General features: G+C 48.6%; 30 protein-coding genes and 5 long non-coding RNA genes across 79 annotated transcripts; 15 read left to right on the top strand and 20 right to left on the bottom strand.

Annotated features, from left to right (window-relative positions):
* Positions 1-53,484: 53,484 nt before the first annotated feature.
* On the bottom strand, positions 53,485-67,508 carry LOC106045631 (kelch-like protein 24). Its single transcript, XM_066983963.1, has 3 exons — positions 64,880-67,508; positions 63,727-64,138; positions 53,485-59,880 (listed from the first exon to the last, which is right to left on the bottom strand). Exons 1-3 carry the CDS (start codon positions 65,856-65,858, stop codon positions 59,568-59,570), a joined length of 1,704 nt encoding a protein of 567 aa, XP_066840064.1. The 5' UTR covers positions 65,859-67,508; the 3' UTR covers positions 53,485-59,567.
* A 132-nt stretch (positions 67,509-67,640) lies between these two features.
* On the bottom strand, positions 67,641-71,797 carry LSM7 (LSM7 homolog, U6 small nuclear RNA and mRNA degradation associated). Its single transcript, XM_048077652.2, has 4 exons — positions 71,652-71,797; positions 71,328-71,418; positions 69,812-69,883; positions 67,641-68,684 (listed from the first exon to the last, which is right to left on the bottom strand). The coding sequence occupies exons 1-4, from the start codon at positions 71,709-71,711 to the stop codon at positions 68,542-68,544; spliced, it is 366 nt and encodes a 121-aa protein (XP_047933609.1). The 5' UTR covers positions 71,712-71,797; the 3' UTR covers positions 67,641-68,541.
* Positions 71,798-71,805: 8 nt separating this feature from the next.
* On the top strand, positions 71,806-103,504 carry SPPL2B (signal peptide peptidase like 2B). 4 transcript variants are annotated; one of them, XR_007168584.2, is made up of 16 exons: positions 71,808-71,936; positions 78,326-78,445; positions 79,531-79,713; positions 80,986-81,075; positions 81,783-81,922; positions 82,693-82,835; positions 83,644-83,740; positions 83,895-84,011; positions 87,187-87,268; positions 88,086-88,160; positions 88,279-88,341; positions 89,547-89,646; positions 91,371-91,448; positions 93,262-93,422; positions 94,989-95,427; positions 95,887-103,504. XR_007168584.2 is itself a non-coding variant. In XM_048077646.2 (15 exons), exons 1-14 carry the CDS (start codon positions 71,880-71,882, stop codon positions 93,441-93,443), a joined length of 1,527 nt encoding a protein of 508 aa, XP_047933603.1. In that variant the 5' UTR covers positions 71,806-71,879; the 3' UTR covers positions 93,444-93,490; positions 94,989-95,128. The 4 variants fall into 4 exon arrangements, 2 of the variants coding, with proteins under 2 accessions (XP_047933603.1, XP_047933602.1); XR_010826740.1 differs by having other exon boundaries at positions 98,084-103,504; XM_048077646.2 differs by lacking the exon at positions 95,887-103,504 and having other exon boundaries at positions 71,806-71,936; positions 93,262-93,490; positions 94,989-95,128.
* A 2,674-nt stretch (positions 103,505-106,178) lies between these two features.
* Positions 106,179-121,608, bottom strand: LOC125184495 (uncharacterized). 2 transcript variants are annotated; one of them, XR_007168595.2, is made up of 5 exons: positions 120,781-121,608; positions 114,406-114,501; positions 114,226-114,325; positions 113,684-113,858; positions 106,179-113,275 (listed from the first exon to the last, which is right to left on the bottom strand). It is a non-coding gene; the product is annotated as an uncharacterized lncRNA (long non-coding RNA). The 2 variants fall into 2 exon arrangements; XR_007168594.2 differs by having other exon boundaries at positions 106,179-113,600.
* On the top strand, positions 106,723-131,162 carry TMPRSS9 (transmembrane serine protease 9). Of its 6 annotated transcripts, none has more exons than XM_048077691.2 (20): positions 106,723-106,820; positions 116,287-116,419; positions 117,309-117,436; positions 117,922-117,989; positions 118,404-118,582; positions 119,687-119,728; positions 120,090-120,203; positions 121,178-121,349; positions 121,589-121,863; positions 122,040-122,176; positions 122,642-122,957; positions 123,762-123,933; positions 125,451-125,722; positions 126,294-126,430; positions 126,854-127,214; positions 127,314-127,430; positions 128,037-128,208; positions 128,528-128,793; positions 129,333-129,469; positions 129,945-131,161. In XM_048077691.2, exons 2-20 carry the CDS (start codon positions 116,302-116,304, stop codon positions 130,104-130,106), a joined length of 3,345 nt encoding a protein of 1,114 aa, XP_047933648.2. In that variant the 5' UTR covers positions 106,723-106,820; positions 116,287-116,301; the 3' UTR covers positions 130,107-131,161. The 6 variants fall into 6 exon arrangements, with proteins under 6 accessions (XP_047933648.2, XP_047933649.2, XP_047933651.2 ...); XM_048077692.2 differs by having other exon boundaries at positions 118,407-118,582; XM_048077694.2 differs by lacking the exon at positions 127,314-127,430 and having other exon boundaries at positions 129,945-131,162.
* A 1,346-nt stretch (positions 131,163-132,508) lies between these two features.
* On the bottom strand, positions 132,509-133,244 carry TIMM13 (translocase of inner mitochondrial membrane 13). Its single transcript, XM_048077696.2, has 3 exons — positions 133,031-133,244; positions 132,825-132,893; positions 132,509-132,733 (listed from the first exon to the last, which is right to left on the bottom strand). The coding sequence occupies exons 1-3, from the start codon at positions 133,166-133,168 to the stop codon at positions 132,635-132,637; spliced, it is 306 nt and encodes a 101-aa protein (XP_047933653.1). The 5' UTR covers positions 133,169-133,244; the 3' UTR covers positions 132,509-132,634.
* A 1,683-nt stretch (positions 133,245-134,927) lies between these two features.
* On the bottom strand, positions 134,928-163,310 carry LMNB2 (lamin B2). Its single transcript, XM_048077695.2, has 12 exons — positions 163,005-163,310; positions 154,026-154,162; positions 148,570-148,726; positions 147,845-147,970; positions 146,366-146,536; positions 145,172-145,297; positions 144,759-144,979; positions 143,844-144,135; positions 143,250-143,357; positions 142,268-142,387; positions 140,755-140,856; positions 134,928-140,217 (listed from the first exon to the last, which is right to left on the bottom strand). Exons 1-12 carry the CDS (start codon positions 163,203-163,205, stop codon positions 140,176-140,178), a joined length of 1,803 nt encoding a protein of 600 aa, XP_047933652.1. The 5' UTR covers positions 163,206-163,310; the 3' UTR covers positions 134,928-140,175.
* Positions 163,311-163,315: 5 nt separating this feature from the next.
* Positions 163,316-174,716, top strand: LOC125184493 (uncharacterized). Its single transcript, XR_007168591.2, has 3 exons — positions 163,316-166,071; positions 171,735-171,864; positions 172,493-174,716. It is a non-coding gene; the product is annotated as an uncharacterized lncRNA (long non-coding RNA).
* A 3,361-nt stretch (positions 174,717-178,077) lies between these two features.
* RPL36 (ribosomal protein L36) lies at positions 178,078-180,585 on the top strand. Of its 2 annotated transcripts, XM_048077677.2 has the most exons (4): positions 178,078-178,230; positions 178,314-178,408; positions 179,821-179,955; positions 180,455-180,585. In XM_048077677.2, exons 2-4 carry the CDS (start codon positions 178,316-178,318, stop codon positions 180,542-180,544), a joined length of 318 nt encoding a protein of 105 aa, XP_047933634.1. In that variant the 5' UTR covers positions 178,078-178,230; positions 178,314-178,315; the 3' UTR covers positions 180,545-180,585. The 2 variants fall into 2 exon arrangements, with proteins under 2 accessions (XP_047933634.1, XP_047933633.1); XM_048077676.2 differs by having other exon boundaries at positions 178,173-178,408.
* Positions 180,586-183,010: 2,425 nt separating this feature from the next.
* On the bottom strand, positions 183,011-202,263 carry LONP1 (lon peptidase 1, mitochondrial). The gene is made up of 18 exons (XM_048077674.2): positions 201,861-202,263; positions 200,162-200,250; positions 199,636-199,755; positions 197,957-198,185; positions 197,365-197,426; positions 196,634-196,763; positions 196,149-196,232; positions 194,743-194,963; positions 192,921-193,059; positions 191,206-191,384; positions 189,976-190,063; positions 188,375-188,497; positions 187,558-187,674; positions 187,122-187,262; positions 186,871-187,036; positions 185,510-185,718; positions 184,063-184,227; positions 183,011-183,392 (listed from the first exon to the last, which is right to left on the bottom strand). Exons 1-18 carry the CDS (start codon positions 202,242-202,244, stop codon positions 183,228-183,230), a joined length of 2,811 nt encoding a protein of 936 aa, XP_047933631.2. The 5' UTR covers positions 202,245-202,263; the 3' UTR covers positions 183,011-183,227.
* A 1,330-nt stretch (positions 202,264-203,593) lies between these two features.
* On the bottom strand, positions 203,594-243,921 carry LOC106045680 (excitatory amino acid transporter 1-like). 11 transcript variants are annotated; one of them, XR_010826739.1, is made up of 13 exons: positions 243,675-243,921; positions 221,509-221,761; positions 220,440-220,577; positions 219,536-219,740; positions 217,863-217,905; positions 216,002-216,342; positions 213,126-213,359; positions 211,883-212,077; positions 211,300-211,434; positions 209,680-209,783; positions 208,164-209,169; positions 206,027-206,063; positions 203,594-205,356 (listed from the first exon to the last, which is right to left on the bottom strand). XR_010826739.1 is itself a non-coding variant. In XM_013196295.3 (12 exons), the coding sequence occupies exons 1-11, from the start codon at positions 243,780-243,782 to the stop codon at positions 206,059-206,061; spliced, it is 1,761 nt and encodes a 586-aa protein (XP_013051749.2). In that variant the 5' UTR covers positions 243,783-243,920; the 3' UTR covers positions 203,594-205,356; positions 206,027-206,058. The 11 variants fall into 11 exon arrangements, 9 of the variants coding, with proteins under 9 accessions (XP_013051749.2, XP_013051748.2, XP_013051752.2 ...); XR_001212904.3 differs by lacking the exon at positions 206,027-206,063 and having other exon boundaries at positions 209,045-209,169; XM_013196295.3 differs by lacking the exon at positions 208,164-209,169 and having other exon boundaries at positions 243,675-243,920.
* An 11,521-nt stretch (positions 243,922-255,442) lies between these two features.
* Positions 255,443-301,101, top strand: RANBP3 (RAN binding protein 3). Its single transcript, XM_048077668.2, has 17 exons — positions 255,443-255,585; positions 267,267-267,322; positions 279,344-279,380; positions 279,468-279,554; positions 283,511-283,582; positions 284,815-284,880; positions 286,280-286,372; positions 287,523-287,626; positions 289,659-289,778; positions 290,837-290,940; positions 292,192-292,270; positions 293,181-293,283; positions 294,203-294,327; positions 295,626-295,746; positions 296,428-296,570; positions 298,509-298,689; positions 299,697-301,101. Exons 1-17 carry the CDS (start codon positions 255,564-255,566, stop codon positions 299,738-299,740), a joined length of 1,557 nt encoding a protein of 518 aa, XP_047933625.1. The 5' UTR covers positions 255,443-255,563; the 3' UTR covers positions 299,741-301,101.
* On the bottom strand, positions 298,488-308,107 carry LOC125184492 (uncharacterized). Its single transcript, XR_007168590.2, has 2 exons — positions 307,975-308,107; positions 298,488-298,793 (listed from the first exon to the last, which is right to left on the bottom strand). It is a non-coding gene; the product is annotated as an uncharacterized lncRNA (long non-coding RNA).
* Positions 307,617-311,726, top strand: NDUFA11 (NADH:ubiquinone oxidoreductase subunit A11). Its single transcript, XM_048077673.2, has 4 exons — positions 307,617-307,776; positions 308,043-308,135; positions 310,527-310,649; positions 311,533-311,726. The coding sequence occupies exons 1-4, from the start codon at positions 307,695-307,697 to the stop codon at positions 311,643-311,645; spliced, it is 411 nt and encodes a 136-aa protein (XP_047933630.1). The 5' UTR covers positions 307,617-307,694; the 3' UTR covers positions 311,646-311,726.
* Positions 311,727-313,002: 1,276 nt separating this feature from the next.
* KLHL33 (kelch like family member 33) lies at positions 313,003-317,843 on the top strand. Of its 2 annotated transcripts, none has more exons than XM_066983665.1 (5): positions 313,003-313,591; positions 314,150-314,677; positions 315,295-315,931; positions 316,314-316,484; positions 317,029-317,843. In XM_066983665.1, the coding sequence occupies exons 1-5, from the start codon at positions 313,558-313,560 to the stop codon at positions 317,603-317,605; spliced, it is 1,947 nt and encodes a 648-aa protein (XP_066839766.1). In that variant the 5' UTR covers positions 313,003-313,557; the 3' UTR covers positions 317,606-317,843. The 2 variants fall into 2 exon arrangements, with proteins under 2 accessions (XP_066839766.1, XP_066839765.1); XM_066983664.1 differs by having other exon boundaries at positions 313,005-313,591; positions 314,998-315,931.
* Positions 317,844-323,059: 5,216 nt separating this feature from the next.
* Positions 323,060-329,643, bottom strand: GP1BA (glycoprotein Ib platelet subunit alpha). Of its 2 annotated transcripts, none has more exons than XM_013196264.3 (2): positions 327,654-329,643; positions 323,060-325,620 (listed from the first exon to the last, which is right to left on the bottom strand). In XM_013196264.3, the coding sequence occupies exons 1-2, from the start codon at positions 327,705-327,707 to the stop codon at positions 323,473-323,475; spliced, it is 2,202 nt and encodes a 733-aa protein (XP_013051718.3). In that variant the 5' UTR covers positions 327,708-329,643; the 3' UTR covers positions 323,060-323,472. The 2 variants fall into 2 exon arrangements, with proteins under 2 accessions (XP_013051718.3, XP_066840156.1); XM_066984055.1 differs by lacking the exon at positions 327,654-329,643 and adding an exon at positions 326,097-326,425.
* A 141-nt stretch (positions 329,644-329,784) lies between these two features.
* LOC106045668 (butyrophilin subfamily 2 member A2-like) lies at positions 329,785-338,660 on the bottom strand. 3 transcript variants are annotated; one of them, XM_013196267.3, is made up of 12 exons: positions 338,525-338,660; positions 337,106-337,245; positions 336,420-336,524; positions 335,353-335,700; positions 334,462-334,743; positions 333,820-333,924; positions 333,441-333,461; positions 332,779-332,799; positions 332,137-332,157; positions 331,672-331,692; positions 331,153-331,185; positions 329,785-330,701 (listed from the first exon to the last, which is right to left on the bottom strand). In XM_013196267.3, exons 3-12 carry the CDS (start codon positions 336,502-336,504, stop codon positions 330,184-330,186), a joined length of 1,455 nt encoding a protein of 484 aa, XP_013051721.2. In that variant the 5' UTR covers positions 336,505-336,524; positions 337,106-337,245; positions 338,525-338,660; the 3' UTR covers positions 329,785-330,183. The 3 variants fall into 3 exon arrangements, with proteins under 3 accessions (XP_013051721.2, XP_066840157.1, XP_013051722.2); XM_066984056.1 differs by lacking the exon at positions 338,525-338,660 and adding an exon at positions 338,033-338,050; XM_013196268.3 differs by lacking the exon at positions 331,153-331,185 and having other exon boundaries at positions 338,525-338,659.
* Positions 337,252-340,665, top strand: LOC106045669 (E3 ubiquitin-protein ligase TRIM7-like). Its single transcript, XM_048077672.2, has 4 exons — positions 337,252-337,405; positions 338,246-338,534; positions 338,667-338,741; positions 339,400-340,665. The coding sequence occupies exons 3-4, from the start codon at positions 338,669-338,671 to the stop codon at positions 339,918-339,920; spliced, it is 594 nt and encodes a 197-aa protein (XP_047933629.2). The 5' UTR covers positions 337,252-337,405; positions 338,246-338,534; positions 338,667-338,668; the 3' UTR covers positions 339,921-340,665.
* Positions 340,666-343,128: 2,463 nt separating this feature from the next.
* Positions 343,129-349,511, bottom strand: LOC125184491 (zinc finger protein RFP-like). Its single transcript, XM_048077671.2, has 7 exons — positions 349,191-349,511; positions 347,047-347,142; positions 346,605-346,832; positions 346,414-346,436; positions 345,738-345,853; positions 344,717-344,776; positions 343,129-344,475 (listed from the first exon to the last, which is right to left on the bottom strand). Exons 1-7 carry the CDS (start codon positions 349,458-349,460, stop codon positions 343,964-343,966), a joined length of 1,305 nt encoding a protein of 434 aa, XP_047933628.2. The 5' UTR covers positions 349,461-349,511; the 3' UTR covers positions 343,129-343,963.
* Positions 347,118-356,608, top strand: LOC106045670 (butyrophilin subfamily 1 member A1-like). Of its 5 annotated transcripts, none has more exons than XM_013196271.3 (8): positions 347,118-348,722; positions 349,990-350,052; positions 350,147-350,236; positions 351,077-351,424; positions 351,632-351,910; positions 352,339-352,437; positions 353,488-353,520; positions 354,860-356,608. In XM_013196271.3, the coding sequence occupies exons 3-8, from the start codon at positions 350,164-350,166 to the stop codon at positions 355,378-355,380; spliced, it is 1,353 nt and encodes a 450-aa protein (XP_013051725.3). In that variant the 5' UTR covers positions 347,118-348,722; positions 349,990-350,052; positions 350,147-350,163; the 3' UTR covers positions 355,381-356,608. The 5 variants fall into 5 exon arrangements, with proteins under 5 accessions (XP_013051725.3, XP_047933627.2, XP_047933626.2 ...); XM_048077670.2 differs by lacking the exon at positions 347,118-348,722 and adding an exon at positions 354,247-354,304 and having other exon boundaries at positions 349,724-350,052; positions 354,860-355,130; XM_048077669.2 differs by lacking the exon at positions 347,118-348,722 and having other exon boundaries at positions 349,724-350,052.
* Positions 356,609-357,782: 1,174 nt separating this feature from the next.
* Positions 357,783-394,653, bottom strand: MARCHF2 (membrane associated ring-CH-type finger 2). 11 transcript variants are annotated; one of them, XM_066984060.1, is made up of 7 exons: positions 394,545-394,626; positions 393,511-393,609; positions 393,262-393,338; positions 391,689-392,724; positions 382,110-382,315; positions 363,640-363,849; positions 357,783-360,971 (listed from the first exon to the last, which is right to left on the bottom strand). In XM_066984060.1, exons 4-7 carry the CDS (start codon positions 392,008-392,010, stop codon positions 360,813-360,815), a joined length of 897 nt encoding a protein of 298 aa, XP_066840161.1. In that variant the 5' UTR covers positions 392,011-392,724; positions 393,262-393,338; positions 393,511-393,609; positions 394,545-394,626; the 3' UTR covers positions 357,783-360,812. The 11 variants fall into 11 exon arrangements, with proteins under 11 accessions (XP_066840161.1, XP_066840159.1, XP_066840162.1 ...); XM_066984058.1 differs by having other exon boundaries at positions 392,798-393,338; XM_066984061.1 differs by having other exon boundaries at positions 393,507-393,609.
* Positions 394,654-396,756: 2,103 nt separating this feature from the next.
* On the bottom strand, positions 396,757-413,172 carry RAB11B (RAB11B, member RAS oncogene family). The gene is made up of 5 exons (XM_066983784.1): positions 413,015-413,172; positions 406,613-406,808; positions 404,541-404,734; positions 402,953-403,033; positions 396,757-398,576 (listed from the first exon to the last, which is right to left on the bottom strand). The coding sequence occupies exons 1-5, from the start codon at positions 413,052-413,054 to the stop codon at positions 398,431-398,433; spliced, it is 657 nt and encodes a 218-aa protein (XP_066839885.1). The 5' UTR covers positions 413,055-413,172; the 3' UTR covers positions 396,757-398,430.
* A 4,578-nt stretch (positions 413,173-417,750) lies between these two features.
* ANGPTL4 (angiopoietin like 4) lies at positions 417,751-426,622 on the bottom strand. The gene is made up of 7 exons (XM_048077583.2): positions 426,062-426,622; positions 425,384-425,494; positions 424,729-424,861; positions 420,337-420,450; positions 420,149-420,244; positions 419,581-419,856; positions 417,751-419,046 (listed from the first exon to the last, which is right to left on the bottom strand). Exons 1-7 carry the CDS (start codon positions 426,605-426,607, stop codon positions 418,865-418,867), a joined length of 1,458 nt encoding a protein of 485 aa, XP_047933540.2. The 5' UTR covers positions 426,608-426,622; the 3' UTR covers positions 417,751-418,864.
* Positions 426,623-437,881: 11,259 nt separating this feature from the next.
* LOC125184512 (uncharacterized) lies at positions 437,882-442,079 on the bottom strand. Its single transcript, XR_007168635.2, has 3 exons — positions 441,979-442,079; positions 441,483-441,752; positions 437,882-441,031 (listed from the first exon to the last, which is right to left on the bottom strand). It is a non-coding gene; the product is annotated as an uncharacterized lncRNA (long non-coding RNA).
* An 18,406-nt stretch (positions 442,080-460,485) lies between these two features.
* KANK3 (KN motif and ankyrin repeat domains 3) lies at positions 460,486-472,581 on the top strand. 5 transcript variants are annotated; one of them, XM_048077792.2, is made up of 11 exons: positions 460,486-460,608; positions 466,149-466,223; positions 466,543-468,348; positions 468,434-468,533; positions 468,664-468,879; positions 469,378-469,465; positions 469,674-469,893; positions 470,019-470,161; positions 470,426-470,626; positions 470,705-470,803; positions 471,089-472,581. In XM_048077792.2, the coding sequence occupies exons 2-11, from the start codon at positions 466,187-466,189 to the stop codon at positions 471,143-471,145; spliced, it is 2,967 nt and encodes a 988-aa protein (XP_047933749.2). In that variant the 5' UTR covers positions 460,486-460,608; positions 466,149-466,186; the 3' UTR covers positions 471,146-472,581. The 5 variants fall into 5 exon arrangements, with proteins under 5 accessions (XP_047933749.2, XP_066839755.1, XP_066839757.1 ...); XM_066983654.1 differs by lacking the exon at positions 460,486-460,608 and adding an exon at positions 461,272-461,415; XM_066983656.1 differs by lacking the exon at positions 460,486-460,608 and adding an exon at positions 461,272-461,415 and having other exon boundaries at positions 471,092-472,581.
* A 1,762-nt stretch (positions 472,582-474,343) lies between these two features.
* On the bottom strand, positions 474,344-475,023 carry RPS28 (ribosomal protein S28). The gene is made up of 4 exons (XM_048077795.2): positions 474,907-475,023; positions 474,779-474,826; positions 474,572-474,698; positions 474,344-474,468 (listed from the first exon to the last, which is right to left on the bottom strand). The coding sequence occupies exons 1-3, from the start codon at positions 474,943-474,945 to the stop codon at positions 474,576-474,578; spliced, it is 210 nt and encodes a 69-aa protein (XP_047933752.1). The 5' UTR covers positions 474,946-475,023; the 3' UTR covers positions 474,344-474,468; positions 474,572-474,575.
* Positions 475,004-476,324, top strand: NDUFA7 (NADH:ubiquinone oxidoreductase subunit A7). Its single transcript, XM_048077794.2, has 4 exons — positions 475,004-475,145; positions 475,247-475,296; positions 475,646-475,795; positions 476,078-476,324. The coding sequence occupies exons 1-4, from the start codon at positions 475,095-475,097 to the stop codon at positions 476,172-476,174; spliced, it is 348 nt and encodes a 115-aa protein (XP_047933751.2). The 5' UTR covers positions 475,004-475,094; the 3' UTR covers positions 476,175-476,324.
* A 2,142-nt stretch (positions 476,325-478,466) lies between these two features.
* CD320 (CD320 molecule) lies at positions 478,467-482,376 on the top strand. 2 transcript variants are annotated; one of them, XM_066983660.1, is made up of 4 exons: positions 478,511-479,033; positions 480,102-480,179; positions 480,532-480,683; positions 481,095-482,376. In XM_066983660.1, exons 1-3 carry the CDS (start codon positions 478,589-478,591, stop codon positions 480,678-480,680), a joined length of 672 nt encoding a protein of 223 aa, XP_066839761.1. In that variant the 5' UTR covers positions 478,511-478,588; the 3' UTR covers positions 480,681-480,683; positions 481,095-482,376. The 2 variants fall into 2 exon arrangements, with proteins under 2 accessions (XP_066839762.1, XP_066839761.1); XM_066983661.1 differs by lacking the exon at positions 480,532-480,683 and having other exon boundaries at positions 478,467-479,033.
* A 1,210-nt stretch (positions 482,377-483,586) lies between these two features.
* On the top strand, positions 483,587-490,145 carry LOC106045707 (potassium voltage-gated channel subfamily V member 2-like). The gene is made up of 2 exons (XM_013196344.3): positions 483,587-486,719; positions 488,771-490,145. The coding sequence occupies exons 1-2, from the start codon at positions 485,469-485,471 to the stop codon at positions 489,041-489,043; spliced, it is 1,524 nt and encodes a 507-aa protein (XP_013051798.2). The 5' UTR covers positions 483,587-485,468; the 3' UTR covers positions 489,044-490,145.
* An 8-nt stretch (positions 490,146-490,153) lies between these two features.
* On the bottom strand, positions 490,154-493,111 carry LOC106045698 (bone morphogenetic protein 2-like). The gene is made up of 5 exons (XM_013196325.3): positions 492,398-493,111; positions 492,149-492,285; positions 491,852-491,974; positions 491,241-491,439; positions 490,154-490,956 (listed from the first exon to the last, which is right to left on the bottom strand). Exons 1-5 carry the CDS (start codon positions 492,711-492,713, stop codon positions 490,550-490,552), a joined length of 1,182 nt encoding a protein of 393 aa, XP_013051779.3. The 5' UTR covers positions 492,714-493,111; the 3' UTR covers positions 490,154-490,549.
* Positions 493,112-493,377: 266 nt separating this feature from the next.
* On the bottom strand, positions 493,378-503,821 carry LOC106045700 (uncharacterized). The gene is made up of 8 exons (XM_013196329.3): positions 503,680-503,821; positions 503,015-503,271; positions 501,481-501,576; positions 500,557-500,696; positions 499,246-499,504; positions 495,951-496,132; positions 495,339-495,397; positions 493,378-494,611 (listed from the first exon to the last, which is right to left on the bottom strand). Exons 2-8 carry the CDS (start codon positions 503,130-503,132, stop codon positions 494,461-494,463), a joined length of 1,005 nt encoding a protein of 334 aa, XP_013051783.3. The 5' UTR covers positions 503,133-503,271; positions 503,680-503,821; the 3' UTR covers positions 493,378-494,460.
* Positions 503,409-505,760, bottom strand: POLE4 (DNA polymerase epsilon 4, accessory subunit). Its single transcript, XM_066983662.1, has 4 exons — positions 505,353-505,760; positions 504,528-504,612; positions 504,192-504,233; positions 503,409-503,839 (listed from the first exon to the last, which is right to left on the bottom strand). The coding sequence occupies exons 1-4, from the start codon at positions 505,569-505,571 to the stop codon at positions 503,826-503,828; spliced, it is 360 nt and encodes a 119-aa protein (XP_066839763.1). The 5' UTR covers positions 505,572-505,760; the 3' UTR covers positions 503,409-503,825.
* Positions 505,761-506,796: 1,036 nt separating this feature from the next.
* On the top strand, positions 506,797-515,841 carry PRAM1 (PML-RARA regulated adaptor molecule 1). Of its 2 annotated transcripts, XM_066983658.1 has the most exons (10): positions 506,797-507,307; positions 509,113-509,800; positions 512,013-512,085; positions 512,313-512,425; positions 512,895-512,949; positions 513,254-513,347; positions 513,609-513,771; positions 514,355-514,388; positions 514,977-515,011; positions 515,534-515,841. In XM_066983658.1, the coding sequence occupies exons 1-10, from the start codon at positions 507,305-507,307 to the stop codon at positions 515,536-515,538; spliced, it is 1,263 nt and encodes a 420-aa protein (XP_066839759.1). In that variant the 5' UTR covers positions 506,797-507,304; the 3' UTR covers positions 515,539-515,841. The 2 variants fall into 2 exon arrangements, with proteins under 2 accessions (XP_066839759.1, XP_013051781.2); XM_013196327.3 differs by lacking the exon at positions 509,113-509,800 and having other exon boundaries at positions 506,802-507,307.
* A 619-nt stretch (positions 515,842-516,460) lies between these two features.
* Positions 516,461-532,869, top strand: LOC106045713 (excitatory amino acid transporter 5-like). Its single transcript, XM_066983864.1, has 11 exons — positions 516,461-516,854; positions 518,747-518,826; positions 521,614-521,826; positions 522,429-522,471; positions 523,271-523,493; positions 526,457-526,556; positions 526,769-527,002; positions 528,704-528,898; positions 529,801-529,935; positions 532,031-532,130; positions 532,245-532,869. Exons 1-11 carry the CDS (start codon positions 516,678-516,680, stop codon positions 532,380-532,382), a joined length of 1,638 nt encoding a protein of 545 aa, XP_066839965.1. The 5' UTR covers positions 516,461-516,677; the 3' UTR covers positions 532,383-532,869.
* Positions 529,616-532,251, bottom strand: LOC136787013 (uncharacterized). Its single transcript, XR_010826720.1, has 2 exons — positions 530,818-532,251; positions 529,616-530,647 (listed from the first exon to the last, which is right to left on the bottom strand). It is a non-coding gene; the product is annotated as an uncharacterized lncRNA (long non-coding RNA).
* Positions 532,870-554,624: the final 21,755 nt, after the last annotated feature.

A 554,624-nucleotide genomic window follows, 5' to 3' on the forward strand; every position in this document is an offset into this window, starting at 1 on the left:
ACACTTTTCTACTAGTCTAAATGGAAGCTTTCCATAGGGATGTATTAATGTTGTTGAGGTTTCATTTTTAAAATCTGAAAATCAATGTTACAATGCTAACATATTAATGGGATATTTTAAGGGTTTTCTCTGTTTTGGATGACTATTCACTTTGTAATACATTGTATCTGACGTCATGTTCAGAATTTACAGTGTAACATTGGATTTAAAGTTTATGTAGAAATGAATTATTACACCTAAACAAGCCCATTTTACCTTGATTTTGCATGATGCAGATTTTTTTTATCATCATTTTTTGGAATATCAGTAATATCAGCTCTTGTGTCAATCAGCAGATCTTTGAAACCTGCTGGAGATCTGATATCACTGATAATTCAAAGGCTCAAAAACTACAGAGGGCCAATAAATCATCATATACATTTGTCTACAAACAATATATAGAAACCTACAAATGCTGTCTTTAAAGCCGTTTTCTACACAGGCTTTGAATATGCTTCCAAGGGGTCTGATATGTTTTGCGCAAACATTAAGAAAAATTAAACAATTTTAGAGAACTGCAAAGAGGTGGGGAATGAAGGATGGTGTCCCTAGAACACTTTATCGTTAAGAACCATGGCCCACCTCCCAGATCTGACCCATCAAAGAAAAATATAAATAACTCAGGAAAGATGTGTGAGAGAAAGGCAGAAGGAACTGAAGCCAACATGCCCCTGTCCTGCTGTTTCCTACAGCAGTCCTAAATCCTTAGTCCTGCCCATCAAACCCTCTTCTTCATAAGCAATCCTTAATTAAGGGTATATGCAGGTCATGCTCCTTGCACGCTCCTTTCGGTGCTTTAGGATAGAGATGGTGCTTTTATTTTTGGTCTGTAGAGCAAAACGGAATAAGGAGGCTGAAGCAGGACTTTAAGTGCCCCAGTTAGCCAGTGGCCAACCTCCCGTGGTGTTCTCTATGCTGGACTAAAGGTAATTTTCACCATACTAACATAACTTGGGAAGCTTATTTCAGGCTAAAACGACACTGATACCTGATAAGGCTTGACTTCAGCAATGTTGTTTTTCTTTTAAATCCGTCCTGCAGCAGTAAGAGCCCATACAGTCTGCTGAAGATTCCCTTGACACACGTTTATTACTTTACTCTTACAGGTGATTTTTTTTTTCGTTGGTTGGTTGTTTTTTTTGTATCTGATGTTTTTTTTGTATCTGATGTTGTAACATCAACACTGAGGCATTTGTGTACTCTTAGCAACACTGACCACTATTTCCAGTAACGACCTGCAAACCACATGTAGTTGCAAAGGTTTCGCTGGCTTTTGCTTCAAGATATTTGCCAAGTAGAAACCAGAAAAGCTAGGAATTAAACAGATCTATTTTTAAAATTTTAAAAATTTCACAAATCAAATTTGATACAGTGCAGTTCCCATCATCTGTAAAGCACGTGACTTTTCCTTTATGATTATGTTGGATCTGGTATCACTCATGCCCATGTATCAAACCTTCGCACAGAGACACAGCCACGAATAGGAAGGGGGCAAGGCAGTTTGTTCTCTATGACCTGGCACATATCAACATAGGGATCAAAGAGGACTACAATGGGGAGGGCACTGTTCCCCTTTCTCTGTCCAAGGAGATAAATTTGTCCATTAACAGTGCTGCATCCCATGAAGAACTTCTTGGTCAAGCATTCCTCATCCACATGAGTCCATTCATCTGTTTCCACATCAAATCGAAAAGCTCCCCCTCCTATGGTGTATAGAGCACCATTCAGTGATGTGATGCAGAGGTCATACCTGAGAGGGAATCACAGAAAAATTAAAGTTGGAAAAGACCTCCAAGACAATCTGGTCAAAACATCCCCCTACCACCAATGTCACCCACTAAACCATGTCCCTACGCACCATGTCCAACCTTTCCTTGAACACCCCCAGGGACGGTGACTTGACCACTTCCCTGGGCAACCCGTTCCAATGCCTGACCACTCTTTCTGAGAAGAAATGTCTCCTAATTGTTTAAGTTGTTGAAGAGTAGCACTCTTTGTTCAATTCTTTGTTTTAATTGTTGAAGAGTAGGGACATGACGTTTCCATTTTTCCACTCACCAGGGACATTGCCCGAATACCAGGACTTTTCAACTCAGATGGAGAGAGGCTTGGCGACTCCATCAGCCAGTTCCCTCAGGACCCTGAGATTCATGTCATCAGGTCCCATAGACTTGCACCTGTTTAGATTCATCAGGTGGTGTTGAACCTGCTATTCACTTACAGTGGGTGGGACTTTGATCCCCCAGCCTCCATCTATGGGTTCAGGGAAATGAAAGACTTGGGAAGCCCATCTACCAGTGCAGATGGAGGCAAAGAAGTTGAGTACCTCAGCCTTCTCCACGTCGGTCATTACCAATTACTCAGATACAGAAACTCACTCCTAATATAAGAAATTAGCCACCTATAATCGCTCACACACTACTATTTTCACCCCTCAGTCTATTTTCACAAATGTTAAAGGTGCATGGTGGCCCTCGGGGACTCCTCCTGTCACCCCGGAGCAGCAGCCCAAAGGAAGCTGGGTCCTCTTGTGCTCTTCTTCAAGGCTCTGCGCAGAAGGGATGCCACCTCTCGCACAAGGGCTGGGGGATGGGAAAGAAGCACTCACACAACCCCTGAGAATTGGCAAGAGTTGTTTATTGCCAGGACATCTTGCAGGTAAGCCTGCGGGATGTCTGCAGTATTTGGTGGCTCCAAGCTAATGCTTGGGACGGAGCCTGAGCAACGAGTAGGGAGCAGGGCGGGCACTCCTGCGCCGCTGTTAGTGCTCTCGGATGGAAGAGAGCAACAACATGCTGCGGTAGTCCCACGTCTGTTCTGGTGGAGGTGGATCCACTTCCATTTGTTCTTCCACATCTTCTGGTGGATTCGTCTCCATGGGCTCCACAGTGCTTGGCAGAAGGATGAGCCAGTCGTTGCCTGGGACTGCCCAGATGGGATGCCTTCCATTGGGAATGTTTTCCGGCCAGGGTGCTGAACCACGAGGTCGTCCAGTTCCGCCCCCAGGACCCATGCTACTGTTGGTTTGATTTTCACGCATGGGTTTGAGGCTGCCGTCTGTTTTATTGCCATGCCTGGGTCCCACGCTCCGTTCTGTACCATGGGCATGCCTCTGCCTCCCACGGCTCTCTGTCTGATGTTCCTGACTTTGCCCCATGCCACCGTTACGCCTATGGGAAGGCCCAGGCCCCCTGTTGCTGGGTGTTTGAGGGGGTGGCCTGTTCCCCGCGTCACTGCGGTACCTGTGGTACCGCTTATGTGTGCCTGAGGGCTGGGCACCAGAGGTCTCTTGAGCACTGATGTCTCTTGTGCTGCTGGCGCCATCCCTGAACCCACGACACATCTTGTGAGCTGCATTCCTTCTTGGTGCTTCTTTGGATGGCATCGCTATCCTTGCACACCAAGGAGGGCCGCTTCTCGCCTTTCTGCTTCTAGTCGTCTTCCTGCCGCTTACACTGGCTGCCAGAAGAGCTAGTCGCTGAGCGAGTGGTGGGCCAGCTGCAGGGGGGCTGTTTTATAGGGCCCGCAGCAAAGGTGGGGCAGCGGTGGCCACTGTGACCTCAGCAAGCCTCTGTGATGGAGTGGCCCATACGTGCCCAAAGGCGGCTGTGTTGGGAGCAGCCCGGGAGATGCCCTCACATGAAAGAAGGAGGAGGGTTGGGAGGGCTGAGGGCCCCTTTTCTGGGGCTGGCTCCCTTGGGCCACAAGGGCTGCCCTCCACCTCCCATCCTGTGCCCTGGGTTTATTTTTAACAATGGTTTTTATGTAATTTCTTCCTATTCTTTATGGAAAAGAACAGAAGCAAGGTGTATCTTCAGCCCTAACACCCATGTGCGCTTTGTGCTCTGAGTGAAGGATTTCTTCCTCACATCACATCTAGCCTAAATCTCCTCTCCATCTGTTCAAAGCCATTACTCCTTGTCCTATTGCTATGCTCCCTGCTAGAGCCCAGCTCCAGCTTTCTTTCTTCTGAACTTGGGGTTGCTCAGAGGCTCGAGAGGTCTAGGGACTCGAGACCTCTTCCCAAACAATCAGTATCCACAGTACACAGCATTAGCCTTAGCTATCCCCTGCCCCAGTCTCCCCATCTCCAGTGACAGCAGGAACGCTACCTGCTTGTGTTCACTCAGGTTGCAAAGATGTGAAGTGCTCCTACTCCTGCTCAAAAGCACAGCCGCTGTCCTACGACTACGAAGCATCATTACCACAATTACCAGCAAGCAAGAAATAAACATTTTATACTAAGCCTCATGTCAGCGAACAGCATTATTGGGGAAGCTTGCACAATTAAACCATAATTCAGTGGATGGATGTTAACTACTTTACAGATGAGCAAATTAAGAAAGCATTAGCCACAGGATTCGATGAAGAGGTGACAAGAGTGCCAGCTAGTGACCAGTGAAGTCCTGTGTGTGCTCCCACTGCTCAGGAGGGTCCCAGGCAGCCACCAGGCAGCTGCAGAGGAGCCAGGAGCCACCTCCTCCCCTGGATAATTCTCAAGATGTGGAGGAGGAAGTAGAGACTAAGAGGGGGAGACTTTAAGTCAGAGGCGCTGCAGATAATGCAGGATTATGTTTGCTGGAAAGTGTCTTTATTCCTGCTCCAGCATGCAAAATGTTTGCAGTGCTGGGTCTGGACAAAATAACCAGAGCAGCACCAGCTACAGATGGGTCCCACAGGGCCAGAAAAGCACCCCAGGCTACCAAGAGATGCCAGCTACGTACCCACTTAGACCTAACTGAGAAAAAAAACACTCCTGATTGCTTTGCTGCAAGCTGCTAGGACAGAAATAGCTCCGTATCTTGCCAATAAATCCCCACCACCAGACTGATGGACAGTGGACAACTCCAGTAGTCTTCCATTGAAATGGAATTACTTGCGGACATGAAAAAAGACTGGAAATGGGTGTTGTGGGAACATCCATCTCCTGTCTCATGTGCTGACACAGGCGAAGGAGGGAGGACGGGGACAGTTTGCTTACTTGGGATGTAACGGAGAGCTCGGCTCTTACACACTTGTGGCTGCATCAGCCCTTTTCCATGGATCCCCCAGAGCTCAGGGATGGGAACCGGTCATCTCCTGGCAGCCAAAGCAGCGAAGGATGCCACTGGCTTCAGGAAGCTCTGGCTCAAGCTTTATATATTTCAGATATGGGTGGCTTTAAGCTGTTTTCCACAGTCTGTGGATTGTTTCTCTTGCTCAAATAATTTAGCTTTAACCTGAGGCTGTGGGCTCAATCCTTGCTGTCAAAACCCAGTGTGTAGCTTTGCATGCAGCTCCTGCGGGTATGGGGGAATACAGCATGAATCTCTCTGACTCCTTCAACGTCTAGCAGAGCTGCTTTATGTTTGTAGAAATTGACATAAATAAAAATAAATCTGACAGGCTTTAGTCTACATTTCTCCAGTATATCCTCCTCTGCGCTGGATTTACCACCTTATAACCCTCCACTGACTCCTTTCCAGGTTCTTTGCATCTCTCTTGTACTGGAATCCCAAAACTAGCCGCTGTTCCAGGTGGTCTCATTGGTGCAGAGGGGAACAATAATGCCCTTCTCTCTCGAGCATCTCTCCTCATCAGGTCCCAGATTTCTTACCTTGGAAGTGGGGAAAATGAGATGACATCCCAGCTGTCCGTCTCTGTGTTCAGCCTTTGCACTCCACCATAGACATGTCCATTTTCATCCAGGCCACAGACCACATAGATCCTGGTCCCCACACTGACTGCATCTCCTCTCTCCACAGGCTGAACCATAGGACTCATGCTTTCCCACTGTGGGTCCACCAAAGCCATGCGCTCCACTGTTGCGATTATCCCTTCATCTGTGCTCCCTCCAAGTACATACAGATGGTCTTCGGTGTCATCCTCCATGGTGCGGTATGAAAAATCTTTTTCTCCTCTGTGCCACCATTACTCATGAGCAACCCTGAGATCCAGAGTGACTCCTGCATGCCTGCAGGGAAGGGGTGGGAGAAATGGGACTACCCAAAAAAACAGCCCAAGAGCTTCTGCAGGCACATGCTGAGAGTTGTACAGATACCTTTGTTTATGGGATGTCATTAAAATTCAGTTTTCAGTGCACAAGAAGTAGCCATGACTATCTCCTTCCCAAATAACCAACTGACCTCACCACAGGGCAGCAGTAGACTGAACAAATATATATTGACTTTCAGAGCTTCCACGATAAAAAATAGACAGGCTTATATGCAGAATAACTATATGTAGAATAAACACTAAGTTTTTTTCAGAAGGTCACATTACAAGAATATTATAAGGATCACCAAAAAAAAAAAAAAAAAAAACCATATTCAAAAGTCAGGAAAACACATAACCAACTCCAGGTAGTTTAAGTCGATCTCCCAAATTCAGGGACAATTACCACACTGGTTTCAAGGATATGATCTCAGCTATTGTTTTTATTTTGCCTCTCAGGTTAACATACCAGTGCTCTGAATGAAAGCAAGACCAGTCCCCTTTAATGTAGCAAGACATAGGTTTTGCAGCCTGTTTAAATCATCTTTCTCTCCTTAAACCATAATTCAGTGGATGGATGTTAACTACTTTACAGATGAGCAAATTAAGAAAGCATTAGCCACAGGATTCGATGAAGAGGTGACAAGAGTGCCAGCTAGTGACCAGTGAAGTCCTGTGTGTGCTCCCACTGCTCAGGAGGGTCCCAGGCAGCCACCAGGCAGCTGCAGAGGAGCCAGGAGCCACCTCCTCCCCTGGATAATTCTCAAGATGTGGAGGAGGAAGTAGAGACTAAGAGGGGGAGACTTTAAGTCAGAGGCGCTGCAGATAATGCAGTTTTATGTTTGCTGGAAAGTGTCTTTATTCCTGCTCCAGCATGCAAAATGTTTGCAGTGCTGGGTCTGGACAAAATAACCAGAGCAGCACCAGCTACAGATGGGTCCCACAGGGCCAGAAAAGCACCCCAGGCTACCAAGAGATGCCAGCTACGTACCCACTTAGACCTAACTGAGAAAAAAAACACTCCTGATTGCTTTGCTGCAAGCTGCTAGGACAGAAATAGCTCCGTATCTTGCCAATAAATCCCCACCACCAGACTGATGGACAGTGGACAACTCCAGCAGTCTTCCATTGAAATGGAATTACTTGCGGACATGAAAAAAGACTGGAAATGGGTGTTGTGGGAACATCCATCTCCTGTCTCATGTGCTGACACAGGCGAAGGAGGGAGGACGGGGACAGTTTGCTTACTTGGGATGTAACGGAGAGCTCGGCTCTTACACACTTGTGGCTGCATCAGCCCTTTTCCATGGATCCCCCAGAGCTCAGGGATGGGAACCGGTCATCTCCTGGCAGCCAAAGCAGCGAAGGATGCCACTGGCTTCAGGAAGCTCTGGCTCAAGCTTTATATATTTCAGATATGGGTGGCTTTAAGCTGTTTTCCACAGTCTGTGGATTGTTTCTCTTGCTCAAATAATTTAGCTTTAACCTGAGGCTGTGGGCTCAATCCTTGCTGTCAAAACCCAGTGTGTAGCTTTGCATGCAGCTCCTGCGGGTATGGGGGAATACAGCATGAATCTCTCTGACTCCTTCAACGTCTAGCAGAGCTGCTTTATGTTTGTAGAAATTGACATAAATAAAAATAAATCTGACAGGCTTTAGTCTACATTTCTCCAGTATATCCTCCTCTGCGCTGGATTTACCACCTTATAACCCTCCACTGACTCCTTTCCAGGTTCTTTGCATCTCTCTTGTACTGGAATCCCAAAACTAGCCGCTGTTCCAGGTGGTCTCATTGGTGCAGAGGGGAACAATAATGCCCTTCTCTCTCGAGCATCTCTCCTCATCAGGTCCCAGATTTCTTACCTTGGAAGTGGGGAAAATGAGATGACATCCCAGCTGTCCGTCTCTGTGTTCAGCCTTTGCACTCCACCATAGACATGTCCATTTTCATCCAGGCCACAGACCACATAGATCCTGGTCCCCACACTGACTGCATCTCCTCTCTCCACAGGCTGAACCATAGGACTCATGCTTTCCCACTGTGGGTCCACCAAAGCCATGCGCTCCACTGTTGCGATTATCCCTTCATCTGTGCTCCCTCCAAGTACATACAGATGGTCTTCGGTGTCATCCTCCATGGTGCGGTATGAAAAATCTTTTTCTCCTCTGTGCCACCATTACTCATGAGCAACCCTGAGATCCAGAGTGACTCCTGCATGCCTGCAGGGAAGGGGTGGGAGAAATGGGACTACCCAAAAAAACAGCCCAAGAGCTTCTGCAGGCACATGCTGAGAGTTGTACAGATACCTTTGTTTATGGGATGTCATTAAAATTCAGTTTTCAGTGCACAAGAAGTAGCCATGACTATCTCCTTCCCAAATAACCAACTGACCTCACCACAGGGCAGCAGTAGACTGAACAAATATATATTGACTTTCAGAGCTTCCACGATAAAAAATAGACAGGCTTATATGCAGAATAACTATATGTAGAATAAACACTAAGTTTTTTTCAGAAGGTCACATTACAAGAATATTATAAGGATCACCAAAAAAAAAAAAAAAAAAAAACCATATTCAAAAGTCAGGAAAACACATAACCAACTCCAGGTAGTTTAAGTCGATCTCCCAAATTCAGGGACAATTACCACACTGGTTTCAAGGATATGATCTCAGCTATTGTTTTTATTTTGCCTCTCAGGTTAACATACCAGTGCTCTGAATGAAAGCAAGACCAGTCCCCTTTAATGTAGCAAGACATAGGTTTTGCAGCCTGTTTAAATCATCTTTCTCTCCTACAGAAAAGAAAAGATGCAAGAAGTGACACTGAGGAAAGCGACAAGAGTGAAGCAGAAGATCTGGCAAAGAGCAAAGAGTAACGTGGGTCTCGTTGCAAAATGCCAAGAGCCAGACAGACTCCTAAAAGCAGGAAGGCTGAACAGGACCACAAGGGAGAGGCCAGACAGGCTCACAGAACCCTTTGCAGCATTATAGCTGAGGCATCATCCAACATCTAGACAAAAGAAAATTTCATCATAGAGTTTCCAGGCAACAAATAACTTTAGGAGATGTTTTCTTCACCTCTCTTGTTGGGAACATCATTTTACTACTACTCTATCCAGAAAAAAATGGTCAATCAGCCACAGTCTCACTAAAAACAGGCTAAGAGGGGTTAAACAATCTGCTGAAGTTATAACACTTAGCTGTGGTTATCTCAAAACTTTCCAAAAGGTTCGTAAAGTAATAAATTACAACTGCTGAACATTTATCTGAACCACAATTTCAGAATATACTGGCAGTCAGTGCTAGCCACCTTATGAAAAAAGTTGCATGTAAGAAACACTTGCTTCAGCTGCCAAATAAGCTTCCAGTTGTATAGGCTAAAATTGTCAGGTTTTGGGGCAAGGATAGACCGTTTCCACATATAAAGCCTGGCCAAGTGAGACAAGCTGTGTTTGCTGTATGAATTATACAAAATAGCTCATGCATCTAAAAGGTTTTGCTAACTGAATGTGTACTTAGAGAAAATGGTCCTAAAATTGAAAGCAACTGAAATTCTTCTGAAGGCACACTTTTCTACTAGTCTAAATGGAAGCTTTCCATAGGGATGTATTAATGTTGTTGAGGTTTCATTTTTAAAATCTGAAAATCAATGTTACAATGCTAACATATTAATGGGATATTTTAAGGGTTTTCTCTGTTTTGGATGACTATTCACTTTGTAATACATTGTATCTGACGTCATGTTCAGAATTTACAGTGTAACATTGGATTTAAAGTTTATGTAGAAATGAATTATTACACCTAAACAAGCCCATTTTACCTTGATTTTGCATGATGCAGATTTTTTTTATCATCATTTTTTGGAATATCAGTAATATCAGCTCTTGTGTCAATCAGCAGATCTTTGAAACCTGCTGGAGATCTGATATCACTGATAATTCAAAGGCTCAAAAACTACAGAGGGCCAATAAATCATCATATACATTTGTCTACAAACAATATATAGAAACCTACAAATGCTGTCTTTAAAGCCGTTTTCTACACAGGCTTTGAATATGCTTCCAAGGGGTCTGATATGTTTTGCGCAAACATTAAGAAAAATTAAACAATTTTAGAGAACTGCAAAGAGGTGGGGAATGAAGGATGGTGTCCCTAGAACACTTTATCGTTAAGAACCATGGCCCACCTCCCAGATCTGACCCATCAAAGAAAAATATAAATAACTCAGGAAAGATGTGTGAGAGAAAGGCAGAAGGAACTGAAGCCAACATGCCCCTGTCCTGCTGTTTCCTACAGCAGTCCTAAATCCTTAGTCCTGCCCATCAAACCCTCTTCTTCATAAGCAATCCTTAATTAAGGGTATATGCAGGTCATGCTCCTTGCACGCTCCTTTCGGTGCTTTAGGATAGAGATGGTGCTTTTATTTTTGGTCTGTAGAGCAAAACGGAATAAGGAGGCTGAAGCAGGACTTTAAGTGCCCCAGTTAGCCAGTGGCCAACCTCCCGTGGTGTTCTCTATGCTGGACTAAAGGTAATTTTCACCATACTAACATAACTTGGGAAGCTTATTTCAGGCTAAAACGACACTGATACCTGATAAGGCTTGACTTCAGCAATGTTGTTTTTCTTTTAAATCCGTCCTGCAGCAGTAAGAGCCCATACAGTCTGCTGAAGATTCCCTTGACACACGTTTATTACTTTACTCTTACAGGTGATTTTTTTTTTCGTTGGTTGGTTGTTTTTTTTGTATCTGATGTTTTTTTTGTATCTGATGTTGTAACATCAACACTGAGGCATTTGTGTACTCTTAGCAACACTGACCACTATTTCCAGTAACGACCTGCAAACCACATGTAGTTGCAAAGGTTTCGCTGGCTTTTGCTTCAAGATATTTGCCAAGTAGAAACCAGAAAAGCTAGGAATTAAACAGATCTATTTTTAAAATTTTAAAAATTTCACAAATCAAATTTGATACAGTGCAGTTCCCATCATCTGTAAAGCACGTGACTTTTCCTTTATGATTATGTTGGATCTGGTATCACTCATGCCCATGTATCAAACCTTCGCACAGAGACACAGCCACGAATAGGAAGGGGGCAAGGCAGTTTGTTCTCTATGACCTGGCACATATCAACATAGGGATCAAAGAGGACTACAATGGGGAGGGCACTGTTCCCCTTTCTCTGTCCAAGGAGATAAATTTGTCCATTAACAGTGCTGCATCCCATGAAGAACTTCTTGGTCAAGCATTCCTCATCCACATGAGTCCATTCATCTGTTTCCACATCAAATCGAAAAGCTCCCCCTCCTATGGTGTATAGAGCACCATTCAGTGATGTGATGCAGAGGTCATACCTGAGAGGGAATCACAGAAAAATTAAAGTTGGAAAAGACCTCCAAGACAATCTGGTCAAAACATCCCCCTACCACCAATGTCACCCACTAAACCATGTCCCTACGCACCATGTCCAACCTTTCCTTGAACACCCCCAGGGACGGTGACTTGACCACTTCCCTGGGCAACCCGTTCCAATGCCTGACCACTCTTTCTGAGAAGAAATGTCTCCTAATTGTTTAAGTTGTTGAAGAGTAGCACTCTTTGTTCAATTCTTTGTTTTAATTGTTGAAGAGTAGGGACATGACGTTTCCATTTTTCCACTCACCAGGGACATTGCCCGAATACCAGGACTTTTCAACTCAGATGGAGAGAGGCTTGGCGACTCCATCAGCCAGTTCCCTCAGGACCCTGAGATTCATGTCATCAGGTCCCATAGACTTGCACCTGTTTAGATTCATCAGGTGGTGTTGAACCTGCTATTCACTTACAGTGGGTGGGACTTTGATCCCCCAGCCTCCATCTATGGGTTCAGGGAAATGAAAGACTTGGGAAGCCCATCTACCAGTGCAGATGGAGGCAAAGAAGTTGAGTACCTCAGCCTTCTCCACGTCGGTCATTACCAATTACTCAGATACAGAAACTCACTCCTAATATAAGAAATTAGCCACCTATAATCGCTCACACACTACTATTTTCACCCCTCAGTCTATTTTCACAAATGTTAAAGGTGCATGGTGGCCCTCGGGGACTCCTCCTGTCACCCCGGAGCAGCAGCCCAAAGGAAGCTGGGTCCTCTTGTGCTCTTCTTCAAGGCTCTGCGCAGAAGGGATGCCACCTCTCGCACAAGGGCTGGGGGATGGGAAAGAAGCACTCACACAACCCCTGAGAATTGGCAAGAGTTGTTTATTGCCAGGACATCTTGCAGGTAAGCCTGCGGGATGTCTGCAGTATTTGGTGGCTCCAAGCTAATGCTTGGGACGGAGCCTGAGCAACGAGTAGGGAGCAGGGCGGGCACTCCTGCGCCGCTGTTAGTGCTCTCGGATGGAAGAGAGCAACAACATGCTGCGGTAGTCCCACGTCTGTTCTGGTGGAGGTGGATCCACTTCCATTTGTTCTTCCACATCTTCTGGTGGATTCGTCTCCATGGGCTCCACAGTGCTTGGCAGAAGGATGAGCCAGTCGTTGCCTGGGACTGCCCAGATGGGATGCCTTCCATTGGGAATGTTTTCCGGCCAGGGTGCTGAACCACGAGGTCGTCCAGTTCCGCCCCCAGGACCCATGCTACTGTTGGTTTGATTTTCACGCATGGGTTTGAGGCTGCCGTCTGTTTTATTGCCATGCCTGGGTCCCACGCTCCGTTCTGTACCATGGGCATGCCTCTGCCTCCCACGGCTCTCTGTCTGATGTTCCTGACTTTGCCCCATGCCACCGTTACGCCGATGGGAAGGCCCAGGCCCCCTGTTGCTGGGTGTTTGAGGGGGTGGCCTGTTCCCCGCGTCACTGCGGTACCTGTGGTACCGCTTATGTGTGCCTGAGGGCTGGGCACCAGAGGTCTCTTGAGCACTGATGTCTCTTGTGCTGCTGGCGCCATCCCTGAACCCACGACACATCTTGTGAGCTGCATTCCTTCTTGGTGCTTCTTTGGATGGCATCGCTATCCTTGCACACCAAGGAGGGCCGCTTCTCGCCTTTCTGCTTCTAGTCGTCTTCCTGCCGCTTACACTGGCTGCCAGAAGAGCTAGTCGCTGAGCGAGTGGTGGGCCAGCTGCAGGGGGGCTGTTTTATAGGGCCCGCAGCAAAGGTGGGGCAGCGGTGGCCACTGTGACCTCAGCAAGCCTCTGTGATGGAGTGGCCCATACGTGCCCAAAGGCGGCTGTGTTGGGAGCAGCCCGGGAGATGCCCTCACATGAAAGAAGGAGGAGGGTTGGGAGGGCTGAGGGCCCCTTTTCTGGGGCTGGCTCCCTTGGGCCACAAGGGCTGCCCTCCACCTCCCATCCTGTGCCCTGGGTTTATTTTTAACAATGGTTTTTATGTAATTTCTTCCTATTCTTTATGGAAAAGAACAGAAGCAAGGTGTATCTTCAGCCCTAACACCCATGTGCGCTTTGTGCTCTGAGTGAAGGATTTCTTCCTCACATCACATCTAGCCTAAATCTCCTCTCCATCTGTTCAAAGCCATTACTCCTTGTCCTATTGCTACGCTCCCTGCTAGAGCCCAGCTCCAGCTTTCTTTCTTCTGAACTTGGGGTTGCTCAGAGGCTCGAGAGGTCTAGGGACTCGAGACCTCTTCCCAAACAATCAGTATCCACAGTACACAGCATTAGCCTTAGCTATCCCCTGCCCCAGTCTCCCCATCTCCAGTGACAGCAGGAACGCTACCTGCTTGTGTTCACTCAGGTTGCAAAGATGTGAAGTGCTCCTACTCCTGCTCAAAAGCACAGCCGCTGTCCTACGACTATGAAGCATCATTACCACAATTACCAGCAAGCAAGAAATAAACATTTTATACTAAGCCTCATGTCAGCGAACAGCATTATTGGGGAAGCTTGCACAATTAAACCATAATTCAGTGGATGGATGTTAACTACTTTACAGATGAGCAAATTAAGAAAGCATTAGCCACAGGATTCGATGAAGAGGTGACAAGAGTGCCAGCTAGTGACCAGTGAAGTCCTGTGTGTGCTCCCACTGCTCAGGAGGGTCCCAGGCAGCCACCAGGCAGCTGCAGAGGAGCCAGGAGCCACCTCCTCCCCTGGATAATTCTCAAGATGTGGAGGAGGAAGTAGAGACTAAGAGGGGGAGACTTTAAGTCAGAGGCGCTGCAGATAATGCAGGATTATGTTTGCTGGAAAGTGTCTTTATTCCTGCTCCAGCATGCAAAATGTTTGCAGTGCTGGGTCTGGACAAAATAACCAGAGCAGCACCAGCTACAGATGGGTCCCACAGGGCCAGAAAAGCACCCCAGGCTACCAAGAGATGCCAGCTACGTACCCACTTAGACCTAACTGAGAAAAAAAACACTCCTGATTGCTTTGCTGCAAGCTGCTAGGACAGAAATAGCTCCGTATCTTGCCAATAAATCCCCACCACCAGACTGATGGACAGTGGACAACTCCAGCAGTCTTCCATTGAAATGGAATTACTTGCGGACATGAAAAAAGACTGGAAATGGGTGTTGTGGGAACATCCATCTCCTGTCTCATGTGCTGACACAGGCGAAGGAGGGAGGACGGGGACAGTTTGCTTACTTGGGATGTAACGGAGAGCTCGGCTCTTACACACTTGTGGCTGCATCAGCCCTTTTCCATGGATCCCCCAGAGCTCAGGGATGGGAACCGGTCATCTCCTGGCAGCCAAAGCAGCGAAGGATGCCACTGGCTTCAGGAAGCTCTGGCTCAAGCTTTATATATTTCAGATATGGGTGGCTTTAAGCTGTTTTCCACAGTCTGTGGATTGTTTCTCTTGCTCAAATAATTTAGCTTTAACCTGAGGCTGTGGGCTCAATCCTTGCTGTCAAAACCCAGTGTGTAGCTTTGCATGCAGCTCCTGCGGGTATGGGGGAATACAGCATGAATCTCTCTGACTCCTTCAACGTCTAGCAGAGCTGCTTTATGTTTGTAGAAATTGACATAAATAAAAATAAATCTGACAGGCTTTAGTCTACATTTCTCCAGTATATCCTCCTCTGCGCTGGATTTACCACCTTATAACCCTCCACTGACTCCTTTCCAGGTTCTTTGCATCTCTCTTGTACTGGAATCCCAAAACTAGCCGCTGTTCCAGGTGGTCTCATTGGTGCAGAGGGGAACAATAATGCCCTTCTCTCTCGAGCATCTCTCCTCATCAGGTCCCAGATTTCTTACCTTGGAAGTGGGGAAAATGAGATGACATCCCAGCTGTCCGTCTCTGTGTTCAGCCTTTGCACTCCACCATAGACATGTCCATTTTCATCCAGGCCACAGACCACATAGATCCTGGTCCCCACACTGACTGCATCTCCTCTCTCCACAGGCTGAACCATAGGACTCATGCTTTCCCACTGTGGGTCCACCAAAGCCATGCGCTCCACTGTTGCGATTATCCCTTCATCTGTGCTCCCTCCAAGTACATACAGATGGTCTTCGGTGTCATCCTCCATGGTGCGGTATGAAAAATCTTTTTCTCCTCTGTGCCACCATTACTCATGAGCAACCCTGAGATCCAGAGTGACTCCTGCATGCCTGCAGGGAAGGGGTGGGAGAAATGGGACTACCCAAAAAAACAGCCCAAGAGCTTCTGCAGGCACATGCTGAGAGTTGTACAGATACCTTTGTTTATGGGATGTCATTAAAATTCAGTTTTCAGTGCACAAGAAGTAGCCATGACTATCTCCTTCCCAAATAACCAACTGACCTCACCACAGGGCAGCAGTAGACTGAACAAATATATATTGACTTTCAGAGCTTCCACGATAAAAAATAGACAGGCTTATATGCAGAATAACTATATGTAGAATAAACACTAAGTTTTTTTCAGAAGGTCACATTACAAGAATATTATAAGGATCACCAAAAAAAAAAAAAAAAAAAACCATATTCAAAAGTCAGGAAAACACATAACCAACTCCAGGTAGTTTAAGTCGATCTCCCAAATTCAGGGACAATTACCACACTGGTTTCAAGGATATGATCTCAGCTATTGTTTTTATTTTGCCTCTCAGGTTAACATACCAGTGCTCTGAATGAAAGCAAGACCAGTCCCCTTTAATGTAGCAAGACATAGGTTTTGCAGCCTGTTTAAATCATCTTTCTCTCCTACAGAAAAGAAAAGATGCAAGAAGTGACACTGAGGAAAGCGACAAGAGTGAAGCAGAAGATCTGGCAAAGAGCAAAGAGTAACGTGGGTCTCGTTGCAAAATGCCAAGAGCCAGACAGACTCCTAAAAGCAGGAAGGCTGAACAGGACCACAAGGGAGAGGCCAGACAGGCTCACAGAACCCTTTGCAGCATTATAGCTGAGGCATCATCCAACATCTAGACAAAAGAAAATTTCATCATAGAGTTTCCAGGCAACAAATAACTTTAGGAGATGTTTTCTTCACCTCTCTTGTTGGGAACATCATTTTACTACTACTCTATCCAGAAAAAAATGGTCAATCAGCCACAGTCTCACTAAAAACAGGCTAAGAGGGGTTAAACAATCTGCTGAAGTTATAACACTTAGCTGTGGTTATCTCAAAACTTTCCAAAAGGTTCGTAAAGTAATAAATTACAACTGCTGAACATTTATCTGAACCACAATTTCAGAATATACTGGCAGTCAGTGCTAGCCACCTTATGAAAAAAGTTGCATGTAAGAAACACTTGCTTCAGCTGCCAAATAAGCTTCCAGTTGTATAGGCTAAAATTGTCAGGTTTTGGGGCAAGGATAGACCGTTTCCACATATAAAGCCTGGCCAAGTGAGACAAGCTGTGTTTGCTGTATGAATTATACAAAATAGCTCATGCATCTAAAAGGTTTTGCTAACTGAATGTGTACTTAGAGAAAATGGTCCTAAAATTGAAAGCAACTGAAATTCTTCTGAAGGCACACTTTTCTACTAGTCTAAATGGAAGCTTTCCATAGGGATGTATTAATGTTGTTGAGGTTTCATTTTTAAAATCTGAAAATCAATGTTACAATGCTAACATATTAATGGGATATTTTAAGGGTTTTCTCTGTTTTGGATGACTATTCACTTTGTAATACATTGTATCTGACGTCATGTTCAGAATTTACAGTGTAACATTGGATTTAAAGTTTATGTAGAAATGAATTATTACACCTAAACAAGCCCATTTTACCTTGATTTTGCATGATGCAGATTTTTTTTATCATCATTTTTTGGAATATCAGTAATATCAGCTCTTGTGTCAATCAGCAGATCTTTGAAACCTGCTGGAGATCTGATATCACTGATAATTCAAAGGCTCAAAAACTACAGAGGGCCAATAAATCATCATATACATTTGTCTACAAACAATATATAGAAACCTACAAATGCTGTCTTTAAAGCCGTTTTCTACACAGGCTTTGAATATGCTTCCAAGGGGTCTGATATGTTTTGCGCAAACATTAAGAAAAATTAAACAATTTTAGAGAACTGCAAAGAGGTGGGGAATGAAGGATGGTGTCCCTAGAACACTTTATCGTTAAGAACCATGGCCCACCTCCCAGATCTGACCCATCAAAGAAAAATATAAATAACTCAGGAAAGATGTGTGAGAGAAAGGCAGAAGGAACTGAAGCCAACATGCCCCTGTCCTGCTGTTTCCTACAGCAGTCCTAAATCCTTAGTCCTGCCCATCAAACCCTCTTCTTCATAAGCAATCCTTAATTAAGGGTATATGCAGGTCATGCTCCTTGCACGCTCCTTTCGGTGCTTTAGGATAGAGATGGTGCTTTTATTTTTGGTCTGTAGAGCAAAACGGAATAAGGAGGCTGAAGCAGGACTTTAAGTGCCCCAGTTAGCCAGTGGCCAACCTCCCGTGGTGTTCTCTATGCTGGACTAAAGGTAATTTTCACCATACTAACATAACTTGGGAAGCTTATTTCAGGCTAAAACGACACTGATACCTGATAAGGCTTGACTTCAGCAATGTTGTTTTTCTTTTAAATCCGTCCTGCAGCAGTAAGAGCCCATACAGTCTGCTGAAGATTCCCTTGACACACGTTTATTACTTTACTCTTACAGGTGATTTTTTTTTTCGTTGGTTGGTTGTTTTTTTTGTATCTGATGTTTTTTTTGTATCTGATGTTGTAACATCAACACTGAGGCATTTGTGTACTCTTAGCAACACTGACCACTATTTCCAGTAACGACCTGCAAACCACATGTAGTTGCAAAGGTTTCGCTGGCTTTTGCTTCAAGATATTTGCCAAGTAGAAACCAGAAAAGCTAGGAATTAAACAGATCTATTTTTAAAATTTTAAAAATTTCACAAATCAAATTTGATACAGTGCAGTTCCCATCATCTGTAAAGCACGTGACTTTTCCTTTATGATTATGTTGGATCTGGTATCACTCATGCCCATGTATCAAACCTTCGCACAGAGACACAGCCACGAATAGGAAGGGGGCAAGGCAGTTTGTTCTCTATGACCTGGCACATATCAACATAGGGATCAAAGAGGACTACAATGGGGAGGGCACTGTTCCCCTTTCTCTGTCCAAGGAGATAAATTTGTCCATTAACAGTGCTGCATCCCATGAAGAACTTCTTGGTCAAGCATTCCTCATCCACATGAGTCCATTCATCTGTTTCCACATCAAATCGAAAAGCTCCCCCTCCTATGGTGTATAGAGCACCATTCAGTGATGTGATGCAGAGGTCATACCTGAGAGGGAATCACAGAAAAATTAAAGTTGGAAAAGACCTCCAAGACAATCTGGTCAAAACATCCCCCTACCACCAATGTCACCCACTAAACCATGTCCCTACGCACCATGTCCAACCTTTCCTTGAACACCCCCAGGGACGGTGACTTGACCACTTCCCTGGGCAACCCGTTCCAATGCCTGACCACTCTTTCTGAGAAGAAATGTCTCCTAATTGTTTAAGTTGTTGAAGAGTAGCACTCTTTGTTCAATTCTTTGTTTTAATTGTTGAAGAGTAGGGACATGACGTTTCCATTTTTCCACTCACCAGGGACATTGCCCGAATACCAGGACTTTTCAACTCAGATGGAGAGAGGCTTGGCGACTCCATCAGCCAGTTCCCTCAGGACCCTGAGATTCATGTCATCAGGTCCCATAGACTTGCACCTGTTTAGATTCATCAGGTGGTGTTGAACCTGCTATTCACTTACAGTGGGTGGGACTTTGATCCCCCAGCCTCCATCTATGGGTTCAGGGAAATGAAAGACTTGGGAAGCCCATCTACCAGTGCAGATGGAGGCAAAGAAGTTGAGTACCTCAGCCTTCTCCACGTCGGTCATTACCAATTACTCAGATACAGAAACTCACTCCTAATATAAGAAATTAGCCACCTATAATCGCTCACACACTACTATTTTCACCCCTCAGTCTATTTTCACAAATGTTAAAGGTGCATGGTGGCCCTCGGGGACTCCTCCTGTCACCCCGGAGCAGCAGCCCAAAGGAAGCTGGGTCCTCTTGTGCTCTTCTTCAAGGCTCTGCGCAGAAGGGATGCCACCTCTCGCACAAGGGCTGGGGGATGGGAAAGAAGCACTCACACAACCCCTGAGAATTGGCAAGAGTTGTTTATTGCCAGGACATCTTGCAGGTAAGCCTGCGGGATGTCTGCAGTATTTGGTGGCTCCAAGCTAATGCTTGGGACGGAGCCTGAGCAACGAGTAGGGAGCAGGGCGGGCACTCCTGCGCCGCTGTTAGTGCTCTCGGATGGAAGAGAGCAACAACATGCTGCGGTAGTCCCACGTCTGTTCTGGTGGAGGTGGATCCACTTCCATTTGTTCTTCCACATCTTCTGGTGGATTCGTCTCCATGGGCTCCACAGTGCTTGGCAGAAGGATGAGCCAGTCGTTGCCTGGGACTGCCCAGATGGGATGCCTTCCATTGGGAATGTTTTCCGGCCAGGGTGCTGAACCACGAGGTCGTCCAGTTCCGCCCCCAGGACCCATGCTACTGTTGGTTTGATTTTCACGCATGGGTTTGAGGCTGCCGTCTGTTTTATTGCCATGCCTGGGTCCCACGCTCCGTTCTGTACCATGGGCATGCCTCTGCCTCCCACGGCTCTCTGTCTGATGTTCCTGACTTTGCCCCATGCCACCGTTACGCCGATGGGAAGGCCCAGGCCCCCTGTTGCTGGGTGTTTGAGGGGGTGGCCTGTTCCCCGCGTCACTGCGGTACCTGTGGTACCGCTTATGTGTGCCTGAGGGCTGGGCACCAGAGGTCTCTTGAGCACTGATGTCTCTTGTGCTGCTGGCGCCATCCCTGAACCCACGACACATCTTGTGAGCTGCATTCCTTCTTGGTGCTTCTTTGGATGGCATCGCTATCCTTGCACACCAAGGAGGGCCGCTTCTCGCCTTTCTGCTTCTAGTCGTCTTCCTGCCGCTTACACTGGCTGCCAGAAGAGCTAGTCGCTGAGCGAGTGGTGGGCCAGCTGCAGGGGGGCTGTTTTATAGGGCCCGCAGCAAAGGTGGGGCAGCGGTGGCCACTGTGACCTCAGCAAGCCTCTGTGATGGAGTGGCCCATACGTGCCCAAAGGCGGCTGTGTTGGGAGCAGCCCGGGAGATGCCCTCACATGAAAGAAGGAGGAGGGTTGGGAGGGCTGAGGGCCCCTTTTCTGGGGCTGGCTCCCTTGGGCCACAAGGGCTGCCCTCCACCTCCCATCCTGTGCCCTGGGTTTATTTTTAACAATGGTTTTTATGTAATTTCTTCCTATTCTTTATGGAAAAGAACAGAAGCAAGATGTATCTTCAGCCCTAACACCCATGTGCGCTTTGTGCTCTGAGTGAAGGATTTCTTCCTCACATCACATCTAGCCTAAATCTCCTCTCCATCTGTTCAAAGCCATTACTCCTTGTCCTATTGCTACGCTCCCTGCTAGAGCCCTGCTCCAGCTTTCTTTCTTCTGAACTTGGGGTTGCTCAGAGGCTCGAGAGGTCTAGGGACTCGAGACCTCTTCCCAAACAATCAGTATCCACAGTACACAGCATTAGCCTTAGCTATCCCCTGCCCCAGTCTCCCCATCTCCAGTGACAGCAGGAACGCTACCTGCTTGTGTTCACTCAGGTTGCAAAGATGTGAAGTGCTCCTACTCCTGCTCAAAAGCACAGCCGCTGTCCTACGACTACGAAGCATCATTACCACAATTACCAGCAAGCAAGAAATCAACATTTTATACTAAGCCTCATGTCAGCGAACAGCATTATTGGGGAAGCTTGCACAATTAAACCATAATTCAGTGGATGGATGTTAACTACTTTACAGATGAGCAAATTAAGAAAGCATTAGCCACAGGATTCGATGAAGAGGTGACAAGAGTGCCAGCTAGTGACCAGTGAAGTCCTGTGTGTGCTCCCACTGCTCAGGAGGGTCCCAGGCAGCCACCAGGCAGCTGCAGAGGAGCCAGGAGCCACCTCCTCCCCTGGATAATTCTCAAGATGTGGAGGAGGAAGTAGAGACTAAGAGGGGGAGACTTTAAGTCAGAGGCGCTGCAGATAATGCAGGATTATGTTTGCTGGAAAGTGTCTTTATTCCTGCTCCAGCATGCAAAATGTTTGCAGTGCTGGGTCTGGACAAAATAACCAGAGCAGCACCAGCTACAGATGGGTCCCACAGGGCCAGAAAAGCACCCCAGGCTACCAAGAGATGCCAGCTACGTACCCACTTAGACCTAACTGAGAAAAAAAACACTCCTGATTGCTTTGCTGCAAGCTGCTAGGACAGAAATAGCTCCGTATCTTGCCAATAAATCCCCACCACCAGACTGATGGACAGTGGACAACTCCAGCAGTCTTCCATTGAAATGGAATTACTTGCGGACATGAAAAAAGACTGGAAATGGGTGTTGTGGGAACATCCATCTCCTGTCTCATGTGCTGACACAGGCGAAGGAGGGAGGACGGGGACAGTTTGCTTACTTGGGATGTAACGGAGAGCTCGGCTCTTACACACTTGTGGCTGCATCAGCCCTTTTCCATGGATCCCCCAGAGCTCAGGGATGGGAACCGGTCATCTCCTGGCAGCCAAAGCAGCGAAGGATGCCACTGGCTTCAGGAAGCTCTGGCTCAAGCTTTATATATTTCAGATATGGGTGGCTTTAAGCTGTTTTCCACAGTCTGTGGATTGTTTCTCTTGCTCAAATAATTTAGCTTTAACCTGAGGCTGTGGGCTCAATCCTTGCTGTCAAAACCCAGTGTGTAGCTTTGCATGCAGCTCCTGCGGGTATGGGGGAATACAGCATGAATCTCTCTGACTCCTTCAACGTCTAGCAGAGCTGCTTTATGTTTGTAGAAATTGACATAAATAAAAATAAATCTGACAGGCTTTAGTCTACATTTCTCCAGTATATCCTCCTCTGCGCTGGATTTACCACCTTATAACCCTCCACTGACTCCTTTCCAGGTTCTTTGCATCTCTCTTGTACTGGAATCCCAAAACTAGCCGCTGTTCCAGGTGGTCTCATTGGTGCAGAGGGGAACAATAATGCCCTTCTCTCTCGAGCATCTCTCCTCATCAGGTCCCAGATTTCTTACCTTGGAAGTGGGGAAAATGAGATGACATCCCAGCTGTCCGTCTCTGTGTTCAGCCTTTGCACTCCACCATAGACATGTCCATTTTCATCCAGGCCACAGACCACATAGATCCTGGTCCCCACACTGACTGCATCTCCTCTCTCCACAGGCTGAACCATAGGACTCATGCTTTCCCACTGTGGGTCCACCAAAGCCATGCGCTCCACTGTTGCGATTATCCCTTCATCTGTGCTCCCTCCAAGTACATACAGATGGTCTTCGGTGTCATCCTCCATGGTGCGGTATGAAAAATCTTTTTCTCCTCTGTGCCACCATTACTCATGAGCAACCCTGAGATCCAGAGTGACTCCTGCATGCCTGCAGGGAAGGGGTGGGAGAAATGGGACTACCCAAAAAAACAGCCCAAGAGCTTCTGCAGGCACATGCTGAGAGTTGTACAGATACCTTTGTTTATGGGATGTCATTAAAATTCAGTTTTCAGTGCACAAGAAGTAGCCATGACTATCTCCTTCCCAAATAACCAACTGACCTCACCACAGGGCAGCAGTAGACTGAACAAATATATATTGACTTTCAGAGCTTCCACGATAAAAAATAGACAGGCTTATATGCAGAATAACTATATGTAGAATAAACACTAAGTTTTTTTCAGAAGGTCACATTACAAGAATATTATAAGGATCACCAAAAAAAAAAAAAAAAAAAACCATATTCAAAAGTCAGGAAAACACATAACCAACTCCAGGTAGTTTAAGTTGATCTCCCAAATTCAGGGACAATTACCACACTGGTTTCAAGGATATGATCTCAGCTATTGTTTTTATTTTGCCTCTCAGGTTAACATACCAGTGCTCTGAATGAAAGCAAGACCAGTCCCCTTTAATGTAGCAAGACATAGGTTTTGCAGCCTGTTTAAATCATCTTTCTCTCCTACAGAAAAGAAAAGATGCAAGAAGTGACACTGAGGAAAGCGACAAGAGTGAAGCAGAAGATCTGGCAAAGAGCAAAGAGTAACGTGGGTCTCGTTGCACAATGCCAAGAGCCAGACAGACTCCTAAAAGCAGGAAGGCTGAACAGGACCACAAGGGAGAGGCCAGACAGGCTCACAGAACCCTTTGCAGCATTATAGCTGAGGCATCATCCAACATCTAGACAAAAGAAAATTTCATCATAGAGTTTCCAGGCAACAAATAACTTTAGGAGATGTTTTCTTCACCTCTCTTGTTGGGAACATCATTTTACTACTACTCTATCCAGAAAAAAATGGTCAATCAGCCACAGTCTCACTAAAAACAGGCTAAGAGGGGTTAAACAATCTGCTGAAGTTATAACACTTAGCTGTGGTTATCTCAAAACTTTCCAAAAGGTTCGTAAAGTAATAAATTACAACTGCTGAACATTTATCTGAACCACAATTTCAGAATATACTGGCAGTCAGTGCTAGCCACCTTATGAAAAAAGTTGCATGTAAGAAACACTTGCTTCAGCTGCCAAATAAGCTTCCAGTTGTATAGGCTAAAATTGTCAGGTTTTGGGGCAAGGATAGACCGTTTCCACATATAAAGCCTGGCCAAGTGAGACAAGCTGTGTTTGCTGTATGAATTATACAAAATAGCTCATGCATCTAAAAGGTTTTGCTAACTGAATGTGTACTTAGAGAAAATGGTCCTAAAATTGAAAGCAACTGAAATTCTTCTGAAGGCACACTTTTCTACTAGTCTAAATGGAAGCTTTCCATAGGGATGTATTAATGTTGTTGAGGTTTCATTTTTAAAATCTGAAAATCAATGTTACAATGCTAACATATTAATGGGATATTTTAAGGGTTTTCTCTGTTTTGGATGACTATTCACTTTGTAATACATTGTATCTGACGTCATGTTCAGAATTTACAGTGTAACATTGGATTTAAAGTTTATGTAGAAATGAATTATTACACCTAAACAAGCCCATTTTACCTTGATTTTGCATGATGCAGATTTTTTTTATCATCATTTTTTGGAATATCAGTAATATCAGCTCTTGTGTCAATCAGCAGATCTTTGAAACCTGCTGGAGATCTGATATCACTGATAATTCAAAGGCTCAAAAACTACAGAGGGCCAATAAATCATCATATACATTTGTCTACAAACAATATATAGAAACCTACAAATGCTGTCTTTAAAGCCGTTTTCTACACAGGCTTTGAATATGCTTCCAAGGGGTCTGATATGTTTTGCGCAAACATTAAGAAAAATTAAACAATTTTAGAGAACTGCAAAGAGGTGGGGAATGAAGGATGGTGTCCCTAGAACACTTTATCGTTAAGAACCATGGCCCACCTCCCAGATCTGACCCATCAAAGAAAAATATAAATAACTCAGGAAAGATGTGTGAGAGAAAGGCAGAAGGAACTGAAGCCAACATGCCCCTGTCCTGCTGTTTCCTACAGCAGTCCTAAATCCTTAGTCCTGCCCATCAAACCCTCTTCTTCATAAGCAATCCTTAATTAAGGGTATATGCAGGTCATGCTCCTTGCACGCTCCTTTCGGTGCTTTAGGATAGAGATGGTGCTTTTATTTTTGGTCTGTAGAGCAAAACGGAATAAGGAGGCTGAAGCAGGACTTTAAGTGCCCCAGTTAGCCAGTGGCCAACCTCCCGTGGTGTTCTCTATGCTGGACTAAAGGTAATTTTCACCATACTAACATAACTTGGGAAGCTTATTTCAGGCTAAAACGACACTGATACCTGATAAGGCTTGACTTCAGCAATGTTGTTTTTCTTTTAAATCCGTCCTGCAGCAGTAAGAGCCCATACAGTCTGCTGAAGATTCCCTTGACACACGTTTATTACTTTACTCTTACAGGTGATTTTTTTTTTCGTTGGTTGGTTGTTTTTTTTGTATCTGATGTTTTTTTTGTATCTGATGTTGTAACATCAACACTGAGGCATTTGTGTACTCTTAGCAACACTGACCACTATTTCCAGTAACGACCTGCAAACCACATGTAGTTGCAAAGGTTTCGCTGGCTTTTGCTTCAAGATATTTGCCAAGTAGAAACCAGAAAAGCTAGGAATTAAACAGATCTATTTTTAAAATTTTAAAAATTTCACAAATCAAATTTGATACAGTGCAGTTCCCATCATCTGTAAAGCATGTGACTTTTCCTTTATGATTATGTTGGATCTGGTATCACTCATGCCCATGTATCAAACCTTCGCACAGAGACACAGCCACGAATAGGAAGGGGGCAAGGCAGTTTGTTCTCTATGACCTGGCACATATCAACATAGGGATCAAAGAGGACTACAATGGGGAGGGCACTGTTCCCCTTTCTCTGTCCAAGGAGATAAATTTGTCCATTAACAGTGCTGCATCCCATGAAGAACTTCTTGGTCAAGCATTCCTCATCCACATGAGTCCATTCATCTGTTTCCACATCAAATCGAAAAGCTCCCCCTCCTATGGTGTATAGAGCACCATTCAGTGATGTGATGCAGAGGTCATACCTGAGAGGGAATCACAGAAAAATTAAAGTTGGAAAAGACCTCCAAGACAATCTGGTCAAAACATCCCCCTACCACCAATGTCACCCACTAAACCATGTCCCTACGCACCATGTCCAACCTTTCCTTGAACACCCCCAGGGACGGTGACTTGACCACTTCCCTGGGCAACCCGTTCCAATGCCTGACCACTCTTTCTGAGAAGAAATGTCTCCTAATTGTTTAAGTTGTTGAAGAGTAGCACTCTTTGTTCAATTCTTTGTTTTAATTGTTGAAGAGTAGGGACATGACGTTTCCATTTTTCCACTCACCAGGGACATTGCCCGAATACCAGGACTTTTCAACTCAGATGGAGAGAGGCTTGGCGACTCCATCAGCCAGTTCCCTCAGGACCCTGAGATTCATGTCATCAGGTCCCATAGACTTGCACCTGTTTAGATTCATCAGGTGGTGTTGAACCTGCTATTCACTTACAGTGGGTGGGACTTTGATCCCCCAGCCTCCATCTATGGGTTCAGGGAAATGAAAGACTTGGGAAGCCCATCTACCAGTGCAGATGGAGGCAAAGAAGTTGAGTACCTCAGCCTTCTCCACGTCGGTCATTACCAATTACTCAGATACAGAAACTCACTCCTAATATAAGAAATTAGCCACCTATAATCGCTCACACACTACTATTTTCACCCCTCAGTCTATTTTCACAAATGTTAAAGGTGCATGGTGGCCCTCGGGGACTCCTCCTGTCACCCCGGAGCAGCAGCCCAAAGGAAGCTGGGTCCTCTTGTGCTCTTCTTCAAGGCTCTGCGCAGAAGGGATGCCACCTCTCGCACAAGGGCTGGGGGATGGGAAAGAAGCACTCACACAACCCCTGAGAATTGGCAAGAGTTGTTTATTGCCAGGACATCTTGCAGGTAAGCCTGCGGGATGTCTGCAGTATTTGGTGGCTCCAAGCTAATGCTTGGGACGGAGCCTGAGCAACGAGTAGGGAGCAGGGCGGGCACTCCTGCGCCGCTGTTAGTGCTCTCGGATGGAAGAGAGCAACAACATGCTGCGGTAGTCCCACGTCTGTTCTGGTGGAGGTGGATCCACTTCCATTTGTTCTTCCACATCTTCTGGTGGATTCGTCTCCATGGGCTCCACAGTGCTTGGCAGAAGGATGAGCCAGTCGTTGCCTGGGACTGCCCAGATGGGATGCCTTCCATTGGGAATGTTTTCCGGCCAGGGTGCTGAACCACGAGGTCGTCCAGTTCCGCCCCCAGGACCCATGCTACTGTTGGTTTGATTTTCACGCATGGGTTTGAGGCTGCCGTCTGTTTTATTGCCATGCCTGGGTCCCACGCTCCGTTCTGTACCATGGGCATGCCTCTGCCTCCCACGGCTCTCTGTCTGATGTTCCTGACTTTGCCCCATGCCACCGTTACGCCTATGGGAAGGCCCAGGCCCCCTGTTGCTGGGTGTTTGAGGGGGTGGCCTGTTCCCCGCGTCACTGCGGTACCTGTGGTACCGCTTATGTGTGCCTGAGGGCTGGGCACCAGAGGTCTCTTGAGCACTGATGTCTCTTGTGCTGCTGGCGCCATCCCTGAACCCACGACACATCTTGTGAGCTGCATTCCTTCTTGGTGCTTCTTTGGATGGCATCGCTATCCTTGCACACCAAGGAGGGCCGCTTCTCGCCTTTCTGCTTCTAGTCGTCTTCCTGCCGCTTACACTGGCTGCCAGAAGAGCTAGTCGCTGAGCGAGTGGTGGGCCAGCTGCAGGGGGGCTGTTTTATAGGGCCCGCAGCAAAGGTGGGGCAGCGGTGGCCACTGTGACCTCAGCAAGCCTCTGTGATGGAGTGGCCCATACGTGCCCAAAGGCGGCTGTGTTGGGAGCAGCCCGGGAGATGCCCTCACATGAAAGAAGGAGGAGGGTTGGGAGGGCTGAGGGCCCCTTTTCTGGGGCTGGCTCCCTTGGGCCACAAGGGCTGCCCTCCACCTCCCATCCTGTGCCCTGGGTTTATTTTTAACAATGGTTTTTATGTAATTTCTTCCTATTCTTTATGGAAAAGAACAGAAGCAAGGTGTATCTTCAGCCCTAACACCCATGTGCGCTTTGTGCTCTGAGTGAAGGATTTCTTCCTCACATCACATCTAGCCTAAATCTCCTCTCCATCTGTTCAAAGCCATTACTCCTTGTCCTATTGCTACGCTCCCTGCTAGAGCCCTGCTCCAGCTTTCTTTCTTCTGAACTTGGGGTTGCTCAGAGGCTCGAGAGGTCTAGGGACTCGAGACCTCTTCCCAAACAATCAGTATCCACAGTACACAGCATTAGCCTTAGCTATCCCCTGCCCCAGTCTCCCCATCTCCAGTGACAGCAGGAACGCTACCTGCTTGTGTTCACTCAGGTTGCAAAGATGTGAAGTGCTCCTACTCCTGCTCAAAAGCACAGCCGCTGTCCTACGACTACGAAGCATCATTACCACAATTACCAGCAAGCAAGAAATAAACATTTTATACTAAGCCTCATGTCAGCGAACAGCATTATTGGGGAAGCTTGCACAATTAAACCATAATTCAGTGGATGGATGTTAACTACTTTACAGATGAGCAAATTAAGAAAGCATTAGCCACAGGATTCGATGAAGAGGTGACAAGAGTGCCAGCTAGTGACCAGTGAAGTCCTGTGTGTGCTCCCACTGCTCAGGAGGGTCCCAGGCAGCCACCAGGCAGCTGCAGAGGAGCCAGGAGCCACCTCCTCCCCTGGATAATTCTCAAGATGTGGAGGAGGAAGTAGAGACTAAGAGGCGGAGACTTTAAGTCAGAGGCGCTGCAGATAATGCAGGATTATGTTTGCTGGAAAGTGTCTTTATTCCTGCTCCAGCATGCAAAATGTTTGCAGTGCTGGGTCTGGACAAAATAACCAGAGCAGCACCAGCTACAGATGGGTCCCACAGGGCCAGAAAAGCACCCCAGGCTACCAAGAGATGCCAGCTACGTACCCACTTAGACCTAACTGAGAAAAAAAACACTCCTGATTGCTTTGCTGCAAGCTGCTAGGACAGAAATAGCTCCGTATCTTGCCAATAAATCCCCACCACCAGACTGATGGACAGTGGACAACTCCAGCAGTCTTCCATTGAAATGGAATTACTTGCGGACATGAAAAAAGACTGGAAATGGGTGTTGTGGGAACATCCATCTCCTGTCCCATGTGCTGACACAGGCGAAGGAGGGAGGACGGGGACAGTTTGCTTACTTGGGATGTAACGGAGAGCTCGGCTCTTACACACTTGTGGCTGCATCAGCCCTTTTCCATGGATCCCCCAGAGCTCAGGGATGGGAACCGGTCATCTCCTGGCAGCCAAAGCAGCGAAGGATGCCACTGGCTTCAGGAAGCTCTGGCTCAAGCTTTATATATTTCAGATATGGGTGGCTTTAAGCTGTTTTCCACAGTCTGTGGATTGTTTCTCTTGCTCAAATAATTTAGCTTTAACCTGAGGCTGTGGGCTCAATCCTTGCTGTCAAAACCCAGTGTGTAGCTTTGCATGCAGCTCCTGCGGGTATGGGGGAATACAGCATGAATCTCTCTGACTCCTTCAACGTCTAGCAGAGCTGCTTTATGTTTGTAGAAATTGACATAAATAAAAATAAATCTGACAGGCTTTAGTCTACATTTCTCCAGTATATCCTCCTCTGCGCTGGATTTACCACCTTATAACCCTCCACTGACTCCTTTCCAGGTTCTTTGCATCTCTCTTGTACTGGAATCCCAAAACTAGCCGCTGTTCCAGGTGGTCTCATTGGTGCAGAGGGGAACAATAATGCCCTTCTCTCTCGAGCATCTCTCCTCATCAGGTCCCAGATTTCTTACCTTGGAAGTGGGGAAAATGAGATGACATCCCAGCTGTCCGTCTCTGTGTTCAGCCTTTGCACTCCACCATAGACATGTCCATTTTCATCCAGGCCACAGACCACATAGATCCTGGTCCCCACACTGACTGCATCTCCTCTCTCCACAGGCTGAACCATAGGACTCATGCTTTCCCACTGTGGGTCCACCAAAGCCATGCGCTCCACTGTTGCGATTATCCCTTCATCTGTGCTCCCTCCAAGTACATACAGATGGTCTTCGGTGTCATCCTCCATGGTGCGGTATGAAAAATCTTTTTCTCCTCTGTGCCACCATTACTCATGAGCAACCCTGAGATCCAGAGTGACTCCTGCATGCCTGCAGGGAAGGGGTGGGAGAAATGGGACTACCCAAAAAAACAGCCCAAGAGCTTCTGCAGGCACATGCTGAGAGTTGTACAGATACCTTTGTTTATGGGATGTCATTAAAATTCAGTTTTCAGTGCACAAGAAGTAGCCATGACTATCTCCTTCCCAAATAACCAACTGACCTCACCACAGGGCAGCAGTAGACTGAACAAATATATATTGACTTTCAGAGCTTCCACGATAAAAAATAGACAGGCTTATATGCAGAATAACTATATGTAGAATAAACACTAAGTTTTTTTCAGAAGGTCACATTACAAGAATATTATAAGGATCACCAAAAAAAAAAAAAAAAAAAAACCATATTCAAAAGTCAGGAAAACACATAACCAACTCCAGGTAGTTTAAGTCGATCTCCCAAATTCAGGGACAATTACCACACTGGTTTCAAGGATATGATCTCAGCTATTGTTTTTATTTTGCCTCTCAGGTTAACATACCAGTGCTCTGAATGAAAGCAAGACCAGTCCCCTTTAATGTAGCAAGACATAGGTTTTGCAGCCTGTTTAAATCATCTTTCTCTCCTACAGAAAAGAAAAGATGCAAGAAGTGACACTGAGGAAAGCGACAAGAGTGAAGCAGAAGATCTGGCAAAGAGCAAAGAGTAACGTGGGTCTCGTTGCAAAATGCCAAGAGCCAGACAGACTCCTAAAAGCAGGAAGGCTGAACAGGACCACAAGGGAGAGGCCAGACAGGCTCACAGAACCCTTTGCAGCATTATAGCTGAGGCATCATCCAACATCTAGACAAAAGAAAATTTCATCATAGAGTTTCCAGGCAACAAATAACTTTAGGAGATGTTTTCTTCACCTCTCTTGTTGGGAACATCATTTTACTACTACTCTATCCAGAAAAAAATGGTCAATCAGCCACAGTCTCACTAAAAACAGGCTAAGAGGGGTTAAACAATCTGCTGAAGTTATAACACTTAGCTGTGGTTATCTCAAAACTTTCCAAAAGGTTCGTAAAGTAATAAATTACAACTGCTGAACATTTATCTGAACCACAATTTCAGAATATACTGGCAGTCAGTGCTAGCCACCTTATGAAAAAAGTTGCATGTAAGAAACACTTGCTTCAGCTGCCAAATAAGCTTCCAGTTGTATAGGCTAAAATTGTCAGGTTTTGGGGCAAGGATAGACCGTTTCCACATATAAAGCCTGGCCAAGTGAGACAAGCTGTGTTTGCTGTATGAATTATACAAAATAGCTCATGCATCTAAAAGGTTTTGCTAACTGAATGTGTACTTAGAGAAAATGGTCCTAAAATTGAAAGCAACTGAAATTCTTCTGAAGGCACACTTTTCTACTAGTCTAAATGGAAGCTTTCCATAGGGATGTATTAATGTTGTTGAGGTTTCATTTTTAAAATCTGAAAATCAATGTTACAATGCTAACATATTAATGGGATATTTTAAGGGTTTTCTCTGTTTTGGATGACTATTCACTTTGTAATACATTGTATCTGACGTCATGTTCAGAATTTACAGTGTAACATTGGATTTAAAGTTTATGTAGAAATGAATTATTACACCTAAACAAGCCCATTTTACCTTGATTTTGCATGATGCAGATTTTTTTTATCATCATTTTTTGGAATATCAGTAATATCAGCTCTTGTGTCAATCAGCAGATCTTTGAAACCTGCTGGAGATCTGATATCACTGATAATTCAAAGGCTCAAAAACTACAGAGGGCCAATAAATCATCATATACATTTGTCTACAAACAATATATAGAAACCTACAAATGCTGTCTTTAAAGCCGTTTTCTACACAGGCTTTGAATATGCTTCCAAGGGGTCTGATATGTTTTGCGCAAACATTAAGAAAAATTAAACAATTTTAGAGAACTGCAAAGAGGTGGGGAATGAAGGATGGTGTCCCTAGAACACTTTATCGTTAAGAACCATGGCCCACCTCCCAGATCTGACCCATCAAAGAAAAATATAAATAACTCAGGAAAGATGTGTGAGAGAAAGGCAGAAGGAACTGAAGCCAACATGCCCCTGTCCTGCTGTTTCCTACAGCAGTCCTAAATCCTTAGTCCTGCCCATCAAACCCTCTTCTTCATAAGCAATCCTTAATTAAGGGTATATGCAGGTCATGCTCCTTGCACGCTCCTTTCGGTGCTTTAGGATAGAGATGGTGCTTTTATTTTTGGTCTGTAGAGCAAAACGGAATAAGGAGGCTGAAGCAGGACTTTAAGTGCCCCAGTTAGCCAGTGGCCAACCTCCCGTGGTGTTCTCTATGCTGGACTAAAGGTAATTTTCACCATACTAACATAACTTGGGAAGCTTATTTCAGGCTAAAACGACACTGATACCTGATAAGGCTTGACTTCAGCAATGTTGTTTTTCTTTTAAATCCGTCCTGCAGCAGTAAGAGCCCATACAGTCTGCTGAAGATTCCCTTGACACACGTTTATTACTTTACTCTTACAGGTGATTTTTTTTTTCGTTGGTTGGTTGTTTTTTTTGTATCTGATGTTTTTTTTGTATCTGATGTTGTAACATCAACACTGAGGCATTTGTGTACTCTTAGCAACACTGACCACTATTTCCAGTAACGACCTGCAAACCACATGTAGTTGCAAAGGTTTCGCTGGCTTTTGCTTCAAGATATTTGCCAAGTAGAAACCAGAAAAGCTAGGAATTAAACAGATCTATTTTTAAAATTTTAAAAATTTCACAAATCAAATTTGATACAGTGCAGTTCCCATCATCTGTAAAGCACGTGACTTTTCCTTTATGATTATGTTGGATCTGGTATCACTCATGCCCATGTATCAAACCTTCGCACAGAGACACAGCCACGAATAGGAAGGGGGCAAGGCAGTTTGTTCTCTATGACCTGGCACATATCAACATAGGGATCAAAGAGGACTACAATGGGGAGGGCACTGTTCCCCTTTCTCTGTCCAAGGAGATAAATTTGTCCATTAACAGTGCTGCATCCCATGAAGAACTTCTTGGTCAAGCATTCCTCATCCACATGAGTCCATTCATCTGTTTCCACATCAAATCGAAAAGCTCCCCCTCCTATGGTGTATAGAGCACCATTCAGTGATGTGATGCAGAGGTCATACCTGAGAGGGAATCACAGAAAAATTAAAGTTGGAAAAGACCTCCAAGACAATCTGGTCAAAACATCCCCCTACCACCAATGTCACCCACTAAACCATGTCCCTACGCACCATGTCCAACCTTTCCTTGAACACCCCCAGGGACGGTGACTTGACCACTTCCCTGGGCAACCCGTTCCAATGCCTGACCACTCTTTCTGAGAAGAAATGTCTCCTAATTGTTTAAGTTGTTGAAGAGTAGCACTCTTTGTTCAATTCTTTGTTTTAATTGTTGAAGAGTAGGGACATGACGTTTCCATTTTTCCACTCACCAGGGACATTGCCCGAATACCAGGACTTTTCAACTCAGATGGAGAGAGGCTTGGCGACTCCATCAGCCAGTTCCCTCAGGACCCTGAGATTCATGTCATCAGGTCCCATAGACTTGCACCTGTTTAGATTCATCAGGTGGTGTTGAACCTGCTATTCACTTACAGTGGGTGGGACTTTGATCCCCCAGCCTCCATCTATGGGTTCAGGGAAATGAAAGACTTGGGAAGCCCATCTACCAGTGCAGATGGAGGCAAAGAAGTTGAGTACCTCAGCCTTCTCCACGTCGGTCATTACCAATTACTCAGATACAGAAACTCACTCCTAATATAAGAAATTAGCCACCTATAATCGCTCACACACTACTATTTTCACCCCTCAGTCTATTTTCACAAATGTTAAAGGTGCATGGTGGCCCTCGGGGACTCCTCCTGTCACCCCGGAGCAGCAGCCCAAAGGAAGCTGGGTCCTCTTGTGCTCTTCTTCAAGGCTCTGCGCAGAAGGGATGCCACCTCTCGCACAAGGGCTGGGGGATGGGAAAGAAGCACTCACACAACCCCTGAGAATTGGCAAGAGTTGTTTATTGCCAGGACATCTTGCAGGTAAGCCTGCGGGATGTCTGCAGTATTTGGTGGCTCCAAGCTAATGCTTGGGACGGAGCCTGAGCAACGAGTAGGGAGCAGGGCGGGCACTCCTGCGCCGCTGTTAGTGCTCTCGGATGGAAGAGAGCAACAACATGCTGCGGTAGTCCCACGTCTGTTCTGGTGGAGGTGGATCCACTTCCATTTGTTCTTCCACATCTTCTGGTGGATTCGTCTCCATGGGCTCCACAGTGCTTGGCAGAAGGATGAGCCAGTCGTTGCCTGGGACTGCCCAGATGGGATGCCTTCCATTGGGAATGTTTTCCGGCCAGGGTGCTGAACCACGAGGTCGTCCAGTTCCGCCCCCAGGACCCATGCTACTGTTGGTTTGATTTTCACGCATGGGTTTGAGGCTGCCGTCTGTTTTATTGCCATGCCTGGGTCCCACGCTCCGTTCTGTACCATGGGCATGCCTCTGCCTCCCACGGCTCTCTGTCTGATGTTCCTGACTTTGCCCCATGCCACCGTTACGCCTATGGGAAGGCCCAGGCCCCCTGTTGCTGGGTGTTTGAGGGGGTGGCCTGTTCCCCGCGTCACTGCGGTACCTGTGGTACCGCTTATGTGTGCCTGAGGGCTGGGCACCAGAGGTCTCTTGAGCACTGATGTCTCTTGTGCTGCTGGCGCCATCCCTGAACCCACGACACATCTTGTGAGCTGCATTCCTTCTTGGTGCTTCTTTGGATGGCATCGCTATCCTTGCACACCAAGGAGGGCCGCTTCTCGCCTTTCTGCTTCTAGTCGTCTTCCTGCCGCTTACACTGGCTGCCAGAAGAGCTAGTCGCTGAGCGAGTGGTGGGCCAGCTGCAGGGGGGCTGTTTTATAGGGCCCGCAGCAAAGGTGGGGCAGCGGTGGCCACTGTGACCTCAGCAAGCCTCTGTGATGGAGTGGCCCATACGTGCCCAAAGGCGGCTGTGTTGGGAGCAGCCCGGGAGATGCCCTCACATGAAAGAAGGAGGAGGGTTGGGAGGGCTGAGGGCCCCTTTTCTGGGGCTGGCTCCCTTGGGCCACAAGGGCTGCCCTCCACCTCCCATCCTGTGCCCTGGGTTTATTTTTAACAATGGTTTTTATGTAATTTCTTCCTATTCTTTATGGAAAAGAACAGAAGCAAGGTGTATCTTCAGCCCTAACACCCATGTGCGCTTTGTGCTCTGAGTGAAGGATTTCTTCCTCACATCACATCTAGCCTAAATCTCCTCTCCATCTGTTCAAAGCCATTACTCCTTGTCCTATTGCTATGCTCCCTGCTAGAGCCCAGCTCCAGCTTTCTTTCTTCTGAACTTGGGGTTGCTCAGAGGCTCGAGAGGTCTAGGGACTCGAGACCTCTTCCCAAACAATCAGTATCCACAGTACACAGCATTAGCCTTAGCTATCCCCTGCCCCAGTCTCCCCATCTCCAGTGACAGCAGGAACGCTACCTGCTTGTGTTCACTCAGGTTGCAAAGATGTGAAGTGCTCCTACTCCTGCTCAAAAGCACAGCCGCTGTCCTACGACTACGAAGCATCATTACCACAATTACCAGCAAGCAAGAAATAAACATTTTATACTAAGCCTCATGTCAGCGAACAGCATTATTGGGGAAGCTTGCACAATTAAACCATAATTCAGTGGATGGATGTTAACTACTTTACAGATGAGCAAATTAAGAAAGCATTAGCCACAGGATTCGATGAAGAGGTGACAAGAGTGCCAGCTAGTGACCAGTGAAGTCCTGTGTGTGCTCCCACTGCTCAGGAGGGTCCCAGGCAGCCACCAGGCAGCTGCAGAGGAGCCAGGAGCCACCTCCTCCCCTGGATAATTCTCAAGATGTGGAGGAGGAAGTAGAGACTAAGAGGGGGAGACTTTAAGTCAGAGGCGCTGCAGATAATGCAGGATTATGTTTGCTGGAAAGTGTCTTTATTCCTGCTCCAGCATGCAAAATGTTTGCAGTGCTGGGTCTGGACAAAATAACCAGAGCAGCACCAGCTACAGATGGGTCCCACAGGGCCAGAAAAGCACCCCAGGCTACCAAGAGATGCCAGCTACGTACCCACTTAGACCTAACTGAGAAAAAAAACACTCCTGATTGCTTTGCTGCAAGCTGCTAGGACAGAAATAGCTCCGTATCTTGCCAATAAATCCCCACCACCAGACTGATGGACAGTGGACAACTCCAGCAGTCTTCCATTGAAATGGAATTACTTGCGGACATGAAAAAAGACTGGAAATGGGTGTTGTGGGAACATCCATCTCCTGTCTCATGTGCTGACACAGGCGAAGGAGGGAGGACGGGGACAGTTTGCTTACTTGGGATGTAACGGAGAGCTCGGCTCTTACACACTTGTGGCTGCATCAGCCCTTTTCCATGGATCCCCCAGAGCTCAGGGATGGGAACCGGTCATCTCCTGGCAGCCAAAGCAGCGAAGGATGCCACTGGCTTCAGGAAGCTCTGGCTCAAGCTTTATATATTTCAGATATGGGTGGCTTTAAGCTGTTTTCCACAGTCTGTGGATTGTTTCTCTTGCTCAAATAATTTAGCTTTAACCTGAGGCTGTGGGCTCAATCCTTGCTGTCAAAACCCAGTGTGTAGCTTTGCATGCAGCTCCTGCGGGTATGGGGGAATACAGCATGAATCTCTCTGACTCCTTCAACGTCTAGCAGAGCTGCTTTATGTTTGTAGAAATTGACATAAATAAAAATAAATCTGACAGGCTTTAGTCTACATTTCTCCAGTATATCCTCCTCTGCGCTGGATTTACCACCTTATAACCCTCCACTGACTCCTTTCCAGGTTCTTTGCATCTCTCTTGTACTGGAATCCCAAAACTAGCCGCTGTTCCAGGTGGTCTCATTGGTGCAGAGGGGAACAATAATGCCCTTCTCTCTCGAGCATCTCTCCTCATCAGGTCCCAGATTTCTTACCTTGGAAGTGGGGAAAATGAGATGACATCCCAGCTGTCCGTCTCTGTGTTCAGCCTTTGCACTCCACCATAGACATGTCCATTTTCATCCAGGCCACAGACCACATAGATCCTGGTCCCCACACTGACTGCATCTCCTCTCTCCACAGGCTGAACCATAGGACTCATGCTTTCCCACTGTGGGTCCACCAAAGCCATGCGCTCCACTGTTGCGATTATCCCTTCATCTGTGCTCCCTCCAAGTACATACAGATGGTCTTCGGTGTCATCCTCCATGGTGCGGTATGAAAAATCTTTTTCTCCTCTGTGCCACCATTACTCATGAGCAACCCTGAGATCCAGAGTGACTCCTGCATGCCTGCAGGGAAGGGGTGGGAGAAATGGGACTACCCAAAAAAACAGCCCAAGAGCTTCTGCAGGCACATGCTGAGAGTTGTACAGATACCTTTGTTTATGGGATGTCATTAAAATTCAGTTTTCAGTGCACAAGAAGTAGCCATGACTATCTCCTTCCCAAATAACCAACTGACCTCACCACAGGGCAGCAGTAGACTGAACAAATATATATTGACTTTCAGAGCTTCCACGATAAAAAATAGACAGGCTTATATGCAGAATAACTATATGTAGAATAAACACTAAGTTTTTTTCAGAAGGTCACATTACAAGAATATTATAAGGATCACCAAAAAAAAAAAAAAAAAAAAAACCATATTCAAAAGTCAGGAAAACACATAACCAACTCCAGGTAGTTTAAGTCGATCTCCCAAATTCAGGGACAATTACCACACTGGTTTCAAGGATATGATCTCAGCTATTGTTTTTATTTTGCCTCTCAGGTTAACATACCAGTGCTCTGAATGAAAGCAAGACCAGTCCCCTTTAATGTAGCAAGACATAGGTTTTGCAGCCTGTTTAAATCATCTTTCTCTCCTACAGAAAAGAAAAGATGCAAGAAGTGACACTGAGGAAAGCGACAAGAGTGAAGCAGAAGATCTGGCAAAGAGCAAAGAGTAACGTGGGTCTCGTTGCAAAATGCCAAGAGCCAGACAGACTCCTAAAAGCAGGAAGGCTGAACAGGACCACAAGGGAGAGGCCAGACAGGCTCACAGAACCCTTTGCAGCATTATAGCTGAGGCATCATCCAACATCTAGACAAAAGAAAATTTCATCATAGAGTTTCCAGGCAACAAATAACTTTAGGAGATGTTTTCTTCACCTCTCTTGTTGGGAACATCATTTTACTACTACTCTATCCAGAAAAAAATGGTCAATCAGCCACAGTCTCACTAAAAACAGGCTAAGAGGGGTTAAACAATCTGCTGAAGTTATAACACTTAGCTGTGGTTATCTCAAAACTTTCCAAAAGGTTCGTAAAGTAATAAATTACAACTGCTGAACATTTATCTGAACCACAATTTCAGAATATACTGGCAGTCAGTGCTAGCCACCTTATGAAAAAAGTTGCATGTAAGAAACACTTGCTTCAGCTGCCAAATAAGCTTCCAGTTGTATAGGCTAAAATTGTCAGGTTTTGGGGCAAGGATAGACCGTTTCCACATATAAAGCCTGGCCAAGTGAGACAAGCTGTGTTTGCTGTATGAATTATACAAAATAGCTCATGCATCTAAAAGGTTTTGCTAACTGAATGTGTACTTAGAGAAAATGGTCCTAAAATTGAAAGCAACTGAAATTCTTCTGAAGGCACACTTTTCTACTAGTCTAAATGGAAGCTTTCCATAGGGATGTATTAATGTTGTTGAGGTTTCATTTTTAAAATCTGAAAATCAATGTTACAATGCTAACATATGAATGGGATATTTTAAGGGTTTTCTCTGTTTTGGATGACTATTCACTTTGTAATACATTGTATCTGACGTCATGTTCAGAATTTACAGTATAACATTGGATTTAAAGTTTATGTAGAAATGAATTATTACACCTAAACAAGCCCATTTTACCTTGATTTTGCATGATGCAGATTTTTTTTATCATCATTTTTTGGAATATCAGTAATATCAGCTCTTGTGTCAATCAGCAGATCTTTGAAACCTGCTGGAGATCTGATATCACTGATAATTCAAAGGCTCAAAAACTACAGAGGGCCAATAAATCATCATATACATTTGTCTACAAACAATATATAGAAACCTACAAATGCTGTCTTTAAAGCCGTTTTCTACACAGGCTTTGAATATGCTTCCAAGGGGTCTGATATGTTTTGCGCAAACATTAAGAAAAATTAAACAATTTTAGAGAACTGCAAAGAGGTGGGGAATGAAGGATGGTGTCCCTAGAACACTTTATCGTTAAGAACCATGGCCCACCTCCCAGATCTGACCCATCAAAGAAAAATATAAATAACTCAGGAAAGATGTGTGAGAGAAAGGCAGAAGGAACTGAAGCCAACATGCCCCTGTCCTGCTGTTTCCTACAGCAGTCCTAAATCCTTAGTCCTGCCCATCAAACCCTCTTCTTCATAAGCAATCCTTAATTAAGGGTATATGCAGGTCATGCTCCTTGCACGCTCCTTTCGGTGCTTTAGGATAGAGATGGTGCTTTTATTTTTGGTCTGTAGAGCAAAACGGAATAAGGAGGCTGAAGCAGGACTTTAAGTGCCCCAGTTAGCCAGTGGCCAACCTCCCGTGGTGTTCTCTATGCTGGACTAAAGGTAATTTTCACCATACTAACATAACTTGGGAAGCTTATTTCAGGCTAAAACGACACTGATACCTGATAAGGCTTGACTTCAGCAATGTTGTTTTTCTTTTAAATCCGTCCTGCAGCAGTAAGAGCCCATACAGTCTGCTGAAGATTCCCTTGACACACGTTTATTACTTTACTCTTACAGGTGATTTTTTTTTTCGTTGGTTGGTTGTTTTTTTTGTATCTGATGTTTTTTTTGTATCTGATGTTGTAACATCAACACTGAGGCATTTGTGTACTCTTAGCAACACTGACCACTATTTCCAGTAACGACCTGCAAACCACATGTAGTTGCAAAGGTTTCGCTGGCTTTTGCTTCAAGATATTTGCCAAGTAGAAACCAGAAAAGCTAGGAATTAAACAGATCTATTTTTAAAATTTTAAAAATTTCACAAATCAAATTTGATACAGTGCAGTTCCCATCATCTGTAAAGCACGTGACTTTTCCTTTATGATTATGTTGGATCTGGTATCACTCATGCCCATGTATCAAACCTTCGCACAGAGACACAGCCACGAATAGGAAGGGGGCAAGGCAGTTTGTTCTCTATGACCTGGCACATATCAACATAGGGATCAAAGAGGACTACAATGGGGAGGGCACTGTTCCCCTTTCTCTGTCCAAGGAGATAAATTTGTCCATTAACAGTGCTGCATCCCATGAAGAACTTCTTGGTCAAGCATTCCTCATCCACATGAGTCCATTCATCTGTTTCCACATCAAATCGAAAAGCTCCCCCTCCTATGGTGTATAGAGCACCATTCAGTGATGTGATGCAGAGGTCATACCTGAGAGGGAATCACAGAAAAATTAAAGTTGGAAAAGACCTCCAAGACAATCTGGTCAAAACATCCCCCTACCACCAATGTCACCCACTAAACCATGTCCCTACGCACCATGTCCAACCTTTCCTTGAACACCCCCAGGGACGGTGACTTGACCACTTCCCTGGGCAACCCGTTCCAATGCCTGACCACTCTTTCTGAGAAGAAATGTCTCCTAATTGTTTAAGTTGTTGAAGAGTAGCACTCTTTGTTCAATTCTTTGTTTTAATTGTTGAAGAGTAGGGACATGACGTTTCCATTTTTCCACTCACCAGGGACATTGCCCGAATACCAGGACTTTTCAACTCAGATGGAGAGAGGCTTGGCGACTCCATCAGCCAGTTCCCTCAGGACCCTGAGATTCATGTCATCAGGTCCCATAGACTTGCACCTGTTTAGATTCATCAGGTGGTGTTGAACCTGCTATTCACTTACAGTGGGTGGGACTTTGATCCCCCAGCCTCCATCTATGGGTTCAGGGAAATGAAAGACTTGGGAAGCCCATCTACCAGTGCAGATGGAGGCAAAGAAGTTGAGTACCTCAGCCTTCTCCACGTCGGTCATTACCAATTACTCAGATACAGAAACTCACTCCTAATATAAGAAATTAGCCACCTATAATCGCTCACACACTACTATTTTCACCCCTCAGTCTATTTTCACAAATGTTAAAGGTGCATGGTGGCCCTCGGGGACTCCTCCTGTCACCCCGGAGCAGCAGCCCAAAGGAAGCTGGGTCCTCTTGTGCTCTTCTTCAAGGCTCTGCGCAGAAGGGATGCCACCTCTCGCACAAGGGCTGGGGGATGGGAAAGAAGCACTCACACAACCCCTGAGAATTGGCAAGAGTTGTTTATTGCCAGGACATCTTGCAGGTAAGCCTGCGGGATGTCTGCAGTATTTGGTGGCTCCAAGCTAATGCTTGGGACGGAGCCTGAGCAACGAGTAGGGAGCAGGGCGGGCACTCCTGCGCCGCTGTTAGTGCTCTCGGATGGAAGAGAGCAACAACATGCTGCGGTAGTCCCACGTCTGTTCTGGTGGAGGTGGATCCACTTCCATTTGTTCTTCCACATCTTCTGGTGGATTCGTCTCCATGGGCTCCACAGTGCTTGGCAGAAGGATGAGCCAGTCGTTGCCTGGGACTGCCCAGATGGGATGCCTTCCATTGGGAATGTTTTCCGGCCAGGGTGCTGAACCACGAGGTCGTCCAGTTCCGCCCCCAGGACCCATGCTACTGTTGGTTTGATTTTCACGCATGGGTTTGAGGCTGCCGTCTGTTTTATTGCCATGCCTGGGTCCCACGCTCCGTTCTGTACCATGGGCATGCCTCTGCCTCCCACGGCTCTCTGTCTGATGTTCCTGACTTTGCCCCATGCCACCGTTACGCCTATGGGAAGGCCCAGGCCCCCTGTTGCTGGGTGTTTGAGGGGGTGGCCTGTTCCCCGCGTCACTGCGGTACCTGTGGTACCGCTTATGTGTGCCTGAGGGCTGGGCACCAGAGGTCTCTTGAGCACTGATGTCTCTTGTGCTGCTGGCGCCATCCCTGAACCCACGACACATCTTGTGAGCTGCATTCCTTCTTGGTGCTTCTTTGGATGGCATCGCTATCCTTGCACACCAAGGAGGGCCGCTTCTCGCCTTTCTGCTTCTAGTCGTCTTCCTGCCGCTTACACTGGCTGCCAGAAGAGCTAGTCGCTGAGCGAGTGGTGGGCCAGCTGCAGGGGGGCTGTTTTATAGGGCCCGCAGCAAAGGTGGGGCAGCGGTGGCCACTGTGACCTCAGCAAGCCTCTGTGATGGAGTGGCCCATACGTGCCCAAAGGCGGCTGTGTTGGGAGCAGCCCGGGAGATGCCCTCACATGAAAGAAGGAGGAGGGTTGGGAGGGCTGAGGGCCCCTTTTCTGGGGCTGGCTCCCTTGGGCCACAAGGGCTGCCCTCCACCTCCCATCCTGTGCCCTGGGTTTATTTTTAACAATGGTTTTTATGTAATTTCTTCCTATTCTTTATGGAAAAGAACAGAAGCAAGGTGTATCTTCAGCCCTAACACCCATGTGCGCTTTGTGCTCTGAGTGAAGGATTTCTTCCTCACATCACATCTAGCCTAAATCTCCTCTCCATCTGTTCAAAGCCATTACTCCTTGTCCTATTGCTATGCTCCCTGCTAGAGCCCAGCTCCAGCTTTCTTTCTTCTGAACTTGGGGTTGCTCAGAGGCTCGAGAGGTCTAGGGACTCGAGACCTCTTCCCAAACAATCAGTATCCACAGTACACAGCATTAGCCTTAGCTATCCCCTGCCCCAGTCTCCCCATCTCCAGTGACAGCAGGAACGCTACCTGCTTGTGTTCACTCAGGTTGCAAAGATGTGAAGTGCTCCTACTCCTGCTCAAAAGCACAGCCGCTGTCCTACGACTACGAAGCATCATTACCACAATTACCAGCAAGCAAGAAATAAACATTTTATACTAAGCCTCATGTCAGCGAACAGCATTATTGGGGAAGCTTGCACAATTAAACCATAATTCAGTGGATGGATGTTAACTACTTTACAGATGAGCAAATTAAGAAAGCATTAGCCACAGGATTCGATGAAGAGGTGACAAGAGTGCCAGCTAGTGACCAGTGAAGTCCTGTGTGTGCTCCCACTGCTCAGGAGGGTCCCAGGCAGCCACCAGGCAGCTGCAGAGGAGCCAGGAGCCACCTCCTCCCCTGGATAATTCTCAAGATGTGGAGGAGGAAGTAGAGACTAAGAGGGGGAGACTTTAAGTCAGAGGCGCTGCAGATAATGCAGGATTATGTTTGCTGGAAAGTGTCTTTATTCCTGCTCCAGCATGCAAAATGTTTGCAGTGCTGGGTCTGGACAAAATAACCAGAGCAGCACCAGCTACAGATGGGTCCCACAGGGCCAGAAAAGCACCCCAGGCTACCAAGAGATGCCAGCTACGTACCCACTTAGACCTAACTGAGAAAAAAAACACTCCTGATTGCTTTGCTGCAAGCTGCTAGGACAGAAATAGCTCCGTATCTTGCCAATAAATCCCCACCACCAGACTGATGGACAGTGGACAACTCCAGTAGTCTTCCATTGAAATGGAATTACTTGCGGACATGAAAAAAGACTGGAAATGGGTGTTGTGGGAACATCCATCTCCTGTCTCATGTGCTGACACAGGCGAAGGAGGGAGGACGGGGACAGTTTGCTTACTTGGGATGTAACGGAGAGCTCGGCTCTTACACACTTGTGGCTGCATCAGCCCTTTTCCATGGATCCCCCAGAGCTCAGGGATGGGAACCGGTCATCTCCTGGCAGCCAAAGCAGCGAAGGATGCCACTGGCTTCAGGAAGCTCTGGCTCAAGCTTTATATATTTCAGATATGGGTGGCTTTAAGCTGTTTTCCACAGTCTGTGGATTGTTTCTCTTGCTCAAATAATTTAGCTTTAACCTGAGGCTGTGGGCTCAATCCTTGCTGTCAAAACCCAGTGTGTAGCTTTGCATGCAGCTCCTGCGGGTATGGGGGAATACAGCATGAATCTCTCTGACTCCTTCAACGTCTAGCAGAGCTGCTTTATGTTTGTAGAAATTGACATAAATAAAAATAAATCTGACAGGCTTTAGTCTACATTTCTCCAGTATATCCTCCTCTGCGCTGGATTTACCACCTTATAACCCTCCACTGACTCCTTTCCAGGTTCTTTGCATCTCTCTTGTACTGGAATCCCAAAACTAGCCGCTGTTCCAGGTGGTCTCATTGGTGCAGAGGGGAACAATAATGCCCTTCTCTCTCGAGCATCTCTCCTCATCAGGTCCCAGATTTCTTACCTTGGAAGTGGGGAAAATGAGATGACATCCCAGCTGTCCGTCTCTGTGTTCAGCCTTTGCACTCCACCATAGACATGTCCATTTTCATCCAGGCCACAGACCACATAGATCCTGGTCCCCACACTGACTGCATCTCCTCTCTCCACAGGCTGAACCATAGGACTCATGCTTTCCCACTGTGGGTCCACCAAAGCCATGCGCTCCACTGTTGCGATTATCCCTTCATCTGTGCTCCCTCCAAGTACATACAGATGGTCTTCGGTGTCATCCTCCATGGTGCGGTATGAAAAATCTTTTTCTCCTCTGTGCCACCATTACTCATGAGCAACCCTGAGATCCAGAGTGACTCCTGCATGCCTGCAGGGAAGGGGTGGGAGAAATGGGACTACCCAAAAAAACAGCCCAAGAGCTTCTGCAGGCACATGCTGAGAGTTGTACAGATACCTTTGTTTATGGGATGTCATTAAAATTCAGTTTTCAGTGCACAAGAAGTAGCCATGACTATCTCCTTCCCAAATAACCAACTGACCTCACCACAGGGCAGCAGTAGACTGAACAAATATATATTGACTTTCAGAGCTTCCACGATAAAAAATAGACAGGCTTATATGCAGAATAACTATATGTAGAATAAACACTAAGTTTTTTTCAGAAGGTCACATTACAAGAATATTATAAGGATCACCAAAAAAAAAAAAAAAAAAAACCATATTCAAAAGTCAGGAAAACACATAACCAACTCCAGGTAGTTTAAGTCGATCTCCCAAATTCAGGGACAATTACCACACTGGTTTCAAGGATATGATCTCAGCTATTGTTTTTATTTTGCCTCTCAGGTTAACATACCAGTGCTCTGAATGAAAGCAAGACCAGTCCCCTTTAATGTAGCAAGACATAGGTTTTGCAGCCTGTTTAAATCATCTTTCTCTCCTTAAACCATAATTCAGTGGATGGATGTTAACTACTTTACAGATGAGCAAATTAAGAAAGCATTAGCCACAGGATTCGATGAAGAGGTGACAAGAGTGCCAGCTAGTGACCAGTGAAGTCCTGTGTGTGCTCCCACTGCTCAGGAGGGTCCCAGGCAGCCACCAGGCAGCTGCAGAGGAGCCAGGAGCCACCTCCTCCCCTGGATAATTCTCAAGATGTGGAGGAGGAAGTAGAGACTAAGAGGGGGAGACTTTAAGTCAGAGGCGCTGCAGATAATGCAGTTTTATGTTTGCTGGAAAGTGTCTTTATTCCTGCTCCAGCATGCAAAATGTTTGCAGTGCTGGGTCTGGACAAAATAACCAGAGCAGCACCAGCTACAGATGGGTCCCACAGGGCCAGAAAAGCACCCCAGGCTACCAAGAGATGCCAGCTACGTACCCACTTAGACCTAACTGAGAAAAAAAACACTCCTGATTGCTTTGCTGCAAGCTGCTAGGACAGAAATAGCTCCGTATCTTGCCAATAAATCCCCACCACCAGACTGATGGACAGTGGACAACTCCAGTAGTCTTCCATTGAAATGGAATTACTTGCGGACATGAAAAAAGACTGGAAATGGGTGTTGTGGGAACATCCATCTCCTGTCTCATGTGCTGACACAGGCGAAGGAGGGAGGACGGGGACAGTTTGCTTACTTGGGATGTAACGGAGAGCTCGGCTCTTACACACTTGTGGCTGCATCAGCCCTTTTCCATGGATCCCCCAGAGCTCAGGGATGGGAACCGGTCATCTCCTGGCAGCCAAAGCAGCGAAGGATGCCACTGGCTTCAGGAAGCTCTGGCTCAAGCTTTATATATTTCAGATATGGGTGGCTTTAAGCTGTTTTCCACAGTCTGTGGATTGTTTCTCTTGCTCAAATAATTTAGCTTTAACCTGAGGCTGTGGGCTCAATCCTTGCTGTCAAAACCCAGTGTGTAGCTTTGCATGCAGCTCCTGCGGGTATGGGGGAATACAGCATGAATCTCTCTGACTCCTTCAACGTCTAGCAGAGCTGCTTTATGTTTGTAGAAATTGACATAAATAAAAATAAATCTGACAGGCTTTAGTCTACATTTCTCCAGTATATCCTCCTCTGCGCTGGATTTACCACCTTATAACCCTCCACTGACTCCTTTCCAGGTTCTTTGCATCTCTCTTGTACTGGAATCCCAAAACTAGCCGCTGTTCCAGGTGGTCTCATTGGTGCAGAGGGGAACAATAATGCCCTTCTCTCTCGAGCATCTCTCCTCATCAGGTCCCAGATTTCTTACCTTGGAAGTGGGGAAAATGAGATGACATCCCAGCTGTCCGTCTCTGTGTTCAGCCTTTGCACTCCACCATAGACATGTCCATTTTCATCCAGGCCACAGACCACATAGATCCTGGTCCCCACACTGACTGCATCTCCTCTCTCCACAGGCTGAACCATAGGACTCATGCTTTCCCACTGTGGGTCCACCAAAGCCATGCGCTCCACTGTTGCGATTATCCCTTCATCTGTGCTCCCTCCAAGTACATACAGATGGTCTTCGGTGTCATCCTCCATGGTGCGGTATGAAAAATCTTTTTCTCCTCTGTGCCACCATTACTCATGAGCAACCCTGAGATCCAGAGTGACTCCTGCATGCCTGCAGGGAAGGGGTGGGAGAAATGGGACTACCCAAAAAAACAGCCCAAGAGCTTCTGCAGGCACATGCTGAGAGTTGTACAGATACCTTTGTTTATGGGATGTCATTAAAATTCAGTTTTCAGTGCACAAGAAGTAGCCATGACTATCTCCTTCCCAAATAACCAACTGACCTCACCACAGGGCAGCAGTAGACTGAACAAATATATATTGACTTTCAGAGCTTCCACGATAAAAAATAGACAGGCTTATATGCAGAATAACTATATGTAGAATAAACACTAAGTTTTTTTCAGAAGGTCACATTACAAGAATATTATAAGGATCACCAAAAAAAAAAAAAAAAAAAACCATATTCAAAAGTCAGGAAAACACATAACCAACTCCAGGTAGTTTAAGTCGATCTCCCAAATTCAGGGACAATTACCACACTGGTTTCAAGGATATGATCTCAGCTATTGTTTTTATTTTGCCTCTCAGGTTAACATACCAGTGCTCTGAATGAAAGCAAGACCAGTCCCCTTTAATGTAGCAAGACATAGGTTTTGCAGCCTGTTTAAATCATCTTTCTCTCCTTAAACCATAATTCAGTGGATGGATGTTAACTACTTTACAGATGAGCAAATTAAGAAAGCATTAGCCACAGGATTCGATGAAGAGGTGACAAGAGTGCCAGCTAGTGACCAGTGAAGTCCTGTGTGTGCTCCCACTGCTCAGGAGGGTCCCAGGCAGCCACCAGGCAGCTGCAGAGGAGCCAGGAGCCACCTCCTCCCCTGGATAATTCTCAAGATGTGGAGGAGGAAGTAGAGACTAAGAGGGGGAGACTTTAAGTCAGAGGCGCTGCAGATAATGCAGGATTATGTTTGCTGGAAAGTGTCTTTATTCCTGCTCCAGCATGCAAAATGTTTGCAGTGCTGGGTCTGGACAAAATAACCAGAGCAGCACCAGCTACAGATGGGTCCCACAGGGCCAGAAAAGCACCCCAGGCTACCAAGAGATGCCAGCTACGTACCCACTTAGACCTAACTGAGAAAAAAAACACTCCTGATTGCTTTGCTGCAAGCTGCTAGGACAGAAATAGCTCCGTATCTTGCCAATAAATCCCCACCACCAGACTGATGGACAGTGGACAACTCCAGCAGTCTTCCATTGAAATGGAATTACTTGCGGACATGAAAAAAGACTGGAAATGGGTGTTGTGGGAACATCCATCTCCTGTCTCATGTGCTGACACAGGCGAAGGAGGGAGGACGGGGACAGTTTGCTTACTTGGGATGTAACGGAGAGCTCGGCTCTTACACACTTGTGGCTGCATCAGCCCTTTTCCATGGATCCCCCAGAGCTCAGGGATGGGAACCGGTCATCTCCTGGCAGCCAAAGCAGCGAAGGATGCCACTGGCTTCAGGAAGCTCTGGCTCAAGCTTTATATATTTCAGATATGGGTGGCTTTAAGCTGTTTTCCACAGTCTGTGGATTGTTTCTCTTGCTCAAATAATTTAGCTTTAACCTGAGGCTGTGGGCTCAATCCTTGCTGTCAAAACCCAGTGTGTAGCTTTGCATGCAGCTCCTGCGGGTATGGGGGAATACAGCATGAATCTCTCTGACTCCTTCAACGTCTAGCAGAGCTGCTTTATGTTTGTAGAAATTGACATAAATAAAAATAAATCTGACAGGCTTTAGTCTACATTTCTCCAGTATATCCTCCTCTGCGCTGGATTTACCACCTTATAACCCTCCACTGACTCCTTTCCAGGTTCTTTGCATCTCTCTTGTACTGGAATCCCAAAACTAGCCGCTGTTCCAGGTGGTCTCATTGGTGCAGAGGGGAACAATAATGCCCTTCTCTCTCGAGCATCTCTCCTCATCAGGTCCCAGATTTCTTACCTTGGAAGTGGGGAAAATGAGATGACATCCCAGCTGTCCGTCTCTGTGTTCAGCCTTTGCACTCCACCATAGACATGTCCATTTTCATCCAGGCCACAGACCACATAGATCCTGGTCCCCACACTGACTGCATCTCCTCTCTCCACAGGCTGAACCATAGGACTCATGCTTTCCCACTGTGGGTCCACCAAAGCCATGCGCTCCACTGTTGCGATTATCCCTTCATCTGTGCTCCCTCCAAGTACATACAGATGGTCTTCGGTGTCATCCTCCATGGTGCGGTATGAAAAATCTTTTTCTCCTCTGTGCCACCATTACTCATGAGCAACCCTGAGATCCAGAGTGACTCCTGCATGCCTGCAGGGAAGGGGTGGGAGAAATGGGACTACCCAAAAAAACAGCCCAAGAGCTTCTGCAGGCACATGCTGAGAGTTGTACAGATACCTTTGTTTATGGGATGTCATTAAAATTCAGTTTTCAGTGCACAAGAAGTAGCCATGACTATCTCCTTCCCAAATAACCAACTGACCTCACCACAGGGCAGCAGTAGACTGAACAAATATATATTGACTTTCAGAGCTTCCACGATAAAAAATAGACAGGCTTATATGCAGAATAACTATATGTAGAATAAACACTAAGTTTTTTTCAGAAGGTCACATTACAAGAATATTATAAGGATCACCAAAAAAAAAAAAAAAAAAAACCATATTCAAAAGTCAGGAAAACACATAACCAACTCCAGGTAGTTTAAGTCGATCTCCCAAATTCAGGGACAATTACCACACTGGTTTCAAGGATATGATCTCAGCTATTGTTTTTATTTTGCCTCTCAGGTTAACATACCAGTGCTCTGAATGAAAGCAAGACCAGTCCCCTTTAATGTAGCAAGACATAGGTTTTGCAGCCTGTTTAAATCATCTTTCTCTCCTACAGAAAAGAAAAGATGCAAGAAGTGACACTGAGGAAAGCGACAAGAGTGAAGCAGAAGATCTGGCAAAGAGCAAAGAGTAACGTGGGTCTCGTTGCAAAATGCCAAGAGCCAGACAGACTCCTAAAAGCAGGAAGGCTGAACAGGACCACAAGGGAGAGGCCAGACAGGCTCACAGAACCCTTTGCAGCATTATAGCTGAGGCATCATCCAACATCTAGACAAAAGAAAATTTCATCATAGAGTTTCCAGGCAACAAATAACTTTAGGAGATGTTTTCTTCACCTCTCTTGTTGGGAACATCATTTTACTACTACTCTATCCAGAAAAAAATGGTCAATCAGCCACAGTCTCACTAAAAACAGGCTAAGAGGGGTTAAACAATCTGCTGAAGTTATAACACTTAGCTGTGGTTATCTCAAAACTTTCCAAAAGGTTCGTAAAGTAATAAATTACAACTGCTGAACATTTATCTGAACCACAATTTCAGAATATACTGGCAGTCAGTGCTAGCCACCTTATGAAAAAAGTTGCATGTAAGAAACACTTGCTTCAGCTGCCAAATAAGCTTCCAGTTGTATAGGCTAAAATTGTCAGGTTTTGGGGCAAGGATAGACCGTTTCCACATATAAAGCCTGGCCAAGTGAGACAAGCTGTGTTTGCTGTATGAATTATACAAAATAGCTCATGCATCTAAAAGGTTTTGCTAACTGAATGTGTACTTAGAGAAAATGGTCCTAAAATTGAAAGCAACTGAAATTCTTCTGAAGGCACACTTTTCTACTAGTCTAAATGGAAGCTTTCCATAGGGATGTATTAATGTTGTTGAGGTTTCATTTTTAAAATCTGAAAATCAATGTTACAATGCTAACACATGAATGGGATATTTTAAGGGTTTTCTCTGTTTTGGATGACTATTCACTTTGTAATACATTGTATCTGACGTCATGTTCAGAATTTACAGTATAACATTGGATTTAAAGTTTATGTAGAAATGAATTATTACACCTAAACAAGCCCATTTTACCTTGATTTTGCATGATGCAGATTTTTTTTATCATCATTTTTTGGAATATCAGTAATATCAGCTCTTGTGTCAATCAGCAGATCTTTGAAACCTGCTGGAGATCTGATATCACTGATAATTCAAAGGCTCAAAAACTACAGAGGGCCAATAAATCATCATATACATTTGTCTACAAACAATATATAGAAACCTACAAATGCTGTCTTTAAAGCCGTTTTCTACACAGGCTTTGAATATGCTTCCAAGGGGTCTGATATGTTTTGCGCAAACATTAAGAAAAATTAAACAATTTTAGAGAACTGCAAAGAGGTGGGGAATGAAGGATGGTGTCCCTAGAACACTTTATCGTTAAGAACCATGGCCCACCTCCCAGATCTGACCCATCAAAGAAAAATATAAATAACTCAGGAAAGATGTGTGAGAGAAAGGCAGAAGGAACTGAAGCCAACATGCCCCTGTCCTGCTGTTTCCTACAGCAGTCCTAAATCCTTAGTCCTGCCCATCAAACCCTCTTCTTCATAAGCAATCCTTAATTAAGGGTATATGCAGGTCATGCTCCTTGCACGCTCCTTTCGGTGCTTTAGGATAGAGATGGTGCTTTTATTTTTGGTCTGTAGAGCAAAACGGAATAAGGAGGCTGAAGCAGGACTTTAAGTGCCCCAGTTAGCCAGTGGCCAACCTCCCGTGGTGTTCTCTATGCTGGACTAAAGGTAATTTTCACCATACTAACATAACTTGGGAAGCTTATTTCAGGCTAAAACGACACTGATACCTGATAAGGCTTGACTTCAGCAATGTTGTTTTTCTTTTAAATCCGTCCTGCAGCAGTAAGAGCCCATACAGTCTGCTGAAGATTCCCTTGACACACGTTTATTACTTTACTCTTACAGGTGATTTTTTTTTTCGTTGGTTGGTTGTTTTTTTTGTATCTGATGTTTTTTTTGTATCTGATGTTGTAACATCAACACTGAGGCATTTGTGTACTCTTAGCAACACTGACCACTATTTCCAGTAACGACCTGCAAACCACATGTAGTTGCAAAGGTTTCGCTGGCTTTTGCTTCAAGATATTTGCCAAGTAGAAACCAGAAAAGCTAGGAATTAAACAGATCTATTTTTAAAATTTTAAAAATTTCACAAATCAAATTTGATACAGTGCAGTTCCCATCATCTGTAAAGCACGTGACTTTTCCTTTATGATTATGTTGGATCTGGTATCACTCATGCCCATGTATCAAACCTTCGCACAGAGACACAGCCACGAATAGGAAGGGGGCAAGGCAGTTTGTTCTCTATGACCTGGCACATATCAACATAGGGATCAAAGAGGACTACAATGGGGAGGGCACTGTTCCCCTTTCTCTGTCCAAGGAGATAAATTTGTCCATTAACAGTGCTGCATCCCATGAAGAACTTCTTGGTCAAGCATTCCTCATCCACATGAGTCCATTCATCTGTTTCCACATCAAATCGAAAAGCTCCCCCTCCTATGGTGTATAGAGCACCATTCAGTGATGTGATGCAGAGGTCATACCTGAGAGGGAATCACAGAAAAATTAAAGTTGGAAAAGACCTCCAAGACAATCTGGTCAAAACATCCCCCTACCACCAATGTCACCCACTAAACCATGTCCCTACGCACCATGTCCAACCTTTCCTTGAACACCCCCAGGGACGGTGACTTGACCACTTCCCTGGGCAACCCGTTCCAATGCCTGACCACTCTTTCTGAGAAGAAATGTCTCCTAATTGTTTAAGTTGTTGAAGAGTAGCACTCTTTGTTCAATTCTTTGTTTTAATTGTTGAAGAGTAGGGACATGACGTTTCCATTTTTCCACTCACCAGGGACATTGCCCGAATACCAGGACTTTTCAACTCAGATGGAGAGAGGCTTGGCGACTCCATCAGCCAGTTCCCTCAGGACCCTGAGATTCATGTCATCAGGTCCCATAGACTTGCACCTGTTTAGATTCATCAGGTGGTGTTGAACCTGCTATTCACTTACAGTGGGTGGGACTTTGATCCCCCAGCCTCCATCTATGGGTTCAGGGAAATGAAAGACTTGGGAAGCCCATCTACCAGTGCAGATGGAGGCAAAGAAGTTGAGTACCTCAGCCTTCTCCACGTCGGTCATTACCAATTACTCAGATACAGAAACTCACTCCTAATATAAGAAATTAGCCACCTATAATCGCTCACACACTACTATTTTCACCCCTCAGTCTATTTTCACAAATGTTAAAGGTGCATGGTGGCCCTCGGGGACTCCTCCTGTCACCCCGGAGCAGCAGCCCAAAGGAAGCTGGGTCCTCTTGTGCTCTTCTTCAAGGCTCTGCGCAGAAGGGATGCCACCTCTCGCACAAGGGCTGGGGGATGGGAAAGAAGCACTCACACAACCCCTGAGAATTGGCAAGAGTTGTTTATTGCCAGGACATCTTGCAGGTAAGCCTGCGGGATGTCTGCAGTATTTGGTGGCTCCAAGCTAATGCTTGGGACGGAGCCTGAGCAACGAGTAGGGAGCAGGGCGGGCACTCCTGCGCCGCTGTTAGTGCTCTCGGATGGAAGAGAGCAACAACATGCTGCGGTAGTCCCACGTCTGTTCTGGTGGAGGTGGATCCACTTCCATTTGTTCTTCCACATCTTCTGGTGGATTCGTCTCCATGGGCTCCACAGTGCTTGGCAGAAGGATGAGCCAGTCGTTGCCTGGGACTGCCCAGATGGGATGCCTTCCATTGGGAATGTTTTCCGGCCAGGGTGCTGAACCACGAGGTCGTCCAGTTCCGCCCCCAGGACCCATGCTACTGTTGGTTTGATTTTCACGCATGGGTTTGAGGCTGCCGTCTGTTTTATTGCCATGCCTGGGTCCCACGCTCCGTTCTGTACCATGGGCATGCCTCTGCCTCCCACGGCTCTCTGTCTGATGTTCCTGACTTTGCCCCATGCCACCGTTACGCCTATGGGAAGGCCCAGGCCCCCTGTTGCTGGGTGTTTGAGGGGGTGGCCTGTTCCCCGCGTCACTGCGGTACCTGTGGTACCGCTTATGTGTGCCTGAGGGCTGGGCACCAGAGGTCTCTTGAGCACTGATGTCTCTTGTGCTGCTGGCGCCATCCCTGAACCCACGACACATCTTGTGAGCTGCATTCCTTCTTGGTGCTTCTTTGGATGGCATCGCTATCCTTGCACACCAAGGAGGGCCGCTTCTCGCCTTTCTGCTTCTAGTCGTCTTCCTGCCGCTTACACTGGCTGCCAGAAGAGCTAGTCGCTGAGCGAGTGGTGGGCCAGCTGCAGGGGGGCTGTTTTATAGGGCCCGCAGCAAAGGTGGGGCAGCGGTGGCCACTGTGACCTCAGCAAGCCTCTGTGATGGAGTGGCCCATACGTGCCCAAAGGCGGCTGTGTTGGGAGCAGCCCGGGAGATGCCCTCACATGAAAGAAGGAGGAGGGTTGGGAGGGCTGAGGGCCCCTTTTCTGGGGCTGGCTCCCTTGGGCCACAAGGGCTGCCCTCCACCTCCCATCCTGTGCCCTGGGTTTATTTTTAACAATGGTTTTTATGTAATTTCTTCCTATTCTTTATGGAAAAGAACAGAAGCAAGGTGTATCTTCAGCCCTAACACCCATGTGCGCTTTGTGCTCTGAGTGAAGGATTTCTTCCTCACATCACATCTAGCCTAAATCTCCTCTCCATCTGTTCAAAGCCATTACTCCTTGTCCTATTGCTATGCTCCCTGCTAGAGCCCAGCTCCAGCTTTCTTTCTTCTGAACTTGGGGTTGCTCAGAGGCTCGAGAGGTCTAGGGACTCGAGACCTCTTCCCAAACAATCAGTATCCACAGTACACAGCATTAGCCTTAGCTATCCCCTGCCCCAGTCTCCCCATCTCCAGTGACAGCAGGAACGCTACCTGCTTGTGTTCACTCAGGTTGCAAAGATGTGAAGTGCTCCTACTCCTGCTCAAAAGCACAGCCGCTGTCCTACGACTACGAAGCATCATTACCACAATTACCAGCAAGCAAGAAATAAACATTTTATACTAAGCCTCATGTCAGCGAACAGCATTATTGGGGAAGCTTGCACAATTAAACCATAATTCAGTGGATGGATGTTAACTACTTTACAGATGAGCAAATTAAGAAAGCATTAGCCACAGGATTCGATGAAGAGGTGACAAGAGTGCCAGCTAGTGACCAGTGAAGTCCTGTGTGTGCTCCCACTGCTCAGGAGGGTCCCAGGCAGCCACCAGGCAGCTGCAGAGGAGCCAGGAGCCACCTCCTCCCCTGGATAATTCTCAAGATGTGGAGGAGGAAGTAGAGACTAAGAGGGGGAGACTTTAAGTCAGAGGCGCTGCAGATAATGCAGGATTATGTTTGCTGGAAAGTGTCTTTATTCCTGCTCCAGCATGCAAAATGTTTGCAGTGCTGGGTCTGGACAAAATAACCAGAGCAGCACCAGCTACAGATGGGTCCCACAGGGCCAGAAAAGCACCCCAGGCTACCAAGAGATGCCAGCTACGTACCCACTTAGACCTAACTGAGAAAAAAAACACTCCTGATTGCTTTGCTGCAAGCTGCTAGGACAGAAATAGCTCCGTATCTTGCCAATAAATCCCCACCACCAGACTGATGGACAGTGGACAACTCCAGCAGTCTTCCATTGAAATGGAATTACTTGCGGACATGAAAAAAGACTGGAAATGGGTGTTGTGGGAACATCCATCTCCTGTCTCATGTGCTGACACAGGCGAAGGAGGGAGGACGGGGACAGTTTGCTTACTTGGGATGTAACGGAGAGCTCGGCTCTTACACACTTGTGGCTGCATCAGCCCTTTTCCATGGATCCCCCAGAGCTCAGGGATGGGAACCGGTCATCTCCTGGCAGCCAAAGCAGCGAAGGATGCCACTGGCTTCAGGAAGCTCTGGCTCAAGCTTTATATATTTCAGATATGGGTGGCTTTAAGCTGTTTTCCACAGTCTGTGGATTGTTTCTCTTGCTCAAATAATTTAGCTTTAACCTGAGGCTGTGGGCTCAATCCTTGCTGTCAAAACCCAGTGTGTAGCTTTGCATGCAGCTCCTGCGGGTATGGGGGAATACAGCATGAATCTCTCTGACTCCTTCAACGTCTAGCAGAGCTGCTTTATGTTTGTAGAAATTGACATAAATAAAAATAAATCTGACAGGCTTTAGTCTACATTTCTCCAGTATATCCTCCTCTGCGCTGGATTTACCACCTTATAACCCTCCACTGACTCCTTTCCAGGTTCTTTGCATCTCTCTTGTACTGGAATCCCAAAACTAGCCGCTGTTCCAGGTGGTCTCATTGGTGCAGAGGGGAACAATAATGCCCTTCTCTCTCGAGCATCTCTCCTCATCAGGTCCCAGATTTCTTACCTTGGAAGTGGGGAAAATGAGATGACATCCCAGCTGTCCGTCTCTGTGTTCAGCCTTTGCACTCCACCATAGACATGTCCATTTTCATCCAGGCCACAGACCACATAGATCCTGGTCCCCACACTGACTGCATCTCCTCTCTCCACAGGCTGAACCATAGGACTCATGCTTTCCCACTGTGGGTCCACCAAAGCCATGCGCTCCACTGTTGCGATTATCCCTTCATCTGTGCTCCCTCCAAGTACATACAGATGGTCTTCGGTGTCATCCTCCATGGTGCGGTATGAAAAATCTTTTTCTCCTCTGTGCCACCATTACTCATGAGCAACCCTGAGATCCAGAGTGACTCCTGCATGCCTGCAGGGAAGGGGTGGGAGAAATGGGACTACCCAAAAAAACAGCCCAAGAGCTTCTGCAGGCACATGCTGAGAGTTGTACAGATACCTTTGTTTATGGGATGTCATTAAAATTCAGTTTTCAGTGCACAAGAAGTAGCCATGACTATCTCCTTCCCAAATAACCAACTGACCTCACCACAGGGCAGCAGTAGACTGAACAAATATATATTGACTTTCAGAGCTTCCACGATAAAAAATAGACAGGCTTATATGCAGAATAACTATATGTAGAATAAACACTAAGTTTTTTTCAGAAGGTCACATTACAAGAATATTATAAGGATCACCAAAAAAAAAAAAAAAAAAAAACCATATTCAAAAGTCAGGAAAACACATAACCAACTCCAGGTAGTTTAAGTCGATCTCCCAAATTCAGGGACAATTACCACACTGGTTTCAAGGATATGATCTCAGCTATTGTTTTTATTTTGCCTCTCAGGTTAACATACCAGTGCTCTGAATGAAAGCAAGACCAGTCCCCTTTAATGTAGCAAGACATAGGTTTTGCAGCCTGTTTAAATCATCTTTCTCTCCTACAGAAAAGAAAAGATGCAAGAAGTGACACTGAGGAAAGCGACAAGAGTGAAGCAGAAGATCTGGCAAAGAGCAAAGAGTAACGTGGGTCTCGTTGCAAAATGCCAAGAGCCAGACAGACTCCTAAAAGCAGGAAGGCTGAACAGGACCACAAGGGAGAGGCCAGACAGGCTCACAGAACCCTTTGCAGCATTATAGCTGAGGCATCATCCAACATCTAGACAAAAGAAAATTTCATCATAGAGTTTCCAGGCAACAAATAACTTTAGGAGATGTTTTCTTCACCTCTCTTGTTGGGAACATCATTTTACTACTACTCTATCCAGAAAAAAATGGTCAATCAGCCACAGTCTCACTAAAAACAGGCTAAGAGGGGTTAAACAATCTGCTGAAGTTATAACACTTAGCTGTGGTTATCTCAAAACTTTCCAAAAGGTTCGTAAAGTAATAAATTACAACTGCTGAACATTTATCTGAACCACAATTTCAGAATATACTGGCAGTCAGTGCTAGCCACCTTATGAAAAAAGTTGCATGTAAGAAACACTTGCTTCAGCTGCCAAATAAGCTTCCAGTTGTATAGGCTAAAATTGTCAGGTTTTGGGGCAAGGATAGACCGTTTCCACATATAAAGCCTGGCCAAGTGAGACAAGCTGTGTTTGCTGTATGAATTATACAAAATAGCTCATGCATCTAAAAGGTTTTGCTAACTGAATGTGTACTTAGAGAAAATGGTCCTAAAATTGAAAGCAACTGAAATTCTTCTGAAGGCACACTTTTCTACTAGTCTAAATGGAAGCTTTCCATAGGGATGTATTAATGTTGTTGAGGTTTCATTTTTAAAATCTGAAAATCAATGTTACAATGCTAACATATGAATGGGATATTTTAAGGGTTTTCTCTGTTTTGGATGACTATTCACTTTGTAATACATTGTATCTGACGTCATGTTCAGAATTTACAGTATAACATTGGATTTAAAGTTTATGTAGAAATGAATTATTACACCTAAACAAGCCCATTTTACCTTGATTTTGCATGATGCAGATTTTTTTTATCATCATTTTTTGGAATATCAGTAATATCAGCTCTTGTGTCAATCAGCAGATCTTTGAAACCTGCTGGAGATCTGATATCACTGATAATTCAAAGGCTCAAAAACTACAGAGGGCCAATAAATCATCATATACATTTGTCTACAAACAATATATAGAAACCTACAAATGCTGTCTTTAAAGCCGTTTTCTACACAGGCTTTGAATATGCTTCCAAGGGGTCTGATATGTTTTGCGCAAACATTAAGAAAAATTAAACAATTTTAGAGAACTGCAAAGAGGTGGGGAATGAAGGATGGTGTCCCTAGAACACTTTATCGTTAAGAACCATGGCCCACCTCCCAGATCTGACCCATCAAAGAAAAATATAAATAACTCAGGAAAGATGTGTGAGAGAAAGGCAGAAGGAACTGAAGCCAACATGCCCCTGTCCTGCTGTTTCCTACAGCAGTCCTAAATCCTTAGTCCTGCCCATCAAACCCTCTTCTTCATAAGCAATCCTTAATTAAGGGTATATGCAGGTCATGCTCCTTGCACGCTCCTTTCGGTGCTTTAGGATAGAGATGGTGCTTTTATTTTTGGTCTGTAGAGCAAAACGGAATAAGGAGGCTGAAGCAGGACTTTAAGTGCCCCAGTTAGCCAGTGGCCAACCTCCCGTGGTGTTCTCTATGCTGGACTAAAGGTAATTTTCACCATACTAACATAACTTGGGAAGCTTATTTCAGGCTAAAACGACACTGATACCTGATAAGGCTTGACTTCAGCAATGTTGTTTTTCTTTTAAATCCGTCCTGCAGCAGTAAGAGCCCATACAGTCTGCTGAAGATTCCCTTGACACACGTTTATTACTTTACTCTTACAGGTGATTTTTTTTTTCGTTGGTTGGTTGTTTTTTTTGTATCTGATGTTTTTTTTGTATCTGATGTTGTAACATCAACACTGAGGCATTTGTGTACTCTTAGCAACACTGACCACTATTTCCAGTAACGACCTGCAAACCACATGTAGTTGCAAAGGTTTCGCTGGCTTTTGCTTCAAGATATTTGCCAAGTAGAAACCAGAAAAGCTAGGAATTAAACAGATCTATTTTTAAAATTTTAAAAATTTCACAAATCAAATTTGATACAGTGCAGTTCCCATCATCTGTAAAGCACGTGACTTTTCCTTTATGATTATGTTGGATCTGGTATCACTCATGCCCATGTATCAAACCTTCGCACAGAGACACAGCCACGAATAGGAAGGGGGCAAGGCAGTTTGTTCTCTATGACCTGGCACATATCAACATAGGGATCAAAGAGGACTACAATGGGGAGGGCACTGTTCCCCTTTCTCTGTCCAAGGAGATAAATTTGTCCATTAACAGTGCTGCATCCCATGAAGAACTTCTTGGTCAAGCATTCCTCATCCACATGAGTCCATTCATCTGTTTCCACATCAAATCGAAAAGCTCCCCCTCCTATGGTGTATAGAGCACCATTCAGTGATGTGATGCAGAGGTCATACCTGAGAGGGAATCACAGAAAAATTAAAGTTGGAAAAGACCTCCAAGACAATCTGGTCAAAACATCCCCCTACCACCAATGTCACCCACTAAACCATGTCCCTACGCACCATGTCCAACCTTTCCTTGAACACCCCCAGGGACGGTGACTTGACCACTTCCCTGGGCAACCCGTTCCAATGCCTGACCACTCTTTCTGAGAAGAAATGTCTCCTAATTGTTTAAGTTGTTGAAGAGTAGCACTCTTTGTTCAATTCTTTGTTTTAATTGTTGAAGAGTAGGGACATGACGTTTCCATTTTTCCACTCACCAGGGACATTGCCCGAATACCAGGACTTTTCAACTCAGATGGAGAGAGGCTTGGCGACTCCATCAGCCAGTTCCCTCAGGACCCTGAGATTCATGTCATCAGGTCCCATAGACTTGCACCTGTTTAGATTCATCAGGTGGTGTTGAACCTGCTATTCACTTACAGTGGGTGGGACTTTGATCCCCCAGCCTCCATCTATGGGTTCAGGGAAATGAAAGACTTGGGAAGCCCATCTACCAGTGCAGATGGAGGCAAAGAAGTTGAGTACCTCAGCCTTCTCCACGTCGGTCATTACCAATTACTCAGATACAGAAACTCACTCCTAATATAAGAAATTAGCCACCTATAATCGCTCACACACTACTATTTTCACCCCTCAGTCTATTTTCACAAATGTTAAAGGTGCATGGTGGCCCTCGGGGACTCCTCCTGTCACCCCGGAGCAGCAGCCCAAAGGAAGCTGGGTCCTCTTGTGCTCTTCTTCAAGGCTCTGCGCAGAAGGGATGCCACCTCTCGCACAAGGGCTGGGGGATGGGAAAGAAGCACTCACACAACCCCTGAGAATTGGCAAGAGTTGTTTATTGCCAGGACATCTTGCAGGTAAGCCTGCGGGATGTCTGCAGTATTTGGTGGCTCCAAGCTAATGCTTGGGACGGAGCCTGAGCAACGAGTAGGGAGCAGGGCGGGCACTCCTGCGCCGCTGTTAGTGCTCTCGGATGGAAGAGAGCAACAACATGCTGCGGTAGTCCCACGTCTGTTCTGGTGGAGGTGGATCCACTTCCATTTGTTCTTCCACATCTTCTGGTGGATTCGTCTCCATGGGCTCCACAGTGCTTGGCAGAAGGATGAGCCAGTCGTTGCCTGGGACTGCCCAGATGGGATGCCTTCCATTGGGAATGTTTTCCGGCCAGGGTGCTGAACCACGAGGTCGTCCAGTTCCGCCCCCAGGACCCATGCTACTGTTGGTTTGATTTTCACGCATGGGTTTGAGGCTGCCGTCTGTTTTATTGCCATGCCTGGGTCCCACGCTCCGTTCTGTACCATGGGCATGCCTCTGCCTCCCACGGCTCTCTGTCTGATGTTCCTGACTTTGCCCCATGCCACCGTTACGCCTATGGGAAGGCCCAGGCCCCCTGTTGCTGGGTGTTTGAGGGGGTGGCCTGTTCCCCGCGTCACTGCGGTACCTGTGGTACCGCTTATGTGTGCCTGAGGGCTGGGCACCAGAGGTCTCTTGAGCACTGATGTCTCTTGTGCTGCTGGCGCCATCCCTGAACCCACGACACATCTTGTGAGCTGCATTCCTTCTTGGTGCTTCTTTGGATGGCATCGCTATCCTTGCACACCAAGGAGGGCCGCTTCTCGCCTTTCTGCTTCTAGTCGTCTTCCTGCCGCTTACACTGGCTGCCAGAAGAGCTAGTCGCTGAGCGAGTGGTGGGCCAGCTGCAGGGGGGCTGTTTTATAGGGCCCGCAGCAAAGGTGGGGCAGCGGTGGCCACTGTGACCTCAGCAAGCCTCTGTGATGGAGTGGCCCATACGTGCCCAAAGGCGGCTGTGTTGGGAGCAGCCCGGGAGATGCCCTCACATGAAAGAAGGAGGAGGGTTGGGAGGGCTGAGGGCCCCTTTTCTGGGGCTGGCTCCCTTGGGCCACAAGGGCTGCCCTCCACCTCCCATCCTGTGCCCTGGGTTTATTTTTAACAATGGTTTTTATGTAATTTCTTCCTATTCTTTATGGAAAAGAACAGAAGCAAGGTGTATCTTCAGCCCTAACACCCATGTGCGCTTTGTGCTCTGAGTGAAGGATTTCTTCCTCACATCACATCTAGCCTAAATCTCCTCTCCATCTGTTCAAAGCCATTACTCCTTGTCCTATTGCTACGCTCCCTGCTAGAGCCCTGCTCCAGCTTTCTTTCTTCTGAACTTGGGGTTGCTCAGAGGCTCGAGAGGTCTAGGGACTCGAGACCTCTTCCCAAACAATCAGTATCCACAGTACACAGCATTAGCCTTAGCTATCCCCTGCCCCAGTCTCCCCATCTCCAGTGACAGCAGGAACGCTACCTGCTTGTGTTCACTCAGGTTGCAAAGATGTGAAGTGCTCCTACTCCTGCTCAAAAGCACAGCCGCTGTCCTACGACTACGAAGCATCATTACCACAATTACCAGCAAGCAAGAAATCAACATTTTATACTAAGCCTCATGTCAGCGAACAGCATTATTGGGGAAGCTTGCACAATTAAACCATAATTCAGTGGATGGATGTTAACTACTTTACAGATGAGCAAATTAAGAAAGCATTAGCCACAGGATTCGATGAAGAGGTGACAAGAGTGCCAGCTAGTGACCAGTGAAGTCCTGTGTGTGCTCCCACTGCTCAGGAGGGTCCCAGGCAGCCACCAGGCAGCTGCAGAGGAGCCAGGAGCCACCTCCTCCCCTGGATAATTCTCAAGATGTGGAGGAGGAAGTAGAGACTAAGAGGGGGAGACTTTAAGTCAGAGGCGCTGCAGATAATGCAGGATTATGTTTGCTGGAAAGTGTCTTTATTCCTGCTCCAGCATGCAAAATGTTTGCAGTGCTGGGTCTGGACAAAATAACCAGAGCAGCACCAGCTACAGATGGGTCCCACAGGGCCAGAAAAGCACCCCAGGCTACCAAGAGATGCCAGCTACGTACCCACTTAGACCTAACTGAGAAAAAAAACACTCCTGATTGCTTTGCTGCAAGCTGCTAGGACAGAAATAGCTCCGTATCTTGCCAATAAATCCCCACCACCAGACTGATGGACAGTGGACAACTCCAGCAGTCTTCCATTGAAATGGAATTACTTGCGGACATGAAAAAAGACTGGAAATGGGTGTTGTGGGAACATCCATCTCCTGTCTCATGTGCTGACACAGGCGAAGGAGGGAGGACGGGGACAGTTTGCTTACTTGGGATGTAACGGAGAGCTCGGCTCTTACACACTTGTGGCTGCATCAGCCCTTTTCCATGGATCCCCCAGAGCTCAGGGATGGGAACCGGTCATCTCCTGGCAGCCAAAGCAGCGAAGGATGCCACTGGCTTCAGGAAGCTCTGGCTCAAGCTTTATATATTTCAGATATGGGTGGCTTTAAGCTGTTTTCCACAGTCTGTGGATTGTTTCTCTTGCTCAAATAATTTAGCTTTAACCTGAGGCTGTGGGCTCAATCCTTGCTGTCAAAACCCAGTGTGTAGCTTTGCATGCAGCTCCTGCGGGTATGGGGGAATACAGCATGAATCTCTCTGACTCCTTCAACGTCTAGCAGAGCTGCTTTATGTTTGTAGAAATTGACATAAATAAAAATAAATCTGACAGGCTTTAGTCTACATTTCTCCAGTATATCCTCCTCTGCGCTGGATTTACCACCTTATAACCCTCCACTGACTCCTTTCCAGGTTCTTTGCATCTCTCTTGTACTGGAATCCCAAAACTAGCCGCTGTTCCAGGTGGTCTCATTGGTGCAGAGGGGAACAATAATGCCCTTCTCTCTCGAGCATCTCTCCTCATCAGGTCCCAGATTTCTTACCTTGGAAGTGGGGAAAATGAGATGACATCCCAGCTGTCCGTCTCTGTGTTCAGCCTTTGCACTCCACCATAGACATGTCCATTTTCATCCAGGCCACAGACCACATAGATCCTGGTCCCCACACTGACTGCATCTCCTCTCTCCACAGGCTGAACCATAGGACTCATGCTTTCCCACTGTGGGTCCACCAAAGCCATGCGCTCCACTGTTGCGATTATCCCTTCATCTGTGCTCCCTCCAAGTACATACAGGTAGAGCCCTGCTCCTACCGCACAATGGCTATTGCGAGACTTCTTCATGGCAGGCCCTTCCAGCCAGCTGTTACTCAAACAATTGTAGATCAGCACCCAATCCACACTATACCACACAAACTCATCCCGGAAATATCCTCCTGTCACAAAAAGGAAGTTCCCTGGAAAGACAGCAGAGAAAAGGATCAGTTACACAAAGGCTGAAAATGGGTCCTGAGGGCTTTCTTTTTCTTTTTTTTTTTCCTCTGAGCTGTACCAGTAGGCTGCAGGATGAGCAAAGAAAATGACTGCTCTTTGTATTAATTGGCGATATTTGATTCCTCATCTGCCCAGATATGCTGGGCCTACAGGATGAAGCAACTCTTTCCAAGTTGGCTCCCACTCTTGAAGAGAACCATGAAAGCACTGGCAGAAAAGAACCTCTGGGGATCTCACATCCAGCCTTCCACTTGAAACAGGACTATCGCCAACACTGAGTAAGGGAAGTCATGGTTTTTGAGCTGTCTTGAAAGTCTCCATGGATGAAGACATCACAACGTTCACAGATAAATTTATCTTAAAGGCAACTATAAATCAGCAGTCACCACCTATCAAAACCAAGGCCAAAAAAAATGCTTAAAGTGATTAGACTCACTCCAGATAAAGCTAATGTGAGGAGTCCAATACCTTTATTGGTCCTGCTATAAGAAAAAAGAATTTAGCCTTGCCTAACATTCTTCCAGGGCTATGGAAAGCAAGGCCATTCTCTGAACACAAGTGAGTTTTTTAGCAATGCTATATTTTACAGGAAAAGCAGCTGAATTTGCTGCATTTGAGTCTCTGAACCTCAGCTTCTCTTTGCATTTGCTCAGTCCCACTTGTTGGCACTTGAGTCCCAGTTGAGATACAGGTCTGCAAGTTACCTACTGCTGCCACTGCATATTGCGTGAGGTTTCTGCGCTGCAGTGGAGAACAAGCCTGCCAGGTCCCTGTTTTAGGTTGAAACAGAAATAATTCTTGCTGTTCGTTGTCATGCTTTCCTCCCAGGACATATAAGGTGTCGTAGCTCCGACCAGCATTAGGACACAGCTTCATATTTTGCCAGCTGGGTGGAGGACAGCTGTCTAACTTCCTTATTAGTCTGGAGAAGGTATCTGTCTGTCCATGGCGCTTGCTGCGTTTCACCAAGACATCGAGGAAGGACAAACTCAGAAAAGTGACCCTGACTTGGCCCACCAAATCCAAAAAGTCTTCCTCCCTCGTTGCTGGGTCCTCCATTATCCACCTCATAATACTGTCAAAAACCACATCTTCTCGAGGAACAAACAGCTCATCACTTTTTAGGAAGTGCATCAACATTTCTTTGGGTAGAGCCTTAAATTCTTCCTGACACATCACATCCCCCCAGTGGGTGAGAGCCACATTCATAGCAGATGCATGCAGCTCTACAAAGGCAAATTGCTGTGAGTAGGTCATCAGGCCCAGGCAGTTGGAAACATGCAGCTCCCTCTCCAGAAATTTCTCACACAACAGTTTCACCCTGTCAAACTGAAAAAAATCAGCTGTTTCCAGTAAGCTGATCACATTTTCTTGACCTATAAGCACTTGCGCTGTGCGAGTAAACTCAAGAAGTGCCTGAAAAGGCGCTGCATCGATCCCTCTGATCACTATATGTTGTTCAGCGCTCTCTCTTGCACCCCCAAAAAACATTGCTTCAAAGTAACGGCTGTGTAGTGAAAGTGCCCTTCGGCTGACCTGAAAGAGTCTCTCTCCGACCTCAAGAACTGTGTCTGCAACCATTTCTGCCTGAGGTCCCAGTTCTTCCGCTTCTTGTGCGGACTCCATGTCTGTTGACTGCTGACCAGTTAAAATTAACTCCGTCCTTACGCAGTCTTTACTCATGTGAGGTCTCTGGAAACATTATCCACCCAGCTCTAGGATAAATACAAGATAAGCCAGCCTTGGCCTAAAAATAGAATCTGCTTTCCATCCTCCTGCTTTGCTCTTCAGCCTTTCCCGCTGCTTTCAGAGCAGCGATAGCAGGAAAGCTGTTTAACTACAATGTTGTAGATTTAATTGCCACCCACCTTAGCTAGGCAACACCAAAGTCAACTGGGGGAGCTGTTCTCCAAGCAAAAAGCCTAGACTAGGAGGAGGATGGAGGTAAAACAACCAAAACCTTCCTAAGCACTGACTACACCTAAGGAAGTTATAGATTAACATTGAACCTGCTGGGAAAAAAAAAAGTACATATATATACTTTATATATATATAAAATACTTTTTTTTTTCCTGAAAAATGAAAACTTAAAAAAGCTTAAGACTTTCCAAGAAAAACAACTTTCCCCAAGGCTAGATCCTTCACCAATTTAACTTTGATATCAAATTCCAAATTGCTTGCAGTATTTGTTAAATATTTAGCTTTAAGCTTTAATAAGACATGGGGGGAAGGAATGAGCCCCCACGCAAATACCAAAGGCGGCCACATACCTAGCCAGCCTCATACTCAATGCACTAAATCAATAGTCAGCAAGAGCAACACATCACTCACTGATTTCACACTGTGGATTTCCCAAAGCATTTAGACCAAGCTGTTAAGTGGAGGGATTTGCACAGTGACTTTGAACTAGGGCTACTTACGCTAGTGGTTTTCAACAAACAGAAGAGTGTTCCATGGATCCAGTACACTTATTTCTCTCTGCAGGTAAGCAGAGGGAAGTGCCGACCTCTCCTCCCTGGTAACCAGTGATAGAACATGGGAATGGCACAAAGCTGCACCAAGCTGCACCAGGGGAGGCTCAGACTGGATATAAGAAAAAAATTCTTTACTGTGAGGGCGGTCGAACACCAAAATAGGCTTCCTTAGAGAAGCTGGTGGTGGCCCATGCCTGTCAGCTTTCAAGAGGCACTTGGACAATGCCCTCAATATGCTTTAACTTTTGGTTAGCCCTGAAGAAGTCAGACAGTTGGACTAGATGATCTTTGAACATCCTTTCCAACTGAACTATTCTAAGTTTTGCAGCATTACAAAAATAAGTTGGAAGGAGCATGACTCTATTGACAGCTATGGAAAACACTCAAAGAATTGACCCCTAGGAGCTGAAAAATCCAGAAAATCCACTCATTTACACAGGGTCGTATGTCACACAAGACAAATGGTCCCTACTGTCATAGCTCCCTGGACAAGTCTGATATACTGAACTTGAATTGACCTACTTCAAATTCCCAGTCATTTTAGAGTTGACCCAGGAAAAGCTATGAACAGGTTGCTGTTGCCAAAATGAACAGCCAATACAGCCTGTCCTTGCCATGCTTTCTCAAAGATGTCCAGGAACAAGACTCCTGCTGCCACCAAAACCCTTCACTCAGCTACAACCTCCTTGTAAAGGGTCCTCAAGAAGCAGAGGGTAGGAGAAGCAGGTTGCCTACAGGCTACATGCAGGCATCTTCTACAGGAGAGTCTAAAATGCCTAACAAATGCAGAAGTATTCAGATAAAGGACCTGAAAATATTAGTCATTCTTCATTGCTTTCCTGCCTTATAATTGAGCATTGTTTCTGGTCTGGTCACTACATTTTTTGCTGTGTTCACCCACTCCCTGAACAAATGTCTTGTAGGTTTACAGGTGTGGAAGAGTTGCAATGGCAGATGTAGACCATTTTTTTCAAACAAACAGACATTTAGAAACAAGTTAATTTGTATTTATTCACTCACAACTCCTCAAATCTCGCTATTTGAAGTATAAAAGAAATGTTTACTTACAAATCAAATTATTACAGCCATCCCCTCGTAGTTCTGCTTGTTATATAAAAATCAGCAGTATTTCCAGACACTGCCTACAACTGAACATTCTTCCTCTAAAATTTCAGCTATCAAACAGACACTTCCATAAGGTTCATATCAATCAGCTGAGACACGATAATCATGTGACAGGTTAGTCCAGTCTTCCTGTAAAAGTGTGGGAGCCTTCCAATTACACAGATCACAGCCCAAAAGATCTGCAACAAGTGCTAGAAAATTTCTTAGCTACGTAGCTTGTAGAGGTGTAAAGGTAGCATATGATGAAAGTACTTCTCCTGCATGCACTGGAACAAGCAGGAAAGAGACCAAACTCTAATGCAAAATGCTTCCCAGCTGAGTCCTGAAAACTAAGAGGAAGAAAAACATGTTCTAATCTATTCAGGTTCATTTAGTTTAAAAACAATTGTAATATATTTAAAAATGCACAACATATAAACAATATTTGGGGCATTCTTTACTAATTTTAATGTGGTTGTTTCAAAATTCACAATATCAAGAGGATTTCTGACAATTCCTAGATAGCATATTCTCTCCTGTCAGCTCTACACAATGTAGAGCTTCAGATTTATTTGAAAAAAATAAAAATAAAAAAAAATCAGAACTTACTTCTCGCACACCGCACCCTATCCTGCACTTCTTATGGAAAACCACAAAAATAAAAGCTGACTGTTTTTCACATTAACAAACACATGTTCAAACTCTTTCCCCAAATCAGGGAGCTTCACACACACTGAGTTTCCTCCAATTTTTGTACCCCTGAAGTCTTCAGAGATAGCACAAAGCCATTAGCCATCTTGCTGCTGAATGAAAGGGTTTGGAATTGCTTCCATGCCATCCTGTGGACAAATAAGAACCACAGAAGTCCCTCTGCAGACCACAAGTCCCAGCTGACGCGTGTCTTCTGTTAATTTGTATTGATCATCTGGGTCTGAAAAAGAGATCCACAGTTACAATGGCAACATAAGGAAGATAAACCAAATTCCATCAACTTCAAAAAGCACAGACATGCTATTTTTCCGGATTTCCCAGCATTTTTATTTTTTTTAAATCGAGCACACAAGACTACAGAAATGATGCAGCAATGTCTGACATTTTCAGCACATTGTTTTACTAGTTTTCAAAGCAGCAAATTTATCTTCTAACAAATTCAAAGGCCCTTTAATTCACCTAACCAAAAGCATAGATACAAACAATAAAAAAAAAGGAAGAAAAAAAAAAGATCCTGATTTCATTTCAAATGACTTTATAGACAAACACTTTGAGTAGACTGAGGGGAGACCTCATGGTGGCCTACAGCTTCCTCATGATGGGGACTGGAGGGGTGACAGGACCTGAGGAACAGCATAAAGCTGCTTCAGGGACAGGGGTCAAGTTGGGTATTAGGAAAAGGTTCTTCACTGAGAGGTTGGTCAGGCACTAGGACAGGATTCCTGGAGAAGTGATCACAGCATCAAGCCTGCTGGAGTTCAAGAAGGTTTGGACAATGCTCCTGGGTACATGGTTTGATTTTTAGGCTGTCCTGTGTAGAGCCAGGAGTTGGATTTGGTGAACCTTGCGGGTCCCTTCCAACTCAGAATATTCTATAACTCTATGAAAAAAAGCACAGCTCTATTAGCTCTAAGAAGCTATAGAAGGCTTTAGTTCCATGGGAATACAGAGAGTGCATTTACAATACAGTTTATAAGATTGTAAAATACTAATTATTGCTGGAAAAAAAAAAAAATACTTTTCATGCTTTGAGCAAGACCGGCAACCCTCCAGGTCAAAGGCAACTACCTATCTGAAGAGGAACACTTCTTCATTCCAGCTTTAGAGGACAGGAGTACCAAATGAGTTATACAGGAGCTCAAGCAAAGACTAACAAGAATGCTCTACAACAGAAAGCATGCTTAACCTGTGTTATTTCATCCATTCATGCTTCATTCCTGTCAACAGGTCTCTGATAGGTGATGTCAACCTGCAATTTTTGGTTATTCACCCACAGAGCTGTAAGTTTTCTGTTAAGCAAATCATTGTGGGGGGGGAGATGCTTTACAGAGGTAGCGTATTACTTACCTCTCATATATTCAATGGTACCATCAAGCACAAGGTTCAGTAGAGGGTCAAATCCTTTCAAGACGCCACTTGCTATTAAAAACCACACACAAAAGAATGATTAGAGACCAAAAGCAGGAATACAGAAACACAGGAGGTTGAGAACATGCTCAGTTCTCCAGATACCTTCCCTCCCTCAAGGGACGCAATCAAGAGAGTGACAGATATTAAACAGCACACTTTATCAAAATGCAGAACTGTGAGAACCCAGCCTGTGTTGTATTCCATTTTTTACAACTAATTACAAAAGCGTTAATGCCTTAAAGAATATTTTGAGTTTTCAGCCAATTTCATGAGCATTTTAAGAATATCTCAGCGTAACAAATTAATACAAAGTCACAACATAAAATAAGTAAATAAATAACAGAGATCCCTTGCAGAAGATCATCAGAAATGAGGCAAAGCTTTAATATTTTTCCTCAGACAATCCATTTTCTAGGTGTCCTTCTGGAATGTAATCTTTTCAGCATAAGCACTAGCATTATAGGAATGCACTGCAGACAGTCAATGGCTCTATTCTAAAACAGAACATGGACCTTCAGAACTTGTCACTAAATAAATTGCAGGACTACACAGACAGATCTCTCGTGTTGAAAAATAATTGATTATCAGCATTACTATCATTGCTACCAGCCCAAACCCAGGAACAGAATCCTGTATCTGAGATGTTATACGAAGATTATAAAGGTAATAGCGTGATTTTTCTGAGGAAAAAAATCTAAACCAAGATTCAACAGGATTATAAATTGCTCAAAAACTACCAAAAAAGTCACCCCCCATTTAACAGTACAGTACAAATAACTTCCAAAATTCTGTAAGCATCAGGGCCCACTAGACTTTTAAAATAGATTTTTTAAAACTGAGCTTGCTTTGCAAAGGTTATGCCCAGCACCTCCCACGCAGCATTTTGTTAGCTTTCAGACAAACAGGCGCCCTGCAGGTGGCACTATCAGCTGCTCAAGGATGGATAGCTGTAAACACGACAGGAGCAAATAAGGAAGGAAACATAACTGCTTTAGAAGTGATGGAGAAACATAGAAATATATTGAAACAATTTAAGAACTCCAGGAACTTTTAGCAAGTTAAGAGATGAGAGGGAAGACAGCCGTGTGAATCATAACACCTAAGAACGTTTCTTTGCTGCTTTAAGAGCACCCTTGAAACGTGAAGGATCAGGAAAAAGAAACAAGACAACTAACAGAAGGTGAAAAAAAGTGCCCAGATGAAATACAGAGATAGAATCGCAGCCAGGGGATTAACAGAAAGATTAACAGAGACAAGCTTCGCACCAATAAATAGCAAACTATAACGAATGAAAGCAACCGTTATTCATCGCCTTTCCTTGAAAATAAGCGGCAAAGAAGAAGAAAACCCCAGAAGACAGAGAAGCAAATCACGACGTGAGGAGATGGCAGGGTGCACGGAGGACCTCACGCTGGGGGCACCCGTGTCCGGACCCAGCCCGGCGCCGCCTCACCTTCTCTCCCACCTTGAAACTTCACCCGGATCGTTTTGTCGATGTACTTGGAGAGGTCCAAGATGCTCTCCTTCTTCTTCTTCTCCTTATCCTAAGGGAAAGGAGCGAAGGCGAGCTGGATTAAAGAGGAGCCCCCCCGCAGCCCGCCCTCCCTCCCGGTTCCTTATACGCTTTTTACGCGACCCTCTTCGCAACGCCGCTACGGAAATCACCCCGAGGCAGCTACGGACGAACGCGGAGCGAGGGGAACGCCTGCCCAGCGCGGCCGCGGCGCCCTCCGCCAGGAGCGCGGCGCCCCCCGGGGTGGCGAAGCCCCCTCCTCACCGCCATCTTGCCCGCGCCGCCGCCACCACCGCCGCCGCCACCCCCGCCGACGTTCGCCATTTCATTTGCCGCCGCCAGAAGTGACGCCGCCGCCCGGGTAAACGCCCATTGGCTTGCCAGGGAGCGCGGGGCGGGACTTCCGGTCCGGGTTGCTAGGTAACCGGTGCGGAAGGGGCCCGGCCTGGCCCGGGCGGAAACAAAAGCGGGCGGCGGCGCGGCGGGGCCGGGATGGCGGCGCGGCGGGCCCGGCTCCAGGCCCGGCTCCTCCTCCTCTTTCTGCCTCAGGTGAGCGATCGGTGCCGGCCTCTGAGAGCTCCCTGGGCTTTCTCTGGTGCTGGGGGTGCCCTGTCGGGATAGGGGCAGCCGCTGGATAACGGGAAGGGGCCGCGGCCGCAGCCCCCCCCCCAGTCTGTGGGGTGTGCTCTCCGTGATCCATCAGTGTTTGTGTGTTACTGCTTTGTTCTGCGGTTGTCAGCGTGTTCCTTATCGCTCTTAAAGCGTGGTGGATTTGCTCAGCCAGAGCCTCCTCCAGGCAGCCCCTTGGGGACTGCATGCAGGGAGGCAGATAGGTTTGGGGCTGGGGTCTCCACAGCAGGGGGGGCTTTTGGCTTTGGGGTCAACCCAACCAGTGAGTCTCTGAGAAACCAGTCGGTGTAAAACAAAGGGGGCTTCTGCTGAACCCATAGGTTGCTTTGATTCCTGTGTTCTTCTGTACTAATACATTTTGTGGGGCAAACTTTCCCAGGTCTTACAAACACGTGTGACAAATCGTGCAAGTAATCCTGATGCAGGAGAGAATGGATTTTTAGCTATTGTGTTGTGGCATGGTACAGAGTTTGTGTATTTTAAGCTCAGGTGTTCTGTGTTCTGAAAGTGTCACTAAGATACCTTAACTGCTTACTAGGTACTCCGTAGAGCAGCGTTTCTTCTTGGGTCTTATTAGTGCAATATCTTAATATGGTGGTCTAATTTTTCCCTCTTACCTGTCTCTTCAGTGTTTCCTTTCAAGCGATCTTCAGTTACAGAATGAGCCGATTACCAGTTAACATACTTTTTTTTCTTATATCTGCATAATACCTTCTCCTCCTTATTTTTCACCTGCCTTGTGTGTTTTGCAGTTCCTAATAATGCTTCAAATGCCCTGGTAGTGCCAACACGAGATCCACAAATAATAAGGTATAAGAAGGGGTTGAGGTCTGGCATGGAGTTCATCATCAGCTTTGAAAAAGTGACCACCGTCACTTACCTACTGTAAGCTACTAATGTTTCAGGTATCCAAGCTGGCCTCTTCAAAAACTATTCGAAGAGCTCTGATTTTGCAGTGCTTTACATCTCTTGTACTTGCCTGTAGGAGTTTTAACTAGTATTTCATCCTCAGCTTGAGGCAGAGAAGAGTGCTGTGATGCACTTGTACTAAAGTGAGTACAAGTGACTGATGGATGGGATTATTCCAGGGGGACAAAGCTGACAGCTCCTACAATGAGTTGTGTGTATTTACTGTCTGCTAGTTCTACTCATCATATGTTTATACAAACCAAGATATAACCATATATTTATACAGACCAAGGTACTGCCTGTGATGTAACCCAATGAACCAGTGTCCCTAAGGCAAGGACAAAGTAATAACTTGCTGTACCTGTACCATGGTATGCCTCATTCTTTTCTGCTAGCATTACTAGATTATGCTAGAAACTGTATTGTTGGAGTGGCAAATTTAATCCTTAAGTTTTGTTTTTCTTAGTTTTGATTATTTCAGTGACCTGACTCAAGCCTAGCTCCCCAGCCTGTTAAACTGCTGGAACTGCGAAGGCTGTGAAATCAGAGGGGGGTCATGAATAAGTCACATCTCCTCTAGATACTGCCATACAAATTTATAGCCCTGTCTTGTAAAACAACCTCTCTATGTACATCCAGACTCGTGTGACCTCCTTACAGTATAAACTGCCCCTTTCAATGCTGTCTTAAGCTTTCAGCATGTAATGTACTCCCTTAAAGTTATACAGACTGTATTGTCCAGCTGTGACTCTTCCTTCTGTGGAAAACCAAAGGTTTAGATAGTTAAAGGTGTGTGGGGTGCCCAGGTGAGTTTGGAGGCATGGCAGAGACGAGCAAACAGTAAGAATGAGCTGCCAGGTTGGCTCAGTTGCTCACGTTGCAGTTTCTTGAGAAACTTGGTGAGTTGAGTTCCTCTTCTCCACCTTCTTCCGTCATTTAACTTAAAGGCCCTGGTGCTCGTCTGCAAGCTGCGTTAGTTCACCAACATGGCAGAAAGGAACCCGTCAAAATCTGGGGGGTGGTCTGCTCTTTTAATGCATGAAATAGACCACGTAAGGGTCTGAGATTCAGAGCAAACAAGTGTGCCCTTGTAGTGCCACAAACTAATAGATAGGCTCAACTGCCTCTTAAGTTGTGCCCTCAGACTTGATGCTTCTGATGTGTGAGAACCTTCACCTCGTTTTGTAGCTTTGTATTGTAAACTGTGTTGATTGTAGGACAGGCTTCAGAAAGCCACGATTCTAGCAGGTTGCCAACTTTGCAGAAATCTTGCTTGTGTGGATATCTGGATATGGATGTCTGATTGTAAATGTTCTGTTACCATACAAATATTCTTTATCCGTATACGGAAAATGGATAATTCCCTACTTAGCTGGAAGAAATCACTTCTGCTATTTGAGTCCAAGAAGCCTGTTCAGTTTTAAGCTTGTCATAGTCTTCTAAATCATATGTACTGTATGAAGCAAGAACCATAAAAACAGTTTATCATACCAGCTGTTATTTTTTTTCCTGCAGATTTTGAAAGAGGCTGGGCTTGAGATCCAAACTCTTGGAAAAGTGCTTTTTGGGGTTGTGGGAAGGTTGTACAGGATCTGCACAGGAGATTGTTTTCTCATAGGTTAATCCAGGATATGGAGTGATCTCTAGGAACTGTGAACAATAACAAAGGTTGCCGCTGTCCCAGTGCATCAACCTCACTGCTTTGAACTTACTCTGGCAATGCGATGCCTAGTGATATAAACAAAAACAAAACTGGAAGCATCAAAGCCCTGCAGTGCTGAAAAAAAGAAACTCTAATGCCCTTGGCTCTCCTTAGGTGGGAGAGAATGAGAACAGGATCGAAGTGGTTGTTAACAGACTCCAGAACTATGCTTTGATGCTAAGTGATAATTGCGTTGTAAAAATGTTTGTTAATCCCCGTTCATTTCTGTCCTCCGTGGACAATCTGTAACTCCTTACACCTTCTTCTGCATTTAGCCCTGATCGTATTCCATTTAATTCCCATCATCCATGATTTTTACTTGTTTGTTGGCACACAAGTGCACAGCTTTCTAAAGTGTTTTGAGTGCTTCACAATAGGAACCTTTTACTCCCCTAGTATTTCTTTTAAGAACCATTGAGTTGCTCAGAAAGCCTAATTGCATATTGCTGTCTTCAGTGTGCCACTTGGGGATTCTCACTGAGTTCCAGTAATGGCCATATAAATGGAAATGGAGCAACACACCCTATACCTATTCTCTCCTCTTAAAGATGTGTAGTTTCTGTTATAAATGTCAGATCTTTAACTGTACAAGCGGATGGTTTTTCAAATGCATAAAGCCGTCCTCCTGCAGGTAGCTAGCACCTGCAAAACTGCCTGAAGCATTTGGAGGCAGCTGTGCGTGTGATACTCAAAACCGAGCTGTCCAGGTTTTGGATGTGATAGTGTAAGCATTGCTCAGCAATAACTAAAACACTGGTGTGTTATCAGAGTTATTCTCATCCTAAATCCAAAGCAAAGCACCATATCAGTCGCTAGGAAGAAAGTTAACGAAGTCAAGGACTTTCCAGCTTCTAATGCTGTCCTGGCAGCGAGAGGCCTGGAGGTGCGCAAGGAGCTGGAAGGAGACACAACCAGGACAGCTGACCCAGCCTGGCCAAAGGGTTATCCCATGCCACGCGTTGTCATGCTCAGCGATAAACCTGGGGAGACTGACCAGAGAGGGGGCCCTGGGGCTCGGGGACTGGCTGGGCATTGGCGAGCAATCGTGTTGTGCACCACTTGTTCTTATATTCTGTTATTCTTCTTATTACTTATTATTTTGCCTTCCTTTTCTGTCCTATTAAACTGTCTTTGTCTCAACCCATGAGTTTTACCTTTTTCTGATTTTTCCCATCCCGCTGGGGTTGGGGGGGGGACAAATGCCTGCGTGATGCTGAGCTGCCTGCTGGGTTAAACCACAGCAGTCCTTTTTAAACCCAGACAGCTTCTGTAACAATAAGCAGGAAACACTCTCGTTCTGGTTGTTGCTATATCTATACTAGGGTCTCTGTGGCATGTTACTCTTGCGAGACAAGTTCAAGATACTAATGACTGTGAACTATTATTTAGCGATGCTTCCTTTTGTTGAAATGAAAGTGGTTTAGGTGCTGTGGTTAGATAGCTCAGATATGAGCTAAAGAAGCGCGCTGTGACAAATAGGTGTTTATTTTTCTTGTTGCTTTTGCTAAATACGTTTTTTTCCACCACTATTCTGCATGGTGGTATCTCCCTTCCCAGTGTAGCCGTATCTTGAAACTTGCACTTTTGTCAAGGAGCCTTTAATCAGCTCTGAAATAAGCAGTGTAGCCCGCTATGCCCAGCACACTTCAGGACAAATCTGGTAGATTTTAGAGAACCAAATGAACACTAACACTGAAGAATAAAGTTGCTGCATCAGTTATCCAAAGTTAATTATACACAAAAGAGCTAAAGATCAAATATTTCTACATCCCGCATACTTTGGGTTGATTTTTTTTACCGCTTTGCTGATATTTTGCAGTGAAATGGTATCATTTATTCTCCAGGCAATTTGGAGTTCATTTACGATTAAAGACAATTCTTCAAAGTGTTCCAGAAAGCATGCTGACTGCGAGTGTTTCCAGGGGTGCAGCGTAGCATCCATATAGTAGGTTTGAAATAAATGGGGAGAAATGTCTGAGGGATTCTTTCCATGAATTTTAGTACAAGCACATTAAGATTCAGCGTTGCTTCCAGGTGTCTGTCATCGTGTTTCTCAGCAGCTACCTGGAGAAACAAATGTGTAAGATGTATTTGTAAAAGTGTATCATTATCAAACCATTAATCTGTTTAACGTACGAATGTTAGAACGAGATGTGACAGGCTCATCTGTGAACACCTTTCTATCTAAAATTGTTAGACTCCAAGCCAGTACAGCAGTGCGGTTAGGGATAGTATATATTTTTTTCTCTAGTAATCTTGAAATCTTTCGATTCACCCAGGTTTAATAGAGAAGGAGTCTTCCAAATGACTCTTGTGCTTCAGATGGCGAGGCAGGTTTTAGGGTATCTACATAGGAGAGGGATCCTGTAAATATACAGGCTGCTGGAAAAGCTCTGCTCGAGGAGCGCTGGACAGCAAAAATAGCCAAGGAAGAATGGGAGCAGAGGAGCTGGGCCTTTGGGTAGGGGATAGTAGGACATGAAGGCAGTTGGTAGAAAGATGAAATGAGTTGGCTTGGAGGAGTTCAGCACAGGGGTATAAAAGACTTTGGTCTGCTGGTAGTAAGTGGCTGCTTTTGCATCACTTGTCTTTGCTGTTGTTGGTTTTGGTTGTGGTTTTTTTCCCCACTTTATCCTCTGCTTATTAAACTGTATTTATCTGGACCTGCCACTTTTTTCCTCACTTCCGCCCTTCTCGTTCTCTCCCCAATGCTGGAGGGGGAAAGTGAATGATCAATTGGACTTGGCTGCCAGCTGAGGTCAGCCCACCACAGCCATGTGATGGGAAATCAAAAGCATGCTTTTGCCCTCTCTTCAGGAAACTTATGAGTTCATCCAAGCAGTGCAGTGTCAATGTACATAATCTTTTTATAGTCTATTACCAGGCAGCAGTGCTTCACTGTCCTCTTGCAGAGAAACTTAAGTGCTTGAAGGCCTGAAGCAGTAGTTAAAGATCAAGGCTTTCTGTCTTCAAAGAGGCATTGATCTGGACTAGTGCATTTGAATTTTAAAAAAAGAAAAACTCAAAAGTGAATTGTTCAGAAAGCAGGACAAGAAGTCTTTTGAATGTGAACTAAGCATTTAAAGCTTTCTACAGGGACTGCAATGGTCAGATCTTGGCTAGTCCCTAAGCACCATGTCCAGCCTTTCCTTAAGCACCCCCAGGGATGGTGACTCCACCACCTCCCTGGGCAACCCGTTCCAATGCCTGACTGCTCTTTCTAAGAAGAAATGTCTCCTAACTTCTAACCTAAACCTCCCCTGGTGCAACTTGAGGCCATTTCCTCTAGTCCTGTCGCTAGTTATGTGCAAGAAGAGGCAGACCCCCAGCTCCCCACAGCTTCCTTTCACTGAAGGTCAGTGTGACATAAAGTGGCACAGAGGGAAGAGGGAGGGAGCAGAATCTCCTGGTGGTGGGACTGTTGTTCTTATAACCATATTCAGGGAGGCTTCATTTGATTCTTTGACCAGTTCCTTTGTAGGAGCGAATCTGCCTTACGTATCTGAATTCTTTGTTTGAAATATGATGGAAGTGATAACGAATCCCACTGTATTCCCTGCACAGACCCTGAAACTTTGTAGAATTGTCTGTTTTTATTTTAATTAAAAAGCAGACTACTTGACAGCAAGTTACACCCATTACTTCTGCTGTTTCATGTGACCCAAACTTCTTGTATTGAATTTTGTTATATTTTCAGGTGTACTGCGAGTATGGAATGGTACATGTCCTTTCAGAGAAGGGGAGCAGCAAAGGAAAAGACTACTGTATCCTCTTCAACTCGCAGTGGGCCCATTTGCCACATGATCTGGGTAAAGCTGTAAGTACCTAGCTAAGTAATAACAAAAGAATATATTCAAATATGCCTTTGTTATAGGGGAAATTTCTAATTCCTATTTTGGATTTAGTAGAATATGAAACACCTAATTTGCTTGCTGTGCTTTGAAAAATATTTTCAATCTGTTAAGATCTCCCTAGACAGTGCTGTGATGGTGGTATTCCTTTCCAAGCAGCATGTAGAGAGTAACAACTATTTCAGGTTCAAGACGAAAATCTTTCTTTTGCACATCATGATCAATTAAATGAGAATAGAACTTACCTGTGGTTGGAAAGAAGCTTTTGTGTTAGTGTGATACAAAAAAGATACCACATGACCTTCCTGATATCCTGAAAGATGGCTTTTAGTGCTTCCTCGGTAAGTTCATAGTTCTGTTAAGTTTAGGAATAAATAATTACAAACTGTCACGTGTGTTCTGTGTTATCCGGAGCTGTGTAAGCTGATGACTTTTTTCCCCACTCGTTGGTGATAGGTGCCCACTTAACATGACTTCGCTCATGAGACCCGCTCTGTTTACAAGCAACAAATCTGGGAGGACACCGTTCCTAGTCAGCTCCTTTAGTACCTGTACCAAGAAGTTACCATCAACAGGCTTTCCAAATTTCCTGGAACCGTTGTATCACCTGTGTGGTGTTCACACTTAACATCTGGCAAGTTGAAGTCAGCCTTAAGGACAAAAGCAGTTAGAGAACTTAGTCAACCTTAAGGACAAAGGCCTTTAGTTCCTTATAGAATCATCAGTGTCATCATCCTGGCAGGGTGGTCTCTAGTAGACTCCCACAATGACATCTGCTTTGTTTGCTTTTCCCTTAATCCTTACTAAGAGGCCCTCAGCTGTGTTGCCATCAGTTTACAAGCTCTGTACAATCCTGCCCTTCTGTTACAGAGCCACCCCCCCACCTCGCCTGCTCTGCCTACAGAGAGAACAACACTGTTGCTTCTCTGAGAATACTCTCACTTCGTTACTTGTAAATTCTAAATTGTGTTTTAGAAACCCTGTGCTTTCTTGCTCTTGATTTTATTTTTATATATATATATATAAAATTAAAAATATTTTTTCTTTTCAGTCACTCTTGCAGCTGCAGGATCAGACAGCATCTGTTTTGTGTTCTCCTTCTGATGTACCTGATGGGGGATTTAATAATCAAATCCCCATGGTGATGCGAGGGAATTGCACCTTCTATGAGAAAGTGAGGCTTGCTCAGATAAATGGAGCTCGTGGGCTGCTGATTGTTAGCAGAGAGAGGCTGGTAAGTCTATTTCTGTCTTTCTAGATTACTGATGCTCCTCTAGTGTTAGGTACTGTCTTATTTTCAGTGCTTATTGCTGGTATTTGATGCTCCTCTTTAAATACACACACGTATATTGTTTATTTTTATGTATCTTCCTGCCTTGCCTAGCTATGTGTGGAAATAATACAGATGAAGAAAATATTAATGAAACAAGAGGATGTACTAATTTAAGTAGGCAGAGTGCTGCATGGAGCCCCTGTAACATTGAGTCTGGGGCTTAGAATTTTCCTCATGTCATATGAAATACTGGAATCAAAAAGATTCCAAGCCAAACCATTCTATGGTTCTTGACCTCTCTGGGTGTCTTTACATATTGAGCCACTAACTTCAGAGAACTGTTAATGATTTCAGGATCTCTTTCTGAGTGGTAACCACCAATTCAGAGTTTAGGAACATACCAGCATAGTTTATTACTTTTTCCAAGTTTAACACAAATATAAAGTAATGCAAGTGAATTGGCCATCTTTTTCCACTCATTTGGTTTGGTGAGGTCTTCAGGATTGGTATATTTGACTGCCTGGATTCATATCATCTGCAGAATTGGAGATTTTACTCCACCTTACTTTTTCACCCTAACAATGAAAATGTTGAATAAAAGCAGTCCAAGCACCAATCGAGCATGGACCCTACTGCAGTCTCTTCTCCTCCCTGAGATGAGAGGATTAAGTCCTAATCTTTTGCTTCCTGTTCTTTAAATAAATAATTTTTAGTCTGTGGAATGACCTTTCCAACCCAAGGAGTTTTTTAGTAACTTTTTTAGTCTTCGGTGTATGCAGGGCTGTTTCTCACTCCTCTCTCTCCCAGCTGCTATTGCACAGCAGTATTTTCACGTTCTGCAATGTGCTCTCCCAGAGGCAAAACCAGCATCACTCATGGCTCAGCTCTGGCCAGCAGTGGGTCCCTTTTGGAGCTGGCTGGAACTGGGTCTGATCTGACCTGGGGCAGCTGCTGGGCTCTCAACAAAGCCCTTGACACGTGGACTCAATACAGCATCTTTATAATTGGTTTAAGATTTTTGATAATGTATTAGCAGTATTTTTTTCTGTTTTGTATTGTGTTTTGGGTTATTTCTTCTGTGGATTGCCTGTGTGAAGATAATTTTAGATTATAATGATTTTTTTGTCCCTTTTTAGAATATTTTACAAATTAAAAGGAAACAAAACTTTAACCCTTTTGATGTAGTCTTTGCAGAAATTAATATATTTTTGCCTGATCTGAACTGTCTTTCAGGTTCCTCCTGGGGGTAACAGGAGTCAGTATGAAGAGATTGATATTCCTGTTGCTCTGCTGAGCTATTCTGATATGTTAGATATTGGCAAGGTAAGCTCAATACTAAATACTCTATTTCATACCATCTGAAATGAGTCATTGATCAACAGTATGTGAAGCTCATCTTAGGAGCTTTGGCTCTGTAGAGAGTTATATTCAGAAAGAGTTATGTTTTATCCAGTTATGTTATATTATGTTTTATGAAGTGTCTATCCTATACTTATTTTGGGGAGCCTTGCTTTGGAATATTCCTAGTCTGACAGTGTACTTTGAATACCTGTTGGCAGCGGGAATGCGTCTTCTTGGTTCACTTTACCAGGAAGAAACTCAGCCATGTGTGATCAGGAAGCTAACTTCACAAGTATGTTACTGGCATAAAAGAAAACTGGCATGTGGACTCTTTCATATGCTACAAGCTCTTTCATTGTCGCAGTATCATTATATCTGGATCTTCTCTTGAACTGAGGCAGCAGAGGAAGACCTGGTTGTGCCAAGACGGTTTCTGCAGAAGCAGAACTGCAAATGTCTGTAGCACTTCTAGATCACAGAGAAAGATGTCTCATTAAATTGTGTGTATATTTGGAATATCTGAAGGTGTTCTTTGCATTCCCTTGACATATAGCCTGCATTTTTTTTTTTAAATACCTTTCCTGGGAAAAAGTAATATCAAAAACAAATTTGGGAGACTTAAAGAACAGGGTGGTTCTAACTGAAGACTGATCACCAAGTTCCTTAGAGTTCTGTGCTTGCCTCTGCAGAGTTTCGGCAGGTCAGTGAAAGGGGCGATGTATGCACCAAATGAGCCTGTGCTGGACTATAACATGGTGATTATATTTGTCATGGCCGTGGGGACTGTTGCAATTGGAGGCTACTGGGCAGGAAGCAGAGATGTGAAAAAGTGAGTATGAGGGATGTAATGTGCCAGATTTTTTCTTGTACTTTTGTTGGGGGCAGGAGGGAACCATGGTGGTGTTGTCCTCTAAAGACAACCTGGTAGCAGTGCAGCTGAGGATTGGAGACTATAACTGGAGTGGGAAGATGCTAGTGTGATATCTGAGAGCCCTTGAGTCTGGTGTATAATTTTCATGTACGGTATTTTAGTGTTTTGCCTTTTTTCAAAAAGCCAAGCATTTGAAAAACTTGAAAGGGAAATTGGATTGGAATAGGCTGTTTGGGCTTTTGCAAAGAGTCATCTTTACAAGTCTTTTATGAATATTATAGCAATTGATTTCACTAGTATAGTGTAAAACTGATTAGATGGTTAACATATGATGTTTATTATGAACGTTTTACTGAAATTGTGATTACTTTTTGCAAGTAGGTGGGGAGGAGGTCTATTCTACACATTTCCAACATTTACTTTACAAATCTGATATCAGGATTTCTTCTGAAGACAGCAATGTATTCTGTGGGAACTTTCAGGATTCAGAGTTTTAAGTGAATGAAAAATAATACTCTTGATATAATAACTTAGTGATTACTATTACACCAGATTATTCTGGTGTTCATACATCCATGTAAAATGTTGAATTCCACTGACTTGACTGGAAATCCATGCAGGTATTGGTGTAGTGTCATCTTTTCCAAGCCCATGTAATTCTTCCTGAAGTTTCAGTGACATTTTCTTGCAGAAGTAATGGTCTGATTATAGCCATGTTACTCTTTCAGGCGATACATGAAGCACAAACGTGATGATGGGGCAGAGAAACATGATGATGAAACGGTTGATGTGACTCCAATAATGATCTGTGTGTTTGTAGTAATGTGCTGCTCAATGCTGGTCCTCCTTTATTTCTTCTATGACCACTTAGGTACTCTTCAGTTGTATTTCTATTAATATATCTTCAATACTACTAGGCTGCCATTGCTTCAAGAACAATTTTACTGTAGAAGTGATTATGAAACAGCTGTCTTCTGCCATTTTTTCTCATCGCTATATGATTTAAACCCTTTAAGAAAATCCTCGGGGTAGACCTCTGTACCTACTTTAGTAAGGTTGGATTTGGTATTCATAGCACTTCTTTCAAATATTAAAATCTATTAAGTAGATAAAAAGGTGTAAGATACTAAGTCTTTATTTTTACCAAAGGATTTCTCAAACATATACTCTTTCTATTATTACTCAAGTTGATTTTTTAGCTTTATAGGTAAGGTAAGCTTCTATTGATTACTTTTTTATCAAATTAAAGAAATAACGTGCAACCTTAACACCCTGAAACTTCCATCCTCATATTTCTGAGGAAGCTGTGAAAGATGCATACCATCTGTGTTAATTCATTTTGTTACTGAGTGATTTTAAGTGTTCCCTTACAGCGTTCACACGTACCAATAGTGAGAAGATGAACACTTCACTGTAAATTGTCTCTTTGGCTTCTGATTTAAAGCTTACTTTAAAAATATTAGCCAGGAGCTTTTGATTTGTTGAAGTAGCTGTTGTATAAAGTACCTGAGTAAAATGACCTGGAATTAGATATTTAAAGAGCATAAATCTAATCAACAACTATTTGAAGTCTGTGTTTAATTTTCACTGATGAAATTTAAGCCTTATTCAGGCTTTTTCTTTGAAAGAAAGCATCTCTTACCTTATCCTTCATGGACTTACTACTTTTTATTTGTCAGTCTATGTTATCATAGGAATATTCTGCCTGGCTGCCTCAATTGGACTTTACAGTTGCCTGTCTCCTTTTGTAAGAAGATTTCCCTTGGGGAAGTGTAGGTATGTGACAACTTGTAAGTTTTTTAATGGGAAAAAATAAATTTATAGTATAGGATAACTAAGAGATTTACAAGGTGATTTCATATTTCAAAATGTTTATAAAGGAGGAGGGCAACTATATATACAACTGTACCTATTTGTGTTTCACTTTCAGAATCCCAGACAACAACTTGCCTTATTTTCACAAGCGTCCACAGGTCCGGATGTTGCTGTTGGCGGTATTTTGTATCTCTGTCAGCGTAGTCTGGGGAATCTTCAGAAATGAAGATCAGTAAGTGTATATTTTAGTTTCTGTGCAAGAAGACTGTAATATATGTTATACTATGTTATTGACATCTGTAGAAGCTTAAACCTATCCAGAATCTAGGAGTTAGAGGAAAGAAATTAGGAACTTAGGCATAAAATTCATAGTTGCTCTTGATGTACTTCATCTTTGATTGGTCTAAGTTACAGGAAGAGAGAGAAGTTACAGGAGAGTTACTTACTCTTGCTAAGTCTGATTTTTTTTCCAGAAAATTCAGGCTTCACTGTGTCTGGAGTCCCAGCCAATATTCTGATCTCACTGGTTTCACACAGCTTTTCAGAAGTGGTATAGAAGTGTGGATGCAAGTTGTCTAATTTATTTCTTTAGGTGATGGTCCACATGTGAACTTGTTCTGACAGAACAAGATCTATGACAATAGTCGGATCTTTAGAAAATGATTTACTCATACTCAGACAGTTGAGGGGAGCTATGTCCAGTGTTGCTATGGTACCTAATTATAGCGTGTTCGTTCTTCTTACCACTTCAGTTAAAAGGTTTCTATCGCAGATTCCATGTTAGAACTGAAGTGCTGGCTTTAGTTTCTGCTGGTAGTATTGAAGGTGTCTTTCTTGTCTTGAACGCCTTTTATTGCCTTTGTGGGATCTGTTTTCTGTGTTAAGGCTTTAGATCATTCACTGACAAAATTCAGAAATCCAGAAAGCATCAACTCTGGAACTTCTTTTAGAGCAATAAGGAATCAGTGTCGGACTGAGAAGTACATAAATACTATAGTGCCATTCCAACCTGTGATAATTTGGACTGGAAAACCCATAATCTTCTGCCTCAAAGCTGGAGCGGACTTGAGTGTCCTGCACAAAGCTTCATCAGCAGGTACTCAGGTATTGATCAGAGGATCACAGAAGCATAATGCCTCATCTGCATCTAGTCTCTAGCAGTTGTAGGGAAACACTAGTGTTCTATATCTCAAATCCTACTTCTGTTTCATCCTAGCTATCAATAATAAAACAAAGAGCTTTAATTCTTCTAGACTTAACTTGCAAAAACTTGCCCGGGAAAAATTCTTCCCTTCACTGAGATTCCTAGACAGGAGGCTTTCAGCAGTGTTTTATCCAAGGAAAAGACCACTAGCAGCCTCTGAAAGGATTTGCACATCTCTCTTTCTGCGGATGATTCAGTCTGTGTGTGTTTCCTTTGGAGAGTGTTTCAACTTGAACCAGTTTCTTTTAAGACTGGCATATGAAGAAGTATTCCATCAGGAAGTATGATAATAAGGTGATTCTTAATTACCAGTATTAACCAAGAATTAATCTGTTTTTCCATCCTGATCTTAGTTGGTGACTGTACCACCAGCAACCATAGCTGCATTTTTATGGTTGCTGAAATGAAAGAGCAGTGTGTATTGTAAATGTGAGACAAGGTATGTAGGGAGAGATAAAAATGTTCTGATAGACCTGCCACAGGTTTTAGCATAGCTAGTTTTATTCTCTATTCACTTATTTCTTTAAACAGCCAAGACCACAACATGCTACTAGTTTATAATAAATGGGTATAAACTCCAGTATTTTTTTCAGCAGCATTATAAATCTAATCATTCATGGAAAAAAAATCCAGATATTGAAAAGGATTACAGACATGGAAGAAATAGAATTTGAAGAGCAGCTACTGGCCGCAAATATGCATGAAAACTTGGTGTGTGGGGTTAATTGCACTCTGAGGTAGTTATGTGTTCAAAGACCCTTTGATTGCTCTGAAGAAATTGAAACAAAGAGGATAAAGGCAATTAGCTTGTTCTAAACTATGTCATGTCTAGGTGCTAGATGATAGACTAAAACATGGATAGTTTGGACCAAAAAAGAAAATTGCAGAATTACGGAATGTTTGAGGTTGGAGGTCCTGTCATCCAGCCATCCTGCTCAGGCAAGTCAGCCTAGAGCCAGTTGTCCAGGACCGTGTCCAAATGACTTTTTAGTATCTCCGAGGAAGACTCCACAGCTGCTCTGGGCAACCTGTGCCAGTGTTCATTCACCTGCATAGTGGAAAGCAGGAATATTCTTTGTTTCAGTTTTTGCTTGTCACTTCTCATCCTGTCACTTGGCACCAATGAAAAGAGTACAGCACCTTTGCACCCTCCCTTCAGATATTCATGTACATTGATAAGATCCTCCCAAGCCTTTTTTTTTCTCTAGGCTGAATAGTACTGTCTCTCTCTGCCTTTCCTCATACGAGAGATGCTTCAGTCCCTCCACTGTCTGTGACCCTTTATTGGACTCTCTCTAGTAGCTCCATTTCTCTTGTACTGAGGAGCCCAGAACTGGACACCATACTTAAGGTGGACCTAAAGCTGAGTTAGAGGGAAAGGATCACCTCCCTCAGCCTGCTGGTAACACCCCTCCTAACGCATCATTCACCTTTCTTGTAAGGTCATATTTCTGATTCATATTCAACTTGGGTTCCTCCAGCACCCTAGCCTCTTCTCTGCAAAGCTGCTTTCCAGCAGGTCAGCCCCCAGCATGTACTGGTGCATGGGGTTCTTCCACAGCTGGAGGATTTTGCACTTTCTTCAGTTTCTTTTCAGCCTGTCTCTCCAGCCTGTTGAGGTTCTTTTGGATGACAGTACAACCTTCTGGTATGTCAGCCACTCCTCCCAGCTTTATGTCATCTGCAGACTTGCTGAGAGTACACTCTGCCCCATCATCCAGATCATTAATGAAGAAGTTCAACAGGATTGGACCCCATGTGGACCACTGGGGTACACTGCTGGTTACTGGCCTCCAAGTAGACTTTGAGCCACTAATCAACACCCTCTGGGCCTGGTCTTTCAGCTGGCCTGTACCTCACTGTCCGCTCATCCAGCCTGTGTATCAACATCTTTCTCTGGGGATATTGGGGAAGACACTGTATAGAAAGCCTTCCTGAAGTCCAGATAAACAGTATCTGCTGCTCATATAACAAAACAGTCATTTACTTATAGAAGGTTATCAGGTTGGTCAAGTACAACTTCATATTTGTGAATCCATGACTACAATGTTGATTTCAAACAAGGGCTTTTAATAAAGTTTTTATTTTGGTTTAGTTTGGGTGTTGGTTTTTTTTTTCCCCCAAGCATGTCCTTAGTGAAAACAGAGCTTGATCTGACTGTCCTACTGCTTCCTGTAAAAATGTAAATTTTCTCTTCCTTTAGGTGGGCCTGGGTTCTGCAAGATGCTTTAGGAATTGCTTTCTGTCTTTACATGTTGAAAACAATTCGCCTGCCTACATTTAAGGTATGGATGTTAAAAGATAATACATTTTGAATTACTTTAAAATGGTTTACTTTATCTACTACAGCACTGTGTACCAGTGAACTTCTCTTCCATGTGGTGATGATTTCATGTTTTAGATCTTTGATTTAAAAACAAAAAATGCTGAAGAACCGTATGATTCAGATTTTGCTAAATGTGATTACTTCATAAAGATCTGTTGTTTGTTTGTGGAGATCTGTCAGCTGTGATTTTTCAGTCCTTCTCAATGTCATTTTGCTGGAAATCAAATATGAGTAGCTTCTACCACACTGTTTTTTGTTTTTCCCTAAATTTGACATATGATGGATGCAATGTTCTAATTTTCAAATCTTCCAGAACTTAATCAGTATTCTAAAATAAAAATTAGTGTTAGTTATTTAGTTGCTTCTTAGGCAGCTCTTCAAACTCTTTTCCAAGTTATCTTCACCTATAAATTTGTTCCCCTGTACAAATTGGCTGAGATAGTGTAGATACTGTTTCAAACTATGCCTAGCATTGTTCAGAGAAAATGCAGAAGTTTTTAGTATCTCCTAACAAATAGAAACATCATTTTCAGATTTTACAGAATAAAGAATTTGAGGGACTAACATGTAACTTTGTATCTGAGAATTATATTCTTGCTGCATGCAAAATGAGATTCTTCTCTTTAAAATATTTAGAAATTGAGGAAAAATTAGGGTGACTTGTTTAGTCCTTGTTAATTTTTTGTTCTGAATACTCTTAAGTTGCTGATTATATGCTGCTGCTAACTAATGCATAGTATATAAATACACACCAGGTATCTTGTCTCTTCTTCCAGGGTTGTACCTTGCTCCTCCTGGTTCTTTTTGTCTATGATGTATTCTTTGTATTTATCACACCTTTTCTAACAAAGGTAAGTAAAGTATTTCTCTGCCTGCTGCTGACAGAGCAAAATGTAATGACGTATTTTGCTGTGTATTCTGAAATAATCCCTGGCCTGTTGATTTACAAATTTGCCATTTTTTCTTTAGACTGGGGAGAGTATAATGGTGGAGGTCGCTGCTGGCCCATCTGATTCTGCCACTCATGAAAAGGTATTATACATAGTCTGAAAGTATGGCATTAACTTCCAGCTATTAAGCTTTCAACTTCTGTAAAACTCAAAGACCATGGGTCTGAAATGGATATGCCACTCGAAAAAGAATTTTACGTGGAAATAAGCACTCCTAAGCTCTCTGGAAATCTACAACAAAAACAAGACCAAGCAGACTTTTAGTGACTCTTCATGATAGCTTTGGTCTTCCTTTATATTGCTCTTAAAGAGTTTCAGTAAAAGGAAGCTGGTTAGCTCAGTTTCATGAAAGTATGTGAGCATATTTGTAAATATAACTAATTTCTAATGAAGCATATCTATTTTAACCTGAAGAGATTAAATGTATATGATGTCTGTCTCTTTCCTACCCTCCAGCCCCCCCAGTTTTGGTAGTTGCTTTATGAAAAGCTGAGGCTAGGCAAAGGAGAGAAACACAAACTGGAGATAGAAAACAGAAGTCAGAATTCAACAGTTCTATACCCTTTGACTACAGCCAGCTGTGTGCACAGAGCTGTACAACATGGTGTGGCTGAGTTGGGGAGGAAAGTAGGTGAGATATAGAAAAAGATGAGTTACAGTGTAGAAAATAATTATGAAGTGAGTCTGTAGGAAAACTGTTTTTGTTAAATTACTCTTGTCTTTTGCTCCCCTTTTAGTTCAAGTTTTACGCACAATTAACTGTACAGAAAACTAATTATACTATAAGTAGATACAATGATTTTAACACTAACATAAGCAAAATAAATTTTCTTTAATTTGTGTGTTTGCACCGAACCTTGTCATACTGTGCCTCAACACTGCAAGTTACATAATAAACAGAAATGTTAGAATACGTACAGCAAAAAACAAGTCTCAAAGTGATTGGAAAAATTACTATTTAGAGGATAGAGTATTTTGAGATGTGCATCATAGTAAAAGTTGTCTTGGCCATTTGTTTTTAAAAGTATTTCTTCATTCCCATCTCAAGTGTATTTTTTGTTGTCAGTAATGTTAGTAAAAGATATTTAATAAAAATATGTATAATGTAAAAAATAAAAAATAAAAATGTGTATGTGTATGTATGTATATATATATGTATGTGTATATATATATATATATGTGTTTGCTCTATCTGTAGCCTTCAGTTCCAGTATACAGGAACAAGTTCTGCTGTAAGTATATAGAGAAGAAAGTTTTTCATAAGGCTTATGTGTCTTTCTTTCTAAGCTCCCAATGGTACTGAAGGTTCCACGACTGAACTCCTCACCACTGGCTCTGTGTGACAGGCCTTTTTCTCTCCTAGGATTTGGAGACATTTTAGTTCCAGGTATTTCTTGTTTAGTGTGTTAAGAATTGTACTTGCTGCACTGTCATATTAGTTTATTCTTCTTCTGCTTCCACTTCAAGTGGAAAATTTGATTTGACGTATAAACGTGATACATTTGTAAGTATACCTTTTCTGTTTTTTCTGCACTATTTACTCTTTCAATAAGAAATTAAATGCCTACTAATTTTATGGTTGAGTTTCATATGCAGTCAAGCCAAGAAATGTAGAGAAAACTGGAGAGTTAATTCAGCAACTAATACTACAATATAAACATTTTTAATAGTGTGATCATAGAGGAAATGGCTTGCTCATTTGCCCATGATTTGAGTGCGCATATACCTCACCACTCAAAACTTTTTGTTATTCACACAATGAATGTCCATTGTTACTACCTCACTTTTCTCTACTTACCTGTATCTCCAGCATCAAATTTACCTGTTTGAAGACAGCTTTAATTCTTATGGGTTGTATTCTTAAAATGAAGCTTCCAGTTTGTCAGGTTGTTGATCTAGTAAGCCACTTGCAGCCATCCCATTCATAGGTTGCCAAAATGCAAAACAGGCTGTGATGAGAGCAATTAGTAGAACATTGGGTTGGAGCCATCTCTTGTCATGTGGTCAGTCATCAGAGAGCTGTCTCCACCTTTAGTGTGCGTTGGCTGCCACTGAGTGCTCTGTCCACGTTTCTTCCAGTATTATGCCAATACAGGAGCATCTGAATATGCTACAGCACTTGGCAGAGTAGATTTGCAGTTGCTATTGGTTTGAAAAGGTCCAGAACTCATCCCTAGGTACATGTAGATGTTGTTATAGACAATTCACCTGAAAATAAAAAGAAATTCACCAGTCATTGGAGTTCAGGATGTGCTTCCCATTTGCACTGTGACCTCCCTTCTGCCTGTTTTCTAATTCTGTCTCTCTGGGATCACTTATTTCCAAGCTTCAAAGTTAGGAGTGAACTAAATCTTACACAAGGATGGCTGGAGCATTAAGGAACTTGGATAATCTGAGATTAAGAGAATTATCCACATTCTAGTGACAAAACATACACAGTGTGGACAATTCATCTAGCAGCATTCTCTTACTGTGAATAACTTATTTTTTACTAGCTGCATGATCTTCTGTGGTACAATTGTTAACTTGTGCTGCATTTGGTTTGCCAGAGCAATTACTTCTTTTCTCTCTTGTTTTGTTGTTTGTTTGTTTTTTGTTTTCTTTAAAATACATGAACAAACAGGTTAATGTGCATTGCTTTGAAACTTACTTTCTTTGATCTTAGTCCAGAACTCTTTTATTTAAAAAAAAAAAAAAAAAAAGTACTGTGCGCTTAGCCTTGATTTCTACAGAACCAAAGCTTCTGCAATCCCTGGTTTCAACAAAATTCAGTAGCAAAACCTTAGACAACTATATTCCTACAAGTTTCATGGGAAAAAAAAAACTATTTAAATGGGGCAGGGTGGAGAAGGATCCTTCCCACAGGAGGGAAAGGCAGAAGCATATTGACAAAAAGAGAATTAAGTTAAGGGTAACTTTATTAACCATTTATATAACTATTCTGTAAGCTGTGCGGCTTATTGAATGATGCTGTTATAGTTCTTAAACAGTGGAGTACCAAAGTAAGTATTGAAAAAATCTTAAAAGCTCGTAGATAATTAGATACAGGTTTTCATTTATCTCAATGCATAAATGGGTTGAAAATGTTGTAATTGTTCTTTCCTTTCCTAGGTTTACTGGTAGCCTACTGTCATAGATTTGATATTCAGGTCCAGTCATCCAGAGTCTATTTTGTAGCCTGCACAATAGGTATGTTTGACATTTAAACACGATATCTAGAGGAGTCACTTCAAAAGCCTACTATTGATCTCATGCTATGTTGTTTTTTTGATTATTCTGCTTCATTCATTATTACACAGAAATAATGAAGCAAATAAAACTGTTGTACTTTAAAGGGTAGACCTTCTATCACTGAGTTACCTGACGTCATTTTCTTGAGCTGCCTTGTCTGACATAAATAAAGGGAACTACTTCTGACCATGATTTGTCTTACTGTAACCCCTACATGTATTCTTATATGTGCTTAGCTACTCATTCTGGCTTCTTGATTAATGATTTTTTGAGTTTGTTGCATATGAAAATTCAGGTTCAAGGATATTGACTTTGTTCTTTTTTGTGTGTTCTAAAAATCTGTGACTTACGATGTAATGAATTACTTCGTAATGGATGTAATACCTCCAAATTGGTTTCAAACTTTAGTTTCTAGAATCCAGAGTTGCACACCATGGACTTCAAGGTGACTGACAAATGCTATCTTAACTTTTAACACAGCAAACAGAAACCTGTATTTATGCTAGCAAAATCTTAGAATATTTGCAGTTAATGTCATAAACTTAGATGAAAGTGCTTAAGAAATTCTTGCAAAAATAGCTACATTCTTAGAGGCTTAAAGCAGGATTAGAGTAGCAAATTTTAGACAATTTCCTCTCATAGGTTCTTAAAGTAAACCATTGTCTTGCGTGGTACTTTCAAAACATCTTGACAACATTTTTCTCTCAATTTCTGTATCTGTGAAGAGTCAGCAGTGTTATTGCAGCAATGAAAACTAACCACATGCTGCAGTGTATTAGCAAAATTAGAGTCAGCAGGATGAGAAGTGATTATTGCCTCAGTTTGGCACTTAAGACTGAGTCTGGAATACTATATCTAGAAGGACTCGCGATACTCAGTGCAAAAGAGACACTGACATGCTGGAGTAAATCCAGTGCAGGCCATCAAGATAGTTGGGTGCTGAAGCACATGATGCTCAAAGAAGAGAATGCAAAGGGAAAATTCTTTTGCTGTCTGCAGCTACCTAATGTGAGGATGCAGAGAAGACGTAGCCAGACTTCTCTTGCAAGTGTGCAGGGCTAAGGTGTGAGACAATGGACTTAGGTCACAAAAATAAATATTTCCATTAAATATAAAGAACTGTCACTAATTAAAAAATAAACAAAAACCTGAAGAACTGGATAAAACTATTGAGTATTCCAATCATCTGACTTCTGAACAGAAATCAGGTAGTTTTAGCTTCCTTCTTCTGAAAATGTAATTGAAAATAATTACAATATAAAATCCTAAATGCTTCTATTCTGCTTTTCTGCAGAATAATAGCAGAAATTAGAGACAAAATAATAAATTATACAGCTGTTTTTTCAGTTATGTTGCCATGTAGTAAGAAGCAGTCAAAGCGAAACCAAACAAGAAGTATGTAATAAAATGGTCAAAATGATTGTCTGTACCTGAATTCATAAATATAACAGGAGAGAGAAAATATTTTGCTTCTCTAAAACTGTTTAAGATATTGATTTAATTGCACAGCATGGAGTAGGTCAATCACACTACTTTCATAACATCATACTATCAATAGAAAGACCACAGTATCTCAAAGTAGCAGTCCAAGTTTATAGTGTATGTATAATGCTTATGTTTAGAAGCCAGAAAAGGTTTTGGAGAAGTTGCTTTATGTACTTCTTGGAAAATAAAAAGTTCCTGTTAGAATGCTTATTTAGCTAATTATTTGGTTGTTCTTAAGCAGAGCTATATCTGAATAATTTTTCTTGCTGGTTTTGTTTCCTTCCAGCCTATGGCATAGGCCTTCTTGTGACCTTTGTCGCCTTGGCATTGATGCAGATGGGCCAGCCAGCTCTCCTCTACTTGGTGCCCTGCACTCTAATCACGAGCTTTGCTGTGGCTCTTTGGAGAAAGGAGCTTGCAATGTTCTGGACGGGCAGCGGCTTTGCGGTGAATACCAGTTTGATATGAGTGTCTTCAAGAAATACTATTATTATAAAAACCTAACTAGAATTAAAGTTGAGTAAAATATTGTAGTATTATCCACCAAAACCAAAGATTTTTGTTTTGCTTGGTTGTTTCTTTTTTTACACCCTTTTTTTACCTCAGTAATGTTTTCATTTTCTTTCTTTAATATTAATGGCCATGTAAACTAGCTAGTGAAAAGTAAAGTAGACTGTCTATTCTTCTTCATTCTGATGCAATTTTTACTGGTTTGATCTTTGTTAAAAGTATTATTACTGTTGTGGTAAGTAACTCCTTAAAAATATTTATCTTCATACCTTTTCGTAGCCTACAGCTTATGAAGATAGATCTAGATCAGTTCATTATAGATTGCTTATAGTCCCTTAAGTTTTACAGAAGGTAGTGCTTCTCTTTTCATGGTTCTTCAGTAAGAACATAGACTTTGATGGGACTGGTTGAGTTGGCAAATACTGTTTCTTATTATTACAGGAAGCCAAGTAGCATGTAATTAGCTGAGTCGAGATTGCAGTCCTTTGTGTGCCTCACATAGGTCATGTTTCTGGAAGACTATCTCAGTTGATAAATCAAGAAATAGGGACTAAAACCACTACTAATATGTCACAGAAAGGTTGCAGTCAAAGAAATCAAAGTCATTGTCAGTCTCTTATAGACATGTGATAGCAAGAGACCCAGGAGGATCTTAGCAAATTAAAGTTCTTCCACAAGTTCTTCCTCTACAGAGAAACACTTATAAATAACAATTCAGAAATTCCTGCAACTCTGATTTAGAGAAACAGTATTTCCTGGTTACAAATCCTTTAGTCATGTCACTACTGTTCTGTGTTAGGAACCTAGCACAAAGACACTTTAATAATATGAAGGGTGCCAATACATTGTAGTCACGTATCTGAATCTGGAGCTTATGAAAAGGGGGTGGGAAAAAAAACATTGCAGGTGACTAGCTAGAGCTTTAACATACAATGTTACCATAAGAACAGTGCAGATGTATAGCATAGCAAGCATTCAATGAAATATCAGGGAAAAAAAAGTGAAACATTCTTCTGGAAGTTGTTGTTTATTTCCTTAGGACCATCTTATCTAATAATACCTTCCCTTCCTTAGCCTTAACAAAATCCTATCATAAAAGTTTGGACTAGAAATCATGAATTCAAACAGTTTAAAACAAAACCTTTTTTTTAGAAGATTAGTATTTTTTTCTGTGCAGACATGAAACTCCGCCAAAATTGTTGTGAACAAGAAAAGCTTACAGGGTTTTTTAAAATTGTTAGACAAGTTCCTGGAAGAAAAAACTCTTATGCGCCTTAAAATGCAAAAATAGGATAACATTATGCGTGTGTCCAGTGCTGCAGAATAGTAAGAGCCTTTTATCTTCACCTTGTGTGACCATTTGATCTGACCATTTCACTTGATAACTGGATGCAGCTGAATACATTTTTTGTAAATTCTAGTGTATCTCTATATACAGTTAATACCTCTCTTGACAACAGTAACAATTCCTGATTTTCTTTATTCTGTGATCTTCATTTGCAGAAAGACCTACCTCAGCCTCCCTTGGTGATAGCTCCTGTCAACTGCCCTGAGCTTCCCAAAGACAGCAATGTACCAGCCTCTCAAGAAGAGACCGAGCAAATGACCAATCCCACCCTCCATGTGAAGGAGCTGCATGGCCCCACCTTGACTGCAGAGGAGCTGGCTGATAATGACACAAAGACGGAACAGTCAGAAATTTCTATCACACAGAGTGAGGAACCAGCTGGGCATAACAAGGACGACCTTGAAAGCAAATGCCTAAACCTAGAGCAAAAACAGCTGGAATAAACAATGTGATAGGAACTCCGTATTTTCCGTCATAAGCATCCATGTAAAGCCAGTATGTATTTAGACTGGTTCGGTAGTATTCATGTTCATTGAGGAACCTCACAGGGAGTCTGATCATCAAACAACACAGAATGTTCTGCCTCCAGCTTCGGTACAGCTATACACTTCAAATATATTTCTGAAATATGGTGCTCTACGAGGGTTCTGATGTATGGATTTCAGTGATCATTTTATTAGTGAATGCCTTTGACTGATGCATTTTCATTATACCGGGGTAGTATTAAGAGTCTTTATTTACACAGTACTCTGTGCTTGTGTGGCTATTTTTGCTGCTTTAGCATAGTGTAGGTTAACGTGGAGGAAAAGCATTGAACAAGTCTGCTACAATGCTTAGTTGAGAGAAACATGATAGGTTTTTAGCACTTTCCCTACTGTTACCTTTTACTTTTCCTACTTGTCAAAGCCATTGATGCAAGGGAATGCTTTAGTATAAGCTGACATTCAGGCAACGCAGAGAATGGTTAAATTACCAGCCTCTGAAAGGATTTATACTACCGTGGTGCATTAAATGCATCTCTTAAACTTTTTTTGTCTTTGTTTTTACTTGCAGGTACCTGTGTTGGCTACTAGTCTAGTTTAAAAGGCAGGATGAATGGAGCTACAGGAAGCTCTCTAAGCACTCCTATGAACTCCAGGGGCTGTTTCTGAAAATAAATTGTTTGTCACAGAATGAGTGTATTAAGAATGTTTGCTTTAGAAATAAAATACAAGCCAGATAAATAAAAAAAATAGGTAATAGCATTACACTAAGCTTAATAGGCAGTACTTTCATTGGGAAAAACGTTAAAGTAAAACAGCAAAAAGAATCAGTAAAAGCTCAAAAATCCAAACTGCTGAACTTTAAGGAATATGGTTGTGATTATTAATTCTGAAGAAAATGGTGTTTTCATTCCCAAGGGAACACTTGGTGCTATAGTCACTTCTGATTTAGAGCTACTTGCTGCTCAGTAACTAATCAGCTGCTTCAAATAATGTTTTGTTTTGTTCAGAGAGAAGCTAAGTGTGGTCTGTCAGGTTCTGGAATGAGGCTGTCATCTAGCCTATTATTTTGCCCCTCTTGCTAAAAGACATTGTGAAAGACTAAATTGATGAATTTAAAGCTATTTGAGGTGCAGCTGGTCTTAATTTATATTCCTGAAATTGTGCATTTTCTTATGTAACATGGTTGAACCTTTTATGCATCAGCTTTGATACACGCAGAGAGATGATGAGATTTGCATATCATTTCTTCAATTTAAGAACACTTGGCTTCATCGAAGGTGTCTGTGTTCTACACTTAAATTGCAATTCCCAATTCCCTAAAATTTCAAACTTCAAATACTTTGTTAAAGCTGAGAAAGGAAATACGATTCAAGTATCATATCAAGAATATGATTCCAAATTGCATGGAAGAAATGCTTTTTCAGAGTATTTTGAGAGCCTAAAATGTCATTTACAAAAGCATCATTATTGTGTCATGATCTGAGGCAATGCTTTTAAATTAAGAGTCTCCAGCTGGCATGTTGAGTTGAATGCTGAAAGGCTCTCCTCTTAATGTCTGTCGGTTAAACTTCAGCCATTATCTCTTTGGCTAGGTCTTCCAAAAGTTTGCCCTGTGTTTTTTGGATGTTAACCTCTTTTAATCCGTTTTGCATTGGGTGGACAATATTCTTTCTCTAGAATGTGAAAGGCTTTCTGTAAAACCACACCATGGGTTCGGGATTTTACCAGCTTCTGCTTAAAACTTCAAGCCCTGTCTGATAGACTGATGTAGTGGTGAGTTTCTTGGAAGGCTTACTGAGTCCTAAGGCCTGCACCACATTCATTTATGAATGACCCAAATGGATTAGATAGTAGGATTAGAGAGATCTGGGTTTTGTTCTTTTGTTTTGTTTTTTAATTTCTTCTTTAATGGACTATGTTACTTTTGCCAGGGGTAATCTGAACCAATTATTACTGATAAAAAGCAACAGAGACATTTTATTGAAAATATCAGCCAGCTGGATTATGCCTTAATTTAAACCATTGTGTAAGTATGTATATTTAAAAAAAAAAAAAATCCTGTGTTTAAATAATGAACTTGACAAATAGCGATAAAACAAATTTGGAGACTGACTCAAACTTCTATGTTTTTTTGCCTTGATTGTCTTTCAGTCATAATATTTTTGGGAGTCGTTTTTATACGCTTAAGTCAGTAGTTTTTTGATGATGAAGCATTAAGGTTTATCACCTTCTTAAAAATGTATTTTAACATTTGTTCTCATGCAGTGTGGGTTAGGTAAGAGTTTATTTCTCAAGTTGTTTATAACTCAATTAAAATGGAATAATTTATAACACTGATTAACTTATAGACCTTTAATAGTTGCTTTGTTCATATTTCATTCTAGATGGGTCTGCTTGGAGCACATGCTTCACCTTTTTGTTTTTGCTGGTTTTCCATCCAAGTGTAACTTTTTTTTTTTCAAACTACAGAGATCAGTGTGGAAAAAAATAGTGCAATAATTCCAGTTAAAGTATGTAAATAATGAGTTATATACTTTGACTATTCTAGTACTGTACAAATCAGGTGACCCTGGTATACCAGTCTGGCTGCGACTGTTTAGACCCTGATCCTACATAGTTCAATCACTTCCATCAAAAACCAAGGCTCTGCTTTTCTGTCTTTCAAAAAACTTCCCACAGCAGCTTAATGTAAAATATAATGTTTTATAGAAAAATGTCAAGATATATTCAATGTAGTTAATTCTGATTTTTTTTTATGATTGCAGATGTACATTCTCCACCAACTTGAGTTAAAAGGCTGCTTTTTAAGTAATGTCGAAGTGCTTCTTGTTTAACACAAAAACAACCAAAAATCTATCTTTGGATGACCACAGTAGTGAGTGTCATTTTCTTTTCTGGGTCTGAAATTACTAAATATGAGAGTGCGTTGGACCAAGTGTTTGGGTTTGATTTGTGTCCTCCTGAAGGGTTGCACAAATGCAGCTGAAGGTAGAATGCAACCTGAAAGACCTTAGTGAGAGTGACAAATAAGGGAGAAGTACCTCAAATGCTCTGTTAATTTGTGTGAATTTTCTTTTTCACTTGTCACAAATTAAGAGCATTTAAAATGAAATAGAAAAATATCTGTTTTTAACAGTAGCAGATTAAAAAAAAAAGGCAAAAAAAAGTCCACATATGGAAGAGCTGTACTTGTTTATGTTTAATGATTTAATGTTATCTCTAAACTTGGACAAACGTCAAAAAAAAATATCACTATCAATAGCACAGCATTTTTCCTAACAGATCTATTAACATGTTTATTAACATGGCATTTAGAAAACATGTCATTTAGAAAATTCCTCTTTTCATTTTGTTTCCTTTTGTATTAACCATATCAGATTTCTTGATTTGTTTCTTTACCTGATATCTTGATCTCAGTCAAGCCTTTCCTGCAGAAGCTGCTCCTTTTTGCTTACAGTAGCCATCAGTCTGTATCTTCTTAAGAATGCCTTGCAAGTCCTAATAGTGTTTTTTCAGATATGTCCATTTCCACATTTCAGATTTGGTTTTTGCATCTGTGATGTGTTGCTCACTGAGAACATATGACCATAATGATAGTGCCTGTAGACTTCTAAGTATGCTGGAAAAATAGCACTGACGCTGGAGCCACAAAAAAAAAAAAATGAAAAAGAAAAAAAATTAATAATAAACAGAACTGAAATAATACAATTTTAAGCTTTGCTGAAGGTGACTGCATTCATCAGTCAATTAGTATGACCGGGGGAGATATGTATTTACTTGCAGATCTTATTTTTTTCTGGGGTGTCTGATGGACAACAGAATGCTTAGAGTTAGTTTCTTTTTTTGGAGGAAAAAGAAAGTTTTGTTCCAGAACAAAATCCTTGGGACACTATGTAAGTTCAATGCCTCTGGATATATCACACTCCAGTTTGTAGAACCTTTTCTAACGTAGGAAGTTCCTCAGTTGCCTGCTTAACTACTCTGCTTCCTATTAGATGCCTTTGGCCTTGAGGGGTTCCTTTGTTTCATTCAACTGTTTTTATACCTTCCCAGGCTAGCCAAATATAAATAAAATAAAAACAAAGAATGAAATCACCCCTATACTGGGTGTTGGTTAAAAAAAAAAAAAAAGTGTTGCCTTGAAGTAAATTCTTACATACAGGTCTTTTATTGTAAGATACTGCAGTTTTCGCCTGTGGTTTTGTTCCTTTCTCCCTTTTCTTTAACCCCATGGTTGTATAGTGCATGTATTTCTGATTTCTTGCACTATACTGGATGTTTAGGATGTAAAGCCCAGTAATATTACTTAGTGGCAGCTTCATTGATAATCAGTTAACAAAATTGATTTTTTTATATATATGCTTTCATCATTTGCCACATTATTTGTAGCATATTCCTATGTGTAAATAACCTAGCTAAGCCATAATGCACAACAAGTGTATAGCAATACATGGCACACATTACTTTGGCACAAGCCAAAGTAATGTGTGCCAGATGTGCTGGCAGATCCAAACATTTGTCCATAGCCTGTGGGGGTGGTGCCTTTTTTTTTTTTGACATATGGTCTGTGATGTTTTAAAATAAAATCTGTAAGGGCTGCACATTGAGGAAAAACTAGGACATTTAGGAAAGCATTGTGAGTGGCAATTCAGAATATGGAATCATAGAATAGGATGGAATTGGATTGAATCATAGAATCCAGAATCCTAGAATAGGATGGGATTGGATGGGCCCCTTGGATTGGAAGGGGCCTTAGGGACCACATAGTTTCAACCCCCTGCCATGGGCAGGAATGCCACCCTCTAGATCAGGTTGCCCAGGCCTGCATCCAGTCTGGCCTTGAACACCTCCAGGGCTGGGGCACCTACAGCCTCTCTGGGCAGCCTGTTCCAGTGCCTCACCACCCTCTGTGGGATGAATTTCCTCCAGCCATCTAATCTAAATCTACCAGTTTAAAACTATTCCCCCTTGTCCTATTAATGTCTGCCCTAGCAAAAAGCTGTTCTCCATCTTTTAAAAAGCACCATTTATATACTGAAAGGCTGCAATGAGGTCACCCTGGAGCTTTCTCTTCTCCTGATGGAACATCCCCAGCTCTCTCAGCCTTCCTTCACAGGAGAGGTGCTCCAGCCCGTTGATCATCTTCATGGCCCTCCTCTGGACCCACTCTAACAGCTCCACATCCTTCTTGTGCTGGGGGCCCCAGACCTGGATGCAGCACTCCAGGTGGGGCCTCACAAGGGCAGAGCAGAGGGGCACAATCACCTCCCTCCACCTGCTGGTCCTGTGTTGATGCAGCCCAGGATGCAGTTGGCCTTCTGGGCTGCAAGCACCCACTGCTGGCTCACGTTGAGCTTTTCGTCCACCAGAACCCCCAAGTCCTTCTCTGTAGGGCTGCTCTCAATGAGTTTTTCACCCACTCTGTACTCATGTGTGGAATTGCCGCAGCCCAGGTGCAGCACCTTGGACTTGTTGAGCCTCATTAGGTTCACATGAGCCCTCTTTTCTGTCTTGTCCAGGTCCCTTTGGATGGCATCTCTTCCTTCTGTTGTATTGACTGACCATACTACTCAGCTTGGTGTCATTTGCAAACCTGCTGAGGGTGCACTTGATCCCATTGTCTATGTCATTGTTAAAGATACTAAACAGCACTGGTCCCAAGACACATCTTCTCTTACAAAGAATGTTTTGGTTGTGTTTTACTAATTTAAAAATCATGAGTTCTATAGGCAGAAACTACGTCAAAGCACTTGTTAAATAGATGCAGTGCTCCTTCTACTAAGATAAGAAGTCTTATCTTTTGATTTTGTACATTTAAGTAATAAGCATGAGACCAAGTCTATGGGGGGGAGGTAACCGTATTTCTCTCTAACTGGTAGTTAATGACAGTGGTATGCATGTGCTAGCACAAATAGCTATTGCCTGTTTGTCTTCAACTCGTGCTTTGTCACTCACCTCTCAAGATTGGAATAGAATAGTTCAGTTGGAAGGGACCTTCAGAGAACATCTAGTCCACCTGCCTGACCTCTTCGGGGCTAACAAAAAGCTAAAGCATGTTGAAGGCATTGTCCAAACGCCTCCTGAACGCTGGCAGGCATGGGGCATCAACCGCCTCACGGGGAAGTCCCTGTTTCATAGTGCACTCGTAGCACTCTCTGCAGTAGTCCATTAACATTATCTGACTCCATATCTTAACCATCAGATACCATCGCCCACCCTGACTCCTGGATTACATGCTGCATTTGTTGTGTGGGACCGTCTCATTCTAACATTTTCAATGAATCTTTTCAATCCTAGAAGTCACTGACAGTGCATGCAAGCTCCAATATATTCGGTTTGGCAACATATGAAAGCAAAACCACTTTTCTTAAAGAAAGATGCAGATTTGCAACCCTGACTATGGATGATCTACTTACTGTTTTTATCACTTTATTTCACTTTTTCATATTGTGCAGTGCTGGAGGAACTGAGGATCTATTAACGTGCTAGCAGTGTTTGAACAACATTAGCATTACTTTATTAAAAGTGAATTACCGGTGCTTTGTATGTGGATCAGATGGGAGACTGCAGGCAAAAAGAGCAGTATAAAGAGAATTTGAGATAAGACTAGAGAGGAAAATACACGTTTGTTTAATGCTAGTTTATTGGGTGCTTGTTAGTAGCTTCTTTTAGGGAGCAGGAGGTAATATAGTAGAATAGTTTAAAAAGTCCAATGTCTTTGTGGAAGGTCTTTGTAATAATGTTCAATTAATTGTGTATAGGCTAGTGTTATGAAGACTGCAAACTTAAGTGGTTATTAATTTTAGTGCTTGCAAATGCATACCTTTATAATCATGAGAGCTAAACTTTTACACTCTTGTTTCATGAGGTGCTGAAGGAAGCTTTTGTGTTTCAAAAGCTGATACATTTTGGTTACTTTAAAATCTTCTTTGCTATTGGCCCCTTAAAAAATAAAAATAAAAGCATAAAAAATAAAATTCCAGCTAAGAAAGTTTGCCAGGGTACCAAGATTGTGGCATAAAAGCTCCATTCAAATGTTTTTCCTGCACGGTGGCTAGGAATGCCGCATGCACTGAAGCTGTCAAAATGAAACGCAGATGGGACCCAAAGAACAAGGAGTTTAGTTCCCTATAAAGATGTAGTCAGTCCTTAATCGTTGCATCAGGTATGGTGATAAAATGAATATCCTTCCCTGATTTTATCTTGCCTCTTATTTATCTTGTCAGATAGGCAGTCACATACAGTATGCATGTTAATTCCATGGTTTTAATTCACTGGATTACTGAATTGCAGACTGCCTGGTGTGAATTGTAATTCTCTCCCTTCAAGCGAACTGTAGCAGGCGTGGTATCTGCTAGATGATGGTTTGCAACACCAGTGCATGGTATCTACAAGGATAGATAAATCAGTAATTTTGTGACTTGTATCTATGATACAAGTATCTTGTATCTATGGTACAAGTAAGATTTTAGTAGTTGTTATTGTTTGCAAACAATAATAAAGAACTGAACATATGTCATGTTACTACTGTCTTCCTCTGCTGACAGTAGAATAGAGCCATTGCAAAGCCCAGGAGGAAAAAGGAGTGTCCGAGTAGTCAAAGACACTTTTGGTGAACGTTTCTGGTTTTGACATTGTAGGTCTTACTGTAACACTTGCATCAGATCTTCCATTCGGTCTGCGTGGGTTCTTTCCCATATAACTATAGAGCTCATGATGGTTTTGATCTCATCCCCTCCGTCTGAATGATTTAGTCATGTAGCCAATTGCACAGCATATCATAATATATAATTTTATATGTGTAAATACGTTGTAAGACATAGCATCTCCAGTGATCAATGTAGATTTGTTTCTTCCCTCTGTGATGTATCATGGCGAAAACCCTATTTCATAATTAACAGTGGGAGGAACAGAATCTGATGACGAGAGATCAGAAATATCCCAAGGGTTTCTGCAGAGTGATTTTTGTTTTGTTTTCCATGGAGTAATTTAGCCTATTTCAGGCATACATGTATATGGTAAAAGAAAACAATTCTTAAAAAAAAAAAAATCAACTGAAATTGCAGTGTTTTTTTTCTTCTGTTTTGCTTTTTAAAAACATTGGAATTTACCTTAGCCTGTTTTAGTTTAAAAATGTACAGATTTTCTAAAACTGTAAAATAAAGTTACTTAACTTTTGAACTGAATTTTGCTATTTTTTATCGTTACATTTGAAATCCAGTTCACTTTTTATTCTTTGCATTAAAATGTGATAAACTGTCTTTTGTAATTTAAAAGATCTCAAAAGCTGCTCCTAGCTTCAGTCTTGAGATGGGTTCCATGCAAAATTCTTGTCCATTGACTTTCAAGTCTTGCCCATTGCATTTCAAGTCTGTCTAAACGAGTAATCAAACTTCCTTTCTGCCTCTGCTTCTACCCTTGATGGGATTATTGTACAGATACAACCAATGAGTTGCATGTTGTGTTATTGCTTGGAAAGGAAGGTGGGTACTTACAGGCCCTGTGAAAAAATACTAAGTTTCTAATGAATTAAATTGCAAGTCATAGAGCCATCTGAATGGTGCAAGTTGAAAACAGGTGCATTTCAACTCTGGTGTTCAGTATGTCCTGCATTTTCCTTTTACATGTGCAATATAGCTGAAAAGACAAAAATTAAGAAATTTCTTGTGTCACCTACCTTGGAAGAAGGAAGACAAGGAAGGATGGAAGCATTGCAGCTAAACAGCCTTTCTCTCTGGACTGTTGCTGCGGAATGACAGAACAGCTACTTCTGTTCAGACAAAGAGGGCTCAAAACCAGAAAGACTGGTTTTGTGTTAAATAAAGGATAATAAATATTAAGATTCAGTCTGGCTACAAAATTCATCCTAAAATGCTGACAGGCAGTATTTTCTGGGAACAAAACATAGTTATCACGTCAATACCAACAAACAAATGTACCGCATAAACTTCTGCAAATACTAAACTAGTAGCGCCATCACTATTTTTTGTTGTTGCTATTAAGCAAAGAAAAAGTCACATTTATTTTGTAGTAGCACATCCTGTATTAGTTGAAATTGTAATTTGGATTTAGATATACATCTACATATTAGAACAGAAATAGAATAAGGAAAAAAATTTGTGCCTTTTTTACTCCTGTATCTGTTGCATAAATGTGGACAGAGCATTTGTTTAAAAAATAAATTATTGGTATTTTGGCACAGGGTAATGTTCTCATGGGGAGTCAAATCACTCAAACAGAAGGATGTCTCAGGATGAGACCCTGAGCTGCTGTTCTGCTGAGTTCCTACAGTACAGCCGGTCTGTGGCTCTATGACCAGTCCTGCACATGCATGTTCTGTCACTTTTGATTATCTTAATTACATTTAAAACATTTCCAAAATATGCACTGCATAGTTTCTGCATCCACAGGCACAGTTTCTGTTGACTATTTAGAAGCATCTTATCTACTTACCTCTTGCTTGGTTTTACAGCAAGAACCACCTAAGGGGATCTCTGTAAGGAAAGGCTTTATTTTCCACCCAGAGTGATAGCTCCTTTGAGCACAGGAGCCGGTCTATGCACAGATGCTGCCTGAAGGTTGACCTCAGGGCAGTGTGAGATTCCTTCCCAGAGAGCTCCTGCACTAATTGCTCAAATACTTTTTAGTGAGGCTCTTCTTGATTGCCCAGTTTCAGGTCAGTTCATTGACCGAAACCAGTCCATTATCTCGCCTGTGCATGTGACTAGGTGGGGAGTTTCGGGACCACCAAGGGCCTCGATGACTTAATGGCACTGGATGTACAGGCAGGGACAGCCTTGATCATCAGCTATGCCACAGCTAGAACTAAAAGGCAAACCTGAGTTTCATATTTATAGCTCATTGTAGCCTAAATTCTGTAGATCTCGCTACATGTCCAAAATTAGATGACCTGTTGGGGTTTTTTTTGTTTGTTTTGTTTTGGTGGTGGTGTGGTTTGTTTGTTTGTTTGTTTTTGTGTGTGTATGTTTTCCTGAAGGGAATATAGATTGCATATCACACATAAATAAGAGAGCTTTTTGCTCACCATGATGAACTGCAGAGGTCCAGTCTTCACAAGCCCAATGCTGTTGTTTAGTACAGGTTGGAAGAAAGTTACTTGAACAGAAAAATAGTGATGATGAACTAAAATCTAAAGCTCTGAAATTCTTTAGCCTTGAAGCATAACATAAGGTTATGGTGTATTTATATGTGGTGTATTATGATGTATAAAACATAAGGCTCTAGGGTATTTTTCTTTTTGTGAGAACTGTATTCATGTAAATGAGGTATTTTGAAGTTTAGTCTCAAGTTTTTCTGTTTAAATACAACTCTTGGCTGGTGGATAGGGAAAGGCTGTTGATGTAGCCTGCCTAGACTTCAGCAGGCCTTTGACATGGTCTCCCACAGTATTCTCCTGGAGAAACGGGCAGCCCCTGGCTTGGACAGGTACACTTGGTACACTAAAAACTGTCTGGGTGGCCAGGCCCAGAGAGAGGTCGTGAGCAGAGTGAAATCCAGCTGGCAACCGGTCACCAGTGGCGTTCTCCGGTGTTGGGGCCCATCCTCTTTAATATCTTTATGGATGACTTGGATGAGGGAATTGAGTGCACCCTCAGTGAATTTGCAGATGACACCAAGCTGGGGGAAATGTTGATCTACCGGAGGGTAGGAAGGCCCTGCAGAGTTCTGCTTGGTTTGGAGATCTCCTATTAGACAGGAATATGTTAGGAACAAAAGAATATGCTCTTCTCAAAACTAACTTCAGGGAAGCCTCTACAGTTATTTTATAAGTGGGGAAAAATAATAATAATAATAATAAAAACATTTTATATTCCTGCCGTGCTTTGCTTAGGAGCCTATGGGATGAGAAATGGCAAGCAGGTGAATGCTGACTGTGCCTAAAAGCAGGCAAAAAGTCAGGTTGAAACACAACCAATTCTCAGTTTTTGATGTGATTTTCATCTTTCAAGACGTCTTGGCAAAAGGCTCAAATGTTAGCTTCCACACAAGGAAATCCCTGCCCGGTTTTGGCCCCTGCTGCAAGTATGTGTGATGCTGGGTAAGCCCTGCCTGTCCCTGTGCAGCAGGTACGGCATTTTCCTCACACAGAGATTGTTACGGTGATAAATAAAGTGTGTACAGTAAGCAGTATGGATGTCTGGCCAAGGGGCTGAGGGACTTTTGTACAAGTGCTCCCCTTCAGCGATTTCCACCTGCACGGACCGTGCTTGTTAATCCATCACCCCACGGTTTCACTGTGTGGGGCTGACAGCTTCTGGCGACTGGGGCAAATTCAGCGCTGCCAGCGCGAATCCCCATCGCTTCAGGAGCCAGCTCCTGAGGGGGAGGCCCCGGCTCCTCCCTGCGCCTTTAACGGCCCGGCCCGGCCCGGCCCGGCCCGGCCGCCCCCCGCCTCTCGCCCCTCCCGGCGGGGCGGCTGCGCCGGGCGGGAGGCGAGGCCCGGGGCCGGACGGCGCCGCGACAGGAGGCGAAGCGGAGCAGGTGAGTTACCGCTCGGGAGGCTTCGCCTTGCCGGTTTCGGTGCTTTTTGACGCTAAAATGACGGCGCTGAGGTTGGGGGCGCTTCGCACAAGTGACACAGGGATGCTGGAGGGGACCCGGTCCGCCCGTCAGTGCGAAGGAGCCAAAGCTCTCCACAGGAATGTGCTCACCGTTGAATCTCCACAAGTTTGGCGCGTTTCTGCCGGGTTTCCCCGGGATAATTTATTTCTGTAGGGTGTTTCATCGTGTGGCTATTGACCGGTGTGTGTCCACCGACACCAAACGTGTGGCCTGATGGGTGAGCTGTGGTTTCACAGGAGAATGGTCTCTGGAACCTCCTCTCCGAAAGTACTGGGTGAGGAGAAATGCCTAATTTCATTAGTACCCTGGAAAACAAATGCAGAGCGTGATTTACGGTATTTAAAAGCTATAAGGAATTACGGTCCAGAAAGTTCAGGTTACTTCACGGGAAATAAAAAGTGCAGGTTTAGCAATGATGCAGACGTAAGCGCTGAAATAGGCACCGTTGTCACTATATGAAGCGCGTTGGTGGGACAGCCACGGGTGTGTACGGTTTTGACCTTGGCACGGGACAAATCCTGTAGCAACGTCCGCGGGCTCCAGGGGTGGGACAGCACTACTGTTTGAGCTAAAGGAAATGTACCTGCAGCGTTTCTGGGTGGTGCTCAGTCCCCACAGATGGAGGAAAGGGCCTGGCAGTGCTGTCGTGCTGCTTTGCACCCAACCTGTCTTCCAGCCACGAGGCTGCCCTGCAGGCAGCTCAGAGCAGCCCATGTGTGCCAGTGTCCCGCAGCCTGTGCTCGGGGACGGTCCCCTCAGGCAGGAGGGCTGACCCTGGCTGGTCACACACCCTCAGCGCCTGAGTTTAGTAGATGGCACTGTCCCGCACCACGAAGTCTGGAGTCTCGTTCTGCAGCCTCCCAAGTCAGTGGCAAAAATCCCATCACCTCAGGCACTGCAAGTTTCCAGCCTGAATGCTCCTCAGTCATCACTAGCTGGGTTCTCTGTGTGCATTCTGTCTTTGAGGGAACCATGCACTACAGATGACGGGTTTCAGGGTAGCACAAGGGTTTTATGCACATGAATATCGATGCCTATCTGTCAAGCTGTAACAAGGGCTGAAGCTAGGTAGCAAAAAACGTGATTTACACCTTGCTTCAAATCTGTGCAAGGTGGTAAGAAAGAACAAAATGTGGTTACGTGCAAAATGAAAGCATCTAGTTTAGCACCCTGCTGCTCCTCCAGGATGCTCTGGTCCCAATATCTACACCAGTATTTTCACCAGGTGCGGCTGATAACCTCCCTTCACTTGCTGCAGCCTCTGAAGCCAACGTAGGGCAGCACATTTAGGGGGGTTGTGACCAAATGAAATGCCATGAGTTAAGCATGTGAGCTTTCCTTGGCCATTCATGAGCTGAAAAGTATCAAGTTATATTGTTCTCCTATTGTGAAAAGTAATTGGACAAAAATGGCACTTCTTGCTTACTGGATACTCCCTGTGTGTATTCAGTATTTACTATTTGTAACATGGTCAAGGCAGCACAGTCAAGAGGGAGGAAGGCAGCCTTTATTTTGCTCTCTAACACATAGCTGAAGTTCAAAACCCAACTGCAGCTACAGATCTGCCCGGCACTCTCTCAGCAAGGGGAGAGCTCAGGGGCTGAGTGTCTCCACAGTGGAAATGATGTTAGAGCCTTTGTTACTGTGATAATACGAGCACTGGGCAGCTCAGCCTGTCATGTCGCAGCTGAGACTGCAGAGCTGGCAGGCAGGAAAAGGATCTTCTTACCTGTAAATTGAGAGACATTTGAAGTCCAAAACAGACAATAAACAAGGCCTGCACAGTGTCACTAGGCTTGCTGAGTGCAGGACGACAGCTGAACCAGATGCACCTCCAAAAAGGATGCTGCAAGTGAGCAGGTATTCAGGATCATCTCTAAACCTGCATCATTTGAGTCAGAATCACTGGAGCTGGTAACGCCCAGAGCAGGCTTGTTCACTTGCAAGACGCTCGCAGTCCGCAGGCAGACAGCGCTGGCGGCGTTTTCCTAACTTAACATGAATAGAAAAAGGTGTCCTCAACCAGGGCTTACAGCCTCTTGGGTGGTAGCGTTTCGTTCTGTGTGGCAGTAGGGTGTAGACTTTTGGATGCAGCACAACCCTACTAAAGGTTAACCCACAGAGAAGTGGGGGATGGGTCTACATGTGCCGGCTACAGAGGTTGGAGATGCATTAAAGCAAAAGGATTCAACATGGTGTTAGGTGGTTCAAGGAACCACTTTGGTGGCAGGAGATGCTCATGCCACGTGAAACAGAAAGGCCAGGTTGGCCAAACCTGGCTTGCCTGTCCGTCTGCTACGCATGGACACTTTGTCTTTGCTCATGAAGGTACTGTTCACTCCAGCTGGGGTGACACCAAGGCGCTCTGTCATTTCTTTGTGTTCTACCAGCTGGCTGCTGTTTCTTCATGTACGGTTTTCACGGCATATCATCATCTAATGAGGAGAATTAAGACATTGTGCTCATCACAATGCAAAGGTTTTATTCCAACACTCCCTCCCCTCTCTGGAGCCCCACTTTGGTGCAACCTTGGGGTGCCCTTGAGCCATAAAGGGGGCTGATGGCAACTGGCACGTGGTTGTTGACCTCTCCAGACTGACATGTCATTGTACCACCATCCAGCCTCTGGCTACTGCTGGGGAAATATTCTACCTTCTGTCAGTAACTGCTGCTACAAAGCTCTATTTACATACAATTAAATTACCAGCTACAAGGAGAAAAATCACAGTGCTTAACCCTGTTTTCTTGCAGTTGGATTAGATGATCTTTGAAGGTCCCTTCCAAGTGAACTGTTCCATTCCATTCCATTCCATGTTCACTGAGACATTTGGGTTTCCTTGTTCTCACCACTGGGCTGTGCTAGCAGGCTTGTTTGCTAACCAACATCTTTATCTCTTCTGGTCGTGTTTCTGTTTTCACTTACCACAAGTGACTCTCTCCTCTCTTCTGCTCAAGCTCATGGTTTGCTGGCCCAGATGTGATTTGTTATTCTGACATGTGTGATCTTGAATGATGATGAGCGAGGCACATTGGAGTTTAATTTTTCGTTTTGTGCTTTTTTTCTTTGGAGAAAGATGGTTCTGCTTCTGCTATATTCCTCCTCTGAAGCACCACAAGTCTTACGGTGGTGATAAACTCACTAGTCCTTCCCTCACCCTTGACCAAGTGCTCATTACTTCCTGACACTGCAGGTAGATTTGCTGCTGATCTTGTCGTCTGCCTCAAGCAAGTCACATAGTTCTCATACCGACACCATCATTTCACAAAAGCCCTGTTTGGGGGAGGCATGACCTTAGACCATGAGACAGTTTTACAGCCTTGATGTCTGAAGACTTGTCAATCTGCAGTACTCAGCATTGCTCTGCTGAGAGCCAGACTACCCTGTAATAGTACCAAGCTAATGCAGAATAAAGGCAACAATTTTTTTTTTAACACTTGGTTCTTCAAATGGCTGCAGTAAATTGGCTTTTTATAATTGTAGTGTTAGAATAAAGCATCCAAACACAGCGGAATATAGAAAGGCAACACAAAGACTCAAAAGCAGTCTGAAAGCTGCCCTCAGGGGGTCATTAGGGTTTTCTAGCATTCGTTATCTGTTGCAGAGTAAATTAAATTCACTTTTGAAGACATATTTACCACTGTTTCTCTTCTGTGCTTCTTTCCTTGTTTTTCTTCCTCTGGTCAAGAGACCGGAGGAGAATCATAGAAGGTTATAGATAGGTTGACTTGGATTGGAAGGGACCTTATCATCTAATTCCACACCCTCCCCCGCCATGGGTAGGGACACCTCCCACCAGATCAGATTGCCCAAAGCCCCATCCAGCCTGGCCTTAAACACATCCAGGGATGGGGCAGCCACATCTGGGCAACCTGTTCCAGTGCCTCACCACCCCCTGAGTAAGGAATTTCATTCTTATATCTGATCTAAATCTGCTCTATTTTAGTTTAATCCATTACTCCTTGTCCTGACAGAGTCCCTCTCCTGCTTTTGTGAGGCTTGATTCATGTCCTCATGGTGGAGGGCTGCTGCTGAGGGTAGAAAGGGAACAGAAAAAGCTGAAGAAAAGCAGGAGGGAGCCTGGGGCAAAGCATTGTGAGTTATGGGAGTGGGCATTCCTGTTCTAAAGGGGAGAGTAAGGGTGCAGAGCTGGAGAGGGCAGGGAGGGCTGGGGGAAAGACCTTAGGTGGCGAACGACACAGCAGAGACAAAGAAAGAGAAATACTGAGTGGAGAAAGACAAGAAGCAGGGAAATGGGGAGGTAAAGGAAGAAAAAGCAAGGCCCGTCGGTGGTTAGTTAGCCTTCAGCACCCTGCTGGAAGGTCACCATCGTATTTCCACCTCAGGTGCCGTCCCATGCTGCAAGAAGCCAGTTTCTACCTAAAAACGGGCACTGCCACAATCTGTGCTGAGCCGTTGTGTGTTCTGGGCCAGTCTTACAGCTCCGTGTGCACTGAAACAGAGACGTGTCGCGGGGCGTCTGTCACCTGTGCCCAAGGCATTCAGAGACATCCAGGAGGGTCCTTCCTTGCTCCTGTCCTTCCTCTTGTATATAATGTGCCCCTGACCCTCTGCACAAGCGTACACCCATGCTTGCACACAGCATTGCTCCTGTCTTCTCCTTGATGAAAAGAACTGGTGTTAGTGCCAGTTTGGCTAATTAGAAGAAATATCAGGGACGAATGAATATTTACACCATTCCACTTCATATCTTAAATTTTCCCTGTCTCAATCAGTTAAGGAAAAAATTTCATGGAGGTCCTATGAAATGACTCAAGCTGCCCTAGAGCAAAATCCAGACCGAGGAAGAAACAAAGCCAGAGCTGCAAGAGCTGCTTTGCAGATCTTTAGGGACAGACAGAGATTATTTTCACTGGGCAGTTCTTGTTGGCTTTCTCTGTAGCACATCTTACACTCATTCTCTGCTAAACTGGAGCAGTGAGAAGAAAGCCCAGTAATACTGGACTGGAAGGACTCAGATCACTTAGTTTTCCCCCCGCTCTCAGGGGCTTTATATTTTATAACCACTCACAATTTTTACTCCGAGAAAAATCCATAAATGTGTTTTTTCTTCTTAACATTCTTACCGGAAACTCATGTTTCTCTGACAGTTGGCACTCTCCTGATTTCTGCCCACACCAAAAAAAATCACTTTTTGCTCATCTGTTTTTAATGGAAAGATGTTTTCAACATATATAGCTCCTTGCTACTCATCTCCTTTATGTTGGTCTGTATATGCTGGCACCAAAAAAAAAAACTCCACCCTCTACTGTGCTCTTGCAAGATGGACTTCTGGTTTACATGTCATCAAAATCATCTTTTTATTTCTTCTGGCTTAAATTGTTGACATGGAATGTAGATGACTAGAACTGAATATAGTACAAGAGCCCACCTCACCTTTGTTCATTAGTGCTTTTCTGTTTGGGGGGGGGGGGGGGGGGGGGGAGCAGAAATTAAAAGTTGAAAAAATATGATAATTAAAAACAATAATAAATTCAGATGTCAGAAAAAGTAATATGCAACTTTTTCTTCTCTTTGTCCATTTTGGGATATGAGAAAGCATGACTTCATTCCTTTTATCCTTGCACATTCCTGTTTCTCGGTGAATGAGTCTCTTAGCAGACTTTGCTGTTCCGATGACTTTGTCCTCTAGGAAATGGTCCCGAAGGAGAGGAGGTACTTCTTGCACCTCAGTGGATGAAGCAACTGGAGTTCCCAGGGAATAACTGTGGTGTGTGAATTGATCTGCTCTTCAGTTCAGCCAGTAATGTCTTCCCTCATGTGCTGTGCCAGCCCCACTTTCAGATATGGTTATTACCTACTGCAGTACCACAGGCTACATTGCTGCTCTCCCCATAAACCTTCCGAAGTATCAACAATGAGCGGCTAAATCATGCAAAGATTGGGGACAGAGATATTGAATGACTACTACAAAATCAGACAAACATGGAATCAGCTGGGGCTCCTAACAAAAGATAAGCATTGGCTTTTTACAGTATTTTTTTTTTTAAACCAAGGGGGTTTGAAAGCCCCATGAGATGTACCATGAGAACTGTTGATGCTGATTCCTGCTGTCGTCTCCTTCCTGACCCAGCAGCAGCTTCTGAAAATTCTCAAGAACTTTCATTTCACCCAAAGGAAAAACGGACAAGTTGAACTTTCCGCTGAACATCTACCACAAGCCCTCTTGCTGGCCAGAGGGGTTTTATCTTTATCCTAGAAAATTATGTAAGGGCAAGGGCACAGCGGTGCTATAGTCCAGCACATCATCTTCAAATACGCCACCTCAGTCTCTTCCCCATCATCAGGGGTGATGGAGATGCATCGGGTTCTTGGCACGGGTCTCTGTGTCCACTGATTTCTTGAGGCAGCCCAACTAAAAAGGATACAAGACAAGACAACTTCTTCATGGAGAGGATGGTCAAGCACTGGAATGGGCTGCCCAGGGAAGTGGTGGATCCCCATCCCTGGAGGCGTGGACATGGCACTAAGCGATGTGATATAGTGATAGGACTTGTTAGGTCAGGTTGATGGCTGTACTTAATGATCCTGAAGGTCTTTTCCAACCTGGCTGATTCTATGATTCTAAGGCAGAGGGCCAAAGCAGACATTTGGTCTCATTGACTGCACCCAAATTCCGTTTAGGGGATCTCTGCCAGACACCAAGGGAGCAGAGTATGGCCAGCATAGCTGTTGGCACCCTAGAGTGAAATGAGGTGGGTCATTCACCCAAATGAACGTGAAATGAGGTGGAAATTCATTGTTGCTGAGTTAGTTAACTCACCTGAAATACCAGCCGAGAGGGTACGGTCGGAAAAAAGCTACAGCCAGGTGGGTGTGCTCTCCTCCGTCATCTGCCCCTGCTCCCTCACCTCTGTTGGACGTTATTTGATTTCTTTGATTTGCAGCACAGCCTTGGGCTTCCTGGTAATTCACAGCCCCCATGATAGAGTCTGAGACTGCAGGTAGGAACGAAGGGTGTACGTTTCTTTGCATTTTCATTTCACATGTAATTCTCTTTTAACTCACACCACTTGCTCAAAAGAAATTAAGTTTTCCTTATGCTAAAAGGAGAGCAAAGAAGATGAATTTTGATTGCTTTGCTAAGTAGGCTTCTGCCTCTAAATACTTCCTTTTCCAGTTAAAATGCCAGTGCAATCAGTAATATGAACTTCTTGCTAGGGTTCTAAGAATCTTTTATCATAGTGTAACATTTTATTTGCTGCCAAAATTAGATCAACCTAAACTGTACTGTCCAATTAAAAAACAGCAATAGACAATTTTGCCTGTGATGTTATTTTTTTTCTTCCCATGCCATTGTCCTACCTTTAAAGTCCACTGGTAGTAAGACCACTCTTGCACTGATCAGCATGTCTGGATTAGATTTTTGAGCTCCCAGATGCGAGACAGCCGGTGACCCCAAAACCTATTAAAAGAGTGGAGAAGGGATTGTTCATCTGTATGCATTTAGGTCACAGGGACCACTGGAAAAAAAATGTTTCTTACCTGTCTTCTCTTAGCAAGAGCTGAATTGTCAAATGGAGATATTGTTAACCAAACACAGGGGCCCAAAGTGCCTATCTCTGCCAGGCTCAGTTACAACTGAAAAAGAAGATATGGAGGTTTGTTAGAAAAAAAAAAAAAAAGGCATCCTGGATGGACTCCCTTCCTCTCCCCCTTCTCCGTTTCTTGCCTCACAAAGAAGTGACCTTTTAAAATCTCTTATCTAGAAGCTTCAGTTTAAAGAGCCGCTGATGCCTCTTGGAAATCATTGAAAAGCTCTTCAGAAGCAGTTCTGCTGCTCCCTGTGTCCTGAGTGCCTTTCTTCTCTCTTTTTCTTTCATTGCTAGGTAGATTTGCATTAGAAAAGGCTGTTCCTTTGCAGCTTCCCTGTTTACTGAAGTCTCAGACTGATTTATAGCATCAGTAAGCGGTGTTTGGGCCCAACCACGCACTGCATCTTCTGAATCAGGAGGAAATGGCTGATGCAGAAGAGACTGGATGAGATTTCCCTTGGCACACCCAGTCAGCACAGGTTCGTGAAAAGCAAGTCCTGCCTGACCAACCTCATCTCTTCTTTGGGCATGCTTCAGCACCTCGATGTCCTTCTTGTAGTGAGGGGCCCCAAACTGAACACAGTATTTGATGTGTGGCCTCACCAAAACCAAGTACAGGGGGACGATCACCTGCCTGGTCCTGCTGGCCACACTCTTCCTGATACAAGCCAGGATACTATTGGCCTTCTGAGCCACCTGAGCACACTGCTGGCTCACATTCAGCCGACGATCGACCAATACCTCCAGGTCCCTTTCCTCCAAGCAGCTTTCCAGCCACTCCTCCCCCAGCCTGCAGCACCGCACGTGGTTGTTGTACCCCAGGTGCAGGACCCAGCACTTGGCCTTGTTGAATTTCATACAGTTGGCCTCGGCCCATCGGTCCAGGCTATCCAGATCTCTCTGCAGAGCCCTCCTACCCTTGAGCCGATCAACACTTGTGCCTAACTTGGTCTTGTCTGCAAACTCACTGAGGATGCACTCGATCCCCTTGTCCAGATCATTGATAAAGATATTGAAGAGAACTGGCCCCATGTTGTGTTGAGCCAGCTGGGGATGACCATTTGTGTGCAGGTTAGGGATGGGAGAAAAGAGGAATATTGTCCATTAGTAGTGAGGTCATGATGGTTGATAACATACTGGATGTGATGATCAGTTACTGGCAGGGATCAGTACTAACCAGGGATCTTACTAACCAAGAATAGGTCTCTCCCCATAGCTCTCTATTCAGCCTGCAGTTTCATATTTAAGTACGTGACTACAGTCTAGTCCTGTTACTCGCAAGCCTTCAGGATTACTCTGAGACAAATGTTGGATTTCCAACTTAACTATTCTACCTACTGCTGCAAATTCCTGATTCCTGAGTAGCACCAAAGGATATTAGTGACACTAGTTGGTTTTAGGATCTTTGTTAGGGGTGATGTCTTGAGCAGAAAGACCAAGCCAAGATCCTAAGCCCAGTCCATGGTAGTGCCATCCTTGCTGAACCCCAAGCAGGACCTCGTGCTGCCATGACACCAGTTCTGCTCTTACCCAGGGCTTGTGTCACCAAAAGCTCTGTGCACAGCACGGAGATGGAGGCATCAGGCTGGCTCATGATCACACCACCTGGCAGGGACAGGCCGCTGCGGTTGATGTGTTCAGGTCCTACAAACTGGATGTATCAGAAAAATTTCCTGACTGCAGCCTAAGGCATGGCCAGGGGACACAGTGCGTTTCCAGTCCTTTTACTTCCTCTGATAATGTCCTGGTTGGAGCTCCTGAGGTAACCTTGGCTGGTATCTCTCATTTCATCCCAGACACGTCCTTTTCCTCCTCCTCTTTTTACTCACAGAGCTGCTCAGAAGGCATGGACCAAGTAAAGCCAGTCCCAGGCAGAAAGGGGAGGAAGGCCAGCTGCTGGAAGTTAACCGTCGTGGCTGCCGTAGTGGGCAGCGTGATGGCCCTCTACCTGGGGATCCTGCTGGGTGAGTGCACAGCCGGGGGCGTTCTTTCAGTTTATCATCTGCTCCAAAAGAGTAATGGTCTGCACAGCTTAAAGCAATAGTTATCATACCAAAAATTCTCAAAAGCCTTTTTCTGAGGACAAGACACCGTCAGCTCTCCCCCCGTACACAGCCAAAATGCAGAGGCTGTAGTCGCCTCATATTTTGAATGCCATCTGACTAAAGCACTTCATCCTTAGTGCTGCATGTGATTTATTCCTCTCTAAACTCTCCCAGTGACTCCTAAATCTCTTGTCACTTCCTCAGCCATCTCCTACCTCATCTCCTTGCATCCACTGACCATTGCTTGTCCTACTGTCCCTCTCCAGAGTGTGACCACCATCTCCTTGTCTCTCGCACATCCTTCCTGCTGCCTCTGGTGCCCTATGGCCACATGTCACCTCAGGCCGGGATGCTGGTGTGGAGCCCAGCCTGACATGACCGGCAGACCCCACCAGCACATCTCGGCTGTGCAGTATCACTTTCTAAGCTAGCTTTGGTAACCAGGACACATTTCCTCAGCCTGTTCCTGCAAGGACAGGGCCAGTCTGATTGCCCTATCAAGCTGTACCCATATGATTCTGATCTGTTTCCTCAGGCTTGATAAAAATCTGCAGTGTTAATATTCAAATTAGCTGCAAGTTCAAAATTCTCCTCCTGCATGTGGGGGGGGTAGCCCAGCACAGCCATGTGGCACCCACAAAGCACCTCAGAGATGGTCAGGGACAGTCAGGCTGCTGAAACTTGGGGGTCTTAAGGACATGGAGAGACCCATGCTCCAAAGCAGACAGCAAGGAAAGCTGGGTCCAGCCATGGCCCTAGACCTCCGTGTGCCCTCTGTGCCTCCGACAGACACTTTCCTCTCTGGCAGCCTGTCATCCCGTGGGAGAGACCAGCTTTGAGCACACAGTGGAGCTGCAAGGAATCATGTTCAACAGCAGCTTGCAGAGGGAGAACTCAGACTATTACAGGGTGCTGACACCCGCCCTCGAGAGGCTGGTAAGTTGAGCTGGGCTCGCCGTGCACACTGCAGCTCTGCACCCCTCGCTTGGCCCAGGGCAGAGCCAGGAGGCTGCTGGGTGGCCTGGGCCCCATCCTGCTGAGGTCCCTGCCTGTGCGGTTCCCCAGGGCCCAGCTTGGCTGTCCTCATTCAGGGGCTTCTTAAACATCAGCAAGGAACACTGCAGGGCTGAGTCGCACTTCGACAGGCCCCATCAGGGCCCTGAGAGAGACTTGTGGAGTGGGAAATGTGTGCTCAGGTCTGCTCCTTGCAAAAAAGAGGTGGTGGGAAGATGTTATCTTCACGCCCCGAACCAGGGTGAGAACAGGGTTACATGTGCTCTGACGAGCTGGACTCAGGTGCTCCTGCCACCTGTGGAGACGAGAAGATCCTCCAGTTAGCTCCAGCTCCCTGAAAAATACCAGGCACCAACTAGACCCATGTCATAGGGGTTTTCTGCCCAGTGTGTGTTTTTGCCTTGCAGTTTCTGTCCAGTTTCCAGGACTCCCAGCTGGACTGGAGCTGCACTGGTTGCACCATCCTGGGCTACAGGTGAGTGTAGGCAGCTTTCTCTGCAGGTTGTGCAGCTCATGTTTTCAGGACATTTTGACAAGCTCCACCAAAAAGGTGAGCTCACACCTGTGTTCTTGTTCAAAACTAGCAAAAAGAGAAACTGATTTTAAGTTGAGGCCGGATTCTTTTATGGGATTGCACCAGTGTTCTGGTTTCTTTAAATTGGAAATGTAGTCAGAAAGGCGGAGGAAAATGGCCTTGTTCAACCAAAGGAGAACTTCAGGCCAACAGAACGCCAATGACTGTTTCATCCCAGACCACACCTCCAGAGACACTTGAGCTTTAAATTATTACAAATTAGTTTTGTTTCCCTCAAGTTCCCTGTAGGCAGTTAGCACAAGAAACTGTTCCTTCTAGTGGAGCCAAAGTGCTCAGTAATTCTCTGTCTTCCAGCAGGAATGGGAACTCGAGCGTACTTGTCCGTTTCCGCCTCCGCTTCAGCCCCCAGGATTCCCATCCCCTGAGCTCTGCCACGGAGGAGGAAGCTCTCAGACATGGCCTGGCAGCTGCCCTGCACGAGCAGGGTCTCTCCCTGGCTGCCTATGGGACAATATCCTCAGCTTCTCTTACAGGTGTGCTCCTCCCATAACTGCTGGGCAACCAGAGCAAGGCAGCCTGCGCTGCTGCTGCTAGCAACACGGGTCATACCAGCAAAACTGTGTCTCGAGTAGCCATAGTGCCTTGGGGCTTTAGCTTTGGATGTCCAGTCAAGGCTTCATGCCCAGCAGCAATGTTAGAATGGAGCTGCTGCCAGGCACCCAGGCAAACCTGCAAAAGATGCTCTGGTGCTTCACAAGACAGCAGCAGAAACATGCTTAGCTCCTGGCAGTTGCAGAACAGCTGGAAGCTTCATGGGAAGCCCCCAGATCCCCCCCCAGTGCTAACGTTGTCCTGCTGCTCTCTGCGCTGCAAGAGTTGTTTTGGCAGTCTGGGGCAACAGCAGAGCCTAAAGCACAAATTGCAGCCTGAGGAACCGAACCTCAGCAGGTTAATTGCTGGGCTGTCCGTACTAACAACTGTGAGCAGTCCTTAAGCAATCCTCAGAGCTGCAGAAATAATTCCTGCTAGGGTAGATAGTTCTCATAGGTAAATTCTTCTCTGAAACCACCTGAAATTCTCTTTTCCCTCAATAACTGTGCAGTTGCACATGATCGTAGGCCTTTCAAAAGAAATATGGCCAGAAAACATGAAGCTGTGGGCTCTGCTGCAGCCCCCTCTGCACTCCTGCAAGGATGGGCAGAGTCCCGGGCCTTTGAGAGCCTTGTGCAGCCCAACCGGAGGGTGCACCTTGGCTTTGGGCAACAACCCCGTGTCACTTCCACCTTGGAGCCTGCTCCTGGGATGCCGATCACTGCCACAGCTCTTGAGAACTGGTCCCTGCATCTGGGATCACCCCAAAAGCCTGCAGGGCTATAGACAGCTGCTCACCCGCTGCACCCTGTGCCTACGGTGGAGCAAAGTGGAGAAGGGCTCCAGGAAGTGAACTGTGCCAGGAGCTCACCGCAGGGACTCCCACTGGCCATGGGACAGGGAAAATTGCCAGGCAGGCAGGAAAAGGTGAACCAAAGACTCTGCCAGTCCTGGCTGGGAGCGGCAGTCATGAGAGCACACAGCTCCTGTGTACCCCAACTGGGATGCCCTCGCTGATCCCCATTTCTTCCATTACTTTGTTACAGGTCCCAGTGAGGTTTCTCCATACAGACCAGGACTGAAATCAGGTAAGAGCCAGGCAGCAGGAAGAGCTCTGTGCCTTTCTAAGCATTGCCAGGGCAAAGATCGGCCCCAGTTCCCCAGGTTGCATGCTGCAGCCTGACCTCTAGCCTCCTCCTCACCAGATACAAAAGGTGTTTGCATCCCATCTTGTTCATAACCTGGTGAACCAGTGCTCTGCTCCCCTGTTCCCCCTGGAAGCTCAACAAGAGCTGCAGCTCAGCTGCCGGCTGCATCCCATGGGGACACTGGCACTGCCGGGAAGCAGGGTGAGCACGGACACAGTGGTGGTTGCCCCTGGGGGAGCCAGGGGGCAGCTGCTGGGAGGTCTGCAGAAGACACAAGTGACTGAAGCCTTGCTGTCCCCAGGGAGCTGCCCTGGAGACTTGTTCACTTGCCGCAACAAGCAGTGCGTGTCGAAAGAAAACCCAGAATGTGATGGCCAAAAGGACTGCCCTGATGCCTCTGATGAAAAGGGCTGCGGTGAGTCCCTTGCAGCAGGTCTCCTGGGCTCTGGGGACAGGCCCCAAGTCACCCCTTGCAGCTCTAACAGTGGTAGTCTTCTGGGCACTGGGCTGCAAGGACAGCTTAACTTCTTAGGCCAATAGTAGATGCCGACATCAGGACAAGGGGAATTGTACCTGAGAAACATGCTGGTCCCATTGCCAACAGCAAAGGAGTAACATGATGTTGGGCTAGAGCAGCACATTCCCATAAGCCAGTGACTCCCACGTGCCCAAGCTGCAGACATTCAGTGGGTGCAGGCAAGCACCCACTGGCATTGCCCCAGAAGCCTGGCCACGAGGGCGTGCCCAGCCCCGTATCAACACCCCCGGCAGTGTGGAGCTTGAGCTGTCTTTGGGCCTTGATGAGCATACTTGAGATGCGGTTTGGTCGCAGACTTGGTTGCTCAGAAGGACAAGGGTAGAGGCAGAGTACAAGGAGACCCAGGCACCCTGCAGGCATCTCCCACGATCACTGCTGAAGATATGGAGCCTCTCACATTCCCCTTGTAATGCTACCACTCCCCTGCGCATACCCAGTCTGACCCTGTACATACCCAGTCTGACCCTGTACAGGTGGTGTAGGTCCAGGGACCAGCCCATCCCCTCCTGCTGTGCTGGAGGCAATCTCTGCGTGCCCATGGGCTGCTGGAAGCAGCTCAGCAGTGGCTGAGCTGGTGAAACTAGCAGAGCTATTTCTGTCCAGACTTTCTTGCCTTAAGGAGTTTCAGAGAGGACCCTGTCATGGGTCAGTGCTTTGCAGTGCCTTTTTTCCAGAATTGCAGGTTAAAGTCTGGTCCCTTGTGACAGCCCTAGCAGTGTACTGGTACTTGAGCACATGCTGGGAGCATGCACAAAGCTGAGGCAGATTTTTTTTCCCACCTGCCCCAGAAAGCACATTGCCAAGGCACAGGTGGCAGGATCCCGATTCCCTGGCTCTCTCCTCCCTTTCAGACTGCGGGAGCCGCCCTGCCATGCAGACTGCCACCAGGATAGTCGGAGGCTCAGAGGCATCCAGAGGGGAGTTCCCATGGCAAGTCAGCCTGCGAGAGAACAACGAACATTTCTGTGGTGCTGCAATCCTCACGGAGAAGTGGCTGGTGTCTGCCGCTCACTGCTTTACTGAGTAAGCCCTAGCCACGCTATCTTGCACCATTTCCAAAAGCTGCTGTATCTTCTGGCCCAAGTCCTCAAAGTACCACACTGCCTTGCCGAGCCTGGTTTCCTTTCCCTGCCAGATTAAGACACGGGGAGCTGATGTCCCAGAGCTGATAGCAGGATGGACGAGAGGTGGCACCACTTGCACGGCTCTGGTTTGCAGGGTGACACTGCAGGTCTGCAAAGCCCCAGCTGTTTCTCTTCCAGGTTTCAGGACCCAGCCATGTGGGCAGCTTACACGGGGACCACCTCCATTAGCGGTATGGACAAAGGCACAGTAAAAATGGGCATCACACGGATCATCCCGCATCCCTCCTACAACACAGACACAGCTGACTACGATGTGGCTGTGCTGGAGCTGAAGAGACCTGTGACCTTTACTAAGTACATCCAGCCTGTGTGCCTGCCAGATGCTGGGCATCACTTCCCCACCAGCAAGAAGTGCCTTATCTCTGGCTGGGGCTACCTCAAGGAGGATTTCTGTAAGCAAAGTGTGGCAGGCGGCAGAGGAGGCATGGTGGGGTGTGAGCGGTGCAGGAATGCACCAGGGAAGGGCACTCAAGCCATGCTCTGGCCAGCCAGGAGGGCTGGAACACAAGGAGCTGGTCCCACGTGAGGCTTCCTGCGGGGAGCTAACGGTTGTATCTCTCCCATTTAGTGGTGAAACCCGAGTTCCTGCAGAAAGCAACAGTGGAGCTGCTGGACCAGACGCTGTGCTCCAGCCTCTACAGCCATGCCCTCACAGACAGGATGTTGTGTGCTGGCTACCTGGAGGGGAAAATAGATTCCTGCCAGGTAAGCATTGTCCAGGGAAGCTGGCACACCTCCCAGCATGAGTCTTTTCCTTCCCTGTATGCACCAAGTAGTACTTCAAGAAGCAGGATCTGACACCATGGGTGCAGCATCCCACCAAGGTTTGGGGCCAGGCCTTGGATCCAAGCATGGATCAGGGACTGCAAAAGAGAAAAATGAAGATAAATTCTGTAGTGCTTAGAGCAGGGCACTGCTGTTCAAGGAGCTTTTTTTGGCTATACAACTACTTTTCTCTATTTGCTGACCTGTAATCAGGTCTGGTGTTACCGACCTACCTGGCAGCTCTTCAGATCAAAATCCCACTGGCAAAGGGCAGCAGTGGAAAACTAAAATATATACAAGAGATCTTGGTGAACGACTTGATGGTTTTCCTGGTGGTGCTCAAGGTGGCTGTGGCAAGCTTGGAGCATCCCCAGGAATAGTTCACCATCTGGGCTTCCTTTGCAGGGTGACTCTGGTGGGCCCCTGGTTTGTGAAGAACCATCTGGCAAGTTCTTCCTGGCAGGAATCGTGAGCTGGGGAATTGGATGTGCTGAAGCCAGACGGCCTGGGGTTTACACACGTGTTACCAAACTGAGAGACTGGATCTTGGATGCTATTTCTCCCTTTCCCAACTCCATAGCGCGTACTGTCCCCCTAATACACTCCAGTACTAACAGTAACGTGGTCACCACTGAAGAGCTCAACACCACCACCAGAGCAATCCCCACCACCTCACCAGCCCCAGCTGCCAGCGAGCCAGCACCTGCATCCAGACCGCAAGGTAAGAGACCGCAGGGTGGCTACAGCCTTTGCAAGAAGAGAAGCTGGTACAGGTCCAATTGCAAGATTTGTTGTTCCACTGAGCTGAAATTACCTTCGGTAGGGTGACCCACACAACTGTTGCTTAAGTGCCAAGGGCACAAGTGACACTATCTGGTTGCCCTGGCTTAGCCCAGAGCAGCCTGGCAAAGTCACTCAGTACCAGCACAGATGAGTGTCATGGACTCAGGCCCAGAACAGGGCCTAAGGGACCAGGGACTAAGACATAGGAGTGTCACACTGCTTAACTTGTTGATCACTTGCTTTTGTTTGCCAGCCACGTACTTCCCAGAAGTTCAAAGCTGATAGCTGTAACCTAAGAGCAGCCATGCACCCTCTCACTGAAGTTCCTTTCAGGAAGGTTGGTGTCTACAAAATGATTTGTTAGATCCAAGGAGTTCTCCCAGCAACTCTGCAAGGAGACCCAGATGTTCGGTATTCTTCTAAATTTAGGATTAACTTTCTATCTGGAACAGCAGGGCTAAGAGGCACAAACCTGCTGGTTACTCTGTCTTCAAGAAAGGCATAGCCCTAAGGACTTGCTAAGAGCAAGCTGCAGAACAGCAGTTAGGATGAAGGGCCATGTATGGCTGTGCACAAACACCGTCAGGGAACCCCATGATACGCAGGCAGGGCTCGGGCAGATATCTCAGACTTCAGCCCTGACTTGGCCCTGCTCAGACTTACCGGTTAGAGAGAGCAGAAGCCTCTTCTCACTTGTCTTCTGCTCACAGTACTCACAAATCATGCTTTGGCTTCTGTTCAGAGTGCGGAGGAAGACCTGGGCTCTCTAAACCCAGCAAGATCGTGGGAGGAACAGATGCTTCCAGAGGAGAGATCCCCTGGCAAGTCAGCCTGAGAGAAGACTCGATGCATTTCTGTGGAGCCACCATAATTGGGGACCGCTGGCTGCTGTCAGCAGCTCACTGCTTCAATGAGTAAGAGTCCATCCCTGCTGGCACTGCTCTTCCAGCTTGCCTGCCCACTAGTACAGAGCTGCACAGCTCTACACGGCCATGCAGCCAAATCCACAGCTATGGCACTGGAGTTGCTGGTGAAAAGCAAGGACATGCACTGAACGTTCATTTTTGTTATAGCTAGAGGTTAATAGCAAAAGCAGTTTTGTGGGGACACTGGGATGAGGCAGGGAAACATTAAAAAGGCCCAGACATGGAGTGAGGACAACAAATTTGACAGGGGTGGAAAAGGGCAAATGCCATAAGACTGTTTCTTCGAGAAATTTAACTTCACGAGGAAAGGCCTGTTATACAGATAGAAAAAAAAAAAAAAAGCTTTAATACAGGAAATAAACACATAATCAGTTGTTATGGGGAAGAGGGTCAGTTCAGGTCTGCATGGTTCTGTTAAACAGCAAGAGCCCAAACGGATTTATAAATGACCTAGAACAGGAAATGAGTAGCAAGAGGATAATGTTTGCCAAGAATAAAAATTCCTGAAAGCAGAAGCAGATGGGGGATCAACGATGACGAGTTTCAAGATGGTCTTAAATAGCTGGGCAATAAAGCAGCAAGTGAAACCCAAGGTAGGCAAGTGTGAAGTGAGGCAAAGAGCAACAAACCAGTGTTATCTATCCACAGATGATAATGGGTTTCCATCAGATTCTACCATTTAGAAAAGGAGGTCAGAAATAAGTGCCATGGAACAGCAGCTCTCTGGGCAGTGGCAATCAAAGAGCAAATGAGTGCTAGTAATTATTAGAAAAACAACTGAGATTGCCAGTTTGTTGGTACTTAGATCCACAGCAACTCACTTCTCACATACTGCACGCAGTGCTGGAGTAATATACAGTAAAGAATAACACAATACACAATGTGGACCAGCATCCAAAACAAGCATGACATACACCAGAATAGACATGGGGAAAGAGAACTGGGTGGGAAGGGCGTGTGCCATGGGATCTATGCAATTATGAAAGGTACAAAGTGTTCAGGGAATGCCTTTTTACTGTTTCTACATGATATTACATTAAACCATCGAGAGCAGATGGAAAACAAGAAAAAGGAAGCAGTTCTTCATAAACGACATTAAACTGTGAAGTTTTTCACCATGAGAAGTGAGGAATGTTTAAAGTCTACATGGGGTTAAAAGATTAAAAAACAACTCTAGAAAAATTCTAATAAAAAACATCTGTTAAGATATTCTGAATATAGAGGCATCATTTGTATGCCAGAACACTCCTGAAATCACAAGTTTTTGGAGGCAAGGAGAGTATTATGACATGTTTACCTGCTCTTGACATCCAACACTGACGCTGCTGGAAACAGAGGTCTTGGGGCAGGACTCAGTCCTTGCATATGCTGGGCTCTGCTTTGGTGAAGTAAGGTTTCAAACACTAATCATTTAAAGTTGTCTGCAGCTTAAATAGTCTACCAGGTCAGCATTTAAACTAGGTATATGTATGTGTGCATACATATTTAGGATTATGTATTTACAGGACAGATCCAGAAGAGATTGAAGCCTACATGGGAACGACATCACTAAATGGAACAGACAGGAACACGGTGAAAGTCAACATAACGAGAGTCATCCAGCATCCTCTCTTCAACCCTATCCTTCTGGACTTCGATGTGGCTGTACTTGAGCTGGCAGAACCCCTTGTCTTCAGCAAATACATCCAGCCTATCTGCCTCCCGCTTACGGTGCAGAAGTTTCCTGTTGGCAAGAAATGCATCATTTCTGGGTGGGGAAACCTCCAAGAGGGGAACTGTAAGTAGTGGTGCCTTATCAGATGATTTGCTCTGGAACAGTGACAGATTCAGCAGCAAAGCCTGTACCACTGTGACCCAGATAGTCCTGGGTGCATACCGGACAGGGGGCAGTCAGGAACTGACAAAAACACAAGAGTAAGCAAGTGGGGTATGCCTTGGCAGCCTGCTGTAGCTCAGACAAGATAGCATTCAGTGACCAGGGTCAGTCACAAAGATGTTCCGAGCTGTTAGAAAGAGCAAGGCTCCCAGTGTAGGGAGAAGGCCTGAGGGTGGCATGTGTGCTACCAAAGAAGCTCCACTGTCCTTCTAACCGATGGCAAGGAGCCCACAAACTGTGACAACAACAGAAACTTGCTGCCTGTGCCCCATAGCCTGTAGACAGGCATAAAACTGCATCCTGACGTGAACCAGGAGCTGCGGGGGCTTCCTAGATGAGAGTAGCTCATACAGGATTCAGCTCTCATCTGGGATTAGAGCCTGGTTTTCTGAAGCATGTGTTGGATCACCCTAAAAGCCATTAGCTCTCACTTCTGTCTGCTGCACTCACTAATCCTACGGTTTTCATGCAGTCACCAAGCCTGAGAGCCTGCAGAAAGCTTCTGTGGGCATCATAGACCAGAAGACTTGCAACTTCCTCTACAACTTCTCCCTCACTGACCGAATGATCTGTGCTGGCTTCCTGGAAGGGAAGATAGACTCGTGCCAGGTAAGGGTCTAGGATTTCTCCACTCCTCTGCAGCTTGCTCCAGAAAACCGGGCTAACTCACAAGTTATGGCTTTGAGAAATATTTACCGAGTTTCTGCGGCTAGGCTGAAACCCACATGTACCTTAGCTCAAAAGAAGAGCTCACAGCCCCAGGGCTTTAAAAAAAGTGAACAAAGGTCCATCGAATTAAGCATTCAGATACTAACTTTCATAACAAATGCCAGAGTAACTGCAGCCAGGCTGTGCCATTGGCCCTAGTTTCAGCCTCTGCGTACTCATGTTTTGCACGCACTGCATGGGAGCAGAGTCCCTCAGAAAAATCTGAGGTTAGCTAACTCCTCCTAGTGTGGCTGAGGAGCAACTCCATGCAGCCGTGTCCTGGGGAGAATGGGCTGAGCAGCCATTGCCTTGCTTCTTCTTCAGGGAGATTCAGGTGGGCCCTTGGCCTGTGAGGTCACCCCAGGCGTGTTTTATCTGGCTGGCATCGTGAGCTGGGGAATTGGCTGTGCCCAGGCTAAGAAACCTGGCGTGTACTCCAGAATTACCAAATTCTACGACTGGATCCTGGACACCATCTCACAGTATGCCAGTCCTGGCACAAGCACTCCTTCCAGTTCAGCCATCACCAGCACTTCTACTGCAGCCATCCTCACACGTCGCGCCAGTACAACAGCTACAATAGCTGTCAACAGAACCACCCTGAGCACGAAGACCACCACACCCACGAAAGAAACCTCCACAGCTCTGGGAACCACTGAGCCTGCCAAGCCCACCCAAACCCCAGGTAAAAGTCCATCGGTAGCAAAGTTACTGACATGCTGCTAGAAGACGTCCAGCCCCAGCACGGCGGGTACTAAGCAGGCCGTGGGTTATTGCCTTCCAGTGGTGCCTTGTACCAGCTTCACCTTCAGGTGTTCCAGCAATGTCTGTATAGGAAAAGAAAATCCTGAATGTGATGGAGTTGTTGACTGCAGCAATGGCTTTGATGAAAGCAATTGCGGTGAGTAGCGTTTTGCAGCCTGCGACTGCTACCCAGACCTGTTCTACAATATTCAGTCTCCCCAGTGCAACCCACTAACTTCACATGGGCCGTCTGGGGCCAGCTCCTTGTGGTCCTGGTCTTACATGATGTTTGTGAGACTACAAGATAAACCCGGATGAGCAGTGTCCAAATTTTCTACCAGGGAACATGGCCTATTCTACACTATAAACATTGGACACATTTCCCAGCACGCAGGCCTTCTGCCAGTGTGCTAGAACAAGCTGGCACGACAACTCTGCACAGCGTTGCAGCCCAGATCTCTTGCTATCTTGGGACTGTTCCTAGGACTGCACATCCCTTGCTGTGTGACAGCTCGGCCGGTGCATCCAAATTTGCCATCCTCACGTAGCACATCCCAGGAAGGTGTGGCGTGTGATAACAAGGAAGTGTTTCCAACCTGTATCACGTCTGCCAAGCCTTGCCTCAGATGCATGAATGAAATTCATCGCATCCTACTGCCTTGTGCGTGTCTCCCCAGAACGCTGTCCCCTGGTGGGGGCTGCGGAAGGACAGATGACCCTTTCCCTTAGTTACTTCAAACCATGGTGCCTTTTTCTGTTCCAGACTGCGGCTTAACTACTGCTCTGGCCTTCAGCAAGATCGTGGGTGGGAGCACTGCAGCTCGAGGAGAATGGCCCTGGCAAGTCAGCCTCTGGCTTCGGCGGAAGGAGCACAAGTGCGGGGCTGTCCTCATCGCTGACAGGTGGCTGCTCTCTGCAGCTCACTGCTTTGATATGTAAGTACGGGCGGGTGAAGCCGGCCAGGCCCTGGCCACACTGCCATCGGCCCACCTTCCCCTTCCTCACGGTCCAACGCCACGGCTGGGATGCTGTGCCCCACTGGAAGCACACGCTGCCTGCTACAGGTGTGCCCCTACAGGTAAGCAGGAAGAGGACTGAAAGGAGCAAAGCCCCAGCATATCTGCGCCCCAGTGTGATGGAGACGGGGGCCCTGGCCTCACGTGTGGCCACAGTGCATCCCAGCCACACAAGCGGAGGAACGGCACTCCTTGCTAAGCCATGCTCCTAACGGCCAGGTTTGCTGTCTTTCTGCAGTTACAGTGACCCCAAAATGTGGGTGGCCTTTCTAGGAACACCCTTCCTGAGTGGCATCGATGGCAAAATGGAGAAAATATTCCGTATCTACAAGCACCCTTTTTACAACGTCTACAGCCTGGACTACGATGTGGCGCTGCTAGAGCTGAACACGCCCGTCAAGTTCAGCAGCACCATCAAACCTATATGTCTCCCAGACAGTTCACACATCTTCCACGAAGGAGCCAGATGCTTCATCACAGGCTGGGGTTCCACGAAGGAAGGAGGTACTGGCTGAGAGGGCTCCCTCCCATCCGTGATGGCCACGTTAAGTGCCAGCTACCCTGCAAGTCCAAACATCTCCATCCCCGCTCCACTGCCCCACACACTGCCCCTGACAGACCATACCCTGCAGGGGATACCAGCCTGAGCAAAGCCTTGTGCCACCACAATTTCCTCTCCAGCAACCACGCACTGTACCCATCCCTTTGGTTACACCTCTGCCCTCCCGCAGCCTTTCCGAGCTTTCTACGTGACAGCCATCACGCTCCCCATCCCTCTAACAGCTGCTTCAGCTGTGCTCCTGCAGTACGAGGACCACCCTGATACCATTCCTGTCTGCTCAGCTGCACTGCCTGACAAACTGTACACAAAAGGGACCTTCCTGGGCTTGCTCTGCTGGGGAAGAACCAGGCCTGGTACACTTGGGAAAGTGCAGGTCTCTCCCTTTGGCACACAAGCAAGGCTGCAGAATCCCCACTCTTAACACATGCTGCTGTTACTTACGTGCCCTGCACCAAGTTAACAGAGATACTTGCCTCCTCAGGTCTCATGTCAAAGCATCTGCAAAAAGCAGCTGTGAACGTGATTGGAGACCAGGCCTGCAAAAAGTTCTACCCTGTCCAGATCAGCAGCAGGATGGTGTGTGCCGGTTTCCCACACGGTACCGTCGACAGTTGTTCAGTGAGTGTGAGAGTAGCAAATGCTGCTGCAGGGACAGCAAACTCAGAGTCCCTGGACAGCCTTGCCCTGCCTCCCCAGCTTAGATGTCTGTCCACCCATCCCCACTGCCTGTTGCCACCCTTGGAATCCACCCTGCACGCACCTCGTTCTGCTTGTCCCACCAACCCGTGACAGGTCAGGGAAACATGCAGAGAGGTAACGCCAAGCAAGATACCACAGGGATACCACGAAGCCCATTTCACATCCCTGCTGCATCTCTGGAAATGCTCTTCCTTGTCCCAAAGTCCCAATCTCTGTGCATGCAAGTACGTCAGCGAGCAGCCCTCCAGCTTGGAAACGGGCTCGCGGGGAGGTGGGCAGCAGGACAGCAAACGCTCCATGTCCCAGAGAGCAACATCTCACAGCTGGGGGGCTGGGCTGGGCTGGCTTGACCATCTTTTTGCCTCGATACAGGACCCTTTTCCTCTCTCTGCAGGGTGATGCTGGTGGTCCTCTGGCATGTCAAGAACCCTCAGGAAGGTGGTTCCTAGCAGGAATCACAAGCTGGGGCTACGGCTGTGCCAGGCCGTACTTTCCTGGTGTCTACACTAAAGTCACAGCTGTCCAAGGCTGGATTGCGCAGAACCTCAAGCTCTGAAGCTGCATTTTACTACTCAGGGAAGGCAACGAATGAGAGGAGTAATTGGCAGGGGATGCACCAACCCCGCATCTACTGTACGTTTTTTGACACTGCGAAGGGGTAACGATGACCTGCAGGTACTAAGCAAATGAGTCTGTCATGAACCACTGCAGTCATGGCACCAGGGTATTTGATAACTGCTTTGCATAGAGAGGTACAGTTCTAGACGTTTTTTCTATAAATAAATGAGGCCTGTCCCATCTTCAGACCTGGCCAAACATCCTACGCATCAAAACCCGGCCTTTCAAGTTGGAGCGGTGCCAGAAACATCTGCCAGAGATTTCACATAGCGTGGTTTAGCTCTATGCTAATCTACTGGCCTCCCAAGGTCAATCCAAGAGATGAGAGGACCTTGTCCCAGCCCTGAGCTATGCCCTTGCGGAAGCCTCAAGACCTCACAGCCTGGATGGAGCTGTTATAATGTGCAATGGCTTTTGGAAAGGGTATGCTACCACTTCAAAGCAGAATCAATGCTTGGTACTAGTACCTGTAAGCTCCATGGCTTACCATTTGACTGCAAGAGAAGGTTAGGACTAAGACACTTGGACTTCAGACTGCCCAGGCCCCCATCCATATTAAAGAACCAGTACAGGCTTCTCACCCCTGCCACAGCTCCCTTTGTGTAAGGGAACAGTTGATTCAGTTGTCGAGGACCAAGGCATAGCAGTCGCACAGAGCACTGTTCTGGTTAAGCCTGGTGGGAAGAATTCAGCCTGCTGAGAGGGGCCCAAGCATCCGATTCATCCAGTGGGAAGCCCAGTCCCACCAGCTAGCTAAAGCACACAATTGCATTTCTTCTGAAGAAAAAAATGCTGCAAAGCTCGTGTGTAAAGCCTTAGACAGACCTGGACATCTCTTTATAAGCTTGACCACCAAAATAGAGCAGCGGTTAAGTTCTGTTAGCTCCCCAACCTCATTCCTAGGCTTTTGCAGGTAAGCTGGGCATCTGGGTACAGCAGTAGGTTTCTTCCTTCCCAACCCATAGAATCATAGAATGATCTAGGTTGGAAAAGACCTTCAAGATCAAGTCTAGCTATCAATTGACCCACCGAGTCCCATCTCTAAGTCACATCCCTTAGTGCCACATTCACCTGGCAGTGAGACCCACAGCTTTCCCAGCTAGAGCACTAGCAAGGTGGGAGACCTGGCTTCCAGGCTCAGCTGACAGTGGGTTCAGTTCCAGAGCTGGAACACCTGTGGGATGTTCCCTCTGCTGAAACAGGACTGCCGTACAGCCAGGACCACAACATTCAAACAGCCAGAAAGAAAAGTAAAAAGACCCCTATGAGAACGTGGCTGGAAGGCACTTGTATTTTCAAGTACTCTTTCTGCCTGATTTGGGTTAGTTTCAATTATTCCAAACATCCAGATATCTCTTAATATATTATCTTGCGAGAGCACTTTATTCCCTGTATTGAAGCCACCACACTGGAAGCTGAAATGAAATCCAATTCCCCCTTATTCCCTTGATCATCCTAGCAGGTTAAGGAGAAGTCAGTCTCTCCCAGTCTGTCCCTCTGCCCCAGCCAATATTGAAATATTTTATAAAATATGGAAGTGCTTCAACAGAAAGAATTCCAAAAACATCATTACAGGGGTACAGGCATTTTTAATATCCAACACACTACTCTTCCAGCCGCTGGGCATACTGCAGACCACACAACACATATCGACCATTCCAGGAGTGGTGTGCAAGCTAAACACAATACTGTGTACCTGCAAAGGAGACCCAAGTACCCTGTTACAGAACTGCTCCTTCCCAAAGAAACAAAACCTGAAAGGTAGGCTCCAAGACGGAATGCTTGTGTCAGCGCCAAACCAGAAGTTACAGAAAATCACAGCCACACGTTTATTTTTTTCCTTTGAAGAAATCAACCTATGTAGTTCCTAACCCATTTCATACATGGTCTATCACTCCGAAGGTGTGCTCGTACAACTATTTGCAAGGCTGTGCTGCCAGCTCAGTAAGTACGCCCTTGGCTCCCAGTGCACTGCTTGAGCTAAATCTTCATTTCAGCCCCACAAACAGCTATAGAAACACAAGGGAGGAAAGGGCCAACTGCGGCACGGAGAGCATCTCATTGCAGTTTTTCTACTGATGAAAAGGGACTAGGTAACTACCTGATGGCTGGGTCCAGGCTTGCTTCCTGGGCAAGGGGACTCTGTTGGTGGCTTGGCCCCCCCTTTTCCACAGAAGGCTCCTTGCCTCGCACAGCCGGGATTTATCAGCCGCTATATGCCTTGGCCAGTCGGGACCGTTGGGAAAGGCACGAGGCAAAACGAGCAGCTCACGGTGGCTCTCGAGGCTGGAAAATTCACTCGCTCCTGGGTTTTGGTGCTAATAAAAGCCAAAGGATGCAAACGGTTCAGCGAGGGTTTATTGCTCTGCCACGGCAGGGGCTGGGGAGGCTGCGGGATCTTGCCCCCAACCACCTGGACTGGCCGCTTGTCCCTTCCCCGCATGGTCCCTCCCTCGTCCAGGAGCTTCACATGTTGGCTCTCTCCCGCTGCAGCCGCGAGTTGTAGGCTCGGGAAACCGTGTTCCAGGCGTCCATGTAGCGGTCCATACACATGGCGATGCACTTCTGCGGCAAAAAGAAAAAAAAAAAAAAGGCCCTGAGCAGGGGAGCGCAGCGGGTCGGCCCCTGCTCCTCGCCTTGCCCCGACCGCGCTCACCTGCTCCGAGTTGTCCAGCGAGCCGCCCGGCTTCCCGATGCACTTCCGAAAGCATTTGTCCGTCATGCGCTGCGGAGAGAGGCCGTGAGGGGCGGCCGCGGACCCCGGGCCGGAGGCACCGGGCCGGGCTGGGGGCACGGGGCCGGGCCCGCCGCTGCCCCCCGCCGCTGAGGCGCGGCTCAGGCCCCGCCGCCCGCCCCCCTCACCTGTAAGAGCTCCTGCGCGTTGGCCACGGCGATCTGCACCTTCACCTGCTCCATGATGAGCCCCGGGTCCAGCTTCCCTCCCCCGCCGCCCCCGGAGCCGAAGTCGGAGCCGAAGTCGGAGCCGAAGCCGCTCTCCATGCCGCAAAGTCACCGCGGGCAGCGGCCCGCACGCTGCCGCCGAAATGGCCGCCGGCCGGAACTACAGCTCCCAGCGTGCACCGCGAGAGGCCCCCGGCTGGAACTACAACTCCCGGCCCGCCCCGCGCCGCGCTCCCTCGGCGGCGGGGCTCAGCCCGCTCCCCGCCCCCCGCCCGAGGCGCCCCCCGCCAGGCGCGGGGCCGAAGCCGGGAGCCCTCGGCCCGGGGCAGGGCGGGCTCCGGTGTCACCACCGGCTGAGGCGGAGATGGCCGCGGGGAGGGCCTCGAGGCTGGGCTGGGAACGCGCTGGCAGCCTCCTCCCGCGGCAGGACCGGCTGTTGGGGGGTCTTCGCTGTGGTGGCGGCTGCGGCTGCCGTGGTCCTCTCACGGAGAGCCCTCGGTGCTGGAAGACAAAGCGCAGCCGGAGACACCGGGAGCCTCGGGCTGCGGCTTTGCTCCCCCGGGACCGCTGCCACCGGAGTGCTCGCACCGTGGGATCCGTTCCCAGGCTGCCAAATAACTCGCCCGTTTCGTGCGCCTTTGCGGCTGGCTGGGCCGTAAGCGCCAGGCCAGTGACATTTTGCAAGTTAAATACGGCACAGCGCTTGAGGATCAGGTTTAAACCAGAGCCTCACACGCTGTGGCAGCGGGAAGGGACGTAAGCCAGCTTTACCACAGAGAAAAGCGCTAAAAACCATCCTCAAGTGCCACTTCCCAACATTACGGTAAGCATTATGATTTGGGCACCCTCCAGAGAGCAGCTCCCCCGTGAACCTTCTCGTTACAGGATTGAGCCACGTTCCCTCTAGCTTAGATACCTGGCTGAGCAAAGAGGCTCATACCCCGACCACCTGCACAATGGCACATCCTCCAGAACGCTGTGGGAGTTAGCAGAATCAAATGGGGGATGACAACACATTAGGTAGCTTCTTTTCAGGTAGTACATGTGACACACAAAGGAGGTTGCTGCTGCCCTCCGAGCATTACAGCAGAGCTAAAGCCAAAACTGGGCTCATCTCCCGTAGCCAGACACCACTCAGAAGACAGAGTTTTGCAAAACCCCTTTGTGGATCCATCTACTTAAAGATACAATACAGTTCCTGCACCTCACAGAATTCTAAGCAGCTAATGCTGAAGGTAGGGTAGTAGAAGTTTATGAGTACAGACACGTGAAAAGAAATGGACTGTGAACCCAGAAGGCTGTGTTGCTGTTTATCCAGAATCCAGGTAGTGCTTTTTCAACTGTGAGAAAAGGGGATTGTTTGGGCATAGTCAGAAAGGCAAAATAGTTAATTGGAAGTTGAGGTAGGTTGATGATGAGCACAGGTAATCACAGCAATAGTTCAGCCCATTTCTCAGTTCCTAAGAATAAGTCTCTTAGAATCTGCTTTTACTCTCGAGTCAGGATCAAGTTTGCTAAATGGAAACAACCCCTGCAGTGGAAGGGCTACGGAGGGACGGTGGGATGATAAGAGAGGAAGTGGAAGTTGATTTGCTCCTGATACTCAAGTTCTTCCTGCTGCTTTAGTTGGAAGCAGTACCACTGATCAGTAAGGACAGCAGTTTCCCAATAGCACTGCCTGCATAAAATTTAAAGGAAAGGATTTGTTTCTGGACACACCACTTGATTCAACTGATCTCTTTTAGGAGCGTGGACAATTTGCTGTCCCATCTCGCTACACACAGGAAGGTTTCATGGGATAAAGCATCTCAAGCAGCCCAGGTTACCCCTGCATTGGTTTAAATGAAAGACAAACAAATAAAATGCAAAACATTTATTCGAGTGTGTTGTACAAAAAGTTTCCAGTCATAAAATGTATATTACAAATCATTGAAAAAGACAAGACATTTGGCATGCATATTCTAAAAAGAAACAAAAAAACACTTTGAAATGGTAAAGTCTAGATCATTATGTAGTTTTCATGAGCTCCACGTAACATTTTCATCCTTTTGCTCGTATTTCAATTTGCAACCTTTCTCACAATTCGTGATTTTAAAAACCTGAACCTTCCAAAAACTAATTTTCAGCAGCTGACTGAAGATGGTCAGTTAAACTGGCCAGTGACCAGAGCTATCTAAATAAAGTCTGTGCTAAAAAAAAAAAAAATTAAATTAAATCACAATTCAAGTCACAAGGCATCACTGTTATGAAAATAGAGTTCAACCCAGAAGGTAATATTGTGCCCAAATGTAAAGCATTTTTGCTTAACCTTGTTTAAAACAGCTTATTGCTTGTACTTTTAGTGTAATGATGATCTGGGTAGCTGGAATAGAGTAACATCCACCTTATGGACAGAATTGTCACTTCATTAAAAGCTAACAAGACAATTTAGAAGTTCAATAAGACACTTTTTTTCCTGAACTCTAAGTCAATTCACTGCTAGTGCTATTTTAAACAGTCTTTCAACATTAAGCAACCTTTTCACACTCTAGACCTTAGCATTTCAAGAAAGGCATTATGCTTACAAATAATAATTGTATGTAAATATGGTCTTGTATAAAAACAAAAACAACACTTAAATTATTTTAAAGTGGTTTAAAGCTAAGCACATTGAAGGGCAAATAAAAATTCTGTTTCCCAGGCCATTTTAAATGTTTAACAAATGAAAATTTCTAATTTGTCTTGACATTCAGCTAAAACAATGCTTTCAAAAATGCAATCACTATCTCACCTTCCACTCACTGGTTTACAACAAGGCTTTGTCTCCTGGTTATGTAGGATGTGGGGTTTGGACCCAACAGTGGCAATAAAATCCAGTATCAAATATGGATATGCCTTTGTTTAGCGATAAGACTTTCAAAACAAGATACAGAAAGAAGAGACTGAATAGCTTAACAGTGAGGAAATGAGAGAAGTGGCTACAAGACATAGAAAACATAGATCACGGATGTTTGCATACAGCGTCAAAATCTTCTTGGTACACACGAAAGAAAAATATTCTCAGATGTTCTGGTGTGTAGAGAGGATTTCTATGAGCCTCTTCGAACCAACCCCTGTTCAGGTTGCAGTTAAAAGGCTGCCCTACAGGATGAGCATAAACAAGAAGGAAAAAGGTGTATAAAAAAATAGTAAGATCCCTGAACTGAACCTGAGGTGTCCTGTTGCTCAAGGATAAACACACACACAAAAGTGAATCTCCTTTCACAGTAAGGTCTGCTTCGCACTGCGATATGATTTTTGTGACTAATACAAGCTGCAGACAAACTCGTCTGACTTTTACATTACAGTCCATGGGAAGCAGATGTTTATTTTCTTCCTGAGACTTTTGGCTCCTGCTACAAACACAAACTATGCCAGCTAACTCCCGTCTAATGGCAAAACAGTGCTGAAGACAAGTGATCAATGCATCAGTGTAAACTACTGTTTTTGTCAGGGCAAATCCAGAGACCTAAACTAGCCTAAGAACACAGACTGTGAAATAAAGGTGTGCAGCAACAAAGCAATCATAGCCACTCTATTACTTTCAATAAGTCATTGCAATACAACAGCTTAAGTAACAAATATAGAAGTGTGGTGAAAGAAGTGTCATGAAACATCAGAGGCTCTGTGTAATTGTATCTCACTCCGCAGGACTCCACATTCATGTTACCCATGGTTCTGCAGATGGTTGTGTTCATACAAATCCAGCCATTTTCACATAGTACAAACTTAGGAGTAGGTATACATTTACCAGTATTTTGTGTGATTCTCTGTGATCTACGCAATGAAAAGATCAGCTTAACTATTTTTCTGTAGTTATGCTGTTCTTATTCCTTCCCCCTCACCCCGGTGCAAATTATTCAGGAATAATCTTTATTATTTCATCCAGAATAAAATTGTTTTTCTGGAATAAGAACATCCATAGGGGCAGTTACACTCAAATACCTATTCTGCCATAAGCTATACTGGTTAATTTCTCTAATCAGAAAAGCCTTAACATCATTTTTCCTGATAAGTCAAATATGTTCCTCCTTCAAAGCTCTACACTTCGTATCAGACAATGGAGTAGAAGCATGGACTATCATCTAAATTCCTCAAGAGCGGTGAGTGGTACACCTATAGGATCAAATAGGAAAGGGGACACTGCTTTTTATTTGAAAAAAAAAGCTTCAATTATCCTGAAAATTAAAAAAAATCCTTTAAAGAGAAACTAAAGAATCGATGCTTTTTGCTTTGATAAAGCCAAAAAAAATAATCTCCCAGTATGGAGCACCAACTTTAGACTGATAGTACAGAAAGTAAAAGCAGTTATACTGAAGCTCAGTATCGAAAGCAAGAAGAAAAGATAGTGTCTAAAGAAAACAGACAAAAAGAAAACAAGAAGTGGAATACAGTAGTTTTTCTGTGTCTTTTAGTTTACAGCTTGGAATTATTTCTTGAATTTTAAGTAGCCATTTAGAAAGCACTGTGGTGATAAGAGTCACACACTTAGACTGCTGTATTAAGCCTCTCCCACAGTATCAATCAGTGTTTTCTATGAACACCTATATATGCCTAAACATGGTATTTAAGAAAAAAAGTTTCCAAAGTTACAAGAACAGCTTCAAATCTAAGGACAAACTCTGCAGACTGTTACTGAAGGGCACAGTGCTCACCACAAAACACCTGCAAGCACCGATCCTTAAGGCTACAAGACGACACATTTCCCATACAGTAGCTGTTAAAAAAAATGGCTCAGGTAGCAAGAGGTTTTTCCTCATTCAAGCTGCCTTTCTAGCCCATTCTTTACAGAAAAAAAATCACAGCAAAAAGGCAAATGAACTGCACATTCATTGCTTAGTATTTAAGATCACAGAACAACCTTATATTTACAGGACAATCTTAAAGGAGAATAAGAAATCTGAAAACTGGCCAATGTAAAAAAATAAATATAGATCTTAAGAAAAAATGCAAAAAACCCTCAAACACTATGTAAGGATATTATAGAAGCTGTGGGTCAGAAAGGGAAATAACGTCCAGTGGTTGGAAGGTGCATTGCAAAAATATTTTTACACTGATTGCATTCATTTGTGTAACAGCAATTTAGAGAAGGTAATTGGTAACAGTATGTCTGAGAAACATAATTTCATTAGATACATTTTACAGAGAGAAAGAAAGACATGACCTACTACGTATTTAACCCTCTACTCAAGCAGAGTGGGAAAATTACATTAGAAAAATGGCCAACAATGTGAATAAATTGATCCCATTAGCCCAAACAGCCAAATCTTCCTACTTTTTTGTAATGTATCTTCTGATAACAAGCATAATTTTAATTTTGCATTAGTTTAACTTCAGTAATTCAATTATCCCACCCAATGAGGAAAAAAGTAGTATCTTGAATTTATTTTTAGATGGCAAAATACATCCATAAAAGTCACTTCTGTTCCCACCCTGCTTGCATTGCAAAGCCTTCAGTCAGAGCCACTAAACTGACTTTCTAGGTTATATCTGTCAGTCATAATATTGTTCAGAGAACATACATCCAAAAGCCACCGAAAACATCCAAACCTTGTAGCTTGTTTGATGAGTCTAAACTATTTGAATGACAAGATCAGAGTTCAAGAGTGCGGGTAAAAACAGGATTCTATGCTGGCATCAAATGGTATCCAAACTACTAACTATTGGAAAAAAATATTTGCTTGTACAGTAGCCAATACATTCTTTGGAACAGTCAATTATTTTTTCCTAGTGCTTAAAGATGCACTGCTATCTGAATACTAACCTTACGGGAGTCAGTTACCTCCACAGAAATGCAGCATAGGAAACCTGAAGCTAAAGGGACACTGTCAGAGACAAAATGCATCACACAAATAAAAATAATCTGCTACTAATACAAAGCATTCTTTATAAAAAGGATTATTCACTTCACTCACTGTTACTTTACTTTGAGGATCTGAATACTGCAAAGCAATACTTATGTCCAAACCAACAGCAGTTCCTTTTAACTTTAAAAAAGTCATTAAACTATTTCTGTGCTATTTTGCAAATTAATGTATCTGACAATGCCCCTCTGAATATACGACAAGTATGAACAAGCTGCATCTAGGTCTGACTAAAAAACATTTACACAGGATAACCTTTAAAACCCCAAATATTTATCATTGCCAAAAGTAAAAATATTTTCAACATTAAAATCTTAGTCATTCTGTTCAATGCTGGATATGTCAAAATTATTAAATCATGATGCTTAACATCATAAATACTGTACATCACAACTTGCATTCACAATTTAACAAGATCTCATTTGTGACAATGTCAAAATCCCTAGAAAACACAACAATTAAAACTCTGGTTTTGACACTTCCATATATTACGATGGTGTCTATCTTAAGAAAGCAGAAGCCATCAGTCTCCATCTTCTGAAGTAATGATATGGAGCTACGGTGTTGACAGGATTCATGTGTTTATACTAGGCTGTCTAATCCTGGAGCAGGACAAAATGCCATGGTCCTGAGCCAAGACCGACAGAAAATGCAACTACCCTTTGTTACTTCCACTGGTGGAGTAGCATTTTAATGAACAGTGTATTATTTTCTTAAGCTGGGCACTGCTGAGGACACCAGCAACTTACTACCATTTCTTAAAGGACAGAGGAAACTATCATGAATCAGTCCTGAGGCCCTGCATTTGAACATGTTTTCTTAAAATTCCCTTTTTTTTTTAAATATAAGTTATCCTGGTTATATATGCACTGACTATAGATTTACCATACACTCAAGGAGTCTTGTCCCATTTTAGCTAAAAAAATTCTTTTCTGCTGCAGGTTTGTACATAAGACTTTAAACTCTGTATGGGAAAAAAATATTTCAGTACAGTGATTCAACAAGAGGGAGAAATAAAGAAATCTATTAAAAATTCTGGCAGTTTTGTTCAGTAAAGGTTTTTTTTTTGATTTTTTTTATAAAAATGTACCAAGGAGTAAACTTCAAAGAAATCAGATGATACGTATAAAAATAGTTTTCAGTGGCTCTGGAAGGAAAAAAATAGCAAAAATAAAAGGAAATAAATGGAAAAAATAGCAAATAATAGTTTCTTTTTTTCTTTCTTCACATCACTGAGCATCCTCTAGATGTTGTTCTGGGATCCCCCTAAAATAAGAAAGACAGTGTTAACTACATTCTTACTAGCTCTTGATATTTTAAGACTAGATTCTGGTTATCATCTCAGCTGTTAAAAGCAACTTTTTCCTAGTTTAGTTATGTTCAGGGAACATTGCAACTATAGATAAAACATATTACACACCACAGTCTGGCCAGCATGAAGACACTAACATTACCAACCCTAACTATAGTTTAAGTCATTGCAGCACTGTAAATTTGTGATGTGTAGCATACTTCCACTGATATCCCAGCATCCCAATCTGACACTAGACTTCACTTGAGCTGTACAGTTATTGACTCAAGTAGCAGCTCCTGGAGGAATTGCTCATATTGTATTCTCTCTGCACATTGTAGTGATGCTGCAGAGCTGCAAGCTGTTTTGATATTGTCCTCTGCAAGCATCCGTTGGAAAAATGGACCAGAAACTCAGAATTAGTGAAAACTTGAAGGGACCCCCCACAATCTCATTGCAGATTAATCTAACCAACCAGGCACAAATTAAAAACCTGGTCTGCATCATATTACCTGTTGGTTGAAAATGTCCTCCTCTCCAAACTCTGCTTCATCCTCTTCCTCTTCATTCTCTCGCATGACTACTGTTTTAGTAACAGTTCTCACTGCAACTTCCTACACAAAAGGAAAGACAAGGAGATGGCCCATAGTTTTTGCTATACCATCAATATAATACCCCGCTTAAAGTTTCGAGGATTTAAAGCAATTTGCCCCAGATTCAAAGTTAACTGTGCAACCAAATACCTGTAACACCCTGAAAAGCACAAAAACATTCCTAGTTCTAACTACCAAAAGACAAGTAATGTAATTTAGCTTCAGGAACTTTCTTTCATTACCTAGGTATTTGAGGAGTAGCAGCCATGTTTCAGGTGGCCATTACTCAGTTTTATACAAGCTCATAGCAGACTCAGCTAGGAGCTGTCAGAGATATTGTAATGTCAGAAACTAAAGTTTCTCACTATGATTACACAGCATTAAGAACACTCAGTATTTCTATTAAATATTTTATATCTATTGCATGTGAATTATCAGGACAGTCTTCCAAACCAGGCGCTAAAAAGAATTTTAAAACATCAAGGAACTTCCTTTACTACTGAACTACTTTTGAACACTTATCAGCAGTAAGAAATTCTTCTGTAAACCTTGCAGCCTTGAAATTGTAGGAGCAAATTTTTATTTGTGGAAAAAGTAGCCCTGAACATATGCTTCTAAGCAGGGATACTACAGGTAACCACAGCAGGTAAGGACATGGATTTGAAGTATTTCCAGACACTATTTTAACCGCTTTTTCTATTTGAATACTAAGCCAGAGAGCTTTCTATCTATACAAACGATCCTCCCTCCTACCTTGTCCTGTGCTGCTGTTCCTGCACAAAGTGCTTCCACAGAATTGCCAGCAAGAGAGGCAGCATGAAAACTGATACAACTGAGGTCTGTTTCAGTTTCCTATTTCTATCGGACCACTGGGATAATGGCACATTTATGAATAACAGCCAAAGCACGATCTTCCCTTGCAGGAGTCTTCTGCAGGGATAGTTTTAAAAAAACAGTTGTGGGCAGATGTAGGACAATGAAGAACACAGAGAAACCAGTGCCAAATGAAAACTTCTGATATACTTCCAACATTGAAAAAGCAACTATCTTTCCACATTAATAATGACACTGTATCCCCAAATATGGTGGGTCCTACACACTAACTTTGAATTGCCAGTAGTATTTATTTTCTCTGCCTCTTTGACTGAAAACACATACTTAAATGCCAAACAATTCCACTAATAGCAGGGAGTTTTTCTAAAAATTAGAAAAAAATAGTCTACAGATGTAATAAGGAGATAATGATCACAGTTTTCTAAAGTTTCCAAAATCAAAGATTCGTATAGATATTTAATTACTTCAATGTTGTAACTTGTACTATATTAGAAGACAAAGGGGGAAATCTTTTGTTTTTGTTTTGTTTACCCCAAAACAATTTAAAGAGTTTGGGAGATAACCCAGCCCACATTCGTATTCAACAGAAAGAGCCTACCTCTCCATCAGAGTTTACGAGGTATGTGCGGATATTTCCTCCGGTGCCCCAGCTGCCTTGATTCTTCCACACGAGAACAGAAGGGGGGCTATGAGATACACCTGCATCTGCACCCCAAATCTAGTGACAAAGACATTCCATAATCAGCTATTTGTGTACATTTTTTAATATCCAAAAACTTCTAATTCTCCCACTTCTTTCTCCATGTTCATTTTGTTTCGGAATTCCAGTGGTAATTTTACCCTACTTTTGCCTATGCCAGTACTTTTAGGCAGACTTTCTCAGTCTGCAACGAAATTAACACTAGCCATAGTTAAAGGCAAGAGAAAAGAAGTTATTCTAATATTACAGTCATCAATTCTTTTCTGAATATAGCAATTTTTCCTACCACAGTCTCAATGACTACACTGTATGAAGCCGAGACATAAAATGCAACTTGTAACGTGCCAATTTCATCTTTGGCATGCATCTGAGCAATTGATACTTAAGTAGTAATAGCTGGAACTGATCAAAGGAAAGCCATTCTTTAATTCTGAAAGGACATCTACTGCAGACTAAATATCAAATGTAAAATTACAGAAAAGCAGCTGTTCTACCATATTTAAGGCTGAGAGTGTCTAGTCTTAAACTTAAGTCTACCAGGCTAAATAAATACTCTGAAATTGTTCTATTTCATGAAGTAGAGCAAGATTAATGTTCCAAACCTTGACAAAGGTGTTTGAAAATCAACAGTCCTTGCCTCTCCTCCCACTCCAAATACCTTTTCATCTCTTTGTGTCCCAAATAGTCTTAAATACTAAGTGTTAATACAGAAATTCAACTTGTATTTTGCCTTTCTATAACTGAAATCCTACTCCTCTAAAATGAGATCCATGAAACCTAAAGTTATACACTAAATCAGGCCATACCAAATGTCAGATTTACAACTGCCACAATATCAACAAAATAACATTGTTTTTGACATACTCAAAGTATGACTTACTGTTACAGTCTGCCCAGCCCTGAGGACATACTTCGGAGTAAATTTATAAGCAATTTCCTCTCCGTCTCCTATTTGTCTTTTCAGTCTCCAGTTACCCAAAGACTGATCCTAATGAGAAAAGTCAAAGTTATTTCAAATGAGCAAAACAGAGCAAACAGGCATCAGAATTTTCTCTAGATCTTTTTCCATTACATTTATTTACATGGTTGTCAGTCAACTGCATTCTAACTTGAAAATATTTTTCTATACCCAATAATAGTGTTAATTGTAAATCCTGCAAGGTCATTCAGCAACAATTTAAGAGACATTTCACACAAAACAGATCTGTTAGAGCCAGCAAGGCTTTTTTCAACAAGCTAGGTACCAGCACATGTGTTTAGACATTTAGGGCACAAACTACATTCTCTTCCTGCAAACATCACACTCGTGCTAGCGCGGTGTAATATTCACCTTTCAAATGCCACTTAATTGCAGGATGACACACCTCAAAAGATACAACTTCTCTCAAGTGACTTTATCTACGTGCGCTTAATAGGCTGTGCAACATTTCAATTTAGCTCCTCCTCATTTCCTAGGGGTTCAGCTGGTACTCACCTTCTCCGAATTGTTCTTCAGTTGAACGTATTTGCCCTCCAAGTCTATCTCTTCTATGCTGATACTTCCAGTAGCTGAAGCTTGCTGGGACATTTGGAAGCTACTGGTACTACTGCTGCCACTAATACTTCCAGTGCCAATTCCACTTGTTCCACTGCCTGAAAGCTCCTCTGCTTCAATACGTTTTCTCTTGCCTCGGGAAGAGCGAACAAGTGAAGTGCTGCTACTGCTGCTGCTGGAGGTAGCCCGAGAGACTGTAACACGGGAGGAGGGACTTGGAGAGAGCTTCAACCTTAACACAATCAAGCAAGCATTTTAATTAAATGGAAGAAAACTAAGTGAAGATTTTTTTCTAGCTCATTCAGGGAGCTACACACAAAACAATAATGCACAATATACTCAAGTGACCAGACTGTAACATGCCCCAAAGCTGATAGCAGCCTTACTGTGTCTTGCCAGCAGGACTGCATATAGAGGAAGAGGAAGGCTATCCAGTCCTCAGCAGCTTTCTGGTAACATGACTATGAGGTGAAAGACAGTGCTAGTGAGAGCAGTGCAAATCACATCATCCTCCCCTCCAGTATTTCTATTGCTAAACACACTATTCCTGGCCTAGCAATTTAAAAACAGGAAAACACAGAAGCATGTAAGCACTTAAATAAAAAGAGGAGATGAACATCAAGCACAGAATAAATTGCACTGCACTTTGAGATCCTTATGAAAAACAAAATGTAAGGAGAGGTGTTCAGGTAAGAACAGTTGCAAGTGTTCCATGTAACACACTGCAGTGCAAAGCCAATGTGACTTCAGGGAATTGTGATATGGTCACTTCTGCTAAAATGGTAAAAAGATAAAGGTAAGAAATGAAAATAACACCTGCCAGTCCTAAGATAAGCATATGGAATCTGTACTTACCTTTCCTCTTCTCCTTCCAGGAGTTTTCGGTAAGCACTGATCTCCATGTCTAGTGCTAACTTCACATCAAGCAGTTCCTGGTATTCTGTAAGCTGCTGCTGCATCTGGTCCCTCATTTCTGTCATCTCCCTCTCCTTGGCATCTAGCATCTTCCTAAACTTATCCCGTTCACCAGCCATCATTTCCTCCAATTCATGAATGCGATCTTCTGCTGCACTAGCCTAGGGAGACAGTACAACAGAAAACTCAGTTGGCATCCATGTGGTGCAATAAAAAAAATTACCACCCTCCCAAACATTCTTCTCCATAAACTTCAGAAAATATGGAGGGACAGAAATTTGAATATATGCAAACATTACAGTGCTTTATATTAAAAACGAGAACAAAGTGTGTCCCTTTGTTCCCTTTTATACCTGCTTCTGAAGGCCAGAAAGCTGGTAGCTGAGAGATTCTATCCTCATGCGAGCCTCCTTCAACTCCTCCCGAGCTGCACCAGCAGCTTTGTCATTTTGGTCAGAGGCCAGTTTGGCATTCTCCAGCTGGAAGACAAGTTTTATAAAAGTCAGTTGCATTGATAAAGTTAGATATCCTGAAAACATCCTTTTATTAAGAAAGGAAAGACATTAAACCTTAAAAAGTTTTTATGGAAATCTGGTAAGTTTATGACCAGAATTGCGTAACATCAAGGAAATGTCCTAAGCACCAAGAAAATCTATGAGTCCTATTCCTATGAGACTGTACTAGCAGCCTTATAGTTTCCAAAAACTCAGGTTCATGTTGCCACACACTATCTGCCTGCTTGCCAAAAACAAACCCAATGGATCAGAGCAAGTGTTAGCAAGTTTGTGTCCTAGTCTAACAATTCCCTGGATGCCCAGGGGGAAGGTTGAATAAGGAATTTCACTAGTATCATGTCTCAGCTGTCCAATTGTAACTCACAGACTTCCTCAGTTGGAGACAGGATCCTGATGCTTACAATCTTTTAACAGATTCTTCGGGCAGGAATTAGCCTCTGCACTCTGCATCCACACAGCACGGAGCTTTTTTCTTCTGTCCCTTTTGAATCTGCCACTGGAGAGTTATGATCACTTTCCCTACTTCTACCGAAAAATAATAAAGATTCACCTTCTCTGTGCCATTCATCCTTTTACAGACATCTCTCCCTTCTCTTGACTCACCTCTTTTTCCAGGTCAGGTTTCATTTTAAACATTCCTCATGCAGGACCTATTTCATACTCTTGATAGTCTTTGTTGGTCTTCTCTGTATTACTCTATGCTAACTTTTCCAAAAGGTCCAAAACCACACACAGCAAGCACTCCAGATAACATCCTGCCATAAAGGCAAAATGATGCTTTTGATTTTTTTTCCTATTTTTTTCTAGTGGTTATCACTTTCTTGGTTAACACTATTCCCAGCTATTACCTCGGGCTATAACCTCACTGGAAATGCATCTGCCCCCACCCAGCACAGGAGGAAACATTTGGGCACCAGAACAAAACTTGTTTCAATTATAATTGTCTCCTTAAAAGCAGTAGGACTGATGGAAATAGTTTTATCTCCCTGACCAGAGTTCCTGTCAGACAGTGCTGTGGATAGCAGTCGTTACCTTAGCCTGATAGGTCTGCTCCAGCTCCAATTTGTACAGTTTGACTTGCTCATCATGTTGATTTCGCAAATCCTCTAGGGCCTGAGCCATTTTGGATTCATATTCCTGTTGGCGACTAGTGTCCACCTCAACCAAACGATGTTCATGCCGTTTTCTTGTCTCCCTTATCTCCTGCATAAAAAAAATAAAAAAGAAAAAGATTAAGCTCCTGCTGCTTGATGGTTTTACCCCTCTGTGCAGCTGAACTCCACCATAGCTGCTCTAATTCTCCCTCCTTGAAGAAAAAAGGGGAGAATACAATGGAAACAGCTCAAGGGTTGAGAAAAGGACAGGGAGATCACTCAACAATTATCACCACAGTCAAAACAGACAGCACAGGGAGATTAATGTAATGGATGGCCTATCACTAGCAGACTAGAACACTGAAAAACTAAAAGCAAACTAAAAACACATTCTGCCCCCATCCACCCTCTTCTACCTCCTCCTCCCAGGCAGTGGTCAGACACATGGTCTGATTTTTTGGGCGGACCCCACTTTGGGGACCCAGGAGTTGGACTCATAATCCTGGTGGATCCCTTCTAACTTGGATATTCTACGATTCTATACTCCAGCGCCTGTCCCTAGCCACACAGCCTTGCCTAGTCCCTTAATTCAGTTTGAGCACTCACTTGATTCCATGGTAAAACATAACTCAGCCACTAAACTGGCAAACATTAAACTCAACAAAAAGAACCGAAAGTATTTCCTAGTTAATCAGACTGAAATGGTTTGGTGCATGGTCAGCCAAACATCACATCTAGCATGGGTGAGATGATGGGTGGAGCATGTGGTAGCTGCTCAGAGCACTAATTAAATGAGCTCGGGCTGCTGAAGAATCAAAGGTCAGAGCTGGTTTTCACAGGATGGAATAAACTGACCTAATACATTTACTACTGGTGCACAAAGAAGGTCTTGCTTCCCTTTCCCATCCCCCCCCCAGTCCCCACATGGGCATTCCCACTACTTACTTTACAGAAGCTCTAATCCTCTTTAGAATCGCTATGAGCCAGTTCAACCCTCTAAACAGGCAGAAAATTACCCCAGCAAAAAGCAGGGCAATTGTATACTGTTCTCATCAGTGAATACAGGTCACAGTCAGGTCTAACAATCACTGAGGCTGGTGCAAATCAGGGGAAGGGCCATGCAGCCAGGTGTAGAAAAGGGGAGTAAGACTTACCCTTTCACACAGCTGCAAGCAGTTACATTAGCTCAACGGCCCACGGAACAGTAATACCCTTGTCACTTGGCTCTTATGCCTGTTCAACCACTGATTTACCATGCAACTCTTGCAAAACCTTTAACTGTTTTATTACTCAACCAATTCATAGCAATGATAATATTGATTAACCCTACCTGGACTAACTAGTAATAGTTCATAGTCAGTCTGAGCAAGATCTACGTAAACTTCAGAATATAATGAGATTACTAGGTTGATAATACCTCCTCAAACACATTCTTCCTGAAATCCAGATCCTCTTGCAAACTCTGGCACCGATTTTCCAGGTCCACACGCATGAGTGTCTCCTTCTCCAATTGCTTCTTAGCCACAGCATGACCATCTTCAGCCTGGTAGAGAATTTGGAAGATAATGATTTGACTGGATCCCTTTTTTCCATCTACAAGCCCTTTATGGTCTTCAACTGACATTTTTGGACCAATAATCCACAACAATAAATCTAATCTCAAGTCACTAATTTAAAAAAAAAGTGAGAACATGTGTGTATGAGTATTTAGAAAAGCTTTCATGTTTATAAAGCACCTGTTTAAACCACAGGATTATTTCAGTGCAGACTGGTAATAAAGCCAAGGATTATTAATTTCTCCAGCATATATTTCATGTTCTTTTTCTTGCCAGCACAGTCCCACTAGACACTTCAGCCTAAGTTTAAAATTATCCAGGATGTTACAAAGGACAACATTTAGTAACTAGAAACATTTACCAAATATTTTTAAATAATTTTTTTCACTATCAAAATTTCTAATATACCATGTTACTTTGGTTGTTTCACAAACATTTCTTAAAATTTATTTTTATATCCAAGAGGAGAAGGTAAAAATTAAGCATAAGTGAACTGAACCAGTGATGTTCAAATATAAACTAACAACAAAAAAAATTTTACAAGGAACAAACTTTCTTGTGCTGAAGGAAACATTCGCTGCCATACCTTAGCAAGTTGGGCACGCAAATCAGCCACCTCTGCTTCCAGAGTGCGTTTCTCATTCAGGACAGTATTGAGTTCTGCTTCGCTTCTATGGAACAGCACTTCAAGATCCTTAATGCGACCTTGAGCCACAGACAAATCTGCATCTTTCTTTTTGTAGCTGAAACAAACAAAAGTTACCTATATTCACACACAGGTGCGCACACACCTTGAGAATACTTTGGTTGCAATTACAGATGTTTTGTTACTATCCATTTTTACTACAACTGTTGTGCCACTAGGTGGCTCCCAGAGTAACCTCCAACTGCACCTAATTAAAATAATCATAAACCCGTCTTAGAACTCAGCATGTGCCAATGTATTGTAAATGTATTGCCCAGCAAAGAGGAACACATCACTGGCAGGCAAAAAAGCCTACCAAAAAAATTCTATCTACTAATCTTCATTGCAAAACAACTGTCCCAAGAAGTGGGAATTCCTCTCTCATCATCTGTTTCTCCACTTACACTTGAAACCTCACCATTGACTTGATAGCTTATCAAAGCACATTGTAAAGGACAATGACATCAAAAATGGGTATTGTGAACAAAAATACCTAAATGAAATATAACTGTTCTCTGAAGCTTTTCAAGCACCACCTCCTATTGTCACGTTTATTAATGTAGTAGGAAAGCTGCAAGCAGCAGAATTAAGTGCTTTAATAACGATACAGAAATAAGACACCTTACTAAATTCCATATAGAAATCATCCTACCATGTTTCTACTTCCACACCGCAGTGGCTACTCCACTCTGAGGAACAAACTGACGGAGAGCCTCACCCACACAAGGACTTCCCTGGGAAAAAGGATGATGATGACAAACCCCTTTCGTTCCACGATGGAGAGATTTGGCATTCCAAGCCTAGTGGCATTACTTCTGGCTCCCTTTATGTATCTCATCTTTGCCACATGCTGACAAAGGGAAGCTCCTGGGTCCTGGAGTAGTAGTTAACGAGATGTCTCAGCACCTCCCAAAGCTTGGGAACTCCTGACTCATCCTACTGGCCTTGTATCTCATTTTGCTATCCAGATTGTTCTCACCCCTAAGTTGGATGAAAAATTATGGCACAATTCTAAACACGTAGAAAGTACTATTCCATCTTCAACCTGGTTATAAGACAATGAAGACCTTATGATTATCTATACACCCCAAAGCCTTCTGGAGCTGATTTTTTGTTTTCTTGTTTCATTTGGAAAACTGTACAGCTCACAAAAATATAATTTAAAAGATACGCAGTTTTATTACAACAATGTAGACAACGAAAAATGAAAGCATTTTCTGAAGAGACTTCCCTCACAGGAAACCCTTTTAAGTTTAGTTAAGACAGGATTTAGATGCTTTGACTTAAGAAGCCCTGGGATACCTGCAACATCCAGGTTGTGTCGGCATTTATGACATAGGAAGGATGTGTGGGAGGTTCATACCTTGTCTGCAGTGCAAGAGATTGATGTTCAGGCATCTGAATACCAATTGTGTTGTCCAGAAATCATGTTTCACGTTACTTACTAGAAAATTCAATTGAAAAGTGTATAGATGCTAACGTATTAACCAATGGCTCCCTTCTGTCTTCTGCAGATGAATCTGCAATTTGGAACCCAAGCTAATTTCACTTGACTCCTCTAAAGAAAAAGATGAACATCAACCTGCAGGGCACAGAAGCAAAGGCAGCTAAAGGCAGCTGGGGCTGTATTAATAGGACACGCCTGGTAAATCATGACAGTGATTATCCTCCTCTGCTCAGCACTCAGTAAGATCACACCTGTGTCCAATACTGCACCCAGTTATGGACTCTCAGTCCAAGAAAGATGTCAATAAACTGGAGAAAGTTCAGTACTGGGCCACCAAGATGTCCCGAGAGTTAAAGTACATGCCCTCAGAGCAGGGGCTGAGGGAACTGAGCCTGACCAGCCTGGAGATGAAGCAGCTGTGGAAGGACCTGACCAGAACAGCAAGATGTTAAAGAAAGGAAAAATGACAAATGAAGTGGTTTTTTTTTTGTTTGTTTTATTTATTTATTTATTTAATTTATACAGAGAAATCCAGACCCTGATATTTGTATGGGTGAAATTAGACAAAGGTATCAATGAAGCGTGGTGGGCATATGCATAAGGCACAGATGAATTTGAAGAGTCAGAGTGAATTTAGCTTTTGTAAGGGGAAGATAAGCTTCCCAAGAAGTCAGTAAAAAGCATTTGGAAAAGAAAGATCAACCTAAGCCAGTCTGCTTGGACTCCCAAAAGGTTTCAACAACATCCCTTGCCAAAGATGGTCCGACCAATACGATCTGCTCTAGGAAAATAAAAAAAAGCTTGAGATGCTTCTTTTTGTTCAATTATCCCAAGTACTAAAACCCAGAAAATGTTAGAACATCAGTATGCTACATGGTAAATAAGTTAATAAATAAATTAAATAATCAAGATATTTGCCAGGGCATCCAAAACCCCAAGACATGAATCTGTACTCACACAGAATACCAGGGTGGTAACATTTGTCACTCACTGAACAAGCTGCCTGAGTACATGGCAGAAAGACATCAGCATAAACGCTTGCACCGACAGACAGAACATGTACTCTCCTAGACCATTAGCCCTGACATAAATCCTCGTGTAGCAACCAAGGGTCTTGCAGCTTCCCAAGCGTGCTGGTGTTGTGCAAGCGGACAGCCTCAGGAACAAGCCAAGAGCAGAGTAAGCCTCGGGCTCCCTCGTGTGCATGAACTGGGCCTGATGTCACCACACCCAGACACACCCCACGGCCTCTCTTGAGCATCCTCAGTGCTTCCAGGAAAGGGTTCTCCATGCTAACAGATGCAGGCTTTAGCAGAGAAAGACAGGGAGAAAGGCATCTCTTGAAGATGTTAGCTGTATATTGAAGGCATCTCTTGAAGGTTAGCTGTATTTGTAGCAGTAGCTAGAAAAGCTCTGCAAGCCTGTGGCTCTGCAACTAAAATTCAGTGCAGTTTAATCTTCAGGAAAAACTTCCCTGTACCCTTTTCAGACGTTGTTTTCTCCTGCTGTGACTCCCCCAGATACTACCTGTTTTCTGCTTACTCTCTCACACGGGAGACCAAAGGAAAGATGCCCCAAGACAGAAGCCTGCTGTCTCCTTTCCCAGGAATGCAATCAAGGGAGCAGCAATGCCTGGGATCCCTCCTGGCATCTCTAAGCCTGCTGTGAGCATGAAAGAGACACTGAGATAATTGTAAGCAACCATAAATTACATACTGACCTACTCTTCCATTATACACAAAGCACTGACCTAAACTTGGCATGTGAGCAGAAGCATCTGTCAGCTTGGGCAGGGAAGATTTTGGTCATCAGCTGGCTGTCAAAAGGACACTCTGCAAACAGACTTTTCAAAGCTGCATTTGCAAGAATTGTATCAGATCTGGCCACGTGTCAGGAGCATACCCTTCCATATGTCCCCAGACAGACACAGCAAGAATACTCCAAGAACCTTACAAGCATCTTAAGGGACTGGAAGCAACCTGGTAGAAGAAAATTCCAAGCCAAGGAAGAATTCAATTCTACTCCTATAAACTAGGAACAGAAAAAAAAAAGGTGTATTTTCCTCATAGTCTATGAGGAGAATTACCCTGTCAAGTCAGTGAAGTGACAGATAATGGTACTCAACTCAATTGTCCAAGAAAAGGGCAAGGGAGATAACTCAAGGGAAAACACCATTGCCACCACTTCAAGTGCACAACATTCTACAACAAGATATTTGCAAAATCCCTTAGTGCTGTCAAAAGCCTAAAGAACAGGAGACAACTTGCAGTGATTCTCATTAGCTGCAAAGCGAAGACAGTTCTGACAAAAATACCTTAAAGCACAAAAATACGCATCGTGCGGAACAGGATACACGAACCAAATTCCTGGAGATACTGGGGCTGTTCACTTTTGGAGCTTGCATTAAAACCCAAGCAAGCAGAGTATTTGCTATCACCAGGACAACCCTGATGTCCATCTAACTCTGACTGCCACGCAAAACGTAATATCTGAAATCAACATTAGGACTGCTGGCATACGGTTTGTAAGAGAGAATTTAGTCCTGACAAGAGGAACATGCGATTAGGGCTGGGTGGTATTCGTCTCACTTAACTTCAGATGCCTACACACACCACAGGGTCTTTTCATGGTTAACAAAGGCCTAGACAAAGAGCCAGTAAATATTAAAGCACAATTCTTCCAACCGCATGCAGGCAAATTTTCTGATATGAAGCGTGCACCAAGTTCAATAGGTTTTATGGTGACTTATTCAAATAGAGATGTTTACACTACAGGTATTTCATATTTGGCCATTTCATTTAGGAGCAAAGTCCACAAAGTCTCTCTGACTGCTGACTTTAACAAGAGGGTCCAGCAGAGAAAATGAAGATCCAGTGATATAGGAAAGATTACAGAGAAAACAATAAAAATGCTACATCATAAATAAATTAGCTAGTCAGAAAAAAAAATATATTTCATTATTTGTATAACCAGTTAGATGCAAATGAAGGAAAATGGGAGACTTATGGTAGGCTTGTACCTCCATTGCCAGACTAAAAGCAAGTTTATGTCCAACAGTGTTCACAGACACACTGACTTACTCAGGAGAAGTCTTTACATCCCAAATCTTACCTACTAAAACAGGTACCAAAATTCAATCAAAAGCATAAATCTTTTTGCCATGGCATATATTCACTTTTAAATTAATTTTCAACTGCTAAACAGTAGTTGACCACAAAGGCTCCCTAATGCAAACAGAAATAATGGATTACATTGGCTTCATTAGCCAGTTTATTAGGTCAATTATCTTTACTGCAGACTAAACAGTGTATTTTTTTTTTTTAAATGTAGTCACTACAAGGTCTCTTCCAGCACACTTATGCTTTAGATTCATGCATTTTCAAGCCAACATTGCTTCCATATTGCCAGTGTGCTCAGGGCCATGAATTTCCCTTTTCCTTCATTTCTGCTATCAGACATACACTCAACCAGACAATAAAACTGATACTGTTTAAAAATTAACCTTCCTTGGATGGGTTAATTTTAATATAGCACTTTCTCAATCAGTTTTACTAAATAGCTACATGCATGCACGCTCACATCAGGAGAGGCACAATAGGACAGAAGTGGGCACAATTGTTTCAGCATCTAGATTTCCGAATTGCTCATCAAATCACAGTTTATTAATCTTCTATCTACAAATATGTTTGTGTACATACCAACCTGGTTATTTGCTCTGACTAGCTGTACAAACATTCTGAGGAATTCCCCCCTGACAAGCCTGCACCTTTTCATTGATCTGTAACACTTGCAAAAGACACCCACTAAAGCATTTTGAGAATCATCAGTAGCATCAGTCACACTGCAAATATTGCCCATTATCATATTTAATGAAACAACAACATAATAGATCACACAGGGCTTTCCTTACCTTTTATTGAACTCCTCAAGTTCTGCTCTCAGTTTTCCTATTTCAATCTGTAATCTAGCCCTCTCTTTGGCGGTTTCATCCAGAACTCTTCGAGCATCAGCCAGTTCGGATTCATAGAGACTCTTGATTCCACTCACCTAAAGTAAAAAAAAAAAAAAAAAAAGCATTCAGACATGAGAACATCCCAAAGACTAAGCATCAAAGAACTGAAATGGCTTAATAGGTTTCATTTAGCTTTCCTTGAAAAAGAGTGTATATGACTTCTGTTGTTTAAGAGCATTGTATATTGAACATTTTCAATTCATATGCACCTACAGTTAGCTGTGATCTTGTCCCACAGACAATATTTCAGATTTATTCCCAGTGGAACATAACAAAACATACCAAGTTTGAAGTGTGCAAGTCTTCCAAAGAGATAAACTGAAGCGAATTGGCACACCCTACAGACAGATCTTAAATTATTCACATTTGTTTCCAAGATCGTTGCTTTGGGTGATTTTTTTGAAGCAGTAATATCATTTAAAAACAAACGATGATGAACTTATTTTCTGGAATACAGACTCAGGTCCAATTCAGCTCCACTGTTCTTGTACTATGAAGCAAAAAATAAACTGAAACAACAACAAAAATATTAACTGTTCAGAGACAAGCTCCCACTCCTGTTCTCTACCTCAGAGGATAAGGATCTACAGACCTCTCCCTGTCCCAGCTCGAAGAAAAAAAAAAAATCTATCATCAGCCATTCAGACTGCAACAAGGCACGTCAAAGTCTTCAACACCTGTATTATTTTTTTTTAATACAAGATCATTTGAAAGGTTTACCAGATAGCAAAAAATTCAAGATAAGATTGCTGGTATTGCTTCTATCAAAGGGTACCAGAACAGTTATTATTGATGTAAATTCAGACACAGAGCAATAAGGGAGTGGGATGAGCCAAAAGCAGAACTTTAGGAAGAGAAATTTCATAACAAAGCATAAAATGTAGAGACAAGAAAGACAACTGTGTTATTCCTAGGAGTGCCTATTTCAACATCAGAGTGGCACCAATGACAGACTCAACCAACTGGTCTTCAAAAAGACTGATTAAAGGCAGTCAGGATATAATTCAGTTCTTGATAGAGTGTATTTCACAAACCTTCTGAAATTAACTAAGATATGACAGTGAGGGCTGAGAAGCCTTAGCTAGCTTGCAAGCACACTGCATACCAGAAACAACTTGGCTGGCTACCCATGCAATCTTGTATCTTTTTCTAAAGAATTAATTCTTTCAAGCCTTATTCAACTTCAGTTTTATTTTTCCCTGTTTTTTTCCATAGTTGATAGACAGAAATTGTCTGTGACACAAGGCAATACAACTCTGCGTTACCACTTACAAAATTCAGGACGTTCTACAAAGATGCGTATCCTGACTGTGCTAAGATCCTTCATACAGCACTCCATTACGCCCAGAAGAACACAGAGATGTTAAGGCTGTAAAGCCTTTCACTGTGGATGACCCTTCGGTGAAAATACGGCACTTGCAAATACCTATACAAAATGCCATTGCCCAAAGGCCAAGCACTAATTCTGCACTATCAGGTACTACATCCACAACGCTCCTTCCCCAATGCTGGCTTGTCTCCCGACCATCGCCCCTACAACTTTCATTTACATTTACTAAAATACTTGCACCAGGATGTCCTCTGGGAGCTTGGGTCTATGTTGCTGTAGGTTCAGAGAGATAACGCAGAATCACAGCAAAGGACACAAGCACAAAACTCTTCCCAGTCCTCCAAGGCATACGCCAGAATTGCATGTACAAAGAAAGCCTCTTTCCCCCAATTTTTGCCAACACTGCCACAAAAAGGTAGTACAAGGATCAGAGCAGCAACAGACAGTGAATGTTTTATGCTTTACATTCAGGGCACTCCAAACACCACCACCAACAGAACAATATTCTGAACTGTGAATAAACACTCAATGCGATCCCTGCCTTGAAAAAAGATAGCAAGAGTGAACTAAAAATGGTATGATGCAAGCCATTTCAGAACCTGCTGGTAAAAGGAGAACCAGAGACCATGCTTCTTAATTAAAAAGGACTGACTCACACTGCATAACCAGTTGTAGTAGCTTAGTATGTGTTTTTTTTCTGCTGTAGCATGTTAAAACTCTACTCCGCTCCTGTTCCAGTAACAAAGATGAGAAGGTAACACATAGCTCCAATTCACAGTCTGAAACACTAGCAAGAAAACCACTTTCAGTAGCATTTTAAGCTAATCAACAGACAGAAATAACTGAGAAATGGGCCTCATCTAACCTGACCTTAAACACCTCCAGGGATGGGGAATCCACAGCTTCTCTGGGCAACCTGTTCCAGTACCTCACTACCCTCTGAGTAAAGAATTTCCTCCTACCCTCTAACCTAAATCTCCCCTCTTTCAGCTTAAAACCATTCCCCCTTGTCATTATCTGACTGAGCAAGGAGTTGCTCTCCATCTTGTTCAGCTAGTGATAGGACCAGAGGGAACAGCAAGTTGCACCAGGGGAGGTTCAGGTTGGAAATGAGGAGACATTTCCTCTCAGAAAGAGCAGTCAGGCATTGGGACGGGTTGCCCAGGGAGGCGGTGGAGTCACCGTCCCTGGGGGTGTTCAAGGAAAGGTTGGACGTGGTGCTTGGGGACGTGGTTTAGTGGTGACATTGGTAGTTGGGGGATGGTTGGACCAGATGACCTTGGAGGTCTTTTCCAACCTTAATGATTCTATGACCATCACCTCCCTCCCCTGCTGCCCACTCCTCTGCTGATGCAGCCCAGGATGCAGTCAGCCTTCTGGGCTGCAAGCACGCGCTGCTGGCTCACGTTGAGCTTTTCATCCACCAGAATCCCCAAGTCCTTCTCTGCTGCTCTCATTGAGTTCTCCCACTCTGTGCTCATGTCTGGGATTGCCCCAACACAGCCGCAGCACCTTACACTTGGACTTGCTGAACCTCAGGAAGATCACACGGACCCACTTCTTAACTTGGGCTTGGTAACACTTCTAGCCCACGCTGGCTACTCATTAAAAAGCCCAGGAAAAAAAAAAAAGAGAAAGGAAATTCAATAAATGCATCTAGCAACTGTGCAGAACACTTCTGGGTCTTTGCCTAGTCACACTTCCCAGCAGAGGGCCACCAGACAGCGTCTACCTTGTCCTTGAACGCTCCTAAAGAATACTGGGTGCAAGAGAGAATTTCCAGTATCTTCCCTTTTTTGTCATTTTTTAAGCATCAGTGGAATTGTCAGGATGGATCATGGCTTGGAGGCAGTGATCCCTGAGTATCAACCCAGCTCTCTCAGACACCTTTTCTCTTTGAAATCCTTTTTCTTGGGATTCTTGTATCCATGTGTTGCAGCACTCATCACGTGAACTATCCCGCTTCATCTCCATGACTCCAGTGAGGTTGTAGTGACCACAATGCCCCGTTCCTCCTGGTTGTTCCCCATGCTGCGCTCATTAGCATCCAAACTTTTCAGAGAAGCACCATGATGATTCCCCAGGAAGAGCCCGAGAGCTTTCCCCACAAGGCTGTCCCACGGGCACCTCCTTCTTTACATGCCTGTGTTGTGGACGATTCCATTTCATCCTTGTTCTGTTAACTACCGTCTCCTCTGTTCACATAACCCCAGGCCCTTTGCCTTCCTACTACTTCCTCACCTGATCTTAGAGGAACCTCTCTCTCCCTCATTATTCCTAGTTTGAAGTTCTTATCAGGCTGACCAGTCTGTTGACAGAGATACCTTTGCCCTACTTAGGTATAGCCTCTCTTCTAAGCAGTTGTCGATCCTGAAAGACGGCTCCGTGGTTCTAGAAACCAAAATCCTGTTGTCAACAGCAGTGCTGCAGCCGACTGTTGCTCCGCAGGATCCGTCCTGTCACCCTCAAGCTCCACCTGCTCAGCAAACCATCCGAGCCTTCATCGCATGAACAGTCATCCACAGAGACATGGAGTCACACTCGACACTTTCCGGGTCACCCCTGCCAGCATCACCGGTGCCTCCATGGAAGGGCAGCAGGGGTTAACAATCAGATGGCCAAACGAGTCTCAGGAGCTCCTCCACAACAACCTGAATGCCCTGGTCAGCAGCAAACCTCCCCAGAAGGCAGGACAGGTCAGGAGATGAGGCCTCTGTTTTGAAAATGTAGGCACCATCTGAAGATGAGGGGAAAAAGGAAATGAGCATGCAAAGCACAAGAAAGTAGCGATATTTGCACAGAACACTTTGAAAGGCAGAACTGCTGGATGCTCTTAAGCCTACTTTAACCTACCTACCTACTTTAATCCAACTGTGCTGAGAGCGCTCAAGAAAGCTCTGCGTGGAGGCTGAAGGACAGATAGATGAACACAAGCGGTCCTACGTCAATCACTTGAAAAACCTCAAGACATCACTCGGTGAAGACACAGGAGGCACGCTAAGGCAATGAATCTACAGGCTAAGAAAGGAACATGCCCCATGCCACAAGTGAGCCTGGACAAATTGGGTGAGGAAATGTTAATCATATTAATATGCATCAATGTGTAAAAGGTACGTGCATTCTCACCAGGCGTGGCTCAACATGCTTTTGTTCACCTGTTATGGGCTGCTGAAGGACCACCAGGCTCACCAAGAACACCTGTTAGGGCACGGGTACTCTTTCTTCTGATGTGTTCCCACCCATCCAGGCCACTGAAATGTCAGCTCAGGACCAGGCACTCATCAGCATCAACATCACTGACAAAGGTAGATCATTCACATTTTGTTAAGTTGCATCACACCCGTTCAAGGAAATCTGTATGGTTGAGAACCAGCTTCTTCACAGAGATATACTTGGAGCCACGGCACAATCTGAGTGAAACTCGGCACGTGAGGTCACAGGTCTTGGAGGAACAGGGCTGCCTTTGCCCAAAGACTTCAGTAAGATAGCTTAAATAAACATTCTCCCTTCTTTTCCATCCAGGCGTGGCAGTTCGGCAGGTGTGAAACTACTGCAGGAAAGTGAGCTGCATACAATCACCACCCTACAGATGATGTCTGCAGAAGACCATTTAACCTTTTGTCTTGGAGGCTACAACTCAAATGACCCAGCACTCAGAGAAGCATCTGAACATGTATTTCTCAGGTGGCAACGAGGTAGCACCAGAGCTACACATCACAGCCCTGACAGTAGCTCCTTTTGCTACACACACTGCACACAAAGGGCACAGCAGCTGCAGCACTGACAGGTAAGCGATAAACCAGGTGAGACCGCATTGAAACTTTTGGTGGCTCTGACATACAAGGCTACGGCCACCTTCAGTGACACCCACAAGGTGGGAAAACACAAGTGAGCGGGGAAGCCTGGAGACACTGCTTCTGCTACAAGTGTAATTGGTGTCAGTAGGGAGGTCTCCCAGGGATCTTCACTTCCCCTACTCACCCCACCCCTCTTCCTGAGGGTGAGAACAGTGGGATGTGCTCAAAACAGTGTAGTAATCCCTGCCAGGACTATAAAAACACCTTTTCTGGAGGTAGGCAATCATAAGCACTGCAGTGGGAGGGAGGGTGTTAGTACAAATTCTAGCCACAAAGCCCAAACCCCTGAAGGCAAATGCAGAGGCTGGGAAATTGAAGGACCACTCACAGTAGAAGATCAGGTCTGCAACCACCTGAGGAACCTAAAGGTGGACAAATGCATAGGACCTGAGGAGATGCCTCCAAGGGTCCTGAGGGAACTGGCAGATGAAGTTGCCAAGCCGCTATCCATCACAGCTGAGAAGTCGTGGCAGTCCAGTGAAGCTCCCACTGACTGCAAGAGGGGAAATAAACCCCCCATTTTAAAAAGGGAAAAAAGGAAGACCCAGGGAACGACAGGCCAGTCAGTCTCACCCCTGTGCCCGGCAAGATCACGGGGCAGATCCTCCTGGAAACTCTGTTAAGGCACATGGAAAATAGGGAGGTGATTGGTGACAGCCAACATGGCCTCACTAAGGGCAGATCGTGCCTGACAAATCTGGTGGCCTTCTACAAGGGGGTTGCAGCTTTGGTGGATAGGGGAAGAACAACCGACATCTACACGGACTTGTACAAAGTCCTTGTACAAAAAACTTGTACACTTGGCAGGCCTGCTCCCTAGTGTAAAAACAAAAATCAGTATCTTTGATTCAATGAACATTGAAGTGGATACTCAGGATACGGAAGTGTCTCAGTTTCTATAAAGCGCTGAACTTTTTTCATACCAGAATACCATCCTTCTTTTTTTTTGGGAAGGGAACAAGCACTGTGCTCAGACGTACTCAACATTATACTATCACAACCAGCAGATTTTTTGAAGCAGTTTGCGACACATCATAGCCTTAAAGGAGTCAGATAAACCCTTTTAAACAACGTATTTATTAGGAAGAGCAGCAGACCTAATGCATGCTGAAATTAAAGTCTTGGAGTGCAGAAAAAAAATCTGTAAAAGGTCAAGATAGTTATTAAATGTGGTAAATGTAACAAGAAGAATATCAGGAGGGAAAATGCAGATAACCACAGATAAGCCAGAGATATTCAAATATTTAGCTAAAAAAAAATCAAAGGAGCCAAAACTTGAACACAGTTGAGGTTAACCAAGGGGAGTTTTCATCATGAACACCCTGAAAAAAGAAAATCATATATTTCAAACATGCAGGACTAATATAAGATATAATTATGTACCCAAACATTGTGACAGTATCACTGGACTACACTTAATAGTGCTTCTGAACAGAAGTTAGGATGTTGTGGGTTTTTTTTTTGCTGGTGGTCTTTTTTTTTTTTTAAATTAGTACCTTATTTCATGCTAAGTCTGATAATTTTAGGAACAAAAATTCTAATGGTGTAATGGTGTTACAAGAAAATTGAACTACCAGCACAAAATCCAGCTGACCAGTTTGGTGCTGAAAGGACGGGATTCTGCCATCCCAGGAAACCCAAAAACTGACAGCCACTTGAAGTTTTACTGCTCACACAATCCTGAACCACTGTCCACAGCCCTGAATCAAAACACTGATAAGACTGCAAAGTCTCTCATTCTAGACTTACGTATAGAAAAAAAATAAGCTGTCCTAAAAAGAAGAGGGAAGCATTTAACAGATAGTCCAGAAACCAAGTGAAATATCTTACATGCATTGGCTCTAACACAACACTGAAGGGCTTGAAGAATCCTAGAATATGCCTAAGAATTAAGACTTTAAAAAAAAAGTCTGGAGCAAGAGTAAAGAAAGGAAAGCTCAAGGGTAAAGTAAGCAAAGTATTTATATCAAGATCTTCAGGCTTATTTTCCCTAATTACTGCATCTGAGTATTTTTTCAGAATTGGTAATGCGCAGAAAAGTTATTAAAAGGTGGCTTAATTTATACTAGATATAAGATTACTTCTATGTTTTGTGCTTGCCCTGTTCTTACTCTCATTCCATATGTTCTTGTTGATGGAATTATATTCTGCCTCCTATATTTAAAGTGTGTATTCCCTGTTTTTATCTCCAGCCTCCAGCAATCTACAACTCACAAGCTCCCTGAACCAGACGTGGTTATTCTGTTTATAGCGTGATTTCACATAGAACAAGTGACACAGGCAATTTTTTATGTTTCACAATATCTAGTTATCTTGAAAACACTGAAGTTATATTACAACATTAAGTGATACACATGCATTTCAAGGTACTTTAGTGTGCACTGATTGCAGGTAGGCTTACCACTCCCAAAACAAGCCATGGCCACATTTGGCCTACTTAAACTGAATTACATGAATGTAAACCCTTCTCCCACTACCATCACCAAAACAGACCCCTTGAAAAAAAATAAAAAAGCCTACATTAGTAGCACAACAATCCTTCACATCACACAAGTTACAATGCTGCTATCTGCCAGCTTTCCATGGAAGTTTAACTTAATTAAGTTTAACTTGGGAAGTGAGATACCTTACCTTGCAGACTGCCTCCGAGAGATGGAGGAGGGTTTGAGCTGGTACAGGATGGGTGGGACTGTCCCCAGCTGCACCCCTGACTAACTACACCCTTCCTCCATATGGGAAGGAGAATCCTGGGGGAAAGCAGATTTAAGAGAGGAGGGAAAAGCAAAACATGGCCTGGAGAAAAAGGACCAGCCAGTCTGCCTCCCGGATCCCAGGGAACGGACCAGATCACCTTCCACACTAGCGGATTTGATCCATGGCATTTGAAGGGACTAAAAGAGATTTTCCTCTATCAATAACCAAAGTTAGCATCAACCCTTTCAAATTTTTCACCTCATCACAACAGCCACAGGCCAGAGACAAAAAAAAAACAAAAAAAAAAAACACAAAACCTGACACTCGGTTTGCTACAACTCACACGACACGGGGGTCCGAGCGCTCAGCCTTCACCGGTTTACCTGTGACAGGGGAACGGGCTACAAACTACAGCGAAGCACCAGCCCACAGCAGATGAGACCTGCCCGAACGTTTCGATGCCTCCGAGAACCGCATTTCGTGCGGCAAGCCCTACCTGGCCGAAAGAAGAAGGGCAGCGGGCAGCTCCAGCCCCGGTGCCCGCCCCAGGCTCCTTCCCGCCTCACGAGTTTCCACTCGCTGACGAGACCGGCCTGAGCCGAGCTCAGCGCGCCGCCAGCAGCCTCTCAGCCCGACATCGCGGCCCCTACGGCTCTCCGAGGGGCCGCACAGAAACAGGCTGGGATTTCTACAAACCCTCCCCCCCGGCCCGCACGGCTCTCAGCCCGGAGCGGGACGGCCGGGGGCTGCGAGCGAGCCAGGGCCGCGCCGCCGAGCTTCGCTTTCGCCCCGGGGCCGCGCGGAGCCGCCACAGCGCGGCCCGCGCCGGGCGCGAACGCGGAGGAGCCGCGGGGGAAGGGGTCGGGCGAGCCCCAGGGCCGCGGACCCCCCCCGTCCTCGGAGGGAGCGGGGAAAACGCCTCCAGCGAGCCGCCGTCGCTCACCCTCCCGCCTGAGGAGTCCCGGGAGGGGGCCTGCAGGCCGCCCTGGGCCGTACCTCCCGAGTAGTGACCTCCTCCTTCTCGGAGATCTTCACCAGCAAACGGTCATTCTCCAGCTCCAGCGCCCGCACACGGTCGATGTAGACGGCCAGGCGGTCATTGAGCTGCCGCAGCTCCTCCTTCTCCTGCAGCCGGGAGATGCGAGTCGGTGACAGCGGGGTCCCGCCGGGGGTGCCGCGGCTCGGGGTGCCTGACATGGCGCTCGATTCGCGGGCAGGCGGGCAGCGGGCTCATTCAATCCAGCCGCACCGGGGGAGGAGGGAGCGGTAAGATGGCGGACATCGCCTCCCCCGCCGCCGCGCCGCCTGGGAAATGAAGTCTCGGCGCCAAGATGGCCGCGCTGCGCCGCAGGGCGCGCCGGGAGGCGCAGTCCCGGCCGCCCTCCATTTTGTGGGCTGCGGGCGAGCGCCGGGGCCGTGTGTGCTCATCACTTGGAACTGTAGTTTGTAACGTGCTTTAAAGGCAGGGTTAGGCTGTCGTGACTATGAGTAAAGCACAACAAGAAAGGGAATACTCCTGAAGGCGTTGTTTTTACTGTAAACGAGGGATCAGAGCTATGGATCGGGGCTACTCCTCAAGTGTTCATCGGTGCTTGGATCTCAGCAGCAGATCCTAGTGTGTTGTGCAGAAGGAGAACAGGCACTGTTCTTGCTTCCCGCATCTCACTGCCAGCTCCCGGGGCCCTGCAGTGATCCTGCTGAGGTGCTACGAGCTGCCAGGGATGCAGAGCAGCTGCTCCTTGCTATGATCTGCCTCTGTTCTTTGTTAACAAAGCCCCATGCCCACCAAAAATGACTTTGTACAAACAGACCTGTACAGTCAGCTGCCTTCCATATCCTCCAAGGGAAGCATTGATTAGAAGCGATGCTGTGTTCCTAATTCTCACAATTTTACTGCATTCAGCTCTGGGGCCCCCAGCACAAGAAGGACAGGGACATACTGGAATGAGTCCAGAGTAGGGCCTCCAAGATGATCAAGGGGCTGGAGCAGCTCTGCAATGAGGACAGGCTGAGGGAGTTGGGGGTGTTCAGCCTGGAGAAGAGAAGGCTCCGGGGAGACCTTACAGCAGCTTTCCAGTACCTAAAGGAGGCTGCAGGAAAGCTGGGGAGGGACTCCTTGTTATAGGGTGTAGTGATAGGCCAAGGAGTAATGGCTTTAAACTAAAAGCGGGTAGATTTAGATTAGGTATAAGGAAGAAATTATTTACTCAGATGGGTGGTGAGGCACTGGAACAGGTTTCCCAGAGAAGTTGTGGATGTCCCATCCCTGGAGGTGTTCAAGGCCAGGCTGGATGGGGCTTTGAGCAACTTGATCTGGTGGGAGGTGTTCTTTGCCCATGGCAGGGGGGTTAGAATTAGATGATCTTTAAGATCTCTTCCAACCCAAACCATTCCATAATTCTATGATTTTACTGAAAGTTTTAATATTTCTCTTATAGGATCTATTTTCACATTAGATATCTAAAACTTTGTTGTATCAAAGTATCCAAACTTCCCTGTTTGGAAGTGTTTATGAATTTGCTGTAATTCCTGTCTGCATTGAAATCCTGTAGGCCAGGGACCTGCTGTTTGTTTATAATGGGAGTAGAGAGTTTCAAAATGAATACCAATTAGCTATTTCCAGGAGGGAATTTTTAGGAGTGCTGTTTTGTAGGTGTTAGAAGCTTCCCCAGTTTTACTGAGAAGGTATAATGCTTCCTAGCCTCCAGTCAGGCTGTTCAAGAAGGAAGAGATCCTTTTGCCATCCCAGGGAACGCAGCCAAATTTGTAAAAAGCCACTTGGAAGTTTTCACTTCCTAAATGTTTGAAGTATTATTTTCCCCAAAACATATTTTTACTGAACATACACCAATTTCTGTCAGTTCTTACACATTAACTACTATATATTGTATTGCCATTCTCATAAGCTAGTTCCTAATGTCACAAAACTTCTGAGGCTGAAAAGCACTTACTGCAGTTTTGCCTTTTGGCTACCAGAGAAGGCTTAGAAATGGAAGATTTTCTGCCTGCGAAGAGGGAAAACCAGATGTAAAGTCAGTGGTATGTGAACAGCAAAAACAAACAAACAAAATAGTAATTGTGTAATGTAAACAGAAAGAGAGAAAATATTGCATGCAATATGTGAAAACAAACTCATGGAGGCAGGCTGAACAAATAAGCACAAGTGTGTTTAACATATAAGCTAGATAATTCTCATGTTAGAGGATCTGGGATCCTAAGATCAAGTATACCTCAATCTGGAAAACCTCAGTACATCAATGCTCTGTTGTTGGTGAATAGCTTTAAGTCCCTATTTCAATTACTGTATATCTTTAGCAGCTGACCCATATAAGCAGTAGGTTTTCACCTAAGTATATTTGTTTAAAAAATATGTATCCAATATGAAAGAGTTGTCTTGCCTTCCTCTCTTGAAAACAGAGCATACCCTCCTGACTGCAGATGATCCCACCTGGCCTTGGGTGTCATCTCTCCAAGGAGAGGGTTGGTTGCTTCTTCACCTCTGTCTCCTTCAGGGATTTGCACACTGAGCCTGTGAAGCCGTGGATGTCAGCAGGTTACTTGGAGGGAGTTTATGAAAGATGACAATAAGTATCTAGATCACTATGCCTGTCGTTTCTATAGGCATTTATGCAATGTTGGTATTTTACCACCACTGTTATCAGATCTTCTGTGTCAGTGAGATCTGATAATATGATATACATGATATATAATATGATTACTGAGTTGTAACTCAGTGTGAAACAGCTTTCTGACTGAACTCATAAATTGTCTTTGCCTTGAAATGGATCCAGAAAATGACAAAGAAACGACAGACTACAAATCCCAGAGTGCTGTGGCCTCTTTGCTCAGCAGGGAGGTCTGACCCACCATCTGCCCGCTCAGGGCAGGGAGCCACACCAAGGACAGCCCAGGAGGCTCTGAAGCCACCTCCTTCCTCATTGTTTTCATATGCGTCTCTGGATTTGAAGTACAGTGCGTTTTTTGAATTTCGGCGCCACTTGCAAACTGTAAACCAACTGCTGCTGGATCGACTCCAGACCCCAGCCTTGCAGGAGCTGCCTGTGTGAGTCTGTGTCATTTCAAACATAGCTGCCTTCCCCTGAGCGAAGCAAAGAAAAATGCTCGTGAGCCTCAAGCTGTGCACTTAGAATTAACTTTTTCTCTCCCAGCATACAGTTCCCCACACCAAGAAAATCGTGGAAGACCATCAATAAAATTTGATTATATTAGACCAGAAAAAAAAATATGTTTTTGGAATGCTGAAAGCCTCTGAATAAGCATTTTTGGGCTAGCTCATTTCTTCTTTTGTTACTTGATGTGACACCCTGTACATCTATCATATTTTGGAAATTCCTTTAAACCTTTTCCCTCATTTGATAATCCAGATATAAGTCCCCTTTGTTCAAAAAGTTTAGCCCAAACTCCCCCGTTATTTTTTGTCAGATTTTTAAATGGTGTCTTACTAACTTGGTAAGTTTCAAGTTTGTTTGTTTTGCCTTCTAATATTACCAGTTATTTTCATAGTGCTGATACCATGTCACTGTAAAATCTTTTTTTTTTACACATTTCTTGAAATATCACTTAAGAGATGTGTGGATGTGGCGCTTAGGGACATGGTTCAGTGGTGGACTTGGTAGTGTTAGCTGTATGGTTGGACTTGATGATCTTAAAGGTCTTTTCCAACCTAAAGGATTCTATGATTTAATATTTCTACAGCTTTTAGAAGGTGCCTTTCTTAAGCAGTAACTGGGACATTTGCAAACTTTCATCTTTGGCACTTGTCTCCCCTCCCTGTTTGCCCAATGTGTATGTTCACTTTTCATACCTCTGCTAAAGAGAAGAGAACAGTCTGAGAGTGGGATGGGGAAGAGGGGAAAAAAAAAAAAGGAGGAAGGGAAGTGCAAAAGCCAATAGCCAGTAGATGACTGTGTTTCACATGGAGTACTACCCATGCTTTACTCCTGGAATTGGCATCTATTCAAATACTGGTCATTTTGTATCACTGTGAGATATAGGTTAGTATTGAACCAGTGTCAATTTGTCATTCATCTCTCAATACTTAGCAATTAGTTTACCATTAAGGACCATGAGTTCAGTGGTACACAAAATAATTTAATACTAAAACTCCCTCTCTGCTTTCAGAAGGTAGAATTGATTTGCTAGACAATGGCACAATCATGTATTTTGTTGTCCCACAACAAAGGGACAATCTAAGGATGTGTCAGCCTTACCCGCCTGGGGTGGCGGAGGGCCATGGCAATCAGTGGGGCTGTGTTCCGTGGCTTTTCAGATTGCAAACTTGTTCGGAGCACATGAAGGCTGCTGTCTCACCGACTGCACCAGGTTTACTTTTCATGTAAAGCTGAGCACAGGCTGGTGCACGTACAGCTTTCATTCTGATATAAAGTCAGGAACTTGGAAGTGGTCTACACTCTGTTTTGGAGCCCAAGATCAAAGGTACTTGCAACACCTGACTGTTTGGGTAGGTTAAGAATAAATTCTTGGGATGTCAGAGAACAGAGACAACAGTGACAGGCTCTGCCTAGCACTGGAGTGCTTCTTCCCATTAGATAAATGAAAAAAAAAATAAAGTGGGTAATAAAGAGAGAGGAAAACCTCACATATCCTTTGATGCAAAGCACGTTGTCTGTCATTGGCCACTTTCCTGTACATTTTGATGTAAAGAGTTTTCTGATGCTGTCTTGGATTCCATAATGATTCTGACATTTTGACAAATCTGGGGACACAAGTTCTCCATTGCTGTTTCTTACCTCGACCGCTTTACTTTCTCAGCAGCTGCTGTCACATCCTCTACTTTCTCATCCTACCCTTTGTTATTCATGTGTCTTTAATAGCAAGATTGTCTCTGTCTTCCCTAACTTCCCCTCATCTAACTTCCCCTCTGCCTCGTGTTCCTTATTTCACTCTGAACTGCCTACGTTTAGTTGATAGTCTCAGGTATTTTCATTAATGTTAGGAAGGGACATGGATTCAACATATAGCACAAAACATTTTCCTAGCAGTCCACATTCAACCCAGCTCAACAGTAATTTAAAAATTGCTAGCAATGACTTGAAGTCTGGAAGAAGTATTCATACTACACCACAGATTTCTGCTCCTGAATTCCAGCTTCTACTAAATAAAATTGCTTCCAGCAGGGAGATCTTCCTTGCCTGTTTATGAGAAAGTTTGCTAAGAGACATGTAAAGAAGAGCAAAGAGGAACACGGTGCACAGTTGTGGGATTAAAGCAAACAGATAGCAGGCTGTATGTCGAACAAGGATTTTTTTCAAAACAAGACACCCTCTAATGTGTAGCAGATGTATTTATTTCTAATTTCCAGGCAAATAATGTTTGGCAGGACCCTTGGACAATAACATCCTTCTGCTACAGCATTTATCTCCTCATTGAGGCAGAATTCAACCTGTATCACGCTGGGAGATGAATTAAGCAAGCCTGGGGAAGAGAATTCAGGTCAGTGCTTCAAATTGTTCACTCCTTTGTGGCAGAAAGGCAAGTTACTTTCAATGTCAGGAGGGCCTGGGTGGTTCTTCAGATTCTAGTACTGAAACCAGATCCTAGTCTCATGTGACCAGAAAGAACTGAGCATTTTATTAAAAAAAAAGAACACCTCATTTTTTCCCATCTCAACAAAAAAAGAAACAAAGGAAGAAGCTAGGGGCTCAGGGCTCCTCAATTTAAAACAATCCTACCTCATCACTTCTCCACGCAGTGATTTATCATCCCGCCTGCCGCAAAGCCACTTCCGTAACATGAGAGCAGTGGAGAGGTTTTCTTCAATAGAGCCTTTGTTGGGCAAAGGAAGCGTACCATTAGGTACTGAGTTTTCCCTTCACCAGCCCTCCATAGCTCAGGAATTCTTTCAAAGTAATAGGAAGACAGACTTCTTGGCAATAAAGCACTGTGAAAATACCACTGAAAACAAATGAGGTGGCCAGGTGGGAACAATACTACCATTTCCTTCTAGTCTGGCTGCAGGCAGCCCTGGAGCCTGCGGAGGTCAAGTCTTCATGTTCTAGCTGCTATTTGTGTAGGTGAATGGCAAATTTAATCTAAACTCAAGGAAGGGGTTATTCTTATCACCTTTAATGAAATGTTATGCCAATAAGTTTGGACAGTATGAGTTTTGATTTTCACTTGCTGAGCTGAGTCTTATTCTAGTTGATAAAGGACATTTGTAGCATTCCACGGATTTCAGGTTCCCTCAAAATGAGCAAGTTCCTAATATTTTAGCCATTTAGTAGCTTGGAGAGCCTAGTGCAGGAGGGTGGGGACTGGCTCTGAAACGCAGTTCCTCTGAGTTCACAAAGCTTGCTTTATCAGCCAGAAGCAATCCCAGCTCTGCCTGCCCCTAGGATCACTTAGATCATCGCCACTCCAGCGAAGCTGGAGTAGTAGTGCTCACACCCCCACGCTGATATTATATAAAGCCCTGGCACCGATCTCAAATGCTAGTGAAAACAAACCCAGTGTTTTTTTCAAAACAACCATTTGGCGCCTTATTTTCAAATCCTCAGACCAACTGCTGCTGGCTCTGTGCCCATCACCATAGAGCTACTTACATATTTTCCTCCAGCAGCTGTAATAACCTGCTACGTACCTCACGTCTGGCCAGGCAGGCTCAGCCTCTGTTGTGGTCTTGCTGGGGATAAGCAAAGGTTTTATTCTGCTCAACAAACAGCCCAAACCCCGCAGCGGTAGGAACTCAGTTTTTAGCAAATCAAGGTGAAAGTGGAAGCCCTTGGTTTCCTTTTGAAAGATAATTAGCCCGTCATGCACAGTAACATGAGAAATGCTGTGTACATGTGGGATTCTTTGAGACAGCCTCTGTCAAAGGTACAGTTTACAGAGTAAACACATGTGAGGGGGGAGAAGACAACATCTGTGGAGATAAAGAGGCGTGTGCTTAGGATCAATCTCTGATGCGTATATGGTATGATTAATACAGGAGATGGGAAGAATGCGTTCTGCAATTCCAAAGTGCACTCTGCCCCAAGACCTCAGTGTGCTTTACAAAGGATAATATATCAAGCACTATAATGGTCTTGCAACAAAATTCACGTGACTGTGAAATTTACACAGTCAATATTTGTGAAACCACTACAGTGCGGTGACAGAGTGGCCATATTGTCCATTAGAAGGATGGGAGACATCAAGCAGTGGGAACTGGAGGCACAAATGTCACTGCTCAGTGGGCGATATGCCCAGGAGCAAGCAATTTCACAGCTGGGCCTGCTCGGATTGAATCCTTGAGCTCCCTCAAGTGCAAAAGATTATAACGCTGCGGAATCCAGAGAAACAACCTGTAAGCTTGAAGTACTGAGCTTCCCAGTCTGCCTAGAGATAATAAATGAGATTTGTTATCTAGCTAGTTGACAGTTCTTCCCAAGAGAACAGACCAGTTCTCCCTCGGCATACCAGAAAGTGAAAGGATATTCCTGAATACCATCGGAAAAGATTGCTTCAGTTGACCAGCACAATGACCTCTGCCTGAGACACTAGCCTCAGGCGTAGCCCCCCCCACCCCCAGCATTACAGCCCAGTGCAGACGTGCACAACCCCTGTGGCACATGTGGATGCGTTCTTGATGCCTGCTCAGCGTCCAGCACCCCTTTGGTGGTGGTCTGCAAGAGTGGCCTACCTGTAAGCACCCATCAGACATGTGAGAGCTGGACTCTGCCTGCCCAGCTTAAAACAGTGAGGTTAAGCTGACGTATGCTGGATAATAACGAAGCAGCTGATAACCTTCATTATGCAAGTGTTGCTGGCTTTGCATTTTTGTAGCATTTGTAGTGGGATGCCAAGGAGTGCTCAGAAACGGTGCAAACTGCTAACCGGCCGCAGGTGCTGAGGGACACAGGGTTTGGTGTCAGACTATGTCAGGTGAGGCCATTGACAGCTAATACCTACAATTTAACTTCAAAAGCAGTAAAGAGTTAAGTCTGTAACCCCCCGCGTCGCCTCCTCCAGTGCACAGCTGGCATCGCGTAGATGAACTGCTACTTGTAGGAGCCTGGCTGCCTGCCCGCAAGTCGGCGTGTGGACGGCTCCGTTAGCATCCTCATTCACACACCTGGACCGTGCTGGTCTGAACAGGACTGCAGGGGCAAGGGCTCCGATCTGTACAAGCCTGCAAATCATTTGTGTGCTGCAGAGTATAAATCCCTACCTACTCTACCCCTCCCACTAAGCAAATACATTTTGCGTGAAATATCACCCAGTGGTTCTGGTTCAGCAGCCACCCCACCCAGTTTCCCAGTGGCCGGGGCTGGGTCTGCAGGACTGGCCTGAGGCCAGAGGGGAGAACACCTCCTCCCTGCATCTGGCAAGGAGCTGGGACGTCTTCCAGGGTAGCAACCGGGCGCCTGGAGAGGCACCTCAGCGAGCCTCAGGATGTCTTTGGCTGAATGACCAGAAAGCAGGACTCCCACAAGAAGAAAATCTTATGTGAAAGGTCTACATTACATGGGCCACTTAGGGGCACTGTGGCTGTTTACCTATTTGCCTTTTCTGTCTTTGCACAGATCTCTTGAATTCAGTTTACCTTTTTTCATTCCAAGTTTTCTCCACCCTGCACATTTCTCCTTTGATGTTGACAACTAGCAGCACCCTGGCCATACCAACCAACTCATGACCAACTTTCCTGTTCATTCTTGTAAAAATGCCTTCTTATGTAAAATCAATAGCGACATTTGCTTTCCACAGGGCTCTCCTGTTGGTGTGTGAACAAGGAAGGATCAACACCTCCTTGGGAGGTGGATACCCCCATTACTCTACTTCCGTCTACTCCGGACACAATCTTGCAGAGTTGTTCTTGCAATCCTTGGCCTTTCAGGTGGGTCTTTTCCTGTAAAAACTCACTTTGGGAAGGACCTCCTCTTTGCAGCCCCCATTTTACCCAACCCTTGCATCATTCTTCCTGGTCTCCTGTCTTTTTTTGACCTGAGGACAGGTGGGAAGCTGTATTGCACAGTCACTGTAGCCTCTGAGGCAGAAGAGCATCTCTCCCCTCCCTTCTCCTAGTCGTCTCACTTCTACAGCTAGCATTTAGTGCTGCTTCCCTGCTTTTTATCCATCTTTTCCTCACTCTATCATTCCTGCCTCCATGACCGGTGGCTGCTTCCTGCCCAGCTGGTGGTCACAAGTATGTCCTGGCCTCTTCAGACGTCCCCAGCCAGCAGCAATGAAGTGTGGGCAGGTCATCCATTCATGCAAGCGAGAAATAGGAAAAGTTAAGAGTTTATAGCTGCCTGGTGGTGTACGGCGCAAGCAGACAGCACAGCTTTCTGCAGGCTCACCTGCAGCTGATCCTCTGGGGCAGTGTCACTGGAGACATGAAGGGCTGAGCTGGGGAGCCCTTCTTGTCTCCACCAGGGCTTGCTGGTCTCAGGGTGGGTGGGAGACTTGCTTAGTGGGAGCAGGTCTTAGCAGGCAGTGACCAACCACAGATAATACCATTTCAGACAAATGCTGCGGGAGAGCCCATGCCAGAGGGATGAGGGACCCCTTCACACAGACGCCGTGCGGCCTGGGACATGTTCTTCCCCAGCAGTACCTGCACATATCCACCTGTCCAGAGCACAGCAGCTTGTAATAATGGTCCTGTTCCTGTTCCAGGCTGCTGTGCCTAGGTAAAGGAAAATAAGAAACAGCTCTGAACTTCCATCTGAACCTTGGTGTCCTCACAGGCCCCACTGAGACATCGTAGCCCTCAAACCAGGGCTTCTGCCTGCACCTCCTCCCTCCAGGAAGCTTCTCGTGGCTGGGACAGCCCAAGCCCATCTGGCACAGACTGGCCATTGAGCTGAGATAATTTGGCATCCTGGAGCTGCCCAAAGGGGCAATGCACCCTTGCTGTCCTGGGCACACCGTCCTGTCTTCTCCCTTGTGCCTGCAGTGATACGCAACAAGTCCTGCAAGGAACTGGGGTGGGGGCTCATCCCCATGGAAGCCATTTGTATTTATATGGCATTCAGCCATTACAAAACGTTGGACATCTTGTAAAAAGGAACAATAACACAAATGGTGGTTGCATTCTGGCCAAAATGACAAATTCTAAGGGAAATCTGCAGGGCTGGAAATGGAGGTCAGCAAATAGGAAGGTAAGTCACTGCTGAAAGGTGTGCTGGCAGAAGGGAGAAGCAGTATGTGATGCACCGGTACAGCAGCTGCAGGGGAAACTGAAGTCCTCCTCTATGCAGTACCCTGATAAAAAAAGGAGATTTGCTTCTCCAAGCAATATTATTTTACCCAAGCATAGCCTTTATACTTGGAAGTGATGAGCAACTTGGAAGGAAGACCAAAGCTCAGGCATATGCAGTTGCAGAAGTGGATCAAAAATTAAGACATTCCCTTGCATGGCAGCAGAGTTTAAGTACAGTAGCCCAGACTGTACAAACCAACCTTTGCAGCCCTGGAAGGGTTAAATTATTTCCTTCAGTAGAAGCAGCCCTCCTGAAATGGCAGCTGCAGACAGTTCCTCTGCTCAGACAGAGGAGGCATTGGACTGGCCAGGTGGATGACAGCCATCGTCCAGCAGCAGCCCCAAGGAACAGGCAGGGGTTGTTGTCCAGTTTTTCCTGGAGCAGGTGGGCTCGGGAACAGATGCTGCTCTGGGACAGCTTGGGTGATGGCTTTAGCACTGTGCCTGTGCTATAAAAGGCTACAAAAGGAGCCTGTGCACGAAGCATAACACTAGAAACACACGTAGCCTTCGCTGTTCGGTGCTGTGAACAGAGGGGAACTGTCATCTGCCTTTCCCCTCTCGAGAGTGCTGTTTTCATGGCTTCTCTGTGTGTGTCTGTATGTCCACGCACTTGCACTGCTTCAGAGGGCAGACCTTGGTTCAAGTGGAGCAGCTGGTGCCCTTGTTTATGGGGTCACATAGGAGAAGGATTTTGCTTACTGTTTTCTCTCCTGTTTTGTTTTTTTGGTTTGCTTTTTTTTTATTATTTTATTTTCTGGACAAAGGCTGCTGGTTTCTGATTTTGCTATGGGAAGTCTTGCAAGATACCAAATATTTCTGGGGGATATTTTCTCAACCCCGGTTTACTTGCTAAGACCAGAGTTTTCTTTAAATTCAGGTCAAACAGCTTCAGCTGCAAGAATCAAAGACCAATGTAAAAATTGCCATACGATGTGCAAAGCAGTCTTTTGTATAAAATGTGCTTAAACTTAACTAATAAACCACCATCAAAGAAAGTGTTTTGAGTCTCTAACTGCCTCAAAGCAGGGCAAAACTTTGTGAGGAGATGGCGAACAACACGGTAACTGTCCAGCAGACGCCAGCCAGAGGTCAGCCTGGCTGGGCTGAGACTGATGCAGCACGTTCCTGTGCGCTGAGGCTTGCGTAGCAAATACTGCGTAGGAGATAGACAAAGCTGACAAAGACAGTGGAGACAAAGACAGTGAAGTCATGCTCGCACAGGAAGGCTGTTTTTATTAAAAGATAGAGTGGTGGGGAATCCTCAGCTTGCTTGGGCAAGGAAAGGCCGCTTTGATTTGGCTCTGATCACTCCCTGGACAGCCCCAATGCACATCAAGGATCCTCTCCACCTTCAGCATCTCACCAAGAGAAGCTGTGGGGACCCATTCCCTAGCTCTCTCCTGTCCCCTCAAAAGAGCACAGTGGAGCAATGGTGGCAACTACGACTAAGTGCCTGAGCTGTGCCAGCATAGCACTGCGTGCCTGTGAGAGGGGCACGCTCAGAATCTCAAGTTTCTGTGTCTGACAGCCACAGTCACTTTTTAGATGGCAGAGAGATGTTATCACTGCTTCTGTCCCCACATCCTCTTTTCAGAGCCCTGTTCTAGCTGTTCCTGTTCTTGGTGTGTTCTTGGTGCATGGGGGTATTTCCATCCCTAGCTGTGATGATCTCAGTTGCAGAAATACTGCATGTGATGATGGTTACGTTTGTGAGTAATCGTTTCCTAGAAGACAGTGCAGCTCCATCACTTGGGGAAACACCCCGTATGAACATACGAAGCTGAGCTGATAAAATGTATTAGCACGTGAGAGCAGCCCTCAGTGCAGATCCAAACAGCCCAGATCCTTGCAGAAGTGAGTGGGGTCCTCAGGGGTTTTAGGTCTGGAAGGGACAACCAGGAGAGCACTGGGAAGCAGCACTTCCCCACGAGATCGGTGCACCGAGAGCAACAAGTCTCAGCTCAAAGGGGAGGCCTCTGGCTGCCTGTGGGAATGGTGCTGAAGTATTTTCACACTGGTTGCTGTGCGTATTTTTGTTAATTAACCAAAGAGCGTAGCCTTTAAATTTAAAATGTCCTGGATTTAGGCATGAGGCTGAGCCTCCTTCATGATCAAGTCTCCTTCTTGCCTTCCTGATGCCCAGCTCTACCAGTCTCCCAGGGTCTGCTGTCTCACAGGGTGACCCATGCTGCTTTCTACAAGACACCCAGCAGAAAAGTATGGCTGGATCCAGGCAAATGCAAACGCCTACAACATGCAAAGTTTTGGTCAAGGACAGGTAAGACAGGAAGATGGACCATGGCTAGACAGCAGCAGGCTACAGCTTCCTGACTGCTCTCACTTTTGTGGAGGCAATTAGGTAGATGCGTGGAACTACTTTTTGAAGACTGGTGCAATGTTGTTCTTTCTCAGTGATCATCAGTGATTTACATGAGCTTTCAAAGATTAGACAGCAGTCTTGCATTGGTGTCTTTGCACCACTGGCTGCATCTCATTTGGTCCTGCAGAGATGTAGGTATTTTCTCAAGAAATCTCTGTCTATAGGCTCAAAAGTCTGGGAGAACCTGTTGGTGAAGACCAAGGGAAAAAAGGCACTGATTCAACCTTGGCCACATTAACCCCGTTTGGTGGTGAAAGCACATTTTCCTTGCTTGTTCTCTGAAATGCCTGAGTCATGTAAAATATGCCTTGAAGAGCATGACAGACAGTCATTGTGTAAAAGTAAAGGAATTAGTCATCCTAAAGGGAGATTCAGAAGAATCTGACTTGAAAAGACCCACAAACCTCCCTGCAGCCAACTATTTTACAACTTGGATTTTAAATACCTGTGTTTTTATATTCCTGCTGAATCATCGACTCTGGGGACCAGTTCAGGTTCATCCCCACCTGGGAACGTCCATGAGCCCTTTGTGCCTGACATGGCTGACCTCTTCAGCTTTGGGCAAAAGAATTAGTTACTCATCTGGGAACAACCTCCATCCTTCCTGTACTTGGGCCAGCCAAAACCTCCACGCTCCCCTGATGGAGACTTTGCTCATAACAGCTCTGAGAAAGTAATAAGGGAAAAGAGCACGGAGACTTAATGCGGAATTAATTAAAGGGGGAAATTCTGCTGAGATGCAAACCACTTGCAAATGCTGGAAATGTGGGAGAAGGCATTTACCTCTGATGGAATGTGGCAGAGGCTTTTGGGAACTGAAAGACTGGATTTTCAAGTAGGTGATAAGGGACTTGTAAAAGCAATGACAGGAGGCAAAGGGTATAAAAGGATGGGGGAAAGGTGTTTTTTTCTTGGGATTTTTAGTGAAGAATAGGAAGGCAGAATGAGGAGAAACCCAAGGAGAGTTTGGTAGCAGTACGTCTATGTGTCTGCACATTGAGTGGGAAAGAAGAAAGCATCGTGAGTGGATTATTCCAATAGCCAGGTGAGTGCAGGAAAACACCCATCCTGCAGCACATCCTGGTTCAATCCTGCTCACAGAACCAGGCAGCAGAAGACAGTGGCCTCTTCCTCCTTCAGGCAAGTGCTTGTTTCAGAGCCACCATGCTGGCTGGTGGCCACAGGGATCAAGTGGGTGGATGTTCTCCTTCTGCACACCCAGAGCTGATGTAGGCAGCCACCAAAATAGCCCCAGGCGGGGGACACGGCATCTTGTCCAGCTTGGGGCGTGCAACGTTGCCTGAAGGAAAACAAGGGCTTGTGGATGGATGGAGCTTTATTTGCCTTGTGTGATAGTTCTCTTTAGTAAAGATTATACCAAATCTGGGCTGATTTTAGAGGTGCATGTAACAAATTTGGGATTCCGAATGTTGCTTTCATGACTTTCAGAAACGTTAGAATGAAGCAGAGTCGGGTTTTCTTTTGTATGTGTAGGACAGTCACCGCCCTGCTGCACAGGTCTGTCAATATTCTGCCCTCCTGTGGAGAGAAAAGTTACAGCTGGACCTGTTCCAGGACGTAAGGGATGAATATTCCTCAGCTCTTGAATTTGTGCCATGAGCTGGGTGACAGGGAATCCAAACAGGATTCACGTGTTGGTTGGAACTACCCTGGTACAGCAGGAACGAGTCTCGCATCCAGACTGGTTCTGTACTGTGTCTAATGGTGATATGTAATAACTTCTAAATTATATCCTATAATTTGCTTTAAAGTGAAATGTTTTCAGTTTTGTATTTTCAATTCAATATTTTCAGCTTAAAAAAAATTAATTGCATTTGAAAGTAGAAAACTGGTCTTTGGGTTGAACAATGTGTTCCTCTCCATTCTTTCTCAGAGGTAAGGTTTTGTTCAGGCAGGAAAATCTAAGCCCTTTCATTTCAAAAAATTTTGTTTAAGCTGTTTCATTTGATCTGTCTATCAAACTTAAAAATATATTCGTAAAACTATCAGTGTGAAATCAAATAACCTGCTTCAGTAGCTTGGTTTGCCCCTGAGAATTTAGCAGAAACCTGCTCTTGAGCCCTTTTACTGCTAGAGTCTGAAAAGTCTGGAAGTGTGCACAAACTCTCACATCCTGTTGAACTTTAAAGCTGCCCGTTAGCAAGGCCTGACGCCAAGGAGCTTTGGGCTTGCAAGTGGCGGAGCTGGAGTTGAGGAAGTAGCAAGAGGAAAAGGCAAAAACCTTCCCCAGCAGCTGCTGGAAAAGCAGCTGCTCTTCCCTGAAGCCTCAAGCGCTGCCGCATTTCAAACATGAGCTAGACAGAAACTAAAGGAGCTCTGGCACAGAGAAAGGCGCAAATGCTGTTCCCAATTAAACACCACTCGCACCCAGGGCAGCCGCTCTCCTGTGACCGTCTGCGGTCCCCTCCTCTGGGAGTGTGCTGGCCCGCCGCCTCTATGGTCCTGAGGCGAGATAGAGCGCCCCCCGCCTCTATGGTCCTGGAGGGAGATAGAGCGGCCGCCGGGCGGTGTGAGGGGCGGGCTGCCGGAAGTGCCGCCCCAGAGCCTCTTCCGCGCCCTTTCCTTCCGGTGCGGCGCCATCGGCGGAGCGGCAGGTGAGGGCCGGGCCGGGATCCGCGTCCATCCGCGTCCATCCGCGGCGGGTCGGGGCTCAGCGCTGACCGCTCTCTCCCCGCAGACATGGCGATCCGCTACCCGATGGCCGTGGGCCTCAACAAGGGCTACAAAGTGACGAAGAACGTGACCAAGCCGCGCCAGTGCCGCCGCCGCGGGGTGAGTACGGGCCGGGGGGGAGGTCCGGGCACGGCCCCTGAGGTACCGGGGCGGCGGTGGGGGGCTGCTGGCAGCGGAGCTCGGCGCAGGAATTGGTCTCGCGGCCCCGGTGCCGGGCGCGGAGCTGCAGCGGCCCCGGTCACCGGAGGGTCTGTGGGAAAGGGGGGTCGGGGGGGTCGGGAGAGATCCGCGCGGGCAGGGGGCGTCGGGTCCGGCAGGTACCGAGGATGGGGAGGTGGGGGTGGAGTGAGAGAGGTACGGGAGAGTTAGCGGGGGAGCAGTGTGTAGTGGGAGAATAAGGTAGGCGGACAGTAACGTGGAAGAATACGGTAGGGGGATGTAAGCATAGCTTAAGTTGAATTAGTAGCAAAATAGAAAATGGGCTGGATGACTTCTGAACGCTTTTCTAGTCTGCTTGTTTTGGTAACAGCAGCAGGTCAGCAGTCTCCACGTTGCTGACAGCTAATGACAGATACTGGGATTTATGAAGTAATGGTCAGTGCGCATGTGATAGAAATTCAGTTTGCATTTTTTATCACACTTGGATTAAATGGAGAGTTTAGACGTGGTGTTTGAAACGTGTATCACTGCATACCCTGAATTCCTTCTGGCCCCGTCTTTTCTAAAAATGTTAGTGCATGCAGATATGCGCAATAAGAGGTGCTGTGGCTAAAATGAACAGACTAGTGCGTCTCTCTGAGAGCACCGTGCTGCTTACAGCCTACAAGGAGTCTTCTGAGATGTGCTGATGGCATAATGGGTTTGGGGCCTTAGCCTAGTGTTTGCCACAGCCCTTTGCAGTCCAGCCCTTCAGTTCAGGAAGACAAGTTCCACCCACCCATACTACTACATACTTTGTTTTGAATTCCTTAATTGCATTTTGGTATTTAAGTAGTAATGCACAAACAGTTTGCCTACATTCTTTGCGAAGTTGCTTGTGTGGTGTTGGGTTTGTTTCTGTATGCGAAACATTGCTGAAGAGTACACCCAAACTCCTCAGTTTGCTGAGGAAAATATTTTCCTGAAAGCTCCGATGTCTGAATCTGATTGTTGTCCCAGGCTGACTGAGTGCAGGTGACTGAGGTAGAGCTGGAAGCTGCTTGGTGTAGATCACTCAGGTTTTCCAGCAGGGTGTATTCCTGTTCTCTGGGAGGTGTTTTGGGATAGCAAAGCCTGCTTCCTATCCAGCTGTGTTAGAAGTGCAGGCAAGCAGCCAGGCTAGTTCAGAACCTTGCAGGATATGTGAAAGGGATGCGGTGATCCTGGCTCTTGACAAGGAAGGCTTTTGCATGCCACTGAATAGAGCTTTAAAACAAATGTTTGCTTATAGTAACTGTTTTGATGGAAATATTGATGCTGGCTCTGTTAGTGCTTGTGTTCGTTGTGACTTACATTATTTCCCCTTCCTGCAGCGCCTGACCAAACACACCAAGTTTGTGCGAGACATGATCAGGGAAGTCTGTGGCTTTGCACCCTATGAGAGACGTGCTATGGAACTGCTGAAAGTTTCCAAAGATAAACGTGCTCTGAAGTTCATAAAGAAACGGGTAGGTCAATCTGATGCCATAATGAGGATGTCAGAAACTTTTTTGGTTAACTTTGTTTTCTGCCTTTCCTGCCCCTACGGAAACTTTGCTTTTTATTTTTTTTCAGTTGTTAGCGTAGTTACCAGCCAAGGGACAGTGGGAGAGGGGGAGGCAGACTTGAAGATACTTTGCTGACAAGGCCCCAAGCTACAGCAATACAGATTTTTCTTCGCTGTTTTTGTATTACTTGCAAATCTGGTGCTGAGAGCAGGAGAGCAGTATTGATGGAGGCTGGGTACCATTAATGGGGTGACTTGAGAGTTTGTTGAAGGTAGCTCCGATAGCTGAGAGCATCATCTGTCTTGCCCCCCAAAAAATCTAGAGTAGAAATACTACTGAGATATGATGTTAAGTAGTTCCTGGCTCGCCAGTTGAGGTTGATGGGGTTGAAGTCTGACAAGGTTATTTTCTCTGCTCTTTGCTGGGATGAATGCTGACTGTACTGCTCTCTTCTCTGCAGGTTGGCACTCACATTCGGGCCAAGCGAAAGCGGGAGGAACTCAGTAACGTCCTGGCAGCCATGAGGAAAGCTGCTGCGAAGAAGGATTGAGTTGTACAGTCTGTAACTCAATAAAGTCCTTCCTCCCAAAAGTGGTGTAGCAGTTGTTAATGGCCTGTCTGCTTCAGGCTGTAGGGACTGGGGTAGGTCCTGGGGATGCTGAATGCCTAAGATACAGTAAGCTGGAAAAAATGCAGTTTTATTTCAGCTGCAGATGGTGATGCCATTATTCCCTTATTCTTCCACCCTCTCCTGCAACATGCATCTTCTACCTTCCTTAATGCGGATGAACTCCTTTTAAAAACCCTTTTGTGCCCGTTGCATTAGCAGGGCAGTTCATCGTCATTCTCAAAACAGGCACTAGGGGAAAGGGAAATGCAGGAAAAACATCCAGAGCACAGAAAAAGCCCTGCAGGGACCGCAGGCACTTTATTCCATGTTCTTTTCTGTATGTGCAGAGGCACAGCTTCTGTTCCTCCAGAGTAGCCTGGCTCACAGCTGCTTTCTCTTTCTGTCTACTGAGAAAAGGCCTGTCATTTCAAAGAGCCTCTCATAATATAAAGAGCCAGAGGATTTAGTTTTTGGCACTGGTGCAGAAGGCGTGCAGCTCTCAGTGCCATATCCTGCCCTGTACCTGATTATAACTGACCCATTCCTCCTTTCTGTGAACTCTTAAAGTCTACCTCTTGACTCCCTGTGGTTGCAGAAGTCCCCAGTACAGCATCAAGGAGGAGTTGCATTCCACAGAATTCCTGTCCTAGATTTGATGGCAGCTGGACAGAGGATGTCAACAGGTAAGGGTGTCGTGACGTTCTCCCTGGAACTCCAGGCTGTGCTGCATCCTTGAGTCAAGGCAGGTTCCTGAACGTCTGTAACCATCCTGTACCATTTCCACATGCTTCAGGCATCTGGGACCAGCCTCAGCACAGGTTAGGGAGCGTGTAGTGATCTGTCCCACCTGCTGTAAGGAAAGAGATGCTTCCCTCACACCTTTGAGAATCCCTTCTTTTAGGTATGTGGGCCTGGCTGTTCCACTGAACCACAAGTAAATCAACGAAAGGAAAATGAGGAGAGGAAATGACTGCCAGTGGTGGTGAAGTCTGCCTGTCTTGACAATCCCACTCCTCAGTGATCATGGCAGAGAGAGACTGATTCATAACCTGCCCTTTTGGGGATGTAGACAGAAGTTGCTGCAAAATGTGGTACCTGTTTCCTAGTAAAGTACAGCACTCCCAGATCTGGAGTTAGTGCAAGAAATACATGTAAAAAATGTAAAGACGGTGATAATAGGGAGCTATGTTTTACCACTTCAGGTGGTTGTCAAGTCCTATGAAACAGCAGGCTTGGATCTGTCTTTCATTTGTACCCTGCAGGCTGGCCAGGGAGTTCAACTCTTCTGGGACATCCTTAGCTCAAACCTTCCTTGTCCAGGCTTGCGCTGCCTCAAGCTTGGAGTTGTCCCTGAAACTGTCTTGTTGATATATTCTGGAGGAGAAATACTTCTGGTCCCACTGAACTGAACTTCCCTGGGATACAGATGGTCTCTGCAACAGCCCAGTCTGTGAAGGCTGCAGTGCCAGGGAGATCCCTTCTCAGCCTCTCCTACCAATATGTAGGTACAGAGGCAGAAGGCAATGGGCAAGAATTGCTACTGAACATACTAACAACTTTGCACTCCTCCCCCTTGATACTTCAATGCGTTCCTTGTGCAGTTTCTATTGCGCTTGCATGTCTCCCTTTGCATCCTCCACTCACACGCTAGTTTCAGCACATTTTCAAATCATTACAGAACTAGCATCGGTAAGAGTTGCCTGAATTTCAGCAGGATAAGTCCTTGTTCTCCACTGAGGACTACCTAGCTGAGAGACAGGACAGCTGCTGTTCTTCCAGCAAAAGGAAATACATTTCAAATGCTTCTTGGAACTACTCTTCAGCTATTTAATGAATCCTATTTAAGTTCAGTTTTTCTGGTGTTTGCCATTAGATGAAGTACTCAAGTTCTCTAGACCAAGCCTGTGTTTATTGATGTACAACTACTATTGACGTACAAATAGTCACATTAACACCTTTAATTCCTTTTTTTTCTTTTCCTCAGTGAGCATACTACAACTGCTATAGTGACAAAGACAGCCTATAATGGTGTGCAGTACTGACTACTGACACTGAGCGGGTCTTTCTTTTGTCCCAGTTTGCCCTCTTCCAGCTTGGGACTGTTACTGATGGTATGTGATTTATTCTGTAATAGAACCATTTTCCTCTGCAGCTGGATTTGCTATATCTACTGCAGTGTCCTAGGAGAATTTCAGTTTTCCCTCTAGCTTAGTGTGGGCTTTTAAGCCAAGACAGGGAGAGTACTCAACCACCAATACATGAGGACCACTTTATGTGTTTTAGTTAAATATTGCCTTAAGCAGATACTTGGATTTACAGTGAAATAACTGAAAACATTAGTCTCTTTCATACTTAAAGGAAAACTAGCTCCACTGCTGCTGGCTGATAAGATGCACATTCTCTAGGTAAAATTTCACAGCTTTATTTTTTCTTGGAAATACTTAAGTTGAATCATAATTCAATATGAAAGAGTGAGAAATACTTTATTCTACCAAAGCTCTAATTCATTTCAGCAGCTGCGCAGCAGCAATAGCTCCATGTCCCACTTTAGGACTGCCCCATTTCTGAGCTGAGGCAGAGCATTAAGGTACAAACCACCTTTCAGACATCGGGTTGTTGAACATCATCCTCCAGCCGAATCCAGTTTTGAAAATGCTATATCGAATACCTCATTGTAGTGCTCAACAAAATGCACTTCTAGTCCTTCTGTAATGAATCCAGCAAGGTCGTAATAATCCTTTTTATTCTCTGATGGCAAAATGATGCAGGTAACGCCTGCTCTCTTCGCCTATGGGGAAAAAGAAAATTATGCAGTCTGCGTGTTTAGTCCTAGAAATCCATCAATCTACTAAAACCAGATTCTCTCCCATTTCAGAAAGCAAGAACAAGCACAGTTATTAAGGAACATGATCTGGCTTTACTTTCTTCAGAGAGCAGCAAGGACATTACTTATAGAAGCTGTCGCTAGGACAGATCATATTTCAAGAGCTCAAGCCCCCAAAACACTTCCCAGTAGCTGCATGGGCAGATGAAGTGGGAGGCATTTTAGTAGGACTATGAAAGCACACCGGGGAGTGTTACGCTAATTCATAGTGTTTTACTGAGTTTTAGAAGCCTGCTCCAACTTCTCTGAGGATAAACCTTAAATTCAAATGAAGTTTATCAGACCAACCCACCACATCATGACCCACAGCACTGTTCTTCAGAGCCTTTCAATACAGACACATGCATCAGAAACAGCACGTTAAGTGGAACCCACTCATCAACTGGCAGGTTTTCACCCACTCTATGGGTGATCTTGCATTTATCTCTGGGGGCCCTTCACACTCCTGCAAGCACAGCTAGTCATCAGACCTGCAGACATCCCTATTATGTGTTATTCCTTCTGTAATGACTGCCATAAAGCAAAATACTCCTGAGATAAATCCATGATGCATGGAGACAGAGAGCGCTCTTACCGCAATAGTCTTCTCCTTGATTCCACCAACAGGAAGAATTTTTCCAGTTAATGACACCTCTCCAGTCATGGCCACATTCTGCCTCACTGGGCAATTCATGGCCAGCGATAGCAAAGCTGTTACTATAGTACACCCTGCACTTGGTCCATCCTTTGGTGTTGCTCCCTGTTTAAAAAAAAACAAAACACAATAAGCACAAAAAACCTTGTCTTTACCTCATTCAAAGAGTAGCAAAACCAAACAAAACCTTTGGTGCCATCGTAAAAGCAGCAATAGCAATTTCAGGTTGGTGAAAATTCACTACACAAAGCTTTTTGTGAAGTTGTCACCGATGGAATTCTTGAATCGGCCCATCTAGTAATAACTAGTAACTTATCATTCCTCATCTTATTCATATGGAATAAACCAAATGAGTCTGAAATTTGGTTTCTGGACTGATGCCACCATGATACTCATCAGGCTCAGGACTTGAGCAAGTTGCAATTAGCATCCTGAGCAAAAATGAGCGTGAATGCATTAAAGCTTTTTGTTGAACTAAGCCAACCATGGATGCAAGTAACAGAGGTCAGTATCACAAGGGAAGAGAGCATCAAGACTCACAAAATAATGGAGAACAATACTAAAAATCATTCAAGGCAGAAAATACTGTTCGGTTTACAACCCCCCCCAAAAAACAGGCCTAAACTAGTGACAGCTTGGATTTATCTGAGATCGAACAGATCTTTGAGGTGAAAGCCAAGGAAACAAATGTTTGAAGGAGCAGAGGAAGAGAAAGCATCTGCCGCTTTCTAATCCTCCAGGAAACCAATCGGTAACAACCAAGTTCCTATTGCAGAGAGCTGCAATAAGGAGACTCTGTACTATGGTAAATCATGCTTTAACAGAAGCAAAGCTTGGGTACAGTGGTAGGACAAACTCTGTCTTCAGTAAAGCACCTGCCCGAAACCTGTTAACACAGTATATTAGCACCTCTAAGGACTGTGCGCATTTATTCCCTATTCCAAACACTGGAGAAATGCAATCACTGACTAGGAACCACAGCACAGAGAAGCATTTTTAATAATGTGAAAATGACCTGAAGCCTTTATGAATGACTGGTAACACAGAGACAATAACTTCTTTAGCTGCAGACAAGCTTTTACCAGATTACTTAGCTCTGTGCCATGGTTCCACCACCTGCACAACAGGCCCAATAGCTACAACAGAAGCCTAAGATCGCTTGCAGTATTATCAGATCCCCTGTATTCTTGCCACGTTTGCTGCAGAAAGAAACGGACACATGGCTCATAAGAATGTTTTCACAGGATCCTGAGGAAAATGTCTTCTTTTCTAGGTTTTACTGCTAAGAGTGCATTCAACACATGGACAAATTGTTTCCCAACTTCATGCCATAGGTAGCAAGTAAGCCTAGCTGCTATGCACCTCTCTGAATTCTGAATCAGATTACCTCTGGCACATGCAAGTGGATATGGGAGGACATGAGGAAGTCATTGCTGGGTTCCTTCTGCATCAGAAATGCTCTTGCAAATGTGTAAGCTATTTTGGCACTCTCTTTCATTACATCTCCCAGTTGCCCTGTTACTTCAAGGGACCCATCCTTGTTCTCCTTGTCTTTGGGTCGCTTCAGGGATGTTTCAACGAACAGAGTGGAACCTCCTAAGAAAAAAAAAAAAGAAAAAGGACATTCTGAAAGAAGTTAAAGGAAAATTCGAGCAGGCGGCTTTGGTGATGCAGAAGCGATGTCAGATTTGAGTCTGTGGCCCTCTAACGAGGCAGAAGCTCTTGGGTAAAGAGCAATTGAAACCTGCTCTCCAGATCCCTTCAGAAAGCTTAGCTAGAATTCTCAGCAGACCGGCATTGACAGCCTCCATTTATTGCTTCTTTAGACTTTATACTACACCAACACAGATGCAACCCATATTTAGTGGAAATAAGCAGTTCTTATAAAGATTTCAGGCACTTTTTTGGCTACGAAGTAAGGCAAGTTCACACCATAACACTTGTGGCCAGTTCTGGTTTCCATTGTCAGACACCTCTTTACCTCCTCCACTATACTGATTATCTCCCTCCTAACTACTTCCAGGATTTCAATTCTACCAAAAGTCAATGAGAATACACAGGAGGCATATCTAAAAGCCCTATCCTTTAATATGTACTGTATTTCCTCTCAGTGGTATTCATAAACCTCCAAGTTACTATGGGGAGTAATCCAAGGACCTATGTAACTAGCCACCTCCACCCACCCCAACAGAGTGCTAGAATACCTGTATCTGCCCTTGACATCGAAAGCCAAGTCAGTGGTGAGACATCATGGAAGAGAGACAGCATGCCTCAGCTGTGCCGTAAGCACCTCCTGCTTTTAAGGAAGTAAGACAAGGTTTTGTCCTTGCTTTTAGCAAGTATTATGCTTTTAATCATCACTGTTCCTAATGGATGCAGTTCATACAGTATATGGAACATGAAGAGAAAACATTCTGGCCTGAAATCAAAATTAGCCTGGGCTTATAAAAAAGGGTCCCTTCTTTAGGGAAGAAGAGGTCAGAATCTAAAAAGCAACAGAAGTTAACATTACTGATGTCAGTAGAAGAACTTCGGTGGACCTGGTAGGGAGAATTCAGTTTAACTACCACTCAATTTTTGAAAATTATATGGAAATGTAGACACGCATTTCAGTTTTCCAGCTAGTACTTACCTTTCAGAACCTGCAGCCTCACCTCAATGCAGGGTAAGAGGAAGCATTTCTCCTGGAAATGCACATTTACCCAAAAGCCACTGTTTAACTGCACATTGGGTACCTGCACAACTTACCCATAGCTGTCCAGGCCAGACCCATCACCACTCCTGGAGGAGTGGTTTCATACATTCGATCCACAGTGAAGATGGGCTTTCCTACAAAGTCCTGCAGGTTTTCAGGTGTTACTTGGACCGTCTCTGCTTCTCCACTCACAATTTTATAGGCTGATTTTCTCAGTACCTGAGAGAGACAAGAATTTGTTTCTGTAGAAAAAGCTGAGAATGCTGAAGCAAAGAGGTCATAGTTACACATAATTTTCCCTTACCTTTTCTACTTGTTTCTGCAGATTCCTCACCCCACTCTCTCTGCAGTACTGCTTGATAAGAACAGTCAAGACATCCGATGTGATTTTGGCTTTGTTTTCATCCAAGCCACACAGAACTCGTGCTTGAGGGACCAAGTACCTCTGAAAGAGATCATTCAGCACATTCTTTTGTTAGTATTTGTGAAAAAGCCTAGTAGTTCCAATTTACTTAACTTCATTCTGCCATTTGCTCAATGCCATTTTCTAGAGTCCACAGACTGTCTGTTATAGAATGCTGGAATTATTTTAACTGGGTATTCAAATCAGGGGTACACTGTCCACAACACCATGTGCCTAATATTTGTTGATACAGTTGGATGTAAATATGTAAACCTGAAGCTGCCAAAAACATTTTTAGATATAATTCACAGTGCATCACTGAAGTAGTTTCTCTTACCTCTGCAATTGCAAGTTTCTCTTCTGCTACATATCCCGATACATTGATCACTTCCATTCTATCTCGTAGTGGCTCTGGAATGGTTTCTGTTACATTGGCAGTACAAATAAAAAGTACCTGAAAGCATAACCAGATCCTTTTAGGCATTTTCATTAAGCTGCTACTTTATTCCAAGCCGTACATCCTCACTGCATTTCTGCCTGAAGAGCTGGAGCAAGATCTGAAGGGATGGAACACGATCATGTTCTCTGTGAAGTCTGTTTTTTTATTACAGACAATGCTTTGGATTCTAGAACTACGTAATAGGATGTTCCCTATTGAAGCGTTACTGGACTTGGTGCTCACCAATGCAGACGAACTCATTAAAGAGGTTAAGATCAGTGCCAGTCTGGGCTGCAGTGTCCATGCCCTGGTGGAGTTTGTGATCTCGAGGAATACGGGCCTGGCAAAGAGCAAAGTCAGGACCCTGAACTTTCAAAGAGCGAACTTCCAGCTATTTAAAGACCTAGTGGAAGAGATCCCCTGGAACACTGTCCTTAGGGACAAAGGAACTGAACAGAGCTGGCAACTCTTGAAGGATGTTTTTCTTAGAGCACAAGAACTCTCCAACTCCCTGGGTAAGAAAGTGAGCAGGGAGGGCAGAAAACTCGGATGGCTGAGCAAGGACCTGCTGGCCAGCCTGAGGCACGAGAAAGAAATGCACAGGCAGTGGAAGCAGGGACATGTGGCCTGGAGACAAGGAGGTGATCCAAGACAGCCAAAACCTAACTTTTGATAAGTCTACACCTTAAGAACCATAAGAACCTAAGAACCTTACCTTTGATAAGTCCACAGGAACATCAAGGTAATGATCCAAGAAGTTAGAGTTTTGTTCTGGATCCAGCAGCTCTAGAAGTGCTGAGGATGGATCCCCCTGATATCCTCTTCCTATTTTATCCACCTATGGGAGACAAAATTTACATGCTACAAGACATTTCTCACCACAACAGATTGCCATGCAAAGATTCTTTAAAGTCTCCATCTCAAAATCTTCATGTGTTTGTTCATAAACAGCCACTACCAAGCTTTCTGTAGATTTACCCAAGTTACTACGATCTTACAGGCATGAGCATGTGACACACTAACAAGACACAGGACTCTTAAGAGTGGTGTGGAGAAGCACCACAAAGTCTCAGAAGCGTGCAGTTGGAAACAAATGAGTTAGCATGGATCAGTGGGCTACTATTTGCCAAACCAAGCTATATTCACAGAACAGAACACTTATTCCACAGTAGGAGGACTACAGGGTGCTAGCTTAAACCATTCCCCTAATATTTAATCTAAGATGCCTTACTTACTCTGCTCAAAGTGCAAAGTGTGTACTGTGGTGGTTTTACTAACTAAACCAATGCACACTCACGTAATACACACACACACAGCCACTCCAAACAGCTCAGCTAGAGGACTTGGCTACTTTCACAGAACCACAAACTGGCTGAGGTTGGAAAAGACCTCTGGAGGGCATCTTGTCCAGTCTCCCTGCTCAAGCAAGGCCACCTATAGAGCTGGCTGCCCAGGACCAGCTTTTGAGCATCTCCAAGGCTGCTGTCTCTTTCAGTGTTGTCTGTGTCCTCAGAAGGAGGACAGCTCTCAACAAGGTGCCTCTCCGTTGATTTTTCCCCCCATAAAGAGAAGAGTTAACTAGACAATAGTTACACAGTGTGCTGCTATGGCCAACACAAAGCTCCTCACCAACACCACTTAAGTAGAAGTGCCATGAGCTACAGATTTCATTATCTTTCAAATCATTACCAGTTACTTAAAGGTTTCACCACACGGCAACTTGTTACCCAGCTTCTTAGTCCTCCATACCATTCCCAAACCATCTGCTCTTGGTCTTTCCCCTGCATGGCACGTAATGGAACTGGAGACATCTCTGGTCCATTCCGAACACTTGCTTTTATATCCTGTCCTTACTTGTTTTCCGCAAAGCACTTGACTGGTAGACCTGACTCTTACTTATTCTCAAATCAGACCTGAAATTGACTGTAAGCATCTTACTCCTTATAGTATTGCTTTAGACTTGCCCAAAGTGACTTTTTCTAATAATCTTATGTTTCTGTGCACAATGGTACATTGACAACCAGGTAGGGAACATGAGATCTGCTGAATTCTCTGAATACTCAGCCAGCACCACTACAGTCCTCACGATCCAAATAACTGCAATTTAAAGAGAAGAGCACAACTGAAATATAAAAGTTGAAGTCTGTTATAGGAAGAGAAAAAAAAGGTCTAAGGTATCACTGTCACCTTAAGAACCAGAGAGGCCAGCATAATTTAAAAACAAAGAACAATCTAGCTACTGCTGCACCTTTCCTGTCGGTGTCAATACTTGACACATGTTTTTAACAGCAAAAACTAGAAAAGCAGATACATCACCTCATCGATCAGTATAAGTGGATTCTCTGTCTTGGTCTTCTTCAGACACTGGATGATTTTTCCTGGCATCGCTCCAACATAGGTCCTCCTGTTTTACCAGAGACCATGTTTAGGGAAGAACCATGCAGTACAGCGCACATCACACAACACAGCATGCAGATGGTGCAACAGGTATATCCTGCTGCAAAACAAGTCTGTATTTCTTTAATATCTATCAAAAGCATTCTCCATCACCATACTAAGCACCCAGACCCATTTAGTCTGTTTCTACTAGAGATCAGACTTGAATTTTGTCAGAATACTCCTGGACTGCAGTTTTTAATCTTTAGTTTTAATCTCTTTTAAATCTGTGAGAAGCAAATAGGTAAGGCTAAGTGAGAGGGGCGAATAGCAACTTCTTGGTTTTAGTTAAAGGAATGTTAGAAAAGGGAACATTTCGTTCCCTCACTTGGTAGACAGAGAAAAAGGAGGATCAGTGTAAATCAAGAGGTACACTGAAGGTATTTACTGCTAGCAGCAAAACACAATCCTGCTAGAGGAACAGGCAGAAGCAGAGCAGCAAGAGGATAAAAACACAATGAATGCCAGGAGGCACAGAGCAGAGAACTTCCTGAAAAGCATCTAAAATATTTCTCTCTGCTTCTGTATCACACAGGGCAGAACCTCACAGGTTCAATCTATACTGCAGAATGGTTACTCTTCTTACTAGTTTGAAAAAATTGCTAGTTTTAAGGCATACACAGAGGAAAAATAACCTCCTGGCAGGGGCTGCTTTACTGATTTTTGTATTCAGTTCTCATTCCTCCATGAATATTCTTGTTCCCAAGTTTTCCTCATGCAGCACCTCTCTCCTGATCATTCAGACACCAAATCTCAGTTACACTTGAAAACAAGTGAATCACCTTGTTCAAATTATCCCCATTCTCTAGTGCTGGCAATTATAGACAAACATGAATTAACATTTGGCACCTAAGTCTAATGCTTTTGGAAAGCTCTCACAACTTTTCAAAGATCTCCTGTAAACATAAATAAAAAGCAGGGAGCAGTTGCATTTCGAGGCATGGATATTATTTTGATGAACTCCTCCCTTTGCTATCATTTTCACCTCTTCCTATACGCCAACTCTTGCTGAAAGGAGTTGGAGAACAGAGATCCAACTTCAGTCACACTCCTATTTTGACAATGTTCATAAAAATTGCTGGACAGAGAAATTGCTCAAAGTACACTGACCTGTGTCCTTTTATTTCTGCCACATCAGTCATCCCTCCAACACTGAAGCGGAAGTACTCTCTGTTTAGGGCTCTGGCAATGGAGCGGGCAATGCTGGTTTTGCCAACCCCAGGGGGGCCATAAAAACACAGGATTTTCCCTTGGGTGGATCCTCGCAGCTGGCTGACTGCTATGAATTCCTGCACAACAGATGAAGCACCAGTAGCGAAGAGGGCAACTGCAGCATATTTATCTTTGGGTCAAGCAACACTTACAAAATGAGCATCATACACAAAACTGGTCCCCAAAGGAGCTGGAGAGGGCAAGGGGAGAAGTTAAGTCAGATTACTGGTGCAACTCTTCCACTGCATGGAATCAACCGCATCAGTAATCAAATCCACAGACCTGCATGATGCAACTCAATCTGCTTCTGTATAAAGATTGGGCATAGACAGCATAAATAGCACTAGTGCTGATGAGCAGCATGGCTGGCTGATACTCAAAAGGGATTGCCTGTTTGCTGATGTGCAACAATTGGCTTACTGTAAATCATTTAAAATAATGAATTAGATAGTGGGATTAATTCATAAGTCTTGGGTGCTACTAGGGAAAGCATCCCCCTTTCAGGATCAGAGGGAAGACATTTCACAACCTTTACCTTTTTCTATAGACTGGAACAAAGCAATTTAATAAAAATAAAGATCCAGGATGTCTAAGAATTTATGGTTTGTTATATACATCAATATCTCACTGGTAGCTTAGGAGGTGCCTCTACAACTTCTGTTTCTGTGCACAGTGATTACTGAGGTGGCCTAACTGCAATCAGTTCTGCCCACAAGGTAACACAGAGCTGTGCTACATACAGCACATGGAACAAAGAGAACCTGCCTTAATGCACCCTTGGAAGGAAATGGCATCTAGATCAAGTTGAAGGCTAGCTGTACTCGGTAGCTTCACCAAATCTGGCAAGGTCTCGCTGCAATTTGTAACACAAAGTCAGTATTTGCACCTGCCTCCTCTCTACAGGGCATTTTCACGCACTCCTCCCAGAATCCTGCCAACACTGGGGTTGTGTTTCACTGCTTGAAACCACTGGCTGGCTAAAAGCAGGATCCTATTCCTGTCCTCTGGAGAGGCAGGCAGCTCCCACTGCAAGTTTCTGCAACCTGTTGCAAGTATCTAGTCTTATATACAACAGCGTCGCTAACAATGGTACGTGCAGGTGGGACACCTTCAGGCAAAAGTGAGGGAAGCTGTGGAACGAGGCAACGCTACAAACCCTTCAGCTTCCAACACAACTCTAGGGACAGGTAAACAACTCTAGGGACAGGTAAAGGTCATGAGGCAAACATGCATCTTAGCTAACATCTCCCCCTGCCTTAACTGGAGAGATTTAAGTAGTGGTTCAATATACTTTGGAAGAGCTGAAGCTTTGCCTGTCACGATGAACCATTTTCATGATACATTGATTTAAATCCAGAGATTGCTCCCCTTGGATATTTATTCATTTCCTCAGCATTAAGTAACAAAAGAGGTATATTGTCATTTAAATCAGAACATGACTTTCATTGTCACTGGCAATTAAACACATTAATTTTTCACCAGAACATTTCTACAGCTTTCTGTGATTCGTGAACTAATGCAAATTCAATGGAGAGCCATAAGCTGAAACACAAACGAACTGCCCAATGTCAGGCAGAGCGTGAAGTTGTGCTCTCTGCCCATTCCTGCCTTACCAGGATTCGCTTCTTGACATCATCCATTCCATAATGATCCTCCTCCAGAACTGCTCGGGCTCTGGTCAGCTCCAGGTTCTCCTCGCTGCACTTGCCCCACGGGATGGATGTCAGCCAGTCCAAGTAGTTCCGTGTAACACTGCCAGAAACACACAAGTGAGAGTGATTTAACAACAAGCAGCTCACACTCCCCACTACCTTTCAAAATAACCGCACCTAAAACAAATGGGGTATAAATTGTACTCATGAACAGGGGACTATGAAAATATTATCGTGATCTGAGCAGTCACTGTTAACTTTTCATTGATGTCTTCATTCCCTTGCCCCTTCCCCAGAAAATCAAAACTGTTGTCTCAGAAAAGCAAAATCTATGAAAAAGAACCATGGCCTGGGCTGTAATTCTTTTCTGTTGAACTCCCACGTCAGCTTACTCTCTTTGCTTGCATTACTTAGGAGACAAAGGCTGTCGGCTTGCCACGACTATCCCACATGAGCATTTATAGCTAGAATCACATGGTCGCAGCAAACACTGCATAAAAATCCAGTTTGTAGTGAAGCAAGGCTTGAAAACAAGACCTGTTTGTTATCCAGTGGGTGCACAGCAATGCTGGAATTAAACTTAGAGGTAATACTGGCTTTGTGGTTATTTATTTTTACGCCTGATCCTACAGTCTGGTATCACCAACTAACACAAGCATACACTGCTCCCTTTTATGAGACATTTGAAAACATGCTGTGACTTTGCCAAAAGTTCTGGTCTAACATTCTAGCAATAAAACAGACTTTTAATTTTAACTACAGATAATTATCAATGAAAAAAAAAAAACAACCAGACCCACCTAATTTGGACAGAAGGAAACTGCTAAACAATACTGACACTTTTCCACTATGGTATACTCCCCTCACCATGCTTCAGAAGCGGAAGATGTGAAATATGTCAGAGCAGGAATTTTCTGCCTGTGACAAGTTTCTATTTTGCCTGTGAAAATCCTCAGTAATATTTGTTTAAAAAAAAAAAAAGCAGCACCTCCAATGTACTGTTCAAAAACTTGGAGTGCTGCACACAATTTCCCTGTATGATTTCTTGGTGTTGTGCTGGTTCTTGTCTGAAGCTGAGTGAAATTTTTTGTAAGCTCTGCATGACTGTTAACTGTTTGAATCAGGCTATGAAATTTAAAAACAGCAAACTAGGATTGTCTGCTTTCCCAGTGGACGAAGACAACATAAAGAAAGCTTCCTGGTACAAGAACAAGGAAAAAGAGCTGGATGTGTGCTATGACAGAAATATTTCAGACTGGGAGAAAAGGATGTTAATGCAGAAACTAATGGTAGAGGTAAGCAGTTTAAACAGACTACTACTGAGGAGAACACGTGTGTAAAAGCAGCACTCATTGGTTCTAAAACTCTGCACACTCAGCTCAGCTAACACAACACACAGCCAGTGTTGTGTTAGCTACTCGTTTCTTTTTCTCTTGCATCTAATGAAAACACCTAAGAACAAGAGAGAAGAGACAAACTTAAGGACTGTAGGAATCACCACATTTTTCATGAGGAGGAAAAGAACTGTACTTATACAGAGCATTAGGTTGCAAGAGAAGAGCTAAAATGTTACAAAAAAGGTCAAATACAGTAAAACCCTGGAGATTTAGAGAAGACTCCAACAACTACGGTGTGATCAGATGCTACATTCAGGGAAAACAATTACAACAAAAAGAGAAAAGAAACACTTAATGTAAGAGCTTCACAGAACCAGACAGATTTCTCTCATTTCTCTAATTCCACTAACTAATCCTGATAGCAGAGGATACAACCATGCGCTCACTTGAATTCCGAGGAGTGATTATCCAGCAAGCCCAACTTGTTCAACTCTTCGTCAATCACATCCATAACATGCTTTGGCACTACCAGATCTTTTAGTCGCTCACGGAATTTTTCTTCTATAGCATCCTTGTCCTCTTTTTCTAGACCTAGCTCTTTTTTAATGATCTTCAGCTGCTCCTGGAGAAGATACTTGCGATGCGTCTGCTTGATCTTCTCCTCAACCTAAACACAGCAACAAGTATCGTTACTGTTCTGTTCCTGGTACCACCAAGAAACATCAAATGCTTCCAAACATTTCTGAGTTACAACCTCCTCAGCAGCTGAAAATACAACAGAAATCTTCATTTGAAGCATGTTCTAATGTAACAGGAGACTCTATTTGTACCATTTCAAACACTCTGACAACACTATCTCCACGACTGTTTTTGTGTATATGTACATATATACGGATATACTATAAGCTGGAGCATTTTTGCAAACAACTCTGGAAATGACCTGCAAAAAAATGAGCCTCCTTAAGAGCACAGTCCCATAGGGGACTATGCATTTTACCTTCACACACCTCTGACATACCATTAACTTCTCATTCTTCTATGCCCACTATCCAAGCATATTTAGGAGCTGTGCAGTTTCATTTATCTCACGGAAGGGAAAGCTGTAGTTCATCCTTCTTGTTCTCCACTTAGGAAATTTGACTTGACTGACATTTCAGTTTTTTAGACAATCATCAGGATCCCAAAGTTCTTTTCACAAAGTTCTTTTCTATACAGATGCCCGGCCTGTTGCATGGGTTATTCCAACCCATGTGTGGAACTATGAATTTCTCTTTGCTGAACTTGAGGAGGTTCTTACTGACTCTCTGAGAGACAGCACTACCAGCCAGCTGCAGTTTAGAGTTCATACTGTTGATCATAACCCTTTCTGAGCCAATTTTTTCACCCACCTTGTAGTTCATCCTTCTAGTCCATATCCCCCCATTTGAACCTAAGAACACTAAAGAGGACCACCACAAAGGCCTTGCTAACATCAAGGTACACAATACATATTGTTCTCCCTTTGTCCTCTAGGCCTTCTTATCTGAGAAGATAATCATTTTGGTCAGGCACAGTTTGCTCTTTGAAAATCCCTTCTGGCTCTTCCAAATCATCTCCTTCTCCTTCATTTGTCTGCACAGGCTTCCACGAGAAAGCAGATTTAACATCAGATTCTGTATTACTTTTACAAATGTGCAAGAAAAATCAAGTTTCTAATGGAAAAAGGGTACCAAATATGAACTCTAAAATAATCTAATTCCTTTAGAGCGTGTGCCATGGTTTTGCTTTAAAATTCATCACTGGCAGTGCTAAGCACCACACTGGTGGACATGATATAAATATATGCAAGATCCACGTTACTTGAAAGACTTACCTCCCTTCCAAGACGTTGCTGAAGTTTGCTCAACTCATATTCCTTCTTAAGAAGGGAAAGGGCTTTGTAAAGCCTTTTAGGAATCTGGAAATGATAGATACAAAATGAGTTTTCAGGCACTGTAGTCATGTCAGCTCCCTGTACAAAAGGCTATCATCCAGAATAAAAAGCTCCAACAGGTTGCCTGGGAGATACATTTTCTAATTCTCCAGCACCCACAGATGTAGAAAGACCAACCATTTAGCAATCCTGCAACACGCAACCAGTACGTTTGCCACCAAAGATGCAGAGCATCCTTTTCCCGAAGGCAAGTTATTAATTACTCACTATATCCTTCAGCAGGAAACTCATCACTGATATTAACTGATATCATCAAATGCAGTACTGAAGTCTCCTCTGTAGTGAAGCTAGTAGAGAAACCATGACATACGGCATAACCACTTTTGGTTCAGCTAATACAGCTTTAGTTAAAAGTTTCATCTTACACTGGTTTCTTCCAAGATATCTTGAAGTTCGTGCGACTCTGCTCCTGTTAGTGCTGCACCCATGTCACTCAGATAGATAGGGTTATCTACCACACGTTGTCCAGCTTGCATCATCTGAAGCACGGACTCTCTAGCAAAATGGAAATAAAAACCAAAATGCTCAGTAAATACGTACATTCATAAGGGAGTAACATTATGGGGTTATTTACTTGTTATAATGGTAAAGAAATTAAATGCTGCTCAGTTTCATAGCAAAGTAACTTTAAAAAAACTTTTAAAAAGTTTTTAAAAATTTTACTAAGCCAGTGGTCAGTACCAAATGCATACACCACTTGATGAAAGGAATGATCAATGATAAATATAATCAACTAGGTGATATGTTATCTCAATAGTCACATAAAACTTTTGTGTCCCACTACACTAAGCCTCTTATTATGCTCATATTACATGCATCAGACTGTGACGGTTATTGCAGTGAGCTTCACTTAGATCCAAACCACCTGCTGCAAGTCCAGTTGTCCTATTTCATATCCAAACTTCACACAAGGTTTCAAAAGTTCCCCTCTTTTACTAACAGTGGTTGCTAAAGCTTAAATCCCTAAACAAACTTCTAGGTGGCAATTCAGCAAGTTCTTTGTTACAGCGAAAGGACAAATGGAACAGAAAATCTCAGGGTACTCCAGCCTGAGAATACACTGTTCCCAAGGCAGGGAAGCGTGGGAAATATGTACCTGTACAAAGGGTTCAGGGCAATGATGTCCCGGATTGTTTTGACAATTTCTGCAGTAAGAGCCTATAAACACAAGAAAGATTTAATCAAGAAAAAGACTGGAAAAGGGCAAGGACTCAGTATAAACACAATATTCCCCAACCTCTCCACTGTGGGAGCTCAAAAACACAGCCCCTATCCACCCGTCTCCAACGCTGTGCTGAAATGGTATTTCATGTCAGGGCAGCTACTTCTCCTGGGAGGCAAGGGCTGCAGGCTGGCTTCCTGCATGTACAAAACTTGTTATGGGACAGAGATACGGTCAGGTTGACCACTCAAGTCACCTTGCAGCAAAGGTTCGGTTTGATAAAGGATATTACACAGACTTCAACAAAGCTTCATGCCTTCAGTCAGCAATTTTTTGAAGTGACTGATTCTAAGGAATTGAGTAAACCATTATTTTCATAAAGTCCCCTCAGGCAGTGACTATGAGAAAAAGGAAATGATTTCCAAAGCCTGAAATTAGAGCTTCGCTTTAGAACTCTTCCTTTAAGCAAGAAATGTGGATGCAATTCTACAGGACAGGTTGAGGCTTGCATGATTAATTCACTTACTTTAACCTCTTCTGTGATCTGAAAATCTTCATGAACCACATTCTCTACTTCTACCATGAGAACTTCTTGTGAGGAAGCAGCTACAGGATCTAGTACCACTTCCACAGCTTGGTCCTTTGCTCCTGACTCCTCTTCAGCCTCTTTCTTAGAGCGTTTCTGTTTCCTTCTAGCTTTCTGTTTGTTTTCAGGTTCCTCAGGCTCAACCTCTAGCTGCCTGTTTATACGAATCCTGAAAGCCAAAAGAAACCAGATACAACCAATTCTCCTCTGCTGTATGTAACTTCAGCTCTTCAGCATGAAAAGGAAAGAGTTGTATTTTGAATAAACTAAAATTCCCAAATTTGACAAAGGCAACTAATAGACTGTATGTATTTTGATAAGATTTAGGTTTGGGTTCATTCTGTCAAAATAAGGCTTGATTTAGTAAAACAGTAAAGTGACAGATATGGATGGGACTTAAGTAATTTTACAGTGAGTAAGTATTCTCTATTCACAGTGACTAAGTATTCAAAAAAAAGTTAACTGATTTGCCTACTTCTGTTTCTGCTGTCCAGATTTTGACAGGTTAGCTTTCTCAAACAAAATCATAAATAGCTGGAAGAAGTAACAGGAGGCTTTTCTGAAGGAAGATGGATACCTAAGCTGCTCCCACTGCGTCAAATTATTATGTACTTACGATTGTGTCGTGACATTAAGTGGAGAGTTAAAGGAATGGGCTGTTAAAATATGCTTCAGCAAACAAAGACACCTCCTACTATTTCCTCTGCATCTAATATGAACCCTGAAAGGTTCGTTCAGTACTTGGATATAGTTTCAGAATAATTTTTTCTCCTCAATACTTCCTGAATGTTTTCCTGTTAGCTTAATGTGGGACGTAAGACATTTAAAAATGGATCAGGTTATCAAGTCAAAACCCCTTTGCGCTCCTTCTGAAAAGCTCATGTCCAAGTTCAGTTCCTCAACAAAGTTTTTAAGCTCTAAAGCTCATCTGTCTTTGCTTGCCTTTCTTCCAACAATAACACTAGTCTAAAAAATACACTATTGTGCTTACCTTGTGTGTATTCTTAGATCACTACAAATGAATTCCACTATTTCTAAAGATCATTGTTCGTTTCAGACTGTAGCTTGCCCCTTTCCTTCCTCAAGTTCTCATTATAAACACATTCATAAAGATGCTGCTGCCACATTCCAGAAAGTGTATGGGAAAAGCTAAGGGAGGGATTTAGAAATGACAGGACCCACGCTTGTAGGACACCACATTTCATTATTTTGGCTGCTGATATAACAATTTCCTTTTCTATATTTTTCCCCCAAAATGCAGCATGCTCCTCAGATCTGATATCCAGTCTGGTTCCTCCTGTGGACATGACTGAACAGTGCTCTCCATCTCAATCAAATAAAGACCAATTCCCCACATCTTGAATGCTTGTTTACATCACATTATGGTTTATGGAAGAATGACATGCACGAGGCTCTTCTTTTTGGAGGTTAACCTGCTGCATCTGCATCAGTACGCAGAATATTGCGTCTGAATACTGTCAGAATACATCGTGGTAACAAAATAAAAGCTTGTTGTACAAGAGTTGCATACGGAACTGCATATTCATGGTGAAAATGATAAAGGAATGTATCTTTAGAAAAAAATTCTGACAAGATGTGGTGGAAGTACAAGTAATTACCTTCGGTGCCCCATGACTATCATACGCAACTTGTCTCCGAGGTCTTGCATTTCATGAATCTGTACAAAAGTTCCCATCTGGTAGATTTCATTCAGATCCTCCACTACATCAGATTCATTGCTATTGAGAAACAAACAGAGTAGATATTCACAATCTTGAGAAAGCAGGTAAAATATAAAAAAGGAAAAAAACAATCACTGTTTGCAGAACTTCAAATTGGATTCAGGAGCAAAGACTGTTCACATTATTCCCACTGTCACCACCATGTCCCTTTCCAAATCACTCAGCTATCTGGATGGTTCATCCCCCTCCCAAACAACAACAGCTTTCCTACAGCAAGACTCAAGTCCCTGGCAGTGCTGGTGGTGGTAACGGAAACTTTCATAGTCAGAGAATGGTCCAAGCATATATACAAATTTCTCTAACGCTATCCAAGGCAGGGAATCTCAGATGACAGCCTTTTGTGTAAATGTAGGCTAGTCGGGGAATTACTTTATTGTTAAAAAGATCAAGAGAAACAACTTACTTGTCATCCTTTTTAAGGAATACACCAGCGTAAGGCTGAGCAAGACGAACTTTCCTCCTCAGCAGCTCCACCAGCTTCTTATTTTTCACCTAGGACAATAAGTGTGAAGTCAGATGGAGATCTTCCATACGCTTTGAACCCTCAGTGTGTAAGAGCAGGCATGGTGAAACCCTTTGAATTACAAAGTCTAATCTTTGCTCTTTCTAGTCTTGCCTTCATTAAGGGGCGGTAAAACGGAAGCAGAAGAATATTAGAGAAACATGAAAACTGAGTATGCAAGACAAGTCACTGAGTACATAAGACTAACTTGAAAGCAAGGGAAGAAATCAGGCCTAAATTGTACAAATCTTCTGAGCAAGAAACTTCTCAGGCACTTGAGCAACACTTTTCTAGTATTTCTATTGCTATCACTTCAGTACCTGTGTGTCCCAGCTCTCCACTCCTACTAGACAGCTAGTCCAACCCTCCCCATCAACCCATCTGGTCTAATTTAAATCCTCATATCCAAAGCCTGCCCCGTTCCTTATCTCCTACAGCCCCACCAGCCTACCCAGGGGCCCTTCCATATTCACAATAGCACCTTGCTTTGTCAATAAAACAATTAATGGTAGCTCAATGAATTCACAGGATAAAAGACAGCATTTAACAACTGCCTGAATGTAAGACCTGACCTGTGCTCTGAAATTAATCATTTATATATAGAAGTGTCATATGATTACATGCCTGAAGATCACAATAATACACAAGCTTCTACATCCCCCAACACAGCTACAAAGCCACTAGAATTTGCATATATTAGATTTAGACATGCAGAAAAAAAAATCCAGTAGAAATTATATTAGGATAAATAGCACTACACGAACAGGGAATTATCGGTTCAATATTTGTTACGTTTCCTCCAAAACTGGTTTGGAAAAATACTGTCGGGTAGTACAAATATGAGTGTTTGTTCCAAAGTGATTACTTTTCAGGAAGAGAAAATATTTCTGCCTTGTGAGCTCACATCACATGTCAAAGATCAAACTTATATTTATGAAAATTAACTACGGGAGTGCAGAGAGGAGGGCTCGTGCTCTGAAATTTTGCGATTACCATCCTGTCTCAGCATCCCCTCCCACCTTAGCAGCGCTGCTCTACACCGAACTCAAGCCTTCCCCTTGCACCTCACCGATTACTGCCTTCACAAAAATATTCCTCTTGGTGCCACGGCACAAGCCCACGAAGCTAAACCAAGGACGCTTTTCCTTAACCTTCAGCAAAGGAACGAGGGGAGGACGGCGACCTCTGGAAGAGTTCCCGCGTGATTCCGCCCCAAAGGCAGCATAACGGGCTCTGATGCAATACTTGTGAAACCGTCCGTCCGCTGCTAGCCCAAAAACGCAACGTTCCAGTAAAATCAGACCACTGAAAACAAACACGAAGAAGCAGAAGGCCGTCGAGCGTGCCACACCGTGCTGCCCTCCCGAGTAAATAACCGGGCTCTGTAAATAATAAGGACTAAGGCTTCCACCAGAAAGGCACCGCCGCTACCACGAGCAGGGGGGGAAGCTCCCGAGCCCGGTGCCTGGGCTCCAGGGGAGCCGCAGGGGAGCCGCAGGACCCGGCGGGCGCTGCCTGACGGAGCCGGGGGCCGGGCACGGCTCCGAGCTGCAGCCCCGGGTTCCCCCCCCCCCCCGGGGGCCGTGGCGGCGCCGCTCACCTCGATGATCTTGATGAAGCGAGGGAAGACCGGGTTGCGCGTCACGGCGATGAGGGGCACGTTGGGGAAATGCTCCGGGACCATCAGCGGCGTCAGCGCTGTCATCACCGGCGCGGCCCCGCCGGGGTCCGCCCCGCCGCCGCCGCCGCCGTCCTCGGCTCCTCCGCCGCCGCCCTCCAGCGCGTCGCCCCCCGCCAGGCCGCCGGGGCCCCACTGGTGCCACCGCGGGGCAGTGCTGAAGGCGGCGCGGGCCGGCGGCGCGGGGCTCGGCTGGGCCGCGGGGCCCGGGGAAGCGGAGGCGGCCGCCAAGAGGCGGCGCCGCGAGGGCCCCAGCAGCGCCGGCCGCCAGCGCCCGCAGAGCCGCAAGCAGCGGGCGGCCGCCATGCTGCCGGCGGGCGCTGCCGCACTTCCGTCCCGTTCCGCCCCGCTCCGCTCCGCGCAGGCGCCGGGGGAGCCGCGGGCCGCCGGGCCCCGCCGCGCGTGGGGCCGCGCACGTCCGCTGCCAGCGGCTGGGGCCACCCCCCAGGGGTCGCGGGTTCGCGTCCCGGCTCGGCCGGGTGCCGGCGGGCTTGCGGGAGTAGGAGCGGAGGGGTGTGGAGGGGCTGGGCGGGCGGCTGCTGCTGCTGCTGCTGCTGCTGCTGCTGCTGCTGCTGCTGCTGCTGCTGCTGCTGCTGCTCTGAGGGGGGAGGCTCGCCCGGGAGGCAAGTGTGGAGAAACCGAATTGCCCTGGCTGAAACGAGGAGAGAAATGAAGGGAATCGGGTGTGATGCTGGAAGAGAAAAGTGCACCACAGCACCTCCCCGAGAGGCTGGGGAAGAGTGGGAAGAAAGGCCACACAGTCCCGTACGTTCGCTGTACCTGGGCAGGTCCCTTCCCACTAGAGAAAGGGCCCTACGCAGGCAGTGCCCTGCAGCTCCTTTGGTCAAGGCTCTGTAAGGACTCCGGCCGTGCCCTCAGTGGGACAAGACCTCAGTGGTTACCCAGAGTAGGGTGCCCAGGGCCACGTCCAGGTGGTTTTTGGAGATCTCCAAGGAGGGAGACTCCATAGCCTTTCTGGGCAGCCTGTGCCTGTGCTCCATCACCCACCCAGCACAGCAGTGCTTGCTGGTGTTCAGACTGAGCCTCCCGTGTCTCTGATTGTGCCCATGGCCTCTCGTCCTGGCACTGGGTACCACTGACAAGAGTCTGGCTACATCCCCTTTGCACCCTCCCTTCAGACTTTTATATACGTTGGTAAGACCCCTCTCCTCCTCCCCAAGCCTCCACTTCTCCAGCCTGAACAGTCCCAGCTCTGAGCCTTTCGTCACAGAGGTGCTGCAGTCCCTTCATCACCTTTGTGGCCCCTTGTTGGACTCTCTCCAATAGCTCCATCTCTTGTAATGGGGAGCACAGCACTGGACGCAGTGCTCCAGGTGTGGCCTCACCAGTGCTGAGTAGAGTGTAAGGATCACCCCCCTTGACCTGCTGGCAATGCTGCTCGTAACACAACGCAGAATGCCATTAGCCTTCTTTGCCACAAGGTCACATTCCTTGCCCATGCCCAACTTGGTGTTTGCCAGGACCGTCAGGTACTTTTCTGCAAACTTCATTCCAAGCTGTTTGGCCTTCAAAATGTACTGGTGTGTCATGTTAAACACATAAAGATGTGTGATGCCTAATGCTAAAAGTAACATTCCTAACTGTCGTGGTTCCGAGGAAAAATATTAGAAAAAAAAAAAAAGAATTGAAAAGCATCATGGAAAAAATTCCCTTTATTTTTCAAATATGCAATCTTTATTAACACTGAAACTCACAGCATGAAGAGGAAGGCCTTGGAAATTAACATAGTCAAACTGCCAGAATGCTACAAACACGCTATATAGCAGTGATTTCCAGTTATTTCTTTCATCCTTGGGTATAGCAAAAGGACGTGATTTCAGGACAGATCGTATGGGCAGATCTGGCTCCTGAGACAGTGTACACATATCACATACTTAATGTGATTCATGGCCTATTGTGTGAAAATCCATATTCTTCATCTATTTTCTCTTTTTAAATTAATTTTGAAGAGATGTGTCCTAATCCAAGAGCTCCTCATGTAGAAAGCATTGAGATAACTCCCTATTTCATTCCAAATATTGCCCATCTGATCATTAGGAATAAATTGTTTGCCAAAAGGAGAAACTTGGATAATTTCTGCAACTAGAAGCTGCTACTGCAGTGAAGAAAAGACTGCATAAACTCTCAAATATCTGATAATTTAAAAAGACAGCTGATAAAATGATTTCATATTGTCAATTATGCAGTTTTGAAGGCTGAGTTAGTACAAGGTCAGTGTTTGGGTTTGGAAAGAATACAAACACTTTCATATTCTTGGCTGAGCTCTTGAAAGACTGCCTCTTTGCAAGGTTAGACACATCAGGGACTGGAGTCCTTGGGATATATGCAGGGAATTCAAAGATGAAGTGGAGAGTTCTCTCCACACGTTGATAAGTTCTAATTATGTCACCAGCAGGTACAACTCAAAAGCAGCATGCATTGAGCTCCTTCCTGACAAACCGTGCTTTAGAAGACTCATTACGGGAAAGATATGAAATAGCCTCTGCTGTTTTAAGGATAGAATTAGTTATGCATATCAAGTCAGGCATCAAAATTAAGTATGCAGCTTCACAGAGCGAGAGTTTAGTATCTTCTTTCCCATTTGGATTAGCAACAAAAAAGTTAACTCTGTGTATATATGTATGTATTTGTGCACACGCGCCCCTTTCATATATATATATATAAGCCTATATATATATTTATATCTATATATATATATACCGATATATATATACCTATACACACAAACACACACACACATATATACATAAACAAATTCCTAACAATACTGTCTGGGTATTGTAAACAGATAGACAATCCCAATCATAAATTGGTTAACAACATGGGTAAACACCAGAGCTAAAAAATATCATCTGAATTCTGAAATTCCCCACGGTAGACTGGTTTGCAGTATTCAAAAATGACTACTTGTTTGTGCTCCGTTAATTTTGTGTGGAAGGTAGGAAATCACAAATGGCCAGCCTTGGAGTGTACTACTTTGTGGGAACAACTGAGGACATTTTGATGCAATGTGACATGGAGAGCCCCTTTTGTGGTATGATTACATATCTGCTAACAGCAACTGAAAACAGGTTAGAGTCCTGCTGATTTTTATTGAAGTATCATTAGGATCCTTTCAGATAGCTTTTGAAAATGATCAAGCTAGAAGGACCCTTCGCAATATCTCTAAACCAGAAAGCACGTGCATATATTATAAAGCCAGAAGGGACCCTTATGATCATCTAGTTTGACTCTAGGTATAACCCAAGCCACAGACTTCCCAAAACTGATTCCTATTTGAGCTAGAGTCCAATCCGTCAATCTTTTCTTCCAGTTCATCCATCAGTTTGTCCTTTATATACAGGAGACTTCTTCAGGATTAGAATTCAATGCTTTCTTGAGAAGTTGGACAAATAGTCTGCAAAAAGAAGAAAAGAAGAAAAACTAGATTCAATTCAATATGGACAAATAGAAATTACTATATTTAGGTAACAATGATCAGCAGCACAAACACAGGCTGGGAAATTACTAGCTAGGCAGCAGTTCTGCTTAAAATGATGTAGGAATTAGCATGGATTACCACTGCTATCAGTGCTGTCATGCTGTTGTGAAAAAATCAAGCATTTTACTGGATTTTGTAAGCAGGTCTGTTCTTTATGATGGGTTAGACTCAAGTCAGCTGAGCTGTGTTAATGGTAAGTTAGTGCTGTCTTAGCCACTGCAGATACAAGCTAATGCAGTGTATCTTAAAACTCTTTGATTAAGATCCACTCTTTGGACACAGCCATCTCATCAAAGTTAGAGTCTAACCTTACTAAGATTTAAGATAAGCTGAACAGACTTGAACTTGCTGTAGGTATGCGTCATGGACAGTTACCTTGATCAGCTGAAGCAGAGCATGCTGTTAAACTATGGTAACTTGAGTCTAAGATCTAAATCTTCATGTACATGAAGTAGTCTTTCCTCAGTGCTTAGCACTAATAAATCTTTAGTTGGATTGTTGTGTCAAATTTTAGTTACTCCACTTTAAGAAAGATGTGGAAGAGCGAGGAAAAAGTCCAGAGGACAGGAATGTGAATGATTATTACCTGTGAGGGTATACTGAAAGAACTGGGCCTGTTTAGTCTAGAAAGGAGAAGAGCAGACATTACAATACCATTCATACAAGATAAAAATGCTGCAAAGAGGAGGATAATAATCTCTTATCCTACTCACTGGGACAGGACAAGAAATAATGTCCTTGCATCGTAACAAGAGAGATTTATGTCAGAGAAGAAAAAAAATGCATTGGAACACTTAACTTGGAGATCAGAAGAGCTTAACAAGCAGCTTTTGGGATTGTTTTGGATCTAGCTCCTGCTGCCTGGGAGCATAGGATGTCCTAGATGACTTCTTGGGGTCTTTTCCAGCTCTATTTTCTATAAGTCCCATAAAAGACAGGAAAAAAATATCCCATGTATGCTGAAAATCATAGTAACTGCTCTCTATTCCTGGGTATAAACAGCAAGTAATTATGACCAAGAAGATTTGAGCAGTTGGATTGTGTTGTTTTAACATCTCAGACATTCTTGAGTGATGTATTCCTGTGAGTGCTATTTACAGTCCTACACCCAGGATGACTGTCTTAGAAGCTATTCTTGTATTTTGAACATTTATAATCCTTTAACTGAATGTGGAGAATAATAAACACTGCTGTGAACTAAGTGTTCTGGCCTTCTGCTTGAAAGGTTTACTTTTGCCTCAAAAGTTGGACTATAATAGTTTATAAAAATGAGAAAGAAACAATTGGTAACTTTTCTCGTTTTAGACTTAGCAACCTTGATATTGTAGCCACATTTCTAGCTGTTATGGGGCAGTTAACATCCATTTATTTGTTTTACAGCTACAGAAACCAAAACACAGATGGAAAATCATCAGTCAGAGTATGTGGACCAGTTTGGTCCCTGAGGTCCTGGACCCACAGGTGTAGCCAGCCTTCCCTCTGGGATACCTGACTTTGGGCACCCAATGGCAGGTAAGACTAGCAAAATAACATTAACCAGAGCTCCTTCGGGTTCCTTCTGAGTTTGTCAGACTGATTTTTTTTTAGAACTGGTCTTGGATTGGGAAGTGATAGTCCAGCCAACTTAAATAGCATAGTTCAGGCGTTAAGAATGAGAAAACCCAAAGTGTAAGATAGAAATATTCTGTCCACGTTACTGTGGCAGGGATGAAGGTAATTAATGCAAAGGTACAGGATAGATTTTTTTATCTGTCCCTGCCTCTGAGCTGAAAAAGTACAAATTTGTTCAATGCTAATGTCCGTTTGTAGAAGCCAAGGCCCACTCTTGATTATCATCTCAGCTTGATACTTGATGAACAAGGGTCTAATTCCCATTTACCTCCTCCTTCCTTTTAAACAGAATTTTAACTGTCTAGTTGTTATGCACAGGTCAGGTCCCATATGAAAGCCAACACTCATTGAGCTGGGAGATTTTTTACTTGTTCCTGTTACATTCCTGTAACCAAGCAAAACTTAGGAAACAGTTATGACAGCTGCAAATGTCATCTTTTCCTAAGTTCAGCAGCATATTCCCCACAATGCCAATTTCTTGGCCATGTGTATTCTAATGAAGAGTTTATTATCTTCTGCTGTTAACCAGCAGTCTTCCACTATCTCAGTTTAGAAAAAAAATGACCATCACCTTTCAGGGACCAAAATACCACCGGCTTATACAGTTGCTCTCAGTTGCTTTTACTGATGACAGTCTCAGAAGAGGAAGGGTGCACTGCACCAGCTAAAGCACGCAGGAGGTCGAAATCTATACATCTAAGAATGTTTTAGCTGATGGTATAGGAATAATATTTGTGAAGAACAATCAGATACATAACCGTACAACAGCAGCTTGCCCCTGCTAGCATAGATCTCTTGTCAGAACAAGTAACCTGCCTCCAGTGGTCAGGAAACAGCCTGCTGCCATGGGGTCTGGGGCCAACTACTACTAAGCAGGACTACAATACAATTCTTCTGTGTTATCCGTTTTTATCTGAAAGAGATGCATTTGACTGTTTATCTCAGATTCCCAGCTATATCCCAACCCATAAAAATAGAAAACTGTGTTTACCTACAGGCTGTGGAACATGGCAGCACAAATATATAACCCTGCCAGTCCTGAAGGACCAAAAAGAGCCTCAGGATCTGGCTTTGGGCACCTCAAGAAATGTGTTCTAGGAAGTTTTGCTTACACTGAGGAGCTAAAGACGGGCAGGTGTGACTGTAGTTGGAAAAGCTGCCTCGAGCAGATGCCTCTGGGGTCTTCTGTCCTGTGGTCCACTTAGAGGTGCCTCTCAGTGTATGGCTAGGGTTTTGGATGGAAAGGATCATTCTGGGAAGCCAGGGTAGAGGGTTTAAGAGATATACTGAGTCTGGAGTAATGAGCAGACTGGTTGATATCCTCAATCAAGTTTAGATAGCTCAGCTGTGCTGGGAGGCTGTTTGCTGCTGTTTCTGGACTTTCAGAAGTAGAACAGTTACAACAGAGTAGCCCCCAAACTGTGGATCCTTTCCATCTTCAAAGATGGGTCTTAGATACTCATTTTCTGGATGTTCACGGAGATGACCTGAAGATTATGGAGCAAGTCCTGCTGGTCCTGTTTACTGATGTGAGACATACAGGCTCTGTTCCTCTGTTCCATGGAAGGGGGATAGAGCATGGATGAAGCAGGTCCCTACTTGTCGCTTGGACCTATGAGATGATCCAGATGTCATGTGGGCTTATGCCCATGTGTGAAACAGAAACCGAACTCTATTTGGTAGGAACTGAGAAATTTATCCTGATGAAAACTACATTTATAAGTTTGGGGTCTTTAATTGCTGCTTTCACGATCCTTTAGCTGCTGCCATTATTAAAAAGCCAGTATGACCTCTATTTGTACTACCAGCCAGCACAATAAGCCCTGTCCCTGCTTTATGGTGCCACATTCCTTCAGGAGCTGGGCGACATTAATACCTACAGCCAGAAAGGTTGCCAGAGGAGCAAGAAGCCTTCAGGAAGCATTAGTGGTGTTACTGTGCAAACACCAGGACTGTGAGCAAGGAGGACACTGGGTTTTTCATAAACACTTGCCAGAGAAGAGTTGAACAGGAGTGCTGGGGCTCTCCAGAGATCTCCACACGGCCAATGCTAAAAGCTTTACATGCTCAGGGGAAGCCACTGACCAAATAAAGGCTTTGCTGCTCTGCAGCTGTTTCCTGCAGGAAGGAGACATCATGGCAATATTCTGGTGCCAGTCCACAGGTGGTGGTGTCACCAACCCACTTTGTCACTTAACTATGCTCATACTTAAGCTCAGAGATGAGGGAGCTCTTAGTCCAGCTCATTCACTGAGTCTTAGTTACTCAGGTCAAACTCTTGGATCCCAATAAGAATGACTAAATCAGGCTTTTGTGGAACAAAAGTTTCTTTGCAGTTTAATTTTCTCTTCTTTAATGTCAGTCGGAAAGAGATAGGGGAGAAATGGGATCAGGGAAACTGCATGTGGGAGAGGGAGGAGAAAAGTGTAGATCTTTGAAAGTGGATCTTTCTCTGTTCTCCACTCTGTCCTCCAAGACTTCTTTTTCAAGTCTTAGCTTTTTACAGCATTAATTTGATCTCTGCTGCCTGATTTCACAGTGCTGTCTCACTCCTGGGGTGCCAGAGGGTGTCGTTCTGTGGGCAGACCAGGTGGGAAGGCTGCTGTTTCTCCTCTATCACAGAATTACCAAGTTCGCAGTCCTGTGCATCCAGCTCGTGCCGGGAGAGATGCTCCACAATGCCAGCACCCAGAGAATCCCCCAGGACATTGGTGGTCGTTCTAAGGCGGTCTCTGAAAAATCAGAGAGAAAAATGAAATGCGGCTTCTTAGTATCAGCTAAGGGGATGAAGAATATTTCAAGAAACATGAAGTTTTCTTCAATGAAACTTTTTCTACTTTTCAAGTCACTCTAATAATTGGCATTTCAATATTTACAGAGAAATTACTCCCAGAGAGCTTCCTTCATTGCTAGCCTGAGCACAGGCTTCATATTCATTCCTGTTCTGTTGCATTCCCAATATCTCAGTATAAAATTTTGGACTTGCCACAAAATCACAGAATCACAAAATCACAGAATAGACGAGGTTGGAAGGGACCTCTGAAGATCATCTCGTCCAATACCCTTGCCAAGCAGGATCGCCTAGAACACATTGCGCAGGATGGCATCCAGGCAGGTTTTGAATATCTCCAGAGAAGGAGGCTCCAAAATCTCTCTGGGCAGCCTGTCCCAGTGCTCTGTCATCCTCACAGTAAAGAAGTGCCCCCTCATATTTATCTGGATCCTCTTGTGCTTCAGTTTGTGCCTGTTGCCTCTCGTCTTGTCTCTAGGCACAACTGAAAAGAGACCAGCTCCATCCTCTTGCACCCTCCCCTCAGATAGTTATATACATTAATGAGGTCTCCCCTCAGTCTTCTCTTTTCCAGGCTAAACAGGCATAGTTCTTTCAGCCTGTCCTCGTACAACAGGTGCTCCAGTCCTCTAATCATCTTAGTAGCCCTTCTATGTCCCTCTTGTACTGGGGAGCCCAGAACTGAACACAATACTCCCAGAGGAAATGAGGAAATGAGGAAAATGAGGAAAAACATTGTTATTGTGGATCCACATAGATGGATTCCTCTCCAAAGGTCTGCTCAAGCCTTTCTGCAGATTTAGATGAGCCTTGCCACATCCATTATAATTCAGTTGTATTTGTTAAACAAGTTCAGAAATTCTGGTGCAAACCTATCCCAAAGGACCACCCCAAAAAAAATTTAAAAATCAGATCATGTGTCTGAGAGCATTGTCCAAATGCATTCTTCAGTCTAGTTCCTAAGAACACTCCTGTGAAATCACTTCTCCCAAGGTTTGAAAGGGGAAGAAAACAGAAAAGGAGCAATGTAGCTGGCTAGCTGAACCCCTCTAAAGCCCCTCAATATTATACAGGCCAGTCTCATCCCACCTGCCTTGTTTGGTAGGGCAGAACTGTCATCACTTTGCAGCATGAACTTGCATATTACTGGCACAACCTGTCCCTATCAGCCTGCAGATTGTTTCTGATAATTATCTTGTTAGATAAACCAAACAAAGGACATTCTGCTTGGTCACCAAGCTGTTCTGTACATGAACTTGGTCACTGAAGTATATGGTGAAGACTCTAGCATGAACAGAGGGCTACTGTGCAAAGGTCCCATGGATACAGGTGTGTTTCAAGCCTGATGATACAGGTTACTGAGTCTGCTTGTAGCAGAGACACTGGGAATGCAGATGAACTCGGTACGCATTGGCAGGGAGCACAGAGAAATGCATGCTGCTGAGCAGAGAACTCACAGAAACCAGTCCACGGCGATGATCAGTGTAATGTCTTCCGTAGGCAGCCCCACTGATGTCAACACTATGACCATAGTCACCAGTCCTGCCTGGGGAATACCTGCGGCTCCAATGCTGGCTGCCGTGGCGGTGATGCTGGAGGGAAGAGGAAAGCACAGCTATCAGCAGAGGGAAGAAAACGGGTAGTTGCATTTGCAGAAGTGTCAGGAAGTATCTCAACATATTATTTACAAACCATCTGGGCAACCCTTCTGCTCTGGTCACAGAGCAGGATGGTGACATGTGGGACATCGACACAGCACCCAGGCTCCCCCTGCCAGGCACCCATCCATAGCGGACTGCATACTGCAGCTCTGTCTAAGGGATGGCCCAGACTTGGAAATCCAATAAAGGCTCAAGGGGAGCTTCCAAGATGTGGCATCCAAAACCATATTTACTTATACACCTGGAGGTTTCACCTCCCTTTTCCATACATTTTAAATCTCACTGTATCTTCTGAGCAAAGGAGGAACCTGAAAGCACCTCAGATAAGCCAACAAAACCGGAGTCCCTCCTGTAGCCCCATAACTCTTTCAAAAGTCACCTTATCGTGATGATCTGCCCGAAGTCAAGTTCATAGTTGTTGACTTGTGCAATGAAGATGGCTGCAAGGGCCTCGTACAGAGCAGTGCCATCCATGTTAATTGTAGCTCCCACAGGCAGAACAAACCTCGTGATGCGCCTATCCACACCATTGTTTTCTTCCAAACACCTGAAGGTGATGGGCAGAGTCGCTGAGCTGAAAGGAATTTACAGAACAACATGAATTGGGTATATGCTGACTGTGGAAGAGGGACTAAGCCTCTGCCTGGTTTATGACCTTACCCACCTGCTTTTTCACCCTGCCATGTGAGCCAGAGGCCAGATGCTGCTAGGAGAAAGAACAGTCTAAGCAAGGGTTCCTCAGATATGCTGCACGCTGCAGTTGCACGTTCAGACATGACTTTCCTCAGGGGCTGGGCAGGGGCTGTGTGGCCCTGATGCTGGTGAAGCTGGTACAACACCAAAAGAGGGTGATTCTGGGGAATTCTGGGTACGTAGGACAGAGCCTCAAGACCAAAACTCCTCTTTCAGCTATTAAAAAACTTGAGTCCTTTCTCTTCCCCAACTCAGTGCATAAGACAAGAATGACTCATGTATGAGAATATATCTTGCAGCAAAAGCAGAGAATTGTTTCTGAAAGAGAATACGAGCAAGAAAAATGCTGTGTGTTTCGGTGTGAAAATGCACGTGGGAGAGACGCTGTGCTTGCCAGGAAACGAATATGTCAAGAAACACTGCACTTAATAATACAACAGCTACCTACAATCTGTTGCTTGGTTGTGTGAGTCACCGAACATGGGTGTTTATGCCTTATGCCTTATGGCTTCCCGTGAGTTTAATGCCAGCTGCACACAGTCTGTGTGCCTGGAAAAGAGAAATGTGCAAATGTGTGCAAGTACATGTGTGTGGAGATATGTGCATGGGGAATAATGTTGGAATTCAGGGGTGTTTGATTTTTCTCCTGAGCTCAGTATTTCAGTGCTGCAAAAAGAGCCTCCACCATGCTTGGTGAGGAGGACTGTGGGTCACGCACTGATGGTGAGAGATGGCAACACAACTAGGGCTCCTGAGCAGGGCAGTGGGAATCCTTCCACTCTCAAATGAGTTGGCTGGACCAGTGCAAAAAGCTGGTAGTGCTAGAAATGGTGAGACCTCAGCCCTGCACTGAGGGCAATGGAAGTGCTGAGAAGCAGCCCCAGAATATCCACACCGTACTTCTCCCCAGGGCTATGTAGCCATCGTACCTTGAGGAGGTGCCCAGGGCTGTGATGAGGGCCTGCAGAAGCCCTGCAATGAATACCCAGGGGTTCCTGTGGGTGACAATGAAGTAGAGCAGCGGCAGGATGCAGAGGGCATGGATGAGGAGTCCAACGATGACAGTGAGCGTGTACATCCCCAGCTGGCCTCCCATCACTGCAAGGTCATCCATCTCCAGGATTTTGCCAGCAATTAAAAACATGATTCCAACTGGGGCATACCTGTGGCAGAAACACAAGGACAGTTCTCAGAACTGACATCCACACGTCATACTTGCTTCAATGCATGCTTTCTGGACATATCCTCAATAAGCTGGCACACCAGAAGCGTGCTAGCTAGTGGATGATACTGCTGGTTTCTTTTCTGGCAATGTGAAAAGATCTCGGACTTGTTCGCTGTGCAGTCAAAAAACAGCACTCGATGCTCTCTTGGGGAACTGCTGTGTGCACACAGCACTTGGTGAAGGTTTCCTCCTCCTTCCAGGTTCCTACATGTCTCCTCAACACTCCTTGTAGCACTGCTAGTGGAGGTTGTACAGAGGAGTCTGCACAGTCCCTTTGTTTCCTAACAGAGCCTAGGCTGAGGGTGTCCTTTTTACTGAGAGGCACAGAAAGTTACAGAAGTAAAAGGGAAGGAGGGAGCAGAAGCAATATAGTCCTGCATGCTCTGGGATATCAGCCTTGTTATCTTTAGAGGTTCACGTGTAGGGAATAGGAACATACAGAGAATCCATAGCTAGTATAGCTTGGACTGGGCATACCAACATCTGTGAAGGCAGCCGTGGCTTATACGAAACCTCTTTTTGAGGTGCGGTGGTGGTTTTACCTTGCTGGGAAGCTAAACTCCACCACAACCGCTAGGAAAGGGGAAGGAAAGGGGGGGCTCTTGTTACGAAGACGTCTGCCCTCCCAAACAACCACTACGCATATTGAGGCCCTGCTTCCCAGGATGTGGCTGAACATTGCTCATTGATGGGAAGTAGAGAATATTTTTTTTTCCCCTCTCTTATGCACAGTCTTTTCTTTTTTTTTTTCCCTCTTCCTTTTCCCTTTAATTAAATCATCCTTATCTTAACCCATGAGACTTTCTTTTTCTTTGCAGCATACTTTCTTCTCCCCCTCTTCTTCTGAGGAGGGGGAATGAGACAGCGGTTTCGGTGGAGTTCAGCTGCCCAGCAAGGTAAAACGCCACAGCTACACTGCTATCCTTTCCATTTCTTACAGGTTTTTTCCCCCCATAACAATGCATCTCATGAGCAGCAGTGAGGCTGCACAAGAAGGAAGTCATGACACACACATGGAGAATATCATGGGCGCTAAACTAAACATGGACAAATAACTGGACTAAAGAAAATCACAGCTCCGTGGCCACACCTCTCAGGACTTGGCCTCTACAGCTCAGGAGCTCACATGCAATTCATGCACAAGGCTCAGAGGTCCACATGCCAAACTCCAACTTAGTGTAGGAGGTTTGGAAAAGTTTCAGGAAAGGATTTCACAAATATTTCATTTCCTCTGACCTTTTCTGTAGAAGACACTCTTGGCTGCAGGTACTGACCAGATCTCCCCAGGAAAAAGAAGCTCCTGGGAGATGCTCTGCAGACTGTGGCTTCAGGAAGGAGTGCTGAGCCTCAGGGGACACTCCTGCCTCCTATACCAGCAGGATTTTGTTAAGTCAGGAGATGTCTTCAAACATTACTGTGCATGTGCACAGGCAGTTTCCTAAGTGTAACCAATGTCTTATCCATCAACACCCTGCCTTTCTTTGCTGGAAGAGGCAGTTGAAGGCAGTTTGTAATTGTCTCTGGGAGTAGCGTGCAGGTCCACTTGTTCCACTGTGCTCTCCCTTCCTTGCCCTTAGGCAACTCTTATCTCCCCTTAAGAAAGCCAGGCCCCAGATTCTGGCTTGTCCATGGAGAAAAAGATCCCAGAGGGGATGGAGTTCCCCTGGCAGATAATTTCTCTGCTGTGAGCTCAGGGTTCCCCTTTATTTCTTCCTGTGTAAGACCTGTCCCCCTGTGCCCAGGATGTTTCTCTGCAATATAAGACTGTGACTAGAAAATCAGGGAAAGAAAGCAGGAGTGATAAAAACAGGGGAGAGGATGTGGGGCTGACAGATCATCCCCTTTCAGGTATTTCCTTGTATTCTGCAAGCCCCTTATCTCTCCTGTCTCATGGTACCTACCACAAGCTCCTATTCAGAGCTTGAGTTTTAGATAGGTAAAGAGCTTCAAATAAGAAAATTTGTTAAGATACAGTTTTCTAAGAGGACACATTGCAGCAATGCCTTGCTTATCTGGACCATGTAGTACAGTCAGCCTTACACAGGAAGCACCGAGCAGCTGAGCTTTAGAGGAGCTGGGGCCTGGGAGACCTCAAACTGAAAGGCAGTAATTTTGAGATGATCTTGCCAACCCAGGTCCACTTTCACAGCTAATGCATACAGGTGTCACCCTGAGTGGCAGGAAACTGGCAGTAGGTTATTGTGACTCATGGCTAAGTCAGACTCCTGAAACATAGCTGGAAGGAAAGCTTTCTGTGGGAAAGCCTCACACCCTACCCCTGTTGGTAAGGCTAAGAGATCTTCCACTTCAGCTCTCTGGTCTTCCAAGGATGTTTCCAGCAGCCTCAAGGAAAGCAAGTCCTGGTGTACCTGATATTTCTAAGGTAAAAACAAAAAAACAGGAAATGAAATGTGAACAAATATCCCATCCAGACTTTTCCCTCCAGCCTGATGGAGCCAAAGGAGAGCTGTGCCCATCTGCTTTTCCTGTGCATGTCATCCTTAATGCTACCCCATTTCTCATCAGGTCAGCGGAAACTGCACCTGCAGACCTCCTGCTCCAACCGGCCGTGTTCCTCACCAGATGATAATGGCCACCAGCCTCATGATGGCTTCGTTGAGGCAGTTAAAGAACTCCCGCAGGGCCCGTCCCTTCTGCTTCATGCTGCCGATCACCAAACCGAAGCACATGGAGAACACTACCAGCCCCAGCGCGTTCACCCCATTGGCTGAGCCTGGGATGGGAATGACTTCTTCAAAGGTCAGCACCTCGGAGATGGTCCCCAGGGCATGAGTGACGTTCTCCAGGAGGCCAGTGAAGTTCTCAGGCACAGGGAGTGGAGTGGTTGTCACACCTGCTGTGACATTGCTGCTGTGGAGAACGGTTCTGGTGAAGACCCTGGTGCTGTACTGCGTCTTGTACTGAAATGACACAGATTATCAGATGCACTCACAGGCCCTTGTTCAGAAGCTTAGGACAACATGCTAGACTATTGCATTGCTTCCTAAAGAAAGGAGAGTATGGCAAGTTCTTACTGACCTCTGTGGGAAACTTGCCTTGTGTGTTCTCAGTCTCCCTGGCTTAGTGCTTTCATTGAAATGTTCATAGAGCTTAAGGTCAAAAGAGAGCATTGGAACATCTACAGGACTTCACCTATATACCATTTACTGACTCAGGTATGGTTGTATATTGCTAAAGCATCCTTTTTGTAAATCCCAGTTTAAAAATACTGAAAGGCCGAATTCTGTACTGCCCTGGATTGTTTGTTTCACTGTTAAAATCTGCATCGAATTTTCCATTTGAACTGTTGCTCTCATTTTACAGTCATTATTACTTCTAATCTCATGCCTCTACCTTGGGCATGAGATCCCTTGATCCCTTTGATATGATTGTTCTCTCCTTTGGATGCATTTATACTCTTGCAAGACAAAGACTCTTTCTTTATTTGATGGACTAAACAGACTGAGCCCCTGAAGTTGCTCACTTATGACCAGTTTTGGTCATACATTATTTGACCAGTTTTTCTCTGCACTGTAGTTCTTCTCTGTATCCTTCTAATGTTTAGGAACTTTAAAAGGGAGAGAGTTTATCTGTGTTCAGCATTTCTCTTTGCAATTAGAGATACTAATATAAAATGAACTACTTCCTTCTCTGTTTGGAAATCCTAGGCTCACATAGGACCATTTAACCATAGAATAAAGGTTCACGGTCACTGACATGTTCTCCGCAATATCCCCACACCCTTTTCAGAGACCCTGCTTTCCAGGATATGGTCTCCCTCTCTGTAGGACTCTTCACACTCCTTGTTCCTAGACATAATTTTTTTTAAGCTGCGTTCAATCACAGTTTATCAAGTTTAGCAAAAAACAAGATTACTTGTTGGACAAATACTTCTAAAATTGCTCTTCCCTCTAATACCAAACACCATGACTGCAGCAACCTGTTACTTACCATCAGGCGAAGGTGTCTATCTTGGAGCACAGCTAGGGAACCCCCAGCTCTGGGGCCCAGATATTCTGGCTCCTCTTTATACTTCTGGAACCCTTTATACTGCTTCCAAGGGCACTAGCACTATGGAAGAGACAAATCCTTGGAGAATCTGTTCCCACTTTACTTCCAATCCAAACCTGCTAACTGAGGTTACACAAATTCTTCCTAACTTTGAGTGTGGAATGAGATGGAGGCAGGAAGCCAGAGTTGCTCTGCTCTGTCTACTCCAGGGTTTGACGCCCCCCATGTACAGACAGCCTGAAAAACTTGCATGAGGGATGCTATAATACAGGCTAATGACTGCAATGCCCCTCCTTGAGCAGTTGGAGTTAGAGAAGCATAAAAGCAGTAAAAAAGCAAACTCTGTTCTCATCCCTCAGAGAAGTAGGCTGGACCATTGCCTACTGAACAGGGCACCAAGGAAGGTGATAGGTCAGATGGGATTTCATACCTGTTTGAAGCAGGCTTCTACCAGGTTGGGCGGGAACATATTCCTGCAGTAGATAAAACAAGGAAAGAGTTAATTGTCCTGTTTGACTAGCAAGCAAACATGGGCTTCATAGAATGGTCCCAGAAGAGACCCCTGAGGGACACCACTCGTCACCGGCCTCCACTTGGACATAGAGCCATTGACCCCACTCTCTGGGTGTGACCTTCAAGCCAATTCCTTATCCTCTGAATGATCCACCTTTTGAATCCATCTCTGTCCAATTTGGAGATCAGGATGTCATGTGGGACCATGTCTCTGGTCTCTACTTCTTAATATCCTGACAAGCAAAAAGGGAGAGGCTGAGCATCTCAGAGTTAAGCTTAGAAAATGGTAAGAATAGACTGACTTTCCCAGACGTTTAGGATGAGAATTTCTGTTTTGTTTTTCTGTAGGAAATTCTGAAGTTGGGACTTTTCATTCCATTGCAAAACAACACTTAAAAAATACAACTTTGGAATTTCCCACAGAGCAGGAACACCCAGCTGCCAGTAACATTCCCACACTTTTTTTCAGACTTCAGAAGGTTGTGTTTTAGGTATGTGTAAAGAGACTACACACATACAGCACTGGGACATGGGTCTGTTGTAAAAGCATCATCAGACCTTACTGAATCTTGAAACAATACCATATTACAATTTTTACAGTACTGTCTTACTCTCAGCCTCATCTCTATATCTGTCATCTGAGCTCTCTGTTATCCTGTACCTCAGAAACATAGCTTCATACCACAATTCACAGTGGAAGGTCATGGCAAGAGAGGGACGGACAGTGTGCGGGGAATCACTTCCTTGATTTCCTTGGTTCAGTTAAAGATGGATATTTGGAGTAGCCTTTGATAGGTCAATTTCTAAAGTGCATGCAGTCATTGCTAATCTTGCTCCCAGCATTTCCCTTACATAATATTTTTCAGTCCCACTGTTTGCTGGTCCTTTCAGATTATTTTGCACAATCAGTATTTTGTGAGGTGTTCTTTTCTTTCTTCCCAGACAGGAGAGACTCTTATGTAAAATGAGCAGGAAATGAAACAATGTGAGATATATGACACCTCAGTAATATCAGTGGAGAAATGACATGAGACTGGATTCTTATTAATTTTTCAGGTCTAAATCCCATTTCTTTGCTTGTTGGCCTTTGAGTTAAAAACTCCATATTAATCTTGACAACACAACACGTTGATAGTTTTCGTTTCTTGCAGACCCTGATCACAGATGCTGCACACCTTGGGGTTCCCAACATCTGAAAGGATATAAAATTATCTATACTATCCTCTCCTCTCTTTCTTTATGGTGTTAGCTGTAATAAATAGCATTTAAAATTTTTATTTTACAGGGTCTGAGTACCTTTTTTGCTGGGATCATTAATAAACCAGCACCACCTGATGCAAAACAGCTGGTTAGCAGAATGGGCCTGATTTGCTCAAGTGTAAACTCAAGCATGGTACGAAGGCTGTAGCTCTGCAGGAAGGTGGTAAGCCTGTCCTGCCTAAGCTAAAAGTAGCAGGCTGGGCAAGATTCAGCCAAAGACCTCTTTCCCTGACAGTGTATGCCAAAAGCTGTGACATTTCAAAAGGACATTCAGCGGAGGAATGTGCTCTCGTTGATATGGACTCACATGAGACCAGCTTGTTCACCTACCTCACCAAGTCCATGAAGGCATCTGTGGTCTGCACTTGCTCGATTCTGCCTTCTCGGTGAAGCTTGTCCTTGGATCCTTTCCCTGGGTGGATGATGATCACCATGAGGATGCCAATGAAGACTGCTATGATTGTGGTCACCATGTAATAGACCACAGCCCGCATTCCCATCTTCCCTGAGGCTCTGCCATCCAGCGAGGCCATTCCTGCGTAGTCAAACAGTCAGACAAGGTGAGAACGTCTATTATCTATTAATCTTATATTATCTTATTACAAAACTTCCTCCTAAAGCTCTCAGAAAGGAAATAATGTCCAGCCCCAGTACATTGGATCTTTAAGTTCATAATGGTGGGATGTTTCACGGGGTGGGATGTATTTCAGCCCTTTTCACTGTCTGAAAGCTTGCTGGCTGGGGAATCTTCTATGAGGACCTGGATGAAACAGGCTCTCCAGCTGGTGATCAACTCCAGTTCTTTTGGACTGACACAAATTAACCCCTCCTAGGCTACTGGAAGCCTGAATCAGACTTGGGCAACACACTTTGTTGTTTGAGGTTATGTGGAATGAAATCACAGAATCACTGAGTGGTTAAGGTTGGAAGGGACCTCTGTTGGTCATCTTGTCCAACCTCCCTGCTCAAGCAAGGATACCTAGAGCAGGGAAACCCTTGTTAGTTCTCAAGAGTTGGGCATTGGAAACACCACATTGTGCCTTTCCCAGCCTTCTGCTTCTCTTTGCCACTACTGAGTCAGCAGGGGTATAAGGGTAAACCACGGTCACTAAAGCTGTAGGTTTAGGCTTGTCACTATTAGCCCACCTTATCCCAACACCCGCAGTTGGGGCACAAAGGGGTACTCTGACAACTAGCATAATCTTGGCTGAAAGCACCAGAAAGCTCTTCTCACCTGTAATCAAGCTAGAGACAATGAGAGGAAGAACCAGCATCTGGAGCATACGCATCAGCAGCTCTCCTGGGAAGGAGAAATACTTGATCTGGCGATAGGTCAGCTGGTAGGGCCGAAGGGAAAATGCCAGGATGATCCCTGTGAATCAACAAGGAATGAGAATGGAAATGGAACAGCGTGATCCAGTGGTCCGTCCCTCAGTCACTCCTACAACATGGCTTTCCTTTTCCTCTTCTCCTTTCAACTTCTCCCCTCTGCAAAGGAGCCAATGCTCTTTCTTTTCTAAAAGGTTATGTTCCAATTTTTACCGTATGCTTTCTCTCCCTTTGACATATCTATATGCATAGGAGCCTTGTGCTGAACCACAGGTGCACCACTCCCTGCTGCACCGTCTGCTGCTCTTCTGGAGTTTGTTCCCAGGAAGCTCATTACCACAGAAGAGATGTTACTGCCCACCTAAGTTAGCCCAGAGACCTTGTCCAGCCACCTATTAGAGCTGAGTTCAACCAGCCTGGATTGAAAATTAGGGACAATCCACTCTCTGCTTGGCAGCTTTAGTATGCACAGTATCACAGACCAGTTGTCTGCATCAGTTCCCCCTTTTGGTACTATGGAACTAAAGTTGTGGGGTGCTTTTTGGCTTACTAAAACAGCACAGATAAATGGTTTCAGGAGACCTCTGACAAGCCTGCTGCATGTAGAGTTCAGCTTGAGGCTGGCCGACTAGCAGCAGTCAAAATGCTGTCTGAATCAGAAGTGCTGTTGCGTGCAGGACAACAGCCCTTCCAGAGGGAGAGTGTGAGGGAGTCTTTGCTTCTGGCTGGAGCTTAGGGAGAGTCCACAACAGAAATGGTTTGCTGATATAGCTCTACTACTCCTCACAAAGAAATCACCCAGGTTTGCTCAGAGGCTTGCTGCGAATGCAGCTATATACAGAAGGGCTCTTCAGCTTCACTTCCCAAGCCAAATTATTATGATAAAATAAAACCTTTGCGGGATAAACGGACTTTTCCCCACATTTACATTTGGTGCCCACCACACGCACATAAGCCCACCACCAGCTCCATACCTAGTAAGACTGCAGCAATGGTGAAGAGGACAAAGGCGTTTCTCCTGAAGAAGCTCTTGGCGCTCTCGGCGGTGATGCTGTGCATCCGTTTCTTGGCCCGCGCTGCCCGCTTCTGCACCGCCTGCCGGAAGCGCTGGACCCGTCCCTCGGCGCTGAGCCGCTTGGCTGCATCCTCGTTGAGGAACAGGCTGTTGACATGGCTCTGCTCGCTCATGGCTGGCACAGCCGCTCGGTCCCCAGGGCACGGCTCTGCCTGTGCTAGGCAGGGAAGAACACGGGAAAGAAAGCATGAGCTGCGGTACCTGACACCTTCATTTTCAGGTCATTTCCCTGAGACCCTGAGCATCCTTATTTAGTGTTGAATAAGGAACTGGCCTCGGTGTGAGGTGTCAAAAGGGCCACTGCAGCCGTGTCATGACTGTGGCCAGGTAGGTGCTCTGGTGTCTCTGGAGAAGCTCTGGATGCTGTAGCACCCACCTGCACCAAGGAGCAGCCCATGGTGGCCTGGGGAGCCAGAAGGGGCTCCACAGCCACCTAGGTTTGTTGTTAGACATTTATCAGTTTGCACAGGAATGAATTTTTATCACCTGGCAATAAAACCAGTTCCAGTACACAAATTGTCTCCACAAATACTAAGATTGAGATCAAACTCACTCCAAAGGACCAGTTCTGCTCCATTACCTACTGGCCACAAGGCCTGGAGCAGCCTCTTTACTGTTCTTTCTATATTTTTTACTATTATTCCCATATTCCTCAAGAGAAGGGAGATACACTTGCATATCAATCAAAACTGGAGTGCTAGGAGGCACCAGCAATCCAACGCTTCTTATCATTAGGAGCATTACTGCCTGACCATGCAGGTGCCAGTTTCCTGCTGTCACTGCGCCTTGGCAGGTATGACCTGAAAATGATTCTTTTTCCCAAGAGTTCACAAAGAAAACATGACTGGATGAATCCAGACAACCTTAGAAGCACAAAGTCACCTCAGCACATCAGCAGGTGCTGAGAGACGTTTCTTTGGAGATGCAAGTCAAATAACAGCTGCTCCAGTTGCAATCCTAAATTTAAGTCAAAGAAACCATCACATGTTGGGATTATATTCTCTATACAATACATATTTAGTCTTTGTCATTTGTACCCAGATAAATATCTATAATGAATCAAAGGCCATCATCAGCCAAAACAGCCATCATCAGTTCATGGTATGACTTGTATTATTTGGATTCTTTTTTTTTTTTTTAAATTTTAATAATGACACTGAATTATTAAATAAACGTTTTCATCTGTAACTGAGTTGATATTGAGAAGCAGATTTTTAAATATATTTAAGAACCAGGAGATGAAAAGATGCACTGATGATTCTGAAAACCCCTCCAGATGTCTCTTTGCTTCCCTAAAATCTAAACACCTTTAAAAGAAGGCATTAAGTATTCAGGCTTGAAGCCATACAAGAATAAAAAGAGGTAATTAATCAATCAATTTTTCTGCCTCAGAGCCTGGCCTCACAACCGAACCAAACTCTGAATACAAGGTCTGGAAAAATCATTGTTAACGCACATTGTAAGCTTATTTTTGGATCACTTTTTCAACATTATCATTTTCTCCTGGGCTAGAAACACAACTGTCAGATGAGATGAAGCAGCGGACATGCGTTTCCCCCTCAGCCCAGGGAAAGGGAGAGAGATACCTTGAGCTGCTCCCCTAAGGGATGGGGAAAACTGGTGGAAATGTAGGGGAGGTGCAGGGATGGGTCTGTACAGGCAGAACTGGTCCCAGTGCCAACGAGGGGAGAGGACTGGTCTGAAGGTCTCAGAGCAGAATTGGCTGGTACAGAAAGGCCACCACAACACACAGTGCCTGACTTGTTTGTGGGTTACACTTCTACAAGAGCATCACCAGAGGAGTGGGGCTGGCTGGAGGCAAGGAGATCCTGTGTAACAGGCAGCGAGGGAAGGCACAGGGCCCAGTAGGAGACTGGGGGTGTGCAGGGGTCTGGAACCTTCTGGAGCTGACAGACCCCAAAGAGGGGCAGGGCCGGCTATGGCCAGGCCTCAGAATGACAGAGACAGGGCCCCTTCAGGGCAGAGGGACTGTGCAGAGCTTGCTGCACCCCACTGATTTGACACAAATCAAGCAAGCACCCATCTGCAGAGCTTTTTTTTTTTTTTTTTTTTTTAAATACTCCTGTCCGGGACAAGGCAGGCCTAGGCCTAGGCCCAGCCACCTGAAAACTGTTCTGTGCTCCATTCACTGCCATGCTCCATGTCCATGTAGGTCGGACTGTGTGGTCAACATAAGCGGCCCCTCTCAGGCCCCTCACCTGTACTTAGAAAGATGGACACAGGCAGACAAAGGGACAGACATCACACATCACCCTAATGGCATTGCTTGTGCCAGCCTGCCACTATGGGGCACTGCAAGATCTCCACTCAGCATGTGCTCACACAGTGACCACCAGAGTTCTCACTTTGCCGGGCATTTTGATCTCCCCTCCTGAAAGAGATGAATGCTTGGTCTGGGATGCCCCACACTGTGGAAGCCAGTGGAAAAAAAAGTTTATTTTTTTCCTAAATTTCACCCCTGAACAGAAGAGCTCTGATTGCACATTGCAGGGTCTTTTCCAGCAGAGACATGGAGGAAAGCCTCATGTTCATTACAGAATCACAGAATCATTTAAGTTGGAAGAGACCTCCAAGATCACCTAGTCCAACCTCTGACCTAACACTAACAAATCCTCCACTAAACCGTATCACTAAGCTCTACATCTAAACATCTCTTAAAGACCTCCAGGGATGGTGACTCAACCACTTCTCTGGGCAGCCCATCCCAATGCCTAACAACCCTTTCGGTAAAGAAGTTTTTCCTAATATCCAACCTAAACCTCCCCTGGAAATCCCCATTCTAATAGAATAATCATTTACACAGATGCTAATGCCTTCACGAGATTCAGAGCAGTAGAGAAACACGCCTGAGGCTGCTGAGCCAAGTCACTCCAAGTCCTCCCAAGACTGTGTGAAGGCCACTGGCAAAGATTCTGGGTTTTTGCTGCAGGATCCTTGCAGTGCTGCTGTGGGTCACCCAAGCTCTTAGATTTGCAACAGCATTCCATGGATTTTGGACCAAGACCTAATTCTCGCTTCATCACATGTTCACTTCCTCATTACACCACCCCCACTTTTTTTCCGCTGGTAGAGCCAATATACATAAGACTGGGTGAAAATTTTGCCTGTCTTCCTCCTTTTCACTGTCAGAATGCCTCCTTTTCACAGTTATGCACAAGATAAGGAAACTCCAAGTTACATATTTCTTCAGTGCATTGAATTTGTGCCTCCTGAACTTCACAGTACATTAAGAAAAAATCTCTCTACCCTAGAAGAGTCTTGTATCATCTAGTTGTCTCCCAGCTACAGATTTAGACAAACAAAACTATTAACTGTCAGGTTCAAATCAGACAGGGATTTCACACATCTTCTATCCTTCTGTCTTAGCAGTTACTAATATTACTGTCCCTACATTAGGACACCTCTCAGATCTCACTCTTTGCTATCAGACTCACTGAATAATCCCTTTCCTGGGTTTAACAGGATCAATCTTATCTTCCTTTGTCTGCAGGATTTCCAGAAGCCTGTCCCAGACCTTACTGCCCTAACAGTGAGAAATGTAATTGTTTGCACTGTCAGTGGCTTGTGGGACAAAGTGAGACTTTTTACAGGCAGATGGCTGACTGTCCAAGGCAAACATTTCCAGAAGATAAACCACCAAAGAAAGTGTCAAACCCTCCAAGACTTTCCTACACCCAAACCACTATTCACCAGACAACCAAGCAAACCCTGGTAAGGTAAAGTGCTACCTCACTTTGACACACAAAGCTCCCATTTCTTCAGTGAAGGGAAAACAGTCATTGACAGCTCTGAAAACATCCATCGCAGGCTTGCTAAATGCAAACCAGGCTTCCCATTTGCCATGGTGACCCCAAGAGACCTGCACTAAAACACGGGTATGGAAATGTAGACTCATCTCTCCTCCAAACTTTTTCTTAGAGTCAGACCATACCAGAGCAACGACAAGAATTCCTGTACAGGGAAGGTGGGAGCAGAACCCACTTGTATAAAGGGACTCACCTGCTTTTTTCTCCAGATGTCTCCCCATCCACATGTACTGGAAGACAGTATTTTTGTGCAAAGAAAATGAAATTTCTATTTTGATGTAGGAAAAGTTCAGGCTGAGTCACTAGATCCCATGTTCCACCATATGCTCAGCAGCCTTCTCAGAGCAACGCTTATCTCACAGAAGAAGCTCACCAGAAGAACTCGCTCCTGCAAAGTCCCCACCCTCTCGATGACTAGCTCCTTTCTCCATCTGCATATTTTGCAATACAGCAGCCCCCTCCACAGCACATTCCCTCTGCATTGCCAGCCTGAAATTGTGTAAATATTCTCTATTGCATCAGCTGGAAGTTCTCAGACTGCTGCAGTAAGTCATCAAAATACACTCCTCGCAGATAAGCAGGCTGCCAATGGCATGGATTTTCCTTCTTAGGAGGAACATGGTGGCTTTGATCTCTTGGTGAAGGTTCTCCTATTCATGGCTGCTTCTCCAGTCTCCACTCTGCCAAAAGCATTGAGATATCTGAGAGAGCATTTTTGGAGGTAACTTCAAGACTAGACCAGGAAGGACAGGATGTTTTGTAAGAAAGGTCAGTATTGCAAAACTAATGCCTAGTTCCTGGCAGTGAAGTTTCACATAAACAGTGGAATGTTGGCTGTTTTAGGGACAACAATCAGAAGATGGTGAAAGTAAAAAATGGGGAAGTAAGACTTTTGCACTGTATTTTTTGTTATGCTTTTTGCAGAGTTTTATGTGGTCATCTTCCCATCTTTATGGGGAGAGGATTTCCAGCACAGGAGGGTGGGCACAACAGACAGATTTGTGAAGAGCACTTAAGGACCGATAAAGAGCTGAAAATAAGGAATCTCTGAATCAACAGAGATGTGTTTTTTCCAGCTTGTGCTGTGTTTGAGGAACATCCCTCCCCTCTATGCCTTGTCTCCGCTAAAGCTACCAAATCAGAAGCTAACAAATCAGAAAAGCTGAAACCATCCAATGTACATCACCTTCCATGAGTATGTTTTAAAGACATCAGGTAACAAAATCCTGGCTGAAAGGAAAGCAGAAGTAGCCATTGCATACTCACCAATCTTGGAGAAGATTGTGCTGGGGCAGATTGAAAGGCATTTCAAGAACAAAGCTCTTATCAGGCATAGTCAACATGAGTTCATCAAGGGAAAGACTCGCCTTAGTAATTTGATCTCTTTCTATGATAAGGTCACCCTCTTGGTGGTTGAAGGGAAGGATGTGGATGTAATCTTCCTGGATGTCAGTAAGGCCTTTGATACTGTCCCTCATGGCATCTTTCTGGACGAATTGTCTAATTGTGAGGTAACCAGGTTCACACTATACTGGGTGATGAACTGGCTCAATGGTAGAACTCAAAGGGTTTTAGTAAATGGGGCTACATTTGGCTGGTGACTGCTCACTGGTGGTGCTCCCCAGGGCTCATTTCTAGGACCAGTCCCATTCAACATTTTAATGAATGATCTGGATGCAGGAGTTGAATGCAAGAGGCAGTTTCACTGGAAGGTTAACTGGGGTAGCCTCGAGGCAGATTTTCATCCCCATGTCACAGGTCACATACTTTTACCTCCAACTGCAGGCTTATCCCTAAATATCACTTTATAGTAAACAGGAGCTAAGCAATATCAGGACACTATAGTCCTGTAGAAACTGGCTGCTCATGGCTTAGGTAGTTTGCTCCATAATGACTCAGAAGGTCAGGTTGGTGGTTGGACTTGATAATCTTGAAGGTCTTTTCTAACCTCAGTGATTCCACAATTCTATGATTCTTTGAAACTCATTTCATTTTCCGAATGGTATCCTAGTTCTACTCAGATCTCTGACAAGGCAATGCAAATCTGCCTTGATGAGGGTTATTTGCCCTACTGAGGGTTATTTGCAAATTTATGTAACTTTTGCACAATGGGGAATGCTGGGCACAAGCATGAGTCTGCCCATCCATCTTTAGTCCCAAGGACAGCAATGAAACAGCCCCACGACACGGACTGAGACTTCTGCTCTGCGTCCACTGCTCTGCTGCAGCCTGGTGGCTCACGGGGAGAGCCTCGTCCCCGGAAACACTGGGAACTGGGTAGTTCCAAACTTAGAAACAGAAACTAAGAGAGTAAAATATTGCAGTCAGCAGAGAAACTTCTTGAAAAATCTTAAATGTGTGCTTTTACTGAAGAATCTTTTAATACACACTGGGCCCCACGTCCTTATTCGTGCCCTTCACCTGCTTGGCAGCTGTTACACAGAGAAAGGCAGTCTGAACGGGGGGGAGACAGATGCACACACAGAAAGACCTAAGTTAATCGAGTTTCAGGATCATTATCTATCAGTCCTGTTCAGACTCTGCCTCACACTTCCCAGTGCAGATTGCTTCTCTTCACTTGAGCAAGATGGTCTTTGTGGCCAGGCTGCTAGGACTCAGCCTAGATTTGATTCAGTGAAAGAGGATGAAGCAGCTTCTTGACAGGCGAAGAAACCAGGTGATTAAAAAGAGATGTCCTCTCCCCACTCCCCAAACCTTTGCCCAACAGCCAGGGAAACATGCCTGGGCCTCAGCTTTATGTTCTCTATTTGGAGTGTACTTTCATGGAGATGCAACCATCAGAGACAGCAGTTTGCACAGAAGGTGCTCAGAAGCCGCTGTATTTGTGCAATGGGGGTGATGGTCGCTGGGGCATGGTCCCCAGCACTGGCTGGAGCCATTGCTGGTACATTAGCGGCCTCAACCCAGACACAGAGAGGATGCAACTCTGCAGGAAGTGCCTGGGACCTTTCGCTGGGGCAGGGGAATGGTCTCCTGCCTTCAGGAGGTGTGCACTGGCTGAGGATTTGTACCACCAAGTGAGGGATCTCGATGAAGAGGTCAGCCGACTGTGCAGCATCTGTGGTGATGGAAAAAAGGTTGACTGCATATTCTGAGTCACATCTGACAGCAGATAGAAGAATGTGAACCCCGAACTGCACCGCAGTAGGGGCAAGCAGACTCTGTGCTTATTAGGTTGAGAAATAAAGACTCCCATAAGGAGGCTGGAAGGCTGGAAGACTGTGACTTCTGGCAACAAGAGGAGCGCTCCTGCTTCACCTGCAGATCTGCAGCGACGGGACAGATTCAGCCCTGGTAAGAGAGGTGGGCTGGGGGCTCTGACCAACAGCGCTCTGAGCTGCTTGAACCCTGTAGGAGCACCAGGAGGAAGCAGTGAGGGTTAGGAACGGAGACTCCCTTCTGAGAGTGACAGAGGCCCCCATCTGTCAAGCTCTATAATCTAGAGAGGTTTCCTGCCTACCTGGGGCTCAGATCAGGGATGCTGTGGAGAGATGCTGATGCTTGTCCAGCCCTTGGGCTGTTGCCCCAAGTGATATGGCCAGAAGACTCCCAGAGCATATGAAGCTTGACCACATGGCTTTGGAGGCAATGGTCAAGGGCATGGTATGGTGGGCCAGGCATTGTCTTCACTGATCCTGCTTGTGAGAGGGACTTGTGGAGGACTGAATGGATCCTGCGGGTGAACAGCTGGTGTAAATAACAGGTTTTTGGCTTTTATGACCATGGAGACACTCTTTGAGGTTCAAGGAAGAGATGGGATCAATCTGATGAGATGTATGGTAGCAAGCATCTGGTCAGCCTGGTGAGGAGAGCTTTAAGCTAGAAATAATGGAAAAGGGAGATGATGACTAATACAGACAAATGAGGAAGTGATAGACTGGGTTGGCAAGGACAGGGCGCAGGGTGGTGTGGAAAAAGATCTTAGAAAAAAATAAAATAAAACAGAGGTCTACCTCTAGCGTAGGCACATAAACAAGGAAGTGTCAAGAAGACACTTGACACTCTCACATGGGGAGAGACTCGTTGTCAGGGGGGTGTAGTGATAGGACACGGGGTAATGGGTTTAAACTAATAGGGTAGGTTAAGGTTAGGTATAAGGAAGAAATTCTTCATTCAGAGGGTGGTGAGGCACCAGAACAGGCTGCCCAGAGAAGCTGTGGATGCCCCATCCCTGGAAGTGTTCAAGGCCAGGCTGGATGGGGCTTTGGGCAGCCTGGGCTGGTGGGAGGTGTTTCTGCCTGTGGCAGGGGGGTTGGAACTAGATGGTTTTTAACATCCATTGCAACCCAAACCATTCCATGATTCTAAGGCAAAATAATGCAATTTCTCACAATTTTCTGGGAAAAAGAGCACAAGTGTGTGCCCCTCTGAGGTGAATGTATGCTAGTGACTACAACGACATGGCAAACCAAAAGGAGAAATTAAGAGATCCACATAAAGTAACAAGGCTGCAGTTTCGTTGAATTCACAGAGATGTGGTGGCACAGCTCACCTAACGGAAGAGCTGCAGAAGACAAGTACAGGCTCCTCGGGAAGAATAGGCCAGGAGGGGGAGGAGGGAACATCACCCTTTATGCAAGAATGAACAAAGCATAACATTGTGGACACAAACTGAAGTACAAGGAAATTCTACTTATGCATAAGAAAAGAGCTGTGTTTTTTCCTTTTTTTTTTTTTACTCTTTAAGGTTGAGCTCTGGAGCAGGTTGCCCAGAGAGGCTGTGGGGTCTCCATCCTTAGAGATACTCAAAAACAGACTGGGCATGGTTCTGAGCAATGGTCCTGAGCAACCAGTTGTGGCTGACACTGCTTTGAGGAGGAACGTTGATGAGATGATCTCCAGAGGTCCTTGCCAATCTCAGCCATTCTGTGGTCCTTCCATCTCCTGCTGAAACACTGCGTGACAAGGCTTTGCAGGCCTTTCAGACAGCACTGACACAACCCCATCCCCAGCCGTGTCCTGGAACTGATTTGTATGTATAATTGGCACAGGGCTATGGTCTGGTTTCCCTCTCTTCTTCTCTCACCCTCTAACCCCTGCACAGCACTCTTGCACCACGCTGAAAAATAAACAAGAAAACGCTGCTTCATGGAAATGACCAAGTGCCATTTGTTGCAGACGGATTGTGAGGACCCCAGGGGTGTCTCAGCAGAGGGAGAACCATCAGTCAAGTGTGATCCTCTGTGAGATACTCCTCTGGGACAAGGAAGTTCCTGGACACTGGCAGGATGCGGCATTACAGGGCACTCTTGCCATGGTGCCTGGTGTTGGAGGTCAATGCAAAGTTTAAGTGAAGACTTTCTGCATTTTTGTCTTCCCCTTTTTTCTCTCGTGGGGCAGAGCATCAGCACTCGGTCTGTCCCCTGCTCCCTCTGCCCAAGTACAGCAAACATATCAGTCAGATAGCACAAACCCAACCCCAATGCAAAGCAAAAACTTGTGTGGCCAACAGAGCAGAGGAGAGCACCGGTGTCTCCTGGTGGACTCAAGCTCTGGCTGGGACAAACCCTCTTGTCATACCTTGGGACAAATGGATAGGAGATAACGACTTAAATTTATGTTGTTGTCCCACTATTGCTAAAGTCTGTGTAGAAAAATACACAAAGGGTTAACCTAATTAGTCGGTTGTACTCCTGGGACTGACAGAAATCAGCCAAATTAGAACTGCCCATCAAAAAGCCTCTCTCCAGTTTACCAGCCTCCAGGGACTGGAGTGGCAACAGAATCCCAAAGCTGTGGTGCTCGGTACAGCGTGTGCTGTCACAGCACTGCCACGAGCACTGGCCCGGTGCTCAGGCGAGCCTTGCTGTAAAGACACAGCACTGGAAAAGCAAGTCAGTGGCCGGTGCCCCCCTCAAGAGTGGCTGCCCCAGGCTCCCTCTTTCTAACACAACTCTTTCCTTTTTTCCTCTTTTCCTCTTTTCCTCTTTTCCTCCTTTCCTCTTTCTTTTCTCTCTTTTCTTTTCTTTTCTTTTCTTTTCTTTTCTTTTCTTTTCTTTTCTTTTTTTCTTTTCTTTTCTTTTCTTTTCTTTTCTTTTCTTTTCTTTTCTTTTCTTTTCTTTTCTTTTCTTTTCTTTTCTTTTCTTTTCTTTTCTTTTCTTTTCTTTTCTTTTCTTTTTTCTTTTCTTTTCTCTTTATTTTTATTTTTTTTATTTCCTTTTCTTGCCTTTCCTTTTCCTTCTTTTTCTTGCCTTTTCTTTTTCTTGCCTTTCCTTCTCTCTCTCTCCTTTTCTTTTCCTTTCCTTTCCTTTTCTTTTCCTTTTCTCTCCCTCTCTCCCTCTCTCTCTCTTTTTTTTTTTTTTTTCCCCATTGCTGAAAGCCAGCCAGGAACTGTGAAATAATCAGCACTTTTGAGCCCACTGTTTCTCTCGTCTCCAAGGAAACTCTGCTATTATGTTTAATATCAAAATGAGTAGGATTTTCAAGGAGGGAAGTCTCCACAAGTAGCAGCAGGGAAGCACGCTAAGGGGGAGAAGAAGGAGAAGGAATCTCTGCAGGGGGAGAGAGGGTCCGTGAGAAAGCTGCTCTAGTTTTTCTGAGGTGGACAGCTTCTGGAGCTGGGTCAGAAAATAAGGAGGCAGAAATTAAATAGCCCACCCTTGTGAGGAGAGAGGGAAGATGCAAGCCTGGGAGGAAGGGACGCACCAGGCTGCTCATGGAGGGCCGGCAGGGCCGTGCCTTGCTCTCAGGGCTCTGCTCAGCGGCCTGGCAACTGCAGGTTAACAGGAAGCAAGTCCTACCTGCTTCTGGGCAGACAACGGGCACTCCAGAGCAGGAATCTACAACATACCTCCAGCACCAAGAAAAACTGGCACTTCGCAGGGGCCGTCTTGGGTGCCTCCACTCCCGCCTCACTCCCACATTGGTAGCTCAGTGCCTGTTGTCAGGAGCACTGAATCCAGCCACTGTGCAGTACATGTTCTGTTTTCCAGTACTGAGGACCAAGACAGGGAGGGCTCACAAAGCCTTGGGCTGAAGGCACCCTCACCCCTCTTGCTCTTGGACCCTCTGCAGCCCGCCCCATTGCTTGCCCTCGTAAGGGCAGCACACGCTGAAAGCAATGCAGCCAAAGTGCCTACACAGAAAACTTCCACTCACCAGCCCAACTGGGCTCAACTCAGCCATCTTTGAGTTGCTATAGCAGCCCCTGGCAGGGCTTCCCACTCGGTGCAGTGCTAGGGCTTGTCCATTTTTCACTCCCTGACTGGCAGCCACCTGCCCCCCAGCCAACTCCTGCCACAGCGATGGACGCAGGACGAGAACGGATCTGCCCAGGGTCCAGCCGCTGGCGCATCTCGGCGTGAGGGAACCGGCCAAGTGGAGGGCAGGAATTTCATCCCCACTGAGCCCTGCAGCGACAGTGATCGCTCACTGATCAGCTGGCTTGCAGCCTAAATCCAATCCTGGGAGGACAAGTCCCTCTCTCTCCACAGCCCCCTGCTCATACTGATGTCCTGTGACGAGGCTGGCTCTTTCTGCCTGCCCACCAGGCATTTCACCCAGCCCTGAGCACACAGTCCCACTTTTAAAGCGCTCCCTTGGGGGCAGTCCCCTCTCCCGAAGCAGGGCGAGAGCTATCCCTCCTGCCCTCTCATGCATGTGCCCAAGGAAATCGCCTGCTGTCCTCCAGCCACTGGACCTGGCACCACTCTTATTCATGCATCTAGATTTGCTGACAAAACCACTCACCTGGAACAAGCGTCAGTTGTCGAGCAGGACAACAGCGGGTCTTTTTCGGCTTGGGGGATTATTCTGAGTTGTTTTGTTCTTTAATTCTTTAAGCTCAAAGGCAGGATGCAGAATTTTCTCCTTAGAAAGGTGCAGCGTTAGCAGAGAGCTCTGAGCAATACCTCCTGAGAGAGGAAAGGAAGACTGTAATATGCTCAGGATACATGGCAGTAGGGGGTGGGGGAGTGGCATGTAGGAGGAGACTGAAAAAATCTTCGATGATTGCAGGAGACCAGAGGACAGCAAGCACCTGTCACCGTGATGTTGCATATAGTCCGTGCTGGATTTAACGATACCAGAGGTTTTGCACTTTCTTCTCCCTCCTCACACAAGCTGCAAAGAGAGTTAGTAGCAACAGAGAGCAGGACGAGCTGTTAAATGAGAACCAGATCTCATCCCCATCCCAGTCCTGCCCCCTCAGTCTGCTGCCTTCCTCGAGGGTGGCTGTGAGCAGAAATCCATCCGGCAGCAACAGCTGAATACTCCGAGCAGGCAGGTCCTTCACCAGCCCTGTCTGTGTAAGCAGGGCCTCAGAGATCCAGACACACCTCTGTGGTTTGTCCAGATCGGCCCGAGGGGATGGACATGTGTCTGTGCCTCAGCCAAATAGCTGTAATTTCCCAGTGGTGTGTTAGGCGAGTCACAAGGCAAGAATCCATTCACTGAGTGTGCAAAGGAAATACGTTAGCAATGCAGCCTGTCAGTGAGCCAAACTCTGCTTTCAAGGAAGCAGGCGCTGTCTTTACTCATCTCACTACAAGAAGGACATGGAGGTGCTGGCGCGTGCCCAAAGAAGAGCAACGAAGCTGGTGAAGGGTCTACAGAACAAGTCTTATGAGGGGTGGCTGAGGGAGCTGGGGTTGTTTAACTTGAAGAAGAGAAGGCTCAGGAGAGACCTTATTGTACTTTACAGTTACCTTAAAGGAGGTTGTAGCGAGGTGGGGATTGGGCTCTTCTCCCAAGCACCAAGTGGTAGGACAAGAGGAAATGGTCCGAAGTTGTACCAGGGAAGGTTTAGGGTTGATATTGGGAGAAATTTATTTACTGAAAGGGTTGTGCAGCACTGGAACAGGCTGCCCAGGGAACTGGCTGAGTCACCATCCCTGGAGGTTTTCAAGAAATGTGGAGATGTAGAACTTAGTAGCACGGTTTAGTGGTGCATCTATAGTAATGCATGATGCCAAGTCAATTTGAAGGTGTGCGAACCACATAGTCAGTGCTGGCTTCTGGATGGGGTAAAGTGAAGAATTATCACCAAAATACAAGCCCAAGGTTCCAACAGCACTTCTGTTTCTATTCCTCAACTCACAGGGGGATGCATTGGTTGTTACCTGCTGGCAGACTTCTCCCTGTTTCAGGTGGCACCAGCGCAGGGGCTTTGCTGTGTGCCCCAGCTTCAGTACACACCAGCGGCAGCGCATTGTGGCTGCAGCCAGAACTTGCCACGGAGTGTGATTTATCCAGCAGGGAGAAGATCAAAGCCTCAGTGTCAGGCTCGTCTGGCAGAGTCCTGGAAGTGAAATCCCCAAGCCCTCTGTCCCCATTGGATTCTGTGGGAAGGGGAGAGCTAAACCTCCTCAGCCCCCTGCTACAGAGAGCAGCTCCCAACACCCACTGGCTTCCTTCCAGAAAAAGACAGACATCAATCAGGAGGGTGATTAGGTGGGATTTTGCTGGATGGGCCATTTGGAGCCTAGGGTCTTGACTAATTCTATCACTCTCCCTTGTTTCAACTTCCTCCATCTGCCAAATCAGCACGGACACAGGCCGTTGCTACATCAGGGGGCAAGGACACACTGTCTGCACCAGACAAATTGTTTGGTCTTCATGTGACTCAGTTGCTCATTTGTAAATGGAGGAAACAGCGCTAGTTTTCCTATTGAAGGATACAGAAGTTCAGTGAGGTCTCAGGTCATGTGAGTGTCAGCCGGGGACTGGAAACCCTAGCCCTGTACTCCGCAAAGTTTCAGTTATCTTTTCAGCAAAACACATATTGGAATGTGAGATTTTTTTTTTTCCCCCGAAATAAATGTCTCTGGTTTTGTGGCATAGACTCCAGCGTTCTGCCTGCACTACGCACCCAAAGTGTTCCTGCAGAAATGTGGATGAGAGCCAGTCCAGCAGCAGAGGGAAAAGGAGGCAGGCTGTGTAAGCGCAGCCTTGTGCACAGCTCATCTCCGCTCCTTCTGCTGGTTCACGGCCATCGGCTGCCGGTGGGGTGGTCCTGGAGGAAGGACATCCCTTAGTGCGCCTGCCCCTGCTTCTCCCAGTGGCTTAGCCAGCAGCTTTATTACAGATGGGTACCTGACTCCGCTGTTAGCTGTCTGCTGCAGGCTTGGGTGATCAGCGGCAGTCAGAAGAGTGCTCTTTGCATGGACAGTGCATTTCTGACACTACCCAGCGAGGGGCAGAGCTGCCACGCACTTGGCCATCTCTCAACAGCTGCATTTTTTTTTTTTTTTTTCCCTGAACCTACTTCAGGGAGAAATGGTTGACTAGGGGTGGATAATTGCCCGTTTCCACCCTCTATGCCTGCAGTTCAGCTTGGCTCCTAGGGTCTGTAGTAATTCCTACCCAGTTTCTTAAACCCCAGGTTAATACCTCTAAGCCTTCTTTAGCCCTAAACTCACAGTGATTACTGCCTTAAAACTTCTCTTTCACCAATTTCCTCAACGTTTCATTTTGACTTTTACCTACAGCAGTTTCCAGACACCTTCAAGTTATAAAGTAGGACACGGAGCCGCAATCTGAAGCTACGGAGGAGGTGAAGAGCTCTGCTCCCTCAGGACAGTGGCCCTGGTAGAGGGCAGAGCCTTCCCAGGGTGGAGCAATTCCTTGGGGAACAAACCCCACAATGAGATAAGACCCTGAGACTCGCCTCTTCCTGTGAGTGCCAGGCACGCTTCATCAGCCACATCGCACAGAGGCCATGTGATACTGCAAGTTATCAACAGCAGGTAAAAGGGAAACTCTCAATGGCAGCCTTGTGAGACGCAATGAGAAAAGACGAGACCACGGCTCCTCGTGGCACTGAGTTACCGAGGGCCTTCTAACGCCGTCCTTGTGCAGCCATTTGAGAGCGAAGATAAAGAAAGGGCTTGTTGAGAAACAGCCTGGAACAGCTTTTCCAAATCACCTCCCTTGTGATTTTCTCCGTAAAGTGCCTTTCAAACTGATTTATGCTAATCTCACAATCAGACTAAAAATGTCATGTAGGGACAGGGCAGTTTGTTTAACACCCACTCCCGCTTTAACACAACCTCAGTCTCTGTCTCTGTGCAACTTGGAAAGACCTCAGTCCTAAACGAGTGAAGTTCTGGGGAAAGGACTCTTGAGACAGATTTTTACACAGGGTTTATGTCTCTCTGAAAAAGGTTTGCAGGCCCAGCAGAATGACTGCATCTTTATTACCTCTTTGTTTTTAAGTGAGACATTGATTACCTATTTGATCTTTAAAAAGCAGAACACCTAAAGATGGACGTAAAGTGTTGATTCCCAATGTAATGATAAGGAAAGCCCCACATGTGAATCTCTGTTAAAATGCAGTCCTGACGTATTTGGGTTGCTGTATGCAACTTGGATGAAGCATTGAGACTGCAGGATCAGGTTGGGAAACAACAAAAACCGAAAGAACAGCAGATGGCTGTGTCTACTAGCCCATAGGTTCCCTACTTTACAATCAGCATTTATTGCTTTAGCCTTTTGAAAGAGCTCAATCTCTCTGAACTGCTGCGAAAAACACATTAAGGAGCATGCTGCAGTGAATCACTGGGGTGTGTGCACCCTTGTCACCTGAACGTGCTGATGACTGGGAGGATGTCCGTGAACAGCCCTTACCTAGACCTGTCAGAGGAATGCGGGTGGTTTCTGCTGGAGTGTTAGAAAACCCAGTTGCTAATATTCCCAGTGGCTAATTGCCATGGGGAAAGATGTGATTTTCTTATATGTTAAGCAATCTTTCAACTCTTCCTTTCCTGGATTTTGCAATTCTGTGGTCTGGTTCCCCTTGTTACAGTAACCTTACTTTGGGGGCTGGGATTAATTTTCTATCTTGCACTGCTCACTTGGCCCAGGGAGCGTAGTCCAGCCATGACCTTCATTCGAAGTTAGCAGAGTTTCTGCAAATGAACCTCCTTTTCTGTTTCACAGAGCTGCTCAAATAATGGAATTTCCTTCCTATGGGAAATACCAATATTTCAACATTTATTTTTGCCCTATTTTGAAGCAAAAAGTCAAAACTCAAACTCTTGCAACACACGACGTTCAGAAAAATTCTAGCAGAAATGTAAAGAAACATTTTGGCTTGGATCAGGCTGATGTAAATCTGCTCCCACTTGAGCTGTAATGTTTCTTCATGCGAGTGCCTCTCATGAGCATATTTTTACCTTGTAGGATAGACTGCAGCTCTCACGTTACACTGCAGCATGCCCTGTCGTGGAGCTGCTGTGGTGCCTCGTCCTTGATGCAGCCTCGAGGATGAGCAAAGGCCAAGGAGAACAGGGCCAGAAGGGCTAAAAGAGATGTGGTGCAGTTCTTGCTGGCAGGACATTCTGGTTAGAATTTCTGATGGCCAGCAAAGAAAGTGACAACCAAAAATTGATATTTCTGATGAGAAAAAATTCTCACCGCCGATTTTTGACTGGGTTTCAACTGATGAGCGAGACAAACTTTTCTGAACTTCTGACATATCTGATAGTCAGAAGTGTGGCCATTTTCTCCTTGGTTCTGCTGAGAGTACATGGGATTGAGAGGTTTCAGCTATGCTAAATGTCAGTTTATGCTCCCTGCTCCTCCCAGGCACACAGGGAACACGTGCTGCACACTTGCAAGGGCAGTTCTGCTTCAGGAGGCTGTGTCATTTGTTCCATGCCATTTTTCACAAACCTCAGTATATCACTACATACAGCCCCTGTCATTGTGAGCTGCAAATGCCTAAGCTGGTGGTGATGTCTGAAGTCCTAAGCCCAGCATTTTGTCAAACTTTTCCACCATCTTTACTGATATTTCCACTGGAATCTCCTGCTCTATCCCCAGTATGTTCCCTAGTGGAAACTCACCTGAATTCCCCACCCCACCTCCCGCTCCCCAGTGGGGAGGAATAGTTGCTTATTGAGAACTGTCTTTTCATTTCTTCTCTTCCAGAAGCAGACTGCCCTTTTCCTTCCTAACACCGCTCTGCCTCCTGCAGCCTCTGCCTGGCTGTGCTTTGTATGGCATGAACAGCTTCCCCAGTTCTCATGCTTTCAAGTTTTACAGGTCTTTCCCTATTCACTGTTGCCATTTTTGTGTGCAGTAGTTGAGTTTCAGCAAGGATGCCATCAGCTGCCTCATTGTATATTAGCACTGATCTTGGATTCTTTGTTAGGATGGCTGGAAAAAGCACTTTTTCCTTCTGCAGCAGATCAGTCACAAAAAGCAAAGTACCAGAGCTGTCTCTTCTATGCTCTACTGGCATTTTAATTGTTAACCAGCTGTACACACACTATGTTTCTTTTTGTAGTAGGCAGTTCCCTCATAGTCACTTACTCATAGGTTTTGACAGCTGAATTGTGGATGTGCTGAGTTTCTCTGGCTGCTCTAGGGACACGTGCACTGCAACCTCACCTGTGAATTGGCAGCAGGTAGAAGCATTTCTCAGAACTCCATTTTCATACAGTTTTTGAAGGACTATGAAACATCCTGCCAGCATGAGAGATGGCATCACTCCTAGGGACTGCTCTTAGAGAAAAAAAAAATATTTCTTATTGAAACTGTCACGTGCAAATTGGTTCAATAAGAATATTTCCTGCTGTGGAGAAAGGTAGTATTCAAAACTTGAGCTATCCAGCACAAGATGGATGTGCCTTGTCACAGCTGCTCTTGGAGCAGCCAGGACAGGTATGAGAACCTTTCCCTGTCCTTTTCTCCACAACTTTATTTCTGACAACAGCTATCTAGCACAGCAAGAGGCAATTCAGACAGGCAGGATAGCTGAATGCCCATACTAGCATGAGATGAATGTGACCTGTTCTTATCCCTTCATCTCCTGCCTTGTCTGGTTTCACTACATTTCTTCTGAGGGGTGCATTTCAAACAGTGAGGCTCAAATCTAGCATGTTTTCTTCCACAGTTCAGGGTCTTTTCTGGGGGCATTAACATGTTCAGAGTCTTTCTCACTTTGCCCTTTCTCTCCCCAGCAGCCCCTTCCTGCTCCCCTTCCCCAGCCTCCCCACCGATACAGCTGGGTGACAATGGGGTGACAAAGAATGGCTGGGGAGAAGAGAATCCCACACAACTTCTGGATAAGATTTGGGTACTCGGGAAACAGGTTGTTAGGTTGGCAGCAGCTGCTCTGGAACGGTCTCTGGCTTGAGGGATGTGAGCAGGTCCCTGGGTCCTGGGAAGTCACGGAGGGGGAAATATAATCGTCAGTGGAGGGTGATGGCAGCCCATAGGACAGCCACGGTAGCAGGAAGGCCAAAACTGAAACAGCTGTTGGGTTGAGAGAAAGCTGCAGACCTGCACGTGGGGTACACCATCCTGTCTGACTGCGAGTTCTGCGCAGCCAAATAATACAAAAATTGTGAACAATGTTTCTTGGCAGGAGCAGCAGTCCACTGAACAGTAGTGGACACAGTTATTCTCAGTATGGTCTGTCTCTCTGGATGAGAAACTGTGATACAGCACCTTCATGTGCACCCTGCTCCATCTTAACAGCCTGAAATGCCTCAACTGGTGATTCAGTACTTCAGGGGAATGGCTTTCATGGCCTTCCGACAACAGCATGTGACTTCTGGGCATCCTGTATCAGTGAGTTGTACAAGCTGGAAAATGTCAAAAAACCTCACTGATAATTCAAGTAGCTTGGTCCGATGCTACTGTGGGTTAAGCCTGCCTTCTCTGAGCTGGGAAAACAGGATGGAAATACTTCTGCTGCTCCGATGATATATTTGTCCAAATTTAACTTGGCCCATTTTCTCTGGTATTCTCCACATGGTATTACCATTGGCATTATGCTCTTCTCCATTAGTTCCCAACGCTGTATATATGTATATTACAAGGACAAAAGGGACCATTTGTGATCATCTAGTCTGACCTCCTTTTTCAGGACAGGAATAGTCCTGTGTTAATTAATTTTCTTTTAAGTAGAATATACTATTTAGAAAAATTTCTGAACCTGCATTACTCCTTTCTGGTGGTGATGAATTCACCACAATTCCAGGCAAATTATATAAGCCTGGGTCTACCTGACCCTTGAAATTATGCATGATAATTTGGAAAAAGCAGTCAGCTGCTGCTGTAAATGAGCTGAACTGAACTTAATGCTAATACTAACACTGCCATTACCACACCAAGCGCCTGTAGCATACCTTAAACAACGTTTGCATGTGGACATGCAAATCTGATTTCACAATTTGCTTTCCTTTAGGAATTTATCCAAACATTCACTAGCTTTCCTGAAGGAGAATTCAAAACTACAGGATTTCAGAGAAAACAGAGCTGTATGGCAATTCTACACCCTTGGCTTTCCTTCACTGAATTGCAGAATCCCCTAAAACCAGCTACTTTCAACCACTCCTGACGGACTTGGTCTTTCATTCCCACCGGTTCTCTCTAGGAAAATCACACTCTACCTATCTCTTCTTCAGAGACTTTTTTTTTCACTCTTTTTACGACACCCTTCTGTCATGTTTCTTACGCTCGTAATTTTGACAAAATGCCTGTTTACCTTGGGGTACAGCCCTGCTCTAACACTCAATACTTTGAAGTATTCCAGAAGAAGGTATAGCCGTCTCCAGAACTGGTGTCTTGGTGACCACTTTTCCCCACTCAGGGCTGCAGAAGTGTCTGGTGGGCACCCATCACCCAGCCTGGCGGTGTGGATTTGTTGTCTGGGTCTTCCTGGAACAAGCAGGGAGCACTTGACCTGCACGTACAGCACTGGGCTTAGAATCACAGAATCATTTAGGTCAGAAAAGACCTCTAGGATCATCAAGTCCAACCATTAACCTAGCACTGCCAGGCCTACCACTAAACCATATCGCTGAGCACCACATCTACACATCTTTTGAAGACCTCCAGGGATGGCGACCCAACTAATTCCATGGGCTGCCTGTTGCAATGCCTCACAACCTTTCAGTGAAGAATTTTTCCTAATACCCAACCTAAACCTCCCCCGGCACAACTTGAGGTCATTTCCTCTTGCCTTACCACTTGTTGCTTGGGAGAAGAGACTGACCTCCACCCTGCTACAGCCTCCTTTGAGGTAGTTGTTCTTCCTGTCCCCTATCACAGATCATAAAGCAGAAGGGTGGAGCGGTGGCCCTGATGCCTGTGGGTGTCAGGTTGGGCTCAGGCGAGCACACAGAGCCCAAATTGTAGCACAGAGAAGCTCGGAGTGGTGCTGGCTGCACGCTGTCAACAGAGGCAATGCAAACTGTCTCACAGCTCATTACAGAAACTGAGCCAAAGGGAAGGCACGTTCCCAGCTTATCAGGCCACCTCCTCTGTGAGCTCTCTGATCTACTTTTCAAGTGATTGTTCCTGACCTAGGAGAAGCCCCTGAGAAATCTCACAGTTCATAGCCTGCAGCTAAATGGGCATCAGCAAGCAGCCACGGTGGGGAGGCGGGAGCCTGGCGCGCGCAGCCTGCCTACCCGGCTGGAAAATTCCACTCCTCTTCATCACTGCAGACCATGCTCGGGTGCTTAGGAAGCAAGCCCTGCCAGCGGTGTGTTTATCTGCTTGCCCGGCTGCTGCTCTGCTTTGCTGCTGTGAATTGTGTCCCATTTGCCAGGACACCTGCACTATCTGCTCAGCCCTCTTTTAGTACGGTGATAAGAAGTGGCTACGAAACAGCATCCTGCTTCCTTTGCTCTGTTTCATTGTATTTTTTTAGCACGGCTGACAGTCAATAGAGGGTAGCACAAAGGGTGAGGCTCTGGAGTAAGGATGCCAGCAGAACCAGCTTCTCCTCCAGCCCTGGCCAAGCTGTGCACAAGAACCCAGCTCCTTGATGCTTCCTCTCCTGGCACCTCTGCTATGTGAGCAGCTACGGACATCCCCGCCCCAGCCCAACCTGACGCCTGCTAAATCTGCGTAGAATTGGTCAAATGACTTGCAACGGTGTCTTCTTACTTCTGACTATCAAACCATGAATCCTAAAGGAATCCTAATAAATATTAGAACATTTAGCCCTCCAGTACTGAAGGAATGCCGACTGGCCGAGGATCGGAAAGGTTTCAAGTGCTCCCAGCCCCCGTCTCTCCCTGCCACACTTCCGTACAACTTTCCCCCCCTCTCCCTTTTTAATGCTCGCACACTCCCACCCACAGACATGCTCCTACCTTCCGGATTTGCAGCTGTGCTTGCTGCAGGGATGTTTAATCCCCTGTTAGGAGGCGAGAAAAGCCTGCAAGTGTCTGGGCGGAAAGCCTCGTGTTACAATGTCACTGAGGTCACCAGCAGACACCCATTAGTAACCAATGGGAATAAATCCCATGGGAATTAGGCAGCTGTAATTCCTGGAAACTAGGCTTTGCGCTTCGAACGTACTAGTGGTGGATTCCTTTCAATACTAAGCACTGAAATACCACGGAAGGCATCTCAGAAGCCTACACATATAAACAGCAAAGCAAGAAATAAACATTATTCAGACTTTTTCCTGTAACATTCCTAAAACTTGCAGCCTCTCGCTTGCTAGTGGCCTCAAAGCACCCTGCTGCTTGTGATCACTGGAGGCACAAGGAAATGCAGAGCGAGTGTCTCTACAATCACCCAAGAGACCAAACAAGCACCTTGCAGCGCTAACATGCTCTTGGCGCTGACAAGGGTAGTGAGGTGCAAGCAGGACGCACACTCTGAAGGATTTTACTTAGGTACTCAGTAACAAGGTTGTTTACTAATGCTTCATTTCCATGAGACGCTTTCCCTTAGTCGGGTTTTTAGATGCATATATGTGTTTTATCCACATGCTTAAAATAATGCCTCAAAAAACAGTCAGTGGGGGAGGTCTGTTAGCACTTTCCAGGTCAGTTATTTTAAAATAAGATATCAGAAGAGGGACAGAAATTTGAAGAAGTGATGCTTGCTCAGTCTAACCAACATTTCCAGGCAACTAGCACATAACATAATTCTCAAGTTCTGGTTAAAGTGCATGTCTTACATAGCTGTGGCAGAAAATGTAAAAGGGGGAACAGGAGTGAGTGAGGTGACATGCTCGATGACCTGCCTTTACTTACAAGAAGCCCAAAAGCAAAGCTGCTTCTCAAAGATCGCAGGTGTGTGAGCTTCATGGATTTGTATGCATTTTATCAGATAAACAAATTGTATTAGATATATCCCATATCCTCATCACCCATTCCTGTGACAATGGGAAATGGTACAGAATATCTGAAAACCAGAAAAAAGAAGTCCTCTCCAAGTTTAGGATCGCCTCTGTGGATAACAAAGTCTTGATGCAAAATCGATCAGCACACTGATTATTACTTTTACAAGGTTCTCACCATACCTGCATGCAGTAGACCTGAAGCGAAGAATCTGGAAGGCTTGGGAGGCAGCAGGGAGCCCAAGTTCGCTCAGGGGCCAGCCTCTGCCTGCTGAGGCCAAATGACAGCATCTGCAAACTCCCAGCTGCAGAGGAAAGCCAGGCACTGAGCTATCGAAGATGGAAAGAAATCCTTTGGAGAGGAGCAGTTATCCCCAAGCCCTGCACAGCGTCACATCCGTGGCTCGCTCCTTATTCCTTCTTGTGACTTTGACTTCTGCCGGCCTCCAGGAGCAAGGCTGCGCTGTTGCCCTCCCAGCCGGGCTGGGAGCCAGGGTCGGCACGAGCTGCAGTGGAAGGAACGCGGCTGTCTCCCCGGCTGAGCATCATGCACAGATAGCGGCATAGCGAGAGCAGACGGCTGGCAGGGCTCAGACCCCGTCCGCTTGCTGCCGGGAGACGTTGGGCAAGGGCTAGGGAGGGAAGCAAGATCTGCTGGAGGGGAGAAGCAGGAAGGAGCCAGGAGGCCTGAAATCAGCTTTAGTAACACTGAGAGCTGAGGGAGACAGCTTGTCCTGGGGAGAGAAGTGACTGCAAGTCACAGTGATAATAATGCTGTCTGATATTAATGATGAACCATTTGCAAAGTCAGAACAGAGGAGGCCCTTCTCAGAGCACACAGACATGCATGGGGGTCCCTGGAAAGTGACCAGACAAGCTCTTTCCTGAGCCCTGAACACCGCAGCCTTGACCTGCAGCACTGGGACCAGCTCCCTGCTGGCCCAGGATGACCCAGCAGCAGGACAGAGCTGCTCAGCACCTGGCTGCTCCTGCATGGGAACATTCAGCTGATGCTACATGGTGTGTTGCACATACAGCCCGTGTACCAATGCGTGAAGGTGTTGCTCATGTTGCTTTCAAGAGATTGACTACTCACTGTCTACTGATACTTCTACAGAATCTCAGGGGGCACCACAGCTCGGAGGAGGAAGTTGGGCAAGATGTGAAAAAGTCATAAAGAGCCTGGAAGAGCTTCTGCATGATTTTGCAACACACTGGACTAGCTACAGCCTGTCCCTATACTGCAAAATCTTGTATTAAGAGAGAAGTTAAGGACTCATATGTTCTTTTGTACAATATAGTCTTCAAGAGCTTCATCAGACAGTACAGAAGCAACTAGAGAAAGAAGCATAGGAGATAAAGATGACTCAAGTATTACCCAAACTCACAACAAAATTGACTAACTCAAAGGAGAAACACAAACACTTAATTACACTGCAGTTATACCCAAACTTTCAGTTCTCATTTTATTTTAGTCTGTAATTGACCGTTTAAATTGCTCATAATATCTGAACAGAAATAAGTGTAAAACATTCACAAGGCTTCTGGCAGTTCTGCGAAGTGTCTCACGCCTATGGCTTTGTGCAGCTAGGCCACACAAGCAGGTGTATCCAGTGTGCTGGGGAATGCACACAGATTCGTCTCCCTGAAAGAAGCGGTCTTCCACAGCATTGCCATGGTTCTCCGGAAATCCTAGGTGTGATGACAGTGTCCAGGCTATGTTTATTTAGGCTCATTAATTCAACCGATCAAGAAGAGCTTAAGACATGACTTGAAGTAGTCAAGTGCCATCAGAAGACATAAAGAGAGGGCATATTAATTTAAAACAAATACAGGATAAAATTCTACAGCTGGGAGCTGAAGCTAGAAATATCCAGACTAGATGCAGCCCTTTAAGGCAACAATTTTTAATAACTATCACATGCCAGAGTATCAGAAAATTCCTTTAATTCAGCATGCTTTATGCCGGAATTGGATATCTCCTTTCAAGGCTATGTTCTGATTCAATCATGAAGCTCACTGCAGACAAAACGAGAAAAATTATTTTGCTATACAGGAGGCCAATGCGGATAATGTCATTTTTGCCTTTAGAAGCTATGAATTGTACTAAATGTCATGTGTCTAGATCTAACAGAACACCTGAGTGCCGTGAGAGAACTTGGGAATCACCAGAGAAATTACAAAAAGTCAGTGGACGCAATCGAGCTCAAATTTACCACTGGTAATTCCTAGAATGGACCTTCTAGAAAGGTCTTATGGTCTGCTAGGACATCAGTGGAGACAGGCAGCAGCTCTGGCCTCCAGCTGTGTCCTGTGCAGCAGCATAAGCACTGGCTTTGCAGCCAGCAGCCACAGCACAAACTCCTGTGCACAGTATCACAGACTGCTGCATGCATAAATGCTTCTCAGCAAATGTTTTTTTTTTACTAACTTTAGCAAGAATGGTCATTTCTATATCTTCCAAGAATCATTACCTTAGGAAAACACAAGAATAGTCTAAGTTGCCAGCGCTGTTTCAACAGAGAAATCAACATTACTTTAATGTGACTTTGAAAACAGCTTTATAGATATACATATATTTTCTGCTACAATAAGAACTATCTTACTGCTTTGTTCATAAGCAGCTATAAATCTACCTCTTCCAGACTGAAGTTTGGAAGTGCCCACTTACTCTGTGATGAATGCATTCACCAGAGCTACAGAAAGTCTGAACAATGTCAAAGGCTGAACAACTCAAAATTCATCTATATTTCTTTGTGGGTGATGTTTTCCAGATCTTGCCTGCTTTCCTAGTCTGGCTTCTCCAATTGTTCCACATCTTCTCTGAAGTCTACGGCGTCCCAACCTGGATCAGTACTCAATGTGAAGCCTCTAGTCGGTGGCGATTAAAATCAAAAACTTGCTTTAGTTTGTGTACCAGCAGCATTTCAGAGCTCCCTAGGATACCTGTTCTGCAGCAGAAGTGCATTGTTGTATTTGCAGTACATTTTGCAGTACTGTATTTGAGACTTGCTGTTGCTCTCAGATGCAGTAGTGCCTCCTATAGACCACAGTGACAGTCCTATAATAAACCAACAAGATGCAGAAATGTGCTAATTTTCAAAATTTCCTGGAGACATCTCAGCAGGACAAGTAAAGAAAGTTAGGGTTTATTTGTGTCCATTATATACTAATTTCTCTAAGTTTTACTACACTTTGTATCACAGAGGCACCAAGAAGAGAGAAAGGCAAGAATGCAGTGAATCAGGACATTATATGAGAACAGCCAAAAGCAAGTAAGTGAAATTTTTGAGTAAGAAATTGTGTTAAATGGAGTGCTCGCTTCCCCATCTAGTGGTTACATTGAGAAGGAAGAAGGCTCCGATAAAAATTGGCTGCTGGTCTCAAGGCTGGGGGCTGTATGCATTCACCTTTGGGATTGAATTCTAGGATCAAACACTACAAATGTGGTGATGCATGGTTTTGCAGGTCCTCTTCAGATGGTAAGGCTGTTCCACGTCCTCTTTCCCTTCTACCTGCACAGCTCATCTTAGACAGTATCCTGAACATGAAAGAGATCAAATATATCACAAAATCATACAACAACACAGGTAGGGCAGGACATTTTATATTTTAACTTCCTGTTTAGAACAAGGCTGCGTCAAAGTTAGATCAGGTTGTTCAGTCAAATTTGGTCCAGCTGAATTTGAAACTCTCCAAGGATGGAGATTCACCACCTCACTGGTCCTTATCCCACTACTGCTCCACCATCCTGGGAAAGCACTTCAAGGAAACAAAAACTACTAGAAAAAAAAATATCTCCAGTCCTGCTGAAGAACGGGTATAAAGCTGCCTTTTTGCTGGCATGCTGTTCTGGATGCAGAGGAAGATGCTGTTTGTACTTTACCTCTTAGGTTGTGCCAAGCACAGACTCAAACCGCCAGGGTCTCCCAGCAGTGCAGGGAGATCAGCGAAGTTTCTAAGCCATTTAATTCAACCCCTGTACAGCTGTAATTACTGAAGCTCTTGCTCATACTTTCAGGCCCTGTTGTTATGTAGAACCCACCCAGAGCTATGAGGACTACCAGCACACTGTTTTATACCATTGGGTCCAGAGAGACAAATCCTGAGAACAGGGTTTAAGTTTCAAAAGGATTAGAGATGGGATCTGTAGACTACGAACCATTCCAAGGCATTTCTTTGTGCTTATGAGTGTTCCTAGTTGCCCTCTCACATATACCTGTTGCTGGAAGTCAGCCACGACTTTGGGTGATCCAGCTTGCTCCCTCTGAAACAAAACATCATCTCTTCCCAGAAGGACAGTTTCAGTGATCCTCCCTCCCATCCCCTCGGCATTTTTAGGATGGGGTCCGCAGGTCTTGTGCTTTAACACATTCCTGCAGCGCCTCAAGCAAAATGACACCTGGCCTGCTGCTCTTAGGGGCTATGAAGCCTTCTTCTTGTTATCCTAGACTACCATCTAGTGGGTGCTGGTGTCTTTAGACTTTGCAGAGACCCTAGGAATATGGAATTAAAAGTTGAGGTTTTTTTTGTTTGTTTGTTTTAAAACAACAACAACAAATGATCTAGTGGGAGGTATCCCTGCGCATGGTAGGGGGGTTGGAAATAGATGGGTTTTAAGGTCTCTTCCAACCCAAGCCATTCTGTGATTCTCTGATTCTATGAAAAGGAGTGGTGGGGATCACCATCCTTGGAGGTATTCAAAACTCAACGGAAAGGCCCTGAGCTGCATGATCTTGCTTTGAAGTTGGCCTTGCTCTGGGTGGGAATGAGGACTGGAGACCTCCAGGCCTTGGTGCATATGTAGCTACTGCCAGGAGACTCTGATACTCTGACGTCTCAAAAAAAGGCCACAGGCTTAGTTGAGCAGCAAAAGCCCAATGGATAAAACTGGAAGGCAGCAACCCAGCATACCTGCTTCAAAAACATCTCAATGCAGCTTTGTGTGCATTAAGCTTTTTTTCCTAAGACAGAGGTACATGATTTTGTGATGGATGCAGTAAGGGGTGAAGCAAAAACGATGGTGATTGGTGTGGGGCAGGTGTGTAAGCGGTAGTGAAGAAGACACTGTAGTGATGGGTTGTGGATGGAGTGGGGTGGTGAAATGGATGTAACAGTGTTATGTTGGGGTATTGGTGTTTTGAAGCAGATATTGCAGCTGTAAGGATGTAAGGATCTGCTGGTGAAAGGCATGGTTTCTCTCCAGAAGGAGTGCTTTAGGGTACCATTAATTGCTTTAGTTACTGAATATAGTGCTTTAATGCTTTATGTACTGAATATAAAAGAAGGACTTAAACATATGAATTTTAATGGACTTTGGATATGCAAGGGTCTCTTCTGACTTTAAAATTTCTCAAGGTACCTCTCCATAGGTCTCAGTTAAAACTAATCAAAGAAGTTTAAAAAACGTAATCCTGATCTTGAAATAACTGTGCCTACAAGGAAAGAGGTTTGCAACATTTCTTTTCCTCTTTTAAGAAGATATGAAGAGAAAATTGCTCCTCTACTTTCTTCTTCTTCCCCCCTCACACTCACATATCTCCCTTTAACTTCAGTCATGTGCAGATAATTATTAATGATGAAATGACTTCCCTACAGGATCTGCTCATCAAATGGTCTGTAACTGGCCATACGCATAATGTACAGCCAAACACATTGTTTTAAATCTCCTTGACTGAAGCTCACTGATATCCATGCAGCACCTGTTTGTTCCTAGAGGATTTGGTGGGTGTGGTTGGCTGGAAGCTCTCTGTATTCCAGGTGTGGAGCACATGCAGATGTAGTTTAAATTCTCAAGAGTTTCATCCAGCTGTTGCTGGGCTGTTTGTTACATGTGGAGTAAGTAACACAAAAACATTCTCCTTCATGTCAGTGGTGAATTGTCCCATCTTGTTACAGGATCTGCAGTTGAATTTGCATGCAGTTCCTGGAAATGCTGAGCAAGTCCCACGGTCTTCCCTTCTTTTTTATGAGCCAGGTTCAGTTCTGCAGTGCATTGAGCATGTGAGTAGCTTCGCCCGTTTGAATCAATCCATTAGTACGGCTTATTGATCCTTTCATGGTGGCAAGCAGATGGTCCCACTGAAACCATTGTGAATCCTTGCAGATGAGGATATTAGAAGCAATTGAATTTAATAATGGCCTGAAAGTTTACTGAAACTGTACCAGATGCCAAAGACAAGAGTAGGTGTAGGCTAGTTATGTGGTTGGTTTCTCATATGGACTTCCTCAAAACTGTCAGATGACTTCTTTCCTTACAGATGGAGAAAGATGGAAGACTTTCCTTCCTTGGGGAAGGCTCTGTGGCTCACCGTCTTCGCTAAGTGGGAAGCAAATATTCGATAAGAGATCATGTGCTGAGTCAGAACCTCTGAAAACACTAATGGTGGTAACTAATGTCACTGTTAGGGTGTTAAGGATGCTCACATTAACTTATACACAGCTATTAGTTTTCCGGGATGAACTACTGCCTTCACAGTTGCAGGGGCCTTGAAGTCAGTCCACCAGATGCATTTTCTTAATTGTTGTAATTTCCAGCAAGGAAATGTTTGCAAATCTGTAGCTTAGCAGCTATTCAATAACCCAATGTCATTAACACAGTGGTTTCTGGCTAAGGGTCATGACGTCACAGGAGGTACCAGCAGTCATGAGAGGGATCAGGATTCTAACAAAACATCGTGCTGAAGTGGGTCCAGAAGATCCACAGAAATGGTTCTACCAGCTGGGAAAGGCTGTGAACTGCTACCACTTGCTGTGACATAGGTCAACTGAGTTTAACATAAAACAATGCTGCTGAAAAAAAGAAAAGGGAACTCGTATCCCTCCTGAGCTTGCTTGTTCCCACCACTGTCTTGTACCACGAGTAATCAGTCCAACAGAGCAGAGATCAGCAAAAAAAAAGAGGTGTTTGAGTGGATCGATTTGAGCAGAATCTGACTTAGTGTCCTGGATAGAACTCCCAATTTATAATGGTCACCGTATCATTATCAATCATACAAGTGCTGGTAGAAGGAACCTATGGAGACCTCTTGTACAACTTTCTGCGTGATCCAGCAACAGCAGAAAAGGTGGTGCATCCACTGACCTACATGGTGTGCACATCCAGTGTGACTGTCTTCTGGTCCAGGGCAGTGGTAGAGAGATAAGAACTGGAAATGAGATCATGATCACCCGTGGTGCTGTCTTCACTCTAGAGCCTCTGTTTCCTATACTGCTGCTGCATGCTTACACCTATGGATCAAAATGCCAAGTGATATTATTAGTATCATGCTACAAAGCACAACACTGTGTAAATCTTTCAAGGGTCCTAGCTCATTCAAATTACAAAGTCTCCGAAGAAAAAAGCGTCCAAACAGGGTGGTTGTGTTTTTTTTTGTTGTTGTTGTTTTTGAGAGAGAGAGAGAGAGAGAGCACTCTGCCATGGAAAAATATTTAATTTGTCAAAGTCATAGTGACTTTTAGGCCATGTCCCTTTAGAAATGCTGACCTAACAATAGTACTAATCAGAAAGCACGGCATTTATAGTATCTTAATGGCATGCACCCAAAATAGATTCTAGTTATATCAGCAAGTTGACAAGCTCACAGGGTACAGATACCTCTTGTAATTAATTTCTAAAAGTCACAGGAACTGTAAAGTTGGTGTGGGTGGAGTTTACTTTTTATTGAAATAATAAAGTGCCAGAATCACATTTACCCTGGTATATTATAGACTTACTTGGAGGTAAATTAAATCAGAATCTGGCCTCCAAACTGTGATAAGATAAAACTGTTAATTTTCTTCTCTTGTGTTAATGATGCCGGAGAAGTATGGGCTCTAATTAGAACATGAATAGAGAACACACTGTGACCTGCTGGCTCTTAAGGTCTAGTGAGTGTAACTTTCAGAGGTAAATTCTTGCTAAATCACTTCCTTTAACTAGGTCACACCACCCACTATGCTAGTACCATGTATTCATTAGAGAAGCACAGTACAGTAGTGCCTATAATTAAAGTTGCCCAACATTTCCATGATAAAAGCATGTTCGCAGTTTCCTATAGGTTTAACAGGCTTTGATGCTCCGAAGTGAAAATTTCTGTGATGGATAAGTGTATCAGACTAAGTGCTTAAGTTCAAAATATAATTTCTGGGTTTTAGATACTTAAATAATGGGCAATTACTCTCACACCAATTCAATATGAGTGATTTCCTCAGTTTGTAGGGCATGTCTGCTTTGGGACAGGGACTTAGTTCTATGTAAACTGGAGCTAAGTCAGCCACATTGTATGTGTGTGAAAACTACGGTTGTCATGGGATTAGACATGCTAATGTTTTCAGCTAAATTTTCTGCAAATTGTGTGCACCAAACACGATCCAATTATCCAGGGAAGAGGCACAGCCAAGGTCTAGACATCATCTAGGTTTGGACACCACACAGCTGCCAGCAGTAATGCGTAGCCCTGTAAACTGACAGTGGACATGCACAGAATGATAAAATCTTGTAAAGCTGTTCAATATCCAGCTGCTTGCTGGATATTTTCTTGTCTTTGTGGTGGTTTCTTTGAGCCATATCAGCTACTTATTTCATTCAGATGCTTTTAACAGAAAACCTACACTTTCAGATAAAGGCATCTGTTCAATTTCTCTGGGTGATAAAGTTGGTCCTGTCACTTTCCAAGTTGAGAGAGCTCTTAAGGTACTGCAGCGAATTGTGTTCCTAACCCAGATAACACATCCTAATAAATGGCCTGCAGTGCATTTCATTATGACAATTCAGATAGAAAATAAACATTTTCATTTGAAAAGGAATCCTAGTCTCTATTTTGCAATACCCCCATTAACTGGAAAAAAGAAGTGAAGAACCAGAATGTAACATTGGGGAAGGACTTAAAATTACCACGGGAATTTCAGAAAACTGCACTGACTGGCTGCATTTGCAGTTTCACTGGATCATTTTACTTTCTCCTTCACAAAAGCTGAAGCTCCCTTCGCTCTTGGATTTAGTCCACGTGTAGTGCTTAAAACATTATCTTCTATAAAAACAAGTACATTTGTCACTTTCATAAATGCTGGAAAAAGCCTGAAGTATAATGCATGTGAAGCCAGGGTTTTTCCATCCGACTGAGGAGGAGCAGGTTTTATTCTCTGTGAAGAAGAAAGTCAAAAGTTGCACTTAGTCTCTGAAAAGTTGGATTTAGTCTGAGTGCAGCTGCAGCTTTAGCCCTCACGAGGAAAATCCCATTCCTCTGTATAAGACTATTGCTCAAAATTTTACATCGAGTGGCCATTAAGGTTGTTCAGCTTTTCACAGTTGCCTTGTGAACAGGACGTTTAATAGCCAGTCACGGCAGCTCTGTCCTTTCAAACTTTTTTCCTGTTTAGGAGCAGATGTGACTGTCCTTACTGAAGAGGTAACCGTCCAGCCTCCCTTTCAAGCCTCCTTACAGACATTGTGCTTTGCATTCAAATACATTGTAATCAGACTCTGCACCAAACACAGAATAATTAATTATTATTAATTTTGTTGAATGATTTTCTCTGCTGAGTCCATTTTATTTTAAGTCTTGGATCCTCTCCAGAATTTAGATGCTTAATCCCAATGGAAGTCAGTGAGCTCAGCAACTTTGAGGATCTGGGACTTTTTCTAGACAAACAATAATTTTCCAAATCTCTTTCATGTTCTTAGCTCCAGAAAGGAGATGTTCCTGCAGAGGCCTAACCCAAACATTTCTGAAGCCTTGCTGTGTGTCCTCCAGGTTTTTCCCTCCCTGCTCTGGGGCTCTTTTCAGAAACCACACAGTAAATTGTCATGGGGACTACTCATTCATGAAACAGTCCAACTGTATCCAATAGACATAATCAGAAATGGGTAGGGTAAAGGCTTACATTGCTTGTACTGTGTCTATTCCAACTGTGTCCAAACCTATGAGAGAGACTCAGAGAACTGGTGCATGGAGATACTGAAAACCCAGGAACAGGGAGGCTGAGGAGGAGTTAGACAGCTGGACCCACAGCCCACGGCCAAGCACCCCTAGACTTCCTCACCAGCACTCACAGGAGGAGTGGGGGGACAATAACACCAGAGAGTGGAAGTTGACAACAACAAGGACGAGCAGGAGGAAGAGTCTTCCCCCAAAGCCTGGGGTGCCCTTACAGAACTGCTTCACCCCTCTGCAGATGGAAAAGGAAAGACCCATGGCACGGGGTTGGAACTGAGTAAGGCAGCCTGGTCTGCTCCCCATATAACAACCAGTCCCACTAAGAAAAGGCAACGGGTGATAGCAGCAGGAGACTCTCTTCTGAGAGGTAGAGGTGTCCTTCTGCTGACCCAATCCACTCTTGAGGCAAGTCTGCTGCTTACCGGGGGCTCGTATCAGGGCTGTCACCAAAAGACTGCCAAGCCTCGTACAGCCTAAGTACTATTATCTGTTGCTGCTGTTTCACGTGGGCACCAGTGATACAGGCAGGAGCAGTCTGAGGAGTGTCATGTGGGACTACAGAGCCCTAGGAGCAGCAGGAAGAGACTTGGGAGTGCAGGTAGCTTTTTCTGCCAGTCAAAGGGAAGGGGACTGAAAGGGCCAGTTGAATCTGGCAAATCAATGGATGGTTGCAGGACTGGTGACATTGTGGATCCTCTCTGGAAGGAAGTGGGAGACCTGATCATCCGGAATATGGATAAAGCTGAGGTACTCAACAACTTTTTTGCCTCAGTCTTCACCGACAAGATCTGTAACCACATGGCCCAGGCCCCAGAAGGCAAAGGCATGGACTGGGAGAATGATGAACTGCCCGGTGTAGAAGATCAGGTGTGAGGCAATCTAAGGAACTTAAAGGTGCACAGGTCCACAGGACCTGATGAGATACATCATCATATCCTTCATGGGTCCTAAGGGAACTGGGAGATGTAGTTGCTAAGCTGTCCATCCTATTTGAGAAGCTGTGGCAGTCCAGTGAAGTTCCCACTGAATGGAAGAGGGGAAGCATAACCCCCATTTTTAAAAAGGAAGACCTGGTGAACCCATTTTTAAAAGGAAGACCTGGGGAACTACAGGCCAGTCAGTCTCACCTCTGTACCTTGCAAGATCATGGGGCAGATCCTCCTGGAAACTGCTACAGGACATGGAATATAAGGAGGTGATTGGTGACAGCCAATCTTGAGTATTTCTGACCTACAGAAAAGTTTCAATGATTATTAACAACTGACTGACTTAGACAGATATCCTATAACTTTTCTAAATTAGCAACATTCATTTATTTTTACCAACTTTTGCCAGTTCTGCTGTTATATTCCTGACTGAAAAATTTCCCAGCAGTGAAACTAGATGGTTCGTATACAGAGTACGTGGAACAGAGATCAGGAGCCAGCCGTTTGGATTTTGCTCTATGTTTGTGTGATGGCTTGCGAGTGATACCTTAAAATAATCAGGATCTATGAAGGCAGTTTTTACATTGTGCCACCACACTGGAACAACCATTAAGGGTATGAGTGAAGTAGTGCAACCCCAGATGTCTCCCTCTGAGCTAGTTGTTGCTATCGGGTCCCTTTCTTTGGAGTAGAAACCTAGTCAACGCCACATTAATGAGAGTAGGTTTAGAGTTCACAGAGATTGATAAAAAATGATTTTTTGGATGGAGAAGCAGTCTCCTAAGAAACTAATGATTAGAATTCTTCAGTCTGGAGAACAGGCTATGGCAGATTCAGGCAAGGTTCATACAATCACAACTGAATGCAGAACTAATGTCTAATAAATCCCACAAGACCAGAACCGTGGAGCACTAATGAAAGCAGGCTCAGCCGGGGCTCGAGAGCACCACCCCCACCCTCCGCCACCAGCCCACGACTGGCGGCTCTGAGGCGGCCGCTGGGCTTGAAGCATCCGCCCCGCCCCGCCCCGCCGCTGCGCACGCGCGGCAGCGCCCAGCGCCCTGTAACCACCCCGCCGCCATCGCCCCCCCCCCCGTCCGCCCACTGGCGCACGCGCGGTGCCGCCTCGAGCCGGCCGTGAGGTGGCGCACGCGCCGCCAGGCGGGGCCGGCTGGCAGTGGAGGCCGTCCGGCTGCGCGATGCATCTTGGGCGTGACTGAGGAAGTAAAATGGCGGACCTAGCGAACGAAGGTAGGCGGGCGCTGGCGCTGCGCAGCGATGCCGGCCGCGGGCCCGTCACCGCTCCGCCGCCGGCTCGGCCGCGGGGCCGCCGCGCTCCCGGCTCCGAGCCCGGCTCCGGCTCCGCGTCCCGCTCCCGGGGGCGGGCGCGCCCGGCGGCGGGCCTGCCCTCGGAAGTGCCCCCTCCCCGCGGCCTCTCCGTGCCCCGGCCCCGGCGGGGCGAGCGGCCGGACAAAGGGAGCTCCCGGCCGGGCCGCCCGCCGCTCCCGCTGCGCCCCGTGAGGCGGCGCCGGCGGCTGCATCCCGCCGGGCGGTGGCACCGGCGGCCGCCGGGTCCCAGCTCCCACACTTCCTGCGCGCAGGCAGCGGCCGTGCCCCGGGGCCCCCGCGCCGCTCCCCGCTGCTCCTCGGGGCCGCCGTCCGCAGCCTGCGGGTGTTAACAGCGCTCCCTTGGCTGCCGTGCTCGTTATCCATCCCCCAGCAAAGGGGGTGATGGAGGCGGCTGGGTAGCGCTAGGCGAAGTGTAGTAGTTTTTTCTTCAGCTTAAAAAATCTCTGAAATAAAGAACTCATTTTTATTTTTTATTTTTTCTCTCTAAAGGCTAGGGTAAGCTGGGCTGTGCTAGTGGAGGTTTTGAGGGTTCTGCTCCAAGGTGTGCAGACTTGGTTAACTGATGGTGGGCACCGGCAGCTTGCGTTTGAGAATAACTCCCCTTGAAGTCTCAGTAAAACCAAGTTTGTTCTCAACCGTTCATTTCTCATTATTTGTCTTGGGCTAATAGAGGGGGTGAATCTCTGAAGGAGGCAAATGAAAATGTGCGTAGCCCCTTCTGTCAAGAGTTTTTCTGATACCTGAAATCTTGTTCCAGTTGCATTTACGCTTCTGATATTAACATTTAAACACCAGGAAGCAAGTATCTGTTGTAGGTGTAGCTTTTGAAGAGGAATCCTACCAGCAGCTAACCACATAATTACACTGAAGTTATTTGACAAATCCTCTGATGCAGCATGTCTTGAGCTGTTGGCTCCCAAGCTGAAGACGTGCTGTCAGTGCACACAGAGGCATGATAAATAGTTTTGAGGGCTGTAGTAAATAGTCAAATATGTACTGATTATTGGTGAGAAATTCGCTGACAGTATGTAAAACCTTGTAATAAATTTTGATGGCATGTTGTATTTTTTAGCACCCAAAGTTTGGGAGTGGCTGTCTTAATTCGTGTGAGTCCCTCACTTTACCTCCCTGTTCTAGTAGGAAATACTAAGCTGAAAAGTGAATTCTAAATTATCAGTGTTCATTACATCATTTGATGCTGACTTACCTTCTGTTTATATTCCTGTCTCTGTATTTCTGCAGAATCTTGTAGACTTTCTGTGGTGGAAAAAAAATCCTAATGTGGTATCATCTGTACTTTTTCATCTTTCTCTCTCTTTTTCCCCTTCAGACCCTTTCCTGACTCCAGTGATTTCCCTCACCTGCTAACCTCTTTAGTTTGCGCTCGCATCTCCTTCCAGAGTTGCGATCTTCATCCTTCCCTGTTGTGTTTCTTCTCTCAATAAGAATGGGATTTAAACTGCCTTAAAGTTAAGCAAGATCAGATCTCTTCTGAACTATTGGCTGTTCAGCTCATTCTGATGTCATTGTATGGTGTTAGTTTTCTTTCCTTCAGTTCCACTTTTGACGTATCCGTTATTGCTATACCGGAGCAAACAAATGTACTTTCTGGAACTGGTGTCTCCTGGAGGTCAGTGGATTCTGTGATCTTTCTACTTGCATTATTTGCTCTCTCTGATACTGCAGTGATACTCTCAGGTGACTTTGACCGTTTCCTCCTCATTCTTACACGTATCAGTGTTTGATTTTTCCAGGACTGTAGGTGAATGTTTTCTTTCCCCATACTGTGTATTTTCATTGAATATAAATAATGACTGTTTCAATACTGATAATTCTTTGATCTACTTTGTATTAATCTTCTTTTGTTTTAAGTGTTTGATAGCTGAACGTTCATGTTCACAAACCAAGCTTGATTAAAACAAAGCTCTTAATATTCCTTAATCTTGATTGGTTTGTACAGCAGTGCTGTCTCAATCATACTTCATTATGAAGTGCGAAGATAATTATTCCTTGACGCATAATAGGCACAAGTACGTAGAAGGTGGTTTCTGTCATTTTTGCGGAATGTTTTTGCTTAGCATGCTTAAGCAATAGCTCTTCTTGTTGGTTCATGCAAGTGAAGCTCACTTGGGATCTTACCTGTCTGGTTACTGCAACAAACCTTCTGGCCTTGAGAAGTGCCATTTTGTTCTGCTTATGTCCTTGCAGCTCACTAATACGTAGCATTTTTAACCTGTCACTTTTATCGTGGCACCCCTTTGTTTCAATTCATTCATTCTTTTCCAACAGTAAGTATAGTAGTTCCTTTTACCTTCTAGGTGCTGACTGCTCTTTTCTTACTCTGTTGTCTTTCTTAACCCACCACTGAGATGTCAGTAGTCTCCAAGTAACCATTCCATGTCCTCTAAGTCTTCAAACTATTCTCATGGACAGTCTTTCTGTGATGCATTTCTTCATAGCTCCAGTGTTCCCAGAACTACTTAATTGTTCTCAATCTAATTGTTTAATGTTTTTTTTTCCATTCACTTGTCTTTCCTTCTTTTTCTCGGGTGTGTTGGTGAAACTGCACCTGGTGAAGCTGGTGAGCATGGAGCTAATGAGGAGGAAGAGGGAAGAGCTCTCCAGCTGTTTAAAGTTTGATTGACTTTATCACAAAGACTTAGTGAGATTGTGATGCAGGCTTTGGGGATTGGCATCGTGAGGAGCTTGACTTTGATTTGATTTGTACCATCACTGAAAACCAGGATTTTGAAATAGTATTCACAATTGTTATTGTCACTATTGTATAAAATAGTTATCGAATGGTATTAGAAATTTCCTCTGAAGTCTTTGGTATGATCTTCTTTCTACATCAGTATTCTAGCCAGATCGCATCTTAAAATTGGCACTTCACATCCACGAATCTGTCACTGTTGTACGACGGAGAACTAGAAAACTGTCAGGCATATATTCACATAAACCTGAATGCTCTTCTCGTTAACTTGCTGTTAATATTCAACTAGTAATTGGTATATAACTTGTTTCTGAAGCTGCTCTTTAGCTGATAGGATCTCTTCATGTTGAGCACGAATTATTTTATTTCCTTTCAGTTATTGAAGAGGTACAGGTTTTTCTCATGGCTAACACTTGATGACTTCCTTTACATTTCCCGTTCAGTAGGTGCTTCTGTGTCAGTTTTTCCCTCCAGCTGTACATTTGGAGAAAGGAAGGTCTTCTGCTACTTTGAGGGCAAAACCTGGCATTTACTACTGTCTCTAAAACTTACAGACCCTTTGAGCAATATCTTCCCCTACTTGGTAATTTTCTTCACTAACGGATACAGAGTGAGACTGAGTCATTTGTTTATTGTTGGGATTTTTTTTGGGGGGGATGTGCTAATAATTCACATCCAAATGCCACAAACTAGCGTTTAGTTTACAAGCCAGAACTGTCTACATACGTTAAAAATTTGTTAGCACTTTTCAGAGTTCTTTGTAGATATCTACACTGCAGAGTAATTGGCTGCCTCATGGTTTTCTTCTTCCTCCCAGCTGAAATTAAGCTATTTTTTTTTTCCATTTCTGACTTGTAGCATTTGCTTTATGTGAAGTGCCTGTGCTGAAATAGTAAAATGACCTAATGCAGAGGGTAATTTATTAATGCGACAAGGGCTCAGGAAACAAAACAACACGTGCTGTAAAAACACAAAAGGTTTGTGCTTCAAATATGATGTAAAATTTTTTCTCATCTGAAATATATAAAAAACATTCTCCATTCCCATGTCAGCTGTGGAAGTACTACCGAGAAGTAGCCTTGTTCATGTTATAGAAGACAAAATAAATGGTTTGAAGATGAACCAAGTCATCAGATGTTTTAATTCATAAAAAGCAATTTATTAGAGTTTTGAAAGTGAGGCAGAAGCATCTTTTTTTTTTTTTTTTTCCTCCCTCCTGTTGTCATATTTGCTATGACATCATTTGTGAAGTCTAGATGTAAGTGATCTAATGACATTAGGTATGATTGGACTTTTCTTGTGGGGTCATTTTCAGTGATCAGCTGCCGGCTTCGTAGCTTGCTCATTGCTTTCAGTCTATTCATAGCTATTGGGAGAGACGGGAGTCTTGTTTTGTTACCAGCCCCTTCTATAAAGCTACAAACGCCTGTTTGTCTCTTTTTTAATTTATATATTATCTTTCTGATGTGATTGCTCTGCTTTTTGTAACTTAAGTAGTATTCAGGTGAAAGAACGTTTTTTGCTGTCTTGAGCTGCTCAAATAAGCATAATTAAATTTAACCTTGAGCTTAATTTTTTTTTTTATCTTCCTTTCATTCAACCTTTAGTCAAAGGAACTTGTATTTCTACTTTGAGTTGGCACCCATCACAGTCAGAAGGTTACTTCTGAGTTCAGAGTGGTTGGAACTTCCTGCGTGAAGGCTGTAAATCAGCACCTACGGAAAAGCATTTTTTTTCTTAACGTGCAATTTCTTTTTTCTTTAAGACAGAAAGTCCCTAAACTTGAAACAAATTTAGTAACCTCAGTGATTCGACATTTGATTCCATTCAGCTTAACCTTTTTTAAGCAAGGAACAAATGATTTTAGTGAGTACTGTTTTTTAAATATATATTTGTTTTATGAAACCGTATTATATCAGGGAATGTTGGAAGGACATTTGTCTTTGTAAAATTGCATGGCTGTGTTGTATCTGATTCCGCATACACGTTTGCTCCTTAAAGGAATTGAAACAGTCTGAGTGTGTGGTTGTGTTCTCAAATCAAATATTTTCTCTTTGCCTGCATGCTTCTTTCCATAACATTTTTTTTCCTTCTTCTTAATAAGCTATTGCCATCTAATATTCTTTGACTGGCACAGATTTTGTCGCTACCACTTCTTTTTTTCTCCCAGAATGTAGTATAAAGAAAACACATGCAGTTCTTTTCCAGGATTGATACCATGCAGGCTTGTATACATGCAGGATTCAGCAGCTATTTCATAGCTGTGTTTTGACTGGTACCAAAGCAAAGAGGAAGAACAGCTTGTGTGGTAAGGAAGCAAAATATGCTGAGAAAATACTTATAATCCATATATCCAACACTTAATTCTGTTTATAACTAATAGGCTTTTTTATTGCCCATTGTTTTTATTTTTTGAATATTTGTATTGGTACTTACTTTACCAAAATCTTACAGAATGGTAAAGAAAACTTTCTGTAACATCTAAATAGTCCTTTTACCTTTTATCCTTAGCGGTATTGTAGCACTGCAGTTAGTGTGAAGGAACAAGCTGAGTTTTCCTTCAAATCCTATCAGGGTGTCAAAATGTTGGTGCTTCTCCCCTCCCTAGGTATTTTTTTCATTCTCCCTTCTTCTATGTCATTCTTTTTTTGACGACTATTTGTCACCCAACTTTACTGTTCATTTCTGTCTTGGTTTTACCTCGTTCTGGTATGCTCCCACCAAGCTGAGCTGGAAAGGATAGGTTCTGCTTGGGAAGAGCTAAGTAGCTTTGCGTGGCTAGGCACTGTGGCAGCTGCTGTGAATGGAAGTTTTTGGAAGAGGTGCTACCAGTCGTATGAGTGTTGAAGTCCCTTATATTTTCCTTAAAAGATGAAAAGATTATGTACTAGTAGTGTTCTTGGTGATTGCTAGTATGTTTTGCAGTGGTGTAAGGATGTAAGTGAGAAATAGTTTGTGGGAAAGAAAATATCTCGTTAGGACAGTTGGTCTGCCTTGGAAAAAGCAGACCAGTTTTGGGACGTACATGCTTATCTTCAGATCTGAACTAAAGGTAGTTATCTTGAAAACTGCATAATTTGAGAACCAAGTGGGTCAGTGATTAACTTGGTTGTGTTAATCAGTTAAGCCATCCTGGAGAAAAGGCGGTTGGTAATTCTGAGTCTAGAAGAAAGCATAACAAAGAGAGGAATTGGTAAGGCTATGCACTGCTGCCCAGAAGGTTTAATTTAACTCTTCTTTACAACTCGGAGTGCCTTGAGGTGGAAACTGGAGAAATGGAAGTGAGTTGTAACGTGTCCTTGAAAATCAGTGTCCATGTTCCCTGGACTTTTGGAATGGTACTGCTGGGCTTTATAATAAGTGAGTTACGTCTTTCCCTCAAGGAACAGGTTTTAGGACATCAGAAGTGGAGTGGATATTTCCAGGGAAATGCTCTTTCCCCACCCAGTGCATGCTTAACATTTTAGACTTCAAGGGAAGTACGTTATGTTTTTTGATAACTCAGTTTTCTTCTTTCTGTTGATTGTGTGTGTCTGTTGATCGGCTACCACATGTTCCTGGGGTCTGCAACCGCAATGTCAAAACATTAAGCAAGTAGAACATATACAGAAAAAAGATGATGCAGAAAGACACCCCCCAAGGAACCCTTCCCCTTTGTACCGCCATCAGTCTCAGTAACATTAGAAGAAGATGTACCAATGTTTTCTTGAGTGGAGCTAGCCTGTGTTTAAGGAATGGGCAGCAATTTCAAACAGTCCAGCAAATCCTCGCTTTGACAGAAATATCCAAAATTTCTAGATTTTCATAGGTGTACTGCCCAGACTGTAATGTACCCCAGAAGCCTCCGGAGAGCTGGGTGTGGAAGTGAACTCTTACTGGGCAGCTGCTAAGGACAGACACCTAGATCCTGGTGAGGGGCTCTTTAAGACAGCTCTCAGGACGTATTCCTCAGTGTTGCCTCCTAGGAAATATCCTCTGGAGTATGTCCGGGAGCTAAAATTCAGAAATTGCCTTAAATATTAAGAATTGCAGGTACAACAAATAAAATTTTTATAGTGCATTGCAGTTCATTGGTTGGTCTACCCATAAGCCTTTAATAGATAACAGTTTACCACACTGAATCTGTTTCATGAATTGGCAACCTAATTGTCCTTATCCATTTAACACTTATTCATTGTTCATAGCTATTATCTACTTTTTGTCTCAGGTGATATATTATGAGTTAAAGTCAAGGCAGTTGTTCTCAACTCGTATGCATTTTTTTTTTGCCTGTGTTACAAGTTTCTGTGTAGTCAGGCGCTGTTGCACTTTTAAATGGTAAATTTAAAAAAAGAAAAGGTTTGCAATGCCGTGGTTCTTAGCTTTAAAAAATAAAATCACCTTGTCATGAACTTGCTACAGCGGTGCTGCTGAGGAATTCAGAGTTGTTGCCGTGACTTAGGGTCTGGGCTTCTAACATTTCAAAGTTTCGTTTGGGTGACTGAGATGGGAAGGGGCTTGGGTTGCATGACGCTTTGTGGCAAGGCTGAAGGAACTGGGATTTTCCATCCTAGAGAAGGGAAAGCTTCAGAGAGCGACATTTAGAGCTTTCCACGGTCTACATGGAGGTTATCAAAAAGAGGCAGGCTTTTCTCAGTGGCGTATGTTGAAAGGACAAGATGTAAGTCATCAAATGAAAGAGGTGTTCAGACTGGATATGTATATTTTTTTTTTTAACTCTAAAACAGTAAAGCAATATAAGAGATCACCCTGGGAGGCTGTTCAGCCTCCATCTTTGGAAGTTAAAACCGTCCTGGATAACCTGATTAAATAACCTGTAGCAAAGGAGAAGAATGCTTTTGTTGCCTTTGTCACTGCTTTGCTCAGGGATTTACTACGTGGGCCTGATAACAATATGGAGAAATGGACATCTGCAGTATTCGATTTTCTTTTTTGTGTGCAGTTTTAGCCTGGCTTTTTGCTTATGGGACCTTTAAAAATGGATTCAAAAGGGACATGTTTTTATATCCGTACACTTGAAATATCCGTTGGGTTTTTAGTAATGGGTCACTTCATGCCGCAGTGAAGGCTTAAAACTTTGCATTTCACAGAATCTTAGAATGGCTGGGGTTGGAAGGGATGTTAAAGACCATCCAGTTCCAACCCCCCTGCCATGGGCAGGGATGCCACCCACTAGATCAGGTTGCCCAAAGCCCCATCCAACCTGGCCTTGAACACCTCCAGGGATGGGGCATCCACAATTCCTGTGGGCAGTATTTCAAAAATACTCTTGTGGCCCCTAGAGTTGCCACCAGCTTTAACGGTTGCATCGGTGTGAACTTTTGGTGAGGTAAAATGAGGCCATGTTTTGTCTAGCTCTAGGAAACTTGGTTGACAATTGTAGACTTTGCTACAGCTATAAAGGAGGAGGAGTAAAATGGGTTTTGAAGCTAATGTGTCAAAATAAGGTTGTTCTTGCAGCATGGGTTTGCTTTGAGGGTGATACTGAAATACTGGATCATGTCCTACTGAGGATTGGTTTTGTCCTCTTTATTGAAAAACAATATGGAAGGGGACCTGGGTACAGGGAAAGCATTAAATGCTAGAGCTCATTAATACCGTACAGAAATGCATTCCAAAAACATACTTAGGAATCAGAGCAGAAAGTTAAAGCCAGACATTTGAATGGGAAATTAGACACTGGAGGGTTTTTTTTTCCTTTTTAACAAATGAGGTAACAAACGATCAGTGGTAACAAAGCTTTTCTTGTAATGTCTTCAAGAATGAATGCCTCTGCTGAAAATGTTTCCTCAAAACTGTAAGGCTCAGAAAAATATGCAATGGCTTGGTATGAAGGTCAGATCAGACAACGTAGCAATCCTTGCTTGCTGTGGGCTAGAATTAGGCAAATGCTTGGCCAGCCTTGTGGTTGCGTTGCAGACTTCAGAAAGGACATGATGAACAAGTGAAAGGATGACCTTTGTACAGCTCCCCATAATTTTTTTTTTCCTATATAAAGAACAGATCTCTTGTTCTTCTCAAAGAAGTAAGTCTGTAAGAGAAATAATGATCATTTCTTTAAAGGCTTCATATATATGCACCAGAAACTGACTTAAGATTGTGCGGTTGTCACTGAAGTGTGCAGTGCCAGTCAACCTCTAAAAGATTAATGCTGATTTAGTGGAAGTAATTTTCTGAAAGTATTCTCTGCTAAACAGTGTATCCATTGTGTAACGGTACAGCAGGACGTGCACACATCCTCAGCAGTGCTGTAAGTTTAGGATCCGCAGTAAGGAATGGGCCTGGTTAAGCAATGGGATGGTTGGTGGCAGCGACTACCCGCTGTAGTGCCCTTGGTCCTGCCGGCTGCCGGCTTGTCCAGTGTCTCACAAGCAGCGAGGAACAGGGAGCTTTCTAAACCTTGAGTTTGGAGGATGGTGTTCCTTCAGTACCTAGAAACTCCCTTATCTTGCACAAGTCTTATCTCTCCTTTCACCTTCACTAACGGATCTCACTGCAGTTTTTCACTGGCTCCTTTCCCCAGCCTTATTTGCTGTAGCTGGGCACAACCTGCAACGCTTGATTTTCTTTTTTTCTTTGGTTCCTCCAGCCGGTTATTTTTGTTTCTGTGAGTTTTCTGATCTTGGCATCCCTGTGCCTTTCTTTGAGGCCTGTGTTCTGTCACCAGGCCCTGTCTCCTGTTTTGTCCTGTTCCTTTGCATCAACTTCTTTGGCTCCCTGCTGTAGCCTTTTGCCAGGCAGCCAGTGTTTCCTCTGGCCTTTGCATCTCTGGGTCTGTTTTTGTTTGTTTGTTTCATTTTGTTTTTACTGTTTGCTTTCTTCTGCCTCAGGGCTTTGATCCTGTATTAAGTACTAAATAGACAAGTAGCTGTTTTCTGTTTGATCCTCTGTGGTATCTCTGGAACTCGGTACAAGAGTCTTGGGTATGTCTTGCACTACACAATCAAGTCTGGATTTCAGGCAGCTCTCCGAAAGGGAAGAACACTAATATGGAATTTTGTTGACTGGGTGGGTAGTCTTGGATAAAACTAGTTGGGTAGAGTGCGTGCTAGTCACTGCTGTAACTCCCTCATTAGTTAATATTAAACTAGACCAAGTGTGGTAGAAAAAATAAAATGAAAATCACTTTGAAGTAAAGTGTTAAAAGCTCAGCCCCCTGCACGAGGAACCTCCCCCAGGCAGGTTATAGGGAGGCCAGGGGAATCAAAGAGGAGCCCTGGCTTCTAGGGATGCAGGTGTTCCTTCAGAGTAAACTGAAGAACCCGTTCCCTTTCAGCAGACTCTGGTTTTCAGACAAGGATAGCAGTTAAAGTTTGTCTGACTGTAGATAACTTTTGATTTTTGAAATAGCTTGTCTGCATTGCTCTCATTAATAAGCATTTTTAAGATTCAGCATTGTGTTGTGGGTAGAACTGCCAGAGGAGAACTTAGAAAACAAAGGAAAAAGAGCAGTACAAATGCTGTAATGGTCTTTATTTCATGGCTTTTTTTTTTTTACCTTTTGTCAAATGTATTATACTAGTCTTGCAAAGTCAGTCTTGCAGTGTTTTTGCTTGGTTGTCCCTCTGGGTAAGACTCACAGGAGGGTGGAAAGTCCATCCTCCCAAATAAGTGCACAGAGTTCTTAGATTTTTTTTTTTTTATGCTTGCCAGGTAAAGTTTCATTTTTTTAACCTAAACCGATGTAATAGCTAGCAGTTCCCAAATGGACAATCTCATCCCATTTTTCTTCTATTCTGTGTATTCCTATGCTGACCCAAATGCTTTACTGATCATTCTGCAACTGATGTATGAAGAATTTTGTGATCCTGTCCTTTTTTCGGAGCGAGGTAATTCTTGTTGGCTTCATATTTCTCTTTTGTGGTATCTTTTCAAGTTCAAAAAGATTTACAGTGTCAGTTTTTATTAAGTGCCTAGTCTTGTTCATAGAACTAAATAATTGCAAAGATGGAACCTCTGCAAAGAAATGAGCCAAAGTACAGCCGTCCCTGAATTCTCTTGTTTCACAGCAGTCTCCCCCAGAAGGCGGATTTAAATGTTGTACTCACCTCTAGCCCTGCAAGCATAGAGGAGGGTTGCTGACTGCATACTGAATGTGCAGTTTGTCTTCAAACACAGCACATGCCCACGGTATGATTTTGTTGAACTCTGAGGAAAGCTCGCTTCCTGTGTATTTCACGCCACCCACCCCTTGTTTTGAGGTCATTAAGGACAAAGGAAAACGTGCACTCATTCCAGAAATTCAGTCTGGTCTCGACCAAAAGTTGGTATGTTTAGAAAAATGTCCTGCTAATGCTTGAATCTGAACTTCAAGTACATAGCGGACTTGCTTTTCAGTTACATGCATGAGGCTGGTGCCTCTGTGCTAATACACATGGGATGTTTGGTTTAAATTGTGTATCTGTAAACAGTTAGTTTCCTCTACGAAAGCAGTATGTTGGTGTGTGCAGCAGAGCTCCCTTTGCACTGGTGCATTACTATGGGAAAGGAAAAGCCTTCGCTGACAAGACTGACACGTGTTCAAAAAGTAAACTGTCGTAGTAAAGGGCCTTTTCCTGCTGATGTACCCAAGGATGATGAAAGTACTGCTTTAACATAGAGAGATCTGCAGAGACAAGGAAACTGATGGAGCTTTCAGGTATCAGTTCTATCAGTTGTGTTGGTGTTCTTAAAACACTTCTTCCTATTGAAGATCAAGTGCTTAATAATAACTACACGTTACCGGGAACCAGTCAAACAATTCGCGTAACTGAGATTTAACTGGTCTACAGATTCATTGTCTGTCAAAGCATCATAAAGCATAACATCTTAGTTAATAATTAATGTGGTTGGAAAAAAAAAAAAAACACAACAATTTTTCTTTTTGCAGAAAAACCTGCCATTGCTCCACCTGTCTTTGTATTTCAGAAGGATAAAGCACAGAAGGTAAGGAGATGTTGATAATGTATATTAACGTTTTTGTTCTGTAGCCCTAACTCATATAACTCATATTCTGTGGTGAGCAGCCACTTGGGTATATTTTTCTGAAGGTGAAGATGGACAACAGAGCATTAACACTATTACTGGGCATAGGGTGAAGAAGTACTAGACAGGTAGAAGTGGGAAGAGGTATTGTGTCATGAAGCAGGGAGCTTTTCAGACAGACGACAGACCGAATTTGGGAGAAAGACTGTCTTCCAAGCTGTACCTTGAAAGGAACAGGTGGCAAAAGAGTGCTGATGGTTGAAGTTGCATGAAAAACATGTAATTTTTTTTTTTCTCGTAATGGAGTCAAAACAAAGAAAAGACAAGACTAGTGGTCTAGGTTATTACTTTTTACCTCAGTCTATTGTTGTATCTCATATCTTTGGTTAGTACACTATGAAGTGTTTAACTACTTTTGAAAATGGCCATCCTGTTGCTTCACCTTTCCCTCTGCCCCCTGCCCTGTGTTCCTGTCCCCTGCCTTTGGATCGGAGGTAGCAGCTGCACAGTGTTGAGGTAAGTTGGAGCCACGCCACAACCTGCCGTAAGGTGTTCTGGGGGTGAGCTTGTGAGGAGCCGTATCCCCCTCTGTTCAGCTCTGGTGGGGCCACACCTGGAGGGTGCTCCAGCTCTGGGATCCCAGTAGAAGAGAGACCTGGACGTGCTGGAGAGAGTCCAGCGAAGGCCCTGAAGCTGGTGAAGGGACAGGAGCCCCTGTGCTGTGAGGAGAGGCTGAAAGAACTGGGACTGCTCAGCCTGGAGAAGAGGAGGCTCAGGGAATCTTATATCAATATAGATAGCATATAATTATATCTTGTGTGTGTGTGTGTGTGTGTGTAGCATATAATATATGTACACTACCTGACTCAAGGGTTCAAGGAGAATGGAGCCAGGCTCTTGTCAGTGGTGCCCAGTGCCAGGCCAAAGGGCACTGGGCACAAACTGAAACACAGGAGGAGGATGGGGATGTTCCTTCTGAACACCAGGAATCGTTTCTGTACTGTGTGGTGACAGAGCACTGGCACAGGTTACCCAGAGAGGGTGTAGGGTCTCCTTGGAGATCTTCAGAAGCCGCCTGGACGTGGTCCTGGGCCCCCTGCTCTGGGGGGCCCTGCTGGAGCAGGGGTCGGACCAGCTGAGCTCCAGGTCTCCCTCCCAACCCCAGGCATTTTACGGTGTTGTGAAGAGGCTGGTACAGCTCATCTTGTGGCTGTAGGAGGAGCAGACCTTGGGAGAATAATGGCAACATTGAAGGAAGGAGCAGGATCTGCCATTTAGTGGAAATTGCTATTAAATTGAAATAGATGTAATAGAAAATAATGCCCATGCAAGCTGAGTACAGTGTAGTTTGCATGCCTTTTCTCTTTGACACACGAAATGTTGTAGATGAGCCCTAGGGTGTAGTTTTCCTTGCATCTTTTTGTTCAAATGTTAAGCCTTCTAGTTTCTTATATTGTGAAAAACAAATAAAAAATGGAGAAAAAAAATATATAAAAATTGCTTTATTTGACTTATGCCTCAATATGGGTAAAAGCTGTTAACGTTGAAAAAAAATTAATATCAAGGTTACCTTTGTTTAAGCTGAAACTGGTAGGGACCAATAGATCTCTAGTCATGTTCTCTTGTCCTGAAGGGAAGTTGGTGTAGTTGTCTAACTGCTCCAGTGGTAGTTAGATGTGGATATTCCCCCATTGTAGCCAGTCTTTCACAATAAACTTTCTCAAAACTGCAAATGCTCCTTTGAGAGAGACCTTTTTGGGATCACTGGATTGTTACGTTTATCTGCACAATCAGAAAATCTTCTCCAGTGTTTCAGTAGAAATATCAAACTGTTTTGTGGTTCGTAGCTTTTATTTGGAACAAGACTTGAGTTTTCTCATGGGTTTTGTAGGCATATTCATCAGCAGGTGCTTGAAATCTTTTGTCAGATTAGAAGGGATTAAATCTGCTGTTTTTTTCTAATATTAGCTCATCCAGTTAAATGTATCTTACTGTAAATACTAGTTTTGAGATACTCTTTCCAATGAGTCTTTACAGTGACAATTTACATGCAGTTTGGAACACAGGGAGTAGTAGAGTTAGCACTATCGAGGAGACAGCTCTCAGTCACCCACTGTTGCTTGGACAGTTCCTCAAGTCCCTTCTGCGCTGGTGATTTTTCTCCCTGGATACTTTTTAAGCTGGCAGTGCTTCCACAGCCGGATTGAAAATGGTGAGCAGAGTGCAACCCAAGCAGGGCAGTGTGGGGCTGTGTCCTTTCTTCACTGCCCTTCCTCAGCTGTAAGCTACCAGGTCTTGCAAGCTCGTGTTTCTGCGTGTGCTATCTGCACAGGGTGCAGACCTGCACGCAGCGCATCCCTTCGGTGCCGCGCTGTACAAGCTCGTGTCGGGCTGTGGGATGGATCTGTTGCTCTTGGTGTGTTTCAAGAAAAACTCGTAAAGAAGCTGAAAGAACTAACAGTTTAACGTCTCTTTGGGCTGGTGGATTGCAGGGCGGGAGATCTATGATTTCTTCTTCCTAGCTGCCTACGGGGATGCTGCAGACGGTCGCGGTGCTGGGTAGGTGGCTGCCTGCAGGACTGCCTCTGCTAGGGCTTGGCCAGAAAGCCTGCCTGGGGGGCTGAGCGGAGGGCCTGCGTGGAGACCTGCGGTGGAGCCGAGCAACTTGACCGCACGCTTAAGTTAGATAGTTAGATAGTTAAGAACTGATCTAAACGCTGTGTGGTGTTGATATAATCGGACCCCTTGAGAAGGGGCAAGCCATGGTCCACGTGGCTGTGGAGTAGCCCTGGCCTGCTGGGGAACTGGGCTCGTTCCTTGGAGGAGATCGTTCAGACCCCACCAGTGGCATCTGTCATGTGGTGGCTGATTTCCAAAGTGTAAATGCATCTAGTAACAAATCTAAGCATTTATGTTAAACTGTGTAAATGTGTGGAGATGTACAATTTTCTTAAGGAGAGTTAACAATCATTTTAGTAGCTTACGCTATGTGTAACCGAGACTGGAGAAGAGCAACAGAAGCATCGGTGCTGTGCTGCCTGCCACTTTTGTAAGTGAAGGGCCAAAGCCTGCTTGGTGCTTGTGCCAGTGGCTGTTCTTTGTGGAGCTGGTATGTTAGTAATACAGTCAGGCTGTGGTGCTGTCAGCCAAAAGCAACAGCCGCGTAATACGTGCTGAATTTATCAGAACCCAACATTCAGTCCAGCTGAGTGTCTCTGAGTTAATCAAGAAGTGGTGTTCGGCCTACATGCTGGTTGAGACCTTTCACTGTATTTTTGAAAGGATTAATAGCCCTGTAAGTGTTACAGTTAACAGCAGACTACCTTACTGTTTCCATGTGAGGTGTTTGGGTAAGTGAATTGCCTTCCACAGGAGCTGATTGTTAGTAAAGCTAACAAGAAAATCTGTTAAGAGGAGTTTTTCCTAGGATAACATTTAGAAAAGAATAAGATAGTGAAACAACATATTTTACAAGTGTGTTGTTTGTCAGCTATCTAAATCATAATTTTCATTTAGCAAGATATCTGTGTGGTCAAGTTGGCTTTCATCCAGAGCTGTAAACAAAGTCTTCATGGAGGCTTTTCAGTGCCAATACAGCAATCTGACGGTGAGCCGAGAGCAAGGAGGAGGCACTGCGTTGTATATTCAAGTTGAATTTTTGCTGTCCATGATGAATGTTGAGATGTTTGTCTAGTGCTCTCCTCCATCAAACAGGACAGCCTGAGCAGATTTTTTTTTTTGTTGCAGTGTCTACAAGCTGTGTTGATATTGTTCAGTGGTTTTCTGGAGCTAACATTGTCTACTATTAAGTAAAGGAATATTTTTTTCTCTACCTAAGTTTGTTTTTTGAAGGTGTCAGACGTCTCTTTCTTTGTTAGCAGTTGCAAAAGATTCAGCATGCTGCAGAACAAAATGCATGCTAGTCTGTAAAGTGATTTTGGAATTGTTTTTCCAAGTAAATGTGTATACAGTCTAGTGAAACATCAGGATGTGCAGTTTGTCGTGTTTATTTAGAGGGGATACAAAGTGGTGGATCAGAGTAATGTCTCTAACTTTCAGTAAGGAGATTCTGGTTGTTTCAAAGTTAAAAATAGAAGATTTGTGTATTTGTTCTGATTTTTATTATAATACTCAGCTAACGGTGGATGTAAAGCTGGGTGCCCATGACTAGTCCATAATTATCTCGAAGTCTTCTTGCTTCATAAGACAGTTACCCACGTTTCCCAGGGCCTTATCTAACCTGGTCTTGGAACACCTCCATATATGTTTGTTTGAAAATATATTTGAGTGCAGTGGTGGTATATCTACTTACCGATATGTGGCCTTGCATCTTACTACTCCTCTGGTGTCATGTTCTGAATTCCCACCTTGTTGTTTTTCTTAATTGTCTTGTTCAGGCATGCTATTCCCCCCCTGCCCCTTCTTGTTAAAGTGCTGTAACTGCTGAGCTGCATTTTCAGATCCACGTTTTCAGTTCCTTTCAGAGTTTGAGTTTTTTTCACACACTGCTGTTTCCTCAGTTTCCACATTTGTTGAGTGAGTCTGCATTTTAATTATTCTTACCTCTTTATCTCCTCATAATTTTTTTTACAGTGTTCCCTCAGCTTCATATCTGAACGATGGTGACCATATACATTGCTTGTTTCTTTTTACGCTGCTAGTCATTTCTGAGAAGCAGAGCTGCTAGTGCTGGCACTAGTTGGAAAATTGCCTCAGCTTATGAAGACTTAAAAGACTCTGGACTTACTAAGACCAGAAAGCACCATAAAGTCCTAACCTCATTATGCTGATCATAGAATATTACTGTTCTCCATTATCTGTACCAATAACTTGTAGAATCCTAGAATCATTAAGGTTGGAAAAGACCTCCAAGATCATCTGGTCCAACCATCCCCCTAGTATCAATGTCACCCACTAAGCCACGTCCCTAAGCACCACATCCAACCTTTCCTTGAACACCCCCAGGGACGGTGACTCCACCACCTCCCTGGGCAAACCCGTCCCAGTGCCTTACTGCTCTTTCTGAGAAGAAATGTCTCCTCATTTCCATGCTAAGAAACAGTTTCCAAGAAACAGTTTGTCCAAAAATGCTTTTAAAGTATTGTCCCTTGTTCTGCAAGTACGTGCTGCAAACATGTCAAAGACATTGGTTGTGAATGCTACAAAAGGCAGATACTCCGTTCAGATTTTCAAAATATTTTTGCACTTTAAAATACACCAGTATTGCATACAGCCTGTAGCTTGTTTTTTTCCCCCCACCAGTCTGGGTTGGGTAAAGTGGTAGAAGATAGAAAAGAACATTGCTTCTAGCTTGTTATGTGCCTGGTGTTGGTCAGTGTGTTCTGTGGGTGAAATGGTAGTGGTGAGCTTTTAAGGATGGCTCTGAAGGAAGGTAAGTTGCGTGATGTTTGCTTGGATCATGTACCGTACCTGAATGGTACTGCAAAATGATGCGGTGTTTAAGGGGTAAATGACACGTGGGTCATAAAGGTAGAGGGTTAGTTGTGCAGTGAATAAGGATTTTCATCCCTAAGTTGTTAAATCAAGGTCTTAGCTGTGGAACATTAGAAGATGTGGTGTCGAAAAGGTGACTTAGGCTGGTGGCATTCCCATGTAGTCTGAAGAGCAAGGTCATGCGTCTGAGTTTAAAAAAGAGAGGGTTGTGTTAGTGCACAAGGTAGTAAGGGATTGGTTGAAGTCCTGATTTGATTTAGTGTGACTTGGAAATGTCTGGGTTTTGGTGGTTTGAGAAACTGGATGATCAGAAAATGTTTGCGTGCTGTGGATATGATTGGTATGATTTGGATGGTGGCAGAGAAAGAAATGTGGAGGAAATAACTTTTATTGGGGAGAGGCAACAATACCGTTTTACAGACAGTCTTGGCAGTGTCAGGATAGCTAGTTAGAGGTTTTGTTGGAGAGAGTTAGTTGAACCATGCTGTAAGTCAACAGCATTTTTAAAATTAAAGGCTCATTGTGAATATATTGCTACGCTGCTGCACTTAAAAGAATAATTGCAAATATGTTAGGACAGTTGTACGTGGCAGAGCTTAGAGGGATATTGAAAGGCTGGTAATGCCAAAGGCTTTTGAGAATACCAGCAAGAGTTGTGCAACTCCTGGGCTCTAAGCAGGTAAAGATTGTGAAACTGGAAGCTGTACCATTGGGCCACTGAGTATGGATGCTAGGCTGGGGAAAAAGAGTAAAGGAACCATAAATAGCACATGAACATAACTGCGAGTAAAAACAGGCTTAGAGGGGTTGTACCAGTCTTTATTTAAAAGTGGTATTACTTCCTTGCCTGTATTTGATATTCCAGCATCATGTTAGTCTGTCTATTTCTTCGTGTCTCATTTATTTCCTGTAATACAGAGGAGGCCAAACCTCCAAGTACACTCCTACATATTTGGCCTAGATATGTTATTTTTGTTTATTTTAATAAAATAGATTTTGTTTCATCTGGCTGAGCAAGGTGAGTTGGTCTAAGTGGCTTCCTAGCATCATTAGTCTAGTTGATAATCCAAAGATGGTCTTAGTATTTAATAAACAGGAACCGGTTTCTGCCAAGGTCTCCCTAGAGCTGTGCTTGTAAGGAATCTCTAGAGAAGAGAAGGCTCAAGGAGACCCAAGTTGTCACTGATATAAAACATTATGGCGAGGAGGAAGAGAAGGAACTGTTCCTTATGAGTGCCAAGGAACTTAGAGCAAGAACTCAGATCAGAATTTCTGAAGAGATTAGGAATTACTTTAAATAGCAAGCGTGACTGAAATCTAAAATGAATTCTGGGGGAGTTTGCAGTTCCCTTTGGATGTGCTTTTTTGAGAACAGCTGTACAAATGTCTGTCTCACAGTTTTGGTTGGACAATGCAATTGCAAAATTCTAACAATTGCAGCAGTTTTTGTTCCATTTAATATATTAATTTTAAAATATACATTTTATGAATTGACCTGGCCAAGAAACTCTCACCTCAACATCTGATTTTTCTGTGTAAGTGGTAATTGGCATTAATGGCTAGTTTTGCTTAATTTCTCTCTCTCTTTTTTTGAGTCCTAGAGCACGTATTACAGTTTTGCTTAGGAAAGAAATCAGATTTATACCAGAAGGCTGCCTTGCTTCAGTTTTTCAATTACTGACCCTTGCCAAATATTACAAGAATTACTAAAGTTACTTAAATCTGTTGCGTGTTTAACTTTGAAATGTTCTAAACTGTATTGATATGAATGGTTTGCAGAATAATTTGTCATTTCCCCTGTTAACAATATAGCAGAAGTGTGCCGTGAATGTTCTTGCCTCTTCCTGCATTGTTGACAATTTTATGATCTATGGCTGGAGGTGAATGTGAACTGGTAGTAGGACTCCACTTTTTTTTTTTCCTTTAATTTTTCCAATTGCTTGCTGAACCCAAGCATATGAGCTACAGACATCTGCATGATCCTCAACAAGGGGCTCAGTATGCTAAGCTTTTCATCTTGTTTGGGTTTTTGGGGTTAGAGGTTGGAACCTCTTATAGCCTAATTTAATTGATTACTTCTAGCTCTTGTATTGAGTCACTACATTGTCATTCTGTATACAACTCCTGATTTGTATTTCTCCTCCTCCTCCCCCCAAATTCTGTGCATTATGGCTGAAGAATCCCAAGCTATTTATCTATTTTTCATATGTAAACACTTCTGTACCCTTTCCTCTGCATTATTTTGCTTCTTACGGGCGCTGAATCTTCCAGGTCAACATCAGTCCCAGTGTCTGTCCACAGCTTTGCAGTCATTCCCTGTTGCCTCCAGGTCCTCGGCGATAGTAAGCTCATCCTGAGATTCACGAGGTCCATTGACAGGGATGGTCTCCTCCATCCCCATCTCCTTGTAACGTTCTGGTTATATTTTTCAGCATTTTCCCCACTGTGGATGTTAGGGTTTCCCCCAGTTCTTCAAAGGCTCTGCGAATAATGGCAGGGTCATCTCCTCCCCCAGTACAGCTGTTGGACCAGGTCTGTGATCTGTTGGGTCGTACTGGTGTCATCTCTTTGGTGGCTGTCTGGGTGGGTCTGGGGAGCCTGCTTCTGAAGCAGGAAGCCAGGCTGATGAGGCTGTGCTACCTGTGCTCTTCTGATGAGCTCCCCATAACCCTGAAAGCTTGCTGATTCTGCTCACGATTGGAAGGGGATAGAGCTTTAAATGCTAAAACAGATCCTCTCACTAGGGTGATTCCTCCATCGTGTTGCAACCTTGCCTCGAAGGGCCTTTGCCCTGCAGGGGACCGGGAGTAAAAAAGACAAAAAGGTTTGCTGGATTCAGGTGAGGACCCCCAGGGAGAGGTTGAGCCCCCCCACCATTGTCTGGGTCCCGAAGCCCCAGCCGGTGGACGCAGCTCTGAGCTTCCTGCTCCCGTTGTTGCCTCAGTCAGTGCTACCCTGAGCCCCGCTTCTGAAGCCCTCCTTGCTCCTATTCAACAGGAACTGGCACGGGTAAACGTGAACCTACCAAGAGCTTCTGCTGCCAATGGGATGAAAGAAAAGTGAGTGAGAAGGTGGCTGTATGAGAAGGATTTGCCTCAAAGCAGGTTACAGGAGGATTCTTTGCTCCTTCTGAGCAATAATGCTGCAGCCTGACAAAGCGGGCAGCTAATTCTCCGCTCCCACTGGATGTGACCTGGAGCTTGTCATGCCAATCAGTAGCGTACTTAACCGATTAAAAGCAGCAAGAAAGATGCTTAAGCAGATTTTTGAATTTAGGTACTTGAAAAAGCACAATTTCGGTATCTTGAGGTATAGAAAGCTATCAGCAACGCCAGCTTAAGATTTTTCTACTGATGGTGCAGGCAAATACTTCTGGAAAGATTAGATGACTAAACGACGGCCACCACGCAGTCTTTCAGAGAAATTTTAAAATTGGTCCTAACCTTTCTGGTTGGTGAAGCATGGTTTCTGGGTGCAGGTGAGTCTCGTTCCTCATTGTGACCACACATTCTACCGCTCACAGGCATGGACTGTCTGATTTTTGTCTGTTAAGGCTGCCCTGCGCTTTATGTGCACGCTTTTCCTTGCGTTACTCTTATTTCCAGGAACGGGCCTTTTCAACCCAGGGCAGAATGGATTGTCATGACAGGGTATGAAGATCTGTAGGTTATGCACCTTCTGGCACCCAGACTGTCTGGGTCTGTTTGATGACCTGTTGTTTATTTATTTTATACAGTTCCTATGCAGTTTATGGGTACATGAAAGCTGGATAGGAGAGGAAACATCTCTCTGCCACTGGCATTTGACTTCTCACTGTAGGTTATTCCACATTGTCATCACTGTAGGATCTATGGGAAATCAGGTTTCTTTAGACCAGCTTTATTTTCTGTAAAGCCTTTTTCCAGCAATGAAGGACAATGAATGTCCTTCACTGTAAGTGAATTGGTCACTGGTGAAGGCATTATAGTGAGAAAACTGGAGATTTATCCAAGGTTGAGGAGACTTGGCTGGTGAATGCCAAAGTAATGGGGAGTAAATATTGACTGCATTTTTTTTTTTTTTAATAAAAGCAAGGAAAAGGTATGGGGTGTGTCTTTTTGATGGAAGCTAAATATAACAAAATTAAAAGCAGTTCTCAACAGTGTTGGTAACTCTGCAGTGGAATAATTCGCATATCCTCGTTCATTTAAAAGCAGAAAATCAAACCTGGATATCTTAAATGCAGGACTTTCAGTGAGGCAGACACAAATGAGGGTCTTCAGCCTGTCTGTGCATGGAGGCCAGTCTAAGAGATTAAGATGTTTTTTCTTCCACGGCCTTTAAATTCCTGAGCGTATGAAAGATTTGACTCCGTTGTTTGCTGTTTGTTTGCTTGTTTTTCTGGTAGGAGTTATTAGCAAACTCTGCCCCTACTTCTCCAAGCGGTAATAGACAGTTTTAACAGTGTGTGAATGGGTAAGGATAGGAGGTAGCGTACCAAATAATCTACATATTTAGATGTTTAGGTAGGAAAAATATATTTGAGACAAAGGAATGCCTTTTCTATTCTGTACAGCAGCTGCTTCTGCTAGGGCTGGCTGTGTCAGTAACCACTGTACCACTTGTCATGTGGCTCTTGTCCAGCTTTTAATCTCCTGAAACTCTTGGGCTCAAAAACAGGGAAATAATTCAGAGAGAGTAGATACCAGCTCTGCTTTGCCCTCCATAGGTTACAGACTTGGTTTTGGCTATTGATGCTCCTTGCATACTAAATACAGTGACAGTCATGCATCAGTTAATAAAAAGACAATGATGTGATAATTTGAAGCTTGTTCTGTACAGGTTTGACTGTTTTTTGGTCAGTGTTGCATACATCATTGCGGTGTTCTCAATGCCAGAGTACTATTTAACAGTTCTAGAAGTTTTTTAAGTTCTGGACTTGTTGATTTTAAAGAATTTTTGCACATATAGATCTGCAATTTAGTGCAACTTTCTGTTACCAAATAGTTTCCTCTTGCTTTTAGGATTTTTGCGAACAATTGAAACAAATTGCTGGAATACGTGACAGTGCTCTTTCTACAAAACAGAATTTTTTTCTTACTTCAGATAGTGATTGCTGAAATAGGCGATACCACGGGTTCCCACTTAGCCTTATCTTTCAGGACACTGGTGTATATTGGCAACAGAGATGCCTAATAAGATCATATTTCAGTGATCCACAGTAATGTGGATTACTTGGCAAATTATGTAGGAATAGCATGGATTATCAGACAGTTTTATTGAGGTTGGGCTGACAGATGTGTTGGGGTGGGGAAATTGCATTTCAAAACTGTAAGTAACTTTTCATTCTTTATGGTGAAGGTTTCAAAGGTACTTGACTGGGGTGCTAGTGAAATACCGACATTCTTCCATTAACCCTTAGACTTTATTGCATAGACAGAATTGCTTACCTTGAAGTAAACGTGCTTTTTATTAGCATTGGATAAAATTAACATTGGATAAAACACCGACAGTACATTCGTATCTAGATTCTAAACATGTATAGTACCAGACAGAACATTTTGTGGTTTCTGCTGTTCATATATCCAGTCTCTGTCGTTTAGCTGGTGGTCCCGTGCAGCTCTGACCAGTCCCGGTTTGTGCTGCCCGATCCCTGTGTCTGCCCGTTCGCTCCCCGTGCTGGCGGACAGCAGCTGTGAGCCGCCGAGGGTTTGTGCTGCAGCAGGAGCAGGACGAAGGAGCAGTGCTGGGCTAGGGTGAAGTGCAGTATGTCAAGAGGTCTTGTAAGGAGAGGCTCAGGCTCCTCCAGGTGCCTTCTGTAGTGGAAGGAATCCCTCGTGGCGTTACATTTTGCGGGAACAAGGGAAATGATGTCAGCTGGGGAACTGACAGGGCGAGTAGGAGGGGTGTGACTTAGAAATCCTCAGAGAAGACGTGAAAACTTTGTTCAAAGACTTCTTAATGTTGTGGTAGACAGTAGCCTGTGATGCCTCCTTTTTTTCCCCTGGTACTGTGGACAATGCTATGAAACTATCCATTGCTAATTCCTATGAAAACCTCATAGTTCTGGTCAATAGTGCTTTGAAAGGCATCCCTCCAACACTGGTGTTTTGTTGAAGGAACTGATGTCAGTGACATTAATTAGAAAAAGTGCTTTGGAATGAACTCCCAAACAACAGATGTCTTCATGATGAGCTTAGAACTTATATGATTTTGTTTTTTTAAATCAAACAGAATTTGAGAATTACCATTTTCAGTGTAGAGAAAACTTAATAATCATTGCATGGTCTCTGTTAAGGATGTTAGTGCTTGGATTTGAATTTTCAGTTATCTTACTTGTAAATGAAATGTTTTGAAATAATGTTATGTATAGTGTCCGGAGGAAATTTGATATGCATATATGTAATTAATAAAGATGTTTTTCCTTAAGTGTATATCATTGGCAGTAAAGAAAAAGTCTCTGAACTGAGGATTAAAGCATTTTTGTGTACCCAAAAGACTGAAATGTTCAGTGTGTGATTTTGTTTTATCCCTGTCATCTGATTTCAGAGATCAGCAGATGGATCAAGTCCAGAAGATGGAGATGGTAAGAAATTTGATCATAAGATTAAGAAACACTAGTAAATGTCTTTCCAGGATTTTATGTATTTTCTCTAATTGTTTTTTTCTACAGAATCTGATCGAGAGGATGGGAACTACTGTCCGCCTGTAAAGCGTGAGAGAACTTCATCATTAACTCAGTTCCCTCCTTCTCAGTCAGGTAGATATTAATTTTTACCGTATTAATATGTGAGAGAGGTGAGGTTTTTTTTTGTTTGTTTGTTTGTTTTTTCACAGTCATGCTGTCAGTCTTACTATTGCCTGCTGTGCTTTGGTTTGAAAGACTGCAGCAACCATGTACTCTGATTTCTGATTTTCTTCCATGGTCCGTGATACTAAATTGAATCAAGCCTGGAGGAATCAAGATAGACAAGCTTATGTGCATGTATTTATACACACACACCCTTTCTAGTTTTATCTTTTAATCTTATGCTGTTCAATGGAAGAATTGAATTCCTTTAGTCTGTTCCTTTTCTCCTATTCCTTCTGAAATTGGGAGAATTCAGTGCATTTCAACAACATTCACACCTGGCATATGCGAGCGATACTGACCACTGTCTGACTGTATATGTAGTTAGTACAACAAAATCACTGGAAAGGGCCTGGATACATTTTTGCAGTTCATATACATTGGAATGGTCATGTTTGACACCTGTGTTCACGTACAGGAACTCTCTCTAAAATTTGTGCCTTCTCTCTTCACAAACAATACAAAGTTTTTAGTTTTCTTTGAGGATTGTTTTAATTAAGAGACTTCAGTGCTTGGAGACTTTGATCCTTCATTTCCGTCTTAGTTGGGAAAGTAGGTTGGGAAAACAGTCAAACAATAAAAAAAAAATATTCCTCTAGCATACAGCACATTCAGGAAGTGTGATTAAAGGGTATAGAACTAATTATTTTGCTGCCTTTTAAAGGAATAGGTGACCAGAATTTTAAATGCAGTTGCTGTTATTTTATGGACAGAGTATTTTGTATCACCAGTGCTAGTCAGGGTGAGAATTCCTTCTCAAGCTCTAGATTTTCTGGTGCACAGCTTAGCCAGTTTCAAGGTGCAGTCCTGTTAATTGAGTAAGTTTCAGGGGGCGAGTGTTGCTGCTCTCTGCTTTCTCATCACTCTTAGTAGAAGAACACTTTGCACAAAAATAATGGATTTTTTTTTTGTCTGCAGATTTTCTTAGAGGAACACAGAATATGTATAGCCCCATAGGAGCTTCTTTATTTATTGGACCTTATATTTCTAGTTTTCTAATAAACACTTCTCACTTGGCTAGCCTCACCTCTATTCCTGTAGTGTGTTTGTCCTTTCAGGTCTGTTCAAACAGCTCTTGCTGCCTCCTTGAACAGATCCAAGCTTTTAATCCAACAGATCTCTGTGGCATTTGATCCTATCTGCTGTTTCCTTCTGAGCATTGTGTTTTACACCAGCTTTTAATGATGAACTCTTTTTTGTCTTCATTTTCGCAACACTTGCTTATGCCACTTGGGAGGAATTCTCCCTCCTCTCTCATATAAGGACTATTTCCCAAATCACTTAAGACTCTTCATTCCCTCTGTTTTTCTACTCTTTTGTGAGTTGCTTTGTATAACACAGCTTAGCTGATGTTTCTGTTCTAACTGTAGAAATCTTCAAAGGTTGTATTTTCTTCTGCCTGGCTTCAAGAATTTGCTGTGTATGTTTTTTGCCCCAGACTCTTCTCTTGCTATGAAAACAACATAATTTCCCTATGTCTACTCAGAATACTGCTTAAAAGCTCATTTCTCTTTCTCTCTATCTCTAAAGATATTAATGAATTTTAGAATTATCATTTCCATCAGCTTCGTTTTTGTAATCTGCTAATATTGGTTTCTCCTGTATTGTCAGCTGAAGAGTCTTTCTTGGCTTGTGTTGACTAGTCAGGTGATAATTTGCCTCTTGCACGTCTCTTTTGAAAATACAAGACTGCAGGGGAACTTCTGCTCCATGCATGGAGCACCTCCTGCCCTCCTTCACTGACCTTGGTGCCTGCAGGGTTATTTCTCACTCCTCACTCTCCCAGCTGCTCTTAGGCAGCAGTTTTTTTTTTTCCCTTTCTTAAATCTGCTCTCACAGACCAATTATCATGTACTGGCTCATGCTACTGGAGCCAGCTGAGGCCCTTATCTGACACCCTCTGCAGCCACCCCTGCCCCCCGCTACCAAAATCTTGTCACGTAAACCTAATACAATCACAAATTCAGCCGTGTTAATTTTGTGCTGATTTACCTGGGAACACTGATTGACCAGCTTATGTGAAGTGTTCAGATTCTCTTAAAAAAGACCAAAAATTGGGAAGATCTAGCAAATAAACAATTGGAAGTTCTTAAAGCTTGTGCTTTAAGGACTTACAACTTTACAAATAGTTTAAGAAATGGTGGAAAGTGTCCCAAGTTTAAAAATAATATGCCGCTATAAACATGAGCATGGAAATTTGTGGTACACTGCCTTGTGAAGGCATGTCCTTAAATAGCCAGGGACTTCTTTCTATAAATTCAATCCACCCAGCCTTTGGGACTGCTGTTTTGTAGCTCTGCTTAGGAGCAAATCTCATAGTAGGTGCGAGTTTGGTGACTTCTGGTTCTGTTGGTGAGACAACGTTACTCCTTTGTCAGAAAACATTATCTGTAGATGGGCAATTCTGCATCTGGTACGTAGTGGCTCATTAAGAGCTTGCATACTTCTCACCTTATGTCTAAAGTGCGGATCCTACAGCTTTATTGAAATGTCTACTATCTTGGCTTAGAGAATCCCTGCCTCTGGATTCCGTGACTTGGGTGGTTTGGCTCGAACACTTGCCAGTGAAGACTGAGGCAAAAAAAAGTTGTGGAGTACCTCGGCTTTCTCCATATCCCGGGTAACTAGGTCTCCCGTTTCCTTCAGCAGAGGGCCCATGTGAGGGGACAGTTGAGCTTTGGAAGGCAGCTCTTGGGTTACCAGCTTGGATTCTGTTTCTAGGGTTATATGTTCCTTTATAGGACAGTTTCTGCAGTGGTAACAGATCTTTGAGCTCCACTTCTACAATGTTTCGATATTACTTCTTCAAGATCTCAAATTATCTCAGAAAGTACCATTGGAAGTGGATGACTTTGAGTGGACATGTCTGAGCAGTTATTTGCGGCTGGTATGACTGAGTGCATTTCTGACCTGACATGAAATTCTTCTCAGGATCCTTTGAACTGCCCACTAAGTAAGGACTCAAACCAGTTGGAGAAATGACAAGGCTTGTTAAAAAGTAGAAGTTAGTTTAGAGGTTATGTATTATATATATCTAGTTGTATTCTGGTCAATTTGCCCAGAAGGATACTGTGAGAGACAGTATCGAAAGCTATACTGAAATCCAGAAAGATTACATCAGCTGGCTTCCTTTGGTCAACTAGATGGGTGATCTTGTCATAAAAGTAAATTAAATTTGTTAAACATGTTGTGAAACCATGTTGGATTTTAACAATGACTGTGTTGTCCTTCAGGTGTTTTTCAGTAACTCCCCGAATAATCTTCTCCATAATTTTAACAGGCATTGAAGTGAGACTGACAGGTCTATGATTTTTTTTCTTGCCCTTCTTGAAAATTGGGACCGTATTTGCCAGCTTCCAGTCAACTGGGACCTCTCCGGATTCCCAAGACTATTGAAAAATATTTGAGAGGGGTCCCATGATGATATCAGCCAGCTCTCTGAGTACCCTGGGATGAATCCCATCAGGCCCCATGGACTTAAAACTTTCAAACTTTTGAAATGTTGTATGTGTTTTGTAATTGTATTTCATATTCCATTATCTTTTTAATTCCTAGTTCAAATAGAATTCAGACCAGGAATACTGTGTTTGTCTTCCCTTTACAACAGAAGTTTACTTTTTCTCTGTTTAAGGAGAAACTGAAGTGTTGTTTTTTTTAATTAATATTATGTTGTTGTTTTTTTGACAACGAACTGTTTATTTCTGTGGTTGCAATACTGTTTTAGTTAAGAAAGACAGAAAAACCTAAAATAAGACAAATGACCAGAAAAACTGTGTTCAGTTTGCAGCCACGATATGCCTGGAAGGGAGTTTATCGTTAAGAACAACATACCCAACTTCTCTTTTTCTTTTTCCCCTTGACTACAGTAACAAAGAACAATGTCTTTATGCCATCAAGCTTCTGTGAACCTTCTACAGGCAATTCTGACTCAGAACAAGGTGAGATTTCTTATTTTTTTTCTCCTTTGTCTCAGCAAACTGTTGACAGTCTATCACAATCCAAAATATTCTGACACTTCAGAAGTTAGACCCTTACCGGGAGAATGAAAATGGTGGTTCTGGTCTTACAGCTTTTATATTGCTTATTTCTTGTTCTCACTTACTGTTGCTCTCACTTGCTTACTTCTTGTTCTCTTGTTCTTACTTACTTTTTCTCATGCTTGCTGGAGGTAATTAAAATAACAAATACGAAAATTTATAAATGTTTTGGGAGTGCTGAAGTGCAACAAGACTATTCCCACCTGTTAACCTCAAGATAAAACTTAAGGGAAATGTCATTTGTCTACCCAAGATACTGTTTTCTTTGATATCACAATCAAATCATCCATAACCTATGGTCACGATCTTGCTGAACCATGACCTGCAAACCCTATGTTCACAGTAGTGCTGATTTTGTTGAACACGCTTGTTCTGCAAGGCTGTTGTATTGGTGCCACTGTATAGCATGTTGTTATGCTTAACTGGCATGAGACTAATGAAGTACAGTAAGATGATAGGGTGCTGAGCCAGTCATCTTATTCTGAGCACAGCTGCTACAGCCCTTAAAAAAAACACTTCATAATTATATATTGTGTAAGTTTTGGGGGGAACTGATTTTGTAATAGTTGTGGATTTATGAATATTATTTTTTTGAAATTTAGGTATTATATCTAAAAGCCTTAACTTTAGTAAGTACAACCATGGGATTTTTTTGCCTTCATACTGTGAAAGCATAAGGTAATAGCTAATGGAATTACAATAAATTAATATTAAGCAATTAATCTTGACTTAGCTAATGATAATTGGCAGTTGGTGCTTGTTAGCATTTGCCATGCTCAGTTATTGATGATTGCCATTTTTTTCTTGATTCTCACTTAAAGCCTCTGTTAAGTACTCACACAGAAAGAACTCCATTTCTCTTGTGAAAACACTGTTTCATTTTTCTCCTGAAAAATATCATTGAATACTTGCAACAGATTGTATATGTGCGCTGTGATGATCACTGGGAATTTAGACTTCTGGTAGAAGGGATCTCATTCTTTGCAAATCTTATTAGGACTTTGCATTGGATATTTATAAAGCTTGTGGGTTGTTACAGTGGGGAAATTATGAGCAGTGTCATGACTGTCTGAAAGTAGGTTACATCTGTAGCATTTTACATCTATGTCCTTGTAATTTTGTTTTGCTTTTAGAGGAAAAGAGCAGTGGATTCCGGCTGAAGCCACCAATACTTATTCATGGTCAAGCACCTAGTGCAGGTAAGTTCAATGTTTTCTGCAGCAGTAGAATGAAACCAGGGTAGTTCAAGCATTTTTATGGATTTAGGAGTTTTCTCACACTCCTGTTGTTGGCAAAACCAGGTAGCAAAACCTTTGCTTAGACACATTACAATTTTGGCTTGGACCAGCCATGTGTTTCTGAAATGGGATTCCCAGTTGCCTCTGCTTAGCATGCTTTGGCTCACTTAAAGCAGTCCTGGGCTTCATGAGCTCAGTTCCTTTAGTATCAAATTGGGACAAAAGGCATGCACCAGGAGTGTGCTGAGAAAGTTCCTAGCTGTTAATGTGCACTAAGACTCTTAACCTTCACTTTCCCTGTCTCTGGCCTTTGAATAGAGCACAAGTGTGGTGTCCTTGATGACACCTGTTCTGCTGTATAGTTTTGTTTTGAGCTTCATATTTGCTAATGTAGACTTAGCCAGTACAGGAAGGACATTATTATTACAGTTTATAGGAGTTTAAGGAAAGAACATGTTTTGATAATGGAAGAAATATTATGTAATGTGTATAGAAATGGTTTCATTTTCAGGAGGCATAGCAAAATAAAAAAACAATAATCAAATTATGTTCTTACAAGAAGCTGACATATGAATGTTTGGACTTATGATATGAGGTATACAAAATATTGAAGTGAGTCGGTATGGGTAGCTTCCATCGCAATATCTTAATGGATCAAGAATTCAAGTTCAGTGGTGTTTGTTTTTTTTTAAGTGAAGACGTCTGAATCCTTTGGAATTGCCATAGTCATCTAGAGTTGATGTTAAGATTTTTTTTGAGTGGGTTGTTTTATGTCAGTTGGCTTTTTTGAATCAGAGCTGAAACAAAGAATTGTAGTGCCTTATGTCTTTCTACAGCAAACCAGAGAGACCAAGTTAACTCAAACCCAAAAAGTTGTTAAATAAAACATGTAAATTTATTATGCTGCCAATATATTTGATCATAGGAAGAACGAAAAAATTAATTTATCAGTATCCAAAAGTGATGTCATTAGAAGGAGAAAAAAATACTTGGAATGTGTAGTCGAGTAATACTTCAGTGAATAAATAGGATTGCTTATGTACTGTTCACTTCTTACATTTCTGACTTTTGTTTCTGAGTTACTGTCATAACCTCTCCTTGGGTGCTTTCCTGGATAAGGTAGAGAATATATTCAGAGGTGTCTTTTATGGCTAGAAAGCAAATGGTTGTCTCCTCTATGTGGGACTAATTTTTTTTTTCAGGGTGGAATGAGGGATGGGAAAAAAGGGGGGTGGAAGCTTTTAAAATGACTCGTGTTCCATTACGTGTTCTATTGGAAGCACTTCTGGAGAAGATTAGATGAAGCTGATTTTTTCAACTTCAAAGCTTTATAGCTCTTGAAAAAATTTCCCACTTGCAGGTCTCCCAAGCCAGAAACCGAAGGAGCAGCAGCGAAGTGTGCTACGTCCTGCAGTATTACAGGCGCCACAGCCAAAAGCTTTCTCACAGATGGGTAAATAATGCTTTTGCTTTCTGGAATACCACAGAGGAAGAACAAAAATACTAAATCTGTTTCATGCAGCAGTCTGATTTTACTCAGCAGCTGCCTTTGTTTTTCTAGGTTTCTCCTTTCTGAAAGGAAACATCTTACATGTTAAGTGTATCTGTGTTACATAAAAAGTGACACAACCAAGCCTTCAGTTTTTGTGTGGATGACTATCTGATATGGCCAGGCCCTGAACTTTGTTGTAATCCATGCTTGATTTTTGGAATAAAAAAACTTCAAAGTGTGTGAATTGGCAGTCTCAGATAACAACATTGACCATGGCATAATAAGCTACTGCCTGTGTGGTAGACTTCAGCTACCTGCAGAGTGATGTAAAATGTCTGAACCACTAGCAGGTGTTTCCAAGCCAGGGAACTTTCTGAAGCAGAGACTTTGAGTAAGGTTTTTCATCGTTAATTTAGTCATGTTGATTGTTTTATGTATTATTATGGAATCTAATATAGCAGTTAGAAACAGGCATTATTGGAAAATGAAAGTTAAAGCAAAAAGTTGTTCAAGGTTTCCACACCTCCTAAACTTTTATGCTTTCCTGGCCTTTCTGCCTTCTGTTTGGAAGTTTAATTGATGTGAAACAGAAGTAACTTCAGCTACTGCTGAATTTGACATTGTTCCAAATGCTTCTAGCTTGACTTCTTGGTGTGCCTGTTGGCACAGATTGAATTTTACAGAGGACTTAAATATTGGGGTACAAATTTCCTGTTGGAGTTCATTATGTAGTTTCCTAGACCAGCCCAAAGAGGAGCCGTAAAGTATTAAATTGGGAGGGAGTTGCTTGAAGTTGTATGTGTTGAAGCCCATGCAATATTTATACAGACTGTGACATTTCCCTTACTTGGTTTTCTGCATTTGGAATTTTCATTCTGCAAAGAGTTGCTGAATCGCTGTCCTCATGCCTCTACGTCACAAAATTGTCCTGCAAAATACTGTGGGAACCCTGTAGTTTACATTGCCATGTTTCATATATTTAAAAAAAAAAAAAGAGAAAAAAAAGAGGAGAGAGAGAACAGCATGTCATTTACTATAGAAAACTGCTGCTTCTTTTAGGATGCTCTAAATAGCTAGAGAATCAATGCCAGCTTGTTATTTCTTGTTGCAGTTCTGAGCAGTGGGACCAATGGCGTAAATATCCCACCAGATTCTGCAGCCACATCAGAATCACTAAGTAATGCAACACTGAAAAGTTCTGACTCTGAAGACAAGGTGAGTTGGAGAAGGATTTAAAGGGCACTCAATTTGAGAAAATTTAAAACAAGTATCTCGGAATGGAGTCCGTTTGTTCATCAATGTGAGCACAGTTTCATAAGCTGATGACTCCTTTATCTGTCCATACTATGCTAGCCCACTTGAGGAGTAATAGTAAATAGGTTTTATACTGTTCTAATAGTACACTGTGTTTATATTTACTAAATCAAGCAGCAAAGACTTGCTGAGTTGAAATATCATAGAGAATTTAGGATGGCTTTAGTCTGTATTTTTTTCCTTACAAAGTATGAAAAAAAATTGCTCAGTTCTGCTTCTTCTTATTGTTTCCTTTTGTCCCTCTAACTTTGTTTCTAGTCCTATGGTAAAATCTTACTGCTGCATGGGTGATGCCGTTCCCATCATAGGCATTGAATTCCTGTAGTTCAGGTATCTTGGTTCTGTGGACTGATAGAATACTGCTTTTTCCGCTGATCAGATTGCATCAAGAAACACATCTTCCTCCTGCAGGTTCATCTCTTAATCTGCGGGGAGAATTTCAGGGAACTTTCTTCTTTGAGGGGAGAAAAGCTGTCTTAACATCCAGTAGCCATTGCCAGGTCTGCTGCTTCTGTCAGGCCAGAGTCTAGGAAGTATTTACAGAACTCCTGTTCCAGTCTGAAGAAGCTTTGGTTTTGAGCAAGGGGCACTGAGCAGTTTACACTGTGTGTTTAGTCTTCCTTCTCAGACTGCCTAGCAAAAAGCCATCACCTACCCATGGACAGCTTTACTGGTACCACCTTGATTTCTAACAATTGAATGTAGAATGGTGTTGGGAAAGGTGAAGATAGAAAGCATACAAGAAACTGAAGTGAATGAGTGACACTTAAAAGTTTAGAGCTGATAGAATTGGAGCTGATAATTATTAAAACCCCAGAGGCAGCAAGTATCCGTACGGGAAATGATGGAAGGAGAGCAGAGGTAATGAGGAGCTGAAAAATTTGAGCTAGGGGAAAAGGCATGTAAGTGCATAAAAAGTTATGTGGTATTTTGAAGGGAAAGCAGTGGAATAGTTCCTTTTGTGTTCTGTGCAAAGTGTCTAGTCCATTCTTTCCAGTAGGTGTGGAGCTAACTATTGGTATCTTATGATACAGTGACTGAGGGCATAAGGAGATGTTTGGTGATTTTGTGCTCTTTTTTTTTTTTTTTTTTTTGTCTGGGGATTCGTTTTTGTGGATTCATTAGAGTAGATTGCTTTTTGATGCCACACTGAGCATAGCCGTAGCAGGGCACCTGCCCAGCTATGCCCCTGTCTTGGCAGCTGCAGTGAAAGGCTGCAGGTGGAAAGATCAATGCAGAGGTACAGATAGAAGGCCCTTAGCACTACAAAAAGTTCAAGAGCCTTATAGTCCTATGAGACAGTGTTGAATGTGAATGAGAGGTGCATACTTTAAAACAAATAACATGCTGAGCTGTTTCCCTAAGACTGTAGCCAACAGGTTAAGAAAAGTGACCATTCCCCTTTTACTTGCCACTTGGTGGGCTGCATCAGGAGTATCGTGTGTAGCTGGGGGCTTGCATCTAGTGTGAGCAAGATGGAATGGAACCTGGAAGTGCCTATCAAAAAAAAAAAAAAAAGCAAGCATGGGAAATGGGGACTCCAGTTCGATAGTAGGGCAAAATTATTGAATTTAGTCCGTTCAGACATTGAAACAGGCTACACAATGTAGGGCTGCCATCCTTAGACTTGTATTTAAACTTGACTGTACAATGTCCTAGGCAGCCAGCCTAGCATAACTTTGAAGTTGATATGGCTTTGAGCACAGTTTGAACGAAATGGTGTTTAAAGATCCCTTAACTACTCTGTGTTTCTTTTAGAAAGATTCTCTGAACAACAACAGTTTTTTAAATGTAAAATTTGCCTTGTAGCTCTGAAGATTTTATTGGCTTGGCATTGTAAATGACTGTGACTCACCATATCATAAGCTTCATTTTTTGCTTAAGGAAAATAATTTTAATTATCTAGACTAAGATTTTCAATTTCTTTCTTTAGGCAGGAGAATGTCAGAAAAAAGAGTCCAACAACACTTCAGATGATGACAGCTGCGAGAAGGCGGAGTTAAATGCACAGCAAGCATTTGTATTTGGGCAAAACTTAAGAGATAGAGTTAAGGTAAACACATGCTTGTTATCTTGACTAGGAGTTGATTTATTTAAGCGAGGATAAGAGACACTGGACTTGACTATTTGTTGGCATGAGTGTTGCACACTGTTTATAAAGTTATTCAAAACCATTATATAATGGGGTTAAAACTTCCTTGCATACTTGCCAAATCTAAAACTGTGTACACAGTTCAGCTGGCTGCTTAGTAAAATTGGTCTTCCAGTTATTTAGTAAACTCCTGTTACTGTTACAAATCACAGAATCATAGAACAGCTTGGGTTGGAAGGGATCTTAAAGACCATCCAGTTTCACCCCCCGTGCCCTGGGCAGGGTTGCCAACCACTAGAGCAGGCTGCCCAGAGCTGCATCCAACCTGGTCTTGAACACCTCCAGGGATTTGGCATCCTGGGCAACCTGTTCCAGTGCCTCACCACCCTCTGAGTGAAGAATTTCCTCCAAACCTCTACTGTAAATCTCCCCTCTTTTAGTTTATAGTCATTCCCCCTTGTCCAGTCACTGTCTGCCCTAGCAAAAGGTTGCTCTCCATCTTTTTTCTAAGTCCCCATTTAAGTACTGAAAAGCTGCACTAAGGTCACACCCGAGCCTTTTCTTCAGGCTCAACATCCCCAGCTCACTCGCCCTTTTTTCATAGGAGAGGTGCTCCAGCCCTCTGATGATCTTCTAGGCCCTCCTCTGGACCTACTCTAACAGATCAGTGCAGCACAATATTTTCTCTCACTTTTTGGGTTAGAATTAAGTTGAAATGTGTTCCTAAGATGCTCCTATGCAACCAGGGTTTCACAGAAAAAATAAGAAAAGAAAAACAGGGCAGCACGGGTTCAAATCTGTGCATGAAGTATTTGGGTTAGGTTGTTTGTACCCCCTCATAATACAAGTTTGTACAGGTTTTCTAGCGTAACAAAAGAAAAAGTGCAGTACGGGGATATGGGGTTATCTTATTTTATTTTAGAAAGTGCTTGTGGATACAACTTTTACTTGAGGGAGAAAAGAGCTGAAATTCTTGTGATTCATAGTTAAAGCTGTTTTAATAAATACTGTTTTTGTAGTTAGGAGATGAAAGCGATGAAACTGCCGATGTGCAGAATGCTGGCCTTCCGACATCAGACACGCCTTCTGCAACAAATTATTTCCTACAGTACATCAGTTCCAGGTGAGACTACAGAGAAGCCTATATCCTTAACTTGTGCTCAAAGTTATTTGTGATTCTGCTCTTTTTTGGATGCAGGGATTATAACTGGGTCAGTGGGAACCCAGGCTTCTGAAGAAAGGAGGTAGCAAGCTTCAGATTTTTTTCTGAATTATTTTTGTCTTTAATTTCTGTCTGATCATGGTTACACAGAACAGCTCCTTCTGCAAAACAGGTGTATTCGTAACATGAGCTCAGCTGTGCACTTTGGATGTCTTTATTTCATGAGAGTCTCCAGGACGTTGTCTTCCTGTTCATGCCTACCTGTGGAAGGTCTAAGGAATTGGCTGTCCCAAAACAGTTTTGGTTTTTGGGCCATCTTTCCTGGTGATCTTACAGTGTAATGGCAGTTACAGAGCCTCTAGTTTATTGCCTTGCTCATTTGAAACACTTCTAACCTTCAGATTTGCTGATCAGTTGCATGAAGTTCCCTGCCTGTTGGTAGGCATGTAATATCTGTTCTGGAAGTGTATCAGTTCCCTTATCAGTCCTTGAATATTCCTTTTTGGACTTGAATATTAGAGCGGAACTTAACTTTTAGAGAGGTATGCATGCAGGGAAGGTGGATGAACAATGACTTGTTCAATTTTTGAGTCTGTAAAATGGTAGTAAAACTGTTGCCCTTCCTAAATAGGGGTTTAAAATCTTCTAATAAAAATGTCACGTGTGGGAGGTTGCTCTTCTATAAGGAAAACGAGAGGGATGAGTCTTGATTGTGAGACTTCTTGGGAAGTCTGTAACGCTGCAGCTAGTCCAAGAAAAGGCATGGCTCATCCCTGCTACTGTTGCTTCAGTTTTGATATTGCAACTGTTATTGTTTCAGTTCTTTCCCTGACTTTTTGAGAAAATTGACCTAAGAATGTGTAGTGGTTTGAGTTTGCTGTGCATGTAGAATACCGTTTTGAAAAAAGTATGCTATGTGATTAAATAGTAAGCCCTTGCTTAGCGTTCAGCATTGCTTAATAAGTAATTAGATATACAGAGGGAAAATATTTACAGTGACAAAATCATTTGCCATTATTCTGAGATAATTATTCTGTAAAAATGATACATGCTCTCATGTTACCAAGTTAAATTAATTTTTTATTTTGTTTCTATGGAAACCAATAGTTAATTTTTTAAAGTCAGTAATAGTTGCTCACTTTTTGAGGAATTTGATCTGTAGAGGATAAACAGGTATTTTCTTGACTTACAGAAACATTTTTTCCCCTCTAGTATAGAGAACTCTACAAACAGTGCAGATGCATCTAGCAACAAGTTTGTTTTTGGACAGAACATGAGTGAGCGTGTCCTAGTGAGTATCTGCTTTTTATGAAGTGTTCTGATTTTCTGTGAAGTTTGTGTTATGGATTCTCACTCAGGAAATGTGCAATATACAAGTATTACAAGCGTTTAAACATGCTTGTCACTGGAGCACAGATTCCTTTCAGTGGTTTCCCATGTAGGTAACTGAGTGAAATCTGGGGGTTTCATTGTATGAACTATCGGGTGCTGCTGCAGTGCCCTCCAGGATTTCCCTGCCAAGCATTGCCAGTGGAAGGAGATAGAATGCCTTCTCTGTGGTGCACATGGTTCTCAAATCCAAGCAGTTTAAATATGGCACAGCTTGCTTCCTTTCAATGGCTTCTTCACTAGAACTACATTGACAGAAAGTCAATTACATGGTGCTCCAAATGATGGGATTTCAAGTCCAGCAGTAAGATAACTACCGCAGTACTGAGGTACAACTCAGAAAATCCTGTGCTTAACTGTTTACCAACCCCCAGGTATAATTTCTAGTGCCTTAGTGTTTCCTACTTCTGTTTTATTGTTATGATGGTGCAAAAGGGAAGCACTTAATACTGTGCATTCATAATTATCTAACCATTGAGCGGGGTAGTCAGGCAAGTATGTCTCAAGTTGAACTGTAGCTGAAATTAGTTAGCTTTGTTTGGACATAACCTCAAATTAAGGGTTGAAATTTGGTTTCAGTTGAGGACAAAGTAATTTGAAGTGTTTTTTCTTAGGTCAGGATCCATTTAATTCCTTGGCTGGGGCAGTAAAACAGCTTTTACTGTGAAAGGATGTCATCTGTGGGATTCTTCTCTTGCCACATGGTTTATAAACACTAGGGGCCTCCCTCAGTGATTGATGACTAGTCTTCTGCAAAACTAAAATTAGCGTATGCTTTCTCTTCTGTTTACCTCATCTTCTATTTGTGATAGAGTCCACCAAAATCAAATGAAGGTAGCACAGAGAGTAATAAGGAGAATGCTGCTACAGAGTCTGGGTCCGAATCATCTTCTCAGGAAGCCACACCAGAGAAAGGTGAAATAGAAAACATTTTTTTTAGGAATGGTAGTTAAGCCTTGTTTATATGACTGAAGTTTTCAATATTCTGTTACTTTATAAAAACATCTAATGTTGCCTTTATTGTCTCTTCTAACCAAAGACAGAGCCTTTTGGGGCTTGGGGGGGGTGTTACATGTTGCATGCTGTAGATACTCTTGTGCTTCTGTCTCTACTATTAAACACATACAGGTTATGCTGTCTTTTTCATGTGTTTTTTTTTTTCTGCAATATTAGGATTGTCTTCAGCAGTGAAAGCAGGTTTTAATAGAGAAGATACTTGGACCTCTAGAGTGTAGAAGAAATGTTGCAAACCATTTCTTAACAATTCTGTTATACTTCCAGTGATTGTATATTGTGTTGAGTGGGTGTACCAAATGTGTTGTTTCAACCAAAAATTGTTTGCTGGATTCTAGACCCTCAGTGACTCTTCAGATGTGCAAGATTTGCTGGAAATTTTGGGAGCAGTGGGTTTTCTCCAGCAAACTGCTTGCGGGCCAATGTAAAATTGGAAAATGAATCATGCCATACGTATGTAGGCACAACAGTGTAGCTAGCTGGTAGCAGTATTAGTACTGCTGGAACACCTACAGATATGTAGGTGTATATGAGTTAGTAAAGGTTTTGCGTAGTTGTATGTAAAAAAACATTTTATGTGGGAACAAAATTTTCAATAACTTCTTTCTTCTGTGCTTTGCATCTTCTTGCGTTTATAAAACGAGACTTGAAAGGGCAGGCTTTAACTTCTGCTTTAAACTTAAAGCCTGTTTCTAATGTTCTGTTCCTGTCCCTCTTCTGTACTTTTTCTCTAAATTCTGGTTTACTTGTGGGAACTTCAGAAATCCTATATAATTATAAGCTAATCGTTCTCAAAATAAACTTTCAAAATTTTGTTCAGCTAATAATATTTCAGAGTCACTGGCAGAGTCTGCAGCAGCCTATACTAAAGCAACAGCAAGGAAGTGTTTATTAGCGAAGGTAGAAGTGATTACTGGGGAGGAAGCCGAAAGTAATGTTTTACAGGTAAGAAACTGATAATGTAGGGGAGCTTTGAGCTTGTGGGGATTAATATGGGTGTCCAAGCTGTTCCTTCAGCTGAGCCATGTTCTTTATCTCTGATGTGCTTTCATGTGTTAGAATGCAGACTTTGGATATTTATTATCAGATCCTTACTCTGTAGTTTCTTAATTTCCTCTTTCCGGATAAATTTCAGCATTTGGACAACCCAGACAAATCTTAAGCATACTTCCTTGAATTAATCGCAAAACAATTATACTTACTGTATTGCTGAATATTTTTTTAAAACTCAGAATGGGCCATTATGCCTGGCAGAAACAATAAAAAACAGTACTCAAGAGTTTATTTTGAGGGTATTTGCTTGAATTAGTGACATTTTAAAAAGATGTTGTTATGACTCAGACTTCTGATTTCAGTGATTTATTTAACTTTGTAGTTACTCATTACCTTAAATTTACTTACTAACTTCAGTGTGTCTCTAAGAGAAACAAGCAGGGTTTTGGTGTGAATCTGAAAGGTATATACCTCTTTTCCTCCTCCCTTTGTAACTCTTTGTTTTTTTTTTTTTTCTTGATCTTTTATGTTTCTTGGCACCCGAATTACATTGTGGGGTATTATTATTGAATAGTTTTTTGCCATGACTTTTTGGTCTCTTCTCACATCAAACAGATGTACTTTTTCAGTAACTAATGCATATCAGTTGAAGTTGTATTATTGTACAAAATAATCATAATGTTTGTTTTCTCAGACCAAGCAAGATATAATCTATAATAATAGCAAGATGGGAGTGTCGTGTTTTGCTTAGGAAAACCACAATTTGAAAATTTTAGCAGTAATATACTTACTCATGCAAATCAGTCCTCTGTTATGTTGTAGCTTAATAGTCCTCTCACCCAACTTCTCTTCTTTTTCCCTGTGATACTTAATACACTGGAATACTGAATGGGACTTGTACAGACAGAACAACATTAATCTGGCACAAATTAAGTATACAGAGCTGGGTGTTCTGTGTCAGAGGAAGACAGAGAAACAGAGGGAAAGCAAATATATGTACCACCTGGTGCATGCACACATGTGAGGAACATGGGATGTGAAGGTTTGAAGAGAGTAACTCTGAAAATCATTCTTGTTGTTTGATCTTGAACATAGATATTTAACTTCCATTAATAAAACCTTCTGATACCAGTTAACATATTTTGAGAGACTTATTGCAAAAGGGATGATGACACAGCTAAAACAGTTTAAAATTCAAATACAGAATTTGAAAATCAACCATTATGCTATAGAGATATTTTCTGTTACAGATTCAGTGCAAGCTGTTTGTATTTGATAAAAACTCTCAATCTTGGGTAGAAAGAGGTCGAGGACTTCTTAGACTCAATGATATGGCTTCAGCGGACGATGGAACATTACAGTCTCGGCTGGGTAAGAGGAACTGGGGAAATGAGTTACTGTATGATAGTCTGTGTAATTTTCATAGGATGTTTCCATGACACACAATAGCATCTGCTTTAGGTCATGTTAGTTACAGCAACTCAGAAGGAAATTTGGCCCTTTTCTCTTGCTTTATTTTATGACCATTTCCTCCAAAGACAGGATATTTTGCCTATATTCTCCTATTGTAGCAAATGTTCCATTTTTTTTTTAATTCCCCCTAAAAGCAAGCTGTATTTGCTGACTAGAAATGTATGGCAACCTTCTTCAGATCTGGGCTCTCTGCTCTTCAGGACTGGGCGCTTGGGGGAGGAAAGTCTCTTTGGATACTGCACAATTTTTCAGACCTTCAGGAAGGTGCATTAGCCTGAGATTATCAGCTCAGATCTGACCACTGAACTTTGATGTATTAAACATGTGAGACGTTGGGCTAAATATCTTTAGACGTGTCTTATCATCTTTAATAGCCTACTTTCTTCTGAACACTCATGACAAGACTTCTCTTTCAAAGGCTTTGCCTTGATATTTATTCATTGTAGAGGAGACTTAAGAATTTCTCTCTCCTCCCCCTGCTCCAGCCTCACAGCACACACACACAAAGAGCCATTTTGGCTATTCTTGTGTTCCTGTTGTGTCTTTTTCCACCTAATGGATCTTGTATGTTTGCTTTAGTGATGAGGACTCAGGGGAGTCTCAGGTTAATCTTAAACACCAAGCTCTGGGCTCAGATGCAGATCGATAAAGCCAGTGAGAAGAGTATCCGGATCACCGCCATGGATACAGAGGACCAGGGAGTTAAAGTTTTTCTTATATCAGTGAGTAGTTTTGGTTTACGCCTTAATCTCTCTACTGAAATTGGTGCTTGCTTAAATTGCAGTTGAGCTAACGTTCCCATTCTTCTCCACACCCTGTTCCCCCCTTCCCAAGACATGGGGCTTAACAGACTTTTCTTCTCTGAAAATCTTTACTAGTTTTGAAGAAGTGCTCCATAAAGGCTGCTCTAGGAAGCCTGATTTTTCCAAAGCATTTACCATGGAGTTGTGGAATCTGTTTCACGTCTATTCAGGCTATAACTGCAGCATAAGATTAATGCTAATCATTTTCTATTATCAAAGGAAAATAGGAATTTCATAGTTTTCTGTGTAACGAAACCTAAGTTTCAAATTCTTAAGCAATTTGTAGTACAGGAAAGTTATTGTTGTCTATCTACATTGAGGGTGGATGCACAGACACTCACTAAAAGTGAAACACTAAATATCTGTCAAGAACAGTAAGTTACTAATTAAGGGTAACATGTTTTATCTTCGATTTTCCTTTAATATTTTCCTTTAATACAGACTATACCAAGCAGTAGCAGGACAGTTAAAGTGATTTTGATGCTTGCTAAGTGGGTAACCAGGAATGACAATTAGAATTACTATAACACTTGAGAGATTATAATGCAGTCAGCAAGAAAGAGGGGTCATTCCCTAACGCCTGCCAAGAACACTTACAGATTTGAGAGGTCTGAACACATTATTTTGACTTATACTGGTTTTACAGAAGGGGTTGCTAAAGAATTAAAGTGGACCAGAAATTAAGAGAACAGCAACAAAAAGCTTCTCTTGTGACGTTAAGTTTGTAGGACTGGGATCTGGAATCCCAGAGTCTGGTATTAGGTACCAAATACCCAGTGATGAAGAAAAAGCACTGAAATGAGTGGTTAACTTTTCTCACCACTTTTCTCTAGACTTGACAAGTCATCAGGTTATTCAGTATTAACTTTTTTAATCAATTCTAAAAATACCTTGTATGGAATAATTGATTGCACTGCAGCTCTCTTCAGGGGAATTTTGCAAATACAGAGGTGACTGATTTAAGTGACAGGTTGGGCTGGATGTGGAAACAATTTTTTTTATGAAGTAATCTAAGAAGTGAAATTGTTTCCTTAAAGTTAACTTTGGGTAAAGGTAATAGTAGTTAATGTGAGGAATTCATTGACATGGTGCATACAGAGCTTCATAAGAGTTCTTTTAAATTGATTATAATGTTCACAGAATACTTAGTTTGACAGGCCTAAAAATTGCTCTTTTTGAAGCTGTAAATTGGACATAAACCACTTTTAGAGTAAGAGAAGAAATACTCTGGACAGATAGTCACAAGTGCTGTTCTATGGAACTGATGGCTCTCTTACGAGAGTTGTTTTTTTGTGTGTGTGTGCGTTTTTAACAAACAAACAAAAAAGCAACCACCAACCTACCACCTGCCCGATTGCATGCCCATTCAGTTTTCTCAGTATATCATACGTTGAAATTTTATGTAGATGTATTATGAAACAGTTGAATGACCTGATTATGATTAACAAATATATGAAGCTGAATGATTGACAAACCTGGAAAATCTGTGCAAACCAAACTTTTTAATAAAAAGATCTTTTTATCTTAAGTTTTTTGGGGGTGTTGGGAAAGCTGTATGACACCTGGGTGAAGAAGCTTATATAAAATCAGCGAGTACTAGTTATGTTGTCCAGAGAAGGTTGGCGCTGAGCAGAGGGGAATATACTCTAAACATCAGAATTGAGTATATCTAACATCTTACTATGTATACCACAACCCATTGTGACTTAGGTTGAAAAATGCCTATATGAGAAAACTGAAAAGTAGCTTGTGAAACTTGGCCTCACTGTTGTAGATTAAGTAAATGCTTTATTCTGTTGTAATTCCTTGCACCTTTTCTTGTTTCTGAATATTAAAAAAAAAAAAAAAAAAATGTAGGCAAGCTCTAAAGATACAGGGCAGTTGTATGCTGCATTACACCACCGGATCTTGGCTTTGCGGAGTAGAGTGGAACAAGAACAAGAGGTCAAGAATGTAGCACCCGAGCCAGAAGTAACACAATCAAACGAGGAAGACAGTGATGATGATGTCCTTGCACCTTCAGGATCAGTTGGAAGTGGTAAGCAAGAAAGACATGGGATTTCTTCCTGTCCATACATTTTCTTTGTTGTTGTTTAAGGCAGACTGTTTGTCTTCTCTGTACACTGTAGATATGCTTCTGACCTGGAGGTGTACAAGACCAGGTTAGATGAGGCCCTGAGCAACTTGACCTACTGGGTGGCATCCCTGCCTGCGGCAGGGGGGGGTTGGAACTGGATGATCTATGAGGTCCCTTCCAACCCAGGCCATTCTATGATTCTAGTTACTTCTCCAGACTGGTAAAAAGGCTGCTGCTTCTGTCTGCCGAGTTACATGTCACAGATTAGCAGAAGTGATCTATGCTTCAATTGGTTCTAGCTTTGTTTATAGGACCTTTAAAGGTGGTTTTGAGTTTCAGTTTTGCCTTCCACGTGGCCAAGGTTTGCACTTTAAAAAAGCAAAGCAGCAGCAACAGCAACAACAAAACCAACAAGACCACCAGTCTTCCAGGCTGACCTTTGAGTAGAATGCTATTTGGAAAGCAGAAAGTTTACAAAAAGAAGTGGAAAGAGTGTAATTGCTTTCATTGTATGCAGAGAGGCCATAGTTGAAAAAAACACTAATCATTAGTGTGAGGAAGGTTTCCTTATGACCTCAAGCTGTCTGTGCTTTGCCTTCCCACAGCTTAATACATCCCATCTTTTACTGAGATCAGTGCTCCAACCTGACTCACTGCTGGGGAAAAATACTAATAATACCAATACTTAAAACAAAACAAAAAACACAGTGTGTGGACTTAGGCTGGAAACTGAGCTCTGGGATGCTACTGGGATCCCAAAACCAGACTAGTCAAGAATATAAAATTTTGCAGTGGACAGGACTTAATCTGTAGAGGGAATATGTCAGTTGGAGGGAGGGGGGAGAGAAGCAACTATCATTCTAATCTGTCATTGAAATCCTAAATGTGAGACGTCTGTAGGCTTCTCAAGTGAGATCTCTTAGTGTAAGGCAAGAAAAAAGATATAACAAAACTATTGTCTGTTTCAGGTCCTAATGACGAAGGTGACGGGCAGAATGTTGGCAGCACATAGCAGATGTGAGCCGATCTGCTTGCAAGGCTGCTATGAACACCATCTTGCAGGCATCTCTCTGGATACCCCAGGCCAGCTATTGTTTCAGGCAGTGTTGAAGGCTCCAGGACTTAAGAACTGTGCATCCCTGTTCTGTTTGTTTGGTTTTTTGGTCTGGATCAGTAGATTCCATACAAAAAAAAAAAAAGCAGACTTGGAAACTACCTGAATGTGGTTTGGGACGTGAAAGCTCATCATATTGATGAGCCAAAAAAAAACAACAACCAAACATTTCCCCTCTTCCTTGTAATTAAAATGGCACATTACAGCTTGTCACAGCTTTTCATTGGGACCTTTTGACTGTTTCTTCAGTAGTTCATGTCTTGCAGGCCTCCGAGATAGAACTTTCCGACACGGTTCCAACATGAATTCTGCTTTGGTAACCCCCTACTCCCCCTTATGAGTTTCTGCCACCTGCAGGGAAACCGGGTCCTCACCAGTTCCTACGCTCACTGACTGCCCTTTTGGGTTCATTCTCTTTTTGGACTGCAGATGGGGCAGCTTGCATTTTTACCTTTTAATCCCAACGTAGGTTGTGGACACCGTTGTTCCCTGTCTAGTGGGTTTGTAAACAGAAAGAAACAAAACATTGTGATTCACCAGAGAAGCTTTTTTAATGTGTTAATAAGAGACTTTAAAGTCCACAGGACATTTTGCTAACTCCTTTTCTTTCTTCCCATTTCATTATTATTATTTGGGGATTTATATTGTGGTGATACTTTTTTATTTTAGTTTTTCAATAAGATGCTCTTGTGTGTTGAAAAAGTGAAACTATTGTTTTGTACTGTTCTTTTCTGTTACTATTTAAGGGAGAGCTAAGCCACTATATATAATAGATGTTGCATACAATTTTTCTTAGAAAATTATATGTTTCTGTGGCTACAGTAAAGTGTAGGGAGGCATACAGGTTACACCTTCAGAAAAGTTGATGAGGAAGCAGCTGTTAGCCCTTGGAAGAATAAAATAGGCTCATGTAATGAGCTTGGTCAGCCATTAAAATAAATCTGTATAATAAAGCAGCTCTCATTTAATGGCTTGATTCAACAAGCCATTTAAGCACTTGCCTGACTTAACTACATGTGAATAATCTTACTGAAGTCAATGCAACTATTCATGCTTAAAGTTGAGTACATTTTTAAATATCTTGCTGAATTAACGGCCTTAAATAGAAAATTAACTTTTAACCCTTCCTGTCCTTATTCTGTTTCCTGAAGTCTTGCAGCATGAAGAAAAAAGGTAATATTGCCAGCTTTGAATAGTTTGGGCTGAAGGATATTGTATTCTGTTCCACCAAAATAAAAGCAAGAATGTGTTTTCCTGTGTGTAATTCTGAAGTACTCCTACTGTAACCGTAGCTCACTTTTTTACTTTGGACGTTTTCTGATCATTTGGGCCTTTTGTGTGAAAGTCGAGTTTTATTTTGTTATTAAAACATCTGGTGTTATGGAGCACAGTTGGAATTTGGTAGTCACCTAAGACCAGTGACTGCATCATTTTTCTGTAAATTCCCCAAAATGTTCTATGTTCTTTATAAGTAGTTTACTGCTAGATAATTTCTCATTTGCTTGCCCTTTCTCCTTTAGATTAAGGAGGTCTAAATGCACCATTTAAATGCTTCTTCCCCTTCCAATTTATTTTAATGTGGCATGAATTGAAAATGAAAACCTAGGTTGCAGCACAAAAGCAACTTTTAACTTATTCAAAGATCAAAACAGCCCTTATTGCCTTTATTTTATGAAAACACACTTTTCTTCATTGGGGGTTGAGAACGTTTAATTTAATTGTTGGCCAATTTTAGCCACTGTTGGAGACTTCACGTGGCGGGGCGGGGGGGTAGAAAGGTTGTTTTTCCTGTGATAGCCTTCTGAAGGAGCATCTTGGGAGTAAAAAGGGGCTAATGATTAGCTGTGCCATTGCATTCATGATTTCCCTGGACTGTCTGCTCATTCCTTTTACATTTTTTATTCCTCCCTACAGTTGTGGGTTTTTGTTCTGTTTTGTTTTTCTTTAACCACGCACAAACCTGTGATGCACCCTTTCCCTTGCAACTCGCTAACAGAAAACGAGCGTGTTTCTTACTACCCACCCACACAATTGTTTCTTCATCACATGTCCTGGGGAACTTCTGTATTTTCAAATGAGTGATCTGCATTTTGGATCTTTGATCTTTTTACACTGATACTCAGATTTTAAACTACTCTTTTTAAACAACCTTGCAGCGTAAAGTTTATTGTTGTCAGCATAAGAAAATTAATAAGGTGTCTTTGTCAGCAGAGCCTAATTGTGGAGAAACAGGTGTTATTTCCTGGTCCCAAAATCCATTCATTTTGGGGTCTATGCAGAGTCTCACTTTGAGGTGCTTTACCTAAACATGAAATTGATGGTGCATGAAGATTAATAATAATGGAATAAGCATGCCAGCTTTGATGGGATTTAGAGGTGGTACACAGGCACCTACAGCATTCCAAAAAAAAATAAATCTGGCAGCTACTTACAGATACAAATTTTATTTCAGCTAGAAGCCTTGCATATGTTTACAATGAAGAGAAAAATAGTAGTGTGAATCACTAACAGAATTAGCTATAGATTTACTTCAAGCCCTGTCCAGCAAGGTATAGTTAGACCAAGCAAAAATTCTATTTCATTCTCTGCTTTAAGCCTTAGTAAATTACTGACAAGTAAAACCAGATAATGCCCATGTGTTTTGAAAGACTTATGCAAGACTGTCATATGAAAGTGTATTTGGGGATTGCATTAAATCTTCTAACAGAAAACAAGCAAACAAAACAACCCAAGCCCTGTGTTGTGTTTCCTGTGCTTGACCCTCCTGCTCTTAGGAGGCCGATGATGCCCAGTTGTGCCGTGTTACAACGATCGTCCCTTGCACCACCCTCCCCCTGCATCTTTGCTTCTAAGTCTGTTGTTGATGTATGGATGTTGTTAGCAATTACTGCATCTCTTGTTCTGGCTGCTGACTGATGTCACCATAGTTATTAACAATTTCCAGGAAAACAGGTTACTGAAGATTGATAACATTGAACACACTTGATGGGGAAATACTAAAAGTATGGTGGTGTTAGTAAAACAAAAAATAAACCTATTTCAAAAAATATATATATATAAAATAAGATTAGACCTGCAGGAAATTTAAACATTGAGATAAGAAAATGTGTCATTTTGGCATCTTTCCACAGTCCGTTTCCCAGTGTGCAACGCACTGCTTCGGAGAAGACGGGGCAGGGAAAGATCTCAAACTAGTCCTTGGCAGTCTGCCACTGAAAGCAGGCTGAGCAGGTGTCCACATTGTTAGAAGCCTACAGGAATAAAAACCAAATAAAATAATAAAAGACCCACAACGTTTTGATGGCTCTCCCCCTTGTCTCGTCATCGAGGTACCAATCAATTCCATTGCTTAGGTATTGCTGCCGTTAAATAGACTCTTCCTAATGCATCCCATTTTCTGCAGTTTGACTGGCCTCTTGTTCTCCCAGTGAGTATAGAAAATGGTTTATTTCCTTTCTAGAAACATGTTACAGATTTGAAAAGTTACCATGTTTCTCCGTAATCTCTAGTCTTAGCAATTCCAGTTATGATAATTGCCATAATTTGTCATGCAAGATTTCATTAAACTGACTTTTCACTGTGCGCTTTTTCTCCCCTTGTTCTTTGGTCTTTTGGTGCACTGACTTTCTTATAATGGACTTGAGTTCACAGCTTGTGGATAGCAGTTAATTCAGAAATGACATTACAAAATAGTATTTTAATTTTCTGGGATAACCATTTTTTTCCACCTTGTAAAGACAAGGACAGAGCAACAAAGGTGCCAAGGTACAATTGCTAAACGAGACTCTTCAAGTCAATCGTAATTCCTAATGCATAGGTTTTGGTTACAGCTCTTTTATACAGAAATGCTCAAAGATTTTTCTTTATTATTTTTTTTTTAAGATAGCATTCAAAGTTCCCTTTTGAGTGACTACCTTTTTTCAAGGGTTTAAAGAACTACAGCTGAATTTGTCAGCAGGAACCCCAGGAATTCTGTTGCTGGGGGCAGTGAATGTATCTGTGCGTTGAGTGGGGGGTGCGTTTTAAAGGAGACGCTGATTGAATTTTGGTAGGTTACTCTCAGCTTCTAATGAAACCTAGGAAAAAAAGTAATAATGTTGTATTTGTCCTCCTCTCACTCTTGAAGAGACCTGGAGGTATCAATCAAACCAATTTGAGGACATGGCTGCTGATGGCAGTTATCTGAATAGTCCCGAAAAATCATTAGACTCTACCAATTGTGCACATGGGATGAGGAGCTTGCTTCTTACACCGAGCACTGGAAAGCAGCTTACTGATTGTTGACATTGGATTTGATTAGCCCATTTTGCAGACGAGGTAAAATTCCTTTTCTGACAAGTTCGGATTACAAGCTTAGGCCGCTGAACTATGTGGAGAGCAAGCCCATGCAAAAAGCTCCCAAAAGAGGGGAGAATGGGGAATTCTTTTCGGATATGATTTACAGGGCAGTGTTTCTGCCCTTATTTCTACAACAGTTTCAGAGGAAGAAGGGAAATGAGGTGCTTGTAGCACAACGGCAAGTCATTTTACCCCCCACCTTCAACAGTTCAGGGAGGTAACACAAATCCTGTCTCTGGATTACCTAACTCTGGCATGTAGCCACAGCTTACGGTAAACCCTCTGCAACCAAATTATTTTGACTCAAGATAAATGGTCTAAGTGTAATGTTAATTAATTAGATTGACTTGCTTGTTGCTTTACCTGGAACTCGATTATTTATAGTAAGTTGCAAGCTCCTGTCTCCTAACGGTTCTGTGATGAGCATTAGTAGCCTAGGAGGTGTCTTGAGCACAAACCTGAAAAGCGTGCAGGAGATGCAGTATGAATCTACTACAGGTAATAACTACGTGTAATATGCACTCAGGACAGAAGGGCTTTCAATAGCTGCTCAAACTAGAGCACCATTTGTTACCCAGTGTAGAACCTTACTCCGTGCAAGGCTTACTGGCCCCAATATGTTTACACTGGGGCAAATGCATCATGACACTGTGACTGCTGTCGTGGGTTTTCTAGTCCTGCTGTCTGTAATAGTGATTCTACCCTTCATTAGATGTGCTTAGCAGGAGGAATAAAACTGCCCTATGAACTGCTTCCTTTAATAAGTCGCGAGTACTTGATTGTTGGGTTTGGTTTCTGTTTTTAAGAACAGGCAAATTTTTGGAGCGCAGGGGAAGTAGTACAGTGGCCCTGCTGCTTTTGCTGGATACAACAGTCACCATAAGCAGACACTTTAAGACTAGGCTGAGACTCATAAATATACCCAAATACCAACCCTAAAACTGAGAGTTGGGACAGTTCTGGAATGGAGATGACCCTGCCATCCCCAACTTGCATGCCACTCAGCAGCTCGAATTTAATCTTTAAGGTACGGTAAAGCTACATGCTTTATATTTATGCTACATGCTTTAGCGTACCTTAAAGATGCTTAAAGAGGAGATAAAGCTTGAACTAAGATTCCAGCCAGGTATGGACTTTATCCAGTCAGCTACTGAAGTTATTTTAACAGTGGCAAAATATAAATGGAAGAGCCTGATTTGAAGGCATACCACTGAGAAAGTTTGATAGTGAGTTGTTAAACGTTTTTATTAGCAAACTGACAACCACTGAAAAATACATACAGTGTAGCCTACACTAGTGTGGCATAAATGTGTCGATGCATCTTTATTATTTCAGAAGAAAAAGATAAAACAGTATACAGAGGACAGAGAATTAGAATAGAGCCCTTGAAAATCCAAAGGAAATAGCTCAAGTCCTAACTAGTTATATCTGTAGCCCTTAACCACACACACAAATGAACAAAAACAAAACCAAAAATAAATGCACAACCACAAAACCATCCACTGCTGAAAAATTAAAGGATTGGAGCTATCAGAAGGGCATGTTGTTAGTACAGAGCTGTACTATCTGAAATCAAGTCATATTTTAAGAGCCAAGAATTGACTGTGTGTGGAAAACGTGAAATACAATTACTTTTCTAAAGAATTTCAGGTATAATCAAGTCCTTGTGTAGGCATTATATCTGATCCATCAGTGAAAGCCAATGCAAAGACAGCAGGAAACATTAGAATATAAGGCTGATGTGATGATGTTTTCCAACACCAGCTCAGTTTAGGGTAACTTCATAGCATGTGGACGATGAGCCTATTCACAGCAGGAGGAGGTGAAGCAGCCACAAATCTTCCAGAATTTGTCCTACTAAAGAATTTCAGGAAACAGGAGCACATTCAGGAAGCCATTCACTTTAGAAAACATTTGGGCATACAGAGGCCATGCAATGAATTCAACAGGTCTTGGAGGTTTCACAGACAAGATCACAAGCTCAGCGTAACATCTGCTTTCTGCTAGAGCACCCTGCATTGGATGAAAATGAGCTAGTTCTGCATCAAGGGTACCCCTGGCCTAAACATACATCCAGGCTGAACCTGTGGAAATCAGTTCTGGGGAGTGGGACGAAGAAGGAGTCAGACCAGTACTTGTACCTACAGACAGGTCTGTCCCGAACCTAGCTGCGTCTCCACTTCAGGTCAGGTCGGGACAGTGAGACTCCTTGTGCCAGCTACACAGAAAAAACCTTAGAAAGAGAACCTGTGTGTTGGCCCACGGCCGACCAGCAACAGAAAAAAAGGTGAATTAGGGAACTTCCCAGCTGTTTCTTCAAACTGCAGTAATCTCAGAAAGCATTCCATCAGGTAACCAAATGCCAACAGAAGGCGTTTCTCCCACATGCCTCTGCTGCTGTGAGCAAAAAGCAATCGCTCCTCGGGACGTTAAGAGTTTTAGCCGGCTAGTGGTGCAGAGCACGCACCTCAAAACTAGTTGTATAAATATACATTTGTTCAAAACAGTTTCTCAAAATTAATTTTCTACTGGAAGCATTTTATCTATTCTCGTTGCTCATTTGTGACAGAGGAATTAACACAGCGCATCCCACATGAAAGGTATTTGTGATGGGCAGCACGTCACCAGCTCCATCAAACTGCAGGTACAGTGACCGTCAGCCAGGTTTCCGGGATTCTGCTTTACCTAAAGATGAACTTAGAAAAATGTCAGGAATTTGGTAAATCCTGAGCGTCACAAAGCAGACAGAGGCAGAGCTTGGTGCAGCAGCACCTTCCAACCACCGCTGGGGAGTCGGAAGGAGCGTGATTTTAATTAAAACCCTGAAAAGCAGCAGAAGCACCGATCCTGCAGTTTCTTCATGAGGGGCCTGCGAGCTGCACAGCACCCACCTGCCTCACCCCGTGGCTTAAAACCACGACAGAATCCAACCTCGTGAGGGGATTTCGGGGACGAATGCTTCTCCTCGTAGAATCATAGAATGGCCTGGGTTAAAAAGGACCTTAAAGGTCATCCAGTTCCAAGCCCCCTGCTCTGGGCAGGGTTGCCAACCACTAGAGCCGGCTGCCCAGAGCTGCGTTCAGCCTGGCCTTCAATGCCTCCAGGGATGGGGCATCCACAACCTCCCTGGGCAACCCGTTCCAGTGCCTCACCACCCTCTGAGTGAAAAAACTTCCTCCTAATTTCCAACCTAAATCTCCCCTGTCTTGGTTTAAAACCATTCCCCCTTGTCCTATCACTACCAACACATGCACACAGGCGTTCCCCCTCCTCTTTACACGCTCCCTTCACGTACTGCAAGTACTTCAAGCACTGGAGATCCCCCCTCCCTTCCCCAGCCGTGAATCCCCTCAGAGCCACCGAGAAACCCCCTCGGGGCTCCGCCGGGGCCGCTTCCACCACCCCCGGCTCCAGCAGGGCCCCGCAGCCGCCCTCAGCCGCCGACCCGGGGCGGAGCGAGGCGAGGCCCCCGCGCCGCCATCTCGCGAGAGCGCGGCCGTGCCCTTGCGGCGCCATGGCGGGCTACTGGGACGGCCCCGAGGGCGAGGAGTGCCCGCGCCGCACCTGGCTCACCACCCGCGTCGGCGCCGCCGCCGGTAAGGAGCGGGGCGGCCGCGTCCGTGAGGCCGGGGAGGGGGGCGAGCTCCGGCGGGGGTGGGCGGCGGAGCGGGGCAGGGCGGCCCCGGACCGGTCGCGGCCTCGGTACGCCGCCGGGGAGCTGCCGCCGGGGAGCTGCGGGGCCGGTCCCGGTGCTCGGAGGGGGGGGGGGGGACAGCGCCGGGCTCCGGTCCTACCGCGCCGCTGCAGGGGGGGCTCCCGGCGGGCCTGGTCCCGCGGCTCACCGGCCCGTTCCGTCTTGCAGGCCTGGTCGGGTCGGCGTACCGCATCATCCTGCTCCGGCCCAGCTCTGCCCTCGGCGCCTTGCAGATGGCAGCCGCCGACAGCGTCACGATGGGTAAGGGGCTGTGCCCTCCAGCAGCGCCGCGTCCCCCCGAGGCGGCGGTGGCGGTGCCGAGGGGATGCGGCTCCTGCCGTGCTCCGTCCCCCGGGGCCCTTCGGCTCTGCGCTTCCACCGCTCACCTACCTCAAAGGCGTAGAGCGGTTTAAGGACAGAAGCCGGGAGCCAAAGTGCTAAAGTGACTCAAAGCAAAGTGCAAAGTGCTGCAGCTGGTGGCTTCCTTTTGCTTTATCCCAACTTGGTACTTATTTATACGTGCAAGTGTTACTTGCGTGTGGGTCACGTTTTCTGCTGGATAATGGAATACCAGGAATTGCGTGGGGGATGGCAGGAGAAACTCCTGGTTAAATGCTTGATATGCAAGAATTGCCGTCACAGCTCAGGCTGAAGGTGCATCCTGTGGGGAATGCCCCAAAACTGGATAAGATCAAGTACCATATTCTTTATTTAAAGCTTAAAAGATGCATTTCTTACAATCTAGAGTGAAAGGTACATGTTTTTAATGCTTAATATATTTACATATGGGTGTGTGTGTGTATTCAGTTCTAAGACAAAAGTATAAGGGAAGCAAAAGTTATTTTTAAGCAAACTTAAAAGCAGAATTATTTTACTTCTCTACTTCGTATAAGTTAGGCGCTACCCTTAATAAATGACTTTCTGTTTCTGAAAAGCTAAAAGGAAAATCAGTGTTTTTTTTCCAATCATGCCGTATAGCCAAGAAGAAACCATTTAGTTGTCTTGAATTGTCTGTGGTCTGCAAGAGGGAGCGGATGCTGAAGAAGTAAGCAGGGAACTGAGGGTCTGTTCCAGATGCAGGTACATATCCACAAGGGTGCTCCCCCCCCAAACCCTTGGCAAATGCAGTTTCTTTTCACTAAGCTCACCTCGTTTTTCAGTGTAATTTAAGGGCCTGTGCCACCTCTATCTCTTCACCAGCACTGGTGTTCTGAACTAGAAACTGATTCAGAAGTGATCCACGTCTGCAGTTTTGAGTTGTTCAGCTCTAAAACAGGACCTACCATCTCACGTAATGACTTGAGCCATAACAGGTCATTGTAATGGGCCAGATAACGTCACTAGTTAGTACTTGGATAAATCTTGTAATCCTAAACTAGCACGGAATCCTCTTGCTACTTTTCACACCTGAGGAAGAATTTTATCATGTTCACTGCTAAGGAGGCCAAGCCTGATGGGCTGGAGCCCTGTGTTTTGCCTGCAGAGTCCTTGGTCCGAAGCAGTGAAAGTGGGGGGAACTGAAGTACAGCGCTTGGTCTATGGGTTTTGTTTCTTCAGTGCTCTTTTAAGTTGACTTTAGGATCAGCGTAATTGCATTTTCTGCAGGAAAAAGTGATGAGCTTTATAATGTGAGCTTCCAGTTTATTAGTTACCATACGGGCTGGAAACTTCATCGTGGGCATTTTTGAGTCGGTGTGTTGTTCCCCAGAAGGATGAATTAGAACCTGGAGACAGTGCCTGGTAGCCAGTTTTACATTTCTGATCAAGAACCTATATTATAAACCAAAGAAGCTTTTTATATGTTTGCGTGACACAGCTATTTGCCAAAGTTTTCAGTTACATAGATGGAATGGGATATGTAATTCGGTAGACAAGAAAATGCTACGTTGCATTGTCTTAATTCGGTTTATGGAATCAATTTACAGTATCAAAATCAATTTTTAAAAAATCAGTAACCTACGAATTCAGTCAATTTTTCTGTTTTCTAAAAATCATTACAAGCCCCAGGCAGGCAAAAGGGGGGTGTAAAGTGCAAGGGCAAACAGACCTTTAAAGAGAGCAGAGCCACCTGCGTTTCTCTACCTGATTCCCTGCGAGGCTGGGTACGGAGGGGCTCAGGAGCTGAGTTTCAGCAAAGAGCACAAACACTGCTCTGCTATCTCCTGCATCCTGAGGGAAAGTGCTCCAGAGAAACCTGCTCCTCTCTTCTCTTACCCTCTGACTGCTTGGGGGCTGCCCCATTGCCTCGTCTGCGAGAGGTCTTACGAATTCCAAGCTAGTAAGCAAGCTGGACGTGGTGGCCTTTGTCTGTAGCCATGCGGACGTGCCGGCCTTGTGGCACACAGCCCCTTCCAGCCACGACCGAGCTGGACCTGCTCGTGCAGGATCTGCACCGCACAGGGGTGGCCGCGCTGCTTCTGAACCAGAGGAGGTACCAGAAGGAATCCCATGGGCCTTGCACAGTGCGTGAGTCTAATCATGTGTCTGGGTTATGATGGCCCCAGGTAATCACAAGCAGATGTTAATGCTTCATTATCCTCTTTCCTCCCAGAGGAACTGCTGAATGGCACCATGCTTCTGCAAAATATGCTTTGTATTTTATTCTCAGTTCCTCGAGGGGGTTTATTTAGTTTCTTTGCCTTTTGTTTACAGCTACGCTAGGAGCCGTGTTTGGCTTGACTACCTGCCTCAGTGCCCAAATCCGAGAGAAGCCAGAGGATCCGTTGAACTATTTCATAGGAGGCTGTGCAACAGGAGTCCTCTTAGGTGCAAGAGGTAATGCCCGCAATGAAATGAGCCCTCTCTGTTTTCAGCAACCTTTGTGTTATGGAAAATAGTTAAATAATCTTGATGTCAGGCTTATTTGGTAAAGATTCATCTCTGTATGTGTATTCCCTTTTATGCCAGTTTCAGTGATGCTTCATTGCATAGGTCTCCTAAAACAAATACTACAAATACAGAAGGAGACCGGAGATGATAGCAAGATGATTTACAGCTTGAAAACAGAGCTGACCCAGCTCTGACGATTATAACTACAAATTGTAACTTGAAACTGCAGGATATGAAAAACATAGTTGTGGAAATCTGTTTTCTTAACAGCAAATGTAATTTATTTTACATTGAAAATGCAGTCTATCATCCGCTTTGTGAATTCATCATGCAGTCTGAGGGATGAGCTTTATCTTTCGGCTCTTGCTCACATGATGTTGTCAGGCTAGATTAATTCCTGCAGATTTTTACGCAGTACTGTTTTCTGCAGGCATTTGCTAAAGATCTGAGTGATTTTTTTTTTCTTAAGTTGCTATTCTGGTGAAGTAGGATTTCTCTTTACTTCTCCTGGTTGCTAAACTGATGAGAATTTGAAGTAACAATTGTTGTTTTAGTCATTGAAATAAGCAATTTAAGATTCATTGTGTGAGGAGACGGGGCAGTGGATTATAGATATTTATAGTTGAAACTGTAGGCAAAAAGCATGAGAAAACTTAATTGAAAAAATACATTTTTCTGATTTCTATTGACCACACTCGTGGTCAAGGGACCATGAACTGCTGATGAAAAATTGCAGATACGTCAAGATATACTGCGTAGTACTTGTGTCCTGATAGATCTTTTTTGGTTTAATCGGTTGTTTTTTCTTTTTTTCTTTTTTTTTTTCCAGCTCGCAGTTACATGACAGGTGCCATTGCGTGTTTGGGTTTTGGAGCTACCGCTGCTTTAGTGAAGATAGGTAAACAGGAGGGCTGGAGGCTGACAGGACCTCCCAGGCTGTAAATGTCGCCATTCCTCCCTGCAAGCTGTCCTTTGAGTGCTGTATGTAATAAGACATTGTATAATAAAGATACTGTCAAATGAGTTGTCACTAAATTTTGACATTGTCCGGCTGTTTACAGGGTTGGGGCTGAGATGTGGAAAAAGCTGAAGGCATTGGAACACAAAGTTTTGATCTCGTGCTCCTGCTGAGAATTTTTTCATGCATGAGCCGCTTTGCCTCCATTTCTCTGTATTGTGCGTACAAACTTGAGGGGTAGAGTTAAAAGTTTTCAGTCAGGCTTTTTAGCTGTGTAGTTTCTGTTGAGTCCTGCAAGATTTCGTGGCGGGAATCGAGATCGCACCTCACTGTGTCCATCAGTTAGGGTCTGGAGTCACAGCTGATACGTTTGGCTTTCTTTAGGTTGAGGTTGAAGAATTTGGGGGGTGGAGGGGTTATGGATTGCCCATAGCTAAGTGTCTGGGAGCTTGGGTGCTTTCTCCTGTAAGCATTTAAGGAAGACTAGAGCCCACAACTAAAGAACTGGGAAATACCCGAGGCTGGAAGGGACCTCCAGAGGTCTTCCAGCTCAGAGGTGGAGCAGGTGTGGTCGAATGTTCTGTGTGCAGACTGCAGCGCATCCAGCAAAGGCCACCAAGGGTGTTGAGGTATGGGATGCATGAGGAGAGGCTAATAGAACTGGATTGCTCAGCCCAGAGAAAAGAAGGTGAAGGGGTGATCAAAGAGGATTTTTCACAGGTTGATGGTTACAGAAAAGATGGATTCAGGTGCACAGTGAAAGGATGAAAATAGTAAGCGCAAGTTGCAGAAAGGGAAATTGTGCCTGGCTAGAACAAGAAAATATAATCTTACAGTTGGGGTAGGTAAGCACTGGAAAATGGACCCAGAGGGGCTGTGAAACCTTCGTCTTCGGGGACATGGAAAATTGAGCCAGACATATGGGAATATGAGGGTACAGGGACAGGAAATTGGGGGCTGGGGATATGAGTTCATGGAGAGGGAACATGCACTAGGGGAAATAGGGTTGGAGAGGGGAGTGCTGAAAGATGGGAGGGTGTCAGGACAGGAAACATGGAGATTTGGGGATCCAAGGACAGAAGAGGTGGGGATGGAGCAGCATGGGGTGGGGACATGGTCATGGCCATGGTAGGCTGCGCTGCTCTCGGTGCACATGGGGGCCCCAAGGGTCATGTCCTTGTTGGTGTCCCTGTGTGCCCCCTGGTGTGGGCTGGGGAACCCTGCCTCTTCTATGGGGGGGTCGGCAGGGCTGGGCAGCAGCTTGGGAGAACAGCGGGGGTCTCTCCCTGCCATACAGCTGGGGGTGCAGGGGGGGTGGTTGCTCTGACACAAGGACTTTTTTGGGGCGGGGGGTGCTGGTGGGGGCTGTGGAGGGGGCTCCAGAAGCATGAGCAAGGTTTGGGGGGGAATCTGATGGGCCAGAGGCTGGCACTGCCTGCCGGGGATAAGCCCAGGGTTTACGGCCCTGCCTGCACCCTCCTGCCTGAGAAGGGGGGGGGGTGGAAATCCCAGCGGTGTCCTCCTGCCCTGCCGTCCTCCTGCCCTGCCGTCCTCAGGGAACCCCAGTGTCTGACCGCCCCATCCTGGGGACAGGGGCCACGGCCCTCCCTCTGCCCGGGCCCATCCCAGCTCCGTTGCTGGGGCCACGTGTCCAGGCTGGGCTATAATTACCCAGACACATTCCTGGGGGGTCACAGGAGCGTCCTGGAGCTGCGGCAGGCGGTAAGGGGGGACGGGCGCGCGGTTGCCGCACACCGTGCAGTATGGCAGCGCAGGATGCAGCGCACGGCACGTGCCACGCGACAGGCAGCGCTGCAAAGGACACTTGACACCCTGCGACAACGCGATCGATGCGCGGGGTGCCACGGGGCGACGGGGCATGCAGTGTGATGTGCCATGCCAGGGTCGGCACGATGCAGCACGGCAAACGGTGTGAGAGGACGCACGATGCATGGCGTCACGCACGGTTTACGGGGCAACGCGTGCCCGCATGCGGTGGGCACCAAAGGGGTGGGCATCGTGTCTTCAAGGAGAGGCAGGCCAGGGGTCAGCAGCTTGGGTGGTGGTGGAGCTCCGGTAGTTTTGAATGTGGGGTAATGGCTGGGCCAGAACTTCATGGCTTCTACTACGGGGCAGAAACTTTGGTGGGGGACACTCAGCTATGGGGCTGTGGCTTTCAGTTGGCTTTGGTGATGGGTCAGTAGCTTCATCCCATGCTATAGAGCAGAGGGTTGAGTGATGAGGCAGATAGGGGGCATCACATTCATCTATGGGGCTGCAGTTTCGGCAAGGGGCATCAAATTCAGCTATGGGGCAGTAGCAGAGCCTGGTGGTGGTCTCTAGAGCCTTTGGCAATGGATCCAGTGGCTTTCACTATGGGGCAGTGCCAGCAGCAGCACCCCGTATCCCCACCCAGGACTCCTGCCGTTGGCCAGAGGCTCTGGTTGTGGGAATGGCACCCTGACCCCTGCTCCCTATGTTCCCACAGGCAAGATGTGGGTTGCAGAGGGGCCAGCCCCATCCCAGTGGCAACTGCGGGATGGGACCCACGCCGGACAGTTCCTGGCTGTCGCCAATGACCTCCGCACCGCAGGACAGCTGGTGGACGTGGCTGTGGGTCCAGAGGGCGATGCGGCCCATGCCGTGGTCCTAGCATCCGTCAGCTCCTTCTTCCTACGCTTTCTGGAGGGCAGGACCAGAGAGCTGCGCCAGGGACCCCCTTCCCACGTCCCCCTTCCACCCGGGGTCACACTATGGGGCTGGCGAGCCGTGCTGGCCTTTGCCTATGAGGGAACCATGCCCTGTGGCAGAGAGAGGGAGGTAGAGGAGGCTGCAAGGGCTCTGGGGGCCCCCCGGGTGGTGGCTGCCTGTGCCTCCCGGCTGGAGAATGACCGCCAGGAGGGGGGTCCTGAGGCCCTGGAGGAGCAGTGGGAGACTCTCAGAGCCATGGAGAAGCTCCATGCCTGCGGCTTGGGTTGCGACCTCCAGCTGCAGGCAGGGGATGAGGTTATCCCAGGTGAGCCGGGGGGCGGGTGGGCTCATGGGGTGGGGGTGGGGGGGCAGGGGAAGGGAGGGAATTGAGGAGGCGGCAGGGCACGCTGGGACCCCTAGGTCCCCGGGAAGGGAGAGTGGGTGCACAGGGTCAGTGCCAGGGTCTCCAGTGCCTGTCTTGAAGTGTGTGGGGGGAGCGGGAGGTGCCCCATGGCTGGTCCTCTCGGGTCGGCAGGAGGACCAGCAGGGGATGTCTGAGCTTCTGGGGGGCTGCGAGGTGCAAAGGGCAGTACCCAGACACTGGGTCCCCCTCCTGCCCCCATCGTTTTCCCTCCTTTCACCTAGTTCAGCGCCTGGCCCTGAGCTGCTCCTGTGACTTCTTCCGGGCCCTCTTCACTTGCCCCATGCGGGAGGCAACCCACGACCCTGCTGCCCCACTGGCCACGGGACTGTCCCCAGAGGAGCTGCGCCTCCTCCTCTCCTTCGCCTACACAGGGGCTGTGGCGGGACCATGGCCTGTAGTCTTGGAGGCAGCCGAGACCTCCCTGCGCTACCAGGCCTGGGGGCTCCTCACCCTCTGCCTGGATGTTTTCACCCATGGCCTGACCCCAGAAACTGGTCTGGATGTGCTGTCCTTTGCAGTGGCCTATGGGCTGGCCCAGGTGAGCCGCATAGCAGAGGACTACATCTTGGCCACCTTCCCCACTGTGGTGGCCACACCAGCCTTCCTGGATCTTCCTGCACACCTCCTGATCCGCCTCCTCCGCTCTGATGGTCTCAATGTCCTCCACGAACTGGAGGCTTTGGAAGCAGCATCCCGATGGCTTGTGGCCAACGGAGATGGCCAAGAGGACCTAGCCAAGGAAGTCTTGTCATCTGTTCGCTTTGCCCTCATGTCTGGTCAGGAGCTGAAGAAGGTCCAGTCAGTGGCCGCAGGGGCAGCTGACCCAGGGCTCCTCCGCCAGCTCATGATAGCAAGTTTGGACCCTGTGGCCCAGCTGCCGTGCCGGGTGCGTTCCTTGCAAGAGGTGCTGGTGGTCTGTGGTGGAGACAAACTGACAACCAACATGGCTGCCCGGAAGCCCAGCAGGCACCTCTGGTTTGCCCACCGCTACCTCAGTGCTGTGGGGCTGGTGAAGCGTGTGGAGTGGAGGGCGCTGGGGCACTTTCCTGACGGTCCACGCTTCCGCCATGCTGTAGCTGTGGTAGGCAACATCCTCTACGTCCTGGGTGGAAAGCGCTACTATGGGGTCCATGACACCCTGGCCAGTGTTTACAGGTGAGGGCTACAGGGGACCGAGAGGTAGCCTGTGGGACTGGAACTACTGGGGGAGCGAGAGCTACCACACGGACCCAAGGCTGTGTGGTATTTTGGTTGTCTGTTGGACTGGGAGCTTCCTGTCCCTGCGGAGCTATCCCGCCTGGGGATGTTACAGGATTTGTAGGGGACAGGGAGGGAGGCCCCCCACCCAGAGATGTAGCCTTACAGCCTTATGGGATCAGTATTGCTGGAGGGGGGAGGATGTTTCCATGCAAGGGTCTCCAGAGCATTACGGGGTTGGTTGCCTGTGGGTGGTTTGCTGCCCTCAGCAGTGCCAACACCACCTCATGCCGCTGTGGGTGATGGCTAGTCTCTTGCCCCCATGTCCTCTCAACACCAGGTATCGGCCTATGGATGATTCCTGGGAGCGCCTGGCAAGCATGACCTGCGGGCGGAGCTACTTCGCTGCTGTGGCACTTGGGGGCTTCATCTATGCCCTGGGGGGCAGCTCAGGTGACCTCTACTGCACAGACACCGTGGAGTGCTATGACCTGTCCGCTGACACCTGGAGGTGAGACCTCTCCTCCCAGACACCTGCTTTCCTCTGCCCTCGTAGCCCCTTGCATTAGCCAGTGGTGCCCACTGAGTGGTCTTGGGGTCACTGACGCTCCCATGGAGGAGTCACTGGCCTGCAGTTGGCATGTGTGGAAGAAGTGTCCCTTGGGACACTGGGTGCTGGCCAGTGATGCCTATTGGTAGTGAATGGGTTGGCCAGTAGTGTTCACTGAGGTTCTGTTGGCCATCTGCCAATGTCGGGAATCATTTAAATGCCTTCCAGCTATGTTCCTTGGGTGCTCCACCAGGTGTTGACCAACACTGCCTACTGGGGGAGTCCCTTGTGGGTCGACTAAGGGTGTCGTTTGTTGAACAGCGATGCCCCTTGTGCATCCATTACATGCAGCTAATGCTGCCCGCTGGGGCTCGGCCAGCAGTGCCTGCTGAGTGATCAAAGGATCCGTGGCCAGCAGTGCTCAGCAGGGACCTGCTGGCCAGGCAGCCACCGAGGGGCAGCCCTGCTTTACCTGCCCTTCACTGTTCCCTCTCTCCTTGCCCAGGACGTGCCAGCCCCTGCCGATGGCTCTGTGTGGGCATGCAGCATGTGCCCTGGATGGTGCCCTCTACGTTTCAGGGGGCTGTGACGAGGCATACCAGTGCCAGACGGCCCTTCTGCGCTACGTCCCGGGTGCACCTGCCACGTTCCTGGCCCCCATGAATGGCCAGCGAGCTGGCCACGTCATGGAAGAGGCAGGCGGGCAGCTCTATGTGGCTGGGGGACTTTGCCAGCGGGATGGGCAGAGTGGCTACAAGGACCAGCTGGCCTTTGAGGTCTACAGCCCCAAGCTAAATATCTGGGTCCTGCTCAGCCCCCTGCCCCAAGCCCATGTAGTGGGGGGTGCGGCTGTGCTGGGAGGGGAGCTGCTCGTACTAGGTGGGTACAGTCATGAAACCTACCGGGATACTCATTTGATCCATGCCTACCAGCCAGGCACCCGGCGCTGGATCACCCGGGGCACCTTGCCCCATGCCTATACTGACCTCCAGGTGTGTGTCCTCACTGTGCCCTCGGCCTTACGTGGCCCCAGCTGCCTTGAGGTTTCCTCTAGATCATCTGACACCCACCGTAACAGTTAGTGGACCTTAAAAGCTCTGTACCCCTTATTGGTCTCCCAACGGGCATCTCTACAGGGCATAATTGACCCCAGATCCCTCCTCAGCCCCCATGGTACTTTGCCCTAGATTGTGGGGACCCTGTGGGACACAAAGACCCCCACACTGCAAAACTGTGCCTCCAGGAATGCTCAGGAGGTTGCTCCACCACCTCAATTCCCCCCACACGCTTGGATTGAATAAACATGGTTCCTGAACAGCTCATCTGGGTCTTATTTGTTCTGCTGGGGAACCCAGGCATCCAGAGGCTTCTCACAAGGAACAGGAGGACAGCAGGTGACTGCAGGCTGAGTGTCCTGGATGGGTGCTGGTGGGGACCAGGCTTGTCTGTATTCTGGGGTCTGCTGGGGAATGGTTATGGAGGGCACTGGGGCTCTGAATGTCTGTGTTCATTGGGCATAAAGCAGGGGTCTTGGGATTTACAGGCATCTTGGAGTTCATGTGGGATTCTGAGGGAATAAGGGAGTCCTGGGGTGCCAGGGTTTTGGGGTAGATTCTACAATCATAGAATGATTAAGGTTGGAAAAAGCCTCCGAGGTCATCTGGTCCAACTATCCCCCTACCACCAACATCACCCACTAAGCCATGTCCCCGAGCACCATGTCCAACCTTTCCTTAAACACCCCCAGGGATGGCGACTCCACCTACACAGGGCTGTTGGAGGGTTTGAGGTTCCTGGGAGGTCTTGGCTTCCTGGAGTTACCTGGAGGGTTACCTGGAGGTGGGGGACATCCTAGGGAAGTCTTGCAGGGAGAGGCTGAGGTAGTGGGGTTTCTGGGATTAATTGGGGTACTGGTGATAGCCTGAGGGAGGGAATTGAGGGTCCTGGGTGAAGAAGGCAGGGGGAGAGGGATTACAAAAAAACAGAAAACGACAACAACAAAAAAAGCGCCTGAGCTTTTTGGGAGCTCTTGTGAAAGGAAATATTCCAGCTTCAGGAACAAAGATAACTGTAATCCTTATAAGCCTCACCAATTCATGACATAAGCAATCTTGACATTTCACTGAGTGTTATTCCTGGCTGGGAATGGCAGACTGGGAAACCAAACTCCTGCCTGGAGGAAACGTACTGCTCTTCACCCCACTGGCTGCCTGCTGGCCCCTTGGCTTGGTGCCTTGTTAGAACAGCAGACTATGCGAGAAATGTGTGTCTCTAGGACTTCAGCTGGCACAAGTGCTGTGGCAGAGACAAAGATATGCTTCCCCGTTTTGTCCAACCGCTACAGACAGACCAGTGAGTTAGTTATGGGTCACAGGAAACAATGGTGGAGGAAATGCTTTGGAAGGGCAGGACCTTTCCACTTTCCAGCACATGGGGAAAAACTTATACCTGCTGCTCTCATCACCAATGATCACAAGGTATTCATAGCACATTAAAAAAAAAAAAAAGGGGGGGGGGGCAATGGGGAGGAGGGAGAAGGAGTTTTGAAAGGTCATATTCATTACTATGCTAAGAAGATATTCTTAGCATATTAATAAACCTGCAGTTCCTGGGGACAATACCCAGAAGTGGTGATCAAAGATGTATAATATTTTGAGTGGACAGAACAATACAGCACACATACACTTCCGATTGAATACACTTTCATCAAATAGTTTTTTAGGATCAAGCAGTGGTCACAATGAGTTCATGACACACTTGGATTGGCCATTATGTGTTTCAGCAATTGTACAATAATTGTCCAGGTGACAACTACACTCCACCCCTTGATGGACATGGATGTGATCACCTGCATGCCAGTCTGGTACTCATATCTGCAGCTCGTCATAGTAGACGTAATGTTGATGCACAGCATGTTGCAGTGCTTACTAACGGCACAGTAGCCAGGAATCAGAGCTATCTACTTGCCTTGCAGTCTGAACGATGTGTTGATTCTGATGTAAAACTTGTATTCCTACAACATATTGCTGTTTTTCAGTTCCGTCAATGACTGCATGTCATTTAAAGCCCATGCTATCCAATTTCCAATGTGCCCTATCCCCTGCCACATGTTGACACTATTCAGCGTGACTTGTGGCAACCAAGATGAGAGAATTATCTTTTGGTATTGCTATTTTCACCTGTTCTACGGGTAATACTTTGCATATGGAACTCGTAGTCCGATCAATTGATTCATTTACCAGCTGAAATGTATTGCACAGTACTCACATCTAGATTTAATGGTTTTACTTCTTATCTTTAACATTTTTGTAGAGCCTTTCAATCTGCCTGGTGCTTCTGTGTAAGCTTCAGTGTATGATATTCCACCATTTGGCTACACAGAAAAATCTTAAATTTCTTGTGAGGGCAGGGGCCAGCTCTGCAGATGCCCATCTCCTTGATCACCTGCAGCAATAGACCTGGCACTCAAGAGCCCACGCTGAGGCGATACCTGCAGGTGTCCTGCACATGCCCCAGACAGGACAGGACATGTTCCCTGACAGGACCTTATACCCTACATGCATCTACATGAAATTACACAATACTTAGTATTAAAAAAGTATATGCATTATAATCTGATATGTTTGCTTGTGTAACAGCCCTTGTGTCCAAGAGAACACTATTCTGAGATTATTTTTTTTTAATGTACAACAGGCTTACAATTAGAGGAATTTAGACTGTTCTGAACCTAGATGATCTCTTAAACCTTCTGTAGTTGTTTACCTTTTTCCCCGTTTGTCGACTGTTTTACTAATTCCCATGTTACTCTTGCTGGCTGTGGCACATTAACCTTGTCTGGCTGCCAGACACCCACCCAGCTGCTCTCCCACTTCCCCTCCTCAACAGGGCAGGGGGAAAAAATAAGATGAAAACATCCGTGGGTTGAGACAAAGACAGGGAGATCACTCACCAACTACCCTCATGAGTAAAACAGACTCAACTTGGGGAAAATTGATTTATTTCCAATAAAAATAGCGTTGGGTGGTGAGAAACAAGGACCAAAACTAGACCGTCTTCTGCTGCGCCTTCTCTCCCGACACCTCCACCTCGCCTCACCTTGAGCAGTGCAGGGCGATGGGTTGTGGGGGATGTGGCCAGTCTGTAACAGCTCCTCTCTGCCGCTCCTCAATAACAAAGCTCAGCAAGTCACCCCTAAACATAGAAATTGCAGCTGTCTTTATCACAAGGCCGTGACCCTCAGTGCTTTATCAGCAAAGCTTTCAGCAGCTGACAAGGGACCACAGTGCTTGTGAAGGTAGAAATTGCTCCCTCCTGCTTGACCTTTCTCTAAGTGCTTGGGTAGGCAGCAAGGAGAAGAAGGAATCCTCCTGTCATTCATATCAATCTATATATTTTTATAAACATCTTTTTATTATTGCAGCGAACTGGTATTACCTGCGTGACCTGTTGCAGACTCCTGGTATAAAAGAGGAGGCCCAAATACAGCAGAAGCAAGACCAAACTTTGGAAAGAAACATGGAATGATGGAATTGCTGTAGAAGCAGAGAACATCACCTGTAAGTACAACCACTGGTGAATTTGCCAGCAGTGGTGTCTCAGGGTATTTTCAAATGCTACAACCAACTGAAAGTTGCAAACACAGCCTAGCAGTATTAAGATTTTCTTAAACATTTTATTTTTTTTTTTCTAATTGAAAAGTGCATAGTTACTTGCTTTCCTTGAGCACACAAACACTTTTCTCTGTAGTAGATACATACAGAAGTTCGGCCTGTATGCCTGACAGTTTCCCCTTATGTATGCTTGCATTTCCCTGCCCATGCCAAAGCATGCTGGAATGGTCCATCAGTCCTGCATGGACTTCTGCTTTGGGGGCAAAATCAAAGTACAGAGTAGGTAAATGGACAATGAAGTGGATTGAAATGTCTTCTCAGTGATGCCCAGACAGGATCAGATCACATGGAACTTCATCTGAACTCAAGAAAAAACTGTTTTACTGTGAGGGCAGTCAAACACTGAAACAGGTTGTGGAGTCTCCATCTATGGAGATATTATAACCCAACTAGACGTGGTCCTGGGCAACCTGCTCTGGCTGTCCTGTTTGACTAGATGATCTCCAGAACTCCTCTCCAACCTAAGCCATTCTGTGATTGCTGCTCCTCAGAAAACTCAGACAATTTTGCAGTCCTGGGGTTTTTACTCTGCTAGAAGTAGTAAGAAAGTGAAAAAGAAAATTTCCTTGGAATGTTGTCCTGTTGTTTGTGTAAGATGTGCAAGATTCATATCAATGAATGTTCTTTTCTGAGCCCTTTTTCTTATAATTGCAGAAGACAAGTAGCAGCTAATACTAAAACAGCTTATCAAAAACAAGATGCAAACACCAAAGAAGGCAGAGCTAGTTCAGGTAGAGAAATATGAATGCAAGAATGGCATAGAGACTGAGAACATCGGCAGCTACAGTCTACTACAGGTGAATTTACTCATAGAGTTGCCCATGTTATCTGACACTGTCAATAGAAATAGTTCACCCCAGCCTAGATGTAGCTGCAAATCACACCCTCTTGATGACTGTTTTTCTGGATGTGTGCTTTCGATTGGATTCATCAGAAAAATTGAATCAGTTGATAATATCTGAATCTGGTTGGTCCAAACACATGAGTACTCAGTACCAACAGGGATTTTGCATTGTAGCTTCCTCTTCTGAATATATGGCAACTGAATGCACGGACTCTTATTGTGATCAAGTAAGAAACAGTCTTTACCCGGCTATGCTCCTTTTATACACTTTCCTTTCAGAGGCTTTCCCCACAATTTAAACAATTGGCCTTTTGTGCCACCCCCACCGTGACATACGAGGTTAAAGCGTCAGCCAACAGCGACATCTTATGGCTTTCTGTTCCTCCATCCTGTCAGGCTTTGATCATATCGGTTATAGTAGGGTTAGCAGTTTTAATAGATCGCAAAATTTTCCTACAGTCTGCATTAGCGTTTTCAATTGCCAGTTGTCGCAACAGACTCTCCCGTGTGGCAGGATTCTCCACCTAAGGATTCTCCACCTAAGGATTCTCCACATTCTACAACATTGTGCAACCAAGCCAGAAATTTTTTATAGGGCTCGGTGGCTCCCTGCTTTATAGTTGCAAATGAAGCATCTGAATGGACAGGATGGACATTTGGTCTCCGGTCAGGACCACCAGCTCATGACTTCAGGCAGCACTGGACACCACTAAGAGGTCTCCTCGCTCCAGACATCAACAGTGTCGTGGTTAGAGTCCTCATGCATGAAAGGAAAAGTGACTTTTATTTCCCTGATGCAGTTCTCAAGGCCTTTTGGGTCATGCATGGGTGACACCAAAGATGGGGACTGGTGTCTATAGGGCCACATCACATTTTTTCTGCATCTATTCAGTCTCTTCTTGTATAGAGATTGCTCTTGTCCATTTACTTCGAGGATACAGGAAAGAATGGGTTAACATTGAAGCATCACTTAAACAAAGTTTAAGACTACCGGAGGTCCAGTGAAATGAAACTAGCACCCATTTGAAAGTTAGGCAAAGAGAATATTTATTCTGTGATTAGCAACCTGACACTGAGTTGAAAGCATAGCGCATCTTTATGTGCACCATTCAGACAGAAGCGATTAGGACACAGCGTACAAAGCAAGCTCTTCTCAAAAGAAGAAAAAAAAAAAAAGCTCAAAAAGCTCTTCTCACCCCAAAATCAGGCAGTGTCAGCCCCACACTCTGCTCTAGGATGACTTCTACCCCTGCCAAGTACCAAAGTAATTATTGCAGATTCGGCAACCACAATGAGTGTGAGACTGGTGCTAGGGGAAGGAATGGGATGACTTCCCCTTCTGTAGCAAGCAGATCTTCCCCTCATGCAACAAGTGTATATGAGGCAGAACCATGAACCCCCCCCCCCATCCCTCGCTCTGAACATACCGGAGTATTTACAAGGTGTTGCCAGCATACTTCACCCTGACAGTGCCGATGGCCTTGACCCCCCTATCCAGGCTGTAAGCAGAAGGGGCCCTCAGGGAGCCAAGGTTTGTGGCTGTCAGCTTCCTGGAGAAAGACTTGAATGAAGCATTCGGGGGACGGTGGCAGACCCACAGCTCCTTTGTTGTGCAGAAGGAGGACTTTGCAGGAGGACTGTGCTGTATTCCCAGGTCTTTAATTGTGCAGTAGGTGTGGGATGTAGTGACTTCAGGCCACAGCTCTATTTCCTTGATGGTGCAGAATGTGGAGTGTTGGAGGGGGCTTTGAAAGCTGCTGAGATGCCTCACAGGACTTTCTGTTGACTCCCTCCACCTCAACAGTGGGTACTGCACCTCTTGGGTCTGCAGTGATTTGCGCGAGGAAGGCCATCCCACCAGACACATCCACAGCAGCCAGCAAGCTAAAGCCAGCATGGACAGGAGCAGAAGAACCAAGGAGGCCAGGTAGAGCATCCAGTGCAACAGGCAGCAGTGGCTCAGCATCCACTGCACCCACTGCGGACCCTCCCCACCTGCCCGCAAGAGCAGCATGGGCACAGTCTGTGCTGTGGTGGAGCAAGGACAGAGAGGGTGAGGTGGGGGCAGAGGGGATGGCTGGAGGAAGTGTGTGGTGTTCAGGGGAGCCAGCAACTTTGGGGCATGAGGAGAAAGCGTGGTGGTGGAGACCACCAGTGTGGTTGACATCAGAGGAGATGAAGATTTGATGACCGAAGAGGCCCCTGACGTGTTAGTGGAAGGCAATGCTGTGGGACTGCTGGTGGAAAACACGCCAGTGGACATTGGGAGAGTGCTGGTGGCAGGGCTGGTGGCAAGGCTGGTTTGGGGATGGTTGCTGGTGCTGGGGAGGCTGGTGCTCACAGCAGTTGTCAGTGGGGTGGTGGAGATGAAGGTGGTGGGGGGAGCAGAAGTTAGAAGAGGGGTAGTGCTGGGGGGCTGTACGGTGGATGTGATGGTGGAACTGACTGGTGCAGGAGTGGTGGTGCTGGGAGTGCTGGTGCTTGCAGGAACCGCATGGGAAGTGCTTGGGGCAAGGCTGGAGCTAGAAGGGGAGCTGATGGGAGGACTTGTAGTAGCGAGAGGAGGCTGGGTAAGAGCATGTGGGGTAGTAGTGTGCTCTTTGGGGACAGCTGGATGTGTCGTGGGGGAAGGGGACGTGGTAGTTTTTTGGGGTGTTCCTTCCTCATCGTAGTCATACCCATCCCCATCTGTGTCCCCCACATTGCCGCAGTCAGCCTTGAAGCGGATGACAGGCTGATGCTGATGCTCGGGGGGGCTGTGGCACAGCACCTTCTCTGGGGCCACCTCCACCTTCGTCTTCTCCAGGCCCCGCTCTGGCTGGTAGACGCTCCCCTCATTGCTCAGGATCCACTTCCGCAGGTAGAACAGGTTGCAGTCACAGTGCCAGGGATTCTCGGTAAGAAAGACATAGGCGAAGAGGTGCCCCTCAACGAAGAAGTCGGTGGGCAAGGTGTGGAGGAGGTTCCCTGAGAGCCAGAGGGTCTCCAGTGCTTCCAAGTCCTGCAGCAGCTCCTTGGGGAGCTCCTCCAAAAGGTTGTCTGAGAGGTCCAATTCCTTGAGCGCCCGCAGCCCTGCAAAGGTGTCCTGGGGAAGTGTCTGCAGCCGGTTCCCTCGCAGGTCCAGGTCCTGCAGCAGCGGCACGGCGCGGAAAGCCTCCGGGGCCAGATTCTGCAGGGTGTTGTGAGCCAGGGTCAGGCGGGTGAGCGCAGGCAGGCCCTGCAGGTTGGGCAGGTCCACCAGCGCGTTGCGGGACAGCAGCAGCTCCCTGAGGGATGGCAGCGGGGACTCGGTGTGCAGGGCCACCATCCCGTTTTCAGACAGGTCGAGGTCCTGCAGTGCGGCCAGGGGCAGGAAGGCGGCAGTGGAGACAGACGTCAGGTGGTTGGCGTTGAGCAGCAGGATGCCCGTGTCCTCGGGCAGGCCAGAGGGCACTGCGCTGAGAGCCTGTCCCGTGCAGTTCACCTCCAGGATGTCCTTCACCTTGTTCATCTCCGATGGGCAGGGCAGCTGCAGGTCAGTGGCGCCGGCCAGGGGCAGCAGGGCCGGGAGGATCAACGTGAGCAGCGCAGGGAACCGCATGGCCTGCAGGGGAGAGCCCCAGGGCATGGAGACACACGGGTACAGCCCCAGCTTTGCTCCCCACCATTGGCAGCTGTGCCACCAGCCCACATGAAGCCATCTGGAAGCCCCCCCTGAGCCCCCTGCCCCACAGCTCCTCCCTGGCATGTGGGGAGAAGGAGCAGGCCCAAAGGAGGGTGCAGAGCTCGTGCGTGTGCTGTGGCTGCACCCACTCCTCCAGCTGCCCTGGAGAGGCATGTGACCCCCCCCCCCCCCTCATGGCTTTGTCCAAGGGGACAGAGGAGTCCTGCAGCCTTGGCCAGTGTCCACCCCGTCCTCCCGTCCTCATCCTCCCCTGAGGACAGCCGGCTCTTGCCCAGCGAAGCCCTCTGCAAGACTTGTGCTCCTGGGGCAGAAGCACAAATCACCAGAAGAGCTTCCTCTACACAGGTATAACTGTCCCAAGCACCCCCGAGGGCCACCGCCCCCCTGGCACTCACCGTGAACCCCTCAATGTCTGCTCTCCTGCTGCTTTGCCTCCCTCCTGCCCCAGCACTGGGGGCTGCCCTGGCAGCAACGCTCCCAGCAGGGCTGGCCAGGCCCTCTATCAGCACCCCCAGCTGCTGGGAAGGGAGCTGTGGTTTCCGGAGAAGCCAAACTCATCCGCTGTCCTTCAGTATAGCCCCCGCTTTAATTGCACTGCCACACCACGGCTCTTTGCAAACGCCTCCATCTCATGTTTCCGTAAGAAATTGTGGATCAGACTGGCTACATAATTTCTTGCTTAAGGTCCCTTGACCTGGGGACTGCAGCCTGGTTGGCGAACCAGAGAGGAGCAGCTTTTGCACATCACCTCAGCTGGTTAGTGGTGGTGACCAGGAGGGCTCCTTTCTTTCTGGCTTCCCAGAAGAGAGAGGGATGGCTCTTCTAGAGAGCTGCAAGGCAGCTTTAACGTTAGTGGGAGAAGCCACAGCACAGTGCAGGCAAGGAGATTAGGAACAGAGGAAGGAACTGGGTTTTGCAATTCTTCCTGCTCTCCATTCCCGTGGCCCAGCCATCTCCACTTCCCCGGCCCATAGGTCACCACCAAGCATTTTGGGCACCAGGGCTGGAGGTCACCCAAAATCTACAAGGGCAGGTGCTTCAGAGGAGGGGAGATACTGATTTTGTACTGTTTCTACATTCTGTGGAACATGGCGGGTTAATGCCAGTCAGCAGCTGAAGACCCAGCAACTGCTTGCCCACTGCCCCCCCAAAGCAGGATGGGGGAGAGAACTGGAAGAGCAAAAGGGAGAAAAAAACACCTCGTGTTGAGATAATGAGAGTTTAATAAGAGAAGGGAAGGGAGAAAAAAAACAAGTAATGCAAAGGCAATCACTCACTGCTTCCCACCAGCAGACCAATGCTCAGTCAGACCCTGACCCACAGTACCTAGGAAAGATACCCCAAAGTTTATTGCTGAGCATGCTGTTGTAGAACGATAGAATAGAAACACAGAATGATTTGGGTTAGAAGGGACCTTTAAAGATCATTCTGTTTAATCCCCTGCCATGGGCAGGGACACCTTCCGCTAAATCAGGTTGCTCAGCACAGGCTCATGTCTCAAGCCTGTCTAGGTCCCTCTGGATGGCATCCTGTCCTTCCACCGTGTCGACCACACAACACAGCTTGGTGTTGTCTGCACACATGCTGAGGATGCACTCAATCCCACTGTCCATGTCGCTGACAAAGATGTTAAATAGTGCTGGTCCCAGTACAGACCCCTAAGGGACACCACTCATCCCTGCTCTCCACCTGGACCTGGAGCCACTAACTGCAACTCTTTGAGTGCAGCCATCCGGACAATTCCTTACCCACCGAGTGGTCCCTCTGTGTTCTAGTTAGATTCCAGGGGCTGAAGCTGATTAGTTCAGCCCAGCAAGGATCAGACACAGTGTATATATATATAAAGCAAGCGAGCTATTCAGGCATATCAAATACACTCGCACATACACACACACACCTGAGCAGCGATAGAAAAACAAAGAATTTATTAACGAGTTAGCTTGTTAACATACCGATCCCAGGGTGATGGCAAGGTTACCAATGAGCGTGATGCTTTTCCCAGCCATTGATGTCCGTTACCGAGATCCAATAGGTCGTAGATACTTAGCCAGGTTGTGGTTGGCACCCCATCGGTGTGGTAGTTATCAACATCTTGTGTTGCGTCCCCGCAGAGGCAACGTTGACCTCGGTTGATGTTCCTGCCTCTCCGATGCAGAGCAACTTGCTCTGTTTATATGTTTTGCCCCTGCATGCTCCAAAACCCTATAGGTTGCTAGTTGATAGGCTGCTGCGGTCATGCACAGCTGCATGGCCAGCGCGTGCTGTGCGGACGGCAGCATTGTCTCGTGCCGGATGACTTGTGGCCTGGTGCCATATTGCTGAGCTAGCAATATGTGCTCTCACAAGGTCAGTGTTCTGCCTTGCTAGGTTCACAACAATGCCTGTTTCACATCGGACCTACCTAACGGTTTTTAGTCCTAACACGCTCTGTCAGATCCATGTCTCTCCAATTTAGAGACAAGGATATCATGGGGGACAGTGTCAAATGCTTTGCACGGTCCAGGTAGATGATGTCTGCTGCTCTTCCCCCATCCACCAAGGCTGCAACCCAGCTGTAGAAGGCCACCAGATTTGTCAGGCACAAACTGCCCTTAGTGAGGCCATGTTGGCTGTCACCAGTCACCTTCTTATTTTCCATGTCCCTTAGCAGAGTCTCCTGGAGGATCTGCTCCATGATCTTGCCAGGCACGGAGGTGAGACTGACTGGCCTGTCGTTCCCCAGCCTCGGGGTATGGGACATCCCTTTGGTCAGCTGGGGTCAGCTGTCCCTGCTGCGTCACCCTGTAGACTCTCACCCACTCTCAGCTTAAGTAGCACTTTATTTTGTCTGAAAAGAAGTCAGCTTCTTAAACCTAAAATTGTTTCTAAGGAAAACTTCCTAATGTCTACTTAATTTACAGTCCAGATGTTTTGATACTTACAATTGTCTTACTCCAGATACTCTTACAGACAAAATGATTATAATAAACCTGCTGGGATTATAAGCAGGGTTTTAAACTAGATGCAGCTGGGGAAGGGGACGTACATGTGAGTGATGGAAATGAACCTAGGAACACTGTCCCTTTAGGAAATACTTGTGAACTGTCCCAAAGCAATTCGGAAGGGTTCCTCTGAAAAGGTGATGACACCAACAGCCCAGCTGAAGTGCCTCTACATCAATGCACGCAGCATGGGAAACAAGCAGAAGGAGTTGGAAACCATGGTACAATTAAAGAGACTTGGGGAGACTGGTCGAGGGTTTGGGAGCACAAGTCGTGTTCTCCTCTATCCCTCCAGTTATAGGCAATAATGAGGGACTGGACATGATGAGCCAGAAGATTAATAATTGGCTCTGAGCCTGGTGTCACTGGCAGGTGACCAGCAGAAAAGGGTTTTAGGATGGGAGTTGGCAGGGTTCATTGACAGAGCTTTACACTAGGTATGAAGGGGGGTGGGGGTAGAACTGGGGTCACCAGAAAGGAGCCTGTATGTAACATGCCAGTTCTCGTGGGTGAGGAATGTGCTAGCAAGACCTTGCAGTCTTGTGTTTTGGTGAAGGATGAGGATGACATAGCAATTTGCAGGAAGGACACAAGGGCTGGTGAGAGGTTGGTAACTATGAAAACACCTGAGTATGGTCAAGAGGGTATCAGGTCTTCTCCATCCCAAAAGGTGGCCCAGCTGAGGTGCATTTACACTAATGCACGCAGTATGGGTAACAAACAGGAGGAGCTGGAGGCCACCGTGCTAGTAGGAAACTATGATATAGTTGCCATCATGGAAACCTGGTGGGATGATTCCCATGACTGGAGCGTGGCTGTTGATGGTTACAAACTGTTCAGAAGGGATAGGTGAGGAAGGAGGGGAGGTGGAGTTGCCTTCTATGTTAGGAAGTGGATAGATGATCTAGTTGCCTGGACTTGTGCTGTGGCCAGGGGACTGCACAAACACAGCCTGGACAAGTTCTACTGGTGTGCTTTCATAGCCTTCTGCAGGGTGAGGTGACTCGTGTCTCAGAAGTGTCTGCAACTTCCCCCTGCCTAAAGGATGTGGATGCAATAGCTGCAGGCACAGACATCTAGTGCTGACTCATACATAGACAAATCCCGCTAAAATAACTTTATTCTGTACTTTTTACAAACAGTCCCTGCTGAGGGAGTGTCTCTTTTCAGTGGAAGTGTTGCTCAACAGGTAGAGAAAGAGGATGAAAGGCCAGAGTTACAAGCTGCAATCAGGGAAAGTCATCTTGTATAAAGGATTCTGTCTTCCCCATGAGAGAGGTGCAGCCCTGGGTCCACAGAGGTAACACAATCTCCACCCTTGGAGACACTAAATTTGTCTGAACAAAGCCCAAAGCTACCTAAAGTACCTTTGAAGTTAGCTCTGCTGTGAGCAGGAGATTGCAGTGGAAATCTCTACAAGTTCCTTCCAACCTCCATCTTGCTATGAGTCTATGAACTATGGCAGTGCCATATGAAGCCTTCTCTTTCTCCCTTCCCTTCATCAGGGACACATTTTGAGCCACGTACCAGGACCCAGCCAGACCCACGGGTGGACTCTGAACCCATCGAATGATGTCAGTGGAAATGTGAAGATAGGATTCTTCTCATCAACACTGAAAAATGCCACCCGGCCCACTTCATAATCCAGAGAGACCCGGACCCGTGTGGGAGCCTGGCTTTCATGAAGGAGAGTGTGCTCAGGGGACGTGAAAGCTTCGAACCGCCCTGCCCAGTTCCCCACTGCCCAGATGCCCTCCTCTGGGCTGAACTGAATCTCGCCCTTCCTCTTCACATCTTCTCGAGAGACCCCTACGGCCCATCCTCCTCCATCCTCCACCTCCACCTCCCAGTAGTATCTCCCCGAGGCGTAGCCCTCGCAGCCCAGCACGCAGCGCCACGGGTCAAATCTCTGAGGGAGGCTGGGGATGTTCTGCAGCTTGTCCGCTCGCTTCACGCTCTTGCAGTCATCAGACAGGACAAGGTCGCAGTGGGCTGTGTCTGAATCCAGAACCACCATCACTGTGGGACAGAGGGAGTCAACACGTCAGGGCAGAGCTCGCCCCGGGAGAGGCCTTTGCTGAGGCTGCCTCAGGAAGAAGAAAAAGGGTGCAGGCGACAGTTGGCTGGCTGTGGTATGGGAAGATGCACAAGCGATGGCATTAGGATGAGGAGCAGAAAATGAACCAGACAGATGACCCTGAGCACACAGGGAAGAGGACCATCAGCACACCTCCAGGCTGAAGAAGTCCTTGCGTCTCTAAAGCATGGCCAGCGCTGCTCAGTAAGGACCAGGACCCTTCAGATTTGTCTGAGAGTGGGGCATGCACCAAGTGAGTGAGGGGACTGAGTGCTGCACTGCAAAGTAAGCATCCCTGGTGCCACCAGCGTCACTGCAGGAGGGGAGCCATCAGGAAGAGAAAGAAAAGCAGGGAAGATGATTCAGCCCCCTGGAAGACAGAACTTCAATTACCATTTTCAATAGGCACTGAGTATCTTCTCCATTCTTAAAACAAAAACAAAAGACAAAAACAAAAACAAACAAAAGAAAAATACAAATGAGAAGTAATCTGAACACACTCGTGGTACTGGAATAGCTCAACATAATGATATGCCGGTGTAATTGCACATTTCCTGAATTGTAGCTGTATTTGTAAAAGTCATCTCAGTGTGTGTAATTTCAAAACTTCAATGTCTAGTTACGTGGAAGTGCTTCATACATTTTGATAAATATAATCCCTTTGCCTGGCCTCACACACATACTTGTGCTCTGTTTGTACTTTGTAAAATGAAAGCAATTTTTTCTTGGTATAGAAAAGTAACTTAAAAACACATACGGTGCAAAGGAAAATAATGTTTCTGAAATGAGTTCAGCATTTGCCACCTCTTCCTTTCCCAAAAGAAAAAAACAAAACCAGGCCATAAATGCAACACCCAAATGAGAAAATGACCCAAGAAAAGTCTCTTACTAAGGAAGGAGAATGATACTCACCAAGCTCCTCAGCTTGTCTCTCTGCAAAACAAAATAAATCAGCACAAACGGGTTGTGGGATGTCAGTTTGGATATCACCTCTTCTGCAACCACCTGCCTGTGCAGGAGGCTGTACTTCTGCCGACCCCAGCAATGCAAAGCCATCGATGGGTGACAGTGCAGGTCCTGCTTCAGCCCGGGGCAGGGAGAGGTCCCTGAGAGGTCCCTCTCCGGCCAGGGGATGCATCCCACAGCGCTGCCATCAGCTCATGGTGTGTGCAGGGAGCCCCTGGCACGCTCACCCTGCCACTGTTGTCAGCCACATCCCGACCCCACATACCATTTTCAATCATCTTTCATTTTTGGGGTCTTAAATTCCCTCACTCTCTCTTTTCCCCACACTCTCAGTTGCTCTTAGGTTCACTTCACGTCTTAAAAATATACAGTCAGTAAGAAGTCCTTTTTAAGGAACAGAAAAAGACTCACCGATTTCAGCAGCATGGTCCCCTAAACAGCAAACAGAAGCACATCCCAGTTACTCTTTCCGATCACTTCCCTGGGATCCCAGCTAAGGGGCTGCATAGGTGAAGGGAGCTGTGCTGAAGAGGCAGGTGCATGGATTTGGTCTCTCCTCGCAAGGACTCCTAATTCCCCACTGAGCCGAACTGTATTTCTTTTCCCTATCGAACTGCGATGGCACCACTTTAGCAATGAGCAAGAGCTCAGTTTTAATAGCCAAAGGACTATTTATTGGTAATGTGCTGAAAACAAACAAACATATATTTATATTCCCTCTTCAAATGTTTTCTTATTTTTTAATTCCTTGGTAATCAAACCATCCTCCTCTTGATAACAAAATTCTCAAGGGCTTATGTTTCCATAGTCTTCCCTTAAAAAGCACAAACTTTTCAGTGCTACTTTACTGCTTAAGTTAAAATGAGAGTGTTAAAAAGCACTGACAGTCGCTGAGGAAGAAAATTCCTACAATTTAATAGAATGAATATTCATATTATTGGGTGGTTGGGGGAGTAAAGTCTTTGCCTAAAAGGAACATTTGGACATAACGACAGGGTGAATAACAAGTTTTTGCAGAGGATTTCACCAGGGAAGACAGGGAGTGAGACTTACGCAGTGCTGCTGCTTGCATTGCTGAAAAGCAAAACCAGAAAAGTGCATTACCACCAAAGTCAATTCCTTTTTCACTGATACACCTGTTGGGGCAGGGAGGGGCCTAAAATTGTTTCATGGTGGAAAAGCTGCAGCCCAAGAACTCCTCCAGGTCCCTAGGGCAGAGGCCATTGCTGCATTGCTGGACACCAGCAGGTTTGCACGGGCAGGGGAGGAGCAGGGGTGAAATTTCACTCATTGCTGTGATGCTGTGCTATCATTCTGTTCCCAAGTTTTTTTTTTTTTGTTTTTTTTTGTTTTGTTTTTTTTTTGTTTTAGTGCTGAGACAAAGCTGTGCCCCTACAATATGAAATGCATGATCCCCAAGAGCTTCCACTAGCATTGGGAAGAACCTGGAGAGCCCTTTGCAAAGCAAAGATCTCTGTTGATACAATATCTGTTCATGCTCTTTTTGGTTCCGCCATGATTTTTCTTAAAATTACAACACCATTTCACAGCTTTGTAGTTTCATCATTCCAGAAATTAGTTTCATAATTTTCTACAGCTGCTAGGCAACCCATTTGCCTCCACCACTACTACCCCTAAAATATGTCCCATCAAGTCTTCAATTGAAGGGAATTCTCCCATTTTCCAATTTCTGGAAAACAGAAAGTGAAGCTTACCTATTTTTTTCTCATGCTGTCCTATGAAAGAGAGGAAGAAAGAAATGTCAATCATTTAAAAAATCACCGCTTCCAACGAGCTCTGATTAACTACAGCTGCATTACAACCACACACAAGGCAGCAAGGCAGCGGGGACTAAAAGTGCAGCAGTGCCTTCGGTGACCCACAGGCTCCCTGCCCCTTCTGCAAGACATCAGGACTTCCATGTCCTTTATCCCTCTGTATGATTTATGTGCTGGGGCACAGCCCAGAGGGGTCACTGAGCTCCAGGCTCAGGACCATCCTCATAGCCCAAACCTACCCATGAGCCAGGACCAGAGGGGCTGAATAAGACGGGTTACAGAGCTCCCAGCCCCAAACACTGTACCAAGACTATACCTTTCATTCTAAACAGATAAACGGCGATGATGACAAGAGTGAACACAGCAACCAGGACCACGCCCAGGCCAATTTTCCAAGGATGGGCATTTTGGAAAAAGGGATCTGAAAAATAAAAGCCTCAAAGGGCTTAGGTTACTCTGCAAGCAGCAAGAGAACACAGATTATTTCCATTTCATACAAACCTATTCCAAGCAGCTCTGAATCTTATCTATATGTATATTTAATTGGTCAATATAGGAGCAGAAAAAGCCTGGGCTAACATAGGTGTTAACAGAAACACTCCAGCAGAGAGCACTGCCATCAGGGGAAGGGTATTGGCCTGCCAGGGAAATAAATTCTCCCAAATTGTTCATCCCCAATATAAGAATGAACCAAAATACAGCTGAAAGCCACGTGATCTTGTGAAAATCTTACCAAATCAGCAGACCAGGATTTTACAGCAGGTGAGATGAAGGTTTCACAAATGCTGCCCAAAGCTACAGGGGGAAGGAAGCTGTTTGCACTGGCAGTATGCAAAATGCACTCGATGCACCTCACACCCGGTGTGCGAGTAATCCTCAAATTTTCTGCTTACAGCACCTCCAAGAGCACCGCTCCCCTGGAAACGTCACCAGGATGACGCTCCTGTCCTCTGCTTACCTGATATGTAGAAAGAGGACTCCTTCTCCTGGCTCTGCAGGGCAGGTCTGACCACACAGGCCAGCTCCTGGCTTGCACTCCTGGTGAGGATGAGGATGCTCTCTGTTGCAAAGAGGCCGCTCTCGTCCTGGGTAATGTTTTCTGAGAGGGAGGGCAGGTGCTGCCCGCGGGGGTCCTGCCACAGCACCTGGGGCTGCGGGAACCAGCCGGCCGAGCGGCACGCCACGCGGATGCCCCCGTCCTGGTAGCGCTCCAGCACGATGCGTGGAGCAGAGCCGCCGGCTGCAGGAAAACAGAGAACCCGGGTTATTGTGTGGATGGAGCTGTTCCACGGGATGCCAGGTCTGGGGGGAATAATGGGGTCTGCTTGATCCTCTACTGGCAAGAAGGGATGAGCCTCAACACAGGCAAATGCGTATTTTATTCAGGGCCATAGCAGCAGTTTAACCAGTATCACCAGCTGTCAGAGAGATGCACAGAGACCCCTCTTGCAGTCTTTTTCATATTACCCAAAGCTCTGTCCTGGAAGCTGCCACTTCAACAAAACAACCCTTAGGCCTGAATATTAAAATATAAAAGCATTAAACAAGGCGTTCCTACTTTATTATCTGCTGACTTTTTTTTTTCGACACCCACTTATATTAAGAAAATAAGATCAAGAACACTTGGGACGTATCTCATGAGCTCTTTACAGCTGCTCAGTGGACAGTTTTACATCCCTGAGACAACTTGGTTAGCATTATCAACTGTAGCACTCGATGAAGCCCTAAAGCAAGCACCTGCAGTCGCTGCTGGGATGAAGGACAGGTAAGAAGAGCACTGGCTGCAAGGAAGCAAAGCAGAGGTACCGAGAAGAGCCCCGCAGTGCAGACAGGGACACAGACTACAGACCTGTCACCTTCAGCTCCACCACAGCCTCATCGTACGCTGAACCACTGTGGACAAAGCAGGTGTAAAGCCCTTTGTCAGACAGCTGGACGCGGAAAATTCTCAAGTCCACGCTGCCATTGGAGAGGCCGTCTTTCAGCAGTTCTGTGCGGCCTTGGTACTGAACCATCTGGTCCCCGTACTGGTCCTGGCCCCCCTTGTAGCGATGCACGAAGGGCGTGAATTGCTCCCGAAACCAGGTCACCTCCATGTCCTGCACGTTCTGCTCCGGGGAGACGTGGCAGGGCAGCACCACGTCCTGGCCAACAGCCATGGCCACAGGGTTAGGGGGTCCCTTGACGCTGAACGAGGCTGGGAGAAAAAGAAGAAATGACCATGAGAGTTTGCTGTGGTGACAGCCTTGAAAACCAGCGGAGCTGCTCTGTGGCAGGGTAACCACAGCAGGTGAAGCAGGGCACTGGGCAGGAGGGCTGGGAGCAGGACCTGGGCACCACCCCCTGCTCTGCTCTGCCCAAGGTCTTCAAACTCCTGAAAGGATGAGTTGTTCTCAAGGGGACAAGATGCTGCCTGGGGGGAGACAGCAGTTTTGTCCTCTCTCTGTGCTTCTATGCGGCTTTTGCTTGTTTTTTTTTTTTTTTCCCCTCTTCCTTTTCCCTTTCATTAAATTATCCTTATCTCAACCCCTGAGTGTTTTTTTGTTTTTTTTTTTTTTTTTTCTTTCCAGCATACTTTCTTCTCCCTTTTTTTTTCTAAGGAGGGGGAGTGAGGGAGCGGTTGTGGTGGAGTTCAGCTGCCCAGCGAGGTAAAGCCACCACAGCAGGAGAAAGGAGGTAGTGGCTGGAAGGTGGGTGACTGGAGAAAGCAGACAACTTGTGCACGTACAAAACTCAAACAGTTTTTAAATGATTTTTTGTTCGTGTTCTTTTTCCCTTTATTGAATTGGTTCTGAAAAGGGTTCTGCACAACCTGACCCTGCTCTGTGCTAAACCATTCACAGGGAGTGGCTCAGGAAAGTATTCAGGCTGGAAGCAAGTACCGCAAGGCTCAGCAGGAGCCAGGGGAATCCATACCTGATTGAAGCTCACAAACATGGAAAACCAAACTGTAGGGGATAAAAGCCAGCAGAGAGCACTGGAGGTGGCAGCCGAAGACCATCCTCTTTTCTGGAGCTCAGCCTGGGGATGGAGAAGAAGTTAAGGGAGAAAGGCAGAACAAAAGGGTTACGAGAACAGATTTGAAAGGCAGAATATTATAGGGAATAATTTACTTTTAAAGGGGTTTATTGCTGATTTCAGCACCTTTTTTATAATATCCAGGGAAAAATCTAAGATTAAAATGCCCAAGGTTGAAGTCAATTTTACATCATCAGTCTGACTTTGCCACCTTTTCATTGCATTAAAGGAGATGTTGTAACTTTTCCTATTTTCCCCATGTGGGAAATTTCTACAACTTTTCATACCACTTGGGTACTTTGTGCACAAAGCAGCATGCACCAAGCAGCTATTTGAATATGGAGTTCTTGTTTTTTGTGTTTTTTTTTTTTGTTTGGTTTGTTTTTTGCTTTTTTTTAATCCAGCCCTGAATAAGAGCTGGGAACATGCAGGATGCCAAGGAGAAATCCAGACTGAGTGCCCGTGGGGACTGGAGCTACGCTTCTCCCCCAGCCCAAACTGGGGATGCGATGGGCAGGAGGTCTCAGACCAGAGGGGAACACGACAACAGCAGCCCAAACAGCCCGCCCTGGCCCCGAGCTTACCTCTCCCTCGGTCCCGGCTTTGCTGGCAAGGGATGAAGCAGACGGGTGGTCTCGTCAGGGAGCAGGAAGCAATTTCTCTGTGCAATCGCAATGAGATGTCACTGCCGGCCTGCTGCCCGTTTCCTCTTGCGCCACCTCCGCTGGAAAATGAAAGTAACCGAGAGATGTGGTCATTTTTTGTCAATGCTTTTGCTCCGGAAACACTCCCTTCCAGACGTGCTCTTCGGCTGCATCCCCATGCCTCAGCTCGGCTTGGCTGGGTCCAGCCCCAGCATCCCGGAGGCAAGAGCATCCGCGCAGGTGGGGCTGCTCCGGGACCTGCCAAGGGTGACAAGGGACAGGGGGAAGCAAAACACACAGAGGCACAAGCCATACTCACACACTGCAACGGAGATGATAACATAAAATGAATCCATTCATGCCGATCGGCAGAGTGAGAACAGCTATTCCCAGGACTTTGTTGAAACAGGATGGCAAAGAAAAGGGGGAGGCAATAAATGAAGCATTCAGAGACATAGCCTGACAGATGCGATAGCAGCAATAATTAAAGCAGCTCTGTAATTCACAATAATTGGGGTCTAGTTGCAGGCCCTGGGGGGGTTCAGAGGAAGCATGTGAAGGGTGGAGGATTTTTTTTTTTTTTTTTTTTTTTTTATCCAGCCCTGAATAAGAGCTGGGAGCATGCAGGATGGCAAGGAGAAACCCGGACTGAGTGCCCGTGGGGCTGGGGCCACGCTTTTCACATTGCTTCTAGGCATGTGAAAAGCTGCCTGGAGAAAGGGGAGGTGGGATGCAAAGCCCAGCGCTCATTGTCCCCCACTCCCCTATTTAACAGTAGAGCAATTGAGGCAATGCATGCCCTGAAAACATCTTCCCACATAACCCAAATCTGGGCAAGCCCGTAAGGAGCCAGACCTCTTCCCTCACCAAGCATGCAGCCTGAGCCAGCCATTGATCTGTAGATGGTGTCCCCAGGACACCCCCAGCACACCAGAGATGAGCGCAGGGCACTGGGCCCAGGAGGGCTCAGAGCAGCCTCTGCCAGCAGCACAGGGGACTCTTATCGCCAACCCGCAGCTGGCCGAAGGGAGGGGAGATATGGCAATTCCTGTGATGCGGTAACTGCGTCTCCACAAACAGGACAGGGGCACTGCAGGAGCGCCGGGAGGGAACTCCGGAAGGCAGAAGAGCAAAACGAGTGTTAGATGAGGTCACGTAACCACTGGCAGCTCCTGCAGGCTGCAGGGAGCAGACGGTGCCGGACGCCCAGCGGTGCTGTCCCGGCCATCCAGCTCCTCCGGGGTTCGACCCACTCACTCGAACGAGGTGGAAACACTACAAGTCCAGTCCAGCCAAGATCTGCTGGGGTCAAGGGAGTGGAGAGCAGACTGAAGATGTTCAGACCCATCTGAAACCTACCTTCCCACAGGTGAGTGCCAGCTGTGACTTCTTCATCACTCCCTCTGCATCTAGGGAACAGATCATCTTCACGTGGTCTCCGTGTCTTGCAATTTCCCCTTTCGGCAAGGAATACATCTCTCTTTCTGCTACTTTTCTGCAGGAATGCTGGTGTCCAGTATGGAGGTAGAAGAGATGGAGACCCTGGCCAATGAGGTGGAGGAGAGGAGTGGAAGAGGTGAGTTTTTAGAGGGTAACTGCCGTGTTTGGGAGAAAATTGTACCCTGCTTCTTCTGTGGAGGAGCCAGTTAGGGTCGAAGCACTTGGGGCTTGTCCCAGCCAGGGCTTGTCATGGGGTTGAGACGTGGTGGCTGCACTGTCCCCAGCTGGATCCCTCTAGCTTATCTGCAGACCCACCACCACCACCAGAGACACCTGAGCTGCCATCCTTGGCTCTCTTCATTGCCCACAGAGACAAAGAGGAATCTGAGGTCAGGGACGATTGGTTCTTGGGTCAATATCTGTCACAGTACGTGCTGGTTTGTGCCCCCACATGCCCGTTTCTCTCTTGCATCACCACAGAAACCTGCGCGCAGGCCCAGGTGTCTGCACAGCAGATGTGCACCCCAACACTCAGGTGCATGGTCCTTCAGGAAACCGGGGTCCCCTTGGCCAGGGACCATACAGAAAGTCCAGGAGAGGGCAGGATCAGGGCAGAACTGAGTCTGGGGCAGTCTAGCACAAGGAGAGGGTTCCCACCCCATGCTGGATATCTCCGGGCAGGGGGAAGATACCTTTCCAGTTCTTTCCCCATCCCTCCTCTTGCCGCGGTGGGCACAGCCCTGATGCACCCCCGGGGGCTGCCCGTCCTGAGCGGCTTCTCCTCTTGTCCCCAGCGGATGTGACCCTGGACCCAAACACTGCCAACCCCTTCCTCATCCTGGCTGATGATGGGCGAGACGTGAGGCGCGGGGACACGTGGACGCCGCTGCCCGACAACCCCGAGCGGTTCGACACGGAGCCCTGCGTGCTGGGGGGCCGGGGTTTCACTGCGGGGCAGCACTGCTGGGAGGTGGAGGTGGCCGAGGGGGGCGACTGGTGGGCTGCGGGGGTCGCCCGGGAGTCTGTCAGGAGGAAGGGGGTCCTCAGTTTTACCCCCGAGGAGGGGATCTGGGCCGTGGGGCAGTGGTTTGGACAGTACCACGCTTTTACTGACCCTGACTGGACACCCCTGCACCTTGCCCAGGTGCCCAGGGCCGTCCAGGTCTCTTTGGACTTGGTGGGCAGGCAGGTGGCGTTTGCTGATGCTGAAAACGAAGCCCCGATCTTTGCTTTCTGCCTGGCTTCATGTCCTGAGGAGAGGCTACACCCGTGGCTCTGGGTGGGAATGGACTCACGCCTCAGGCTGTGCCCCTGACGTGGAGGATGACCAGAACTGGAAAGATGAATGCCATGGCCTTGGATCACGGTGCCGGGAGCTGGGAGCGTCGTGTGTCCTTGCTGTTTTTTCCTCACACGGTCCCTCTGGCCACTGAATGGGAGAACTGGAAGGTCTTGGAGATGGACACCACCAAAGAAGCTCCTTTGTCCCGCTCGACCCCACAAGAGGACTGCAGCGACAATGGGGGCACGGGGATTTGGGCACAGAGGAGCTTGGTGCAAGGTGGCCCCAGGGCCAAGATGTGGTGTTGAGTGCCGGGACACCGCAGAGCAGGTCCATGCCAGGCCATGAGAAATGCATCAGGTCCAAACGCCTTAAAAGTTGCCAAGTACCGTGTCTGGCTTTCTTTAATTAAGCTTAATGATTAAGTCAAAAAATAAAAACATATTTGGGTGCTGGGCCTCATGATAACACTTATCTTCTCCATACATCCCAAACTTCTCCCTGCCTTATTTCCAGCTCTCACCGGCATCTGCGTTAGGCATATGTGTTTTCCTTCACATTTCTTACAGCAGAAGACTAGGAAGAGCTGTAGGGACAAGTGAAGGGAAGTGAGCAAGAAACCGTTCAAGGTGTCTGAATCCCATGGGCCAGATAATTCCCATAGATCTGCCAGGCTTGGATCTTCTTCCTCCCCTCCTCTCAGTCTCCTTTTCCTCATCTCCTGTAGAATCTTTCAGGTGGTCAAAAACACACAGGCCACTTGTGGACAAAATAGAAAGGATAAGGGAGAGGGAAGGCGGTTTGAAGTGGAAGCATTTTATCTTCCACTCTGCTCCCCTAAAATTTATCTACAAAAACATTTACCAGCTAACGGAGCCTTCAGCCTCCTTGGGACTTTAGCTGCAGTATGTTTCTTTGCAGAAGTTTTGCCATAAAAATAACCTGTTTTCAAGGATGTGAAACTGTAGGGCTAGACTGAGAAAAAAAAAATCCTAATTCTATAACAATAGGGTCAATATTTTTCATCTGAGAAAGATCAGAAAAAGATTTTCTGGGTGCAGAAAAATTTCAGCCTCTCCCAGGAATAACTCAGGAGCAATCTGTTCAGGGAAATCCTACTGCTAGAAACCGATCTATTACACAGTTTCGTTAACAGAGCAGTCAAGGCTGAGATGTAACAGGAAATTCAACTTTCTTCCTTGTTTGCCAAGAATCTGCTGCTGGGAGCCAAGAAAACGCATGAACGTCGGGAAAGGATTGTTAAAGATGCACACACGTCCTCTCCAGCTGCAGCAGCTGCAGCGAGCCCACCTGGCCTTTCCAGAACTTTTATTTTCCTGGAGAATGCAGGAAAATCAGAAAGTTGTTTCCTCTAATCTTTGAAAACTGCTTTGCATTTCCACCCCACCTAAGTTTGCCACGAAATGGTTAATGTTCAGAATCACACCCCTCCCTCCCCACTTTGCTAGGAGCTGTTTTATTTCTTTTATTTCTATGTCCATACAAGATGACTATTAAATATTAGCCAAGAAAATCTGTGGAGGTTGTCTGACAAGTGCTGACTTAAAGCAGTCCGTATCAGCACTCAGCTGAATCCCACCTGAGGGCTGCAAAGGTGATGGGACATGGGACTAATTTTAAAAGACTAATTAGCTGCAGGTGTACAGCAACCAACACTGTGATGTGGGGTCCGGTCTGTGATTACATCTCACCCAAAAGGATCGTGGCTGGGAAAGAATTACTGATAACTGTCTTGATGATGCATGGCACTAGGGTGGGATTCATGAGCCACAGACCTGTAGGAAAGGGCAGGCGACTCTTCCACAGGATGGGAAATCAAATCCCGGCGAGCTGAGACAGAGGCTCCCAACTTTGAAACATCCAGCTGTGACTTTAGTTGAATGTACCTTCTGCCTTCAATCTCTTTTGAGAGCGTGGAAATTGTTTGAGCCTTGGTCTACCAGCCTGTTGTGCAGACAGCAGCTACATAAGCTTATGTTACCACTGGTAAAGCTGGAAAAGGGGACCTCTGGGCACAGATGCTAAAGCAGACAAGTCTCTCCCCATCACCTGCAGGGTCTGGAGGAGCTTAAGTCCTGCTCTGCTTCATGGGCAGAGTTTGAGCTGCCCTCTCCTGCCCTGTGGGACACTGCAGCCTGCGTGTGCATGTACTTGGTAGGGAAGGGTGGGAGGGGATGAAGGTAGGGATGAGGGAAGGAACAGCAGAGCCCAGAGTGATGTCAATCCATTCCAGCATCTTCTCCCTTTTCGAGATCTTTTTGGGGCATGGTGTTCAAAGGACATTCTTGTCCCCACAATCAGGGACCTTGTTTTGTCCTCTCTTGCTATCTCCTCCTCTTAGGAGAAGAGGAGGCTGCGGTGGCAGCAAGGCAGGGGCAGCAGTGTTGGTCTCCCTAAGCTACTCCAGTAGCTGGGAAGACTCGCAGCACGGGGTCAGACGGAGTTATCCTGCCTCAGAGCTAGGGGATGGGCTCACCGACCTCTGGCACTGCACAGGGAGAGGTGACACCCCATTGCACCCAGGCATCTTTGGAACAGAAGTCCAGCAAAGCAACCATCCAAGGAGCCGACCCCAAAAGCAGGGGCAACTCATGCTCCTGGCAGGGCACAGAAGAGGAGCCAATCCTGGGAGGAAAGGACAGGGTCTCCCTGCAGCCTCCCAGCACATCCTCAGCTCCTGCTGCCAAAGATGATGATGTGCCCACGTGGGAAGGAGAGCTCACCTCTGCCAGGGACCATGGCTCTGCGTTTCCACAAGCACATCACGGGGAAAGTGAGAGCCCCCAGCTAGTGAGAAGGCAGCCCGGTGTGAGCGTGGGGAGAGCTGGAAGCAAAGCCCACAGCAGCAGTGCTGCCAAATCCAGGTCACCGTGGGCATCTGCAAGCCAGCAGGGCGTCCGACCACAGGGCAGGTACAAGGGGGGGGCTTCACCAGCAAAGCCTCCAGAGCAAGCCATGACTTTCACAAGCGCTTTTTTCACAAACTGTATTAAAAGTCCATGGCTGTTTTTGTTTGTAGCATTGCTCCCTTTTGCCTTTCTTTGAATCTTGTCCCTCCTGCAGGCTCCAGCACCCAACCTCCCTTTCGCATGTCAGCTTTTTGAACAGGACCTGATGGAGCTAAAGCATTTAAAGCCCTTTGAATCTGCCAGCAAGGTTTTCTGGGATGTGATTTAGCTGCGTGTTTGTTTGACCAGCATTTGAACTTTGATTATTTATCGGTTATTTGTATAACTTTGTTTTATTCGTGATTATTTATATTTTTAGCTTCTACCATGCAACACCATAAATCCCAGCACTGCTACAAATCTGCAAGTCTCTAAACAGCAATTCCTCTAGTTTCTTCCTATACTTCAGCAAATTCCTGGTAGTAGTTCCATGGTTTGGAGAAGATCTAAACCTCTAAATTTTCTTTCCAAAAGCCCCATCACAACCAGGGAAACGAATCAAGTAGTCAAACACACTGAAGAATTATCCGGTACATTAATATGTTGAAAAGCAGTGATTATAATTCAACTGATGAAATTATTTTGAAATGTAAATCCTCTAGCACCTCCCAAAAAAATGAATGTTGACTTGTAGTTTCGTGAGCTAAATCAAAAATCAAATCAGGCCCACCACAGGAACCACGCATGGAGGCTGGCTGGGCTTCAGAGCTAAAGAGCGAGCATCTCCCCATGGCTAGGTGGGCTGCTGAGCAAGTTTTTATCCTCCTTGCCCATCTACCTATCTCCTCAAGTAAAAATATACTATCAATAGCTACTCCAATGCCACTGCTATGCCCCTCATCCCCCCTCGAGGCCTCCATAAATGAAATCTCCCCAGAAATTGCCATTCTTCACCAAGAGCCCTTCTCCACCGGAGAAGCCCACGGACCTCTGCTCCAGAGAGGCAATTCCTGCTCTCCACGGGCAGGCAGATGAGTTCAACTGCCTTTGAGGATCACGGTAGGAGGTTTGCTAGTGGGCAGGAGTCCCAAGGGCTAGCGAGATGGGGGTGCAGGAGGCCAGCGTGGCCACAGTACAGCCTCCTCAGAGGACCGCACTTCCTCAGCCTCACAGTTTGAGCTGGAACCCCTTCCCCACCCAGAGCCAGGGGTAGATTCGCTTTCCTGAAAACGTGGCTTGCAGGAAAGTGAAAATTGCAGCCTCGTTGTCTGCATTGACAAATGTCACCCGCCCCTCCGCATGGTTCACACAGACCCGCACCCTGCGGGGGATCATGCTGGGGAGGAAAGGGGTGGGAGTGGGGGAAGTGAGAGCCTGGAACTTCTCCTTGTACCGCCCCACTGCCCAGATCCCCCCCACGGGGTTCACGTCAATCGGTCCCTTCCTCCTCACAGACTCCAGAGCCACCCCCACAGCCCAGCAGGACCCACAGCCCACCTCCACCTCCCAGCACGGTCGCCCTGAATCAAATCCCTCGCAGCCCAGCACGCATGGCCATGGGTCAAACCGCTCCGGGTTGTCAGGCCGGTGTTGCTGTGTGGCTCCCTGCATCACACTCTTCCGATCTTCTGATAAGATGAGCCACGACTGAGCAGTGTCTGGATCCAGAGTCACGTTCACTGCAGAAGAGAGGTCAGGTCAAAGAACTGGGGGTAGAGACCAGTCCTGGGAGGAGTTTCACCATGCTGGGGACAAGTTTGGTCCTGGCTTGGGAGGAAAACAGGCAATACCTTTCTTCCAGAACATGCTGATCTCAAAGTGGAGAGCAGCTCTGCACCCCAAGCCAAGCTACGCAAAGATTCACTGCTCCCCCCCTTTGCAACCAGGGTTAATGTAAAGAGGCTCCCCAGCACAACTCACCTTTTGTGTACAGTCCCTGTGACTCTTCCACTTCCTCCCCCAGAGCAGACGTTGAAGCATCTGAAAGGGAGATGGAGCCCAGAGGTCAACTCTGACATCTGGATAATAATGCCAGTACTGGGAGGTGCTCTGGGGAGACCAGCTCCAGGAAGCAAGCAAGCAGAGATGCTACACCCCTCTTTCCCCAGCACGTGCACTACTTGCTGTGCTCACCTGCTTCTCCAGTTGGAGTAGGAAAGGAGAACCTGAAGCAGCAGGACCAAAAAAGAGTTTGGGGCTACCTAGTATGAAGTGGACACTGACATACCGCAGTACATCCAGGGGGTCACCAGGACGGTTTGGGCTGGACAATATGATGTATGGGGAACCACTGAGAACTGGGTTTGTTCAGCCTTAAGAAAAGTAAAGGCAAGATCTTTTTGATGTCTATAGCTATTTAATGGGACAGCAGGAGCAGGCTCTTCTTGGTGCTGCACAGTGATAAGGACAAGAGGCAGCAAACACAACTTGGAATGTGAAATTCTTGCTAGATGCACTAAAAAAAAAATGTCACTGATAGTGGCCATACACTGGAACAGGGGTACAGAGGAGTTGTGGGATCTTCAGCTTTGGAGATATTCAAAACTCCACTGGAGAAGACACAGATCAGTCCCACCTAGTTGCACCTGCTTTGATCAGGGTGTCAGACTAGATGACCTCCATGGTCCTCTAAGAGACGTCCTCTGCAGCCTAAATTACTCTGCACAATGCCAGAGTCTGCCTGACAGTCTTCCCAATAGTTTCTTTGGGGAAGAGCCTCCCCACTAGGAGAGCATGAGCTGAGACTCACTTGGACATACTGGGACATCTGGGACTTGTTCACATTCTTGACCCACTTCCAACCATGCAGGTCTGGAGTACAGGTCTAGAGCAGGAGGCATAGCAGCATCCAAGCTAGATCTCCCTTCTGCATGGCGTTGCCTACCCCCTCTTTCCACCCCGGGACACTTCTCTGATCTTCCCTGGGGTCCCTTCCTTGTACCTTGGAGTTTTCTTGCCGTCTCTTCTAGCTCAGGAGGTTTTTCTGAGCAGACACCAGGTGCCTTTTCCAGATCGTGGCTCACCCACTCCTTTTGCTGGAATTTTCCCTTCTCGCACCTGGAGATGTACAAGCCACAGCATTTATCTTCCTCCTTCAACTCAATCTCCTGTTAATGCCAGTGGCTAGAGACCTTTTTCTAGCTGAACGGCTCTGATGCTGGATCCGTTACCTCCAGAAAGTTCATTCCAATTCAGCTCTACACAATACAGCAAGAAAAGAGACAGCAGGTCTCATTGGCTAGGCCACTGCTCCGTCCTGATGCTCTAACCGCTGATTTGGTTCCTATTATGAGTGATGGTGTCCTCAGTCACCCTGCCCCTTCACAGCAAAGCTGCATTTGCTCTGGTCTCTGTGCCTTAGTGTCACTGAACACTGGTCATGGAGAAGACAGCCAGGCTTGCAGCCAGAGACGTTAGAAATGAAATGTCCTCTGCAAGTGCTTCCTCAAGAATTGACCTTGTTGGCAGAGCCATACCCCTTCATCAACTTCTGGAAAACTGAAATATGAACATTTATGGGGCATCCCTGGCATGTGAGGAATCCAGCTTTGTTCTGGGGCAGGAATCTTTGCACCCCCAAAGTCGTATGGTAATATACAGGAGAAAAAGGTACGTACCTGCTCAGAATGTTGCCAGTATCCTAGATGGGAGAAAGACAGAAGCAGCTTAATGCTATTTATCCTGTACACAATCCTCACATTCCTGTCACACCAGCATCTACATAAAATTAGCCTGCTGTGTGTTTCCAGCCTGCTGGTACCTCAGATGCTGTTTGTTAAGACAGTGCTGGTGTTTCAGTAGACCTCACCTGTGGGAACTCGCATCCTGAGAGCTGAGACTCCTCCTTCTCCCTGATCAGGCCATCCAGATGAAAAATCCTCTTGGACAATTTATCAGCATTTTCCTTCACTCTCGTTTCAATCTGCCTCTCCAGCTCTCCCAACCGAGCCATCAGCAGGCACTCTTGTTCCTCCAGGTATTGCTGCAGCTGCTTGAATTCAGATGCAATCTTCTGCCTCTCTGCTTTTACTTTGTCCTTTATAAGCAGAAACACTCCTCTTAAAGTAGGGTGGGACCACAAAGAGTAATTAAAAGGTGGGACGGGCAGTAGTTAAAAGTATCTTTTATTTTCCTGATGTGCATATTGTGCACCAACAGCTGGACACAGTGATTCCATCTCCAAGGGCCAAGAATCAATTTTTCCCCACCCTTCCCAAATAAACTTCCCTCAGGTAGCCCCGTGCACCTACCAGATAGCCCTGGCAGACCCATCGCTCCTTCTCTTGCTGTTCCTCCAGCTTTCCTCTCTCTCTCCTGAGACTCTCTAGCTCAGACTGGTTTTGCTCCTGGAGGGAGAGAAATCCTTTAGGTGCTCCCCATCACACACGCGTATGCCTTGTGTCCAGAAAACAGCTTATTCCCTGGGGTGAACATAAGCAGCCTCTGGCATTGAGTCAGCCTCATTGCCTGCTTGAACAACCAAGAGCATGGCTCTCAAAGCAAAACAGGGCAGCAAAAGGCAATGTCATGTCCCTGCCACCCCACAAGGCAACTCCCCTGGAGTTTAGGGTTCGACATGCATGTTGGGGGCAGGCTAAGTGCAGGCATGGTGCTGTCACGTACCATTTTGCAAGTGTATGGAACTGGGGACTGTAAGGGTATGTGGTAGGAGAGCACCTGCTCCGTTATGGGTATCTGGTCAAGGACCTTTTCAATGCAAAAAGGGGACAATAAGAAAAGCAGGAAGCCATAAGCAAGAACACCCAGAGACACAAACCAGACAGACACACCTAAGAGACAAAGACTGGGAACAAACCTTGTCAGTCACAAACGTATGGGCTGCCCAGAAAGGGCAGGTAAACCGCAAATTAGCAGCTAATGAGGGTGCTGCCCTGAGGGCACAGGGTGCTCACAGGTGTGGGAATGTGCAAACCGATGAGGGAAACTGCAGGGAGAAGGTGAGGAGCAGGCAGAAAAGGATATAAAAGGGGCCAGCTGCATGTACCACTGGGCTGGTTGGTGCACCAGCCTGAGTGGGCCCTGTATGTGATCACTGCAGTCTGTCCTGTCTTCTAATTAAATCCTTTAGTTTATTAAATCTGCATAACCACACTGTCTGTCCTGGGTGCATGAGTGCTAAGGACCAAGTGCCAGTTATTGGGGCAACTGGCATGGGTGGGTTTGGTGCCAGCTGCTGCAGTTAGATGGGGTGTAGGTGCCCCAGGGCTGTGGTGGCAGCTGCTGGAGTGTGTGTGTGTGTGTATGTGGGGGGGGGGGTCTCAGCCACCAGCACCGGTGTGGGAACAGCGTGTGTCCCCCCAAACCAGCTCACAGGGGGATCAGCATGAGTCCCCAGGCTGGGCGCCAGCTGCTGGGCAGGCAGGGTGCTGGGCCAGTGCTGTGCAGGCGGTGGTGGCCACATCCCTGAGCAAGGACCGTAAGGAAGGGAGAGGCTGTGCGTGGGATTCCTGCCTCTTAGCGTGGGAACGGGGGGAAGGATGTGCTGGCTGCTACGCATTTTGCTCCTCCTTTAAAGAAAATAAGCAACTTCTGTGCAGTCCTAGTCTCCCACTAGAGGAAGTTTGGACTCGCAGTGAAGCTGTGCTTCTGCACAAATCCTGGATGTCTAAGGAACACTACAGAGAAAAGAGATATCTAAACTTAAATAATCATATAGATTTAGTAATTGCAGCAACAGCTTTGTGGGAGGAAGACAGCCAAATGCAAAGCACAGAGCGATAAAAAATTCCCTTGGAGTGAGAAGCCGTAAATCAATAGAATATTAAAGGCTTGTTAAAACCACTGTTACCATCCTGGTCTGGGAGACAGCAACACGCCGAGGGGCACCCGAGAGCCCCCTGGGACAGCAAATCTTAACATCGTATATGCCAGAGTCCTGAGGACAGGCTCCCATTATGAAAGCTTGGTAAGTGTTTAGAGAAGGTCGAAAGAAGTGAAAAGAGAAGGTGCAGTCACAGGGTGAACTCCTTGCAGGGAGCGTGGCCTTTTGCCGACAGACCGCAAAGCTCGGAGGCGCGCAGATGTACAATCATAATTTGCAAGCGATGCGTGAGAAAGCTCTGAGCAGAACCCCGCAATGGCCGAGGTTGGAGGGGAGGACCTCTGGAGATTACCCGGTCCAACCCTTGAGCCGAGCAGGACCACCTAGCTCGGGAGGGCGTCCAGGCGGGTTTTGGGCATCTCCCGAGGAGGCTCCCCAGCCTCCCTGGGCGAGAACCACGAAGCCCACGGACCGACCCCCGGCCGCACGGGCTCTGACAGAGCCCGGGCCCCAAAGCGGTTACCGGAGGGCTCGGGGCGCTCTTCACGGAGGCGGAAGGCGGCCAGGCAGCAGCCCCCGGAGGCCGCCCCGGCCCCCCCCCCCCCCCCTCACCTGGCGGGGCGCCGCGGGCCGGCCGAGCCGCCTCAGCCCGGCCGCGATGTTGCCCAGCTGCCGGTTGGGCCGCAGGCTCCGGCCGGGCAGAGCCCGCCGGCACTGGGGGCAGGAGGGGGCCTCGGCCGCCCGCGCCCAGCACAGGCCGATGCAGGCCCGGCAGAAGTTGTGCCCGCAGTCCAACATCACCGGGCTGCGGAACAGATCCAAGCAGATGGCGCAGGTCGCCTCCTCCCGGAGCTCCGCCGCCGCCTCGCCGCCGGCAGCCATGGCCGCGGGGCCGGGGGGGCGGCTCCCGCCCGCGGCTCTGGGGCTCTTTCGCTTTCGGAACCGGGCCGGGAGCCCGGGGCGGCGGCGGCGCCTCACGGCTGCGAGATCCCGACCTGTGGGACCCCCCCGTGCCTTCGGGCGTGTGGGACCCTCCTGTCGCTTTGGGACTTCGGGACCCCCCCGTGCCTTCGGGACTTCGGGACCCCCCCGTGCCTTCGGGACCCCCCCGGTGACTTCGGGACCCCCCCGTGCCTTTGCTGTTGCTTCGCGACCCCCCTCGTGGCTTCGGGACGCGGGGCAGCAGTGGGCAGGTGCAGGCCCCCCCCCGGACTGTGGGGTCCCCCCCCCGGAGCTGCAGGTGCCCCCGTGGCCGTGGGACTCCTCGGGGGGCTCTGGGGCACCACCGGCACCCGCCCAGGCTGCTGGACCCCAAGTGGCTGCGAAGCCAGGAGGGGGAACGCAGCCCCCAGCTCTCCTTCCAGCCTGCCCTGATTTGAACTGAAGATTAAAGGAAAGTGTTTTGATCTAGCTCGCTGTAACCCAGAAGCAGCCCAGCTGTCCTGAGCAAGATTTTCCTCCGTCGGTCACCCAGGTAACACTTTTCAACACCCTTTCCTACAGACTGTCTCCCGTTTTTTGTGTTCCTTCTACACCTGAGTTACTCCTGCCCTTTTCCTCCTTTGTAGGTCATACGTTTGCAGAGATGCATTTTCTTTCGTTTTTCCATTACTTTGTTACGTGCGTCACGATGCTCCTCATTCACAAGCCAGAGGCAGGTAGGACTCTGCCCATTTCGGATCAGCTTTGTGCTTCCCCCACTGGGTCCTGCTTCCCACCCGATGCGGTGGCTCAGGCTCCTAGGGGGAGATTGCTCTCAGCCCAGATTAACTCCAGGACTAAATCTTTGGCTCGCTTTTTGATGTGCCTCCCCATTTATTTTGAGCTCAGGCAGGTGGCTGGATATATTCAAGTGTCAGAAGTGCCAAGAGTATTTGCATGAGTCTGCATGCGTGTCAGGGATGTTTTGTAAGGGATTAAAGTTATTAAAACTGGTTTCCTTGCCTCTTCAATCAGCTCCTTCTTCCACCAACCATATGCTTGCACCACTTGTCTATATGCAGTGGTCAGGCCAGGTGGGAGAATGAGTTACTGAGCCAAAAGCCTTTCACTGAAACAACTTATCACCTCCCCAGTAAAACCAGGGCAGGCATACAAGCAAAACTGCCCCAGTGTCTTCCAAATATCTTCCATGCCAGGGGTCAATCTCTTTGTTTTAATCCACAAGAGTGTGGAGGTCAGGACAGTGTTGTGTTCCTGGACGGTCACAAAAGAGCAAAACCCTGCTGAGATGCTGGGTGAGGTGGCACAGGTTTCCTCAGCGGGGGACTTAACCACAGGCCCCTCCTGAATCCATGAATCTCAGGTGGTCAGTGAGTCCATAGCGGCTAACGTAGAGGTCCAGCCCTGCATTCTGTAACATCTCCCCCCCGTACCTCCTCTTAGCTCATGGTTTGCATCTGCATAAAGAAAGCCGCATGCACCTGCACCCAGCCTCTTTGGAGGTTTGCTTCTAATTAAACTTTTCTCTCCCCCTCCGCCCCGGTGCCGTTCCCCAGATGGGTTTGCAGTGCCAGCATCCAGTCACCCTGTCCTTGCTGCTGTGGGGGGGGCTGCTGTGCTGCCCTGCTGCCTTCACCTGGGGGCGAGCGCTCGGCCCTCAGAGGTGAGCTGGCTCCGGATGCCGCGCTCGTCACTTGTGCATCACTACTGCGAGCAGAAGGGCCAGGACAAGGAGCAGACTCCAGAGTACCGAGGCAGGACAGAACTGCTGATGCACCGCATCCGCCAGGGCTGCATGGATTTGAGGCTTTCTGCTGTCCGACCCTCCGATGAGGGGCAGTACACCTGCGTGGTTCGTAGTGGCATCAGCGACAAAGAAGCTCGGCTGGAACTGAAGGTGACAGGTTCGTCAGGCACATGTGCTTCTGAAATGTAAAGGCTATCCGTAGGTTAATACTGGCTTGGAATAAGGTGGAAAAGCTTATTCTTCTAGTCTGCCCTGCACAAAATAGTTGCAACTCCCCATTGATGGTTTCTGGAATCTAAAAGTAGATCTTAGATTTTGAAAACATGCATAGCTTAACCCAATTTTTCTTTTAATGTCATCCTAGCCATGGGGTCTGCTCCTCATATCTCCATGGAGAATATCCAAGGAGGCATCAGAATTGTGTGTCGATCATCAGGTTGGTACCCAGAGCCCCAGGTCCTGTGGAGAGATTCCAGCCATCAGCACATACCTTCAGAGACTGAAAACCGATCCCGGGACGCAAGGGGCCTTTTTGAAGCACAGAGCACCCTCCTTGTCATGGGAAGTACTCCAAAGGACTTGTCCTGTGTGGTGAGGAACACGTACCTCAACGAAGAAAAGGAAACTGCTTTTCAAATGTCAGGTTAGTTGCCCCAGTGCAGGCATGGTGAGACTGGAGGAAAGCTGGGTTTCTGAACGGGTTGATGCCCTGGATCCTCTTGTCTGGAATTTCATGTTTTGGAAGGGGAGAAAGGTTTAATTGGTTCCTTTTTGCTGTGCAAAGAAAAAATATCAACTCTTTGGCACCTGAATAATTCCAGCATTTTGGTGAGAAATATAACAATTTAAATTTAAATTCAGCTCTCTTCTGGTGCAAGACGTGTCTTTGCATTGTGGGGCCATTGCAAGTTAAAAAGTGGAACAGTTTTTGTACGTTTACCTTGGTGTACCGTAAACAGGATCTCCTGTTTGCTTTGATATGTACTACGATCTGCTAGCGATAGGCTTGTAGCCATCCCTCTTACTGTTTCCGGAAAAAAAATGTAAACTTGGGATTTTTTTTGTTCCTAGACTTTTTACAAGGAGCCTATCCAGGCGTGGTTGTTCCAGGTGTGATCCTGACAGTGTTTGGTGTCATTGGCTTCATTGCTTATCTGTTGAAGATCAAAGGTAAAAGTTTCCCCAAGTTGCAAGAGAGGAGAATTTGGGTTATTGCAAAGAAACTGCCCTTTAGCAAACACGTCCAGGTAAGGTGAGCAGGATCACGGGCTGCTCATTGTCAAGTGGAGGAAAATGCTGAATGGAGGAGACAGGAAGTGAGCTTTCTTTTCTTGGATGCATGAAACTCGTGGAGTGGAAAGAGTGAAAGGGAAAAATAGGGACGAGAACAAGGAAAACAGGAGATGTACAGATAAATTTTATCTGATACTCCTCTGCTAGTCTCTGCAGTATCTCCCTCCATTTCATGGAATCACAGAATCATTCATGTTGGAAAAGACCTCCAAGATCCTCTAGTCCAACCTTTAACCTAGTATTAAAGTCCACCACTAGACCATGCTACTAAGTTATGCATCTACACATTTCTTGAAAACTTCAGGGATGGTGACTCAGCCACTTCCCTGGGCAGCCTGTTCCAGTGCTACACAGCCTTTTTGGTAAAGAAATGTCTCCTAATATACAACCTAAACCTCCCCTGACACAACTTGAAGCCATTTCTCTTCACCTTATCACTTGGTGCTTGGGAGAAGAGCCCGATCCCCACCTTGCTATAGCCTCTTTTAAGGCAATTGTAGAGCGTCTCACCAGGTTTACACGCGCTCTGGAGGAAATACTACTAATTTAGTGACTCAGAGAAGAGATGAATGCAGAAGCTAGGCTCTCCTCTCTTCTCGTGCATATATTTTACTGCCCTGAATTTAGTGGAGTTTGATCACAGATGCCCATTGTAAGAAGGAACTATAAATAGCTCTGTGTGTTTGTTTTTGCTGCAGTGTAACTTGTTTTTCTGGAGAGACAAAGTCTGGTCAGGGTAATTCAAGAGGCAAGGAAGAAATGCATATGAATAGAGAGGTAAATTCAGTGTGTAGCCCAAGACAATCTGAATCCACCTCTTGCCTTATAGTTGCCCACTGATTTGGTGACATAGCTATAAACTAGTCCAGAGGAAACCAAGTTGTGTTTGTGTCACTTCTCATTTGAATCTTTTTTTTTAATTTTTAGGGTGGAGGAGATTTGCAGACAAACTAGGAAAAGGTAATTCAAGAGCATCTTCAAGAGCAGCCCCTGTTACACTGGTTCAAAAACCACAATCCTAATTTCCCTGCCCAACTCTCCTCATCTTTTGCTTTACTCCTCCTCACCAGCTGCAGAGGGAAGACTCATGGCTCAAAGAATAGGATGGCTGAACTCTATCTAATTTCCAAGTGCCCATGAGAAGGGAATCAAAAAAAAAGTCAAGAGAGTAAGAGTTTGGGAGACAGTGGGATGAAAACATAGCCTTGAGAGTTCTGCACAGGCAAAGAGAGATGGTTGGGAGCCAGAATAGGAAATGGTGGATGCAGATGCAAGCAGTTTTACCTACTGCAAGGTATCACAGAGGGGAAAAAGGGGAAGAAAGTAGACCCAAAGTGAGAATGGGTAGACAGGTGTGATTGTACTTTGGTTTATGTAAAAGAGCCAGGGGTGGTTCGGTTATGGGGTTCTAAGATCCATTTGCAGCGCTAAAATGCAGCGTTGAGCCAAGCCCTCAAAGTCCATCCTCGAGTTCCTCTTTTTCTAGCAGAGATGGTTATACATTGATTATGGGATGGCCCTTCTTCCCCCAAGTAATCTGCCCAACCAGAAGCCCAACCGGGGAGGGAGGCTTTTGTTCGTCTCTCCTCTCAGTGGGTCAACATTTCCTTGCCCCCTCTTCTTCTTGCTGTGCACTTTTCCTTTATCTTCCTCTCTTTGACTTTTCTTGCTTGTTCTTGCTTCTAGCTTGTCATTCAGGAGGTGCTCAGTGTTGGACATCCTTCCTGGCCAAGGCAGCTGGATTGTGAGTTTCTCACCTGTTTCTCACCCAGCTAAATAACTGTCACTCACACTCTTCTCTTTGCTCTTCTGTCTCACAGAGAAACAGAAACTTGACCACAGAATTGAGCAGTCTTAACCTTCTGAATAAATGGTATCTCCTGCACCTCTCCCAGCTTTAATTGCATTCCTTCTTTCCACTTTTCACCATTTACCCTCTTTCTTTCAGCATCCACTGGGTCAAGTGTACAACCTCCTGGTCTCCTTTCTGTTCTTCTATCATGACCAGCAATGCTGTTTATGTTGTCAAACTTCAGTTTTCTGGGAAAACGCGAGGTGGAGGAGAAATGACCTCTCTGAAACCCAGTCCCCTGAGTGCTGTTCAGCACAGACAGTGCAGTGACAGAAAGAGAATGACCTCACTGGCATTTTGCTACGGGTCAGAGTCTTCTTCCCGGACTGGGTGCATCCTAGCAGCAGGGTTCATTCCCTGGTGGGGTTCATCCCCACCACTGCCACCACCCCCAACCCAATCTCCACCCTAAGCCACTGATCAGGTCTCTCTCTCTCTCTCTCCTAGCAAACCTGACTCTGGATCCAGACACAGCTCACCCCTGGCTGCTCCTCTCAAAGGATGGTAAAGGCGTGAGATGGGGAGCAGAGTGGCAAAAGCGGCCTGAAGGACCTGAGAGGTTTGATACATGGTGTTGTGTGCTGGGCTACGAGGGCTTCACTTCTGGGCAGCACACCTGGGAGGTCACCGTGGACAGTGCAAAGAGCTGGGGCGTGGGACTTGCCAGGGCCTCTCTGCAGAGGAAGGGACGGATCCCACTCAGCCCCCAGGAGGGGCTCTGGGCTGTGGTGAAGCTGGACAAAGTTTTTCGGGCTCTGACGTCCCCTGAATGCACCCCACTGCCACTGACCTGCATCCCAAGAAGGATTCGCATTTCTCTGGATTATGAAAAGGGTCAAGTAGCCTTTTCAAATGCTGATACGGATGTCCCCATCTTCACTTTCCTGCCAGCCTCGTTCAAGGGAGAGAGAATCCACCTTTGGCTCTGGGTATGGGATAAAAAATCCTGGCTCAGGTTGTCTCCCTGAAGCACGGCCCTTAGAGAACCTGTATTAGTTTAGCCTTGCCTCTACATTTCTGAAGACTTCCTGCTGAATTAATTTGTGAACTGGAGGGTCAATGTTTTAGGATGGCTTTGTCAAACAGCAGGCTAACAGGCGAGCAGGGGTTGAAAGGTGATGGAGAGCTTAGAGAAAGGGTTTCCCTCTTGGGAGGGCAGTAGTCCATGCTGAGCCTTGCTTGCAGTGCTATTCATTGTGTGACAGCTGGGTGGTCCCAAAGCAATTCCTACTGGCTGGAGCTTGCTTTTTGGAGGTGCACAGACTATGTGTTTCTATGAATGGAAAGAGATGATGAGAAAGCTTGAGCTTCATTCACAGCTGTCCACCTCCATGACATTTTAGGCCAGGCTCTCATCTTTTGGCACACAACAGCAAGATTACGATTTATGGTCTGTCCCTTCCAAGGCTCAGATGGCTCTCAGGTGTTCCTTTCCGTATTTCCAGCTAGGTGTATGGTGCAATGCAAGAGTGACATCTTGACTCCTGAGTGAAGAGTGCTGAACTAAAACTCCAGGCAGCCCCAGAGAGACCAGAACTCAGAGTTCCATGACCACCACTCGGCAACTTTGCCTTGGTTTTGCAGCTTGTTGGAACTATCCTGTGCCAGAATAACCAGCAACCTCAGGACGTGGTGGCTCCACACATCCCTTTTTTCCAGCAGTTTAGCTGTTGTCTGAGGTCAACCCGCCACAGTCCTTTTTGGCACCACTCAACATGGAGCTTGAAGAAGTCTTGTGAGAAACAAAGTTGTGTTTTTGCAATAGAAGGTGTTTTTGCAGTGGAAAATTCCACTAACCTTGCATACTCAGAAATGATTGTGTGGCATAGCACTGGGGAGTATGTTAAGCAGATAAGGGGAAGGTCCCACTGTCCCAAAATAAGGAGGATAGCTAAGGAAAACAGGATGAGCAGTACGAAGTCAGTAAATACAAAAATCATGGACCCTCTAGTCACAAGAGATGTAGGAAAAAAAAAGGAAAAGGAGAAATTAACAGTTGGTCGAACCAAATTGTACATATACGGTATAGAAGTGTGTCGAGTAGGTTGTGAACATGTGGTACTCAGCCACTGAGGAAAGAGGGGAGAAATCAGGTGTCGGGTAATAGGGAATATAAGGTTATGATAAAATTTTACTGTGTGCTCCTGCTTGCAGGACTCCTGCCACTGCAATCGCGAATAAAATGGCTTCACAGAAGATCCTGTCTGAAGAAAATTATTGAGATTTTTTTTTTTTTCCTCACATTATTTTGCCTCTAGGGTTCAAGAGGAGGCTCGTAGGGCACCCTAGAGTGTCCTTGAAGGCCTCTAGGGCATCCTAAAGGACACTGGGAATCATTCCGAAGGAGCTAGGGGGCACTGGGTGGGCCTGGTAGACCTGCAGAGGATCTAGAGTGCAAGGGAGGACCACAGGAGGCCTCGAGTGTGCACGAGAGTGCACTAGAGAGCCCTATGAGGCCTCCAGAGGCCTCTAGCTTCCAGGAAGTGTCCGTATTTTGCCTCTAGGGTTCAAGAGGAGGCTCGTAGGGCACCCTGTAGTACCCTGGGAGGCCTCTAGGGCATCCTAGAAGACACTGGGAGGTGTTCCGAAGGAGGAGGTAGAGGGCACTGGGTGGCCCTGGTAGACCTGCGGAGGATCTAGAGTGCAGGAGAAGACTACAGGTTGCGTAAAGGCTCCCCAAGGGAGTTCAGGTGTACCCAAAGCCCTCCATTGGGAGCACTTTTTGATGGGAGAAATTGGAGACATACGTGTTTTTTTGGTCATAATTAGGGTTAGGGTTAGGGTTACTGTTAGGGTTGTTTGGAAAGAGAGAAAGCGCAGAGTCCTGCTGTGTTGGGTTGCGTAAAGGCTCCCAAAGGGAGTTCAGGTCTACCCAAAGGCTTCTGGTGGGAGCACTTTTTGATGGGAGAACTTGGCAACGTACGTGTTTTTTTGGGTCATAATTAGGGTTAGGGTTACGGATCAGTTTGTTTGGAAAGACAGAAAGCGCAGAGCCCTGTTGTGTGTTGGGTTTCGTACAGCAGCACATACACTTCACTGGGGCAGCACCCGCAGCAGAGGTCAGAGCCTCCCTGGGGCTGCATTGCAGGGTCACCAGGACCAATCTGTGCAGCCCCATGCCCATCCTGGTGAGGCCCTAAGGAGCCTCTTGTCCCAAAACTCACCTTAGTTGGCTCACACTAGGCAAGCTTCTGTGCACAGACAAGAAAAAAGCCCTGGGATTTGTCCAGCTTCGGCTCCAACACAAAACCTTCTGCAAGCTCTCCTGGAGGCAGTTAAGGAAAGCTGCCCTGGGAAGGCAGCATACATGGCTCATTATCACAGAGATAGCCCGGGCCCTCCCGTCTCCTCCAGTAACAACACAACAGCCCAAAGTTTGTCTCACTTTTATTTACATAATTGCACAGCCCGTTTCCCCATGACACTGGAATGTGGCGGGTCAGAGACACTGATTTCCCACATTCACAAGCTGAACATCTCCTCTGGGAAGGAGGAGAAGAACTCAAAGAGTCACTATTGGGTTTTGCAGGGGCACATGCAACAACTCCAATTATTGGCAACTACAATAAAGACAATGAAGGAGAGAGTGAAGCCATGGCCGTGCAGCAGCACGGGGCCAGGCCCCATCTGCCCCAGCCAGGGACTTCTGGCTTTCACAGTTGCGTATTTGGATCAACAGTGGGTTTCCTAGCTGAAACACTGGCTCCTTGAAGTCCTTACCATGGGAACGTGGTGTGGGAGTGCACATCCTTACATACCTGCCAGAACTAGATGCGTTGGAAGACAAAGCTCCTGGGAGGCAGCCAGGGCTGGGAAGGTTAAACCAAATCCCCAAGTTTTTGTTGCAGCCGGAATGTCTTGGTGACGCAGGTTTTGTTAGGACAGGCTGAGCGCAGGGGTACCTAGGACAAGGCAGAGTGGTGCTGCGGTGCCCACTGCCAAGGGAAGGGAGGCAGCACCCACAGTGGATCTGCAGCTCCCTTCCCGCAGTGCAGCCAGCTCAGCCGGGGGCAGAGGGCCCAGGGCAGGGCCCTGGTGCACAGACAAACCTTCACGCGGGGGGAGCAGCGGGAACAGTTCCTCTGCACAAGCTGATTTGAAGTGAGCACTTGTAGGATGCTGAGGCTGTGCAGGGATCGCCACTGCAGCAGGACTGAAGAGGCCTCCTCATTGCAAGCCTCCAAGAGCGCTAGGGGCCAAGCCCCCCCCCCACTTTGTGACAGCTGAAAGGCAGGGAAGGTGCCCGGGGTAAGTAGCAGAAGGGAACAGGCCAGACAGGGCCTAGCAGAGAGAGGGGAGCAGAGACACACAGCCCGGCTGTGCCACAACATTCACCCCGTGATCCAACGAGACCCTCGTGCTCAGAGCAGAGACCTGCCCAGAGCAGTACACTGGGGCACACAGCTGCACAGGCGTTGCTGCAGGATGTGCTGGGATATCACTGAGCCGCATGAACAACCATGGGACAGGAGATAAATGGAGGAAAGCAGACACAGAGCCAGCCCTGGGGCTGGAGCAATCCTATTCAGAGAGAGAGGATACTGGCCACTGCTGCTCATGTCCACCAGGGACTTCCAGCCTAGGGTCAGGCAGAAGAAAAAAAAAGAAAAACAACAACAACAACCAGGGAACAGGAGCACGCAAGAAAAAATACCCAGCTTTGCAGCTAGAAGGAAGCAGGAATAGCACGTGGTGCTGCAAATTCAAGAAATTACAGGCCTCAGTCTTGCAGGGCATCAACTGATCCACTTGGAACTGAGCAAAGGAACTGAGGGACATGCTCTGTGACCACCCCCTGCAAAGACACCCTTGGAGCCTGCCTCCTCCCTGCTTTCTACCCTCACTACTGCGGGACCAGGAGCCGTCTCATGCTTGAGCAGCTGCACACACCTCCGGAGCACTCAGCAGAGCAGCGCCAACGCTGGCATCCTTACGGTCCGTTCTGCAAGCAGGGCTCGGGAGAGCACAGCACCAAACACAGGCAATGCCTGGCACAGCAGCGAGGAGCTGGAGAGGCAAGGACTAACACCAAGCTCAGGAAGAGGGAGAGACTCTCCGCTATGTGCTAGAGACCCGCAGCAGATCGGCCACTCCGGGGCAGAGGGGTTTGGTAGCTGGGCACGCTGGAAATGCAGGAGGATGAAGGAGGAGGAGGAAAGCCAGCCCTGCAAGGAAAGGGACCCGGAGCCTGTACTCCTCTGGGAACCAGTGAACTTGGGGTGTTTCGCTAGAGGACACACAATGGGCAGGCAGCAATTTCAGGGATGAACCAAATGACAGCAGCTCCTCTGCTGCCAAGGAATGTGCAAATAAAACGCACAGAGACAGCCGAGATGTCCTGCCGAGAGCTGCAGAGCATGGCCTGTCCCTGGAAGGTATGTGTATAACTGACACTACAAGAGGTCCAGCCTCAAGATTGTGTAAGGACATCAGCAAAAACAGAGACTCCTATTCTCAGCTTTTGGGGTTGGGAAAGAGCCTTTCTGAACCTTTTAAAAGCAAAAGGCAATGCTGGGTTTACCTAGTACGGGCCATCACTTCCCACCCTCAGATCCTCCATCTATCTACCTTTGTCAGACAAGCCAAGAGCTGAGCGCATCTGAGTCCTGGGGATGAGCCAGGATCTGCAGGGAAAGCATTTTGTGAGATCACGTCTGCACAGGAAAAGATTTTCCGATTTTGAAACTTATTTTGAAATTCTCAAAATTACAGTACTTTACAATACAAAATGTCTCCATTCAGTATTATGTCATTTTACTCCTTCTGGGATTATAATAATTATTAAAAACACATAACTTTCTAGAAAGCACAGAAACACCACGAAAGAGACCAAAGAGTAACGGGAAAGGCTGCTGCAATATTATCAAAACCAATTTAGTGCAAAGGAGAAGGGACTTTCAAGAACGGTCAATGAAAAGTGTTCTTTATACGCTCATTTAGAGAAAAGGCATAGATTTAACCTCTGAATGAGATCAGGCTGCCAGCTTCTATACTGAAGCTTAGAACATCAACACAAAAGGACTGAAACACAATATTCATGGCCATTAAAAAATAATATTATATATAGATATATATATATATATATGTGAGAGATTTTCCACGTATGGTATTTAGTTATAGGAAAGTGTCCCTGCAGACAGGCATATTCCGCCATCTGGCTCTTTTGGGCCGTTTCACATGACAGACCTTTATTATCTGTGTTTGCCATCGTATAAAGTACATGCTGACTGCGAAGCCCCTTCGGGTGGGGTGATTGCTCTCTAGTGCTTCCACGGCTGCTGCGCTCCCTGCACGCGTGGGGAGACCCGGCCCTGTCTGCTTCTGCTGGCCCCGGAGGGCCGCCCTCACCCTGGCCGCGGGCGCAGCCACGCGGCGCGGCGCGAGGCGGCCGCGGCACAGCTCAGACGGTGGTCTCGTCCGCGGTCTTCTTCAGGAGCTTGGCGGAGAGCAGGGAGTGGGGCACGGGGTGAGGGCTCCGCGAGGCCGGGATCATCAGGCGGACTTTCTGGTTGGTCCTTCGCCACTCCGAGTACAGCTGGCAGTGGTAGCGGAACGAGACCTGGCGGGCAACAAGGCAGCAGTCAGGTTACAGGCGGAGGGCCGGGGAGACACAGAGAGCACCCGCCCCGCGCAGGCTCTGCCCTCGTCTTGTTCCACCAGCACCCCGCTGCCGAGGGACGCAGCACTGACCCCCAAACGCTTTGGGGTACTCCATCTCCCAAGCCTCTGACGAGGAATAAATTGATTCGTGCTAACAGCAGGACAAGCATAAGCACGGCACGGCCAAAAGGGGCTTTTTGGGCAGCACCAGGATGGGACTGGAGGTTCCTGCACCAGCCTGGCCCAGGGGCAGGAGCTGGCCCTGCAGTTTCAGAGCAGCCCTGCAAGGGGGAGCTTCGAGCTGCGCTTTCCCCGCGGGCTGCCCTTCTTGCTGTGCCCTTTTGCAATCACAAACCCCACTACAGACTTTCTCACAGCTCCTGCCAATTCCTTAGCTTTGAAATTAAACGTTTCTAGATTATTATTTTTTTTTGAGGAAGGAATAAAAACAGCGTATATTTCCCTGATATTTTCCTAGAAATTGTGGTAAAGAAAATTAAATACTGAATCCAGTCAGCCACTCATCAGAGCTTTCTCATTTTGTAAAAGAAATATCGTCTCATTTCGCTGACAAGTAGGAAGAACCAGGAAGCAGGTCGGGCAAGGGAACATCAGTACTCCCACTGCTTTTGTATAAGACTGAGACATCTGCTACGAGAGGCAGAGCTGCGCCACAGCATTGGGGTAATCCAGCCTACTGATCTGTGCTCCCCTTCTTCCTGCAGTAGAGGTACAACTGTGGGAATAAGGTTGTTTGCTTATAAACAAGAAGCGAATGGATCTTGCAGTCTTCGGAGAGCATGCAAACGAGGAGCTAAGTAATGCAAACCTCACGGAAAGATCCTGCTCCACAGGAAGGAGCTGCAAGCTCGGCCGTGGCACCTCTTGCAATCCCCACGCTGATTACAGCACATCACCACCGACCGCGTAACAGCCCTCTGTGCCACACAGCCCGCAGTGGCACAGGGGAACTGCAGCTGAATACAGTGAAGCTGAATAAAGGGGCTCCACTTAACGCCCCTCCCTGTTTAAGGAAGTGGGAAGCACAGCAGAAGTAGAGCGATTTGAGTCATGACGCATTATATCACAGAAAACATTTTTCCGTTTCCTCCAGATTTGGGGCAGCACCAGCCTAGTCCTGGGACAGAGAAGACGGAAGCACTTCCTCTTAAGGTTTCCAATTTTAGTTTGGCTTTCTACAGAAGTGAACCTTATGCAGCCGTGTGTCAGAGCCTTTCTTTCACAGCTCCCTGCGCATTGCCATCTCTGTGTGTTTCGGCAGCAGCACATGTCCCACCAAAGGGAAGGCTGAAGCCCCAGCTCACCCTTCCTTGGCACCAGGATCTGCATGGGATTAGTTGCAAGGAATGTCCTAACCCCAGAGAAAGCTCTGTTTCGGAGAGATCAGAGCATCAGATGGCAGGCAGGCGGGCTGTGGCATTTTTACTGACTGCAGAACTGCCATCTTTTAGGGTCCCACCGCTTCTCCCCCAGTGACTGCACCCCTTCCCTTCCCAAAATGGTGCAAGTGGCCAGAGAAGGGTACTGACAGGACTCGAGCACATGCAGGGCTGAGCGGAGGAGAGCTGAAATGAGATTCAAACCCAGAAACCCACCTGATAACAGAATGTGAAAGAACTGAACTGGAAACAGAGGGAGGAGCCCAGCTCCTCCGGGGTCTCAGCTGGGAGCGCTCGCGGGTACGTGCTGCACCACAAATTTGTGTTTGCTTTCCTGCTGTTCTGGCCCTGCTCCAAGCTGCAAGCTCCTGGCTGCCTAGCTCAGCATGTCCAGAAGAAAGTACAGCGAGGCATCTGCAGGAAGCCCTTTCCCAGCATGGAGCAGTTAAACATCCAGACAGCATCGAGTGCAGGTTCCCACTGGTCCCCAGCGCCTCCAGCCCCAGCAGTGCGGCTGTAACGCAGCGGTGCTGGGCCAGGGCAGGCTGGCCTCGGCTCAGGGTTCGATTCTGAAAACCTGGTATGAGAAGTCAGAGGTCTCCCTGGGCTGGAGCATTCCTTGCACACACCCTTCCATGCTAACAATGCTTTACAAATATTTTTGCAAGGATTTGTTCAGTTGTGGGCCACAGAGACCCCCAACAGCCAGTCCGCAGGCAGCTCCTTCAGGCACAAAGCTGCACGGCACAAAGCGTGGAGGGATGTGATGACAGATTCTTAAGGGATCAAACATTTTCCAGATTTTACTTTTCTCTAAACCACATGGATGCCAAGATTGTGTTTCTGCTCTTTCTTGAAAATAGGAACAGGCACAGCAGCCCCAGCACCGGGCCTCCCACCCAGCCTCAGCCGCGCTTGGGCCCCCCTGGGCCCGGGTACACTACACCCTGGGGAACGTGACTGCCATGTCAGTCTGGAAAGGAGATCACCAGGAAGTGGTTTCTCATTCCCAGACAGACCCAGCAGCTCATTTTTAAGTGACAACTTTAACAGCTTCCATTTAAAGACAATTAAATGGACGTTCAAGAGAAAGAGCCCAAGGTTTTCTCACGAGGGGAGTCGCGTTGGCCAGCTGCACCGCAGCAGCGTGAGCCAAGACTTCAGCCTCCCTTTTGAACAGGAACAAGGCCCCAGGGAGCAGCGAGCAGAGCCCTCTTCCACACTTACCAGCGTCCAAAGGACGTAGATTGTAAAAAGTGCTATAGTTAGTGCTATGAGTCCAATGGCCTCCAGTCGGCTGTTGAACTGCAAATGATCCTGGGCTCCACGAAGACACAGCCAGCCGGAGATTGCTGCCAGAGGAGTAATGAACAGGAAACACACCATGTCACAGAAGAGGGTCCTCTTCTCATTGCGGGGACCAGGATCCTTCAGCCACTGCAAGAAGGAAGGTGAAAAGGGCATTAGCAGCACGCAGGGCACACAGCGGGCTAGCAAAACAGGACTGCTGCACCAGGAAGCTCTCACATGCTCTCTGCAGCCCATACGTACCCACTGCATCCACGTAACTCACATAAACCATCATAAAAATAGGGCTAGAGCACATCAAGTACATTTTTAATAACCATCAAGGGAAAGGCAAGAGACAACTGAAGAATACGTGGGAGGGAGGACGGCAGAAAACACAGGAGCAGCCTGGGCTCTGCACTGGAAGAGAAGCAGCAGGTAGCAGACAGAGGGAGGCTGGCTCGATAGTCTGGCTTAGTAAAGGTGTGACAGGTCTTGAGCTGAGCTTCAGCAAGAACACACCCAGGTCCCGGCAACTGGATGGGGAGCTGCCAGAGAGCTGATGGGTCAGGGAGGGCAGGGACAGGGGACATTACAGAGGGAGCGCGCTACAGGCCATCGGCAGAGACAGGTGAGAGAGCAGACTTTCCCTTTCCAGGGACCTGCTTGGTAGAGTACCATGGAACAAAGCCCTGGAGGGAGGAGGGGCCCAAGAAAGCTGGTTAATATTCAAGGATCACCTCCTTCAAACTTGGGAGCGATGCAATCCAGCAAAGAAGAAGTTGGGTAAAAATACCGGGACGCCTGCATGGATGGACAAGGAGCTCCTGGCCAAACTCAGACAGAAATAGGAGACCTACAGAGAGCGGGAGCAGGGACAGAGAGCCTGGGAGGGATACAGAGACACTGTCCAATGCAGCCAGGGATCAGGTTAGGAAAGCCAGAGCCCTTTTACAATTAAATTTGGCCAGGGACATCAAGGGTAACAAGAAAGGATTCTATGGGTACATGGGTGATAAAAGGAAGACTGGGAAAATTGTGGGCCCTATCCAGAAGGAAGTGGGAGACCTGGTCACCCGGAATACGGAGAAGGCCGAGGTACTCAATGACTTTTTTGCCTCAGTCCTCACTGACAAGATCTCCAGCCACATGGCCCGGGCCCCAGAAAACAAAGGCAGGGACTGGGAGAATGATGAACCGCACAGCGTAGGAGATAGGTGTGAGGCCATCTAAGGAACCTGAAGGTGCAAAACTCCATAGGACCCGATGAGATACATCTGTGGGTCCTGAGGGAAGTGGCAGATGTAGTTGCTAAGCCAGGATCCATCGCATTTGAGAAGCTGTGGCAGTCCAGTGAAGTTCCCACCGACTGGAAGAGGGGAAATAAAACCCCCATTTTTAAAAAGGGGAAAAAGGCAGACCTGGGGAACTACAGTCTCACCTCTGTGCCTGGCAAGATTATGGGGCAGATCCTCCTGGAAACTCTGCTAAGGGACATGGAAAATAGGGAGGTGATTGGTGACAGCCAACATGGCCTCACTAAGGGCAGACCGTGCCTGACAAATCTGGTGGCCTTCTACAAGGGGGTTGCAGCTTTGGTGGATGGATACAGCAGACATCATCTACCTGGGCTTGTGCAAAGCATTTGACACTGTCCCCCATGATATCCTTGTCTAATAAATTGGAGAGACATGGATCTGACAGAGGGACTTGGTGGGTAAGGAATTAGCTGGATGAGGCCCTGGCACAGGCTGCCCAGAGAAGCTGTGGCTGCCCCAGCCCTGGAGGTGTTCAAGGCCAGGCTGGATGGGGCTTTGGGCAACATGGGCTGGTGGGAGGCGTCCCTGCCCATGGCAGGGGGTTGGTACAAGGTGATCTTTGAGGTCTCTTCCAACCCAAACCATTCTGTGAACTGGTGCAGGGGCTATGGGAAACCAGAGCTTCAGGGTCTGTGCCCTCAGGGGCACAGTGCTGTCCCTGGGGCCTGAGCAAGCTGCAGCAACGCTGCTCATGGGGAGCCCAGCGCCCACCCGATGCCATCAGTGGGGAACACACACACCCACGCACCTGGTATGTCCACTGAGACAACGACAGAAGGGAAAAAGCATCTCTCTTCAGCAAATAAGAAACCAGGAGTTGAGAAAAGAAAAAAAAAAGGCAAAAAGGAAGTGAATAGCTACCAGCAAGCTTTGCACCTGAGCAGGCAAAGTGGGACAGCAACCAAGGGGCTGCAGAGTCAGGCTGGCCCTTGAAGAAGAAGGTAATGTAAACTCATTTTCTTTTATGGAATGATCTGTGCCCAACCCCATGTCTTCAAGTGTAAAAAAATTCCAATTCCCAGAGAAAGGCATCGGTTATTTCTAAAGAAAAATCAGCATGCCTGTCAGGTCAGGAGGGAGGCAGAACTTGGCGTGCAGGGGGGAAGGTCCCCCATCGCTCTCTCCCAGGTCTCAGGATCACTTTCACAGCTGCTGAAAACTCCACAACTGCAAAATCCCCCACACCTTTCCATTCCCGGTGGTCATCCACTGGCCACCACACGACGGGCAGGCAGAAGAGACCTGCCAGGACTACGGCAGAGCCGATTCTGCTGTGTTCCCTCTCGTTTGCAGGCTTGCTGTCTTGCCTCCCACGCATTAAATGATCCATCACGGGGACTGCACCTTGCTCTCAGTTATCAAGACGCTTTGCAAGTTTTGCAAGTCCTTCTTTCTTGCAGCACTCGAAAATTAGCAGGTAGCAGAAAGAGCACAGCTCTGTTGCAGGCAGATTTCCCTCTACAGACAACCTCTAAACTGTCACTACTTTCAAGAGCCCTGACTTGCTTCCAAGTGTGGATTCTTTTTAGACAGTTGACTTTTACAACAGCAATTGTTCTAGTTTTCCTGGGATTATGTTATTTTCAGCCTTTCCTTCCCTTTTTTTAGAACAGCAAGTGACTGCCGTTTCTACCAATACCCAGAGTTGTTGCAGTGCATTTTACCACGGGTTTGGTATAGCTGGGCTGCTGGATCCTTCCCTGTTTCCTGCACCAGAACTACTTGGCTTGTTTAGGATTTTTTGCTCAAAAACAAAACAAAACAGAACTGGAGAACATGACCAAAAAGGCAGTCAGAGCAGGGAAAGGAATATCCCCAAGAGATCCAGGGACAGGCAAGCGACATTGACCCGCAAGGGGAGCACGGAAGGATGCCCACAGGTTGGTGCAGAGTTAATCAAGGAGAAAATCTAGCAGGAGGGATGTGCAGTAAGATGTGGCAGAGCAGCAAGGGCAGGTTGAGAAGAACTGCAGACGCCTCTCATTGAGACGGGAAAGAGAAGGGAGAGATGGCAGATCCAGGCAAGAAGCAGCAGCACAGCGGCAGCGCTCAGGGCTGCGGTAGCAGCACGCTCTGCAGATGCCCGCAGTGGGACACCAAGCTGGATGAGGCCAGAGGAGAGGACGACATGTAGGAGTCTGGCTAGGAGTTTCAGCTGGCAGGACTGACGGAAGCACGGTGCTATTTCAGAGATGTGACCTGAAGCATCTGAGAGACCAAAGAGAGCAAAAATGAGGGGAGCTAGAGGGTGAACTGAAGAGCACAGACAAGGCAAGGACCAAGCGATGCTGCAATAGGAAAGGTCAAGTGAAAAGCATTTTTAAAGCCATTCTGAGCAGGACTGGATGGCCTGACAGCCAGAAGGAAATTCAAGAGCAGCCACAACTGTGGTTTGGACAGGAGGAGCTGGAAGAAGGGAGGCAGCCCTGCGAGTCACCCTCTGCGTGTCTCTGCAGAGGAGATTAGTGGTGATGAGCTGTGAGGGGAAGATAAGGACCACACACACGGTCCTGAGCAGCCCTCGGAGGAAGCGAGGGCGGATGGCAGCTCAGCTGCACGGCAAAGCTGCTCCTACACACAGCGCACGGGCAGCCCCAACGCCCGCGCCCCCAGCCTTGCACCCACCCGTCCTGGCTACGCGGCGCTAGGGTGAATGCTGAATTACCCAGACCTGCACTGAGAGCCCTCTAGCAGCAGTCCCAGAGCATCCTGTCCCTGTAAACAAGGACATCTCAGGTCACTTTTGACCCCTGTACAATGAGAATAACAATAGGGCAAATCGGTATTTTATTGAATCTTATTCTATTTATATTCTTTGTAACCTTTGAAGCTCCCCCTTTCTCCCCAAGACAGGAGCCAAACATTTAAAGGCAGGAAGCAAATTAATTTCCTTTTGAAGTAGTTGATTTACTCAGCCAATATGCACTGACACAATAAAAAAAGAATACAATAAGCCACCCTAAGGGCGCAGGGTTTCTGGCACAGCAGCAGCTTAATGCACACGGGACTTAAAATAAACCTTGTAAACGATCCAAAAAGTGGTCAGATTAAACAATTTTTGTAGGGAAAACTGTCAAGTAAACATGGGAAAGCAACAAAAGCACAACTTGATCTTCTTCCAGGCCAAGTCCAAAACCAATTGCTTCCATGCTGCAAACAAGCGTGAGCCTGAAGGCAGAGAGCCTGATCCGGCCGCTCTGCCCGCTTCGGCTCTGCCCTGGCTCCCAGAACACCCCGCTGGGAACATCCACTCCGCTTGCACGACAAGAGGTCCTTCCTGCTGCAAACATACTTTTGTCCTCCAGCACAACCCTGGGGCTTTCTCAGCCCTTCTTCCTACTGGGATCAGCAGGGATTGTGGAGTGGAGCGTGTTTCTCGGCCTCACAGCAGGGCTGTGCAATGATGAGTCTCTGATTTTTGGGTGCTCCAGTGCCCACGAAACTAGGCTAAGCACCAGGTGATGGAAGGCAGGAGGAGGAGGGCACATAGAAAGAGGCACCAGCATATCACCAGCTCCTCTGGAAGCCAACGGCAGAGCTCACGGTGTATCAGAGCAGCCTTCCAGACAGTCCATCCCAGCACAGAGCGCTGGGCGACGTCCTGCCACCTGGGAGCAGGGGCATGGACCGATTAGGGAGCGTCCCAGCAGCGCTCAGCACCACGCAGTCTTTCCGGTGGGGTTATAAATGGGTGCTTTACAATCAGCTGTTATTGACTTTCACAGCTTCCTTATCTTGTGTTGCAAAACGTGCACGGCTGAGAGCTGCGAGCCCGTTTCATGACACGCGTTACCTGCGGCGCTCACACAGCGGCTGACAGCAGCCCCGTGGCAAGCAGGAGCGGCGGGTGCTCGGGTCTCTCCCTGCCCTGCAGCTGGGCTACCTGCTCTGGGGAGCACCGGTCACAACCACAGCAACCCGCTGGCTGTTCCAGCCATCGCTGCCACCACAAACAGGAAACATTTGGCCGCACGGAGCCACCTGTGTACAAAACATCCTGCGTCCTTCCCGTCCACCAACTCGTTAACCTGGGGCTGCTCGGGTGCCTGTTCCTTGCATCGCTGACCTGCTGCATGCCTACGTAAGGCAGGAAAGAAAAGCGTGACCTGGATTCCCAGAAGCAGGACCAGCGCTGCCCTGCCCCGAGAATCGCGCTGACTCAAACACCACAGCTCCAGCAGAGGGACGGTCCCATCCCTTCCCTGCGGGTCCGCGGTGTAACAACTGAAACCTCCCCACAGGCCGCCGAGCCACCCGTGCAGCCCAGCAGGACGGTCCTGCTCCTGCTCCCGTTCCCAAGGCGAGGAACCTTTTCCCATGGAGTACCCGAAGGTCAGGGAGCTGAGGCCAGAAATGCCCCCGGCCCCGTATACAGGGCAGTCAAGTGCCACGGAACAGCTGACCCTCCTCATCCTCCTTTCCCTACCGCACAGCCGGCTACTGTCGATGCTCCGCAAACCTCCAAAAGCTGAATCTCTCCTCAGAGGGGCCTGAGAGCCCCTTCTCCACACCCTCAGCCCAGCTCCAGCTGCAGGGAAGCACGGGGCATGGCGAACAGGAGTGGCACGCACCCCGCTGCAGGAGCGCACGGGACAGGAACCGACTCCAGGCCTCAGCGCTCCTCGAGGAAAGGGCCACACAACCACTTGGCAGAGCTGCAGGTCACCGGGACTCCTCCTTACGTACCAGTGCGCGCTTCTGTGGTTTGCCACCACGGGAAACGCCACGCCACGAAATGCACGGGTATGGGATCACGGCACCGCCAGCAGCTGCACCCCAGAGGAGCCCCACTCCTAGAGGTCCTCAGAGCACAAACAGGGCTGGACAACGCAGTGCAGCCAGAGGTGTAAGAAAGATGCTGGTGCCGGTAACTGCCAAGAGAGCAGGGATGAGAATTCCTAGTTTTGGCCTCAAAGAGGCCACTGTGGGTCTGCAGAGCAATGCCAGGGAGTGCACTGAGAAACACCAAGAGGATCGAGGGTGGGAGCTGGGAAAGAACATCTCCAGACAGCACATGCAAGCAAAGAGATGAAGGAAAACATGAGAGGAACAAGACTCAGCTGAAGCCAAGTGATTTTTGTTTTTTTCACTAGGTGCTGGGGTCTAACATAAGCTTGCACTGAGAAAGGAGAGAGACCACAGCAACAAGCTGGGGAAGGGGACAGAGGAACACGGAGGAGATGGAGAACAGCGCAGCGAGTTCAGCAGAAAAGTTCAAGGAAAGCAAAGAAAAAAGCCTGTCTGTGAGGAAGATAAGGCTGGAGGAAGGGTGGGGAGAGCCTACGTCACATCTCACTTCTCTGAACTGGAGGGGGGGCAGCGAGCGCTGCGCTGGGCACTGCGCCCTAAAGCAAAATTGCTTTTCCTAGTTATACAAGCAGGGCTAATAGGGACATCACTACTGCTCCCTGCAAACCTCATCTTGCTTGTAACGGAGATATCGCATCGGCACCCCTCACAGCTACAGGAGACTTGTGAGAAGGAGCAGGAAGACCGCATGTGGCAGACCCATGGAGGTGTCCTGGGCTACAGCACGACCCCAACAGCCCAACAAACGTCTCCGAGAACATGTAACAAGCTTTGCTGCAGACAACGGTTGTGTAAGGAAAGTAAACTTCCAAACAAGACAAAACAAAATTCACTGACCTATATAAAACATCCAGCTTAAGCAAGCCAAAAGCATTAGCAATCAGTGAAAAACAAACATCTTTAATCAAAATTGCATAATAGAACACAGACCGTAGGAACAAGAACGAAAAAAAACTTGTCAAGTCTCCCGTAGTGGATAATACAATTGAAGGAACTGCTCTGCAGAAGCATAGGGACAGACAGATATTACCAAAGCCGTCGTTTTGAAATAAAGCACGTTAACACACATATTGCAGGAAAACACCAGCTCTGAAGACATGGATGCAGAATTCTCTTGAGGCTCCATCACGAGACCTGCCTGCATGGACAGAAATACGGGGATTGGTTAAGCTGCTCAGTGGTGACAATATGAAACGGTCCTCGGCTGATTCACCAGAGAGGCGTTTTTTGTAATTAGCGAGCTGTCTCATATAAGTTTTGCTTTAGCAATGGTATTAAAGGCTTAGAGAGGCATTATGAAGAAGTCATGCATAACACTCATTAGCTTTTGCTACCAGGATACGTTGGCTTTCAACATCCTGGTAATTTTAGCAAAGCCAGAGCTTTGGCCTCAGCACCAAAAACACACATCCACTCACAACCGAGCCCTGTCATCCTGTTCCTCTCCCTGGGACTTAAATGATGTGTGGACAGAAATGCATCCTTCCTCTTTAACATGGGCTGACGTGTCTCTGGGATTAAACGGCTGCTGCTCTGACACCTCTCCGAGCTGCCAGCCCTGGACATTTCCGTGCAGAGACCTCGCCGTGCACACAGGGGTTGTCCAGCAGAAGGGATGAGGCTGAGGAGGCAGCACGGGGAGACGAGAGATGGGACCCAACCCGCAGCACGAGTGGGCAGCAACGGTTGTTCTGGCACAGCCTGCAGTGGGGCAGAGCAGCCCGTAACAGGCTGGGGATCGGAGGTGGTGTTTCCCTTGTGGCCACAGAAACAAAGCCACAGCATCACCTTTGATAATGCTTTCTAGAAATGCATGACGCATCAGATCCAGTACCAAATATCCCAATCCAGGCAGTTCTGCCCAAAATCCTAGAGGACGAACAATCTTCAGCAGAGAGAGCACCTTGCAAGAGAGAACTGGTTTGTGATGGACTGAACCGCAAACCAAAGGAAGGAGTTTATGTGAAAAGGAGAATGCTACGAGGTGGGATATATACACTTGTACAACTAGCTGCCTAAAACAGCACTTACCTTGGCTCTGTCTAGAGCCAGAAAAAGGCAGGCACCTCCAGACAAGGTGACCCACCCGTACCTAGGTTTCTAAAGAGGCAGGAATGAACTGGTCACAAGAGGCATTTCCTTCTCTCCAGAGACTGTAGGATTCTAAAGAATAAAATGCGGATGAGGCAAATTTAAGGTGGACAAAGCTACGGCAAATAAACCCAACCTTGCCTGGAGAATTGTGTGACCGTCCATGGCCTGGGAGAAAGCTGTTTAGAATGAAGCAGTGCTACATTTCCAGAGGGCCGTGCTCCTCCTTCCAAAATGCTCTGGCCAACAGAGATATGGATATCTTCAGAAGATGACTCCTGAACACAGGACTCCTAACTACACATTTTCTGCGTCTAACCTCTGAAAAAAAGCAGAAATGACCTGTTCCCGGAAAGCTGCATGCACTGCAACTTGCAGTTTGAATGCTTCACCGGAACCCCTCCTGCTGAAGCCTTCCAAGAAACACAGCAACCTGCTCCGGACTTTATGACCATGTCAGCCACGCTCGCTAGTCTCACAGATTTAGGTCACTTCCCTGTAGACATACAGATGCACATGAAATCAACATTAACGTAGGGATGTTAAGTACTGGAAAGCCATCTCTCTCCAAGGCTCTGCAGTCTCATTGCGTGCTGGGGACACGCTCCTCATACGACAACCCTGGTCTGCAACCCTCTTGTGCCAGGGGGCATTTCAAAGAGCCAAGCAGAAGCTTGTGCAGCACAGGCACCAGCTGGCAGCACCCCGCACTGCTGGCTGCAGACCCTTCCTGCGCACCCAGGGCTGCTGTTCGACTCCCCACCTTCACCCACAGCGCTTCATACACGCCCCCAGAAAAGCATTCAGCCCATTAGTCTCACAGCGTAACAGTCAACAAAAGCCGTCTGTGTTTTTTCAGCTTTCAACTAGCTTCTTAGTTAAAAAATAACTGAATTAGGCTGAACCGCAGGAGGTATCCTCCCCGCACCCACGGGGCAGCCCATGGCTGCCAGAGCTGGCTCAGGGCTCCGACAAGTCCCCCACTCCTGGGAGAGAGATCAGGCATGCTGGCAGCAAACACTGTTGCTATTTTAAAATTGAACAGACCACAACATAAATAAATGGCTAGTTAAAGAAAATAAAAATCCAATTCTATTAAAAAAAATATCTTTACTCCATGCTGAGCAAGGTTGCCGTCTTTCCTCTCAAAAGGAGGCTGCAAAATTAAATTACTGTTTGTGAAGTGCTCAGATTATCACAGCAACAAGTGCCCCAAAGAAGCCCACGGGGAAATAAATAATTGTCTTGAGAGCAGGGATAGAAGAGCACACGGCCACACAACACAGCAGGATGAACAAACTTGGCTCGTGTGCACCTTCTGCCCGTGCGCTGATCCTGGAAAACGCAGCCTGTGACCACACGGAGCCTACACTGTAATGCAGGCTTACGAGAGGACTGAATTAAAAGCTGAGGCGATTTTGATTGCGGCTTTTCCTAACTTCCAAGAACTTCCTGCAGCTTCTGCAGAAGCACTTCAGCTCAGCCGTGCAGCCTCCCCACAGCTTTTGCTAAGACGCTTCCTCCAGTCCCCAGTCAGCAGCTTCGGCCTCCCTCCTCGGAGCTCTTCAGACCGGCTCTTCTCCCGGCCCCGGTCCGCATCCCACTTATCCTCTGCTCAGAAATTCCTACAGCTTGACTTCCCAGCTCTTTAGCAGGTGAAGGAGAGGCTTCACTTGCTCGGCCATCCGGGACCGTCCCTTTCCCCACACCGCCGGCTCCTCGCCCGAGCACGCAGCCGCTTTCCCAGCAGCCAGGGCCCAGCTCAGGCCCGAGGCGGCCCCGCGAGCTGCCCACGGCCGGGCCCAGAGCCCTGAGAGCCACGGCGGGGGCTTGGCGAGCGGCAGGGACGGGGCAGGCTCCGGAGGAAGCTTTGCTCCGCGGCTGCGGGCTCAGAGCTCTCCGACCGTCCCAGGGCCGAGGCTCTCACGGCGTGACAGAGGTGCTCCTTAGCACGTGCCGGCCAGCTTTACTCGGGGAACGGCAGGTTCTCAGCGCAGCCGCTTACCAGCACGCTCACGTGCCAGCATCACTTCCCCGAAAGTTTCAAAACGCTCCCTACCCCCCGCACCGTCAGCCGGGAGGGGAGAATTGCTCAGATAAGGCGACTGAGGGAAGCGCGTCATTTTTGAATGACTAAGCGGCCTCTTTCCCTGGCCCTCTTCTGAGAAACAGACGAACAATTTGGGGCTGAAACTTCCCAAAAATATTTGGTGAAGAGTTTCAGCCCGATCTGCCATGGGGATGAGGTCACACCAGGCTGCAGACAGAGGGTATTAGTGGGAAGTGCTGGCAAACTGGCAGAGCAGTTGTGGGCTGTTTCAGAAGGGCTCTGCGCAAAGAGGAAAAAGAAAAAAAACAAAAAAAAGAAAAAAAAACCAGAAACTGAACTGCAGGGCAATTTCTCTAGGCTCCAGGGGCAGGGATCGGTGCATTTGTGTCGTACAGCGTGGTGCAAGCCGTGCAGCCAACATACGTGGTCTTGCCAGCCAGGTGAGCAGTTTTGGGAAGTTCTGGAGCAGGCTGCCACCTCCAGATTAATTAAAGCGGGCTACAGCTGCTCCTTGAGTCAGAGACAAAGCTCGGTGCCAACAAACCACAGGCAAGGGACTTGCTCGGGGGCCGTACGATGACAAGCTGCAGTTAGGCTCTGCTCCGGGGCAGGGATCGCCCTCAGCCAGGTAACGGGCGACTTCTCAGCCAGGCTCCGAGCCCCCGAGGCGCTAAGGGCACCCAACGCAACCTGCTCCCCAGCAGAGCAGGGCACATCATCCCCTCCTCCTCCGCCCTCCCAGACTCTCCCCAGCTACGAGAAGTAACAAATAATCGGCTTCTCAAACCCTTTGGCAGCTATCGATCGGTCAGCAGTGGCTGGAGGCTCTGTTCCTGCCTGTAACCGGCAGCATTTCTCTTGCATTTGAGGATCGTGAAATGCTGCCTCACCGTGCCCTCGGCGCTCACTGCCCCGTGCTCCTCGCACAGAGTGCTTGCCGGTCACAGTTTGCTGGCAAGCTCCAGCCTGGAGGGACTCAGCACAGGTTTCAAGGGGAATTAAAACCTCCTTCACCCAGCCTGGGGCCCGGTGGACCCGAGGGCGCTGCCGGCACCATCGCAGCTCACTCCTCTGCCTGCCGGGGGCACAAGGGTCAGTGGCAGAGAAGAAACTCCTCCAGCACACGCCTGTCTTTCGCCTTTTATTCAAGTGTGCAGTTTTCTAAGCCTGAACTAGTTACGAGGTGCTGCAGCATCTGTGAACTATGTCTAAATGCACTTCCACATGTTTGTTTCCAGGCCTGAATGCTTTACTAGCTCTTAAGCTAAAACATCTGAAACCCGCACTCAAAATTTTGGCCCGTGTAAGCCCTAAGCAGCTCACCGTTACTGGGCTTGCCTGCAGCACGTCCTCAAGGCCGAGATATGGCCCTTCCCAAGTGTTTTGGCCCTTCCTCAGTGCTTTAAAGCATTGGCTTTCAACCTCTGAAACAGTCATTTCAAAGGTTTTGGTCAAAGAGCCGTTTTATGTGTTTCAGCAGCTGGGAGCAAAGTGATAAGGCTCAGACAGTACTAACCACTGATGTAATGCTCTTTCACAAATTGCTTTTCTAAAGACATGGTTCAGTTTAGCACCACGGTCTAAAGCCACCTCCTGTATGGGGCTGCCCTGTCAATGACAGTCAGCGGGACACTAAGCAGTCATCATTAAAACTGAGCGTCAGTTTTGCAAAATGAAGACTGAATGCTTCTCCAGCCAGGGGGCCCTTTTGCCCTGCCAGCTCTCCGGGCACCCAGAGGAGATAAAAACGTGGGAAGGAAAGCACGGCTGCAGAGAGGAGTGGGCAGCGCCGCTTCCAGAGCGAGGTGGGATGGGAACGAAGTAACCTCTGGAATTAATGGGAACGGGAACAGATACAGGAAAAGCAATTTACCATCGCAATTGTGACTCAGTTTTAATCTGGATGATGGAGCAGGGGGAAAGACAGAGTGGGCTACGAGCAGTCACAGTTAGAAACCAGAATTAACCTCACACACACTTCTGGCGGCAGGCACCGACAAATCTCCGGTAGCTGGCAGGTAACGAGCCTGTCGTTGGCACTCCGCTCGCAGACCTCCTCCTGCAGCCTCACTGACGACAGAGTAGCAGCACGGCTTCGCCACGGTTTGAAATAATAAACAGGAAAAGCAACTTTTGAAACAAAACCCAGAGCTATGTCCAAACCCCACCAGAGAGGCACCTGCAGGGGCAGGGTGCACACAGCGAAGGGGAGCATCCGTAGCGGCAGCTCCAGGTGACGTTTTCCCATTTTCCTCGTTGCTGACGGCTGCAGTACTTGGGGGGCTTCTAACTGCAAATCCTCTCCCTCGGGCCAACACCTCCCTGCAGTGCACGTGGCCTCTAGTGAGCACCCACGCCCAGCCCAGCAGCACGCAGACACAGGCAGTGAACAGGACCCGAACAGCGAGGCACACAGGACCTTGCTTTGCTCTTCCAGGCTGCACCTCAGTCATGCCTGTGTCACCTTCTACCCGGTCCTGCAGCACCCTTAGAAACACCAGCCATATCTACATCAACTGCTCACCTGCCAGCACCACTCGAGCTTATTTAGACAGAATAAACTGCCTTCTGAAACAAACCCCAGTACAGCCTCTGGTACTGTCAGGCACTCATTTACTTATTCCTCTCTGGGGACCTGCGCCTGAATTCTGAGGGCAGAGGATGGCCTGGCCCAGCTGCCCTTGTTCCTCACGTGTAAGGGGCCTCATTGCAGGCAGCTACTATAATCCCTGGGGGAGAAAGGAAGTCTTAAAGGGGAGCACAGCAGACCACCTAAATGGGGGGAAGAGAGCACTGGGATTAAAAAAAAAAAAAAAAAAAAAACACAAGAAAACACACACACAAAAACACCACAAAGCACATATAAACACAACAAAACACCAGCTGCAGCCTGGACTGTGCCATCCATCTCCATGAGGCTGACGGACCCATCCGAAGCCTGGCCCCCCGAGGACAATGCGGAGAGGAGTGTAAGGGCTGGCTGGGCCACGTCCTGCCTTCTCTGGCTTTGGGGAGCACGGGACAGCGACAGAGCTACTCAGGACACCTCAGCTCAGCAGGAAGGAGCCAGACAAACGCTTTCAAGCACACATCGGTATTACTCAAGGAGTGTGGGTCCTTCATGAACAGTGCCAGCAATCGCCACATCTCACTTTTCAGAGCAGACCATGACAAGGAAGTCACATGCAAGAGAGCTGCACTCATGTAACACTGAGATAAGATTAAAGCCAACAGGAAAAAAGACTCATATTTCTGAAAGCTTCATATTTCAGAGGGTTGAGTGGTGACCTCTGCGTTTGGATGCTCAGGCATCAAAGTATCTCTACCAGCGCAGTGCTTTCTGCAGCTCAACAGCCCGCTGTCGGTCGGTAGCACATGGGGGGCTTCACAGGTAAGGGCTGCCCCAAACATTGCTACTGCATTTTCACAGCTATGTCACTTGTCTGATAAAAGACTTGATCTCTCCGCACAAATAGTTCTTTGTGAGTAGTAAAGTACTGCAAGGAGGAGGAGACAGAACCACAGGGGCAGTAGGGCAAATCAGTCATTTTTCATCAAATGGTAAGGAAATAAAGTGAAGCAGGAAGAAAGCAGTACCTCTGTCAAAGGTCTCGGTCTTCTCTCTACAACAAATTCTGTGTGGCAGAGCTCACAGTAACTTGTGTTGGAGGAGGATAACCATTTTTCCAGGCAGCTCTTGTGCACGGTGCCCAGTGTTCCTGTGCAGTCACATGGGGAAAGCAGTCCCTCCCCATTTCCACCTTCGTGACAGATTCGACAGATGGGACCGTCACTAAAGAGGCAGACAAACAGAATGAAATCACGGTCAGAGCAGACACAACGACACGGCCACATCCGGAGATCAGGGTGAGACCCCACCGGGCCCCAGAAGGGCGCACACACAGCACCCCTGGGTGGCAGCACGCACGGCCCAGGCTGCAGCTCCACTCGCGCTGGGCAGGGGCTGACACCGGCCCCAAGACCGGTCCCGAAGTGCTGACCCAAGTCCAGAGGCCCAAAGCAAAGCCTGACGACCCCCAGTCAGAGTGCATTGCATGCCCCCAACCACCTGGACCCCCTCAAGAGGTTTGCAGTCGCATTCGTGTTTATCAGACCACCTGCCCGCTCTCAAGCGGAGCCTCTGCCCTCCGTCCTGGGTTTGGCAGTACCTGAGAATAAGGGATATCTAACATCAAAACCGTGCTGATCTTGAGAGCTCATCTCTCTAAGGACGTTTAATGGCAAGAAGGCACCCAGACCAAGCACAGAAACCCTCTGCTTGTCCCAGCGCAGTACCCACTGAGCATCCTGGCCGGTCGCTGCCACGCAGAACCCGCCGCAGCCTTTGGGACTCCCGGCGGCTGCAGAAACACCTCAGTGCTTCAACAGCCACCACTTCCCACCCCTCTTGGCTGGAGGCCTCAACCCACAGACCCAAATCCCTTGATGGTGCTCACGATCTGCTCTCTTGGGACCTCACAGAACCAGAAATGCTTTACAAGCTAAGTTGTGTACTACTCTCCAGTTCTTGTCCTGTAAAAAACAAGGTTTTCCACGCCCCTCAGATTCACAGACCTGTGCCATATCCTGCCCAGTCACGTCTTTCACGAGCAGAGGAGTCCTAGCCTATTCAATCACACCTCAGGAACACATCCACCTCTCGGATTGCCTTCGCTACCCTTCCCTGTACCTTTTGCATTCATCCTTTTAAAGCTGCAGGGACCAGAGCTACACGGTTTTCAGGATAAGTACACACCATGGATTTTTGCAGCGACTATGTTCTGTCCTTTGTTGATTCCTAAATCCTAGCAGTTTATTTGCTTTTTGGTCTCTTCTGGAGCTTGCACATCGCTGCCGTGTGCCTAAGATCTCCTTCCCCTGAACCCACGAGCACACATGCAAATCCAGGATGGTTGTCCTTCAGCTGCGTCATTTCACACTGAACTGCATCTATTGTTCTTAGCCTGCAGTCACTTCCAGTAAGGTTTGGTTGCCTTAAATTAGGCAGCTAGAGCCATTTTAGGTGCAAGGACATCCTGGCTGGCCTCCAAAAGCACAGTTTTCCTGGAAGCCCTGTGCCACATCTGCCAGCCCCACGATGAAGTCTTGGACTCCCTGGAAAACCTGCAGTGGCTCTAGACTTCAAAGTCCACTAGTCTCCACAATTCCATACATCTCCTCCGCATTCAGGAATAAAACGCTGGACAACAGACGCCCAATCCAGCTCTACCCTTCCCGAACCGTGAGAGCTAGTCACTCACTGGTGTCTCACTTTCCTGCCTTCCAACCATCTCTCACACAACAACCTCTCTCCTATATCCACAGCCACACAGGTTTGGGAGCGGGAGGCAGGGTGAGAAAGGAACATCTTTTGTTGGAAGGCCCTGTTAAACACCCTCCGGGAATGCAGGTGAGCTACATCAGCTCCCACCTTTGCCCACGCGCTGCTGACAGTACAAAGCCGCACCGATCTCACCTCCCAGCGCACACCCGTCTCCTACGCTGACTCGTGGGGGACTGCAACAGAGCAGAGTCAGGACAAGCGATTTGCAGTCTTCAAAAGCAGCAGCACCGTTTTCATCAGCCTGCACAACCAGAGGCAAGAACAAAGCCCCGTGGAACAGACCTGGGAACACAGCGCACAGGGAAGGAGCACACTGGGGAAGAACGTCGGTGGGACATGAAGGGCTGAGGAGGGCCAGCAAGGAAGTGCCCTTCAGCTCAGCAAAGCAGAAGCAAGACTCCTCTCCTGGAGGTGCACCACAGGGGCGTACGCACACACCCTCCATGAGCCAGCAAGATCATTCCTCCGGTGACACAGCCCTGAGCCCTCCTCCTCGTGCACATCCACACGCACACACACACAAAACCCCTTCCCCTGAGAGGGAAGGGGCTTGTCCCCATCCCACAGCCAGCCAGCTACCAGATGCTTCCACAGCTAACGTGCATCTGAGCCGAGCAGGGCAGCCGAGCCCTCGATGCGGTGCATGGGCCAGGGGCCCAGCAAGCACCAGGGAGGCAGGAGACCTGGCACCCTCGCAGGCAGGGCAGCCAGGGGCTTCCCTTCACTCTTTGCCAGCTCGCCACCTGCGAGAAGACCCAAGCCTTGCAGGCGAGCACTTCTTTCTCAGACTTTCCCCACCTCACGTCACCCTCACCTGTGATGCTTTATCACGTTTAGGGCTCCGAAGTAACGTACACCCCTGTGCCACCCCCTTCCCTCTGCCGAACACCACCGACCCTAGTCTCCTAACTGTTACGTGCCTTTTCTTTAGGGGACTTCTTCAGCAGGAACAATCCCCACCACAGGGGTCTGGAGAGGTGCTGGAAACTCCATCCCCAGAGGCACTGGGAACTGCGCTGGACAAGGCTCTGAGCAGCCGGACCCCACTTTGAAGTCGGCCTTGCTCTGAGAGGAGGCTGGCCCAGACAACCTCCGAAGGGCCCTTCCAACCGGGTTTATTTGGAGATTCGCCGGCCACTATTGCCGTAAAGCTCAGTGCTGTACCAGAGCAACAAAGCCGCGGTGCACCCGCACGGCCTTAGTGACAGACCGAAAAAACCCCCGGGCCTCGAGTGCTCTCACGCATCTGTTATTTCCTAAGAAAAGCATCTGTAAGACATTTTATCCGTTCTCTTCCTGTTTGAGAAGTTTCATATTTCCAGAGCATTAATATAACCTTGGCTACCAACAAACAATCCAGACGGAAAAAATTCGCTGACGGTGCAAGAAAAAAAAAATTCTTATCAGGCTCCATTTTCCTTCCTCCCTATCTGGAGGGGGAAGGGGCCTGGCCCCACTCCTGCACAATTCACCCTCAGAGGCGGCTTCCCAGCAGCCTGGAGAGACCTTGTCACCAATTCTGCCTTTCCGCGCAGCCACGCTGCTCCCGGCATCGTTTCACACGCAAGATTTTGATGTCTGCCGCTGTGGAGGTTTTATATTCTCCGAGCACGGTGCCTTCTACCTGCCCGTTTGGATTGCGACTTCTCTTTCACCTCACGTCCTTCCGATAACCGTCAGGGCAAAGGCTTGCGCTCGGGCGTTTCAGGCAGGTTCGGTCTCACGTGCTCTCACCTCGGACACGTCGCAGACAAGCCAAGTCCTGCGGCTCCTTCGGGCTCGGCTAAGTACTTGTGACAGGGAAGAGATTGGAAACAACCACTGCCAAACCGCATGGACCGCTGGGCCATGTGGACGCCTGCACGACAAATCTTGTTTTGTTTTTTTTTTAAACCTGTAATCTCAGGCAGCTTCCCCCACCTGATTTCCCCACCTCTACATGTTTTAAGGGCACGCACAACTGCCCACCCAGCCTGTTGTCAGAGAGCAACGCGACCTCCCCTTGCGTTTCTAATGCCCTGCCTCAGGTTTGCGAGACAGAGCAACTGCTTTTGCCTCAGCTCGCATCCAGCCTTCCCACCTCCCTCTCCCACGTTTGCAGTCACCACTTTCACACCTCATCAACGTTTGGCTGACTCCACTGAAAAAAAATAACAGCTGTTCAGATAGGATTTAAACACAAAATGTGACCAATGTTGCTAGCTGGACTTAATAATGCTGCCAAACGTCCTCCGTTCCGGAAGCTGCTCAAAATACATGATGAGAAGTCAGGGCGAGAAGAATCTGAGCAACTGAAGGTGCCACGCAGCCCCTCTAGCAATAGCTGGGTGCTGCAGTTCCTGCAACACAAACACCCTCCTCTCCCCAGGGCTGCAAAACCAACCCCGTGCCTTTATTCTAAGCCCACGTTGGGAAAGGGGCTTTGCTCCGTTTTCAGCCCTCAAATCGTCTCCACGAACGGCGGGCTGCCCTCGCCAGCACCGTGTCCCACCTTCACTGCTGCTCAGCGAGGACGTGGCAAAAGGCAGCCGGTGTCATCTCACACCAGAGTGAGGGTTTTGGCAAACATGCGGGTCCCGACCCCCAACACTGCCGACCTGCGTGGGTCCCACACAGAGAGCAGGGGCCTGGGAAGCGTCCAGCTAACGGGGAGTCACACTCAGCACCGCTGGCGAAGCCCTTCACAAAGAACTTTGCAAGACTTTGTTGCCCCCCTCCACCCTTAGAGCCGTGAAAAACGGGGAAAACAAAACACGGATGCGATCAGCACGAGCCCCGTCTACCGAAACAGCCTCACCTCTGCGCGCCCAGCGCCTTGATCACGGTGGAGAGGAGGCGGCCATCCTTGGCGGTGACCTGCGTGACGTACTGCGGGCGCCCGATGTCGGAGTCCTCCACCGACTTGGAGAGGGCGGCGCTGCCCGGGCAGTCGCAGAGGGAGCCGGGGAGGTGGCAGCAGTCGCCCGTCGTCATCGCAGCTCCGGGCCCCTCTGCCCCGGGGACCTGCGGGAACAGCAGCGCCGTGAGCGCCCGGCACCCCAGTGCCCGCTGCAGGCCCCCCACCCCAGCCCCCCGCCATCACGGGCGCCGCTGGGCCCCGTCAACTGCAGGCTTCGCTCAGCCTCCGTCCCCTCTGATGCGTCGTGCGAGGCCGTGTGGACGTTAAATTGAGGCTCCGAGCGTCCTGCTTCGCCTCAGAATTGCAAATCCGCCCTTCCCAGTGAGAACTGCGGGCGCACAGCCTTGAACCTGGTGAGGCCTTTCAGATGGAACTGGCCGATGTAGGGCAGGCACCAGAAGCCCCACGGGGCCGGGTTGGGTTGACCACAGCCAGACCAAAAACGGAGGCCCAGGCCCCGCGAAGCTGTCGTGTTTCGCTGCCCCGCGGCACCGAACAGCCCCGCGCGGCTCAGCTCCGCGGGGCCCTTCTCTCCAGCTGCGCCCAGGTGCTTTCTGAGCTCATTGAAGCCACTGAATCCAAGAAACTTCTCCCCGCCCCGTCTCTGCTTTTCCATTTTTTATTCCTTTACAGAAACACAGGCGCCTCCATTTCCGCGTCCCCGCAGCGAACGTGCAGGCGTGAACCACCCGAAAGCGCTGCAAATCTTCGCCGAGGGCAGCAGGGCGCAGCTTTGCTCCTTTCCCTCTCAAAGCTTCAGGGCCAAGCGTGACTTTTCTAACAGCCTTTACGACAGCCTGTGCGAACAGCAAGGCACCCAGCCACACTTCTGGCACCTCAGGGACTTACCCAGCAGAGAGCACGAGGAACAAGCAGCAAACGCAAGAATCGGGGAGGAGGTGCAGAGAAAGAGCCCAAGGTGACAAAGCAGGAGCTGGCTCAGATAAGCACAGAGCCCCACGCACCCAGGAGAGCTTTCTGCCTTCGAGGGAGGGCAGCAGCTTGCTCAGGCTGCCAGGAACAGCCGTGTTCCTCCCCGGCAGGGTTATCTCAATCCCGAAGACAGATGTGCTTTGCAGCTTCAGAAAAAGAGATGACATTTTCCATCATCTCCCTTAGCCTGGTCCCGAAGAGGTGGTTGTACAGAAATAAAAAGCTGGGGTTACAGTTAGTCACAGGCTGGACGTTAGCCAACATCATCATACTGCTGGAAAAGACCAAAATCCTTGTGTCTGTAAACAGGACTGCCTTACGTAAGGCGTGCACAGTAATCCCTGTGCACCAGCACCACAAGGATCACTGCTGAGGAGTGTCTCATTCTGGTGGCTGGCTTTCAAGAGAGAAACAAACCCATAAACAAAGCTCAAACGAAAGCAACGAATAAAGGAAAAAAGGTCTCAAAAACCAACTTACCCAAGAAGAAATATTAAAAGAATTGGGTTCATTTAATTTAGGGAAGATGGGGGGATGCGAGAGGGAATCTTCAGTCTCTGTCTTGCAGAGGTGGAAGCACACGAACAAACCTTCGCCATCTCATCCGAGGAAATGCCTTTTTGTTTCAAGATCTCTGTGCACAACAGGAGGCAAACATTCCCACGAAACTGCAGTTTTGTCAGGTTCAGCTAAGCCTAAATCAAACTAAAATAGCTAAAGAAAATAAGGGCTTGTTCCTGGTTGGAGGCTTGGCCAGACTACAGAGGAAGAAAACAAAAAGCCAGTATGAGAACGTGATCGCTGGAGCCCTGAAAACACGGATTTGGGTAAGCAGCGGTGTTTTTTCACCTCTTGTAAATTAAGCAATTCTTTCACAACCAAAAGCTTCACCTGTCCAAATGGCTCCCTTCATGGTGGACACGCTCAAGAGGGCAAGAGCACTCCTCCGGTGTCTCATCACCCAACGCTTCAGCAGCATCCACCCAAGTTACAGAACATTTTTCAGATTTGTAATAGAAAAGCTTCTAATTTCTTACAGCTGGTTTCGATAACCACCTGCAAGCCCTTCCTCTGCACTGGGACAGGAATAGGCTTGAGCTCATGGGCAGGTCAATCCCCACTGAAATGACCCAGCGATCTTTCCATCAGCTCTGAAATGACCTGAACGGATTCAGCGTTGCCTCAGCTCAGCACCTCTGTCCTTCTGCGCAGGGAGCACGCAGAGCTAGGGCCACTTTTCTTATTGCTTTCCTTTCAAAAAAAAAAAAAGGGGGCAAAAATAAAAAGCTACTCCAACTCTAAAGAGCAAAAAGTAAGATGATAAATGCTATTGGAATGATTTAAGTCAGCTGTTTTGCAAGTTAAGGAGTTCTTTCAGCTTTAAAAGCCTCTGACTGAACCAGACATGAGAAGATATATGCTTTTAATAAAAAGGTTGGTTCCATTTGTTCAGCCAAAATCTTGTTTATTTTTAAGTCCAGAGGAAAAAGGCCCATTTTGTGTATTGGAATAAAACTGCTCTCCCTCCCTGCGTCCTGGGAGTATTTATACTGAGGCTCTTTGTGCTCCACATCTGACAGCTACAGGCAGCACCGCGGCCTTGCCCTGGCAGCCCTGCTCAGGGTGAAGGGGAATCGCCACCCTGCAGTCTATCAGGAAACGCGTGGTTTTCGATTACAAGTTATTTGGCATTTCCTTGTCGGGGTCCATCCCAGGGTGGAGCCTGCACTCACCGCTTTAATATGTAACTGACTCATGTCATTCAGCAAGCACAAAGGAAAAGCAGCAAGATTTTCATGGATACAGTTAGTGGGGAAGTAACTGAAATCCAAAGATAACATCTGCGGTGCACTCCATTTCCAATTTCATACCCAGCTGAACATGAACCACGGTGTACAGCCAAGCCAGTCCCTTTCCTGGCTCCCTGAAGGCTTCAGCTCATCAACACGCAGCCTTCTCTCACAACTGTCAACAGCTCACCGAATCCAAACCCAACCTTCGAGCAGAAACCCCAAAAACACAGTCGGGATGAAGTACCAAACAGCTGGTTTGAACCACACACTGCTTTTTCTGGGCAGCTGTGATTTCTGAGCCTACTCCTTGGAGATGTATTTCTTATTCGCATTATTAAAAATCAAAAAAACAAAACAAAACAATGAAGATCTCTGAGACATCAAGTTTATTACCAATGTCTCCTCTGCTGCTCGGTTAGACAAGAGCAAATAAATCACAGGTCTCTGCTCTGCAACATTTTGTAGCCTAAGCTTCTAAGCAGATCCAGGATACAAACGGTCGAGTTTGCAGAGCTTATTCAAGTTGAAGGCAAACAAACCCTGTTTGTGGAAAGTTGGCTCAGAAGAGCGACTTGTGCACTAGGGCTCCAAAACCCAAACACGTGCAGCGAGAGGGGCCGCTCCCTCGAAGAGCAGTTCGCACCCTGCTGCAACACAGGGGCCGTGGTGCTCGTGCGGGATCCTGCCTGCTGCACGGCTCGTGCAAGACCTGCCTGTAAAACGTCCTCCTCAGCAGCCTTCCAGCATTGCAGTGAGAAACGCAATCCGGTTTGTGTCATCCAGAGGGCAACAGGAGTTTCTCAACTCCCCAAAACGATCGAGCGGCTCGAGACTGCAGAGATCAGGCTGGACCGCCGCTCTCCATCCAGAAGGCATGCCCAGCAGGAAAAGCAAAAGACAAGGAGCTCAAGGGTCTGTTCTGCATATTTCGAGTCTGCAGCTTGATAAGACAGCTATTTCTCCCAGACAGGGGAACCACAGCAGGCCAGATAAATATATGGAACAAAGCCACACAGCGAAAAGCCAGAATCAAGATCAAAAAGACAGCAGGAACGACTAAGGAAGAGAGAAAGATCATGACGGTAGTGGGCAATTGTTAGGTTCAGGTTGTGGCTCCTCTGGGCTGCTCGTGGCTTGTCTACGTGATGAATATCTCAACCGGTGTAAAGCCTTGGAGCAGTTTTGAAGCTCTGATGGGATCCAGAGCAAACTGGAACTAGAACCAGCTCCACCTCCTTCGGGTGCTGCTCACACGCACCAGCTTTTGTAGTGATCTTACAAGCTGATCGCTTCCCTGGAACGTCTCCACCAAGAAGAAAAGAAAGCCCACCTCCGGGCAATGCTGCCAGCAGCCAAGGCTGCTCCTCTCCCCAGGCAGTCCCTTTCCCTGATGACACTACCCAAGATCTGGCACCACGCTACAGCAACGTCAGGAGATAACCAAGTTGGAGGCAACATAACCCACTCATCTGTACACAAGTAATGTTTGTTGTTTTGTCTTCTTTTTTTTTAATTTAGCTAGAAACCCATTAGATTCTTTGTGTGCAGATGGCCACAGATCCAACCACTGCTCTTGCAAGCTTACTTTTAACCCCCAGGAGCAAGGCTTCCCAGCTTGCCTTTCCAGACCAGTTTTTATCTAACCTGGGATTGCAGACACTTGGTTTTCTAATCATATGATCTTACAAATGTCATCAGCGAAGTGAGAGGTTTTCACTTGCTGCAGGGCGTTTTCAAACACCAATGCTTTCCTTTTCACCACAAAAAAAACTGGATTTCCCAAATCCTGGGGCCCCATGACTGCCTAAACTCAAACTTGTCGTGGGAGTCAGTACAAAGGATCGCTCCCTTTGCCACCTCGAGGCACTGCCACCAAGTACATGCATGGACGGATGGGATGAGCGGTCTGAAGTGCTCCCAGCTGCTTTTAAACAGCTGCAGAACTGGTTTAATCTGCAGAAGCAAACAAGCAGAAATCCAAATAAAACCAACAATCAGCCCCAAGCTGCTGCAGGGCTTTGTTTTTTATTTTTGCTTGTTTAAACATACTCTCTGCTGAGGGCTGAAGACAGCAGCATCGCTTTGTTCTTTAAAAAAAGTACAAGTCCTGGTTCATCATCCATCTGACTCCCAAGAGTTACCCTGAAGGTCTGCTGAATAATGCTTTAAAGCGCCCGAAAAGCAAGATCTGCCCGCGCTTGATCCATCAGCTGAAGATCGCTCTAAAGCTTCACAAGACGTGCCCTCAGACACAGAGGAGGGGGCTCTGCAGTTTCAGCGCTACTCTTGCACAGCCCAGGACTTGGGAAGAAATCTCGGGAGCCAGAAGCTCTGAAGGCAACAGCCGGACGAGCGAGGGTGCGAGGAGCGCCCTCCTCGAGTGCGAAAAGTGGCACTGAGGACGTTTCATGCCATAAAACCCAACACAAAATAAAACCTGACGCCGCACAATACCTCCCGGAGTACCGTAGGATTTTGTAACACGGCACACAGGAAAGCATTTCGCTCCCCAGGCAGCTTCTCAATTTCCTGCCTTGCCTGCAACGTTTCGCTGAGAGTCGCAGTTAAAGGAGGTGCCGTAAGACCTTCAGCGTTAACTTTCTCTTCAGACGATGCCAGCGGGGCAGTGCTGGGAATCAGTCCGTCACGGGCCAAACCCGATCCTAGGCTCAAAACAAAATAAACAAAAATATCAAGGGACAAAGTCCTGGGAACTTGTGAACCCTCTATTAAAGCTTCGCACCGGGCACAACTTCCTCCTGCACCTTTAACAGCAAAACACCCAGGCCGAGGCGCTGTGCGGTACCCGCTCACACAGCCCTCCGGGTTTAACGCTCACACAGCCCTCCGGGTTTCACCGTGTCACACCCAGGGGGACGTTGGAAGCTTCTGGGAAGCAGCTGTTTGGGACTTGCGCTTCTGTCATATTTGCATTTTATCTGCCTCCGTAAGGGACTCGACTCAGCTGCCCTGCACCATTGACAACAACTCAGCTCACCAGAAATGAAACAGGAACGCAAGCCTTCACTCACCAGGCTCTTGCTGGGCACCAATGATCAAAACTTGCCCTCTCTGGGCCAGCTCCTACCCGGATATATTCTAGAAGCTCTCCACGGTCTTGACCATTTATACCGTGGTTTGATGGTGAACACGTTTGTCTTCCAAACACAGACGACAACACAGCGTACCAAAGAATGTGATTCTATTTTATTTTTTTTCCACAGAGAAAAACGATGTCACGAGCTGGAAGGGAGGGATGGGCCTCTGAGAACCTCATGAGGTTCAGCGAGGCCAAGTGCAGGGTTCTGCATCTGGGTCAGGGGCAATCCCGAGCACAGACACAGGCTGGGTGGAGAATGGATTGAGAGCAGCCCTGAGGAGAAGGACGTGGGGGTGCTGGTGGACGAGAAGCTCGACATGAGCCGGCAATGTGTGCTTGCAGCACAGAAAGCCAACCGTATCCTGGGCTGCATCTAAAGCAGCGTGGCCAGCAGGGTGAGGGAGGGGATTGCCCCCCTCTGCTCTGCTCCCGTGAGACCCCACCGGGAGCCCTGCGTTCAGCTCTGGGGCCCCCAGCACAAGAAGGACAGGGACGTATTAGAACGAGTCCAGAGGACGGTCACCAAGATGATCAAGGGGCTGGAGCAGCTCTGCAATGAGGACAGGCTGAGGGAGTTGGGGTTGTTCAGCCTGGAGAAGAGAAGGCTTCGGGGAGAACCTACAGCGGCCTGCCGGTACCTAAAGGGGCTGCAGGAAAGCTGGGGAGGGACTCTTGTCAGGGGGTGTAGCGATAGGATAAGGGGTAATGGCTTTGAACTAAAATAGGGTAGGTTCAGATTAGATATTAGGAAGGAATTCTTTACTCCGAGGGTGGTGAGGCCCTGGCACAGGCTGCCCAGAGAAGCTGTGGCTGCCCCATCCCTGGAGGTGTTCAAGGCCAGGCTGGATGGGGCTTTGAGCAACATGGGCTGGTGGGAGGCGTCCCTGCCCATGGCGGGGGGGTAGAACAAGGTGGTCTTTAAGGCCCCTTCCAACCCAAACCATTCTGCGATTCTGTGAGCTGATTTCTATTCCCTTCTGGTAAAAAAAAAAAAAAAGAAAAAAGATTACCCGCCTAGCAAACACGGGCAGGTCAGTGACCGGCAGTGATGAAACCCACACCGTGACTATCCCGTGGTACTCCCTGGGCTCCCCCTTAGGTGGGCCCTCATTTTCATGTAAGTCTGTAGGGATGGGTCTCCTGTAACACGGCAGGGCTCCTGCTAGCCCAGGGACTGGGGTATGCATCGTGTCTTTCACGTTCTGGTTCGTTACCCAAACTATTTCAGCAGAGCGTTGCCTAATATACGTTATATTAGGCAATAATATATGTTACTCAGTATTCAAACCAAAGCAAAAGATTCAAGCTTAGATGCTGGAAAATAATCAGTATAAAAATGAGAAGCCTAAAGGATGACTTTTTTTCTTGCTACAAGCTGTACTTTGGAAAGATCAGGCCGTGCCTAACAGCTGGAGTGCCAAAACGAACAAAGTTATCTCCGATCTTCTGAGACTTGTTATCTGCCCCAAGACCGTATGAAAGGAAAGTTTACTGCTCTTTAATTACCAACATCTGGAAAAATGAATTGCAACATTCAGAGAAAATTCGTCGCAGAGGGTATCTCCAACCAAAAATCAGCCATTTTAATAGCAAGTTTCATAAGGAAACAATCGAAAACAAGCTGGGACATGAGAAACACCTGCTCCTCCTCGGAGTATTCAAAGGCCATCAGTTTTTAAGAGGTGAACAGCAGCATGATTCACTACATAATGCAACTGTACAGACTCTATTCCCACCTCCCCCTGCATCTTATTATTCCCTTTCTGTAGGGGAAGATGCTTTAGAAAGGCTTGAAAGTTTTATTTAAATCACAAACCAGGATGAAAAACACATGGGTTATCATGCCCACAAAGCAAGGCTTGCAGAAGCGTTACTTTTCAGGGGGGAAAACAAACCCCGGCTACCCGCCAGCACATCCCTGCTCCTGCCGAGCAGTGCTGCCTGTGAAGGCACCGGAGCTAGGTGGCCTCTCATTTCCCTTTGCACCTCGGACTTGTACCAAAATAACAGCAGTAACAATGCATGAATGCTCCTGCTTCCTATCCCGAGAGCTTCAGAGAGCTCCCCCGTTAAAGAGAGGCAGCATCTGCAGCGACGCCAAAGCTCAATGGCTCCCCTGTCCCGTGCAGTCACCTCCCAGGCAGTTTCAATTTTACTCAGAACAAATGGATTTTCCAGCTCTGGGCAATATACCAGAAAAAAAAAAAAAAGAAAAAAAAACACTTTACTGTAGCAGTAACGCATGCACCAGATCAACACGGAAGCGCCCACACAACGTTGGGTCGGTCAATCATTACTCAGAAGGATGCAAAACATTATTTTGGGACTGGGAATCCTGTGCCAGAACTTGCGTTCGCCTCAGCGTCCTCCTTCTTGGTTTATAAAGCACCACTTACACTGTTTTACAATTAATAATGCTTTGCCTGGAGACAAACTGGAGCTGGCAGAAGCCGCCTGCCAGCACGCAGCAGCCCTGCTCAGGAGAGATCGCACCAACTGCTCACGCCAGCATGCAGCCACCGCTCGAAACCAGGCAGCACGCTGATCTGCGCGCAGATATCTGATCTGGAATTTAACTTGCCTATTTATATTTTTCGACCTTGCTATTTCACTGTGCAAATCTCTTTAGCAAGCTCAGTCTCCAAAGAGCTTTCCAGCAAAGACAGCACCCAGCCCTCCGCACCTGAAGAGCCCCAGAGCAGGCACCAGCCGTGAGCATCCTCTGTCCCCACGGCCACCCAAGGAGGAGTAGCTGCTCTGTGCTGACTTCACCAGCGTCTCCCTTTCGCCTGCTCCTTCCTGCTACATCTTCCCTCCTCAATTCTGAAGGGAAACTTCACTGTTGATACCAGTGCTGCAAAATCCCAGTCTCTCTCTCCCCCACTTAAGTCTGCGATATTTTGCTTAGGTTGCATTTCTGGTTCTTCTGGAGACACAGGCCTTGACCGAATTGTCTGCAGGGAAGTACAAAAAAATTTGGAGGAAATAAAAGTTGAGAACAGTCCAGAACTTCGGTTTACCTTGCAAACTGCTGACAGCACCTTCCCCTCCCACCCCTCTCAAAGCTTTTGGTTGAAACAGGGCTAAAGACACCAAAGCTTCAAACAAAACCATAGGTGTTAAAGCGAGACTGCAAGAGCTTGTTTCATTCCCCTCCTTGAGGAGAAGTGCTTTAGAAAGCACGTTTCATTTGTTTGTACTTGACACTTCGACCAAGGCAGCATTGCTCCTTGCTCCTCTGAAAAAACACCCTCTTTTGGGGAACAGCAGGAAAATGTTTCCTTCCGTCTATCACTGACTTCACGACAGCTGATTAACATTGCAAGAGCCTTTCCCGTGCCTGTCCTTGAGGTTAACCACACTTAATCACCCCATGTTTGATCGGAAACCGGCACGTTGAGAAATTGAAAATTGGAGTTGAGAGTTGAAAATCTGGAAGGGAAGACGTAGAGGTGCCTGTTCTGACTGCAGGTGGGGACAGATCACAGGTCGCTGCTCACCCCAGAGAGGCCCAGGCCAGCGCGGGCTGCTTGCTTACAAGAGGACACGAATGGCTCAGTCCCTCCCCCGAGATGCTTCATCAGTCCTTGCCTTCAGGATTTTGCCACCCTGCATTTTGCCACCGGCGCGCAGAGCCCTCGTAACACCTACCAGTTACATGACCGGAGCTGGCCCACCACGGAGAGTGGCCGAGGGGCTCTTGTTGGCGTTCGTAGCGCTGCCGTGCCAGAGACGAGAGCCGCTCCAACGATGGCAAGCACAGCACGAGCACGACGCAGCCAGCGGGACCACGTCCTCCGCGGGGAGCGGTGCTGCCGCTGTCACGGCCAGCACAGAGCAGGGAGAGACGGAGCTGGGGCTTGGGCCGGCGGAGAGCGCGCTGCTGGCCCAGCACGGGGCAACCCTGCAGGTCGGCACCAAGGAAAGCCGCTCGACACAAACCGCACGGGAGCTGCCTGCCCAGCCCTCGCATCAATCCTGTGCCACGCTCAGCTCTGCCTGTGACCCCCTTGATTTCTCACCTGGCTCCTCTCTCACCTCCCAGGCACCGCGGGGCTCTTCCTTACTAACCTGGAAGCAGTGAGCGTGTTTTCAGGGGGACAAACGCAGGTACATGGAGATCCCTTCTCGCCCGTGGGGAGAGTCTGAGCTAAGAGCACCCAAGCACAAGCTACCTAGAGCAAATAAAACTGGGGGGTGGAAAAAACACACCAGTTACAAACTCGACTCCAAGAGGAAAATGAGCGAACAGTTTATAAAACGGAAACTCTGAAATCTCCAAATATTCAAAACTGAGTCAAAGTCAAGTAGGGGAAAAACAAACTCATCCTGTAGTTTATAGTTCACGACGCCTGATTCCTCCCTTCATCTTCTAAGGAAAGGTTCTGCGTTTTTTCGAGTAAGAAGCTAAGATATTTTAAACAACAGAGACAAAAGCCCCTAAATTTACATTATACTTTGTATCTCAGCTTGCAGAACTACTACAGGCAGTCACACGGTGAGGACTTGCAGCAGTCCCTCCTCAGGCTCTCAGAGCCCATATCCAGCCTCTACTTCCCCAGTTCCCAGATCGTGCTGGAAGCATTTGGGGTTGATTTTGGCCATGCTGTCTGAAGGAATCTCTGCAACTTCCTCCCGGGGAAACATCGCGTCCTCCACTTGCTTGATCCAGGCCAGCATCAATAACCTAGAACGAGAAAGCCCCTCTTCCAGCATCTATTAAGGCAAGAGCTCTGTCAGAAGCTGTTTACGATTAGTACATTTGTAACACTGCTCCTCTGCTCGGTCTCCTTGGTGTCCAGCACGGGGTGACCTCAGTCTGCAGCCTCAGTGCAATTCCACAGCAAAAAAAAAAAAAAGAAAAAAAAAAAAACGAACACAGCCAAGCACAACAGAAACAAGAAACCACCACTTCTATCGCTTTTTTTCTGTTTCCACTTATTACTTCAATAATGCCAGCGGTGTTGATTAGAGAGCCCCACAGACAACCCAGATTTCACAGCTGGTACTCAACATCCACGGTACACACGTGAAGCACAGGCTTCCTGTGCCACCCGGCCCACTGGACGGCTGGCCTGTAACGCTCCAGCCCACGCCTGGGGGAAGCTGGACCTGGCATCCTCGGTTTGGGTTATTTAATTCACTGCTGCGCTGCATGTGACAAAGGGATTTTCCAGTCCCAGCTCCTCTCCTTCCAATCCTCTCTTTCTGAAGGGCTCCTTACCATCAGGGTTTCAAGTGCACCTGGGAAACCAGGGCTTTTCTGGTCCTCCACTCTCCCCTGCAGCTGTCTCCATAATCCTTTGGAGACGCAAAAAATGTATTCAGACACTTAAGCTTTGGAAAGACAAGGCTAACATCCAGCTGCTAGACGGATTACTCCGTGCATGTGCAAGCTTGACAGCCACGCAGGGTTGTACGTCCCTGCGAGCAGGGCGAAGGGGACTGGCCACGGCCATCGGAGCTGACCTACCACGGCGGCATCACAAGGACTCTCAGCAAGTCTGGAAAAGGTCTGGAGGACGGAGAAAGTGCTGGAAACCACATCGGAAGGGAAAGGTGCACAGGAACGCTTGGTGGAAGAAGGGAGGAGCAGAAGAATCAGAGCCCTAAAGAAAATACGGGGCACCGCTGCCGGCACCGCTGAGCCCCCCTCCCGCGCACAGCCCGGGGCCGTCAGCCGCGAGATGCCCAGATGAAAGCAGCCTCAGCCACAGACGGCCCCGCGGCTCTTTTTTTTTTTTTTTCGGTCTCCCCAGCAGGCAGAGAACGCGCTCGGCTTGACGGGAGCGAAGGTTTTCCAGGCCGCTGAGAGCACCCCCGATGTCACGGCCGCCTTCCTCCGCGCGAGCCACCGGCTCGCCCCTCGGACGCACGCCGTGAAGCAGCAGTTTTGGCCTCCGTCGCCAGCGGTTGAGAGGCCAAGGCAAAAAAAAAAAAATAAAAAAAAATAAAAAATGAAACGGTTGAAACGAGACGGAGAAACTTCGGGGCTCCGGCTCCGGGGGAGTCGGCGCCGAGCTCCAGCCTCACGCCGCCGGGGGAGAAGCCCGGGCCCCGCGGCACGGCCGCGGCGAGCCCCGCAGCTCCGCCGGGCCTCCGAGCTCGGCCCGCCGGGAGGCCTCTGCCGGGAGCTCCCCGGGGCCGCGCAGGCCCCGCCGGGCTCGGCAGCTCAAAGCGGCTCCGCAGCGAGAACCGGGGCAGGAGGAAACCCGGCCCCAGGGCCCCATTTCGAGCCCCCCCCCCCCCCCCCTTCCGCGACAGCCGCTCGCAGCCCCCGGGACCGGCCCCCGACGGCGCCCGGCGCAGCCCCGCGGGTGCGGGACCCCCCGGGCCGGGCTTGCCCGGAGCCTCCGCCCCCCCCGGTGCGGGGCTCAGCGCCGGGCCCGGAGCCAGCCCCGAACCCGGTGCGGCCGCCTCGGCCCGGGGGCGGCCGGCAGCCACCGACGGGGCCGCCCCGAGGCCGCCCGCAGCCCCCGGCCGCCCCCCGCCCCCCCCGCCCCGTACCTGCGGTCCCGGCGCCCGCGGCCCCTCAGCGCGGCGCGCGCCGCCCCATCGCCGGCTCCTGCGGCCGCCGGGCCCCGCCCACCCGGGCCCCGCCCTCACGGCAGGCGGCGGCGGCGCCGCCCGCCCCCCCCCCGGGCCCGCCAATCCCCGCGCCGCGCCGCGCTGACGCCGGGTCCCCGCCCCCACCAATGGGCCGCGCGGAGCGGGCGCCGGCGCCGCGACGCGACCACGCTGGCAACAGGCGGCGGCCAATAGCGGCACGGCTCGGGGGGGGGAGGGGGCGGGGCCACGCCCCTGCCGGCCGAGGGCGCGCGCGGCACCGCCCCGCGGGATAGCCCCGCCCAAGGCGCCTCGCCACGCCCCCAGGGGGCGGGGTCAGGGTGCGAGGCCACGCCCCTAGGGGGCGGGGTCAGGGTCACGCCCCTACGGGGTCAATGGGCGAGGCCACGCCCCCCGCTCGGGCTCCGAGCGAGCCCCGGGCAGGCGGGGCCCGGCCCCGGTCCCCCCGCGGCCCCGGCCCCGGCCCCCCCCCGAGGCCGCAGCGCCGGAGCCAGGCGAGGCGGCTTCTCGCTCCTTTGCTCTCCCAGCAGGAAAGCCTGGCTGAAGGGTGGCGCCTCCGGGAGAGCTCCTTCGGCAGCTCCGCCTTCCCCAGGAGCGCTCCCCGCCCTCCCCGCGGTCCCAGGGCCACCACCAGGGTTCGGTGCCGCAAGGGCAAAGCGGGACGGCAGCGTGCCGAGCTCAGGAGCAGCTGCCTCCCGTGTGCAGGGCAAGGGGGCTTTACCAGGCCCGCGCTCCTTTTCCCCTCGGCACTAACAGCCCCGTGCCCGGGCCAGGCGGACCCACCCCAACCCCCCAGCAGCCTGGGGAGCAGCGAAGGAGCTGGGAGCCGGCCCCTGCTCCAGGGGTGACCGCAGCTGATGGAACCACTGAAGCAGCTGGGTTGGAAGAGGCCTCCAAGATCACTGAGTCCAACCTCTGACCTAACCCTAATAAGTCCTCCACTAAACCATATCCCTAAGCTCTACATCTAAACGTCTCTTAAAGACCTCCAGGGATGGTGACCCAACCACTTCCCTGGGCAGCCCATTCTAGCACCTAACAACCCTTTCGGTAAAGTAGTTTTTCCTAATATCCAACCTAAACCTCCCCTGGCACAACTTTAGCCCGCTCCCCCTCATCCTGTCACCAGGCACGTGGGAGAATAGACCAACCCCCACCTCACTTCCAGTGCTCACAAAGGCAATGGGCGTGCACGTGTGTACACGTACCCACGCACACGTGCATCCCACACCTTGGACACACCGGTCCCCGATACGACAAACCACCAGTCCCTGACACAACACAGTCCTGCAGCAGGAGGCAGCAGTTGGAGACAGCCCTCACCTCCCGGCATGAGCGGCACGGGTCCAAGATCCACGCCTCCACAGCCCCTCCCGCAATCCGAGGGCTTTGGTCAACGCACAAAGTTGTGCGGGGTCTCTTCAGTACCCACACAATTTAACAGAACTTAACTTTTTTGTTGGGGCTCTGAGACACAGTTTAGAACCTCCCATAAAGTCAAAGACCAAAGAAAATTTCTTTGAAGAGGCCCGGAAACGGCCAACCTGCTTCTCAACCTCTTACATCAGTCGGATCAACTCCATAAACTCCATGTCAAGAACAGGATTTGCAAAGTAAACACATAAACAAGTCACCCTGGACTAGAAGTCTCCTCAACTGCATGATTATTCGCACTATTCAACTCATTTATGAGAAGTTTTGTTCAACAATTGAGGAGCCCAGCTCCTCCCATGGCCACCTGCTCTTAAAGGAAAGATTTTCAGTATCTCCGCATTCCCTCTCCCTGATGCTGCGCTCACCCTTCTAAATACGGACTGCATGGTCTAGGACCACCAAAAAAAAAGTTTCCAGCTCCCACTTGCTGCAGTTTATCCCAAGAGGATGTTATTGAAGTAAATACCAAGTGCTCAAAAGTGCTTCCTGTACTGGGACACCCTTAGGACAGATTCCTGTGATGTCGAAAGAGGAATTCATGCCATCATTCAGCGGGATTAGGCTGCAAGCATGCAGCCCTTCGTCTTGAGCGTATCCTCTGAACAAAGCTAAGAAGTGGAAATGGTAGGCACCGCCTTCGCTTTGAACCACAGCCCTCTAGGTGCATACACTACACAATTGAAGGCATCGGTCTGGAAATCTTATAAAAGAAAAGCCATCAGAGTTAACCGCCCTTAATTTTATTACATAACCAGACAGAACAGTTGAGACTGGAATGTCAGATTTCCCCTTCAAGCACAATTTACAGTTTCATATTTGCTTTGTATCAGAAAATACTTCAACTCACTAACATGCAGGTAGGATTCATCAAGTGAGGCACATTCTCCAAATCTGGAAGAATACAGAGCAAAAATTCACTGCAAATTGCTTCACTAGCCTTCAGAGAGCAGCAGATCGCCTCCAACGCTTCCTTTAGGTCATTTCACCCAGTATTGCCTCACCGTAACATTCAGTGGTTACTGGAGGGATGCAAGTGTAAGAGCTAGTGAATGATGAAAAGCCATCATCATAGAGAATTTTCACAAGCTAGCAAGAGACTGACTACATGAAGTTGTGATAACATTCTTCCCATTCAGCAAAACAAAATATTATAGTAGTTAACCCCGCTGATGACAGGTCTGTTACATCAGGTGAAGTACAATCATTTGAGAATTACAGTTCGCAATTCAGTAAAACAGAATAAGAGGGAAACAACAGGTTAGTAGTTAAGTGAAATATTAATATTATGCTTTTTAGTAAAGGTCAAGAAGATTATGCACAAGGTCAATAGTGAAAGATCATGAAAAGAAAGTTCCAGATGCTATGGTTCTGCGGAAGTTTTACAAAATGTATAAAGTATTGTGTTTCTCTAACAACAACCAAACCCTTACAAGTGCAGGTATATACATGACATGAAAATATTGCTTCACTCACTCAAAACAGGGTAGGGGAGATCTAGAGAAAAAGCAGCATGCAAAAAAATTCTGGAACTAGAGAAGATCCTGCTTTCAGACACTGATCTACAGTACAAAATAAGCCTACTTGTACAGGTTGCAAACATTTTTTTTCAAAGGAATATGCTGGCACTTACTGTACAATAATGTTAACTGATTAACATAAGCCATGAATAAATATTAAACCACTTCATAAAGCCTGCATAAGCAGCACAGGCATTCATGGTGGCAGAAAAAGCAATGCAGACATACTTCATTGTTCCCAAATAAAACAAGGATAAGAGAAAGATTTCCCAAGCAGGAAACGGTAAACTACACAGCCAGACTAACTGTATTAGGGGTAATTACATATTAAGTAATGTTATTTTCAACACCTTTCTTATGCGTGTGCAGCCACTAAAACCTCACTGTGAGACCTTATCAGGACAGAAAACAGAGCGTTTGGTAGGATAGCTATTTTCTTTTAATTTCTCCCCTATGTTTACAGAAACGTGAGAGAAAAATCTGACTATGGGAGGAAAAAAAACCTTGTAACCTAAATGTAGTTATTTCTTCAACTGTTACAGTCAAGTCCCCATGGCTTCTCTCCCAGAAAGAAAACCCAGAACCATTTGAGGAGAGCGTTTCATGGGATAATATCCAGCAGCAGATGTTCCAACACAAACATGTCTATCAGATCAGTGCCAACATTTCAAGCCCAAAAGTCATCACATTCAAGGGGATTTCAGAGGCAAGGGAATGTTAGCCCTACAATTAAAGCTCTAAGATGAAAGGAGGAGCTTGGGATGGGGTAAAGGAGGGAAGAGGGAGTCACTGAATCACAGGAGATAAAGAAGTGCACACAAGTTTCTAAATGAAGCACAGACGAAGTGAGGGGCACAAGAGTCATCTACAGGAGGTCACAGGTTCTGACAGCACTGGAGTTTGTTGGATTTCTGTCCGTCGGTGGTTGGTGGGACACTGATATCGACTACGTTGTTGCCAGGAGACTCATCATGTGCAGACCGATCTGCAATCTGCTTCTGCGAAACAATGCGGTAGATTTCTGAAATGAGAACAGACTTGTTAGAGCCTAGGAGGAGACTCTCTTCAACAGAGCACGTGCACATCTCACAGCAAGCTGTCAGTGAAGATGGCTGAACCCAGGAACGAGAAGATTTTAACTTGGGAACCGTGAAAAGGAATCGGGTCTGACCAGCTGTGCAGTGTAACATCTGGCCGACTTTCCAGCTCGGTAACGGATACTCCAGTTCTGTCTGGAAAGATTATCAACACAAGATTCCTCACTGTCTTCCACGACAGCTACTTCCTATGTTCTTTTCAATGATTCCATGAACATGGATATTATTAAAATGCTTGTTAAATGAGAAAGGAGCAGGAATGCTCCTTTCTAAAACAGGAGATTTTTTTTTTGATAAAAATTGGCAATGTTACCTAAAACATTATTCAACAGGATGCTTGCAAAACATCACCATGCAGCGGCAATGACAGTATCTATTTCACCCTTTAGCTTCTGGCAAGCCGTCCCCACCAAATGACAGAAACGCTTGCTCCTCTCTGTAACAATTCGTTTTTCCCACCTATGGCAGTAACAAAGACACAAGGTTCCATAAGGCCCCATACTGATCTGAAAAGGCCTTTCCTGAAAGAATTGATTTCTTTGACTCAGATTATGCCCAAAAGCACAGAGATTCACGAAGTCATAACTACTGAAGAGAGACCGCCAGGTTAGCTTTCCGAAACAAACCATTTCAACTGCAGAGTCAGTAAAAATAATTCGAGTTGAAATATTTTTAAATCATTTATTTCGCTGGCTAAGTCCTCGTTCCAACTTCCCTCCATTGTAACACAGGAAAAGGGCAAGCACCTCCCTGGAAGTCTGCGGTAAATATTATGGTCACATTCACAGAGCCACAGCCTCAAAACAGCAACAGCCAAGTCTTTATCAAAGATTAAAAATCACGGGGGATTGTGGAGCTTTGTTTGGGTGGTTTTTTTTTGTTTGCATTTTAAAGAATCTGCACGTATTTACCCTGTTTAAAATGGAATCTTTTAACCCAAGACTGATCCCGTTGCCACCAGCTCCCTTCAGCCCCTTTTTGCTGTCAGGGAAAAGGAGAGACTATGACATCCACTCTCTTCTGTGCTCAGTGGTGTATTTTAATAATAGCTGTTCAGAGTTATTACCAAAACCTCCTTCAAACCGGTGGCCAGTAAGGAAACTCCTGTCCTGCTGCTCCTTTCCCTCCTTCAAGTTCACCATGGTCTCTCCCAGCTCACTGCTCTGCACAGCACATTTTCTTTTGTTATTTTTCCTCCCTCAGGGGGATGATTCCCCCCCAGGTAGGAACAGCCTTTTTGGGACTGCTCAGCCACACTAGCTACATCCCCACTGTACCTCAGCTGGCCAGTTTCAGCACCCTTGGGAGCCCAGGATGCTGCCAAGAGGCCGTGTCTTGAGTTCAGTTTGCCCAGGCCTGACCTCAGCTCAAGTTCTGGCTCCTGAAGCATCTTATCTGTTACAGAAGACAGTACTGGACAGCTCTCTCCTAGAAGAACCTTTGGCCATCTTCTCTACCCAGGGTCAGTCTTGGGACAACACTGCAAGAAAAGCACAGGACGGATGGTGACGGCTGAACCGTGCTCAGAGCACCGACCCCACCGATACCATCTCAGCACCAGGCAGGCTGCCTCACGTCCAGCCAAGCGTCACAGATAAGCAATGCGGCTGCTCTCAGGGCTGCCCTGCACAAGAGCTCAGGCCCTAAGCGGTCTTCTCTTCTCTACAGCTTTGTCTCAACAGCAATATCCTCCAGTTACTTCACCAGCAGCTCTGATAACATCCAAATCTTGCTGGGCAGCAGAATGTAACCAATTTTAAGTCTGCTATGCCTTTTTTTTTTTTAAAAAAAACTTCTAGAAGCAGCTTAGCTATCATTTTTTCTCCTGCCTGACTCTTCTTGGTCATCTTCCTCTCACTGCAACACGCTTTTGGTATCAGCAGAGCTGGCCAGCACCAGACCCAGCACCAGCACCGATCCCCTTCTCCCTGCTTACCCCTGCACCTCTGCAAAACAAGCCTGAGAGAGAATTCAGGTTTCACCTACAGAATTCAGTGTTAAAACTCAGCTGTTTTCCCGGTAACAGGTCCTCATTTGTCTATAATCAAGGACCAGTAATAAAAAGCCCATTCTTTGGTCAGCGTCCAACAACCAACATATACCAGACACTTCCTGATACCCAAGCAGCACCAGAACAAAGGCTCCTTCTCATGTACCTGAAACCAGTATCTCATCACAATAAAGCTCAGCAAATGTTCACCTTGAGATGCGGTAGGACGTGTAAATGAGGCATAACCTCACCAAACAGCATATAGGGGTGAGAACACAGAAATAGTTTATCCTCCCAGAACTCAGCTATGGTAAGCAAAAGCCAGGAACCGGACCTCGCCAAGTGTCCATGCCACTGATCTTAAAGAGCTTTTGAAGAGAGAGTACAAACAAGCTGACAAATTGTATGGAATTTTCTCCCCTCTAAGAAAAGATCCACACTGCATGAGGCAGACAGAGGTAGAACAGTAATCCAATGCCTCTTTGACAGCTCTCTTCCTACTTAAGTCAAGCTGAAATTTAAAAATTCTTTGCTAATTACCCATTACTTCCAATTCTACTTTTAGGAGTGGAAGGCTATGCTTTCAAACATCAACAGGTAACTTCCCTGTCACATCAAATAGCATTTTGAGACTGGACTAACAGGAAGTGGAGCTATAGACTAAATTCCTCCTTATCCGTTAAAAAAAAGGTGCCAGACTATCCCTCAGCACAGAATTCCTCATAATATGACTACTGCAGAACACAGTGGAAGGCAGAGTCTCTGACAGCAGAGATGCTCGAGGTTATTGGGGTTTGTTAGCTCCAGCTCAGCAGTCCTCCTGCAGGCCCACGCTGGCTTCCTTCAAACATGCTCGGATGTACCTGCACCACGGTTCCCAGGACTCTGCTTCCAAGGATTAGCTCGGGCACTGAGCTACCCAAATGCAGAGAGTCACTTCAGAGCGGTGCCAAAATCATACGTCCCCTGGAAGACAGAGCGCTCGAGCACGCAGTGCTGACACGCTCCAGCGCCTCATGCAAACTAACGGCTAACTGAAGTGAGAGCAGGATCAGGCCAGACCCATTGCAGAAGGTACCCACCCAACTACACCCCAAGAAGTCACCCCAAGTAAGCACTGCTTATCTCAGCGCAGTTATCTTAAGCATCTCTCTTGCTCTGTGTGCTTCCCACTTTCACAGCCTGCAGCCTACACACCTCCCAGTATACATCCTTCTTCCTTCTGCTACCCGTTGACCATACAATTCATACTTCTGGGCCCACCTCACTGTCAAGAAAACAGCAAGTTCCCCACGTGTTGTATTTAGCATAAAACTGAGCTGCACTCTTCCAGAGGCCAAATAAGTGCTCAGCTTAAGTTTGCAAAACACCAGCTGGAAACCCCTGTGAGCTAATCAGCGGAAGTGCTTTCACCATGCCTTTCATCATTCCTTCCCCCCCACACTTTTTTTTTGCCTAGTACAGCACGGAGGACTTGGTGTATCTACAGTAATAAAGCTTTACTGGTGACTCCTAGGTCTCATGCAATAGGGCACTCCCTTATTCCAGGAGCAAGAAAATACACGCAGGCAACAAGTCCCACCTAAAGGGATGGAAATGCTTCTGTCCTCTTTCAGACTGGGGCTTGGCAAGTAGAATAATACTACTACCTGGAGTACCTCTGATACTACGCACGGTGGACCCACTGCATAAGCCATGTGGTATTCCCACAGCAAGTCCTGAAATTGCAACCGGACACCATGCACTCATCTACACCAGTAACACATGCCGAGGGACATTCCTGGGCAGAGGAAATCGGGATCCTTGGCCTCATTTTGGCCTGTGACTGCTATCACATTCGCAGACAGTTCCTGGGACTGTTAGGGGACATTCCCAGAAGGCAGCCTGCGTACCACTGCACTGTTGGTGCGTGGCTGCATGCAGCCCTTGCCATCAGCTAAGAACAAAAGCTCAGTAGTCAGGACAAAAATACCAGTCCGCTGCAGTGCGGAAGAACACTCCGGAACATTTAACTTCCTAGCATGGCTGGGGCTTTACCAGCTAGGTTTTGTGCTGGCACAGAACTACTCGTGTCCTTACAACAAACCAACTGCAATGACAAGATCAGGAGCCTAGAACATCTCCAGATTCTTTGGCAGAAAGGCACGTGGGGTTTGAGAGCAGGAACACGAGGTAAGATTAGGTGGTTTGCAAACAAATCATCATTCCCAGCATTCCTAACATTCATTTTCAAAACAGTCTTGATAACTGCAAACAGTGCCCATGAAAAAGGTTCACTACCTCAGCAGGTCCTCTCAATCCAAACCATACCTGTAAGGATGTTCTTGAAGGCTTCTTCTACATTTGTTGAATCCAGAGCAGAAGTTTCAATAAAAGATAAGTTATTTTTTTCTGTAATAAATAACAAGTGGTTCGGTTAAGAACTTCAAAAGCACTTTATTTCACTTTTATTTGGGGTTTTCACCTTTATTTTTTTTAAGCCAAGTCAGCCAAGACCTAGGTCCCCCTCCCTCCCCCCCCCCCAGTTACAATGGGAACAATTAGGTGCACCACTTAATCAGCTGCAAGCCCTTCAGCAGCAGCACCTCTGACCACTGCCTCTCCATAGCATGAGAATATTTTCCTCACTGCACTCCTTGTTTAGTCAAGCAGTACGTTTTCTCCAGCCTCGCACAATGTTATTCCCATCTGGCTACAGATCACTCCTAGAAGTACCTTCAGCAAGAGCACAGGCTGACACATGTTAGCTGAAAGGGGAGTCAAAACACTCCTCTGCATCCCAAACCAGATAAATACATCTACGCTTTCTTAAACAGACCCTGCCTCCAAACTACACTAAACCTCTTGGTGATACAATCTATTTTTTTTTCTTGCCTTTTAGAATGCAAAAAGATGCATCTACACAGTTAACAATTGTGATTAGCAACCAAACATCCAGCCTGGAGTGGCACAGTACTGCCCAGACACAGGCATACAGGCAGAGCAACTGCAACACCTGTGTCATCATCAGATATTTAAAACAGCCTTAGTAGGAAGTTAGGGGCAAAAAGTAAGTTGCTGAACCAAATAATCACAGCAATGCTCTATTCAGAGCGTCTACCAATTTGTTATGACTGATATAGGCTCTTTTGTTCATTTGAAAATTCAAAGCAGCTTCACTAAACACAGGGTACTCGCTTACTAGCAGATTTCAGAAAAATGCTTATACTCCTGGAAGGAATTTGAAAGCTGTATATTTAAATTCCAGCTCAAACTTCCAGCCACACAACAGTAAATTGAATGTCCATTGGCCTAGATGGGCAAAAAGAATATTTGACCGATCCTCTGTAAGGTAAGGAAGAGAGAGAGAAGTAATGCAGAGGGAGCAGCTCACATCACCGACTAGACTTTTCCCAACAATTGGTAATCTCCAAGTCTGATTATCATGGCGTTTCAATGAAACTAGATGACACTACTACACACATTAGTGCTCTGGAGCAGAAACTACACCATCTACAAGAAGGTTCAGAATTCGTCTGCAGTTCTCCATAGAACTAGGCCTCTAGGAAGGAGGGAAAGACATTTTGTATTGCGATATTTTATATTTATATTGTGATATTTTCTCCTCTAAACATTGCTTACTGTTTCTAGCCTTGCTAGAGGACATGTTTATGCTTCAGATATCAGGCAGCTCAAGGACAGCGCTTCACAAACATGTACTACCAACAGATTTTAAAGAAATCCACCATACACTATTTAATAAGCCAAGGTATTTTCATTTACAAAATCTTAAATACCTTTTTTTTAGGCCAAAATAAAACTTAAGGTAAAAGTTCAGTCCTGGACAACAATAGCGTGATTCCAGCGTGCACCAACACACAAGTTCAGAAAGCACCAGCCCAGAACACAGTTTACAAACCTGCAAAAGCCCGGGCCTCATCGGTGGGCACAGCTCTCAGATGGCGGAGGTCGCTCTTATTACCCACCAGCATGATGACAATATTGTTGTCCGCGTGATCTCTGAGCTCCTTTAGCCAGCGCTCCACGTTCTCATAGGTGAGATGTTTGGCAATGTCATAGACGAGAAGGGCCCCAACAGCACCACGGTAATACCTGGAACCACGGAAGGCACACGTCTTTAGAGAAATCTGTCCGCGTTGCACCAACCCTGATATCTGGTTCTTCTGTACTGTTCACTACTAAAAGAGTTAAAAACATTCCCTCCCATTTAGAAAGCTGTGCTGATGCAAATACTGTTTTATGTTTTCTCCTTTAAAAACCATCTCCTAAAAACAAGTTCCAAATGCTGTTTTTAATGGCATTTCTAGAAAATTTAAATGCATTTAACGAAATGAAGAAGAGACTGCAGAAGCTATGATGCTTTTAGTCTACCAAAACAGTGCAAGGAAACTCACGGTGCATTCCAAAAATCAGCACTACGAGAAGGTTTTTGTGAAGTTATAGTTTATCTTCCAACTAGGAAAGATAATCCTTAGTAAAACGTACTTGTTGCTGATCTTCCAAATATCTCCTGCCCCTCTACAAAATTGAGAGGGAGACCCGAGGCTATACTAACACATCCACAAGCCTGTAACCTAAAAACAGTTTGCTCCCTCAGGGCAAACTGAGGCAGGTCTTAGCCCATTTCAACTCAAGCCAAGAGCCCAAGACAGCATCATCAACCTACATCGGATTCCTATGATGTCCGCACCTGTTGTCCACACAATCCCACCATTACTCCTCTGCTCTGCCAGCACCTGCCCAGCATATCACTGAACCGATTCACAGCACCAAGTCAGCAGGAAACACTCACTTTTTCCTGCTGGTTGGCCTTCTGCTGGCTTAGCAAGCTGAACTGGCCTAGCACTGCGTCAGGCAAGAGCCTGTGCCAGCAAAAGGAGAGGCAGCATCGCAGGACTTAGTTTCTGCTAAACTTTTCCAGCAGCAAGAACACAAAAACACTGGAGAAAAAACACACTAGCAATTATAAAAAAAATGCAAGTTGAACTCACCACTTATCTCCTCCTGCATTAATTTGCTTTTGCATTCCTTCTCTACAGATTATTCCCTTGGGTCTGTGCTCTTCTATTTTTCTCCTATTTTGCCTTACCCTATTCACCTCACCAAGAGCAACTCCCCTCACCTTAAGTTTAACATAAGCGGCTCAATCTGTGCATTATTCAGGAAGAAGCTTGAACCTTTAAACAGCGACATACATCTGTAACACTAACATTTCAACCCCATGATCAGAATACGTTCCGGATAAGCAGGCCTGCCAATAGTTTTCTTCCTCTAAAAGACACTTCTGCCTACTATCTGCGTAGAAACAAATTCAGTCAGAGGTTACATATTAAGGCACTGTCTGGACTAACAAAGCGCACTGAAAGCTTCTCAGCAACGCTGTTTTACACAGGGACGTGCCCATTGCTGCAGTCAGCGTTACCACAGGTGACTTGCTATTTACTGGGTGTTCAGCGTGCACTCCTGGACCTAATTTTCAGGGCTGTGACTAATTCCAGCTCACTGAGATTTCAAGGGAGTCTGTGGCTGCAGACTGTCCTAAAAATGCCTTCAATTGCAAGATTGAGGGGGCAAAGACCACCAGAAAGCACCTGCATTACAGTAAGTTACCGCGCCTAGACCCGAACTTCATGCAAAACAGTACCCAGCTTCGATCAGAAATGACACTCGACGTGATGAAGACAGCACACTGAGGGCAGGTTAAAAAAAAAAAAAAAACAAACCACAAGACTCAAACAGAATTTCCCAGACTTAAGCTGTCATTTATCTATAAAAATATCACTAGAATCTAAAACTGATTTTCATTATATTAATCATATGTCATTATTGGCTACCTTATGACTTGGATCTACAATGAGGTCTGACTCTGTCAGGTCCCAAGTGTGTCTTATTCATTCTCCACCTGGAGGTTTACCTGTACCACCTCTGCCAGAACTCTGCTGTTGGCCTGAGGAAAGCCGTAGTACTCACGCTGAAGTGATGGCGCGGTATCGTTCCTGTCCTGCAGTGTCCCAGATCTGTGCTTTTATCGTCTTCCCATCCACCTGGATGCTCCTGGTGGCAAATTCCACCCCAATGGTGCTCTTGCTTTCCAGATTGAACTCATTGCGCGTGAAGCGTGACAGAAGATTACTCTTCCCAACTCCGGAGTCTCCAATCAACACAACTGAAAGAAAAGACATTGTTTTCAAAATTAATTCTTCACACCAGCATTTTCACAGAGCAATAGTGCTACCTGGCTGCTATGCTGCCTCGCAGGCAAGCCCCAGAGGAGGTGTACAGCCAGATAAACGTAGGAGAAAGCTATGTTGACAACATCTCACATTTCACTACTCACAGCTTGCTTCCCCGGCCCCAAAACAGCCCCAGACCTTTTCGTTGCTCGCAGCTGCTCAGTTCCTCAGAGATGGAAATGAGAAATAGCAACAGCAATAGGCATCAACAGCTCAACGGTGCCTGGGAGGAACCACGCCACCACCAGTAATTAGGGGCAACAAGATGTCCCCATCACAACCAACCTCTTGCAGAGGAAGGCTGCAACCCTCCTTCTGAAAAACACTTGTCAAGAGCACAGCGCCCGGCTACCTGCCTGCCAAGAGCCTCTGCACTCTATAGGCTACTCTGTTTTTACTAAAAAAAAAACACTAAGTAAACAATTACTTGCAGTCCCTACTGGGGTCACATGTGTGTTTTATTTTAATAATTTAATCCATCAACATGTTCCCCACAAAAAGGGGATAGCAGAAGACATCTGATACTACAAACAAGACACAAAACGAAACTTCATCCAGCAGGACGAGTTCTGGATGGCACGAGAAGTAAAAGATGAGCTCAAAAATCCCTGCCTCCGCACAAGGTGTTGCCATGTTAACAGGAAAATATTAGCGCAGAGAGATTTTTAGCACATGAAAGGCAGCTTTACCGAAAAGAATTATGAAAACAAAAGGTACATCTCGCGGGAGAAGCTCCCCCTGCTTTGGGGCTGAAGCTCCCTGCTGACCCCGCCGTACCCCTTCCCCACCTCTGCTCCAGCAGGCTGCTTCCTCACCGGGCTCCCGCGGGGATCTCCTCCTCAACAGCCCCAACATCCGTCACAGCAGGGGCTTCTCCGTGCTGCTAAAGCAACTACACACACGTTCCTAAATCCCTGCGTTCATTAGTGCTTGCTCTGGTCAGCGAAGGGAAATCAGGCTAAAACCAATGAAGCCATCCTCCCTCAGTCCCGGCAAGTCCCCCACAACGTATGGCTTTGGGCATTCAAGCTAACAGCTCGAGCAGAAGAAAGGCACTCTCAGTCAGACTTCTTTAACCTTGGGAACATTTCCTCCTTCTGCTTAAACTGCAGATTTGTTGTTCTTTCTCATTTTTATTTTTTTTTTCCCTACAGAAAAGCAGGCACGGGCAGAGGACCCTCCTGCTCCATCCACCGCAAACCACAGAATACTTCTCATTACAACTTCGGCTGCAAACTGATCTCATCTCAGTGTTATTTCAGATTTGGTTTTTGTTTTCAAATGCTCAGGCCATTGTTTCAGGCTACACATTTGGCAGCACACTACTCTCCAGCTCCCATACCCCCACCCCCAACACAACAGCGCGCTCCCTAACTTTTGCTGCAGCCCCCCCCTCGCTGCGCTGCACCAGGAGACCGCTGAAACGCTCCGGATTCAGCCACCGGCCTTTCACGCAGCCGCCAGCACGGACAGACGGACAATTGTACCAGCACAGCTGAAAATCCAAACACAAGCAAGGCAGGACCGGGCAGCCAGCAGATCGGGTGGTGGCAGGGAGCCACAGCTCCCCACCCGGGACGGCTCGAACCAGCTCCACGCAGCTCTGGCTTCACTCGCAAGCAGCCTCCGGCATTTTTTATATACATATATCTATTCTCATGCCTGAAAAAAAAATAAATCTCAAAGAGTTCTAACTCCTAGGACCGTTAGTTTATTTTCCAGACAAACGGTTTTCACCCCTACCCAAACTAATTCCACTGGGTGCTGCGGGAATGGGCCGCGGGTCACCCGTTTTGTACAGCGATTGCTGGCTTGGGGCGGGCTGCACCCTACAGCAGGGCCCTGGCCACAAGCGGACGAGTAAGAGCGAGAGCATCAATCACACAGGCTAGACCAGCTTGGCAAAAACTTGAAGCTTTCAATTGCTTCCAAAGGGAGTTACCTTCTGATGAAACTGCAGCGCAGGAAGGCACAGCCAGCTCTCCAGGTGACATCCATCTTCCATCCTCTGGCGTTTTAAAACCACCAGTTCCACGCCTAAACTCTGCAAACGGCTCTTGGGTCATTAACTCCGTTTGCTACAGGAAGAAAATTCAGGGCGTCTCGTGCCGCTTTAGCTAGTTACCTGCCCCTGCCGCAACCTGGCTACCTTCGGAGCACCAGATTCCCTTCACCAGGCTGTTCCACACTCCAACAGAGCTCGGCAGAGCAGCTTTGAGATGTTACCGAACGCAGAAGTAACAAAGAAAGGCAATCAGGTGCAAGCTCAGCGACAAAAGCAATGTTCTCTCTGCCTTACAGTCTGCAAGCGCCGCTTGCTAATTCTTGATCTTGACCATTAATCAAGCATTTTCCCTTTCAGTTGAAGGACACGAAGAAGCCCACATCTCTGTTTTCTACGGGAATTGAGCAGGAAGACACCTTTAAACTTCTGGACAAAAGCAATTTGAACTTGGGGAAGTTCCTCTTCTTGGAAACAACTCACGAGACAGAAGTGCCTGTTCAAACGCACAAGTCTGAGCAGAGCTGAAGTCCCAAATCAAATGCAAGAGTATGAACTCGCTACACCTACCAGACTGTATGAAATCACTCTCCTTAAACAGCCTTTGGGCCACACTGGTAAGGGAAAGGTACGCTGGTTTTGACGTGGACATGACCTGAAACAGTAAGTCCTCATCAGACAGATAAAAGCAAGCCATTCGCAGTGCCCAGTGTACATCCCGAACTGCAGTGCCCCTCCTTTGGCCTCTCCTGATTTTATTTCTCCTCCCCTGCCCCATGCCAGTTTGCTGCTTACCCTTCCCCACATCACCCACCCATCAACTGCAAAGCATTTGAGGTCTCTCTTAACACCTCCGCATCAGCAACACGGGAACCGTGCCTTGTTCAGCCTTCGGAAAGAGAGACCTACGCCGGCCGAGCAGAGCACAGCGCCTCTGCGCACATCACGCCGCCACACCTTGGGATCCTGGTACGAAGCGAACGAAAGTCAGAATTAAAAACCTGGCGCAAGCCTTCAATGGTAAGGGAAATTAAAAGGTCAGGTTTATTACAGAATCGTAAATAGGAGAGTTAATTCAGCTGGCAAAGGGAGCACATTGCCTTGCACAACACAGAGGATTAAGACTCGAGCAGAGCCTACATAAGCAGAGTTCATTATAAATATTAAGTACGTAGGATTGTCAGATATTGATGAATAATATGACACACATTTGATTTTCATAGGCAAAGCCCTTGTTAGACTTATGCTCTAATCAGAGCAGCGTAATCTTCCACAAAGGTAAAAGCACCAAGCTTTTCCCTATGGGTGCTTTTTTCCTTCCTTTTCCACGAGCCAGCATATCTGCGCAATCTCAAATTTAATTTTTTTAAGAAGCACCGATAGCATCTATCTTCTTGAGAGGACAACTAATGCAGAGATCACGCTTTAATAGGTCCAAGGCTTCCGATATTTCGACAAATATTAAAACGTCATGTCCTACTCCAGACCCAAACCACTCGCAACCCAACATGAGGAGATCACCCTTTTTAGCCACCCCAGCTACAAAACTAACTGCGAACGGCGCCCTAAACCGCGGGCTTCGCTTGGGTTACCTCACCGACACCCACCCACAATAAGACCCTCACGGCCTCGCCGTTCCGCACAGAATCCAGCTTGTTCTCCCAAAGGTTTTGTTCACAACCAGCATTTTGTTTCGATCAATAAAACAAGCGGTTCTGACTGAAGGGTGCGTGCAGAAGGAAGGGAAATTGCGAATAAAGATAAAGGGGAGCTAGTTTGGCAGAGCAGCTTTGACTATAACCACATTCGCATCCCCAGAGTACCACCAAGCCTTAAATTAGTTTTGACCTCTGCGTGCTGGACCTGATAAGCCAATAACGTGTGTCTTTCCTACGGCCCTCTTGAAGCGGCCAGTCCTAAAGCACAAAGCGGCTGACGACACGAGTCGTCATTCTTTTGCATGAGGGAACCCTGAAAGCAGGGAGCCGGCTGCGCGGGGAAATTATTGCTACCAACTCCTGCGCTGTTCTCATCCCTGAACAGTTGTTTCACATGCAGTGTTTCTTACAAAGGACGCTAACAACAAGTGGGACTCCTTGCCTTTTAAACTCTTCATGAAGCTGCTTAATATATTCTGCCATGTAGCCTAGAAGTCAGGCTCCTACACAAGCAGTTCCAGATCTTCCACTACATAAAAAGCTAAAAACTGGATTCAACAGCAGTCATCCCTAAGTAATATTACAATGTAAGGATGATAATTTCTTAAACAAGTGCAACTGCGAAGACTGAAGTCAGATTTCCTTTGAGAACAGGAGGCTGAAGAAATGGTCAAAAATCAAAGTCAACCTCAGAGGTAAGAGAACAAAATGAATCCTTCCCAGCCAGCAACACCCCCCCCTCCACCGCTACTCCCATCTCTGACCACTACATGCCTGACAGAGAAGAGTTCAAACACCATCTGTGGAGCTAAGAAGGGGCTAGACCAGAAGTCAATCAACCCCCTGGACATTGATTTTCTCATTACGTCAATTCCCCTTGATATTTAATTCCATTACGGGAGGGGCAGGGAGGGAAAAGAAGGGGAGTTGATCCTCTTCGCTTTCTTATTACAGTGGAGATCGCATCCCACTTGATCTTGTTTATGTTCACCATTTCTTGTCCGGTCCTAAAAAGCCCAGAAGGAAGGAAGGAAGGAAAGACAACTAGATAGGGAAGGGTTTTGTTTTCTTTTTTTTTTAACCACTAACACAACTACCCCTACCCAAGACACACAGAAAAGCACAATCCTCTCCCCCATGTTTCATTAAATTAAGTGCTACAAAGTATGCCAAGCTAATTTGCTGTATCAACACAACAGCATGGTCCCTGCCCAAATAGCTTTAGGTTGTGTCACACCCGATAAAATTAAAATCACATTTCAAAGCAGCAGAAGTATTCCTCAGGATGAATACAGTTCTGCCTACCTAATTGACTAGTCACAGAAAGAAAAAAGAAACTAAATTTTTAGGCTTTCGAGTTCCCAGCTATTAAACCACTTGGGAAATAGACGATGGAATGACTTCAGAAAGAAACTAGTTTCAGACCCAGACAGTTTAACATATTTTCTGAGGCTAGACCTCTGCTTTATATTCTCCTCTAACTCTGCCTATAAGGGCTCTTCTCTCCCGCTGTCCCGAAGCCTGTCAAACAAAGGCACCAAAGAGGCAAAGACACCCAGAAAACGTTTCCAACGTGCGAGGAACCGCTCTTTCCTTTCATCAACCAGCGAATGGAGACTTGCTGTTGCCCTTGCCAGGGGTCACGTACACACGGCAAGCGCCAGCGTCCAGCTCCTGGGGGATTTTTCGGCGAGCGCCCACGGAGAAACCCCCAGCTCCAGAGCCACCTGCACGCCCAGCGACGGCAACCTCAGCTCGCCTTGGAGGGGGACGGCTCTGCGGATCGACCTGCGGACGTCAGCCACGGGAGGACCAAGCGCACAACAGGTCGGGGAGCACCAGGACGACCATTTAGCCCAGCCGCTCTGCTCCCGCCCGGCCGGCCGGCGCAGCGCTGGGATGCTCCAGGGTTCGGGTCAGCCTCAGCACCTCGGCACGGGCACCGCGCCCGGCCCGAAGCGCGCGTGGAGCCAACACCTGAGGCGGCCCAACGCGAGGAGCGCTCGGGGAAGCCGGGAGCTGCCCACACACGACGCCGAACCCCCGGGAATTCCGCAGGCAACCGGCTCCGAGGGCTGGGAGCCGGCCCGGGGCCGGCCGAATTGCGCCCGCGGAGGCCCCCGGGCGCAGTTACCCGTGAGCGGCCGGTGCCCGAGTTCCCCATTTCGGCCCGAGCTCCCCCGGCACCGGGGCACGGTTTGGGGGGGGGGGGCGGGGGGGGGCAGCCCCGCTCCAGCGGCAGCCCCAGAGCCGGGGCCCCGACCCCGCGGGCCTCCCCCGGGCCGCCCTCAGCGCCTGGGACCCGGGGTGGGGGAGACCTCGGGGTGGGCCCGGGCCCGGCGGCGGGCGCTGCCCGCGGCCCGGCCCCGCTCACAAAGGCGGCGACGGCGGCGGCGCAGGGCCGCGGGCAGGGCTCGGAGCGGGGCCGGGCCGGGGCTGGCGGCGCTGCGGGCCCGCTGAGGCGCGGGGCGGGCGGTACCTTTGAAGAGGTAGTCGTACTCGTCGTCGCGGGTGCCCATGGCGATGGCGGCGCCGACCCCTCTGGCTGCCAGGCACCGACCGCGGCCCAGCCGGGTGGGGGGGGGGGGGGGCCGCTCCCGCCTATCAGCGGCCGCCAGAGCCCGCAGGGGGCGGGCGTCGCGCCTGCCCAATCGGTTCCGCCCAATAGGCGACGGGCGCGCCGCTGACTGGCGGGTGCAACCGTCCAATGGGGAGAGGGCAGCTGGGGGAAGGGAGGCGCTTGGGCTGGCTGAGCCGGGACCCTGCGAAGAGAGGAGGGGGCAAGGAGGGGCCGGGAAGGCGAGGGGGCGGGGGCGGGCGGGGGGATGGGGCCTGTCCGGGGGGGCGGGGCTTGGGGGGGCGGGGTCTTGGGGGGGCGGGGCCTGGGGGTCCGGGGGGTGGGGGGCGGGGCTTGGTGGGGGCGGGGCTTGGTGGGGGCGGGGCGGAGTCTGACGGGGCGGGGCTTAAAGGGGCGGGGCCGCGCAGCCCCGAGCGCAGTCCGCACGGCGGCGGTCCGGGGACGGGAGGGGAGGCCCGGGGCGGGGAGAGGGGGGGCCCGGCGGCCCCGGTGGCCCCCCCGGCCCGGCCGGCAGGGGCTGTCCGTGCCCGCGGCCACCCCCCGCCTGGGGCCCCCCTCACCTCTCCCAACGCCTCAGCACCAACAGGACGTTTTGCCGCCCGGGGAGCTGCGGCGCCGCTGTGGCAAAACCAATCCATCCCCAGCACCCCGAGGGGAGCGCTGCGGCGGGCAGGGCCCAGGCCTCGGGGGCAGCCCCAAATCTCTGCCCCGAAACCCCCGGGACGCCCCCCGGGATCTCTTCTTACCTCGCCTTAACGCGGGCGCCCACCGAACGCCCGAGCGTCGCGCCCGCTGCCTCGACGCTTTCGGCTCGTGGCTGAGACGCCCAAACCCGGACCCTCGCGGGGAAGGTGACAGCCCCGTCCCTCCTCCCCCTGCCACGTGCCAGAAAATTCGCTCTGCTCATTCATTAAAGCATTCCTCGGCTTCCCTGTGCCGCGCTCACCAGGCCTCGCCTGCCCTGCTTTTCCCCGGAGGAGCTGCCTGAAGGATTAGCGGGTCTCCGGCACCACACGGGAGCGAGGCTGAGAGAGAGGGAAAAGGCTTCTCTGGACGCGTTTTTGTCAGCCCTGGGAGGTGCTCGGTGCGGGACGGGGGGACGTGGGGGTGCCAGTTCATCCCCCCCAAGGCCGTGTGGCTCTCGGGTAGCCCTGACTTCTCCCAGACCTCAGAGCCCCGCAGGCCCGCAGGAGCAAGGCTGCCGGGGGGTCCCGGTGCCCCGACGTACGTGCTGATAACATGGGGGAGCGTGTGCCCAGGCAGCACCCGGACTAACAGCTTATCAGCGGTGGCACCCAGCTCCTGCTCAGCGAAAATTATTCTTTTTATGAACGATAGCCTGAAAACGGGGTGAGAAACAGAGCGTGTCGCAAGCACACATTGCGGTCCCAGTGCTGCGCTGGGAAATCGTGTGTGGGCATCTCCATTGCATAGAAGGCAACGGGAGCAGCTGGGGAGGAAAGCCGTAAACGCATGGATGTGGGGCTCTGGGGAAGGTGCTGTCTCCTGACCCGGCACAGGTTCAGGCAAATTGCTCCTCTCTGACAGACAGGGATTTCTGAGGAAGCGGGGGGGAAGTCTCTTTTCACCTTTTCATTGCAATCTCAGTGCTCACGAAACATGCAGTGTAGGGCATCAGGCTTTTAATCTGTGCAGAAGGGAGTTTTAACAACCAGGGCTGCAGGAACGCATTATCACCTTCTCCCGTTTATGATATTCATACTCCCGCAGGACCGCAGCGAATGACCCTGTTGTGCAACGACTCGAGCACTCCCAGGATATCGAGCATCCAGCCGCTGAATAGCTGAATGCCATCGGGAGAAGTGGGGCTGTGATATGGCAGCTGCAGAAGCCCCTGGGGAAGGGAATTACCCTGGGATTCCCTAAGGCAAACGTCCCCCACACCTCCCTTACCCCTGGCAAGCAGAAGTAAAACATCTCGTTTTCATGATCACAAGCAGCTTAATTAGTTCTGAATTAAACTAATTTAAATTTAAACTAAAAATGTTTTAATTTTTAAATTTAAACTAAATTAGAACTGAATATTGGGGGGGATTTAGCAGGAAAAAGCAAAGCTATTTCTTACTGGTTGGGATCGAAATCCCTTTCTTCTCCCCCTGCCTGGGAAATGCTGCCTTCAGTTTTGAAGAGCAATACGCGACAGCCACTGGAGCGTCCTAGGACATGCGCGTGCGGAGCTTTAATGCTGGCTGCAGGCAGTGAGATGATGTCTGGGCTGGAGGAGGATCGCTGCCCTGAGGTCCAGGGCGATGCCGCGCTATGCGTGAGCCCCAAGCCCCCACTGTTAGCCCTCGGGACTCCCCCAGGCTCGTGGTGGGTTTTGCGCTGGGGAATTGGTATCGTGTCACCAAAACCAGCCCCGTGCCACCAGCTGCTGCTGGAGCAACGTGTCTGCAGACACTTTCTGAAAATCCCACTTCTAGAATTGGTCGTAGGCCACTGAGCCTCTGGCCGCAGATGTCCTACAAACCCCAAGCATTTTTACTGCAATATACCGGGGTGCAAACCCTTGAGAGCAGACAGGCCAATGGCACCGGCGTCTTGGTTTTTTCCGTGGGTGACGGAGAGCCTGTCTGGGGGTGCCTGGGCTGTGCCAGGAGGGGAGAGCCACGAACAACTCGGGCCGTGTTACTCACCAGCTGTTTCTTGGGCTTGCCCCAGGTTTTGGCCTCGAGTACCGTTTCGCCCGTTTGCCTTTTTCATTTTGCTGTGCTGCTCGGTGAGAACGCGCCCCACGGCCCGCTCGGTCGGCGAGGGCTCGGTGTGCTGCCCCCATCTGCCCTCCTCCCAGTTCTCGCTGCCTCTTGGCGAAAAGAGGCGCTGGCCGTGCGTCACCTCGGCGTCACCGCTGGGCACGAAGCGTCCCCCGGGCACCGCCGAGACGGGCGGAAGGCTGCGGGGCGAGGATGGGGCGAGGCTGCCCTTGCCGATGCAGGCTGGATAACAAAAAAATAATCAAGTGGCGGCCTGTATTTCCAGCTGCAGGGCGAGGCGTTGCTCAGAGGGCTCGAGGAGGACGGCAGATGGAGGGGTTTTTTTGGCACCTGGTGCCAGGAGGTGCTGCGGGCGCCGCAGCCTCGCCCTGGGTTCGGGGCGCAGCGGCCTTGCCAGCCGGGGTGCGCAGCGCCCGGTGCCGTTTCTGTGGCTGGCACTGGAGGGAGCCTCCACACGCCGCATTTTAGGCGTTTGTTCAACACGAAGGCGCTGGAGGATCCGAGGGAGGTTTCGGAGGAAAACGGAGGCCCAGGACGCGTTTTGCGTGCGCAGAGCCCGGCCGCAGAAGCTGGCGGCAGCTGGCGCCCAGGGTGCGGTGCCGGGGGGACACGGGGTCGGGGGGCGCAGGGCAGCGGGGGTGTGCCGGGTGTGGGCAGGATTTGGGGTTTTCGGCCATCCCCCATCTGCGGTACCCCCACGTTGTCCTGCAGCTTCTTCTTCTCAGGGCTGAAGATGAAATAAATGCATTTCTGGGGGGCAACCCTGTGTCCTGCCAAAAAACGGCAGTGGCTGGGCACGGTGTAGCTGCCGCGCTGGTTTGTATTTTATGCACAAAGCCCACCTTAGGCCAAGCACTTCAGCATCCAGGCTAAAACATGGCCCTCCGGTGCCTGCTGCTGCACCCAGGGACTAAACAAGCTTTGGATTAAGCAAATGGAACATTAAAAATGTATTTCTGAGGGCGACAGGGAGCGGATAGATAGCAGAGGGCAGCGTAATGCGCTCTTTGTGCAATTGTGCTTGGGGCTATCATCGACCCCAGGATTTTCCCCGGGGAAGGGGGGTGGACACAGGAGCTGGGGAAGGCGTATAGGTGCCTCAGGTATTTGTGCAGCTGCTCCACGGGACTTCCCAAGCCGTGTTTATTCTTGTCTTTCCCTTGTTGAGTGAGCAATTCTTTTTTTTATTTTTTTTCCTCTTTTTTTTTTTTTTTTAATCTTTTGTGCTTTATACTAGAATACCTATAATCAGCTAAAGATGTGTTGCTGTTCTCTCTAGCTCTGACATCGCTCCGGATGGGCCATGTGGCTGGGACCACGTGCCCCGCTACTTTACCTGAGGAGCAGAGCATGAAGGCTTCCGCCGGATTCCCAGATTCCTTTACACGTAGTAACTGCCCCAAACCTGCAATAAATACTTACGGAGATTACTATGCACGCACGTTATGAACAGGTAAGAAGTTATTTATTGGGGCTTCTCCTGGTCAGATCTGACTTTAATCCGTGCAGGTAACTCAGACCTCAGCCTCGGCTCTTGTTCAAGGCGTTGGCGAGTGCTCACACAGCACAGAGTTTCCCTGCTGACTACAAGGAATCTCCGCAGTGCGAAGCTCTGCCATCAGGGAGTAAGAGCCTGCTCGTTGTCACTGCTGTCCCAGGGCTTGATTTCCAGTGAAAAAATGTAGAAATTCATAAGCTTCAAGCAGACTGAAAACTATGGCTGGGGCTACAGCAGGCACTGCTGTCTCAGAGGTCCACAAGCCTATTGCAAATTGTTCAAGTCCAGAAGGAAATGTTGTGCTGACATCAAGCACCCATAAAAGCAAAGTTTATGAATGCAGCGTGCTCACACAGCTCCCACGCAACTTTACTGGTAAACCATCAGGCAAATAATCCAGCCAGGACAGTTACGGGCTTGTTTTTATTAAAAGACATCTTCAGAAAAGATATTTTAGTACAAAAAAAAAAGTTTAAAATACACGAACTACGGTTGTTGTTTTCCAGCGCCAACATTTATAAATTACACCACATTGTTTTTAACACTGCATTTAAATACAGAAACAAAATTAAAACAGGAAATTCATCAAAAAGATCCAACATCCTACAAATGACTATGTACAATATTTAGCAGCTAGGAGCTCTAGCACAGTAGTCAATATGACTTCAATAGGGCAGGATGCTTGGGAAGTCCCAAGACGGCAGCTTGGCCCGTAACAGTTTTCGGGGACCTGTTTCGCCCCTCTCTCCTGACACCCACCCCAAAGGCAGGAGCTCCTTTCCTGGAGCTGTGAGTGTTTTCTCCAGCTCCCAGCAAATGCCAGCACAGCCAGAAATCGTGGTGACTTCAAAGCTTTGGGGCCAGGGGAGGCGAGGGAGCCCAAAGTCCCCTTCTCCAAAAGGAGCCCTGCATCCGCCCAGTGACACCCGTATTCCCAGCGGGTTGAAGTCACGGGAGCGGGGCTGCATGGCAGAAGCAAGATCAAGCTGTCAGAGGCTCCTGCCCCACGGGGCCAGGGGGGAAATAGGGGGAAAACTCACAGGGGGTGCGCACAACTGGTTTGGGAACAACGGTGAGAGGTGGGATGCGGCAAGGCTCAGTACCCAACGGCTTGGGGCAGGGTAGCAAAACCCTTCCCGTGCCTCCCTTTTACCCCAGCTCATCAAAACCAGCATGGAAGTGTTGAGGCGGGACAGAAAGCACCAGATGACTTGAACCCGCTGCAGCAGCACGAGGCGGACTGGAAGACCCCCGGGCATGCTCTGGAGGTTGACCTCCCTGCCAGCAGCTCTCCTCCTGCTTTGGGAGCTCCCATCCAGGGGCTTTGGCGACACGGAGCTGTTTTAGTTGCAGTGAGGAGCTGCGCCGTGCCACAGCCCCTGCCCGCTAAAGGGCTGCTAGCAGAGAGAAACGGTCCTTGGGGGCTTCCTGGGGAGGGTGGGTGGATTTTCTGTAAACACCAAGTGATGGAGCTCACATCTGTGCTCCACGGAGAAGATCAAGTCTGAAATGCGAGCTTCAGGGCTCTGTTTCCAGTGCTGTGGGTTGGATTTTCATGGTGGTGGACTTCAGAGGGTAGTACCTGCCTTTCCATGTCTTCCAGAAGATGCCCTGCTTGCGCTCGTGCCTCTGGCGAGGGATGGAGCGGAAATACTTCCCGTTGAGGTTGGCATGGCCACAGGTGCTGAACCACCAGCCACCTACCAGGGCAATGCAGAGGGGGTTAAATCCATGGCACTTCCAGCCAGAACACAAACCCAGCTTCAAGACAGCTGCTGCCCCTGTTTTCCCCATACTCCAGGGCTTTGGGAACTTACAAGACCTTGTACACATTTGAGGAGTCCCATGCACTGGAAATACTTGCACGGACCCAGTAGGAGTTCAGGACATGTCTGCATGTCCCTGCTGCTCTTTTCTTGCATGCAATAAAACTTCACCAAACCCTGCGGCAGCCCCATCTCAGGCCTGGGTCTGGCCCCTGCTTTACTCGAGGGTGGCAGCCAGCAAAGCCCTTCCAAAGGCAGCTGCTCGGGGCAAGACCTGGACCATGGCTTCAGCTCCCCTCCCCGTCCCTCACACGGCTCTTCCCATGGATCCCTCCTCCCCCAGGTCTCAGGTGCAGGGAACAAAGCAGCTCAGCACCAGAGGGAGCATCCAGCCCCAGCCCACTCCTGGCCACCACCGGGGGTGGAAGGGAAAGCACACGTCCCTGGGAAGGAAGAGCCCATACTGACCTGAGAGGTGCTTGGCACAGTTTGTGTCAGCTTTGAGGTCGTGGTCACGATCCCGAGTGGAGAAGGGTAGCTGCCTGAAGTCCCCAATGGCATTTTCCAGTTCTCCAGACAGAGGTCCCAGCAGGTTGAGGGTGTAGGCTGTGCTCTCTCCACCGAGGCTGAACTCAAACTGAACCGCCTGGGAATTTCCCTCCCAGTCCTCCAGCTCGATCAGGAGGTTGTACCTTCCCTCCTGGACAAGGTGATGGATCTTCTCCAGACCCAGCCAGAAGTCACCTGAAACAAGAAACTTTACCTTGGTCACAGGAACAGGAACAGGACAGGCTGCAGAGGCAAACACGGCCCCGGACAGGACAAGCCAGGACACTGCAGTATCTGAGTCGCTGTGTGCCACGTTGTGGGACAAGTCAGAAAGACCGGACACAACAGCGGCGTCCCCCTTCTCCTCACCCCAACACTGTGCTCCAGCACGTGGAGATCTCTAGGGGCCAGCAAGGGGGAATAACGCGTCCTTGGTTAAGCTGTCGCTTATCCTGTGAGAAGAAGATTGATGCCATCATCCACCTACCACGAAGGTCTCCAAAGCCATTCTTGTAGGCATCCCAAAGCTGGTCAAAGTCTACAGAGCCATCTGCACGCCTCTGGATCACTGTCCAGCCACCTTCTGCGGGGATTAAAGACAGTCATTTCAGGGCTACCGTCGGCAAGGCCGCCGTGCAGAGTGCCGCGAGGCGCACGGCATCTCCAGCACGTTACCTGCAGTCATGTCGCAGTAGACTTTGAAGGGCTGAGACCCCGAGGGCTGCACCTGGAAGATGCCGCTGCTTTGCTGCCCGGCCAGGAAGAGCTGCTGGCAGTCCTCTGGGAGCTCTGCAGGAAGAAGGAGAAGGTGTCTGAGAAGACGTCCCCGTGTCCCGTGTCCCCTGTCCCACGTCCCCTGCAGGTGCAGCCCTCGCTGGGAGCCCGCCAGCTGCACGCACCTACGGCTGCGGCGTTGGACGTGTGCTGGAGCCGACGGCCCCTGGGTCCCCAGCATTTCAACGCCAGTGACCCAATATCTTCCCATTTATCCTAACGCAGCTATTTGGGCTCCTGTCCAAGGCAGAAGCTGGGCATCGGGCCAGGCGGCAGCAGCCCAGGGCTGGGGAGCACGGCTCCCCGGTGAGGGCAGAGACCGAGGCACTTCCAGCTCCCTCCAGGGTTTGGGACGGGGCAACGACAAGGCAACCACCTGGGAGGGGAACGCTTCCCCATCTCAGCCCCGTACTGGAGCCCTCCAAGGCCTATAGGGTGGAAAGGAAGTCCAGAAGGCACCCAGCACACATCCAAGCCAAGCCTGATGCTGATGCTGGCAGGCAGGGAGCCAGCCCGGGGCGCCCCCGGTGCCCTGAGACTCACTGACCGGGGTGGGTGGGCGCGGGGAGCCCCAGCTGAGCGCGCACAGGGTGAGGCCACCCCCGGCACGGGGCTCCCACCTCTCCTTCCACCCCTTGGGGACTTTGCCCCTGGCTGCCAGCAACGCACCGTTTCAACAGTGCTGATAAAAGTCCAGCCAGGAACCGCCACCCGCAGCACCCGGCAAGGAAAAAAACCTGTTACAAAACCCGGAGTCGAAAGGCCGCCGGAGGATGTGTAGAGGCTTCAGCCGCGGGGTGCCGGCACGCTCAAGGGGCTCTTTGTGTGCCGCGACAGGTGCCCCCGGCCCCCCGGCCCTGTCACCCCCAGACAAAGGCGCTCTGTTCCCCTGCTGCGGGGGCAGCTCCCGGGGGAATGTGGGGTGGATTCGGGTGGCTCGCAGCTGCTGCCAGCGCGACCCCAACGCAGGCGGCTGGGGAGACCCAAACACCGGCATCCCCCTCCCCGGGTAGTGCCGGCCATCCCTGCAGCCCCTCTTGGGACCCCCCCCCCCGCAGCAGCAGCCCCCGGGGGTCCGGGCGGGGAGAGCAGGCTCCCCTCACAGCCGCAGCGCTTCGTCTGGGGCCAAAGGGTGGACGTGGGGCCTTGGGGCTGCTGAGGGGGAGGGCGGCCCCGCAGGGCGTCGCACAGGCCCCATCCCCGGCCCCATCCCCGTTGGGGCAACGGAGCCAGAACTGGAGGAAAGGTCAGCGGGGAGGGGGGGGGGGGGGCGGGGGACGGCAATGTGACACCCACCGCCACCTTTCACCCACTTCCAGCCCCTTATCCCACCCCTCGCCCCCCCCCCTGCAATGAACTTTCCCCGCCTTGGCGGCCCCCCTCCCGCGCCCAGCGCTGCCCTTAGCATCCCTCGCTCCTGGCTGATGCCAAGGCAGGACCAGGAGCCACCACGGCCACCGGCGCAAGCACAGGACAAGGCCCCGGCCCGCGCACACGCGGACACAGGGCGAGCCTTTTTGCACAAAGGATCAAAGCACAAAGCACCGGGCGCGCCGGGGACACCAAGCGCATCACCAACCTGCACGCTTCCCAGGCAAAAGCGGCCAGGGAAGGCGAAGGGGGCTTAAAGGGAAGGAACCTGCCAGGGTGGTCCCTGGCCCCGCAGTGAGCCCAGCTCACACAGAGGCAGCGGGGATGTCCCGGAGGCTCCCAGCAGCAGCCAGCCCGCAGCAAGCCCTCGGTGCTCTCCTCGCCTCCTCTCCCACGTTATCGCCAGCCCTGGCAGGATGGTGCCCAGGCGGATGCTCAGCTCCGCCACGTGGCTCCCGCGTGCTGAAGTCAGCCCTGTCCCAGCTGGTTTTTTCACTGGGCTCTGACCAAGCTCATTGCACTCTTATCTCTTCTGTTTTCCTGGGGCAATGGGGACTTCCAAGCAGCTCAATGAGATGCAGCTGCTTGAACAGCCTCAGCTCAATCTTTGTTTGAGGAACATGCTCGTTAGTTCCAGCTTGTGTCGCACATCCGTATGGCACCAGCAGAACAACAAGCCCTCCTGGCTGCACTGGATGTTTTCCTTTCCCTCCCCCTTTATTTAGCCAAACAAGACTTCAAATCAACAAGGCTCACTGGAGCAGCCCCAGGCATGGCACCATGTTTACCCAGCAGGATCTCCAGGCACGATGGAGGTCACCAACCCGCGACAAACACGGTCCTGGCGGAGGGTAGGGCGTGCCTGGCCGCGCTCGCGCCCCACCGGGGCTGTTTGCATCGCCTGCCCCTCACCCTCCCCAGCCCGATTATTTTGGAGTCCCAGCACCACGGGGAGAGCGGGGCTTTACCTTTCGCCTACTCGGCCAGCTGCCAGGGAGCGCAGGCTCTGCCTAAAGACGTGATCCTCTTTCTGCAAGTGATTAAACCTTTCACTCTCGAGGCTGCTCCAAGCCTTCAACTTTCACATGCTTGGCACGCCGCCATCCCTGGCCTGAAAACTTGTGTTCACTGGATGCAAATAAAAGGGTCTTTCTGAAAAGGCTGGTGGTGGAGTTCATTGCTGCTCCCCTGGGCTGTGCCAGCATCGTGGGGCTGCCTGACAATAGGCGGGGAGCAGCCACGGGCACGAGGCTGAGCCGCGACTGCCTGCTCTGAGAGCTGCCAGCAAGCCGCCCAGGCAGGGGGCGCGGGGCCAGCTTTGCCAGGTATTGTCTGCTTTAAGATTTGCCAGAAAACTCGCTCCACTTGGTAATGAAAGGAAGCCAATTTGTTTTCTGTCAGTGATATCAGCAACAGGGATTAGGCAAGAGAAGGGGGGAGCTCGCGGCTCAGTCAGCCCGTTGGTGCGGCTGGGATGCCCAGCACGCTGAGGGCGCGCAGGGTCCACGGTGTGCGGATGGGAGCCAGGAAACATGCTGTGCTGAGCTCACACACACCCCCTTGCTGCATCCCCACAGGTGGTGGGGTCCTCGCTGCGCCCCGAGGCGTTTCACAAGGGCTGCAGCACCCAGCACCCACCAGCCGGCGCAGCCCACATCCGACACCAGGAAATAGCACGGACCTCGCCCACCTCCTTGCACCCCACTTTCGGCATAGCCCGGAGGCGAGAGAAGAGCAGGAGACGCTGCTGGAGACAAGTCACAAAGCAAAAAGCTGGGAGGAAACTGGAAAAAAGAGACAGTCCTCCAGCTTGATAGGACCTCTCTGAGCAGGGGAGACCTTGCAGAGCCCCGCCGCGGGCTGGCTGGCCCCGCCGAGCCAGGTGCCAGGAGTTTGGAGCACCGCGTCCCATCTCTCCTTATCTGCACGGATTCTTTGTTCAGCTCACCCAGTGATCAAGCACAGCGGTGACAGCTCTGGGCTCCACATACAAACTCCCATGTGCTTTCCCATAGCTGTCCCTGCGTTAAGCCCTAAGCAGGATTTCCCCGTGGATCCTCGCCCTGCTCAGTTTCTATTTGGCTCGGACTGGACATCCCCAGACAGCTGCACAGACGCTTCCCTGGCCAGCGGAGCCAGCGCTGTGGTTTAGCTGACACGACACGAGAGCAGCTGCTCCCGGCCAGTGAACCCTGCGGGATCGCAGGTTTCTGTCTGGGCGGGAGGTTGCAAGGCACAGCGTGGCGGGGATAGCCACCGAGACCCCTGCTCCGGGCTGCTCCTCTGCCCTGCGGGAGCTCCTCCGTCCCTACCAACCCGGGGATGCTCCAGGCAGAAACAGGGGCTTTGGACACGACATCCGCTTGCCTGCTCTAGCACACGTTTCCCAGGGCTGCGGCTCTCCAGTGCAGCTCCCAGACATTTGCTGCAGCTCAGCACCGTCCTCTAAGGATAGTACAAGCTGAGGCACTCGTCTTTCATTTTTGGGACCCAAATACAAGCAGAGGGAGGTGGTTGTACAAAGATGTAGCTGTCTTCTCATGGTCCAGGACACCCTAACACTCCCTTCCACCCAAGAGGCAGATTCTGCTTGGCAAAAGTGAGAGCAGGTGAACAAGAGCCAACTCCAGGGAGCAGAGAAAAATACCTGCTAGCAGTTTCTTTGCTTCCCACTGCATTCTTAACATCAGGCAGAAAAATTCCTCCTAAACCCTTAAATTCCTGCTGGACTAATACTGATCCCGAAGGCTGGGTCCTGCCCATGCTCCAGATCTTATCCAGCCTGGCCGAGCTCCCAAGCCCCAGTTTTGCGAGCAAATCTCACATCCTGAGTCAGGACAACTGAACCTTTTGTTTCCGAATGACTGCAACTGCTGCTGGTTCGCCCCAGCAAGAATCAGGGCGGCACGTGCAGATACTCACTCTGCGTCAGCACAGACTCCACGCTCGCGTTCTGGCTTTGGTTGGTGTGGCTGAGGCTTTTCTTCAGATTTATCTTCCACTTCGGAGACTGCGTTTTGTTGTCCTTCAGGTGTAAGGGGATCAGTAGGTTGACCTGCAAAGAACAGAAGATGCAAGTCAGGACAGTTTTATCTCAGCTCATTTTCAACACTGCTGCCCAGCAGAGCTGATGGGTCACAGCATCGGCTGCCCCCCCACGACCAGGGTGATGCTACTGGGGTCAGACCAGAGCTGGGGGCTGAACTTGCCCAGAAAGCTCAAGGAGCAGGAGGCATCCAAGGCTGGCACAGCCAGGAATTATTGTGTGTTTTTTTTTCACACCCACGCTAATGATTTTATTCTACGGCTAAACTAAACAGAACAGCACAGAGCTGCTCGTTTCCCACACAGCAATACCTCACATTTCACTATGCAGACACGCTGGAAGCTCCCAGCTCTGCTTTTTTGCTGCCCGTGCACCAACACCACAGCACAGGGACTTGAAGCCAGGGGACAGCAACACTGCTGCTCCTGCCACCAGCGTGCCATGCCAGCGGGGCTGCGAGGGATGGCTTCAGGACCCAGCTGTGGTCCCCAGCCGCACGGCTGCTGCATGCAGAGCTGGACGGGTGCTCACCTTGCTCTGCAGGCTTTTAATCTGCAGATTCTGCTTGTCCAGCTTGTACTGCTGCTGCTTGATCTTCTGCAAGAGCTCCTCGATTCGGGAGTTCTGGGCATCCATCAGGGTCTGCGGGGGGAAGAGCTAGGTGAACCCCGCAGCAGCACGTACGGCACGGGGCTGGGCAGGATGGTGCTCCCGGTGCCCTGGGGCAAGGTCCCCTCTGGCAGCTCCGGTGTCCCCAGGCCGGTCGGGTTCCCCCCAAACTGCTGTCACAGCGCTCCGGGTGGCTCGGGTCCCTCCGTGCTGATCCCCGTGTCCTGGGAGGGTTGGTCCCCCCGAGTGCCCCCAGGTCGGTCCCCCCCCAGCTATCCCCGGGGCACCGAGAGGGTCGGGTCCCCCGGTGCTCTCCCGGTGGCCAACCCCCACGAGTGGCTCCCGGGAGGGCGGGGACCCCCCGCTTCTGCCAGCCGGTCCCGGTGCCCCCGGGTCGGGTTGGGTCCCCCCGGGTCCCCCCGGGGCCGCTCCCCCCGCTCGCTCCCGGTGTCCCCGCTCGGGTCGGTCCCCACGGGGTCTGGCGCTCCCGGTCGGGTCGGGTTCCCCCGGCTCCCGCGGGGCCGCTCCCCCTCCCCGGTGTCTCCCGGTGCCCCCGGTCGGGTCGGGTCCCCCCCCGGCTCCCCAAGGCCCCGCGCTCACCTGCAGCGCTCCCAGGTCCTTGGCGCTCTGGTTCTCGGCCGGCCGCGCCTGCAGCGCCTGCCGGACTCGGCTCTCCAGCTGCTCCAGCCGGCCCTGGATCTCGGCTTTGTCGGCCTCCACCTCCTCCAGGCGCTGCCGCAGCGCCTCGGAGAGGTTGAAGAGCTGCCGCCCGCGGCCCTCCAGCTCCCGCACGCTGGCCCGCAGCAGCTCGCCCTGCTCCTGCGTCTCCCGGGCTTGGCGCAGCAGCCGCCCCATGGAGCTGTTGTGGGCGCTCAGGCGGCTGCCGAGCTCCCGCATCTGCCCCTTGGTCCTGTCCGCATGCTCCTTCAGGCCGTGGCCGAGCTGCAGCAGCCCGTGGGCGATCACGTTCACCTCGTCCCAGGAGGCGAACTGAGCCCGCCGCTCCTTGCCCCCCGCCGCCGCCGCCCGCCGCTCGCTCCCGGCTCGCCCCGGTGCCGGTCCCGGTGCCGGTGCCGGTGCCGGTGCCACCGCCATGCCCGCCGCCGCCGCGGCGCACAGCACCAGCGCCGCCCCCGCGAGCTGCATGGCCGGTCCCGGTGCGCGCCCCGCCGCCGCGCCGCCGCTTTTATCGGCGCCCGGGCGGAGACCGGCCGCATCACGGCGGGGAGTGCCCGCCGCCGGCCCGCCCCGCGCAGCCCGGCCCCGCCGCTTTGTTCGCTTTCCCCCCGCAGCCGGCCCGGCTTCCGCACCGCCGGGCCCAGCCCCAGCCCTCCCCGCAGCCCCGGCCCCGGGAAGAGCCGTTCCTTCCCTGCCGAGCCCTGTGCCTGCCTGGTGTTACACCCTGCCGTGTCCCCATCCCCACCCTCATCCCATCCCCATCCCCACTCCATCCCATCCCCATCCCCATCCCCATCCCCACCCCATCCCATCCCATCCCCATCCCCATCCCCATCCCCATTCCCATCTCCACCCCCATCCCATCCCCATCCCCATCCCCATCCCCATTCCCATCTCCATCCCCATCCCCATCCCCACCCCACCCCATCCCCATCCCCATCCCCATCCCCATCCCCATCCCCATCCCCATCCCCATTCCCATCTCCACCCCCATCCCATCCCCATCCCCATCCCCATTCCCATCTCCACCCCCATCCCATCCCCATCCCCATCCCCACCCCCATCTCCATCCCCATCCCCACCCCCACCCCACCCCATCCCCATCCCCATCCCCATCCCCATCCCCATCCCCATCCCCATCCCCACCCCATCCCATCCCCATCCCCATCCCCACCCCATCCCATCTCCACCCCCATCCCTATCCCCATTCCCATCCCCATCCCCATCCCCATCCCCATCCCCACCCCATCCCATCCCCACCCCCATCCCATCCCCATCCCATCCCCATCCCATCCCCATCCCATCCCCATCCCATCCCCATCCCCATCCCCATCCCCATCCCCACCCCATCCCATCCCCATCCCCATCCCCATCCCCATCCCCACCCCATCCCATCCCCACCCCCATCCCATCCCCATCCCCATCCCCACCCCATCCCATCCCCATCCCCATCCCCATCCCCATCCCCATTCCCATCTCCACCCCCATCCCATCCCCATCCCCATCCCCATCCCCATCCCCATCCCCATCTCCATCCTCATCTCATTCCCCATCTCGTTCCCATCCCCATCCCTATCCCCATTCCCATCCCATCCGTGCTGATGGCCCTACCCCACATCCTAACCGGGGCGCCCTCATTGCCACCCTGTTGCCTCACCCCCCCTCAGAGCAAACCCCACGGATCTCCCAGCCATGGGTGCTACCACACCGGGTGCCTGCACCCGCAGCCTCTCCCCAGCAGCCCTTGGCATGGAGATCCCTGTGGATGGCGAGCTGGGCCCTGCTGGGAGCGGCTGGCCTTGGGGTGGACGTGTGCTGCAGGCACCGGGCTCCCAGGCCATGCCCTAATGGGTGCTGGGGCCCTGCTGTGGGTGCAGGGCTCTGCTGGGTGCCCCAGAGCGTGGCACTGATGCCCACTGCAGGCACAGGGTTTGTGGGTGATGCTCCTCGGTGCACCTGGGGGGAGCAGGGCATTCATTCATCTCAACACTCCCCATCCCTAAGACAGCCAAGGATGGATTCCTCCCCCAGCTAAAGGCTCATTCATCCCCTTGTGAAAAATGTGCGTCTTATTTCATTTCTGGAGTCTTTGACTCCAGTTACCAGGTCTTCCCTCTTGCTCTGCCTTTTTCCACTAGCTTAGAGCGATTTTCTGTCTCTGTTTTTTTTTTTTCCTCCCCACGAAGGAATTCACACTCTGCGATCGAGCCGCTCTCGGCTCTGCTCAGCTGAGAGCAGATGGAGCCCTTCTGCTCCCTCCCTGCCGGGTGCTTCCTCCTGCCGCCCCAGTGCTCAGCACGGTAAAGCACATCCTGGAGCCGGAGCTGCCTTCCCGGCCATGCCGTCCTTAAGGGGTGAGCCCCCCCCTTCCCACCGCTTGCTGAGCCCATGGGGGACAAAGGCTGCAGCGGGGGCTTGTGCCGAGCTCCCCCCGCTCAGCCCTGACAGCTGGGTAAACCCACAGCAGCTCTGCCTCCACCCCACCGCCGCTCCCAGCCCTGCAGCTCGGGGTAGGGCCCATCCGTCCCTTTTTCCTCTCGTCCAAAAGCGCTCGGCAGTGGCGCTCCCCATCCGAAGAGTCCCCGTTTAACTGCGAGTTTGCGGAGCTGATTTCCGAGCCCAGCCTCTCCCAGCTTCAGCCTGGCAGGAGCTGTGACGCACACTTCCCACTTCTTTTCCTATGCCCAAGTAAGCGACAGATATTTGGGTTTCCCGTGCTTTTTCCTTTGTGAGGACAAACTCCCTGTTCCTGGGGGCGAAGCTCTTGGGTGTATGTGAAAACTCACATATGCACAGGGGTGTGGGAGGTTCCTGCAGGAGCCAGCTGATGGCTCCTTGCTCTTCTGGCCCTGCGCCTCTCCCTGCCATGCTCACAAGCATTTCACAAGCATTTCCTGGGCTGCTTCTCACAGGAAGGGTGAGCAAGAGGCCTCCCAGCCAGCACCTGCAGCTGAGAGCGCAGGGAGGAGTTACCGAGGTAGGGGCTGGGAAGGAGGAATTCGGGAAATTTTGGCAGGCGGAGTAGCCTGGGAGCCCCCAGCCGCACTGCTGGCATTGCTTCTGCGTTTATTACAAAGCCAGAAGGAATTTTCCGAATGAGGAAAATAGAAAAAGAATGGGAAAAAGACCGGATAGGAAAAACCTAAGGGGAAAAAGAAACAAACAAAAAAATGCCGCTTGCGGTCATCGCCGTTTCCAAACCTCTGAGGTTCGTGGGGTCCCTCTGCACACACCCTGCTGTGCCACTGCGGTCACTTGGGGGGGAGCTGGGGACACGCTGGGGGGGGGGGTGATGGAGAATTGCCCCCCGGCAGGGTGAGAGCATCACCTGGGGTCACCGCTCAGTGCCTCAGGGCAGCAGGCTGGCCCCTGCCCCCTGGCTTGGCGCAGATACGGCACATCTGCCCCCCGCTAGGGGCCACCCACTGTGTGCCGCGGTGCTGGAGGGGCAGCCACAGCCCTGCCAAAAAGGATCGCCCCCAAACCCCAAACAAACCATGACATTTCTGCTTTTCACCCTGTGCCTGCCCTCCTTTGGCACCCCAGCAGCAGAAGAGCTGTCGGGGGCCGCGCTGCAGAGCGGAGGGCAGAGCGCCCGCACGCTCGGCAGCACCTCGAGAGCCCTCCGGGTCGGGAAACACAAACACCCGTGTCACTGGGACAAACAGGGGAGCTCGATTTCAAGTGTGGACTGTTACTGCAGGTTAGTGACGTCAGGCGAAATGATTCCTGCGAGTAACTCAGCTCCCTGCCCTGCCGTTACCCAACATAAGAGTTTGTCCCACATGGCAGCCTGGGAGATGGCGGGGTTACGCAGGGTCCTGAAGCAAACGTGTTCCCACTGGTTATTTTCTGCATTTACAATGTTTGTGCTGAGGCGGGAGTGAGGTAATGCAAGAAGCTGAGGCCCCTTCAGAAGCCACGTGATTTATGCATTTTACTTCGGATACGTTTTCCTACCGGGACATCTCCAGTTTGCCCTGAGAAATATGAATTTTTAACATGCAAAAATGAAAAGTCCCCCCCAAGGACCTGAGCTACCTGTGTATGACTGCAGGGTGATGGGAAGGCGCTCCCTGCAGTCAGATGAGTTTAAATAGAGCTTAAAATGGACTGTCCAGTGGCTCGTGGATCTCAGCGCATTTCTCTGTGCTGATGGAGCCCTACACAGGAAGAGGCTGCAGCGGTGATCCCTGTGGGGCTCCAACCATCCAGCTCGCTCCAGGCTGGTTTGAGGCTGGAGAGAGCTCAGGTTTGGTCCCGGGGATGGTGCTGGCACGATGGAAGTGAAGCCGTCCCCTTCCCTAGGCCAGGGGATGGAGGACCAGCACAGCCCATGCTCAGGAAGGACCCCACAGGGATCAGCACCAGCACAGCAGACCCTGCGAGGGGACTGCAGCAGCCCAGGGAGCAGCAGGGCACCGTGGTTCTTGGGGTATCCCCCAGGTCTCTGCACGCTCCATAGGGGTCAGCCCCTGTCCCCAGCAGGGTCTCAACAAGTTCATTTTTGTGGAGGTCTCTCTGAAGTAACAGGGGATTTCCCACCCCCCTTTTCTATCTTTATCCCCATCCCCTTTCCATCCTCATTGCGATCACCATCACCAGCCCCAGCTTCATCCCCCTCCCCATCCATCCCCATCTCCATCCCCATCCCCATCCCCATCACCTCCCCATCTCCATCCTCACCCCCATCCCCATCCTCATCTCCTTCCTCACCCCCACCCCCATCGCCCCCCCGTGGGGGTTCTGGGGGCAGAGGACCACCCCTCCTGCACCAGGAGCTCACATCAGGGCAGGACCAGGGCTGTGCCCAAACCTCTGACGCTGTGTGACCTCCCCTAACCCTCCCCTTTCCCCCATCACTTTCCTCTGCGGTCCTTCATCCCCCAGATTTCTCCTTTCAGCGAGTGGTTTGCATTTTATTTCTTGCACCCTCCCTTCCCCGCAGTGCCCCCGGCCCAAGCAGCCCGGAGAGGCAGTGCCCGGCGTGCACCAGGCTGGGTGGCAGCACAGCAGCCCCGGGCACGCCACCCTGCCAGGCGGGCGGGCTGCGATGAGCATCTTTGTTCTCTGCCATTCTCCATCCCGCCCCTTCCCACGCTGACCCGCGGGTCACTGTGCGAAAGTTCAGCCCCGTCTGAACTCGGATTGCATTCCTGCAGCTGCTCAGCCCTGCGCTCACGTCACCGGGAGGGATGGGAGGGATGCTTGTTGGTGGGAAGGTTGCTCACAGCGTCGCTTTATTGTTAGAAAGAGCAGACGTAAGGGAGACTCCAATGGAAGGGGAATGGGGCATGTGTGAGTTACGCCGTCACCGTCGCAGGGATAAATTTAGATTTTCCAGAGGAACAATTGCCGTGTTCCAGTGGAGGTCAGGAGGCATCCAGCAGGGATTTCCCACCGACCCCAGCTGAGCGCAGCCTGCACATCTCACCCAGACAGGCGCTGGCAGCCGTCCCAGCCGGAGCCGCGCTCCCGACCCGCCTTGGTCTCTGCTCCGACCAGGTCACAGCAGCAATTTTTGTGTCACACATCCACAGACACAGCCCTGCCAGTGAGATGGTCCTGCCAGCTGAAGAAGCCGCGTGCTGGGGCACTTGTCCGCACTCTTCCCAAGCGTGGCTTTGCTGGACGTAGACCTGGGCTGCAGCGGGGCTGCGCAGTTCCCAGCCTCGGTGCAAGGCAGCGAGGGACTGGGAGGCTCCCGCAGCCTGCCCAGAGCCACAGCACCTCCAGCGGGGCTGGGCTGGACCCAGCACCCTGAGCTGGCAGCGGGGGCTCAGAGCCGCCGACCGCTCTGCATCGCTCGACCACGACGTTTGCTCGGCAGCTGGGTTTGCTGCGCCCCCAGCCCCACCGCCCCGCCGGCACCGAGGATGGTGCAGAAGGCTCCCAGCAAGGCGAAGCGCTGCAACGGGGGCGTCCCGGGCTGCTGAGCACCAACCTGGTCCAGCCCCAGCGCCAGGGGCGCCTCCGTCACTGAGTTTGCAAAGGTTTCTGCTTTTGATGGAATTTCCTCTAGAGCGGAGACAAATTTCCAAGCAGAGTGAGTCAGAAACACGGAAAACGGCTGCAGCGAGATCCAGATGCACCGCGAGAGTGGCCACGTGCCTGGGCTCCGTTCCCATCCTCGCTCCCCGGCCAACACAGAGCCCCCGTGGGCAAACCGTCGGCAGCCCCGGCGCACCCAAGCCCGTGTGGGACGGAGGCCAGCACCCGGCTGCGGTGTCACCTGTGGGTGGCAGCTTGGCCGGGTTGCCCCCCTTACACCCTGGAGGTTTTTTTCCCAGCCAGGGGAGGCTCCGAGCACCCTCAGCCAGGAGCAGGGGAGCCAATTTCCACTGTCACACACAAAAAAAGCCAACATAAAAGGCCCCCGACTCTCATCCCAACCAGCCCCTTGTTTTCCTGGCGGGCTGGATGGGAGTTATGCAAGTTCTCGCTACCCTTTATTCTTCCTGCTGTGCCCCAGGCTCCTTGGGGAGCGCTGGGTCACTGTGTGGAAGGTCACCCTTGCCATCAGGCAGGAAACTGGAGCACTTTGGTTAATGTGGGAGGCTCGGCAGCCAGAGAAATTGGACCCGTATTTTTACAGTCATCACTGAATTCAAACAACATGTGTTTTGGATTACTGGCTTTCGCTGGTTGGGCTCGCGGCTCGTCCACGCAGGGAGCTGCGGGTTCCCAGGGAGGACGATGCCTATCGGAGCGCCCGGGGTGCTCCCAGCCCTATGCCAGAGGGGCCGGATCCTGTGCACTGCCCAGCCCCGGGCTTTGCCACCCTTTGGATGGAAACAGTGGACAACAGGGTCAGTGCGTGTGTGCACCTCGGTGCCTTTGCCACTTGGTGCCGTGAAAGACTCCCCATTAATCAGTATAGTTGGGTGTTAAAAAAAAAAAAAAAAAAAAAAAAACTCATTTTGGGGTGTCTAACTGATCCCAGGAGGCTGCGCTGCTCGGATGAGGCTGCTCCGGGAAGCGGCAGCCTGGAGGGGTTTGGGCTCAGCCCGAGCACTGTGCACTGTGGGCTCTGTGACCTCCCCGTGGCCAGGCTTGGGGGAGAGAATCGCTGGGGGTCGGTGGTGGGTCCTGCCCTGTTGGACATCTCCATCAACCCTCTGGGTGATGGGGAGGGGCGCACCCTCAGTAACTCCGCAGGTGGCACAAAGCTGGGCGCAGTGGCCGACTCTCCAGAGGGGGCAGGACAGTCTGGAGAGCTGGGCTGCCAAAAATCTCGTGTAGTTCGCCAAGGAGAAGTGCAGCCCTGGGCACCGGGACACGCTGGGGGCGCCCAGCTTGGCAGAAGGGACCTAGGAGTTCTGGTGGACACCAGGTTGAACAAGAACCAGCAATGTGCCCCTGCTGCTAAGAAGGCTAACGGTGATCCAGGTGTTTTCTGCACACCTTTCACTTCCTTTGCCTATTCTGGAAGGAGATACCCAAAAGGGAGGAGAGCGCAGCTGTGGCAAGCATCGATGACACCCCCAGGGTGCAAGGAGGGTCCCCCCGTCACCCCCTCCTCTGCCACAGGGACACAGGCGGACCTGGCACCGCTCAGCACCCGCCCGCCAGCACCTGCCGGTGGCCGTGACCCCTCCGCCCTGCTGGCACAGCCCTCATCGGCCGGATCTGCTGTCGCAGCACAAATGGCTTTTTTTGGCAGTGTGATAAACCCCAGGGTCACTTCTGCTGCCCAGGAAGGCTTTTAGGACACGTAGGACGGGTGTCCACACGGGTCCCGGGCACCTCCACGCCTGGCCGACACCTCGTAGGGTGCCTGGAGGGTGAGTGCTGCTCGGCCTCCTGAGCACGGGGCACCCGCAGATCACAGCGGGGACCCCGCGCCTCTGCCTGCCCCTGCGCCCCCATGGGGCCACGGCTGCTTGTCCCGAGGGGAGGGAGCTGCTGGCTCAGGACACCCGTGGGAGGGGGCTGCGGAGACCCAGACGTGGGAGCTCCAGGCGGAGGGGATGTTCTTCATCCAGCCAGCAAAGGGGAAAAACGCACAGCCTTCTTGGCTCGGTGCTGGAAGTCCCAGCTGGGACCCAAACTTCTCCCAGCACCTTCCTGCCCAGGTCGTGACTCACAGCCGTGACGGCCGGGCTCCCCACCCGGCTCCAGTGGGCAAAGGATGGGAACAGCCACGGCCGAGTCTCAAGGGAGGAGGTGAGGAGGCGGTGATGCTTCTCAGCATACCCCAAATGTGCACTTGGGTACCCACGTCCGGGAAAGCCCGCGTCGTGCTGCAGCTGGGAACAGGGATATTGCCTGCAGGTGGTCACATTGAGAAGGTGGTGGGAAGGGAAGGGAAGGGAAGGCAAGGCAAGGCAAGGCAAGGCAAGGCAAGGCAAGGCAAGGCAAGGCAAGGCAGATTTTCTTGTCATGGGTGTTTTCCAGGAGGGTCTACAAGTGTATTTTAATATTTATCTAAGCTATTTTTCAATTTTCACACCTCAGAAGATATGCAGGCATTAAATGATGTAAAAAAAAAAAATGATTAATGCAGTGAAAACTTGAAAATAAGTGGGTGAAAATGCCCCAGAGCACAAAGGGTTTGAGCTGTCCCCTTCCCAGCAGCTGTGCTGGTGCAATGGCTCCGGGGCTGGCACCTGCGGGCTGCCCAGGCAGCAGCCTCCGTCCGCCCAGCTCCCACAGGGACCCCACAGGCACTCGGCACAGGCAGGAACCAGCACCCACGGACACACGGACCTGTCCGTCTGTCCTGCACTTTGCCAGTATCACGGCGACCTTTGCCTCGTGTCCTCTTGTGCAGCCAAGAGAAGGGGTTAGCAGGAGGGAAGTCACGCTGCTCGGGCATGGCTGGGACAGAGCAGCCCTTGTTTAGTTTTCATTTCTTAGAAAAACAGATGCTGGGGGGGTTCACCCTGCATGGACGGATGTCTCAGTCCGCAGGACTTGGCTCAGCAGAGGGAAACAAACCTGAAGTGGGTCCGAGGCTGCGTCCAAGCTTTGAGCTCCGATGCTCTCCGGCCACCACCACACCTGAGCACGTGCCCTGGGAGCTGCATGGGTCTGGCATTTGTCAATCTCCCTGCAACAAGGAAAGCCGTGGAGGCAAAATGCAGATGCCAAGAACCTGCCTACATGGGTCAGGGTGCCTGGGAATTGCTTCCTTACTGCAAAATGAAGGGGAAAAAAAACAAACTCCTGAGCGTGATCCAGGAACATCTTCCCCCAAGAAGTGGTCCAGGAGGGGAGGTTTCCCATCAAACGAAGCAGCTCAGGGTGTCAGAGTCATCGTGGCTGGCGGTGACACCGTCAGGGTGGGCAGCCCAGGCACTGCCCCATTTCGGTGCAGTTTGTGAAGTGTCACTTCAATATTGCAGCCTGGGGATTTGCTTCCGCTAAGTGGATGACGTTTCTGAAATCACCACATCGACATCCTTGGCCAGGCAACATCTTGCTTTGGGAGAAACCCCACAGTGTGCATCTGTCACACACCGAGTCCTCTCGGAGCCCTGTGGCAGGGACAGGATTTGTATTAGAGAGAGAGAGAGAGAGCAGAAGAGCAGAAGAAATCTGCTGCTATAAGCCTGCCCCCACAGCCTGGGGTGGGCTTCGCACCCAGCGCGTGAGCCGGGCGCTAACGCCCTGAGGGTCACGCTGCTTTCTGGGGCCACGGCAGGTTTGGGGGGTGCTGCTATCAGCAAGGGAAGCGGTGCAAAAAGTAAATAGAAAGAGGCTTAAAATAATGCAAAGGGGTGGAATCAGGCGGCGGGAGCGCTGGGTGCCCTGCGTGGCTGGGTGCTCCAGTGTTCACCGGTGGTGTCCTGGGGATGGCCGGAGCTGGGAGGTGAGGCTGGGTGCAGAGGAGGGGCGAGGGCAGAGCTGGGGATGCCCAGGGCAGGTCGGCAGCCTCCCAGTGCCTTCATGCGGGTTTAATATTCGGGAGGATTTTCTCTAACGTGCAGGAATTAACGGCAGGCGGCACAGATGGTCACAGCAGGGAAAACCGTGTCATCAGACCTCGCAGGGGAGCTCTGCTGTCATCGGGATTTTCTCTGGAGCAACTGGAGAAGGTCCACCGGCGGTTTCTGGTAAATGTTCTTCCTCCGGCGTGTGGCTCCCTGGGGACATGCCGTCACCAGCCTTGGCCGGGGCTCTGCAGGAAAGCTGCGTTCCAGGTGGCTTTTCAGGGATGCAGGAGCACCAGGAGAGCGTTCGCAGCAGGAAGCTGTTTGCTCAGCCGAGGAGCCCGCTGGCAGCTGGACCCCAGCGAGAGCTGCTCCCAGCCTGGATTTACCGCCAGGAATGTGGTTTCGCAGGACGGTTTTCCTGTAACTCGGGCGTGAGTCAGGCACCCTTGCGAGAAGGGAGTGGGCTCGGCGTGGCGCCGGGTGGCTCGGGGCTGTGCCGTGCTGCAGGGCCGGGGCAGAGCTGGGGCAGGCTCGCTGCCTTCATTGCTGCCTGCGGCTGGGCAGAGCTGCTCACACAGAGGCGAAACAGCGGCCAGGACGGGGGCAAGGCTCATGGTTGTGTCCCGTGAGGACCCAGCCACATCTGCCTCCTTGCGATGTGCGGGGACGCGGGGCCAGGCTGGGGCTCACCGGCTCAGGGAGCACAAGGTGTTTGGGGTCTGCGGATCCCCGCACTGTTGCCAGCACCTCCCGGCTCCAAAGGGGGCTGGCGTCGCCTTCCCACCATGTGTGTCCCCCCCCCCCCCCCAGCACTGCGCCATGCCCAGCGGACACCCCTGCACTGAACAGGTCCCAGCAGCAGGTCCAGACCCGGGAGGTCCTTCCCAGGAGGATCTTCAGGTGCTGGCTGTGACCCAGTGCCACCGCGGTGCCGCTTTCTGGGCGCTGCTGAGATGCTCACGGCTGCTCTGTGCAGGCGGGGACGCTGGGCTGTGACCGTTCCCACAGCCTCGGGGTGCTGGTGAAAGCCAGCCGCACAGCCAGCACCTCGCAGGGAGCCCAGCTGCCCGTTTGCGCACCCCCTGAGTGAACGAATGCATCCTGCAAATATTCACAAACGTCCTCTTGGAGCTCGTTGGGTTGCTCTGGGGGGGATGTCGGTGCCGGAGGCTGGCCGAGGGGTGCTTGGATATGGAAGGAGCAGGTCCCTGCTGATGGCACATGGTGCCTGGGGATGGGACCATCGGGCTCTCATGGGGCTGCCCTGGCCTCCCTGCTCTGGGAAAAGCAGGTCGGATGAGCCCTTCCTCCCAGCTCCTGCCCGGGATGGCTGCTTAGGCTCATTTTCTCTTTCCTGAATCTCTCCAACACACTGACGTGAGGGTTGGAGCCTCATCCTTAGCATGCCATGCCTGCCTCTGCAGTTCCTTTACCCTTGGACTTTAGCAAAATAGACAAAAATAGCTGTCAAAAAAAGGAAGGGGTGACCTTTGTCATTTGAATAAATGTTTGCTTTGTCAGCGCAAGCGTGGCGCATTCGGGGGATTTTGTGGAAGGTGCCGGGGCGCTGAGCCAGGACCAGGCAATTTGCACTCTCTCCGACAGCAGCCGCGAGCTGCCCTGGGAATGCAGGTTCCTAATCCCTGCTCAGCAGGGCAGGGAGATGCTGGGCAGAGGAGATGCCTCCCAGGGCACGTAAGCAGAGAATTTGGGCTTCCCTGCATGTCTCCATGCCAGAAACGCTCCCCTGATGCCCAGCCATGGGATGGGAAGGGGGAGGCAGGAATGGACCCAGGAACGCCAGGAGGTATTTGGGATTTAATGGCAATTTCTAACACCACGTGGGTCATTTGAATGTGCTAAAGCAACAGCTGAAAAATTGCAAGTCCCTGGCTTCAGGGGCTCCATCAAGATGCCGAATTGCATGAGCTGGAGGCATGGAGAGGGGGTCCCAGGGCCGCTGAGAGCCATGGGGAGCAGGGGCCGAACCGGGAACCCACACAACCGTAGTGGGGACAGGCAGAAAACTGCAGGGCACTGGTCCTGTCTGCTGCCAGAGCTGACGAGTCCAAGCCCTCAGGGGCTGCAGACTGCCGGTGTGCCATCCGGCCGGAGCATTGCCCGTGGGTAACCCAGCCCCGCACCTGCCACCCGACCTTTCTGCCGGGCTGGGCTCGCCAAGCCCAGCAGAGTGAAATTAGAAGCAATTAAAAATTAATCTTGGCAAGGGCTCAGATCAAACTTTCTACCCATTTTTAGCTGCAAGTTGCTTTGGAGACGGCATGCACCCGCGTTCAACTGGTGATGCAACGCAGCAGGGCGTGAATGGACACGAGGGCATCCAGTGGCTGGGGCCGGAGTGGGACGAGCCGGGGTCAGAAACTCTGCGCGCCTGCAGCAGAGAGTGGTGGGCAGGTCCTGCCGTACTTCACGTCTCACTTGCAAATATACAGCTTTGTTTTCTGCTTCTCAATTAATCCTTGCTCAATTCATCCATTCAATTAACTCATTTCCTCTTCCAGAGGGAAAAGGAGCTTTGGGAGGCGAGGAGTGAGTGAGTGCCGCTTGCAAGTGCTGCTGCATTTCCCAGCCAAGGCCTCTGAGACCCCCGGGGAGGGTCTCTCAGCGCTCCGACTCCAGCCCGTGGCAGGGCTGGTGGCCGTGCCCCGGCTCACGCATCCCTGGGGAGCTGCCGTGACACCGCGCTGGGGAGGCAGGGGGGCTGGGGGCCAGGCAGCGGGATGGCTTCGCTGGCTGGGCTTTCACCCCAGCAGCACCCGCGGGGCTTTGCAGGGCTTTTTTGGCCGCCCCGAGACGCTGACTCACGGGCGGCGGGGTGAGGACACGGCTTGATGCGAAGCAAACAGGCCCAAGGCCGGGAGCAAGGACGGCGGGCAGCGGTGCTGAGCCATGGCCCAGCCAGAGCTCTCCGGCAGGAAATCCGGCAGCAGAGGCAACACCCATGGGTGCTGGCTGGCTGCGGCCACGGAGGGATCGTCACCACCTTCGCTGTGATGCATCCCAGGGGCAGGGATGCACGCCCGGGGATGCTGCAGCCGTGGGATCTTCCCCTATTTTTGTCACCCTTTTCCCCCCCACTGCCACCGCTGGGCTGTCCCCACACAGCTCAGGGGGGCCATGAGGGCCCTGCTGGCTGCTCGCCCACCAGTGCCAGGGCTCCCGGGGGCCCTGAGCCTTCTACCCACAGCCGTGGGAGGTGTGAGAGCAAGAGGTGCAAGGAGAGACGGCCAGCAGCATCTCCCACCACCCACAGCCAAGGGAAAGGGCGTGTGGCTAATTGCAAGAGTGAAATGTTTCAGCAAAAATATTTCCTTCCCACCAAAATAGCTCTTTTTTTTTTTTTTTTTCCCTTCTCCCCAGTGTGGTTATTTTTTTCTGGTTTCAACAAGCAAACTGGAAACCAAAAGCCTTGCCGCCCACACTGGGGACCGCAGCGGCTCGCCTGCCCCGCGCGTGCCTCGGCTCCCTCGGCGCCGGCAGCCTCGCTGCACCCAAACCGCAGCCCCAGCAGCTTTTGGTGATGCTTCATGGTGCAGGTGAGACCAGCCCACCCGAGCCCACAGCTCCCACAGCCGAAGAGCACAAACAAGTTACTCGAGCATGTTGGAAAGCTGCAGCCACCACCACCCCTCCTGCCCGGGGCTGTTTTCCTTCATTCGAATCCCACGGTTAGGAGGGCACGGTCCGTGCTGGGATTTTGTAAGCGTCTAGGGCTGGGGACGGGGCTGGCCGCAGCCCACGACACGATCACCAGCGGGGACTCCCTCTGCAAATGGTGCAAAACCACGGGAGGCTGGAGCAGGGCTGGTGGGTTCAGTCCCACCTCGCAGCGTCACGAGTGCAAGGGGCGTAAAGCGCCACTGCCGCCTCCTGCCACTGTCCCCAGCCATTTCGCCACAGCCATGAACCCGACTGCGGGAAGGAAACCTCCCTGTGAAGGCACGCATAGCCCTGGGGACCCAGCACGCTGGTCTGGTGCTGGGGCAGGAGCCAGCGAGCCCCTGGGCCATCTGTCACCGAAACGAAGTCCCCAAACACCCACTGCCAGCAGAGCTTTGACCAGGAAAAGCGGAGAATTTCAAGCTGTGCAAATGGTTTCGCTGTCCTCTCTGCTTTCATGTGGAAGGGGCTCGGGAAGGGCAGATCCCACGGCGATGGGGGGTTTGGGACAGGCTGTCTGGCTGCGCCCCAGCCTGTCCCCTTCGGGGGCTGGCGCTGGAGGTGCTCGGTGCACTTGGAGGGCGTCTGCGCCACGAGTCCTGGGGCCGTGCGTCGGCGCTGGGCTGAGCCGCGGTGCCCTTGGGTATCAGACACGGCTCCGTGCTCCAGACGGCGGCCAGGGAGGCAAACGCCAGCCCTCGTTGGCGTGCCTGTGACAGCGAGCCACGGAGCTGACCAAACGAATCAGGCAGAGCTGCGCAATTAACGCGGTTATTATTAGTGGTGTCAGGACAGGTTTGCAGCAAGGCAGGTTCGGGGTTTGCGTGCCCGAGTGTGAGAGCAGCAGTGGGAGCACGGCCCCACGCGCCGCTGTGCCGGGGTGCTCTCAGGAGTCCCGGCACCGTGGGGAACGGGGACATCCCCGGGGACCAAGGGAGCCCGGCGGATGGGATGGCGCCGGTGCTGGCGTGGGAGCCCTTGCGTGGAGGGAGCGGCGATGTGCCACCGCAGGGCCAATTCATGCCCCGTCCAGAAGCCACCCCTGGCTCACACCCAGGCACATCCCAAGGAAACCAGTGCTCCCAGTAATCCAGCCGAGACTCCCAGTGACACCAGCACCGGGGAGAAAGGCGCTGCTGCGTGGGGCAGCCCGTGTCAGCCTCCCTGCCGTCCGGGCCTGATCCCCTGCCTCCTCCCAGGCTGCCAAATTGCTCTGGCCTCTGCCCTGCCGCCTCCTTGCCGTATGTAGGGCATCCCCAGGGAGCTTGCGCATTGCCAGGGCTCCCGCCGCTTCTGCTCCCCATTGAGCACTTGGAGAGGCACCGAGTTCATCCTTTCAGAGAGGAGATAAGATGGATTAAGGCTTGCTGAACGCGTGCCAAAAGAATTGCCATTAGGCCCCCAGGGAGCTTAATCTCCACCAGACTAAAAGCAGGCTGGCTGTGCGGGGGCTAGCCCTGTCTGCAGGGGGATCAGCACCCGGGGTGGGATTTCAGGGGCTTTGGAAACCTTCGGAGGCTGCTGGCGTGCCCCGACACGCACGTGCTGTCCACAGCATCCAAGGCCGGGTGCCGAGCACGGCTCCAGCCCACGCTGCCCCCAGCACCCACGGGTGACGCAGCCAGGCATGATGCACAGCCCCATGATGGGCGCTGGGGTTTTGAAAGCCTTGGTTCTCCCTTCCGACGAGCTCATGTCTGATCTCCCCCACCCCGGCAGCGTTATCTTCTTGCAGATTAGCTTCCCCAAGCTGCCCTTGTGTGCGTGCTTCTCTTCTGACTCACGTTTGTTATTTCCCGCCCGTATCTCTGATTTCCTTTGCTGTCCTCACACCACCTCTCCCTCAGGGTCCAGCACCTCTCGGGGTGTCCCTGACCCTCTGGGACGAGCTTGCTCCCAGCCTCCAGGCTGATTTCGGGGGAACGTGATGTCCTCTCACGCAAGGGTGGCCCACGTTGCTGATGGAGATCCCCAAAGTCACCCCAGCACCTGTGCTCCCAGGGATCCATCCTCGTGCAGGAGGCGGTGCTGAGGCTGGCCTGGGGTCAGGAGCTCTGTAAAAAGACAGGTTTTTAGTAAAAAAAAAATTGCATTCGAGGCAAATCCTGCTGGCGAGCAGCTGCGTGTGTGCCCAGGTGCTGGTCACCACAGGTTTTCATCGCTGCCTCCACCTCTCAGGAAGGAGGGAGGAAGCGGTCCCCATCGCCCCCGTCCCGCTGGACATGTCTATCTGTCTGTCCATCCAGCTGCCCGTCCCGCTGAGGGGCTTTTGGGGCTCACTTTGCTGCCAGTGATTTCAAGCCCAGACTGGGGCAGCCCAGGGGTGGCGGCTCATCACCCCGCTGCCCTGGGAAGTGCTGAAACCCCCGACGCAATCTCCTGCAGGGCTTTATGGCCAGGGTGTGTGTGTGGGGGGGGGGGAGGCTCCTGCACCCCATCTCCCGGCCTCGTGGACGGAGGCTGGGCACCGCTCTCCCGTCCCCGTCGGGATGATGCAACCGAGGCTCGGCCGGCGGTGACACGTTGTTCCAGCAAAGCAAACACAGCTCCCAGCCTCGTGGCTCGTTGCGACAGCCTGGGCGGCAGCACGCTGCCGGCGCGGTGGCGGGGACACCCCCATGCCCACGCCTGGCACTGGGGGCTCTGCTGGGACACCCCCCCACACACCCCCCCAGGGGCTGCTCTCAGGCAGGGATGGAACCGAGCGCTGCCCGCGTGGCCGAGGAAGCGGCAGGGACGTGTGTCCCACGCGGGGCACAAGGAGCCGAGGGCACCAGTGGCACAGGGGCTGGCAGGCGGAGAGCCGCTGCCACCAAGCCGAGCGCAGCGGGAGCCCGGCCGGGTCCCTCGCTGGGGTCGGGGCGGTGAGCGGCGATGCGCGGATCTGGGTGAGAGGGAGGCCGTGCTGGCGAAGCCGAGCCTTCTCCTCGTCCCCTTGATGTAATATTTGCAGGAGCAGCGTGTTCCAGCAGAGCCATAAACAGGGGGAAGGAATAAACTTGCCTTTATCTGCCCGCGGGGCCTTGGGGCTGTCTAAATTAGGAAAGGAACTAAAGAAAACAAAGGGGTTGTTTTCGAGCTGAGCTGAAAGCAGAGCAGGAGCCAGGAGGGGGAGGCCCAGCCCGGGCCCAGCAGGTGGGGACTGGGAACCTCACCTGGCCCCGCTGCCGGCCCCAGGGCCAGCCTCTGCCTGGGGACACCCACCCAGGCACCGTCCCTGGGGGCGGTGACGAGGGCAGCATCAGCGTCACCTCCTGCCAGGCGGGGTAGCAAAGGATGCGGTGGGCTGTGCATCATCACTCGGCTGTGCACTGACACCAACCTGTGCACCAACACCAACCTGTGCACCATCACCCGGCTGTGCACTGACACCAACCCCTGCACCAACACCAACCTGTGCACCACCACCCAGCTGTGCACCGACACCCATCTGTACCCCACAGCTCCACACCCTGCCTTTTGGGGCATCCTACCCAGGTTGAGTCTCCTCTGTGAGACCTTCTCAGCCTCTCTCTGTCCCCGTCCTCCAGCAAGGGCTGGATCCACCTTGGCTCCAGGAGCGACCTCTCCCGCTGAGCTCTGCCTGCCCAGGCTGGGCTGGGGGCTCCTTTGCTTTCAAGCATCACTGGATGAAGGTTGTTCCTCTCCCCACCACCCACAGCCCCAGCTACCCGTGTTTCCCAACAGGACTTTAAAGCCTTGCCTTGCAACATCATCGTTTTGAACAGAAGGCATCATGTGCCAGCCATGCCCATGGTGCCTGCATGCCGTTGCTTCAGGAGTCATGCTCCTATCACAGCCCTGTCCCGTCACTGCTCTGGCCCTGGCACAGCTCAGCATTGACCTCCACGTGGGCACAAGCTGGTCCCTTCCCCCCTGAACCTTGGCCCAGCAGCTCCTGGACACAGACTCAGTGCCAGCTAACCCAAAATGAACTCTTCTGGGTCATCTTCCCTGCAAGGAGATGTGGGTGTTACAGAAAGTGAGGCTTTCACCCGGGGATGGTTGAGAAAAGAAGTTTTCATGCAGATGTACCCACCCCCCAGCAGGCCATCACCCTTCTCACCCTTTCTGCCCCATATCTGGGAAGTTTTATGGTGCCAATGCCACTCGTCACCCACCCATCACCACCCAACACCAACCCATTGCCACCAGTCCCCACCCATCACATACCCGTTGCTAACTCATCCCCACCAGTTGGCACCCACCCCCACCCACCCCCACCCACCCCCACCCACCCCCACCCACCCCCACCCATCCCCACCCGTCCTTGCTGGGGACCAGGCCCAGCACCCCGTGACGATGCCGAGCCTTGGACAGATCCTGCCCAGCGGTGGTAGGGGCCTTGCCTGTCAGTGCGGGTGAAGCACTGGGGACAGGGTGCTGGGGGGAGCCCTGCCAGCACCCGGGGTGCTCAGTGCTCTCAGACCACAGCCCTCGTTAGGGAAGCCATACATTATTAACCACAGCTGCGATAGGAAAGGCTGCGTGCGCAGACCCTCTGTTCCTCTCCAAGCTCTCACATTTATATTTCATGAACGCATCCCTCGGAAGTGCAGTTTTACAGCAAAAATGAGAAATAATTCACACTCTGCGCACAGAGCCCCCAGGAACGGTGCATGGCCCCGAGCATCCCCCTCCATCCCAGCGGGGGTGGTCAGCAACCAGACCCCCCCCCCAGCCACGGTCCGAATCCCCCTGTCCAGGTGCCGGATCCTGCCCGCCTCAGGGCTTGTCCTGCATTTGGAGCAGGCATGAAAGCAGCTTGTTGGCACAAGCCGGCAGTGTCGAGGCAGGTGCTGGGGGCCCGGCACGTTGGAGGTGCCCCCGTGGGGTCTGCCCACGGCAGAGATCCCCTGCACCGTGTCCGAGCGCACCCACATCGTGCCTCGTTAAAACCCCGAACCCAAACCCCCAACCTCCCGCCGCCAGGCGAGCCGGCACAAGGTCTCGGGGGGGTGCCGGGTCGGTGTGTGGGTGCACAGGGTCTCGGAGGGGTGCGGGTTGTCTTGGTGCCCCACGCAGCCGCAGCATTTCCAACTGCAGCACCCAAACACCGGCCGTCACCCGCAGGCGGTTGTCAGCTTGGGTTCGGCTCTCGCATTGCCTGCTTTGGGGAGACTGTCTGCTTGTTTGTTCCTGCCCCAGCCCTTTCATTAACCTGAATTAAAACGTCACGCGAACTGACAGCGCCTGGCTCCCTCGCGGCAAGGATGTTGGTGACGATCACCAGCCACGCACGGAGGCAGCACCGACCCCCTGCACCGCCAAGGGCCGGGGATGCTCCGGCAGAGACCCACGGCCCCACGCGGGCTGGGACAGCAGCTTGTGCCGTGGCTTTTTCCCTGTGATCCTTGTCGGCGAGTCTCGGTGTAAGGGAACAACCAAATTCAATATTTGCAGTCCACAGACACACATGTAACTGGGTATATTTGGCCATATCTGCACAGGGAGAAAAAAAAAATCAATTTACTTCTGCAGCTCTTTTCCAATGCTCACGTTTTAGTGCTGCGTGTTCTCACTCATTCAGCAAATAATCGATTTAACTGCCATATGCTCTGCTCATCGAGAAAGGAACTGCCCCTTCTTAAAGGTGCGAAAGCAAGTCATGTGTAAAATTAGCTTAGCCCTTTGCTAAGTCAGATGGGAGTTACTTTCAAAGCAAAACAACCCACACAGCTTCACAAAGGGTGCCTGCTCGGCTGCTTCCCAAACCATGCTCTTGCGTCACAGAAGTGGGAAATATTTTCCCAAATATCTGGGAGTAGGATGCTGAGGAGCCACTGACGGCCGGCTCAGAGAGGGAAGAGCAGTCAGTGGGGTGAGGTCCTGTGTCCCCAGGCTTTACAACAGCCAGCTCGGAAGAGAAATGTCCCAGCGTGGAGAGGAAATTAGGCTGCCTCTGCCCAGCTCACGGGCTGCCAGCCCCGCACGCTTGCAGCTTGTGTTTCTTTCTGGTTTTAAGAAAAAAATGAACTTCTGGGGCGGGATTTTCCACCACTCCAGGGATTTGGACATCAATTTCTAATGGGGATTAAGAATTCAAATCCCTTAAGCAGCTTTTGCAACCCCATTCTCGTCTCCCCTCGCTGCTGAGACCCCCGGCCAGCCCCCACTCCAGCATCTGGGAACCCCCTGCTCGGGCGTGCTCCTGGGCACGGTGGCATCGCCACCAACATTGCCCTGCTCCCCGGGGGCCAGTGGGGACCTGCCCTCCCCGGGGTGGTGGCAGGGGGCACACACCAAAACCTCCCAGCCCCAGGGGCTCGCTGCCCAGCTCCTGCCGCGCTCCGAGCACAAAGCTGGGGCTGGGGCCAGAGCAGTGCGGGGGGGGGGGCTTTTACCATCCGAGGGCAACACAGTTTTTGGTGAAAGCCCTGACGCCCCTTCAAATGCCCTGGGTTCAGCTGTGAGCGATGCCTTTTGCCAAACCACAGGGCTCAGCCTTCGTCCCCGCTGCAGCACGGGTGGCCCACCAGGAGCTTCACGGCTGCTCCCCCCCAGCAGCAGGCTCTTCCCCAGGCTGAGGAGCGAGCACAATGCCTCGGCTGCGAGGAGCTCCTATAAATAGCCTGACACAATTTCCTTGCTGAATTACCAAGGACTTTTAGGCTGTTCCCAGCGATGTTTGGGGCTCCGCATGTTGCTTGGTTTCCATTGCTGCAGCATCACGGTGCCAACCCGCGGTGCAGGCAGAGGCAGCGTGGTGTGAGCGGGCGGCGGGGGGCAGCTTCATGAGCCCAGCTTCGGGACCAGTGGCCCCGAGAGGAAAAGCTGCCCTTCTGGTCGGGATGGAGGGACATTTGCGTGTGCTGTGTCCTCCCGGGGGCTGGCAGTGCACACAGGATGCTTCGCAGCTACCCTCCACGCTTGGCACCCCCTGGGATGAGGGATGCTGGGCCCCCCGGGGACATCTTCACTCCCCTGTTGTGACATCGGTCCTTGTGCCATCCGTGCCACCCACCAGCTCCATCGCTGAAGGCAGAGAGGTTGAAGACGGTCCCAGCTTGTGCAAACTCAGTCTGTCCTCACCCTGCTAGGTGCCAAGGGCCACCAGGGGCTCCTGTCCCCGGGGGTTTGGGGACATGGGGAAAGCTGGGGCAGTCCCGAGCCTGCTGATGGCTGTGATGAGCCACAGCAAGAGGAGGGCAAGCAAATGACCAGGAACCTCGTTAACAGCCCAGCCTCATTAGTAGCCATCTCCATGGCGACAGAGCTCAGCAAGCAGGTGGGTTATGAGCCACAGCGCAGAGCTTCTCTGGTGCTCAGCAGCCCGCTGGGTTTGGGCACGGCGGGGCTGCAAGGCTGAAGGCTGCTCCTCGGGGTTCAGCGAGCCTGGCCAGGCAGCGTGGCTCACATCCCAGCCTTGGGTCTGCTGCTGGTCCCAGAGAAACCCCAAGAGACCGCAGTAGCTTGGTCCTGCTCGCGTGTCCTTGCCCCACGCCGCTGCTCCCTGCAGCACAAGGGAGGCTCCCGCTGCTGGCACCCACCCGCCAGCACGGGCAAAGCAAAGCCTGGCTTGGGGAGGGACAGCAAAATGTCTCTTCCCGTGACAGCTTGCGGCTAGAGGGCTTGATGGAGCTGGACCCCACGGGACGTGCCTGCGGTGCATGGCAAGCGTCAGGGGCTGCAGGCTGGGAAAGGGGCAGATTTGGGGGTCCTGAGGCCATGGCAGGGGCGCCCCCTCCCTTGCCACCAGCCTGGGTCTCTGCAGGGCCACAGGTCAGCCTCGGGTCCCCTCCCCACAGCATTTACCCGAGGCTCGGGGGCTCGCCGAGCCCTGCACTGCGACGCTGGTGTCTGCAGCGTGTCTGCGGCTGCCGTTCCTCATCCCCATCACCGCCAGCTGTCCGCAGGGCTCTGCCGTGCTCCTTCTGCAGGAGCTCCGTGGGATTTCATAGCCACGGCCGCAACCAAAGGATTTGGCAGGTCTCTTGCATGGTGCCAGGTGGCGGTGACCGAGCAAGATGTGGGGCTGGTGCAGAGCAGAGTCCCGAGAGCGGAGCTCAAGCACGCAGCCCCAGGGCAGGGCGGTATTTTCTGTGCCAGCAGCCATGATGAAGCATGCCAGACTTCACATTAACGCAGCAATAAATGTCTGCAGGCACATCAAACCAGGCAAAAACCTTCCCCTGCCTACTGGAAAGAAAAGGCAGTAGCTTGCTTGTTTTTTTCCTCTGAAAAAACACAGCTCCAGACAAGCAGGCATTTGGAAAGCACACATTTCCCAAAGGTGTTTATCGAGCATAAAGGGCTCAGCGCAGCACAGTTAATGCCATGCACAGGCTTTGGAGAGCAGCAGTTGCTCATTTAGGAGCAAGCACATGCGTGAACGCGCCGTGAGACCGGGGCCTGCCACGGCGTGCTTGGGGCATTGCTGCTGAGCCAGCGCTGGGAACAGAAACACCTCGGGGGCCAAATCTTGGGGTCGCCATTTCCCTAGCAGCCAAAAAAGCCCAGGCCCATTGGGTTCTGCCTTCCAGATGTTCGTGGCTCTGCTTCGTGCTGTCCTGGGCCAACCAAGCCCCCTGAAAACGGGGAACATACGGAGAGAAGAAATGCAAGAGAGATCAGCTGTCTGCAGCTTGTTCAAGCTGCCAGCCCTGTTTCTGAGCAAGGAAAGCGGCAACTTGGGGAGTTTTGGCAACGCTGCCCATGGCACAGCAGGGACCCATGCGGGAAGTTCTTGGCTTGGCTGAGGGCGATGAAAGTCAGGGCAAAACTGCACATAGCTGGGGTGGCAGCAAGGGGCTGTGCTCAGAGCAGCCTGAGCTGCCTGGGACCTTCCAGGGGGCAGCCCCCCTCCCTCTGGCTCCAGCACCTTTCACCTTCCTTGCAGCGCTGTTTGTGGACCAATTCTTTCGGTTCTGAGAGAGACCCATCTCTGGCAGGCGGCAGGAAAGGGGGGGGCAAACAGGGGCACGGCCGGGGGACCCTCTTCCCCACTTCTTTGGGACAAGCAGCCTAAAGCAGGACACCTGGGATACAGCGGAGGTGGCAAACAGCCCGATATATTAATGGACCATTCGGGAACCAGGCCCTGGGTGAGAAGTCGTGCGGGGGGCTGCGCTCCCACCTGGTGCAGCAACGCCTGGCTCCGGCGGAGCAGGGGATGTTGCCGAGGTTTTGCAAGCTCAAGGAAAAAAGCAGGGCTGGGTACAGCCCCAGCAAACTGGGCTGGCTGCAGGGTGCTGTGGGGTCAGCAGGCAGGGCAGGAGGCTGCTGTTCCACAGGACAGCTGGATAATTCACTCGTTACCAGTTATTATCTCAGGCTCAGCTGGGGTGTTCTGGCCCTGCAGAGCGGCTGCTGCTCCTTGTCCTGGTGCAGCCGCTGGCACCAGGCTCACGTGCGAACTCTTTGATGGGCTGGGAAAGGGGAGAGGTTTGGGGCTTTTAGCTGGAGGGTCTCCGGGTCTCCAACAGAGCAGGCAAGAGCACTGCTGGGGCCTCAGGGAGCGAGTCCCAACGGTGGGAGGGGACAGGGACACGTGTGGCTGGGTCTGTGGCCGGGGCCATCCCTCTCCATGCAAACACACATCGATCGTGCTCTGCCCAGCGCCAAACCTGCACTAACCCCAAGGCCCAGGCTCCTGTACCAGTGCCCAGCACCAGTACCCAGCACCGAGAGCAGTGTGAGTCACCAGGAGCCGGACCAGAACCCAGTACCAACACCCCGTGCCCAGTACCAGGACCTACACCCAAAGCTGATTCCCAGTACCGCTACCCATACTTAGTACCAATCCCCAGTACCAAATCCACGTAACGCTATCAATGCCCAGTATGCGTATCCCATGCCCAGTGCCAGTGTGAATACCCCATACCCAGTACCAGTGCCCATCCCCAGTATCCAGCACCCATAACCCATACCCAGTACCAGTGCCCACCCCATACCCAGTACCAGTACTCATACTCCATATCCAGCACCCATAACTCATACCCGGCACCAGTGTCCATATCCCATACCCAGGGCCAGTACCAATACCACTTACCCAGTACCAGGACCAAGGCCAAATGTTAATCCCCAGTACCAAGCCCAGTACAGGATCAATGCCCAATACCATCCCCAGTACCCCCCAGTACCTTCCCAGCTCCTCATCCCTGGCCAGGGAAGAGGGGTTGCTAAAATCTGTGGTGCAGGACAAGGGGCTGGGGGTGGCACGAGCCCCCAGTGGGCTGGGGCTGGGCTGCAGCGTCCTCCTGGACGTGGCATTGTCAGCAAAGAGCCACGAGGCATGCGGCTACCCCCAAGCCCCCTCTGCCTCCTGGGAGCACCCTGGGCCCCAGCAGTGCCAGAGGAGAGAAGCTCACGCAGTAACCCTTCTTGCAGGCACTTGTACCGTTGCCTTTCGAGCTTTATGAATATTGTAGCAAAGCCATTCCTTCCATCTCTGCTCCCTTCCAGGGAGCCCCAAACCTTCTGTGCATTCGTTTCTACCTCGCTATTCCTCTTAATTATTTAAGCTCGCCTTCCCGAAAGCAGAGTCCTTCCATTATCGCTCCTTCCTGTGGCGTGTCTGGAATTTGGGGACTTGCAAATCTGCTTGATTTTGTCACGCTCGTGCAGCACGGCGAGGCTTCCTGCTGCCCCCCCGCACCGCTCCCCTCCAGCCTGACCATGGGCCACTTGTCAGAAGCTTGGCCCACCAAAAAAAAAGCTCCCTTTAGAGTTTTGCATCAAGGTGCAGCTCAGAGGCGAGGTACCTGTAACTGCACGCAGCCGCTCCGTCCGTCCAGAGTGAGTCACGGTGACGAAGATACGGAGAGAGGTTTTGTGACCAGAAGATAAGTGACGTTCAAGTCACAAAGACCTCACAGCTCAAGCAGCCGTTTGGTGCTTTTGACTCACGTATTTCCTAAAAAAGCTTTCATTGCATGTCCTGTTCTTCTGCGAAGTCCCGCGCAGGGCCGGCTGGCCCCGTGCCGTGGTTGTAGGGACTCAGCTCTTACTCCCTGAGTAAGACAAGAGGCGCGTGGGCAGGGGTGGCTGCAGGCAGCAGAACGGTGCCTTGGAGCACTCAGCTGAACCAGAGAAATCGCACATTGCTGTGCCGGCCAACACTGACAGCATCTGTTAGGGGTCACTGGGGGGTAGATCCCACGTCCCTCCCAAAATAGCACACCCCCAACTGCCTTTTGACTAGAAGGCAAGAATGGTAAACAGAGCTCCTCAAATACTTAAAATTTTAAATTTTAAAACCCTGGGACTAGAGGCTCAACAGTCCCAGGGTTTTCATTAACACCTTCTCCATCTACTTCCGAAATGGCAGCTGTTTTAGCAGGGGCACGCGTGCCCCCCTGCTGGCACAGCTCCTCGTAGCCAGTTTCAGCCCTGCCCTTGCACTGCGCAGCTCTGGGCTGTGAGCAGCACAGCTGGGCCATTCGCCGGAACAAAAAAACATCCAGTGCTTTTTTCCCCATCCCGGTGCTGTTTATAGGTTATTCCCTGGGTAACTCATACTCACTACCGGCCTCTCGATTTGGCTCACCCTCTCCAAAACCCCACGGGAGGTTTGAGTGGGAGGAAGGGCTGAGGGTGACCCCGCTCTGAGCAGCTCCCACTGCAGCCAGTGCCGGGGCGGACACCACAAAGTGCCACCGCAGCACCGCTTATCTGTGACCCAGCTGGGGCTGTGACAGCGATGTGTGACACCGGCCACGGCAGCTCTGTCCCCTCCCAGCCGCCCCGTTTGCTCCGTGGCCGGTCCCCAGCAGCGGGACCCCGCACAAGCTGCAGCCCCTGGCGCGTCACTGCCTGAATTAATCATCAGCCTCGCTCCACGCCGGGCTCCTTACTTAGAGAGATTTTTGCACATTAAAAATTAACGGCAGTAAATGATTGATGGCCGAGAAGCCCCACGCGCTGCGGCAGAGCTCGGTCTGCTCTGGTTTGCTTTCCCGAACGGCCGTCACGCAGCCCTATCCCCAGCCATCCCCTCCACTGCTTCAGGCACCATCTGGGGGAAGCAAACTGGCATGGCAGCAGCCCCCCCCAGAAAGTGAGCACTGGATATATAAAGACGCCATCCATCTGCCGGAGATGCTGTTTTAGTGTTGTAGTTGGCGGGAGGTAGCTGAGCATCTTCAGGGCCCATGCAGGACGATGGCTCTGCCAAGGGAGGCTCTGCGCCTGCACAGGTATCAGAGGTGTTGGCTTGCCCTGTGTGTGCAGGGCGAAGCGTGCAGCGCCGAGCAGTGCAGCAGGGCTGGGAGATGCAATTTGGGACCTTCTGCTCGCCCTCTCCCTTGCCTCCACCTCTCCACGTTGCCCCCCTGCTGTGGACAGGCAGCTGGGAGCAGCCACTGAGGGGATGCCTAGGTCAGGGTGGGGGACAAAGCTTCTTTGCACCGGCCCAGGCTGCGTGGCCCCTTGTCCCTCCTGTCACTGTCCCACAACCTGTGAAGAGGTCCTGCCCTCACCTCCCAGCGGGGCCCGACTGCCTCCCACAGCCCCCCCGGCACCCACCCCACCCACTGAACACACCCCTGCCCCCACCCCGGGCACCCACCTCAATACCCATCACTAGCACCTGCTTCAGGCACCCATCCCGCACCCCCCTCCCCACTCACCCACCCCATCCCCGCCATCCCTCACCCCACCCACCCCGAACACCCACCCTGTGCACCCCACTTCCTTCACCCAAACCCACTCACCCACCCCAGACACCCACTCTCAACTCCCCATGCACTTCCAGCACCCACCCCAGACACCCCAGAAGCCAGCTGCAGCACCCACCCCACCCGGACACACCGTACTCACCCACCTCCTGCACCCACCCCACCCCCAGCTCCCACCCCACGTATACCCCAGCTTCAGGCTCTCACTTCCAGCTCCCAACCCTCTCACCCACTCCCAGCACCTGTCCCAGGCTCCCATCCTGCACACCCACCCCTTCACCACCTCCAGCACCCACTCCCGATACTCCCCGAACACATCCCCAGCACTCACCCCTTGCACTCCCTTCCCATACCCACCCCATGCACCCACCCCATACCTGCACGCCCAACATCCATCTCATGCACCCACCTGCAGCACCCACTCCATGCCCGCACCCCAGGCACACCCTTCCAGCACCCAACCCTCTCACCCACCCTCAGCATCCATTCCAGGCACCCCCCGAAACCATCCCCAGCACTCACCCCTTGCACTCCCTTCCAGCACCCACCCCACGCACCCACCCCATACATGGATACCCAGCACCCGCCCCATGCATGCACCCCAGGCACTAACTTCCAGCACTCACCCCACGCACCCACCCCATGTATGCACCCCCCAGCATCCCTCCCATGCACCCACCCCAGTACCCCTCCCATGCACCCACCCACCCCAGCACCCACCCCATGCACCCACCCACCCCATGTATGCACCCCCAGCATCCCCCCACGCACCCCCAGCACCCACCCCAGCACCCACCCACCCCATGTATGTACCCCCAGCACCCCTCCCATGCACCTACCCACCCCATGCACCCACCCCAGCACCCACCCCATGCACCCACCCACCCCAGCACCCACCCACCCCATGTATGCACCCCCAGCACACACCCCATGCACCCACCCACCCCATGCACCCACCCCAGCACCCACCCACCCCATGTATGTACCCCCAGCACACACCCCATGCACCCACCCACCCCATGCACCCACCCCAGCACCCACCCACCCCATGTATGTACCCCCAGCACACACCCCATGCACCCACCCACCCCATGCACCCACCCCAGCACCCACCCCATGCACCCACCCACCCCATGTATGCACCCCCAGCACCCCCCACGCACCCCCAGCACCCACCCCATGCACCCACCCACCCCATGCACCCACCCCAGCACCCACCCACCCCATGTATGTACCCCCAGCACCCACCCCATGCACCCACCCACCCCATGTATGCACCCTCAGCACCCCCCCCCCACACCCCCAGCACCCACCCCATGCACCCACCCACCCCATGCACCCACCCCAGCACCCACCCCATGCACTCACCCACCCCAGCACCCACCCCAGCGCCCACCCACCCCATGTATGCACCCCCAGCACCCCCCACGCACCCCAGCACCCACCCCATGCACCCACCCACCCCATGCACCCACCCCAACACCCACCCACCCCAGCACCCACCCCAGCGCCCACCCACCCCATGTATGCACCCCCAGCACCCCCCACGCACCCCCAGCACCCACCCCAGCACCCACCCACCCCATGTATGCACCCCAGCACCCCCCCATGCACCCCCAGCACCCACCCCAGCACCCACCCACCCCATGTATGCACCCCAGCACCCCCCCATGCACCCCCAGCACCCACCCCAGCACCCACCCACCCCATGTATGCACCCCCAGCACCCCCCCACGCACCTTCATGCACCCACCCCATGCACCCACCCCCCCCCCATGCACCCACCCCAGCACCCACCCACCCCATGTATGCATCCCTAGCACCCCTCCCATGCACCCCCAGCACACCCCCATGCACCCACCCCTGCACCCACCCACCCCATGTATGTACCCCCAGCACCCCTCCCATGCACCCACCCACCCCATGCACCCACCCCCCCCCACGCACCCACCCCAGCACCCACCCACGCACCCGCCCCCCACGCCCCCCCCCCCCCGCGCCCCCCCCAGCGCCCGCCCCGCTCCCCGCAGCCGCTCCCCGGCCCGGCGCTGCCCCCTCCCGGCCGCTCCCGGCCCTGCCCAGAGCCCCGCGGGGCCGGAGCCGCGGGTTCGTGGAAATGAAAAGGCTGGAAAAGGCCTCCGAGGTCACCCGGTCCAGCCGTCCCCCTGCCACCGATATCACCCACGAAACCGCGTCCCTAAGCACCCCGTCCGACCTTTAACGCAGTTTCGCGGCTGCATCCCCGGAGCAGCGGGTGCAGGGTCACAGGCACCCTGCAGCCCCGGCACCCCACAGCCCCGGCACCCCCCAGCCCCGGCACCCCCCAGCCCCGGCACCCCCCAGCCCCGGCACCCCACAGCCCCAGCACCCCACAGCCCCAGCACCCCACAGCCCTGGCACCCTGCAGCCCTGGCACCCTGCAGCCCTGGCACCCCCCAGCCCCAGCACCCCCCAGCCCCAGCACCCCCCAGCCCCGGCACCCCTCAGCCCCAGCACCCCCCCAGTCCCAGCACCCCCCAGCCCCAGCACCCCCCAGCCCCAGCACCCCCCAGCCCCGGCACCCCACAGCCCCAGCACCCCCCAGCCCCAGCACCCCACAGTCCCAGCACCCCACAGCCCCGGCACCCCCCAGCCCACGCTCACCAGCCCGGCCCGATGTGTCCCACCCTGGCCAGCTCCTCGCAAAGCCCCCGGCCCCAGCAACACCCTTGCAGCCCAAGCCCTGCGGGACCCTGTTCTCAAACCTCCCCTTCCCCTTTTTTTTCTTTCCCCACCATCCAGCAAGACCAACGCCTCCTGCCCCGGCCCCGAGCCCGGCTCCGCTGCCACGTCCCCTTCCCTGATGCCTCCTGCTCCCACCTCTGCTCCCCTCCAGCGAGGTGGAGGTGACAGGGTGGGACCTACGGCCCTGGGGCCGTGCCCGTGCCCTGTGAGGCTCCTGAAGCCTCGAAGTGACATCGATTTTGGGGACCGTTTCTCAGCTTTGGGCTCCTCCGGCTCGCGGATGCCCACCCGCTCCCAGCCGTGTGCCCGCGCCCGGAGCCCCCCGCAGCCCGGCCGGCTGGCAGGGCACTAACAAGTAATCAAACGTCCCTCGTGTCAGGTGTCTGCACTCCTGGGGGGCAGCACTGGTGGGGAAGCTGCATCTGGAGGGCAGCTCCTCCCACAGCACCCATGGGTGCTGGCTGAGGACAGCTTGGTGTGCCTGAGCCTCCCTGTCCGCACCCCACAGGGTTTGGGGTTAAGACATCCCAGCAGATGGGTCCGAGCCACCCAGAGCAGCACAGGGAGGCCCAGGGCAGCACCCTGGTGCTGTAGGACCAAGCCACGCTGTCCCTCCCGTCCTGCTCCACAAGGGAGGAGGGACGTGGGTCCTGCACACCCAGCTGTCCCCTCGTTCCTGCGGGGCTGTCCCGTCCCTGCACTGCTCAGGAGGTCCCAACCCCACCAAGAATCACCTGCAGGAAAAGCTGTGGTGGCTTGGCTGCTGCCGGTGCCTCTGCACATGCTGGCAAAAAAAAAAAAAAAAAAAGAAAAAGCAGCTGGGTGCCAGCACTGGGGCTGATTCCCAGGAGCAGCATCCCAGCCACCTGCATTCCTCCCGGTGTCACCCATTTTTCCCGTTTGTCCAACGGGAAACTCCCGGAGATGGTGGCGATGGTGATGGGGGACCTGCTTCTGTCCAGCAGATGGGTGGGAAGGTGGGGATTTCGCAGCCGAGGTCAGAGAGCAGAAAGCAAGTGGCTGAGGTGCTGCCGGGAGGAGGACGCGGGCTCCAGCACGGCCCACGGAGGGGAAGCAGTGGGAAGCCTCATATTGTTGGCTCCGCTCCGCCGCTGCGGACTCAATGGCCCGATTGTGCGCCGGGAACAGATGCACCGCTTCAGGCGGCCGCACAGAAAGGCTTTCTGCTGCCGTCAATGGCAGAGCTATGTGGTCCCGCAGGGAAGGTCCCGCTCGCTGCCCCGGCCCTCGCCAGATGCCCGGCAGCCGGGGACCCGCCAGCGGCGGGGCGCGGGGCGGAGAAGGGCGCTCTGTGTGTGAGCGCCGCTGGAAATGTCAAAAGCAAGGCGGGTGCTGCGAGCCCGAGGGCTCCGCTAAGGCCGCGGCGTGCGGGGGGGTTGCAGCAGGGAAGTGGGGCTGGGACAGGGGTGATGGGGAGCTGGAAAGGGCTGGAAATAATTCCCAGCACAGACTGAGAGATGTCTTTGTCGGTGGCGGCGGTGGAGCAGAAGGGCATCCGCTGGGAAGGATGTTCCCTTTGTCCTCAGGACGCTTTTCTGGGTGCTAAAGGCCAGAGAGCCGAGAAGAAGCAGCATTTGGGGGCTGTTTTGTCCCCGCGGTGCACACCCATCCGGATCCTGCTCTGCAGGGTGAAGGGAAACATGCGGGTACGGCTGAGCCCACGTCACCTGCCAGGGCTGAGGTGGGGACACCAGTGTCCCCCCGCAGGGCAGCGTCTTCCCTTCTTGCTCGCCACATGCACGAGCCACGCGAGCGAGACACAAGCCACGCACAAGCGAGACAGGAGGGCAGCAAGCCGACAGCTTGTCCCTCCCCGTGTGGGTGCTGCTGCTCCGAGCACCCTGGGGCTCCCACTCCTTCGTGGCAGCACCTACCTGCTGCCGGCCCTGCCGAGACGCGGAACCGGCTGCCACGGGGTGGGGGCAAGCACGGCCGCTGTCCCCAGGCTGCAGACAAGGAGCTGCCACGGGGAGGTCAGCAGGAAAGCCAGGAGACAGAGCAGACAGATATGGAGGTACAACCTAGAGGCTCCAGAAGCAGATAATAATAATAATAATAAACATTTAAAAATCAATTTTTAAGGAGTGCTGAGTTTAAGCGACCGGCACAACTTTTCAAAGCAGCTCAGGCGGCAGATCCTGCATGCACAGCCTGACCTGAGAGCCTGGGAAGCCCTGGCCCGGGAAGCACCCCGCTCCCCCCGACTGCTGGGGTACATTTAGGGCCGTGCAGTGTCAGGAAAGTGCCGGCCACTGGGGCCAGTCCCTCCGGTGCTGCCAGCGGAGCTGGCCCCTGGCCAAAGCAAATCCCGGCCGCGGAAAATCTACACGGCACTTTCCTCAGCCCTGATAAGGCTGGGCTGGAAACAGCCACAAAAAAAGCCACCCCGACCGTCCCCCCACACCGAGAGTGCTAAATATCGCCTGAGATAAAAGCCTGCAGCCGCCGTGCCGCACAGGCAAGGAACGTCACCTGCAGCCGGCTAGATCAGAGGGGACACGGGAGAGGGGGCGGAGGGACAAGGGTGCCCTGCACCTGGGGACGAGAGGGCGCACAGGGTAACGGGGTGCTGCACATTGGTGGGACGTGGGAGGGGGTGACATGGAGCAGGAGGTCCACAGACAGTGGGTGACACTGCACGTGGTCTGTCCCTCGAGCATCTGCCACAGTGGCACTAAATCAGGCTGGAGGGTGTCCCCGAGGAGGTGACAGGGAAGGGGAGACGTCGGTGTGTGAGGTGATAAATGGGGACTGACGCCGCGTTTGGGTGCGGCTTCCCCGCAGCGGCTTCGGCCTCCACCATCAGCCCCCTCCCTGCCAGCGGTGGGCCCGGGGTGGGCGTCCTGCAGCCCCCAGCCAAACCTCCCCCCCCCCAGGTGTCCCCAGCCAGCCCCCGGTAGCTGGGGAGGCTGCTCCGGCTCCGCTCTCGGGCTGTTTGTTTTGCTCTGCTGCTGCTACAACGTCCCGGGGAGGAAGGATCCGAGCGGAGATGCAAGGAGAGGAAACCAGCTTCCTGCCCGCTCGCAGACCTGCGGGCAGAAAACAAGGACATCCTGCCACGGCCAGCGGGGACGGCCGAGCCTCCTGGCGGGGAAGCGTGCTGGGCTGGTTTATTTACGCAGCGCCGAGGCGTTCACGTCGCTTTCCGACAGAGAAAGCAGCAGCCAGCCCTGCCCAGGGGTCCCCGAGGGTCCCACTCCGGGTGCGGCTGGGCGAGCCCGTTCGGGGGGCCACAGAAGGGGCAACGGAGCTGGGAACGGGGCTCAGGCAGGCGCAGCGGAGCTGGAGCAAGCAGAGATTAACTCAGTCTGCCAGGAAATGGCTCAAACACACCCGAGTGGCTGCTTTTCCAGGTGCTCCCTGAGCATGCACGGCTCTCCCTGCCCTGCGCCAGCACTAGCAGCAGCCCTCAGGACGGCCAGGAGGGCTTTGGGACCTGCTGCCCCGGAGGGGACGGAGCAGTGGAAGCCTGGCCAAGCTCTGCAAGTTTTCTGTTACGCCGACCCCGCTTGGTTTCTGCGATAAGTTCTAAGGACGTGCACTCAGCCTGTTCTGGCAGTTCGCAGCGATTTCCAGGTCCTGGTTCTGGTCTGCTGCAGAGAAACGCCCCGTCACGCTGGTGCGCATCGCAACACACGCACACGTGCGTGCGTGCATTCCCCTTCCAGCTGTCCCCAGGGACTGGGAGCATCGTGGTTGTCCTGATAGGGAAACTGAGGCATGGGCACACGGACAGCCACAGCCAGGGCTGGCAGGGAGCAGAGGATGGGGGTTCACAAGGAAAAGCCGTTTTCTGAGGCCCTCTTTTGGAACAATTCTTTTTTTTACTGTTTTTGTTGAACTGAAGGCTCATCGGGTCGTGGAGCTGCTTGCTCAGATGGCTGCTCCTGGGAGGCCCGGGGCTGCTCTCCCTGGCCAGTGCAAGGCTCGGGACTGGAAGAGCCGTGCAGGACCCTGCCACGATGCCATGAAACTCTGCAGAGCCTCAGACAGCTCAGCTGCAACATTCCGGTCTCGTAACAAAGCTTTTTTTGTTGTTGTTTTTTTTGCAAAACTGCCCCTGTAACAGCAACAAGAGCCCGGCTAGCCCTCGTCGCAACTCCGTGCAGGGAGATGGGGACAAGAAGAGCTCAGTCACAGGCTGTGGCAATCCCGGATCCTTGTCTGTCCCTTAGTGGGGCTGAGCATCCCACAGGGGCACGGACCTGCTCCCCGCGTGCCCGCAGCGGCGTGGCTGCGGCTTTACCCACGCGAGGCCCAGCCAGGGAAGCCAGCAGCGCCCTTTGCCCCCGAGCATGGGTTCGGATGCAGCTGCGGGGGGCCAGCAGTCCAGCCGGGCGGGTGCCACCGCTCGGACCGGTCCTGGCTCAGGCTACCACAGCCCCGGGGGGAAGCCTGCAGGCAAACCTCCTCCGTCTGACCGCCCAGACCCAGCACTTTCCCCCACGCCGCCTCCCAAAAGTATTTGTGATTTGTGGTTAAAGCCCCGGCCGGCCCCTGGGACGTCTCTGTCTGCGTTCTTGCATTGGAGCTCTGCAGTTTCAGCATAAAACCACGGACGTTAGAAATAAGCACCATCCCTCGGGGCTGACTGTTCTTGGACACCCGAGCTCAAAGCCAGGGGCTCGCACCGACAGCGGAGGGAGCATCTCAGCGCATCTTGGTCAAAGGCTGCTATTGAGTTTTGTCCTCAAAATATCTTCGAGCTACCACAGCTCTGCGCTCCAGCACCAAATTTAGGCAGCCCAGGTCTTCATGCCCTCTGAGACCACGGGCTGTGAGAGGCCTTCCCACTCTTCTCACAGCTCTGCTGGGGTGGCACCAGCTCACAAGGGTCGGAGAGGCAGGAAGACCTCGCTTTCCCACTCTCATTTTTCCACAACTTTCCCTTTTTTTTTTTTTCTTCTTATATTCGCAAGGAGGAAACAAGAAAAGTTTAGCGATGGGTGAAATTCTTGACAGATGTCCAAGAGCACGAGCAAGGGACCTGGACGCGGAGCCGTGCAGCCGGGGGTTGGGCGCTGGCGGGTTTTGACTCATTGCTGGATTTCACCTTTCCAGATCTTGCTGGAGAAGGAAAGCCGTGGGGGGACGGAGGACCCAACCGATTTCTTTGTTGAGCATTCACTGAATCATCAGGAGCGGTGCTATTTTAGACCTGCTTTGGGTACAGAATGAGGGCATGAAATCACGCAGCTCATTACCACAGGATGCCAGAGAGGCCAAGTATGTAAATGGGCTGGAGGGGGCTGATGTCTGTCGGGAGAGGTAGAGCCATTAGGGCTATTAAGGTATTTCCGTCCGGATGCAAACCTTTTGTCAGGAAGTCCCCAAGCTGCCAGCTGGGAGGGATGTCGGGAAGCACGTCTTGTTTCTCCTGCTCTTCCCGTGAGCAGCGTGACGGAAGAGCCGGCCGTGGAAAAATACCCAGGGGTTCAGCAGCTGGGGATGGATCCTGCCGGAAAGGAGAGAGAAAGAAACAAAATTGGTGCTGAGGGATTCGGCAGGCAAATCCACACTGTAGCAGATAGCGAGGGCAAGCTTTAAGGTGCGAAACTGCCGAGGGTCCCTGCGGGATGGGGAACGGCCCAGACCTCGCCAGCGTGCAAAGCAGGCGGGGAAGAAATCTGGCAGGAAAAGGAGACGAACAGCCAGCTGCTGGGCCGGGGGAGGGCTGCCAGACACCCGGCAGGGCCGGGCCTGGGGAGCCTGGCCAGGGCAAGCGGCACAGGGCCACGGGCCACGGGCACAGCGCGCGAGGCGGCGGGGACCGGGCAGGGCTGTGGGGCACAGGCGGCAGGACCCCAGCCCCCTGGGCCAGCAGCGGTGTCCCTCTGGGGGTCCCCAGTTCTGTGGGGCGAGCCGGGCAGGGCCCCCCCAGCCCAGGCTGCCTTCGCTCGGGGCACCCCTTGTCCCCCGGGGTGCGAATGGCGGGGGTCCCCCAGCCCGGTGGACTGAGATAAAGCCAGTGGACTTTCGGGGAAGGGGGGGGGGGAGCACCCTGACCCCACCGGGACCGGGGGAAGGGGGAGCACCTCGCAGGGCCCCGCTCCCGTCGATGCGGGGAGCGCGATCCCGCCGGGGCGGTGCCGGGGGCGGCGGCGGCAGCAGCCGGTGCCAGCCCCGGGTCGGGCCGGGGGCGATCCCCGCCCGCCGCCGCCCCGCCCCGGCCCCGCCGCCGGCCCGCCCTCGGCCCTCGGCCCGCGGCTGCGGCGGGGCAGCGCTGCCCAGAGCCGCCGGGCCCGGGAGCGCGGCCCCGCGGAGGGGCCCGGCTGCAGCCCAGACGTCCGGCACGGCCCGGTACGGCCCGGTACGGCCCGGTACGGCTCGGCACGGCACGGCTCGGCCCGCCGAGGTGAGGGGCGGTGGGCCCGGGAGCGGCTCCGGCGGCGGGACGGGGCCCAACGAAGGGTCGCTGCCGCCCCGCTGGAGCCCCCGGGGGCGCGGAGGGGCTCCGGGCATCCCGGCAGGGAGAGACCCGGAGCGGGGGGAGCGGCACCGGGGCGGGGGCCGCGCTCCGTCGGGGCCGGGCCGGCGAACGGCGGCTGGCGGGGGGGGGGGGGGGGGGTCCCGAGGGGATCCGGGGGGGTCCCGGGCTGGGGGGCTGCGGGCACCCCGTGGTACCGGGGACCCAGGGACCCATGGGTGCCGTGGGGTTCCTGAGGGGCTGCAAGCACGCGGGGCTCGGGGTGCTCCCAGCTGGGGAGGGCGAGGCCAGGGCTCAGCCTGCGGGGAACCCCCCGTCCCCCGCCGGTGCCTGAGCGCCCACCCGGCGTGGATTCAGCCTCCCTGCCACAGGCCGGCCGCAGGCTGTCGGGGCTCGTTGCCCGCTCCGTGCTTCGTCGCCAGCCCCGAAAGGATTGGAAGGTGTTGGTGGAAAACGCTGGCGGGCTGCGGTGCGGGTGCGGGACCGGCAGTAGGTGTTTCCTAGCAGAGCAGCGCGCAGAGCTGTTGGAGCCCCGTAGGTGCAAGGGGTACCCAGAGCCATTCCCCAAGCGAGCGCGTCTGCGTGCCAACCACGCGCCCGCTGTTCGGGCGCTGCGTGAGCTCGGGGAGGTCCGAGCATCGCTGTAGCAGGTGGGAGCCCGAGTAGCTCCCTGGCCTCCCGACCGGCCGACCCAGGCAACGGTGACGACAACTCCAGAAAGAAGAGCCCAGCCCTCAAATCAGGCTGTGGGGAAGACCGAACCTTTCCCCCCTCCCTCCGTCCCCGTGTCAGTGCAGGCACACCCACCCCGTGCGTGGCCAAGGACCTGCGGCAGCCCTGGGTGGCCCAGGCACGGGCTGACCCGTCCGTCCCATCCAGCTAGGGCAGAGGCACTGAGGGGAAGGGGCGATGAGCACCCAAACCCCCCTGGCTGTGCCCAGCCCGCCACACCGGCGGTGGCATCGCAGGTGATGTGCCCCAGTGACAGCCGGCTCAGGGCTGTGACGGCTCCGTGCGAGGATCCCAAATCCCAGCAGGTCGCTGGCAGCTCCTGCCCTCTTGCTGCGGAGGAAGCCGCCTGCTTGCTCAGTGGTTTCCCTTTAACTTTGGAACAGCCTCAGCCCGGGGCTTCAGGGCTTATCGCCCGTGCGCAGCTTCAAGGGAAACGTGCCTCGCGAAGATAAATCAAGTCGCACTGGCCGGGGCTGCTCTGGACTCTGTTCTTCTCACATTCCTCATGACCTCAGTGTTTTGGCTCGGAGGACGGCCAGGGAGCGCCGTCAGCATGTCCGGCCCTGGGCGGTCGCCTCGCTCCAGCCCCGTGGATCGTGCGGCTGGGGCAGGGAGCAGCCCCGCTGCGCCCCTCGCCAGGGGATGCGGTGCAGAGGTGGCCAAAAATCGCTCGCCCACTGGCCCTGGGCTTTGGGACTGGAGGAGCATCGCCCCATGGACCATGAGGCCAGCGGCTCGCAGTGGGTTGGGCTCAGCCTGGGGTGCGGTGCTGGGTGGTCCTGAGCCAGGGTTCCTCTCCAGGCCTGGCCGGCAGATTCATCTCCGGTGGCTGTCGTCAGCTTGCTCGGCTGTGTGGGCGCAGCTCAGCATCCAGCTTGGCTCCTGGGGCCTCTCACCTGCTGTGGATTTGTATTGTACTCGAGCTGAGCAGCTCCGCTTTGGCCCAAAGTTTCCTGTGTGGGCATCAGTACGACAGCGAGGGGATAAAACATGTGTGGGACCAGGGCAGAGCACGGCCCCAGCTCTGCAGGGACAATTCGGTCCCTGCACATCCCCGTCTTGCTTATGAGCCTCCCCGGCAGCACTGCAGCTTGCGCCAACCAGCTTTTGTGCGGAAATGCCAGGGCCAGAAATGATGCTTTAACTTCTTCTGAAGGGAGCTGGGATGGCACAGGGTCCTCCCATCTCCGGGACCGGTGCTTTGAGCAGAGCGCCGGGTCCTGGCACGTCTTCCCCTGGGCACAGGGGTGCCCGCTGGCTCGGCAGGGGTGCGGAGGCACCCGGCAGCACCCAGCCCTGTGTCCAGGGGAGCGGCCGAGGCTGCCAAAACCCAGCCTTCTGCAACAAAGCCGCCGACACGGTCCTCCCCACCAGGGCCTGAGCTGAGATGGAGAGCGGCTGCTCTTTGAACCGGTGCCGCGGTGCTGGCGGCCGCGGGGACAAGGCTGGCTTTGTGTGGCCGAGCCCAGCAGGTGACGGCTGGGACGTGGGGACTTAACCCTCTCGCCGCTGCTGCGTGTCAGCTCCTCTTCTCAAGCCTCGAGAGCTCAACTTCGGCCTGATGCTCTCCTCTCCTCCCCTCCCAGCCCAGTGGCAGCCGTGGGCTGGGTTGCAGTTGGCCGAGCAGGCACGAGGAGGGGAAAGCACGTCCCTGGGTCACTGGCGTGGAGGGGACGGCTAAAAGAAAGCGAGTGCAACCCTGGAGCAGGGGCACCATTGCCACAAGCTTTATGGGAGGCGTCGCGGTGCCCAGCCCTTGCAGCCCCCTGCAGTGCGGTGCTGAGCACGGCGGTGCTGAGCGCGGTGGCTTTTCCTGGCGCGGCCCCAGGCAGGACAATTCCCGGTCGCGCGGCGGAAGGGAGCTGCCGGGCCGCTTCCCCGAGGAAATGCGCCCGTGCTCGGGGCCGCACGGCCGCTCCTGTTGCTCTCCCTTTTCCTCCCGCTTGATCCACGGTGAGCGCGAAGCCCGGTGGGGACTCGATCCTGGCCTCGGCGCTGTTTAATTACTTGCACCGAGGGCACCAGGCCCCGTGCAGGAGGACGCCGGCCGCTTCCCCAGTTCAGCGAGGAGGAGGAGGATGCGTGAGCCTGCTGGGCATGAGGCCGGCGGTGGGGTGGCGGCACGGGGGTGGCTCTTAGCTGAGAAGATCCCGAGGGAGGCGGAGGCGGTTGTCTCAGGATGCTCGTCGGCTGGGGTGGGTTGGTGGAGTCGGGGAGCCCAGGGTCCGATCCTGCCCGGCTGGACCCAGCCCCTCATCCCTGCGTGCCAGGGCCAGCAGCGTGGGGCCGCGGGCTCCCGGCTGCTGGGTGAGACAGGTGGAAGCGTGCAGCATCCCCGCGTGGGGAGAGGCTCGCGCGGTCCCAGGCACTGCGCCCGGGGCCAGCCGAGCGATTTGCAGTGAGTCGCTCGCTACAACTCGTTAAAAGGAGGTGGCGGGCTTGGGGGCAGAGTGGGGCCGGGGAGAGGAACGAAATGCCCAACGCTCGGTCCCAAAGGTTCGGTTATGGATGCCGGTGGTCCCTGTGCCCTTTTCCAGGCAATGCTGATCCCCAGCTTCCCTTAGGCAGATCAGACCTGGTCCTTTTCTGTGGCATTGATGCCTCTGGGCCTCTCTGGCCGCTCACGCCATCGCCGAGCCGCTCTCCGAATAGGCCTCGACGTGCCAGCAGCTTCCGCCGACTCGCCCACGGTGGCACTTGTCCTGTGCCTTCTTCCTGACGGTGCCGAAAATAGCCCAGGGCCAAATGCTCTGCCCACTGACAGCTGCACGGCGCCCTGTGGGGAGGGTCCCCACGTCCCCCACAGCACAGGGACCCCCAGGCAGTGTGGGGATGGGCACGGGGAGCCCTGGGGACACGGGGACCGGCACTGGAGCTCCTGGGACAGACGTTGCTTGAGTGACGGCTGCTTCCTGCAAGGGATCAACGAAGCTGGGAACAGGAATGTTCCCAGCACCGGGCTCGATTTGGCTCAAATCAACATTGTTCCCGCAGCCCCAGTGCCCAGATGCAGCAGGTTGGAGCTGAACAATTGCAGCTGCCAGCCCCTCGGCGGTGAGCTCACCCCTGGACCGTGGCCCGCGCTGCCATTTCCCTCCCCTCGCCTTTTGTTGGGTTTTCAGGAACGTTGCAGCCCCTTTTTGCACCTTTTTTCCCCGCGGGGAAGAGAAATGCCGGTGCTCGCCGCGCTGCCTGCCTCCCTGCGCTGAGTGCCAGGCTTGCAGGCGGGCATCCCGCTGGCTCCCCTCCAGCCTGCGCGTGCCTGGCTCCTGGGAAAACCAGGCTCTCGTTTCACACCCCCCGCACCCCCCCAACCATGCCTTATCCCATGTTATCCTCGGGGAAAAGCAGCCAGGTCCCTCCTGGGGCCACCAAGCAGCCCCCAAGGGTGGGCGGGAGCCAGGGCTGGGGGTCAGCAGCGGAGGGGGTTTGGCAACGCAGGGTGCCCTGCGGCGAGGGTGGACGTGGTGCGGAGCAACTGCTGGGTGCTGGGAGACGCCTGCGGTCGCGTGGCTTTGCAGGAGCGTCTGCTTTCATTATCCTAGGCAAACTTCTTGCTCCCGTAAGGGCTCAGTGCCCCGCTCCAACAGCCTCCTTCTCGCAGCCTGCTCCCCCGGCGCAGCCAAGCTCTGACTCATGGCTTTGCGCCCTCGGAGCTGGCAGCGTGGCCGCCCCAGCCCAGGCTGCGAAGCATTCCTTAAATGTACAAACAATCCCCAGCCCCGCCAGCAGCGCAGGGCTCGCCCGCCTGGGAGCAGCCCCAGCCCGGTGCCGGCACCCGGAGGGGACCCAGCTGGTGTCGGGGCATGGCCGCGGGGATGTGCCCCGGGTTCGGGGCTGGGGCACCCGCGCCAGGGGAGCGGTTTGGGCTTGCTGGGGACGGTCCGGTTTGCAGGGTGTCGCAGGACAGGGCCCCGCTGTTGTTACAGGTTGATGGTCCCATGGTTGGCGGCATCCCGGGGAGAAGATGGCTCAGCCCGCACACCTGAACCAGAACCTTCCAGGTAAAGGCACCGGAGCTGTGTGCTGGGGACCTGGCAGGGCCGTTGTGGGCAGGGGACAGGGGAAGGAGCAAAGGGGAGGGGCAGGGCTCAGCCATCCCGTCCCGATGGGTGTCATCACCTGCAGCAACTTGAAAGCAGAGCAGGTGCCCTGCAACACCTGATGGCACCACAGGTGCCAGGGATGGGCCGTCCACCACGTCCTTGTCCAGCAGCATCACGGGGGGGGGGGCTGCAGGCTGTGAATCCCGGCATAGCCTGGTTGGAAAAGCCTTCCTGTCTCTGCCAGCTCCCTCCCTAAGCGTCTCTGCCTGTCTTGCAGATCTCGGGGGCCCCTTCCTGTACAGGGACCAAGACGATGGGGAGAAGAGCTCGTATTCGGTGGAAACCCCCTACGGCTTCCTCTTAGACCTGGATTTCCTGAAATACGTCGATGACATCGAAAGCGGCCAGACGCTCAAGAAAGTGCCGCTGCCGCGCAGGGCGAAAGGGGCCAGGCAGCAGCTCGGCACGCTGCGCAGCCCCAGCAGCCACACCAGCGGCTGGACCTCCACCGAGTCCCTCACCTCCACGGCCAGCGAGGACGGCAGGACCGCGCTGCTGCTGTCCCCGCACGGCCGGGCGCCCCCGGAGCCCCTGAGCAAGCAAACCTCCCACCCCACGTCTCCCCCGCCGGCCGTGCGGCTGCTCCCGCCTCCTGCCCGCAAGTGCTTGGCACGAAACCTGCAGGTGGAGAAGACCTTGCTGGAGACGAGCAGGAGGCTAGAGCAGGAGCAGAGCCATTCGCAGCCGGGCGCCCCGAGCCAGGTGCACCCATGGGTGCCGGCGGGCACCGAGGGCCAGCCGGGCTCCGCACGGATGAGCCCTGGCAGCTCGGGGCGCAGCACGCCGGCTGCAGGGCTCGGCGCTGCCCCGCTGCAGCACGTGCGGGAGCAGATGGCCGCGGCCTTGCGGCAGCTGCGGGACCTGGAGGAGCAGGTGAAAACCATCCCCTTCCTGGAGATGCAGATCTGTGAGCTGCAGCAGGAGAAGGCGAAGCTGATGGAGAAGCTGTCGGTGGAGCCCGGCGAGGCTCTCAGCCGCCCCGGCGGGAGCGAGGAGCAGCCCCGAGCGGGGCTGGAGTGCGAAGCAGAGCCGGCAAAGGGTCGAGCAAGCAAGATCGTGGAGCTGAGGAAGCTGACGGAGAAGCTGGCCGTGTCAGAGCGGGGCAGCCGTGGCTGGCCGGGCAAGGGCACGGCCGCCCGCCCCAGGGGTGATGAGAGGCCGTGCCGCTCTGTGGCCGTGGGCGAGGACCGGCCCATGACCGACGCCGTCTTCTACTACCAGTCACAGCAGGCGGGCAGCGGCGAGCCGGGCCGCAGGGCCCCAGAGCGCCGGGACGCAGCCGTGTGGGTGCTCGAGTCCTCGCTGGGGCTCGCCCCTGAGGTGGAGCGGGAGCTGGAGCTGCTGCAGCAGACAGTGGGGCACCAGAAGGAGGTGATTGCCCTGATGGAGGGGCACCTGCAGGAGGCCACGCGGGAGCTGGAGGAGCTGCGGCTGGAGGTGTGCGCCCGCCGGCCCTGCGGGCGCACGGACAAGGAGGTGACGGCCAAGCCACAGGTGGCCGAGGTGCTGGTGGAGGCAGCGGTGGTGACGCAGAGCCAGGCAGTTGGCGACCCCGTGGAGACGGCGGATGTGGCCGTGGGGTGCTCCCCGCCGACGGCCTGCGTCGGGGTGGGCTGCTGCCCCGACAGGCGGGATGTGGCAGTCGGGCCTGATGTGGCCACGGGGCACGAAGACAAAGGCAGCCAGGCCGACATGGCCAGCACCGACATGGCCAGCTCCAACAGAGCCAACACCAACATGACCAGCACCAACAGGGCCAGCGCCGACAGGGCCAACGCCGACACGGGCGCTGCTGATGCAGGCACCGCTGTCCCAGCACGCAAGGAGCTGGAGCCCAGCGCTGGCGGTGCGGGATGCCAACGCACCCCAAGCAGCCCCCAGGGTGCGGCGGCGGTGTTGGAAGTGACAGGGGACACGTGCCTGGGCAGCCCGGCCCCTGGGGCCGCAGCTGTGGAGGTGGTGGCCGGTGGCCGGGATCCGTCCCCAGCACGGGACGGCAGAGCAGCCGCCAGCCCTGCAGCCGGTGAGTTGGGGAGGGGGTTTGGGGTGCCCGGGAGCCCTGGGGGGGTCTGGCTCACTGACCCCTGCTGCCCATCTCTCTGCTCCAGGAGCCCTGAAGTCCATCATGAAGAAGCGGGACGGTGCCCCCCGGAGCGAGGCCGAGGGCAGCAAGAAGAGCCTGCAGTTCGTGGGCGTGCTGAACGGGGAGTACGTGCCTGGGGCTCCCGCCAGCGCCCCGTGTGCCCTCGGTGCTGGGGGCAGTGGGGAGCGCCGGGGGGACCGGCGGGTACGGCAGCTCCCACCGCAGGGCATCACTGAGCCCCCTCCCTCTGCACAGGTATGAGAGCACATCCAGCGAGGAGGAGGAGGAGGATGGAGACAGCTCCTCTGAGAAGGCTTCAGCCGACAGCTCCGACAGTGAGGAGCAGGGTGGCACCGACACTTCGGAGGAGGAGGAAGAGGATGCCGGGGGTGGCCAGAGCGAGGCGGGCGAGCAGCAAGAGCACGAGGGGGCCAACGTGGCCCCGCCAGAGCCCACCGAGGTGAAGGAGAAGTAAGTGCCGGAGGGAAGGTGCCAGGCATGGCTCAGGGCTTCTGCGCCGCGTTTCGGTGCAGCTGATGGGAAAAACACACTCGCCTCCTGCGGAAACCATTCGGCAGAAAAAAAATCATTCCAGCATCTCGGGTCTGCTAAGGAAACCACGAGACCGAGGCTGCAGCTGCCTCTTTTCTACGGGAGATAATTCGGAAAAAAGAAAACAACAAAAAAAAAAAACCTCAGGAGCATTTTTCAACAAAGGGAAAAAATTCGGCCTAAAAATGGGCAGATCGTGTCTGAGCACGTCCGTATAAGGCTGCATTTGGCAGGCTGGACACCCCCGGGGCACGGCTGCAGGCCTGGGGAGGAAGGCTCGGGGTGGGGGGGGACATTCACCGGGGCTAGCGCAAGGAATTGGGGAGAGGAGCAAAACCTCGGGGCCTTGCTTGGGGGGCAGAGGGGCCGGGGATTCCTCGCCGCGTGGTGCTGCAGCCGCCCTCGTGCTCCCCCCAGGTTTGAGCTGAGCCCCAGGATGCGGGAGGCCTGCCTCATCGTCAAGACGCACCTGGGCCATCCCGGGGCCACCAAGAGCAAGGAGGCGGTGAGTTGGGTGCTGCGGGTGGCACGGCACGGGGCTGGGGGCACCCCCGGGCCAGCGAAGCCCGGATCAACGCTTTTCTCCCCCAAACAAGTCCCAGATTAACCCCCAAATCCGCATGGACTCAGCCAGGGCCGTCCCAGCACTGGGCTGGGCTTTGGGGTCCTGCCTTTGCGCCACGCGGAGGCTCAGCCCCGCTCGCTGCCCGCAGCTCGCCAGCAGCAGCCTGGTCCTGCAGGAGTGGTTCCGTCTGTCCAGCCAGAAGTCGTCCGTCCCCGACACGGTTGCCAACCACCTCCTGGCCTTCGCCGAGCTCTCGCCAGCCCTCCTGGCCCACGTGGTCAACCTGGCCGACGGGAACGGCAACACAGCCCTGCACTACAGCGTCTCCCACTCCAACTTCCACATCGTGCAGCTGCTGCTGGACACGGGTGGGTGACCTCAGGTCTGCCACAGCTCCAGAAATGTCCCCCCTGCCAGGATGCCACCCTCCCTCCCCCCCCCCCACACCGGGAGCAGCACCCTGAGCCTCCCCCGGCTCTGCCCGTCCCCACAGGGGTCTGTAACGTGGACCACCAGAACAAAGCCGGCTACACGGCGCTCATGCTGGCAGCGCTGGCAGCCGTCGAGCAGGAGGACGACATGAACGTGGTCAGGAGGCTCTTCAGCATGGGCAACGTCAATGCCAAGGCCAGCCAGGTTGGTGTGGGATGGGGGCCGCGGCGTCCTGACCCCCTCGCGGGCAGCTCCCAGGGCCGCACTCGCCTCCTGAGCCCACCCCGAGGGCAGGACCCCAAACCTGGCGGGGGCGGTACGTGGGGAGGGCGTCATGCATCTTCATCCCTCTGGCATCGGGGCTCCAGCTCTGGGCAAGCAGGTGCTCAGAGCCCCTGCGGGCACTGGGGCAGCAGGGGGACGAGCGGGTGGCACGACCGTCCTGGCAGCGTCCCTTACGTCACGCAGGCTGGCCAGACGGCGCTGATGCTGGCCGTCAGCCACGGACGGCAGGAGATGGTGGAAGCCCTGCTCGCCTGCGGAGCTGACGTGAACCTGCAGGACGAGGAGGGCTCGACTGCGCTGATGTGCGCCTGCGAGCACGGCCGCGTGGAGACCGTGAAGCTGCTGCTGGCTCAGCCCACCTGCAACATCTCCATCGTGGACAGCGTAAGCCGCCGGGGCCCAGGCGTGCTCACCCGCCCCTGGACCCAAACCTCTTCCCAACTGTTCTCCTGCCCTCCTTAGGATGGGAACAACGCTGTCGCCATCGCGCTGGAGGCCGGCCACAGCAACATCGCGGTGCTCCTGTACGCCCACCTGAATGGGACAAAGGCGCAGCCCCACGTGAGTACTGCAGCCCCCCAGCCCCTGCCGCCCGCTCTGTCCCGTGCAAGGGACGCAGAGGTGGCACGGTGCCCTGCACGGTGGGCAGGGGGCAGCGCGGGAGGGGAACGGGACCGTGACAGATGAGAGCAGCTGATGGTCCCCGAGGAAGGGGTTGTGGAGGCGAGAGCAGAGCATCCCAGGTGCTCAGCGCATCCTCGGTGGCAAGGGCCCAGCCTGGCTGGCCATCACCAGGAGCCACTGGATGGTCTCCGGTGACATTTGGTGACTCCTCCCTCTCTACAGCAGGGGACATCAACAGCGGGCACCAAGAGCCCCGGGAACCCAAAGAAACTAAATTAGAATGACCTTTGGATCCAGCCGTGTGCCAGCTGGCCACCCTCAGTGCTGGGCTGTAATTTATGTCCCCCCCCTCCTGCTGCTCCTTCGTGTGCTGAGTTGCTCCCTGAGGCTGAAGAAGTTTTCATCCTCCTGTCAATAGAGCAGGCGCCGTCCCTGGGCCTCGCTCGCCCTGCCTGCTGCAGGAAGCATCCCACGGTGCCCCCCTCGCTCCAAGTGACAGAGGAGCCAAGCATCAAGCGACCTCCACTCCCGGCCACGATCACTGGAGCTGTGCCACCTTGGAGCCCTCTGCAAGGCCCCAGCTCACGGGAACAGCGAAAAAGCCAGCAGAAATAGCAGCTGGTTTCTGCTCCTACAGCCAGCTCCCAACAACTGCAGGAGGGCAGCAGAGCCAGTGATGGGGAGCAGGGCTGCAGGAGGGCGAGCATCAGCAGCGACAGGAGAGGGGACACAGAGCAGCTGGCTCACGCTGCCACAGGAGCATTTCCAGACTGAAATGTGCGCTCATCTTCTCTGGCGTTTCATTTCCCAGCAGAAACCTGAATCTTCTCTAGAACATGCACACAAAGGAAAAAAAAACACATTGCTTTGTCAAAAAAGCTGGAGTTCAACATGAAATCACTCAACGATTTGATTTGCTCGATGGCAGCAAAACTTGTGGATGCTTGGGGCTACAGCCAAGCTGAGAGAAGGGGACTGAGAGCCACAACTGTTTAGGGGCTGGGCCTGCCCAGCTGATGCCCCACACAGGATCCAGAAGGAAAGACAAAAATCACCTTGTGAACACTTCCCCTTTTAACTGTCTCACAGCCGCTAGCAGCTCAGGGGCTCGAGTTGCCTTCACGAGTCCCTTTCTGCCCACTTCCCCAAGGGGAGGGTGGCTGAGGATAGCTCCAGGAAGAGAGATCAGCAAGAAGAGCTCAGAGGGAGAGAGCCTAGGGCCTGCGGAGATGGACACGTATGTCAGAGCACGTGTGTGCGTCTGTGTGAGTGTGTGCGCACCAGGCGGGGTGGGAACAGACAAGGTAAGCTTTAAGGACTGGGAGCAAAAAAAAAAAAAAAGGCTTTTGCATGTGAAGCAGGCTGCGCTCTCTGACTCCTTCACAAAGGTGACCCATGTCGCAGCTCCTCTTACTCCTCAGCTCATCTTCCTCCCTCACTCTCACACCCCACAGGCCTCATCTGAGCCATTCTGTCTGCTGGGAAATGCTCCCCAAGAAACCCGTTTGGGCAACGTGCCGCTGTCCTCGCCCTTTTTCAGCTTTGCACTGAAGTTAATATAAGATGCTCACAGCCACTCTCTTTACGCTGCTCTGTATGTACTCCATACTCACTGCTTTGGTTTCACAGGTTTGTTTACTGACATTTTAATATTGATGTTTATTTTTAAGATAAATAAAACTTCAAGTAAAATTATTTTGAAATATTACAACGACCATCAGCAGTCTCCTGCCTCCTTGTTTGAGTCGAGCTAAAAGCCCCAGAACAGCTTCGGCAGAGGGACAGCCCGGGCACAGCCCTGGCCCTGAGCAGTCACCAGCATTTCAACCCATTCCCTACAAGTTTACGAACTGGTTAAATCCATCAGTCTTGGTTTCTTCCAGCTGAACTGCTCCAGAGCTAGGAGCTGGATTCGGGTACCACGAGGTGGCATCTTCTGGCCTGTTTCACTTCATGGGACCAAGCAAGACACTGGACCCCCTTCACTCTCCTTGGGTTGCCCCAGTGTTGGTGCTGTTCAGCTGCTTTGTTGCAGGGCAATCATGCGACAGTGGGGATGCGAGGTGACCTCACTCCTCATACAGGGCTGAGGGTACACCGACCACACGGGGACAGCTGGGAAGGGCAACAGCTGCTCCAAGCCACCTCCCCACAAACTCACCCCCAGCTGCCACTAATTCACAGCTGATGCCTCACACCTTGCTCACATCTGGCAGCCCTGCACTGCCTCCTGTCCAGAGTGCAGAGGCTCCCTGGTCACTGCCAAAGCTGTGCTGGGAGAAAAGAGCAGCCAGAGAAGTAAACTCCAAGGTAGGCTCCTCCTTGCACTCCGAACTAGCCCCTGAGAGCTCTGTCACCAGAAGCAGGGTAAGAGATGCACCCTACGCTCTGAAACTAAAGTGACACCACAGAGGAATCAAGAGCTAGGTCAAGCAACAACACAGGCATGTCCCCAACAACTGCTTTCTCCAGACCGTAAAAGTCACAGGCCCCACCAGGGCACAGCTGCCACTTGCAGGAAGGAAAAAAAGAATTACAGATGCTCCTTCAATGCCAGCCTTGAATAACAGTCCTCACTAACTGCTTAAGTTCAGCAATTTGAACATTCAATTCCTTCAGCGCTCTCCAGAGCTTTGGGATTCTCAAGCCTTCATTCCCCCCTGTTACTGAAGTGCCTTAATAAGGTTCAGAACATCGAAGGAGGAACACCCCCCATGAAACAGACACTGCGTGACAGTGAGCACAGCATTAGGAGCCACAGACCTGACTTAGTTCAAACACATCACAAAACAGCATCGCTCCCCACTTGGTAGAAAATGCTAGTTTGCCACAGGGGCAAAGTGCTTAGAAACCACCTCCTAAACTGTGACATTTCTCAGACTGGTTCCTAACCCTTTCAGTCTTACCTCTACATTTATATAGTAGCCTAAAATAATAAACTCTTTTAGCTGATACTGCGGTGGAAGGGAAAGCTGAGAAGAAGGCGAGATTGATTTACCAGCTCCTCTAAGGGGAGAGCGATGAGTGCTCTTCGTGGGCGACTGCCAGGAAAGACAGCAAGCAGTTATATTTATAGTGGCATTTATAGAATAGCTTACTGAGGACAGAGAAACAGAAGCAGCAGGCAGCCACTTTTCAAACTGGTACAAAGTTTGACTTTTGACTTGTTATCAGATTCTACAGATGTCCATCAGGTATACCAGTGGCACTCTGCTGGTGACGCACAGAGAAACACTTATCAGAGTGGTTAGAATTAACATTGCTGTAATCAAAAAAATAAGTTATTTTTGTTGCAAACGACACATTAACAAAAACACAAGAACACAGATATGTCAAGATGAAGACCTAACGTGTAGCCCCAGTCACAAGCAGGGTGTGCTTTTGTCTGACTGAACCCAACAACAAAAGGAAGGTGGGTGCACACCAAGGCAAGCCAGAACATTCACACGCTCAGTGAGTGAGTCCTGGACAAAGGAGAATTGGAAAAAAAACCTTTATTGTGTGAACAACACAAACGCCACGCTCCTCTCCATCTGTGACCCACGTCCAGCTGAGATGATGCACGCTGGTGGCTCCGAGTACATGGGACAAGTCTTCATCACCTGAAAGGGAACAGCAGAGACTGTGTCTGCCCAGGGGCACGGCGCCAGCCCCCTCATCGCCCCTCGGGGGGGGCGGCGGGGCCGGGGGGAGCGGGGCACCCACCGGCTCAGCGCAGCCGCCGGGCCTCGCGCTCGGACTCGAGCAGGGTGAGGACATCGCCCTCGCGCACCGGGCCCTTCACGTTGCGGATGATGGAGCGGCTCGTGTCGTCCATGAACTCCACGCGCACCTGCGGCACGGAGCGGCGTCAGCTCGGCTCGCCTCGGCCCGGCCTAGCGGCGGCCCCGCGGCCCGACCCGGCCCACTCACCTGCGTGCACTGCCCCTGGGAGCCGGTCCGGCCCAGCACCTTGGTCACCTGCGGGCAGAGAGCACGGCGTCAGCCCGCGGCCCCGGCCCTCTGCCCGGCCCCGGCCCCATCCCGCTCCCGCCCCGCACCCTGGCCAGCTTGATGGGCTGCACGCGGCTCGTGTCCATGGCGGCTCGGCGGCGCAGGAAGGGAGGGGGCGGGCCCCCCGCCCCGCCTTATATAGCGCCAAGTCTCGCGAGATCCGGCGAGCCCCGCGCGCCGCTCCGCTCCGCGCCCCGCCCCGCCCCGCCCCGCCCTGCCCTTCACAGCGGCCAAGATGGCGACGGCCACCCGCATCGTGCAGCGGCTCCGCAACTTCGCCGCGGGGGTGAGGGCGGCCGCGGGGCGCCGCTGGGGTACGGGGGTGGCCGGGGCGGCCGCCGCCGCCCCCATCCTCGTCCCCTGAGACGCTCTCGCCTTGCCTTGCAGCGGGACCTCCAGGCCAAGCTGCAGCTGCGCTACACGGAGATCTCCAAGAGGTACCGGGGGCGCTGCGGTCCCGTCCCCCGAGGGCAGGGGGCTGTCCGCGGGGCACCGGGGAGCCGAGGGGGCTGCTGCCGCCCCGCTCCGTGCGGCCACAGCCGCGGTGTGGGCAGGGCCCTCAGGCCGCTGCGGCAGGGATGCTGCCCACCCGGTCAGGGTGCCCAGGGCCGTGCCTCGTAACGCGTTATGTGATAATACCGTGTTCGGTTCGGGCCTCCCGGCTGCCCTGGGCACCTCACAGCCTCTGCCTGACCCGTAGGAAGTACCGCAGCGCTTGTGTGGCGTGGCGCTGAGCCTCCCTGATACCCACCGGCGCGTTGAAGTCCTTAAACTTCTCCCATCCAGAACCCAGCCGCCGCCTCGGCTCCCGGTGGGTCCCAGCCACAAGTTTGCCAACAACTATTACTGCACGCGGGACGGACGCCGAGAGGCTTTCCCTCCTCTTGTGGTTGCGTCGACACAGAAAACCCTCGCTGCAGGGGCTCAGGCCAGCAGGTAGGTCTGACCTGGTCTGTCCTGTGGCTCTGCCGCTCTCACTGCTCAACGTGAGCAGGTTCGAGCCCTGCGTGGTTTGTACCGAAAATACGGAGTTCTTTCAGTAAGTAGCATTGACTTACAGGTTAAAAGAAGGCTGAGCTAATTCTTTGTACTTGTCTCCTCTTGAACAAATAAAGGAGTTGGCTGGAAATTGACTTTTGGCGTTAATAAAACCAATGCTCTCAATTTAGGCTGAGCACTATTAAAACCTCTTCTTCTCTTTTCCTTTTTCTACCCCAGTTCAGGTTCTGCAGTGGCAACAGCTGAGAAAAAGCCAGTGACACCAGGGCCAGCAATTAGGAAGTGGGAAATTTCAAAAGACCAGCCCTATTTGTGAGAAATTAAGAAGGCTGGATGTACAGATGTCAGCTCATGAAAAAGCAGTACTCTAACGGGTAAGCCTGCAGTGGATTTAGCTACAATGCTGCTGTATGGAACTTATCCTAGTTTTGCTGATGTATGACTAATAAATACATTTAAAGTTGTAGTTATCCTCCCATTTTATCTGTCCTGTTTGAATTGTTCAAATTATTTTAATGGTGTTTTGGATGTAAAGTTTTCTTGAGGGAATAGTAAGATAGTATACGAACTGGAGCTGGGGCTTAGTGGATTTATATGCTGTCTGTGGCCTTCTCTGCTCCAGCTGGAATATCACTGAAGGTCAGAGCAGAACAAAGCGTGCCTGTAGCTGCAAAGGACCTGATTATTTTATTTGCTGGTAAGAAACGTTGACTAGTCTATGGCACTGTTTGGTTCCCATCTGCCTCAGTCATGCTCAGGATGGATTTAGCCTCCGTCAGTTCATCCTGCTGCTACTCCCTTAAGGCTGTGATCTGTGAGAAATGGTTGATACAGATTTTGGTCTGAAGCTTCGCCTTGTAGCATGCCAGGCTCTTTGTGATACTTCGTCTGTGTTGGTTCAAAGGAGTCCAGCTGCTTCCTTTCACTTCCGAGGCCAGTTGTTAACAGTCAGTCAGCAGCGAAGATCATTTCTGGCTCACACAGCAAGCACCTTGTCCCCTGCTCAGCCTGCCCTGCTGCAATGACACACATTTCAGCCACAGCACCCACCTGGGTGTGGTCCTGCCCATCCCCAGGGACAGCTGATTTGCCAGGCTTGTGCCGTGATGTTGCCACGAGCTCTGCAGATTATTCTTCAGCAAGTTTATCTATTTTCCTGCAGCTGCTCGAAGATGCTGGAAGATTGCTGACAGGGTTATGCTGGGTCTTCGAAAAGTCAGTTTTCTGAACGCATTAGTTGTATCCCACTGTCTTGACAGGACCAGCCAACAGAGCTTAAAAAATCATACACACAGTTGACAAGGGAAGACCGACCGATGTCATCTCCCTGGACTTCTGTAAGGCCTTTGACACCGTCCCACACGACATTCTGATCTCCAGATTGGAGAGAGATGGATTTGAAGGGTGGACCATTCAGTGGATAAGGAGCTGGCTTGAAGGTCGCACCCAGAGAGGGGTGGTCAATGGCTCTATGTCCAGGTGGAGGCCGGGGACGAGCGGTGTCCCTCAGGGGTCTGTCCTGGGACTGGTGCTGTTTAATATCTTTAACAGTGACACAGATAAAGGGATCAAGTGCAACCTCAGCAAGTTTGCAGATGGCACCAAGCCGAGTGGTGCAGTTGATAGAACAGAGGGAAGGGGTGCCGTCCAGAGGGACCTGGAAAACTTTATGAAAAGCCTATGAAGTCTTTACATAAGGTGCTGCACCTGGGTTGGGGCAATCCCAGGCATGAGCACAGACTGGGAGAAGAGCTCATTGAGAGCAGCCCTGCAGAGAAGGACCTGGGGGCTCTGGTGGACGAAAAGCTTGACACGAGCCAGCAGTGTGAGCTTGCAGCCCCGAAAGCCAACTGCATCCTGGGCTGCATCAACACAGGACCAGCAGGGGAGGGAGGTGATTGTGCCCCTGTGCTCTGCCTTTGTGAGGCCCCACTGGAGTGCTGCACCCAGGTCTGGGGCCCCAGCACACGAAGGACGTGGGGCTGTCAGAGCAGGTCCTGAGGAGGGCCGCGAAGATGATCAAGGGGCTGGAGCACCTCTCCTGTGAAGGAAGGCTGAGAGAGCTGGGGACGTTCAGCCTGGAGAAGAGAAGGCTCCGGGGTGACCTCACTGCAGCTTTTCAGTACTTGAAGGGGGCTTATGAAAAGACGGAGAGCGACTTTTTGCTTGGGCAGATAGCGACAGGACAAGTTGGAAGGGCTTTAGACTAAAAGAGGGGAGACTTAGATGAGACGCTTGGAGGAAATCCATCCCTCGGAGGGCGGTCAGGCGCTGGCACAGGCTGCCCACGGAAGCTGTGGGTGCCCAGTGGCGGTGCTCGAGGCCGGGCTCGGTGCGGCCCCGGGCGCCCCGTGCCGGTGGGAGGTGCCCGTGCCCGCGGCGGGGGGGTTGGGCCTGGCCGGTCCGTCCCTGAGGCCCCTTCCGACCCGAGCCGTTCGCAGAGAAGCAGCGCCCAGCACCGCCGCAGACCAACGCCGCGGCGCCTGCCGGGCAGGGACCGGCGGCCCGGGCGGAGCTCGCGGCCCCCGGGCGCTGACGGGCGGCGGCCGCCCCCGGTGCCCCCCCCCCGGCCGCTGAGGGGGCGCTGAGGGGCGGGGCCGCCTGAAGGTCGCGCGCCAGTGCCGCTGGGGAGGGGGCGGAGGCTGCGCGCATGCGCCGTGCCAGCGCACGCGGCCCGCTTTATAGGCGCGCGGCGGCGGCGGCGGGCTCTGTGTGCGCGCGTGCGGCGGCATGGCGCGGCGCCTCCTGCTGCTGCTGCTGCTGCTCGTGGTGCTGCCGCCTGGGAGCGGTGAGAGCGGGCGGGCGGGGCCCAGCCGCGCCGCGCGCCCCTCGCTCCCCTCCTCCCCATTGGCTCCCGCCGCGCGCTCCCCGCGCACGCCCTCGGCTCTCATTGGCTGGCGCCGCCGGCGCCTCAGGTGCGCGCCGCGGGCGGGCTGCGGGGGCCTCGCCTCAGGGGAGGACGGGGACGGGGCCGGGCGGGCTCTGGCGGCGCCCCTCAGCCCCGGCCCCGGCCCCGCGGGCTGCCCCCCCGGGCTGTTCCGCTGCGAGGAGCCGCGCGGCGAGTGCTTCCCCCGCGAGTGGATCTGCGACGGCCACCCCGACTGCCTGGACGAGCGCGACGAGCGGGGCTGCGAGGCCAGCGGGAGCCCGGCGGGGCCGGGCGCCGGCAGCACAGGTGCGGGGCGGGGGGGGGGGGGGCGAGGGGCTGCGGGCCCTGCTGGGGCGGGGGGGGCGGGGGGGGGCGAGGCGGCCCCGGTCCGAGGGGGTGTTAGTCCCTCTGGGGCCGTCCCGGTCATCGCAGCGGGCCTCGGGCGGTGTTTGGGGTTCGGGCGGAGGAGCCCCACCTGAACTTCCTTCCGGGCAGCCAGCGCTCAGCACCCCAGGGCCCCCTCGGGAAGTGCCTCTGAAGAGGTTTCTTCCCCAGGACGTGGCTCTGGCTGCCTCGGAACCAGCCGCTGCCACGAGGCTCTGCTGAGGGAAGTCACAGAATCACCGAATGGTTTGGGTTGGAAGGGACCTTACAGACCACCTGGTTCCAACCCCCGCCATGGGCAGGGACGCCTCCCACTAAATTTGGTTGCTCAAAGCCCCATCCAGCCTGGCCTTGAGCACTTCAATTGGTGGGGCACCCACAGCTTAGGTACTGGCAGGCCACTGTAAGTTCTCTCCAGAGCTTTATTTTCTCTAGGCTGAATAACTCCAACTCCCTCAGCGTGTCCTCACAGCAGAGCTGCTCCAGCCCCTTGATTATCTTGGTGACCCTCCTCTGGACTCATGCTAATACGTCCCTGTCCTTCTTGTGCTGGGGGCCTCAGTGCTGAAAACAAGGCTCCAGGTGGGGTCTCACAGGAGCAGAGCAGAGGGGGGGCAATCCCCTCCCTTGCCCTGCTGGCCATGCCGCTTTTAATACAGCCCAGGATACGGCTGGCTTTCTGTGCTGCAAGCACACATTGCTGGCTCATGTTGAACTTCTCGTCCACCAGCACTGGTTGCTTTATTGGCTTTGTCTCCTCTTACCCTAACAGTCTTCCCTGCCTAAGAGGGGTGAGGAAAATTTCCTAGCTTTCTCCTATTGTGTGGACTAACAGTAACAGGAGATAAGGCTTTGCTTCAAGCAATACGAACCTGTTGGCACGCTTAGGGTGAACTGGGAACTCGGTCAGGTTTGGACTGGAGGCTGTTTTGAATGCTGATCTTAAGGTGACTGGGAAACCTGATGGACTTCTTGTTTTTCTCATCACAGAGGCTTCAGCTACCCCAGTGCCTGGGCACACTCTGCCATCGAGGAGTCAAGGCTGCACGTGGGTGTTGATTATTGCAGGTATGTGAAGCTTGGAGTGCTGCACGTGGTTTTGGCACTGGGTTAGGCTATAACTGACTTTTCTAATGACATTTATTCCAGACCGGCATCAGTAGCTGTGTTCTGTGGGCTTGGAGGCTTAGGGGAGGCTGTGCCATGGCTTGAGCACTTCTGGAGCTCTGACTTGTACAAATTGTGCCTTCCCCTTGGAAAGGCATCTTGTTCCCTGCGGTCTGACACTAACACTTCTGTGCTGTCTGTGCGTTATCCTTCAGAAAGATGCTGATCTCTGATTGTTGAGCATCAGAGCCTGGTGCTGATGTCCAGACCAGGTGCAGTGAGTGGTTCTCTGCTTGTGCACTCTTCTCTTTAGCGCTCCTGAGCTGCCTGGTAGCTGTGGGTGGTATCGTTGCATGGGCCCAGTCCAAAGCAAAAAGCAGGTCTGACATCTTCAGTCTTGAAGAAGCATCAACTGAAGAACAGTTGATATCTGACAAGAGCCAGGCAGGCTTATTTTCCTGAAAGGTATGTTCCTTGCACCCCACACGCTCTGTGTGCGAGAGGGAGAAATGCCACCTTGCCCTGTTCCTGGCCTCTAGAGCTTCCCCCTCCGAGGTAGCTCTTCCCAGTTCTTCCTGCCGCTGGTCAGCCACGTGCTCGGGCTTTCGGTTTGCCGTGAAGCAGCAGACCTCTCCCCTTCCCTTCTTTCCTCGCAACCAGGCATGAGGACTCCTGTTTGACTGCAGGGATCGTTATTGCACAACCTAATCTGAGAAAATGCTGGCTTCTTTCAGTAGTCTCGTGGCCTGAGCACTCGTGGAAAGATTTTAATTTTCTGGTGTGGATTTTCTTCTTCCACTCCGTACAAACTGAAGTAACACTAGATTTCTGGGCTAAAGGACTGTCAATAACCAGGCGTTTCTTTTCCTGTAACAGGGATCTTTTGCTGCGAAGCGATAAGGTGGGACTAAGTTCACTTCCCTCTCACTCATCACAGAAGCTGACTGAATTTGCACATTAAGCTCTCCAACCTGGTTTGTTATTACACAAGAACGCTCTCCTTGGAAATGGGTCTGAGGTTGTGCAACTACTTTTGCACTGGAAATCGAACAGGACCTTCCGTGGCGCTGTGAAATCACCCCTCATAAAGGTGACAAATTCCCTCATTGTTCTTGCCCGCAAGGATTGTTAACACGGCTTCTCATCAGCGTGGCCTTGGACCCAAAGACTTTATTCTCCGTGAGACTAGAGGTGCAGTGCCAGGTGCTCCTGTTTTCTTCCCCTTCCAAACAAGAGCCTTTTGTTGCCTGCCCCGTTCTGCCTGGATTTTGTCAGGTGTCGGGGAGTGGAAGCTTTCTCACCCCTCTCAGTAGGAGCTCACTGAATCCGCACAGATCAGACATACGCTCTGTGTTCACGCTGGTGTTCCGATGCTGCTCCATCCAACGTGCCGTCTGACAGGCCAGCCACAGGGATGGAAAAAATCTCCCTGTCCACTTGAGCTCTGCGTGCTGCGCTGTCACCCCCAGACAGCGCGGGGCAGGCAGCACCTCAGCACACTCCTTGCCAGCAAGGATCCCGCCCCCTGCAGAGCAGCACCTTCCCCCCGGTGCTGGATTCTGGATGTCGTTTCTCTAATGTTAGAGGTGTCATCCGTGGGCCTCTTTTGCTGGAGGTTCTGAGTGTCTGGTGTCTTTTGTTTTCAGCTTGAAACAACTGGTGTCTTGGCTCAAATGCCGTTGCCTCTGCTTTGTGGCGTGCGTAACTGTTTGTGCCTGGCTCAGGGTTGTGCACTTTTGAGAAGAACTGACAGCATCAGAGGAGATTACCGAGCAGTGCCTCTAATTCAGCGCTGACCTCTCTTCCACGTATTCCTTGCACAAGTGTTTAATGTGTGTAAAAGACAAAAAGCTGCTGCCTTGTCTGTTGCGCTCTGTGCCTTGAGGTGAGAACCTGGCTTGCCATGCAAACTCTTGCCATCAGCCTTAGAGCAGGAGTCTCTTGCTCTTGGATCGTGTGCAAGCGTGCAGCTGTAACTCACGTGAGAAACTTCTCTGTGAGGTATTGGAGTACTGGGCTATGCCAGAATGGTTATTTTTAGTACCGAGAGGTCGTTTGCAAGGGTACACGCAACCTTGTCTCTGTTTCCGTAGGGACAATTGGAGATAGCTGTCGGTGAATGACACAGGAAAATAAAGAACTTGAAACTGTAATGACATCTCAATTTGTGTTGTGTTTTTTTTTTTTTTTTCTTGGGTTTGTGCATTTGTTCAAATTCTGTAATTGGGAGACTGGGACCTGGGTCAGTTTTGAATTGTCACGTCCTGGGCAAGAGGACTTGGGGAGGGTGGATTGGCATGGACAGACAGGGAAAGCAGGTGCCGCCGTGTCTGCGTGGCCCTGAGGAGACTCCAACACACACCGCCTGTACTGGGAAAATGAAATAAAATGAAATACAGGCCTGGAAAAGAGAGAATGGAGCGGGCGGACGTGGGAAACGCAGCTGGCACTTGCACTGGGGAGCTACTGTGGAGCAGGTGACAAAGGAGAGGCTTGGACAAGAACAAGATGGGAAATCAAGACTGCGTGAGCTCGTTCCTTTTCCGTTAGAGCAAATGCAAGCCGGGGCGCCCAGCAGAGCGGGAAGGTGCTTCAGAAATCCCAGCAGGACAGGGCTAAGTGAGGGCTGTTACTGCGATAGCTCAGTGGCTGGTGGTGGCAGGGCCATGTGGCAGAGGTCAGCTGTCACCAGCCTGTCCCCGATCATCCTCTTAGCTTGAGCTCCTGAGCTGAGGCTTGCTGTCCTGTTACGCCGGGCAGAGCCGCTTGCTGGGTGCAAGGGGAGCAAGGCTGGTGTGTGAACTCCAGAGGGGCAGCCTCTTCCCACCGCAGGGTCTCGCCGGCTCTGCGTACTGAGCTTTGAGTGTTTCAAGCTTGGAAAAAAGCCTGTGTTTGTGGGCCTTGTACAAAAACTCGGAGCATGTCTGAGACAGTAACTTCCCTTCTTCTGTCCCATGCCAGAAGCATTTTTATTGTCCTAATCTCCAGGCTCAAAGACTTCAATTGTTGTGCAGTCCGAGCTGCCTTTCAGCCTGATAGCAGCTATGTGCTTCGGGTCTCTGCGTTTTGAAGTCACAGAATGGTTTGGGTTGGAAGGGACCTCAAAGCCCACCCTGTCCCACCCCTGTCGTGGGCACAACCCCACCAGCCCAGGCTGCCCCCAGCCCCTTTCCTCCTGGTTTCCATCTGTCACGTTGTGCATGGAGCTCCGCTGCTTTACCAGGCTGTCCTGTGCAAAGGGGATGCGGACTTCCTCCTCCTCCAGTGTCTGGCAGCAGCCGCGGTGATCCTCACAGCTGGGGGGCACTGCCAGGGATGGGGCCCCCGCAACTCCTCGGGGCAGCCTCAGCCAGGGCTTCACCGGCCTCGGGGAAGAATTTCTTCCCAACAGCTCATCTAAACCTACCCTCTTTTAATTTAAATCCATCGCCCCTTGTCCTGGCACTACACCCCCTGACAAAAGAGTCCCTCCCTCCCCAGCTTTCCTGCAGCCCCTTTAGGTACCGGCAGGCCGCTGTAGGTTCTCCCCGAAGCCTTCTCTTCTCCAGGCTGAACAACCCCAACTCCCTCAGCCTGTCCTCATAGCAGAGCTGCTCCAGCCCCTGAGCAGCCCTGTGGCCTCCTCTGGACCCACTCCAACAGGTCCAGGTCTTGTGCTGGGGGCCCCAGAGCTGAACGCAGGGCTCCCGGTGGGGTCTCACGAGAACAGAGCAGAGGGGGACAATCCCCTCCCTCGCCCTGCTGGCCATGCTGCTTTAGATGCAGCCCAGGATGCAGGTGGCTTTCTGGGCTGCAAGCACGCACTGCTGGCTCATTTTGCGTTTTTCATCCACCAGTCCCCTCAAGCCCTTCTCCACAGGGCTGCTCGCCGTCCGTTTGTCAGCCGCGATGTTTGGGATGATGTTTTTTGCTGATGTTTGGGATTGTCCTGACCCAGGTGCAGCACCTTGCACTCGGCCCCCTTGAGGTTCCTGGAGTTCAGGAAGCATTTGGACAGCGCTCTCAGCAATAGGGTTTGATTTTTGGGTGGTCCTGTGTGAAGGCAGGAGGTGGATTAGACGATCCTTGTGAGTCCCTTCCAACCCAGGGTATTCTCTGTGGGCCCACTGCTCCAGCCCCTCCAGGTCCCTCGGTGGCATCCCTCCCTCCTGGGTCAGCTGCACCGCTTGGCTGGGTGTCACCCGCAGACACGCTGGTCTGTCACTGACAGAGATATTGACCAGCACCGGTCCCCGTGCAGACCCCCGAGGGACACTGCTCATCACTGGTCGGCACCTGGACGTCGAGCTGTCGAACGCACCTCCTGGGTGCGGCGTGTTTCATGGGCTGACGTAGGGTCGTGTGCCTGGCTAAGACAGAAGGATGGACCTACTGCTGTTAACTTTGCCGCCCGTTTACCCTAAAATCCGAAGGATTAATTCCTTCTCTTCGGTTCCTAAAGGTTAGGGGGACCTTTCGCTGCATACTTTGTTTTCCAGTGTCTCATTCCATGTTCACCCTCCTGCTGATGGAATAACGGGGCTGAAGGCAGGTGTGATGGGCAAGTGGCACAGGGCAGCAGTGCAGGAGGAGCTTGCCACACTGGGGGCCACGTGGGCACTGCCTGGAGGGCGGATGGTGCCTTCACCTCGAAATCTGCACGGGGGGGGTTGAGGAATGAGCTGGGAGGTAGTGACCGTTCCGCTTCTATGACAGCTGACGGGGCAGGGGTAGCTGCATTAACGCTCGTGCTTAATGAAGGACTGATGCCAAGAGCAGCATCTGCTGTGGGGATACAAAGCTGATACAAATCTCATGCGTCTGCACCGTTGCGCCCCTGGCAAGGGAGGCGTTCGGTGTCAAATCAAGGCAAGCTCACGCTCTCACTTCAGCTCGCTGTAGTGGATGCAGTGCTTGGAAATGGGGCAAGGTGCCAAACACAAACGACTAACGAGGAGAATAAGGAAAAAGAGAAGAGCAGAGCTGGAAATAGTTCCTTATGTAAAGGGTTAATGCTTCAATCTCATTATTGTCTTAAGGAGCGGACACTTCGCTGCCTCCAGCTCCTACGGTGCAAACCGCAATCTGATAAGCAATCGGCTTTGGGAACCTGGCAGGTGCCACGTGGCGCCGTGACCCGGCCGGTGCCCCTCAGGCAGCAACTCCCCGCTGCTCCTCTGAGCTCCAAGCCTGGTGGGAGCGGTCCCGTGAAGCCGAAGCTGCTGTCCCACAGCCTGCAACGGGAATCGCTGCTTCAGAGGGGCAGGCACGATGAGGCAGCTGGAGAGGAGGCGTGCGAGTCTCTCTGCTGGGCTGAAGATTGGGGATCGCCGCGGCTGCTGCCGGACACTGGAGGAGGAGGAGGTCCACATCCCTTTTGCACAGGACAGCCTGGTAAAGCAGTGGAGCTCCATGCAGAACGTGACAGACGGAAACCAGGAGAAAAGCGAGATGCCCGTTCAAAGGAACAGGTACTTCCTCAACATCAACGTGGGCGGCACGTTGTTCCACATAGCGTGCAAAGTGGCAGCCCGATATCCCGTCACCAGGCTCGGGAAGCTGGCCATTTACACAGACCCTACGAAGAAGCTGCGGCTCTGTGACGACTACTCAGTGCAGAAGAACGAGTACTTCTTTGACAGAGATCCTTCAATCTTCCACTATATCTTCCACTTCTACCGCAGCGGGGTCCTGTGGATAATGGACGAGATGTGCCCCAGTAACTTCGTGGAGGAAATCGAGTACTGGGGAATCCATCTGAAATACTCCCAGCGCTGCTGCCGGATCCTGTTTGAGGAAAAGCAAGATGAACTCAGCGAGAACCTGAAAATACAGAAGGAGCTGGAGGCAGAACTGGAGCCTCTGGAATCAGCAGAGCAGTTTGAGGGCAAATGCTTGGGGCAGTTTCGGAAGATGATCTGGAACCTCATTGAGAACCCTTACTCTTCTGTCCCAGCCAAGATCATTGCTGTCATGTCAAGCTTCTTTGTGCTCATCTCCATTGTGGGCATGACACTGAGCACGGTGGAGGAGATGAAACACAAGACAGGGAAGAAGTGGATGGAGCTGCTGGAGATGATCTGTGCCATCTTCTTCACTTCCGAGTACCTCATGCGGCTCATATCCTCCTCCAGCTTCAAGAAGTTTTTGCGGGCGGCGCTCAATGCCGTAGACCTGGTGGCCATTCTGCCATTCTACATCCAGATCCTCTTTGAAAATCTGGACGAAGGAGACACCCTTTACCATGAGGAGCTGCACCAGATGGAGAATGTGAGCAAGCTGGGCAAGGTCCTCAAGCTCATCAAGCTCATGAGGATCTTCCGCATCCTCAAGCTGGCACGCCACTCCACCGGCCTCCGGGCTTTCGGCTTCACCATGCGCCAGTGCTACCAGCAGGTTTGCTGCCTCCTCCTCTTCATCGCCATGGGGGTCTTCACCTTCTCCGCCCTCATGCACTCGGTGGAACACGACGTGCCAGGCACCAACTTCACCAGTATCCCCTACGCGTGGTGGTGGGCAGCGGTAAGGTGTGAGCGCCTCTCCTCCGGAGAGGTGCGCGGTGTGGCTCTGTGGGAAGGGGCTGCCTGGGTGCTCCAGGGATTCGGCACCACCGCTGGCCAGGATGCAGGAAAGGGCCTCGCTTTCCCAACTGCTTTGTAGTGATGGGCAAGACAGAGCCCTGCATGCTTTGAGGAAAAGAATCAGAGATTTGGACTAATCTCAGAGGCTCAAAAGTCAGCGCTAGAGCGGGTTGTTGGGACAGAGCCTGCATTAACGTAGCCTGCATTAGTGACAAGGGGGACATGGCTCGGTCTGGGCTTTCCCCGCAGAGGCAGCTGGGACCCAGGCATCTGGGTGGCTGCGGTTCGTGCTCTGTGGGCACAGGGAGAACCGCTCATCCCCGCAGCTCGTGCAGCAAAGCAGCTCACAGGACACAAGGGGACGCGCAGGGTCAGAGCTGGTGGCGCTGAGGAGGGGGACCCAGGGCTGCACGTGAGAACCCGGGGAACATGGGGAACGTGGTGGCACATCCTCAGCCTGTGTCCAGAGAGGGGACACAGACCGGAGCGTGCTGCCGCTGGGGACAGGAGCCTTTGTTCGCTGCCTGCAGAGCCAGCAGCTCTGCTGAGCCGAGCACTAAAATAAACCGGGATTAATTCAGGGGTGAGGAGCAGCTAAAGCGCTGGAGAGCCAGGGGTTGTGAGGAGATTTTGCTATACAGAGGAAATGATCCCTCCGATCACTTCTGCTATTTTAATTCCCCTTGGCCACCATAGGCTGCCTCCTTCAAATTCTTTCCTCCTGGAGGAAGTGCCTCTTAACAAAATCAGCCCATCTGGGTTTTTTAATGCTGGGAGGTTCCTGAATGGCTGCTCCCAACCCTGGTCTGCGTCTCTCCATGCAAAGTCCAAACCCTTCTGCCTCAGCTCTCGATGTGGCCCATGGCTCTGCTCCCCTCACCCCAATGCGGCTCCTTGGGGTGTGTCTCTGGGCAGTGCCTGCATTTCCCTTGAAAGGAGCATCCGGGAAGCTTCGTCCCTGTGGGACTGGGCAGGTTACAGCCAGGAAGGGCCGGGGCCGCTGCTCCCTGGGGGCAGGAAGCTCCAGCAGACAGTCTGGCTGCTGAGAAAGTTCAGCTCAGTGATGTCCTGCTGCTTTTGAAGAGGTGCACAGCAAGGGGAGGAGGGAACAGGAGAGCTTGCCTCCGGTCTCCGCAGCTGGGGCCTCGTCCAGCACCTTCCTCAGGATCATGGGGCCCACCTGGCTGGCAGGCTGCAGCCCGTGGGGCTGGGCTCAGAACCTCAGCAAGTGTCACTGACAGCGGGGTGAGGGTCCCAGGGTGCAGCCCCCCACCCTGCTGCTTGCCTGGCCGGGGCACCCTGCTCTGCTGCCTCGCATGAAGCATCCCCGCGCCCGTGTGGCTCCCTCCCGTCTGGACCAGGGCTGCATTTGCCCCAGTGCGGGAGAAGGCAACAGGTTTCTGAACCAGGCACCGGTTTATGGACACTCGGGGCTGTTTCCCTGCCCTGGTCTGCAGCTGTCCCCAAGGAGTCTGGGGGAAGGGAATCCCCCAGATCCTTGCTGCACCTAGTTGTCAGCACGGAGCAGGGCCAGTAGGGTGTCATCCCTTCCCTCGTCCCCGCAGCCCAAGCCCTGCTTCATAGGCTCCTTTTCCCAAGCAAACCCAAGCTCAAATACCAGCTCCTGCCCCAGCCCATGGCAGCCTGCACCAAAGCATCCCCAGCCGCAGGGAGAGGGCCCTGGGTGGGTCGGGGAGAGGTGAAGGAGCAGGGCAGGGGAAGAGCCCAGCTGGCTTTGCCATGAGGGTGCAGCAGTCCGGGGATGCAGCAGTCCGTGCTGGAGCTGGTGCACGGGGGGGGGGAGCTCGTGGCCCCAGGCCATGGCCATGCAGGCTGCTGGAGCGGGGACAGCTGAGCTGGCTGCAAACGTGGTGCAGAGCAGTTCCTGGGTGATTCCCAGATCCTGCACAGGGGAAGAGCAAGGTGGGTCCCCGCATTGCCAGGTGGAGCCTGCACGGCACGTAGTAGCGGTCCTTTCTATTCCTCTCCCAGGTCAGCCTCTCCACCGTGGGCTATGGAGACACCGTGCCTGACACGGTGCTTGGCAGGATGGTGGCGTTTGGCTGCATCTCCTTTGGCATCATCCTCAACGGCATGCCCATCTCCATCCTCTACAACAAGTTTTCTGACTACTATGCCAAGCTGAAGGCCCACGAGAACGAGACCAGCCTCTCCCTCAAGCTCTCCAGGAGGCTCCGCATCAAGGAGCGAGTTCTGCGGAAGCTGTCGGAGTGCTGCAGAGCTGACCCCCGCTGCCACCACTGACCACCAGCCCCGCACTTCCCAGCATCCTTCCCACCGAGCCCGCTGCCCTTTCCAGCGCCCAGCGGTGCCGCAGGGGCACAGGGAGGGCTCCAGGTGCTGCTGGGCTGGGAGCCGCGGGCGCTGGCCACGCTGGGGTGCGGAGCTGGCAGCCGGAGCATCCCCGGGAACAGACCTTTAATAAACCAGGCCAGAATGGTTCATCGGCCAGCCACTTTGTGTTAAGTGAGTGAGCTGCTCGTGCTCAGGGGTGAGCAGTGAGCTGAATTACCCCCCCCCCGTTTTCAGCATGCCAGTATGTCTGAGGAGGTGCTTTGCTCTTCCCTTGAAGTACGGCACAGATTTATGACCATACAGAAACTGCCTTGTGCTGCTCAGAGTGCACGGCCGGGGCAGCAGGACTTAGCCTTGTCCCGCTGGGGCAATTGGCTGGGCAGGGGGCAAGGAGTGGACATCTCCCTGGGGGCTCATGACCCCCTCTCCTGCCCACGGGTGGGAGGAGGTGAGCCTGGCTGCAGGTTGGTTTCGGGTGTGTGACCACGTCCTGATGGGCTCGTGGGGGAGGACACCCCCCCCCCTTTCCCAAGAGGGATGGGGAGAGGGGCCCCAGGCGGGTGCTGGGAGCAGGTGGTGGCAGGGAAAGGCCGCCAGCCATGGGTGCTGCTTTTGGGCAAGCAGCGGGGAGGAAACTGGTGCCTACCTGCTGGGGTGGGACTTGGTCACTGGCAAGGTGAGCTTGGAGGTGCTGGGGGTGGGGGTGCCGGTGTCTGGGGCCCTGGTTAAGCTCATGCTGCAGTGAAACGGTTGGGAGGAGGCAAGACGGGCACGCCTGCAGCTGCCCTGAGCCCCAGCACCCACCCCTGCTCCGCAGGGATCCCCCCACCACGGCATCTAGCTGACAGATCCTGAAGGCATTGGGCTGGGAAACACGTCCAAGGAACAGAAATCAGCAACCAAAGCTTCCCCAGAGGCTGAACTGCAGCCGAATCGTCATTTCTCTGCTCCTGCTGCCCCACGGGGTGTTTGCTGTCCCTCGGCCAGCATTGTCACAAGCAGTGGTCACAGAAGAAACCCCGCTGAGAACAGCACGTTTAATAGCTCCTCTGAATTCATTTTACAAAATGCAGCAATGTACAGACATTTACAGGACACTGTACAGGCAGTTTCTGTCATATATTAGTGCTCTTGCTATTTACATATAGTACAGCCTGCAGGAAGCCTTTGCAGGCAAGGAAACCTGCACACCCTGCGTGGGGCACCCAGAAACAGAGCCGCTCCCCCGGGGCTGCCAGCTCTGTAGGCTCATTTGGGTCTATTCAGTTCAGCCCTGAGCCTTCCTGGGCAGAGCCGGGCACCTCCTTGCTCTGCTCTGCCCAGTCTCTTTGGTACCGCTGTGGGTTTTTGCAGGACAGACCCTCGCACCGAGATTCCTCTGCCTGAGGAAATCTCCACATCGCCTCCCGGTGCTCCCAGAGGGAGCAGCAGCAGCCTCCATTTGCTCCTCCTGCCTCAGTGGCAGCCACAGCTCCCAGCCACCATGTCGTCGTACTGCTTGAGGACCACGTTCTCATCGTCGTCGAAGTAGAGGAGGTTGATGGAATGGAGTTTGTCCGGCACGCAGCAGGGGCTGCTGACACCCTCACTCAGCTTGAGGGCGTTGATGATGGACTGCACGGTGGCGTGGTTGGTTGGCCGCATGTTCTCGCCCAGCGGGAAGGGGCAGGAGCCTTTGCAGTGGTAGGCGTTGTAGCCCCGCGGCGAGATGATCCACCCGGACCAGCCGATCTCCTCGAAGTCCACGGACAAGGGGTGCCTCTGGCAGGGCTGGAGCCGGTCCAGCGAGCGTGTGCTGCGTGGCCCGTTCAGCTTGGGCACTGTCATCTTGGCAGGAAGAACAGGATCCTGAGGCTGTAAATCTACCCAAAACGAGAAAACGATTCCATTAGCATGATCGCATGAGCCTGAGCTGAAGGAGGAAGCAGAGCAGCAGCCCTGGCCACCCCTCCATGCCCGCTGTCTGCAGCTGCCCTTTGGTCAGACTGCCACCATGATGGAGCTGATTAGTGCGAAGCAAAACCCAAATTTACATCTGTAAGCCTGCACCCGTGTTCAGGCTAACCCGATGAGAACAGGAGCAGTCCGAGCACCCTGCAGGCGAGGTATCATGGCACCGAGCTGTGCTGGGGTGTGCAGGACCTACCTGGGAAGTCCGCCGTGGGCAGGGATGCTCCCCGGCGCCCGTCATCGGTGAACAGGACCAGCATGGGCTTCTTGCTCTCGTGGTGGTCCCTGCTGGACGCAAACTGTATAGCAGGGGAGTCGAGTGGGCTCCCGCCCAGGCCATGGACTGTCACCAGCAAACCCCGATTGCTACTCTCATCTTCGGTCCAGTCGCGAACCTGGAGAAGCAAAACCAGCGTCACTGCTGTGGGATGGGGCAGGTGTTGCTCCAGCATCCCCACAGCAGGTGACAGGTGCCCCCGCCACACCAGGACACCCAGCGCCCCACCAGCGGTGCAGCTGCAGCCATGGGAAGGGGCTGTGCTGCTCCCGGGCCGTGGCACAGGGAACGCAGCAGGGGCCAGCAGTGGAACACCAGCCTCAAACCACAGGGCAGATCCATCCACCCAGAGCTCATCCCTCCCCACAGGCTACGTGCCTCGGCGTTGCTGGAAAGAGGGTGGACAGCAACTTGCATTGCAAGCCCAGATGGGACTGCAATAGCTTTAAGAAGCTGCAGCATGCAGAACACTTGTTTTTGTGGTTTTTTTTTTTCCTCTGTGCCACCCAACTCAGCGTAAAAGTACTCACAGCCTGTGTGATGGCAAAGACCTCCCAGCCAGAGCCCTGCAGTGAGAGGAGCCTGGACGCCAGCAGCTTCTGCCCCTGGGGGGAGTCTGGTTCAGTCTTGTCCAGAATTTGGTAGATGCTGACCTGGGGAAGGAGGCAAAGGGCAATGAGCACCCGTGGGCCTGAAGGGGAAACACCCTTGGCACGGGTACTGGGGAAAAGGGAGGGAGATGGAGAGAAAGCACCTGTGGCATCCCTGAGCACAGGCTGAGTGTCCCCATATCCCTCTCCCCATCCTGTCCCCATCCCCCTCCTCACCTGGCAGAAGTGGTGCCGTTTGGGCCCGTCGGTGGCTTTTGGCCAGAGGCGGAAGAGATGCAGCTCCGCGGTCAAGATCTTTTCATTCTTGGCCACGCTGGAGAGGACGAAAAGGAACCGCATCTTCTCGCCATGAGCTACAGGGAGGAACAGGTTGGGAAGCGGAGCCAGGAGGGAGGGTGGGGGAATAGCACTCAGCCCCCTCCCGCAGCCCCCTCTCCCCAGCACCCTGGGGGCCTCCCCCCTTACTTTTATCCAAGAAGCTGCGGACCGTGTTGCCCTCCAGGACGTCGGGGTTCTTGGTAACGCCGTCAGCGTTGGCCACGGTGTTGAACAGATCCACCATGTACTGGGGCGGCTGCTTGAAGTGAGCTGGGGGGGGCGGAGGGTCTTCGATGCCAAAGACTTCCAGCAGCCTCTTGAGCGCCTCAGCTCGCCGGCTTGCTGCGCTGGCCGGGCTCGGGCACGCCGGCCGTGCCAGCACCAGCAGCAGCAGGACGGTCCCCAGCATGGCTCTGCCCTCCCAGCCCCAGCTCGACTCCCCCCTGCCTCCCCTGCACCGCATTTATAACTCGCTGGAAAGATGGATTGGAGTCAAATATGCACATGAGCAATCAGGAAGGCAAAGAGAGCTAATTGCCATGCTAACAAGGTGCAAAGCTGGGCTCCTGGGCACCCTACACCAATTAGCTCCAGTACACAAGCAGGAGGGGAGCGCTGCACCGCAGCGCCAGGGAGACACAGGTCCCGGCTGCACGGCCCCTCAGCAGGGCTGGCCAAGCTGCGTTTGCTCTCCGTAGGAGACTAACTGGTTTTTAATGATGGCACTAATGGGACAAACAGGAGAACCTTTGTGTGGGGAAGCAAAGAGGGAGAGGAACAGCCAGGGCTGTTGCACGTGTCCCCTCCTGTCCCCAAGCTGCTCCTGCCGCCCTGCATGGCAGGGGGGGCTCGGTGTCATGCAGGTGTCCCTATCCCTCATCCCTGCTAAACGGGCAGGGTGGGGTCCCCCAGTTTTGCAGGACGCCGTGCACCCCAGCCTGCTCGTGCCCCCGCCGCTGCCCGCTGCCTCTACAAGCAGGGAGGATGCCGCAAAGCGGCTGCCAGCAGGGAACCACCCGGCCTGGGGGCAGCGGCTTCCTGCAGCAGCGTGGGGCCTGGGCTCAGCAGTAACTCAACCGCAGGAACCAAACTGAAATTAAGCTTTACGTGTGTGTATATATATATATACACACATATTGTGTGTGTGTGTGCATCTCCAATTGCCTTCCCGAGGATTAAAAGGCATTTGCTGATAATTCTTGAGTGCCCAGTATTATTGAAATACCATGAGAACCCTACAGGTTCAGGATGATGGGATAAAAGCCAATTCCTTGCTTGTGTTCCCTAACCAGAGGGAAACCAGGCTGGTGAAGGTGACCGTGTTGACACAGGACACTTGGATTCTTTACATTTGCTGTTTGTTTTAATGCCACATGACTTAACAGAAAAATTAGCATTATACAATACCATCCAGCCAGACGAAAGGAGCAGGATTAGAAAAGCCTGTTAGGTTTTATAGTGACCCGTGAATCCCACAGGAAATCCCTGTGAAGGAGGCCCGCAGGTGCTTGTTCTGTGAGCAGCTTGGTGCAGAGTGGAAGGTGCAGGAGCAGAGCTGGACCTGTCCGTGTGTCTGTCCATCAGCTGGCAGGGCTGAAGCACTTCCAGACCAATGCCGCCAGAAGAAGAACCAAAGGCTGCTTGGCCAGCTGGCAACTGTAATTTATCCTAACCCCACATTTTGATGGTGAAAGGGCTGTTAATTATCCAGAATACACGGGGAGGCAATGACAGGCTCGGGTTAATCAACAAAGGAAACTATTCACATCCTGTGGATCCTTTCCTTTCCCTTCCCTGCTCGCTAGCTGCAGCGGCGGGGCTTCCTGCCAAGGGGACACCTCCACCCCAACATGCCCACCTTCCCGATTCCCTCTCCCACCCAATTCCTGCTCCACATTTCGCGGATGGGAGCAGCCGGCCCTGTGTGGTCCCAGTGCCAGACAGCCACATCCATCCCTCCGCACAGCGCATCGTCCCGGGATGTTTGGGCAGACCGAGGGGCTGGGGAGCTGCACAACGGAGCCCCAAGGAGCTGCAAATTGCCCATGATGTTTATTTTACAAGCTGCAAAACATTTTGTGGAGGGTTCATTTATGCAAACGCTGTTTAAAATAGCTTTCATTGATAAAATAGCCTTCTCTCATTTACATATACTACAGACAGTCTGGCAGGGGTCCTGCAGGAACCCCACCTGCAGGTCCCCAGCCCAGCTACCCCCTGCACTTGCACTGCTGGATGGCCACAACGGTGCGAATGCGGTCTCGATGGCTCCTGAACATGTGTACGTCATAGCGGTGAGGGGCACAGCGGCTAGAGGCAGCTTCTGCCCAGACCAGACATTTCTCTCCACCTTGTGACTCCCTGCAGTTAGAGACAAACCAAGTACATTCCCTGCCCGCCCCTCAGGCCCCAGGTTCCTGCCTTCCATCACCTGGGAAAGGGGAGATGCCCAGACCAGGGAGGCTCTGCCTCTGTTCCCTACTTCTGGCGTAACTCAGCAGGCTGCCTCCTCCCTCTCTGCCCGTGCAAAGCAAGGATTTTTTTCTTTGTGGGTTGATTTGTTTCCCTATGCATTTGACACATTTTGTCTCTGAAAGCAAGACAAAGTGCTGCCCTCCTGGCCTGAAACAACCGTCTGAGCCTCCCCATCCTCTCCTTCTCCTCCTCCTCCTTCCTCCACCCTGCAGGAATCAAATCACAGGCAGGGAACGGCAATGGCACATTCCAGGCCAGAGAAGGCCTTTGTCAGGACCTTCTCCCCATCTTCCTCTGCTGTTGTGGGGGACCACAAGCTCTACAACCAGCTGCCTGATGGCTGAATTCAGCGTTGTCATCAGCAAGTTATTCTTTCTCCCTCAAAGCAACAGAGCTGCTGTAGCATCACTGCAAACACTGCTCTGTTTCAGCTTTGTCCCTACATGATTAGACACGGGTGAGCTGCAGGTGCGACCCCAAATCTGCTCCGGTGTTACCCCTAGGCCCTGCCCTGGGACCCTTTGGAGGGCAGTGGGAACAGAGGCAGCTCGAACCTGCCCCTGGATGTGTGCGGTGTGCCCATGAGGGGCCAGACCCTGGCAGCTGTGCTTACCTAAGCAAGCAGGGATCCCCCGAGGAGCAGCTGCCCAAGCACCTTCCCACATCAATTTCCTGCAAAGATTTGCAAAACAAAGGCATGAAAATCCCCCACCGCACCTCGCAGGGGACACTCCGGGGGACTGGCCGTGCATCCCTGCGCCCGCCCTCCACCCCCAAGCTGAATACACACCCCTGTGCAAAAGGGCAGCAGGGAGGCAAAGCTCACAGGGAGAAGTATTTTGGGGGCACATTATTATTATTGCATCGTGGTTACCTATGCACAAAAGCTATGCTGAAGTCGAGTCTGTTGAACTGAGCTTAAGACATACTTAACAATTAAACCCTTTTTCACATAAATAACTCACTATTCCCTTAATTAGTGTTTAAAGAAATCCTCACCCCCCCAAAAAAAAACCTGTTTGTTACTTTATGGCACCAATGTATAAATGAATTAGTGGCAAAGGATAAAGTAAGTGTGAGATTTTTACCACTACAGCTTGTGGCCAGGCTGTGCTTAACTCTCCTGGGAGAAGCTGCCCACGGCAGAGCAGCCTGGGGTTATTTAAACCCCACAGAGCAGCAGCGCTGAGCCCATGGCAGGGGAGACCGAGCTGCAGGGACCAACCTTGAGCCGTTTCTCCCTGTGTCCTGTGGAGCTGTGCACAATTTCATAATAATATTCCACTTGGGAAACACGATAGCATTTCTCCTTCATTTCGCAGCTCTCCAGCGTCTGAACCACCTCCCCACCACGTGGATTTTTGACCAGAGCAGTGCTGAACTTTGTGGGCATGCAGAAAAGGCTACCTGCAAGGAAACAAGAAGGCAATTTAATCTGGGGCTGTCTGAGGCCATCACAACTGCAGCATCCTTGCTGTGTGTCTGCTGTGTGGTTCTGGCATCCAGCCCCTAGCACGGGAAGTGCTGGTTTTCCATGTGAGGGGCCCCAGCTAAGATTTTAGGGCTCGTTCTTTCACCAGCTCGGGGCTTCAGCTACAGATTTTGTTCCTCCCTCTCAGCTTCAGAGCACAGGGCAAAGACAGTTCATTCTGGGTAGAAGTTGTGAATCCTGCGAAAGCCACATCCCTGGGGAGGCAGCATGAGCTATTACATTTTATCTTCGGGAAAGAAGGACTTTGAACATAAAATATTCATGGCAGAGCTTTTTCCAGAGACATCCTCTCACGCCAGGGAGCTGGGGAGCATTATTTGAATTTACTCATTCAGCTTCCTCTGTATTTGGCTGGGCTGCTGTGCCCAGCACAAGTCCCTGACCCCACCAGCCCCTGGCCAGCCCAGTGCCACCGTCTCTCTTGCAGACACCTGTGCTGCAAAGTCCTCCTGTTCCCGAGGAAATACACAACAGCACATCAGCTCATCTCCTGCTGTTGCCCACCCCCACGACAGACGTGCTCACGGACGCCCACCCAGCCAGCACTCAAAGCCACTCCACGAGCCACCTGGCTGCTTCGGTAACTCCCTGCTCCGTGCAAGCCTGCTGCCACCGCCGCCTCCCTCACGCATTGCCCTGGAGCGATCCCTGCATCCCGCTGCCTTCCTCCTAGCACGGCCCAGGATGGGGTTTTGCTGTGAGGCTGACGGCTGGTTCGTATCCCCCCCCCGGTGCCCACCTCCCCCAGAGCCTTTCAGACAGACCAGTTGCTTCCCAGCTCCCTGAAACAAAAATACTCAGCTTCCCCCCCAAATATTTGCAGCTGCTCTCGCCCCGCTTGGCCACAGGAGGGGAAGGGGCCAAACTCACCCCCTGCAGATGCAGGTTGAGTCCTGCTTCGCCTTTTCTTTCCGTATTCAAGCCTTAATTCAATGGAAAATGCCCAGTGCAAAAAAAACAAAAAGATTGTTTCAGTTTGATATGCCTAGTGTGATTTTTAAGGATGCCCACAGAGCTCATGTTGCAGAGAGCAGGCAAAGAGGGGTTCGGGCAGACAGGCTGCAAGCCTGTGTCTTCACTGCTGTTTCCCCCGTGGGTCCCCCATGGGACGCAGCATCCCCGTCCCTCTGTCCCTGCAGCATGGGCCCTGCAGCGTGAGAGGAGGGAGAGGCTCCTCCAGGAAACAACAAACGTCCGGCTTAAAGGACACCGGCACAGACTGTCCCATGGAGCTCAGTTTGAATGTATCTTCTGAGAGAAAAAAAAAAAAATTTATTTGCTGAACATCCCAGCTTTTCTCTCCCTCACCAAGTAAATTAGAATTAAAATTTCCGTTTCATGAGCTACAGGCAGTGAAGGATGGCTAACTTGACACAGGGGTCATTCTTGGGCTTTTGTCTCTAAGCAGCTGTCTTGCCCCGTACCCTGTGGGTGCAGGTTCTGCAGGGTTTGCATCTGGTTCCAAGCTCTAAAATGGCTGTAAGAGTTTCCTACCCCCTCCCAGATACTTCTCCATCAGCTGCTGGAGGACATTTCTTTGTCCAGGATGCAACTGTGTTTTTGGGGGAGCGAACAGCAGTTTCTGACCGCAGGTCTCTGGGATGCTTTGAGGGGAACACAAGATCACAACTGATTTCTGGGAACGAGCGTTTTTGGGTGAGATTTTAACACCCTTCTCCAGGACCCCCCTCCTCTGTTGCTGCCAGTCTGTAACACAACGCTGAAAACCTCAGCCTGTCTTTACAGGGGGAAATCGAGAAGGAAAGTGCCGAGACCTGCCCTGGGGCAGAGGCAAAGCTGAGGGCGAGTCCACATTTCCCAGTCCTGGGCCGTTATCACTGAATGAGCCACCATCCATTAGCAACCCTGGGGACAACTGCCACTGTCCAGCACCTTCCAGTCACACATTTAGGAAGTAAATGTCTGTGCTCATTCTCCCACCCCTGGAAAAAAGCACTTCACGCTGCCTAATGATCCACTTGCTGTGTCTTGTTGCCAGATTACACAAGGCTGTGGGACCACAGTGCCCGTCTTCACAGATCCCTCCTTTAGGAAGGATGACAAAGGACGGAAGAATAATTATCGTTTTCATCCACAAGCAGAGCCCTTCTGGATTTCGGCTTCTTGGCCACCCACCTGGCTTGCCCAGCCCCTCTGGATCAGGCCCCTTGGCTGCCTTCCTAGCTGACATTAGGACTCGCATCAATCTCTATCCCTCTCTAGTGGCTGCTGTGCAGCCCTGCCACAAGAGCTGCCTGGAAGGTTTTAATTGGATGGTTTTACATGCCAAAATGCCAATTAAACAACTTCAACAAATTCAGAGAGAACTGATTTTTATCAAGGAGTTGTGGAATAGCATTTCAGTATGACTTTTCATCCTGATAAAAAAGGACCAGTTCATCTCCGCTGACGTGACACTCTTTTATGTGTGAACTTGCGAGACAGCCCACTAGTTCAAAACTCAGCTTTATCCCAGTGGAAGGTTTTGACTTGTTTGGAATGATTTAGTTTGGAATTTCCATTTCCAAATGATTTTTGAAACATGAGCGTAGTTCACTGGTGCCAAGATGAAAGTGCATTTCAGAATGTCAAAAAGGAAACTCCATTTCTAAGTGTTCAGTATTACAGTTTTTAATCATCACACTGTTTTTCTTCCTTTGAAGCAAGCTTTTGAAGCTTCCTTTGGAGCAGAGACTCCCAAGGTCCCTTCAAGTCTACAGCCCATCATTAGAGCGCACTTCTTTGGACCATAATGTAGTTGTACTCCCACCCTCACAGCATGCATAGGGGAAGGGATTCTCACTGCACTTTCGGACCTGCGCTGTAAGGGCACAGCAACAGAATGGAAAGGAAAAACCAAGTTCAAAATACAGTCCCCTCCCCCTGTAAATCAGAGGCTCTGCGTGGCAGACTTGGGTGCTGATGGACCTTGCTGTAAGCTCTGACATTGCGGAAAAGCATGCTGACCACACAGCAGGGCTCGTCCCTGTTTTCCTGGTGGAAGAGGGGCCCTCCACCATCCCCATACCTGCACTGTAGGTCGGCTCAGAGCATCTCCCCACGTCAACCGTGACCTCCCAGGGAGAGTCCGGAAAGAACATTTTCAGAGCTGGGAGACGGAGACACTCCTCGGGCCACGCGCTGCAGTGACAGCCGTCGACCACCTCCACCTCCCGATCGCCTTCCAGGAGCAGGAGCCGCTCCACGTGGATGCGGGCTGGCTCGCAGCGGGACCCTGGCGGGCAGGAACGTGGTGCTCCTGGAACCTCGGGGTGCCCGACCTGTAGCTGCACAGAATGGAGTAAGGGGCAGATTCACTTTTAAGAGCAGCTCGCACCAGCTCCCTGATAAAAATCTGCCCTGACCTGGAACTGACTCAGCTTTTACCCCTTTATCCCAGCACGGCAGCGCTGTGTTGCTGTGCTGCTGCCCTTTGCAATGACATTCAGAGCAAAGTTGTTTCTTCCCCAAAGCTCTGCTACAACCAGCTGAGCGGCAATGGCTGAAGCAGCCCCACTTTCCCTCCAGGCTCCTGATGCGGAGGATGAGCATGACGGCAGCTCTGGGGAGTGAATGTGGACCTGCTGGGCTGGAAGGTGCTGAGGCAGCAGAGCCACAGTGGTGACAGGCAGTGACAAAACTTTTCACAGTTACAGACCCCAAGGTGAACACGCACAGTACAGGCAGGTGCAGTGCCTGCTGATCTTGTTCCCATTCCCTCTGCAGGGTTAGCTATCCTGCTGCCAGACAGGATGGAGATGGGACATTAAGCAACTTCAGCTCTCCTGGGATAAAGAAAGCACCGCAGCCTGTGTGTTTGGGGATGCTCCTTCTAGTCCCTTCTAGGAGTGACACATGGCACAAGGTAAGGCAGTGGCATAAGCAGCTCAAAGGCCAATTTTGCTCACCCAGGCAGCAAAGGGCCTCCGACCGCTCTGAGCAGACAACAGCTCTTGTGCCGAGCAGATGTGGCTGAAAGAGTTGGTCTTGCTGCTGGTCTCAGGGAGGTCAGAAATACACTTGGACACTGCCTGGAGCACCCAAGCAGGTACTGTGATGGCCCGGCCCTGCTCTGCACCCAGCCGAACTCCAGCCCATCCTCTGCCATAGGGTATCTCATAGAGTTTCTGTTTGTCTGCCCTGCATATTCCACTGCTTGGTGGCTGAGGAGGACAAGAGGCTCAGTAACTAGTTTACTGCAATGCAGAAGACAGTAACTTAGAGCGTGTGCCAGGTATTTGAAAACATGTACGAAATCAGAGCCCCAGGCACCAGTGCGTGACCTTCATGCAGAACCAACTTGCTCCCGTCATTGGGGTCACAAAGACACATTTCTCACCTTCTTACTTCTAAGAAAATCAAGCATGGAAGTGTGTCTGGAGAGCCCCAGGAGGCCAGGGTGGTGGGAGCTGATAGGCTGGGATGGGCAGGTAGACCTGCACTTCCCAACATCCACGCTTACAGGGCTGCCAGAGACATCTGTGAAACAAGAGTGATAAAAGGATTATTCCTTACTATTTGGCTACGATCATTTTATAATTTCTACTGTTCACATAACAACCTCAGATGTTTTGCAAACACTAAAGGTTAAATCTGTATGACTACTGCTCTTACACATTGAAAAAAAAAAAAGACCAAACAAATCTGATTAAAGAAACCTCAGACTTTTGGACATACAGTTTAAATCCATTTTCACGCATCTGTGCTAATATTGACTGAAGCATATTTTATGTAGCCTTAGGGGCTGCAAGGGGAACTGAGACTAACAGCTACTCTTGAAGGCCACAGACTTTTCTCTGGTGAACTAATGGACCTCCTTCCTACTTTCTCTGCACATTAAAGCCAGGACACCCCATTGCCTCACTGATTCCCCTGCCAATATTAAACCTGAGAACCAAAAGTCTGCAGTAGTCCTGAACTTACACAGTACCCAAATGTTTCAAACACAGAATTCACCCATACTTCCTGACACAGATCTCGGTCATGGTGCAGCACATTTGTACAGAATATGAAACCTATTGCGTGCAGATGAACAGACCTAGTGGCCAGGCTACTCTCCAGTTCCTATTCTACAAAACTTGTTTTAGGTGTTGGGTTATCTGGGTGTGGAGTCCCCTGAATATTTCTGTCCTTAACCCCCTGTCACTAGGGAAAAGTCACTAGGATAATTTCAACATAAAGAAACACCCCAGGGAAGACAGGTGGGACTTGAGCGGGGATGCTTGAAGGGTGCATGTGTCCTGTGGGTGAAGAGGGAACTCACCACGCCCCACGTGGAGGAAATGGTGTTGCCTCTGGCAGCAGCCCCTCTCTTCAAACAGGTTCCCTTGCTCGCCCTCTCTGCTGATGGCTCCGGCACCTGTAATCACAAACCACCAAGCTCAGCATTGCGCCAGTCATAATTCACCTGCCTAAGCCAGGAGGAAGCACTGAGCTCCAAGCACACGGCTCCAGCCACCTGCTGCCTTGAAGCAAATGGCTTCAGTGTAAGGAAGAGTTTTAGAGTAGTTATAAATGGACATGACCCATCTGACCTCTAAGAGTTGGCTAGTTGGACTAAATGCCCTATCTAATTAATTAATCAAAAAAAAAAGGCTGTGTTTAGCAGTTTTACCTTCGTATACCCATTCCCTGCTCTCTTCTACTTCTGCGTTACTGCAATGTGAGCTAGGATCAGAGGAACAATTTCACCTGAAAGACAGCACAAAGCAGCTCCTGGGCTCTAAACTCCCCAAACACTTATGCACAGCAGCTTCCTCAGAGGCAACTCCTGTATTATTTGTTGAGTGGAGACAATCCCTGATGGTGTTCAGACAGTGAAGCGTAGTAGAAAACACACTCCATGCCCACACAGAAACATCACGTACAAAGCCCGCACGTGGCTTCGCACCACACACCAGTACAAGCCCTTTTCTCTCCTACACAAGAGCCCAAATCCGCACCAAAGAAAACGAGAAGGAAAAAGGAACTTACTGGCAAAGATGGGACCATGTGAAAGTCCCGCCAAGAACACTACAGCTAGCAGGTCCTGCATACTGCACTTTAGGAAACACAAGAAGGGCTCAGCATCCCAGATACTTATACCAGCCCTCCCTCAGCAGGCGAGAAGGTGAACAGCTTGGGGACAAATGGGTTTGCGTATTGCTGGCAAACATTGCCAGATTGTGATCTGAACAAACATGCAGGCAGCCCGGACAGTGATGGCATCTCTCCCACAAAGCCGACCGGGATCGGGCTTCAAGCAAACTTCAAAGTGTTTCTTGAGAGCAACTGGGCTTGCCCACTGCCTAGGGAAGCTCCCTTGGGGGTCTTTGTTCTTACTATTGCTTTCAAACTAATTAAGTTTGTGGTAACTCAGAGTCACTTTTAAGTCCCCTCATTCGAAAAAGATGTGTATCCTTCATCCTCATTCATCGTATTCAATGGGCTTTTTATCTAGAGATAACCCACCTTTGTCACTCTGCAACACCAAAATTGAGACCAAAACTGGTCTTTGATAACAGACAGCGACACACTAGGACACTAGCAAGGACAGTGTGTTTCCCATGACCACAAGGAGAGATCCATGACTATTTTTGCCTCCCTTCAGTGTGACTGACCCCTGGAGCATCTTCTTTCTAACTTGTTAAACACAAAGGAAAGTAACAGTCTCCTGAGTCCTGGAAACATAAGAAGCACCAACAGTGCTTGCATGCTGCAAGAGACTCTCACAGACACACAGCGCAAAGGCAGCGATGCATCCTGAACACTTGCTGCATGTGGTTCTCAATTACAGAGGTCAGGATCTCTGCACCTACTTGCCAAGTCCAGTTGGCAGGGACGAGATCCAATTCCCAGGGTAATTCTTTTGCCAGATTCAGGAATGAGAGCAAAGGAGAAGAGCAGTGGCAGCATAACATGGCAGATGTCATTCATGCATTCAAAATTGGATTTTTTTTTTTTTGACTCAGATCACTTGCAGGTGCAGGGATCACAGTTTATGGAAGCTTCCATGAACAAACCAAAGAGTTTCCCTGGAGCTCATACGTAGTTCCTGGAGGAGAGCTGGGCTTAACTGTAACAGATGCATTGAGGAAATGATGAGCAAAAGCAGAACACCATTAGAAGGCATCCTTTCCAGACTACGCTAGTGCTATAGAAACAAGATATCTGCTTCATCACAGCAGCACAGAGGAGGAATCAGGACAGCTATTCAACAACAACAAAAAATTTAATGTTGGCCAAGAAACAAACATATACAAAGAAAAATACGTTTCCATTAAAAAAATCACCATGCCTTGGCATCTAAGCTAATCCACTCTCCATTCACAGCTTCGTGGTGCTGCAGAGTACCTGGAGAGGCAGAGCAGCTGCTGTGTGCCACGACCGAACTGGAGAGCAGTCTGCATTGCAGCAACAGGGCACAGTTGAGTGACGTACAAAATATTTATGAAAAAATACATATTTTAAATAAAGAACTTACAACAACTTAAACTTTATACAAAACATTATGGTTGCCATTTCAGTGTCTCAATTCTAGGAACTACTTTCGAACTCTCAGTGTCCTGTTTTCCACCCCACATCCATCTCTGCAGTCTGTTTCTCCAGAGAGCTCCATCTCTGGCCAGATCAGTCCAAAGTACCTAAAAATGAAAACAAAAAAACAGTCTCGGAAATCAGAAAGGAAACAGAAAGGCAGTTATATGAACAACTGAAACTTGTTTAGAAACTGCCAATGGAATATGCAGTAACTTAGTTTAATAAATGAATCACATAGAAGTAAGACCAAATTTAACTAAAAAGTATTGTACGTATCTCCAGGACAACTTGATTTGTGTTTCACCTCTCTGAGGGGGGAGAGGGACATAGATGAGTTACACTACTAACTATTAAAGATGGGCCCCAGAGGGGCTCTGCAAATTATTACGTTCTTTCTCTCTCAAGAAGGGGACTCCAGAAAATATTGAAACCAACTGAAACCAAGCAGAAACTCACCTTCCAAAAAAGCAAATTCATCAATAGCTTCAATAGCATTATCTGCAAAGCAAAGTAAAAACAATTAACATAGATAAAGCTGACTCCGTATTTGTGTTTACTTCAAATAGCAGCATTTGAATTTGCATCACAGTACAGTGACCAATTTCAAAGAGGTTTATTTGTTTTGGAGGTGGTGTGTGAAATTACTAGCATATAATATTTGGTAGGAGATTTCTCTTTCATCTTTGGAGAAATAAGTTGTTCCGACAACTGTTTCATCACACCAGGACAGGTAGAAAAATCCTCCCTCTTACCAACCCTTTGCTAATGACAGTACTAAACGTGGCCTCATACCCAGATCTTTTCTCTGCAGAGTTTTTCTTTTTCCTTGCTGAGCGTACACATAAGCATCTTTGGCTATGGTTTCAACAAACAACTCCTGCAAAGCAAAAACACGAGAGTTTCACACGGAGAATGGGAGAGGGAAGAAAGAACATCTGTGCAACAAGGAAAATGAAAGGTCCTACAGAATTTTAGAAGAAACCAAAATTGCCATCCTAAAACATCCCCTTTCCAATAAATAGCTCTGAAAACCACAAATTAAATTATTGGGTAGTGATGTGCATGAGAAGTAACAGAGGAAAGAAGGCTGTGCAGGGCAGAGACAGAACCACAGAATCATCTAGGTTGGAAGAGACCTCCGAGAGCACCTAGCCCAACCTCTGTCTCCTCTGAACACGTCTGAGACCAGACGTGTCAGCTGCTCCCAGGGCACCTTCTGGGACACAGCCCTCGCGTGCCATGCCGAGGATGCCTCAGCTGTCGGAGGCGGATACCCAGCAGCAGCCCTAGGAGTTACTGCAAGGGAGCGTGATGCCAAAGCTATCCGACCATCAACCCTCGCCTGTGTAAAGGGAGACACCTTACAAAGGTGATGGGAACAACCCTGTCACACATTGCTCCCACCTGCACACCACAAGCCCTCAACCTGCAGCCACGGCCAACTGGACGCCGACCCCGAACAGGCTCAGAACTGTCTCGGGGAAGCAAAACGCCGGCTAGGAGAGCAAACTGCCGCTCCACCGGCAACCTCGGGCCCACGGGGGGCCCCGGCGGGCCGGGCCGGGCCTCCCGGCCGAGGCTCCCCGCCGAGGGACCCGCGCCGCCGCCGCGCCTCACCGTGGCCCGCGCCAGGACGAAGACGGCCTCCTGGCTGGCCAGGGTGACGTCCGGGTCCGCCTTCACCAGCGCCTTCACCCGCGCCAGCGGCAGGCGGGCCAGGCGGGCCGGCCCCGGGCACTGCGGCCCCGCGCCCGCCTCCTCCCCCGGCCCCGCCGGCTCCGAGCCCGCCGCTGCCGCCGCCGCCGCCGCCGCCACCGGCACGGCCGCCGCCGCCATCCCGCGCCCAGGGGCCGCGCCTGCGCAGCGCCGCCGGGCGGAGCGGGGCCGCTGCGGGGGGGGCCCGGCGGAGCTGAGGGGGTGGAGGGGGCGGCGGGGCTGAGGGGCTGAGGGACCGCGGAGCGGCCGCGGTTGCCTCGGTGCTTTCGGGGAGTCGGCTTCCAGCCAGCCCCTGCCCCCTGACGCGGGCCTTGAGCCGCCCGGTCGCTACCGAACGCAGCCCTTGAGCCTCCTCCTGTCACCCGCCTCCCCCTGACACAGCGCTGCAGCCTCCCCGCCCTCCCCGAACGTGGCCCCTGAGCCTCCCTGTTTCTCCCAAACACAGCGTTTCATCCTCCTGTCAGCCCCAAACACAGCCCTTCATCCTTCTCATCCCCCACGTTCTCCCAAATAAGTCCCTCGAGCCTCCTCTGTCACCCCAGGACACAACCCTTCCTCCTCCCCGTCACCCTCGTCCCCCAGACATGTCCTTGGAGCCTCCCTGTGTCCCTGTCCCCCAAACATGGTCCTGTCCCCCCCACCCTGCTGGAGCCGTGGGCAGGTGGTCATGGGGACCCCAGGGAGGTGGCTGTCCCAGCCAGATGCCCACCTTGTTGGCACCCAGAGGGTTGGGCACAGGACCCCCCAGCATGCTGCCTCCATCCGGTGGGATCCCACCCTCCAGTGTCCCCTCCACAGGATGCCGCTGAGGACCACCACCATTTACCACCATGTGTCCCTCCCAACCTTCCCCACATCCTTGACCCACCAGCTTATCCTTAAAACGGTCACCCTGACAGCCATCCTCAGGCACAAAACAGCCATGGGTGCTGCTGGTGGGACATCTTCCCAAAGGGACAGAGGGACATGCCACCCCGGGGCAGGGACATCATCACCAGTCTGCAGCTGGCAGAGCATCTCTGCAGGCCTCAGCCAGTGCCCCAAGCAGGGGTTGGGTTCTCCTCTGCAGGGCGGGGTTTTGCCCCATGCTGATGGGACTTGACTCAACCTCTCAGCTTTCCTGTCTCTGAGGCAACGAACAGCAGGACATTTCAACACAAAGATGACCCAACTAGGTGCCGTGCTGTGCAGAACACTTCTGCTTCCCTTTATGGAGCAAACAACCTCCAGTTCTGGATGTGTCTAAAACCTGGAGCCCTTGCCCCACCCTCCCATGCACATGCAGAGCTTGGCTGAGGCTGGGCTGCACAGGCCATGCTGGTTGTGCCGTGCTACCCAAAAAGAGCAGATCACGAATCTCCTCCACTCTGCAGCTCCCATGGGGCTGTGAAAACCCAGCCTGCAGCATGTTCACGTTGGCTGTCATGAGATGAGAACCTAACTTGCCCTCTCGTTCCTCGCAGGAACCCTTCCCTCTCGTCAAGAGTCTGGGCTCTTTTCTGGATGAGACAGCAGGGCCCGGTGGGCCTCACACTGCCCGGCAGCAGCAGAGTCCAGTGTCCAAGCCAGAAGTGCACAAAAAGGTGCTGCTCCTCCTCCTCCTCCACCTTCTCCTCCTCCTCTTCCTCCTCCTCCTCCTCCTCCTCTTTCTGCTCATGCTGCTTCACAGTCAGCTACTTCCTGGCATTGCACACAGCTTCTCACCAACCATTAGGAAAGAGCTTCTGGTTTCAGAGGAGAGGGACCCTGCTGCCATCTGAAGAGGCTTGCCTTACACAAGTCCTCCTGCCTGGATGCCTCTGATGGTCTTTGGAAAAGAGGAGAACTTGTAGGAAAGTGTCCACTGATGGAAAATGGTGAGTAAGAACTTTACCTGGGCTGCTGTGGACCTGAGGATGGGGTGTGGGGAGCAGAGCCATATCTCCTGCTCAGGAAGCTGGAGAGTTTCTGTGGCTGTGTCCTTGTGAGGGGCCAGGTCCTGCTGAGACCCTCGCCCCCCTTAGGGAGTAGTAAAAGGCAAAGTCCTGTGGTCCATCTGCGCTGGTCGGAGCTTCAAAGGTCTCTGACCAGTTCCTGGGCTCAGAGCAAGAATTGCCAGGTGACATTGGGCTGAATATAAAATATGTGAAAGAGGAGAAGCTTACATTGTGCTGCTGAACCCAGGAGGGCACCCAGCAACGCAAAAAGCTGGACTTTATTACTGTGACAGCAGTGCTGTATCCCATAGGTAGACTCAGGTACTCTGTCTGTCCCACCCCATTGAACAGCACTAGAACTTACGGTTAGAAACATCTGAATTGTGTTCACATCTAAAATCCCTGAGGCATGTTTGAGAGTTGCTTTTTTCATTAGTTTCTGTGAAATCTCCACTGCCTGGTGTGCAGGAAACAGCAAATTCACGCTGTTCTACCACAGGCTCTGCTCAGAGTGCTGTGTTTGCAGTGTTTACTGGGGAAACTGCGGTGACTGCCCAGGGATGAGAGGGGAACTTGAACCTATTTAGGTGTCTAAATTTGAGCATTTATGTCTGAAAATATTGCGTAGCTTCTTTGTGCTCTAGCCCTTCTGTTGTGAAATAAAAAAAAAATTACGCAAGTGCAAACCCAGACTGAGATCCCAGAGGGAGGAAGGCTTCAAAACCAAAGCCTATGGCAGGGCAAATGGAGCAGCCAGCTCTGATGCAAACGGATGCTGTGGTCTGAGGACAAGAAGGCAGGAGAAAGATGCAGGAGGAAGAGGATCCTTCCCCGTCCATATGGTCTATCTGGGATGGTTATGAAAATGTAACCCTATCATCCCTGAGCTTTGTGCTGTATCTCAGACTTGGCATTCTTCTTCTGAAAGTCATCCAGGCACCTCCTGACTGCCTTTCTCCAGAGACTTCAGAAAAAGGTGCTGCTGGGACGTTCAGGAAGCCCGGGCAGCTCTGCGCTGGGGCTGGTGTGGCCCAGTTTGCCTGTGCGCTCATCACGGTGTGAGCAGCACAGGAAGCACCTCATCAGAAAAGTAGGGCAGATCTGATGTTTCTTGGCCTTTTTTTGCATACAGCCTTCAGCAGGATGGGTTTTCCTCCAAGGAAAGATGCCGACGGCTCTGCATGGTCTCCTCCATGCAGGTGCCGTGGCCTCCTGTCTCTGAGCAGCCAGACCCCTTCTCCTTATGGAGAGGCCGTCACAGAGCAGGACACATCCCCATGGTTTTGGGCTCCTCAAGGCTTTTCCTGGAGCTCACAAGGGAGCTGCCACACTTCTGATTACCATGGTCTTCATGGGGGACAGGGCCAGGGCAAAGTAGGTTGCTCCCCTCCGAGCCCTGGGCAATATCAAGGTCTCAAATTCTGCCCTCAGGAGCTTTGTTACCAGTAGGGCATAATTCCCTTCCCTGTCCCACTGTTTGGAAGGTTCCTGGTAGTGGGCAGAGGATGGATCAGGCCAAAAGACTCCATGAAAGAGCTTCTGGGTGCCCTCACGGTGGTGGACCTGTTCCCAGTCTGGTGCAGCCCTGAGCTCTTTTCTCAGACACCCATGCAGTGAGCAAAGGCCACTTTTCATGGAGGAGGCTCAGTGTCAGGCCATGCCGAAGCAATAGTGCTTTCTGCAGAGGGGCTTTGACTCATTTTCCTCCATAATGTTTTAACTGGAGCTTTTCTTAATGGTTGCAGAGGCACCCGGAGGGGAAAGGGGCCATGGTGCGGCACCTCCAAGCAAAGTTCAAAGGCAACAGGGAAGATCTCCCTGAAGCGGGCAGCTGGCTGGAGAGTCGCTCGGCAGCATCCCCTGCAACGGAGCCAGGACAGATGCCTGTGCTGGGCTCCAAGGGTGAGCCGCCCCCTGAGTCCCCTCGGACCAGGAGGGTGGACTTCAGCAGGGCTCCTCCACCCCACAGCAAAGGTCAGAGTGTGGGACAGAGCTCGCTTCCTCATCCCGTTTCTGAGACCCCGGAGTGGATGGCACGACTGAAGAAGGGTATTGCTCAGGACACCAGCTCCCAGCCAGCCCCTGCAAAGCCAGGAGGAAGAGATGTGTTGAACAAGGAAGTTGGAGCCACCTCTGATCCTCCCCAGAGAAACCAAGCCCAGCAGAAATGGCCGCCCATCAAAGACAAGGGTGCTCCAGCAGTTCCAGCCAAAGGTGCAGCCGTTGCAGCCTCCCCAGATGCTGTGGGAAGCACCCAGGAGACAGGGCACCCCACTCTGCCTCGGAGGAAGCCTCTGCCACATGTCATGACACTGGGAGCGAGGCCGGCCAAGCCCAGGCGCCCTCCTGCCGTGGATCTGGAGAAGTTCCGTGCAGCTGCACGTCCTGGGATGCCCGGCCGTCCTGCCGTGGAGCCAAGGAGCGCTAAGCTGGGTATGGCCAGGCACCTGCTGGCACCTCAAAGCCCCCCACTGAAGGCAACCGCTTCAGGATGCAAAATTTTCCAACTTAGAGCCTGGAGATCCTGGGAGACAGAAATTTTGAGTGGGCTGAGAGAGAAGTGGGGGCTGGTTAGTGCCAAAGGGGCTTTATGAACATAGCACATGCAGGGGACGTAGGACAGCAGCTGGAGAAACAAGGAGAGATCAAGTGCCATGTCCCCGGCTGGGGACAGGTATCAGACTCTGGGGTGCTTGCAGGGAGTGGGGCTGGAGCGAGTACTTGAGGGATCTTGGCAAACGGGGGCGAGTCCAGTGCTGGGCACTAGGATGGCTGGGGGCTGGAGCACATGGGGAAGGAGAGGCTGAGACCCAGGCTTGGTTGGCTGGGAGGAGGGAAGGCAAAGGTGACATCGCACTGCCACAGCTGCCAAATGGGAGGAGAAGGTGGAGCCAGACATTTCAGAGGTGCCAGGAGCAGGACCAATGGGCACGAGCTGTAGCAGGGGAAACTCCAGTTAGATGCAAGGGGAAATTCGTTCCTGTCGGAGTGGTGCAGCCCTGTGGCAGGGACCAGAGAAATGGGTATCTCTGTCCTTGGAGATATCCAGGTGTCAGCTGGACGAGGCCCTGAATGACCTGCTCTAGCTCTGAGGCTCTCTCAGCCCTGCTCTGAGAAGGAGGTTGGATGAGAGGCTCCTCAGGCCCTTTCCGACCAGCCCACCCTTCCGTGACTGTAAGAGCAGTCAAGCATTACTGGTGGGAAGCAGAGCTGGCCTCCTCCGTCCCACGGCAGAGAAGCACTTACACACCCTTTGGCCAAGGGGCAGAGGCTCTCTGAAGCTGGCAGCACATTGCCTGCAACACCATCTGCTTCCAAGCCTGAGGGAGCTGCCAAGGCTGCAGGGGCACAGACAGGACCATGGGGGCACCATTGGGACCGGGGTGCCGCCTGGTACGTCCTTACTGGCTGCCGGCTGCCTGCGGGACGCAGGGCTTGGTGCCTCTTGACGTGGTGGTTCTCCATTCGGCACGAACTCTGCCACAGTCCTACCAGATGGTGTCCTTCCAAATCTAGGCAGATTTGTTGCTTTCTAACAGCCACCACTCTGCTAAGACATGCTCTCAGCTTTGAAATTTGTTTCAAATCTTGCTTCTTCCTCAACTTTTCTAATTTCTTCTTTACCACCTTGTTATAAGGACATTTCCCTTTTACCCAGCTCATGCCATAACTGTGGGGCAGAGTGCAACTCTAAGAGTAGAGCTGCTCCCTTTCCCTATGAGAACTGCAAAGCCGAACTGTTTTATATTATTGTATTAGCCCACCATTTTGTGGGATCATTCAGAGGCCTTTATCAGTCCTGGCTGTGCTGTTGTGCTGGGAGATGCTCACCCAAAGAGGGGCCCCAGCCTAGACGGTTAGAGTCACCCTGGCAGAGGAGTGAGTGATCCTCCCTCCATATGTCATAAAATCTGGCAGTTTTCAAGTATTTTATTGTCTTCTGGAAACTGAGGCAAGTTGGAAAACCTAGAGTGACTCCCCTAGATTTACTTATTTTTGTTAATCACAAGTTTTAAGGTAATCTTACAATTTTTTTAAGGCTTGACATGTGATTGCTCATCACTTGGTACAGTAACCCCATCAGAGCCCCAGTGTTGGATACTCGTGTTGGTTACTGACTGCTCTAGCTGACCAGGCTGGTGATAGCTATGAGTCTGGCAATAAAACTAACGGCATCTTGGTGCGGCTGTACGAATGCTGGGGATTGTAGCAGGTGCAGCAGCACTTTCTGGCTGATGATGTCCCTGAGCACATGGAGATGCCCAGGACTTGCCCTGATACCAAGCTGATGGAGATCTGGAGTTTAGCGTTTTCAACATATTCAAGATACTCATATTTGGCTTCTTCCCCTTGCCTTTCATCATTGGTCCAGGGAGAAAAAACATTAGGGACACAAGGGCAGGAATACATCCATTAAAGCTCCCTGTGGAGCTCCCCAGTGAGCCATGCCCCAGAGTGTAGGGAAGGAAGAAAATTCCCAGATGGGCCATGGAGAAAAACTCCTCGCTGGATCCAGATGTGCAGCCAGCTTTATCACCCCACATCCCCCTGTACAAATCTAGCCTGAGGAGGCTCTGATCCTCTGAGTTGAGGTGAAAACTTGAAATAATCCCTTGTTGCTTTCCAATTCATCTTTTTACCATAGGTTACCCAAAACCAAGTTGTGTGGCATCGGGCCCAGCGCGGTTCTCACCGCGGGACGCTCCAAGTGCAGCAGGGTAAGTACTGATGAGGTGCTTTAATTTTAGGTGGCCTCCAGGCTGTCCTGACCAGGTGGGAAGGGCACCAGTTCCATCGGGCACCAAGGCATGGGTCCGTCGGTTTTCCTGCCTGTTCCTAGAGCCCAGCTTGGGATGGCTCCTCGTGCAGGCAGCTCCAGTGGTACAAAGCATTGTTCTTCACAGGCTGCTGCATGGCTTCCTAATCACACTCTGCTCTGTCCCAGGGATGAAGATGAGATATACGATGATGTAGAGACCGTTGGGCCGGTCAAGAGAGACCAAAGTGTTCCACTGCCACCCACGTCCCGACCACCAGCGTATCTCCGTCCTGGAGGAGGTGGGTGCAGGCTGGGTGCTGGATGTGGTGCCTCAGGGAGCACTGGGGACCCAGTGAATTCTGCAGCCAGCAGCAACTGCACTGGGCTGGCTGCTCCCATGCGTGGGAGGACAGTGGGTTTCTCTGCCACCTTGTAAACAAGCATGGGTGACTGATCCCCTGAAATTATCAAATGTGCTTTCCAGCCATCTGGATGAGTCCATTAACATCAACTGAGCTTGGCCCTAGGGACACACATGGCCCAGCGAGGCAAGGACCATGGAGAGCAGCTGCCCCAGAACTGCCAGCCTTGTTCCCCTGACCTGCCCGGCTCATTTCAAGGCTCATTTCTCTGAATTCAGCAGCTGGTGGTCCCAGTGGTCCCTCTCTCACTGTAGTTTCAGTCTCTTTCCCTGTGTTGTGTCTCAGTGGGTGCCTGCAGCTTACACCAGCCTCATGTCAGCATCTCTCTCTGGGTTTGGTTTTACAGGAAGAGATGCTGGTCGAGCCTCTGGCAGGTTTGCCCTGCTGGCAGCTGTGCAAAGGTAACGAGGGGGTTTCGTGCTTTCCGTGGGGCCTCAAACTGCCAAGAATCCTTGATGCTTTTGCAAAGCTGGTTGTTCGGTTGTCTTTGCTGGGGTTGCAATAGAAATTTTGGTGGTGAAGGGCACAAGTGGAGGGTTTAAACCTGGCTCAAGAGTGCCAGCATCCCTGGAGGGAGGCACCTCTGGGTGCTGGGGGAGACCCAGAGCAGGGGAAATGTGACAGCATTGGCCAGGAAGAAAAGTGTAAGGGGGGAGCAGGAGTGGGGTTACCCAGGCTTTCCCTTGACTCACAATGACTCTGCAGAGAAGCCCAGGCCTCCCGAAAGATGAAGCCAATGACACTCAAAGAATGCAAGAAGGAAGAGAAGGCAGACAGGGAGTTTCAGAAGAAATTCAAGGTGAGTAGCACTGAGCGGTTTCGTATCCCTCTAACCTCCCTCTTGCTCCCCAGGAAGGGTGCTGTGCACCGCAGAGACCTGGCAATACCCGGTCAGACCTGCCCCATGCCCCACCAAGGCACCCCCAGATCAGACTGGTCCCGCAGACCTTTTTGCTTAAGAGGAGCCTGCTTTTTCCTTGAAGGGAAGGAGATTGGAGCTGCATGGCCAGCATTCCTCGGAACAGCTGCTTGAGCTGCAGCACTGCTGTTTGTGTTTCAGTTTGAAGGGAGCATCAATGTCCTGACCCAGATGATGGTTGACCCTGCAGTGACGGAGAAGAGGGGCGGAGGGAAGAATCTGCCACTCAGACGGGGAGAAATTCTTGATGTGATTGAGTTTACAAATAAGGAGCAAATCCTCTGCCGAAACAGCCAGAGGAGGTGTAAGTCCATGGGGACTGAGGCTCTGCTTGGAGCAGGGATCACAGCACACAGCTTCCAGGCAGTCACTGCTGGTAACAGCTTTCTTTGCACACACACCATTAGACTGTGGGAGACATCCCCCTGCTGTTGGAGATAGTCAGCATATCCTGGGTCTCCAATGTTCCTGCTTCTCTTTGTAAAAATGCCGTGCTCTTCCTCCCACTCAGAATGAACATTTCTGCCTTTAGCTGGGCTTGTCATCTCCTTCTGCTAAAAGCCTCTGCATTTCCCAGGGCTTTGCTCTGGTCACAGACTCCACGAGCTATGCTTGCACTGAAGGGTGCTCGGGTGAAATGGGCTGCAGACCCCCCCCAGGCAGAGATGGGGATCAGGGCTGTGACCCAGCCCGGCAGGCTGGTTCCCTGCGTTGTCAGCAGGTTCCTCCCAAGGGTCCAGCTCGGCTTCCCAGAGCCAGGCTGCTCCTCTCCACCAGCTCTCCTGGGAATGTGGGGTGCTTCTAAGCCCTGCCTGTGCTGGGGTGCGACCCCGCTTATGGCCCTGCTCCCCGCACAACCTGATGTGCTTCTCCTTGCTCTCTTGCAGATGGCTATGTGCCCCGGGCTGTGATGCTACACCTGTGAGTATCTGTTTCCTGGCCCCTTCCTCCCCACTCCATGAGCTGTGGTGATTGCCCAGCACTGAACCAGCCCTGGCCATCGAGTGCTGGCTCTAAACCATCCAACCCAGGCAGAGGCCATAAGCATAATGCCTGCTAGTTGGCCTAGGGGGGCAATCTGCCCTTTCCATTGATTTTTGGTGTCAGGAGAGGTTCTGGCACTGGGAGAAAATTCCCAGGATGCTGGGAGCCCTCCCCAAGCTGTGGTCCCAGCACATGGGACTTGCCTGGGTACTGCTCAGCTGCTGCTGCTGGCACAGCATGGGGGGCTCCCAGCATCCTGGGATGGGGCCTCCGTCCATGTGCAATGCCAGAGGGGCCAGATCCGTTCTCCCCTCATGCTGGAGGATCCCATCTCTCGGGAGGAGCAGCCCAGAGGGGCAAGCATGAGCCTGGCAGGAGGTGAAAGGGGTGACACGGAGCACACCAGAGCTGAGAGGCATGTTAGGAGGTGGGACAGACACAGCAGCAGGAGCTGGCCCTTGCCTCAGTGGTGGGAGGTCATGGGGGACCAGACTGCTCACAGCATCCCGTTTTTTTCTCCCACAGGGACACTGACATCTATGACGACGTTGAGATTTATGGTAGGTTCAAGTGGACTGCTGCCAGTTCATGAGCAGGCAGCAGCTGTGTTTCAGGTCCTGCGTCCCTCAGCAGGCAGCAGTCGGCATGGTCCCAGGGCCCCTTCCCCAGGCCTTGTACCCAGACACTGGTACCAGGGCCTCCCCTCCCACCCCCTGCTATTTCCCTACTTTCCATCTCATAGGAGCTGGGATCTCCCCTCCCTCTTTGATTTCTTTCTTCCCTGGGACATGTCTTTCTTTCTCACAGGTCCCCCGTGTTCTTCCACTCCCAGTTACGTGGATTTCTCCACACCCTTTCCCTTCTCAGCTTGCTCCCTCCACTTGCTGCTAGCCCCATGGACCCCCCTTTAAGGTGTCCCTGACCCCCAAACAACTCGGGATGCCTTTCCCAAGCTGTTACTGACTCGCGGCTTACAAACACCATCCCTCTGCCTGCAGAGAGCTTTGCAGATGGAACTCAATGGAGACAGCTGTATTTTAGCTATGCTGATGAACAAATATCTTATCTATTCCACCTGTCAGGTTGAACAATCCGTGCTAAAGCCGAAGTCATGGTGCACACCAACAGTGACCTCTCCAAAGGCCAAAACATGGAAAGTACTATACGCCACGCTCTTGCTTTGGAAGGAGGTCTGCTTCCTCTGAGATAGCTTGCAAAAGCCACCACATCCCTGCTGGAACAGCAGCGAAGCTGTTCAGCACACTGGGGGCTGCAATGATCCTGCCCCACAGAGGCAGGAACAATGGATATCTCCATACCAAATCTCCATATCAAGCCCTGTCTGTGGCCTAGTTTTGTATGTGTAAAATACAGCAGTGATTTGAGAGGGTTTGGTGTTCTTAATTTTTTGTTTGTTTGTTTAATCTGTGCAAGAAAGGTTTTAATTCAGAGAGGTTTTAGTATTTCGTCAGTCCCAGAGCATCTTCAGCTCCCTGGGAACAGCACTGTATCCCTGAACCAATCCAGCACAAAGAAATATCCCAAAATATTGTGAGCAGCAATGATTATTGTACATGTGCCCAGTGAGCAGCCCATGGCCTGCGGGGCAGCTTCCTTGCACAGCTGGGGCGGGGGAGTTGCATCTGTTGGGACAGATATTCCTTTGGGTCCCTTTAGCACCATCCATCGATATGCTGGGGTGCCGAACTGTTCAGACCAGCACAGGAAATTCTTGGATGAACTTATTAATGACTCTGGGAAAGTCCTTGGCAAGCTCTGCTCTAACGAAGCCCTCGCACCGACGCAGATGTGGGGTGGGATGGGGATGCACTCACAGCCGGTGGGAGCCCAAACACTGCAGCAGCCTCTGATGGGCACGGCGGGACCCAGGACCCAGGTCCTCCTGGATCATGAGCTGCTGTGGAAGGGAGCTCCCATGTTGTGTCCCTGCTCCCAGCCCACAGCGCGTGGCCCCGATCCATTGGGGTGGCAGCGGCAGGAAGGGTTAACTCGGCTGGGATCGGCACCCGGCGCTCGCAGAAAGCCAAGTCCAGATTACCCAGTTGGAGACGTCACTTTCCATTATGGGAAGGGCTCCCAAGGAGCAGCACGGCTCTTGGCCCTGGGGATTATCCACCCGGCACAGCCGGCAAAGGGCAGGGCTCCGATGCCCGGAGCGATGCACGGTGCCGGGAGCTGCTCCCAGGGGCACGGCTGAGCGGGACCATGTGGGAGCGTGTCCGGAAAGCTCTGCTGGCCTCTCTTTCCGTGAGCTCCATGCGCCTCTGGAAGTGGGTGAGGGCTTTCTGGAGCAAAAACGGCCTCCTGACCCTGTCAATGCTGTCGGTCGCCACCGGCTGCCTCCTGGGCTTCCTGCTGCGGGCGCTGGAGCTGACGGAGCTGGTAAGATGCTGGGGACAGGACGGGAGCGAGGGAGACGGAGCGGGACCGGCAGTCGGGGCAGCCACAGAGGGGCACGGCCACAAAAGCAAAGGCTTCTGCCCAAGAAAGGGCCTTCTCATGGATGGTTTCTGTCTGTGGCCTTTCTTTTTTTTTTTTTTTCCCCCCAAAAACTGCAGGACAAATCTTGGCTCCCTCTGCTGGGAGTGGGGGCTCTGGGCCAGACCCTGTCAGGCTGCAGGAGCCTGCAGGAGGGATGGGGATGGGAAGAGGGGGCTCCTGCCCCACTGCCCCCAGGGGTTGCAAACAGCCTAAAGCACAAAGCAGCAGTGCTGGCATCCCGGGGCCGAGCTTCTGCTGCCTCTCCCTGCAGGTGCTCAAAGCAAAGCCCAGGTCCACGCTCTGGAGAAGATCCAGCAAAAACCACTCGGGGTTTGCTGAGAGCCTGGGGGCTTCCAGCAATCGCCATTGCTCAGCGCTTTCTAGGAGTGCTGCGCTGTTAAATGTCACCGCGGTAAAATCCCAGTGGTTTTAAGGGCATCGAGCGTCTCAGCCGTAACTCAGCCCAGCGTGTGCCAGGCTGGCTGAGCCACGGGAGGCAGGATGCTCAGCGGGATCAGGCAGGATGCTCAGCGGGATCCCAGCTTCAGTGAGCTCGGCTGACGCTGGACCATCCCCGCGTAACCTGCAAGGATTTAGCAGAGGCTTGTCACTTCAATTACGGACTGCAGCATCACTGCCCCGAGAGAGGATGATCTCGTTACTTAATTGAAGTGGGGTGTAATCCCGCTGCATCCCAGTGCACATGGCCACAAGAACCCCACAGCCTCCCAAGGGTCCCTGCACCCGCCCGGGGTCCTGCCCCTCGTCCTGCCCTGCCCCAGCCCCATTGCCACTGCCCAGTTCTCCCCGTTAGGGACTTTTGGCCCAGCCTCCATGCCGCAGACGAAGCAGCCATTCCCTGCTTCCTTCCCCAGCGGGGAAGTGTCACAGGGCTGGAAAACCCAGTGAAAAAGGGGACGCTCCTCGGTTCTGTGGCTCCTTCCTGCACCCTTCTGTCTCCACGCTACGTGGAGCTCAGCCAAGGTTAGGCCACGCGGGGGGGGTAGCACAGGGGCGGCAGCATGGGGCTCTTGGTTCAATAGTTTGCCTTGGCATCCCTCGAAGCCCAGTGGTGCTCGGGCCTTCGGAGCAATGGAAGCACGCACTTGGCTTCGGCCACCTCAGACCTTTCCCTGACGTCTCCAGGGCGGTGCAGTGAAAAGCTGGGGGCCGGGGGGGGGGGAAGGTTGGGTGGAGGATGGACGGTGGACGGATGGGCTGATGGAGGAGGGAGGGAGGCATGGAAGGAACTTGCTCAGTGTCCAGGAGGGTGGTGGATGGAGGGATGGTGGATGGACAGACAGATGGAGGGACAGACGGATGGGTGGAGGGACGGCTGGCTGGCAGATGGCTGGAAGGAGGCAGGGCGGGTGGGCACCAGGTTGCACCTGGAGACTTTGGGTCACTTCTGAGTCTCTGCTGCCCAACAAGGAGCACAGCAGCACCGGGGACAAGCCAGCAGCAGGGCCATGGGGGCCATTCCCCAGAGGGTGGTGGGTCCAGAGATGCTTTAGGGAGGGGAGCAGCTGCACACGCCCAGCTCCAGCTCACAGCCAGGTTTCCCACATGTAGCCCGTATTTCTTGGCCCCAGACCAGCTCTGGTAAGGGACAGCCAGGGTAACTGTGTCTCAGCAACCACAGGTTGGGAGCCAAGCTCAAAGCTTCAAAGCTGTGTCCCACTAGGAAAAAAAAAAAAGAAAAAAAGCGAATTTATCAGGTTTGAGCCCTTAACCTGAGGTCAGGATCCACTTCTCAGCTCCCAGCTGACACACCAGCTTTGCTCTCTGCACAGGAGAAGCAGTACTTTTCCTTTCCTGGAGAGCTCCTCATGAGGATGTTGAAGATGCTGATCCTACCCTTGATCACCTCCAGGTAAGGCATCATCTTCTGCTTCTGAAGCGCCATCTCTGTGTCACATTGAGGAGATCGCACCATGAGACAGGGCCCAAAACTGCCCAGGGTGAGAATAACCCCACACCAAACGGCCAGCACCCAGGCAGCATCCCTAGCTTGGTGTCCATCGAACCCCATAATCTCCTAGTGATGGACTAGGACAGGCCCTGAGCTCAGGGGAGGCAGGTTTTGATTTGGTTTGTTTGTTTTTTGCCTTTGCTTTCTTTACAGCGATCATCCTGGGTGCAGGGGTTACTTCCCTGCCAGGGCGAGCCCCAGGTACTCCAGCAATGACATTGTCACCAGAAAAAAATGCTGAAAAGTTGGTTTGAATATGTTCCAGCAGAAAAACCTAAATCCCGTAAACGTTTCTGAAGTGGTAGTGCAACGACCCAAATCAGAGAGGGGGATAATGGTCTTGGCCAGCTTTGTGAGCGGCTCTGTGAAACGGAGGGGTTGTTATTTCTGCACTTGTGCCTGGGCTGCCTTTGATTAGAGATGCTCATTAGAGAGCTGGAAAACACTGCTGGGGTTGGGGGTGGGGTGGGGTGGATTTCCTTTGCTTTTCATGCAGAAAACCACCAGCAAAGCACACAACAGAATGAAGATCAAAATGTCCAGTCCAGGCTTCAGGGTCAAAGACAGTAAGAAGTGGCTGGAGAAGGTTTTATGGAGTCCTGAAGTGCTGATCTCGTGAACTTCCCAGCGGCTAGGACTGAGAGAGCACACGGCGAGGCTCTCTGTGTGTCAGGCAGTCTGAAGGCACTGAATTTGTTGGAGGATAAGAATGAGGTGCATCGGTCCTGACCTGGATTTGGTACATACTGCACTGGTCTGGGGTTTTGCTTCCTTTTTGTGCCCATCCAGCTGGCAGTGCGGGACCATCCGCAGGCTGCTGCTGATGGGCAGAGGTTTAAACTGAAAGCAGATTTCCTTGCTTAGGGGATTTTGAGAAAGTTCAGGTAGGAACCACAAGCGTTGCTCAATGTTGCACTTCGTGTTTGCAAATCCCACTTTCATCAGCCCATCCGAATCTAGAAATAAGCAACAGAGCCACACTTAACCCGAAGCGAGGCCTTGAAAAGCTGAGATAGAGTCACATATTTTAAATGATCACTGGCACATGGTCACCAGAAATACCCAATTCACTTTCATCCCCTTGCCGGTGTCTCACTGCTCTGTTTTTTTTCAGTTCGCTTGCTGCCTGGTTTGCCTCTGGTTTATTTTTGGGAGCAGCGTGATCACCTTCCTTGCCAAGCTTGGTGTTTTTGCCATCAGCCCCCATAGGGCTGCTTTCTGTTTCGCCCCAGCATCCACCCCCTTCCCGACACACTGCCAGGGTCTCTTGGGGTGCTCCCAGTGCTCCCTGCAGCCGAATGCTGTTGGGGACCAGGGCCTGTCCCAGCCACAGCCGTGCTGCCCGTGGGGGTCTGGGCATCTGCAAAACACCGGCAGCACATTTCCTGCAAGGTGAACCAAACCAGGATTTTTCTTATTTAATTACTGTGTGATGGTGAAGTGGCTGCACCCCCCCGTGCACCATCCCACAGGGACCAGGCTTGTGCTGGGGAAGGATTTGTCCAGCTTGGCGCTCAGATTTGGAGCTCCTCATGTCAGAAAGCTTCACCCACCTCCGCCTCACCTTTGTGGCCTCTCCTCAGCCTCCCAGAGCCTCTCTCCTCCCAGGCACGCGGCTGCAGGAGGGGATCTGGCCCCCCTCAACCACCTGTCCCTGCCGTGTCCCCGAGGGCAGCACTGACCCTGCCGCCCCCATCCCTGCCCCGCATCGCCCGGGGCTCTGCAGTGTCCCAGGAGAGATGGAGCAGGGAAAACCAGCGGTCAGGAGCTCTGCATGTCTGGGGGGGTGACACACTGCAGCCCCCACATGCTCCCATTTGATGTCCCCACCAACAGCCTGCTGGCACAGCCCATAATACCCTCTCTATTTTTAGTCCAGTTTTGTTCAAAAGTAGCTTACTGGCTAGCTCTTAGGAAAGGTTACATGTACATGAGGTCTGAACCTGTGGCTCTTTGCTTGGGGGAGCGGGTTCCATCCCCACCAGGATGTTTTACACCTTGTTTTACACCTTTCTTCGCAGCTGACAGTGACACCCCATAGCACGGTGTCAAGCTGAGGCAGGGGAGGTTTAGGCTGGACATCAGGAAGAGGTTCTTCACCGAGAGGGTGGTCGCCCACTGGAACAGGCTCCCCAGGGAAGGAGTCACTGCACCAAGCCTGCCTGAATTTAAGAAGCGTTTGGACTGTGCTCTCAGTCACATGGTCTGAATTTTGGGGTAGGCCTGTGTGGTGCCAGGAGTTGGACTCGGTGATCCTTGGGTCCCTTCCAACTCAGGATATTCTATGATTCTATGATTCTGTGACAGCAGCACAGTGTGCCAGAGGTTTAAGAGAACAGTATCACACTAACCAGAGCAGTGTTAGTTATTCACCGTCAGAACGTAAGACTACATACTTGCTATCCCTTGGTGAAGACAGAAGGCACGGCCAGACCTTGAGAAGGGACCTGTAGCTCTGTCCTGCCCTTCGCAGCACCGCCTGAGCTGCCACAAGCCTGCCCTAGGAGCAAGATCCCCTGGGAAGCCACCATGCAGGCACCTGAACATGCAGGAGCTCTGTTATGCCCCTGAGCATCGTTTAAAAAAAAATAATCTGTGGACACTTCTCCGAGGTTGGAGACTTTGCCCACCGGGTGCATCTTGTGCATTTTGGGGGGCAGATGCTGACCACGCTTTTTTCTGGTGCAGCCTCATGTCTGGGCTGGCCACCATGGACTCGAGGGCCTGCGGGAAGATGGGGGTGATCACCATCACCTACTACCTTTGGACAACCTTCATGGCGGTGACCATCGGGATCATCCTCGTGGTCAGCATCCACCCTGGCGCAGCCGCCCAGAAGGAGGACTATTCCGTGGGGAAAGTGGTGCTCAGCTCCGCCGACGCGTTGCTGGATCTGATCAGGTACGTCGCGGGATTTCAGGGGGGAGCCTGGGGCTTATCGCCTTGGACGGTGCTCCACAAGCCAGATCTTCCCCCAGGGCTGCGAGTTCCCGGGGGATACTGAGATCTGAGGGGAAATGGGAGAGCCGCTGCCGTGCTGACCGCGCAGAGCGGGTTCCCTGTTCCCAAGGGCGCCTCCTCCCCGTGGGCGCATCCTGCACACACCCAGGGGCCTGGGGCTGGCTTATACCCACGGCTGCTCCAGCACCCCCGCTGCTCGCCTCGGGGCTGGCACAGCTCCTCCCAGCGCTGCTCCGGCCTCCCAGAGATGTTGGCAAAGAGGGCTCCGAGCATCCTGCGCCCGCTTGGTCTTGGTCTGAGCAGGGGGCTGGAGATGAACAGGGGCCTTTGCAGCTTCTGGCTTTTGATGAGTCCGGTTTGTGTGGCTCAGTCCCGCTCTTCATTCACCTTCCAGCCTCTCTTCCCCCGTGGCTTGCAGGAGGACACCCAGAGGGTGCGGGCCAGAGCGGTCCTCCTGCTGGCCTCTCGCCCACCAGAGGGGCTGCCTGGGCTCCCTGCAGCTCACCACACGCTTTAACCCCTGCACAATTGCTCTCTTGCAGAAACATGTTTCCTTCCAACCTGATCGAAGCTTCGTTCCAGCAGGTGAGCCCACCTGGCCCCAGCTCAAGCTCTGGAGAAATTGGGATGGTTCTGGGTTTGGCGGGGCTGCTCTCCCCCAGCCACAGCCTGGACACGAGCCCCTTCCCCTCCCTCCACCCCCCTCCCTCCCTCCCTGCTCACCCCGGGCTGCACACAGAGCAGAGGCGGCTGGTGGGGGGCACAGGCACAGGGACACCCTGTGCTGAAGGGCTCCTCCACAAAAGCAACATGCTGCTTGGACCCCAGGGACCCTAGGGACCCCAGGGACCCTAGGGACCCCAGGGACCCCGGAACCCCACCATTGTGCAGCAGCTTCCCAGTGCCAGCTCCAGGATCAGGGAGCAGCGCAGAGGGCCTGGCACATGGTGGGACAGAAAGCTGGGTGGAAAGGTTGGGGTGGCCAAAGGAGAGGGCAGGGGAAGGGATGGGCACGGCGTGGGGCAGGACGGCAAACTCACAATGTTGGGAAAGTGTCTGTAGGGCTCCCGGGGGCGCACACGGCCAAAGGGGCCCCTCTGTGGGCATCACAGCGCTTCCTTATCCAGTCCTGCACTGGGGTCCTGCAGGGACAGGACTCAAATGCCATGTGTGTGCCCAAGGAATTGCAGTCTTGGAGGATGGCTGTGCTCGGTTTCCCTTGCCTGTTTCTTGCTTCTCTTCTTTTAATCAATTTGCTGCCCGAAAACCAAACCTTGAGCCTGCAGCACCACTTGGCCCAGTGGTAGCTTTGACTCCGTGTTCAGAGCAACGTGGAGTTTGTTGCCAACAGGACATTAACCTCTCTGCTTTGCTTTTGTTCCAGTATCGAACTGTCCTTGTCCCAGTGGTGAAGTCCCCAGGATTTCCAAAGATCCCAGGGAAATCCATCAGTTTTATTTACTTTGCACCTGATGATGAAAACCCTGAAATTCATCGCCCTGTGTTTCTCGAGCTGACGCCGTCTCCTGAGATGACCTACAGGACCCTGCCCGGGACCAGCAATGAAATGAACGTCTTGGGGATCGTTATCTTCTCAGCAACGATAGGTACCTGCTAGATAGAGAACTGGGCTTTGCGCTGCTCCCTGGCCAAGCTCGCCAGGCTACTCAGTGGTGGCTGCAACCCAGAGCGGCAACTGCTGCAGCCACGGTGCTGTAAATCAAGGCAGGGATGCTCAGAGGCACAGGACCAGTTGTTTGAGCTCCAGCTGCTCAGGTCCTTGGGAAACTGGGCATGGCAGGCAGTTTGTAACACCACCTCCCACCAGTAATGTCAGCAACGGAGCTCGCAAAAGGTGTTACGTGTGGATCAGCCTGCTTCCTCCCCAGAATTTCCCTAGGAGCCCGCAGAGCCTGAGGTTTTCAAATCATAACGTGAGCTGCAGGAGCCTTTTTATGAAGTCTGCTAAAGTGAGCGGTAACTTCTGCAGAAGCTACGTGGGAAACAGCTTGTTAGTGAAGGTCCAAACCCCTTGTGCTGGTGGCACTCAAACTCCCTGAGCAGGCAGGAGCTGGCGGCTGGGTCAAACCTGGTGCCTGCCACAGATGTGTGGAAATTTCTAAGAGCACTTTGTGAAGGGGGTGAGAAAGCTCCCTGCGCTGAGCAGCTTGCAATCCGGCATGGACGAGGTGTTTGGTAACAAATTAAGGAAAGAGGAAGGGGTTGGATGGGGGGGGGGGGGGCATGTGAAAGGGACAGGGAGGAAGAGGACGAGGTGTTTGGTAACAAATTAAGGAAAGAGGAAGGGGTTGGATGGGGGGGGGCATGTGAAAGGGACAGGGAGGAAGAGGACGAGCTGTTTGGTAACAAATTAAGGAAAGAGGAAGAGGTTGGATGGGGGGGGGGCACGTGAAAGAGACGGGGAGGAAGAAGGCTTAAAGGGGAGAAAGTCACAGGGGGGAGGAACCTGGAGCTGACTCAGAGCATGAGGGGGATGCAAAGCTGAGTGAGAAAGGGAGGAAAGGAGGAACCAGAAGGGAAAGGAGTAGGAGGCAAGGAGATCAGTGTGGGGGCAGGATTACACGTAGATTAAGAGGCGAGGGCAAGGAGCTTGAACTTAGTGTGTAAGTAACCAAAAAGCCACTTAGAGGATTTGGGGTGTGGAGGCAGCGCAGTCAGAGCAGCGCAGGAGAGCAGTGCTGGAGCCCCCCGAACTGCCTCGGGGCAGAGGCCGGGCAGTTTGAGAGGCTGCGATACGCCAAGCTCCTGCAGGAGGTGGCCAAAGGGAGGCTGGGCAGAGACAGACCCGCCGGGAGCGCCTCCATCCCAAGAGATCCCTCCTGCCCCAGAGACCAGCACCATCGGCCGAGCTCTGCCTTCAAGCCGGTGCTCGGGGAACGTGCCCAGCTCCAGCCCTCGGGACACACGTCCTCCTCCGGCCCAGCACAGCGGGTGACCAGAAGCTGCTTTTTCTGCCCCCGGGATTACCGCCCACCGCCCTGCCGGCGTGGGTATGGATCAGCGCTGCGCTGGGGCTCGGAGATCACCCGAGCTGGCCCCGGCCGCCCGGCTGCACCCATCCGGATCTTGCCTGGGAGGGATTAGAGCTCCGCAAAGCCGCGGCCCAGCACCTGCAGCGGGGCCTGGCGGGAAGTGCCCACGAGGGGCCGAACGAGTTGGGTTTGTCCAGCAGAAAGCAGAGCGGGCAGGGAGGGCCCGGCCGCGGCCCTGTGCCGTGGGAGCCCCTTCGGAGGGAAACGGAGCTCGGCTCCTCGCAGCAGCGCGGAGAAGGCCAGGTGAGATCTCAGCGAAGGACGTTTGTGTCCATCTCCAAAATCAGGCATCTCATGAGACCGTGGCCGGGTGTCCGTGCGGTGCCTGCTGGCCGTCAGGAGCAGCCATGCACACAAACTGCAGCACGGAGGCGAAGCACAGCACGCCAGGGGCACCAGAGCAAGGTGCGGGACCCTAAGATGTGATCTCATCACTTCTGGTGCCCTTGAGGCCTGCTGCTTTGGCCCACCGCCCCGTGCTGCCACGAGGAACCCCACGCAGCCACCGCAGCTCCAGTGGCTTCCTCACAAGCATCCTCAGAGTCCACTCTGGTGCCTCTGAAATCCAGGAAAGGGCAGAGATTTAAAGTTACTTGAAATAAATTGATTATGTGCTGGGGTGATCTTCATGGCAGCCCTCCGCAGGACACAAAGAGAAACAGACTTCTAAGGCAGCTGCTATGACCACCAAACACTGGGTGAGTAGCCAAGGAGCCAAGAATTACATGTCCAGCCTCGTCTCATTTCTCAAGGCTGGGCAAAGATGACCCTTTCTCATCTGTTTTCTGAGCAAGACGTTAGCTGGCCAGAGTTCCAGCTAAATGCACCAGGTCTCTGGGAGTCCTCAGGAGGAGGGTGAGAGGGAGAGGACAAAATGCTGACTATACTTTTATTTTCCAAGTTGAAGCAGACGCTTCTACATTGCTGCGGAAGAAATTTCAGCTCATGGGACCACACCGAGTGTATGCACCAGGCTGGAATCCAGATGGGCAAATACTCAGACTCGGTTTTGTTTTGCTCAGCAGGAAACCTCCTCACCAGTGAAAGCAATGGGATTTAGCACAGGCTAATTTGGTGCTGGCAGACCAGAAAGCCACGCCAGAACCCATCTAACCATTCAAATATTTCTGCCCCAGTATTCCTACAACTGAAAATTAGACCGGGAATTGCGTTAAGGCAACATCAAAAGAAGCAGCAGAATTAAGACAGGCGGCTTAATGCCTGTATCCAAGCATCTCGGCTGGATCCTTCCTTACCTAACACTAATGCAGGCACTGTCACCACCACAGTACAACCTGTGGGTAGGCAGCAAAGCTGTCTGCGGGCATTGGGCAAATCCAAGCACTTCTGTTTGTTTCAGGAACTAGATTGTCCTAGTGTTACCAAAAAGCAGCCAGAAGACAGCTTGTCGCCCTCTAGAAGCGACTCCTCCAGTGACTACCCTCAAGAAACTCGGCGCATTACACACTGCTCCTTTGGTACTGCTTAGTAATACAAATCAATGTGTTTGGTTGCAGGACTTCTCTTGGGGAAAATGGGCGAGCGAGGAGCCCCGCTAGTTAACGTGTGCCAGTGTCTGAATGAAGCAGTTATGAAAATTGTCTCGATGGCAGTCTGGTAAATCTGTTTTTGATCAATTCAGTTCTTTCCTTACCTGCTAGTTAATGATGGTGCCAGCCATACATATGTTTACAAATATCTGCTACGAGCACTGGACTTATTTTTAGTGTGACTGCATCATAGAGTACCAAATACTGTAATGACTGTGGTGTAGTGCTTCAATAATTGCTTGATCCTCATAAATAAATACTCATGCTTATTCTTTGCAGGTACTTCCCCTTTGGCATTGTATTTCTCATTGCTGGAAAGATCCTGGAGATGGAAGATCCCTCGGTTATAGGACAGAAGCTGGGACTATATGCCATTACAGTAGTGTCAGGGCTGGTCATCCACGGACTTGTTCTCTTACCTCTGCTTTTCATGCTCATCACCAAGAAAAACCCCTTTGCTTTCATCAAAGGAATACTGCAAGCCTTGCTGATTGCCTTAGCTACATCCTCCAGGTAAGAAAGCGTGGCCAAAATTTGCCGGTACAGCTGGGAAGGGCTCTGGCTTAGCTGTGGGAGACGTGGCTGCGCGTACGGCTGGCCGCACTGCAGAATAGATGCAATTAACACATAAAGAGAAATCGTGCTCCAGCACTATTCGAAATGAGATCACTTCCAGTTTTAGTAGGAAATGGGACGTTTGCCATTGCTCTGGTCCTCGGTGGGAAGAGCCTCAGCACGTCTCCAGATGCAGCCAGCTCGCCTTGCTCTGCTCACCAGCTCCTGGCGCTTCCCAGAGCACCGCAGTCCGTGTGTGCCCTGCTCACTGCTGCAGGCAGCTTTCTTCCAAGGAAACCCAAACAGGGCTTCTGTAGGTGCTTTATAAAGCAGTGTGTGGTTATGAGTTTGGATTTTAATTGAAAACATCAAAAACACTTCCGGATACTTTACTGAAAACCTCAATCAACTCCTGTGTATACCACGCTCCTCCAAAGGAAAGTTTTGTCTATTTCGATAAGGTTTTATAATTGTAAATAATTTTTCTATCTTTAATTTTTATTGCAAAACATTCTTTGAAACAATGAAGAAACTGTACATTAGGAACTACCGTCCTTTCTGAAAGACACACAAACCAAAACATTTTCTCAGAAAGCATTAGGCCAGGTGAAGCGTTTTCCTGCCCTCCCTGATGTCAGTGCTGTACACGAGCTCAGTAAAACCACAGAGGACTGTCCCTCCCTGCCCTGTCCCCTGTCTCTGCAGGCCTCTCCTGCTGGTGTAGACAACCCAGTCTCATCCTGCACGGGGGCCCCCATCCCTGTTTCCGTTGGCCCTCGCTGCCGTTTCCCTCGGAAGCATCTCCTGTAGCCATCACCGTCCTGCCGGGCACAGGGTCCTGGCAAAACCCCGAGGTCGACAGGGGATTTCTGCAGCGCCAGCACCATGCTGGGACCTTTCCCTGCGGAGATGGGCTGCCACGAGCAGCTGCTGCTCTCCAGCCAGCGTGCAAGCTGAGGGGCTGTTGTGTACGGGCTGGTGGGAGAGCTTTGTCCTCGTCCTGCCGTCCGCTCCAGGGATCATGGGCTGCTGTGCTACGCCCTGCACACATTGGAAAAGCAGCGCCTGCCTTGAAGAGTTGATCGCGGTCCCATCGGCTTCTTTATCACGTTCATTTCCCATCTTTCATTCTGTCCTCTTCCTCCCCATCCTTATCCCGACTCCCACCATACAGCTCACGTCTGCGCGCTCGACAGAAACGAGCGCGAGGTCAGTGGGGTGGTACTGGGCAGCTCCGGGCAGCACTGGGTGACACTGGGGCAACTGCTCCCCACTGCACACTGGGGCTGAACCAGGGCTGAAGGAGCCCCCTGGGGGCTGGGCTGGGCACTTCTGCTTCGTACAAATGTCCAGGTGTTGTGGGATAAATGTGGGGAGGGGGGATTACAACAGACAGCCAGAACTCGTGCACAAAGCTCTCAGTAGTGTGATGCCTTCGGACAACAAAATGATTTTTTGAGTTTATTACTCCTTGGCTAATTGTGTATTCCCCAGGCTGAAGAAATGCATCTTTCCTCTCATTGCCATAGCAATTCGTGTAACAGTGCTGCTGCACTTACCCCGGGAGGACTTACGTTTGTATACCATTGGGCTGCAGACAGCAGACCGCTCAACACAAACGACATGGAAAACAATTACTTATCGTTTCTTCTCCCGCAGCTCAGCAACCTTGCCCATCACCCTCAAGTGTCTTCTGGAAAACAACGGGATAGACAGGCGCGTGGCACGCTTCGTCCTGCCGGTCGGGGCCACCATCAACATGGACGGCACGGCGCTATACGAAGCAGTCGCTGCTATCTTTATCGCTCAGGTCAACGAGTACGACTTGGACTTGGGACAAATCATAACAATAAGGTAAATGTTTATTTGCAGCAGTCAAATTGGTTCTCTGTTCTTACAGAGATTAGACCGGTATCTCACCCCTTAGCCATTTATTTGGCTGAGATCTCCCTGCCGCACTGCAAAGGGAGGAGACAGGGCAGAGCCCCGGCAAAGCTCTGCTCTGCACCCCGGCTGCTGCAGAATCAGCCCCTGCCAGTGGGTGACAGCGGGGCTGCCCAGCTGGGTAGCACGCCTGGGCAGCGTGACACCGTCGAGGAGCTCTACCAGCACGGAGGTGCTTACGCTGGCGTAATATATTCTCCTTCAGGAATACCCTCATTTAACGAGCAGGGGAAAAAAAGCATCTGGCTAAAAATAAGTACAATTTCAAATACCAAGCCATTCAGCACAAGGTGCACACCCGCAGCCAGGGCCCTGGACAGCAGCAGGGCAGGAGGTGAAGCACTGCAGCCACCCCCGCCGCAGGATGGGGCTGTCCCCAGGAACCAAGTGGCCCTCGTGCTGAAGCCTGTCCTCGCCTTTCGGAGCTCGTCCTGGTCCATTCCAGCACAGAGCTGGGAGCAAACACTGGCACAGGGGATCAGGACGGGCAAGCAAATTGTGCAAGTGTGCAGGTGCCCGCCATGATCTGAAGCAGAAGTTTTGCAATGGAGGAAGGCAGCTAAACAAGCAATGGGAGCCTGAGAAGCAGAATTCCTTACAGTGAGATTTCAGAATAATTGGAAGTGATCTTTCCTGGCCAACAAAGTGTTTCAGGTCCTGTCGCTATATCATATAGAATGATATAACGGGGACATGATTATTTTTATTATTAACATATATGACTTATGCAACACCTCCTTCCTTCAAAAAAAAAAAAAAAAAAAGGCAGCTTTTTTGGTGGCACTAATTCTGCAGTCTTCTTTTCTCTGCAGCATAACAGCAACAGCAGCGAGCATAGGGGCGGCCGGGATCCCCCAGTCGGGGCTCGTCACGATGGTCATCGTGCTGACGTCCGTGGGGCTGCCGACTGCCGACATCACGCTCATCGTGGCCGTGGACTGGGCGCTGTAAGTCTCCCAGAGGCGATGTTGCGGGCTGGTGCTAGCGGCAGCTGATAGTGGGGACGTGTTTGGGTTTCCTGGAGCAGCTCTAGCAGAGGTAACAGAGATCATGGGATCACACATAAGGTCAGGAGCCAAGTGTAAGATTCCTCATTTTCCCATTATTTTCCTGAAACAGCCTACGATAATGACAGGTAAAAATTTCTTGAATGATTGTTTGAGTTAAGGTGTTTCTGTTCTGAGGTGCCCGCTGCAGCCTGTTGCCTCCTTAGGGACTGCACTCAGAAGCAGTGATGATATTACCCCATGCAAGATACAAACTTGTGCCTTTTTTTTTTTTTTTTTTAATCTAAATCCTTATCAGACTGCACCCCAAATTTTTGCTAGGTCTCAAGTGAAACAAACAAACTAACAAAAAAACCCCTCTGAAATATCTAGGTATGCATGTATAGTTTCAAGAGATGGAAAGGATTCCACTTTCCTCCATAAGAAGAGGTAGAAAAGGAGGAGGGAAGCAGACACATATTGTTGTCTTCATAAAACGTTACCGTGTAAGGCTGCTAGTTGATGCGTTCCCTAGAAATACCTCAAGTCCCAGTCTCCTCCAAGCTGTCCATTCTGTGAGCAAAGGAGGATGGACAGCACGAGACTGAAAGCGGTTTGTCGCACAGGTAAGTGTGGGAAGGTACAGTGATCACTGCTTTGGTGGAACATCTCCCTGCGAGATGAACGAGGTTGGTTAGGGTGCAGAAAGGTCTCTGGCTTCATAGGAGGAGAAATGAAAACCAGCCAGAAGGGTGCTAACAGCAACAGAGACAGAAGGGGTGGAAACATCAAATTGTTTAGGACAAAAACATGATCTTTAGGATAAAATTAATTGATACAAACCATAAACCACTTGGAAATATTTGCAGAGTATGTGCTCATCCAGGTTTCCATTTTTATTCCTAAAACATGGGAATTTTTATAATTAGGAAGTAGAAAGGACAGAAAGATAGACTAGGGATAGATAAGAGGGATGGGATAGATGTTTAAAAGGTAAAAAGGAAAAAACCAAAAGCGATCTGAGATGCTTACTGATTGTCAGAACAGAACAGTAAAAAGGTAAAGTATGAGCTGGTTGTGACACTAAATCATAGAAGAAAATTAGGGCCCCCTTCATGAATAGATGTAATAGTGGGGGGGGGAAAAAAAAAAGTTGCATTCAGTAGGCAACTTACATCTCACAAGCCATCTGTCACCAGAACTAAAACATCACTGGAGTTTCTAAAAGCAAGGATGACATTTTCAAACGACTGCATCCAACGCCAAGGTCTGTCTTCCAGGGAGGTAGTCCTCGCCTTGGTGGATGAAGACCAGATTGATCTTGAGACAAAATACGATGCCTGATAACACTTGTCATAGACAAACAGAACAAAAGCCCAAATATATGCATTCATGAAATGTAGCATTTAAAAGTAGTCCGGTAAAAGTGAAGCAAATTAGGTAGGTAACAAAAACATACAGTGTAGTTACTAACTTTTAAGGAACTGATGCATGGGTTGCTGGTTTGGTCTTCACAGCCATCCTGTAGAGAGGGAACAGCACAAGTATCATGACCGCTTTTCTCATTCTTACACTCACAGGAAGTTCAACTTTTCAGGTGCAAGTTGTTACATCAGAACAAAATGTCAGCTAAACCTTTGAGCATCACAGGGCACCAGTAGTATCACCTACAGTAATACTGCCGGCACTTCCTACTGACGTGACAAGTACTCGCCTGAGGGCTGGACAAACGCAATTTCATCCCCAAGTGTCATCTTAAAGAGTTTTGTGGCTCAGGGGACTCATGCAGATTTTGAAGAAAAATGCACAATGCACCAGTTTCGGTAGCAGCGCAGCCACCCCTACGTGCTAGAGATGAGCGCGAGGAGATGCCAGTACCAATTTCTTGCTGTATTTGCACAGGGCCAAGGGCAATACCCCATCTGTCTCAGCTAGTTCTTACCAAGAACAACAGTAGAGATATCAGGGATGGGGGTTCACCTTCCAAAGCCATAAAAGACTACAGCCACTCTGGCTGTGGCCTCCAACTGCAGCCTCACAGCTTGCTCTCTTCTAGGGACCGATTCCGAACTATGACCAATGTCCTCGGAGATGCTCTGGCTGCTGGCATCATACAACATATCTGTGAGAAAGACTTTGCCCCAAAGCCCCCTAAGGTACGTACAGCTTGTCTGGGAGAGCAGGGGAACACAGGACACATCAGGGCTAGAGACAGACACAAGGAAAGTGCTCGATTAGGAAAATAAAACAGCATTTTGTTCCTTTTGCAGCAAGATCCAGTGAGCAACACAGACAAGTTTCCTTCTGCAGAGACCTCACTTCTGCATCCCAAAGACAACGTGATCGAACTGATTGAAGAAAATTTGTTTGATCAGACGGGAGTTCACTACAACATCTGTCAAGTGTAGATCACAGCATTCCCATGCCCAGGATGGGATCTCGGTGCTAAACTGCATATGGATGCTCTGCAAGACAAAGGCCTTACTTGGCACAAAAAGTAGAAAAATCCTCTACCCTTTGAAGACTTTGGGACTCTCCAAAGAGCAGAGCCCGCTGCTTGTACGGGAGGATATGGCTGGACTGGCTGTTCTGTCTAAAGCAGCTGGGATTTGAACGTTTTATGCCACACATTTTCTCAAGCCCAGTTCTCTTCCAAAGTTAGGGAGGAGAGCAGGTACTGGGAAGTGGGAACTAGACTGGATTAGAAAGAAACAGAGATGCGAAAATAATAGGACACCTTACATCGGCAGCCTTTATCTGCTGTCCAGGCTGCATTCTGTAAGGCTTTATTTTCTTTAATATATTTTTTAAAATCTTTTTTATTAATACATATACACTAAACATATTATATATTACTATACTATATAAGGTTCTCATCTAAAAAACTATGTGTATTTTTTGTCTAGAACTCAAAATTAAAGCTGAACATAACGGGATTTTCCAGCCATTACACAAACAGAGAAGAGCTGGTTGGAGCATTTCACTTCCAGTGCCAGAGAGATTCATTTCAGCTGCAAGGATGGAAGGGCCAGCTATACGTGTATTTTTACTGTCTGTCTTATTATAGTGAAACTAATTGACCAACCCAGTCGCAACCGTGTTGGTTTTCCCAGCTAAGGATCTGTTCCCAAGTTCAAATTCCCATTCCAATTACAGCCTTAAAGCACAGGCTTCCAAGGGCAGCCTTCTCCACAAAAGCCTTTTACACAACTGATTCACGCTGCTGAATTCATTCGCTTCTTGCAAGGTCACCTCATCCCTTTCCCCCCTGGGTTTGTCATTCCTGCCGCAGCACGAGGCTCGTGGAAGCAGCCTAAATGCAGACTAACGTCACTTACTTCCTCCAAAAGGCAACGCTCTTGGCCCAACTCACGGGGAAATTGATCAGAATGCTCCTATGGCTCAGATAAAGTCAGAGGAGATCCAGAGAGCAGCAAACAGGGCCCTGGGGCATGCCCAGCACATGCCCCTTGCAGCACCTGCGAGCGACTTTGTGCAAGCTGCAGGCGGAATCGCTGTCAATGAAGCTCGAGGTACTGCTGTCCACTTCGGCATTTCTCACCCTTTCCTCCTAGGCTGGTTAGTTTTGTACCCTCCTATTCATTTAATGTCCGACTCCTCTTCAGTAGGGGCAGTCTTGGGGTTAGAAAACCACATCCCAAACCAAGGGAAATCTGCAGCTTCCCAGGTCACCCCTCCGCGATCAGACGGGTTTGGGCACACGGAAATCCAGGGTCAGAGGCACTGCAAACACAAGGGAGGCTGCGGGCTGCAGGTGCCCGTGCCCTGATCAGGCCCACGCAGACAGCTGGGTGCCCCAAGCCACGCACAGAGGAACGGGTGCTTCGGAAGCACCCTGCCCCCATACACTGCAGTCCTACCCCAAATGACATAAAGCAGGGCATCCTCATGCTCACTGCAGCTGAAAGAACACACCGTTACTGACAAAACTGAGTATCACATCTCAGAAGTACATCTAGAACTGGCAGAGTAAACAGAAACCTGCGTGGTTTGCCTGAGAAGTTGCAAGTATTGTGATTTGTTTTCATGGGCACCAGTGGGGTCCCTCAAGGCTCCGTTTTAGGGCCAGCCCTCTTCAACGTTTTTATAAATGATTTGGATGTAGGACTAGAAGGTGTTTTGAGCAAATTTGCCGACGACACCAAACTTGGAGGAGTTGTAGACTTGGTTGAGGGTGGAAAGGCCTTGCAGAGAGCTCTGGACAGATTGGAGAGCTGGACAATCACCACCCACATGAAGTTTAACAAGAGCAAGTGCCGGGTCCTGCACCTGGGATGGGGCAACCCTGGCTATACGTACAGACTGGGCGATGAGACGCTGGAGAGCAGTCCTGTAGAGAGGGATCTGGGGGTTGTGGTTGACAGCAAGTTGAATGTGAGCCAGCAGCGTGCCCTGGCAGCAGGAGAGCCAACCATCCTGGTGTGCGAGGGCCAACCGTACCCTGGGGTGCATCAAGCACAGCATTGCTAGTCGGTCGAGGGAAGTGATTGTCCCGCGCTGCTCTGCGCTGGTGCGGCCTCACCTCGAGCACTATGTGCAGTTCTGGGCACCACAGTACAAAAAGGATGTAAAACTGTTGGAGAGTGTCCAGAGGAGGGCGACGAAGATGGTGAAGGGCCTAGAGGGGAAGATGTATGAGGAGCGGCTGAGGTCTCTTGGCCTGTTCAGCCTGGAGAAGAGGAGGCTGAGGGGGGACCTCATCACGGTCTACAACTTCCTCAGGAGGGGGAGTGGAGGGGCAGGCACCGACCTATTCTCCTTAATCACCAGTGATAGGGCCCGGGGGAATGGTGTCAAGCTGAGGCAGGGGAGGTTTAGGCTGGACATCAGGAAGAGGTTCTTCACCGAAAGGGTGGTCGCCCACTGGAACAGGCTCCCCAGGGAAGGAGTCACTGCACCAAGCCTGCCTGAATTTAAGAAGCGATTCGACTGTGCTCTTAGTCACATGCTCTGAATTTCTGGGTAGGCCTGTGTGGTGTCAGGAGTTGGACTTGATGATCCTCGTGGGTCCCTTCCAACTCTGGATATTCTATGATTCTATGATTTGTCAAGCATCAATAACATCTCCCGCTACTTGGTGAGATCTGTTTTAGTAGATAAGCTCCAGTTCTGAAATCAGCAGCAAGGACATTGTTCTATCAGGGTTAAAAAAAAAAAAAGCCTCAGACCTTATAATAAATACAGGATAGGAGAGCATTAACAGTCCACCAGTCTTAAAAAGAAAACTGGGAGCCAATGGCCAAGGACAGTGGATGTAGTCACTGCCCCTCTAACAAGAAGAAACAGGGAAAATAATTCATAAGTTTCTGGAAGTCTGATGGCCACCTGAAGCCATCAATACTGGCGTAGAAAAGCCACAGGCAGCAAAGGATAGTGCATCCTCTTCCGCACTGCAAAGAGGCACAAGCAACTTAATACATTCCAACAGGAATAAAATGTGGAAAAAATTAGGAAACAGTTACCGAATGCCTGAGTTGAGCCGCTAGCAAGGCATCCACTGCCTCTGACGTCCTTGGGATGGTACCATCCCAACGCCGCTTGTACTTTCAATAAACTGCTGCTGGGGGAACATTTATTCATTTCTAGCTGCTCAGTAGGGAACGACAGCCTTCATTTGCCAAAGCTGAACACAGGCAGGCATCCATCGAACCCCAAAATGTCAGCAAGACTTTGGGCATACAGAACAATGCCAGCTCACCAGCAGCTGAGGGATGAGATTTCCAGAAGAAGCACAGAGGCTGGACGGTCACTGGGCAGCATCAGAAGCAGCTTTGCTCCTGGCTGCCTACGTCCAGGAGCACAAGTGCAGGGTGGAACGTGCTCACATTGGGCAAATCAAGGAATTTTGCTTAGCAAATGGAAAGCTCTACCCTCAAAGAAAGTCCTTACATCCTACCAACTGATAAACTGTACCTTCATACCTTTTCTAAATATATATTTATGATAAATATTAACTATTTATGCCCAGCTACCCATAAGAAACAAAAATGTACATCTCTGCTCTAGCGATGAAAACATCAATCTGCTTCTGTTGTGCTTCCAACAGGCCACGCAAAGCACACATACTAAACCATAAGCTCTGGTGAACACAAAGAGCACAAGCCCCAAATCTCAACCTCTGTCCTGGGAATCACTGTTTTTCCTAGAAATGTAAGAGCTCCCCCGATGCCGTGATGTAATGTCCCCCCGATTACGGCTTGCGTGTACCCTGTCATAATGAAGTTGGAGAGCAACTGGGCAAAGGAACTTGGCTGTTACCCACGGACTACTCTCACCGAGAAAAATCACTGAAAGCTGCTTCTGTAAACTAAAATCCTTGTGAAAGACGTTTATGGTGGGTCTTTTTGTTTGTTTTTTGGTTATTAAACAAAAAGTAGAACTTCTTCGCTTTACAGTACCTCCCAAAATCCTGGCATAAAAGCCATCTACTTGGCTATACGAGCTTTGACGAGGGAATAAATTTCACCAGTGGGTTTGGGGAATTTGAGGATGAGTCACAATAAACACTAAGCTTAGTCAAATTTTTCATCAGTCTGACCCTTCAGCTTGAGTGAAATCCTTACCCAAGAACGCTTCTTCCTACAGTCCACGATGAGGCTGCCTCGATCTTAACAACGGGCTGCCCTCCTGTTCTCACTATTAGCTGTTTTCTAGAGCATGAATTATTTTTACATTTCTGAATTTATAAAATAGTCATTAGTTTTGATCATGGAGCTTCATTTCATGTTATTTTTACATTTTTTTAGGATTTAAGTGAAGTGACATAATAGCGGCATAGCAAATAACAATCCAGACAGTACACAGAGTCAGTAGAGAGCGCTGCCACCTTTTTTTTCCCTTCTTCCAGAACAGAATGTACTTTGGTTTGCGTTTTACTGAAACTGAAAAAGAACAAAATAACTCAACATTGTAGCACGTGGCAAAATAAAGTCAAAATAGCAGATGTGAAAAGCAGACAAAAAAAAAAAAAAAGAATATTAAATCATATCAGTTTCAAAATTACCCCATGGAAGTTTTCTAGGATGACTTTTTGAAAATTCCATTCCACAAGAAGTTTCGAAAGTCTTTATTTAAGTCTATTAGAACAACAGCTTTCTCTGTAAAAGATTTCCAAGCAGTTCTAAGTGATACATGTGGGTTAATTGAAACTATAAATTAGCAGCATGTAGCCTACCCAAACTACTTCTTTTAGGAGTATATGTCTCCCTCATGAACGTGTGGTCAGACTTGTCTGTCTTTGCCTCTTGCTATGTCTTAAGAGACTTTTACCTGTCGTTTGCCTCACACCTGTCACTGTTGGTACTTATTTCCTCGTGGAATTTTTCATTTTGTCTCATGTGATGACAGACTTTCTAGAAACTATGAATATGTCATTTTAGTCCCTACTGCTTATGGCAGAACGTGGCCATACATCTGCTCCTGAGCTGCTGAAGCTCTAAAGTGGCATCCCTTCTGTCCTTTTCTGCATACAAGATATTTAAGGAATTAACTACCTAAGAACACCTGGTGATGGAAGTTTGTATAAACAAGAACTTAGATGACCTTTTTCCCCTTTGCTCTTTGTTTTCCTCACCCTGATGCAATATACATTAAATACCTGTACAAGCCATGCATCCTCCAGCTCCCCTCAAACCATACAAGTATTCAAACTCCCCCCAACAAGTGCCCACAGCGCGGGAAATTAATGAAGTGCCCCTGTCCTCCAAACCTCGTGCCCATGCAGCATGCAAACAACGGGAGCTGTGCAAAGCACCATTCCCCAGCAGCAGCCCGTGAATGGCTTCTGCTCCTCGGGAACGTCAGGGCGCACCTCCTGTGTCCTCACACTCGAGCAACCTCCGCCAGGGCACTTGGGCAGCTGCTCCTCACCGCACAACCATCAGCTACACCCCATCTCATTTAGCAGATCCTCCTGATGATGGAGTGGTATGAGATCAAAAAAAAAGACGTGGCATGGATGTGTCTGTGTTAACAATGACATCTGCAAATGGCTGGGGTTGCACAACAGAAGTTCAGGTACACTTTGCATTTGAACCCTTCATAAGGGATATAAATCTGCTAATTAGTTATGCTAAATCTGCTAATAAATTACGTTCAGACACATCACCATCCTAAAGAGCAAAGCAGCCACCCAGCAGAGTGCATCAGCCCCCAGCTAAGCACAGGCTTTGTTACTGCTCACGCAGGCACAAGCCCCAGCACGCGGTGCAGAGATGCTTTATGGACTCAGCAGTCTGGGTCTGGACAACTTTGGGCAATTCTGCATCTTCTTCCATCTCACTGTGTTTGACATCCTCTGTTTCCCAACTCACGTGTCTTCAAAGTGGAGAGAAAGCAGCAACATCCCTGGGTAAGAGGCTCCAAAATCCCCTTCAGGGAGCCAGCTCGTCTCGTGCCTGCGCAAGCATCCTGGCACTCAGGCACGCAACCAATACTTACCTTCGGTCTCTAGTGACGTGTGTTATTTAAACACACAAATGAAGTCCCCCGTAGCCAACAGTGGGAGACTAGCACTTTTATAAGCAGTTACTCTCATTTTAGGATCAGATTAATTGTCTTCTGAAGTCTCTTAGATAGCCTCGGACTGGGTGCTGATATTTTTAATTATCTGAATCAGTAGAATGAATCCCATTCTGAAGTACACATCTGAGCGGTGAGATTTATTTTTAGAATGCTGAGCCTTCAGACTCTCGTTTCCAAGAACAGATTTTGGTTTGGATTTTAAGAGACAGACTACCCAAACAGCATGTCAATGCAGACAGGAAAGAACAATAGGGTTGAACAGTACACCCAGCCCAAACTGCTGCCTTACTTACCTGGCCATCTCACCTCAAAAATCTTCTACTCACTGTCCTTCCTTGTGCAGAACCACAACAAAGTGGATATTTGGCCATTCTCCTCCTTGATTCCCTTTAAATATTCCTGAAATCTTCACTCATCTGCAGAGCATTACCTCAAACCGCGTTCTGGTGCTAAAACACGAAGAGCAACATCACGCTCCCCCATCCTCAGAAGGCTGTCCTGTCTTTAGATATCTGAACTCCATTTTGCTGCCTTTACGTCTGTCTCCCTAATGCCGTGTCCCAATTACAGTTATTTGCTTTGACAGCCTGCAATCACTGGATGCAGACAGAACAAATGCTTCTTGTGCTTGCATCCTGTTAAGACATCTGGTGCTGATTTCTCCGTTCTAGCCAGGAAAAACTCCTCTCAATTCTGCTCCCAAACAAAATGCCAATCCCAACCTTTAACTGTTAGTTTCTCCTGCCCATATGTTGGTGATTCCTCCTCTTCTGAGATGATACCTGCATCCAGTCATCTGTTATTCGGAGCTAAGAGTTGTTCTTCAAGAACACAGGCACCAATTTGCATTTCCTATACATGGAGTATTAAGTAGGAAATAAAATATTCATATGTATGCTTTACGAGTAGCAATTATTCACTTCCCCATAACTGGTTACAAAAGCAGGACTCTATGTATTCATCCACAACTTTCTTTTCCAGCGAGATACAAAAAATACACCGGGAACTGGTTAAGACTGTTTGTCCACCTATGGACCTGAGCAATCTCCCCTTTTCTGCAACCGTATCTGCAGTATCTGCAATCAGAAAACCTCCCTCTTCCCTTTCACCTCACGATCTAGCAAAAGCAGCAGCTCGGTGAGCCACGCTGAGTTAATTCTCACAGCACTGACACGGCCGGGCACCAGCCGACAGCAGTAAGCGGCCGAGTCACGCTGCTCGGGCTTGAACAGCTCCTCGAGTAGCTGCGCTCGGGCACTTCCAGCCTGCCACATCATGCCCGGACAGGATGCTACGGAGAAAGGTCCAAGAACCTCACAACCAGAAGACGCAAAGCAGCAAGGCCCCCTCCTCCTTTCCCCATCCCTTCCTCAAGGCAGGTCGCATCCAAACAGCTCCCACTGGAAGAGGTGCTCTCCGAGGACCTTCTCTTTGGTCTCTCCCAGCACACAAGCAGAAGCTCTGCACTGCTGTCTCTCCTCAGCAGATCCCCACCTGGAATACCAAGTGAGAACAGAGCTGGGCTGTGCGCGCTGCTCTCCATCTCGAGAGACGGCTGGTGAAAATAACGAGCTGTTGCAGAAACTGAAGGTACATTTGCTTAAGGCACACCTAGGCTAAGAACTGGAGGCACACAGGCTAGGTACAGTGCAGTATGTGCTAGCTTAGCAGACTGGTGATAACTCGGAACTCAAGAAGTTCAAAAAAGAGACTATAACAAGCTGCACATCAACTCTAGAAGAGAGGAAAAATTAGACAACAATAACTCATGGGCAAGAAGCGAAAAATCAGAAGAGTCAAGTAACTTCTATACTGCACAGGGAGACCATGGTTGAAAGATTAAGGTGATGCAAGCCTAGTATCATTACTTTACTGCTCAAACTCATTAGTGTAAAAAGAGCGCTACTTTTCTGTACTCTAAAGGCCCTGAGTGAAAAAACAAAAGTACATGCTTTAGTCAACACCTGGCATTTAGTCCTTAGATGTCACTGAGACTTAAGCATATAACCTCCTCACTGATGCTCCTTGAGAACGGAATTAAAGCAGTGCAGTCGTTATGGAATAGCTAGTCTATGAATGCCAGTCTGTGAACATGTCTAAGAAAGCCAACTGCATCTTGGGCTGCATCAGAAGCGTGGCCAGCAGGCCGAGGGAGGGGACCGTCCCCCTCTGCTCTGTCCTTGCGGGACCCCACCTGGAGCCCTGCGTCCAGCTCTGGGGGCCCAGCACAATAAGGTCAGGGGCCTATTTAGGGTGAGTCCAGAGGAGGCCACGGGGATGCTCAGGGGCTGGAGCAGCTCTGCTATGAGACCTGAGGCTGGGAGACCTGGGGGTGTTCAGCCTGGAGAAGAGAAGGCTTCGGGGAGAACCTACAGCAGCCTGCCGGTACCTGAAGGGGCTGCAGGAAAGCTGGGGGAGGGACTCTTTTGTCAGGGGGTGTAGTGACAGGACAAGGGGTAATGGACTTAAATTAAAAGAGGGTAGGTTTAGATTAGGTATTAGGAAGAAATTCTTCCCCCTGAGGGCGGTGAGGCCCTGGCTGAGGCTGCCCCGAGGAGCTGTGGGTGCCCCATCCCTGGCAGTGCCCAAGGCCAGGCTGGATGGGGCTGGGGGCAGCCTGGGTGCTGGGGGGGTCGTGCCCATGGCAGGGGTGGGACAGGGTGGGCTTTGAGGTCCCTTCCAACCCAAACCACTCCATGGTGCTGTGATTCTACACAATGTGGAATTATTCAAAATGCACTGTGTATGTGTTTGGCCGTTCAGTTTTACAACTAGCTAATTCTACCATTTCTTAAAATATGTGCAATAGCTTCATAACGTATATATTTCTTAATTTGTGTGTATTCTTGTTTTAATAAAATAGTTGAAAATCCCCAAATCTTGTGCTCAACAATTCTGGCTTTCAAAACTACAGCATCAGCTTCTGGAAGCTGAGCAAGGGACCTAATGAAAATGGAAGCAAAATACATGGAGGCAGTCTTATTTCACAGATACAGATATATGTTTGGCAAACTCTTTAATAAACACTGCAATCCAAAAAACAAGCCTTGGCTCTGTTTGAAGTTTTAGTTTTTCTGGAAGGTTCTGTGCTCCTTTTCTAGTGCAATGAGCAGCTCAATGCAGAATTTCAATGGCACAGCATTTACACTTCTGTAGAAAACATTTTTATTTAACGCAGAGCACACATACTGGACCTGACAGCTGGATTCACAACTACACTCACCATCACTCTACGAAGAGATTAACAGTGATGACCATTAGACTCAAAATAATCAAATAGCAATAGTATGCTTTAGCCAGGAGAAAAATAATCACTGGAGAAGGAGGTGGAAAAACACCACCAGCAGCAAGCCTGGAAGAGGAGCAGCCTCCTGCAAACGCATGAGGCGCGTGCGCTGCTGCGTGCACAAACAGCCATGCGATTCCGGCTGCTCCGCACTGGGTTGGAGCAGGGATAAGAGATGCCAGCACTCTGCTGCCCAAACAAAGAAAACGGTCTCACAGGAAGAGCTACTTGAACCCAGTATTACCAAGATTATTCCAAAACGAACCTAAATTCAATGATGAGCATCACAGCTCCCAGCTTTGGACAGGAATCAACCATGCCTGTTATTACCGCAATGTGATCACCTAACTTCACCTGGCAGATGTCTGAGCCTGGACCTTCCCGTAAAACATCTGTGTGTGTGCATGACTCATTCACGTCACTACATCCTCGGCCTCACCATGCCCTCACTTCCCCTTCTGTCCCAACTCCAGCTACAGACGCACTGAATTACACAACCGGTTCACTGTCAGAATGACACCGACAGTCGAAATTAAGAGCACGGTGCTTTCCATACAGTCCCTCTTAAGGGAGAAGAGCTCGATGACACCATCACAGACTTCACTTGGGAACAGGACATCCAAAATGCTTCTCTGCCAGTGCTCACTCCAGTCTGTTAGGAGGACAGAAATCGCTGAACGACCCTTCCTGCTGCCTGTGCAACAAAGCCCTGAGGATGAAATCACTCAGCCCCATCTAGATTTCCAAGTTCCCACCAACAGCCTTCCCCTATATTCTCATAAAACTACATGAGACAAGGCAGGATGGATTGACAGATCACATCCTTCACATAAATAATTTCCTAGTTCCCAACCTTATACATCTCCTGGCCAAGGGATACAGACTGACAGCAGGTGTAGTACGTGTAAATGGACCCCCTCCTATTATTATCTTCTTGAAAGCTTCAGCCCACGACGCTAAGAAAACTGTAGTGTCCTCACAGTTGCGAATCTCCTGCTCAGCTTTCCCTGTTGCTCTCCTTCTTTAAAGTACGTTGTACCTTCAATTCCTTGTATTTATAAGAATTACCCAAGTTTATTAGTGTTATGCAACACCACATCAAATGCTTTAGAAAAGCTCAGGTGAATGGGAGTTATTGCCTTTCATGCATTCATATATTTTATTTATAAAGCATTTGTTCTTATCAAAGAAACCCACCAAACTGATACTACCCGTGATAAACCCTGTGATAAACCTGTGACAGTCTGTTATAAAATGTGTTTAAGCCATGTCTATTTACCTCCATATCGTTACATTTGTTATTCAACATCTGAAGAACAGTTCTTTCAGGCTATGCCTTACGGGGGTCAATCAGAAAGCCCGTCACGGCTCTTCACACTGCCCAGCCCCTTGGAAGATGCTGCCTCAGCCTTCATCTCCCGACCTCAGCATTCTGCAGGGGTAAATGTCCTGCCTATCAAAACACTTCGTGTAGTGGAGATGAGATCAACAGGGTTAGAGTTGCATGTCTCACATTCCCCTAATACGCATATGCCTATTACTGCTATTTTCTATTCATACTGATGAGTTAGGGTATTTCCTACCAGAACTCCAATTCTAACTACGCAGTTACACCTAAGCGCACATTAGTCTTCTCTGCTTTGCACCCGCTACCGTGGTCACCTCCGTGTAATTACCCTTATTCTCATCACCCATATTTCTTTTTGCTGAACATGCCACATTCTCCCAGCAGCTGAAAATTAAGTCTCCATCCCACCTCACAGCACCATAACCCCCCTTCATTTCCTAATTTTCCATATTTATCTTTTGTGGCTCTCCAGTCGTCCCCCACCTCCAATCACATGCTAGCTCTCCACTTACTCTTATTCTCCTTTAATGTTTCGGTGTTACTTTTTTTTCCAGTGCGTTATTTTGCTTTGCTTTTGCCAGGAATAGAGACTGATGACAGCGTTGGGAATTTCAAACAAGAAGCAGCTCCAACTGTCTTTCACATCTGTACAGTTTACCTTCTAGCCTTGGCAGTTTCTCTGTACAGTTCCTCTATAGCTGAATCAAGCCACCCAGCTGACACTACGCACTCGAAGTATGTTTGAGTACATCTTTTGATGCCAACGCCACCATAAGCAGCCCCAAGCTCAGCTGTTTGGTCCCACCCTTGAACTGCCCCTTCAGTAGCACGTGCATGTACATCCCTGTGGGACAACACTGGAAACAGATCCAGCAACTGATTCAGGTTTAAAGTAACCCTAATAGCAGGGGTTATTTTTCATTTAAACAAGCCCTATCTACTTGTATCAGCACAAGTAACATGAGGGTGGAGGGCTGGTACACCAGGACCATACACAAAGCACACCCTCAGAGCCTTAGTTTCTAAAATTCTTAATTCTTAAAAAAAAAAAAAAAAAAAAGGCAGTATGACAACATGTCATTTTAATAACTTACTCAGCTTTCACACAGCTATTAGTGCCAACAGCGGGCAACTGCAGCTGCTGCAGGGATCTTCTCATTCAGCTAGCTCCATAAGGAGCAGGCGATGGACAGGCCTGGGCTGCCAGCTCGAGCTGCCAGAGCAGCAGTGGCCAGCAGCAGGTGAGATGATCCCAATTCTAGCACCTACACTGAAACATTTCTGAGCAAAAACGTTTCATCCCTATTCGTAGGACATCACCTGTGTCTTCCTCCTTTGGATCCTGCAAGATGCTCAGGATTAGGTAACACCTTCATCATCAAGCAAAGGGGCAAGATGGATTACAGATCTCCCATTCAGTCAGCTTCCTACCCCGCAGCTGCTAAGAGTGCTGCTGCCAGGGCTCCTAGGCAAATGCGCCTTCCTTTTGCTGCATGCAACACCCAGCAGCTTTGAGACTGTCACCCAGTTATTCTTTGCAGAAGGCAAATGATGTCAGGCTGCCTTAATGTCACCAATTCAGCAAAGCCTGTCTTTTTCCCTTCTTATTCCTTCTTGGATGCAGTCTTAAAAGCATCAGCTTACATTATTCCTTCACCCAAAACCAGGATGCATACTGACAAACTGGGAAATCAGATTCCATGCAGGAGATACTAGCCAAGGTCAGTATTCTTCTGCCAAGGTCAGTATTGGCACCATGAATGCGGAGAGGCCAATTTCAGGCCAGACATTCCTTCCTCAAGGCCACCAGCAGTCCAACAACATGCGAGGCTCTAACCTGCCCCGCCGAGAGAGCTGCACTCCGAGGAAACGGGAAGGAATGCACAGAGCTTCAAAGATTCAAACAAGCTATGGCATCACTTGCGCTGCCTTTGAGAATTACTGTTTTAATAATGTAAAATGAGAATTAGGGCAGCCAGAACGCTCCTTAGTAACTATAAGAGCACTGGAGATACCACTGCCCAGGGGTAAAGGGACTGGTTCAAGTCCTCGTAAGCCCTCTGAGTGATAGGACAAGGCACAAAGACACCAGAGAACGCCGTATCTCAACAGCTGGCTACAAACCTTAACTTTGCCTTGTTCAGAAAAGAAGCACTTAAGACATGTGGGCAAGGCTCAGTGTTTTATCTACGCTAGCACAAGCAGCCTGGATTTCTATCCTGGAATCCAGTGACAGGGGTGGGGGTAGTAGGGTCGGATGGTGCAATCGTGTTGTGTGACATGGCAAACGAGGTCATTCACTGCCATTTCAATAAATTCAGTCGTTCCTGAAGCTGAGTTGTCTTCCTTTCTCCATTCCTGCAGTAAGAAAGGATTAAAACATTAAGGCCCATGAAATACTGTAAAAACAGAAGGGGAAAATAGAAAAGCTGGTCCAAAAAGAAATGAGAATAATTTCCTAAGTCACCCAAAGATGTGACAACATTTTGATCCCATGGAGAAGTGAATGGGAGGTGCTCCCTGAAAAGGGGTGATACTGTACATTACAGGACCACTGCAGAAAAATACTAGGACATAATACATAGATGCAACTGTTTCCTAAAGTTATTTCAAGAGAAGTTTTGGAGAAATTTGGATGTTAAATTCTTATCCAACTGGAGATGAATTTTCTTAAACCCCGTTACCTCGCTCATCACATTACTGTACTATTGTTAAAATATACCTTATGACTACAAAGTTTTATAAAAGCTTAGATTTTTAAGGACATATATCTTTGTGTTACTTCTATACTGTGTACGTAAATGGAACAGAATACATGTGCATATAAAGCAGATACACAACATGTTAATACATACAATTAACAGAGATAAAAAGACATTATAAACAAACTATATATAAATACAGCCTACAAACATTTTAAAATATGTTGCAGCATTAAACACCAGCCAGCCAAGCTGGCAGGAAAGCCTTGTGGCTTTTTTTTTTTTTTTTTGCTTTTTTTAATTTTAAATTAGTTGGAAACAGAAGTGCCAAGGTACTAACAGGCCCACTCCTGTTCTTACCCCTACCATCAGAGTGGTTTCCAAAGGGTATTTATCAATATGGTGATAGATACTTTATATATAAATATATATACACACATACACATGTATTATGTGCATGTGTGTGTATACACACATATAAATATGCATCTCTTGAAAGATGCAAAGCAGAAGAAACGATCTGGGACAAAGAGGTAAGGTATGATCACAAAAACAGATCACCAATTTACAAATCTGGTTTGACTGAGACCGAAACCATTTGTGCCATGACTCTAGAGAAGCACACAGGCTTACTTACCATAGCCATATGCAAACTGCAATACAGCCTCGAAATCCTGAAAGCGCATGTGCACGCTCCTTCCATGATACCTGAGCTGGAGACTACTGAAGTCTACGCAAAGGAAGCAGCTCAGCAGTGTTTACACTGACTCAGCACTGCTCCTAAGCCAAACAATTTCTGCTTTGCTCTCCATTTTGATCTTTCTTTGTAGCATGCACGGGCTGGACTTGGGGTCAGAATCTGTTCCAACACATTCAAACAGAATTTCAGTTAAAGTAAGTTTCAGAAGTCCACTGATTACTCAAAGAATTCAGGAAGTCCCAAAGCTATTTTTATTAAACTCAGTGAAATTCTCCATAAATTCTAGATTAAGTTGAGAATATGGTCTTTAGTAAGTGCTCCAGCTGCAGCTCTGCAGAGAAAAATCAATCAATTCTGAAAAATTTAACATTTATGGCATTATATACTATATTATATATTACTACTCAAATGAAGAAAGTTTGTATTTTAACCGTGACAAATTTAGTTTGAATTAATTTTGTTGCAAAGGACCTTATTCAACAATGCAATGTTAGTAGAAGTATGTTCTGACAAACTAGACTCAGATTTCCATTTTGCTATGTTCCCTGCCTTTATACGTAAATACTTAAAAAAACAAATAAATAAAAATCAAAAGTATTTCACAGAACAAAGAGAAGCACCTGCTATTTACCTTCATTCAACTGCATTGGTAACACACACATGTAAAAATACTACCCCAAACATCCCACATTTCCTTTCAATCTCCTACTTCCAGAAAGTAATGAAAGCCGAAGGCAGCTTAAAAAAAAAAAAAAAAGCTTCAAAATCAAGAAGCAAAATAAGAGGAAATAAGGGAATAGGCAGGGCCCCTCTGACATCCAACTTCTGTGCACGCTAGGGAAGCATGAGGGGAATGACAAAAGGACAAAGGGACAGGGACCAGACTTGGGTGCTTTCCTTAAACAGCTTTTCCTACCACCACTGTTGGAGTCAGAATCCTGAGCTAGATGCACCATTATTACGACACAGGAGGAATATCCCTGTTCTAATATTCTCTATGCTTTTTTTTTTTTTTGGTAAAAGATGGGAGATAGAGAAACAAATAAAAAGGCAGGATGAACTTTGTTCCAGCTTGTTACCTGAAGTACCAGTGAGATGGAAATCAGCGTTGTCTAATACCTTTCTGTTTTTTGGGGGGATTATTGTGGAAACGAAGGAGGTGAAGTTCAACAGTAAGGGACCCCAAGAGCCCCCACCACAGAGCAAGTGGTAGAGAGTCCAAAGCCAGGGAGGCCACAGGGAATTCTGCAAAAAGGGAAATCTCCCTCGAGGGCTAAGGGGTCTAATCTTTTTTTTTTTTTTTCCCTCCTTCTGCCTTTAGAAAAACAGCCATTTCTGACAGGAGGCTCACACTGCATTTGGGTATGTTTTCTTACTAAACTTTCTGGTTGTCAGTACATGTTTTCCCTTCATTTTTCATTGAAGAAAACTCTAAAACTGGAAAATAAAATGGTTATCAGTATGAACCTGTGTGAAGTGAATCACATAGGACTAACATGCATCGGGAAGAATTACACAGAAGTTGCCCTGGTTTCACCCAAAAAAGGTGGCAGGAAAGGTCTAAAATTCTGTGCTGCTGATTAAGCGCTCCTGTTCGCGGTGGATGTTGCACGTACTAGTGGTAACATACTGTTAACTGTATACTCACTATACAAATATGCTGATTTCTGCTCTTTACCAATTCAGAATAAAGAATAATTTCAACTTGGTGAGATTGCTGGACTGAGGAATTCCCACAGCAAGAATAACTGGAAATGCAGTTTTCCACAGTATCAAGATGCCTGCGCTGACTTGGCATTGCCATCCATTCCGTGTTATCACAGAGTCACAGAATGGTTTGGGTTGGAAGGGACCCTGAAGCCCACCCTGTCCCACCCCTGCCATGGGCACGACCCCCCCAGCAGCCCAGGCTGCCCCCAGCCCCATCCAGCCTGGCCTTGGGCACTGCCAGGGATGGGGCAGCCACAGCTCCTCGGGGCAGCCTCAGCCAGGGCCTCACCATTACCATGCACTGGACACTTCCCCCCGCCGCCCCTCTTATTTTACATCCCTTTTTGGAGGAAGTCACAAAGTTCAGTTAACAATCAGAGCCAATGTCTCAAAGGTATGATAACTACCCCAGCTCCTCCAGACAGAAGGATCATTTCCACAACTGAAGAACAAAGCAAGGCACCTGCTTTAACTCAGTAGGGGCCAATTTCAATTTATGAAAACTTTACAAGATTCTGTGTTGGCAAACAAGGGAGTATTACAGTAAGGTACTATCAAATAGAGCCTGTTTAAAGACAATGGCAGTATACTGCACTTCCGTGACACAGTTCCATGGGCATTTCTGAACAAGGCCTAGCAGGCCGCGAAGCATCAGAGCCGAAACTGGACAAGAGGAACCAGAATACGCTGCCTGACCTCAAGACTGCAGGATTCCTTGTTCTCAAGGGCTCTCTTCAAAAGTTGCAAAACAAGTTTCTGAGTAATAGTATAGCTGGGTTCTGTTTTTTGTTGTTGTTGCTTTTTTATTTTATTATTGTTATTTTTAAATCAGTCAGGATAAACATCCTAAGATGGAGAGAACAACTTGTTTCCTGAAAAATAAAAAGTAAATCATGTGCCTTCTTTTAATTCCATCTTTCTAATAAGGTTACAAGTAACAAAATCTTTAGTGAAGCAAGCTTGATTAGCCTAAGTCATGAACACAGTTCATATTCTTCTGAAAAAATGTCAAATTCCAAATTGCACAATAATCCAATTCCTGCAGAAAACAAAAACAAAAAACCAAAATACGAACGATTAAGTAAAAGCCTAATACTATTTTGAAATACATCAACTGTCACCATAGATCATTTAGAAATATCATGAACATGTTCTAAATAAGCACTTAACAAAAACAGTAATGACCATGTAGCAAAAAAATAACAAAAATCCTTTGCACTATTGACAGAAAATTTCATTTAAATATTAAAACTAGCGTAAAATATCTAGGCTTTGTTTTGTTTAATTTTGAAAATACCTTATAAGAAAACAATACTGGTAATTCCATCCACAGGATTCTACAAAACTGCTGCTTCATTCATCAAATCTTTGAACCGTTTCAATATGAAAATTCCAATTTTTCAAATTACTTAAAAATCATTGCAGAGAATTTCCAAGCACTTGAATTAAAGCACAACCGAAGTATGAAGTTGGTACATTTTTGCAATTATTTCTAAAATAAGTTACTTTACATAAATACTCTCAAAATAACACAATGGGATTCAACTTCATTTTAGACATTTGGAAAGCAGTGTCATACTTTATTTAAAATAAACCCATGTAAAAACAAAGTTTAAATGAAAATGGTACCTGAAAAATAAATTATTTGATATAAAACAAATCAATAACTTAAAAACACACTAAATATACAAAATGTTTAACCATATACTGTACAGTATGGAAAACAATTGATAAAACCTTCTGTCCCACAAACAGATTAATTTATAAACAAAAGATTACATAAGTTAAGGGAAATGAAATCAATAAAAAGACTAGAAGTACAGTATTATTCAAAGTTACTGGTCAAATAAAGGTTTATACCAACTTATGTTTCAAATGTCTCACGTCATTTTCTTCTCAATGACCAAGTGAAAAAGTTCAGCTGTACCACTGAAAAGTTGCTCAAAAATGTTTAAAAATAAGGAACAATACGAGAATAAAGGTTCTAAAATGTGAACGCTACCAATTTTTCAAGGTTTCAGGTGGCAGTGCTACTATTACTGATTTTCCATCATTATCAACAAAATAATTTAGTGCTGAAAATTCCACTCAACAGAAAAATATTTCTAGTTAAAACCTTGGAAATCTTTTACCAAGTGTAATATACAATAAATAACTGCAGCAAGACTGAAGAAAACAATAATGGATTTAAAGTGAAATCTACTCACTGGGCGTGGTGTCTTGTTTAGAGATCATAAAGGCTTCAGCTGGATTTTAAATCATGCAGAAGGAGAAACCAACACCTACGGTTTTGTTTAGTTTTGCTACTTCAGACTATCACAAAAAAGCAATCACAAAACCAGTGCTGTACCTGATTAATCTGGGAGCACTCACTTTCAGAAATTAATTATAATTTTTCAATTCTGCTGGCTGTGTCATGGAGAAGTTGCACATTACAGAGGTACCACCTCTTACCAAGTAAGACTGTGTCCCCTTCATGACCACCATTTTTTTTAAAGTAGAAAACTAAAAAGGCATAATAAACGGATCAAGTCAATGCTAGCCTTTTGATTTTCATATTTATCATTTTATCATGCTGAGTACCCAGCGCTCAGAAGTGCAGAGCTACATTAGAGGAATTTGCCTAAGGGACAGAAGACAAATTTCTGCCTCCAAATACAAAGATTATAGTAGCTAGGGTGACAAAACCAGTTTTGGGGAAAAATAAAATAAAAATAAAAATAAAAAATGAACGTAACTCCACTAAGAGAGCCAAAGGGAGCAGTGTTTTCTTATGCTAAATGCAGATTTGGTCCCTTCACTCTAAAGCTATTCTTGGGAGCCTAAGAGGCAAAACGTTACCACAAGGTGCTTCGCTGACAGTGTTACAGAGGACAAACCTCCTCCCTCCGTTTGCAAGTCAAAATATGGTAGGTGACCTTCTGAGAGAGGTAGCACTAGGACAAACAGATCCGTATTTGAGCTTTGTGACTGAACCAGGAGAACACCGTCAGTAGTTCACAAAAAGCCGTATGTTAAAAACCTCCCACACGTCCTTCCATTTTTCAGGTAGATTTTTGTTTTTCCAGAGAACCTTGTTTCAATAAGCAGTTTCTTTTATTTTTCCCATGTTTACTTTGATAGAAAAGTTGATGTGGGGATATTCTCAATGTGTTTTTTAAAAGCACAAATGCAACTACAAACTACCCAAGAAGTAGCTTTAATTATTCCAGTTTAGAATATACTGAAAAAGAAATCTCTCCTGAAATATTTGAAGAATCTCTATTTTATTGACCTAACCCAGAACATTAGAGCAAAGTAAAATTTTAATGGCTGTTTAAGGACTCTAAAGACTATTCATTTCCAAAACTTAACATTCAAAATATTCAATCTTAGTTGTAACTGCTGAACATCCTTGCTGTAGATGTAGGTATGCCAGTTTATTGCAAGATTTCAAATCGCTTTGTATAAACGATATTACTACAGAATTTAACACCTCTGCAAAAATTGGTGTCCTCTCCATACTGATACCCGCCAGTCCTTTGGACCACCACAAGTGACCATAAGCTGGCCAACTGACTGCAGTGAGAAGTTTATCCTATTTTAGTGATTTGTGTACCTCCAAATATTCAGTGTTTTTCATATCATGATACAGATGTACTGGAAAAAAACATAAGCAACCAAAGGGAAGGAAAGGGCTGTGCAGACACGCTGCTAGGGGGACGCTGCTCTGGACAGCGATGTTTCCTGACTTCTCCTCCCACCTTAAAGGACGGATCCTCAAGGCCTTCTCAGTCCCAGACCTAGAGCAGAAGCAAAGGGATGGGCACAGCAGGCAGCAGCTGCGGGGGCTCGGGTCCCCTCCCTCTATGCAGAAGAGTGGAGTACAGATACTCAGGTAAACCAAATTTATGATGGCGTGGCTCAAAGAACAAAAGCTCAACACTTTAGTGTACAGACACCGGCTAGAATGGAATCACAACAAAAACTAGAAACTCTATGCTGCTTTGATTCTGCTCATGTTTAATAGCTTTTCTGGTGTTGCCATCCCCTCTTTTGAAGGAACTGTATTCGCCTCTTCCAGCTTACACAAGCTACACAGCAACATCAGTTTCCTTTTCCGTATTTACTGTGAAATTTCCCTATTTGCAAATGGTTAACAGAATGTTTAAACGGTGATTAGGCTTGTGGCTAGCTTTCTGCACAGGGCTGAATTCCATTCATAGTGGAAATCTGGGAAGCAAGTGTAAGTTACTGAGCAGGAATAAGAATTTATCGATAAATCAACAGGCTGGAATAGACTAGTCTGAATAGAGCCTTCAGAGAATTTTAATTTTGATACATTTTTTTTAAATACATGTATTTTTACATACTATTTTTTAAATTTTATTTTTATTCTGCATAACACAACTAAAGCCCCAAACATCTTCAGAGTTTTGAGGTGGTCTAAACCACCATCAGGTCAGTTCTGCTCTGAACTAGACACTGTCTCATTTTAGAGTGAAACTCCACAGTCCTGCGAGGAATGCAGACCGCTCCTGTGCAGCTCTGGAGGCAGCCCCAGCGTAAGTGTGTTCTGCAGCCATGCTCTGGCCTGGTTCCTGCACTGCCAGATACAAGTATTCGGAAAAAAAGTGGAGAAATGGACAGATGCAAAGAAAGGGAAGGGCAATAAGAGATTCTAAAGCAAAAGGTGCCGAAGCAACAATACCAGCCATTCAGCTGGTAAAATTTCCAGAGGTACTGAAGATGCTTGCCTTAACAAAGCCCTGAAGCCTGATCAAGTTCTGATGTACAATCCTGCCCTCACTCAGTGAGCCTTTTTATTGCTGCAGAGGCCAAGCCAAGGCTCAAAGGTGAAGATTTGCAGTGCAAACGAGATGGCTGCCGCCTGGCGAAGTGAAACCCCAGCGGGACTCATCGCCCAGACAAATGGAAAAAGCTACAGAAGCAGAGGCTGGTTTTTGCTGAAGTGCTAAGCATCCACATGCAGAACAAGTTCTTTTTATAAGAGCAAATGAGTTTTGAGTGCAAAGCAAACAGGTCCATTTGAAGATAGAGCCCAGCTGAAGCACAGCAATACATCGCTGAGCATCCCCTTTGTATCCCCAGCTGGCAGATCCTCAAGCTGAGGGTACCCTGACTATGACATTGATGAAGGAATCCACCCCCCAAGCCTCCCTCCTTTTTTTTTATCCTGAAGAGATGCAGATAAACCTCACTTTGTCATCATATTTGCCAGCCTGATCAAAGTGTATAAAGGAAGTGGTGTCATCCAAAATGCAGATGCATGAAATCCAGATTAATCCCTTCAGAAATCCTGGCACCAAGAACACAACACCAGCCTCGGAGACACCATAATCCTCTTCAACATCTACACACAAAACACTGCAGTAGAAGCATGGACAACTATGCGTTGTCACCAGGAATGATACCTGAACCTGCTGAAGCAAGTAACTGTGGGCACCCTGCGATGCTTCTCAAAGCCCCCAGAGCACTCCCGTAGCAGCTGTGCCCTGTAGCCCATCTCCAGCATGGACCATCAAATTCTTAGTTCTTTAAAATCTGATCATCATGTACTCATCTGGTAATCAAGACTTTTGAGTATTCTCTACCTTGTTGAGCCTACTGCATCTCATGAGAAAGGTAAACAAAACTCTGGCTTGAGACTGGCCCTTTGTATGACAAAGATCTTGTAAGGCCAGAGATAGAAGTATCAACTGAAAGGAACTTCTATATCTCAAAATAAATCAACAAATAAACTTGCAGTTTTCATCCTTTAAACCCTTAACTCCCTGAGGATTATGGAGACAAAATCACTTTGGAAATGGGTAAAATCAGGTGTTAGCTTGAAAGAATGGTATGCCAGATGATGTGATAAGAAAACCCAATTGTTCTTACCTTTCTGTTAGAAAAATTGTTGACAGATTACTTGGTACTGGAGTTTAGTTTCCACTTCCCGAAGTTTCCTTTTGCTCTTTACTAATCCAATGTACAGGCTATTGTTTAGGTCCAAAAGCATCATAAATACATTCACTTTTTTTCTTGATTTTTACTACTTAAGCCAAATATTTGACTGTTAGAATGGTGCAATGAACAGACCACGCACTTCTTCCACCATCAGCTCTTGATATTTAAGTAGGATATTTCTTTCCCTTTTCACTGACTCAAGGAGCTGCACTCTGCTCAGGTGAATTGCCTAGTAGCTGTTTTCAGATCAACTATCAAAGGCGTCTGGGATCAGATGTTTCCTAAAAGAGAAACTGCCATACCGCTACTGACAGTATCCCACATTTCCCTCTTATTTAGCAAATGAATAGGAGATGGAAAGACAGGGAAGCAGTCGGATGACACTAGAAGCCTCCAAGAAAAGTTAAAATA

This window comes from Anser cygnoides, chromosome 27 (genome assembly GCF_040182565.1).
Source record: "Anser cygnoides isolate HZ-2024a breed goose chromosome 27, Taihu_goose_T2T_genome, whole genome shotgun sequence".
NCBI classification, from domain to species: domain Eukaryota; kingdom Metazoa; phylum Chordata; class Aves; order Anseriformes; family Anatidae; genus Anser; species Anser cygnoides.

Excerpts from the sequence above, each read along its gene's own strand:
- POLE4 (XM_066983662.1), bottom strand. The coding sequence starts at position 505,571 with ATGGCGGCGGCGGCCGTGCCGGTGGCGGCGGCGGCGGCGGCGGCAGCG. Across the intron at positions 504,613-505,352 it reads TCGTCCTGGCGCGGGCCACG|GAGTTGTTTGTTGAAACCAT; the intron begins GTGAGGCGCGGC and ends TTTGCTTTGCAG. Across the intron at positions 504,234-504,527 it reads TCTGCAGAGAAAAGATCTGG|ATAATGCTATTGAAGCTATT; the intron begins GTATGAGGCCAC and ends TTTGCTTTGCAG.
- LOC106045707 (XM_013196344.3), top strand. The coding sequence starts at position 485,469 with ATGAGGCAGCTGGAGAGGAGGCGTGCGAGTCTCTCTGCTGGGCTGAAG. Across the intron at positions 486,720-488,770 it reads ACGCGTGGTGGTGGGCAGCG|GTCAGCCTCTCCACCGTGGG; the intron begins GTAAGGTGTGAG and ends TTCCTCTCCCAG.
- GP1BA (XM_013196264.3), bottom strand. The coding sequence starts at position 327,707 with ATGGCTGGGAAAAGCATCACGCTCATTGGTAACCTTGCCATCACCCTG. Across the intron at positions 325,621-327,653 it reads TTGCCATCACCCTGGGATCG|GCCATGCGGTTCCCTGCGCT; the intron begins GTATGTTAACAA and ends TCTCCCCTGCAG.
- LONP1 (XM_048077674.2), bottom strand. The coding sequence starts at position 202,244 with ATGGCGGCCGCCCGCTGCTTGCGGCTCTGCGGGCGCTGGCGGCCGGCG. Across the intron at positions 191,385-192,920 it reads ATGTCAAGAAGCGAATCCTG|GAATTCATAGCAGTCAGCCA; the intron begins GTAAGGCAGGAA and ends TCTGTTGTGCAG. Across the intron at positions 187,263-187,557 it reads AGAAACTTGCAATTGCAGAG|AGGTACTTGGTCCCTCAAGC; the intron begins GTAAGAGAAACT and ends GATCTCTTTCAG.
- LOC106045670 (XM_013196271.3), top strand. The coding sequence starts at position 350,164 with ATGCATTTTCTTTCGTTTTTCCATTACTTTGTTACGTGCGTCACGATG. Across the intron at positions 352,438-353,487 it reads TTATCTGTTGAAGATCAAAG|GGTGGAGGAGATTTGCAGAC; the intron begins GTAAAAGTTTCC and ends TTTAATTTTTAG. Across the intron at positions 353,521-354,859 it reads TGCAGACAAACTAGGAAAAG|CAAACCTGACTCTGGATCCA; the intron begins GTAATTCAAGAG and ends TCTCTCTCCTAG.
- ANGPTL4 (XM_048077583.2), bottom strand. The coding sequence starts at position 426,607 with ATGCAGCTCGCGGGGGCGGCGCTGGTGCTGTGCGCCGCGGCGGCGGCG. Across the intron at positions 420,451-424,728 it reads GGAGTCTGTGCTGACGCAGA|AGCTCCCAGAGGACTGCCAG; the intron begins GTGAGTATCTGC and ends TTCTTCCTGCAG. Across the intron at positions 419,047-419,580 it reads CTGTGCCAAGCACCTCTCAG|GTGGCTGGTGGTTCAGCACC; the intron begins GTCAGTATGGGC and ends TTGCCCTGGTAG.
- LOC106045668 (XM_013196267.3), bottom strand. The coding sequence starts at position 336,504 with ATGGTCTTCGGCTGCCACCTCCAGTGCTCTCTGCTGGCTTTTATCCCC. Across the intron at positions 334,744-335,352 it reads GGTGGAGCTGAAGGTGACAG|CCGGCGGCTCTGCTCCACGC; the intron begins GTCTGTAGTCTG and ends GTTTTCCTGCAG. Across the intron at positions 332,800-333,440 it reads ACAGCATGAGAAAAAAATAG|CAATGCAAGCAGCAGCACTG; the intron begins GTAAGCTTCACT and ends TTTGCTTTTCAG.
- TIMM13 (XM_048077696.2), bottom strand. The coding sequence starts at position 133,168 with ATGGAGAGCGGCTTCGGCTCCGACTTCGGCTCCGACTTCGGCTCCGGG. Across the intron at positions 132,894-133,030 it reads ACGCGCAGGAGCTCTTACAG|CGCATGACGGACAAATGCTT; the intron begins GTGAGGGGGGCG and ends CTCTCTCCGCAG. Across the intron at positions 132,734-132,824 it reads CGCTGGACAACTCGGAGCAG|AAGTGCATCGCCATGTGTAT; the intron begins GTGAGCGCGGTC and ends TTTTTGCCGCAG.
- LSM7 (XM_048077652.2), bottom strand. The coding sequence starts at position 71,711 with ATGGCGAACGTCGGCGGGGGTGGCGGCGGCGGTGGTGGCGGCGGCGCG. Across the intron at positions 71,419-71,651 it reads GCGGCGCGGGCAAGATGGCG|GATAAGGAGAAGAAGAAGAA; the intron begins GTGAGGAGGGGG and ends CCTTTCCCTTAG. Across the intron at positions 69,884-71,327 it reads GTTTCAAGGTGGGAGAGAAG|CAAGTGGCGTCTTGAAAGGA; the intron begins GTGAGGCGGCGC and ends GGTTTTTAATAG.
- LOC106045680 (XM_013196293.3), bottom strand. The coding sequence starts at position 243,782 with ATGCTGTCATTTGGCCTCAGCAGGCAGAGGCTGGCCCCTGAGCGAACT. Across the intron at positions 212,078-213,125 it reads GCCCTGGGCACCTCCTCAAG|CTCAGCGACTCTGCCCATCA; the intron begins GTACGATGGCTA and ends AATTCCTTTCAG. Across the intron at positions 209,784-211,299 it reads ATCGCCGTGGACTGGTTTCT|AGACCGCCTTAGAACGACCA; the intron begins GTGAGTTCTCTG and ends CTGATTTTTCAG.
- LOC106045669 (XM_048077672.2), top strand. The coding sequence starts at position 338,669 with ATGCTGGTGTCCAGTATGGAGGTAGAAGAGATGGAGACCCTGGCCAAT. Across the intron at positions 338,742-339,399 it reads GGAGGAGAGGAGTGGAAGAG|CGGATGTGACCCTGGACCCA; the intron begins GTGAGTTTTTAG and ends TCTTGTCCCCAG.
- LMNB2 (XM_048077695.2), bottom strand. The coding sequence starts at position 163,205 with ATGTCAGGCACCCCGAGCCGCGGCACCCCCGGCGGGACCCCGCTGTCA. Across the intron at positions 148,727-154,025 it reads CTTGAGGAGTTCAATAAAAG|CTACAAAAAGAAAGATGCAG; the intron begins GTAAGGAAAGCC and ends TGTTTGTTTCAG. Across the intron at positions 140,857-142,267 it reads TCGTAAACTCTGATGGAGAG|GAAGTTGCAGTGAGAACTGT; the intron begins GTAGGCTCTTTC and ends CCTTTTGTGTAG.
- NDUFA11 (XM_048077673.2), top strand. The coding sequence starts at position 307,695 with ATGGCGGGCTACTGGGACGGCCCCGAGGGCGAGGAGTGCCCGCGCCGC. Across the intron at positions 307,777-308,042 it reads CCGCGTCGGCGCCGCCGCCG|GCCTGGTCGGGTCGGCGTAC; the intron begins GTAAGGAGCGGG and ends TCCGTCTTGCAG. Across the intron at positions 308,136-310,526 it reads CGCCGACAGCGTCACGATGG|CTACGCTAGGAGCCGTGTTT; the intron begins GTAAGGGGCTGT and ends TTTTGTTTACAG.
- RAB11B (XM_066983784.1), bottom strand. The coding sequence starts at position 413,054 with ATGGGCACCCGCGACGACGAGTACGACTACCTCTTCAAAG. Across the intron at positions 404,735-406,612 it reads TACCGCGCCATCACTTCAGC|GTATTACCGTGGTGCTGTTG; the intron begins GTGAGTACTACG and ends CCGTGGTTCCAG. Across the intron at positions 403,034-404,540 it reads TGAGGCCCGGGCTTTTGCAG|AAAAAAATAACTTATCTTTT; the intron begins GTTTGTAAACTG and ends TATTTATTACAG.
- SPPL2B (XM_048077645.2), top strand. The coding sequence starts at position 71,880 with ATGGCGGCGCGGCGGGCCCGGCTCCAGGCCCGGCTCCTCCTCCTCTTT. Across the intron at positions 78,446-79,530 it reads CACATGATCTGGGTAAAGCT|TCACTCTTGCAGCTGCAGGA; the intron begins GTAAGTACCTAG and ends TTTTCTTTTCAG. Across the intron at positions 88,161-88,278 it reads TCACACCTTTTCTAACAAAG|ACTGGGGAGAGTATAATGGT; the intron begins GTAAGTAAAGTA and ends TTTTTTCTTTAG.
- KLHL33 (XM_066983664.1), top strand. The coding sequence starts at position 313,558 with ATGCCAGGGTCGGCACGATGCAGCACGGCAAACG. Across the intron at positions 313,592-314,149 it reads ACGATGCAGCACGGCAAACG|GCAAGATGTGGGTTGCAGAG; the intron begins GTGTGAGAGGAC and ends ATGTTCCCACAG. Across the intron at positions 314,678-314,997 it reads AGGGGATGAGGTTATCCCAG|TTCAGCGCCTGGCCCTGAGC; the intron begins GTGAGCCGGGGG and ends CCTTTCACCTAG.
- RPS28 (XM_048077795.2), bottom strand. The coding sequence starts at position 474,945 with ATGGACACGAGCCGCGTGCAGCCCATCAAGCTGGCCAGG. Across the intron at positions 474,827-474,906 it reads AGCCCATCAAGCTGGCCAGG|GTGACCAAGGTGCTGGGCCG; the intron begins GTGCGGGGCGGG and ends CTCTGCCCGCAG. Across the intron at positions 474,699-474,778 it reads CCCAGGGGCAGTGCACGCAG|GTGCGCGTGGAGTTCATGGA; the intron begins GTGAGTGGGCCG and ends TCCGTGCCGCAG.
- LOC106045700 (XM_013196329.3), bottom strand. The coding sequence starts at position 503,132 with ATGAATGACATCTGCCATGTTATGCTGCCACTGCTCTTCTCCTTTGCT. Across the intron at positions 501,577-503,014 it reads CTGCCAACTGGACTTGGCAA|GTGCCGGAGCCATCAGCAGA; the intron begins GTAGGTGCAGAG and ends TTGTGATTACAG. Across the intron at positions 499,505-500,556 it reads ATTTTCTTAGAAGTAAGAAG|CTACAGGTCGGGCACCCCGA; the intron begins GTGAGAAATGTG and ends CATTCTGTGCAG.
- RANBP3 (XM_048077668.2), top strand. The coding sequence starts at position 255,564 with ATGGCGGACCTAGCGAACGAAG. Across the intron at positions 267,323-279,343 it reads AGAAGGATAAAGCACAGAAG|AGATCAGCAGATGGATCAAG; the intron begins GTAAGGAGATGT and ends ATCTGATTTCAG. Across the intron at positions 292,271-293,180 it reads ACATGAGTGAGCGTGTCCTA|AGTCCACCAAAATCAAATGA; the intron begins GTGAGTATCTGC and ends TATTTGTGATAG.
- LOC125184491 (XM_048077671.2), bottom strand. The coding sequence starts at position 349,460 with ATGGCTGCCGGCGGCGAGGCGGCGGCGGAGCTCCGGGAGGAGGCGACC. Across the intron at positions 346,437-346,604 it reads CAGGATGCGAGTTCCCACAG|GATACTGGCAACATTCTGAG; the intron begins GTGAGGTCTACT and ends TCTCCCATCTAG. Across the intron at positions 344,476-344,716 it reads ACAGGGACTGTACACAAAAG|TGAACGTGACTCTGGATCCA; the intron begins GTGAGTTGTGCT and ends TCTCTTCTGCAG.
- MARCHF2 (XM_066984063.1), bottom strand. The coding sequence starts at position 392,010 with ATGCGAGGGCTGGGCAGGCAGCTCCCGTGCGGTTTGTGTCGAGCGGCT. Across the intron at positions 382,316-391,688 it reads CAGCTCCGGTCATGTAACTG|GTCCCCGGGGCAGAGGGGCC; the intron begins GTAGGTGTTACG and ends CTGTTCCCGCAG. Across the intron at positions 360,972-363,639 it reads TCTACGTCCTTTGGACGCTG|GTCTCGTTCCGCTACCACTG; the intron begins GTAAGTGTGGAA and ends GTTGCCCGCCAG.
- LOC106045698 (XM_013196325.3), bottom strand. The coding sequence starts at position 492,713 with ATGCGGTGCAGGGGAGGCAGGGGGGAGTCGAGCTGGGGCTGGGAGGGC. Across the intron at positions 492,286-492,397 it reads CCGCAGCTTCTTGGATAAAA|CTCATGGCGAGAAGATGCGG; the intron begins GTAAGGGGGGAG and ends TCCTCCCTGTAG. Across the intron at positions 491,975-492,148 it reads AACGGCACCACTTCTGCCAG|GTCAGCATCTACCAAATTCT; the intron begins GTGAGGAGGGGG and ends CTCCTTCCCCAG.
- KANK3 (XM_048077792.2), top strand. The coding sequence starts at position 466,187 with ATGGCTCAGCCCGCACACCTGAACCAGAACCTTCCAG. Across the intron at positions 470,162-470,425 it reads TCAATGCCAAGGCCAGCCAG|GCTGGCCAGACGGCGCTGAT; the intron begins GTTGGTGTGGGA and ends TACGTCACGCAG. Across the intron at positions 470,627-470,704 it reads ACATCTCCATCGTGGACAGC|GATGGGAACAACGCTGTCGC; the intron begins GTAAGCCGCCGG and ends TGCCCTCCTTAG.
- LOC106045631 (XM_066983963.1), bottom strand. The coding sequence starts at position 65,858 with ATGAGTAAAGACTGCGTAAGGACGGAGTTAATTTTAACTGGTCAGCAG. Across the intron at positions 64,139-64,879 it reads ATATGCAGTGGCAGCAGTAG|GGAACTTCCTTTTTGTGACA; the intron begins GTAACTTGCAGA and ends CTGTCTTTCCAG. Across the intron at positions 59,881-63,726 it reads TCATTTTCCCCACTTCCAAG|GTATGACCTCTGCATCACAT; the intron begins GTAAGAAATCTG and ends ATTCCCTCTCAG.
- CD320 (XM_066983660.1), top strand. The coding sequence starts at position 478,589 with ATGGCGCGGCGCCTCCTGCTGCTGCTGCTGCTGCTCGTGGTGCTGCCG. Across the intron at positions 479,034-480,101 it reads GCCGGGCGCCGGCAGCACAG|AGGCTTCAGCTACCCCAGTG; the intron begins GTGCGGGGCGGG and ends TTCTCATCACAG. Across the intron at positions 480,180-480,531 it reads GTGGGTGTTGATTATTGCAG|CGCTCCTGAGCTGCCTGGTA; the intron begins GTATGTGAAGCT and ends TCTTCTCTTTAG.
- NDUFA7 (XM_048077794.2), top strand. The coding sequence starts at position 475,095 with ATGGCGACGGCCACCCGCATCGTGCAGCGGCTCCGCAACTTCGCCGCG. Across the intron at positions 475,146-475,246 it reads TCCGCAACTTCGCCGCGGGG|CGGGACCTCCAGGCCAAGCT; the intron begins GTGAGGGCGGCC and ends CTTGCCTTGCAG. Across the intron at positions 475,297-475,645 it reads TACACGGAGATCTCCAAGAG|AACCCAGCCGCCGCCTCGGC; the intron begins GTACCGGGGGCG and ends TCTCCCATCCAG.
- LOC106045713 (XM_066983864.1), top strand. The coding sequence starts at position 516,678 with ATGTGGGAGCGTGTCCGGAAAGCTCTGCTGGCCTCTCTTTCCGTGAGC. Across the intron at positions 516,855-518,746 it reads CGCTGGAGCTGACGGAGCTG|GAGAAGCAGTACTTTTCCTT; the intron begins GTAAGATGCTGG and ends CTCTCTGCACAG. Across the intron at positions 523,494-526,456 it reads TATCTTCTCAGCAACGATAG|GACTTCTCTTGGGGAAAATG; the intron begins GTACCTGCTAGA and ends GTTTGGTTGCAG.
- TMPRSS9 (XM_048077691.2), top strand. The coding sequence starts at position 116,302 with ATGGACCAAGTAAAGCCAGTCCCAGGCAGAAAGGGGAGGAAGGCCAGC. Across the intron at positions 117,437-117,921 it reads CACCCGCCCTCGAGAGGCTG|TTTCTGTCCAGTTTCCAGGA; the intron begins GTAAGTTGAGCT and ends TTTGCCTTGCAG. Across the intron at positions 126,431-126,853 it reads GGAAGATAGACTCGTGCCAG|GGAGATTCAGGTGGGCCCTT; the intron begins GTAAGGGTCTAG and ends CTTCTTCTTCAG.
- RPL36 (XM_048077677.2), top strand. The coding sequence starts at position 178,316 with ATGGCGATCCGCTACCCGATGGCCGTGGGCCTCAACAAGGGCTACAAA. Across the intron at positions 178,409-179,820 it reads GCCAGTGCCGCCGCCGCGGG|CGCCTGACCAAACACACCAA; the intron begins GTGAGTACGGGC and ends CCCTTCCTGCAG. Across the intron at positions 179,956-180,454 it reads TGAAGTTCATAAAGAAACGG|GTTGGCACTCACATTCGGGC; the intron begins GTAGGTCAATCT and ends TCTTCTCTGCAG.
- PRAM1 (XM_066983658.1), top strand. Across the intron at positions 512,086-512,312 it reads GACGCTCCAAGTGCAGCAGG|GGATGAAGATGAGATATACG; the intron begins GTAAGTACTGAT and ends GCTCTGTCCCAG. Across the intron at positions 512,426-512,894 it reads GTATCTCCGTCCTGGAGGAG|GAAGAGATGCTGGTCGAGCC; the intron begins GTGGGTGCAGGC and ends TTGGTTTTACAG.